This window comes from Oncorhynchus kisutch, linkage group LG3 (genome assembly GCF_002021735.2).
Source record: "Oncorhynchus kisutch isolate 150728-3 linkage group LG3, Okis_V2, whole genome shotgun sequence".
Lineage (NCBI taxonomy): Eukaryota > Metazoa > Chordata > Actinopteri > Salmoniformes > Salmonidae > Oncorhynchus > Oncorhynchus kisutch.
Window position 1 is genome coordinate 21,265,375 of NC_034176.2, and position 516,622 is coordinate 21,781,996.

The 516,622-nt window shown below is 43.6% G+C and overlaps 15 protein-coding genes and 1 long non-coding RNA gene across 30 annotated transcripts; 5 read left to right on the plus strand and 11 right to left on the minus strand.

The window, feature by feature from the left end:
- Positions 1 to 5,568: 5,568 nt before the first annotated feature.
- ptgs1 (prostaglandin-endoperoxide synthase 1) lies at positions 5,569 to 62,907 on the plus strand. 2 transcript variants are annotated; one of them, XM_020469828.2, is made up of 11 exons: positions 5,569 to 5,867; positions 5,977 to 6,066; positions 20,886 to 21,002; positions 24,248 to 24,388; positions 26,917 to 27,060; positions 27,163 to 27,344; positions 32,356 to 32,439; positions 41,406 to 41,652; positions 41,826 to 42,112; positions 48,701 to 48,848; positions 61,956 to 62,907. In XM_020469828.2, the coding sequence occupies exons 1-11, from the start codon at positions 5,861 to 5,863 to the stop codon at positions 62,303 to 62,305; spliced, it is 1,797 nt and encodes a 598-aa protein (XP_020325417.1). In that variant the 5' UTR covers positions 5,569 to 5,860; the 3' UTR covers positions 62,306 to 62,907. The 2 variants fall into 2 exon arrangements, with proteins under 2 accessions (XP_020325417.1, XP_020325424.1); XM_020469835.2 differs by lacking the exons at positions 5,569 to 5,867; positions 5,977 to 6,066 and adding an exon at positions 19,954 to 20,774.
- LOC109871645 (uncharacterized) lies at positions 62,515 to 81,397 on the minus strand. Of its 2 annotated transcripts, none has more exons than XM_020462582.2 (20): positions 81,344 to 81,397; positions 77,470 to 77,645; positions 76,291 to 76,575; positions 75,975 to 76,126; positions 75,694 to 75,847; positions 72,240 to 72,429; positions 72,022 to 72,116; positions 71,748 to 71,934; positions 71,522 to 71,619; positions 71,142 to 71,295; positions 70,845 to 70,963; positions 70,425 to 70,577; positions 70,131 to 70,244; positions 68,237 to 68,304; positions 67,925 to 68,036; positions 66,603 to 67,668; positions 65,425 to 65,573; positions 65,092 to 65,161; positions 64,789 to 64,981; positions 62,515 to 64,659 (listed from the first exon to the last, which is right to left on the minus strand). In XM_020462582.2, exons 2-20 carry the CDS (start codon positions 77,573 to 77,575, stop codon positions 64,180 to 64,182), a joined length of 3,945 nt encoding a protein of 1,314 aa, XP_020318171.1. In that variant the 5' UTR covers positions 77,576 to 77,645; positions 81,344 to 81,397; the 3' UTR covers positions 62,515 to 64,179. The 2 variants fall into 2 exon arrangements, with proteins under 2 accessions (XP_020318171.1, XP_020318165.1); XM_020462576.2 differs by having other exon boundaries at positions 65,092 to 65,176.
- A 28,553-nt stretch (positions 81,398 to 109,950) lies between these two features.
- pmpca (peptidase, mitochondrial processing subunit alpha) lies at positions 109,951 to 121,480 on the plus strand. Its single transcript, XM_020469842.2, has 13 exons — positions 109,951 to 110,195; positions 112,761 to 112,963; positions 113,101 to 113,180; positions 113,323 to 113,405; positions 118,062 to 118,156; positions 118,318 to 118,418; positions 118,625 to 118,888; positions 118,980 to 119,072; positions 119,192 to 119,310; positions 119,402 to 119,492; positions 119,705 to 119,767; positions 119,880 to 120,024; positions 120,177 to 121,480. The coding sequence occupies exons 1-13, from the start codon at positions 110,149 to 110,151 to the stop codon at positions 120,344 to 120,346; spliced, it is 1,554 nt and encodes a 517-aa protein (XP_020325431.1). The 5' UTR covers positions 109,951 to 110,148; the 3' UTR covers positions 120,347 to 121,480.
- An 863-nt stretch (positions 121,481 to 122,343) lies between these two features.
- On the minus strand, positions 122,344 to 128,679 carry inpp5e (inositol polyphosphate-5-phosphatase E). 2 transcript variants are annotated; one of them, XM_020469862.2, is made up of 11 exons: positions 128,526 to 128,679; positions 127,004 to 127,869; positions 125,943 to 126,066; positions 125,708 to 125,805; positions 125,497 to 125,621; positions 125,168 to 125,287; positions 124,720 to 124,827; positions 124,393 to 124,554; positions 124,119 to 124,234; positions 123,860 to 123,996; positions 122,344 to 123,675 (listed from the first exon to the last, which is right to left on the minus strand). In XM_020469862.2, the coding sequence occupies exons 2-11, from the start codon at positions 127,852 to 127,854 to the stop codon at positions 123,543 to 123,545; spliced, it is 1,974 nt and encodes a 657-aa protein (XP_020325451.1). In that variant the 5' UTR covers positions 127,855 to 127,869; positions 128,526 to 128,679; the 3' UTR covers positions 122,344 to 123,542. The 2 variants fall into 2 exon arrangements, with proteins under 2 accessions (XP_020325451.1, XP_020325445.1); XM_020469856.2 differs by having other exon boundaries at positions 127,004 to 127,909.
- A 53,850-nt stretch (positions 128,680 to 182,529) lies between these two features.
- Positions 182,530 to 235,955, plus strand: LOC109877660 (neurogenic locus notch homolog protein 1). Of its 2 annotated transcripts, none has more exons than XM_031818894.1 (34): positions 182,530 to 182,799; positions 184,004 to 184,085; positions 200,620 to 200,882; positions 202,933 to 203,271; positions 204,708 to 204,830; positions 205,138 to 205,371; positions 205,666 to 205,821; positions 206,681 to 206,866; positions 207,014 to 207,127; positions 208,920 to 209,033; positions 209,333 to 209,566; positions 209,729 to 209,839; positions 215,380 to 215,572; positions 215,777 to 215,922; positions 216,064 to 216,177; positions 217,253 to 217,372; positions 220,198 to 220,350; positions 220,611 to 220,839; positions 221,118 to 221,319; positions 221,670 to 221,823; positions 222,020 to 222,204; positions 222,704 to 222,836; positions 223,439 to 223,696; positions 225,986 to 226,098; positions 226,271 to 226,842; positions 227,079 to 227,510; positions 227,829 to 227,977; positions 229,052 to 229,265; positions 229,651 to 229,741; positions 230,162 to 230,327; positions 231,639 to 231,937; positions 232,252 to 232,399; positions 232,788 to 232,885; positions 233,067 to 235,955. In XM_031818894.1, exons 1-34 carry the CDS (start codon positions 182,742 to 182,744, stop codon positions 234,453 to 234,455), a joined length of 7,572 nt encoding a protein of 2,523 aa, XP_031674754.1. In that variant the 5' UTR covers positions 182,530 to 182,741; the 3' UTR covers positions 234,456 to 235,955. The 2 variants fall into 2 exon arrangements, with proteins under 2 accessions (XP_031674754.1, XP_031674755.1); XM_031818895.1 differs by having other exon boundaries at positions 230,165 to 230,327.
- Positions 235,956 to 236,600: 645 nt separating this feature from the next.
- On the plus strand, positions 236,601 to 244,875 carry dpp7 (dipeptidyl-peptidase 7). Its single transcript, XM_020469891.2, has 13 exons — positions 236,601 to 236,802; positions 237,125 to 237,254; positions 237,363 to 237,502; positions 237,867 to 238,030; positions 238,407 to 238,542; positions 238,735 to 238,816; positions 239,602 to 239,768; positions 239,874 to 239,934; positions 240,234 to 240,352; positions 240,480 to 240,636; positions 242,580 to 242,644; positions 244,472 to 244,542; positions 244,699 to 244,875. The coding sequence occupies exons 1-13, from the start codon at positions 236,719 to 236,721 to the stop codon at positions 244,808 to 244,810; spliced, it is 1,488 nt and encodes a 495-aa protein (XP_020325480.1). The 5' UTR covers positions 236,601 to 236,718; the 3' UTR covers positions 244,811 to 244,875.
- On the minus strand, positions 244,827 to 259,841 carry man1b1b (mannosidase, alpha, class 1B, member 1b). Of its 3 annotated transcripts, XM_020469908.2 has the most exons (15): positions 259,529 to 259,841; positions 259,306 to 259,430; positions 257,413 to 257,547; positions 256,761 to 256,869; positions 256,551 to 256,666; positions 256,268 to 256,419; positions 255,953 to 256,065; positions 255,541 to 255,720; positions 254,911 to 255,059; positions 254,495 to 254,683; positions 253,824 to 254,014; positions 250,325 to 250,445; positions 249,839 to 250,033; positions 249,536 to 249,667; positions 244,827 to 249,295 (listed from the first exon to the last, which is right to left on the minus strand). In XM_020469908.2, exons 3-15 carry the CDS (start codon positions 257,506 to 257,508, stop codon positions 249,089 to 249,091), a joined length of 1,950 nt encoding a protein of 649 aa, XP_020325497.1. In that variant the 5' UTR covers positions 257,509 to 257,547; positions 259,306 to 259,430; positions 259,529 to 259,841; the 3' UTR covers positions 244,827 to 249,088. The 3 variants fall into 3 exon arrangements, with proteins under 3 accessions (XP_020325497.1, XP_031674774.1, XP_031674773.1); XM_031818914.1 differs by having other exon boundaries at positions 257,413 to 259,430; positions 259,529 to 259,644; XM_031818913.1 differs by having other exon boundaries at positions 259,306 to 259,635.
- Positions 258,761 to 261,459, plus strand: LOC109877707 (uncharacterized). Of its 5 annotated transcripts, none has more exons than XR_002253270.2 (3): positions 258,761 to 258,917; positions 260,847 to 261,111; positions 261,194 to 261,459. It is a non-coding gene; the product is annotated as an uncharacterized LOC109877707 (long non-coding RNA). The 5 variants fall into 5 exon arrangements; XR_002253276.2 differs by having other exon boundaries at positions 261,235 to 261,459; XR_002253269.2 differs by having other exon boundaries at positions 258,782 to 258,917; positions 260,847 to 261,020.
- On the minus strand, positions 259,950 to 262,232 carry LOC116367813 (collagen alpha-1(II) chain). The gene is made up of 5 exons (XM_031819001.1): positions 261,961 to 262,232; positions 261,668 to 261,774; positions 261,472 to 261,552; positions 261,143 to 261,325; positions 259,950 to 261,001 (listed from the first exon to the last, which is right to left on the minus strand). Exons 1-5 carry the CDS (start codon positions 262,118 to 262,120, stop codon positions 260,843 to 260,845), a joined length of 690 nt encoding a protein of 229 aa, XP_031674861.1. The 5' UTR covers positions 262,121 to 262,232; the 3' UTR covers positions 259,950 to 260,842.
- Positions 262,137 to 268,739, minus strand: LOC109873372 (collagen alpha-1(I) chain-like). The gene is made up of 32 exons (XM_031818915.1): positions 268,424 to 268,739; positions 268,253 to 268,306; positions 268,117 to 268,170; positions 267,768 to 267,821; positions 267,621 to 267,674; positions 267,458 to 267,502; positions 267,294 to 267,338; positions 266,842 to 266,949; positions 266,562 to 266,615; positions 266,380 to 266,433; positions 266,151 to 266,204; positions 265,920 to 266,027; positions 265,762 to 265,815; positions 265,479 to 265,586; positions 265,313 to 265,366; positions 265,141 to 265,194; positions 265,004 to 265,057; positions 264,843 to 264,896; positions 264,618 to 264,725; positions 264,480 to 264,533; positions 264,321 to 264,374; positions 264,163 to 264,216; positions 263,959 to 264,012; positions 263,785 to 263,838; positions 263,563 to 263,616; positions 263,386 to 263,439; positions 263,227 to 263,280; positions 262,984 to 263,037; positions 262,801 to 262,854; positions 262,661 to 262,678; positions 262,469 to 262,522; positions 262,137 to 262,316 (listed from the first exon to the last, which is right to left on the minus strand). The coding sequence occupies exons 3-32, from the start codon at positions 268,120 to 268,122 to the stop codon at positions 262,239 to 262,241; spliced, it is 1,758 nt and encodes a 585-aa protein (XP_031674775.1). The 5' UTR covers positions 268,123 to 268,170; positions 268,253 to 268,306; positions 268,424 to 268,739; the 3' UTR covers positions 262,137 to 262,238.
- LOC116362015 (collagen alpha-1(IX) chain-like) lies at positions 268,249 to 275,135 on the minus strand. Its single transcript, XM_031816329.1, has 14 exons — positions 275,096 to 275,135; positions 274,942 to 274,995; positions 272,346 to 272,390; positions 272,118 to 272,171; positions 271,389 to 271,433; positions 271,224 to 271,277; positions 270,965 to 271,072; positions 270,693 to 270,746; positions 270,299 to 270,352; positions 269,962 to 270,006; positions 269,759 to 269,812; positions 268,985 to 269,029; positions 268,424 to 268,467; positions 268,249 to 268,306 (listed from the first exon to the last, which is right to left on the minus strand). The coding sequence occupies exons 3-14, from the start codon at positions 272,376 to 272,378 to the stop codon at positions 268,249 to 268,251; spliced, it is 648 nt and encodes a 215-aa protein (XP_031672189.1). The 5' UTR covers positions 272,379 to 272,390; positions 274,942 to 274,995; positions 275,096 to 275,135.
- Positions 275,136 to 276,768: 1,633 nt separating this feature from the next.
- LOC116362021 (collagen alpha-1(XI) chain) lies at positions 276,769 to 326,387 on the minus strand. The gene is made up of 13 exons (XM_031816340.1): positions 326,363 to 326,387; positions 293,198 to 293,345; positions 292,933 to 293,091; positions 292,573 to 292,765; positions 291,525 to 291,659; positions 291,222 to 291,317; positions 284,204 to 284,758; positions 283,440 to 283,484; positions 282,238 to 282,357; positions 278,799 to 278,806; positions 278,355 to 278,408; positions 278,079 to 278,186; positions 276,769 to 276,817 (listed from the first exon to the last, which is right to left on the minus strand). The coding sequence occupies exons 1-13, from the start codon at positions 326,385 to 326,387 to the stop codon at positions 276,769 to 276,771; spliced, it is 1,695 nt and encodes a 564-aa protein (XP_031672200.1).
- A 504-nt stretch (positions 326,388 to 326,891) lies between these two features.
- Positions 326,892 to 331,237, minus strand: LOC116352835 (voltage-dependent N-type calcium channel subunit alpha-1B-like). Its single transcript, XM_031818995.1, has 2 exons — positions 331,022 to 331,237; positions 326,892 to 330,498 (listed from the first exon to the last, which is right to left on the minus strand). Exons 1-2 carry the CDS (start codon positions 331,174 to 331,176, stop codon positions 329,931 to 329,933), a joined length of 723 nt encoding a protein of 240 aa, XP_031674855.1. The 5' UTR covers positions 331,177 to 331,237; the 3' UTR covers positions 326,892 to 329,930.
- Positions 331,238 to 332,212: 975 nt separating this feature from the next.
- Positions 332,213 to 424,437, minus strand: LOC109873381 (voltage-dependent N-type calcium channel subunit alpha-1B-like). Its single transcript, XM_031816346.1, has 44 exons — positions 424,347 to 424,437; positions 423,948 to 424,100; positions 423,562 to 423,749; positions 396,798 to 396,901; positions 385,733 to 385,848; positions 385,309 to 385,398; positions 384,502 to 384,585; positions 383,022 to 383,240; positions 382,685 to 382,797; positions 382,449 to 382,561; positions 382,194 to 382,325; positions 375,070 to 375,142; positions 374,844 to 374,961; positions 370,631 to 370,698; positions 370,080 to 370,186; positions 368,856 to 368,918; positions 364,550 to 365,302; positions 364,154 to 364,347; positions 363,865 to 363,991; positions 362,511 to 362,640; positions 361,965 to 362,024; positions 359,374 to 359,480; positions 354,293 to 354,389; positions 353,992 to 354,152; positions 353,410 to 353,547; positions 351,926 to 352,127; positions 350,969 to 351,133; positions 350,625 to 350,735; positions 350,399 to 350,482; positions 349,323 to 349,328; positions 347,869 to 347,985; positions 346,111 to 346,176; positions 345,847 to 345,938; positions 345,076 to 345,226; positions 342,550 to 342,677; positions 341,216 to 341,312; positions 339,647 to 339,752; positions 336,629 to 336,736; positions 336,023 to 336,144; positions 335,632 to 335,801; positions 335,260 to 335,395; positions 334,939 to 335,055; positions 333,327 to 333,365; positions 332,213 to 332,416 (listed from the first exon to the last, which is right to left on the minus strand). The coding sequence occupies exons 1-44, from the start codon at positions 424,435 to 424,437 to the stop codon at positions 332,213 to 332,215; spliced, it is 5,820 nt and encodes a 1,939-aa protein (XP_031672206.1).
- A 62,064-nt stretch (positions 424,438 to 486,501) lies between these two features.
- ehmt1a (euchromatic histone-lysine N-methyltransferase 1a) lies at positions 486,502 to 497,945 on the minus strand. 3 transcript variants are annotated; one of them, XM_020469932.2, is made up of 23 exons: positions 497,739 to 497,849; positions 496,803 to 497,260; positions 496,591 to 496,720; positions 496,341 to 496,411; positions 495,986 to 496,241; positions 495,720 to 495,865; positions 495,404 to 495,547; positions 494,942 to 495,255; positions 494,715 to 494,798; positions 494,448 to 494,536; positions 494,141 to 494,247; positions 493,709 to 493,831; positions 493,050 to 493,151; positions 492,487 to 492,591; positions 491,871 to 492,025; positions 491,411 to 491,578; positions 491,157 to 491,301; positions 490,937 to 491,014; positions 488,215 to 488,330; positions 487,924 to 488,010; positions 487,592 to 487,670; positions 487,047 to 487,222; positions 486,502 to 486,906 (listed from the first exon to the last, which is right to left on the minus strand). In XM_020469932.2, exons 2-23 carry the CDS (start codon positions 497,211 to 497,213, stop codon positions 486,741 to 486,743), a joined length of 3,252 nt encoding a protein of 1,083 aa, XP_020325521.1. In that variant the 5' UTR covers positions 497,214 to 497,260; positions 497,739 to 497,849; the 3' UTR covers positions 486,502 to 486,740. The 3 variants fall into 3 exon arrangements, with proteins under 3 accessions (XP_020325521.1, XP_031674770.1, XP_031674772.1); XM_031818910.1 differs by having other exon boundaries at positions 486,504 to 486,906; positions 494,939 to 495,255; positions 497,739 to 497,945; XM_031818912.1 differs by lacking the exon at positions 497,739 to 497,849 and adding an exon at positions 497,529 to 497,550 and having other exon boundaries at positions 486,504 to 486,906; positions 494,939 to 495,255.
- A 5,591-nt stretch (positions 497,946 to 503,536) lies between these two features.
- LOC116367759 (uncharacterized) lies at positions 503,537 to 509,771 on the minus strand. Of its 3 annotated transcripts, none has more exons than XM_031818931.1 (3): positions 507,629 to 509,771; positions 507,132 to 507,255; positions 503,537 to 504,560 (listed from the first exon to the last, which is right to left on the minus strand). In XM_031818931.1, exons 1-2 carry the CDS (start codon positions 508,827 to 508,829, stop codon positions 507,173 to 507,175), a joined length of 1,284 nt encoding a protein of 427 aa, XP_031674791.1. In that variant the 5' UTR covers positions 508,830 to 509,771; the 3' UTR covers positions 503,537 to 504,560; positions 507,132 to 507,172. The 3 variants fall into 3 exon arrangements, 2 of the variants coding, with proteins under 2 accessions (XP_031674791.1, XP_031674795.1); XM_031818935.1 differs by having other exon boundaries at positions 507,128 to 507,255; XR_004208435.1 differs by having other exon boundaries at positions 507,132 to 509,771.
- Positions 509,772 to 516,622: the final 6,851 nt, after the last annotated feature.

Genomic DNA, 516,622 nt, shown 5'->3' on the forward strand with positions numbered 1-516,622 from the left:
TTCTTGTTTGCTTATGGCCTTTTACAGCTCGTTGAGTACGGTCTTAGTGCCAGCATCAGTTGTGGGGGTAAATAGACAGCTATGAAAATATAGATGAAAACTCTCTTGGTAAATAGTGTGGTCTACAGCTTATCATGAATTACTCTACCTCAGGCAAACAAAACCTTGAGACTTCCTTAATATTTGATTTTGCGCACCAGCTGTTATTGACAAATAGCCACAGACCACCACCCCTTGTCTTACCGGTTGCAGCTGTTCTGCTTTGTCCAGTTTGAGTTGAGTAATTGCTGTTCTGATATCCAGAAGCTCTTTTCGGTCATAAGAGACGGTGGGAGAAACATTATGTACAAAATAAAATAAAACAATGCAAAAAAAACCACAATAGTACAATTGGTTAGGAGCCCATAAAACTGTATTTGGGGAGTTTCTCATCATTGTCGGTGATCAGGCCTACCACCGTTGTGTCGTCGGCAAACTTAATGATGATCTTAATGATGATCTTCAGTTTCTTGGCAATCTCTCGCATGGAATAGCCTTCATTTCTTAGAACAAGAATAGACTGACGAGTTTCAGAAGAAAGTTATTTGTTACTTGCCAGTTTGAGCCTGTAATCGAACCCACAAATGCTGATGCTCCAGATACTCAACTAGTCTAAAGGTCCGTTGTATTGCTTTTAATCAGCACAACAGTTTTCAGCTGTGCTAACATAATTGCAAAAGGGTTTTACTAACGATCAATTAGCCTTTTAAAATGATAAACTTAGATTAGCTAACACAACGTTGTCACGCCCTGACCATAGAGAGCCATTGTTTCTCTATGGTGTAGTAGGTCAAAGCGTGACTAGGGGGTGATCTAGTATATCTATGTCTATGTTGTGTTCTAGTTTCTTTTTCTATGTTGGTGTTTTGTGTGATTCCCAATTAGAGGCAGCTGGTTGTCGTTGTCTCTAATTGGGGATCATATTTAAGTAGTTCTTTTTCCCACCTGAGTTTGTGAGATCTTGTTTATGTTTAGTTGCCTGTGAGCACTTAATTGACTTCACGTTTCGTTCATTCTTTACTGTTTTTGTGTGTTTCAGTAAAATAAACATGTGGAAACCATATCACGCTGTGCTTTGGTCCCAATAGCAGGTGTATCTCACTGATCATCCCTAAAGCCAACACCTCATTTGGCCGCCTTTCGTTCCAGTACTCTGCTGCCTGTGACTGGAACGAATTGCAAAAATCGCTGAAGTTGGAGACTTTTATCTCCCTCACCAACTTCAAACATCAGCTATCTGAGCAGCTAACCGATCGCTGCAGCTGTACATAGTCTATTGGTAAATAGCCCACCCTTTTCACCTACCTCATCCCCTTACTGTTTTTATTTATTTACTTTTCTGCTCTTCTGCACACCAATATCTCTACCTGTACATGACCATCTGATCATTTATCACTCCAGTGTTAATCTGCAAAATTGTAATTATTTGCCTACCTCCTCATGCCTTTTGCACACATTGTATATAGACCCCCCCTTCGTTTTCTACTGTGTTATTGACTTGTTAATTGTTTACTCCATGTGTAACTCTTTGTTGTATGCTCACACTGCTATGCTTTATCTTGGCCAGGTCGCATTTGCAAATGAGAACTTGTTCTCAACTAGCCTACCTGGTTAAATAAAGGTGAAATGAAAATGAAAAATGAAAAATAATTCTTACGACGAACGTGACAAACGTGCTATTGGAACACAGGAGTGATTGTTGCTGATAATAGGCCTTTGTAGATATTCCATTACAAAATCGGCCTTAACAGCTACAATAGTCATTTACAACATTAACAATGTCTACACCATATTTCTGGTCAATATGATGTTATTTTAATGGACAAAAAAATTGCTTTTCTTTCAAAAACAAGTGGTCTAAGTGACCCCAAACTTTTGAACGGTAATGTATTTGCCCATCGCCAAAACATTCATGAGATAAAGATGCTCAAAGTTGACCTATTTTGCATGCCCCACCATACCATCAGACATCCAAGTCTGTCGTCATCACTCTAGGAAAGATAAATGGTTGAGATAGATATAATTTCAAAGCTTACAAATAGTCTTGTCAGACTGTTTCATAATTTCTTTAAAAAAATGTTTTTTAATAGATAATAAACAAAAGTGTGCAGTAAAACTTACACTCACAAAAGTTTCAAAAGACTATAGACGTTTTAAATGTTATATTACTGTCTATACAGTATAGTCGTGTAACATTGTGCAAATATTTGAAGTACAAAAGGGAAAATAAATAGACAGATAAATATAGTTTGTATTTACAGTGGTGTTTGTGCTTCACTGGTTTCCCTTTTCTTGAGGTAACAGGTCACAAATATTGCTGTTGGGATGGCATATTGTGATATTTCATTGTGATAAATCCACATCTGGATTTACTCAGGAGGGTTTAGTTTTTCTTAATATTAGTTTCTTTATACATTTAGTCTGTAAGCTGTGATAGACTACACACTCCAGTACAGTAGGTAGCGACATGCACCTCTAACGTTTGTTTACGGACCACCGTAATGCATGGAAGAAGAAAAATGAGGTTTTGACATAATTGCAAAAGGTATGGCCATGTGTCAAGTGTGTGCCGAAAGAATGTTGCTGAAGAATCTGAGGATGTACGGTGTTGCAATTGTGCTGGAAATCACGTTCCCAATTCCCCAGAGTTTGTAGTGGCAAGGGTCAGGGCTGTACAGCAGGTCTCCTACACAGAGGCACGTGAAATAGATGAAGGAGCGAGTGGAGCTGAAGATATGGAGGTGGATGGCCCGCAGCTTGTGGAAATTCAGAGTGTCGTTTAACAGTTGAGGGAAAGTGATATGCTGATCTTGAATAAGGTAGATTTTGTGGAGTTTATTGCGCATGTGATTAATAATACTTCACAAACAAACAAGAAGTCCAAGGAACTGGCCATACCTGTATCTGCGGCTGAAAGGTTTTTGGGTCTCCAGGACTTCACACCCAAAACACTTCAAGGAATTCCGTCTGAAGACGCTCTTCCTTCTCAGGCCCCAGAGCATGTAGTGATCGGAGTTGACATTTGAATCTGACTAAAGAAGAACTATTTGGTTTTTGTTTCTTTGTCTTTGGGAACAATTAGTGTGTTGCCCGTGGGTGGCGGCATGCACCTCTAACATATGGTTGCGGACCGCAATAATAACATAGAAGAAGAAAGATATTTATTTCTGGTAGGGGAAAAAAAGATGACGAACACTGATGCGGATCTTGAATGTAATGGCGGTGGAATCAAGGAAAATGTGACTATTGTCCAAAAGAATGGAAAATAAAGCAAAGTAGCGTACAGTGCTGAGAGTGTCCATTCTTATCTTGTTGGAGTACAGTTTGTTGATGAGGAGCAGCTAATCGGATTACCAATCTTGAAGAATCCATTTGAGAGATCCAAACTGGTGGAGAGAGTGCTGGGTAAAGTAAGGCTGTGAGAATGACGAGAAGTGGGCTTGTTTTGATTTCTTGTACTTCTGAGGATCAGAAGGAATGTGTGTTGCTTCTCACCTGATTTTGAGAAGTTTGACGTGTTGTGTGTGCCTCTTCGGAATAGGGCGCCCCTAGAGGGTAATATCTGGCATCTAACGGTAAGTCGATGTTGTCAAGATTAAGAATATTCCAGTACTGATTGTTGCATGTCGGATGAATTGTGTGGTAAATCAAGAGAAAATGAAGAGTCTATCTGTTCTTTAGTTTTTTTTACATGGAGTCTCAGGTGCAGTTGGGGTATATAAACTACCGAGTCAGAGCATTTATCCCAAGACCAATGCAGTGTGATCACTGTAAAGCTTTTTTGTGTGTGTTTCAACTGTCTGCAGAAGGGAGAAGCCGAGATGTCTAAGTTGTGAAAAAGGTCATATCATATGTTTTAAAAGTGATGGCAATGTGACATGTTGCAATTGTGGTGGGAACCATGAAGCCACCTCTTTGGAATGCCCGACAAGGGTGAAAGAGAATGAGGTGGCCAAGGTCAGGGCTGTACAGAGCATTTCCTATGCAGCAACTATTATAAAGGTTAAGGGTTCGAATGGTCTTCCTGAAGAGTCCATGGTGGTGGATAGGGCTGTGGCAGTCATGAAATTTCGTCAGCTGGTGATTGTCCGCACAGAGCCTACAAGCCACTGATGCAGACCTTTGAAACATCTACATTTTAAAAAGTCTAATAAATCCATGTAATATAGCTTACACCTTCACAATAAATCCATTATTTATTTTAGACAGGTTTAAAGAAACATGATATGAAGAAAATGTAGTCTATTTCAGAAGAACAGAATAGCATACTCTGAGTTGTCCTTATGTTAGGTCCTCATCTGGCTATGGCTATGGGCTACATTAGTTCATTTAAAGGACAAGATTTGTTTAGAAGTCCGATAGCGTTATTATTATTTCTTAGTATGAATAATATAATAGAACAAAGCTGAATAAAATAGAAAGGATATTTTCTCCAAACAATTTGAGGGAGTGAGCACATGCTGCTATTCTGTGTTGAGCAGTTAACAAATAAACAGGTACTCCTATATGCTTCATTTAGAGTTATTAATGTAACTTTAGTTGTTCTACAAATGTTAAGCTGTATGTTTTGATTTTTAATCCATTGTAAGGTGCATGATGCGACTCTAATGATGATTTGAAAAAGGTTGCATGAAAGGCATGAACTCTGCTTTGTTTTTTGCATAGGCTATACAAACTTCATCAGTCTCTCATTCACAATTTGACAAGCACTTGATAATGCCTTGAATTTCCCGGCAGCGTCCCCTTTGTGTGGCCGTAATGCCCCCTTAAGAAAATCCATGCCTTTTACGGCCAGTGGCCGAATATACTAATTATAATTCCCTTCTCACTGAGTGCTGCGTGCTCTGAAGCACATCTCACTCACATGGCTCTCCATCACGTGATCAGGTGTTTCTCACAGGCTACAAGTGAAGACAGACACATCAGGAACGCAACTGTGCGTGTCCTTATCCAATTCCGAGGTGCATATTCAAGAATTTGGAAGAACTGTCCACATTTACTTTTCATCAGGCAACAAGACGAGTAGGCCTAACGGACAGCAAAAGTACTAGCCTATGTCAATCTACTATCCCCCATATTACAAAAGTTGACCTATTCTGTGCAAGAAATAAATATTCCAAACATAGTCAGGAACAGTTGTGGAATGCTATAGATCCCAAATTAATACAACCACTAGCATCAAAACAATGTTTTTACGCAATGAAGCTGACAACAGATCAGAACGTTTAGCTTTAAAAACTCATGTGGATTTTTCTCCATCCACCCCTGATTCAGAATATACTATGTTCATAGTAATGGCATGTTTGGTTCAATAGCTATTGACGTGAGAACTGAATATCCAATATAAAACCATTTTTACCTCTATACTGGTTACACTTACGATGATGATGATTTTCAGGGTGTGTAATTTGCAAAATTCAAGGATATTGCAATTGCAAGAAAAGCAAGTATTCATACTAGTTTAAAGTATCTTCACTAGGATTGTAATGCTCTCATAACAACCAATAGATGGAGCCATTAAACTACATTACACACTAGCCAATCTGGGTGTTGAGAAGGCTGCATACTGAAGTGAACCAGGAGATGGGGAGCTACACTACTCGTTTCGCGCCTACATTCTTGCAGTCATAATGTCCTGTATGTAATTCTGTGTGGACTTGTACGTTTTTAGATGGTATCTAAACAGTTTCCTGTCAGAAAATACTTCGTTTCGGGTATGGGTGTTTATTTATGAGAGTACTCTAATAACTACTTTTTGTTGCACTGCCTTACTGAGAAGAGCGCGTGCTTTGAAGGTGCGTTTTATGCATTACATCTTACAATGAGAGGTGAGTTCCTTACAATTACTTCCCCCCCGAACATATTTAATCAAAGTCGCCAACCCTGGTTAGTATAGGTTGTTTCTCAATTAATTAACTCTGATAATTGTGTTTCTAGAGTGCATCGTGTGCGTATGGGCGTTTATCCTGCTGCTAAGGTTACCAACATGTGCAGGGGAAGAAATCAGAGACGCCTCTGCGAATGTTGGTAAGCGTATAATATCTTGTATTATTATAACCTATAGTATTATTCAGCGGTGCCAAGTTTTCTAGGGGTGTCAATTTTTCCGTGGGTCGGGCCCAGGAAACAAAATCTGTTTTAAAGCGAATTTCCTGCAAATCTACATGTTTTCTCCATTTTTAAAACACTGGTCAGATGTATTAAGGTTTATTTTAAATATACACACTCAAAACTCGACGACTTGGTTGAAGTTACTTTCAGATGATTTGGCCATTGAATTTAGAGTATGCTAACTGTATATGATATTAATGGTTGGTGGCAGTGGCTAACCATAGTACGAATTGCAGTCTCTCCTTGACTTTAAGAAACCAACATGTAAATTAAAACTTTAGCTAATCCTGCCTTGAGTTACAGGTAACTGCCAAAATAAAGGAAACCCCAATATAGTGTCTTAATTAGGCGTTGGGCCAACATGAGCCGCCAGAACAGCTTCAATGCGCCTTGGCATAGATTCTACAAGTGTCTGGAACTCTATTGGAGGAATTCAACACCATTCTTCCATGAGAAATTCCATCATTTGCTGTTCTGTTGATAGTGGTGGAAACCGCTGTTTTAGGTGGCTCCAGAATCTCCAGTTTTCAATTGGGTTGAGATGCGCGCACACACACCCAAAATGTTTTATTTATCACATTTGCCGAATACAACAGGTGTAAACTTGACAGTGAAATGTTTGCTTAATACGAGCCCTTCCCAACGATGCAGAGTTAAAAAGTAAGAATAAAATGTTTACACTTGGAATAAAATACAAGAATGAAGCTATATACAGGAAGTACCAGTACCAGATCAATGTGCAGGAATACAAAGCATTTGTGCATTCCAAAAGTATTCATACCCCTTGACTTAATCCACATTTTGTTGTAACAGCCTGAATTCAAAATGGATTAAGTATATTTTTCTCACCCATCTACACAAAATACCCTATAATGACAGTGTCAAATTAATTGAAAATGAAATACAGCAGCGGTCCAAAACACTGCATTTCAGTGCAAGAGGCATCACTACAATCCCTGGTTCGAATCTAGGCTGTATGGGAGTCCCATAGGGCGGCGCACAATTGGCCTGGTGTCGTCCGAGTTTGGCCGAAATAGGCCGTCATTGTAAATAAGAATTGGTTCTTAATCGACTTGCCTAGTTAAATAAAATAAAAATGTAAAAGTCTAATTTATGTAGGTATTCACACGCCTGAGTAAATACTTTGAAGAAGCACTTTTGGCGGCGATTACAGCTTTGAGTCGTCTTGGTATGTCTATCAGCTTTGCACATCTGGATTTGGTGAAGTTAGAGCGAACAGCAATCTTCAAGTCTTTCCACAGATTTTCAATGGGATGCAAGTATCCTCATCAAGGATTTGGCTCCGTTCATTGTTCCCTTTATCCCTACCAGTCTCCCAGTTGCTGAAAAGCATGAAATCACATTTTAATTTTTTTATTGGTTGTATACACATATTTAGCAGATTTTATTGCAGGTGTAGTGAAATACTTGTATTCCTAGCTCCATCAGTGCAGTAATATCTAACAATAGACACATCTAAAGGTAAAATGGGATTAAGACCTATATAGACATGTAGTGTTTGTGTGTTTAGATATATATAAATAACAACACACACACACACAGAGAGTACCAGTCAAAAGTTTGGACACACTTACTCATTCCAGGGTTTCTTTATTTGTAAAGACATCAAAACTATGAAATAACACATGGAATCATATAGTAACCAAAAAAGTTTTATATGAATTAAAATATATTTCAGATTCTTCAAAGTAGCCACCCTTTGCCTTGATGACTGCTTTGCACACTCTTGGCATCCTCTCAACCAGCTTCACATGAAATGCTTTTCCAACACTCTTGAAGGAGTTCCCACATATGCTGAGCATTTGTTGGCTGCTTTTCCTTCACTCTGCTGTCCAACTCATCCAAAATCATCTCAATTGGGTTGATTGTGGAGGCCAGGTCATCTGATGAAAAACTCCATCACTCTCCTTGTTCAAATAGCCCTTACACAGCCTCAAGGTGTGTTTTGGGTGATTGTCCTGTTGAAAAAGAAATGATACTCCCACAAAGCGCAAACCAGATGGGAGGGTGTATCGCTGCAGAATTCTGTGGTAGCCATGGTGGTTAAGTATGCCTTAAATTCTAAATAAGTCACTGACAGTGTCACCAGCAAAGCACATCTACACCATCACACCTCCTCCTCTATGCTTCATGGTGGGAACCACAAATGTGGAGATCATCCGTTCACCTACTCTGGGTCTCAAAGACAGCGGTTGGAACCAAAAATCTCAAATTTGGCCTCATCAGACTAAAGGACAGATTTCCACTGGTCTAATGTCCATTGCTTGCGTTTCTTGGCCCAAGCAAGTCTCTTCTTCTTATTGGTGTCCTTTAGTAGTGGTTTCTTTGCAGCAATTCAACCATGAAGGCCTGATTCATGCAGCCTCCTCTGAACAGTTGGTGTTGATGTGTCTGTTACTTGAACTCTGTGAAGCATTTATTCGGGCTGCAATTTCTGAGACTGGTAACTCTAACTTATCCTCTGCAGCAGAGGTACCTTGGGGTCTTCCTTTCCTGTGGCGGTCTTCATGAGAGCCAGTTTCATCATTGAGGTTGATTGTATATGCGACTGCACTAGAAATAAACGTTTCATATATACACTACCACTCAAGTTTGGGGTCACAGCTTTTCTTTCAAAAACAAGGAAATTCCTATTTTTTTGTCCATTTTAAAATAACATCAAATTGATTAGAATTACAGTGTAGACATTGTTAATGTTGTAAATGACTTGTAGCTGGAAACAGCTGATTTTTAATGGAATATCTACATAGGCATACAAAGGCCCGTTTTATCTGCAACCATCACTCCTATGTTCCAATGGCACGTTGTGTTAGCCTTTTAAAATGATAAACTTGGATTAGCTAATTGATCATTAGAATCCCCTTTTGCAATTATGTTAGCACAGCTGAAAACTGGCTTTCTTTAGACTAGTTGAGTATCTGGAGCATCAGCATTTGTGGGTTCAATTACAGGCTCAAAATGTCCAGAAACAAAGACCTTTCTTCGGAAACTCATCAGTCTAATCTTATTCTGAGAAATGAAGGCTATTCCATGTGAGAAAATTCCAAGAAGCTGAAGATCTCGTACAACGCTGTGTACTACTCCCTTCACAAAACAGCGCAAACTGGCCCTAACCAGAATAGAAAGATGAGTTGGAGGCCCCAGTACACAACTGAGCAAGAGGACAAGTGTATCGGTGTCTAGTTTGAGAAACACACGCGTCACAAGTCCTCAACTGGCAGCTTCATTAAATAGTACCCGCAAAACAAGTCTCAACGTCAACAGTGAAGAGGCGACTCTGGGATGCTGGCCTTCTAGGCAGAGTTGCAAAGAGAAAGCCATATCTCAGACTGGCCAGTAAGATTAAGATGGGCAAAAGAACACACACTGGACAGAGGAACTCTGCCTAGAAGGCCAGCATCCCGGAGTCGGCTCTTCATTGTTTTAACACTTTTTTTGGTTCTACATGATTCCATATATGTTATTTCATAGTTTTGATGTCTTCACTATTTATCTACAAAGTAGCAAATGGTAAAAGTAAAACTATTGAATGAGTAGGTGTGTCCAAACGTTTGACTGTTACGGTATGTACTTCAGATATTTCTGCAATTCATTTCAATACATTAGCCAACATTTCTAAGCATGTTTTCACTTTGTCATTATGGGGTATTGTGTGTAGGTGGGTGAGTGTTTTTATTTAATCCATTTTGAATTCAGGCTTTAACACAACAAATGTGGATTAAGTCTAGGCTGTATGTATACTCGTTGAAGGTACTGTATCTACATGAATGCAGGTTAAAGTGACTAGGTATCAGGATTGATGATGATGATGATAGTAAAGAACAGAGTAGCAGAAGCATATGATGAGTGCAAAAGTGTGTTTGTGTGGTGTGTGTGTGTGTGTATATATATATTAAATAATTAGGGTCAGTGCAGATCTGTGTAACCATTTAATTAACAATTTTAGCAGTCTTATTACTATTTAGTGGTCTTTTTGCTTGGGTGTAGAAGCTGTCTCGGAGCCTGTTGGTCCGAGAGCCGATGCTCCGGTACTGTTTGTCGGGGGGTAGCAGAGTGAACAGTCTATGGCTTGGACACTTGGAAAAACACAGATACACTTTAAACCCCCTATGCTTCTTTGAGACCTCTCATTCAAAGTCACAGATATTTTCTTCTAGCCATGGTAGCCAAAATACTGGCCATTTTTATAAATGACCCTAAGCATGATGGGCTGTTAATTGCTTAATTTACTCAGGAACTACACCTGTGTGAAGCACCTGCTTTCAATATGCTTTATCCCTTATTTACTCAAGCGTTTCCTTTATTTTGTCAGGTACCTGTAACTCTCCAAGAGGGTTGGCTTCCCACCCCTGATCTTCTCCCCAAATACTGGGAGTTTGAATATGTTCGTGTGACATTTTGATTTCTACACAATTACCCCACATTCAAGAAAAATCGAATGAATATCAATTTTAAGGTGTTTGAGGCTAATTTGCAAAACCTTGCCATCTTACATAGGCAAGATCTTTTGCTGTTATGATTACCATTTTTGCCTAGCAGCTTGTGCGCTATACTAAAATGTCAAAACAGGATATTTAAGGCAAGGGACATTTCTCATTTTATGACTCAGCCTATATTCATCACTGTCCATAAATGCTTATTACATTTATTTTCAAAGACACAAGTTGGCATATCAGATTTTAAATACAGAATTGAAATGCTTATTACATTTATTTTCAAAGACACAAGTTGGCATATCAGATTTTAAATACAGAATTTGCTGACGTAATTAGGCTAAGTGAAATAAAAGTATGAGGAATAACAGTGTTTTAGGTTAATTTGTGTGCATATCTCACCAATGTTTTAGCCCCTTGTAAGGGATGGGAATTGTTCTACAGAGATTTTTCTGCCACAGAAAGCCTTTGCCGTCTAAGCGTTTATTTTCAGGATGCGTAAATCCAAACTGCAACTCCTAGTCATTAAAGGGTTTTCTTAATTAAAAAAAACTATTTTCTACATTGTAGAATAGTAGTGAAGACTTAAACTATGAAAGAACACATATGGAATCATGTAGTAACCAAAACAGTGCTAAACAAATCAAAATATATTTTATATTTGAGATTCTTCAAATAGCCACCCTGTACTCTGCACACTTGGCATTTTCTCTCAACCAGCTTCACCTGGAATGCTTTTCCAACAGTCTTATAGGAGTTCCCACATATGCTGAGCACTTGTTGGCTGCTTTTCCTTCACTCTGTGGTCCGACTTATCCCTCAATGAGCTTGACACCTTGATAAGATAATTTCCCGACGATGGCTCACCTCTTCGTACTTGGCGACTTCAACCTGCCAATATCTGCCTTCAAATGAATTTCCTTCCAACTTCCTTCCCCTCCTTGCCTCTTTTGGCCTCACCCTTTACCAATCCCCTCCATCTCACACGGCAGGCAATACGCTTGACCTTATCTTTACTAGATTACTTTATTTTTCTGTCTCCCTTTCCTCCAACCCTAACCACTCAGCCCTTACCCAGATGGTAATGCGCCGTCGCAATTTTCACTCTCTCGCTCCCACTACTCTTTCCTCTTCTATCCAATCATCTCTCCCTTCTGCTAAATCCTTCTCCCTTCCGCCTCTTCGACCCCACCCTCCTCCCTTTCCGCATCCTATGACTCACTGTCCCGTTTCCTCCTGGTTGGCTCGGCCCTCCCCTCCTGCTCCGTGGCTGAGCTTACAGAACAGGGCTGTGGGCAACTGAGCGAAAATGTAGAAAAACCTATGTTCTGGAGGACCTATCATCCTTTCCCTCCCTCCTCTCTAACCTCTGTTCCTCTGTATCTGCTGCTAAAGCCACTTTCTAAATATCAATCTTCTGCCTCTAACCCTAGCAAACTATTTTCCATGTTCTCCTCCCTACTTAATCCTCCACCCCTCCTCCTCCCTCTCTGTGGATGACTTTGTCAACCACTTTGGAAAAAAAGGTTGACGACATGCACTACTCATACACTCAGCATATTGTGTCCACTCACACAGAATTACACTACGCCTTGACCTCTTTCTCCCCCCTCTCTCCAGATGACATCCTGTCACTAGTGAGGTCTGGCCGCTCGACCCCCATCACCTCCTTCCTTCTCCAGACCATCTCTGCAGACCTTCTCCCATTTCTCACTTCCCTCATCAACTCATCCCTGACCACTGGCTGCATCCCCTCTGACTTGAAAATGGCCCGAGTTGCTGCCCTCAAGAAACCAACACTTGACTTAACTGTCAAAAACTATAGACCTGTCTCCCTTTCGTTTCTTTCCAAAACACTTGAGCGTGCTGTCTCTGATCAACTTTCTCGTTATCTCTCTCAGAACTCTCATCTTGACCCTAACCAGTCAGGCTTCAAGACGGGTCACTCAACCAAGACTGCTCTTTTCTGTGTCACGGAGGCTCTCCGCCCTGCCAAAGCTGACTCTCTCTCCTCTGTTCTCATCCTCCTAGATCTATCTGCTGTTTTGGACAACGTGAACCATCAGATACTCCTCTCCACCTTCTTTAGGCTGGGCGTCTCAGGCTCTGCACACTCTTGGATTGCATCCTACCAGGCAGGCCGCTCCTACCATGTGACGTGGAGATGATCTGTGTCTGCACCCCAGGCCCTCTTCTCTCTATACACCAAGTCACACTGCTCTGTCATATCCTCACATGGTCTCTCCTATCATTGCTATGTGGATGACACTCAACTACTCCCCCCCCACCCCCACCCCTTCTGACACCCAGGTGTGGCGACAAGCATCTCTGTGTGCCTGACATACATCTCAACTTGGATGTTGGCCCACCACCTGAAGCTCAACCTTGACAAGATGAAACTACTCTTCCTCCCTGGAAAGTCCTGCCTGCTCAAAGACCTCTCCATCATGGTTGACAACTCCAGTGTCACCCTCCCAGAGTGCAAAGAAGCTTGGCGTGACCCTGGACAACACCCTGTCGTTCTCTGCAAACATCAAGGCAGTGACCCGCTCCTGCAGGTTCGTGCTCTACCACATCCGTAGAGTCCGACCCTACCTTGGGTCTTGGGGCGGCAGCGTGGGGCGGCAGCGTAGCGTACTGGTTAGAGCGTTGGACTAGTAACCGAAAGGTTGCAAGATCGAATCCCCGAGCTGACAAGGTACAAGTCTGTCATTCTGCCCCTGAACAAAGCAGTTAACCAACTCTTCCTAGGCCGTCATTGAAAATAAGAATTTGTTCTTAACTGACTTGCCTAGTTAAATAAAGGTAAATAAATATATTAAAAAACCTTACACAGGAAGTGGCGCATGTCCTAATCTAGGCACTTGTCCTCTCCTGTCTGGACTATAGCAACACGCTGTTGGCTGGGATCCCCACTTGTGCCATCAAACCCCTGCAACGAATGCAGCAGCCCACCTGGTTTTCAACCGTGCCAATTTCTCTCATGTCACCCTGCTCATCCGCACACTCCACTGGCTTCCAATTGAATCTCGCTTCCACTATAAGACCTTGGTGCTTAACTACGGAACAGCAAGACGGACTACCCCTTCCTACTTTCAGGCTATACTCAAACCCTACACTCCAACCTGAGCACTGCGTTCTGCCACCTCAGGTCTCTTGGCCCTCCCACCCCTATGGAAGGGCAGCTCACGCTCAGCCCAGCCCAAGCTCTCCTTTGTCCTGGCACCCCTATGGTGGAACCAGCTTCCCCCTGACGCTCGGACAACAGAGTCTCTGCCCATCTTCTGAAAACATCTGAAACCCTACCTCTTCAAACAGTATCTTTAAATAATCCTCCTCCCACCCCACCTTCTAGCTCTGACACTACTGACAGCTACATTATTGAGGTAAAATGTACTTTCTATGCCTGTGATATGTGTAGCTATCTTAAGATGAATGCACTTGCTCTTATCCAGAGCGACTTATAGTGTCTGCAAAATGACTCAAATGTAAACAGAAGTCCACTCTAAAATATGCAGTTTTGTCACACACCACAATGCCACAGATGTCTCAAGTTTTGAGTAAGCATGCGATTGGCATCACAACTACAGACCACGTGTAACCGTGCTAGCCCAGGATCTCCACATCCTGCTTCTTCACCTGCAGGATAATCTGAGACAAGCCTCCCAGACGGTTGATAAAACTGTGGGTTTGGACAGCTAGGGCTGTTTTACGGTGAGCATATTACCGCCACAAGTCATGGCCACAGTCAAATTCCACCTGACCGTTTAGTCAAGGTAACTCGGATTCTCCAAAACTGAGCTCTGATGCCGCTGATGGTCATTAGTAGCCTACCAAACTTGCTAACGGCCAGTTGCTAATGGCCTTGTACTCAGCGCTCTATTGTCTCTCTAATCACTCTGACGTCAATGCAAATGCTATTGCAAATACAACACTTCATTAGAGTCCATGAGCTCATGTTGCAAAACATTTCTATAGACTATGACAACTGTTTTGATGGCCTCTTAAAAAGAGGATCCCATCAGCTTTCTATAGGCTAGACCTACTATATTTATTTATTTATTTATTTAGTTTATTTCTCAACGTTCCTAATATTAAACGCTTTGCGTTTATAGCTTAACAGGCTGGCATAAAAATTTACTGTGGGGAAAAGCTTCCTCCATTCGCTATTTAGGTGCATATGACACATTTTTTTTCCCCCTGACCCTGTTCCGACAGGTGCATGATCATGTTACATTCTAAATCAAAACTAATTTCACACGCATATATTATTTAGTATATGTAAAGACAAGATTCAATTGAAAATAGTCTGATGGGTGACAATATTATCACTTGTGAATTATGCCCAGCATGTGCAGTCTAAGGCAAGTATGGAGTAGGCTATAGGCTATTTCAGATGACTTATGTTTCTTCTTTCTTCGACTGGGAAAATTTTTCCCTTTTTATAAACATATTTTCATGCAATTCTACTACACTTTATATGACTGGAGACGGAAGAATCTTTTCTAATATGACACATTTCAGAGTAGCCTACACTGCTGACACTGACAAAGATTAATACAAATGACTACGTCCATATAACAAGCCTAAGAGAAGGTGAGGCACACACATGACATCCATCTAAACTGGAGGAGGAAATTGTTGTCCAAAACAAACTTCAGTAGCACTGAACCAACATTGATAAATAGTGAATATGCTCTCCGCTGGTGCTAGTAAAATAGGCTATATGGTTGTTCACTCAATTGATTTGAGAATTTTGATAACTAAAAAAACAGTATTTTATGTATTCTCTTTTAAAGCAAAACCATTTGCTTTGCAAACTGTTTTCCCACAATTATATTTTGAAATATTGCTATATCCCTTGCTTTGCCTCCTACTTTTCACATTTACTATTTTTGAATGATTTCTGTATAGACAGGCGTATGGATTACATGTTGTTTTTTTTGTAGGGCATTCTAAATCAAAAAAAATCCACACATATATTAGTAGGCTATATGTAAAGACCAGATTAAATTAAGAAATGTCTGATGGGTGAGAATATTATCAAGTGCTTGTCAAATTGTGCATGAGAGACTGAAGTGTGAGCAGCCTGCACAAAAAAAACCAGAGCAGAGCTCATGCCTTTCCATGCAACTTTTTCAAATCATCATTAGTGGCATCATGCAGCCTTAGGCTATATGTTTGGATTTTTTTTTATACATTCTAATGTTTTTCCACAACTGAAGTAGCATAAATAACTCTAAATTAAGCATATAACTTGCATTCGGAAAGTTTTCAGACCCCTTCCCTTTTTTCCACATGCTACGTTAGACTTATTCTAAAATATATCTATTTTTAAAATTCCCTCATCAATCTACACATAATACCCCATAATGACAAAGTGAAAAGAGGTTTCAGAATTAAAAATACATCTGAAATATATATTATTTTACATAAGTATTCAGACCCTTTGCTATGACACTCTAAATTTAGATCAGGTGCATCCTGCTTCTTCAATTGATCATCCTCGATGTTTCTACAACTTGATTGGAGTCCACCTGTGGTAAATTAAATTGATTGGACATGATTTGGAAAGGCACACACCTGTCTATATAAGGTCCCACAGTTGACCGTGCATGTCAGAGCAAAAACTAAGCCATGAGGTTGAAGGAATTGTCCGTAGAGCTTTGAGACAGGATTGTGTCGAAGCACAGATCTGGGGAAGGGTACCAAAACATGTCTGCAGCATTGAAGGTCGCCAAGAACACAGTGGCCTCCATCATTCTTAAATGGAAGATGTTTGGAACCACCAAGACTCTTCCTAGAGCTGACCACCTGGCCAAACTGAGCAGTCAGGGGAGAAGAACCTTGATCAGGGAGGTGACCAAGCACCTGATGGTCATTCTGTAAGAGTTCCTAGGTGGAGATGGGAGAACCTTCCAGAAGAACAAACATCTCTTCAGCACTCCACAAATCAGGCCTTTATGGTAGAGTTGCCAGATGGAAGCCACTTCTCAGTAAAAGGCACATGGCAGCCGGCTTGGAGTTTGCCAAAAGGCACCTAAATGACTGACCATGAAAAACAAGATTCTCTGATCTGGTGAAACCAATATTGAGTGCTTTGCCCTGAATGCCAAGCGTCACATCTGGAGGAAACCTGGCACCATCCCTACGGTGAAGCATCGTGATGGCAGCATCATGCTGTGGGGATGTTTTTCAACGGCAGGTACTGGTAGACTAGTCAGGATTGATGGATCAATGGAGAAGAATACAGAGAGATCCTTGATGAAAACCTGCCCCAGAGCACCCAAGACCTCAGACTGGGCTGAATGTTCACCTTCCAACAGAACAATGACCCTAAGCACAAAGCTAAGACAACGCAGGAGTGGCTTCGGGACAAACCTCTGAATGTCCTTGAGTGGCCCAGCCAGAGCCTGGACTTGAACCTGATCGAACATCTCTGGAGAGACCTGAAAATATCTGTGCAGCTTTGCTTCCTATCCAACCTGACAGAGCTTGAGAGGATCTGCAGAGAAGGTGAGAAACTTCCCAAATACAGGTGTTCCAAGCTTGTATCCAAGAAGGTGGCAGGTGGTTAGAGCGTTGGGCCAGTAACCGAAAGGTTGCTGGATCAAATCTGTCGTTCTGCCTCTGAACATGGCAGTTAATCCACTGTTCCCCGGTAGGCCATCATTGTAAATAAGAATTTGTTCTTAAGTGACTTGCCTAGTTAAGTAAAGGTTATACGGTTGAAGTCAGAAGTTTACATGCACTTAGGCGGGAGTCATTAAAACACATTTTTCAACCACGCCAAAACCAGCATTTGTTAATTAACAAGAAATTTGTGGAAAGTCGGTTAGGACATCTACTTTGTGCATGACACAAGTAATTTTTCCAACAATTGTTTACAGACAGATTATTTCACTTATAATTCACTGTACTGAGTAAAGGGTCTGAATACTTAGATTTTAGAATAAGGCTGTAACCTAACATTTTGGGGAAGAAGTCAAGGGGTCCTAATACTTTCCGAATGCGCTGTAGGTGGACCAGTTTCTTTGTCAACCGCTCAACACAGAATAGCCGCATGTGCTAGCCACTCCCTGTTTTCTTCATACTGTAAAATAATATAAAATAACACAATGGAATTCAAAGCAAATCTTGCCTTCTAAATGAACTAGTGTAGCCCAAAGCCAGATGACAACTTTAAAATAAGGAAAACTCAGAATATGCTATCAATAATACATTTATTGTGATGGGTAGGCTAGACTTTTTTTTAAATGTAGATGTACCAAAGGTCCACATCAGTGACTTGTAGGTTATGCGTGGAATCCAGGAGATGCTAAAAGTGTTTTAAGTACCGTGAGACTAGCAGTTATTTGCTTGGCAATTACCGTCTGACAAAATTTCACGACCTCCACAGCACCACCAACGAATTTCTGCACAAACTGTCAGAGACCGTCTCAGGGAAGTTCTTCTGCATGCTCGTCCTCATCAGTGCCTTCTGCAATTCGGCACTGTAACCGACTTCAGTGGGGAAATGCTCACCGTTGATGGACACTGGAGAAGTGTGCTCTTCATGGATGAATCCCGTTTTCAACTGTGCCAGGCAGATGGCAAACCGTGTGTATGACGTCTTGTGGGCGTGCGGAACAGAGTTCCCCATGATGGACAGGCATAAGCTACGGACAACGAACACAGTTGCAATTTGAATGCACAGATACCGTGACGAGATCCTGAGGCCCATTGTCGTGCCATTCATCTGCTGCCATTACCTCATGTTTCAGCATAATGCACAGTCCCATGTCGCAAGGATCTGTACACCTCCTGGAAGCTGAAAAATGGCCCAGTTCTTCCATGGCTTGCATACTCACCAGACATATCACCCACTGTTTGGGATGCTCTGGATCGACATGTACGACAGCGTGCTCCAGTTCCCGCCAATATCCAGCAACTTTGCACAGTCATTAAAGAGAAGTGGGACAACATTCCACAGGCCACAATCAACAGCCTGATCAACTTTACGTGAGATGTCGTGCTGCAAGAGGCAAATGGTGGTCACACCAGATACTGACTGATTTTCTGATCCACACCCTTACATTTAAAAAAAAAAAGTAATCTGTGATCAACAGATGCATATCTGTATTCCCAGTCATGTGAAATCCATAGATTAGGGACTAATGAATATATTTCAATTTGACTGATTTCCTTAAAATCTTTGAAATTGTTGTTTTTATATTTCTGTTCTGTGTGTATCATACTTTGACTAAAACAATGACTTATTGACTTGCATCGATGTGCAACATCATGGGTAAGCTCTTGTCTTTAAGCTCGAAAAAGTGGATTTCTGCTGGTGTGGAAAACAGCAAAAATAATGTCCAAAACGTATAAAGAGCACAGTTTTATGTACATTTTCCAAAGTATAAAGCATGAATATGAAGCTAATGAACAGGGGCCCAGATGGCAAAAGAATTCCTCTCGCTTGCTATTTTCCGCTTACTATTTAGACCATAAATTCCTACCGCCAGCAGGCAAGTGTAGTTTGCCATTCAAGACGTGATTTACATCCCTGACTGATATCCTCCACTCATAGGACTGCTGTGTGCCCTAGGCAAGCCGTCTACCCATGAGTTAATTTGAAAGACAATAGTTAGTCTGTTGCAAAATGTTTTGCAAAAAAATTGTTTATTCCGAAAGTAAAACATTTAGCAATGAAAAAAAAAAAAAGTTTCTTAAACTGAAGCAAATGGAACGAAATAGGGAGGGACCTAACTAATATTGCCCAATAGAAGCTCTCATTTAGCTTCCGTTTGGTTCATAAATGGTAACTATTTCCGTAATGAATATACCCCAGGTAGGTCCCTCCCCGGTTTTATTCCATTTGGTCCTTAAACGGTTTCTGGTGCAGGACTTAATGAATACACCCCAGTTCAATATTTTATAATTTACTGTTAAGAGTTAGAATAGTAAAATACACAATTTAGAATTTTATTTTCTCTTATTTGTCACTGAAAGTCACTCAATTACAATGTAATCTAACAATTTTTAGATAGCTGACTAACTTAGCAATCTAAACTTGTAGTAATAATGGCCTAATACCGACTGGCACACTTACTTGTTTGTGTTAACACAGATGGCACAAAGCATATTTGCAGGCGGAGGAAGACTGTTTTCAATTCTGTGCTAGAAGATGATCTGCCGGGAACAAATCCTGCTGTATCATACATTATTTTTCCAGTTAACGGTATAAATCTAAACTTCCATTGTACATTTGAAAGGGTTAGGAACACTGGCATTTAATACATATTTCATACTATAAATATTCAACCAAATATCTGTTTTGTTGGTTGAATGAGTTGACTACTAGTACAGTATAGGACTGTCGCCTATCGAGAAGCCATTTCCTCTTAGCAGAAGACTCCAGTTATCTAAATGACTGAAGAATACTGCTTAATGAGGAAGGATCTGCTGAACTACTGCCACTCATACATACTCGTCATTGTGAAAATTATATTTATGATCATCTCAATGGATGCGTGTCTTGCAGGGAAGGACAGTAAGCCATAACATGATAGTGACTGCATGGCCAAGGATGTGAGAGTTGGCATCGTGCTTGCCTCATGGCAGTAGACATTTCTGTTAGCACAGCTCTCCAACCACAGTCTGACTCCTTAAGTAGTCCAAACACTCTTCTTTCCTGGCTTGTAAATTAATTATAGGCTGAATCTCAACTGGAAATCATTCAACTTACTGTTAATGCACTAATGGAAGATTTGTGTGAAAATAGTAGGTTAGGTTGTTCACACCTCGTTAGGATTTGGCCCTGACTAAGATGACATGCTCATTTAGCTGTCGTTTTGGTGAGTGTCCTCGCCAGATGACAATCATAAATGTGCTTATAGCATGAGCAAAACAATGAACTCAGGCTGGAACTTGATTTTGCCCTCCTCCCTTTTACTGGACTTTTACTGCAGTTATGTGCACATAACTGTATTATTAAATAGATCTTCCCTACCTCACCAGGGAGTCAGGCAACACATCAAATTCCAGCCTGAGATGAATGTTCTGCTCATGCTTTAAGCACATTCTTCAGTGTGGCATCCAAGCTGGAGAGACATTGGACACCATCTGAATATTGTCCTGGCTGACAGCACGGATGTGTGTTGTTATGACAATGATGGTGATCAGGAAAAAGTATGTGCTCTACTAGGAAAAACTTTGGCATTCTTGGTCATTTCAAATGGTCAGGAAAAGCTCAGTGCCCAAACTATACTTTAATCGAAGTGTGTGTTTTCTCATTTGCAGTGAATCCCTGTTGCTATTACCCCTGTCAAAACTGGGGTGTGTGTTTAAGGTTTGGCACTGACCGCTATGAATGTGACTGCACTCGCACCGGCTTCTATGGACAGAATTGCACTATCCGTAAGTGAAATGTTTTGCTTATACATTCTTTTATTATTCTTTTGATTAAGTTACATTTTCCATTTTCCTCCCTGGCTTATCAAAATATTGCTATCCTTTCCTGATGTGCGGAAGGACTTGTAAAATGAAAAGAAAAGATGAGCGCATTACATAACCAGGAAATAACATTTCTAGGCCATAAAAGTGAATGATTTTGGTGGTGGGGTTCTGCACAGCTGTGGTATGGCTTTGCAAAGCCAGGGAGACATTTTTGTGTCCAGTCTAACACTGATAGTTTACTTGAGAAATGTCTAAGCATTTTAAAGTTCCACTGGTCCCTCATCCATCTAGTAGCTTGTAAACACTTCATTTGTTTCATTCCCCCTCTTCCATCCTAACGGGAACTGACATGATCCTCATGATGAGTAATAGTTAAGTGTTTTGAATTCAGTCATGTTTTGTGGCGTACCATTCACACTTGTAGGAAAGGTTTTTGGGAATCATAGTGTATGATTTAATAATGAATAAATACCAAAACTAAATAAAATGACTTTCAATGTTGTCTCTTAATACTGCCAGTTGTGAAATAAGGTAACAGCATTAATTTTTTATATCTATGTTCAAACTGGCATACCAGTATAAAACCTTGCTTATCAAAAAATGTAACATTTACAGTGCCTTCAGAAAGTATTCATACCCCTTGACCACATTTTGTTTTTACAGCCTCAATTTAAAATGGATAAAATATTTTTTTCTTCTCCTGAAAACATGTTTTTAGACATCTATTTCACATAAGTATTCACACCCGAGTCAATACATGTTAGACACCTTTGGCAGAGATTACAGCTGTGAGACTCGCTGGGTACGTCACTAAGAGCTTTGCACACCTGGATTGTACAATATTTACCCATTTATTCTTTTCAAAATTCTTCAAGCTCTGTCAAATTGGTTGTTGATCATTGCTAGACAAACATTTTCATGTCTTGCCATAGATTTTTCAAGCAGATTTAAGTCAAAACTAACTCGGCCACCCAGAAACATTCACTGTCTTCTTGACAGGCAAATACTTTTTAGGTTGTTGTCCTGCTGAAAGGTGAATTCCTCTCCCAGTGTCTAGGATTTTGCCTGTGCTTAGCTCCATTCCATAATTGTATTTTATCCCCACACTTACATGCATACCAATAACATGATGCAGCCACCACTCTGCTTAAAATATGGAGAGTGGTATTGGATTTGCCCAAAACATATTAGAGTACAACACTTTATATTCAGGACATAAAGTTCATTTTGTCACGTGTCGTATTACTGTAGTGCCTTGTTGCAAACAGGATGCATGTTTTTGAATATTTGTATTCTCTACAGGCTTCCTTTTCACTCAATTAGGTTAGTATTGTGGAGTAACTACAATGTTATTGATCCATCCTCAGTTTTCTCCTATCACTGCCATTAAACTCTAACTTTTTTAAAGTCACCATTTGGCTTCATAGTGAAATCCCTGAGTGGTTTCCTTCCTCTCCAGCAACTGAGTTAGGAAGGACGCCTATATCTTTGTAGTGACTGGGTGTATTGATACATCATCCAAAGTGTAATTAATAACTTCAACATGCTCAAAGGGATATTCAATGTCAGTGGTTCTTTTTTTTTACCCATCTACCAATAGGTGTCCTCCTTTACGAGGCATTGAAAAATCTCTCTGGTCTTTTGAGGTTGAATATGTGTTTGAAATTCATTGCTCGAGTGATGGACCTTACAGATAATTGAATGTGTGGGGTAGAAAGATGAGGTAGTCAATCAAAAATCATGTTTAACACTATTATTGCACAGAGTCCATGCAATGTATAATGTGACTTGTTAAGAACATGTTTTACTCCTGAACTTATTTAGCCTTGTCATAATAAGGGGGTTGAATTTTATTGACTCGAGACGACATTTCAGCTTTTAATTTGTAAATATATATTTTAAAAAACAAAACATAATTCCACTTTGACATTATGGGTAGTTGTGTGTAGGTTAGTGACTCATCTCAATGTAATCTATTATAAATTCAGGCTGTAACGCAACAAAATGTGGAAAAAGTCAAGACGTGTGAATACTTTCTGAAGGCATTGGAAATCCAGCCATATGTAAATATTTTCATACCAGAGGAGCCATGGATCAGTAGTGATTGATGCAGATGGCACTACATGGTTGCATTTCTCACCTCCTCTCTAACCTCCTACTAGGACACACTGGCCTGGGCTGGCCCAGCATATCTAACAGGCATGTTTGTTCTGGGCGCTATACATCTCTACTTTCAGGACATTTAAGCTGTGGAAGTTTTTTCATAGTCCATCTATAGATACTCAATAAAGGACAGACTTTCAGTAACCTGTCAACTGCATGTCTGTGGAGAGGGGACTTTCAAAATGAGATTAAAAGGAAAGTAAGCCATTTCCAGTGTTGTCCTGCTCAGGGGTTTTCTGATAATATAGCTTTTCAATGTCAAATACAGTGGACTTTAAATTGGATAAACTCAGTAGTGAGTCTCTTCTATCCCATCAACGGTCTGTATATCCTCTTCCTTGTCATCATTCTGTCTCTGCTAAATGTCTCCTTATGTGGAGTGCTCATCAGTAGTCTAGAATGCTACCATGGTTTATCGCCTCAAGCCTGGCTATTATAGTTGGCAGCAGCAGTGTTTCCCTTACTATTATTCAGGCAGGGTGGGCCATCTGCCTTGCTCTGTTTCCCCTTTAGCTTGACCTGATTTAGTCTCAATTGAAAATGTTGGCTTTGGAAGCCCTGGATGATTATTTAGGGACCCTCATCACCCTACCTGTGAAGTAATCTGAGGGAAACACTGACTGGCAGTCTAGGTGGGCCCCAGAGTGACACTGGACTGCAGGGATCATAAACTATTTATTTTTTTCTTAAGTAAATGGTCGTGGGGCCGAAACAACATAATTACAAATCATTTGTAGACTGCAAATTGACCACAAGAAGCCCAAACACACATTTGACTAAACATAATTATTTCAAATCTTGCTTTTATTTGTATACAATCACATGTCTCAAGTGTGGGAACACTTGGGAACATATTTCCAAAATTGAAATCACTTGGAGTTGATTTCCTGTTGTTTTTAGTCTTATGTCCCCTCATTTATTTGACTGAAAACTTAGTTGGGGGGGGGGGGGTATTAAACCTGTGAGCCACCAGTTTGGGAACTCTGCTGTAATGTATGCAACACCTGCTTTATCAAAGCTTTGTGCCTTATCTCTGTGTGTAGCTGAGTTCTGGACAAGGGTCTACCTGAAGCTGAAGCCGAGCCCTGATGTGGTCCACTACATCCTTACACACTTCCACTGGCTGTGGAGCCTCATCAACAGGACCTTCCTACGGGACTGGCTCATGAGGGTGGTCCTCACAGGTGAGTCACCATTCAGTGCAGCCGTGGTGAGCATTCTGGCGCCATGTGGGTGCTATGTATAAGGGGTGGAATGGCTAACTTAATGCCATACAATGTACAGTGCTTTGTAACCATGGGGAACAAGTTATGATGATGGAAATGCATGCATGGATCAATTATGTCGTTGAAAATGCTTTAACGCTCTCCAGAGCCATATATTCATATATCTTCTCTTATGTTACTGCACTAAGAGGAGTTTCTCTTCCCTACCAATGTACACTGACTACGGCAGATTAATTGGACAGTTTGCTTACAACTTGTGTTCATTTGCCTCTTGGTTCCTTTTGTTATGTTCCCAGCATGTAAATATTTGCATAACACATATTGGCCCATGGTTTCATCACCACACTCTGAGCTCTCCCCTCTAACTCGCTACAGCTGCATACAGTTTTAGGTGTATTTACAAGGTTTAACATTTAAGAGAGGGGCATAGTGAGGTATTGTAAGTCATCTCAGAAGCCCGGGCTGTTGCCTTAAGAAAAGAGGAAGAAGGGGGTCACTGAGTTCACTACTCATCTGCAGATTAACACTGCCTTAAAGTCGAAATAGCAGCAGCAGCAGCTGTGATCATTATGGACTTTTTTTATTTGAGTTGTCCAATATATATATATATATTTTTTGATGTATATTTGCATCCTTCAACGCTTTCTACTAACCATACTATCATTCATTTGTACAGCTAGGTTGTTTTTAAGCTGGCATGGTCCAGTGTTTTTATGCTGGCCCACACTCTCTCCACCAATTTCCTCCTGTCTGTGTTTGTGTGCGTGTTAACTGGTAGTTGGGTGGAGCAGCGTACCCTGGCCTGACATCCTGACCTTATTTATTCAGTCTCTCTCCCAGGCCTGTGCTCCATGGTCCTCCAGCTGATTTACCACCTCACTCTACACATCACTTCCTTCCATGGAGATTGGAATGGAGACTTCCTCACCTCTGTCTCCCCTCTTTCTAACCCCATGACTGGGAAGAGACACTAGTGTGCTACCAATCTCTGGTGTGTTAGGGTGGTAAGGTGAGAGAGGGTAGTGATTAGGCCTGGGACGATACCAGTTTCGCAATCTATTTTCCATGCCAAAAATTAAAGCCTAAAGCAGACCAAAGTTTTTGGTCCTTTTAAAAAATGCTATATGTAAAATAATTGTTCTTTAGCTTGGGAAATAAATGTGCCTCTGGATGACAACATGTTTGTTTCCAACATTAGGGCTGTTTTGTTTCCTTGCTGCCATACTAACGAGTATTGCAATACTGGTATCGTCTAGGTTTGATGAGATTGTTTTACCTACTTTATTTTAAAGCACTGATTGATTGCAAGTCTCTCTGCATAAGAGCGTTTGCTAAATGACGGGAATGGCAGGACGGCGCATGGGTCACTTCTGTACTTCCACTAAAAGGCTACTTTGTTAAGCCTTAACAATAAAACCCATGGTGTTCATCTCATCAGTATGTACTGTATCAACCTTGTGCCTCCACTAAACCCCAACACATCTGTGTCAACCCTGTTAACAACCATGTCATGTTCGTCTGCTATAGCAAGCCCCATGTGTCATAAGCATTGCTACGGTCTAATCTTTCATGGCATGGCGTCTGAGCTAAGTGTGTTTGTCGACGTGAGCTTGTTTACTGGACGCCCTGGCTTCCCCTCACCCCCCCTCTGTCTGGCAGCTGCATTCCTCACAGGATTATATTCCCCCTCTGGCTGGTAGCTGGATTTCCTCACGGTTTTTCAGTTTTATTACAGGATCTGGTCCGTGTATTTTTCCACAGCCATAGTTGTTTCAAGATGTATAGCTGATTGTCATGTGCTATAAACACAAGCAGAACCTGACTGACTTGTGTGTCTAAGAAATATTGGTTTATTTTGCTTTGCAGATGAACAACACGGTTTGTTTCTTGATATTATGTACTATAATGTTAATTGTTTTCAGTTGCATCATATTGATACTTTCTTCCCTCAAATGTTTGCGTGTGGCTTTTGCAAAGTCAAGCAACACGTCTGATGTAACTAATATACAGTGGGGCAAAAAATTATTGTCAGCCACCAATTGTGCAAGTTCTCCCACTTAAAAAGATGAGAGAGGGATGAAATCCAAGGCATGTTATAGTGCAGGGCACTACACAGCTAACAATGCCCCTTTTTTAAAGGTGTTTTACGCTTGAGCCGACCTCAAAAGTTGAATGTTTCTCAACTTCAATTGGAAGTTTCTTCAATGTTGAGAATGTGTCTTGACTGAGTTGAAAGTTGCAGTTTTAAAGATGATTATCTTCAGGGTTGTTTGGAAGTCAGGTATTTTCTGACATTACACAATGTTTCCTGTAACGTATGAGAGAAGTGACATCTCTTCATCTAAAATGTGTGATGCACGCACGTACGTACGCATGCATTTCCATCCTGTGGGTTGCATTTCCTCCAACCATTATTGCTTTTTCAGTGAAACTTCAGGCCTTTAATGATCAATGTGTCAAACTATTCTGTGTTCTCTCTGCCAAAGTCAGAGCAAACCTTATTCCCAGTCCTCCTACCTTCAACTCAAAGTATGGATACCTCAGCTGGGAATCCTACTCCAATGTCTCCTATTACACCCGTATCCTACCCCCTGTGCCTGAAGGCTGCCCCACCCCTATGGGTGCCAAAGGTGAGAGGGCATCCAAAGTTCCTATCCAAAAATAATGACTACTTACGAAAATAAATCTTCCCAATGGCAACATGCATAGCTAACATGCATACTTTTCTCCAGGAAAGTCTGTCCTCCCAGACCCAAAGCTGGTGGTGGAGAAGTTTCTGCTGAGGAGGAAGTTCAGGCCGGATCCACAGGGAACCAACCTGATGTTTGCTTTCTTCGCTCAGCACTTCACCCATCAGTTCTTCAAGACTCAAAACAGCATGGGCCTGGGCTTCACCAGGGCGTTGGGGCATGGGGTGAGAATGTTACTACCGCTACTGTATATGTACTCCCTGTACTGTACAGTATATTATTCAATTATTATATCATTATTGCATTATATTCTATTATATTTAGAGGGGGTAATGTATTTAGGTGTTAGCGGGGGCAGACAACTCAAATCCTTGGGGCAAAACAAATCTATTCCAACTAGTGTTTAGCGACGTTAAACTTTTCGTCCCATCTTGATTATAAGTACCCATAAAACATTGTGATACAGTATATAAAAAATATCCCCAAAAATGACATAAATATCAGCTAAAACGACAGTTGGGCTATAGCACAAAATCAAATGCAACTGAATGAATCATGGCAAAAGATAATGTTGTTGAAAGCCTGGCATGTGCACGCAATGGCACATCTTTTATTCCTTTCTGGTGGAGAAGCAAAACAGGTTTGTCTGTCTGTTGCGAGCACATGATGGAGCAGTGACTGTCTGAGGAACGGGCCATCTTACCATAATGAGCTGGGTTATAAACCTACAGTACACCATGGGCTGGATAGAAGCAGTTTGGTTTTCAACCTCGCATGCAAGGCTTTTCTCTGCCTTTATGGTTCATTTCTTTCTTAAGTTTAATACAGTTTAAGCTTATCATTCAATTTTTCTATTGATATTGATTGTTCTCTGTAATTATTAGTCCTCTGGCTAACATACTTTTTGAGATGGATTGTTTGATTAGGAAAAAGCCATGCATAAAACAATGAAACGTTTAAAAACTGCTAGACACGAGAGCTTTATTTTTATAACAGAAACTACCTAACACTTGACACCCAGTGTCCTAACACATTATGACATGGTCATAATGTGATAACACTGTTATGACCCATATTTAAACCTGTGACATACACTGCATTTGGAAAGTATTTAGACCCTTTGACTTTTTCCACATTTTGTTACATTACAGCCTTATTCTAAAATGTTTTTCATATATATGTCACTATACACAATACCTGATAATGACGAAGCACAAACAAGTATTTAGAAATTTTTGCAAATTTATATTGCAATAAAACCTGAAATATTACATTTACATAAGTATTCAGACCCATTACTCAGTACTTTGTTGAAGCACCTTTGGAAGCGATTCAGCCTCGTCATCTTGCGTATGACGCTACAAGCTTGGCATAAATGTATTTGGGGAGTTTCTGCCGTTCTTTTCAGCAGTTCCACTCAAGCTCTGTCATGTTGAATGGGGATTACCAGGATGTGTATTCAAAGCATGCGTGGACCAACTGGCAAGTGTCTTCACTGACATTTTCAACCCCTCCCTGACCGAGTCTGTAATACGTATATGTTTCAAGCAGACCGCCATAGTCCCTGTGCCCAAGGAAGCGAAGGTAACCTGCCTAAATGATTACCGAAAGGCTGGTCATGGCTCACATCAACAGCATCCTCCCGGATACCCTAGACCCACACCAATTTGATTACCGCCCCAACAAATCCACAGATAATGCAATCTCAATCGCACTCCACAATGCCCTTTCCCACCTGGACAAAAGGAACAACTATGTGAGAATGCTGTTCATTGACTACAGCTCAGTGTTCAACACCATAGTTCCCATGAAGCTCATCACTAAGCTAAGGACCCTGGGACTAAACACCTCCCTCTGCAACTGGATCCTGGACTTCCTGACAGGCCGCCCCCAGGTGGTAAGGGTAAGCAACAAAATGTCTGCCACGCTGATCCACAACACTGGGGCCTCTCAGGGGTGTGTCCTTAGTCCCTTCCCGTACTCCCTGTTCACCCATGACTGCGTGGCCAAACACGACTCCGACACCAACACGACACAACAGTGGTAGGCTTGATCACCGACAACGATGAGACAGGCTATGGGGAGGAAGTAAGAGAACTGGCAGTGTGGTGCCAGGACAACAACCTCTCCTTCACTGTGAGCAAGACAAAGGAGCTGATCGTGGACTACAGGAAAAGGCGGGCCGAACAGGCCTCCATTAACATCGACGGGGCTGTAGTGGAGCGGGTCGAGAGCTTCAAGTTCCTTGGTGTCCACATCACCAACGAACTATCATGGTCCAAACACACCAAGACAGTCATGAAGAGGGCACAACAAAACCTTTTTCCCCTCAGGAGACTGAAAATATTTTACATGGGTCCCAAGATCCTCAAACAGCTGCACCATTGAGAGCATCCTGACAGTTGCATCACCTCCTGGTATGGCAACTGCTCGGCATCTGACCATAAGGCGCTACAGAGCGTAGTGCGTACGGCCCAGTACATCACTGGGACCAAGCTTCCTGCCATCCAGGACCTATATAATAGGCGGTGTCAGATGAAAACCCAACAGAATTGTCAGAGCCTCCAGTCACCCAAGTCATAGACTTTCTATGCTATCGCATGGCAAGCAGTACCGGAGAGCCAAGTCTAAGACCAAAGTCTCCTTAGCAGCTTCTACTCCCAAGTCATAAAACTGCTGAATGATTAATCAAATGGCCACCGGACTATTTACATTGACAACGGGTCGCTGTCCATTTGGAAAGTGAATCGTCGCCCCAGTCTGAGGTCCTGAGCGCTCTGGAGCAGGTTTTCATCAAGGATCTCTCTGTACTTTGCTCCGTTCATCTTTCCCTCGATCCTGACTTGTCTCCCAGTCCCTGCTGCTTAAAAACATCCACACAGCATGATGCTGCCATCCATGCTTCACCATAGGCACATGGCAAACTCCAAACGGGCTGCCATGTGCCTTTTACTGAGGAGTGGCTTCTCTATGGCCAATCTACCATAAAGGCCTGATTGGTAGAGTGCTGCAGAGATTGTTGTCCTTCTGGAAGGTTCTCCCATCTCCACAGAGGAACTCGAGAGGACTGTCAGCTTGACAGCAAAGGTTCTGAATACTTATGTATGTAAGATATTTCATTATTTTTTATTTTTTTTTAAATGTGCAAGAATTTCTAAACCTGTTTTCGCTTTGCAATTATGGGATATTGAGTGGAAAAACATTTGAATCCCTTTTAGAATAAAGCTGTAACCTAACAGTGGAAAAAGAGAAGGGGTGTGAATACTTTGAATGCACCGTATGTTGTTATTTCATGGCTGATTTATGACGTCTACCTAAGTGTCAACCCACATTTTATTAAAATTTGTGTTTTCCTGGCAAGAAGTTTCCTGTTTGAATGTTTTGTCTTTTTAAATCCTTAATTAGTTCTTTACAGTCATGTTTTTTTTCATCATTTTAAATAATTTGTAGAAAATGTACTTTATGACACTGTCATTAAGGATTATGACCATCCTGTGTCCCTTTACGTGGACATGAAATATACACTGTCAAGCAATATGACCACCATAATTCAGATAGGCCTATCACTTACATGCCCTTTTTAATCAGTCATCAGTTGAAAAGAGGGTGTCTTGTCCTGCTCCTGAAATCTGTTTCTGCATTCATTTCAGTCATCAGCAACAGAGCATTGGGGTAGATGCATGTCTGAAAATAAATAACCATAAAATGTCTACATATATGTCATGACAGTGTTATGACCATATTATAACAGTTTATGATATGTCATAGCTGTTATGACATGGTTATGACAGTGGTATGACACTGGGTGTCAAGTAAAGTGTTACCAAAATAATATAGGTTTAGGCTATAGCCTAATGCCCGTGCATCTGACACAGAGGGAGAGAAACAATATTTCCTGACAGGACATTTTGCAATGCTTTGGTGGAATTCTCCTCTCTGTCTGGCCTGAATTCCTGTCTTGCATTCTGTAAGCTACATAACAGACAGTGAGCGCCCTAAAGTGTTGGGATGGTGACAAATTTGTTTTGTTTTGGCTCTGTACTCCAGCACTTTGGATTTGAAATGATACAATGGCTATGGGGTTAAATTGCAGACTGTCAGCTTTAATTTGAGGGTATTTCCATCCATAATGGATTAACTGTTTTGAAATTACAGCACTTTATGTACATAGAGGAATTTAATTCCTACAACAACTATGTTTTAACACCCAATTAAAATTAAACACTGTCAATTCATAAGGATATGTATGACCCTTATTAGTATAAAAATGGACAGAGCCCAGTCTTAAAGTCAAACAGCAGCCTTTATTCTCGAGAGTACTGCTCCTTACACATTTTACCATAGGTTATAAACTTAAAATGACATCAGTTTTAGTACCAGCCCGTGTCATCTCCGCTCCAGTACAATGGCTGTATGGTTCTCACATGTCTCTCCCTATTAAGATAATATATGACCGAGCCAAGTTCATGCTTGTCTAGATAAGCCTTCTAGCCAGACTGGCTATGAGTTCATTCATTTCAACCATGTTAGTCATTGTTCTAATTCTTGATTATATTTACACACATTATATTCAGTACTAGGATTAAAAAGAAAATTCATACATATATACAGTAATATAATAGTATTCTGATTAGTCAGTCCTGATTGAAATGTATACATAATTAGTCATCATTGATAAAAATTCCCTTACCAATAGTACATTTTGGAGGAATGAAAGTATTGGGATAAATTCATTTATATGTTTAGAAACGTATTATATTCTTATTTTAAAAAATGACAAAAAAAATGACAATACATTATTTGTCATTCATTTCTTTTGGGCACAAAATAATATGAAACAACCAAAACGAATAGCAAATGCATCCAAAAAGTTTAGTGACAAGCTTGATGTAATCATTGCGTGCTAGGATTTTGGGACCAAATACTAAACAGAGCCAAAACAACAAAATATGTCACTTCCCAATACTTTTGGAGCTCACTGTATTGATTGAAATAGGCTATAGGAATAGGCATGTTACTCAATGTCACTTGTGCGCTGTGAGACTTTTACTGCACAGCACCAGTCAAGTTCAAATAAGCTAAACCATCTGCCTCATCACGATGTCATCACAATCAACAAACAAACCCTGCACACTCTACGAGAGATATGAGAACCATATTAATCTCTATCTCTTGCCATGCGTCATGTCTCACAATCTCTTTTTAATCTCATATTTTATAATCATCTCTAAACAGGTGGATGCCGGCCATGTCTACGGCGATAATCTGGTGCGTCAACTGAACCTCCGGCTTCTTAAAGACGGAAAGATGAAATACCAGGTATGTAGAATATTGCATAACTCCACTCCAGCTGTGGACAAGTCTCCACTGGAATGTTACTGTAAACATGGTACCACTCTGTGGTAACTCTGAGGAACTTGTGATTAAAGTAAATACTATTGGTTCCGAGCCCCATAATTTATATTATTGCATCACTAGCATGAAAGAATACACATCTTCTAAGAGGAAATACATCTTGACTCATGTCGGGATAAAGAAGTACACCCATTGGCTTTATCTGTTGAAATTAACTTCTACAGAAAGGAGTTTTGGGATTGGTATCCGTTTTTGGGAAATGGGTGTTGGTTCAGAGTCGGAGAGCTGATGTTGTAACAACCCCATTGATCAATGTCCCTTTCAGCAGTGGCTTGTGTTAACTATAAATGACACCACAACAAGGTTCCAGTTTAACAATGTTTACCGTATTTCCACAGTACTTAGTTGCGATCACACTCAGGCCAGGTCCAACTGCAAGAGAGATTTCTGCGCAGGCGCATTAATAATAGAGTGATAGCACTGTAATAACAGAAGTATAGGGATACTTATAACATGACTAACAATTTCCCACTTTTCTTTAAAGATAAATAGAGAACATCAACAAAATAATTAAATGTCCAAGTATTATTCAAGTCCCCCATTACAAATGGGTTGTCTGACAATGTGTGTTTTACTAATCAAGCTGCTGCTTTCCATTACTGAGTGCCTTTAGGAACACAAGACATGATGCTCCCTTTTTAGTTAGACAGTCAGCAAGCTGTTCCTCCGCTGGATTCTCTGTGCTTGAATAAATTCCTTGATGCTGCTAATCTCAAGATGAAGTATTTTCTCTGTGACAGACTTGGTTTATTTGACAGCATCAACTAGGAAGTAGTTGTCAGTGACAAAAACTACAGGTACAATGGGTTGTTTTGACTCACCAGTGGTGAGCTCTGAGAACAGACTTGCCAGAAAGAGCAAGGGTTTCTCCAGCAAGTGTTCTCCGTACAACCCTCCTTGTCCTTTTTGACTGCCATCAGATAGATGAGAATCTTCCTTCCTCACCCATTAACACGATTATATGTCCACATTGTGTGCCTCCGTCTGTAAGGTTTCCTAGGGAAGCATCACTGACAACAACTGGTTTCTGAGAGTCATCTTTTCCCACATGCTGAAACTTTAGTCACTGATTTCAGTTTACAAACGACTTTGTTTGCCTCATGAATGGTTTGTACAGTGGCATGTTTTGTGTTGGATGCCAAGTTGCAGCCATCAAACATTACATCAGGTCTACTGTCTAGTAACCCATAGGTCAAATGCTATCTTTGACCTCAATCAGCTTAAATTCCACAGAGGGGAATTCCTTTTGTAAGGCTCTTTTTTTAAATTCATGTGGATGGGCGCTCTCTGTCGGCGCCGACAGAGATGGCCGCCTCGCTTCGCGTGTTATTTCTTACACTAGTACCCCAGGTCATCTTAGGTTTCATCACATACAGCCGAGAAGAACTACTGAATATAAGATCAGCGTCAACTCACCACCAGTACGACCAAGAATATGTTTTTCGCGATGCGGATCCTGTGTTCTGCCTTACAACCAGCGCCACGGGATGGTTCCCATGCAGCGACCCAAAAAAACGACTCAGAAAAAGAGGGAAACGAAGCGGTCTTCTGGTCAGACTCCGGAGACGGGCACATCGTGCACCACTCCCTAGCATTCTTCTTGCCAATGTCCAGTCTCTTGACAACAAGGTTGATGAAATCCGAGCAAGGGTAGCATTCCAGAGGGACATCAGAGACTGTAACGTTCTCTGTTTCACGGAAACGTGGCTCACTGGAGAGACGCAATCCGAAGCGGTGCAGCCAGCGGGTTTCTCCACGCATCGCGCGGACAGAAACGAACATCTTTCTGGTAAGAAGAGGGGCGGGGGCGTATGCCTTATGGCCAACGTGACATGGTGTGATGAAAGAAACATACAGGAACTCAAATCCTTCTGTTCACCTGATTTAGAATTCCTCACAATCAAATGTAGACCGCATTATCTACCAAGAGAATTCTCTTCGATTATAATCACAGCCGTATATATCCCCCCCCAAGCAGACACATCGATGGCTCTGAACGAACTTTATTTAACTCTCTGCAAACTGGAAACGATTTATCCGGAGGCTGCATTCATTGTAGCTGGGGATTTTAACAAGGCTAATCTGAAAACAAGACTCCCTAAATTTTATCAGCATATCGATTGCGCAACCAGGGGTGGAAAGACCCTGGATCATTGTTACTCTAACTTCCGCGACGCATATAAGGCCCTGCCCCGCCCCCCTTTCGGAAAAGCTGACCACGACTCCATTTTGTTGATCCCTGCCTACAGACAGAAACTAAAACAAGAAGCTCCCACGCTGAGGTCTGTCCAACGCTGGTCCGACCAAGCTGACTCCACACTCCAAGACTGCTTCCATCACGTGGACTGGGAGATGTTTCGTATTGCGTCAGCCAACAACATTGACGAATACGCTGATTCGGTGTGCGAGTTCATTAGAACGTGCGTTGAAGATGTCGTTCCCATAGCAACGATTAAAACATTCCCCAACCAGAAACCGTGGATTGATGGCAGCATTCGTGTGGAACTGAAGGCGCGAACCACTGCTTTTAATCAGGGCAAGGTGTCTGGTAACATGACTGAATACAAACAGCGCAGCTATTCCCTCCGCAAGGCTATCAAACAAGCTAAGCGCCAGTACAGAGACAAAGTAGAATCTCAATTCAACGGCTCAGACACAAGAGGCATGTGGCAGGGTCTACAGTCAATCACGGACTACAGGAAGAAACCCAGCCCAGTCACGGACCAGGATGTCTTGCTCCCAGGCAGACTAAACAACTTTTTTGCCCGCTTTGAGGACAATACAGTGCCACTGACACGGCCTGCAACGAAAACATGCGGTCTCTCCTTCACTGCAGCCGAAGTGAGTAAGACATTTAAACGTGTTAACCCTCGCAAGGCTGCAGGCCCAGACGGCATCCCCAGCCGCGCCCTCAGAGCATGCGCAGACCAGCTGGCCGGTGTGTTTACGGACATATTCAACCAATCCCTATACCAGTCTGCTGTTCCCACATGCTTCAAGAGGGCCACCATTGTTCCTGTTCCCAAGAAAGCTAAGGTAACTGAGCTAAACGACTACCGCCCCGTAGCACTCACATCCGTCATCATGAAGTGCTTTGAGAGACTAGTCAAGGACCATATCACCTCCACCCTACCTGACACCCTTGACCCACTCCAATTTGCTTACCGCCCAAATAGGTCCACAGATGATGCAATCTCAACCACACTGCACACTGCCCTAACCCATCTGGACAAGAGGAATACCTATGTGAGAATGCTGTTCATCGACTACAGCTCGGCATTCAACACCATAGTACCCTCCAAGCTCGTCATCAAGCTCGAGACCCTGGGTCTCGACCCCGCCCTGTGCAACTGGGTACTGGACTTCCTGACGGGCCGCCCCCAGGTGGTGAGGGTAGGCAACAACATCTCCTCCCCGCTGATCCTCAACACTGGGGCCCCACAAGGGTGCGTTCTGAGCCCTCTGCTGTACTCCCTGTTCACCCACGACTGCGTGGCCACGCACGCCTCCAACTCAATCATCAAGTTTGCGGACGACACAACAGTGGTAGGCTTGATTACCAACAACGACGAGACGGCCTACAGGGAGGAGGTGAGGGCCCTCGGAGTGTGGTGTCAGGAAAATAACCTCACACTCAACGTCAACAAAACTAAGGAGATGATTGTGGACTTCAGGAAACAGCAGAGGGAACACCCCCCCCATCCACATCGATGGAACAGTAGTGGAGAGGGTAGCAAGTTTTAAGTTCCTCGGCATACACATCACAGACAAACTGAATTGGTCCACTCACACAGACAGCATCGTGAGGAAGGCGCAGCAGCGCCTCTTCAACCTCAGGAGGCTGAAGAAATTCGGCTTGTCACCAAAAGCACTCACAAACTTCTACAGATGCACAATCGAGAGCATCCTGGCGGGCTGTATCACCGCCTGGTATGGCAACTGCACCGCCCTCAACCGTAAGGCTCTCCAGAGGGTAGTGAGGTCTGCACAACGCATCACCGGGGGCAAACTACCTGCCCTCCAGGACACCTACACCACCCGATGCTACAGGAAGGCCATAAAGATCATCAAGGACATCAACCACCCGAGCCACTGCCTGTTCACCCCGCTGTCATCCAGAAGGCGAGGTCAGTACAGGTGCATCAAAGCTGGGACCGAGAGACTGAAAAACAGCTTCTATCTCAAGGCCATCAGACTGTTAAACTGCCACCACTAACATTGAGTGGCTACTGCCAACACACTGTCAATGCCACTGACTCTACTCCAGCCACTTTAATCATGGGAATTGATGGGAAATGATGTAAATATATCACTAGCCACTTTAAACAATGCTACCTTATATAATGTTACTTACCCTACATTATTCATCTCATATGCATACGTAGATACTGTACTCTATATCATCGACTGCATCCTTATGTAATACATGTATCACTAGCCACTTTAACTATGCCACTTGGTTTACATACTCATCTCATATGTATATACTGTACTCGATATCATCTACTGTATCTTGCCTATGCTGCTCTGTACCATCACTCATTCATATATCTTTATGTACATATTCTTTATCCCCTTACACTGTGTATAAGACAGTAGTTTTTTTTGGAATTGTTAGTTAGATCACTTGTTCGTTATTACTGCATTGTCGGAACTAGAAGCACAAGCATTTCGCTACACTCGCATTAACATCTGCTAACCATGTGTATGTGACAAATACATTTTATTTTATTTGATTTTGATTTGAAGATTGATATAGCTTTCTTGTTGCATCAGTATTGTTGCGTCAACTGTAATAAATTCCATGCCAGCATAACAAAAACTATCATGCTCCACACGGCCGACATGGAAAACTGCTTTGAGGTGTGGAATCACAGTTGTAGCAAAGGTCTGTGAGCCACACTAGATGAAGTCATCAGCATGACAGGCAGGTACTCCAGTCACATTGCAGTCTCGATCAAGCCAATAGAAGACTGCAGGACCCACTTGTGACATTTTGCAAACTGTACTCAGCATTGCCTTGACTTTAAAAAAATGTTTTTACCCCTTTTTCTCCCCAATTTCGTGGTTTCCAATTGGTAGTTACACTCTTGTCTCATCGCTGCAACTCCCGTACGGACTCGGGAGAGGCGATGGTCGAGAGCCATTTGTTCCCCCGAAACTCAACCAAGCCGCACTGCTTCTTGATACAATGCCCATTTAACCCGGAAGCCAGCCGCATCAATGTGTTGGAGGAAACACCATACACCTGGCGACCGTGTCAGTGTGCACTGTGCCCGGTCCACCACTGGAGTTGCTGGTGCATGATGGGACAAGGACATCCCTGCCGGCCAAAACCTCCCCTAACCCGGACGACACTGGGCCAATTGTGCACCACCCCATGGGTCTCCCGGTCGCGGCCGGCTGTGACTCTCTAGTGGCACAGCTAACACTGCAATGCAATGCCTTAGACCGCTGCGCCACTCGGGAGGCCTGTTGCCTTGACTTTGTTGTACCAGTAGAGCGATGCATCTGCCAGGCCATACATACACCTTTTTAGTTACCAGTGTTCCGTCGCCCTTAGCTTCAGGTCAGACGTGAATGTCCCTTGACAGTTCTGTTCCCTGTAGAAATGCACGTTTGATTGTCTCTCCAGAAGTCCGTTGCTCCATGGACTCTATGCAGCAGTTGTCTTTACTTCCATGTTGGATTTCTCAGCCATTTCTCCTTTAATTATTATTGAATTCTCCTCAATTGTCATTGTACAATTTCTGGGGCGGGCCATGCATACTTATCCAGGAATTAATGAAGTGCTTGACGATTTCACTGGGTTTCTATGTAATCACAATGCTTCCAGCACTGAAGCGTGTGAAGTGGTCCATTTATGTGAAGGCACCACAGACTTGGTCCTAGCTCGTGTAGATCTACAGCCAGTGTTTAATTTGACTTGGAAGCCAGTGGCAAACCAACAGTTGGTCTGGGTTTGCTTTGTCTGGCATGTATAGGCTGTCATTGGAAGTAAGACTTTGTTCTTAACTGACTTGCCTAGTTAAAGGTTCAATTTTTTTTTTAATTCAAATGTCTCAACTGCTCACTATCTGCCGTAGAATGGAAATGCACTCATCATTATTCCCAGAACTGCTGAGTAATTTCTGATGTCTGTCAACTGTAGCATGTTAATTGGGGAGAACGTGCTCGTAGTAATGGCTGGAACGGAATTATTGGAATGGTATCAAATACCATTCCATTTTCTCTGTTCCAGCCATTATGAGCCTCCATTGGTCCAAACTGTTTGAAGTTTTAATAATACTTAGTTTTTTCTCTGTGGTCATGTTTTCTGTGTCTGTCAGAATCTCCATGTGCTCTGTGACTGTCAGAATCTCCATGTGCTCTGTGTCTGTCAGAATCTCCATGTGCTCTGTGTCTGTCAGAATCTCCATGTGCTCTGTGTCTGTCAGAATCTCCATGTGCTCTGTGTCTGTCAGAATCTCCATGTGCTCTGTGACTGTCAGAATCTCCATGTGCTCTGTGACTGTCAGAATCTCCATGTGCTCTGTGTCTGTCAGAATCTCCATGTGCTCTGTGTCTGTCAGAATCTCCATGTGCTCTGTGACTGTCAGAATCTCCATGTGCTCTGTGACTGTCAGAATCTCCATGTGCTCTGTGTCTGTCAGAATCTCCATGTGCTCTGTGACTGTCAGAATCTCCATGTGCTCTGTGACTGTCAGAATCTCCATGTGCTCTGTGACTGTCAGAATCTCCATGTGCTCTGTGACTGTCAGAATCTCCATGTGCTCTGTGACTGTCAGAATCTCCATGTGCTCTGTGACTGTCAGAATCTCCATGTGCTCTGTGTCTGTCAGAATCTCCATGTGCTCTGTGTCTGTCAGAATCTCCATGTGCTCTGTGTCTGTCAGAATCTCGTTTTCACATGGACTTTGATGTCTTTGTCTAGAATTTGAGCACAGTAGTGGCCTGAGGTAGTAAGTGCAAGGGTCAATGGTTGTTTAAACATCACAGACTTGTCATTTGTAATGTCTAGTACAGCCCCTGTCTTCTTGAGGGATGCTTTGCTTAATAATAAAAGGATATCTGCAGGGACCACCTCTGTTTTAATGTGACAATTTTTGCTGGTAGCTTGACTCTCTTGGTAGAGTGGACGATTCTCCGTTCTCCAAATTTGATGTGTGGTGTTTGGTGTGTCAATCATATTTTGTACTTCTTTCATATTTAGTTCACTGACATGGATATCAAGCCATTTTGTACCACACTTCATGTACACATAGGATCTGCAGGGATTGATGCTAAGGATTCAACTATAAAGATCTCAGTATTAGAAGCAGATTCGTTTGAAAACAGTGTAATTGTAACATTCGTCATTGGGAGAAAGAGAGGAAGACCAATGCACAGCGTGGTAAGTGTTCATAGCTTTTAATGGCGTACTAGAACACTGAACAAAACAATAAATAACAAACAAACAGTCCCGTAAGGTGAAAGACAAAAACACTAAACAGGAAATATACCCCCCACTACTCAAAAGTGAAACCAGGCTACCTAAGTATGGTTCTCAATCAGGGACAACGATTGACAGCTGCCTCTAATTGAGAACCATACCAGGCCAAACACAGAAATCCCAAATCATAGAAAAAAGAACAGACAACCCACCCAACTCACGCCCTGATCATACTAAAACAAAGACATAACAAAATAACTAAGGTCAGAACGTGACAGAGCAGTGTAACATTACTATCTCTCTGTATACATTTTCCTCTTATTTTAACTTGTTAGTTTTTGAGGACAGTCTTTAACCCAATGTTAAGTGCTTTGACAAATAACACATTTTGATCTCCTTCCATACCTGCTCAGTGGATTGTGCGAGGCAATGGCGCCCTCGTCTAGTTGTCTTGATAACATGACTTATTGGCGCTTTTTCTCTGCTGTTCAGTGTAATATGCTGCGTCACTCACTTGCATTCCATCTATTATTGGTGTGACAGCCGTCTTTTCACCCAAAATCCTTTTTAGTGCCAACTTTATAGACTCAAAAGTCAGCACCGTACAAGCAGTCAAAGCCAACTGTTTCTATCTACTATCCAGACGGGCAGTATCTACTATCCAGACGGGCAGTATCTACTATCCAAGACTGACTTTGGGGAATCCCTGCTCTATTTCCACAGTATATAGTTGTCATCTCACTCAGGCCAGGTCTAACTGCAAGAGACTTCTGCACAGGCGCACTAAATACAGAGTGATAGCACCGCAATAACAGAAGGGATACTTAAAAAATGTACTTCACACTATGCATATGATACTCAGGATGAGATGGCTGTACAACTGTTGGTTATTTAGGGGGGTTGTTGAGGTAAACAGTATTTACTGTAACTAACAGTAGTGTTTCAAAATGTTGTGGTCATGGGCACGGCCCATTCCTCCACTGGTAATGATTGGGCTCTGGCAAGACATATTCATTGATTAGTTTGGCAGGTTGCTGGTGAAATTGAGTCCCAGGATGAAGATGTTGGTGAACAACTGACATGTTTTAAGTTACAGTATGTATAAAGGAAGGATACATTAATAAAGTTTACAATCGCAGAGGTCCATTCCTGTCAGTGACATATATTTCAAATGTCTTTTCCACAAAACCCCAAAGGGGACACTAATGAAAGTGTTTTTTATCATCCAAAGAAATTAGTAAAGCATGCTCATTGAATCATTAAAGCTCAGTATTGTGCTATTGAGTCAGTAAAGCTCAGTATTGTGCTATTGAATCATTAAAGCTCAGTATTGTGCTATTGAATCATTAAAGCTCAGTATTGTGCTATTGAGTCAGTAAAGCTCTTAAGGGGTCCATAGTATTACTTTCCCTTTTTCACTGTTTATCTTCTCTTCCAGGTAATTAAAGGTGAGGTGTACCCTCCAACGATAGCCGAGGCGCCAGTGAATATGAGCTACCCTCGAGGGGTTCCCGAGGGGCAGCGCATGGCCATTGGGCAGGAGGTGTTTGGGCTGCTGCCAGGCCTCACCATGTACGCCACCCTGTGGCTGAGAGAACACAACCGCGTCTGTGACATTCTGAAGGCCGAGCACCCCACCTGGGGGGATGAGCAGCTCTTCCAGACCACCAGGCTCATCGTCATAGGTAAGTACACACTGGACTAAACAGAGATCTCTCTTCTTTCATGTTGCCAGACAATATTAGGCAGGAATATTAATATTAAGGAAACCTTTCCATGTTCTGGGTTGAGTGAATAGTTACAGGGAAAATAATCCACACACTGCTATAGTAGATACATTTTTTTGTTCATATTCCAGGTGAGACTATCCGGATAGTGATCGAGGACTACGTGCAGCACCTGAGCGGCTACCTGTTGGATCTGAAGTTCGATCCGGTCCTGCTCTTCAAGTCCACGTTCCAGTACAGGAACCGCATCGCTGTGGAGTTCAACCAACTGTACCACTGGCACCCCCTTATGCCAGACAGCTTCCACATAGACGGAGACGTGGTGCCCTACTCCCAGTTCATCTTCAACACCTCCATCGTCACACACTACGGGGTGGAGAAACTGGTGGACGCTTTCTCACGCCAGTGTGCTGGACAGGTATGGGCTGTGTGGTGACCATGGGATGTCATATGCAGTGTTATATTGATGAACCCTAGTCTCAATATCATTGTCATGCCATAGGAGAGAGTGGGGTATATGTTATTCAGCATCACTAAATCAAGGGACATATAGCATTTCTAACAGAGATATCTACATATAAACATAACAGTTTGAGAAAATAGCATGTCCAAAAGAAGTGGTGTCTTGGCACAACTTACCCAGGGTATGGATTACATTGAGCATACACTGGTTAGTTGAGGTAATATGTAGATAGTTATTAAAGTGACTATGCATAGATAATAAGAGAGTAGCAGCTGTGTAAAAGAGGGGGGGGGGGCAATGCAAATAGTCTGGGTAGCCATTTGATTAGGTGTTCAGGAATCTTATGGCTTGGGGATAAAAGCTGTTTAGAAGCCTCTTGGACCTAGACTTGGCATTCTGGTAACGCTTGCCGTGCGGCAGCAGGGAGAATGGTCTATGACTAGGGTGGCTGGAGTCTTTGACAATGTTTAGGGCCTTCCTCTGACACCGCCTGCTATAGAGGTCCCGGATGGCAGGAAGCTTGGCCCCAGTGATGTACTGGGCAGGACGCACTACCTTCTGTAGTGCCTTGCAATCTGAGGCCGAACAGTTGCCATACCAGGCAGTGATGCAACCAGTGAGGATGCTCTCGATGGTGCAGCTGTAGAACCTTTTGAGAATCTGAGGATCCATGTCAAATCTTTTCAGTCTCTTGAGGGGGAATAGGTTTTGTTGTGCCCTCTTCATGACTGTCTTTGTGTGCTTGGACCATGATAGTTTGTTGGTGATGTATACACCAAGGAACTTGAAGTTCTCAACCTGCTCCACTGCAGCCCCATCAATGAGAATGGGGGCGTGCTCAGTCCTCCTTTTCCTGTAGTCCACAATAATCTCCTTTGTCTTAATCATGTTGAGGGAGAGGTTGTTGTCCTGGCACCACACAGTCAGGTCTCTGACCTCCCTATAGGCTGTCTTTTCGTTGTCGGTGATCAGGCCTACCACTTGTGTCATTGGCAAACTAAAATTATGGTGTTGGAGTCGTGCCTGGCCATGCAGTCATGAGTGAACAGGAAGTACAGGGGAGACTGAGCACGCACCTCTGAGGGGCCCCTGTGTTGAGGATCAGAATGCTGGATATGTTGTTACCTACCCTTACCACCTGGGGGTGGCCCGTCAGGAAGTCCAGGATCCAGTTGCAGAGGGAGGTGTGTAGTCCGAGGGTCCTTAGCTTATTGATGAGTGAGGGTGTCAGGGTGAGTCCCTGATCCACCTCTACGCAGACGACACCATTCTGTATACTTCCGGCCCTTCTTTGGACACTGTGTTAACAACCCTCCAGGCAAGCTTCAATGCCATACAACTCTCCTTCCGTGGCCTCCAATTGCTCTTAAATACAAGTAAAACTAAATGCATGCTCTTCAACCGATCGCTACCTGCACCTACCCGCCTGTCCAACATCACTACTCTGGACGGCTCTGACTTAGAATACGTGGACAACTACAAATACTTAGGTGTCTGGTTAGACTGTAAACTCTCCTTCCAGACCCATATCAAACATCTCCAATCCAAAGTTAAATCTAGAATTGGCTTCCTATTTCGCAACAAAGCATCCTTCACTCATGCTGCCAAACATACCCTTGTAAAACTGACCATCCTACCAATCCTCGACTTTGGCGATGTCATTTACAAAATAGCCTCCAATACCCTACTCAACAAATTGGATGCAGTCTATCACAGTGCAATCCGTTTTATCACCAAAGCCCCATATACTACCCACCATTGCGACCTGTACGCTCTCGTTGGCTGGCCCTCGCTTCATACTCGTCGCCAAACCCACTGGCTCCATGTCATCTACAAGACCCTGCTAGGTAAAGTCCCCCCTTATCTCAGCTCGCTGGTCACCATAGCATCTCCCACCTGTAGCACACGCTCCAGCAGGTATATCTCTCTAGTCACCCCCAAAACCAATTCTTTCTTTGGCCGCCTCTCCTTCCAGTTCTCTGCTGCCAATGACTGGAACGAACTACAAAAATCTCTGAAACTGGAAACACTTATCTCCCTCACTAGCTTTAAGCACCAACTGTCAGAGCAGCTCACAGATTACTGCACCTGTACATAGCCCACCTATAATTTAGCCCAAACAACTACCTCTTTCCCAACTGTATTTAATTTTTATTTATTTATTTATTTTGCTGCTTTGCACCCCATTATTTTTTATTTCTACTTTGCACATTCTTCCATTGCAAAACTACCATTCCAGTATTTTACTTGCTATATTGTACTTACTTTGCCATCATGGCCTTTTTTGCCTTTGCCTCCCTTCTCACCTCATTTGCTCACATTGTATATAGACTTGTTTATACTGCATTATTGACTGTATGTTTGTTTTTACTCCATGTGTAACTCTGTGTCGTTTTATCTGTCGAACTGCTTTGCTTTATCTTGGCCAGGTCGCAATTGTAAATGAGAACTTGTTCTCAACTTGCCTACCTGGTTAAATAAAGGTAAAATAAATAAAAATAAATAAAATTGATGAGCTTTGCACGCACTATGGTGTTGAACGCTGAGCTGTAGTCAATGAATGGCATTCACAAATTGTTTGTGAGAATGCTATTCATTAATAGGTGCCAGGCACACCGGTTTGAGCGTGTCAACGTCTGCAACGCTGCTGGGTTTTTCACACTCCACAGTTTCCTGTGTGTATCAAAAATGGTATACCACCCAAAGGACATCCAGCCAACTTCACACAACAGTGGGAAGCATTAGCGCTAACATGGGCCAGCATCCCCATGGAACGTTTTTGACACTTTGTATAATCCATGCCCTGACAAATTGAGGTGGTTTTGAGTGCAAAAGAGAGTGCACCTTAATATTAAGGCAGCAGGTAGCCTAGCGGTTAGAGCGTTGGGCCAGTAACCGAAAGGTTGTTGGTCCAAATGCCCCAGCCGACAAGGTGAAGAATCTGTATGCCCTTGAGCAAGGCACGTAACCTTAATTTGCTCCAGGGGCACTGTACTACTAGGGCTGACTGTAAAACAATTAGGGTTGACCCCAATTAGTCGTTTTTGTAGAGAAGTAGCAAATAAACATATATTTTTATGGCACACGAGACACCTGTCTGATTCGCGCCCATCTCGGTGAACTAATCCATCGCGGAGGCCAAGACTGTGGCTAAGATGCACAATGCGTGTCTCTCTCCAGAATGTGCTCTCTCCCTCCAATTTGTGCACATTCATTGTTTCATAACTCCATTGTGTGAGTTGTCTGTTATACTGTATGTAATGGGTAATTGATACACACTATCACCAATTGTACATTTACTGTTAATTCCTATCATTTCTATTCTAAAATGTTTGTTTTGTTATAGTAATTTCTGTTAAATCATTAATTTACTGTTCTCATTGTCAGAGGGGACACGTTGTTTGCAGACCACACAACCTGTTTACACTTGTGAGAAACAAGTTTTGGTTAATTTCATTTCATTCATTCCAGAGTTTTGTCAATTTAGTTATCTTTTGTGTGGAGCGCTCCTGTCAATGTTGAGTAAGGACATGCACCTTATTATGTATAGGAGTAGTCCTTTAGGCTACCTGGCCTGCGCCCAAATGTAGCCATACAGTAGTTAATTTTCTGAAATCACATAGGGTGTCTATTTGGAAAAAATGCATTTAAAAATGTCTACCAATCAATTGGTGGAAAGAACAGATGACTTTCGGTCAATCCAATATATTTTTTGTCGGGGACAGCCCTAAAAACAACACATTTTCACTACACCTAACCGGTGTATGTGACAAAACTATTTCATTTTTTTTTTATGTATACCTACATTCAGATATAGATCTCTCTGTTCAATATCACTTAGCCTTCCATTTCCTGACCAGTTTTCTGGGACAGGGATGTCGTTTCTATGTACCAATTTCTAGGCAAGTTCACTGCAATTGAGGCTACTAAGCTCATGAAACTGGTCTGCAAGATTCTTGATATGTTTAGCAAGTTCAGACTCCATGTCATCAGATAAGACCTTTTGTGCCTCTACTACTCTACTACTCTATCATAGCTTCTCTTACGCACAGGTACATGTTTGTTTTCCTTTTTGTCAATCTACTTCAGTGTCATTCTCTTATTTTTATCATCCATTGCTGCTGCTTGTACTTCTTCCCTTCTGTCACTTCCTTGGCTGCTCTTTCAATAACCTTAATGCTTGTTGCATGATATCTGCTCTGTAACAAAAATGCGTTCATATGCATGACACAATGCAAAAATACTATTCGTATTATGCATCAACCTGACACAAATGTCATCATAATTTGTATGGCGTATGGTGGCCATTGGCTCAACTTACCCCTAGGCAAACATTTTGACTATATTAGCCCATACAGCTACAAGGATGCACTTTCATGCTATGTTTAGGACCTCATCTTGTAGCTTATATATTGACTGGCTTTCATCAAGCTTCCCACTCAAGAAAAAGCTTCAAACTGTAACCAGTGCCTGAAATCTGGTTTGGGTTATCAGTCAACCTAACAGGGTAGTTACAAACATGTTGATGATGTAAAGAATATTTGCTGGTCTACGATGTGTAATGAGGAGCAACCGGATGCTACACTTGACACATTTATGAAATTGTCTGTCCATAATACAGACTTCTCAGACTGCTCTGCCTTAACAGCACTATCGACAAGGCAGGTCCTACAGGCCCTTGTTTTGTCGCACCTGAACTACTATTCAGTCATGTGGTCAGGTGCCACAAATAGGGACTTAGGAAAATTACAATTGGCTTAGAACAGGGCAGCACGGCTGGCCCTCGGATGTACACCAATAGCTAAGATTAATAATATGTATGTCAATTTCTCCTGGCTCAAAATGGAGTAGAGATTGACTTCATCACTACTTGTATTTGTGAAAGGTATTGACATGTTAATGCACCCAGCTGTCTGTTTGAACTACTGGCACACAGCTCAGACACCCATGCATACCCCAGAAGACATGCCAACAGGGGTCTCTTCAGTCTTCAAATCCAGAACAGACTATGGGAGGCGCATAGTACTACATAGAGCCGTGACTGCATGGAGCTCTATTCCGCATCAAGTAACTCATGCAAGCAGTAAAATTTGATTTAAAAAAACAAAAATAAACCTTATGGAACAGCGGGGACTGTGAAGAGAGACAAACACACGTGTATACACACACACACACACACACACACACGATAGCATACGCACTATACACACACGTACACATGGATTTTGTGTTGTAGATATGTGGTAGTAGACTAGTGGCCTGAGGGCACACTTAATGTGTTGTGAATGTATTGTAATGTTTTTTAAGCAAGTTGAGGTTACAACTGCCTTAATTTAGCAGGATCCAGCAGCAGCTAATGGGGATTCATAATAAATACAATTAACTAAGGGTTGAATACTTATTGACTCGAGACATTTTAGCTTTTCAATTTTTTTTAAATAAATAAAATATACATAATTCCACTTTGACATGGGGTGTTGTGTGTAGGTCAGTGACACACAATCGGAATGTAATCCATGTACTGTGAAGTCCTGTGTATACTGTATATGAAGTAACACATTTAGGGCCATTCTCACCCAGACCACATTAGAGTAGCTGACCCTCAACTGCAGTTTTTATAACTTCCTCTTCGTATGCAGTCACTACCATGTCTAAAGGTTTTTTTCCCCCACTGTATACAAAATATACAATTGCTGAGATGGCACCTTTCTCACCTTCTGTCATGTAGCCTGAGAAGCAATCCTCTGCTTGTTATAGTCATTGGTTACGCAGGAAGAGTTAAGTGAAAGAACAGACGTAGCCACCTGTTTTTAGATTTCTATTGTTGTGAAAATTCTACACAGGGACACTCGAAGTCGATCTTAAATTAATAATTTTTTATTAACAGTTAACTGGAGATGTTCCAATAAACTTGATGCACCATAGAGCTCCTGACAGATGTGTACTATCGGGGCAGTCCCATTTAGATCTCTTATATCCTGCTTATATACACGTTACATAGGCATGATTTAACTTATTCATCATTCATAATTCATCATTAACATTTGGTTCATGCATGTGACAGACCAATATCTCACAAGGCTTCTTGTCTCCAAGCTGAGACCTTGAAACTGAGATCCTTTCGTTCTCAAAACAAGGTTCTGGGTGTACTGACAAATTGCAGATACTGATAGTGAGGATTCGTTCAATCAGTTACTTGCATGAACACAGAAATTGGTTATTAGAAAAGCACAAACGTAACATTTTCCATCACACTATGCTTGCCTTGAATAGTGCAGTTTTAAGCTCTCTCGCTTTCTTATTTGTCTGAACATGTTTATCTTTCCTAGATCATTCTCTTCCCCATTTCCAAATCAATCCCTATCCATCTGAGAGCTATTATGCTACCTGTTTCTTTTGAATACTTTTTTTCATGTAGTCATTCATGCATCCTATATTTATACAGGTGATGCCCGTCTGATCCTTTTCGATGTAGTCTACACCAGTACCTATGGGTATGGGGTCAGAGGTTAAGTTGGTTTTAATCCTTTCTCTGTTTCTCAGATAGGAGGTGGGAAGAACATCCACCCAGTGGTGACCAAGGTGGCCGAGGGTGTTATTGAAGAGTCCAGGGCTCTGCGTCTCCAACCCTTCAACGAGTACAGGAAGAGGTTCAACCTGAGGCCCTACACATCTTTCTCTGACTTCACTGGTAAGACTACATATTTAGAGTTTTGGAAATTACGATGATACTAAAAGCTTCTATAGAACCTTTTCCCGGCTGCATCATAAAAGGTTGCATGCGCAGTTGGTATTGGTATTAGTCTTTTATTAGGATACCCATTAGCTGTTGCAAAAGCAGCAGGTACTCTTCCTGGGGTCTACACAAAACATGAAACATGACATAATACAGAACATTAATAGATGACAATAGCTCAAGGACAGAACTGCATCAGTATTTTATTTTTGACAAAAGGCACATGTAGCCTACATATCAATACATACACACAAACCGTTCATATTCAGAAACCTCTTTGTTTACGAAGCAGTGGATACAATCACAATGTCATGAGAGGATTGATTACCTAGCAAGCCAAGGAGGGGAGGAAAAATATCCCAAATAGAGCTAGATAAATCCAGAAATATAATATACTTGTTGATCATAGCTATAGCTATTAGTCTTGCTTGTTTTCATGGTCATCACTCACTCATTGTTAATTTTATCAAGGTCTCGACTAGAGGTCGACCGATTATGATTTTTCAACGCCGATACTGCTTATTAGAGGACCAACAAAGCCGATATCGGCCGATTCTTTAAAAAATAAATATATATGTGTGTATATATATATACACATGTATGTATGTATGTGTATATATATATATATATATATATATATATATTTTATTTTTTTATTTTATTTATTTCACCTTTATTTAACCAGGTAGGCTAGTTGAGAACAAGTTCTCATTTGCAACTGCGACCTGGCCAAGATAAAGCATAGCAGTGTGAGCATACAACAAAGAGTTACACATGGAGTAAACAATTAACAAGTCAATAACACAGTAGAAAACAAAGGGGGGGGTCTATATACAATGTGTGCAAAAGGCATGAGGAGGTAGGCAAATAATTACAATTTTGCAGATTAACACTGGAGTGATAAAAGATCAGATGGTCATGTACAGGTAGAGATATTGGTGTGCAGAAGAGCAGAAAAGTAAATAAATAAAAACAGTATGGGGATGAGGTAGGTGAAAAGGGTGGGCTATTTACCAATAGACTATGTACAGCTGCAGCGATCGGTTAGCTGCTCAGATAGCTGATGTTTGAAGTTGGTGAGGGAGATGAAAGTCTCCAACTTCAGCGATTTTTGCAATTCGTTCCAGTCACAGGCAGCAGAGTACTGGAACGAAAGGCGGCCAAATGAGGTGTTGGCTTTAGGGATGATCAGTGAGATACACCTGCTGGAGCGCGTGCTACGGATGGGTGTTGCCATCGTGACCAGTGAGCTGAGATAAGGCGGAGCTTTACCTAGCATAGACTTGTAGATGACCTGGAGCCAGTGGGTCTGGCGACGAATATGTAGCGAGGGCCAGCCGACTAGAGCATACAAGTCGCAGTGGTGGGTGGTATAAGGTGCTTTAGTGACAAAACGGATGGCACTGTGATAGACTGCATCCAGTTTGCTGAGTAGAGTGTTGGAAGCCATTTTGTAGATGACATCGCCGAAGTCGAGGATCGGTAGGATAGTCAGTTTTACTAGGGTAAGCTTGGCGGCTTGAGTGAAGGAGGCTTTGTTGCGGAATAGAAAGCCGACTCTTGATTTGATTTTCGATTGGAGATGTTTGATATGAGTCTGGAAGGAGAGTTTGCAGTCTAGCCAGACACCTAGGTACTTATAGACGTCCACATATTCTAGGTCGGAACCATCCATGGTGGTGATGCTAGTCGGGCATGCATATATATATATATTACAACTTTAAAAAAAATTGTAATAATGACAATTACAACAATACTGAATGAACACTTATTTTAACTTAATATAATACATAAAATCAATTTAGCCTCAAGTAAATAATGAAACATTCAATTTGGTTTAAATAATGCAAAAACAGTGTTGGAGAAGAAAGTAAAAGTGCAATATGTGCTATGTAAGAAAGCTAACGTTTCAGTTCCTTGCTCAGAACATGAGAACATATGAAAGCTGGTGGTTCCTTTTAACATGAGTCTTCAATATTCCCAGGTAAGAAGTTTTAGGTTGTAGTTATTACAGGAATTATAGGACTATTTCCCTCTATACCATTTGTATTTCATTAACCTTTGACTATTGATGTTCTTATAGGCACTATAGTATTGCCAGTGTAACAGTATAGCTTGCGTCCCTCTCCTCGCTCCTCCCTGGGCTCGAACCAGCAACACAACGACAACAGCCACCATCGAAGCAGCGTTACCCATGCAGAGCAAGGGGAACAACTACTAGAAGGCTCAGAGCGAGTGACGTTTAAAACGCTATTAGCGCGCGCTAACTAGCTAGCCATTTCACTTCGGTTACACCAGCTTCATCTCGGGAGTTGATAGGCTTGAAGTCATAAACAGCGCAATGCTTGACGCACAATGAAGAGCTGCTGGCAAAACACACTAAAGTGCTGTTTGAATGAATGTTTACGCGCCTGCTTCTGCCTACCACCACTCAGTCAGATACTTAGATGCTTGTATGCTCAGTCAGATTATATGCATATATCATTAACCATGTGTAGTTAACTAGTGATTATGATTGATTGTTTTTTATAAGATATGTTTAATGCTAGCTAGCAACTTACCTTGGCTTACTGCATTCGCGTAACAGGCAGTCTCCTTGTGGAGTGCAACGAGAGAGGCAGGTCGTTATTGCGTTGGACAAGTTAACTGTAAGGTTGCAAGATTGCATCCCCCGAGCTGACAAGGGGAAAATCTGTCGTTCTGCCCCTGAACGAGGCAGTTAACCCACCGTTCCTAGGCCGTCATTGAAAATAAGAATGTGTTCTTAACTGACTTGCCTAGTTAAATAAAGGTATAAAAAATCTAATAAAAATCGGCGCCCAAAAATACCGATTTCCGATTGTTATGAAAACTTAAAATCGGCCCTAATTAATCGGTCGACCTCTAGTCTCGACATCAGAATTAGCTATCCTGTGACAGAGCTTTTTGATGTCGGGATGCGTGCGCATCAATCAAACGTGACATTTGATGATAATCAGAGAATGGCTCTATGGAATCGGGTGCTCATCTGGGTAAAGTCATGAATCCAAAAAGACGGCAACAACCATATGTATTTTCTAATGCATAGTTGCTCTTTTACTAATGAAAAAGCTGACTCGTTTCAACCTCAATTGATGAAGCTTCGACAGACTGATTTGCGGTCGAAAGAGCACCTACAGTGCCACATGTTATTGTGTTACAGCCTGAATTTAAAATGTATTAAATTGCGATTTTGTGTCACTGGCTTACAATTCTTTATAAATTAATAAAAAAGGAAAGGCTGAAATGTCTTTACAGTTGAAGTTGGAAGTTTACATACACCTTAACCAAATACATTTAAAATCCCAGTAAAAAAATCCCTGTCTTAGGTCAGTTAGGAACACTACTTTTAAGTGTGTGAAATGTCAGAATAATCAAATCAAATTTCATTTGTCACATACACATGGTTAGCAGATGTTAATGTGAGGGTAGCGAAATGCTTGTGCTTCTAGTTCCGACCATGCAGTAATATCTTAACAAGTAATCTAACCTAACAGTTTCACAACAACAACCTTATACACACAAGTGTAAAGGAATGAATAAGAATATGTACATAAAAATATATGAATGAGTGATGGCCAAATGGCATAGGCAAGATACAGTAGATGGTATAGAGTACAGTATATACATATGAGATGAGTAATGTAGGGTGTGTAAACATTATATATAGTGGCATTGTTAAAAGTGGCTAGTGATATGTTTATTACATACATTTTTCCATTATTAACGTGGCTAGAATTGAGTCAGTATGTTGGAGACAGACCCTCAATGTTCGTGATGGCTGTTTAACAGTCTGATGGCCTTGAGATAGAAGCTGTCTCCAACATACGGATCTCTCTTTCTGGATGATAACGGTGTGAATAGGCAGTGGCTCAGGTGGTTGTTGTCCTAGATTATCTTTTGGTGTGGTTGGTGGTCGGATGGTGTAGGTGTCCTGGAGGGCAGCTGGTTTGCCCCCGGTGATGCGTTGTGCAGACCTCACTACCCTCTGGAGAGCCTTACAGTTGTGGGCGGAGCAGTTGCCGTACCAGGTGGTGATACAGCCCGACAGGATGCTCTCGATTGTGCATCTGTAAAAGTTTGTGTGCTTTTGGTGACAAGCCAAATTCCTTCAGCCTCCTGAGGTTGAAGAGGCGCTGCTGCGCCTTCTTCACAACGTTGTCTGTGTGGGTGGACCAATTCAGTTTGTCCGTGATGTGTACGCCGAGGAGCTTAAAACTTACTACCCTCTCCACTACTGTCCCATCGATGTGGATAGGGGGCTGCTCCCTCTGCTGTTTCCTGAAGTCCACGATCATCTCCTTTGTTTTGTTGACATTGAGTGTGAGGTTATTTTCCTGACACCACACTCTGATGGCCCTCACCTTCTCCCTGTAGGCCGTCTCATCGTTGTTGGTATTCAAGCCTACCACTTTAGTGTCGTCCACTACAGTTATGGATGAACAGGGAGTACAGGAGAGGGCTGAGAACACACCCTTGTGGGGCCCCAGTGTTGAGGATCAGCGGGGTGAAGATGTTGTTTACCTACCCTCACCACCTGGGGGCTGCCCGTCAGGAAGTCCAGGACCCATTTCATATTTTATTTCTTTCATCACATTCCCAGTTTGTCAGAAGTTTACATACCCTCAATTAGTATTTGGTAGCATTGCCTTTAAATAGTTTAACTTGGGTCAAACGTTTTTGGTAGCCTTCCACAAGCTTCCCACAATAATTTGGGTGAATTTTGGCCCATTCCTTCTGACAGAGCTGGTGTAACTGAGTCAGGTTTGTAGGCCTCCTTACTCACACATGCTTTTTCAGTTCTGCCCACAAATGTTCTATGGGATTGAGGTCAGGGCTTTGTGATGGCCACTCCAATACCTTGACTTTGTTGTTCTTAAGCCATTTTGCCACAACTTTGGCAATATGCTTGGGGTCATTTGGAAGACCCATTTGCGACCAAGCTTTAACTTCCTGACTGATGTCTTGAGATGTTGCTTCAATATATATACACATAATTTTCCTCCTCATGATGCCATCCATTTTGTGAAGTGCACTCGTCCCTCCTGCAGCAAAGCACCCCCACAACATGATGCTGCCACCGACGTGCGTCACGGTTGGGATGGTGTTCTTCGGCTTGCAAACATCCCCCTTTTTCCTCCAAACATAACGATGGTCATTATGACCAATCGTTTTGTCCCCATGTGCAGTTGTAAACCGTAGTCTGGCTTTTTTATTGCGATTTTGGAGCAGTGGCTTCTTCCTTGCTGAGCGGTTTTTCTGTAGATATAGATACTTTTGTAATTTGTTTCCTCCAGCATCTTCACAGGGTCCTTTTTTGCTGTTCTGGGATTGATTTGTACTTTTCATACCAAAGTACGTTCATCTCTAGGAGACAGAACGCATCTCCTTCCTGAGCAGTATGACGGCTGTGTGGTCCCATGGTGTTTATACTTGCGTACTATTGTTTGTACAGATGAACGTGGTACCTTCATGTGTTTGGAAATTGCTCCCAAGGACAAACCAGACTTGCGGAGGTCTACAAAAAATTATTTATTTTGATTTTCCCATGTCAAGCAAAGAGGCACTGAGTTTGAAGGTAGGCCTTGAAATACATCCACAGGTACACCTCCAATTGACTCAAATGATGGCATGGCTTTAGAAACTTCTGATAGGCTAATTGACATAATTTTCTGGCATTTTTCAAGCTGTTTAAAGGCACAGTCCAATTAGTGTATGTAAACTTCTAACCCACTGGAATTGTGATACAGTGAATTAAGTGAAATAATCTGTCTGTAAACAATGAGCAATAATACACTACATGACCAAAAGCGCTCCTAATCATCCCAAAGGTGTTCGATGGGGTTGAGGTCAGGGCTCTGTGCAGGCTAGTCAAGTTCTTCCACACCGATCTCGACAAACCATTTCTGTATGGACCTCGCTTTGTGCAAGGGGGCATTGTCATGCTGAAACAGGAAAGGTCCTTCCCCAAACTGTTGCCACAAAGTTGGAAGCACAGAATCATCTATAATGTCCTGGCATCCTCCACATCCAGATTTGTCCGTTGGACTGCCAGATGGTGACGTGTGATTCATCACTCCAGAGAATGCATTTCCACTGCTCCAGAGTCCAATGGTGGCAAACTACCACTCCTGATGACGCTTGGCATTGTGCATGGTGATCTTATGCTTGTGTGCGACTGCTCGGCCATGTAAACACATTTCATGAAGCTCACAACGAACAGTTCTTGTGCTGACGTTACTTCCAGAGGCAGTTTGGAACTCGGTATTAAGTTTTGCAACCGATGAGACTATTTTTGCGTGCTACACGCTTCAGCACTCTGCGGTCCCGCTCTGTGAGCTTGTGTGGCCTACCTCTTGGCGGCTGAGCCATTGTTGTTCCTAATGTTTCCACTTCACAATAACAGCACTTACAGTTGGCCGGGCAGCTCTAGCAGGGCAAACATTTTATGAACTGAAAGGTGGCATCCTATGACGGTGCCACGTTGAACGTCTCTGAGCTTTTCAGTAAGGCCATTCAACTGCGAATGCTTGTCTATGGAGATTGCTTGGCTGTGTGCTCGATTTTATACACCTGTCAGCAATGGGGTATGTCTGAAATGACCGAATCCACTTATTTGAAGGGGTGTCCACATACTTTTGTATATTGTATTGTATATATCCCACATATGCTGAGCACTTGTTTGCTGCTTTTCCTTCACTCTGCGGCACGACTCCCAAACCATCTCAATTTGGTTGGGGGATTTTGGAGGCCAGGTCATCTGATACAGCACTCACTTCTTCACAAATGCTTTTGGCTGTTTACTGGGCCTCAGGGAATCCAGTTTCCCTGTAAGTAGTGAGCGAGGCCTTTTGCATTTGAGACTAAATTCACTGTGATATCCAACTACATTGAGGCGGATTGGAGGTGCTTGTTCACCTTGTTTGTCATTGTCAGTATCTCACACCATACAACACAGCAAATCAAGAAGCGGAAGGACCCTACTTCCTCTGCAAGTGCTTGTGCCTCCATTTTGGACACAGGATTGTTGATCGTCTCTCTGGCTTCCAGTAATGCCTCTCGAACCTCAGAAGCCTGATACCTGATTGCAGAACACTTTGGAGCCTACTTTCCCATCTTGTGTCACTCCATGACTTCACGGTTATGTTCACGTGTTTCTTCAAAACACTCCATCTTTATGTGCCAGCTGAAAAGGTGAAGAGCTTTTGCACAAAAACCCAACTGGATCTTTTGAAGATTTGGCAGCATCTGCAATGACAAGGTTTAGAGTATGTGCTCCACATGGGACGAACGCGGCTCTGGGAATATTTTTTGAGCAGCCTGTCGTCTACTCCTTGGTGCTTGCCCTTCATGTTGGTCCCATTATCATAAGCTTGTCCTCTGCAATCTTCAAATGGAATCTTAAGCTCGTTCAGCTTATCTGAGATGACAGTGGACAGATTCAAGCCTGTTGAAACATTAACAAAGCCGAGGAAGTGCTCCTTGTTCTCTGGCTTTCCCTTTAAAGCCACGCTTCTCAGAATAATGGACATTTGCTCCTGGTGACTGTCACGTGTACAGTCCAAGATAATGGAGAAGTACTTTGAGTCTCTTACTTGAGTTACTATTTCTTCCAGAAACTTGTCACTCATCTGTATCAGCTCATTCTGTGTGCGCTTCCCAAGGTAATGAGTATGTGTCCCTCCATATTTAATTTTGCTGAGATTTTCCATAACGGGGTCAAATTTTGCAAGTAATTCAACCTCTTTTAGGAAGTTTCCATTATCTGGTTGGAAGACCTTGTCTGATGGACCTCTGAATGTTTCTTTCAGCCAGAGACTGGGTGATACTTATTAAATGTGTAAGGAGATCCTGCCATCTCTTTCAGCCTCAAATTGTAATTTGAATTTGGTGAAGAGTCTGTCCCCAACTTAGGCGCAGATCAAGTTCTCTCCACTTATTCATATTATCTGTGTGTTCAGGACTACCCTCATGGTGTTTCAGAATGGTGTTGATATTTGACCAGTCATTCACACCTTCCTTTATTATTTTGTAGTCTTTTGTAGAAAAGAGCTTACAGCAAAACCAATAGTTGTTTTTGGTTATGAAAGCCAGCTCCTGGTAATCTTTCCCCCATTTGACAGCTGTATCTGTAATATGCCTGAATGGAAACCTCTTCTCGACTTGTCTTTAGGGTCATAACAATCCATTCCTGGTTTGAATGGACCTCCGTACACCAACTCAGTCCTCATAAAGTCTGTTAAGACTGGTGGCCAATCTGCTGGGTCATTTAGTGGAGCAGCAACTGTTCTATTAGGGTCTGAGCTGCTGGTATCTGATGCTGGCTGTACACCTCTGGTTGTGCTAGTACTGGCTGAGGCTGCCTGTACTTCACCTGGGTCTGTGTTAGTACTGGCTGAGGCTGCCTGTATTTCACCTGGGTCTGTGTTAGTACTTGCTGAAGCCAGCTGTACTGGGTCTGTGTTAGTACTTGCTAAAGCTGCCAGCTGTACTGGGTCTGTGTTAGTACTTGCTGAAGCCAGCTGTACTGGGTCTGTGCTAGTACTGGCTGAGGATGCCTGTACTTCACCTGGGTCTATGTTAGTACTTGCTGAAGACGTCTGTGTTAGCATTTGCTAAAGCCAGGTGTACTGGGTCTGTATTAGTACTTGCTGAAGCTGCCAGTACTGGGTCTGTGTTAGTATTTGCTGAAACCGGCTGTACTGGGTCTGCGTTAGTACTGGCTGAGGTTGGATGTGGATCAACTGAGTCTGTGCTAGTACTGGCTGAGGATGCCTGTACTTCACCTGGGTCTATGTTAGTACTTGTTGAAGACGTCTGTGTTAGCATTTGCTAAAGCCAGGTGTACTGGGTCTGTATTAGTACTTGCTGAAGCTGCCAGTACTGGGTCTGTGTTAGTATTTGCTGAAACCGGCTGTACTGGGTCTGTGTTAGTATTTGCTGAAGCCGGCTGTACTGGGTCTGTGTTAGTACTGGCTGAGGTTGGATGTGGATCAACTGAGTCTGTGCTTGTACTGGCTGATGATCCAGCATCTCCTCTACTGACAGACTTAAGCAATTATAGATAACAATACTATTATTAATTTTATCAGCTGCATCAGGCCCATTCAAACTGGCTCCCCCAGATTTCCTTTTATACATTTTCAAATATAAAATACTATTTATACTCTGACTTTGCTGAATACTTGATGATTATTATTTACTGAGAGATGTGCATCCATATTTCCCAGTATGCCCAGCTAATCAACTTTTTAAATTCAATATATAAATCAATAGTCAATGTCAATCCATTGCTTTCCAGCTTGCATTAGTCCAGAGCTGTAACTGAACCTTGACTGAGAGACTAGATAATCATTGTCTTGTTTTAAAATTATTTGCACCTATGAGTGCCATCACACCCATATATTGTCTGAACTGGTTCCCACAGAGGTTGCTGCTGGAAAGCGCGGGTTTCATTTTGTGCACATGCATATAAACGCATGTTCACGCGCGTCACGGTTATCTTTTCTGAACTGCAGTTTATAAACACCTTTGCCCCAAATAGATGTATTTCACTCTCACTTTCAGGCACAAAGTCACAATACAGCCATGGAAGTAGCTGGCAAGCAAGACACAGATAGACCAAGATATGCTCTGCCCAACTAGGTTAGCAAGACACAGACTAGAGAGATGTACTGAAAGCTAGCATGAAGATATTTTTGAGAGGAGTTATGATAAAGATGTGCTTAATGCATCATTTTTTAAAATTTTTATTATTATTATTTCTTAATAAATACTCAAAGCTTGGCTTTTGGATATGAACTTCCACACCGGTGATGGGCAAATAATACATTCTATGAGTAAAGGAACAATGCGGCACATATTGTGCTCATATGCATATTGTGCTCAGGAAATAACGGTACTGTTATTTGCTGACATCAAACTTGGAGAGGAGAGAACACAAGTTTACCTGATTCCCGCAATTCTCATGGTGTTATATTTTTGTGACCAGAAGGCTAGTTCAGCTTTATCCTCTCATGGAAGTTGTAAACATTGACACCCGCTTTGACATGAGGGGGAGGTAGGGCCCTTGTGTAATTTGTGGGGCCCTACACAACTTCTGCAGTGAATGTATAGGGCTGACCGGCTCTGATATGGGGAGTTTCTCCCGTTATTCTCTGCAGATCATCTCACGCTCTGTCAGATTAGATGGGGAGAGTCGCTGCACAGCTATTTTCAGGTCTCTCCGGAGATGTTCGGATGGGTTCAGGTCCGGGCTCTGGCTGGGCCACTCAAGAACATTCAGAGACTTGTCCCGAAGCCACTCCTGTGTTGTCTTGGCTGTATGCTTAGGGTCGTTGTCCTGTTGGAACGTGAACCTTCGCCCCAGTCTGAGGTCCTGAGCGCTCTGAAGCAGGTTTTCATCAAGGATCTCTCTGTACTTTGCACCATTCATCTTTCCCTCGATCCTGACTAGTCTCCCAGTCCCTGCCACTGAAAAACATCCCCACAGCATGATGCTGCCACCACCATGCTTCACCGTTCTCCAAACGTGACGCTTGGCATTCAGGCCAAAGAGTTCCATTTTGGTTCCATCAGACCAGAAAATCTTGTTTCTCATGGTCTGAGAGTCCTTTAGTTACCTATTGACAAACTCCAAGCGGGTTGTCATGTGGCTTCCGTCTGGCCACTATACCATAAAGGCCTGATTAGTGGAGTGCTGCAGAAATGGTTGTCCTTCGTAAAGTTTCTCCCTTCAGCCAGCTCTAGGAAGAGTCTTGGTGGTTCCAAACTTCTTCCATTTAAGAGTGATGGAGGCCACTGTGTTCTTGGGGACCTTCAATACGGCATAACATTTCTGGTACCCTTCCTCAGATCTGTGCCTCGACACAATCCTGTCTCTAAGCTCTACGGACTATTCCTTCAACCTCATGGCTTGGTGTTTGCTCTGAAATGCAATGTCAACTGTGGGACCTTATAGACAGTGGTGTGCCTTTCCAAATCTTGTCCAATCAATTGTATTTACCACAGGTGGACTCCAAGTTGTAGAAACATCTCAAAGATGATCAATTGAAACAGGATGCACCTGAGCTCAATTTCGAGTCTCATAGCAAAATGCTTATCTAAGGTATTTCTGTTTTTTATTTTTAATACATTTAACTTTTCTAAGAAACCTGTTTCTTTTTGTCATTATGGGGTATTGTGTGTAGATTGAGGATATTTTTTCAATACATTTTAGAATAACGCTGTAACGTAACTAAATGTGGACAAAGTCAAGGGGTCTAAATACTTTCTGAATGCACTGTATAGTGTAGTTTAACATGATTATTTTATGACTACCTCATCTCTGTACCCGACACATACAATTATAGGTTAAGGTCCCTAAATCGAGCAGTGATTTTCAAACACAAAGACCAGGGATGTTTTCCCATGCCTCGCAAAGAAAGGCACCTATTGATAGATGGGTAAAAATGTTAAAAAGCAGACATTGAATATCCCATTGATTATGGTGAAAAGTTATTAATTACACTTTGGATGGTGTATCAATACACCCAGACACAACAAAAATGCAGGTGTCGTTCCTACTTCAGTTCCCGGAGAGGAAAGAAACCACTCAGCGATTCCAATATGAGGCCAACGGGGACTTTAAAACATTTACAGAGTTTAATGACTTTGATAGGATGGATCAACAACATAGGTTAGTATTGTGGAGTAACTACTAACTGACAGAGTGAAAAGAAGGAAGCCTGTACAGAATAAAAATATTAGAAAACATGCATCCTGTTTGCAGTAAGGCACTAAAGTAAAACGACAAAGTGTTATGTTTGGGGCAAATACAACACATCACTGAGTACCACTCTTCATCATTTCAAGGTGGTGGCATCATGTTATGGGTATGCTTATCATTGGCAATAACTTAGTTTTTTTTTTATATAAAGAAACTGAATACAGCTATAAGCACAGAGAAAAACCTGGTTTGGTCTGTTTTCTGACACTGGGAGACCCAATGACCTAAAACACAAGGCCAAATATACACTGCCGTTGCTTACCAAGACGAAAGTGAATATGTCCCTGAATGGCCGAGTTAGTTTAGCCTTAAAACGTGCTTGAAAATCGTGTGCAAAGCTCTTAGACTATTGACTTAGGGGTGTGCATACTTATGGGGTGTGCATACATACTTTCAAATTTGGGCTACACACTCACTGACACGTACATGTTGTTGTTTTACTCTAGGACGCCCACAGGCCTCATAAAACTAATCCGAAGGCCCCCCAGTACCAGTCAAAAAATGTATGGAAGTACAGTATATATGGAGACTGTTTAGTGACAAAAATGAGGGTAAAAATACATGTAAAAAAAAATAAAAATAAACTTCCTTTAGGTAGTCCCCAAAAATGTTATTTAATGCGTTTGTATGGGCTAATAGCAGTAAATCCAAATTATTTTTTATATATATATATATATATTTCAAAGGGTATTTAAAAATCTAAATCAAATAGCAAAATAATCCTTGCTATGACCTGCTTAAAACAATTCCATATAGTTTAGTAGTACCCCCCACCCCCCCAGATTAGACAGGGATTAGACTCTTATAGGTTAAGAAACCAACTACAGTCTGTCGTCCTGTCATCTCAAACCAGTCTTCTCTTTCACTTCATGTGTTTCTGATTAACTCCTTTATACTTCTCTACTGTATTGTATACACCCAAATGGTGGAACCAGCTTCGCCCTACCGTCGGGATACTGAGTCCCTGCACAACTTTCAAAAAATTCTGAAAAACCTACCTCTTTACGAAGTAAAGTGTCCACAATTGTTCATAAATTTTAAAATAAGGCTGTAACATAACAAAATGTTGAAAAAGTCAATGGGTCTGAATACTTTCCGAATGCACTGTAGCTATCTTAAGATAAAGGCACTAACTGTAAGTCACTCTGGATAAGAGCATCTGCTAAATAACCAAAATGTAAATGTATTAATTTGCTTTAAATGTGCCCTATTGATGTAATTGTGCTGCAACTGAATTGCTCTTCTGGGACAATATAGATCTATTCTATTGTTCTTAGGTGAGGAGGAGATAGCCAGGGAGCTGGAGGAGCTCTATGGTGACATCGATGCGCTGGAGTTCTACCCCGCCCTCATGCTGGAGAAGACACGCCCCAACGCCATATTTGGCGAGAGCATGGTGGAGATGGGGGCTCCCTTCTCCCTGAAAGGCCTTCTGGGTAACCCGATCTGTTCCCCAGAGTACTGGAAGCCCAGCACGTTTGGAGGCCAGACAGGCTTTGATATAGTCAACTCAGCCTCGCTGGAGAGACTGGTGTGTCTGAACACTAAGTGGTGTCCGTACGTAGCCTTCAGTGTGCCTCCAGCTGGGCAGGAGCCGCCGCCAAGGAAAACGTCCACTGAACTGTAAGCTATAGTGAGTTTACTGTAATCCATGGTTACGTTAGTGTTGTTGTATGGTATTATTGTAATGCCCTTGCCCACCTTTGATGCCTGTACTGTATATTATGTTTATGTTTGCAAGGACTGCATTTATGAATCATCACCAAGTTCCCTATGTACGTTGTACTTTGTGAACATGAAAAGTAGCCTGGATTAAAAACTCATAAAATAGTGAAATAGTTTGTAATAAGGTTTATTTGATATTAATTTAGGTCTACATTACAGTACATCCATAATGATCTAGCTATGGTCATTGATTTAACAGTATTTTTGCGAAAAGGTAGAAATGAAAATCACATTGGAAACTGTATAACAGAATATTGTCAAATGAAGTACAGCAGTATTATAGTTGGCCATTCTTGAGTAAATAAAACATCTATTTGATACAGTACTGTTTTTGTTTGTTTTACTTTACAGTATGTGAATGTTATATCTGTTTCAAATAACTTTCATATTTTTAGTTGCTATTTTATCACCCATACAAAGGTAACAAGATCACTAAAGATTGATATATTTATACACCAAAATAAATATGTAATATTACAAAATAAAAAACTTTGTTTACGATCACTTCTGTTGACATTGTCATTGTTAGGAACAATTGATACGGTACATGTTGTTGAAACAAATACAATGATAAAAAAACAATTCTAAATTGTTACACAGTAATGTCTGAGGGATGAATTCATGGTGGTAGAAAAGGAAATTCATGAAATTGAGACATTTCACTGAACATAAAGTTAACTGATCCAGATAATGAACACACAAAATCACTGATCATCTCAATTTTGGGTCCGCTGGGTCTCAGTTGGGACTTCAGCCCTGTCATCATAACATCTTCCTTTGGTTTCAGCACAGAAGTAACAGTCTGTTTATGGCCCAACAGAGGGGGGGGGGGGGGGTTACCTGAATAGGAAGTGTACAGCAACAAAGATTGCAATATTTTGTACACCGCTGTTTTCTCCTTGGCTTTTTTCATTGTAGAATATACAACTGATAAAAATGTATTTGCACATTCAAACTAGTTTATGAAGTATATAAATATAATGGACATGTACACAACACGATATACTCAGTAAAGTCAGAAACCATGGCATGTAGAGGATTATGGAAGCAGTTAATACTTTTTTTGCCTATATTACATTGTTTTTGCTTCCTATGAATGCATTATTTTAGGTCTAAAGAACCATTATGTAAAGGACATTTGTAATACACATTGAAGCCATAATACATTGTTTCCCTATTCAAAGGCTTCAGTAGTAAGAAAATAAACTGAGCAGAAATAATGTATATGAATAAATTATTCTCGTGATTTTTCTTTGCGAAGGACAGAAACAGAATACATTGACATTACTTTGTTATTGGGGCGGCAGCGTAGCCTAGTGGTTAGAGCGTTGGACTAGTAACCGGAAGGTTGCGAGTTCAAACCCCCGAGCTGACAAGGTACAAATCTGTCGTTCTGCCCCTGAACAGGCAGTTAACCCACTGTTCCTAGGCCGTCATTGAAAATAAGAATGTGTTCTTAACTGACTTGCCTGGTTAAATAAAGATAAAATAAATAAAAATTTACACATTTGTAGCTGACTGGTACAGTATGTGTAGAGCATTTTAGGTTGATTAAAGGCATCAGAGTAAAGGCAGTTGTCCTATAGTCTTCAGTGGATGGTTCCAGAATCCAGATGGATCCCTCTTTTTGATACACACACATTCTCCTCACCATCGTCAGAACAAGACAGTTGAAATGTGAAGACAACCAACAATCCAGCCAAACTCTCCAGTGGAGACTAATGGCAACATCTGTGTTGGAATAATCTCTCCATCTGCCTTTCCCTCTTTATCTAGTTACTTACTCTGGCGCACGGTAGGAGCCGATTGGTCATGCTCCTGACTGTGGGCCAATCGGGAGCTGAGCTGGGGCCCTGGTGCAGTAGCGGTGGTAGCATTGATCTGGGTGACGGCTGCCACAGTCGTGGTGGTGGAAGCAGGGGCTGCTGGGTAGAAGTGGACATCAACGGCGACGGTGGTAAGGCCCAGGGAGATGCAGTGGGAGAGGAGGAGGGGGGCATTACTGTGGCAGATGCTGACACTGTGGCGGACCGGTGTGGCATAGGGCTCAGCTGTCTGGAGGGTCAGGGAGGAGCGCAGGCTTTCCTCACGCACAGGAGGTGGGGAAGGAGAGAGAGAGGGGGGATGGGGTAGGATTTCTTGGCCCTGGCATTGTCCGTATTCTACTCCTCCGCCCCCCCAGTCCTCCACACACTGCAGCTGGATACTGGGGTGAGACAGGCTGCATTCCTTCTCTTCATCCAGGAAGTGGTCAACCTGAAGTGGAAAGGATCCAGACAGCTGCTGCAACTGAATTTGTAATATATTGGTATGGTAATGTGTGGGAAATTTTATATTTGACCCAATTTTACATATTGGGTCATGCACGCGCACACACACACTGACCTGTGTGTCTTCGCTGGGCTCAAGATAGGTCTCTGCTATGAACGAGTGTTCTGGAGTGTGCGGGGGCTGTGTGTCATCAGAGGCAGGGTCTATCATCACAGTGACTGGGCTGGGGGCAGGAGGCCTGGCGCGTGTATCTGATGTGTTGGGGCTTTGTTCAATCACAGCCACCAAATCATCATCCTCAAATGCCCTTTCAGAACAGAGGATACATATACTTAATATTAGCCATTAGGGAAAGTACGGTCCTATTTTCATAGAGATATCCTCCACAACAACAACAATAGCGCTGAAACCAGTCACCTGTTCTCATAGGTCCTCCCAGTGTCCAGACGTTCAGCATGTCTGCATGGGATGCCCAGGTTCCTGGGAACTGTGGAAGACAAGGCTAATGGGATTCAATAAGAGAAATTAATATTTCCACTTCTGACTCAATGCAGGGTTTAAATCACATACAGAATCTTGGGAATGAGCAAAACAATTTTTATATTTTTTATAGGGGTTCCCACATTCCTAGGGGGTGACCTGGTTTGTTATGAGAGTGTCTTGTCTTAAGAGTATTTTAAACAATGAGTACAGTATGCCAAAGGGTGGACAATAGGAGGAAGTTACAGTGAGCTAAACAGGCCCACTGACTTCTAATAGTGGGGACAGGCTCGTTCTTCTGGACCAGGGAGTAGAAGGCCATGGTGATGAAGATGAAGGCCATAGACACACCCACTCCCACCACGATGGGGATGTCATGTTTCTCCAGGACTGGAAGCCACGGAGGAGGAGGCTTTACTCTGGGGGAGGAGAGAGATTGAATGAGACAGAGCGAGAGAGAGTGTTCAATTATTCTCATTGTTAATGGTGATTATAATTGTCTGAAGATCCAAATACAGTATGTAAAAGACAGACTTTGGATATTAAGAGGTTCATTTGTGATGTACATTTCTCTTGCAACATTATCCAATGAAAAATCATTAGGAACATAACCAAGTCATGGTCTCATCATGCAGAACGTTAGGTCGTTACAGTCAACAGAATAATACGCCCAAGTGCGTGTCGTAACTCGTGCAACTATGTAAGCAAGATAAAGTGATAGCAGCTGTGGTGGAGTTTCATCTGGAGTTTAAGCCTGTCAGCCCCAGATAGATAAAAGCTGCTTACCCCGGTATCTACAATCTTCACCAAACCAAATCCGGACATCTTTTGCAGATCATTATCTATTTTAAGAAATTCAGGTCTTGAAAGTTCTTGCATTGATTAAGCCTTGTTGTTGCATTCCATTACTTAAAAGATTGAGTATTATATTTTGCTTTTCTCAAATAAATGTATGTACACTGTAAGCAGAGACAGTGGAAACTATCTACTGTGTGATGTAAGGCAGGGATCATCAACTAGATTCAGTTGTGGCCCGATTTTTACTTGAGCGAATGGTCATGGGGCTGGAACATAATCACAAATATTATGTAGACTGCAAATTGACCGCAAGAAGCCCAAACAGATATAATACTTGCCTAAAACATTTCAAACCTCGCTTAAATTTGTAAACGGTCACATATATCTCTCTATTATGCGTGGGAATACTTTGGAAAAATTTTCCTAATTAAAATAACTTGGAACTGATTTGCTGATGTTTTTACAGTCTTTTATGCGCAACAATAAAAATAAAATGTGTTGTTTTTGCTCAGAAAACATGGGGGGGGGCAAATAAAATCACTTGTGGCGAGCTGCTAGTTGGGGAACCGTGATGTAAGCAGGCAAGCCTGGGAGGAATAAAAGTCCCCTCCGTCTCCCTCCTCCTGTCTCTGTACCGCATGGTGCCCTACCTGGGGTCCTCATTGGTCCTCATGGGGGACTGAGAGGTGTTCCTCTTCAGCCACTCTGTGGGCTCTGTGTCATTGGGCCTGGTTGGTTTGGCTGGATGAGCTGGGTTAGCAGGCTGGCTCGTGTTCTGCTGCAGGGGGTCTGGGGTGGAGGCATAGGGGGCACTAGGGCCCTGGGGGTCAGGGGTGGGGGGTGTGGTGATCAGGTCAGGAAGATGGGTGTTTGAGCCTGAAGGCTGGGTGAGGAGATCTGTACGCTGGGTTTGTGTAGGTTCATGCTGGGTTGGTGATGTTTGAGGCTGAGTTTTGGATGGTTGAGTTTGTGAGCGTGAAAACAGGGTGATGGTGCTAGGATCCTGGATATGTGGGTCTGAAGGATTACTTTGAGGTACAGGATGGTGGGTTTGAGCGATTGAGTCGGGAGCATGCAGGCTGTGAATGAGTAGAGACTGAGTCAAAGGTTCTTTGGGCTGGGTAGGAGAATCAGGACGCTGGGTAAAGGGATCAGACGGGTGGCTGGAAGAGTCTGGAAGCTGCGGGAGTGAGACCAGAGACTGGGTAAATCTGCCGATGTGGTTTAGGGGTTTAATTGGTTGCTCAGTGACTTGACGCTGGATATGCATGACTGATGGCTGGTTGTGGAGGCTTTGGGATATGGACTGTGTTAATGGAGATTGGCTATCTGGGACTAAAACCTGCCGTTGTGTCACTGGGGGTGGGTTGTGTGTTAATGTTGGCTGGTTAGGTATTATTTGAATCTGAGTGAGTGAGATGACTCTATGAGTTACTGAAGGCTGGGTGAGTAGGTCTAAGGGTTCAAATAGAGGTGGAGGTAGGGGTTGTAGCACTGGATGCTGGATCTGTGTGACTGGGGACTGGGTTGGATTGGCCGAGGCCAGGTCAAATGGGTGCAGAGAGTGAATTTCAGGTGGAACCAGCAGTCCTGTTTGTCCTCTGTAGAGACCTGCTAGTCCTAAAGCTGTCTGCCTGAGAGACGAGAGCAGTCGTAGAGTGTCAGGAGTAGACACTTGGGGGATGTCATTGCTTGAGTCTCTTTGAGTTGCTCGGACTGCAAATACAAAATAATGGTATCAAACAAAACAATCCATGCTAGTAGAACACCAAGAAAACCACTGCTTTCTTTGGGTTTCTAGGCTCAATAGCTGACTGTATAAAGTTGATGTCAAAGAGTGTGATTTAAAATCTAAAGAATGCACGTTACATTAAAAAAAGTCAAATATTGGCAAGTAAATACAGCAAAGGGTAGTTAGTACAAGGATGTGGCTGCACTGCAATGTACAGTTTATGTTTTTGTCTGTACACACCTGTGCTTCCTCCCTGTAGGGAGACACGTGAGTGGGTCATCTCAGAATGCTGAACTAGACTCAGGTCATTACTGGACAGGGGAGTTCTCTGCTCTGCTTCAGTCTTTGGAACCTGCAATTTGTGAAAAGATGTTTGTCAGATTCATGAAATTTGGCATTGATAAAATGCATAATACACTGAGCCACTGAAAGCCGTTTTAAATAATTACACAACTGAAGAGTGACACAAAGATGTGACTCGGGATGTTAGACTTGTCTACTACTGATTATGGTAAACAATTCAGCAGACAAGCGATAGACTTCCACACCAACCTCATTATTACTCACTGCAGATACAATCTGTCTATGCTGCCTTTCTCTATCAGCTGGGTCATCTTCAGCTTAAGATAGAGAAGAAAATGATGAGCATATTTGAATACAGACCCCATAAAGTAAAGACTTTTCAAAACTATTTGAATTCAGATCTCAGAAAGTGACTACTTTTTCAAAACTATCTGAATACAGATCCCAGAAAGTAACTATTTTTTAAAACTATTTCAATACAGATCTCAGAAACTATTTGAATAGAGATCCCAGAAGTAACTACTTTTTAAACTATTTGAATACAGATCTGAGAAAGCAACTACTTAAAATATATATTTTAATACAGATCTCAGGAAGTAACTACTTTTCAGAAACTATTGGATTGGCTGCCTTCAACTACTGGTAGGGCTGCATCTGGAACTGCACGTTGAAGATCGAAATAAAATAAATAGAGCACAAACAATCTCCTGTATTATTCCAATCCATTTTACAGTCTCTCCCCCCTACTTGATCGACTTTGGCTGGTCACTGGTGTAGCCTACACACTTCATGTCGTACACAAAACTATTCGAACTATTGCATTCCATGCCTCGGAAATCATACGCGCGATGTCATGTTATTTTTTCAGGTGGGGAGTAGGCTACATGCAGCTATTTACATGTTTTACACAAAAAATATTATTGACATGTATTTGTACTTTTCCGGATAAGTTAAATGCTTGGCTGCCTAGAAAGTTCGGCTGTCCAGAGGTAGAAGGGGGTGAGTAAAGACCGAAATGTGAAGGGAGGGGAGGGTGAGCAGCAGCTACGTTACGCCTATATCACATCAACATTCAAATCGCATTTTGGTAAACCAGAAGTACATTCATTTCCAATGGAACGCTGCGTTTGCCTTGCAGCATTGCCCAGCAGAGGCAGTTGCAGTGCGTTCTGTGTGGTGCATACATTGTATTTATCGTCGTATGCGTCAAACTGTATGCATAGCCGGATCGGTGTGATCAAGACTAGAGAAACAAATGTGTGCGTAAAATAACGCATGCGCAGAATGTGACCCAGATCTTTCCTCTTGATATTTTTTTCCCCCGTAAAAAAAAAAAAAATCTTACCTCTTGATCACACCGACTGCTTTATTGCGCAAAATGTTGTGTGTGCCTGTATTCTGCTACCATTTCTGTCAAATCCAATGTATGCACTTGCCAATGCAATGTAATGCTGACAAGGCAAACGCAACATTCCATTGGAAATGAATGTACTTTTGGTGTACCAAAATGCAAAGATGATGTAGGTGTGGTAGAAGCATTAGTTTTGAGAAATCGGTTTCAGGAGGGGCCTCTTTGAACCTCTTTGTCCATCTGAAGGAAAGTGTTCTTGTTTCATACACACACTATAACATTTATAAAGGGTATGTATTACGCTGAATACAAACTAACATGATTTTCCACCTACCTTGGCCATAGTTTATTCAAGAAGGTCGTTTTTTATATATTTAGTTTCCTTTCAACACTTAATAGACATATTTTGTTACTGTTATCATTCTCAATAACACTTAACATTAAATTGGTATTGTGCCTGTGTAATAAAACTGTCATTATTTTTGGAGCAACATTTTATTAGTATGTTGTTCCATAATACTTTGGTAATTGCATAGCAATGCGCTGACAGTTTTTGTAACTACTGTACACAAGAGGAAAAGTGATGCACTATATTGCAATTTCCAAAGTCCTATGTAACAACAATGTTTCTATTGTAATAATCAAAGTTACTACACATGTATAAGAAGTTGATGTCAAGTGTATTACCTTATGTCTCACTCATTTATGAATATATATATTTGTTAGTCATTTTGAAGCTGCAAAAGTGGTCTACTTTAATGTTGAGGTAATATCATAAAGTCATGGTTAAACCAGAGATGGTGAGGGTGGCTCTTCTCTGCTGTCGTCCCACTATGTTCTCAGCGGTACAGTGATAGTCCCCTGCATCAGACACCTGAACACTGGAGATATGCAGAGCCCCCTCATCTGCACACACATGAAGGCACAGTCACACATTCACCAAAGCTCTCATTATTCTCCTTAACACCGATCTCATCTCTTCAGATCTGTAAACACTAGTAGAATGGATTTATGCCATCATAAGGGAATGTGGTAGGGTATCTTTCTTGGCAGGTGTAAGTTTTATTTAAAATGTGACTGGCTCACCATCTACATGCCTCTCCAGGGTTGGGGTGATGGAGTGTCCCCTGGTCCAGGTGTACCTGATGGGGAGGTCCCCCACTGCCCTGCATGGCAGGACCACATAGGACCCCTCTGAGCTGCTCACTGCCCCCAGGAAGGACACTATGATGGGGCTTACTAAGCCAGAGAGAGGGGGAGAGAGAGAGAGAGCACCACATTGTCTCAATACATTCAGATACTAAGCACCTTAATCACACCTGAGCTTCACTTCCGGCTAATGTGATGAAGTTAACTTTGTTGTCCATACATGGGATATAGGCCAAGATTTGTAGCATGATCAACAGTACTCGGCTCTATTAAGGCATCCAGACATCCATTATACGCACACTTCTATAGTATAACATCAAACAGAATGTGTGTACTGTACTGGGGAAGGTAAGTTACCAGCGACACGTAAAGTAGCTGTTCTCCGGTCATGCCCCACAGTGTTGGAGGCTTCACAAGTGTACGTGCCCTCATCATAGCTCCTGACAGACAGGATGTAGAGGGTAGTGTTTCTCACGCTGAGAACAGAGAAGCTTGTCATTCATTACCACAAGAAGGTTGGTGGTCTGCAAGCTAACGGTTCCTGACAGATTGGTTGATTACGCCAAATACTTCCTCTAGTGATCAGTAACACAAGACTGTGTTCGCCCACTGAGCTAAAGCCTCACAGAACCCCCTCTGTTACACTGAACGTACCCCACAGCGATCTTGCCACCAGTCTGAATGGAGCGTCCCTGTTTGGACCAGACAATGGAGGGGAGGGGCTGTCCCCAGACCTGGCACTGGAACACCACCTGGGCCCCTACAGGGACTGTCACCACTTGTGGCCACAGCCTCACCGAGGGAGATGCTGGTGGTCAGGGGGTGGAGGAAGAATAGGCTGGTTAGCTTGTTACTTCTGTACCTAAGGAAGTATATCTCAGATAATTAACTGTGTCTTAGATTATGATTGCAAGTGTATTTGTATGAATATTAATGTGCTGTATCAGGTATCATCCTGAATATCTCTTATACAGACAGACACATGGCTAGACAATAATAAGCCTACATCCTGTGTGATGCCATACAGTATCTACCCAGAACGGTCAGTCTGGCAGCTCTGGAGGTCACAGATCTGTACAGGTGGACATTGGATGCTCTGCAGAAGTAGACTCCACTGTCTGTGTCATAGACACTGGAGAAACGAGCAGTTAATTACAGCTTGAAACTGTCTGGTTTCACTGGAGGATTACCATCATACAGAAAAATAATCTAGTCATAAGCTAGACACACTCTATACACACACACACTGTACACACACACCTGTGGAAGATGAGGTCTCCACTAGGCCTGACAGTGAAGTGTGTCTTGGGAGCGAGGAGGCGGTTGTTTTTGAACCAGGACACTGTTGTTGGAGGCCTGCTGTAGGGGGGTCTACAAACCAGTGTAACAGACTCCCCCATCCTCACAGACTTGTTGGTAGGCTGCTGGACAAAGGTCCACCCCATCACTGTGGAGAGGGAGGGAGGTACTGTATGTCAGTAAAGGGGCTAGTATAGATATGATATTTGGGTTTGTTTGACAACAACCAGAGCACCTGTTGGAAGGAGAAAGGCAGTCTTAGACCTGACTGTCTCCCTCTTATTCCTGGCCTCACAGTGGTAGGAACCCTCATCATCCTCAGACACGTTCCTGGGGATAAATGGCACAGCACACCACACACATTAATATCACTTTTGTTATCGCTGCTTGCTTTTTACATTTGATTTAAAGGTAAACAACTTTTATAATGTCTTAATGTCCTCAAGATCTCACTTGAAAACAAGCAGCTGTCCCTTGTTCTGCAGACTCAAGCCAGAGTTGTTCACAAGGAGATGGCTGTCTTTGAACCATTGCACTGTGAGAGGCGGTAAGCCTCGGACAACACAGCCCATGGAGGCCTCCGTCTCTATGGCAACTGTGATGTTGTCAGGGCCCTGAGTGATCTGCAGCCTTGTAGGGACTCCTGCAGAGCAACAGAAAAACATGGGGGTGTGCCTCAATACTATATAGTGGCTTTCTTTCCTAAGTTCAGTTTCCTCATGTTTAGTTGCCCTACTTTAGTCAACCTTGATTTAGCATACAGCATATGATTTGGATCAGTTACAGGAACGATGTATACATTGATACAGTAGTGTTAAGTAAATGCAGCAAAAAAATAAATGTCCCTTTTTCAGGACCCTTTCTTTCAAAGATAATTCGTAAAAATCCAAATAACTTCACAGATCTTCATTGTAAAGGGTTTAAACACTGTTTCCCATGCTTGTTCAATAAAACATAGACCATTAATGAACATTAATGCACCTGTGGAACGGTCGTTAAGACACTAACAGCTTACAGATGGTAGGCAATTAATCTCACAGTTATGAAAACTTAGGACACTAAAGAGGCCTTTCTACTGACTGAAAAACACAAAAAGAAAGATTCCCAGGGTACCTGCGTGAACGTGCCTTAGTCATGCTGCAAGGAGGCGTGAGGATTGCAGATGTGGCCAGGGCAATAAATTGCAATGTCCGTACTGTGAGATGCCTAAGGCAGCGCTACAGGGAGACAGGACGGACAGCTGATCATCCTCACAGTGGCAGATCACGTGTAACAACGCCTGCATAGGATCGGTACATCCGAAAATCACACCTGCGGGACAGGTACAGGATGGCAACAACAACTGCCCGAGTTACACCAGGAATGCACAATCCCACCATCAGTGTCCGCAATAGGCTGAGCAAGGATGGACTGAGGGATCGTAGGCCTGGTGTAAAGAAGGTCCTCACCAGACATCACCGACATCACCGGCCACAAACCCACCGTCGCTGGACCAGATAGGACTGGCAAAAAGTGCTCTTCACTGGCGAGCCGCGGTTTTGTCTCACCAGGGGTGATGGTCGGATTTGCGTTTATCGTCGAAGGAATAAACGTTACACCGAGGCCTGTACTCTGGAGCGGGATCGATTTGGAGGTGGAGGGTCCGTCATGGTCTGGGGCGGTGTGTCACAGCATCATCGGACTGAGATTGTTGTCATTGCAAGCAATCTCCTCCAGCATGAGAATGCCACCAGCCATACTGCTCATTCTGTGTGTGATTTCCTGCAAGACAGGAATGTCAGTGTTTTGCCATGGCCAGTGAAGAGCCCGGATCGCAATCCCATTGAGCACGTCTGGGACATGTTGGATCGGAGGGTGAGGGCTAGGGCCATTCCCTCCACAAATGTCTGGGAACTTGCAGGTGTCTTGGTGGAAGAGTGGGGTAACATCTCACACCAAGAACTGGCAAATCTGGTGCAGTCCATGAGGAGAGATGCACTGCAGTACTTAATGCAGCTGGTAGCCACACCAGATACTGACTGTTACTTTTGATTTTGACCCCCCCTTTGTTCAGGGACACATTATTCCATTTCTCATAGATACATGTCTGTGGAACTTGTTCAGTTTATGTCTCAGGTGTTGAATCTTGTTATGTTCATACAAATATTTACACGTTAAGTTCGCTGAAAATAAACGCAGTTGACAGTGAGAGGACGTTTCTTTTTTTGCTGAGTTTACTTAAGTAAAAATACTTAAAAGTTCTACTTAAGTCATTTTTAGGGGTATCTGTACTTTACTAAGCCAAGGCTTTCGACTCTGTCAATCACCACATTCTTATCGGCAGACTCAATAGCCTTGGTTTCTCAAATGACTGCCTCACCTGGTTCACCAACTACTTCTGTGACAGAGTTCAGTGTGTCAAATCGGAGGGCCTGTTGTCCGGACCTCTTGCAGTCTCTATGGGGGAGCCACAGGGTTCAATCCTCAGGCTGACTCTTTTCTATGTATACATCAATGATGTCGCTCTTGCTGCTGGTGATTCTCTGATCCACCTCTACGCATACGACACCATTCTGTATACTTCTGGCCCATCTTTGGACACTGTGTTAACCAACCTCCAGACAATCTTCAATGCAATATAACTCTCCTTCCGTGGCCTCCAACTGCTCGCTGCCAACACCTGCCCGCCCGTTCAGCATCACTACTCTGGCCGGTTCTGACTTACAATATGTGGACAACTACAAATACCTAGGTGTCTGGTTAGACTGTAAACTCTCCTTCCAGACTCACATCAAGTATCTCCAATCCAAAGTTAAATCTAGAATCGGCTTCATATTTCGCAACAAAGCATCCTTCACTCATGCTGCCAAACATACCCTCGTAAAACTGACTATCCTACCGATCCTTGACTTCGGCGATGTCATTTACAAAATAGCCTCCAACACTCTACTCAACAAATTGGATGCAGTCTATCACAGTGCCATTAGTTTTGTCACCAAAGCCCCATGTACTACCCATCACTGCGACCTGTATGCTCTCTTTGGTTGGCCCTCGCCTCATAATCGTCGCCAAACCCACTGGCTCCAGGTCATCTACAAGTCTATGTTAGGTAAAGCCCCGCCTTATCTCAGCTCACTGGTCACCATAGCAGCACCCACCTGTAGCACGCGCTCCAGCAGGTATATCTCACTGGTCACCCCCAAAGCCAATTCCTCCTTTGGCCGCCTCTCCTTCCAGTTCTCTGCTGCCAATGACTGGAACAAACTGCAAAAATCTCTGAAGCTGGAGACTCTTACCTCCCTCACTAGCTTTAAGCACCAGCTGTCAGAGCAGCTCACAGATCACTGCACCTGTACATAGCTCATCTGTAAATAGCCCATCCAATCTACCTCATCCCCATACTGTATTTATGTATTTATTTATTTATCTTGCTCCTTTGCACCCCAGTATCTCAACTTGCTCATTCATCCTCTGTACATCCTACCATTCCAGTGTTTAATTGCTATATTGTAATTACTTTGCCACCATGGCCTATTTATTGCCTTACCTCTCTTATCCTACCTCATTTGCACATGCTGTATATATATTTTCCTACTGTATTATTGATTGTATGTTTGTTTATTCCATGTGTAACTCTGTGTTGTTGTATGTGTCGAACTGCTTTGCTTTATCTTGGCCAGGTCGCAGTTGCAAATGAGAACTTGTTCTCAACTAGCCTACCTGGTTAAATAAAGGTGAAATAATGGTGAAATCTTTACCTTCATAGTTAGACAATTGTGTACTGTTTCCACCACTGCTTTCATACAGTATACAGAAACAGAAACAGACCGACCTCAACACTAGTTCCGTCATCCATGCTGTTCTACGAGGACAGGACAGGGCAGACATAAGGGATACGGAGTAGGGGAGAGGCTGTGCATTGTCTCACCTTGTACTGTGAGTGTAGCTGCCTTGCTTTCCCGGCTGGTGTTCAGTAAGGTGTTGTGTGTGACACAGACGTATTCCCCCTCGTCCTCTATTGAGACATTAGAGAGGTGAAGAGTGCCTGAGGTCTTCCTCTGGTTACCCCCTCCATATTGACCCTGGAGAAACACACTTTGTATTTAAACATACACAGCCACACACAATCAAATGTACATACACAAAGACATAAAAATGGATATGCGATCAAATCCATACAATACATGCAAAGCCTAATGCATTTGATACCTGAATCTGAGCGCCTTTGGTGAAGAGTGTGTTGTCTTTGAGCCAGGTGATGTGTGCTGGGGGGGAGCTGTCCCCTGAGACACACTGGAGGAACACTGGCCGACCCTCACTGACTGTCTGAGACTGAGGACTGAAGAACACCACCTCCAGGTCTACACACAAAGACACACAGTATCAAACAAAGAATCCAATGTATCTATGTTTTTCTCATTTCCGAGACAGATTTCACAAAAAAGCCAGATAATATGTGTATTAAAGCTAATGCATTGTATTATTTCAGCAGAAGCATATAGAAGAGCTGAGAAGGCCAACTAACCAGCTTCCATCACTTGGACAACAGTCATGATGTGTTTGGCTCCAATGCCTGCACTACAGACATATCTCCCTAGGTCCCCCTCTCTCAGCTTGGGGAAGAACAGAGATCCGTTGGCCAATTGGTGGATCCCTCTGCCAGGACCAGGAGTCAATGCTGCTGGCTCTCCACTGGCCCTCTCCCATCTAACAGACAGTTCCCCCTGGCTGCTGGAGTCATACACTGCACAGTACAGTGTGAGGGGAGCACCCAGTACACCAACACCATCCTCTGGATGGGTGGAGAACACTGAATACAGACACAAGTGTGAGATACAAAGTGGAGAGAGAGAACAGGCGGCAAATTGACAAACTGTATTCTGAGACTTCCCTATTAAGGGTTGATCCTATAAGTTATGTTAAGTAAGACATGAGACCCAGTCAGTCTAATTGTCAGTATCTTGTCATAGGAAAGGATACAGAAATGATCAGTGCACCAGTTAGGCACCTACATTGCTAGTTATGTATAGTAAAAATTATACTTTACTTCAAAACATTAATGTTAGATGCAATCATTGACAGTGAAGTACCCAGCAAAAGTGAGTATTGTGTTTGAGTTATTACTCTACAGAATAAAATTTAAAAAACATAACAGGATTCAATAACATTAATATATGAATTTACTAAAAATCTAATGATTGAATATGTTCCCAAACATCCAGTCTACCTGAGGACTGAGAGAAATCACAGATTACAGTGTGGTGTGAAGCTGCATGTTGCTAGGAGACAGAGGAAGCTGAAGCAGGTTTTTTTTAAAGCCTTTTGTCACATTATACATGGGGTATGGAAATTAGCATTGGGACTATTTAGAAAAACTGGTCTCGATCATTGCAGAAATCATGATAGAATTTAATTGATACATAATTATCTCGTAGTATTAGTGTTGCAATTCATAAAGGTGGACCTATCTCTAATGAAAACATTGTTCTGTAAGTGTCATTAATGATATGACGAGAAACAAATCACCAGTATTATGCAATAATTGTGCAGCAACCAGTCTATGCATTAATTATGGATACAATCATTAGGGAACACCAAGTTCATGACAACATTTGGCCCCACATTAATATTAAACGGCATTAACAGCAACAAAAGGGAGAACATACATACTGTAAACCCTGTGTTTAGTTTGCCTCTCACTCACCCAGGTCAGACAGGGCTGGTTGACCATGAAGAGAGCAGGAGAGAATGAGCAGCCAAAGGTGAGAGGTCACAGGAGGGGAACTGCAGACAAACATAGACTCGAGCATCTTACTGCAGGGCTCCACCTGACACTGAGGTCCAGAGAGGCTCGTCCATGGCACCAGCAGTGTACGTGTCCTGAGAAACATTGTGCCCATCATCTTATATAAGTAGGTTTAAAAAAGGTAGCTTGGATGTTTGACCAGTTCAATCAGGGGCCTAGTTCATTTCAAATTTTCCCTGTGTTGTTTGCAATTATTCATCTCATTCATCTCATTGCGTAACTAATAATATTTTGCATCCAAAGGGGTTGCCAATTGTGTTGCACTACTGCAGATATTTTGTGCATGTACATGTGTGTATGCATTTTCTCAGTGCTCCATGTAATATATGAAAGAGCTCAGTTAGCACCACTCTCTGTCTCTCTCTGTATGATACCTATTTTGGTTGTGTGTTTCAGTGGCACCGCGATGGCAGTGGAGCATTGTCTGTTACTAGCCTCTTTACTCTCTTCAATGGGCCAGCCACTTCATCCTCCAGTTCAGCAGCAGCAGCCCCTCCACTCAATGAAGGTGACATGAAAAGGACTGCGGAGCTTTGTACTGTGAAGATCAGTTATCATCAGCCCCCCTGGAAGAAAGCTGCCTGTCTGATCACATGGGCTTTCATGCTCAGCCCAACATGTCCATGTAAGGATAGAATGACTATGTGATGTGACAGTTGGTGCTCATAGAGGCATGTGTTTCACACACATGAACATTGATTTTAAAAGTATGGAAACATACAACACCAAAGGCAACAAAGCTTACACTTCAATTTCCATTCAATGTAAATATTTGAAGTAGACGCCTAAAAATTCGACACTAATTTAAGTGTAACAGTGCAGACAGTGTGGACACAGAAAACTTAAACCCCTTAGAGGCGATGTCTGTGCCCCCAAATAAAATTAATTAGCATAATAACTAAAAATCTAAAGAGAATCAGTCAGTTTAAGCTAGAGATATATTTTTGCATTGTATGCATCTCAATCTGCGGTGAAAGGTGACAGTTAGGAGCAGTGTCTATCAGACCATGAATTGTCCTGAAAATCAGTCTCCTCACAAAATCGTCTGTAGCGTCCAAGTTTGTAGGTCTGGCCTACAATCTACACTGAACAAACCTATAAACGCAACAAAAAAATGATTTCAAAGATTTGACTGAGTTACAGTTAATATAACGAAATCAATCAAATGAAATACATTAATTTGGCCCTAATCTATGAATTTCACATGACTGGGAATACAGATACCTTTTCAAAAAAGTAGGGACGTGGATCAGAAAACTAGTCAGTATCTGGTGAGACCACTATTTGCCTCATGCAGCGCGGCAGATCTCCTTTGCATAGAGTTGATCAGGCTGTTGATTGTGGCCTGAGGAATGTTGTCCCACTCCTCTTCAATGGCTGTGTGAAGTTGCTGGATATTAGCTGGAACACGCTGTCATACACATCGATCCAGAGCATCCCAAACATGCTCCCGGGGTGACATGTCTGGTGAGTATGCAGGCCATGGAAGAACTGGGACATTTTCAGATTCCAGGAATTGTGTACAGATCCTTGGGACATGAGGCAGTGCATTATTATGCTGAAACATGATGTGATGGTGGTGAATGAATGGCACGACAATGGGCCTCAGGATCTCGTCACGGTATCTCTGTGCATTCAAATTGCAATCGATAAAATGCAATTGTGTTAGTTGTCCGTAGTTTATGCCTGCCCATACCATGACCCCTCAAATAAATGTTTCACAGAGTTCAAGTAACAGACACATCTCAAAATCAACTGTTCAGAGAACTGTGTCTTTGTGAGACGCAGAGTAGGTGAACTGATGATCTCCGCATGTGGTTCCCACCGTTAAGCATGGTGGGAACCATGTGGCTACTTTGAAGAATCTCAAATATAAAATATATTTACATTTTTGAAAATTAAATCAAATAAATCTTCTTCAGGCTAGGGTCCTTTTTTTCTCAATTTACACCTGACTGGCGTGCCCAAAGTAAACTGCCTGCTGCTCAGGCCCTGAAGCCAGGATATGCATATACTTGGGACCATTGGAAAGATGACACTTTGAGTTTGTAGAAATGTTAAAATAATGTAGGAGACTATAACACAATAGATATGGTAGGAGAAAATCGAAAGAAAAACCAACCAGAATTTTTTTGAGAGAGAGCCCATGCTATTACAATGGAACGTAAAGAGGCATTCTGAAATCTAGCTCTCAGGATGCAATTCCTATGGCTTCCACTGGATGTCAGCACTCAATGCTCAAGGTTTCAGGCTTGTTTCTTCCCAAACGAGTAAGAATAATGAGATTTACTACAGGGACACAGACTTGGAAATTCGTGAATGCTCGCGCGATGAAGAGGACACATACTTGTTCATATTGTTTTCCTATTGAACATACTTCTTTCCGTATGAAATATTATAATTTAATGACATTTTTGGGTGTCTGAGGATTGGTTAGAAACATATTTTGACTTCTTGAAACAAAGTTTAGGGGTAGATTTTTGGATTCCTATCTTGGCATGTTGAACGAGTGGATTACTCAAATCGATGGCGCCAACTAAACTGACTTTTTGGGTTATAAAGAAGGATTTTATCTAACAAAACGACACTACATGTTATAGCTCGGACCCTTCGGATGACAAATCAGAGGAAGATTTTCAAAAAGTCAGTGAATTTGTAATCGCTATTTGTGAATTTATGAAACCTATGCCGGTGGAAAAATATTTTGATGTGGGGCGCCATCCTCAAACAATCACATGGCATCCTTTCGCTGTAAAGCCCACTGTAAATCGGACAGTGTAGTTAGATTAACACAAATTTAAGCTTTAAACCGATATAAGACACTTGTATGTACCTAAATGTTTAATATCCATAATTTGTATGATTATTTATTTGAATTGCACTCCCTCCAGTTTCACCGCTAGCGGGACACCTACCTTCAGTTAAGTTTTTTGGTTACTACATGATTCCAAATATGTTATTTGATGTTATTTGATGTCTTAGAATAATTTGTTAAACACTATGATAGTGAAAGTGGTCCCATGGCCATGGACCCTGGCTGGTAGTGGAAGTGCTTGATAGTGGGCATGTGAATGGGCACTTATGTGTCTGACTCATCTGGCATGGGAGGCAGAGCCAGCAGTGGGTATGCTAACACACAGCTATCTGATGAGAGCCTGGGGGTGTGTGTTTGCTTTGCCTCACAGCAGACCATTTACCTCACAAGCAGTTTAGCAAGTCATTAAGATTGGATTTAATCTCTTACTCAAGCACTTAAATGCTCTGTCTCTCTTTTCCCTAAGATTTTCTTTGTTTTGGTTTCAGATGTCTTGCATTATTTGTCAGCAGTATTTTTATGTAAAAGAACACTCATACTCCAATGAGACAGGCTCCCAAACCATCAAAATGCAATCAATTTGTTTTTGAATAATACATTATTTATGTGTAATATTGAAAACATACATAGATGCATGAAAATAATTCCAGTGCTTGTAAAAGGCCACTGCAACATTACCAAATTAATATGAAATGTAATTACCAGAAAAGCACAAACAGCCACTGTAATATTACAGTATATTTGAATGTAACTGCAACTAGCACTATTGTTACTGGAACTAACACTATAGCTTTAAACTATTCAAATGAATGACCAAATAAATGCAGAAAGCATGTAAGTGTTACCTATTTTAGCAAAATAACTCAAATTACAAGACAACCTTTGCTTATGCTACTTATTTGCAAGTTATAGAAATATGAAATACAGTATTAGGATGTATAAAGTAATATACTCTACCTTCATCCAGTAGATCTCTCCAGCTCTCTCCAGTCTGTGCAAACCCTCCGTTCGTCAGCTGCATATGCTTAGGTTCCAGGTGGAAAGGACAAGCCACGCTCACTTGTACGCACACACACACACACACACACACACACACACACACACACACACACACACACACACACACACACACACACACACACACACACACACACACACACACACACACACACACACACACACACACACACACACACAAACAGAAGAGCAGCGCATAATCCAATTATAGCCATAGTAAAGAACAAAACCACCTTCACACACATGAGAACAAGGAGATCCCAAATGTTCCACTTCCAACAGTATTATAACAAGCTTATTATCACGATACAATACTAAGTATTGTGTTTCTATTATTGTTCCCAGTGAAGGAGCACTGATGAGTTGAGAAAGAAGACATGCACAGATAATGAAAATTCATATTAATTATAACTCATGAATATGTTTAACCATTCAGTTCATGCCAAAATACATTATTTGAATGTACTATCAAGAAGAATATGGGGCATACAGTATGAATCAAATAAAATGTTATTTGGCACATGCGCTGAAAATACAATAGGTGTAGACTTTACCCTGAAATGCTTACTTACGCCTCGACCACTTCGACAGCATCATTGCATTTTGGTGCACCAGAAGTACATTCATTTCCAATGGAACGCTGCGTTTGCCTTGTAGCATTGCCCAGCAGAGGCAGTTGCAGTGCATTCTGTGTGGTGCATACATTGTATTTATCGAACTTATGCGTCAAACTGTATGCGTAGATGGCTTGATAGAAATGGTAGCAGATAGGGAATGTTGAACTTTTGTTTTTCACATATCCAGATGATGCTGCGTACCATTTTGCGCAACAGCCTGTAGGTGTGATCAAGGCGTTACAAGCCCTTTCTCAACATTGCAGTGTTAAAAAGAAAGAACAAAAAATTGCTAAATGAAAAAGGAAAGTAGTAACACAATAAAATAACAATAACAAGGCTATGTATTGGTACTGAGTCAATGTGCATGGTGAAGAGGTAGTTGAGATAATTGAGGTAATATGTACATGTAGGTAGGGGTAAAAGTGACTCTGCACTCAGGACAGATCATAAACAGTAGCAGCAGCACATGTGAAGAGTGTGAAAGTGTGTCTATGTGTGAGTGTGTGTGACGTCAATATGCGTGTGTGTGTTATGTGTGTGTAAGTGTATGTAGTGTCTGTGTGTGTGTGTTTGTATGTTGGATTGTCAGTGTAGTATCCGTGAGTGTGTGGGTAGAGTCTAGTGAGTGAACGGTCTATAATTTGTGTGGCTGGAGTCTGACCATTTTTAGGGCCTTCCTCTGACACCACCTGGATGGAGGTCCTGGATGGTAGGGAGCTCAGCCCAAGTGATGTACTGGGCCGTACACACTACGCTCTGTAGTGCCTTGCGGTCGGATGCCGAGTAGTACCAAGTGGTGAAGCAGCCAGTCAACATGCTCTCAATGGTGCAGCTGTAGAAATGTTTAAGGATTTGATGGCCCATTCCAAATAATGTCAGCCTCCTGAGGGGGAAGAGGTGTTTTCGTGTCCTCTTTCTTCACAACTGTGTTGGTGTGTTTGGACCATGATAGGTCCTTAGTGATGTGGAAATCTCTGGCAACAAGTCAAAAGAGTTGCCTGTATCCTGAGTGACTAAATCAGGCAGTTCTATAGAATGTCTGTCTGGGCATGAGACAATCTATAGAAGTGGATCTGTTAATGGGCTGTGCATCATGGAATGTGCTCATCATGGAATGTGCTGTCTGTACTGTTTCAGCATTAAATGGGGCTAATGAGAATGACTGCAAGGCAACACCACTCACCAATTTTGCATCAGCTTTGGGTATTATGTGTGGTCTTAGATGAGGAAAAACAGAAATTAACACAGAAATTAACACATTAACACAATTGATAACAACACCATTATGTCATGTAAGATGTTGGTGAGACACTTATCCAATGCAGATTGTTCATAGAAAATAAGGATTTTATGATTGCCTGCACGGAACCCATTAAATTAATCAGAACTGGTGGTTAATGGTAAAGTCTATAGACAAGACTGTCAATTAAGGACACATCAATGCAAGCATTAAAGGATAAGCAGTTTTATTCTACCCATCAGTGGAGGCTGGTGGGAGGAGTTATAGGAGAACAGGCTCATTGTAATGGCTGGAATGGAATTAATGGAACGGAGTCAAACATATGGTTTCCATATGTTTGATCTGTTAAATACCGTTCCATTTATTCCATTCCAGCCATTACAATGAGTGTATCCTCCTATAGCTCCTCCCACCAGCCTCCACTGATACCCATGCTAGGGAGAAGAGCAGATAGACTAAACCTGATTGAACAGCATAACACAATGGTCTCATCTCCATGGAATTGAGGCTGTAGTAGCACTGTTTAGCACATTCAAAGGCATGGGTATTATCCAAGCATAGCCTCGCCTTGGTCTACCTGTAGTAAGTCTTTGCAAATGTAAATGGACTTATTTCCCCCAATCAATTCAGCACAATCAAATGGAAATTAAAGTACAAATAGACCGATGTATAATCTATGCAAGGAGAGTGATTTTAATTAACTGGACAAAGACTGATTTAGTTGGCACATGTGATATTGTCAATTCTGGACATCAAACACACAAATCCACCAAAGGAGGTGTGCAGCTCAATACCTGCCTAGACGCTAAGCATTGCTATCTGACTGCTGATGTAATAAAGTTGAACAAAAAGCACTATATATAATGAAAGTCCTGGGGAGGAAATGTGGTCATTGGTTAGCTGTAAATATATCTATGCAGGAGCATCAATAATGTAATAATAATGTAATTGAAATGCAATGTACTAAGTTGAGTCATTCATTTATTGAAGCCAAATTGTCACTAGAGCTATGAATATCTATTCTATAAATTATGCATCTCTTGCACAGTAATGTAAATGCATTTGCCTACAACCCCGAAGTATAACACAAATAGTATCCGAATATTGTTTGTAATGCAGTGATAGCTTCCCCTTGAGAGAGCTCATTGTGGGATAGTGAGATATGAGAGGACTTCCCTCAGCGTTGAGGGAGTGTGGGTGTGTAGAGTGGTTTCGTTCAAACCCTCAGCTCTGGTTCTCTAATCAGTCACATGGGGGCCAGCAGGCAGACATTTCTGAGCAATGATTCATGATGAAAATCGCATTCACACTGAATACAGATTACAAATCAAATTGTACTGGTCACATACACGTATTTAGCAGACGAGTCCAGCCCCTGCTCCAGTCCCAGCCCTACTCCTGTCCCTGCTCCAGTCCCAGCCCCTGCTCCAGTCCCAGGCCTGCTCTAGTCTGTGCCCCTGCTCCAGTCCAAGCCCCTGCTCTAGTCTGTGCCCCTGCTCCAGTCCCAGGCCTGCTCCAGTCCCAGCCCCTGCTCTAGTCTGTGCCCCTGCTCCAGTCCCAGGCCTGCTCCAGTCTAAGCCCCTGCTCCAATCCCAGGCCTGCTACAGTCCCAGCCCCTGCTCCAGTCCCAGCCCCTGCTCCAGTCCCAGGCCTGCTCTAGTCTGTGCCCCTGCTCCAGTCCAAGCCCCTGCTCTAGTCTGTGCCCCTGCTCCAGTCCCAGGCCTGCTCCAGTCCCAGCCCCTGCTCTAGTCTGTGCCCCTGCTCCAGTCCCAGGCCTGCTCCAGTCTAAGCCCCTGCTCCAATCCCAGGCCTGCTACAGTCCCAGCCCCTGCTCCAATCCCAGCCCCTGCTCCAGTCCCAGGCCTGCTCCAGGCCCAGCCCCTGCTCTAGTCTGTGCCCCTGCTCCAGTCCCAGGCCTGCTCCAGTCCAAGCCCCTGCTCCAGTCCCAGGCCTGCTACAGTCCCAGCGATGCTCCAGTCCCTGCTCCAGTCCCAGCCCCTGCTCCAGTCCCAGCCCCGCTCCAGTCCCAGCCCCTGCTCCAGTCCCAGGCCTGCTCCAGTCCAAGCCCCTGCTCCAGTCCCAGGCCTGCTACAGTCCCAGCGATGCTCCAGTCCCTGCTCCAGTCCCAGCCCCTGCTCCAGTCCCAGCCCCGCTCCAGTCCCAGCCCCTGCTCCAGTCCCAGCCCCTGTTCCAGTCCCAGCCCCTGGTCCCAGCCCCTGCTCCAGTCCCAGCGATGCTCCAGTCCCAGCCCCTGCTCCAGTCCCAGCCCCACTCAAGTCCCAAGCCCCTGCTCCAGTCCCAGACCCTGTTCCAGTCCCAGCCCCGCTCCAGTCCCAGCCCCTGCTCCAGTCCCAGCCCCTGCTCCAGTCCCAGCCCCTGCTCCAGTCCCAGCCCCTGCTCCAGTCCCAGCCCCTGCTCCAGCCCAAGCCCTGCTCCAGTCCCAGCCCCTGCTCCAGTCCCAGCCCCTGTTCCAGTCCCAGCCCCTGCTCCAGTGCCAGCCCCTGCTCCAGTCCCCAGCCCTGCTCCAGTCCCAGCCCTGCTCCAGTCCCAGCCCTGCTCCAGTCCCAGCCCCTGCTCCAGTCCCCAGCCCTGCTCCAGTCCCAGCCCCTGCTCCAGTCCCAGACCCTGTTCCAGTCCCAGACCCTGCTCCAGTCCCAGCCCCTGCTCCAGTCCCAGCCCCTGCTCCAGCCCAAGCCCTGCTCCAGTCCCAGCCCCTGCTCCAGTCCCAGCACCTGTTCCAGTTCCAGCCCCTGCTCCAGTGCCAGCCCCTGCTCCAGTCCCCAGCCCTGCTCCAGTCCCAGCCCTGCTCCAGTCCCAGCCCTGCTCCAGTCCCAGCCCCTGCTCCAGTCCCCAGCCCTGCTCCAGTCCCAGCCCCTGCTCCAGTCCCAGACCCTGTTCCAGTCCCAGCCCCTGCTCCAGTCCCAGCCCCTGCTCCAGTCCCAGCCCCTGCTCCAGCCCAAGCCCTGCTCCAGTCCCAGCCCCTGCTCCAGTCCCAGCCCCTGTTCCAGTCCCAGCCCCTGCTCCAGTGCCAGCCCCTGCTCCAGTCCCCAGCCCTGCTCCAGTCCCAGCCCTGCTCCAGTCCCAGCCCTGCTCCAGTCCCAGCCCCTGCTCCAGTCCCCAGCCCTGCCCCAGTCCAACTGCCTCCTCCATCTTCCATGGTCACACCACCACAACAGCCTTGTCTGGTGTCCCTGCCCTCTGCAATTCGAATACAGCCACCACTTAAACACATGTTAAAGTATGAAAAGAAAACGGTTTAATAAAACTGCAAATGTTAAAACATTTGTCTCTCTTTACATATCTACAGTCCATAGCACCAGCATGTCCACCTCTTCCAAAACGTCTGAAGCTTCCTCTAGTGGTATTGATGTAAAAAAGTAGAAAATGGTTTTCCTGAAACATGCTCTGTCTAACACTACTTACTTTCTCAACTGCAGCACAGAAAAGGAAGAGAAAAGCTCCACCAGCCACCTCTGTCACCGCGCCCATGGCACCACCCTCAGGTACTTCAGAATCTGCTTGTCTTTCTCTCAGTTGTATCAATTACTATTGTTGCTGTAGTCCTGCAACATTTGCAAACCATGTTAATCAATTAGATTTTTTATTTATTATTTTTTAAATAAAAGAAGACACCACCTGCTGTGTTCGCTGCAGGGAACGTGATCCGCCTGCAATCTCCCCGCAGGAGTGTGAGTCAGAGGTGCCATTGGGTGTGCTGTGACTTCTGCCAGCACTGGTTCCACTTCAGGTGTGTGCAATGGGATCTAGAGGTGGTGGTGGAGCTGGATTTTTGTGACAATATAGGGATGGAGGTCGAGGTTAAATAGTTTGTTTTCATATGCAATTATTTATTTGTAAAAAAAAAGACATGTCTAAAATATAATATACATATATTTATTCAACCCATCTTGTGTATTTCTTCCTCTTCAACACAAACTCCAACTGTGTTTTCATTGTTTATGTCAATGCACATCACTGAAATTAAAGTTTTATTTGATGTAAATTATTCATACTCATTTATATTTTAGTATTAAACTGTTATCTACTTTCTCAAAACATAAGATTCATCTGTAAATCAAATTATGAGACATTATTTGGTTACAACACTGAAAAAGATGTTGGTGAAGAACCATTTTTAGGAGTCCACAGGAAGGAACACCGGCCAACACAATGAAAAGTTGACGGGCAAGTACATTTTTTAACCGGAAGGCTAACCAACTAGTCAACTATCTAGTAAACACTTCAGAGACGAGGTTGGTGTCTCTTTTTTGAACAAAGGTTGGTGTCTCTTTTTAGCTAAATTGCTTATCAAAAAGCTGATAATAGTAGTATTTCCACTGAAATGTCAAACATGCTAATTGCTACCCGATAGATAACATTTTTGCAACACCAATAATCCCAAAACATTGATGGCTTGATCACAGGATAACACTGTTGAGGGTAATATATTTCTTAAACACTGTTTAATATGCCGATAATACGGGATCCTACACTAACTCATGCGTGAGACACTGACCATAGGAGTTGGCGGAGTTGGCAAGAAAGCACAAACAGATCTGGGACCAGGCTAACAATAGTGATTTCTGTATTCTCAAGTTCTCAGAAGTCAGAAAAGCAGATGGCTCAACCAGACAATGATTGGAGTAAGGAGGAAGAGGGCAGGTACAGTGAAGATAGGATTGGCAGCTCCTTGGAGATCAGGCCAGCAGAAAGCCTGTTCCAGCAGGTGATGTTTCTCAGGCCCGATACCTGGAAAACCAGGGCGATTGAGGAGATTGGTACAGATGTAGTATTGCCAGTGGTTAATTGCATCATAGAAACGTGATACTTTTTGTATCCTGTAAATATAATACTACCATGTTGTGTTCATTCATTCAAGGCATGCAGTGAGTTGTCATGCTGTCCTCCCGTGTCTGTGTGGAATTTAATTGGAATTTAGGCTCATATTATGACAGATAAGTTAACAATAAATGTGGGAACACACCTACTGTACAATTATATGAATGTAAACTTAACAAACTTAATCCATAAGTGCTCACCTCTTGAGTGATCCAAGAGCAGATGCTTCAGTTTGCGGAGAGTGCGGGTGAGATTCTCCAGACGGTGGTGAAGATGGACATTCTCGTTTTTCAAAGCATGGATGGTATCCTGGAGCTCATAGCTAGAGCCAATGCGTGGCAACATAGAGATAGTCCAGAACATCACAGCCACCTGCACAGTGAGCAGCATTGTTACCCTCAAGACCATAAGAGCAAAAGATAATTGCAATTATGTCTGGCAAAATCAGCTTAATGTTTCATTGCTTTGTCAACAATGTCTGAATACCCCTACTGCAGCAACTGTTCTGAAAAACTGCTCAGCTGTGGAAATAGCAGCATTCAGGTCCTTGCCTATTTCTAGGGCAAACCATTATTTGGGGTCCAATAGAGGTGGGCAGCCATGGGCAACTCTCAGAGATCAATTGTACTATTCTGTATCCCTAATCTAGGCTAGGGAGACTGCCTGACAAAAAGGTGCTTCTGTGTTCCCTAATGACACTGGCTTTTGATGTAACATACAAAGGTTTGGATACACCTACTCATTCAAGGGTTTTTCTTCACTTTTACTATTTTCTACATTGTAGAATAATAGTGAAGACAATGAAGTAACACATGTAATCATGTAGAAACCAAAAAAGTGTTAAACAAATAAAAATATATTTTATATTTGAGATTATTCAAAGTAGCCAACCAGGCACCCTCCTCATTAGGACAAAGGAGTAGTCAGGCAGACATCCGTTCAGAGAGGAGTGTTACCAGTGTCACGCCTTGGTCATAGTATTTTGTGTTTTCGTTATATATTTGGTCAGGCCAGGGTGTGACATGGGTTTATTTTGTTGTGTTTCGTATTGGGGTTTTGTAGGCATTGGGATTGCGGCTGAGTAGTGGTGTAGCATAGGTTTGGATGCCTGAGGTGGTTCTCAATCAGAGTCAGGTGATTCTCGTTGTCTCTGATTGGGAACCATATTTAGGTAGCCGGGGTTTCACTGTGTATTTTGTGGGTGATTGTTCCTGTCTTTGTGTTTGCACCAGATAGGGCTGTTTCGGTTTTCACATTACGTTTATTGTTTTTTGTAAAGTTCGTGTTTTTTTATTTATTTAATAAACATGGATTGCAATAGCCACGCTGCATTTTGGTCCGATCCTTGCTACACCTCCTCGTCCGAGGAGGAGATAGAAGAAAGCCGTTACAACCAGCTCCAGATATAGTGCCCACTCATCGGTGAGTCGCATCACAGACCTATCCGACATCCAAACAGTTATGTTAGAGGAAAGGATGAAGCTCATGGAACTTAAGAACCTACAAAGTCAGCTAGAGCAAGATCACAATGTCAACAGAGTGTCAACACATAGCAGCGAAGCCAGAGAAGCTCAGCGACAACAGGAAGAAGCGCAGCGTCAACAGGAGAAAGCTCTCCAGGACCGAGAAGCAATAGCTACACAACTGAACAGGCAGCAGCATTTACAGAAGATAGCTAATGAGCTAGAGCTAGCCAAGCTTGTGACATCCTTTCTGCAGTCAGAACCCAGATAATTCAGTAAGAGCAGAGGAGCCCCTCACCAGCACCATCTGATGAATCACATGGCAGCTTTGTCCCAATGACAAAACCACAACACACCAACCTAGGAGAAAGAGGCAGAGACCATGAAGACTTACATCGTCTTCTCCCTGCCTACCTATGGCACTTATCAGCTCCCGTTGTTCCGCACCCTGCTCCAGCCCTTATGGTTCCGCACCCTGCTCCAGGTCTCATGGTTCCACACCCTGTTCCAGCTCTCGTGGTTCCGCACCCTGCTCCAGCTCTCGTAGTTCCGCACCCTGCTGCAGCTCTCGTGGTTCCGCACCCTGCTCCAGCTCCAGTGGTTCCTCACCCTGCTCCAGCTCCCGTGGTTCTTCGCCTTTCTCTAGCTCTTGTGGTTCTGCAACCAGTTCCAGCTCCTGTGATTCTGCACCCAGCTCCCGTGGTTCTGTAGCCAGCTCCCGTGGTTCCATACCCAGCTCCCGTGGTTCCGTACCCAGCTTCAGCTCCCGTGGTTCCATACCCAGCTCCAGCTCCCGTGGGTCCGCACCCTGGTCCAGCTCCCGTGGTTCTGCACCCTGCTCCAGCGCCTGTGGTTCTGCACCTATCTCAAGCTCCCGTGGTTCCTCAGCCAGCTCCAGCACCTGCGGCTCCATACCCGGAACCAGCACAAGTGGCTCCATACCCCATACCAGCACATGCGGCTCCATACCCCACACCAGCACACGAGGCGCCATACCTGGACCAGCACCTGCAGTGCCACAACCTGCACCAGGATCTACACCATACCCTGTTCCAGGTAAACTCTACTTACCTGCGGGACAAAGAATCCCTTATTGAGCTCCAGCAGCACTAGGTTTCCATCCAGGCTTAGGCATGCCCTATCCCAATCCAGCAGCAGCATATCCTTCCCCGGGACAGATGGCACCATACCCGGAGCCTGCTCCACCACCTGGCACGGATTAGCTGATTGCCTAATTACACTGCATTCCGAAGCCGTTGTTGCCTTACTTTGAGAGCGGTAGAAAATGTGACTTTGCCCTCAAGATGGCCCTAAATGACCTGATGGGCAGTCATAGACACCTACATGAGCAGTATGTATCAAGTGCTCGTGGCCTATCTGAAACTACAGAGTGCAGTCAAGCTCGCTAAGGCCTACGTGCACGACTAAAGACCTTACACTGCTGCCTTACAAGCCATGCAGAACAAGTAAGGTCAGCTCTTCCAACTCATCCAGTGTGAGCTAGCCACCATCCTAAACTCCCCAGCCGTCAGGTTCTGAGAAGCCTTCTACACCTTGCCCTGTCTATCCACTCACTGGTAGACATGCTTAGGACACTTGAGGGGCAGAACGGCTATGAGCTCAGATGTGGTTCCCACGTTGACCAGCTCTTGACCAAGATGCCACAAAGCTACCAGGATGAATTCATTGAGTACTGCTTCGATCGCACCATCAACTGGACTGGCACAGACCAGACGTACACCCTACATGACTTGGCAGCCTGGTAGCAGAAGAAGTCCTGGGCTAAGCGCATATCAGGCAGCCCTCAATGTGATATGCCTGAGCCATTCAAGAAAGACCACCGTGCCTTCACGAGACAGAAGGAGAAATCTCCTTCAATCCTCTTCAACGCAAGTGAAGATCCAAACCCCAAGGAGCCTGCTCAATACAAGGAAAAATCCAAACCCAAGCCATACTGTGCCCGCTGTGACAATAAAGAACACTTTCTCAACTCATATATGAAAAGTTCAAGAAGCTGAACACAGGACAGATTGTCAAGTGGATAAATTATGGAAAAAGGTGTTGGAAGTGCAGACGATTGCACAAAACTGATGCTTGCAGCCTCAGATGACCTTGCAAGACATGTAAAGAGCAGCTCCTAATGATCCTTCATGACGCAATACAGGAAAACCAGAAAAGCTTGTGTCCCTATGACCAAGGTGTACCTGGACAGACCCAACCGATTGGCAAAAGCAATGCTTACGGTCGTGAAAGTCTTACTTACAAGAGACCGAGCCCTGGAGACATACACTGTGCTTGACGATGGCTCGGAGCGTAGCATCATCCTTCCACAGGCTTTTCAACAACTAAACCTCACTTCTGAGCCTGAGACCCTCACCCTCAGGACAGTTCGACAAGACATTGTTGGTGCCTCAGTTATAGTTGATGCTTCAGTTATCATTGATGTGTCCCCCCTGCTCAAACCTTTCAAGAAGTATGGGATACGTCAGGCATTCACCACAGGCAACCTAGGCCTTTCCAAACACTCCTGCCCAGTAGCAGCTCACCAAAGATGATACAACCACCTCATTAAGCTGCCTTTGCCACGAGTGGCCAAAGCTCAACCTCTGCTGCTGATTGGTTCAGATATGCCTCACCCCCTGATACCCATACAGCCAGTGTGTACAGTGTGTCTTACCAGCTGACAAATCGATGCTACGCTTCATCTGGCAGAACATGTATAGAACCGAGCATCTATGAGTGGCAGGTCTTGCCATTTGGCACGACTTGTAGTCCCTGTTGCGCCATCTATGCACTGCAGCGACATGTTCAGGACAATGTAGGCGGCAACCAAGACCTTGTGAAGTCAGTTGAGGTGTCATTCTACGTAGACAACTGCCTTCAAAGCATCCCCTCTGCCTATGAAGCAAGAGACCTCGTTAACGGACTGTGCCAGTTGCTCCAGACTGGAGGCTTAGTGATTCGCTAGTGGGTAAGCAATATACCAGCTGCCATCGAGCCCCAGGCCAGATTGAAAAGAAGCGAACTATGGCTTTCCCAAAGTAGCACGGATTTCCAGGAACCCTGGGGCTATGTTGGAACTGCCTCAGAGACTCCTTGGGATACAAGCACCACACGGTACTCGTCCAGGACCTGTGGAAAGAAGGGATAGGTTGGGATGACCCCATTCAGCTTCAAAGCCTGCTAGACAGATGGCTTGTCTGGTAACAAGATATTCCTGACCTTGTCCAAATGGAACTCCCCAGAACTTACGCAAAACCATATGCTGACAACCCAAAGTCGACCAGAGACGTCCACATATTCTGTGCTGCGTCAGAGAGAGCATATGGCTCTGTTCCCTACATGCGGACTGTAGATGGCCAGAAGCAGGTACACATTTCCTTCATTCTGGCCAGGTCTTGCGTCGTGCCAAAGAAGCAGTTGTCGATGCCACGCTTGGAGCTGAGTGCAGCAGTCACTGGGGTTCAGCTGGCCAGTGTCCTCCAAGCAGAACTCACTCTGCCCATTGGACAAGTCCTCCTCTGGTCCGATTACACTACAGTCATTTATTGGCTCAAGTCAGAATCTTGTAGATACAAGGTATTCGTAGGAACTTGTGTTGCAGAAATGTAGAACCTAATGGATGTAGCCAAATGGAGGTATGTGGATACCCAGAACAACCCGGTGGATGGCATCACTCGGGGCAAGACCTTGGAAGAGTTGGCCCAAGCGCATTAATGGCACCAAGGCCCTGAGTTCCTCCAGCAATCAGAAAATCAGTGGCCTTCAATGCCTTCTGCTGACCCGGAGCCTGATCAAATCAAAATCAAATCACATGTATTTATATAGCCCTTCGTGCATCAGCTGATATCTCAAAGTGCTGTACAGAAACCCAGCCTAAAACCCCAAACAGCAAGCAATGCAGGTGTAGAAACACGGTGGCTAGGAAAAACTCCCTAGAAAGGCCAAAAACCTAGGAAGAAACCTAGAGAGGAACCAGGCTATGAGGGGTGGCCAGTCCTCTTCTGGCTGTGCCGGGTGGAGATTATAACAGAACATGGCCAAGATGTTCAAATGTTCATAAATGACCAGCATGGTCAAATAATAATAAGGCAGAACAGTTGAAACTGGAGCAGCAGCACGGTCAGGTGGACTGGGGACAGCAAGGAGTCATCATGTCAGGTAGTCCTGGGACATGGTCCTAGGGCTCAGGTCAGTTGAAACTGGAGCAGCAGCACGGCCAGGTGGACTGGGGACAGCAAGGAGTCATCATGCCAGGTAGTCCTGGGGCATGGTCCTAGGGCTCAGGTCCTCCGAGAGAGAGAAAGAAAGAGAGAAGGAGAGAATTAGAGAACGCACACTTAGATTCACACAGGACACCGAATAGGACAGGAGAAGTACTCCAGATATAACAAACTGACCCCAGCCCCCCGACACATAAACTACTGCAGCATAAATACTGGAGGCTGAGACAGGAGGGGTCAGGAGACACTGTGGCCCCATCCGAGGACACCCCCAGACAGGGCCAAACAGGAAGGATATAACCCCACCCACTTTGCCAAAGCACAGCCCCCACACCACTAGAGGGATATCTTCAACCACCAACTTACCATCCTGAGTCAAGGCCGAGTATAGCCCACAAAGATCTCCGCTATGGCACAACCCAAGGGGGGGGGCACCAACCCAGACAGGATGACCACATCAGTGAATCAACCCACTCAGGTGACGCACCCCTTCCAGGGACGGCATGAGAGAGCCCCAGTAAGCCAGTGACTCCGCCCCTGTAATAGGGTTAGAGGCAGAGAATCCCAGTGGAAAGAGGGGAACCGGCCAGGCAGAGACAGCAAGGGCGGTTCGTTGCTCCAGAGCCTTTCCGTTCACCTTCCCACTCCTGGGCCAGACTACACTCAATCATATGACCCACTGAAGAGATGAGTCTTCAGTAAAGACTTAAAGGTTGAGACTGAGTTTGCGTCTCTGACATGGGTAGGCAGACCGTTCCATAAAAATGGAGCTCTATAGGAGAAAGCCCTGCCTCCAGCTGTTTGCTTAGAAATTCTAGGGACAATTAGGAGGCCTGCTTCTTGTGACCGTAGCGTTCGTGTAGAAATGTACGGCAGGACCAAATCAGAGAGATATGTAGGAGCAAGCCCATGTAATGCTTTGTAGGTTTGCAGTAAAACCTTGAAATCAGCCTTTGCTTTGACAGGAAGCCAGTGTAGAGAGGCTAGCACTGGAGTAATATGATACATTTTTTGGTAGCTATCTACTTCCTTATGTCTGAAACACAGGCTTCTAGCGAGGGCAATTTTGGGGCTTCACCATGTTTCATTGAAATGTACAGCTGTGTGTCATCAGCATAGCAGTGAAAGTTAACATTATGTTTTCGAATAACATCCCCAAGAGGTAAAATATATAGTGAAAACAATAGTGGTCCTAAAACGGAACCTTGAGGAACACCGAAATGTACAGTTGATTTGTCAGAGGACAAACCATTCACAGAGACAAACTGATATCTTTCCGACAGATAAGATCTAAACCAGGCCAGAACTTGTCCGTGTAGACCAATTTGGGTTTCCAATCTCTCCAAAAGAATGTGGTGATCGATGGTATCAAAAGCAGCACTAAGGTCTAGGAGCACGAGGACAGATGCAGAGCCTCGGTCCGATGCCATTAAAATGTAATTTACCACCTTCACAAGTGCCGTCTCAGTGCTATGATGGGGTCTAAAACCAGACTGAAGCATTTCGTATACATTGTTTGTCTTCAGGAAGGCAGTGAGTTGCTGAGCAACAGCCTTTTCTAAAAATTTTGAGAGGAATGGAAGATTCGATATAGGCCGATAGTTTTTTATATTTTCTGGGTCAAGGTTTGGCTTTTTCAAGAGAGGCTTTATTACTGCCACTTTTAGTAAGTTTGGTACACATCCGGTGGATAGAGAGCCGTTTATTATGTTCAACATAGGAGGGCCAAGCACAGGAAGCAGCTCTTTCAGTAGTTTAGTTGGAATAGGGTCCAGTATGCAGCTTGAAGGTTTAGAGGCCATGATTATTTTCATCATTGTGTCAAGAGATATAGTACTAAAACACTTGAGCGTCTCTCTTGATCCTAGGTCCTGGCAGAGTTGTGCAGACTCAGGACAACTGAGCTTTGAAGGAATACGTAGATTTAAAGAGGAGTCCGTAATTTGCTTTCTAATAATCATAATCTTTTCCTCAAAGAAGTTCATGAATTTATCACTGCTAAAGTGAAAGTCATCCTCTCTTGGGGAATGCTGCTTTTTAGTTAGCTTTGCGACAGTATCAAAGAGGAATTTCAGATTGTTCTTATTTTCCTCAATTAAGTTAGAAAAATAGGATGATCGAGCAGCAGTAAGGGCTCTTCGGTACTGCACGGTACTGTCTTTCCAAGCTAGTCGGAAGACTTCCGTTCCAATTTTCTGGAAGCTTGCTTCAGAGCTCGGGTATTTTCTGTGTACCTGGGAGCTAGTTTCTTATGAGAAATGTTTTTAGTTTTTAGGGGTGCAACTGCATCTAGGGTATTGCGCAAGGTTACATTGAGTTCCTCAGTTAGGTGGTTAACTGATTTTTGTCCTCTGGCGTCCTTGGGTAGACAGAGGGAATCTGGAAGGACATCAAGGAATCTTTGTGTTGTCTGTGAATTTATAGCACGACTTTTGATGTTCCTTGGTTGGGGTCTGAGCAGACTATTTGTTGCAATTGCAAACGTAATAAAATGGTGGTCCGATAGTCCAGGATATACATTAAGATCCACAACATTTATTCCATGGGACAAAACTAGGTCCAGCGTATGACTGTGACAGTGAGTGGGTCCAGAGACATGTTGGACAAAACCCACTGAGTCGATGATGGCTCCGAAAGCCTTTTGGAGTGGGTCTGTGGACTTTTCCATGTGAATATTAAAGTCACCAAAGATTAGAATATTATCTGCTATGACTACAAGGTCCGATAGGAATTCAGGGAACTCAGTGAGGAACGCTGTATATGGCCCAGGAGGCCTGTAAACAGTAGCTATAAAAAGTGATTGAGTAGGCTGCATAGATTTCATGACTAGAAGCTCAAAAGACGAAAACATATATTTTTTTTGTAAATTGAAATTTGCTATCGTAAATGTTAGCAACACCTCCGCCTTTGCGGGATGCACGGGGGATATGGTCACTAGTGTAGCCAGGAGGTGAGGCCTCATTTAACACAGTAAATTCATCAGGCTTAAGCCATGTTTCAGTCAGGCCAATCACATCAAGATTATGATCAGTGATTAGTTCATTGACTATAATTGCCTTTGAAGTAAGGGATCTAACATTAAGTTGCCCTATTTTGAGATGTGAGGTATCATGATCTCTTTCAATAATGACAGGAATGGAGGTGGTCTTTATCCTAGTGAGATTGCTAAGGCGAACACCGCCATGTTTAGTTTTGCCCAACCTAGGTCGAGGCACAGACACGGTCTCAATGGTGATAGCTGAGCTGACTACACTGACCGTGCTAGTGGCAGACTCCACTATGCTGGCAGGCTGGCTAACAGCCTGCTGCCTGGCCTGCACCCTATTTCATTGTGGAGCTAGAAGAGTTAGAGCCCTGTCTATGTTGGTAGATAAGATGAGAGCACCCCTGATGATAGCGAACTGAATAAATCAGCCTTCTTCTGACCCAGAGCCTGATGATAGCGAACTGAATAAATCAGCCTTCTGCTGACCCGGAGCCTGATGATAGCGAACTGAATAAATCAGCCTTCTGTGGACATGTCTGTCAGTTTCAGCTCTCAGATATCAGCACGTTTGATACATGGAAAGACCTTATGAAGGCAACAGCTAAATCCCTACATGGGTGGCCGATACACTCTCCAGTTCACCCAGCAAAGCAGCAGACTACATAGCCGCAGAGAACTGTCGTGGAAATTCACCACTAAGGACTCAAAGTCAAAGTAAATGAAGCAATCTTTATTAACATGGCCACTTCTCTAGTCCTAAAATAATATTCTGGGCATACTGCCAAATTGCTTATGAGTGATAGTGTGATTTACTCATTTAGTCAACCCATCACTCGCATGAATCAAGCATGACAGGTTATTACAAAATCAGCATTGTGCTAAACATACAATCTCATACACACAAGAACATTTCCATCACAGAACCTCCTCCTGAAGCCGTCATGTCAAAAGGATAAGGATTCAGGAGTCCTTACAGTTGGCGGTAGACTGCGCAGAGCATCTGGAGATGGATGCTATGCACCTCATCGTCTTGGATCCGCATCATCCACTGACCAAGCTACTCATTCAAGATTTCGATGAGACTCTCCTCTATCCCGACCCATAGAGGGTTCTGGCAGAACTGTGTCATAGATACTGGATTCTGCCATGGAATGGAGGCATCTGGAAGTTTCAGCACACCTGTTTGCAATGCCAAAGATGGCGAGCCAAACCTGAAGTTCCTAAGATGTCAGACCTACCTCCTGCTCATCTGCGACTGTACAAGCCATCCTTCTACTCTACTGGAGTGGATTATTTCAAACTATTCAACATAAAAATCAGGCGTTTCAAACAAAAAGAGATGGGGCATGGTCTACAAATGCATGACCAGCCACTGCATCCAACTGGACCTCATATAGAGCCTGGATGCCGATGCCTTCCTGATGTCTCTAAGACGCTTCATTGCACGTGAGGCAAGACTTTCAAGCTTCTTTCGGACAATGGTACGAACTTCATTGGTTTGAACCTCCAAAGCGATGGCCCCCACCTGAAGAAACACGTATCACTTGCAGCCATGGGTGGTCCTGTGAGGGCATAGGCCCACCCTCTTGGGAGCCAGGTCCACCCACTGGGGAGCCAGGTTCAGCCAATCAGAATGAGTTTCCCCACAAAAGGGCTTTATTACTGGCAGAAATACTCCTCAGTAATACCCCCCCCCCTCTCTGACGATCCCGCAGGTGAAGAAGCCGGATGTGGAGGTCCTGGGCTGGCATGGCTACAAGAGGTCTGCGGTTGTGAGGCCGGTTGGATGTACTGCCAACTTCTCTAAACCATTCATTTCAAATAGACTGGTTTCGATTCCTCCCTGACCAATTTAGCAGCTGTTTTCATCCCATTCTGGGACTTAGAGTAATTTAATAGATTCTCTTAATCGTCAGTCTACAACAGATCAATATATTGGAGGTGCCGAATAGGTATTTTTTCATTTGCATGTATATTTTTTATTAGACCTTTATTGGAAGTACATACCAGCCATAAAGGGATTAAATGAAGATAGTTGCTCAACGAAAAACCCATATTTGGGTATTTTGACATTATAATGCTTGCAGAGCTCTAATGGAAGTTTTAATTAGAGCTTTCTGGTTTTTAGAGAGGAGACGCTCACACTCGTCATCCTCGACATCTCAAGGATGGAGCCCTGGAGGTAACAATAATGTAGCAGACATGCAAGTTCTGCTTTCCAAGGTAAGAATGTGTAGGCTATTACATTGAACTTTCCAACTAATGTTATCGATTGAAAGACTAAATTTCCGAAAGCAGTTAAGGTTTTCATTTCAGATTGACATAATCACCAACATTAGCTAATGTTAGCTAGATTAGCTAAGGGCCGGCAACCTAGTTAGCTAGCCTAGATAAATTGGTAGCAAATGTGATGCTAGCCATGTGCTATTTTTGGAGGGGTAACTCAAGATGTTATGAAAAGAAATGCCCCCGCCCTCCCCAATGTTAAACGTATTTTCACATGACCCTCCTCTTCTACTGTTAAATAAATTGAACACCCTCCCTAAGGTATAGGCCTGGGCATACTAGTTAGCTACCTCACTTTGTTTTGTGGTTGTGTCCATTGTGTGGCTCTCACTAACTCATTTGCGTTGTGTCCACTTAATCGAGCGGCTTTGTGCATGTACTGTTCCCGCAAACTTTACATTATGTCCAGCCAGGCATCCAGCCTAGGATTCTCATCCATTGTCGATTCATTCATTCACCCAAAAACACACAAACACTCAACGTGTACATTGTTGCACACCTGAATACAACCCTGTTGATGCTGTCCACTATTGATTTGAACATGTTCTTTATTGGAGCTAGGTTGTGCTCATTAGAGCACACACCATAAACAATGTGTTGCTACGATATAAACAACAAGAATTTGATATTGCACAAGTTCAGATAGTATTCTACCTCCCCGTTTCATTGCAGTTTCTTCCGTGTTGTGCCTTATGAACATTACTTTATTGACATCTTCTCTGTCCATCTCTGTAGTGGTCTATTGTATTGACAATGTTGTCTACATGTTTATTTCCCCAGTGGCCTGGCTGTGTTGGGCTGGGCTGTGAGGTGGTGGTTGTGGGCTCTAGCTGCTGTACTATGCAGAGAGGCAGAGGCAGGAGGAGTCTGCAGTGGAGGAATGGCTGTGGGTGTTGAGATGATGCAAGTGGCAGGCCATGCCCGGGGGCCACAGATGGCCGAGTTAGATAGCAGCTGAGCCGCTCTGCTCTGCCCTCCCTACAGACACTGGTAGGAGGCAGGCTCAGCAACGGACCAAGGAACAGGTGAGGAATGGATGACTGGGGACGACACACAGATATAGACACACACACACACACACACACACATGGACAGGGTACAGTACTGTACTACAACAAGCATGCTTAACATCCCCTCCCCAAACACACACACATGCACACACACTTTGCTTATTTACACAAGGCTCATTCCATTTGATCCAACCCCCTTTTGAGAAAAAATGTGAAGTTAACTGTCAGTCTGCAACTACCATTAGATGGTCATATCTTCTTTCTTCCTGTCATTTTAATCTTCTCTCCCATCTTCTCTTTATCATAATAGCAGTTAGGTTAGTCAAATAAATCAGTGATGTAACTGACGGGGAGTGAAGGTGATTTACCTTGTCTGAAATATTTCCAGAGGCACAAGAAGGGGTGGCACAGAGGAGGAAAGATTTCTTCCACTGTTCTGTTCTTGCCACAACATGCTCTTTTGCACACGCTCTCTATCACACACACACTTTAACACACATTCCTCGTGGCCCAGCCCCTCTCGCCCCTCATTTCATCACACCACACACACATACACACCCTCACACACCTTAACCCCATTACCTCTGTTTCCATCTAGGAGCAGTAACTGTGTGGGTCTCTAGGCCCTCAGCACACTGCAACCCATTGGATGGCAGCCTGCTGTTTGCCTTTCTGCTCTTCCTCTACCTGCTGGTGGCACAGTACGTCAACATGTAAAGGACTGTGTGGTGGTACCCTTACAGTCATCCTGCCACCTCCATGTCTCTGGGTGGGTTGTAGTACAGACAGACACCCACAGTACAATAATATCTACAGGACCCTGTGGTGGTAACCCTATAGTCATCCAGCGGCCTCAACATCTTGATGACTCCGATGGACTAGCAGTTCACTGCCTTGCTGTATGGTTTCTGAGCCAGTACTTCAGGGGCTGCCAGAGACATCATACTCATGTTTTCATCACTTCATTCAGTGTCATCATTACACTTCTGCTCTGACATCATAACAAACTAGATCACTAGTGGAGTGTGTTTTCTCTCAAAATAAACGGAATCATAGAGAATGGACACACACACGCACGCACGTGTGCACTAACACAAACATTTGCACGCCATTAGCCACCCTTCAGTTTATAAATCCATAGCAACAATACATTTTAATGCTGAATTATTATTTTTTTTACTAAAGGGAATTAAATGTTGCGAACAAATAGGTGGTGTCATTGTATCCTGGTTGTACCATGCCCCTTGCTGCTGTCTCCCACATACACCACCATGTTCATGGGGCGGCAGGTAGCCTGGTGGGTAGGAGCGTCGGGCCAGTAACCCGAAAGGTTGCTGGATCAAATCCCTGAGCTAACAAGGTAAAAAACTGTCGTTCTGCCACTGAGTTAACCTGTTTCCCGGGCGCTGATGACGTGGATGTGGATTAAGGCAGCCCCCCCACACCTCTCTGATTCAGAGGGGTTGGGTTAAATGCGGAAGACACATTTCAGTTGAATGCATGCAGTTGTACAACTGACTAGGGCCCAGACATGAATCTCCCTCTGCCAGGAGGGGAGGGTGGACAGGAGTACTACCAGTGGGAACAACAGGTTGAGGAATGAGATGGGTCTGGATGGTCTTTACAAGGCCTTTCTCATTAGCAACAACACAACTACTCCCCCTGGGAACAAGAGATGGAGTTGAGAGAGAGAAAGGGAGTGGAGAGAGAGGAATGTGATAGAAGAATACTGCCAGTTAAAAAGACGACAGGACACACTTAAACCAGGAGTGGACAATCTTAGCCCCATTAATGACTAGTCCATAATGTAATTATCTGGCAATAATTTAATAGCTTTTTTGAAGTGATAGAGAGAGATAGAGTGTAGTACCCCAGTTTCCTGGCCAGCATCACAGTGATGAAGATAGCTATGTTGTAATCCATCAGAGCTGTTGCCAGAGAATGTCATGTTAATTTCTCAACTGCCTCGAGTCATTTTAGAGAATTTGGCAGTATGTCCAATTGAAACCGCACAACACGTGTAAACACGCAAGCCCAGGACCTCCACATACGGCTTCTTCACATGTGGGATCAGCCACCCGGACAGCTGATGAAACTGTGATTTTGCACAAACAATTCATTTCTGCACAAACGGTCAGAAACCGTCTCAGGGAAACTCATCTGCACGCTCGTCTTCCTCACCAGGGTGAAAAAGAGTGCCCCATAGTGTCGGTGTGGTTATTGTATGAGCTGGCATAAGCTACGGAAAACAAACACACTTGCATTTTATCAATGGCAATTTGAATGCACATAGATACTGTGACGACATCCTGAGGCCCATTGTCGTGCCATTTATTCGCCTCCATCCCCTAATATTTCAGCATGATAATGCACAGCCCCATGTTGCAAGGATCTGTACACAATTCCTGGAAGTTGAAAATGTACCAATTCTTTCATGGCTTGCATACTCACCAGACATGTCAACCATTGAGCATGTTTAGGATGCTCTGGATTGACATGTACGACAGAGTGTTCCAGTATCCGCCAATGTCCATCAACTTCGCACAGCCATTGAAGAGTAGTGGGACAACATTCCACAGGCCACAATCAACAGCCTGATCAACTGTATGCAAGGGTTGCTTTCCAGAGAGACATCAGGGATTGTAACATACTCTGTTTCTCGGGTGTATGTTTGGTGTAATTCTTGTGTAACAATATACAGGAATTCAAGTCCTTTTCTTCACCAGAACTAGAATTCCACACAGTCAAATGCCGACTGTATTATCTCCCAAGAGAATTCTCTTCAGTTATTGTCACAGCCGTGTATTCCCCCCCCCCCCCCCCCCTCCCCCCTCAAGCCGATACCACGACGGCCCACAAGGAACTTCACAGGACTTTATGCAGACTGGAAACCATATATCTTCATTTATTGTAGCTGGGGATTTTAATAAAGCAAATTTGAGAAAAAGACTACCTAAATTCTATCAGCATATCGACTGTAGCACTCGCGCTGGAAAAACACGGGACCATTGTGACTCTAAATTCTGCGATGCTTACAAGGCTCTCCCCCGCCCTCCTTTCGGCAAATCTGACCAGGACTCCATTTTGCTCCTCCCTTCTTATAGGCAGAAACTCAAACAGGAAGTACCTGTGTTAAGGACTATTCAATGCTGGTCTGACCAATCGGAATCCACGCTTCAAGATTGTTTTGATCACGTAGACTGGGATAGGTTCTGGGTAGCCTCAGAGAATAATATCGACATATACGCTGATTCAGTAAGTGAGTTTATAAAGAAGTGTATAGGAGATGTTGTAGCCACTGTGACACTGATTAAAACCTACCCTGACCAGAAACCATGGATAGATGGCAGCATTCGCACAAAACTGAATGTGCGTACCACTGCATTTAACCATGGCAAGGCGACTGGGAATATGGCAGAATAGAAACAGAGTACTCATTCCCTCCGCAAGGCAATCAAACAAGCAAAATGTCAGTATAGATTAAATGGCTCAGTCACGAGACATATGTGGCAGGGTCTACAGACAATCACGGACAGCCCAGCATTCAACACCATAGTACCCTCCAAACTCATCATCAAGCTAGAGACCCTGGGTCTCGACCCCAACCTGTGCAACTGGGTACTGGACTTCCTGACGGGCCGCCCCCAGGTGGTGAGGGTAGTTAACAACATCTCCACCCCGCTCATCCTCAACACTGGGGCCCCACAAGGGTGTGTTCTGAGCCCTCTCCTGTACTCCCTGTTCACCCACGACTGCGTGGCCATGCATGCCTCCAACTCAATCATCAAGTTTGCAGACAACACTACAGTGGTAGGCTTCATTACCAACAACGACGAGACAGCCTACAGGGAGGAGGTGAGGGCCCTCGGGGTGTGGTGTCAGGAAAATAACCTCACACTCAACGTCAACAAAAAGGAGATGATTGTGGACTTCAGGAAACAGCAGAGGGAGCACCCCCCTATCCACATCGACGGGACAGTAGTGGAGAGGGTAGTAAGTTTTAAGTTCCTCGGCGTACACATCACGGACAAACTGAATTGGTCCATCCACACAGACAACGTTGTGAAGAAGGCGCAGCAGCGCCTCTTCAACCTCAGCAGGCTGAAGGAATTTGGCTTGTCACCAAAAGCACTCACATACTTCTACAGATGCACAATCGAGCGCACCCTGTAGGGCTGTATCACCGCCTGGTACTGCAACTGCTCCGCCCACAACTGTAAGGCTCTCCAGAGAGTAGTGAGGTCTGCACAACGCATCACCGGGGGCAAACTACCTGCCCTCCAGGACACCTACACCACCCGATGTCACAGGAAGGACACAAAGATCATCAAGGACAACAACCACCTGAGCCACTGCCTGTTCACCCCGCTATCATCCAGAAGGTGAGGTCAGTACAGGTGCATCAAAGCAGGGACCGAAAGACTGAAAAACAGCTTCTATCTCAAGGCCATCAAACTGTTAAACAGCCACCACTAACATTGAGTGGCTGCTGCCAACATACTGACTCAACTCCCGCTCACTTTAATAATGGAAATTGATGGAAATTGGTGTAAAAAACGTATCACTAGCCACTTTAAACAATGCCACTTAATATAATGTTTGCATACCCTACATTACTCGTCGCATATGTATATACTGTACTCTATATCATCTACTGCATCTTTATGTAATACATGTACCACTAGCCACTTTAAACTATGCCACTTTGTTTACATAACCTACATTACTCATCTCATATGTATATACTGTCCTCGATACCATCTACTGCATCTTGCCTATGCCGTTCTGTACCATCACTCATTGAAATATCTTTATGTACATATTCTTTATCCCTTTACACTTGTGTGTACAAGGTAGTAGTTGTGGAATTGTTAGGTTAGATTACTCGTTGGTTATTACTGCATTGTCGGAACTAGAAGCACAAGCATTTCGCTACACTCGCATTAACATCTGCTAACCATGTGTAAGTGACAAATAAGATTTGATTTGATTTTGAAGTAATTTGCGAGCACGGCTCTCAAATTACATTTGTTAAAGTCCCCCGCGATAATGAACGCTGCCTCCAGGTATGCAGTCTTCAGTTTGTTCAGGGTACAATGATCTTTATGAGCATTTTTGGTGGCGGCTTGGGGAGGGATGTACACAGCCATGGTGATAATCCCTGAGAACTCTCTCAGAAAGTAAAAAGGGTGACATTTGATGAGTAAGTATTCCAAGTTGGGAGAGGAGAGGCTCGTAAATTCCTGTACGTTTCCCCTGTCACATCACTTGTTATTGGTCATAAAGCAGGTCCCTCTGCCTTTGTTCTTGCCACAGAGAGCACCTTCCTATCTGCTCGATGAACTGTAAAACCCGCTGGTTGTATTCACCTCATTTTCAAGGGAAATATGGAGGGGGTCTGTTTAGGTTGTTTTGTGGGGGACTTCCAGTAAAGCACTTCCGGCCAATAGCTCGCAGCTAGCTAGGTAACTAGCTCACTATCACTTCTCACAACTTCCCAAACATGGATTCACACAAAACAGCCATTTTATGTTTGGTAAGGGGATGCCACAATAACTGTCAGAAAGAGAAGCTGTTCATGGAGAACTTGAAGAAACAACCAAACCAACCCTATGTGTGTTGCTATCACTTTGTGGACAAGAGGCCAACTGAAGAGCATCCTTTCCCTGAGAAGTGGCTGGGCTATGATGCTCCAGTACAGACCAGAAAGCAACTTCTCATCAGGACATCAACACATACAGGTAGCTGTTAGCTAGCTGCTACTCGCTAGCTATCGTAACTTCTGCCTGATTCAGGACACCCCATCTGTTATCTAGTTTAGCTATGTTAGTAGTAGGTAGCCACTCCTAAGTCCTAACATACTGTAGCTAGCTAACTGTTGTCTAGCTTACTCACTTAGCTAGCTAGCTTGAGGACAGCCGATCTGATACAGTGTTGCTAGATAACTACCCGAGCTAGTTAGTCCCTACATTGTTAGCTATTCAACAAATTCAGTCTGACAATGTCTCCCACACGCCATGATTATCCCCACAATTGCTGGTATGCCACTGGTGATGCTCATGAAATGTCTAACTAGCTAAATCTTTCAACTTTTAAGTGTTTTTTTGTGTGTGTTTTTTTGTGTGTTTTTTTTTATACCTATCCATGACCATTAGGCTGTCTGTGTATTTTATTTTGTTAAACTTGTGGTCTCTCTTATGTTTGTTTGACAGATGAAGACAACTGTGGTGATGCAGAGTCTGATCTGAGTGTGCCAACGCCACCGCAGCATAAAGATGCTGATACTCAAATGCAGGTTCCAGCAGTGGCTGATCACAGCTACGTGTCAAGAGAACCAGTCAACAAGCCCACCACAAACAAACCAATGTGGTGGTGCAGAGCCATTGACCCAAACCATCCTGAAGAATGACACCAGCTCAGTGTTGTATACTGGCCTTCCTCTTTGTGTTTTCTTTGATCATGTAGTATTTCTGCATAAATTCTACACGGATAACTTCAAAATGCATATCACTGATCAAATCCTAATAACCTTGATGAAGCTGAAGCTGAATCCACTCCAGAGTGATCTTGCTGAATGCAGAATCCTATCCTACTGGATTGACACAATGGAGAAGCACATGAGGATCTATATTCCATGTCTGCCAAGGGAGACAATCCAGAATACATTGACTCAGTGCTTCAAAGAGAAGTTGCCCAACACCACTTGCGTCATCGGCTGCTCTGAAACCACTCTTCAGAAAGCACCCAATCTCGATTCCATACCAGCCTTCACTCAGAAAGAAGGCCAGCTGTCTGACGAGGATGTCACAAGCACCAGAAGGATAGCTAATGTGCATATAAATGTCGTGAGAGTTATCAGAATACTCAAGGTGTTCAAAATCCTCTCCCAGACTGTTTCCATCATCCTGACGCACAAAAATGGACAAAGTCCTTAGAATCTGAGCAGCACTTATTAACATGCAGGGTGAAATCGTCCATGAGGATAACGAGTGAGCAGTGAGAATGTTCATACATCTGAAATGTAACTTTATACACTATAATGTCATCCGCATGAGACACTGTGTGTATATAGTGCATTTGTAAAGTATTCAGACCCCTTGTCTTTTTACATACATTGTTACGTTACAGTCTTATTCTAAAATTGATTAAATAAATGTTTTCCCTCATCATTCTACACTCAATACCTCACAATGGCAAAGTGAAAACAGGTTTTTAGAAATGTATGCAAATGTGTTTAAAGTAAGAAACAGAAATACCTTATTTACATACAGTTGAAGTCTGAAGTTTACATACACAGAGTCATTAAAAGTCATTTTTCAACCACTCCACAAATTTCTTGTTAACACACTATAGTTTTGGTACGTTGGATAGGACATCTACTTTGTGCATGATACAAGTAATTTTTCCAACAATTGTTTACAGACAGATTATTTCACTTATCATTCACAGTATCACAATTCCAGTGAGTCAGAAGTTTACATACACTAATTTGACTGTGTCTTTAAACAGCTTGGAAAATTCCAGAAAATGATGGCTTGGCTTTAGAAGCTTCTGATAGGCAAAATTTCATCATCTGAGTCAACTGGAGGTGTACCTGTGGATGTATTTCAAGGCCTACCTTCAAACTCAGTGCCTCTTTGCTTGACATCATGGGAAAATCTAAATAAATCAGCCAAGAAAAAATTGTAGACCTCCACAAGTCTGATTCATCCTTGGGAGCAATTTCCAAATGCCTGAAGGTACCACGCTCATCTGTACAAACAATAGTACGCAGGTATAAACACCATGGGACCACGCAGCCTTGTGAAAAGTGCAAATCAATCCCAGAACAACAGCAAAGGACCTTGTGAAGATGCTGAAGGAAACAGGTAAAAAAGTATCTATGTCCACAGTAAAACGAGTCCTATGTCGACATAACCTGAAAGGCCACTCAGAAAGGAAGAAGCCACTGCTCCAAAACTGCCATAAAAAAAAGCCAGACTATGGTTTGCAACTGTACACGAGGACAAAGATTGTACTTTTGGAGAAATGTCCTCTGGTCTGATGAAACAAAAATATAAATGTTTGCCAATAATGACCATCGTTATGTTTGGAGGAAAAAGGGGGAGGCTTGAAAGCCAAAGAACACCATCCCAACCGTGAAGCACGGGATGGCAGCATCATGTTGTGGGGGTGCTTTTCTGCAGGAGGGACTGGTGCACTTCACAAAATAGATGGCATCATGAGGAGGAAAATGATGTGGATATATAGACGCAACATCTCAAGACATCAGTCAGGAAGCTTGGTCATAAATGGGTCTTCCAAATGGACAATGACCCCAAGCATACTTTCAAAATTGTGGTAAAATGGCTTAAGGTCAACAAAGTCAAGGTATTGGAGTGGCCATCAGAAAGCCATGACCGCAATCCTCTAGAAAATTTGTGGGCAGAACTGAAAAATTGTGTGTGAGCAAGGAGGCCTACAAACCTGACTCAGTTACACCAGCTCTGTCAGGAGGAATGGGCCACAATTCACCCAACTTATTGTGGGAAGCTTGTGGAAGGCTACCAGAAACGTTTGACAGAAGTTAAACAATTTAAAGGCAATGCCACCAAATACTAGTTGAGTGTATGTAAACTTCTGACCCACTGGGAATGTGATGAAAGAAATAAAAGCTTAAATAAATTATTCTCTCCAGTATTATGACATTTCACATTCTTCAAATAAAGTGGTGATCCTAACTGACCTTATACATAGAATTAATTTTACTAGGATTAAATGTGTTTAAATTAAATTGTGAACAACTGAGTTTAAATGTATTTGGGTACGGTGTATGTAAACTTCCGACTTCAACTGTAAGTATTCAGACCGTTTGCAATGAGAATAGAAATTGAGCTCAGGTGCATTCTGTTTCCATTGATCATCATTGAGATGCTTCTAAAACTTGATTGGAGTCCACCTGTGGTAAATTCAATTGATTAGACATGAAAGGCACACACCTGTCTATATAAGGTTCCACAGTTGACAGTGCATGTCAGAGCAAAAACCAAGCCATCAGGTCAAAGGAATTGTCTGTCGAGCTCCGAGACAGGATTGTGTCGAGGCACAGATCTGGGGAAGGGTACCAAACATTTTTTTAAGCATTGAAGGTCCCCAAGAACACAGTGGCTGCATCCAAAGTAGTTATTTTGCAAAGATCACAAATATAGTGACTGTTCAAGCAATGATTCAAAACATTGTAAGCATATGAGAAACCCCCAAAAAAGTGATTTTGTTTAGAAGTAATTTAAAAAAGTAAATGTAAGACAATGTTGAATGGAGAATTTTTTTTTTTTACCTTTATTTTACTAGGCAAGTCAATTAAGAACAAATTCTTATTTTCAATGACGGCCTAAGAACAGTGGGAATTGCCTGTTCAGGGGGCAGAATGACAGATGTGTACCTTGTCAGCTCGGGGAATTGAACTTGCAACTTTTCGGTTACTAGTCCAACGCCCTAACCACTAGGCTACCCTGCCGATGATTTATTACCCGCCGCCAAGAGTCTTGCACATCTTTGCATTACGTCAGTGTGTCTATAGCGCCACACCCAGCAGACTGTTGACCAATCGCGGTCATGCTGCCAGTTATTTGAACGCTCGGAAGTCGGAGATTTCCGAGTTCCCAGTTGTTTTGAACGTAGCACATTAGTCGACAAAAGTGCGTATTTCCTCTAAAGTACTTAATGCCACAATTCCAAAGCTATACAATATTACAGAGAGCAAGTTAATAATCTCACATTTTGGAAAATATTTGTCATGTTGTACTTGTTGTTGACGAAATTGATGCTAATGTTGGGGTTTAGAACTAGCGCCAAATTGACTCCCATTCACTCCTTGAAGGAGAGCTCTCCTTGTACCAAAATTGCCCAGAATGAACCGCGCGACCCATTGACGTAGCATGGGCAACACACACTATGGTAATTAATACGATTCCAATGGAGTTTCCCATCTCCTCAAAAGTTTCTCTGGTTGGAAATTGGTTTGACGTTGCTAGGCAATAGTCGAAAGAGGAAGTGTTTTGCAGTATCATCCGGGTGAATTGGTGGTCTCAGATAATTCAATATGGCAACGCACATGTCTAGGTGCAGAACTTGGGGCCGTGTTCAGAGGTAATGTTCACGTCCATCTTAAAACAGTTGCATTTGTGATTGCACTGACTTTACTGAAATATATATGTACCTTTTCGTGGTCAGCTAGCTGGCCAAGTATAGCCTAGCTAGCATGCAAACAAGCTAACGTTAGTAACGTTGCTCGTCGTGGAGCTAAGGACAATCAAAGTCAAACAAAACAATGTTGTGGAAAGCTAGATATTTTTGTATCTATAGTCGTCTCAAACCGAATAGCATTATTGACAGTAACGTAGTCTGGGTAGCCATTTAATTAGATGTTCAGTAGTCTTAAGGCTTGGGCGGGGTAGAAGCTGTTTAGAAGCCAATCAAAGCACGTTTTGGGCTCATTCAGTAGTTTTTACGCGATTTAAGTAGAATCCTGTAGAAAAATAATGTTAATTATAATTGATATTCCTAAAATACAAGTTAAATGATTTAGATTTTTTGTATTTGTTGACTTTTTACTGCATTGTTAGACGCTAGCTAGTAATATAAACATTTCGCTGCAGCCGCTATAACGTCCGCAAAACTGTGTACAAGACCAATTAACTTGCTGGTTCAAGTCTCGAGCCGACTATGTGAGAAATCTGTCTATGCCCTTGACCAAGGCACTTAACCTTAATTGCTCCTGTAAGTCGTTCTGAGTAAAAGCGTATGCAAAATTAAAAAGTTCAGTAGACATTTATAATTTCATCTCCTTGTGCCAATGCTTACAGTAGATGGCCTATACGAAAAAGTTAAAGCAACACTTTTTTGACAGGATAATCTAAACAAATCATCACCTCACTGGTGGTTCTACATAGTGACGGGTTGTCTTTCATTTGATCAAATCAAATGTTATTCGTCAAATGCTTCGTAAACAACAACTAACAGTGAAATGCTTACTTACGGGCAATTCCCAACAATGCAGAGAAAGAAATTGGAGAAACATTAGAAAAGGAATAACACATAATTGCACAATGAGTAATGATAACCTGGCTGTACCAGTACCGAGTCGATGTGCAGGGGTACGAGGTATTTAAGGTAGATACAGTGCCTTCAGAAAGTATTCACATTTTACAAAGTACTCTTAATGTCAAAGTGGAATAAAAAATTCAAACATTTGCAATTTTTGCAAAGAATTTATGAAAAATAAAACATTATATTGATTAGATAAGTATTCAACCTCCTGAGTAAATACATGTTAGAATTACCTTTGTCAGTAATTACAGCTGTGAGTCTTTCTGTGTAAGTCTCTAAGAGCTTTCCACACCTGGATTGTGCAACATTTATTCTTAAAACAATTCTTCAAGTTCTGTCAAATTGGTTGTTGTCCTGGCACAACACTGCCAGGTCTCTCACCTCCTCCCTATAGGCTGTCTCATCGTGTTCGGTGATCAGGCCTACCACTGTTGTGTGGTCAGCAAACTTAATGATGGTGTTGGAGTCGTACGCAGTCGTGGGTGAACAGGGAGTACAGGAGGGGACTAAGCACGCACCCTTGAGTGGCCCCTGTGTTGAGGGTCAGCATGGTAGATGTGTTGAAGTCCAGGATCCAGTTACGGCGGGAGTGATGGGATGACTGTCAAATCCGTGAATGTGTTTGTGGCCAGTGACATTTTTTTATTTTATTTCACCTTTATTTAACCAGGTAGGCCAGTTGAGAACAAGTTCTCATTTACAACTGCGACCTGGCCAAGATAAAGCAACGCAGTGTGACACAAACAACAACACAGTTACACATGGAATAAACAAACAGACAGCCAATAACACAATAGAAAAAATCAATATACAGTGTGTGCAAATGAGGTAAGATTAGGGAGGTAAGGCATGGCGAAGTAATGGCGAAGTAATTACAATTTAGCAAGTAACACTGGAGTGATAGATGTGCAGAAGATGAATGTGCAAGTCCAGATACTGGGTTGCAAGGGAGCAAAAAATAAATATATATATATAACAATATGGGGATGAGGTAGTTGGATGGGCTTTGTACAGGTGCAATTATCTGTAAGCTGCTCTGACAGCTGATGCTTAAAGTTAGTGAGGGAGATATGAGTCTCCATCTTCAGTGATTCTTGCAATTCGTTCCAGTCATTGGCACCAGATAACTGGAAGGAAAGGCGGCCAAAGGAGGAATTGGCTTTGGGGGTGACCAGTGAAATCTCGCTGGAGCGAGAGCTATGGGTGGGTGCTGCTATTATAAATAGAGCACCTCGATTTTCTTCCTTGCCATTGAGTTTGAAAATGATCAACTGCGTTCTAAGTCCTGCGATTTACAGGCGCATATGATTAAATCAACAGTACCAAACCAAAGATCTTGGGAAACCCTGCTCTAGACTAAAGCCTCCATAGTCTGACCAGTAGCCTGAATGTTCAACGTCCCAAATGTTAGCGTACACCGACACTGGCAACTTGGATTTCTAGACAAGCACACTTTGGCATCATCAGTGGTTAGCATCTGGTGCTAGCTTTATCATGTGGGTAGGTGAATCTGGTACTCATTTGTGAGTGTTCAGTTCACCTGTCAAGGCATGCTGCTGTTATTTGCAGCAATCCATAAACTAACCTACATTTTTACATTTACAGGTTTGGAATTGCAGCGTATAGAAAGTGCAGCAGTGGCAGTGGATATCCCAATATCTCACTCTCTGCACCGTTACCAGGGATCCCAAAACCAGTGTTTGCAGCAGTGGACAGCCATGAACAATGCGAGACCAAAATCACTACTTTGGAAAATGGCCTTAAAGTAGCATCTCAAAACAAGTTTGGTCAGTTCTGCACAGTTGGAAGTAAGTTGCTACAGATTTTGAATAGAACTGATCTTTCTTTATCATTCTATTTCAGACCGTCTCTTGTCGCATAATCAATAGTATGCGCCATATTAATAGTATGATTGAGTATTGATTTGATTTCTCTCTCCTTCCAGTTTTAGTAAATTCAGGCTCTAGACATGAGACAAAATACCCCAGTGGAATTGCACACTTTTTGGAGAAACTTGCCTTTTCTGTAAGTGTTACCTGTTTTGAGACTTTGTACAAAATATGTTCCACTGTTTTTTTCCTCTCACTATGTTGTCATTTTGTAGCACAAGAAAATTGATTGCTATGTTTTTGTTCATGGCAAATGATAACACCTTCTGCATCTTCAGTCCACAGCCCAGTATGGCAGTAAAGATGAAATTCTTCTCACACTTGAAAAACATGGAGGGATCTGTGACTGCCAAACATCCAGGTATGAATATTTTATTTGGCTTTAATATCCAGGCACAGTATGTTTTCACTCTGAATGATGGAAAGGTCTAGTGTAGGGTTGCTAAGGGTCGGAAACTTTCTGGTGAATTTTCCATGGGAAGTTAAGCCTGGGAATTTGGGTAATTTTGCTTAAAATCATCAAAAATTAGCTTATAACAGTGCATTTTTTTGTGGGATACACATAAGGCAATTCTAGGTCGTGTGGCATATTTTGGTTAAACTCTCCAATTCAATGGATTTGCAACCCTCTGCATGCACAGTGCATTCTTCCATCACATGTACAGCTGATTGTCAAGATCTTGCACACTAATGAGATCCTATTGAGCCCACACTACTACACTGTTTGAGCCAAGGACTACATGCTTTCTGGTAAGTTTTGACTACAATACTGGGTGAATATATTTAATATGACATACCTGTTTTTTTTTTTTTTTTTTTGTTAACTGGTAAATAGTAGCCTACAACAAAGTGTTTAAATCATTTCTAACTTGTTAATCATTTCTGCTAGTTTGTTTTTGCTACCATGTGGGTTTTTAGCTTGCTTGAGCCTGCTAACTGAGTGTTAATTCACCTGTTTCCAAACATGTTTCATTTTAAAACATTTATCTTACAAAGCAGTTGTTTAATCTAACTGCTTAACTATTTATCTGTACATGGAATTTTATTATTTTTTGTCTTTACTCTTTTTTTCCTAATCTTTACAGGAAAATGCCATGGGCACTCTCTGATGTGTGGAGACATTTCACTGCAGCTAATGTAGACGGAAAAGCTGTGTACATTTGCAAATAATGTGCCAAATCATATGTGAAGAATTAAACAGATGCAGAATCATCTGGCCAAGTGCATAAAGTTCCCTCAGCGCTCTCACAACAAGCAACCTCTGACAAAAGTCCCTCTATTTCTATTCAATGTGAAAATGATTAATCAGACACCTTATCGATAGCAACAGCTCATGGTCCTGCTGGAATCAGATGTTTTTTTTACTCAATGGAGGAACATAGTCAGACAAATGCTGATGAATGTCTTGCTCGAGCTGTGTATGCAACTGGTTCACCTCTGATGCTCACAGGCAATGTGTATTGGAAGAGATTTCTGAATGTTCTTCGCCCAGCATACACCCCTCCAACCAGACATGCTTTATCTACTAATTTGCTGGATGCAGAGTTCAACCGAGTACAAGTTAAGGTCAAGCAAATCATAGAGAAAGCAGACTGTATTGCAATCATCTCTGATGGGTGGTGGAATGTTTGTGGCCAAGGAATAATTAACTACATCATCTCCACCCCTCAACCAGTATTCTACAAGAGCACAGACACAAGGGACAACAGACACACTGGTCTCTACATTGCAGATGAGCTGAAGGCAGTCATCAATGACCTTGGACCACAGAAGATATTTGCACTGGTGTCAGACAATGCTGCGTACACGAAGGCTGCTTGGTCTAAAGTGGAGTCCTACCATCACATCACAACCATTGGCTATGCTACTCATGCATTGAATCTACTCCTCAAGGACATCATGGCACTGAAAAAGATGCATACACTCTACAAGAGAACCAAGGAAATGGTTAGGTATGTGAAGGGTCATCAAGTTACAGCAGCAATCTACCTCACCAAGCAAAGTGAGAAGAATAAGAGCACCACATTGAAGCTGCCCAGCAACACTCGTTGGGGTGGTGTTGTCATCATGTTTGACAGTCTCCTGGAGGGGAAGGAGTCTCCAAGAAATGGCCATATCACAGTCTGCCGATTATGGACAGCCCCATCAAGAGGATCCTCCTGGATGAAATATTTTGGGAGAGAGTGGTAAGCAGCCTGAAACTCCTGAAACCTATAGCACTAGCCATTGCACGAATCGAGGGAGACAATGCCATCCTGTCTGTGTTCAGGCTCTGCTTGCAGAAATCCATACTGCCCTGCCCACTTCACTGTTGCTCCAATCAGAGGACTGCAGTTCTGAAATACATCAAAAGCGTGAAGACTTCTGCCTGAAGCCAATATACGCCGAAGCGTACATGTTGGACACCAAGTATGCTGGCAAGAGCATCCTGTCTGGTGCAAAGATCAACAAGGCCTATGGTGTCATCACTACCCTGTCTCGCCACTTTGGCCTGGATGAGGGCAAGGTTCTTGGCAGTCTGGCGAAGTACACTTCCAAGCAAGGGCTTTAGGATGGAGCTGCAATATGGCAGTCGTGCCGACATATCTCATCAGCCACCTGATGGAAGGGACATTGGACCTGTGGCTCTTTCCCCTGTTGCCTCCATCATCCTCCAAATCCCACCAACATCAGCTGCCTCAGAGCGCAACTGGTCCTTGTTTGGGAACACACACACCAAAGCACACAACAGGCTGACCAATACAAGGGTTGAAAAATTGGTGGCATCCGGTTAAATTTGAGGCTTTTTTAGTCTAACAAAGAGCCATCCTCAAGAAGGTTTGAAAGTGACAGTGAAGATGAGGCCTCAGAGTCTGATGTTCAAGGAGTTGGACATTGAGGAGATCCAGGGAGAATACATGGAAACCTGAGAGGAAGACAATCAAAGCTTTAGCTTCTAGACTATCATTTTACAGATTTTTGGGAGATGCGATAGATCATTGGGGATCATTCGATATTCCCTTTTGTTGTTCATTGAAGTCATCCCATGTGAAGAGTCAACTCATTTAATTAAAGTTAAATTCATAGCTAAATAGTTTTTATTTTATTTCTATTGGAACGATTTAATAATTTGCAATTGTCTACTTATGATAAGGTAAAAGGTTTATGTTTCTGTCTCCATATGATATGGTAAATATATCCAATGCAAAAAACATCTACAATTAAATGGTATTAATATTAATTTACTTATTTCCATGAATTTACATATTCCCATGGAAAGTTTCCTCCTCTGAATATTCCCAAAATATTCCCAAAATGTGCAACCCTAGTGTAGTCATGGTACTCTTTATCCCTTTTGATGTTGTAGATACAGTATGTAGTTGGCATGTACAGTGCATTCGGAAAGTATTCAGACCCCTTTACTTTCTCCACATTTTGTTACGTTATAGGCTTATTCTAAAATGTCTAAACGAAAAAATCCCTCAATCTACACACAATACCCATCATGACAAAGCAAAATGTTTTTTTTTATAGCAAAAGTATTAAAAATAAAAAAACTATCACATTGACAAATATTCAGACCTTTTACTCAGTACTTTGTTGAGGCACCTTTGGCAGCAACTACAGCCTTGAGTCTTCTTGGGTATGACACTACGAGCTTGGCACACCTGTATTTGGGGAGTTTCTCCCATTCTTCTCATCAGATTCTCTCAAGCTCTGTCAGGTTGGATGAGGAGCATTGCTGCACAGCTATTTTCAGGTCTCTCCAGAGATGTTCGATCGGGTTCAAGTCCGGTCTCTGGCTGGGCCACTCGAGGACATTCAGAGACTTGTCCTGAAGCCACTCCTGCGTTGTCTGTGTGCTTCGGGTCGTTGTCCTGTTGGAAGGTGAACCTTCGTGCCAGTCTGAGGTCCTGAGCGCTCTAAAGCAGGTTTTCATCAAGGATCTCTGTACTTTGCTCCGTTCATCTTTGCCTCCATCCTGACTAGTCTCCCAGTACCTGCCACTGAAAAACATCCCCAAAGCATGATACTGTCACCAACGTGCTTCACCGTAGGGATGGTGCCAGGTTTCCTCCAGATGTGACGCTTGACATTCAGACCAAAGAGTTCAATCTTGGTTTCATCAGACCAGAGAATCTTGTTTCTCATGGTCTAAGAGTCCTTTAAGTGCCTTTTGGCAAACTCCAAGTGGGCTGTCGTGTGCCTTTTACTAAGGAGTGGCTGGCCACTCTACCATAAAGGCCTGATTTGTGGTGTGCTGCAGAGATTGTTGTCCTTCTGGGAGGTTTTCCCATCTCCACAGAGGAACTCTAGAGCACTGTCAGAGTGACCATCGGGTTCTTGGTCACCTCCCTGACCAAGGCCCTTCTCCCCCGATTGCTCAGTTTGGCTGGGCGGCCAGCTCTTGGTGGTTCCAAACTTCTTCCATTTAAGAATGAGGCCACTGTGTTCTTGGGGACCTTCAATGCTGCAGAATTGTTTTGGTACCTTTCCCCATATCTGTGCCTTGGCAATCCTTTCTCGGAGCTCTACGGACAATTCTTTCGACCTCATAGCTTGGTTTTTGCTCTGACATGCACTGTCAACTGTGAGACAGTATATAGACAGGTGGGTGCCTTTCCAAATCATGTCCAATCAATTGAATATACCACAGGTGGACTCCAAGTTTTAGTTGCATCTCAAGGATGATCAATGGTAACCGGATGCACCTGAGCTCAATTTTGAGTCTCATAGCAAAGGGTCTGAATACTTATTTAAATAAGGTATTTCTGTTTTTTTATTTGTAATAAATTTGCAAAGATGTCTAGACCTGTTTTCACTTTGTCATTATTGGGTATTGTGTGTGTACAATGCTGATAATGAAATTAATATTTAATACATTTTAAAATAATGGCGTAGCATATCAAAATGTGGAAAAAGTCAAGGGGTCTGAATACTTTCTGAAGGTACTGTATAAATGATCTCAGTACTGCTTTGTGGAATGGGATGAAGATATTCAGTCAGTTTGTAGGATGCCTAAGGTTTCTATTCACAGAGACACAACCATGTATGCAGTCTCTGCCGAGGTGAAGGGACTGGACACGGTAGTCAGCCTGCTCTCTGACGCTGTATTGCAGCCACGCCTACTAGGTGAGTCAACACTGAGTGACCGATCTGTCATGTTTAATAATGCTTCCCTTAATGATGAGAGAAAATGTTGACTTAATTGAGTTGTCTACAAAGTTACAGACTGGTAAATGTTTTTGTGGGAGTATATTTTCATCAAGAATGGCTCTGCTTTGGGTTACTAGATGAGGAGATTGAGATGACTAGGATGGCTGTGCGCTTTGAGCTGGAGGATCTGAGCATGAGGCCTGACCCTGAACCTTTACTGACAGAGATGATCCATGCAGTGAGTCATGTGACTGGTTGATCCACTCTTTAAGTGACAGAAAATTACAACACTCTTGAGCTGCATGAAATCTATTGTTGCACTGTTTGTAATTGACTTTGGCCCACCTCTCTGCAGTGTGCATAGATAATCAATTGCGCCATTTGTTGACACACATATTTCTATGGCGATACATAATATTTCACAACACTTACTCTGTGAACAAGGCAGCATATCGGGGGAACACCGTTGGGTTGCCTCGCTTCTGCCCAGTAGAGAGCGTGGAGAAGATCGACAAGAAGCTGCTACACATGTACCTGCAGAGCTACTACTGCCCAGAGCGTATGGTGCTAGCTGGAGTGGGCATCGAACATGAACAACTGGTGGCCTGTGCCAGGAAATATCTGCTAAATGTAAAGCCAGTATGGGGTGCCAGTACGCCTACCAATGTCGACCTGTCTGTGGCACAGTATACTGGTGGAATCGTAAGGGTAAGTATTTTTCCCTTTGCTTGCTTTTTCCTTTTTAAAATATTTTCTTTACTAATTCAGAATGTAAACCTTTTGTTTTTGATCTTCTCAGATGGATAAGGACATGTCAGATGTGAGCCTTGGCCCCACCCCCATCCCTGAGCTCACACACATCATGATTGGCCTGGAGAGCTGCTCCTTCCTGGTGGGTACCCACTTTGATTGGTTGGTGTGGAGGATCTCCTGCCAACTTGGTTGAACTGTTTCTATGCTACCCTGTAGCTGGATGTTCTATGTATAATATATGCATGTTTTGTGTTACAGGAGGATGACTTTATCCCCTTTGCCGTCCTCAATATGATGATGGGTGGAGGTGGGTCCTTCTCAGCGGGGGGTCCTGGGAAAGGCATGTTCACTAGACTTTACCTGAATGTGCTCAACAGGTAAGCATGATGCAACATTCACAATTCTAATTAAAGTACTTAAGATTGTATTATTTTGTGGATTCTGTTTATTTTTTTAATTTTTTTACAGGCATCATTGGATGTACAATGCCACCTCATACCATCACAGTTATGAGGACACTGGCCTGCTGTGTATCCATGCCAGCGCAGACCCTAGACAGGTAGGGAGAGGGGATTTGGGAGAGCCATGCAAAGGCAGGACTTTACACGGTAGATGAAGAGCTAAAACAAAGCTGCCATATGCTTAGAGAATAACATCAGGAGAACTATTCAAAATAAAAACAATATTTTACTTTGTATGCGTGTTCTCTGAAGTTGTGAAAGTGCTGCTGTCATTCCAAAGTTGTTGATTGCAACATCTTGCTTTATTAAGGTTCGGGAAATGGTGGAGATTTTAACCAGAGAGTTCATTCAGATGGCTGGGACAGCAGGAGAGGTAAGGCTGGCGATTAGCCTGCGAGGGGAGATTGTCACAAAAGCGACAAAGCTTTCTGAACTTAACTCTTTCTTGAGACTTCAAAACTTTGCATCTCTCTTTCCGTACTCAGATGGAGTTGGAGAGAGCGAAAACGCAGCTTAAGTCCATGCTGATGATGAACCTGGAGTCGCGGCCGGTTATCTTTGAGGATGTCGGCCGACAGGTTCTAGCCACAGGGAAGAGGAAGCTGCCACACGAGCTGTGTTACCTCATCAGTGAGTACTAGTACCCTCGATCATAATAGCGGATATTGATATCAGCAAGCCCAGAATGAAACATTTGTCCAAAAAATCTTCAGGGTAGTAGGCTAATCATAACTGTCGTGACAAATCAGTACTTCTGTATGCTGACTTTTCACTCTGTCCAGGTAACGTTACAGCGAGTGACATCAAGCGGGTCACAACAAAGATGCTGTGTAGCAAGCCAGCAGTAGCAGCCCTAGGAGACCTGACAGAGATGCCCTCCTATGAGCACATCCAAGCTGCCCTGTCCAGCAAGGACGGACACCTGCCTCGCATGTACCGCCTCTTCCGATAGACCCCCTCATGTTTGTTTACCCAGGCATCACTGTATAAACTGGACACTGGCCTACACTAGTGGTCTGGAAATGGAGCTGTGCTAAGCTCTGGGAGAGGATTAATGTTTGGACCTCAACCGCAAAAGAAAAGTGCTGAGAGAGTGGTGATTTTAACTACATTTTATTCAGTCAGGAACAGTTACATTTTATTGCCAGAGGAAGTTTCATTTCCTGTTCAGTATCTTACCAGACCCACGTTGGCTGGGACGGTTGGCATGCTTTTGGGTTTAATTCCAAGTATGTTTGAATGAGTGTGGGTGAATATGGCTTGAGTGCTGCATTGCTTGATCTGCAGGGTGACCTACAGATGACCTTAATCTAATAAGGGGTTGTGATTCTGTTCTCTAGCCTTTAGGACAGCAAACAGGCCTTGCAATGTCCTACACCGTTTTCACAGTTGATACAGGTACTTCCTTCAATGTTCATACACTTTTATTAGATTTCACAGGCTGAAGTCTCACCTAAGGCCTTGTCATCTTCAGCAGAGGGTGACTGAAATCTGTGAGAGACTCCAACTAACTGCTAGCACTTCTGTCAATGTCCCTTCTCAAACACATAGTTGTTGGTCACCTCTACCGCACAGGAGATAATGCGGTAATAAAATAACATTGGGCAATGCTTGGATTGGTGTCACCAATCATGAGACTGTTGTTTCTTGTAGATAGATACACATTGATCTCCACTTAACCAGACTGAAATAAGATACTGTGTTGTGTAGTTAGTTTTAGTATTCTCAGTGTTCTGCCTGCGCTCCATTCTGTCATTCAACCCATTCCAACAGTTTTGACCTCTGTATGTAAGTAGTACTTGTATGTGTGTGTGCTGATATCCTCTCAGGTGCCAGAAAATCTTAACATTTGTTTCTCTGTTGCAAAACTATATTGCTAAATTGTAATAATGTATCCACAGCCTTTTCACTATTTGTGTTTCATCAAGACACTTCATATCAGAATAGTGCCACTATTTTATTTCAAACCAAGATATCTCTGGGTCCTGGAGAGAAAGTGAACCTATTGAATGTGAAGACCCATATGTGTATCTATATTCAGGCCAATTTGTTTCCGGTAAATAAATGTTAATATTGCCATAAAATATTTAAGTCTTATGTCTGGACTGCCAAAGATTTAAGTTCTGAAGTTGATACACTGTCTTTGAAGGATATTCAATGTCCACTTCAAATCAAATGTTATTGGTCACATACAAGTGTTTAGCAGATGTTATTGCGGGTGGTGCGAAATGCTTGTGCTTCTAGCTCTGACAGTGAAGTAATATCTACCAGTTTCACAACATATACCCCAAATACACTTAAATCTAAGTAAGGAATGGATTAAGAACATAAATGCGTATGTCTGAGCGGTATTGGACTAACATATAGTGGCATAGTATAGAGGTCGACCGATTAATCGATATGGCCCGTTTTCAAATCAATCGGGTGCTGTAGGTGTCCAGAAGAGCAGGAAGTTTGCCCCCGGTAATGTGTTGGGCAGACCGCACCACCCTCTGGAGAGCTTTGTCATTGTTGGCAGTGCTTCACCACACTGTCTGTGTGGGTGGACCATTTCAGTTTGTCAGTGATGTGTACGCCGAGAAACTTGAAGCTTTCCACCTTCTCCACTGCGGTCCCGTCTATGTGGATAGTGGGGTGTTCCCTCTGCTGTTTCCTGAAGTCCACAATCATCTCCTCAGTTTTGTTGACGTTGAGTGAAAGGTTATTTTCCTGGCACCACACTCCCAGAGCCCTCACCTCATTGTTGGTAATCAAGCCTACTACTGTTGTCATCTGCAAACTTGATGATTGAGTTGGAGGCATGCTTGGCCACGCAGTCATGAGTCAACAGGGAGTACAGGAGGAGGCCGAGCCTTGTGGGGCCCCAGTGTTGAGGATCAGCGAAGAGGTGTTGTTTCAGATGACAAAGGCTACTTTTTTTATTTTTATAAAACAAACCAATAACAAATATACCAAACATTTTTTTATGTGATGTTACATCACAAAGCATGTGTTATAAAAGATGCACAGATATGGAGTCCTGAGGAAATCACAAACAAGATCACAGGCACTTGCCATGAGCACGTAATGACAACTCATGATTCACCATTACACCAGAACCATTGATCTTCATGCAAGAACAAAATGAATTATCTTCCCTTCGTTAGCACAATACAGTACGGAAAGTCATTTTTGAATAAGTTACATGACAGTGTATTTCATTTAGTCAAGACAGGTGACATTAAGGCAATGAACCAGAGTACGGTCTAACAAACCCCTCCAACACGATCAACATCACCATTGCAAAAGATGATTCTGTATCTATTATGTGAGATATTATACAATATGTAAATAAGTTAAATATTTGAAAGATATTATTCATACATCTGGTATTATACAATGCCAGAAAATACCATGTATTAAGTTATTTCAATAAGTACCGTACTTGTAGGGAATGCATTTGCATCAAGCAACACCAAAATAACTGACATTTCCTATAAAGTTGATATGAATAACAAGCCAATTTCTGTGAAATCACATGGGTTCATTTTTCCATGAAAAACACAAAAGCTTTGGAGTGAATTGAGCTTTGGTATATCAACCGAAAGTGATGTATACTATTAAACATCTATAAGAGCTGTTTGTTGAAAATGCATTTACAAGGCCTTTGAATACTGTTACACCAAGTAAAAAAAGGTGACATTACATAGTCCATATCAACCTGGCTTGTTAAATAAAACAATTACACATTTTTTTTTAAAGTACAGTTTACATAAAGCATTCGCTTCAGCCAGCCAGCGCACAGATGGAGATGTGACTGACTGTCTAAAAGGTCATCTTCAATGGCACGTTCCTCAGCTCAGTCTTGTTTGTGGAAGGGCTGTATTAATAGACCAGTTAACTGCTGAGTCTGCAGGCTGGTATCTGTCATTAATTCAAGGTCCCTACCCTCAAGAACAGCCCCACAGCTACAACCTCAGCCCCCCATAAACCATGAGTGACAGTTCCAACAGCTCTCAGTAGGGGGTGCTCACAGATCAGTTTCTGTGACTTCCATGACCCACACACAGACTGGGCTGGAAGTGGCAATCAAAGACTGGTTCCCTTTTGTCCCTCACGACTGGGTCAGAGTGATTCTGGAGGGAGGACCAGTCAAGTCCGGTCCAGGTTCAGGAGATTGAGCAGATGGTGCTGCTGCCCTGGTTCTTTATGGCTTCGCTCTTCTTCAGCTCTCTGGTGATCCTCCTCCTGATGCCCTCCAGGTACAGACTCCTGTCAAACTGGCCTGCTCGCAGAGGAATACTGGGAAACACACCAGACAGAGAACAACAAATAAAAGTCAGGATTAAACTGTTCTAGTTAAACTCAGATTTTCATTGACTGCACTTTTGGACACCTATTACTACTACTAATTGTACTACAGTGTACATGAGAGGAGTAAAAAAGCTTGCTGCTGCAACAGCTGAGAGGAAGGGGTGGGACTTACTTGTCTCTCCCGGGACGCAGTTTGACCTGGAACATGGCGATGACAGGCCGGTGGTCTGACGTCTTTATCGTTGAACAGCTGGTGTACTTTATCACTTTGATGTCATCCACCTGCCTGTTCCTGAACAGTATTCTGTCCTATAGCACACAGAGGAACAGTGAAATATAAATGTTATTTTGTGTGTTTAAAACAAACCATCATAAAAAAAAGAGGCTTGCTTGAACGAATGGCACAGGGTATGACTGATGCTGACACTTACTGTGTACGAGGGAGTTCTCTGCTTGGAGGTGGTGTCGTACATGTCACAGCCGACATCATATTTGTAGGTGGGGAAGAACTGAATTGGTGCTTCTTGGAAGCCTTTAAAGATGGAACCTAGAACAGAGCATAATACATTTGTATTATATTTTGAAATATCTTTCACAGTGAGCGTAGTAACAATACATTTTGAGATATCATTCACAATCTAATACATGTAATATTTGCCTGTCCAGTTCTCCGTGTTCATATGGTTTTGTTCCATGTAGACGTACCATCCTTCATTTCCTTGGAGAGTTGGTCATGGTGGAGCAGAGGGCCCATGTCCACACCCGGGTTCTGGTTTAGAATGGCCTCTACCCCCATACGATCTTTACTCAGACGGAAGTTAAAGTCCCCAAACCAGAAAACCTCATCAAACCGTGTTGTCACATCCGCTGAAAGATATGAAACAGAAATGATAAGTACATTTACACTGGTGTTTTTATTCAGTACTTGTTGCATAAAGGAAATACCATCATTTCTCATCACACAATAAGCATGCTCTTCTAGATGTAACAGCAGTACTGCAATGAACAACTATTGTCTTTAGGAGTACTTACAGGATGTGGAGCGGTAAGGGTTGGTGTCTGGAAGACCATTAGGAAGAGCAAGTGCTTCAATGATTTTGTTGTAGTCCAGAATCCTCTCGTACACTTTGGAATCTCCAGCTAGAAAACAAGGACATGTATTAAATGACCTAGGGTGTATTCATTATGTCTTGCAATGGAAACCGTTTATATTTTAAAAACCAAACAGAAGTAAACAAAGCAAACAGAATGAAACTGGGAGGGACCTACCAGAATTTGTACAATAAAAACTTGTTTTAGTTGCAAAACATTTTCCATTTGGAGTAAACGGGTTCTGTTGCAAAACGTTTTGCAACAGACTAAACATTGGCATAATGAATACACCCCTAGTTAGTAGTGAGACTGTATCCAAAGGCTTTCCACTTCCTGTTTACATTCACGTCATGTATTGACATCACTTCATGAACAACATGTCACTCACAGGTAAAATGGGAGGTGATGAAGAGGAAGGAAGTGCCAAAGAAAGTGAAGCCGATCCCCACAGCTCCTTTGGTTTTGATCTGAGACATGATGCGTGTTGTGACCGTGGCATGCTCCACTTCTGTTAGGAGATTCGATAATTACAGCATATAGAGTGGGACCAAATCACATAATGTACTGTACACAAAATATGCAGTGGGTAGCCAGAGATCACCTTATAACGTTGCCTCTCTTACAACATTTCAATAAGAGACAACATTCTGAGATTTGTTGATGGTAAAGGACTGATTCATTTTCTTCTGAAAATGTCAGGAGCCATTTGGGACAGACCTGAGCAGAACCAAATGAGGTCCCTCCTGACAAACACAGTGAGGTAGAGAACCCCGTGGGAGGCTGCGTAGAGCATGACGTAGTACGGCCCCAGAGTCTCCTGAAGACGGATCTCCCATTCCCTCCTGTGACAGAGACACACATCAGCATAGAGTACTGAAGACTTCATTGATATCATTTTTTTATGCACTCATACACAGTCATCTCATACCGGTCTGGACATCCCTCCTGGACTCCGATGATGTAAAAGTCTTGAGCAAATTCAGAGTCCGTCGGGAGCAACAGATCGTCTAGGTTGTTTGGAAGTCCCTGAAAAGGATAGGGAAGCGGTCATTTTCCTTCATAACAGAATACCAGGACACACGTTATCAAAGAGTGAGTGTAGAATGTGTAGAAACATATGTTCAGGCTCTAGGCCTAATGTTAAACAATAGGAGCGGCCCCACCTTTTCTCCCTGCATGTTCCATGTGGCTATGTAGATGCCAACTCTCCTCTCTGGGAAGTAGCGGTCCAGCTCCTCAGCCCCCAGCAGGGCACCACTACCCAGCACACTGCCCTCCAAAAAACTCCTGCAACACAATGAGGAAATGAACACTTAGGCTAATAACGGAAGGTATAGATCGTTTTTTCCTGTTTGGAAATATTATTGGCTACTTTGAACCAAACCCATTTAAAATGTCTGGTAGACTACATTATAAAATGTCAGTACCATGCACACACACACACAATTTAAAGAAGGCTGCGTATTATTGGCGCTGAATCACATTTCAAAACATAGGCATCTTCCATAGCTGATAGCGCACTGAAACATTTCAGATAAATCCCCCGATTCCTTTAACAGCTCCTTGCTGAGGCATGACGCGTGTAGTGTACTGAGACCCATCTTTGCTCCCTGAATGGTGGCAAAAGCTATGCTGATTCACTTTACACTTTCCTCTGTCTGAATGAGCACTTACATAGCATAAGCCTCTGAGGCCTTCATTAAAGTATAGCTGACACCAGTGTTGCTAGAGCACACATCAATGCTAATGCTCTAGCTGCAGATGTGCCATGGTAATAATTAGCCTTAGCCTACAGCATAGTCTTCTTGGTTACAATTCAAAGCTGATGGTGACTGTGAGACTGTTCACAGTAGGTTACAATAGCTCAAATGCTGGTCTGTATTTCATGCAGAATACAGGCATATTTATCTCAAGGCCCACATCAATTCTTATCATGGGATGTCATGTGCCACATCACAGGAAGTGCATTCAATGCAATGGAATATCACCGAAGCCTGGCTATCTTCATTTTAGAGGTGCATCAAACATTCAAAGGATACTATATACACTGTATTTAGATCCAGAATGTGTTGATCTAATACAGCATCAAAGCCATCAAGACTTCTAATAGCACTCTGATACCAGTATGAGTCAATGATCCAATACTGGTAGAGAAGGCTCCTGCAGTAGGTATCTGGTCAGTAATCTGGAGAGGATATCCTGAATGAAAGTATTGTGGAAATACCTGTTCCGGACGTCCCTGGGTCTGATGGGGTTCAACACGCTGAAGGTGGACTTCATGGAGTTGACAGAGATGTTGTCCGACACCATGTTATCCAGAAGCCGGCTGTCGCTCAGGTTCCTGTGCAGTTGCAGCCTCTCCGGCCCAGCCCTTCCAGGCACAATGCCATAATCCACGCAATCCCTGTCAATCCGATTAGCCGTCCTTAAGGATGCGGAAGCCAAGCTCTGCTCCAGAGCAGGAAATGGACCCGAGGGCTGTAAGGGAGAGAGGCGTACCTTGGAGGACCTCACCCGCTGCTCTGCAGGGTCACTGTGGTGGTCGTGGGGCCCCCGCTCGTACTCTGAAAAGCTCTGGCCCCTGGCTCTGAAGACGGGGGACCCTGATGGAGCCGATTGGGGTCCCACGACAGAGCCCTGTCCGTTCCTCAAGGTGGCAGCACCGCTCAAGGTGAACACACCTGTAACTGTTGAATCCTCTTTAAGAGATTCTGTGGAGGAACCGGTCTCAGCTGGGTCGGTCAGACTCTCCTGGCTGTTCTTCAGTCTCCTGCTTCTCACCTTCTCCTCCACCGAACCACTGTTCCCTCCCTTTGACAGTGCAGGGGGCTTTGGCAGCAGGGGTGGTCGGGGCTGGTAGGGACTGGTCTTGCTGCTTTGGTCTCGTACATCCTGAGTGATTTTCATGGTGTTGTTGAGGAGCTTTGTGGTTTTGTTGTCTTCTGTAGTGGGGTTCACCGGCCTATTGTCACCACTTACTTCTCCTGGATCCTTCCCACCAGGAGCTCCACCAGGTAACACTCCAACAACGGGCTGAGAGGGGCTGCTGTCCTCCCCATTCTCAGTCATCCTCATAGCAGGCTGCACCTTCTAGGTGCATGGGGACTCCATTTGATTAGAAGGAGATAATCTAGAAAACGATTACTTTAGCTACTATTATTGAGAAGTGATTGATAATATGTATAATTATGTTTGATGGCTCAATTCTATTCCTTAACTCATACTTCACATTAGCTCCATATGTTGCCCTGTTACTGATCTCACACAAGGTATAACGTTAAGATAGGTATTACATCATTAGGCACGATTAATTTGATTAACTAACTAGTTAGCTAACGTTATCTAGTAAACTGCACATGTGGTTGACTCATTATCGGTAGCTAGCTAGCTAGCTAAATTACTGCCTGAAAGTGGCAGCTCTGTTGGCAGCTAGTTAACGTTAACTGGGTGCTAAATTTACTAGCTAGCTAAGCTAACGTTAGCTGATCACTTTTAAGGCTAGCTAACTAGATAGCTACATCATCGTTAACATGTTATGCTTCTAGTTATGGGTTCTGATAGCAGAGATAGCTAGCTAATGCTTACTATGCGTCCAATCTAGCTTGAGAAACGTAACTAATGTTAGCTGTGTGCTAGCTAATCTATGGCAGCAGAACGCTAGTTAGCTAGGAACCTGGCAGTCTGGGAAAGACAAATACATTAGACATGGCGCTTCATTTAATCAAATGATTATCGTCGTTAGATACCTGGGGGAAAGCAAAATCAAGTTTCGTCCATTGCAGGGTTGTGAGAATACATCGTTATTGAGGTAGCTGGCTAGCTATCTTTAGCTTAGCTGGTTAGCTCCGAACGCTAAGCAAACTTTCCACTTCCTTAGTAACGCTTGACAACAGTTTTTGTTACCTATAAAACACATGCTGCTTGCATTGTACTTGTAGCGCCCCCTACTACAAATGCAGTAGTGGTGGTTATGGTAATAATAAGGCTATTAACATAGGCATACCCGTTAGTTTAGTGAGCTATTTTGGGGTGGTTTCAAGGTGTGGAGTTACAATAGTGGGTTAGAGTGAGTATAAGCCTTGGATTTTGAGAGCTTGTGATAAACTCAACATGTTTTAGTTTGAACATTCTGAATACAAAACAGTGTGTGTAATGTATCCTCTATGTACCTCCCTACAGTATTAGTAAGTAAGGTATATCAACTGTGATGATTTACAAAATATACTTGTCTGTCTGTTTGACAAGAAACACACACACACACACACACACACACACACACACACACACACACACACACACACACACACACACACACACACACACACACACACACACACACACACACTTTTAAGGTGTCGTTATAGGGCTATGTAAGTGCATCAAGTGTGACTGCTTGAATCACAATAAAATATGAAATACATCTGATTCAACTCAATTATTGGCTTTTACATCTACAATATACACGTGATGCCTCACCATATGTCAACGAGGCTGTTTACCCAGAGTAAATACACATAACATTATCTGAGGTGTTTGATAACTTATGTTCCTGTGTTCAGTCATGTTTAAGATGTTTATTAGCTCTCATTCAATGATGCTGCAGCACAGAAGTGTTCTCCAGTGAATTACAGTGCTTTATCTGTGGGTGGGCAATCTCTCTGACAGTGAGTCGGACCCTGGCAAAGAGCAGATGGAAGTTTCATGCAACTCTGCTCCTATTTGGTATCGTTACATTTCATGGTTCCCTCTCACAGCTGAAAGCGAGATGGCTAAGGTAGAGAGATTCTGAGAATCTTGACAATAATGGGTTCCATAATCTAGGACATCTGTGCACAGTAAACACTGTTCTTTCCATATAAATCTTATTCAATTATTCTATGGTTCTTTCATCGCTGTAAGATCAAAAATGCTATTCTTTGACTACAGCTCAGCATTCAACACCATAGTACCCTCCAATCTCATCATTAAGCTTGAGACCCTGGGTCTCGACCCCGCCCTGTGCAACTGGGTACTGGACTTCCTGATAGGCCGCCCCCAGGTGGTGAAGGTAGGAAACAATCATTCCTCTTCGCTGATCCTCAACACTTGGGCCCCACAAGGGTGCGTTCTCAGCCCTCTCCTGTACTCCCTGTTCACCCATGTCTGCGTGGCCATGCATGCCTCCAACTCAATCATCAGGTTTGCAGACAACACTACAGTGTTAGGCTTGATTACCAACAACAACGAGACAGCCTACAGGGAGGAGGTGAAGGCCCTCGGAGAGTGGTGTCAGGAAAATAACCTCTCACTCAATGTCAGCAAAACAAAAGAGATGATAATGGACTTCAGGAAACAGCAAAGGGAGCACCCCCCTATCCACATCGACGGGACAGCAGTGAAGGTGGAAAGTTAAGTTTTTCTGTGTACTGACAAAGTGAAATGGTCCACGCACACAGACAGCATGGTGAAGAAGGTGCAACAGCACCTCTTCAACTTCAGGAGGCTGAAAAAATGTGGCTGTTCACCGAAAACCCTCACTATTTTTTACAGGCAACTGCACTGCCCACAACCGCAGGGCTCTCCAGAGGGTGGTGCGGTCTGCACAACACATCACCGGGGGCAAACTACCTGCCCTGTAGGACACCTACAACACCCTATGTTCAAAAAGATCACCCTATGACCAAAAAGATCATCAAGGACAATAACCACCCGAGCCACTACCTGTTCACCCCACTTCCATCCAGAAGGCAAGGTAAGTACAGGTGCATCAGAGCTGGGACAGAGAGACTGAAAAACAGATTCTATCTCATCAAGGCCATCAGACTGTTTAACAGCCACCACTAGAACAGAGAGGCGGCTGCCTACCTACAGACTTGATATCATTGGCCACTTTAATAAATGGAACACTAGTCACTTAATAATGTTTACATATCTCACATTACTCATCTCATATGTATATGCTGTATCCTTCACTATCCTTCACTATCTACTGCATCTTAGTCGCTCTGTTGCTGCTCATCCATATATTTTATACTTATATATTCTCATCCCATTCCTTTACTAGATTGTGTGTATTAGGTTTTGTTGTGGAATTGTTAGATATTACCTGTTAGATACTGCTGCACTGTCAAATCTAGAAGCATATGCATTTCACTACACTCACAATAACATCTGCTAACCCATGTGTATGTGACCAATACAATTTGATTTGATTTGAAAAAGCCTCCCAAGGATGTCACTAAATTATTATAACCTCTGAAGCGTCTATACCAAAGCTAATTATGTACAGTAGACACTAATGATCTGGGGGACCAGGCTTCCTCATCTCTGCTATTGAGAATGATCCTTTGGTAAATCCATTTGAATTCAATAACTTTTTGAAAGCATCCCATTTGTTTAAAGCAAAACTTTCCATACATGTTTGCCCATGGAAGAAGTGGTCATAAAGTCACTTTTTGGACCTGAATGGCAAAACATTCAGAAGATAAAGGTCCTCAAAGTTGATCCATTTTGTATACCCTTAACCATACCATGAGATGTCCATGTCTTCATCACTGGAAAAGATAAACGTTTGAGTTTGATATCATTTAATAGCCTACAAACAGTGTTTTCAAACTAAATATTTCACGTCAATGACCTAAAAATGGGTAAACTCAGATTTTTTCATATTCGCAAATGTTGTAGCTTCGACCCTATTTCATATCATCTCAGGTTTTGTGTCACGGCTCTCGTCGTAATGAGGATCGGACCAAAGCGCAGCGTGATAAGTGTTCATGATTTTATTTTATCACAAAACACTCAAACAAAATAAACAAGAGGGAAAACCGAAACAGTTCTGTAAGGTGCATAAACTATACAGAAAACAACTACCCACAAAACACAGGTGGGAAAAGGCTGCCTAAGTATGATTCCCAATCAGAGACAACGATAGACAACTGTCCCTGATTGAGAACCATACCCGGCCAAAACATAGAAAGAAATAAACTAAAATGCCCACCCTAGTGACATTTTGTGTTGTGCCGCCATCATTTGAAAGACAACATGGTCTTGAATACAGGGTGGGTGTCATTTCAATCATAAGTCCATTCTATGAATTATATTTCTATCACTTCAGACCACTACAATTTAGCTGGTGCACCATTGAAATGTACATTTAATTGAAATGTTCAATTGTAATAACTAACACAAAGTTGACTGTCAGTCCACCCATCATTGAATTTCAACTTAAATGGTCATGTATATTATATTATCTGTATTTCTATGATTTCAATATGTTTCCTATGGAGGATTGACAGTGTAACTTGAAACAACAGATATTCCCATTCAAGTCCCATTCTCTGATCTGATCAAGCCATCTTTGTGGTACCATTTGAAAGTTGACATCTCTATTTTATTCCACCCTGTATTCAGGAGAATGTTGTCTCAACTGAGGGTGGGCATAACACAAAAACGTTTGATGATGTAAGTAAGCTGCAACATAAAGCTGCAACATATGTGAAAATGAAAAAATCAGAGTTTATAATTTTTTAGATTATTGACGTTAAAGGTTAAAAAAAAAAAATAATTATATATAAAAATATATATGCGGTACCCGTCAAAAGTTTACGGTACCTGTCAGAGTTTTTATTTTTACTATTTCCTACATTGTAGAATAGTAGTGAAGACATCAGAACTATGAAATAACACATATGGAATCATGTAGTAAACATTTTTTTTTTAAACAAATCCAAATAAATTTTATATTTGAGATTCTTAAAAGTAGCCACCCTTTTCCTTGATGACAGTAATGCACACGCTTGCCATTCTCTCAACCAGCTTCACCTGGAATATTTTTCCAACAGTCTTGAAGGAGTTCCCACATGCTGAGCACTTGTTGGCTGCTTTTCCTTCATTCTGCGGTCCAACTCATCCCAAACCACCTCAATTGGGTTGAGGTCAGGTGATTGTGGAGGCCAAGTCATCTGATGCAACACTCCATCACTCTCCCTCTTGGTCAAATAGCCCTTACACAGCCAGGAGGTGTGTTGGGTCATTGTCCTGTTGAAAACAAATTATAGTCCAACTAAGCACAAACTAGATGGGATGAAGTATCGCTGCAGAATGCTGTGGCAGCCATGCTGGTTAAGTGTGCCTTGAATTCTAAATAATCACCAACAGTGTCACTAGCAAAGCACCCCCACACCATCACACCTCCTCCTCCATGGTTCACGGTGGGAAACATATGTGGGAGATCCTCCTTTCTCCTACTCTGCATCTCACAAAGACACAGCGGTTCGAACCAAAAATCTCAAATTTGGACTCTGACAGATTTCCACCGGTCTGATGTCCAGTGCTTGTGTGTCTTGGCCCAAGAAACCACCTTCGGTGGTGGTTTCTTTGCAGCAATTTGACCCGTGAAGGCCTAATTCAAGCAGTCTCTGAACAGTTGGTGTTGAGATGTGTCTGTTACTTGAACTCTGTGAAGCATTTATTTGGGCTGCAATCTGAGGTGCAGTTAACTCTAATGAACTTATCCTCTGCAGCAGAGTTAATTCTGGGTCTTCCTTTCCTGTGGCGGTCATCATGAGAGCCAGTTTCATCATAGTGCTTGATGTTTTTTTACAACTGCAATTGAAGAAACTTTAAAAGTTCTTGAAATGTTCTGTATTGACTGACCTTCATGTCTTATAGTATTGATGGACTGTCATTTCTCTTTGCTTATTTGAGCTGTTCTTGCCATTATATAGACTTGGTATTTTACCAAATAGGGCTATCTTCTTTACCTTGTCACAACACAACTGACTGGCTTAAATGCATTAAGAAGGAAAGAAATTCCACAAATTAACTTTTAACAAGACACACCTGTTAATTGAAATGTATTCCAGGTGACTACTTCATGAAGCTGGTTGAGAGAATGCCAAGAGTGTGCAAAGCTGTCATCAAGGCAAAGGGTGGCTACTTATATCAATATCAAATATATTTTGATATATAAATATATTTTGATTTGTTTCACACTTTTTTTAGTTACTACATGATTCCATATGTGTTATTTCATTGTTTTGATGTCTTCACTATTATTCTACAATGAAGAAAATAGTAAATATAAAAAAACACCATTGAATGAGTAGGTGTGTCACAACTTTTGACTATACTGTCATAACTCATGTTTCATGAGCTGAAATTAAATATCCCAGAAATTTTCCATATGCACAAAACACTTATTTTTGTCAAGTTTGTGCACAAATAGGTTTTACATCCCTGTTAGTGAGAATTTCTAATTTGTCAAGATAATCCATCCCCCTGACAAGCTGCCTCCAACGTTGTTTTGGCAGTTCATCCAACCGGCCTCACAGCTGCAGACCATGTGTAACCATGTCAGCCCAGGACCTCCACATCATCCTGACAGCTGATGAAACTGTGGGTTTGCACAACAGAAGAACTTCTGCACAAACTGTCAGACAACATCTCAGGGAATGAGATGAACAGAGTGCCCCATGGTGGCGGTGGGGTTATGGTATGGGCAGGCATAAGCTAAGGACAATGAACACAATTGCATTTTATCAATAGCAATTTGAATGCACAGAGATACCGCTGTGTCGTGCCATTCATCCGCTGCCATCAGCTAATGTTTCAGCATGATAATGCACAGCCTCGTGTCGCAAGGATCTGTACACAATTCCTGGATGCTGAAAATGTCCCTGTTCTTCCATGGCCTGCATACTCACCAGACATGTCGCCCATTGAGCAAGTTTGGGATGCTCTGGATCGACGTGTACGACAGCGTTTTCCAGGTCCCGCCAATATCCAGCAACTTCTCACAGCCATTGAAGAGTAGTGGGACAACATTCCACATGCCACAATCAACAGCCTGATCAACTCTATGTGAAGTAGATGTGTCCCGCTACATGAGGAAAGTAGTGGTCACACCAGATACTGACTGGTTTTCTGATCCACGCCCCTACTTTTTAAAAATGCTATCTGTGACCAACAGACACATATCTGTATTCCCAGTCATGTGAAATCCATAGATTAGGGCCTAATGATTGTATTTCAATTGACTGATTTCCTTATATGAACTGTAACTCAGTAAAATCTTTGAAATGGTTGCGTTTTATATTTTTGTTCAGTGTATATATGTTTTCTTCCAGAAATTATAGAATAGTTTGACAACCCTGTTTGAAAACTGTTCAATTATATCAATCTCAACCGTTGATCTTTTCCAGTGATGAAGACATGGATATCTCATGGTATGGTGGGGCATGCAACATGGGACAACTTTCAGCACCTTTTATCTCTTGAATGTTTGGCATACATGTCCAAATATCACATTCTGACCACTTCTACACTGGGCAAATATGTATGGAAGGTTTTTGTTCAAATCAAAAGAGGTGCTGTCAAAAAGTGATTGAATTCAAATGGATTTACCCTTTTGCAAAGTTCAGCCATGTCTGAGAATACCACCTACACAGCCTGTTGCTGTGGACCCAAACGTCTCCACTCTGAATCCCAAACAGGACTGTGTTCAGACCTGCCTTTCTCTCCCATTGCTCCAGACGTCATTTTATAGAGCTGCCACATAGAGAGAGAGCCTTGGTAAAACTGGCAGCTGCATGTTGCAACAGGAGTACAGGGTGGTCAGGCGTGGGAATGAAAAGGATCTGAAAGCTCAAGGGATACCTATCAAGTTTAACAATGAAAAAGTTATCAGGTCCTGCTCACGGAATGGCTTTTCCATTGTCTTAATCTTCTGTTCTAGTATACCTGCAGATACAGATCTCTTCTCACCAAGAGACAGCTGACCCACCTTCCCTCATATAACATTGGAACTGTGGATTCATTTTGAATCATAGTGTAGATTTTTCATAGATTTTGGAATCATATTTTTGTCAGGAACCATGGGTCAGAGAAAGTTGTAAAATTACTCATTGTAATTTTAAACATCGTGTCTGTAGTGTCATGTATTAAACTTGTGCTGACTTCTATAACTAATGGAATATATTCTTTGGCAACTTTGAATAGGAGTCAACCAAATGCTGTTGATGCTAATGTCAGCAATATTCAAAGTTGCCATGCAGTCTAAATATTGACTTCGGTCACTTGATGTCTTCTTCTATCTTTTCCAGACTGTACATTTCCTTTTTGTCCATTTCTCATTATGAAAACAATAACAGAGCAGCGCAGTAATGCATCAGTGGTCTCACACTAGCTGCCACCCACTACATTCCACAAGAAAAGGACAAAGTTGCTCATTAAACTTCTCTATTGTACATGCTGTACAGCAGTGCAGTAGAGAGAGAGAGAGAGAGAGAGTAAAGCGAGCGAGCGGGAATCAATGTGCTGATATGAGATTGTCTAATGAGGATCAGAAACATCTTAATAAAGCCCCGTAATACCACCTTAATCCCTCATTACAGGCCAATCTGCATTCAGTGTTCCTACCTCTGCAGCCACGGCACATTCCCCTTGCATTGTTCTCCCCATCATGCACAGAGGGCCACGCTCTCTTTGTCTTCTCTGAGTGTCAGTTATATTTCATCCCCTCATTAGACTTTTAGAATAAAAGTGAAAATAGTGCTTTTGTGTGCACTTCTTATAGTATGCTTAATAACTCCGGACCAGTGTGGGACTGGGACCCAGACGTATTGTTTTATCAGAGATAAGAAATGAAATGTTATAATGGAGTTGGAGTGTTGAGGTCAGAAGTAAAGAGACACTCTTTTGAGTCATGTAATAGTTACTGTATGACCTTGGACAGTGTGATATTAGTAGTCAGACATATAGGCTTTTCCAAAAGAAACCCAATGTTGAGAGTAACCTACATGAATGGTGTTCAAAACAAATATGACACCTGTAATGTGACATTATGTAGACTACGTATATTGACAGAACCACTGAAATCAATCAAACCTATGAAATCAAACCTGTCTAACCACATAGCTTTGGAATTACCTTTGCAAGGTATACCCTTGTGAATGGAGCATCTTACGATGTCCAGAGGGGATGTTGTTGATTGATATTTACCTTGTGACCAGTTCAAATGTCAGGGAAAAGAGGTGTCGGTTGTCCTAACAGAAGTGTGTGCATTGATGATCTTTGCTTCCTACATTATTCCGTCCCTGACTGGAAAAAAGTCAGCTCAGGTCACATGGTCACAAAAAAAACTATTGTACTACAACATTCAAACAATATTGTTAAGCCCAGTGGATGAAAACAGCAGCCAAACCCTGTGTGAAAACCGGATTATCGACATCAAGGGCATTCATTCCTGCCGTCCAACACACACACTCCAACGTACACTAATGAAGGAGGTTAATGTTGAATTATGCGCTCAAAGAGAGAGAAATTAATCTCTTTCTTTCTTTAGGTGGTGCAGTGCAATGATTCATGTGTGGGGAGAGGATAATTAGCTTGGTGTAGGAGTGCAGAAGGGTTGATGTAGCTAAAGCCCAGCCATCATAAATAACTCTCCCTCTTACTCAGTGTGTTGTACAGCTGAGTAGGAGGGGGGACAAAACATAACACATAAACCTCATTAAGGGCCAGAGTTGTTAAAACCCCAGTGCACAGCAGTAATGCAGCACAGACGTGATTAGGTAGGGTCAGAGGGAGACATTGATATTGTGTATGAATGGTGATCAAAGGCATGTGTCGTTCATTGTCCTTTGACCCGAGGGGGAATATCAGCATCAAGAGACCTTCTTTCCTTATTTTTTGGCAGAGTCTACATTTCCTCTCCTTCTAACGATCTATTCCCTGAGACCTGAAAATCACTGCACATAAGTTGAAAAAACTGTCAAACTGTCAAACTCTCAAACTGTCTTTAAAGGACTGAAAAGGTGTAATTCATAATTATCTTGACAATGGACCAGCCCCGGCAATATTTTTGTGGTCAACTATGAATTGTAAAATATTTCTGTAAAATATATGAGCACTGTATGAGCACTGTTTGAGTGGAAATGTATTTACGTTTTGTTAAACCCAAAGGGACGGTTGCTATACAGGTAGCGATGTCGCAACAAATATGTGCCAGTAGTGTTGAAATACCCAGGGTCCCCTTCACATAGATATGAGTGTCAGTTACTGGAGATGTCTCTTCATCACTCCTAAGGTATTCATGTTCAAAACAGTGAGAACTCTGCATGCCTCATTTATATCTCTGCGTCAGCAAACACTGCCTTACCAAGCAGAACAAACAAAAATACAACAGTTATTCAAAGTACAGCCCAGCATGTTCATTTTGTTTGTATTCATATCCAGTCACCATCATATTTTCATTAAGCAATAGTTTTGCTGATTGTGTTTTTTATGAGTGTTGAGCCATGTCTGTGCATACATATCGAGTGAGCAAGGAAGTTTGTCATTTATATCACCAAACAGAGGGTCAAAACATTAGGAAAAACAACATCATTGCTTATTGGAAGTTTATTGGAGAAAGAAATGTCATGCAATGTGTACTATGTGATGTTGTCTTTAGGGAAGTGAATGGTCTGTAAAGCTGTGGAAAAATGGGTTAGAGATCCCTATAATCAATCACTGTGACATATCTCCCCAGAGAGGATGTTTTTGCTCAAACATGCTTTGTGTAATCCACTTGGATCCCCTGTTTGCTTCATATCTATGCTCCCATTCTCAATTTGCATTAGGAATGTTCCAGGTCTACAAGTCCCCAGGGCATAAACATTACTCAACACCTAAACTCACCAACACCCAAACTTACCAACACCCAAACTCACCAACACCCAAACTTACCAACACCCAAACTTACCAACACCCAAACTCATCAACACCTAAACCCACCAACACCCAAACCTACCAATGTCCCAACTCACCAACACACCAACATCCAAACTCACCAACACCCAAACTCACCAACTCTCAAACTCACCAACACCTAAACTTACCAACACCCAAACTTACCAACACCCAAACTCACCAACTCTCAAACTCACCAACACCTAAACTCACCAACACCCAAACTTACCAACACCCAAACTTACCAACACCCAAACTCACCAACACCCAAACTTACCAACACCCAAACTTACCAACACCCAAACTCATCAACACCTAAACCCACCAACACCCAAACTTACCAACACCCAAACTCATCAACACCTAAACCCACCAACACCCAAACCTACCAATGTCCCAACTCACCAACACACCAACATCCAAACTCACCAACACCCAAACTCACCAACTCTCAAACTCACCAACACCTAAACTTACCAACACCCAAACGTGCCAACACCCAAACCTACCAACACCCAAACCTACCAACACCCAAACACACCAAATCCCAAAGATACTAACACCCAAACCTATCAACACCCCAACTCACCAACACCCAATCACACCAACACCCAAGCACACTAACACCCAAAGATACTAACACTCCAACTCACTAGCACCCAAAGATACTAACACCCCAACTCACCAACACCCAAACATCTAAACACCCAAACTCACAAACACCTAAACTCACCAACACTCAAACTCACCAACACCCAAACAACCAAGCATACCAACAACCATGCACACCAACACCCAAAGATACTAATACCCAAACTCACCAACATCAAAACTCACCAACACCTAAACCCACCAACATCCACCCTCACCAACACCTAAACTTTGCTTGGTAAATACTTCTACCTCAAATCCTACCTATTTAGCATTTAGTGCTAGGATAATGGAACCTCAACTTGAACATGCCTTTAATGCTTCATCCCATTCTCCATCCTCCCATTCCCCTCCTCCCTCTAGCTTTACCCCTGCTCTGTTTACACAAGGCAAAAAGAGGAGCAGGTGCAGGCCTCTCTCCTTAGGGGTATATTGTGTGTGTGTGTGTGTGTTTGTGTGTATATCTTTGTAACTGCGGTAGCAGCTTAACTGCAATCAGAGAGAGCATGTGCCAGTAAACACCCTGTACACTAATCACACATGATAGCATCTCCAGCAGATTAGAGTCTAGGACACTAGCCACAAGCAGCCGTGATGACAGCACGCATGCACACACACAAACACTGCTGCTGCCTTTCAGGTGCCTGTGCCTGCACTGTCTGTTATTAGAAAGAGAGGGGAAAGAGAAAGAGAGAGATGTCACAGTTCAGATCTACAGATCACACAGTGCATGTGCGAGGCTTTCTATTGACATAAGCAAAACAAACAGATGTGTGTTCATATGAGAATATTGTTATTATTTTTATTATATACATTTGGATTGTTCCTTTATAGCACTGTTATATTGAGTAGCTATAATGGCATGACTTTGAGAGTATTCTAGAAACACCAACACCAATAACCATACCTTCCTCTACTCCTCTCGCCCTTCTGTCCATTGCATCTCCCTACTGTCCTCAGCCCCAGTAGTGGTGATGCTATTGGAATGTGTGCTCTGGTCTGTTGCAGAATATTTCCCTTTGTGTTTGTCCTCTCTCTCCTACCTCCCTTTGTTTGTTGCAGTTGGAAGTCTTGGGAAAGAAACAAACAGTGGAATTCCGTGAGGGATGTAAAGCCCTGATTCCCAGGCAGGAAGTGGTAAATAGAGAGGGGATGTGGTAGTAGTGTGATACCGCTGGGTCTATTGTGTCCTCCCACTGGTCTAATCAGAGGGCTCAGGTTTTTTTTTACCCCCTTTTTCATGGTATCCAATTATTAGTAGTTACTGTCTTGTCTCATCACTACAACCACCCATACAGGCTCAGGAGAGACGAAGGTCGAGATCCATGCTTCCTCCGAAACACAACGCAACCAAGCCGCACTGCTTCTTAACACAGCGCGCATCCAACCCGGAAGCCAGCCACACCAATGTGTCGGAGGAAACACCGTACACCTGGTGACCTTGTCAGCGTGCACTGTGCCCAGCCTGCCACAGGAGTCGCTAGTGCGCGATGAGACAAGTATATCCCTACCGGCCAAACCCTCCCTAACCCGGACGATGCTAGGCCAATTGTGCGTCGCCCCATGGACCTTCCAGTCGCGGCCGGCAGCGACAGAGCCTGGACTCAAACCAGGAGTCTCTGGTGGCACAGCTAGCACTGCGATGCAGTGCCTTAGACCACTGGGCCACCCGGGAGGCCAGAGGGCTCTGACCTGTGGCCTGACCAAGCGGTCCTTATGCAATCATCAACAGCTAAGATATATTGGATTTGCAAAGTGTGAATAAATTATAGCAATCAAATGAACATGCTTTAATTCAAACTGAAGGTGAGTTCATGATCAGCTGTAATGGTTATTAATTTCATGCACACACGGAAACACACACGCACGCACGCACACACAAATCATTTGACTCGCTAAGGTGAAGTATGTTTAGAGTGGAGGTAAGAGGAGTAGGGAAGTATAGGGAGTTAAAGTGGACCCTTTTGGCACCTTAGATTAAGAAGCTCAACTATTATTGAGCTAACCTTTGACTCATGACTCATTAGCAACTTGAAAAAAAGTTAATATTACGCACCAGTAGCCCAAAGCATTCATACAACAGGGAAGCCTGTTAAAATCATATGGTTTAGAACACATTTAAAGTATGTTAGTGGAAAAAAGAGAATGGGTAATTTTATATATGAACATGAACTTATGGATATTAGAATGGCCATCTTGTCATTTCATTTGACCATTTACAACAAAAAAGTCAATGTTGAGATTAGAATGTGGTCAACTTTAACGTAGCTAGCTTGGCCAAAATAGTCCCACACAAACCTACATTTTAAAGTACGGCCTCGAAGCCTATTGATGTGATGACCTCATACGTTTGTTTGTTCAACAGCCTATAGGCTCCGACTGCGGTCACAGTGATGGGACCCTGCCGACCTCCAGCCAACTTTGACCCCTGCTCTGCTGTGGCCAGACGCTTTAATAAGGGCTGAAGAGATGAGTTCCATATGGTGACTTACAGGCAATGTTTTAGTGGAGCGCACCGTTTCATAATTAAACGCCTCTTCTCTTTGATCACTAGAGCAAAGAGAAGATGACCAGCTGGAATGACCAGGAATGAAGGGATAATTCAATCAAATCAGGTAATTCATGTTAGGATTTATGAAAAGTTATAGGTTATACAAATGTGGTACAACTATGTTTGTTATCATAATGTTTCTCTGAGACTGTATTTGCAGATAGATATGAGTTATCTGTCTGCAGTCAGGGAGTCACCCAGCTCACTGTGTTGTTGACACAGCTGCAGGCAGGCAGGCAGGCAGGCAGGCAGGCAGGCAGGCAGGCAGGCAGGCAGGCAGGCAGGCAGGCAGGCAGAGTGAGTGTGTAGCCTACTCAGAGAAAAGGATTCACCATGTGCTTGCCAGCCCGCTTCACAGGGCACAAAACTCACTGTGGAAATAATCTCAGCCAACTAATGTGTGAAAACAATTGAAAGGTAATGATGTTTTTATAGTAAATGTGAGAGAGATGTTTATACTTTATAGGCCAGAGCACTAAAAGCAAACAACCCTATTGGACAAGCCACTGTTTTATTTCTGAGTTACATAGATAATGTTTTTTAGTGTATCAGGTATTGATTCCTAATTGTAGCCAGCAACCTTAAAAACGAAACCCCCAGTGCCTCCATTCTGCAATAACTGAGAACCCAGATTAAGAAAATCATGTTAAACGTGTTAGTTGAGGATGGAAACTGACTTTGTCACATGAATAATGAACCAATAAGAATGTTGTGCTGTGATCTTCCCCTGTTACATTCAGCATATGCACTGCTACCAGAGCTAATATGCTCCTTGGTCCACTTTTACAGTTATTCAGTCTATCTGCTTCAGTCTACACATGTACTGTTGTTTACCTGCTTCAGGCAGTCCTAATATGCGCTATTCTCCCCAGTAGGGGGCAATGGTGCTATTACTGAGGATGCCTTTCCTTACACTATTGACCAGCAGGCAGGCAGCATGATGTGTGTGAAGCCAATTGACATACTCCAGTAGCCCGATATCACCCTTACAAAGCAAACATACAGTATGAAACAAAAAACACGAAGCGAACAAAAAATTGATGCTTCACGACAATAGTCCAGATCAAGATTTTCAAACACTGCCTGTATAGCTCCTCTGTTCAAACTAGCCTACCAGCAGAGTTATGTGTCAGTGTGTGAGGGGAAAACCCTATCCTCTAGACTGGGTGGATTTAGAGGAAGACAAACAGTGGTGGAAAGATGCACTTTGTCTCAGTCAGTGCCCTGTACTCCAGCTGTGCCTGGAGATCACACTTGCACAGCTTTGTGTGCAAGTGGGTGTGGAGAGTACGTTACCACACACAACCTAATGAGTTTCAAGTTTATTAGTTGTATATACATGATACCCATGGTATCCGCCGTCAAGCGAAATGCTTACTTTCAGGCTCCTTCTCGACAATGCAGAAACAATAAGAAAAAATAAAAGGTATCAATAATGTTATCAGGTTGGTTGGTCCACTGGGAGATAGATGGGTTGTTCTTTTTTTCATTTGACCTTTATTTAACCAGGCAAGTCAGTTAAGAACAAATTCTTATTTTCAATGACGGCCTGGGAACAGTGGGTTAACTGCCTGTTCAGGGGCAGAACGACAGATTTGTACCTTGTCAGCTCAGGGATATGAACTTGCAACCTTTCGCGTGATGTTTTGACTTGTGTCCTGTGTTGTGTTTCAGAGTTATTGTTATCTGTATTGTGTTATGCTATGTGGACGGTTGGTTAGTAGGAGGGAGGTCTCTCTTGCTTTCGTCACAGGTGCTTTAGGCATTTGTCCTCCCCAAGGATCCATAGAGATGGAGGTTCTACTGAACAGTACAGGGTTTAATGTCTTGCCTTTAAATAGAAAGGATAGAGCGCTTTCTGGAAACACAATAGACACATTAACAACACACACCCAGAATCATCTAACTTCTAAAATGTCTCCTGTGGGATTGGTTTTGTTTTTAAAAAACAGTAGTGTAGATTGACTTCATAGGTTAATGCCAGCTCTGGTTCTTTACAGCCAAGTAAATATGTGCTGCTATACGTGTCAAATTGTTAATAATGCAATCATCTTCCTCATTTACCGTATCTGACTATTTCACAGCTCATTGAGAAGACCAGTGGAGTGGAAAAATAAATACTTATTCAGTCTGATTAATCAATCTCAGATTCCCAACAGGTTTGTTGTCCTCCCTCAGAGATACATATTCACCTGGATCCCAGTAGTGTGAATGAAGCACAGTCCCCTCTAGGAAGAGGGCCAATAGGTAAGACCTCACTCTTTCATTTTCACATTCATCCTTACAGGTGGGTCAAAACATGATTCAGTTAATAGAGTTCAGAGTCAATGAGGCAGATGGTGAAGTTAATAATACACATTACAGCAATAGGCTGTGACCTGACCCTAAGATCCAGTCATCCTGGTCAGATCACACAATCTGGGTAAACTCTGAACCTTGTAGACATACTGTATCTAGATTTCTACAGATAACATAAACCACGTAAAATCGATTTTCTGATGGGAATTCAACTGAATTCTGAGGTCATTTCCTGTGTTGCTATTCCTGATCCTATCGTCTTTGAATAACCCACGGTTGTTTACTCGGATTCATTCAGGAAGTCCTTGCTTAATTTGTTATGTTTTCCTCACCTCCTTTTTTGTCATTCCCAAGAAATATACCAAGCGTTGTACTTATCAGGGCTTACAGATGTTCATTTAAAATCACCAGGAGCTTGAGAAGAGACCTTAAAGACAAACCCCCATGATTCCCCCGGCACAGCGGCAGCCGACACGGCTGCACCCCTCGCCATGCTTGATGGGTGTCGACAGCCACTCATGGGGCTTCAAAGGGGGATAATGGCGGCTACAGATGTGTGACTGCTTGCAGTCCTAATCTATTTAAAGTCGGGATCCAATCCAAATCTTTTTCATCCACCCTCACAGAGACAAGGCTTTTTCCAAGGACTCTGTAATACAGTGCATTAGGAGATAAAGGCCTCTCCTCACAGCTGTCTCACGCTGACAGCCTCCTGGAAAACTGGCACTGGGAGGCTCCTTCCTCCTCTCTCTGTCGCTCCTTCCATCCCTCAGCTCTGACTCCTGGCTTCTTACTGACCATTGAGCTGGTTTTAAGGCGTCAGCATGCTTCAGTTCGGCTGGCGCCTAGTCGAACTCGGCTAGCCGAAACAAACGTGTGCTCGCATACTCCCTTAAAAGACCTTTGGTTAAAATAGTCAGTATTAATCTAAGATAACTCAAGAAATCTGTGATTCATTTTGACGTTTTTTTTTTTACATCTAACTAAGATGTTTGGTGCAGTATTTCTCAATTAAAAAAATTGCATGAAAACGAGTTGTCTCTTGTTGAATGAGAGCAAAGTCTTTATTGAAGAATCTCTGCTGTTGACCAATCACTGACGGATTGGCTTCGAACTTTGGCTTGCTTCCAGAAAAAAACGTGTGTGCCTGAACAGCCGAACAAAAAGACAAACAAAAACGTCACAAAATGTCATCATAATACACTACATGACCAAAAGTATGTGGACACCTGCTCATTGAACTCATTTCGAAATCATGGGCATTAATATGGAGTCGGTCCCCCTTTGCTGCTATGACAGCATCCCCTCTCCTGGGATGACTTTCTACTAGATGTTGGAACATTGCTGAGGGGACTTGCTTCCATTCAGCCACAAGAGCATTAGTGAGGACGGGTTCTGATGTTGGGCGATTAGGTCTGGCTAGCAGTTTGTGTTCCAATTCATCCTAAAGGTGTTCGATGGAGTTGAGGTCAGGGCTCTGTGCAGGCCAGTCAAGTTCTTCCATACCGATCTCGATAAACCATTTCTGTATGCACCTCGCTTTGTCCACAGGGGCATTGTCATGCTGAAACAGACAAGGTCCTTCCCCAAATTGTTGCCACAAAGATGGAAGCACAGAATCATCTAGAATGTTATTGTATGCTGTAGCATTAAGATTTCCCTTCATTTGAACTAAAGGGCCTAGCCTGAACCATGAAAAACAACCCCAGACCATTATTTCTCCTCCATCAAACTTTACAGTTGGCACTATCCATTCGGACAGGTAGCATTCTCCTGGCATCCACCAAACCCAGATTTGTCCATTGGACTGCCAGATGGCGAAGCGCGATTCCTCACTCCAGACAACGTGTTTCCACTGCTCCAGAGTTCCACTCCAGCCGACGCTTGGCATTGCGCATGGTGATCTTAGGCTTGTGTGCGGCTGCTCGGACATGGAAACCCATTTCATTATGCTCCCAACGAACAGTTCTTGTGCTGACATTGCTTCCAGAGGCAGTTTGCTACTCAGTGTTGAGTGTTGTAACTGAAGACAGACGATTTTTATAAGCTTCAGCACTCGCCAGTCCCGTTCTGTGAGCTTGTGTGGACTACCACTTCAGGGCTGAGCCGTTGTTGCTTCTAGACGTTTCCACTTCACAATAACAGCACTTACAGTTGACTGGGCCAGCTCTAGCAGGGGAGAAATTTGAAGACCTATGACAGTGCCACGTTGAACGGTGCCACGTTGAATGTCGCTGAGCTCTTCAGTAAGACCATTCTACTTCCAATGTTTGTCTATGAGAGATTGCATGGCTGTGTGCTCGATTTATACACCTGTCAGCAATGGGCGTGGCTGAAATAGCTGAATCCATGAATTTGAAGTGGTGTCCTCATACTTTGTATATATAATGTATATGCACAAACTCTTCCAAACTGTTATAGCTGGGAAGCATGCAGACACTTTAGGCAAGATTGAGATATTTCGTTATTTTTCTTAAGCTACCCAAAATAAGATGAAACATCAACAAACTAGATGACTTATTGACCTGGGATTTGTGATGGGCTCTTGGTAATAACATATATTTTTTTAAACGTAGCAGAGACAAGATGCCCAACTGTGATTGGAGGAGGCCCAAGGCTAGCCCTAAGTAGAGTCCAATAAGAGTCTGTTCTGGGTCTTTTTTGTATCTATTTATACAGAAAGGCCCTTGGTCATCTGAGGGTGATGGATGAGAGCCTCTGGTCTCAGCCCAGACTGCAGACTGTCATCCCCAGTGCAAGAGACCTGAGCTGGGCCCCAGACGTCACATCTGCCACCGCTACTCCCCTGGGGCCCCCGGGGCATGGGAACCTTGCTGCCTCCCCCACCCCATTCCCCATTCCTGTCCCTGGTCTATGGGCTGGGACCCTGGTTTCTCTCCCTCCGTCCCTCCCTCATTGACTTATTCATTTGTTCTCACAGCACTCATTTCCGCTGTCTCTCCCATTCTCTATTTTCACCCTCTCTCTCTCTCTGTCATCCATCTCTCTCTCTTTCTCTCTGTGGTCCATCTCACCCTCCTCCTCTTTTCTCACCTCACTATGTGAGGATGTCATTGGAAAATTATGTCATGGGGGAGTACCAGAGGCCTGATAGCAGCTCTGTGAGAGGCTGAGATATGGGTAATTTCTCCTGATAGTCCCCAGTGGTCGTAGGTGATAATTGTCAAGTCGGAGAGCCCTTTCATCTCTATTGATCTCAGCAGAACACCAGGTGGGACAGACTGCTTCTTCCCACTGACTCATTCATTCCCCTAGTGAGTACTGGGGAAGCTTATAACACAGCCATCCCACTGGGTAAAAATGGATTGAATCAACGTTGTTTCCATGTCATTTCAACCCTAAAAATATATGTGAAGATGTTGAATCAACATGGAAAACTGATTGGATTTGCAAAAAGCCATCAACGTAAGGGCATTTTGCCTTTATTTCAACCAACTTTTAACCTAAAATCCAATGACATGGTGACATTTGTTGTTGAATTCACTGTTAGTTGACAACTCAATGAAATGTAAATCAAAACTAGATGATAGAACTGACGTCTGTGCCCATTGGGATGCTACTTATAGTAGACCTCATGCTTACAGTATATAACACAGCTATGCTACTTACAGTAACATACACAGACAACATGAGAAACCTTGATTCTAACACTAGACTCTTTATTTTCTCTATCTCTCTCTAGCTGTATAAAAGCCTTTCTGTCTCAATATGTTGTGAGGAAAATGTATTCAGTGTGACATTGTTACGTCCACACTCTGATTTGTTTCATTCAAGGTTACGCACACATACACGCACCACACACACACGGACTACACAAACACATACACACACACGCGCGCGCGTGCCGCACACACACACACACACATCATTACTGTATCATTGGCTGTCACACATAACTTCAATAAAGCAGATCAGCTTCTGGCGCAGCTGTTGGCTATTCTATCTACCACACAAATGCAGTAGAGGTGTGACTGGTACAGATCTCTATGTGTGAGCTGCAGCTGTCTGCAGCCAGAGACGAGCCACACCGGCCGGCCCACTGCTCCCAAAGCCCACAGCAGCACAGCAGGCCTTCCTTCACACTTTCACAGCCATCATCCAGATACTCCATATTCCACTACTCCCCTTTCATAGTCCTGTTTCTGTCTTCTTCACTGTGTTGCATTACATGTTGTTGGTTCCATCACCTATAGACCCACAGCCAACGAAGTTGAAATACTACAGGTCTGATTTTCTAAGAGTTAGATCTCATTTCAAAATGTGCACCTGTTTTTTCCACAGAAGAATTACATAGAAATGAAAACCAAAAGGTAAAATAAAGGTTATTAGAAGAAATATGACAGGAAGAAAAATGGCATGTTTATGGGTCAAGATTATTAAACAAAAATGTGCAAGGTCAGGATCATTTCATTTAAATAAATGTGTAGGCTAAATCAGTTTGATTTTGGTCTGACTGAGCTGCTGAAGACCCATTTGGGTCCATTTCAAAAAGGCAGGCTTTGTTTTTGAGGGATGCATGAACAAGCGAAAGCCACCTCTGAAGTATGTCCATGTAGCTTGTGTCAAAATGTACCAAAATCTATCCCTTAAGGAAAAGCCAAGTGATTTCACATCTTGAAAATCACATGATCTTTTTCATGTGCATGTTTTGCAAATCATGTGAAACCATATGGTTTTGTAAAACTTCACATGATGATATTTCACATGAAGTTTCACGTGATCACGTAACCTTGCATATGTGAAATCATATGTGAAACCATGTGATTTTAGAACACTTTACCTGTGATTTATATTTCACATGAAGTTTCAAATGTGGATATTTTTCAAATGAAATTTCACAGGTGATGCCCTGCAAGCAAAAATGTGTCGTTAGGATGTTCACACTTTGACATACAGTGCATCCGGAACGTATTCAGACCCTTTCCTTGTTTCCACATTTTGCTACGTTACAGCCTTATTCTAAAATGGATTCAATTAATGTTTTCCTCATCAATTTACACACAATGCCCCATAATGACACAGTGAAAACAGTTTTTTAGAAATGTTTGCAAAATAAAAAAACAACTTGATTGGAGTCCCCATTTTGGTAAATTAAATTGATTGGACATGATTTGTAAAGGCACACGCCTGTCTATATAAGGTCCCACAGTTGACAGTGCATGTCAGAGCAAAAACCAAGCCATGAGGTTGAAGGAATTGATCGTAGAGCTCAGAGACAGGATTGTGTTGAGGCACAGATCTGGGGAAGGGTACCAAAGTATTTCAGCAGCATTGAAGGTCGCCAAGAGCACAGTGGCCTCCATCACTCTTAGATGGAAGAAGTTTGGAACCACCCAGACTTTTCCTCTTCCTTCCTTGCCGCCCGGACAATCTGAGCAATCAGGAGATAAGGGCCTTGGTCAGAGAGGTGACCAAGAACCCGATGGTCTCTCTGACAGAGCTCCAGAGTTCCTCTGTGGAGATGAGAGAACCTTCCAGAAGGACAACCATCTCTGCAGCACTCCATCAATCAGGCCTCTATGGTAGAGTGGCCAGACGGAAGACTCAGTAAAAGGCACACGACAGCCCACTTGGAGTTTGCCAAAAGGTACCCAAAGGACTCAGAGACCATGAGAAACAAGATTCTGGTCTGATGAAACCAAGATTGAACTCTTTGGCCTGAATTCCAAGCGTCATGTCTGGAGGAAACCTGGCACCATCCCTACGGTGAAGCATAGTGGTGGCAGCATCATGCTGTGGGGATTTCTTTTAGTGGCAGGGACTGGGAGACTAGTCAGGATTGAGGGGAAGATGAACGGAGCAAAGTACAGAGAGATCCTTGATGAAAATCTGCTCCAGAGCGCTCAGGACCTCAGAATGGAGCAAAGGTTCACCTTCCAACAGGACAACAACCCTAAGCACACAGACAAGACAATGCAGGAGTGGCTTTGGGACAAGCCTCTGAATGTCCTTGAGTGGCTCAGCCTGAGCCCAGACTTGAACCCGATCAAACATCTCTGGAGAGACCTGAAAATAGCTGTGCGGCGACGCTCCCCATCCAACCTGACAGAGCTTGAGAGGATCTGCAAAGAATAATGGGAGAAACTCCCCAAATACAGCTGTGCCAAGCTTGTACCGTCATACCCAAGAAGACTCGAGGCTGTAATCGCTGCCAAAGGTGCTTCAACAAAGTCCTGAGTAAAGGGTCTGAATACTTATGTAAATGTGATATTATAGTTTTTTGTTTGTTGATAAATGTCTAAAAAACGGTTTTTGCTTTGTCATTACGGGGTATTGTGTGTAGATTGAAGAGGGGAAAAAAACAATTGAATTAATTTTAGAATAAGGCTGTAACGTAACAAAATGTGGAAAAGGTCAAGGGGTCTGAATACTTTCTGAGTGCACTGTACGTGATTACATTGTGTATGTTTATTTATACAGTAATTTTTATTCAACATGTCCTCACCTGGGATTTGACCTTTCAAACATTTGGTTCTCGGCATTCCGACCTTCCTGCTAAGCCACCATGCCTCTGTCTATAACTGATTTCACTTGTAATTCCTACAGTTTGGAGATCTAAGTAAATATCAGCTTTGTTAAAAATACACTCAAGAAAACCTATTATATTTATCATAGTGATGTGTAAGTAATGAATTTGTAATGACATCAGTTTCGACTTCCCCTTGGAAGGCAAACTCTATCAGTGGACAACTTTAATCTTGCTGTAGCACTTTCGTGGCCCAGAGACACCCTTATGGAAAAACCGCATGAATTTCACGTGATCACTTGTGAAGTGTTCCAAAAACACGTTTTCATGGGATCACGTGAATTATGTGAATTTAATGTGACAACAATCATGTGATCACGTGAAGTGTTCCAAAAACACATGTTTTCACATGATTTCTCATATCAATTAAATTTTGGGGGGCAATTACACCTTATCACACAGAGAACAATGTGTTCATTGAGGATGAACTCACAGCACACAGGGAATGTGTCCAGAAGCTCCACTATTCAAGGACAAAAATGCCTCACGAGATCCACAACTCAACTGATAGGGACTGAGAGAGCACTTTCCATGTGTGAAAATAAAGAAATGAGTGAGATTCACTTGAAGAGAATGTTACATATTGGATTGACAGATTCAGTAAGAATGGTTTTACTGTTTTCCCATGGGGTCATTTTTCTAATTTCTTTATTGTTTAATTAATCATCATGCATTATGGTACAGCTCATTTCTGCACACTAGACTTTAATTGCAGGCTCTTTGATAAGCTCTGTGACTAATGAAGGTGAGTTACACAGACTGTGGTGATATAAACTACACCACATATCCCCACGGTAGAGGCTTTGACAGACATGGGGGGGGGGCAGTTGGGAGGCTGGAAGGCCGGGGAGTCAGTAACCAGTTGTTACCCTCTCACGCATGAGGAACAGGTGAGCAAGGCTGAGTGACCTGCTATTGTCACGCATATCCTCACACACGCACACACACGTTTGCTTTGCTATCGTTATGGGGACCAAACAATTGATTCCTATTCAAAATAATTTTTTCCCTAACTTCTAAACCTAACCCTTAACTAACCCTAGCTCTAACCAAATGTAGCAGGTGTAAAAGAAGCTCCTGGAACTAGATCCTGTTCAACCAATCCAGTAAATGTGGAGGAGGAGTTAATATGGAGTCAAAGAAAGCACAGTATGAAGATAGGCAGAAACTGCTACTCCAATAGAAATCCTCGATCACACTTGTAGGCAATGTCATGGCGACGTCGGCTGGCTATGCTCATGTGCAGAAACACATCATCGGGTCTAATGGTCGTCTCGTACCAAACTGCACATGTGCAGGCCGTCAAATCAAAAGGCACTCCTTCGATATAAAGTTGTTTTGCCTAAATTCAAACGTATCAGTTTGTCGCTTTCACGAGGTTGGAGTAATAAAATGTTCAACTACAGTACTTAAGACATTGGCTCAAATCTAGGTTGTGCCTTTAGATTTCGAGAAAATTAACAACAAAGGAAGAATTTTTCACTTCTCTCAGTGACTTCCCAAACCCCAGCCGGGTCTACTTGGTCTGTTTCGCGAGCGTTCCCGGAAGTCTTGCGAAGTTGTGCCTCTGGGTTTAGAAACTCTGTGACGATGTGTCGTATTGTTAACGTCTAAAAGCGGAAGTAGTGTTACAGGCTTTCTTTCCATTTCTGCTGAAAGCACAAACATCCGGTTGTTGGGGACTCTGCAGAGGCTACCATAACCCTAACCCTAACCTTAACCCCAAACCCCTAACTCCTAACCCTAATTGTAACCTGAAGCCCATAGTAGCCTTTTTCCTTCTGGGGACCGGCGAAATGTCCCCACTTGTCTGATTTTTCCTTGTTTTCTAGCAACCACACACACACACACATAACCATGGAGGCTAATTGATAAAGTATATCTAAAAACAGGGGGACCAGAAGGAGGACTGCTTGAGTCTCTCTTTTGCAATCCTCCAGTTGAGCAGAGGCAGCTGGGAGTTTGGCAGCCATTCAGTCCCTAATGAGGGACCATCTCCCTGGCCTGTCTCTGCCTCTTTCTGCCACCCTGACCCCTCCATCCATTCAAAACACAAATCACAAATTAGGAGTGGAGCTGAATGTGATGGCAATGAATGAATGGATACACACACACACACACACACACACACACACACACACACACATACACACACACACACACACACACACACACAGGCCTTGGTGGCCGGCAAGGCTGGAGGTTGGCTTTGGAGGAGCCGACTGTGTTGTTGCATTGCGGTGTGGCACATAGTCCATGGGTCCACAAGTACAAAGGGGTCTTTGTTTCCCAGGGACCACATATGGAGACACACGGGTGAGCTCTTTCCAGCGTTGGGAGCTCACTGTCGGGAGCACCTGCCCAGCACATGTCAAAACGGATGGCAGGCCCAGTACAGGAGCACTGGTGGCTGTCTGGGGACACTGGGAGAGTGCCTAGGGTACAGACACATGGGGCCCTAGCAGTATGGCTCCCTGACACCAGTATTATTTTTTGGGTTTGTCATTTTGACAAAAATATCATTAAGTCTTAGCCACATATATGTCATTTGAATAATGATTTTGTCTAGTTATTGTCAAAATCACGAAAACATTGGGACATTTTAGTGACCTAAACGCCCTTTCATTTTAGTCACATCACACTTGTATTGCCTCATTAATCTATAGTAAACATAAATCACTGACTTCCATGTGTACAAACATACATAGCCTTGTCCTACCAACATTCCTACCAACATATTACAACATCCTATCGCATTATTCTCTTCCCAACAGCAAAGCTGGCAGAAGAACACATTACTCTGCAGCAGATGGAAGAATCTCACCCCTTGACAAGGCTCCGGACTTATACTTTCTCCTGGTGGCACTGGTGCTGCTAACTTTTTCAGTTGGTTGCCCCAGCCGATGATTTGGTTGCACCAATTTGTTCTGCGGGGTCACGCAATATTAATTTTTATCACCGTATAAAGTCATTCACAGTGCATTAGACTGTGTAATATGCATTTATATGCAAATGATACAGCCTTATACTCAGCTGGCCCCTCCCCGGATTGTGTGTTAAATGCTCTACAATAAAGCTTTCTTAGTGTCCAACAAGCTTTCTCTGCCCTTAACCTTGTTCTGAACACCTCCAAAACAAAGAATGCCCCTCTCCCCAACGGTGTGATTACTACCTCTGTGAGGGTTTAGAGCTTGAGGTAGTCACCTCATACAAGTACCTGGGAGTATGGCGAGACGGTGTGCTGTCCTTCTCTCAGCACATATCAAAGCTGCAGGCTAAAGTTACATCGTAATCGCTCCTCTTACACCCCAGCTGCCAAACTAACCCTGATTCAGATGACCATCCTACCCATGCTAGAATACGGAGATGTAATTTATAGATTGGCAGGTAAGGGTGCTCTAGAGCGGCTAGATGTTCTTTACCATTTTCGGCCATCAGATTTGCCACCAATGCTCCTTATAAGATACATGACTGTACTCTATACTCTTCTGTAAACTGGTCATCTCTATACCCGTCGCAAGACCCACTGGTTGATGCTTATTTATAAAACTCTTTAGGCCTCACTCTCCCCTATCTGAGATATCTACTGCAGCCCTCATCCACCACATACAACACCCGTTCTGCCAGACACATTCTGTTAAAGGTCCCCAAGGCACACACATCCCTGGGTTGCTCGTATTTTCAGTTAATTGCAGCTAGCGATTGGAACGAGCTGCAACAAACACAAACTGGACAGTTTTATGTCTATCTCTTCATTCAAAGACCAAATCATGGACACTCTTCCTGACAGTTGCGGTTTCTTTGCGTGATTTGTTGTTGTCTTTACCTTTTTTCTCTTTGTGCTGTTGTCTGTGCCCAATAGTGCTTGTACCCTGTTTTGTGCTGCTACCATGTTGTGCTGCTGCCATGTTGTATTACTACCATGTTGTTGTCATGTTGTGTTGCTACCATGTTGTTGTCATGTTGTGTTGCTACCATGCTGTCTTGTCATATGTTGCTGCCATGCTATGTTGTTGTCTTAGGTCTCTCTTTATGTAGTTTTGCCTTGTCTCCCTTGTCGTAATGTGTGTTTTGTCCTATATTTTTAAACCCCCGTCCCCGCAGGAGGCCTTTTGTCTTTTGGTTCCATCATTGTAAATAAGAATTTGTTAACTGACTTGCCTAGTTAAATAAAGGTTAAATAAATACAAATAAAATAATAGACTACTGAGATGGTAGGCTATTCAAGAAATACAGTACATGTCCTCTGCCTCTTCCTGCAGCAGTATTTTTAGGAGCGCCTGTGTTTTTACTAAAGAAATGCATAGTTTTTATGGCCTGGGGCTTGCTTTCTACTAAGCTAGCTTTGTCGACAACCAGGCTTCCCTAATATGGGTGCCTGGGGAAGTTTGTGGCAGAAAAATATCAAAATAAGGATGGAGACCCTATATAAAAATCAGTGACGACTATGTTTTATTTCACCTTTATTTAACCAGGTAGGCTAGTTGGGAACAAGTTCTCATTTGCAACTGCGACCTGGCCAAGATAAAGCATAGCAGTGTGAACAGACAACACAGAGTTACACATGGAGTAAACAATTAACAAGTCAATAATACAGTAGAAAAAAAGGGAGTCTATATACATTGTGTGCAAAAGGCATGAGGAGGTAGGTGAATAATTAGAATTTTGCAGATTAACACTGGAGTGATAAATGATCAGATGGTCATGTACAGGTAGAGATATTGGTGTGCAAAAGAGCAGAAAAGTAAATAAATAAAAACAGTATGGGGATGAGGTAGGTAAAAATGGGTGGGCTATTTACCGATAGACTATGTACAGCTGCAGCGATCGGTTAGCTGCTCAGATAGCAGATGTTTGAAGTTGGTGAGGGAGATAAAAGTCTCCAACTTCAGCGATTTTTGCAATTCGTTCCAGTCACAGGCAGCAGAGAACTGGAACGAAAGGCGGCCAAATGAGATGTTGGCTTTAGGGATGTTCAGTGAGATACACCTGCTGGAGCGCGTGCTACGGGTGGGTGTTGCCATCGTGACCAGTGAACTGAGATAAGGCGGAGCTTTACCTAGCATGGACTTGTAGATGACCTGGAGCCAGTGGGTCTGGCAACGAATATGTAGCGAGGGCCAGCCGACTAGAGCATACAGGTCGCAGTGGTGGGTGCTATAAGGTGCTTTAGTGACAAAACAGATGGCACTGTGAGGGGGGCTGTTGGCCGAGGTTGGAGTAGCCAGGCGTTGACAAATGCTTGTTGAAGTTTTCGATAATCGTGGATTTATCGGTGGTGACCATGTTACCTAGCCTCAGTGCAGTGAGCAGCTGGGAGGAGGTGCTCTTGTTCTCCATGGACTTCACAGTGTCCCAGAACTTTTTGGAGTTGGAGCTACAGGATGTTAAACCAATGAAATACCTTGCTTAGGTGGAGCTCCAATAGTGCTCACTAGATTAGTGTTGTAGGTGCAACGGTGCGGGATGATTCTTTTTACAGTCTAAACTGAGGATAGTCTGGAAATCGCAGATTAAACACCCCATCAAAATTTAAGATGTGCATTTGGAAAGTATTCAGATTCCTTGACATTTCCACATTCTGTTACGTTACAGCCTTATTCTAAATTAATTCAATCGCTTTTTCCCCCTCATCAATTTACATGCAATACCCAATAATGACAAAGTAAAAACAGGTTTTAACACATTTTTGCAAATGTATTTACAAAATAAAAAAATAGATATCACATATACATAAGGATTCAGACCCTTTGCTATGGGACTCGAAATTGAGCTCAGGTGAATTCTGTTTCCATTGATCATCCTTAAGATGTTTCTACAACTTGATTGGAGTCCACCTGTGGCAAATTCAATTGATTGGACGTGATTTTGGAAAGGCACACACCTGTCTATATAAGGTCTCACAGTTGACAGTGCATGTCAGAGCAAAAACCAAAGCTCAGGATTACGTCGAGGCACAGATCTGAGGAAGGGTACCAAACATTTTTTGAAGCATTGAAGGTCCCCAAGAACACAGTGGCCTCATCATTCTTAAATGGAACAAGTTTGGAACCACCAAGACTCTTCCTAAAGCTGGCCGTCCGGCCAAACTGAGCAATCGGGAGAGAAGGGCCTTGGTCAGAGAGGTGACCAAGAACCCGATCGTCACTCTGACAGAGCTCCAGAGTTCCTCTGCGGAGATGGGAGAACCTTCCAGAAGGACAACCATCTCTGCAGCACTCTACTCATCAGGCCTTTATGGTAGAGTGGCCAGATGGAAGCCACTCCTCAGTAAAAGGCACATGATAGCTCGATTGGAATTTGCCAAAAGGCACCTAAAGGACTCTCAGACCATGAGAAACAAGATTCTGGTCTGATGGAACCAAGATTGAACTCTTTGGCCTGAATGCCAAGCGTCACATCTGGAGGAAACCTGGCACCATCCCTACGGTGAAGCATGGTGGTGGCAGCGTCATACCTTGGGGATGTTTTTCAGCGGCAGGGACTGGGAGACTAGTCAGGATTGAGGGAAAGATGAACGGAGGAAAGTACAGAGAGATCCTAGATGACAACCTGCTCCAGAGCGCTCAGTATTTCAGACTGGGGCGAAGGTTCCCCTTCCAACAGGACAACGACCCTAAGCACACAGCCAAGGCAAAACAGGAGTGGCTTGGAGGCAAGTCTCTGAATGTCCTTAAGTGGCCCAGCTAGAGCTCAGACTTGAACCCGATCGAGAGACCTGAAAATAGCTGTGCAGCGACGCTCCCCATCCAACCTGACAGAGCTTGTAACCTTTATTTAACATAGGAAAGTCAGTTAATTAAGAACAAATTCTTATTTACAATTACGACCTACACCGGAGTCCTATGCAGACTATGCTGGGCCAATTTCAAAGAACAATGTATTCATAGAAGTTTAAGGGCAGGAATGTAACAGTTCAATGAAAACTGTTTGCCCACGGTAAAGCCGCTGTCAACATTCAGAGATTCGACTCGAACCTGAAGAAACAGAATGATGATTGGTAACTATAGGTGTGGAGCATTAGCTTGCTTTGCTAGCTAGTCTTTAGAGACAGACAGGTTGTCTTCACAATGTTCCAGCATATGTCGGAGATTTAAGAGAGTACTATACTAGCTAGCTAGTTAGTCACATTTCTAGCTAGCTAGACTGTTTAGTTTGCTAATTTGCTTGCCAACTCTCCTACACTATGTGGTATGCTGCTCACTTAAGGTTGCTCTGTTGGTAACTAGCTACTGAAGATAACAAGATAGCATAGCAAGTATGCTATTGTGCTAATTTGTTAACAATTTCGTTAATTAAATATTTGTTATCTAAGATAAATCAGTTGTAGATAGTTGAATGAGATTCACTGGGCTACATAGCTTAGCTAGCTAGCTAAATCAAAAGTTGAAAAAACCTTTTGAAAGCTAGTTGCACTCCGTAACATAACAAGATGCTCACTGTCAGGGTTGTTGTGTTCTTAGATAGCTAACGTAAACTCACTCACTTTTGTACATCGCCTTGGTCCGTACAATTTACCTTATTTTAGCGCCCCAAAAATGTAATACTTCCAGATGAACTGTAATGTTAATACCATTGTAAAGCACAATGTCTCCCCTTTCCAACAAAATAAATTACATGACCTCCACGCTGCCCGTTTCTGCATGATTCAAGAAGGCAATGAGCTACGTCGGGTCTTTTTAAAAATGGTGGGTGGGGAAGCGAAACTAATGCATGATAGTGAGAAGGAGAGATCACGTGTGGGAAAACTGCTTTTTTTCACTCTATCTGTCCAATTTCTCACCTTATCGCCTCTAAAATGTAAATTAAACACTATAAAGAGTTTATATAATGTGTCATTACATACCTATTTGAAGGTTTGTGTCGAATTTAAATCGGGATTTTAGGGAGGTGCTAAAGTGATCTTCAGAGGTAAACATAGTCTTTTGAGAGTCATGATCGCTTACAGTGATAACAAAAAAAATGACTAGGTATCCCCCCCTTACCCCCGTCACTGTCCATTTCTTGTTTTTAAACGATGAGAGAAGTGCTACACCTGGTGGAGAGAGCTTGTAAGACAGAAATAGTTGCTTTATGCATGCTGTACGTTACGACATGACACGTCACAATGTAACGGAGGGTCAGTTCTCTCAACTTTTCTCCAATACTATAGAGCCATTACCATGTCAATCAACGCTTGAATAGAAACCTAGTTCACACCCCCGATTTTGATGTCAACACAGTCGCTACAGTCCCATTAGTTTTCTTTGCAGCCTCGTTTGAATGTCGCGGTTGTGCACATTTGTACGGAATGGGGTGAGTTATGGTTTCAGAGTAACATGCTACACAGCAGTTTTCCTGCTGTACAATTGTTTTTTCAACCCAAATAAATGCCTGTATTATCCAATCATAACTCAAAGTATAATACCTTTTTTTTTAAATAAATTTGAGTATTTCTAGACAAACAATATAAACCACCATAGACATCCTTGCATCCACATCTTTGTTCATGTGAGAGATGTTACATGTTCCAACTCCAGCCCTGTGTTTATCAGACAGGGGCAAGCTATAGAAAGTGAAACGTAAGTTTCAAAAGGGTGGACAAAAGTTGGGTAAAGCTACACTCCTTAATTGAAACAATAACAAGGTGCACACTCCGCTGTTGTTTTACATATACTTTAGTGTCATAGTTAAGTAATTACTCTTTTTTTTCAGAGGATGTATAACAATACCTGGAAGACCCTGAGCAGGAAAAGGCAGTCAAATGACATGGAGGAGTGCAGTGATGAACAGCCATCTAAAGATGGCCAAAAAAGGACATCTTGTACACCATTGAAACAAGCAAAACTACAACCAGGAGGACCACACACCTCACAAAGCCGGGTTAATCACCTGGTATTTGACTTAATCATAGACGATATGCAACCCTTTTCACTAGTAGAGGTGCCTTCATTCTGCAAGCTGGTAGAAGGAATCAGTGGTGGGAGAAAGGTCATGTGTAGAAAGACTTTGATTCAACGAATTGAATAGGAATTTAAGTTCATGAAAGAAGCTCTCTCTACCAAACTCCAGAGCGCAAAGTCAGTCTGCACCACAGCAGATATCTGGTCTGCCCATAACAGAAGCTTCATCGTTATGACATGACACTGGATCGAGGAGGAGACCTTGGAGAGGAAGTCAGATTATTTGGCTTGTGTGAGACTGAGAGGATGTCATACCTACAATGGGATTGTTGCCACGTTAAGTGAAATACATGCAGACTTTAAAATTCAGCACAAAATGAGGGCCACAGTGACAGACAATGGAAGCAACTTTGTAAAGGCATTCTAGAGTTTGGTCGCGATGAAGAGGAGCAAGGTGAGATGAATGATGGAGTGAGGTTTGATGATGTGGGTGCGACTCTTGAGGTTGAACAATAACCTCTTTCTCCCTCTTGGGCGGCAGGAGTCTCTTACAATTTTTAGGGCTTTCCTTTGACATTGTCTGGTGTAGAGGTCCTGGATGGAAGGTAGCTCAGCACCAGTGATGTACTGGGCTGCACGCACTACCCTCTGCAGAGCCTTACGGTCGGAGGCCGAGCAGTTGCCATACCAGGCGGTGATGCAGCCAGTCAAGTTGCTCTCGATGGTGCAGCTGTAGAACATTTTGATGATTTGAGGGCCCATACCAAATCTTTTCAGCCTCCCGAGGGGAAAGAGGCGTTGTCGTTTCCTCTTCATGACTATGTTGGTGTGTTTGGACCATGATAGGTCATTAGTGATGTGGACACTGAGGAACTTGAAGGTCTCGACCTTCTCCTCTACAGCCCCGTCAATGTGAATGCCCTTTGTTTCCTGTAGTCCACGATCAGCTCCTTTGTCTTGCTGACACTGAGAGAGAGAGAGAGGTTGTTGTCCTGGCACCACACTTGTTGTCCTGACCACCATCGTGTCATCTGCAAACTTCATGATGGTGTTGGAGTCGTGCCTGGCCACGCAGTCGTGGGTGATCAGGGGGTACAGGCACATACCCCTGAGGGGCCTCTGTGTTAAGTGTCAGCGTGGCAGATGTGGAAAGGAGTGGGTGTGCCGAGAGATCTCCGCTATAGGTTAGAAAATTTTGATTGGGCAGTGTTTTTTTGTCCCTTCCGTTTCTTACAACGCAACTGCTGAACATTGAGCTACTGTACCGCAAGAGTTTGGACTTCTGTTTTAGCAAAACAGTTTTAGCAAAACAGCTAGCAAAACAGTCCTGTTGCTTAGCGTCCACTTCATCGTACCACCTCCGTATTGATTGAGTCACTGGTACTTTGTTTGAGTTTTTGCTTGTCAGCAGGAATCAGGAGGATAGAGTTATGGTCAGATTTGACAAATGGAGGGTTGAGGGAAAGCTTTGTATGCGTCTCTGTGTGTGGAGTAAAGGTGATCTGGAGTTCTTTCACCTTTATTTGCACAGGTAACATGCTGGTAGAAATTAAAAATCACCGGCCACTAAGAGAGTCGCCTCTGGGTGAGCATTTTTTTGTTTGCTTATGGCCCTATGCAGCTTGTTGAGTGTGGTCTTAGTGCCAGCATAGGTTTATGGTGGATAGACAGCAATGAAAAATATAGATGAAAACTCTCGTGGTTAATAGTATGGTCTACAGCAGGGTTTCCCCAACTGAATTTGCCCGGCGGGTGGTTTTATTTGGCCCCTGAAGTTTTCTGAGCAAGAAATAAAATATTATTGGACATAAAACACTGTAAAAACACTAGGAAATCAGCTCCAATAGATTTTAATTTAAGAAATCTGTTCCTAAGTATTCCCATACATAATAGAGAGACACATGATCGTATATAAATGTAAGAAGGTATCCGCTTATCCCGCGGATCTGCCAGCATCGGGAGCGGCTCTCGGATCCCCCATCTTTGGTGGTGACTCTGGTGCGGGCCGAAGATCCAGCCATGGACCCAGGCTGAACACTGTACCTGGATTGGACCTCGGTGCAGAAGAAGACTCGACGCCGTGCCTGGACTGGGCACCTGCGCAGAGGAAGACTCTGGTCTTGGAGCGCGACTGCTCAGACTGGGCATTGGCGCAGGGGAAGGCTCCAGCCATGGAGCTGGAGATTCCGTACCGTTGACCGTCTCAGGAGGTTCCGGACTATGGACCGCCTCAGGAGGTTCCGGACTGTGGACCATCTCAGGAGGTTCCTGACCGTGGACCGTCTCAGGAGGTTCCTGACCGTGGACCGTCTCAGGAGGTTCCGGACCGGGAACTGTCGCCGGAAGCTCTGGACTGGGAACTGTCGCCGGAAGCTCTGGACTGGGAACTGTCGCCGGGAAGCTCTGGACTGGGGATCGTTGCAAGAATCCTGGTGCGTGGGGCCGGCACTGGTGGTACCGGGCTGGTGACACGCACCTCAGGGCGAGCGCGAGGAGAAGGCACAGGACGTACTGGACTGGGAAGGCGCACTGGAGGCCTGATGCGTGGGGCTGGTACAGGTGGCACCAGACTAGTGACATGCACTTCAGGGCGAGTGCATGGAGCAGGCACAGGATGTACCGGACTGGGAACACGCACTTGAGGAAGAGTGCGAGGAGCAGGCACAGGACGTACCTGACTGGGAACACACACTTCAAGGAGAGTGCGTGGAGCAGGCACAGGATGTACCTGACTGGGGACACGCACTTGAGGGAGAGTGCGAGGAGCAGGCACAGGACGTACCTTGACTGGGAACACACACTTCAAGGAGAGTGCATGGAGCAGGCACAGGATGTACCTGACTGGGGACACGCACTTGAGGGAGAGTGCGAGGAGCAGGCACAGGACGTAACTGACTGGGAACACACACTTCAAGGAGAGTGCATGGAGCAGGCACAGGATATACCTGACTGGGGACACGAACTTGAGGGAGAGTGCATGGAGCAGGCACAGGATATACCTGACTGGGGACACAAACTTGAGGGAGAGTGTGAGGAGCAGGCACAGGATATACCTGACTGGGGACACGAACTTGAGGGAGAGTGTGAGGAGCAGGCACAGGACGTACTGGGCTGGGAAGGCATACTGGAGATCTGGTGTATATAGCCGGCATCACTTGTACCGGAACTTTAACACACTTCTCGGGATGAGTACGGAGAGCTGACTCAGGTGTCTTGAAATCGATAACACGCTCCTTAGGGCAAATGTCGTGCATCCTCCACCAATTCAATAACTCTCTAATTTCTCTCTCCTCCACATTCTCCCTCAACTCACTGACAGTCTCTGGTTCACGCCTTTGCTCCGCCGACCACTCCATGCGCCCCTCCCCAAAACCTTTTTTTGGGGGGCTGTCTTTTGGGCTTTCTCTGTGGCCGCGAACCCCGATGTTGTCGCTGTCCTCCCTTCTCTCCCTGAGTCTCCCGCCAAGGAAGGCGATCCTGTCGAAGTGTATATGCCTATCTTTCCCGCTGAACAGTCAAGTAACTGTAGGAAACTTTCAAATCGCAGACTTACTCAACTCCCAACATGGATTTGTTGAGTAAATATTCAAAGAATAACTGCCACTTCTTTTCTTAAATGTATTTTATGCAAAGTTTATCCTGTTCAGTGTTTATAGTTTAAAGGATAAACATGTTCATACAAAATTATCCCAGCTGCATGGGATCGGCGAGATCTTGACAAAAGCATGATTTATTTTCCTTCACTAAAATATTACTTTTGTGTTCACTATCTACTTCTATTATACCTGACAAATGAAAGTATACCAAAACAGTGTGAAGGCTTCAATCTGGTCTACTGCAACATGGCACACGCAGCAATAAAAACCAAAACACACATTTTCCCAAAGCGTCATAAAATAGTAGAAAACTATTTGTGCGAGGTGACAGCAAACAGTTGTGTTTGTGGGAAGACAAAATTGTAAATAGAAATGTAAATATTATTTCACCACTAGAACTTATTCCCAGGCTTCTGACTGCATGTGGAATGTGGTCGTTTTGCTGAACCAGTGGAACTGTGCCGATAGAGAGAGAAGAAAAGATATCAGGTTGTTAGATAGTAAACAAAGTCCTAGTGCCCTCCAGCCCTTTCCCTTTGTGATGGGGCATTAATTAAGGAGAAAACCGTTTGCTGAGATGACACAGGATGGCAGGTGTCAGGTGAGAGAAATGGGAGTCCGTCTGATCCTCTCAGAGATAGAAAGAAAGGTAAAGTCAGCAGTTACCTGTCCTGGGTGAGAGGAGAAAACCCAGATCTCAGAGAAACATCAAGGTGTATCAACACACTATCATCAACACTGATCAGTGAGGTTCAACAACAGTGTTTCAACTGACATTGTGTCAATGTGCAAGAAAAATAACTAATGAAAGCAAAAAGTGAAGCATTCCGTGTAAAACAAACATGGCCAAAACATCAAGGTTTTAGATTCAAATAGTCAATGGACTTTTAATTCATAAGTGACCCACTGGTCAAAAAACAAAAAAACTGATATCAATGTGATGGATGTTGAATCAATGTGGAAAACCGATTGGATTTGCAAAAAGTCATCGACGTAAGGGAATTTACGATTTTCTTCACCCAATTTTTTACCTAAATCCAATGACAGGGTGTAAATCTTGTTTATTTCATGTTGAATTCACATTCTTGATAACTCAACCAAATGTAAATCAAAAATGGATGTTAAACTGACATCTGAGCCCAGTGGGGAGAGACTTGAATCTCTTTTCTGCTCAGCTTGCACTACATAAAGTACAGTCAGAGAGCATGAGGTACAGTATTAATTGTTTATTATCATTTAATCAAGAACCAAATTAGCACATAGTGCTTTAGGAAAGACTTGTCATCACTCTACCCATTATAGCCCATTTCCGCCCTAGGAACCAAAGCTGACAGGTCTTACTAATATCCCTTTGCTGCATCAAAGTTTACTACAGTGAGTGTAACATCATTCTGTGGCGACACTGATTCTCCGCCCCACGCCTGGCCTGGGAATCTGAGGCCATTTCCTTTTGCACAGGGACAAGTGATTTCCACCTCTGGCCTGATGGGAAACTGCTGTGAATGGAACACAACAGGGAGGAGGCACCGTGTGTGTGTGTGAACATGCCATGTTCTGACCAGAGGTATGTCAAGCTAGAATAAGTCAGTTCAGGTGGGACTAACAAAACAAAACAGTATGAAACAATGATCATTGTTTAAGGACCATAAACAAAATGGCTTTAAAATCGTTCATAATGACTGAATAAAACAGCAGTACCAAATTAAATATTCTGTTGGCCATAAATAACACATACAGAAAAGACTATAGTGGACAATGGATGGAGATGGCATTGTATCAAGCAGCATCTTGGGCATATGCAAAGGTAGTCCTTCCTCCCCGGTAATACTGTGATGATTGTGGACTACAGGAAAAGGAGCACGGAGCACGTCCCCATTCTCATCGACGGGGCTGTAGTGGAGCAGGTTCAGAGCTTCAAATTCCTTGGTGTCCACATCAACAACAAACTAGATTGGTCCAAACACACCAAGACAGTCGTGAAGAGGGCACGACAAAGCCTATTCCCCCTCAGGAAAGTAAAAAGATTTGGCATGGATCCTGAGATCCTCAAAAGGTTCTACAGCTGCAACATTGAGAGCATCCTGACCGGTTGCATCACTGCCTGGTACGGCAATTGCTTGGCCTCCGACCGCAAGGCACTTCAGAGGGTAGTGTGTACGGCCCAGTACATCACTGGGGCAAAGCTGCCTGCCATCCAGGACCTCTACACCAGACGGTGTCAGAGGAAGGCCCTAAAAATTGTCAAAGACCCCAGCCACCCCAGTCATAGACTGTTCTCTCTACTACCGCATGGCAAGCGGTACCAGAGTAAAGTCTAGGACAAAAAGGCTTCTCAACAGTTTTTACCTCCAAGCCATAAGACTCCTGAACAGGTAACCAAATGGTTACCCGGACTATTTGCATTATGTGCCCCCCCCCCCCTCTTTTACGCTGCTGCTACTCTCTGTTTATCATATATGCATAGTCACTTTAACCATACCTACGTGAACATACTACCTCAATAAGCCTGACTAATAGGTGTCTGTATATAGCCTTGCTACTCTTTTTTCAAATGTCTTTTTACTGTTGTTTTATTTCTTTACTTACCTACCTACCTACCTACACACACACACACACACACACACACACACACACACACACACACACACACATGCCTTTTTTTCTTCTTCACACCATTGGTTAGAGCCTGACAAATAAACTTTGATTTGATGATGATCCTCACCCCAGAGGAGCCTACTATATATTGCATGAATTAAATACCCACAGTACAGTACAGGTGAACACAACCACATATCAGAAGGGGGAGCATCCTCAGAGCACTGCTGATGTTAGCTAAACAAAGGCATATGTCCTTAGATGCGCACTGTCTTTTGGTTCACCACAATCACCGCTCTACAGGGAGACAGTCAGCCGCTACAAAGACTAAACAAGACAGCAGAGAGAGAGAGAGAGTGCGAGAGAGAGCAGAGATGGGATTAGTTTAAAATGGCAACGTGCCATGATTGAGTTTTAAGGAAGACATGAGAAAACCCCCATACAGCAGGGAGCCACATCTGAGATCTTAGTCATATATCAGACAAACATTTTCATCACACATCAATCAACATTATTTTATTTAAAGAATACTTGTTTTTGGATTCATATGGAACATAGTGAACTGCTTAGTCAACTCCTTATGCAAAGCTTATCTGCATTGCTTGCTGTTTGGGGTTTGAGGCTGGGTTTCTCTATAGCACTTTGTGACATTGGCTGATGTAAAAAGGGCTTTATAAATACATTTTTTTGATTGATTGATTGACATGGGATTGTCGCGAATGCATGCAATAAATCGGAGCATGCACATATCCAAAGCAAGTCAAAATAAAGTTTCGGAATTAAGACTGAAGAACTGCACTGCACTTAAACTTAACTTAACCTATGTGCACTATTAGGCTGTTGATTATGTTTTACAATAGTCCCATTTGAGTGTAATCATGGTATAATGCCCAAGGTGCAATCAACCTTCTGTTTCTCTACTTCTTTCTCACAGGTGTCGTTGCAGTATTAGTTCCGCCCAGTTGCTCTGTGTGTTTCCCACTGTGTAAAAGTATTTATATCATGAATAGGACTTTGATAACAACACTCTCTGCCAGACACAAACAAAGCAGGTCTGAAATGTGTTGACTCTTAAATTTGGCATTGTTTGGAGAGAGTAGGGGGTGGACATCTGAGCACCCTGTGAACAGCATGGGCTAAAGCTGCAGCTTGCCTTAAATAACTGTTTTGGTTTTCACATTTTAATCACTCAGGACATATATGAGGGAAGACACAAGGAATGGAGCTGAAGTCAGTGAGAGGAGAATGTTTAAGGTGACTTTAAGGTAATGGAAAATCTTGTTGAGAGAGAGAGAGAGAGAGAGAGAGAGAGAGAGAGAGAGAGAGAGAGAGAGAGAGAGAGAGAGAAAGAGAAAGAGAAAGAGATTGGACAGTAAGACAAACATTCATGAAGTCACCCATGAATATTGTTGATCCGGTCGGTCCCTCTATGTGAGCTACAGAATAGGACCGCATGATAACAGGCACTTTTAGCTCAAGAAGTGAAAGAACCGGGCTATGGAAATCAAAACACTAACTTCCTGTATACTGTACTGGGGCGTGACATTCTGCTGGGAAATGTGGTCCAGGAGGGGATGAGGCGGATTTCCCACCATGCACCTCTTCTGGGCCTTTGTCTTTCAGGAGGACTATTGTTATGAAACAGGCATATCATGTTGTGTCCAGGTTTTTAGAGAGGTTATCAATCATCTCATCTGCCCTGACTAAGGTGAGATTATTAGTATCTTGTGGTGTTGCAGGAAGACATTAAGTTATGTACATCTCGCAGTCTCTTTCTAAACCTGGGTGTCATATGCTACCATAGTTCTCACATACCGACATTACACACCACTCATAGGGGAGTTGGTTAAGGGCTTGTAAGTAAGCATTTCACTGTAAGGTCAACACCTGTTGTATGTGGCGCATGTGATAAATAACATTCGATTTGATTTGAGTACTAAGCCTCCTCGCCCTACCTTCCCTCTCCCCAAACAATCATTAGATTGCTACACACACACTGTCTCTCACTTGCTCTATTGAGGCATACACAACTATTCTTGTAAAAACACACTTAGAGTAACACTATATGTTGCAACAACAACCAGAGTGCATCAGTGTTAAGTAGATTATTTTGCTGTAGATATTTACATTCACAAGAAAGACATTGAGAGAAAAAGAAAAGGAAGAATGAAAGAATGAAAGAAAAAGAAAGAAAGTGGGAAAGAAGGAAAGTCCCTCACTCACACTGAGGCACATTGGTGACCTTGCTGTGTTGGAGCCAGTGTCACTGTCAGCGCTCTGAGACTTGACATGTATTTCATTCCCATGACTGGGCCTCAGATATTTACCCATAATTCCAGAGGGCATGGAGTCAGCCTGTCGTGCTGCTCACTGATCCTTAGCCTCTCAAGTCTCTCTTTTCGTGATTACATCAGCCTACCCTATTTGGGAGCAATGCAGGTCCCTCTCTCTCAGTCTGGTGGTGCTGTGAAGGAATATCAAATTCAGGATCTCTCATCATCTACTGTAGTATGTAAATGCAGAAGTTGATGTTGAAAATATATGCAAGATTTTACCCTGAGGTAATGATAGGATAAATGTTTGATTAGTAAGCCATTAACAGGAAATCAGATTGGCCCACTCTGGAGGAGGTGATGCAATAGGTCAGAATGTTGATAGTTTGGTAAATGACCTCATCATGACACAGAATACTGAGCTGCATGGGGCAGACACATACCATGCCTTTTGTTGTGTCCATCCTGGATCACCAGTTTTCTTTGCTCATTGGCTGGTGAACAATTCCACAGGGGCCATAATGTAAAAATGATGCACTCATTTTCCAATTTGGGTAATCTTGTGGGAGATCCTTGGGTAATCTTCAGGGAGATGAGTTATGTTTCAGAGAAAGTTCCTCCGGTGTCAACAGTGCAGAGTATAGTGTTGAGAACTAGACATAATCTGAGATGGATGTGTACTCAATCTATTAATACATTTAATGGGAAGTTAAGTAGTCAAAAAAATAACATTCTGGCAGAACCACCCTGGGAATTGAAAAATCACAGGACCTCTTCACTCATGGCCCAAGCAATGGGTGTGAGACATAGAATGCCTGCATGATACTGTAGACCTACCGCAGAGGAAGACAGAGGAGAGAGAGATAGACTTTTTTAGAACTAGAGAGAGAAAGAGATAGAACTAGAGAGAATAAAAGGGAGAGAGTGTGAAAGGAAAAGAGAGAGGGAAAGATGGACTGGGGAGAAGCAGCCCTCGTGATGAAAGGCCACATTGTTCCCAAACTCACTGAACTCACTACTTCTTTCTGGCTGCACCTCACACGGTGGCTTTAATGGGATGTTGGGAAGCTAACATTTACTCCACGAAATACAGTATATCTGTCAGCTCGGGCTCAAGGGAGGGGTTTCAGAGACTCGGAAAGAGTGGATCCCACCAACACAGGGAAAGTCAAAACCTTGAGAACACTCCTTCAGCAGGCACAGAATCCTTTATGTACAATGAATGTTAAATAAACCTGAATCTGAAATATGTGTATTGAAATACATATTATATCATCTCTGATTTTCTAATGAGACAGTAGGCAATACGGTTTAACTTTATTATTTAAAAAATTACTTGGCATATTGCTATGGTTTGATGCTGTAACTTACAGTAGAAAGAACACTGTGAGGTAAAATGCTGCTATCCTGAGGTGAGAACGTGAGAATAAAGTGCCAGTGTTTATTGACTGTTGAGGTAACAAAGGGAATGGTGTTCTCACTGCCTGGGAACCATGGTCAGGGGGAGTGGCACTCTTCTACTTATTAGTGCTATAGAGGCATACTCTACAGAACATTCCTATGATGAAAGACAAATCATCTTTCTCACTGAGTAGTGACTATCTTGGACAAGACATTCTAATGTTCATATTGTTCATGATGAAACAGCCATATACCAACTTAAACCTCAACCTCAACCAAGCTTATATTTCATAACCTGTCAAACATATGAGCAACTGAAAATATTAATCAATTAGCTTTGAAGTGGAGAAGTGCTAGGGCCACGAGTTCAATGAGAAGGGCGAGGAGTCTTCAAAGAGCTTAGAGAGAGAGACAGAGTGTGGTGATGGACAAAGAAAAGCAGGGGTATAATACTGTATGGGTCAGCAGGCATGGTGCGACATGACAGCATCCAGGAGCCACAGAGGTTGATACAATCCCCCAGTAAACAAAAGAAGGAAGTGGTCCTATGCAGCTGGCTCCCACTGGCTTCCTGTTTGTGATTACGCAGCCAAAAACAGAATCAGAGCAGCTAGAGAGGGGTCTGGACCTCCCATGGTTCTACAGCACTGGGGTAAGCTACTACTGTTGACCCACGGTGGGCCTGTCCGTACATTGTGTCTCCCTACAGTAGCTAGAGTACACAGGGCACAATACTGGGAAGCAGCTGCATTGGCCAACATAAAAGTGACAAATGTGTGTTTATGCATCCAATTACATGTTAACCAGCTATTAACCTAATTAGTTGTGATTAGGTGTAGGAAATTTTAGTCCACACTTTAAGTGTCTTGTTCAGTCCCTTTCAGTATTGTGAGTGTTGGTGGGTGGCAGTCGATCCGGACTGTGTTGGTTATACATAAGTTGTTTAGAAATACTGTCATTGTTGAACTGGCTAATCAACAGACAATTCAAAATGCTTGACTAATATCAATGGTTGGTAGCAACATACCCCATATCACACTTCTTCTTTTCTAGACATGTCACCCCCTTCCCACACAACCTAACCAAGGATCCAGGCAAGTCTTTCCCGCCATTTGACAGTATAACTTGAAAACCATCAATACAGTTTGTAAACCATCTCCTGCAGTCATTTATAAGAACAATACTAGAGGAGTAGAATACATTCATCTGTGGTTGATACACTCAGGAAATAATGAGACTGCACTACATTGGTGCATTTGTCCTATGATCAAGTAGGCTTCATATCCCCAGTTATAGACTGCTTCATGTATTGGCTCGGTGTGGGGGGTATTAGATGTGATGGACACTTGTGGGAAAATGATATTCTCTGAGACATAAGAACGTATTGCACACGCATCAGTTCCAGAGGCATAAAGAAACTAATGTCTTCAAAAAGTGATTAAGCCAGAGAGAGGCATGACACTTTTAAAGAGTAAACTGATGATCCATTGCTTTGGCTTTTTTGCATGGAATCAGTATTTCTCAATAATGCAAAATTATAAATTCATCAGGACTTCAGAAACAACACTTTTGTGGTTTCTGGAAAAAAACATATTTGATTAAAACATCCTGTCACGTTCTGACCTTAGTTCTGTTATTTTATCTTTGTTTTAGTATGGTCAGGACGTGGGTTGGGTGGGCAGTCTATGTTTGTTTTTCTATGTTGGTTTTTGAGTTCGGCCTAGTATGGTTCTCAATCAGAGGCAGGTGTCGTTAGCTGTCTCTGATTGAGAATCATAGTTAGGTAGCCTGGGTTTCACTGTTGGTTTGTGGGTTATTCTGTCACGATCGTCGTAAGAAGCGGACCAAAGCGCAGCGTCGTGTGAATGCATACTTTAAACAAACAAACAAACTAACCAGACGAACGTGACCGCTATAGAAACAGAGTGCTAACATGCAGCATCACATAGACAGTACAAAAACACATACATCACCCATGTCACACCCTGACCTAACCAAAATATATAAAGAAACAAAGAATACTCAGGTCAGGGCGTGACAGAGACAGCCTATAGGGAGGAGGTCAGAGACCTGGCCGTGTGGTGCTTCACTCAACTTTCTAGAGTTTTCACCGTTAGTTAACACTATCAATGTTTCCCTTTAATGTGGGAATTGTGATCGAATCAGTGCAATATTGGCCACTTTTAATGCAACATACTGAAACAAAACGAACTATGCAAGAGATTTTGTTGTAGGCAGAGTAGGATTCTATTGCATTGACAGGCACAAAAGCCACGAAGGCACATACACCACACAGACCAGTGCGTCATAACCAATCAGAGCTGCAGTAGGCCTATATGCAAATAGACCATTGCCATATATGGACCTGTGTATTCACTTTGAACTGGACTGTTTTAACAGCATCAACAATCATGAGTAGATGGGCTTGTTTTGAGATCAAAGCAATAGCTACATGTAACGACGTGTGCACATTGTACATTTCTTCATATCGTTTGCTAGTTTGCGAGTTATTATCCCAGTTATTGATCATTTGTAGTCAGCGATGGGGGCGTGATTGCTTCCTACAATAGCACCAAAACGTGTACATCTAGAAATCTTTGAAAAAGGAGTCAGGTTAAGAGCTTTTTTTGTCTTAAAGTGGCAGTGTTGTATTTGGAGACATTGCTTGAATAAACTAAGTACATCGAACAACACAACAATATTTTCAGTCACCTCTTTATCTGAAGGACAAACAGCATTAAACAGGTTAATGTAAATCTCTGCATGTTTTTTCAAAATCTCATGGAAGGCCTACATTGAACACCACACATTGGCTGCTACTGTAGCCTGGATGATAGAACAGCTATTTCCATGTAACAATGCTATTGGATGCATATTCTACATTGTTTTTGATGGTAGACCACTCTGTTAGGCCTACATGATGATCAAATAGCCACAGTAGCCTACTTGACCACTGTTCAATCTAACTTAAAGCGGGTACAGCCTGTGTTCACAGTAAACGCGCACCGAAAGTGGCACACAATTTTCACAAAATTGCGCTCACAGACCTTAAATTAGATTTTTTTAAATTGAGGGAACATTGGCGGTGACCATCGACTAGACAAAATTGATCCACTCGAACGCACCCATTGGCCACATTGGAGCAGAACACTTTTGTCAAGACTGATTGCCTTGACAAGACTGCCTAGGGTCGTACTATTGTACATGAGGTGATATAGCTCCCAAATAAATGAATGTGATATAAATCATAATGATTATCTCCCTTACACTGATTCAGCTGTCCCTGGCCTGTAACTCCCTGTTTTATTATAAACAAGATGATCAACTAGACGTTCTGCTTTTCTCCGATTGGATGTTTAAAAAAAGCTCAGTGGCCTGGAGGTGACATAACAGTCATATGTTAAAGTGATTAGAAGATCCCAGAGCCTCTTACAGAAGGTTTATGTGCACTCAATGTGGTAATTACCAGGCTAACCTAACCGTCAGTGTCCCCCAGACAAGAAGCAGGACGAAAGGTTGGTAGGGCTGAGATTTGGATGTTTGGGGTGGGGGGGTGTTTCACTCTGTGTGGTAATTACCAGGCTAACCTAACCGTCAGTGTCCCCCAGACAAGAAGCAGGACAAAAGGTTGGTAGGGCTGAGATTTGGATGTTTGGGGTGGGTGGTGTTTCACTCTGTGTGGTAATTACCAGGCTAACCTAACCGTCAGTGTCCCCCAGACAAGAAGCAGGACAAAAGGTTGGTAGGGCTGAGATTTGGATGTTTGGGGTGGGGGGTGTTTCACTCTGTGTGGTATTACAGAGGCAACAGGATCTCCTGGCTTTCCTGCCCCCACAGACTTAAGTGTTTCCTCTTGGTGTGACAGGGCAGCTCAGGGACGTAGAGGTGAGAGTAATTGACACAACAGGGCTAGTGTGGATATCTGCGCCTATGGTCACAAGAGGAAACTGATCAGGTGATTGTTCAAAGGATTAGATAGTGCAGTTGCTTTTCAGGGTTGTTTTACTTTCTAAGGGAAACATGTTTCAACAAAGAGTGTTAATTGAATACTCACACCTGTATGTGTACGTGATGGGTGAAGGTGGATGAAGGTGAGGGAAGGTGAGGAGAGAAGCAGAAGAGAAAGCAAATTCTTTGTTCACACTTCAGCAAATTTAGTTAATTATTCTGTTGTTCACACTTCAGCAAACTGCCATATAATCCAGTGGAGTGCCATGCGTCAACAGTTAAACCCGTACTGGAAGTGTGTTGGAGAGGAGTTTATACCCAGTCAGTGTGTTCCTGTTAATTTACAAACCTAAGCAACATGTTGTTGAAGGAATTTACGCATTTTAACATTTGTTTGGACTGCCTTGAACTGAGACATTGAGCTAAGATGTTATCAACTTAAAATGAATTCAAACATGATGTGGCGGTGATGTGCCACTTCAGTGCTGAAATGATATATTCTGATGACAAAACAATACAACTTCCATGGTACAGCATGGTAATACAGTACATAGACGTATGCATAAAAGAGGCAACCATTGAGTTCTTTACGAAGCTGTAGTGAATAGACATGTCCCAACATGTCCTCTGAAGCCATCTCCCTCCCCCTCAGTCCTATTAACATGTGGATGGAGGATGAGGGATGGTTCTGGTTTTCACATGGCATGGTACAAACAATTACTCTGTTTCTCTGCAGCTCAGAGTGCTATATGCTCTGGTGTGGATTGGATTAGCTGTACACTTCATCTCAACACACAGTAAATGTAGAGTTATGGATCATATTGAACTAGTTTAGGAGTGTTGAATTGGGATGAATGGAGCCTTGGTTTAAGGAAAAGACACACTTGTCTAAGTAACAACTAATAAGAGAGAGAGACTTGAATGACAGCTTTTGGGAGGAATTAAAATAATTATATGGTTTATCTGATATACCTACTATACCACTTTATATTGTAGCAGTCTAATATTTCCATTGCAATAAGTGAGTAGCATTGTAATAAGTGTGTTTAGACAAGTGGCCGGTAAGAAGCTCTGATCTGTGACTCTGCCATATCAATGTTTGGGCATGCAGTGATAGCTCAGACAGCACTACTAAATCACAACCTAAAACAAACTGAAGCTAGAGCCCCTCCCAACTGTGATAAACTCACCTTGGAGTGCTAACAGAGACCATTTTACCAGGACAGGTACTAACAGGTAGATAACACAATTATTTTCCAGGGAGTAATCAAAATAGTGAAATTCTACCCTGTCTGTTTTCAGTGGCTTGAGCTGATACAGTGAGGCTGGTCCTGTGTGATTTGGTAAGAGAGGGGCTTTAGCAATGCCAAGGTTGTGGTTTCAATCCCTGTAGGGGTAACATATACTTAAATGCGTGCACTCAATGAACTGTAAATTGCTTTGGATAAAACTATTTGCTAAGTGTCATTACAGCTGTAGCATTTTAATTTAATTGCTCTTCTGTTACTGAGAATGTTCCTGTACAGCAAGAAATGCAAACTTGTAGTGTATTTGACATTTAAAAAGGCTTCTAAAGTTTGTCATTTCCACTTTAGAATGTCAGACTTGACTTGCCCTAATATTTATTTTTATCAACCCCATAGTAATTCAAATGTCCTTTTGCTGCAGGATTATTTACCTGCTGTTGCAAACTGGCTCAAATTAATATCCTACATATGGTCTTCAATAATGGCTACCGGGATGGGGGGCATTGAAATGGCCCAGATAAACACAATGAGAAGGAAGGCAACACAAATCCTGTTTACACTCAACCTTGGGATGTGACACAATACAAATGTTCCTCCTATTACATTGGGCATAAAACAATAGCTGATTATATAATTTACATTACTTTTGTCTATGTTTTTCTGAAAAAGTTAGAAAAACTTCTTTTTTTTGTCAAACTCCAGCAATTAAAAAAAAAATGAAAATTGAAAAACAATATCCCACATATAAATTCAGAAATGTAAACACACTTAAAGTTTTTTAGGCATGTGCAAACTTCATGGAGTATGCATTCAAGAAGTTGGGAACAATAAGGGAGCAATGAAGAATAACAGAGGAAAGGCCCACCCCCTCCCACTTGTGTCATGTCACGAGGATACCTGGACCACCTATTGCGATGTGCCTTTTGTTACGTAAATCAGGTGATAAATTAGGTAAGAGGGAGACTGGAGTGGGACATCACTACTTCCTCAACCACTTTAACCTTCTCTTCGTCATTTTCTCCCCCATCCTTTCACTCCTTTGCCATTCTCTCCATGATATACTCCTCTAACCCTTCTCTCCATTCTCAGGACCCAGGGCCACAAAGTTTGCTTCAGTCTTCCTCTTCCCACACTCCAGGCTTTTGTTCTACCTGGAGGTCCTTTTGGCATGTACGCAGCTCCTTTAAATGTCACACAGAAATGGATTCACCACTAAAAAAATGTGTCACTGTCCTACAGGCATAGAAACCACCAGTTGCAAAACTGTTCCCTTCTGGGGTTTTTTACGATTAGGGAAAGGGGTATACCTAGTCAGTTGTACAACTGAATGCATTCAACTGAAATGTGTCTTCTGCATTTAACCCAACCCCTCTGATTAGTGATACTTGGAAAATGTTTGTACCAGTCCCAAATAAATTATTGCACAATTTTTAAATGAATTCATGGTATTTGTGAGTGGGAGTTGACATTTGCACTGACGATCTAATTGTGTGCTCTGAAACCTTAGGATACACGTACCTGCAGGGGGTGCGTACAGGCGGCAGAGAAGTCAGGCGCAGGAGAGCAAAAAAATGATTTACAACGGCACAGTTTAATTAACAAAACCACCGTAAACAGAACAATAAATCAATGGGTAAACAAAACACGTTACACACCAGCATAACGTGCACAAGCACTACAAATAAACAATTCCTGACAAGGACATGGGGGGAACAGGGGGTTAAATGCACAACATGTAATGATGGAATTGAAACCAGGTGTGTTGGAAGACAAGACAAAACAAATGGAAAATGAAAGGTGGATCGGCGATGGCTAGAAGACCAATGACGTCGACCGCCGAACGCCACCCGAACAAGGAGAGGGACTGACTTCGGGCGGAAGTCATGATAGTACACCCCCTTGACGAGCGGCTCCAGCAGCGCGCCAACACCGGCCTCAGGGACGATCCAGAGGGCGAGGCGCTGGGTGATCAGGACAAAGACGGTGGAACTCCTGCAGCATTGAAGGGTCCAACACGTCCTCGACCGGAACCCAGCACCTTTCCTCTGGACCGTACCCCTCCCACTCCACGAGATACTGAAGGCCCCTCGCCTGACGCCTCGAATCCAGTATGGCGCTAAAGGAGTACGCTGGGGCCCCCTCGATGTCCAGAGGGGGCGGAGGAACCTCCCGCACTTCAGACTCCTGGAGCGGACCAGCCACCACCGGCCTGAGGAGAGACACATGGAACGAGGCATTAATACGGTAATCTGGGGGAAGCTGTAACCTATAACAAACCTCGTTCACTCTCCTCAGGACTTTAAATGGCCCCACAAAGCGCGGACCTAGCTTCCGGCAGGGCAGACGGTGGGGCAGGTTTCGGGTCTAGAGCCAGACCCGGTCCGCCTCACTGCGGAAACGGTCTGCATTCTCTTTTTGGCGCAGCACGGCCCGCTGAAGGTGAACACAGGCAGCTTCTCATGTCTCCTCAGCGCGCCTAAACCAGTTATCCACTGCAGGAGCCTCGGCCTGACTCTGATGCCAAGGTGCCAGAACCAGTTGGTACCCCAGTACACACTGGAAGGGAGAGAGGTTAGTGGAGGAGTGGCGAAGCGTGTTCTGTGCCATCTCGGCCCAGGGCACGAACACTGCCCACTCCCCCGGCCGGTCCTGGCAATAGGACCGCAGAAACCTGCCCACATCTTGGTTTACTCTCTCCACCTGCCCATTACTCTTGGGGTGAAACCGGGCAGAGGGAGGAGACGACAGGACTTAGAGAACCGATCCACAACGACCAGGATCGCGGTGTTACCCTGTGAAGATCGGTAAGAAAATCCACCGACAGGTGCGACCAAGGCTGTTGTGGAACGGGTAAGAGGTGTAGCTTCCCTCTGGGCAGGTGCCTAGGAGCCTTACACTGGGCACACACCGAGCAGGAGGAAACATAAACCCTCACGTCCATAGCAAAGGTAGGCAAACCAGTACCTCCCGCTCAAACAGCGCACTGTCCGACCAATCCCAGGATGAGCAGAGGAGGGTGACGTGTGGGCCCAATCGATCAACCTGTCACGAATATCAGACGTAACGCCTGCTCAATGTCCGCATCCAGCTCCCATACTACCGGCGCCACCAGGCAGGAGGCGGGGAGTATGGGAGTGGGATCCATGGGCCGCTCCTCTGTGTCATACAGCCGGGACAATGCATCTGCCTTCATGTTCTGGGAGCCTGGTCTATAGGAAAGGGTGAACACAAAACGGGTGGAAAACATGGCCCATCTTGCCTGGCGAGGGTTCAGTCTCGTCGCTGCCCGGATGTACTCCAGATTGTGGTGGTCAGTCCAGATGAGAAAAGGGTGTTTAGCCCCCTCAAGCCAATGTCTCCACGCCTTCAAGGCCTTGAGGACAGCCAACAGCTCCCGGACCCCCACGTCATAGTTTCGCTCCACCGGGCTGAGCTTCTTCGAGAAGAAGGCACAGGGGCAGAGCATCGGTGGCGTACCCGAGTGCTGAGAGAGCACAGCTCCTATTCCAGCCTCGGACGCGTCCACCTCCACTATGAACGCCAAAGAGGGACCCGGATTGGCCAGCTTGGGAGCCGAGGTAAATAGAGCCCTCAGGTGACTAAAAGCCCTGTCCGCCTCAGCTGACCACTGCCAACGTACCAGGCCCCCCTTCAGCAGTGAGGTAATGGGAGCCGCTACCTGACCAAAACCCCGGATAAACCTCTGGTAGTAGTTGGAAAACCCTAAGAACCGCTGCACCTCCTTTACCATGGTGGGAGTTGGCCAATTACGCATGGCTGAAATGCGGTCACTCTCCATCTCCACCCCTGAGGTGGAAATGCGATACCCTAGGAAGGAGACGGACTGCTGGAGGAACAGGCATTTCTCAGCCTTGATGTACAGGTCACGCTCAGGCGACCAAGCACACTGCGCACCAGGGACACATGCTTGGTGCGTGTTGCGGAGTATATCAGAATGTCATCAATATACACCACTACACCCTGCCCGTGCAGGTCCCTGAAAATCTTGTCTACAAAGGCTTGGAAGACTGATGTCGCATTCATCAACCCGGTCGGCATGACGAAGTACTCATAGTGCCCTGAGGTCGTACTGAAAGCTGTCTTCCACTCGTCTCCCTCCCTGATACGCACCAGGTTGTAAGCGCTCCTGAGATCTAGTTTGGTGAAGAAGCGCGCCCCGTGCATCGACTCAATCGCTGTGGTAGCGGTAGCGGGTAACTATACCTCAACGTGATCTGGTTCAGACCCCGATAGTCAATACACGGGCGCAGACCTCCCTCCTTCTTCTTCACAAAAAAGAAACTCGAGGAGGCGGTTGAAGTGGAGAACCGAATGTACCCCTGGCACAGGGATTTGGAGACATATAGCCTCTGTCTCTGCCTGTGAGAGGGGATACACGTGACTCCTGGGAAGTGCAGCATCTACCAGGATATTTATCGCACAATCGCCCCGTCGATGGGGTGGTAATTGAGTCTCCAAAAAGAAGGCGAGAGCCAAATTGGCATATTCAGGGGGAATGTGCACGGTGGAGACCTGGTCAGGACTTTCCACCGTAGTAGCACCAACGGAAACCCCTAAACACCTCCCCGAGCACTCCTGCGACCACCCTGTGAGAGCCCTTTGTGGCCAAGAAACAGTGGGGTCATGACACGCTGACAACCAGGGTAGGCCTAGCACCAAGGGAAACACAGGAGAGTCAATAAGGAAGCGACTAATTCTCTCCTTGAGACCCCCCTGCATCACCATGCCCAGAGGAGTGGCGGCCCCCCTAATCAACCCTGACCCTAATGGTCGACTATCTAAGGCGTGAACGGGGAAGGGCACAGCCACGGGAACAATGGGGATACCTAAACGATGGGCGAACGATCTATCTATAAAATTCCCAGCCGCGCCTGAATCGACGAGCGCCTTATGCTGGGAATGTAGGGAAACCTCAGGAAAACGAACATACACAAACATATGTGCAACAGAGGGCTCTGGGTGAGAATGGTGCCGGCTCACCTGGGGTGAGGCATGAGCGCCCTGCCTGCTGCCTCGTTACCCAGAGGAACCAACCCTGCACCGACCGGCAGTGTGACCTCTGCGGCCACAGATGGTGCACGAGCTGGAACCCCCTCCGGTCTCCCTGCACACCACCCCTCCCAGCTCCATGGGTATCGGAGAGGGGGTGCGGGGAGATGGAACCAACAGACCCCGATCTGAACGTCAGTGGGTAGCCAGCAGGTTATCCAGCCGGATGGACAGGTCCACCAGCTGGTCGAACGTGAAGGTGGTGTCTCTGCAGGCCAACTCACGACGGACGTCCTCGCGCAGACTGCAGCGATACTGGTCGATCAGGGCCCTGTCGTTCGAGCCCGCGCTGGCAGCCAGGGTCCAAAAATCCAGGGCGAACTCCTGGGCGCTCCTCGTCCCCTGCCTCAGATGGAAGAGGCATTCACCCGCCACTCTACCCTCAGGCGGGTGGTCGAAGCCTGGGTGAACTCCTCAAACTGGTCCAACGCCGCATCTCCCTCTCTCCACACGCAGTTGGCCCACTCCAGGGATTTCCCGGTGAGGCACGAGACGAGGGCGGACACCCTCTCACGGCCCGAAGGAGCCAGGTGGACGGTTGCCATGTATAAGTCCAGCTGCAACAGGAACCTCTGGCAGTTTACAGCCGTCCCATTGTATTACTGGGGAAGGGAGAGATGAATCCCACTATGTCCAGGAGAAGGAGGGGCGCGTAGTGGAGACCCCGATTGTGCTGGTGGAGGCGCAGGGAGAACTCCCTGTCTCTCCCAGCGGTCCATTGTCTGGACAACGAGGTCCATGGCGGTGCCAAGATGGTGGAGCATTGCTTCGTGCTCCCGGACGCGCTCCTCCACCCCTATACCCGGGGTACCTGCTCCTGCTGACTCCATAAGTTTCGGTCCTGAATTTTGTAGGGGGTGGGTACTGGCGGCAGAGAAGTCAGGCACAGGAGAGCAGAAAACATATTTACAACAGCACAGTTTAATAAACAAAACCACCGTAAACAGAACAATAAATCAATGGGTAAACAAAACCCATTACACATCAACATAACGTGCACAAGCACTACAAATAAACCATTCCGGACAAGGACATGGGGGGAACAGAGGGTTAAATACACAACATATAATGATGGAATTGAAACCAGGTGTTTGGGATGACAAGACAAAACAAATGGAAAATGAAAGGTGGATCGGCGATGGCTAGAAGACCGGTGATGTCGACCGCCGCCCGAACAAGGAGAGGGACCAACTTCGGCGGAAGTCGTGACAGTACCAGCCTAAGACACAATGTTAAAAGTCATCCTAAACTACTAAAACATTCTCACAAAGGGTATACTTGATCATTAAGGTCAACAACCACCTGAGCCACTGCCTGTTCACCCCGCTACCATCCAGGAGGCATGGGACTGAGAGACTGAAAAATCTCAAGGCCATCAGACTTTTAAACAGCCATCACTAACACAGAGAAGAGAGGCTGCTGCCTACATACAGACTTGAAATCATTGGCCATTCTAACAAATGAATCACTAGTAACTTTATTAATGCCACTTTAATAGTGATGTTTACATATATTACATTACTCATCCCTTATGTATATACCGTATTTTATACCATCTATTGCATCTTGCCTATGCTGCTCGGTCATTGCTCATCCATATATTTATATGTACATATTCTTATTCCATCCCTTTACTTAGATTTGTGTGTATTAGGTAGTTGTTGTGGAATTGTTAGATTACTTGTTAGATATTGCTGCACTGTCGGAACTAGAAGCACAAGCACACTTGTAACAATAACATCTGCTAACCATGTGCATGTGACCAATAAAATGTTATTTTTTGATTAGCGGTTGTAAAATTATCAGGAGACCTGCTCTGTTTTTGCTGGTTCAGCACAACCAGAAAGTACTTACCTAAGTTCCAGGCCTACTGTCAGCATTTACTTATCAGCTATGGAGGATTAGATCTGTTATCATGGTTCATGCTAGATGACAAATTTGAATCATGCATGGGCCTACATCCTGAGAGAAGGTTGTGATGCTCTCCATTAAAAGCTGTTCAAAGGAACTGGAATGCATATAACATATGGGGATGAGTAGATTTAGAACATTTTCCCACAAGTGTTTGCAAGACAGAATGTTGTGTGTTGTGTGAATTTACAGTACATCTTCACTTGGGCTGCTTAAAGAGCTCTTTAAGGCCTACATTTGTATTTGTAAGATGTGCATACAATCAAAGAGTGGGCCACCAACAAAAACATAAACAGGAAACGCCCTTCAACTGACGACCGAGGTCAGCCTGCAGGCACCCATCCCGCCACAAGAGCATGATGAGCCAAGTAAAGCCCCCCTGGCCAAACCCTCCTCTAACCCGGACGACACTGTGCCAATTGTGCGCCTCCAGATCACAGCCGGTTGTGATTACAGCCCAGGTCTGTAGTGATGACTGGCTATTTAGTACATTCACTAATTAGTTTGCAAACAATCAACAGTAGTGAGTGCATACATTTTAGTATTTGTTCAAACTGGTCCCCCATTGGAATCAAACCCACAACCCTGGCATTGTGCCACACTCTACCAACTAAGGAACACAGGCCTTCACCACTACAGCTCAACAAACTGTCAACCGAGTAGCTAGCTAGCAAGAAAATATGCCAAATAACAGTCTAAAAACCACTTGAGAGCAAATCAATTAGATTTGACCATTCAGACAAAAGTCCAATGGCCAGGAATCAAATGTGTATCTGATTTCAAACCACCTACGAGGGTGCGCACTTTTTGAACTTTTCTATTGGTTCCATTGCAATAGGCACGCTTAATCAAGCACAGATACAGTATTTTATATGCTTTCAAATAATATATGTCTGTTACATATCTGATTCCATGTGCTTTTTGGTTGTTCAGATTGTAGGAAAAACAGCAGATTCTAAAAAACAAAACAAATATTGAGTCACTTCAAACTGCCAATGTGAACAAGGCTTTTGTGGCGCGGAAGGATAACGCCCCTAGATGTGGAATTGGGAATGGAGGAATTGAGAATTGAGTCCCTCAAATCATTTACAACTTGGAAACTGGAGTGACAGCATTGCATGTAAACTACGGAGTTCACAGAGACGCGCCGCAAACGGTTACTTTTTTGGATCTATGAAATTATGAATTCGACGTTTTTTTAATTGTCGAAGGGGAAAATAAAATAGGATCTATGATAACTCCAGGTGGAATTATTTATCAATTTTAAATCAGAAAAAAAGGAATGCATCCTTTCTTTGTGAAACTAACTTTCCTGTTGTCGCTGATTGTTCTAACACGAGGTAAGCGCAATAATAATATTAAACCATGTTTGGTTCGATACACAGTGGGTAAATATTCATAAACATATATATATATATACATATATATATATATATATATATATATATACATTTAGCCTATTACGGAGATGTTGTCCACGAATTCACTTACATACGCTCGTATTATTGCAAAGTAAATGCTGACAGGAACAAATAGGAAGAAGTCGCAAACCTGATTTTTTAAAACTATCGCAGAACGTTGCACTTGTTGCATTCGATCTCCAAGCGTTTTTTCAAAGGCAGCTTCTCTCTTTGAGGATGGCTTGACATAAGGGAAATACTTGGCAAAACTGCTTCTTTTTTCTTCAGCTTCCTGTTAGTTTCTAGCTTAAGTTTACTTTGTATTCACAGATAGTCAGGCATCACATTGTCAACCTCAGACATATTGATATTGGTTGTAGTCTCATGCATGACTCCCACAAGTGTGAGAAAGTTTCTTAATTTGCAGTGATTTGAGCCCCCACAACGCACTGATAACCAATTACGATTTATGTATAACTGCTCTGTTATAACTTATTCTCATTCCAACGTATACTTTCTATGTAGGTTTTATTTGCGCATGGATATTGTTTCCATTTCCTCCATACGTTTCATGTGGATGTATTCATTGTGCGTGCGCCTCTCGCTAGACAGCTGTTGCACTCTCCGCTCGCAGACGCAGCTCGCGCCAAACCAACCTGGTGCCAGACAGACGCTGCAACAGACGGTTCGCTGTGCGTGACGCGTTTGCCAGAAAGTTCACTGTTCAGTCTATAACTTTTCACAGGAATATGAAAACTCAAGCCTCGGCCATTGGGGCAGTTTTGAGTCGAGTTACACAGAACCGTTTTCGCAGCGCTATGTTACTCCCCAAATATAGTACATTCGATGGGACAGCTGAAAAGGGAAGAAGAATGCACCTACCAGTGTTGTGTCAATTCCCATTCACCACAAACTGCACTTCAAGATGGCTGTAGTCACACCTGGGCCAAAACAATCACCGTCATGAGGGATAGTTCTGTCATTTATTACTCATGGCTTAGTTAACAAAGCACTTTGGTGTTATTTTGTTAATGTGATGACTGTATGTGAAAATCTTCTCCTCAAATGTGAAAATAGAAAGAAGACATGAGTATTTATACTTGGATTGTGCTGTTGTTGTTGTGTTGACACATTCTGTTTGCAGGTTTAAGATGCTCTATGTCCACCGAGTTGTGTTTGAAACTGGGGAGGTGTGAGGCCACAGCTGATGGAAATGGAGAGTGCAAGTAAGTTTCAAATCCCATTATTTGACTAGAGGGAAACACCTGCAGCCTGTATAAACACATATTATACATTCCAGAGATCATTTAGTGAATGACATAACTTTTTGTGATAAGTTGTTAAATCGTGTTGAGCTGAGGCCCGCCATAGGCCGCTCACTGCATTTTCAGTTCTCTCAGAGCAGCACATGCCTATTGTTGGAAGGCAAACACAACCCAGGCTTATTGATGAGGACTGCACTGGGTGTTGCTGTGTCTTGTGTGTCTCGTGGCCTGCCCAGTTTTGCCCACTGCTACTGCATGCAGGCTCCCTCTCCAGCAGAAGTCTATGTTCGAGACACCCACTCTGGGCCCAAAATCTTGTTTCTCTTTTCTTTCACGGAGCGACAGCTGGGCTTTGCCAGAAGCTCGGTGGCCATTGTTCTGCAGTCAGATTAATTCTCTGTGACTAATCTGGGTGAGGCTTCCCAGAGTGCTGGCTGCGGCCTCTGTCCTACTCCCTACTCCCCCCTGACCTACTGCCTCTCCCCCCGTCCTACCCCCTACTCCCTCTGTCCTCCCCCTGCTCAAGGGTTTTGTCCCCCTGTTGATGTTGAATGGGCTTTCTCTCTCTCTCTCTGAGAGATTTCAAAGGACAGATGGCAGTAGAGTATAATTAGACTGGATGGTTTCATAATTGGGAGTAAGGAAACTGGAAGTTAGTAAACAAGTTGTAATACATATCTCAGGTTGTTCTAATGTTGTTGTTGTTATTCACTGTTTTTGAAAGTGAAATGAGCAGTTCTATACAAAGTGTTGAGTAGCTCTTCTACATCACCGACACATAGAACTTCTATTGTCCGCTGAACCCTCTTACCCCCTGTTCCATTAAGGCTACCTGAACATTGGCTCTGTTTCTAGCGTGGCATTGGAGTGCCAGTGTCGTCTTACTGAGCTGCAGTGGAGTGTGGTGAAGCTGGGCTGGTGCGGCAGCTCAATCAGGCCGGCCGGATCGGCGCTTGGCTCCTGCATGCCCAGGCAGCCATTTTGGCTCTTGGCCACATCTTAATTCTGTCTGGCAGAACCCTCTTGTTGGGCCACATAGTCATCATTGTGCCTCTCACTGTCCTCATACTCTTTTAGTTAAACATGGAGATTGTGATGGAGCACCATGTTTTTTTGAGAGGGATGGAGTTTTTTACTATGCCTAATTTTGTGTACAATGCTTATTTTTTTAAATTATTATTACGTAGTAACAAGAGTTGACAATCCCACAATGTGTCTGAAATGTGCAGGCAGAGGTCAGAGGTTGTGTCTTCTCTAGTGTTCACTGCTGGAAATGCTGTTTGTTTATGGATATACAGTATGTTTGGACAAATTTTAAAGGCCCAATGCAGCCATTTCTATATCAATATCAAATAATTTCTGGGAAACAATTAAGTGGCTTGCTGTAAAAGATTTCCATTAAAATGGGCACAAATAGCTTTTAGCCCAACATTTTTTTCTCAACCAATTTTGCTAGGACTGTCTGGGAGTGGTCTGAGTGGCGAGGGAGAAAACTGAAAACTAGCTGTTATTGGCAGAAAGGCTTGAAACTCTCTTTCTTATTGGTCTATTAACCAATTTACTGCATGGTGATGTCACCATGGAAAGCCAAAACTCCCGCCCATGCAAACCTGCTGATTAGAAGGTCCTGTGTAGATTGTATTTTTAACCAGCAACTATCAGGAAATAACACTGATCCAATGTTTTCACACTTTTACAATGTTCATTTCAGCTGTTTTACAATATGATATAAAACACAGGAAACTTATTTTTGACTGCACTGGGCCTTTAAACAGGGTTTTGACAAATTTTAAACAGTGCAGTGATGTGAAAAAGTGCCTGAAACGGGAACATTTGGCGGAGTAAGCTAAGTGCACCCTATCAGATTGATCTAATACTAATACTGTGTCCTAATGTTAACAGAGCTCGTTTCTTTCCATAACAATTTAATCTTCAACATGCATTTCTCACCAGTGTCTTTTCAAAATGGAAGAATTATGTGGCAGGTCCTACTGAATTGTTGACAAATGTTGTGAGCGTTGTGGGAAAATAATACAGTATAAGTGAATGCCTGGATGGACTAACCACATCCAGATGGGTTCTGCAGATAATTGACATGATGCCTTTTCATGTTATGAGTTAGGTGTAATGAATGACCCATCAACCCACAAGGTACTCTAGGCTAGAGCTGGGACGATACCGACCATACACTTATCACAGGCATTTGGCTTATATCGTTCATTACAATAAGTATCCTATGCTAGAGAAACGTGAAGTTTGAAATGAAATACATTTCTAATATGGGTGATTGTTAATGGGACAGTTGGTAGCTACAACCATCAAACTAATTGTAGTAGTTTAAATGATAATTGTAAAAGACTGTGGGGCACATTCATGTTATAAACGTATTGTTCTATTTATCGTTATCGCATCAATTCAAGCAATTTATCGTAATATGGATTTTTCCCCCATATCGCCCTGCTTTACTGTATACCAAAGGCCTTATGTTGGATGTTTAATGAGATGCTCACAGAGAGAGAGTTGGGTGTGGTGAGGTGTGGTGGTGTCTGTCTGTGTTACAGCCTGTCTAACCCACTCAATTATATGAGCTACATTCTATGATGGCCTCCATGAAACTCCCTCCTGAGCAGACAGAAAGTGTCTTTCCACTGCCATGTTTCCATTCCTAACAGGATTACAACGTTCCTTCACCTCAAATAAAACCATGTCACTCTGAAGTCAAGACAAGTGGGATTCCCAGGTCAAGTCCCATCCAATCCTTCAGTTTTATATAGTACTGCAGGGATGCCTACTAGTACCGCGGCCCAACCCAATATCTGGACTGGCGAATGAGAGCCACCGGGATCAGGGCAGGCCAGGGTAGTTTATCTCTGAGGCCTTGAAGGAGGCCTTTCATCTAGCAGGATGACATGACAGTAACAGAAAGCAGTGCAGTGTAGAGCGAAGCAGAGCTAGGAGAGAGAGAGATATGATCCACGATCCTGTCGAGGCTGTGGGATTTAACTGCGAGAAACCAGTCAATTCGAAGAAGTTATTTCTATGAACAGTATGACCTGAAATTAAACTGCTAAATTATATGCGATGTCTAAATCTGATTCTCTACGGCCTTCTTTCTCCTCTCTGTATGATCAATCATCAACGCTCAGGGTGGGGACAGACGATGCATCTCAATACGGAGCGCAGTTTACAATACATGTATCATCTCATCATGGTAGCTTTTTTTCTCGTGACAGGTAGGCCTACATTGCTGCAGCATAGCCTATGCTACAGTAATATATGAACTGAATGCTCATCTAATTTACACATCTCCATCTGGCTTTTGGGGGGGTCACCTCAATTTTTAATTGTAAAGATGTTTTTATTTTTATTTATTGCAGCTGCAGAGTTTTAAAACAGCCAAACACTCGAATCGTTGCTTTAAATCAGTGTGCATGTGAGCAATCTTTCACGGTCTTTCTCTCTCTCCATCAATTCCATTCAAATTGCATCCAAAATAGATAATCATGTTCAAGATATATATTGTATACAGTAAAGGTCAAAAGTTTGGACACACCTACTGATTCAAGGGTTTTTCTTTATATTTACTATTCTCTACATTGTAGAATAACAGTGAAGACATCAAAACTATGAAATAACACATATGAAAACATGTGGCAACTGAAAAAGTGATAAACAAATGTGAGATTCTTCAAAGTAGCCACCCATTGCCTTGATGACAGCTTTGCACACTCTTGGCATTCTCTGAACCAGCTTCATGAGGTAGTCACCTGGAATGCATTTCAATTGACAGATGTGCCTTGTTAAAAGTTAATTTGTGGAATTTCTTTCCTTCTTAATGCATTTGAGCATATCAGTTGTGTTGTGACAAGGTAGGGGTGGTATACAGAAGATAGCCTATTTGATAAAAGACCAAGTCCATATTATGGCAAGAACAGCACAAAAAAGCAAAGAGAAATGACCGTCCATCATTACTTTAAGACATGAAGGTCAGTCAATGAGGAACATTTCAAGAACTTAGAAAATTTCTTCAAGTGCAGTTGCAAAAATCATCAAGCGCTATGATGAAACTGGCTCTCATGATGACCGCCACAGGAAAGGAATACCCAGAGTTACCTCTGCTGCAGAGGATAAGTTCATTAGATTTGCCAGCCTCAGAAATTACAGCCCAAATTGTCACAATCGTTTAGAGATGGATTGGACCAAGGTGCAGCGTGGTAGGCGTACATTTGACATTTATTTAAATGACACCGAAAAAACAAAATAGAAAAACGAACGTAAAGCTACATGCAGTGCACACAAACAAGATCGCACAAACTAAAGGTGGAAAAAGGCTGCCTAAGTATGATCCCCAATCAGAGACAACGATAGACAGTTGCTTCTGATTGGGAACCATACCAGGCCAACAAAGAAATAGAAAAACTAGAATGCCCACCCAAATGACACCCCGACCTAACCAAATAGAGAAATAAAAAGGCTCTCAAAGGTCAGGGCGTGACACAAATAAATGTTTCACTGAGTTCAAGTAACAGACACATTTCAACATCAACTGTTCAGAGGAGACTTTGTGAATCAGGCCAAGTTATCATTTACAACTGCGACCTGGCCAAGATAAAGCAAAGCAGTGCGACACAAACAACAACACAGAGTTACACATGGAATAAACAAACATACAGTCAATAACACAATAGAAAAAAAGTTCATATACAGTGTGTGCAAATGAGGTAAGATAAGGGAGGTAAAGGCAATAAATAGGCCCATGGTGGCAAAATAATTACAATTTAGCAGTTAAACACTGGAGTGATAGATGTGCAGAAGATGAATGTGCTAGTAGAGATACTGGGGTGCAAAGGAGTAAAACTAAATAAATACAGTATGGGGATGAGGTAGTTGGATGGGCTATGTACAGATGCAGTGATCTGTGAGCTGCTCTGACAGCTGGTGCTTAAAGTTAGTGAGGGAGATATAAGTCTCCAGCTTCAGTGATTTTTGCCATTTGTTCCAGTCATTGTCAGCAGAGAACTGGAAGGAGAGGCGGGCCAAAGGAGGAATTTGCTTTGGGGATGACCAGTGAAATATACCTGCTGGAGCGCGTGCTGCGGGTGGGTGCTGTTATGGTGACCAGTGAGCTGAGATAAGGTGGGGCTTTACCTAGCAGAGACTTATAGATGACCTGGAGCTAGTGGGTTTGGTGCCGAATATGTAGCGAGGGCCAGCCAACAGGACGATTCAGGTCGCAGTGGTGGGTAGTATATGGGGCTTTGGAGACAAAACGGATGGCACTGTGATAGACTGCATCCAATTTGCTGAGTAGAGTGTTGGAGGCTATTTTGTATGACATCGTCGAAGTCAAGGATCGATAGGATAGTCAGTTTTACGAGGGTATGTTTGGCAGCATGAGTGAAGGATGCATTGTTGCGAAATATGAAGCCGATTCTAGATTTAATTTTGGATCGGAGATGCTTAATATGAGACTGGAAGGAGAGTTTACAGTCTAACCAGACACATAGGTATTTGTAGATGTCCACATATTCTAAGTCAGAACCGTCCAGAGTAGTGATGCTGGATGGGCGGGCAGGTGCTGATAACAATTGGTTGAAGAGCATGCATTTAGTTTTACTTGCATTTAAGAGCAGTTGGAGGCCATGGAAGTAGAGTTGTATGACATTGAAGCTCATCTGGAGGTTAGTTAACACAGTGTCCAAAGAAAGGCCAGAAGTATACAGAATTGTGTCGTCTGCGTAGAGGTGGATCAGAGAATCACCAGCAGCAAGAGCGACATCATTGATGTATACAGAGAAAAGAGTTGGCCCCAGAATTGAACCCTGTGGCACCCCCATAGAGATTGCCAGAGGTCCGGACAACAGGCCCCCCGATTTGACACACTGAACTCTGTCTGAGAAGTAGTTGGGGAACCAGGCGAGACAGTCATTTGAGAAACCAAGTCTGTTGAGTCTGCTGATAAGAATGTGGTGATTGACAGAGTCGAAAGCCTTGGCTAGGTTTATGAATACAGCTGCACGGTATTTTCTCTTATCGATGGAGGTTATGATATTGTTTAGGACCTTGAGCGTGGCTGAGGTGCACCCATGACCAGCTCTGAAACCAGATTGCATAGTGGAGAAGGTACGGTGGGATACAAAATGGTCGGTGATCTGTTTGTTAACTTGACTTTCGAAGACCTTAGAAAGGCAGGGTAGGATAGATATAGGTTTGTAGCAGTTTGGGTCTAGAGTGTCTCCCCCTTTGAAAAGGGGGATGACGGTGGCAGCTTTCCAATCTTTGGGGATCTCAGACGATACGGAAGAGAGGTTGAACAGGCTAGTAATAGGGGCTGCAACAATTTTGGCTGATAATTTTAGGAAGATAGGGTCCAGATTGTCTAGCTCTGCTGATTTCTAGGGGTCCAGATTTTGCAGCTCTTTCTGAACATCAGCTATCTGGATTTGAAGGAGAAAGGGGAGGCTTAGGCAAGTTGCTTTGGGGGGTGCAGGGCTGCTGACTAGGGTAGGGGTGGCCAGGTGGAAAGCATGGCCAGCCGTATAAAAATGCTTATTGAAATTCTCAATTATCGTGGATTTATCGGTGGTGACAGTGTTTCCTATCCTCAGTGCAGTGGGTAGCTGGGAGGAGGTGCTCTTATTATTTTATTCGTAGTTGAATTGCTGCAAAGAAACCACTACTAAAGGACACCAATGAGAAGAAGAGACTTGCTTGGGCCAAGAAACACGAGCAATGGACATTTCTGATAAAAAAATGCTAGTCAATAATTGTAACTTTGTAGGCTGCGTGTCGTGCATTAGGATCAGGATTAGGATGTTCTCTCCCAGCTGCATGGTTTGAACGAGGTGTGTAATTCCATCCCATATGCTACAGTATAATACAGTACGGTAATACAGTCCACACTCAAAAATATTAGCTTACTGGAGCATGTTTCATTTATTTACCCATGAGAGCATAGCTGCATCTTTGGGCTTTTAAGTTTTTCTGTTATGCATAATGTGCACTAGTCTATATATCAGAGGCTATGTATTGGATAACAACACAATCATTTGGGCTTTTTTAGGTTTGTCTCATAAAATGTCTTTAATGTATGGCTCATCAGGTCTGAATTTTCATGTCGATCAAAGCTCTAATCAAATCCAGAAATATTTATGAGTTAGAATGACACTTCTGGTTTGGGCGAGAAATTCTGTGTTACCTGGGAGAAAAGTGATTTATTCTCGGGATGGAACATTTGTAAAATACCTGGAAAATATGAAACCCTATCTGGGATGGCTAGAATCAAGGGGCTTAGCCTCCGAGCCTCAGACAGAGAGATGAGCGATCAATGGTCCGGAGAGGGCTGCCATGCCCAGAGTTCACATACCTCAGTCAGTCGGCAGGCAAACAGAAGAGACTGCTCAAAACAACTTAGTTTTTTTTGACAGGCCATTGATGCAGTGATTCACGTGACCTCTTGTACTTCAAACGAGGGCTTAGTCCCTCACTGGAGAGGTAAGATTTGGAGGTGATGTGGTATGGATGAAACTGGGCTGGGGCATATTGGGCAATATGGCTGGCTGCCTGTCACTCACCAACCTGTCCTGTACTGTAGATAGACCTAATCACTCTAGTTGTGTCCAAAATGGGACCCTAATCCCTATGTAGTGCACTCCTTTTGACCAGGACCCATGGACCCTATTTCCTATGTAGTGCACTACTTTTGACCAGGACCCATGAACCGTATTTTCTATGTAGTGCACTACTTTGCCTGATGAGATAAGTTATCTGCAGTAACAGCCTGTCTCCCTCCGGCCACTCCAATATGTCACAGCAGCGTCTCCAGCTTGTGAGCATGTCAGCTAAATTGAGGCTTCAGTAATTGGAGCGCTTCCTATGAGCCTGGCTGGTGAAATAAGTATTCTTCAGTAACAGCCAGTAACCCTTCCTTCAGACAGACAGAAATAGCCCAGTTAGCGCCTGAGGCAGAGGCTTCTATGACAGATTATATTCTGCAGGCACTGTATTCAAAGACCTGGAACTGATATAACCTCAGATAATCAATCTCTCAAGTTTCTGTCCAGGCTTTATTGAATTCCCTTCAGAATAGCTAGCTAGATTGCCTAGCTACATGTGTGTTAAAACTCCCTCTGACTGAAGTTAAATAAGAAGCAGGTCAATTAATTCCCTGCCATGTGTGGTGTGGTGGTGACTGACCACAGTACATCATGAATGAAAGCGTCCCTTGTCTCCGGCCAGGAATGCTTCAATACATCCTCTGTTTGCTACGGGGCAGATGAGTCCCTGACTCTTAGTCCCCCCCCCACCACCACCCATCCTTTCATTCAGAAAATAGGAAAGGACTGGGGAAAGAAAAGGTGCTGTATTGCATGTGATCATATCATCACACAGAGTCCCGTGGGGTAAATCCATTTTGAATCACTTTTTGACAGCATCCCTTTTGATTTAAACAACACATTCCATAGAAGTGGTCTTTAAGGGACTTTTTGGACCTGAATGCCAAACATTCAGGAGATAAAGCTGCTGAAGGTTGCCCCTTTGTGCATAACCCCACCGTACCATCACCCAGAAAAGATTTGTTTATTTCTTGAAAAAAAAGTCATTTTTTCCCACCTGAAATTATAAAAATAGTTTGAAAACCCTGTTTGTACGCTTTTAAGTATCAATCTCAACCGTTGATCTTTTCCAGTGATGAAGACATGGACATCTCATGGTATGGTGGGGTATGCAACATGGGACAACTTTCAGCACCTTTTATCTCTTGAATGTTTGGCATTCAGGTCCAAAAAGTGACTTTCTGACCACTTCTACACTGGGCAAATACTGTATGTATGGAAGGTTTCGTTCAAATCAAAAAGGGTGCTGTCAAAAAGTGATTTAATTCTAATGGTTTTACCCTGTGCTTTCATGGGCCGCCGGGGGCGGAGTCAGCTTTCCTTTAGCACATACCTCAGTGGAGAGAAAGAGAGGCTGAGCTGAGCCTCTAACTGTTCTATTCTATTCTGTTCTGACTGATTGTGGTGACTTGATGTTGGGGATTAGAGATATTTGTACCGGAGGGGTGACACATGCCAAGAAAAATCACATAAACTTTGATCACCGGCTAATATGAGTGACAGCCACTCAGTTGTACATGTGTAGCGGGGCAGGATAGAACATTTTAGAAGAACATTTCCTCAATTGGTGTATTTGAACCCGACCACCTGTCTGGATCATAACAGAACAACTGAAAGGGACTTACATTACCCACAAGGCAGCACGCTCCATAATACCCATGATTACTTGTGGTTTTGCCATTCAACTCTAAACAGAAGACTTGTGCCTTACAGTGGCAGGTGTTCTATGATCTTTCACACACATACTCACACAGGATACTTTCCACAAAGAGAACATAAAACATAAACTAATGGCTTTCTTCTGGATAGAGTGATGAGGACCTTTAAAACAGCAACAAACATTCTGAAATCATGTTTAAACTAACGAGGGCATCTGTTTTTTTTTAATCACCTAAACTTCACAAAATACATTAGAATTACTTCATTTTCTCATAGGTAGTACACAACCAAACACAGCACTTAGCTCAGTGTGCTCTGTACAGTAACTACCTCATGGTCTGCTTCCATGTCACACGCCTTCAGCTACCTTTAAGCACTTAAAGACATGCTGTGGAACTTTGTCGACTCCTTAGTATTTTTTAAACCTCCCACTTTGGACTGGATGTATCAATGTGTATTTCATACATGCATAATCTATGAGCAGAAGTACTGTCTTACCCCTAATTAGCCATGAAATCCCTAGTTTGAAAGCAATTGTTTTTCTGGAAGCTGTGCTGCGCCATTCCCAAATGTTTCCCCCGACCTGGGCCAGCCCCCTAGCGATTCGAGTTCAACCAATGAGCTTCAGCCCCTTGCCATATGGGTGACAGCTGGCAAGATACACATGATGCACCCACAGCAATGCGAGAGAGAGAGGGCAATGACATGGTGCACATATCAGTACACTTATAACGTAGTATGCAATTTTCAGGGACCACTTTTGGCTCGTGAGCACTACCAGTCACTAGGAGAAGGTAGCTATGAGTCAGAAGTCCCAGAGGCCTGCCTCCCCTGACCTCCTCCTGCCTCCCCTGACCTCCTCCTGCTTCCCCTGTTCTTCTCCTGCCTCCACTGTCCACCTCCTGCCTCCCTTGTTCTCCTATTGCCTCCACAGTCCTCATCCTGCCTCCACTCTTCCTCCTGCCTCCCCAATATCCTCCTGCTCTACTGTCCTCCTGCCTCTACTGTCCTTCTCTTGCCTCCTATGTCCTCCCCTTTGCCTCCCCTGTCCTCCTCCTGCCTCCCATGTCTTCTTCCTGCCACCTCTGTTCACCTCCGGTCTCCCTTGTCTTCCTCCTTCCTCCACTGTCCTCATCCTGCCTCCCCAACTCCTATCTCCCCTGTTTTCCTCCTGCCTTTTCCTCCTGCCTCCCCTGTAATCCTCCTGCCTACCTTTCCTCATCCTCCTCGTCTCACCTGCCTCCCCTGTCCTCCTATTGCCTCCCTTGGTGTCCTCCTGCCTCCTCTGTCCCCCTTCTGCCTCTGCTCTATGTTGTATCCCTGTCCCTGTGGGAGCGGCCAAATAAACAGGCCTCTAATAAACACTAACAGATTTGGGCTGGGAAGGTCAGCTCTCATGTGCACGATTAGAGAGAGAGAGGCTGAGGCACAGTACAAAAGCAGGCCCCAGGGAGTGCTTTTAAACAGATCAGTGAAGACGAAAGGATACTTTAGCAGAGGCACAGACACCAAACAGCCTGGAAAAGAGAGTGGAGAGAAGTGGTGCAGGGGAATAGAGTGTTCCTGGCACAGTTTGACTCCAGGCTGAAGGCAGTTTAGTGCCATAAAGAGAAAGAAGTGGAGGCATATAAAGGAGAGACATTTTGTAAAAAGTCACTTGATTAGTTCGAGGCCCAAAATACACTGTGTTGAAATCTGAAAAAGAAGAGGTTCAAGTAATATGTGGTGTTGTTATGAAATTAAATTAGAACAGTTTAAGTGTTCCTTTTCTCTTACACCACCGACAGACCAACCAAAACATCCTCCTTGCACAGTACATCACCTGTTGGGGGTCGACCAGGTTGGCGATTCAAGCATTCAACATGTAGAATTGTCAGGAAATGAATAGAAAGTGACGACTGATGTTCGGGGTTCAGATGCGATAGGACAGCCACTCTCTGCTCATTACCATTCGTTTGCTTGGTCTGTTTTCCCCTCTAGAGAAACTACAGTACGATACTGTAGAATGGGTAACATAGAGGGGCTTCATGGCTGTCATAGGATCTATTGAAACAAAGCACAGCCCTGATAGGTCCAGAGGTAGGCCACAACAGCAGGCAAGTGGGAGACTGAAGCCTGTACGCCTCTGTGTGTGTGTGTTTGTACGCCTGTGTGTGCATGTGTAAGCTTGTGTGCCCGTCTGTCTTCAAAGCCGCAGTGCCTTTCTGTGCATAGCGACTTCAGAGTGTGACAGATGGCAGATTGGCCCAACAGTGGGGAAACCCCCAGAGTGGTGTCTGCTCCCGAGGTCAGGTGTCATGACAACATCTGCTGCCGGCCTGAGCTGATCCTGAGCCGCCTGATGCACACTGCATCAATGACACACACACACACACGCACAGAGAGAGAGATCTGTTGCCACGGGCTACTGGTGGCCAGGAAGATAATAAATCCCAGCAGGACAATGGAGGCTACTGGGGCACAGAGGGAGGGAGGCACAACAGTGAAAGGACAACAACAACAGCATCAGCCTGACTAGAGAGCCTCCTGTTCTCCTGTTATGCAACATCACTCAGGCACGCCGCACACCTGATATTTGAACAGCTTCTGATTCCTCTCCTCTTTTCTGCTCTTCTTTATTTAACTTTCGAGCAGAAGGTTTACCTGCTGTGGAAATTAGTGAGCTCTAGATGACGCAGCCAGGAGTCTGTTGTAGCAGCAGCAGCTGCCTTTCACTGTTTGTTCTGAGTGGTGCAAACTAAAGACTCCATAAAAGAGTTAGTTGAGTGTCTTTTGTTTTGCCCTTTTATAGTCTGTGTGAGGCATTAAGACGGTTAGCCGTGTGTGTCCTGTAAAACGTATTTTGTGCTGACAGCGTATTTGTCGACTTCTCGCTATGTTAAAGAGAGAACTTTTAGCATTCTTGGATAGCGCGCGTTGAGGTTGACTCTGTGCAAATGCCAATGCTACAGTTTCTTTGAGCAGCGGGGCCACGTGGACCGAGGCAGGCGAGAGGGTTCTTTATGTATTTGTCTTTGAAGCCCCAGTGTGAGACGGGGCTGTGTTGTAAGAAACGGCAGCTCTCTAGGCCTCTGTGTGTGTGTGTGTGTGTGTGTGTGTGTGTGTGTGTGTGTGTGTGTGTGTGTGTGTGTGTGTGTGTGTGTGTGTGTGTGTGTGTGAGAGTGTATGCGTGCATGTGTGAGAGACGTTGCTATGTTTGTGTGAACGCGCAGGTCTGGGCCCCGTTTCAAACCTGGTGTGAGGTTTTGTGGAGCCCTGTAAAGTGAGGTTGCCAGAAGCCTCCATTGAGGACTGCAGTCAAGAGATTCAGGAGACAGGGGAAAGCTTTTTTATAGTAAACACCAACATTCCTTCCAACCAGCAACCTCCTCAGTCCCCCCTCCAAAACCAGTTCCAATTTCCTTTTTTTCAGACAGCTTTTGTTTGTCTCTCTGCGTCTTTCAAGTGTGTTTCGGGTTTGTTTTTAAAATTCCACTTCTAGGATCCTCTTTCACTTGTCGCCCCCCCCCCCCCCCAACATGGTTGACCATTGAAAAGTAACAAACAGACTAAGACTTTGAGGAGTTTAGAGCAAAGACCCAGTTGAGAGAGACTCATAAATCCTAATATGGTGGCTTACAAAACCAGACAACCCTATGGATGCCATGAAAAGAGAGAGAGAGAGAGAGAGAGAGAGAGAGAGAGAGAGAGAAGATCATGAAGGAGGTGTGAGTGAGAGGAAATGAAAAGAAGGCCGAATGGAGGACCAGAAAAAGTGAGTGTGAGAGAGAGCAGGGATGAGCCAGATAGAAAGGAGAGCAGGACGGAGGGAAGAAGGAACAGAAAGGAGAAGGTTTAACAGCTCAATGCACACTCTTGGAGGCTCCTGGCCTGCCTGTGGTCAGGTCTGAATGGGGAGGAGAAACAATGGGGCCTCTCATCCTATCCCCCTCCAGGGCTGGGGAGTAGGGGGCATTCAGACACCCGCAGCCAAGGCTCTAGCTATTCTCCTGGGGACGGGGGATGGGGGTACGGAGGGAAGAAGATGGGCACTGAGGGCGCAGAAACAGGGGGGTGGAGGGAGGGAGGGGGGAGTGAGCGGTGGTTAGGCAGCAGCTGCCGTCTCCTCATTAACATGCGCACCTGCTCCTTGACTGCAGCCTTTTGGGAACGATGGCCCAGAGAGCAACGCATGCCCAGCCTCACAACCCCAGAACCAGGCACCCACTGTGTCTGCTCTGTCCTCCTTTATGGGAGACCCGGGTTGTCACGCCCTGACCGTAGAATCCTTTTATTCTCTATGTTTGTTTGGTCAGGGTATGACTCGGGTGGGAAAGTCTATGCTTTCTTGTTCTTTGTTTTTGGCCAGGTATGATTCTCAATCAGGGACAGCTGTCTATCGTTGTCTCTGATTGGGAATCATACTTAGGCAGCCTTTTTTCATTTTCTCATTTGTGGGTTGTTGTCTTTGTTAGTGGCATGTATAGCCTTACAGAGCTTCACGTTCGTTTTGTTGTTTATTGATTTTGTTGGCGACATTTAAAATAAAAGAATGTACATGTACGATCGTGACAAGGGTTGCCTTATAGACTCCCACTATTTCAGAATTGCATTGCATTGCTGCCTGGCGGAATGCTTCTGCATTCTTATACATCTCTGTCATAATTAAAAAAAGATAGCAAATTATGTGAATTATCTGAAAAATGAAAGCAGAATAAAAACTATAGAGAATAGGGATGAACTGAGGATTAATTCTTCTCTCCACAGCATAATAAACGGGACCATGTTTAGATGAGTGATTTAGAATAGTCCTAATATAGCATATGGCAATGATGGGACTTTGGTAGATGGCCTTTTCTATCTCTGGAGAAAAAAACATCCTAACAAACATGCTCATTGTAACCAAAGAGGGGTGATTCCATGGTTTATCCCAGTGTCTGGAAAGGTTGCTCAGCCTAGCATTATTAAAGCAGAGTGACATGCCATCGGATCCTTAATGTTTGTGTAGCTAGCGCCCAGCCTAGCATGTGATGTTTTCTTTCCCTGGTCACCCTAATCCTGTGAGAGAGAAACCCTGTCTAAACACATGTCTGTCCCCACAGGGGCCTCTGCTTGGCCCCAGGCCCTCAGTCTTCTCGCTCACACATCCAACGGCCCCCTGGGAATGTTTGGGGATGTGATTTAGCCAGCCCCCCAGGGCTAATAGTAATAGACAACTCTATCATGGTATTTTGGAGTGAGAACTTTTAACTATATTAAAATGTTGCTGAGGCGTAACACTATGTAATCAGTGACACACAGTAGCTGTAATCAACAGGTATTATATATTTAAATAAATGCAATCCTAGTTGCAACTATAAAACAAAAACGCAACAACCTCCAATAGGAAGGACTCCCAAACATTGTTTGGGAATGTTTGGTATTGTTTTCATGTTTTCATGTTTTGCCTTGGGGGAATTGACAAGGAATTAGCGAAAGCTTCGTTAGGAGAATGACTGATATCAAAAGTGTCTGTGTGGTTCATGATAGAGTTTACAGTGCTCGCTCTGTGTCCCTTGTCTCAGAGAGAGAGAGAGAGTTGAGGTTGGGGCACACTGCTTTTAAGTATCCATGATGTTAACTCTGAGTTTAAAGAATGGTATAGACACTGCCTTGTCCTTAGAGCACTGAAACAAAGGAGTGGAGTGGAGCATATTTCTTGCTAAGAGCTGTTGATTGGTGCCATGGTGGACAACTTTTTATGTCAAAAAATGAGACTGGATTACCATTATTGTCAGTGTCCAGCTCAATGTTATTGTGTACTATTGATGAATTTGCTCACATTGTATATAGACTTGTTTATACTGTATTATTGACTGTATGTCTGTTTTACTCCATGTGTAACTCTGTGTCGTTGTATCTGTCGAACTGCTTTGCTTTATCTTGGCCAGGTCGCAATTGTAAATGAGAGCTTGTTCTCAACTTGCCTACCTGGTTAAATAAAGGTAAAATAAATAAATAAAATAAAAAATGAATGGAGTTAGTCTATCCATAATGACCAACCCCCACCCTTCAGCCCTTTGGGAAGCAGTACTGAAACCCTCTGGATGACAAATAGGAGCATGTTGAAGCAGTGAGGTTCCAAACTGAAGGTGGTGGGTTATCTCTTTCAGCTGACTATGACATGACTGATTTGTTGAACAGTTGGTAACCTCCCTGATCACCTCACTGACCCCACTAACCTCTCTGGCCACCTGTGTGTGTGTGTGTGTGTGTGTGTGTGTGTGTGTGTGTGTGTGTGTGTGTGTGTGTGTGTGTGTGTGTGTGTGTGTGTGTGTGTGTGTGTGTGGGTGTGTGTATGTGCATTGCGCATGTGCGTGTGTGTGTGTGTGTGTGTGCACGCTGTTTGGCCCTTGGATGGGAGTGTACTCTGCTTAGCCTCTGGGGACTCTCCAAGCCATCTCATTGTAATAGTAAATGTGTGAATCCATCCCCACTGACCTGACAGCCCCCACTCACTCTCCCTTTCTTCCTCTTTCTTTCTCTCTCTCTCTCTCTCTCTCTCTCTCTCTCTCTCTCTCTCTCTCTCTTTCTCCCTCCCTCCCGCGCCTCCTCCTCTCTGCCTCGCTCTCTCTCTCTCCCTCTCCACTCTGGGAACCATTTGCAGTCCCACCCCCTGCCCCCCATGTCCTGGAGTTGCTGTGGTTTATGGCCTAACTCATTGTCTGAGAGGACGATAGTGAAAAGGCAAATGTGCGGTTTTTCTGCATAGTTCTCATGGCTATGTTGCCGTGTTGTTAAAACAGTGGTCAGGACAGAAAGAGAGACAGCATCCTCCTGTCTGAGCCCTCTGGGTGTCTTTCACAGTGAGCAGGGATTAGTTAGTTCTTTACTTACTTACTTAGTTAGTTTCAGGCTGAGGCTGTTTCCCAGGCTGCTGGAGATGTATATTGATGAGCACACAGTAGGGAAATCTCAATTGCCTAAAGTGTCTTCCTGTCCTTGTTTGCACTGACCTCTGAAAACAGGTGAAAGCAGTAAAGTGGAAGCCAACTAGGTATTTTGCTTTCACCATTCCTGCTTTCCCACATCTTATATCTACTAAAACAGATAAAGACAGGTGGCATTGCAATAGCCACACATGCTTGTTTTGTTGTTGTCAGTTCTCACCTGTTGAATACAACTTTCCCTAAACCATTAATGCTGACACATCCTGCCCCCTCTCTCTCTCTCTCTCTCTCTCTCACTCTCTCTCTCTCCAGGTGTCGGGATGGATTCGTAGGGAGCAAGTGTCAGCACCGGGACCCTTGCATCTCCTCTCCGTGTAAAAATGGTGGCTCGTGTCACACGGTACCCCGTGGAAACTCAGTGGACTCCACGTGTTCCTGCCAACCGGGCTTCACGGACCGCCTGTGTCTGACGCCAATCGACAACGCTTGTCTCAGCTCTCCCTGCCGGAACGGTGGCACATGCGATCTGGTCAACCTCAGAGAGTACAAGTGTAGATGTCCCCCTGGCTGGTCAGGTGAACACTGTCATATTTACTACTCACACTGTAGTCAGAATACCGGAGGGAAAAACTGCATACTCTAGTAGTGACAAATAGCATTACTAACTGGTCTTCTGTTCATTGAAAAATGTAAACTGACCATGGTTACAACTAACCGTAGGGCATTATTTTCCTTAAAATACAAGTACTATGTATGTACAGTCGTGGCCAAAAGTTTTGAGAATGACACAAATATACATTTTCACAAAGTTAATTGCAATGTCCCTATTTGCCATGCAAATGAACTGAATCCCCAAAAAACATTTCCACTGCATTTCAGCCCTGCCACAAAAGGACCAGCTGACATCATGTCAGTGATTCTCTCGTTAACACAGGTGTGAGTGTTGACGAGGACAATAACAGATGAGGACAATAACAGACTGGAAGCTTCAAAAGGAGGGTGGTGCTTGGAATCATTGTTCTCCTCTGTCAATCATGGTTACCTGCAAGGAAACATGTGCCGTGCTTTGCACAAAAAAAGCTTCACATGCAAGGATATTGCTGCCAATAAGTTTGCACCTAAATCAACCATTTATCGGATCATCAAGAACTTCAAGGAGAGCGGTTCAATTGTTGTGAAGAAGGCTTCAGGGCACCCAAGAAAGTCCAGCAAGCGCCAGGATCGTCTCCTAAAGTTGATTCAGCTGCGGGATCGAGGCACCACCAGTACAGAGCTTGCTCAGGAATGGCAGCAGGCAGGTGTGAGTGCATCTGCATGCACAGTGAGGTGAAGACTTTTGTAGAATGGCCTGGTGTCAAGGAGGGCAGCAAAGAAGCCAATTCTCTCCAGGAAAAACATCAGGGACAGACTGATATTCTGCAAAAGGTACAGAGGGATTGGACTGCTGAGGACTGGGGTAAAGTCATTTTCTCTGATGAATCCCCTTTCCGATTGTTTGGGGCATCTGGAAAAAAGCTTGTCCGGAGAAGACAAGGTGAGCGCTACCATCAGTCCTGTGTTATGCCAACAGTAAAGCATCTCAGCCAAGGGAGTGGGCTCACTCACAATTTTGCCTAAGAATACAGCCATGAATAAAGAATGGTACCAACACATCCTCCGAGAGCAACTTCTCCCAACCATCCAGGACCAGTTTGGTGATGAACAATGCCTTTTCCAGCATGATGGATCACCTTGCCATAAGGCAAAAAGTGATAACTAAGTGGCTCGGGGAACAAAACATTGATATTTTGGGTCCATGGCCAGGAATCTCCCCAGACCTTAATTCCATTGAGAACTTGTGGTCAAATCCTCAAGAGGCGGGTGGACAAACAAAAACCCACAAAATCTGACAAACTCCAAGCATTGATTATACAAGAATTGGCTGCCATCAGTCAGGATGTGGATCAGAAGTTAATTGGCAGCATGTCAGGGCTGATTGCAGAGGTCTTGATTTTTTGTTGTTGTTGATTCTTTGCATCAACTTCATGTAATTGTCAATAAAAAGCCTTTGACACTTATGAAATGCTTGTAATGATGCTTCAGTATTCCATAGTAACATATGACAAAATTATCTAATGACACTGAAGCAGCAAACTTTGTGGAAATTAATATTTGTGTCATTCTCAAAACTTTTGGCCATGCCTGTACATTAAATGAGTGATGAGCGAAAAAATCGATACAGTTACATCTCGGGATATTATTTTTGACGATAAATTGCATCAAATCGTTTTGACAATATTGCAATATAATTTTTGTGCTAGTTGGCTGTACCTGCACCAAAACTCCAGTAGTTGTCCTTTGTAGCTTGTTCTCCATCTTCTTTTGAAATAGGGAGCAAATTTGTTTTCAGCATTTTTATTTCCATAACTGATCAAAACTTGTTTTCTCATGGCTCTTGTCTGTCTGTAGCAGACATATGGTGAGCAATGTGTTTGGAACTTGTGAGAATCGCAATACATATTGTATCGGCACCTACGTATCGTCATAATATTGTATTGTGAGAGCCCTAATGTAAATAAAGTTACAATCGTGAATTTATGAAATGTTTCATCCTTTATTTACAAGATGAGTGTCTGTCTCCTCCAGGTAAGCAGTGCCAGCAGGCAGACCCCTGTGCCTCTAACCCCTGTGCCAATGGCGGGCATTGCACCCCCTTCGAGTCCCATTACATCTGTTCCTGCACCCCCTTCTTCTACGGTCAGACCTGCAAGCAGGATGTCAATGAATGTGCCCAGAGCCCCTTGCCCTGCCAGAATGGAGGGGTGTGTGTGAACGAGGTGGGCACCTACCGCTGCCAGTGTCCCCAGGAGTACACAGGCAAGCACTGTGATACCCGCTACCTACCGTGCAACCCCTCCCCATGCCACAACGGGGCCACCTGCATCCAGAAGGGAGACACCACCTACGAATGCTCCTGTGTGCCAGGTACTGCTCTGTTTAATGTGGTCCCGTCTGATCCACTATGAGCAGAAGCCTACATTTACATGACGTTTTAGTAATTTAGCAGGCGCTTGTATCCCAAACCATTTACAATCAGTCTATTCAACTATGAAAAAGTTTCAGTTATGTGAGATTATATAAAGTTAGGATGTGATCCTGTACGAACTTTCAACTTGTGCAATCCGTTTCCACTTAGGGGCAGCTAAGTGTTTTCTCCGCAAGTCTACCCACTTCAAGCCATCTTGACTCAATCAAACATCCAAAACCACTGTGAATTAAACTATCAGTACTGTTCTCTGTTGTCTAGTGGCTGGTCATGATGTGAGTGCAGGAGGAAGAAACTGTGTGTGCAGTGGCTCCATAGTGCTGTGTGTGTGAGAGCTGTTTGTAGTGGCTCCACAGTGCTGTGTGTGTGAGAGCTGTTTGTAGTGGCTCCACAGTGCTGTGTGTGTGAGAGCTGTTTGTAGTGGCTCCACAGTGCTGTGTGTGTGAGAGCTGTTTGTAGTGGCTCCACAGTGCTGTGTGTGTGAGAGCTGTTTATAGTGGCTCCACAGTGCTGTGTGTGTGAGAGCTGTTTGTAGTGGCTCCACAGTGCTGTGTGTGTGTGTGTGTGTGTGTGCGTGTGTGTGTGTGAACAGGAAAGCATTGGGCCTTATTGTGAGGAAATGGCGGAGAGACAACATTCTCACAGCAAAGTAGAGCCTGCTAGTCCTATAGGTTACCAGGACTTGTCATCTTCTCTCCCCTCTCCCTGCTCCCCACCCATCACGTCACCAATTCCACCCTGCTCTAAAGCCAGGCTGGGATAGACAGACCTCCACTGAGCTCCTAGCAAGCGCCATACCACTGTCTTTGTGCCTTACACACTATTTTGGACGGTTCTCACAGTAATTTCAGTACCAAAGAAAAATCATTTATATTATGAATCAAGACAAGTACTCTCATTGTCAACAATCCAATGGTGCTCAGATTCTACTTCCACAAAATTGGCAGTATTGCCTATTAAATGTCCCTGTCTTTTTCTTCTGCAGTCAGGGAGCCAAACAATAGTGTGGTGTTGTGTTGTGTAATGCCAGGGCAGGAAGGGTAGCTGTGGTGTGGCTGGCTGTTTTTCTGACTGCCACATACTCAAGGAGGGTTGCCACCGCTGCCATTCATTACCCTCTGAAGAAGGAGGCCGTTGACCACATTAACTGTAGAAGAGTTTCACTTCCCTTGTTTTGAAAGAAACCAACCAGGCATTTTTTAAACTAGGAAAAGCAAAGAGAATGATCCAAAGAGACAAAACTATTTAGATATCCAATAGGCTTCCTTGATATTCCCTCTTTATTCATGCAAATATAACATGATCACTTCTGTTGAGATGACAAACAACAGTGTGTAATATGTGTGTATTTAACATGATGTCCTGTCCTCTCCAGGTTTCTCGGGTCAGAACTGTGACACTAACATTGACGACTGTCCAGGACACGAGTGTCACAATGGAGGAACCTGCGTGGACGGGGTTAACACCTATAACTGCCAATGCAAACCAGAATTCACAGGTAACCATACAGTACCCCTCACCCACCCACTCTTCTCTACACTCCTGGTAGAAGTTGCTCATGAATACAGATCTAGGATCAGATTACTAACCCCCAATCCTAACCTAGATCATGAGGTGAATACAAACATATACTGTATCACCCTGCATCAGTCTTTATGGGATAACTTTGACCCTACTCTGAACTCCACAGTGGAAGTCCCCTTGCTTTTCATTATTATTCATTGGCTCTCATTGGCTCTCGTTGATTCATTTGGGTGCACGGTGCGCTGTTGACAAGTGCATTTCCTCCATGTTCTCCCCTATAGGCCAGTTCTGTACAGAGGACGTTGACGAGTGCCAACTGATGCCCAACGCGTGCCAGAACGGTGGAACGTGCCACAACATCTACAGTGCCTACCAGTGTGTCTGTGTCAACGGGTGGACGGGCGATGACTGTGGAGAGAATATTGACGACTGTGCCAATGCCGCCTGCTATCAGGGTGCCATCTGCCATGACCGTGTGGCGTCCTTCTTCTGCGAGTGTCCCCATGGTCGCACAGGTCAGCCAAAGCACTTTGGTCTTCTGCATTTCTCCTTGTTTTTTAATTGTTCTGACCCTGAGCTTTTTATACTTGTATATCTTCCACCATTTTATGCTGAATCTCGTGTGTTTACAACAGTGATACTAAATTGGTAGTCTTTCCTTTTACAGTGCCAGCAGCACATATATTTTCCCTGTATTTACTATAGCTAGTTATTACAAGGTTGAAAAACATTAACTAAATAAATAACTTTAACGAAGTAAATAACTGTTACGCCTATCAACATCTCCTGTTTTATTTGTGCTGTGCCAGGTCTGTTGTGTCATCTGGATGACGCCTGTATTAGTAACCCCTGTCAGAAAGGCTCTAACTGTGACACCAACCCCGTCAATGGCAAGGCCATCTGCACCTGTCCCCTTGGTTACATTGGCGCCGCTTGTGACCAGGATGTTGACGAATGCTCACTAGGTAACTAAGCTCAGACCACTGAGGGATGCTTTCAGAAACACACATTAGATCAATATAGGAATTGGCTTTATTCTTCATGGGCTTCGTTATGCTTGGTTAGTCAAGAACTAGAAATGGGATTTCCTCGACCTCAGAGATCAGAAACCCACTCATGGGCCAGGGCTGACAGGGGTTGAGGGGAGGCCGGTAGAAATCAGTCCGATAGGGTCCAAGTAGCAGGAGGGCCATGAGCAGAGGCAGACAGGTTGAAACCACTACACAGCAGAGAGGTAGACAGGTCTAAACCCCTACACAGCAGAGAGGCAGACAGGTCTAAACCCCTACACAGCAGAGAGGTAGACATGTAGCAACCCCTACACAGCAGAGAGGCAGACAGGTTGAAACCACTACACAGCAGAGAGGCAGACAGGTAGCAACCCCTACACAGCAGAGAGGCAGACAGGTAGCAACCCCTAAACAGCAGAGAGGCAGACTGGTTGAAACCCCTACACAGCAGAGAGGCAAACAGGTAGCAACCCCTACACAGCAGAGGCAGACAGGTACCAACCCCTAAACAGCAGAGAGGCAGACAGACAGGTAGCAACCCCTACACAGCAGAGAGGCAGACAGGTTGAAACCCCTACACAGCAGAGATGTAGACAGGTAGCAACCCCTACACAGCAGAGAGGTAGACAGGTAGCAACCCCTACACAGCAGAGAGGCAGACAGGTAGCAACCACTACACAGCAGAGAGGCAGACAGGTAGCAACCACTACACAGCAGAGAGGCAGACAGGTAGCAACCACTACACAGCATTGTGAAGGAGCACACCCTGTAACATGTTTGTTAAGATTCACTCCATGTCTCTTTGTGTGTCTAGGTGGCAACCCCTGTGAGCACGGAGGGAAGTGCCTGAACACCAAGGGTTCGTTCCAGTGTAAGTGTCAGCTCGGCTTCTCTGGAGCTCGATGTGAACACGACGTCAACGAGTGCCTCTCCAACCCCTGCCAGAACGAAGCCACGTGCCTCGACCAGATAGGAGGTTTCCACTGCATTTGTATGCCAGGTAAAGACACCGTTTTAATCAAAGGATGGCTGCAATCTAAACCTATATCTTTGAAGTCAGGCACGGTCAATGTTACTATACAAATCTCATGGTTAACTAACTAACTTACTGGCCCTGTGTCTTGTTTCCCTTGCTAATTGGCTACAGGCTATGAGGGACTGTTCTGCCAGATCAATACTGACGAGTGCGCAAACAACCCCTGCCTGAACAATGGGAAATGTATCGACAAGATCAACACCTTCCACTGCCAGTGCCCCACAGGTGAGCCCTGGGACGCTGCGGCGGTCTGAGGGGGTTCGATCACCCCCCTGGACTGGATGGGCGCGGGAGGCAGACTCTAATCCCTGCCCTCAGGCAGGCTTTAGCAGGCCAGCGCCCGACGAGGAAAATCCATAAGGAAGGGCTTGACAAAGTTTTCACTTAGAACAAGGTTTTACTCTGATGAGTGTGCACTTAAACTTGGTTTGGATGTAGCTAGCCACAATAACGTTATTTGAGAGAGAATTAAGGAGATAGTCTAACTAAGAATATCAGCTGAAATAGTGTTGTGTTTTCGTGTATTACATTTCTGTGTAGTTGTAGAAGCTGTTGTGGTGAGGTTTGAGTTTTGTGTGTAGTGATTTGGTGCATGTAGAATCTAGATGATTTCATGAGGTATTTCTACAGGGATTCCATTAGGGTTGGACTACAGCATGTGATGAGAGGCATTGAGGGTTTTGTTAGCACAGGAATGCTCTGATAGAAGAACGTGAGGCTGACTGACACTGAACAAGGTTTCTCAGCCTCTAAAATGTGTTTTTGTTTTCATTCTTTCAGCAGGGCTATTGAGGTGGAAGTAATTCTGATGGAAAATAGTGCAGTACTCAGTTGGTTCTGATCAAAAAAAGCTCAGAGAGAAAGGCAGGAGGCTCCTTGTGTTGAGAAAGTGCAGTTAACAGTAGAGCAGTACAGCAGAGAACACTAGAGCTTAGCTGTTGAAAAGCCCCCATATCTATGGGATGGGGATGGGGTAAGGGGGCCAGGAGAGAGGCCTGAATGAGAGAGTAGTGAAAGTGGGAGGGGGTGTTGGGGTACGGGAGGGGACTGAGACGCACAGACGGTTATGCTCTAGAGGGGTTATGGGGTAAAGGCGGGGGATTTTGGGGTCCCCATTGCCTGCTTGTGATGTAAATTTGTTCCTGTGTAAGCCCAGGCCGGAGTAGGGTATGGTCCTCTCAACTTTAATTTCTGTACACATAATCTCCATGGAAACCCCATTCGTCCCTTTTGAAATGTGTGATTCCAGAAGCCCGGGCTAAATCCCCTCTTTGGCTCTGGGAGGTGTGTGTGAGGTAATATTAGCGTTAGCATGGATGGACAGTGAAAATTGAAAGGACCCTGTGTTGTGAATGGAGCAGAGCTAACAGATATCCATGTAGCCACTTCCTATTTGGATTAGTGACAACTGGTGTCTGGCTGTTCTTTATCAGATAGAATCCTTCTTTTTACCACTTAGAATTCAAATGTGTGACTACTGAACACTGTACGTTCCTGCGACAGAAGTTGGAAGAAAAAATAAAAACAGAGATTAGAATGACTAGAGAAAATAAGGGAGCCTGCTGGTTGATTTTGAATGATGAGGGATTTGAATAGCTGAGTTCAGAGGTCAAGCTAGCCCTGTTGGGAGAAGCGGGCGGGGAAAGTGGGCAGAGCAGGACGGGATAATGCACATTGTGATGGAAAAGTTTTGGGGGACAAAAGAGGCAACTGGCTCGGCTTTGCATTACATTGAGCAGACAGTCCCCCCTTTGTCTTTCACCCCTGGTCATGAGGCCTTGGAAGCCCCCCCCCCCTTTTGGGAGCAGTGGTGAAAAGGAATAGAAGGAAAGAACACAGTAAGCTTGTAGTACGGCAGGCATTTTGATACATATGCAGCCATCTCTGTCATTGAGGGCTCTCATCATAATGTATGTAGGCTTCCAGGGATAGAGTGGGCATAGTTTGGGCTTGGTAAGATCACTCTAATGAACCACACACACACTCACTCACTCCCTACATCTTCTTGTTTTTCCAGGATTTTCTGGGAACCTTTGCCAGATAGATATTGATGAGTGCTCCAGCACGCCTTGCAAGAATAGCGCCAAGTGCACAGATGGCCCCAATAAGTACACCTGTGAATGCACTGAAGGTATAAAAACAGAACCTTGTTATATTTGGTAACACGTTTATTTTCCCTCGACTCCAATCGCGTTCATTGAACAGATGTGGGTGGAGCAATATGCAATGTGCAAATTAAAAACACTCACAAAAGCTCTGATGAAGGCCTTGGGGCTGATAAAGAGCAGTGATACTAGCAGGAGCATAAAAACAACAACAAAACAACAAACAGATTTCAAAATAAACTAAAACGTATTGAATGTTTTCTGGCTCCTGAATAGAATGGAGAGAAATTAGACTAAAGTGACAAACTACATGTCTTTCTACCAGGTTACACGGGGCAACACTGTGAGACCGACATCAATGAGTGTTTCTCGGACCCCTGTCACTATGGTACTTGTAAGGATGGCCTGGCCTCCTTCACCTGCTACTGTCGCCTTGGTTACACGGGCCGGCTGTGTGAGACCAACATTAACGAGTGTCTGAGTCAGCCCTGTCGGAACGGAGGCATCTGCCAGGACCGCGAGAACTCCTACATCTGCACCTGCCCCATGGGCACCGCAGGTCAGACGCACGCGCGCATGCACACACGCGAGCACACACACACGCGAGCACACACACACTAAAAGACTTCTCTAAGCTCGAAACTGTCCTCGACACACAGACTTACTTTAATCTGTGAAAATGTTACTATAGAAACTTTGATGCTAATTTCTTTGCTTCTAGGTATAAACTGTGAAGTCAACCTGGACGACTGCAAGAGCAAGCCATGTGACTACGGGACATGCCTCGACAAGATCAATGGCTACGAGTGTGCCTGCGAGCCTGGCTACAGCGGTAAGTAGCCCTGTAGGGGACCAGTTTGTCTGACTGTGGCTACCGAGGTTGAGATTTGAAGGGGGTTCTCCTACCTCTCCTATTCAGACCTCTCAGGTGAAGGCAGGACAAACAAGAGCATAGAGGGTAGGGTGGAGGGGTGGAAGAGGGAGAGAGATGACAGATGGTAAACGAATGCACTCCTTTTAAGGCCTTCTGTGGCCTTGTCACTTTCCAGACCCCCCCCCCCCCCTCCAACCTGTTGCCTAGACACACAAGCTGGCCTCTCTCACCAGGCTCTGAAAGGACCAACACTCACCCGGGATTTCACTGGAGGAAAGATCCCCTGAAAGATTCCTGAAAGTTGATATTTTAAAAGGGGGGAGTTGGTCCATGCTTTAGGGCTAAATGGCCTCTCTTTATGTTATGCGTGGCACCCGCTGAATGGCGGCGTCATTTCAAGTGGACAACAAAACCGGACTTAAAAATCCCATGTTTCTCTAGGTGGATACATTTACTGTGGGGATATAGAGCCCATTGTATGGTCCATTGTCTGGTGTAGCACGGGTTGGGCTTTGTGTTTTACTTCAAAATGATATCTTCATGGATTGTGACCAACTCCAAAGATTACTACATGATATTATGTTCAAAGTTTCATAAGTTCTAACCATAGTGTTATTAATTTGTACAGGTAACTGACAAAATAACGGAAACCCTTGAGTAAATGAGGGATACAAAGTATATTCAAAGCTGGTGCTTCCATACAGGTGTGGTTCCTGACAAGGGTTGCAAAGGATCAGAAACTTTCAGGGAAATGTCCATGGGAAGTTAAGCCCGGGAATTTGGGTTATTTAGCTTATTAAATTAATCAAAAAAGTTAGCTTATAACAGTGAACCTTTTTTGTGGGATACACATAAGGCAATTCTAGGTCTTGTGGCATATTTTGGTTAAACTAGCCTCAATTCAATGGAATTGCAACCCTCTGCAAATAATGTGCCAAATCATATGTGAAGAATGCAACAAAGATGCAGAATTATCTGGCCAAGTGCATGAAGTTCCCTCACTGCTCACAACAAGCAACCTCTGACAAAAGTCCCTCTACTTCTATTCGATGTGAAAATGATTAATCAGACACCTTATCGATAGCAGCAGTTCATGGTCCTCCTGGAATCAGAAGTTTTTTGACTTAATGGAGGAACATAGTCAGAGAAATGCTGATGAATATCTTGCTCGAGCTGTGTATGCAACTGGTTCACCTCTGATTCTCACATGCAATGTGTATTGGAAGAGATTTCTGAAAGTTCTTCACCCAGCATAGACCCTCCAACCAGACATGCTTTATCTACTAATTTGCTGGATGCAGAGTTCAACCGAGTTCAAGTGAAGGTCAAGCAAATCATAGAGAAAGCAGACTATTGCAATCATCTCTGATGGGTGGTCGAATGTTTGTGGCCAAGGAATAATTAACTACATCATCTCCACCCCTCAACCAGTATTCTACAAGAGCACAGACACAAGGGACAACAGACACACCGGTCTCTACATTGCAGATGAGCTGAAGGCAGTCATCAATGACCTTGGACCACCGAAGGTATTTGCACTGGTGACAGACAATGCTGCCAAAATGAAGGCTGCTGGGTTAAAGTGGAGGAGTCCTACCCTCACATCACACCCATTGGCTATGCTTCTCATGCATTGAATCTGCTCCTCAAGGACATCATGGCACTGAAAACAATGGATACACTCTACAAGAGAACCAAGGAAATGGTTAGGTATGTGAAGGGTCATCAAGTTACAGCAGCAATCTACCTCACCAAGCAAAGTGAGAAGAATAAGAGCACCACATTGAAGCTTTCCCAGCAACACCCATTGGGGTGGTGTTGTCATCATGTTTGACAGTCTCCTGGAGGGGAAGGAGTCTCTCCAAGAAATGGCCATATCACAGTCTGCCGATATGGACAGCCCCATCAAAGAGGATCCTCCTGGATGATGTATTTTGGGAGAGAGTGGTAAGCAGCCTGAAACCTATAGCAGTAGCCATTGCATGTATTGAGGGAGACAATGCCATCCTGTCTGTGTTCAGACTCTGCTTGCAGATGTAAGAGAAGAAATCCATACTGCTCTGCCCACTTCACTGTTGCTCCAAGAAGAGGAAACTGCAGTCCTGAAATACATCAAAAAGCTTGAAGACTTCAGCCTGAAGCCCATACACACCGCAGCGTACATGTTGGACACCAAGTATGCTGGCAAGAGCATCCTGTCTGGTGCAGAGATCAACAAGGCCTATGGTGTCATCACTACCCTGTCTCGCCACCTTGGCCTGGATGAGGGAAATGTTCTTGGCTGTCTGGCGAAGTACACTTCCAAGCAAGGGCTTGACAATCTGGACCCTCTATTTCTGAAACTATCTGCCACCATTGTCGCAACCCCTATTACCAGCCTGTTCAACCTCTCTTTCATCTCGTCTGAGATCCCCAAGGATTGGAAAGCTGCCGCAGTCATCCCCCTCTTCAAAGGGGGAGACACCCTGGACCCAAACTGTTACAGACCTATATCCATCCTGCCCTGCCTATCTAAGGTCTTCGAAAGCCAAGTCAACAAACAGGTCACTGACCATCTCGAATCCCACCGTACCTTCTCCGCTGTGCAATCTGGTTTCCGAGCCGGTCATGGGTGCACCTCAGCCACACTCAAGGTACTCAACGATATCATAACCGCCATCGATAAAAGACAGTACTGTGCAGCCGTCTTCATCGACCTTGCCAAGGCTTTCGACTCTGTCAATCACCATATTCTTATCGGCAGACTCAGTAGCCTCGGTTTTTCGGATGACTGCCTTGCCTGGTTCACCAATTACTTTGCAGACAGAGTTCAGTGTGTCAAATCGGAGGGCATGCTGTCCGGTCCTCTGGCAGTCTCTATGGGGGTGCCACAGGGTTCAATTCTCGGGCCGACTCTTTTCTCTGTGTATATCAATGATGTTGCTCTTGCTGCGGGCGATTCCCTGATCCACCTCTACGCAGACGACACCATTCTATATACTTTCGGCCCGTCTTTGGACACTGTGCTATCTAACCTCCAAACAAGCTTCAATGCCATACAACACTCCTTCCGTGGCCTCCAACTGCTCTTAAACGCTAGTAAAACCAAATGCATGCTTTTCAACCGGTCGCTGCCTGCACCTGCATGCCCGACTAGCATCACCACCCTGGATGGTTCCGACCTAGAATATGTGGACGTCTATAAGTACCTAGGTGTCTGGCTAGACTGCAAACTCTCCTTCCAGACTCATATCAAACATCTCCAATCGAAAATCAAATCAAGAGTCGGCTTTCTATTCCGCAACAAAGCCTCCTTCACTCACGCCGCCAAGCTTACCCTAGTAAAACTGACTATCCTACCGATCCTCGACTTCGGCAATGTCATCTACAAAATGGCTTCCAACACTCTACTCAGCAAACTGGATGCAGTCTATCACAGTGCCATCCGTTTTGTCACTAAAGCACCTTATACCACCCACCACTGCGACTTGTATGCTCTAGTCGGCTGGCCCTCGCTACATATTCGTCGCCAGACCCACTGGCTCCAGGTCATCTACAAGTCTATGCTAGGTAAAGCTCCGCCTTATCTCAGCTCACTGGTCACGATGGCAACACCCATCCGTAGCACGCGCTCCAGAAGGTGTATCTCACTGATCATCCCTAAAGCCAACACCTCATTTGGCCGCCTTTCGTTCCAGTACTCTGCTGCCTGTGACTGGAACGAATTGCAAAAATCGCTGAAGTTGGAGACTTTTATCTCCCTCACCAACTTCAAACATCAGCTATCTGAGCAGCTAACCGATCGCTGCAGCTGTACATAGTCTATTGGTAAATAGCCCACCCTTTTCACCTACCTCATCCCCATACTGTTTTTATTTATTTACTTTTCTGCTCTTCTGCACACCAATATCTCTACCTGTACATGACCATCTGATCATTTATCACTCCAGTGTTAATCTGCAAAATTGTAATTATTTGCCTACCTCCTCATGCCTTTTGCACACATTGTATATAGACCCCCCCTTTGTTTTCTACTGTGTTATTGACTTGTTAATTGTTTACTCCATGTGTAACTCTTTGTTGTATGCTCACACTGCTATGCTTTATCTTGGCCAGGTCGCAGTTGCAAATGAGAACTTGTTCTCAACTAGCCTACCTGGTTAAATAAAGGTTAAATAAAAAAATAAATAAAAAATGGAGCTGCAATATGGCAGTCGTGCCGACATATCTCATCAGCCACCTGATGGAATGGACTTTGGATCTGTGGCTCTTTCCCCTGTTGCCTCCATCATCCTCCAAATCCCACCAACATCAGCTGCCTCAGAGCGCAACTGGTCCTTGTTTGGGAACACACACACCAAAGCACACAACAGGCTGACCAATACAAGGGTTGAAAAGTTGGTGGCATCCGGTTAAATTTGAGGCTTTTTGAGACTGACAAAGAGCCATACTCAACAAGGTTTGAAAGTGACAGTGAAGATGAGGCCTCAGAGTCTGATGTTCAAGGAGTTGGACATTGAGGAGATCCAGGGAGAAGACATGGAAGCCTGAGAGGAAGACAACCAAAGCTTTAGTTTCTAGACTATCATTTTACAGATGTATGTTGAAAACATTTTTAGGAGATGTGATGGATCATTGGGGATCATTCAATATTCCCTTTCTTTTGATGTACAGTGAAATCATCCCATGTGAAGAGTCAACTCATTTAATTAAAGTTCAATTCATAACTAAATAGTAAAAAAAAAATTCTATTGGAAGGATTTAATCATTTGCAATGACTTATTATAAGGTTAAATGTTTATATTTCTGTCTCCATATGATATGGTAAATATATCCAATCAAAAAACATCTACATTTAAATGGTATTAATATTAATTTGAATGTATTTCCGTTAATTCCCATATATTCCCATTAATTCCCACGGAAAGTTTCCACCTCTGAATATTCCCCAAAATGTGCAACCCTATTCCTGAGTTAATTAAGCAGTTAACATCCCATCATGCTTAGGGTCATGTATGAAAATCCTGGGCAGGCTACCATGGCTATTACCCCATACGATGACAATTCCCCTGTCCACAGGGCACGAGGGGTCACTGAATGATTTTATGAGTATGAAAACGATGTAAACCATATGCCATGGCTGTCTCAGTCACCAGATCTTAACCCAATTGAACACTTATGGGAGATTCTGGAGCCACCTAAGACAGCGTTTCCATCACCATCAACAAAACACCAAATGTTGGAATTTATGGTGGAAGAATGGTGTCGCATCCCCCCTATAGAGTTTTAGACTTGTAGAATCTATCCACGGTGCATTGAAGCTGTTCTGGCTCGTGGTGGCCCGATGACCCATTAAGACACTTTGTTGGTTTTTTCTTTACCTTGGCAGTTACCTGTATCATTTTCTAACACCAATTGAATCAGTTTGTAAACTGTAAATGTTCCTTGTGCTATAAAGTTGAGACACTACTGTACGAGAGGTCAGAGAAGTAAACATCTTAATGGGTTCTGGTTCACAGGGACCATGTGCAACATCAACCTTGACGAATGTGCCCTACACCCGTGTCACAACGGTGGCACCTGCATCGATGGCATCAACAGCTTCACCTGTCTGTGTCCAGAGGGTTACCATGACACCACCTGCTTCTCCCAGATCAATGAGTGCCTTAGCAACCCGTGTATCCATGGCCACTGTCAGGACAAAGTCAATGGGTGAGTCTGTCTTTCTCATCTGTTTCAATGCCAAGCAAATCACTAAGTTGTGTCTCGTTTAAATCTAGAAATCTTCCTTACATGTATGGTATGAATATATCTACAGTAAATCCCTAAGTATTCATAAAAGCTGTGGATTTGAGGACTCAAAGTGGAATTGAGTGTCTGTTACTCTGATATTGAGCTTTCCCATCTTTTCCTTAGTTACAACTGTCTGTGTGACAATGGCTGGAGTGGCAAGAACTGTGACATCAACAACAACGAGTGTGAGTCCAACCCCTGCATGAACGGAGGCACCTGCAAGGATATGACGAGCGGTTATGTCTGCTCCTGCAGAATCGGCTTCACTGGTGAGTAAGTGTGTGTACGTGTGTATGGTCCTCGAGATTGCAATCCCACCATCAATACATTTTGTATTGTTTTGATCTATTTGACCCTAACTCTTAACTCAAACTCATGTGCTTGATAACTTCTTGACCTTTTGATCCCAGGTCCAAGCTGTCAGACCAACATTAACGAATGTGCCTCCAATCCCTGCCTGAACCAAGGGACCTGCATCGATGATGTCTCTGCGTACAAGTGCAACTGCCTACTGCCATATACCGGTATGAACATATTTGGCTATTGTGAAATATATGTCTGATTGTCTATCTAAGCGTAATGTTTTGGTATTCCCTTGCTGTGGTGCTCAAAGTTCTAGCTTCTCTAAGGCATTAGACATACAGGAAAAACATGCCCCGGAAGACCAAGCTGTCAATTAATGTCCAGCAGCAAGACTTCCTCTTGGCTAAAACTCCTTCATCTGTTGTGTTGACGTTGTGTCCCTGATAACAGTACAGGGAAATATTGTTAAGAAGTCCTCACATCCATTCCTCCCTCGTATTATTTGATAAAACAGATAATGATGGACTGACTGCCTTTGGGCAACCTTTTTATTTATTCCCTGAGTTTTCTTTTTGGAAAATTCCACCCTGCGTCGAGAGCTGGAATAATAGTGACTCTGGTTGTGTGACGGAGGGGTGGGAACTGAACGGCCCAGCTGCTTGTCACATTTCCTGTTTGCAGACTTCCTGTCTCACAGAACAGCAAATGCCTTGACAATAGCAGGAAACTCCAGCCTGCTTCCTGTCCGTGCTGGGTGTCGTGGAAACAGACAGATAGGGAAATGTCTCCGTGGGCCCAAACAGCTCTGCTCTCTAACACTCACAGACCTTTTCACTGTGGGCAAGAAGCCTCCTGAATGAAGTGTGTATTTAAATGTCCAATAAAAGCATTATCTATGTAGGGCGATCTATCCAGTATCCAGACACCCACTACTTCCAGTTACGATACTCTGGTTCTGAAAACAATAATATTATCTATGTAGGGCGATCTATCCAGTATCCAGACACCCACTACTTCCAGTTACGATACTCTGGTTCTGAAAACAATAATATTATCTATGTAGGGCGATCTATCCAGTATCCAGACACCCACTACTTCCAGTTACGATACTCTGGTTCTGAAAACAATAATATTATCTATGTAGGGCGATCTATCCAGTATCCAGACACCCACTACTTCCAGTTACGATACTCTGGTTCTGAAAACAATAATATTAGACACGATAATAATATGAGAACAATAATATTGAACAGTTCATGGCCATTATCTAAAAATGTGTGTGTGTGTGTGTAATAGGTGAGAACTGTGAGACCCTGCTGGCACCCTGCAGCCCCAAGCCCTGCAAGAACGGAGGTGAGTGTCAGGAGTCTGAAGACTACGAGAGCTTCTCCTGTGTGTGTCCAGAGGGCTGGCAAGGTGAGCGAGCAATATATTTACAGTAGATTATATGTCATTCCTATGCAGGTACAGTGCCTTCAGAAAGTTTCCCCAGCCCTTTACCCTTTTCACATTTTGTTGTGTTACATCCTGAATAAAACATTTATTCAATTGGGATTTTGTGTCACTGATCTACACACAATACCCCATAATGTTAAAGTGGAATTTTGTTTGTAGAAAATCTTGGTAATTACAACAACAACAAAAACATTTGCTGAAATGTCTTGAGTCAATAAGTTCAATACTAGTGGTTAACAGGATTTAAATGACTACCCCATCTCTGTACCTCACACAACATACAATCTGTAAGGGTCTTCAGTTCAATACTAGTGGTTAACAGGATTTGAATGACTACCCCATCTCTGTACCTCACACAACATACAATCTGTAAGGGTCTTCAGTTCAATACTAGTGGTTAACAGGATTTTTGAATGACTACCCCATCTCTGTACCTCACACAACATACAATCTGTAAGGGTCTTCAGTTCAATACTAGTGGTTAACAGGTTTTAAAATGACTACCCCATCTCTGTACCTCACACAACATACAATCTGTAAGGGTCTTCAGTTCAATACTAGTGGTTAACAGGATTTAAATGACTACCCCATCTCTGTACCTCACACAACATACAATCTGTAAGGGTCTTCAGTTCAATACTAGTGGTTAACAGGATTTAAATGACTACCCCATCTCTGTACCTCACACAACATACAATCTGTAAGGGTCTTCAGTTCAATACTAGTGGTTAACAGGATTTTTGAATGACTACCCCATCTCTGTACCTCACACAACATACAATCTGTAAGGGTCTTCAGTTCAATACTAGTGGTTAACAGGTTTTAAAATGACTACCCCATCTCTGTACCTCACACAACATACAATCTGTAAGGGTCTTCAGTTCAATACTAGTGGTTAACAGGATTTTTGAATGACTACCCCATCTCTGTACCTCACACAACATACAATCTGTAAGGGTCTTCAGTTCAATACTAGTGGTTAACAGGTTTTAAAATGACTACCCCATCTCTGTACCTCACACAACATACAATCTGTAAGGGTCTTCAGTTCAATACTAGTGGTTAACAGGATTTTTGAATGACTACCCCATCTCTGTACCTCACACAACATACAATCTGTAAGGGTCTTCAGTTCAATACTAGTGGTTAACAGGATTTTTGAATGACTACCCCATCTCTGTACCTCACACAACATACAATCTGTAAGGGTCTTCAGTTCAATACTAGTGGTTAACAGGATTTTAAAATGACTACCCCATCTCTGTACCTCACACAACATACAATCTGTAAGGGTCTTCAGTTCAATACTAGTGGTTAACAGGATTTTAAAATGACTACCCCATCTCTGTACCTCACACAACATACAATCTGTAAGGGTCTTCAGTTCAATACTAGTGGTTAACAGGATTTTTGAATGACTACCCCATCTCTGTACCTCACACAACATACAATCTGTAAGGGTCTTCAGTTCAATACTAGTGGTTAACAGGATTTTTGAATGACTACCCCATCTCTGTACCTCACACAACATACAATCTATAAGGGTCTTCAGTTCAATACTAGTGGTTAACAGGATTTTTGAATGACTACCCCATCTCTGTACCTCACACAACATACAATCTGTAAGGGTCTTCAATCGAGTAGTGAATTTTCAGCACAGATTCCAGCACAAAGACCAGAGAGGTTTTTCAGAAGGAAACTGCTCAGGCATGGTGACTTTAAAGCACTTACAGAGTTTAATGGCTGTGATGAGAGAAACCTGTGGATGGATCAACAACATTGTAGTTACTCCACAATACTAACCTAAATGACAGAGTGAAAAGAAGGAAGCCTGTACAGAATAAAAATATTCCAAAACATGCACCTGTTTGCAGTAAGGCACTGAAGTAAAACTGCAAAAAATGTGGCAAAAAAATTCATGTTATGTCCTGAACACAATGCTTTATGTTTGGGTGCAAATCCAACACAACACATCACTGAGTACCATTCTTCATATGTTCAAACATGGTGGTGGCTGCATCATGTTATGGGAATACTTTTCATCGACAAGGACTAGGGAGTTTTTTAGGATAAAAAAACCCCACAATACAGCTATAAGCACAGGCAAAATCCTAGAGGAAAACCTGGTTCAGTCTGCTTTCCAACAGACACTGGGAGACAATTTCGCATTTCAGCAATAACCTCAAACACAAGGCCAATTATACACTGGACTTGCTTACCAAGACGACATTGAATGTTCCTGAGTGGCCTAGTCACAGTTTTGACTTAAATCTGCTTGAAGATCTATGTCAAGACATGAAATGGGTGTCTAGCAATGATCAACAATTAACTTGACAGAGCTTGACGAATTAAAAAATAAATAATGGGCAGATACTGTACAATCCCAAAAAGATTCAGAGCTGTAATCGCCGCCAAAGGTGCTTCTATAAAGTGTTGACTAAGGGGTGTGAATACTTATGTAGATTAGATATTTCAGTATTTCATTTTTTATACATTTGCAACAATTTTAAAAAACATGTTTTCACTTTGTCATTACGGGGTATTGTGTGTAGATGGGTGAAAGAAAATCGATTGAATCCATTTTGAATTCCGTCTGTAACACAACAAAATGCAATAAGTCAAGGGGTTTGGATACATTCTGAAGGCAGTATATGTACGTTATCTGTATTAGGTTATATGTATGTTATCATACCAAATATGTCTATATAAAATTATGAAAATGGGCAAATGATCTCAGTGCTGTGTAGTAAACCTCTCCACTCTCTCCTTTCCTCTACCCTCTCTAGGACAGACCTGTGAAGTGGACATTAACGAGTGTGTAAAGAACCCCTGTCTCAATGGGGCCACCTGTGAGAACACCAAAGGCAACTACCTCTGTGGCTGCAAGGCCGGTTATGCTGGCCGCAACTGTGAGACCAACATTGACGACTGTAAGCCCAGTAAGTCTCCTATCATCTTCATGACTTCATCATAAAAACAGGTTACAATGAGACAGTGGTCGTGTCTCAATACTCTAAAGTGGCCCCCTGTCTCTTTTATTTCATGACTGATAGGTGAAAGGCCACCACATCTCTATAAATCCTGTCATGTTCTTTCATGTCAGTAAAACATAAGGAAAGGAAGCTAGTCAAGACTATTGAGTTGCAGCCAGTCTGCTAAGTTATAAGCTAACCTATCTCCCCGCTCTCTTCCTCCATAGACCCCTGCAGCAATGGAGGTTTCTGTCGGGACGAGGTGGACAACTTTGCGTGCACCTGCCTGCCTGGTTTCCGTGGCACTAAGTGTGAGGAGGACATCAACGAGTGTGACAGTAACCCATGTAAGAATGGAGCCAACTGTACAGACTGTGTCAACAGCTACACCTGCACCTGTCCACCTGGCTTCAGTGGGATACACTGTGAGAACAACACACCTGACTGCACTGAGAGGTAAAGGGAGCTTGAATTCCTATTTAGTTTGGATTTCTCTTTCCTCACATGGCCTGTTGCGTCTCTGTCACAAACGATGAATGCATCTCCAAACTATTTTCTCTTGTCCACTTCTGCCCCCTGTGGCAGAAAGTTGAATGACTCAAATATCCCATTATAGCCCAGGATATTCACTCTCAATTCATTTCACTAATTGGACTTACCATGTTTTAAAGTGAATTGAATTTGTTTTTTGAATGACACGTCTGGTATTGCTTTGTGGATGTTTTGTTTAACAGCTCTTGTTTCAACGGTGGGACGTGTGTGGACGGCATCAACACCTACACCTGCCTGTGCCCACCTGGCTTCACTGGCAGCTACTGCCAACACGACATCAACGAGTGTGACTCCAGACCCTGCCTGAACGGAGGCACCTGCCAGGACAGCTATGGCACCTACAAGTGCATCTGTCCCCAGGGCTACACTGGCCTCAACTGCCAGGTACAGTATAGGCCCAGTCACGCTGACTTTACAGTAGACTAACTGTAGGCTATATACCAGGTTGTTATTGTCAAGTAAAATGTGCTTTTATGGATCATGTACTTGGCTAAATAAAGGTGGTATAAATAACTGTAGTTATAAGCTACAGCCCACTGGGCACACACTGGTTGAATCAAAGTTGATTCCATGTCATTTCAATGAAATTACGATGAACCAACGTGAAATAGACGTTGAATTTATGTCTGTGCCCAGTGGGTAATGTTTTATCTGTGAAACAACAGTGTACATGCTTACTTACAGAAACATGTCCCCCTGTCAGCTAACTGTCTATGGTGTGTGTGTCTCCTCAGAATCTGGTACGCTGGTGTGACTCGTCCCCATGTCAGAACGGGGGCACCTGTTGGCAGACTGGCACTACTTACAGCTGTGAGTGCCAGACTGGCTGGACAGGGCTCTACTGTGATGTGCCAAGCGTCTCCTGCGAGGTGGCAGCCAAACAGAGAGGTAACACTGGGGGTGTGAAGGAAGATGTTTGTGTGTCTGTCCTTCTGCATGTATGAGGTGTGTGTGTGTTTGAGGCGTGTGTGTGTGTTTGTGTTAGCCTCAATCATCACTATGCAATTAATTTCACACCACTAACAAAACACAGACTACATACTGATCTCCCGTCTCTTCCCCTCCCCATCTCTCTGCCCTCCAGGTGTGGAGGTAATTGCTCTGTGTCGTAACTCAGGCCAGTGTCTGGATGCAGGGAACACCCACTACTGCCACTGCCAGGCAGGTTACACAGGCAGCTACTGTGAGGAACAGGTGGATGAGTGCATCCCCAACCCCTGTCAGAGTGGAGCCACATGCACTGACTTTCTAGGAGGGTACTCCTGCAAGGTAGGCTGCTCACTAGGAACACAGCACTGTCACTAATGCACATTACATCCAATTGGTATGAATTGTCCTAATTAAGTTACATCAAATTTAATTTAATCCAATTTTTCACAGGTGCTGGGTGAAATGCATAACAAATATAGCCTAATGTAGAAATTATACCTAGACCGAACAGCGATTCATGTGGCCAAAAAAGTGTGTTTCCTGGTCTTGGTCTTGTAGAAACATTGTCAGTCATGCTCACTTTCCATTGAATGATTTAAATCAGAAAATAAATGAGTGTGTGGGTGTTCTTTCTAAAAAAAAAGTCCTATCAAACTCTGTATCCAAACTGATGACAAAAGGTTGTTTATTAACAGACTCACAAACTGTTAATTTATGTAGATCTCTGATGAAAGAGGATTTGATGTCCTGTGCAGAGAACTGGCAAAACAACCAGGTAAACAGAAACAGCCTTGTTTCATGTCACTCATTGATTTATCTTTTCCCTCTCCTCTCCTAGTGTGTGCCGGGATACGTCGGCACCAACTGCTCCAATGAGATCAATGAGTGTTTCTCCCAGCCGTGCCAGAACGGAGGCACCTGCATTGACCTGATCAATACCTACAAATGCTCCTGTCCCAGGGGAACCCAAGGTCAGGGCCCCGCCACCCACCTCCACACACTCTTCCACACCACCCCCCTCTTTCTCTCTATCCCTCTTTCTGTGCTCCTCTCCAGCCTCCCACTCTCTCTCCATCTATTCCTCTCTCCACCCTCTCTCTCTCTCTCCATCTATTCCTCTCTCCAGCCTCCCACTCTCTCTCCATCTATTCCTCTCTCCACCCTCTCTCTCTCTCTCTCACTCACTCTCAATCCACCACACTTCATTAATTAGGGCTTAACAGCGTCCAGCACAAGTCCGAAACTCTCGTCCCCGTCAAATATGGGATTGATTTCTCTCCCGGACATGAAGGGAGTGTGTCTTGTTGGTCAGCTAAAGTACTGGTGAAATGAATGTAGCCAAAAAAGGTTTTATAGAAGCAAACGAGAGAAACATTTTGAAACGGTAAATGAAAAGATGTATTGAATAAGTGCGTGGTGGTGTCCCAGCTGAGTGCTTTAGAAGAGGCTGACTGTTCCTCTGCTCTCTCCCGCCCGTTCCTTCTTGATCCCATGTGGTGGTGTCCCAGCTGAGTGCTTTAGACGAGGCTGACTGTTCCTCTGCTCTCTCCTGACCTGTTCCTCTACCTCACAGGCGTTCACTGTGAGATCAACATAGACGACTGCAACCCCTTCACAGACCCCGTCACCAACGAGCCCAAGTGCTTCAACAAGGGGAAGTGTGTGGACAGGGTGGGAGGTTACCACTGTATCTGTCCCGCCGGCTACGTAGGGGAGCGCTGTGAGGGGGACGTCAACGAGTGCCTGTCCAACCCATGTGACACCCGCGGGACACACAACTGCGTCCAGCTCACCAACAACTACCGCTGTGATTGCCGTACCGGATACACAGGTAACATATATAACCATCAGACATGTTGGCTGGATAGTGACTTGGGAGTGGGGTTGGGTTTAGTTTCATGTCAATTCCAATTATTTCATGGGGTTTATTTGGGAAAGCAAGAACAAACTAAGTTAATTTAGTCTGACATTTTTCTGTCTTTTTCGAGACAAATCATTGGACTTGCAGGAGAAATCCCAACAGTAAAGAAATATATATAACACCTCGTCACTGTTTTTCTATAGTATATAGCACCAGAAGATAGAGGTCGGAAGTTTACATACACCTTAGCCAAATACATTTAAACTCCGTTTTTCACAATTCCTGACGTTTCATCCTAGTAAAAATTCCCTGTCTTAGGTCAGTTAGGATCACCACTTTATTTTAAGAATGTGAAATATCAGAATAATAGTATATTTATTTATTATATATTTATTTTATTTAACCAGTTCTCATTTACAACTGCGACCTGGCCAAGATAAAGCAAAGGAGTGTGACAAAAACAGTCAATAACACAATAGAAAAAGAAAAATCTATATACAGTGTGTACAAATGTAGATTAGGGAGGTAAGGCAATCAATAGGCCATAGTGGCGAAATAATTATAATTTAGCATTAACACTGGAGTGATAGATGCGCCGATGATGATGTGCAAGTAGAGATACTGGGGTGCAAAAGAGCAAAAATAAAAACAATATGGGGATGAGATAGTTGGGTGGGCTATTTACCAATGGGCTGTGTACAGGTGCAGTGATCGGTAAACTGCTCTGACAGCTGATTTATTTCAGCTTTTATTTCTTTCATCACATTCCCTGTGGGTCAGACATTTACATACACTCAACTAGTATTGCCTTTAAATTGTTTAACTTGGGTCAAACGTTTCGGGCAGCCTTCCACAATCTTCCCACAATAAGTTTGGTGAATTTTGTGTCATTCCTCCTGACAGAGCTGGTGAAACTGAGTCAGGTTTGTAGGCCTCCTTGGTCGCACGCGCTTTTTCAGTTCTGACCACACATTTTCTATAGGATTGAGGTCAGGGCTTTGTGATGGCCACTCCAATACCTTGACTTTGTTGTCCTAAAGCCATTTTGCCACAACTTTGGAAGTATGCTTGGGGCCATTGTCCATTTGGAAGACCCATTTGCGACCAAGCTTTAACTTCCTGACAGATGTCTTGAGATGTTGCTTCAATATATCCATATAATTTTCCTCCTCGTGATGCCGTCTATTTTGTGAAGTGCACCAGTCCCTCCTGCAACAAAGCACCCCCACAACATGATGCTGCCACCCCCGTGCTTTACAGTTGGGATGGTGTTCTTTGGCTTGCAAGCCTCCCCCTTTTTCCTCCAAACATAATGATGGTCATTATGGCCAAACAGTTCTATTTTTGTTTCATCAGACCAGAGGACATTTCTCCAAAAAGTATGATCTTTGTCCCCATGTGTAGTTGCAAACCGTAGTCTGGCTTTTTATGGCGGTTTTGGAGCAGTGGCTTCTTCCTTGCTGAGCTGCCTTTTAAGTTATGTTGACAAAGGACTCGTTTTACTGTGGATATAGATACTTTTGTACCTGTTTCCTCCAGCATCTTCACAAGGTCCTTTGCTGTTGTTTTGGGATTGATTTGCACTTTTCACACCAAAGTAGGTTAATTTCTAGGAGACAGAACTCGTCTCCTTCCTGAGCGGTATGATGGCTGAGTGGTCCCATGGTGTTTATACTTGTGTACTATTGTTTGTACAGATGAATGTGGTACCTTCAGGTGTTTGGAAATTGCTCCCAAGTATGAACCAGACTTGTGGTCTACAATGTTTTTTCTGAGGTCTTGGATGATTTCTTTTGATTTTTCCATGATGTCAAGCAAAGAAGCACTGAGTTTGAAGTTAGGCCTTGAAATTGATCCACAGCTACACCCCAATTGACTCAAATGATTGACTCAAATCAGAAGCTTCTAAAGCCATTACATAATTTTCTGGAATTTTCCAAACTGTTTGAAGGCACAGTCAACTTAGTGTATGTAGAACCCACTGGAATTGTGATATTATAAGTTAAATAATCTGTCTGTAAACAATTGTTGGAAAAATGACTTGTGTCATGCACAAAGTAGATGTCCTAACCGACTTGACAAAACTATAGTTTGAGTGGTTTAAAAATGAGTTTTAATGACTCCAACCTAATTGTATGTAATCTTCCGACTTCAACTGGAATTATTTACTCTATATGGCATTAAATGTTAACCTGTGATTGGCTTATTGATAAGGGGATTCAGTCCTTGATGTAACTATATCTCTCTGTGACCCTACAGGCCAGCGTTGTGACACAGTGTTTGACGGCTGTAAGAGCAAACCCTGTCGTAACGGAGGGACATGTGCCGTAGCCAGCAACACTCCTCACGGCTTCATCTGCAAGTGTCCACCTGTAAGTTCACACATAACTAAGGCTGCTGGCATATTATACTGCATACAAGACGCATACTGTATATAAAGACATTGAGCAGATGTATTACACTGTGCTGTCATTCATTAAATATACTGTAATAGTAGTACTAGTAGTATTAGATTGACACATTTGCTCTCCTTCACCTCTACAGGGCTACACTGGCTCTACCTGTGAGTACGATGCCCACTCCTGTGGGAGTCTCCACTGTCGTAATGGTGGCACCTGCATCTCCGGACACAAGAGCCCCAAGTGTCTCTGTCCCTCCTCGTTCACAGGGCCAGAGTGTGAATACCCTACAGACAGCCCCTGTAACACCAACCCCTGCTACAACGGGGGAACCTGTGAGTACAGCTCAGAAGCTCCATACTACCACTGCGTATGCCCCACCAACTTCAACGGCCTGCTATGTCACATCCTGGACTACAGCTTCCTGGGCGGGTTCGGCCGTGACATCACCCCACCGCCGGAGGTGGAGGTGAGCTGTGAGATCCCCCAGTGTGAGGAAAGAAAGGGGAACAAGTACTGTGATACCTTGTGTAACAACCACGCATGTGGCTGGGACGGGGGCGACTGCTCGCTCAACTTCAACGACCCGTGGAAGAACTGCACGTCGTCCCTGCAGTGCTGGCGCTACTTCAATGACGGGAAGTGTGACGAACAGTGCAACAACGCCGGCTGTCTCTACGATGGCTTTGACTGTCAGAACCTGGAGGGCCAGTGCAAGTGAGTGTCATTAGGGTCTAAACACTGAATACTAGCTAAGGGGAGGCCAGTCCACATGGAGAGCTACTGGCTATGCAGGGTTCAGCTCCAGACCTTCTATAACTCACCTGATTCATCTAATGCTGTAGAGAATAGAGGATGAATAAAGGCTGAGCAGAGATACAAGCTTTTCTTTCATCATTATACATTCCATTAAAAGTCATACTGAATGATACTCTAATCTCTCGTCTCTCCAGCCCTCTGTACGACCAGTACTGTAAAGACCACTATGCGGACGGCCACTGTGACCAGGGCTGCAACAACGCTGAGTGTGAGTGGGATGGTCTGGACTGTGCCAACAACATGCCAGAGAAGCTGGCGGTGGGCCGCCTGGTCATCGTGGTCCACATCATGCCCGACCAGCTCCGGAACAACTCGCTTGGCTTCCTGCGCGAGCTGAGCCGCGTACTCCACACTAACGTGGTGTTCCGGCAGGACTCCAAGGGAGAGATGATGATCTACCCGTACTACGGCAGTGAGCAGGAGCTGAACAAACACAACATAAAGCGCTCAGTGGGTTGGACAGAGATCCCTGGCACCATGCTCAGCTCCATGAGGAATAGCCTGTATACTATAGCCAGTGAAAACAGCCGCAGACGCAGGGAGCTGGACCCCATGCTGATCAAAGGGTAAGGATTAGAGAAATGTTCTGGAAACAATCCTCATTTGGAATCTGGATTTCAGCTGAATTTTCATGCAAACCTCACATTGTCATGAATCTAAAATGTGAAAGTCAAGCAAGGACTAAGCTATTTGTTGTGGAAAGAAAACTGGCCTTCTATATCGTTAGTTTCCATCACAATAGATGATTATATAACAAATATATCAGTGTCTGGCTTTCTGAGAACTTCTGCTTGTTCTGTGAACTGAAACTATTGTGCTCTACAACCTTCTCTCTGGGCTTTAGATCAGGTCTAATGTGTATAATATGACTCTGTCCTCCACAGCTCCATAGTGTACCTGGAGATTGACAACCGCCAGTGCTTTCAACAGTCCACAGAGTGCTTCCAGAGTGCCACTGATGTAGCAGCCTTCCTGGGGGCCCTGGCCTCCAGTGGAAACCTCAATATTCCCTACATCATAGAGGCTGTTCACAGTGAGTTTCTATCTTCTTCCATGCTAACAGTCACTAACAGGGTACTGCTGCAACACCCAAGGTTTGCACCCCTAATGCCCCTTTAATCATACCTCAGCCCTACACACACACACACACACACACACACACGCACGCACGCACGCACGCACGCGCACACACACACACACACACACACACACACACACACACACACACACACACACACACACACACACACACACACACACACAGAAGGTATTCATCCCCTAGGTCTTAACCCTCCAACACCACAAAAGGGTGATATGGTGTTCTTTGAGTGTGTATTTCATTCAACAATGTACTAGTGAATCACATGGACTAAACAATCAATGCAGCAGTCTGTGTGTAAATCCAATGGCTTCAGGCTCCAAAATGGTTAATTGCCGTAAATCAACTCATCCAGCCCCCTACCCAATCCACATACTATTCTAACACACACACACACACACACACACACTTCATCCCACAGTGTAAGGCTGCTGCAACCTTCAGCTTGCTGAATGTAATACCAGGACTTTATGCATCTCTAAGGGTTTGGGTTGGGAGAGTTTATCATTTCAAAATCGTTAGTAAAAAAAAAGAGAAGAAAAATTGATCGGGAGTGTGCTAGAAGTTGGGAGTCTTTGTTATCTTGAAAATCCTAATAAATCCTTAGTCTTTACAGCTTAAAGCGCGTGCAGTAATTTGAAGTTCATTAATCCCTCCCTTTTTTCCCCTTAAAGAAGAAATGGTAGAGTTGTCTCCTGGTACCCTGGGCTGAGAGGGGAGAGGAGGTGGTGGTGGTTTTAGATTATTTTTTTTTTTTATCTCTAGCTCTATTTGATGAAAAGTGGTTAGCAATTCTGATTATTACAGAATAGGAACAACCTTGTTTTACAAACGGCGCTCATCATTCCTGTTGTAGCTCTGGCCGTGGAATACTGGGCTCCAGGAGGGGTTTTTCTAGACTAGAGGAGCTGGACTATCAGTCCTCCTCAGACCAACCCAGCGCCTGCCTGGCTGGGTTCTCAGGCTGCGCCGCTGTCCCCCTTACTATGTTGTCCTTTCCCCCTCCAGGTGAGGTTGACCCCCAGCCTCCGTCTGAGCTTTACCCCATCTACGCAGTCCTGGCTGGGCTGGCCCTCCTGGCTTTCGTGGGTGTGGGGATGGTCGCCTCACGGAAGCGCCGTCGCGAGCACGGCCAGTTGTGGTTCCCGGAGGGCTTCAAGATCAGTGAGCCCAACAAGAAGAAGAGGAGGGAGCCGGTGGGGGAGGATTCAGTGGGATTGAAGTAAGTGTCCCAGGTTTCCATGCGCCACCACATTGTTTTGCCAGTTTGTTTGTCGTGGGTTTGGTCATAGCAGGGTGTGGAACGGTGAAGAGAGATTATGGGACTGAGTGATGTAGCTGGCGATGAGAAAGAGGGGGGACAGGGTTTGTTTGGATCATTAATGATAATAATACATCAGGTATAGGTAACGGGCGCATTAATTGACTTATCGGAGCGATAGGGGTTGGGGGGGGGGGGGGGGGGGGGGGGGGTCAATCAATGCTTTTATTTCGGTGTTGGTGCTCTACCACTGAGGAAGAGTGCTCAGCTGGGATAGTTAGCTAGCTCACTTTTGCTGTATCAGGATTTTCAATGGGATTTTCAATGGGATACTCTCTGATCACAGGCCACTGAAAAACCTCTCGGACATATCACTGATGGACGACAACCAGAATGAATGGGGAGAAGAGGAGCCTTCGGACGCAAAGCGCTTTAGGGTAAGGAGTCTAACTACATCACATACTGGCATTTGGAGAGAAAGGCGGGAATAAGAGTAGAACATGGATTTATAAAGAAATACATATAGAGAAATAATAAGAAAAGATCTTCAGTCAGGGATTTTCTCTTTATCATCATTGATAATAGTCTTCAAATATCACTAGATTCAAGTTTTTGTTTAAATATTTGTGCATTTACATAGGCTATTTAATGAGCTTTAATTTAATAATCACCAATGTTTAGATATAGAAAACATAGTCTCCTTTGTGTTGGTTTTTGGTTTTATTGTCCTGAATGTCAGCATTTTAGTAAGTAAAAGTTGGTTAGTTAAACGTTAGGTTGCAAATAGCTTTGAGCTGAAATGCTTTGGTTGCGGTTTGAGCTAATTGACTGTCTATCTGCCCCTGATCTGGTTCCAGCAGTTTGAGGAGCAGGCGATACTGGACCTGGACGGCCAGACAGACCACCGCCAGTGGACCCAGCAGCACCTGGACGCGGCTGATCTCCGTATCCCCTCCATCGCCCCCACACCCCCTCAGGGCGAGATCGAGAACGACTGCATGGACGTCAACGTACGTGGACCAGGTGTGTACACAACCGCTCGGTTCATTGTTAGGGAAATTAGGACTGATTTTAACGGTGAACGTCATACCCCTTCTATTTCCCTTCTGACATTTATTATTAAATGTCATGAAATTACATGACAATATTTGTGGTGAATACAGAATGTTTGACCATTTAACTTGTAGAATATTGTACCATTTAATCAGTTGCCTGGTGTGTAGGACTTGTAAAATGTTTATGTGGAATTGGTGAATTCTGCCCCAGCTGCAGTGCACAGGTCAAGTCTAAATATTTTTTGAACGGCATATTTCAGTTATCAATACGGGTGTAGATTTAGAAAGATGAGAGGCGTACATAATTATGAGTCATTGGAAGTGGCAGGGTACATTTAGATAAAAAGATAAACAATTATTTTATAATGATTCACATATTAGCATAACTCATACTTTTAATTACTCATTAAATTAAGTAATTAACATAGTTATTCCTATTTAATTTTATTACCTAACATCTTGCTTTGTAAAGAAGTTAAACAAAACTGTCTTAACATCATGTTTTAAGGTATTTTTCTGCCTCCTCAAATATTAGCTGTTTGGTTTACACCTTATCTGAGTGAGCAATAGTAAGGGGGAGAGACAGAGAGAGCATGTGTGTGGGAGTAGCTAAAGCCTTGTGTCCTCAGGGTAAGAGGATCCAGATCAAAGCTTGCAGCTAGAAGCCCTGAACCCAGGGGAAAACTCCCTTCCAGATTAATGCTTACATTCATCAATGGACCATTAATGGGTCTTTCTTGTCATATGCTTTATTAATAAAACCAATAACAGAACAAAAATAAAGAACACACTTTTATTGAAAGCCAAACCCCCTGAAGAGTGTTTAAGAAATCTAAAGTAAGGCACTCTTCAACAGTAGAGCACAACACACAGACTGTTTCTCTCCTTCACCAATCAATGAGCCTGAATCAACCAAATCTGTGAGATCTGGGGGCTTGCTATTCTTTTGAAGAGGAGAAACCCATCCAAGTCGACTGTCTGAGCCTCCTCTCAGAGATGATAATGCTCAGTTTTCCATCTGCCTAGGTTTACCAAAGCTCTGTGTCTTCCTGCAGCTCCCCAATGCCTGGCTTGATCAGAATCCGTTATCGAAAAGAGAGCTGTGATGATTCACCAAGGCAAAAGCATCAAATCCTCATTTGATTTGTTTGTTGCTTTGTTTTGTCTTATGCTGACCCTGCGCTAGTGCACTGGACTGTCAATGCTGAGGTGTGGTCAACTCCCCTGGTACTAAAGTATGGTCTCTCCCTCCCTCACTCCCTCCCTCCTCTCCCTCCAGATGGCTTCACCCCCCTGATGATCGCCTCCTGTAGCGGTGGAGGTCTGGAAACAGGAAACAGCGAGGAGGAGGAAGACGCCTCTGCCAACGTGATCAGTGATTTCATTTACCAAGGTGCTAACCTCCACAGTCAGACAGACCGCACAGGGGAGACCGCCCTTCATCTCGCTGCCCGCTACGCCCGCTCTGATGCTGCCAAGCGTCTTCTGGAGGCCAGTGCAGATGCCAACATCCAGGACAACATGGGCAAGACCCCGTTACATGCTGCCGTGGCTGCTGATGCGCAGGGTGTCTTCCAGGTATGGGGTCAAGTGCAGATACATTTTTGTTCTTGTGTAGCAAAGAGACCGACTGTATTGGATTGGTAATGTGCCCTTGCTTCCTTAGTGTCTCTAAAGATAATCTCATACGACAGGGATCATCAACTAGATTTCTGGAGCAGATGGTAGGGGGGTCGGAACATAATTACTAATAATTTGTGGATTTCCTGGTGTTTTTACAGAATTCATTTTTTTTGCTCAGAAAAGTTGTTGGTCCAAATAAAACCACAGTGGGCCTCAAGTTGGGTAATCCTGTCATACAAGGTTAACCAACTCATTGTATCTTTTTGTAGATTTTGATCCGGAATCGTGCCACAGACCTGGATGCCCGCATGCACGATGGCACCACCCCTCTGATCCTGGCAGCTCGCCTGGCAGTGGAGGGCATGGTGGAGGAGCTCATCAACTGCCATGCTGACGTCAACGCTATCGATGACTTTGGTAGGGCTCATATCTCAATGCTGAATCTCTATGGGCTTCATGGCCTCATCGTATTCTTTCAATCAGAGCTAGAGGTGAAGCACATTCAATCCATGAATTAAATCAAACAAGGAATTTGTCATTGGAAATGGGCAAATCAAAATCAAATCAAATCAAATCAAATAGATATCAGAAGATAAGATTAAGTCCATGTCAAATCAAATCAAATCAAATCAAATCAAATAGATATCAGAAGATAAGATTAAGTCCATGTCCTTTTACAAAATGTTTTCTTACTTAGAAATAACGTGGAGGTTGAAAATTGTTATAGTCAAGTTTCTTTAGGTCATTTTAGACAGGCATGGGTTGTGTACTGAACGTGTTTTTCTGCCTGCCTCGCTCTCACCAGGTAAATCTGCTCTGCACTGGGCAGCAGCAGTGAACAACGTTGAAGCAGCTACCGTACTACTGAAGAATGGAGCCAACAAGGACATGCAGAACAACAAGGTAAGGAATCTTTGCTGCCTGATGGAACATAATATCATACAATATTTTTGTAAGCTACATTCCTTTAACATTTAAGCTTTATTTATACAGGTTATTGTCACTGAGATAAAATCTCTTTAGCGAGAGAGCTGTCTATCTGTGGTCCACTGTAAACACATTTCTCTCTGTGTGTCTGCCTCAGGAGGAGACCCCTCTGTTCCTTGCTGCCAGGGAAGGAAGCTACGAGACGGCCAAGGTTCTGCTGGAGCACTTTGCTAACCGCGAGATAACTGATCACATGGACCGGCTGCCCCGAGACATAGCGCAAGAGAGGATGCACCATGACATTGTCCGTCTCATGGACGAGTACAACCTGGTCCGCAGCCCGCCCATGCACAGCCACGGCCATGGAGGCTCCATGGGCACCACTCTGTCGCCCTCTCTCTGCTCCCCCAACAGCTACTTGGGCAGCATGAAGCCCTTAGTCCAGAGCAAGAAAGCCCGCAAGCACAGCGCCAAGGGCATCGGCTACAAGGACGGCAAGGACATGAAGAACAAGAAGAAAACCTCCCAGGATGGGAAGGGAGGAGGTCTGTTGGACAGCTCAGCTGTTCTGTCCCCCGTGGACTCCCTGGAGTCTCCACACGGGTATATCTCTGACGTGGCGTCCCCTTCCATGATGACGTCCCCCTTCCAGCAGTCCCCGTCCATGTCACTCAACCACCTCCAGGGGATGTCCGACCCCCATATGGGGGTCAACCACATGGGTATGCCCAACAAGCAGGAGCTAGCGCGCATGCAGTTTGACCCGCTTCCGCCCCGTCTCACTCACCTTCCGTTGTCAGGCTCCAACGGCTCTGGGGGCATGAATGGCCAGTGTGATTGGCTCTCCAGGATGCACGCCAGCATGGGCCAGCCCGGACAGTTCAACCCCATGAGGGTTGGTCCTGTCGGGGGGCAGGGCGGTCTGCACCAGGGAGGCGGGCAGCACGGCATGATGACCTCTCTCCACACCGGGCTTCCCAGCACCAGCCTGTCCCAGATGTTGAGCTACCAGGGCCTGCAGAACACCCGGCTGGCCTCGCAGCCGCACCCCATGCAGCAGGTCCAACAGCAGATGCAGATGCAGCACCAACAGAACCTACAACAACAGCTCCAACAGCAGCAACAGAGCATCCAGCTTCAGCACCAGAACTCTAGCACTGGCAGCAGTGGCCATGCCAGCAACCAGAACTTCATCAGCACCGAGCTGAGTGGCTCAGAGATCCAGCAGGGCACAGGGAACCAGGGCTCCATACCCATCCACACCATCCTGCCCCAGGAGACCCAGATCATGAGCCAGAACCTGCCCAGCACCCAGTACCTCACCCCTCCCTCCCAGCACAGCTACTCCGGCCCCATGGACAACACCCCCAACCACCAGCTACAAGTCCCCGACCACCCCTTTCTGACCCCCTCCCCCGGGTCTCCCGACCAATGGTCCAGCTCATCCCCGCATTCTAACATGTCTGACTGGTCGGAGGGCATCTCAAGTCCACCAACCAGCACCATGCAGTCTCAAATGGGACATATCCCCGACCAGTACAAGTAGAGAGTTTGCATTGCTTTGCCAAATGGACTGATGGATATTTTTGTATGAAAAGGCACTCTTGAGAAAACAAAAGAAAAAGACAGAGCTATGGACTGATTTGACCCAAAGCTCTTTTTATATGCTTTTGTACTAACAGTAAGAATTTCCTATGTTTTATTCCTTCACTTATTATTTATTCATGTCTTATTTATTCCCTTTCTTCCGCCTGCTTACATAAATGTGGGATCCAAGGTGTCAGGCCATAGTCAGGGCAGAGGTGAAACTTGTAGGGATACTGTAGCTTTGTTTATTTTTATATGTAGTGCTTTTGTCTGCAGTATACTGAGTTATTCAGATGTACACTGGGTATTTATTTGTTTAGAAATTTTGCCTTTTCATTTTCGCCAGATTTTTCATCAAACTCTTGTTTATATTTTTTAAATCTTAAATCCAGTGTTATTTCAATTTGTGTTTTGAGTGTTGTTAAATATTCAAGAACATTGCATTTATTTGCTGACAGAGCAAACGGTCATAAAAAATAGTTTTATTTTTCTCAGCTGTGGTCAGGGATGCTGTATGAATAAATGATCTTATTACAGTACGCAGTTTCCATGTTCACATTTCAAACAGGTCCTCTGACCAAAAGCAAGAATCTGCTAAATAAAGTACTAGAGTTATAAGTAGTTCTTGGATCAATGCAGCATAAGCCTCTTGATTGGATTGTCTGTATGTGTCTGTGTGGCGCTTTGTTTACATGTGTTGGGGGAATGGTAAGGTAATGTACAGTATAACGCCAGCTTGGAGATTGACAGTTAATAGAACAGGCTTGAGTCTATGTGTCCCTTGTTAATTTTAGTCGTTCAAGAAATGGTCAAGATGTTATTCTAAATGATTATTTCCCTCCAATTGTTTGAGCCTTTGGCTGGTTTTGTTTCAATGTAAATATGAATATGCATTTCCTTTGTAAGCAGGATTTTGTTTCAGAAATCTTAAGTCTTAATAATTCCATTTGGTTAAGAGGTTTCACAATGATCCACAGTAAAACATACAGAACATATATTTTACACTGTATCACTGAGGAAGAGATCTGAAAGGTTTATACAAACAACATAAATATAAGAAATGTTTTAAGCCCTTACAGATAAATAATAACAGAAATATTGAGGAGTTATACAATTATTATTTATTGACTGTTTCTGTGATACAGAATAATCCACAGATGATTATTTGGATGAATGTTGGATGATTTTTTTTACTCGATGTAAAAAGGAAGACTGTGGGGTGTCCTGTTTCTATAGTGTGTCCTCGCCTGATGCTTTGTGAGATGCTGTGAATGGTATAAGTTCTCAATTGGTTTCATTCAAACCCAAGGCTGTAGTATCTGCAATAAAATGTTACCTTCCTGCAAAGTTTCAATTTGCATAAAATGTATTTTTCTTCCACTATCTGACTGTCAATCTGTTAAAAAAAACAAAGAAAAACTCATATAATAAAAGATACCAATGCGTGTCTTGATTTCAACTTGTCTTCCGTGGTCTTTGCTGTCTGAATATCAATTGACTGGAGTTAGTAGCCCCATCTTGTAAAGTATACAACGTCTTACAGTTCTTAATTTCAAGATATCAGTTTGGTCTACAAAATCCAGTCTGTTGTAGTTGAACAGTATGGACTCAGCAACCATGCAAGTACAATCAAACTCAGGTGATGATATCTGATACAGAGAAACAAAAAGTGAGCGAGAGTAAGAGTACGTGTGTGTGCGTTTGTGTGTGTGTGTGTGAGAGAGCAAGCGAGAGAGAGAGAGAGAGAAACAATCAAGACATGCCTCCAACTTGATATTGAATGTTATTAGTAGAGTTTTCATACTCAATATTAATATCTAATGAATTACAGTTGTATTCATTATGAAGACATTTACACTGTCTTAAAGATTAGACTTTTTACAACCAACATTAACATCTAATCTATCTATCTATCTATCTGGACAAATTAGTCAACAGTTATATTGTATTTTACTCCCCATGAGAAGCTGATGCTCTAGATTCCATAATGCGATACTTTTACCAACAATATTTAGTAGTTTTTCCCCTCTAGTGTCTTTTAGGACTTCACAGTTGAGTCGATTGAAAGAACTACAACTTCCATTATGCACATGGCCAAAACGTTGCCTGGGTTCAGAGGTCAATAAACAAAATCAGCTGTTAGGAAGCTATGTCATGTGATTTACACAATTAACATTTCGAAACAGTTATTTACAGAGGCTTTCACCAACAGCCTTTTGAATATGACAAATTGGGGTTTTATTTGCGTTGTTGTCTTGCTCTCCCGCTACTCTGAGACGCAGGGACTTACACACAGCCGTTTTCAGGTAATCTTTTTACCCAGACGTTCAAAGTGTTCACTGTTACTGGGGTTTACTAATGTCTGTTTCATGGCTGGTAGTATGTCTAGCTAACTATAGTTATTTTATGCAAGAGCAACCATTGCATTTCTTAAACGATGTTCATAGTTACCAAATTATATTCGTAGTACACGTGTTCATAGTTATGGCTAAGACTGTTCATAATGGCTAAGACTAGAGAGACTGCTGATATTTCATTCACTCTAGCATGTTTATGATCTCAGATGTTACAATATAGTCATATCAGGTTTGTTTCTCTGAACATTTCATGCTTTTACATTATTTTTAGGTCAAGAATCATGGGTACAGCACTGACCCAAAACCCCAGTTTAAAGAGAAATACTTTCCCCAAATAATGGACCACTTCAACTTCAACAGTATGGGCAATGGAACCTATGAGCAACGGTACCTAATCACAGGTGAACATCCATTGCTATTGCTATTTTGCACACTTTGTGCTGGTCTCTCTTATTCAGTCCAACTTGCATGCTCACTTTTGACTGTTGCCATACTCTGTGTCCTTTTAGATGAGTACTGGAAGAGCGGTTCTGGACCCATCTTCTTCTACACAGGAAATGAGGGAGACATCTGGGAGTTTGCCCTGAACTCTGGATTCATCACAGAGCTGGCAGCACAGCAAAGAGCTCTGGTCATATTTGCTGAGCATGTAAGAAGAGGCCATAATGTGTCACATGTTCATGTTGAAGCTTGTGATCGTGACAGAACTGGGGAAGTTACTCAACCGTATCACAGAAATAGGCTGGCCTCGTATTCACAAAGCGTCTCAGAGTAGGATTGCTGATCTAGGATAATATTGTATGGACAGATCCTAGATCAGCACTCCTACTTTGAGACGCTTTATGGATTCAGACACTAGGCTCAGATCAGTTCTCTGTTATGGTTGTTTTCATACCAGACTACAGAATGTCCTTGAACAGAGCAGTCAAACACTCAAGTAGAGCTGTTAGCTATAACATGATGCATACAGTTACCTTGAATGTTTGATTCATGTTACACTTTTCTCTCCACAGAGATACTATGGCAAATCACTCCCATTTGGCCAGGACTCGTTCAACATCCCAGAGGTTGGGTTACTGACGGTAGAACAGGCCCTAGCAGACTATGCTATCATGATCACAGAACTGAAACAGCAGCTAGGAGCCTCCGCATGTCCAGTCATTGTCTTTGGTGGAAGGTAAGAGCTTTATTACAGGCAATTGGAAACCAAATGTCTATTGAATGATTTCAGTATTGGTTTCAGTGATCTGAAATCTGTCATTTGTATTATTTGTAGCTAAATGCAAGTTCCAATAAGGTCCAATATTCCAATATGTTTCATTAAAAATGTTACAAAGCAAACTCTATGCTTTTAGATAAAAAATTTATTGTGGTTCCAAATGTCTTTTCCCACAATGAAGGCATAATATTTTCTTTACATATCCAATTAATTCCCAATTCTGTTCTTCCAAAGTATCAGACAGAATCTCAATGAGACAATGACATCATCAACTTCAGTAGAGATAAGAGGCCAGTCTCTCATACAAAGGTTGTCTTCTCTCTCTCGCCTTCAGTTATGGAGGAATGTTGTCAGTCTACATGAGACTGAGGTACCCAAACATTGTAGCAGGGGCTCTGGCTGCCAGCGCTCCCATCCTGTCTACTGCAGGGATGGGGGAATCAAAACAGTTTTTCCAGGATGTCACATCTGTAAGTTCAGATGTACAGTAGATAGTCTCACATTAGCTGGTCTATTTTGTCTCTTGATTGTAGTGACCAACATTCTAGATTTTCTACATTCTTGATTTTTACATTTCTCTGTTAACATTACCACATTTTTGTGTGTGTGTGTGTGTGTGTGTGTGTGTGTGTGTGTGTGTGTGTGTGTGTGTGTGTGTGTAGGATTTTGAGAACTATGCCCCAGAGTGTAGGGATGCTGTAAGAGGGGCGTTCCAGAGGCTGCAAGACTTGGCTCAAATAGAAGGTAAAGTCTGCATGTGTAGCAAATAGGGATCTGTGAAACTCACTCCTCAACCTGAAGTGTCTCTACTTGCGCTGCTGAATAGCTAGCTTTTCTGTGGCACGACTTAATATGCTTTAGATTGGCGGTCACGTGTGTTTGCGAGGCAGAGGTCCTCGGTTCGAGCCTTGGTATGTGCCGAATCAGGAGGAAGCGATATTAGCTAAGAAAGCAGCGTGGCATCCTTTACACATGCACCGGAGTGCCGAGTCTAGGTCCAAAAGGCTTCTCAACAGATTCTACCCCCAAGCCATAAGAGTCCTGAACAGCTAATCAAATGGCTACCCAGACTATTTGCATCCCCACCCCCATGTTTTTTACGTGCTGATATTCTGTTTATCTATGCATAGTCACTTTAACTCTACCTAAATGTACATATTACCTCAGCTAACCAGTGTATATGGACTTGCTATTGTTATTTTACTGTTGTTGTTGAAATTATTTGTTACTTTTTATTTTTATTTCTTATGTTTTACTTAACACATATTTTTCTTAACTGCATTGTTGGTTAAGCGCTTGTAAGTGGGCATTTCACTGTAAGGGCTACTACACCTGTTGTATTTGGCACATGTAACAAATAGAATTTGATAAGCCTCCGTAGAAATGGGTTCATCATTTGAATGTGCCTTTACAAAGTATTACTGTCATCACTGATACGTATAAGGTTGTATGTCACTGTAAAAGCACTGTGATTTTCCATCATTACAGTAATGCTCGTCGTCTCCTTTTGCATGTTTGTCCGACATCAGACTATGGCCGTATCCAGTCAGCGTTCTCCCTGTGCAAGACTCCATCCTCGTATAAGGACATCCACCAGCTGAATGGGCTCTTACGTAATGCCTTCACACTCATGGCCATGCTGGACTACCCCTACAGCACCCACTTCATGGGTAGCATGCCTGCCAACCCAGTCAAGGTACTGTTACTCACAGATAACAACTCTTTGGGATTTCACCTCTTCTATGTTGTTCAACCCATACTATGTTTGTGATGAACTAAGAAGATAACTCTGTGCTTGTAGGTGGCCTGTGACACCATGTTGGGTGGAGCTGATTTGCTGCATGCCCTAAAAGACACTGCAGGTAAGTAGGTGAGAGCGCTGCCCAGTAAGTTCTCCATGAGTCCTGGGGTTCTGCCAGTTGACTTTTGTGTCATTGAGGCATTTCATATCAGTTTCCACTAGATGGTGCTCCTCCTACACATCCTCCAGCTGCTCCTCAGGCAGAATCATTATAAACCATATACCCAATCAACCCAGAAATCCCTTTATTATTGATGCTCTGTATCGCAGGTGCTCACAATTCCATATGAAGATGCAATGTTAGGTCTACCAGCAACTGGCATGTTGTAATATGTAGTTGATGTAATGCCAAATCTACAGGAATAGTGTACAACTCTACAGGAGATCTGACCTGCTTTGACCTCTACACCCTGTATGTGGAATGTGCTGACCCAACTGGCTGTGGACTGGGCTTCAATAGCCTGGCCTGGGACTACCAGGTACAGTATACATCACCAAGCTATTACCATTTGTTCTTTGCTCATCAAGTTGGAAAACTAAGCAGAGCTACTGAAAATGGAATAATTATGGAAATGTTTTCACAAAGACTGATGTCTTCTCTTTCAGGCCTGCACAGAGATTGAGATGTGCTATGAGAGCAACAATGTGAGTGACATGTTCCCTCTTATGCCCTTCACTGAGAAACAGAGGGAACAATACTGCTCCAAGCGCTGGGGGGTGATCCCCCGACCTGGCTGGCTCAAAACCCAATTTTGGGGTGATGGTAAGAGCTGCCCCCCTAATCACCACAGCTACAGATGCTAACTGCAGTGGGGCAAAAAAGTATTTAGTCAGCCACCAATTGTGCAAGTTCTCCCACTTAAAAAGATGAGCGAGGCCTGTAATTTGTATCATATGTACACTTCTACTATGACAGACAAAATGAGAAAAAAAATTTAAGGAAATCACATTGTACGATTTTTAATGAATTTATTTGCAAATTATGGTGGAAAATAAGTATTTGGTCAATAACAAAGTTTATCTCAATACTTTGTTATATACCCTTTGTTGGCAATGACAGAAGTCAAACGTTTTCTGTAAGTCTTCACAAGGTTTTCACACACTGTTGCTGGTATTTTGGCCCATTCCTCCATGCAGATCTCCTCTAGAGCAGTGATGTTTTGGGGCTGTTGCTGGGAAACACGGACTTTCAACTCCCTCCAAAGATGTTATATGGGGTTGAGATCTGGAGACTGGCTAGGCCAATCCAGGACCTTGAAATGCTTCTTACGAAGCCACTCCTTTGTTGCCTGGGCGGTGTGTTTGGGATCATTGTCATGCTGAAAGACCCAGCCACGTTTCATCTTCAATGCCCTTGCTGATGGAAGGAGGTTTTCACTCAAAATACATGGCCCCATTCATCCTTTCCTTTACACGGATCAGTCGTCCTGGTCCCTTTGCAGAAAAACAGCCCCAAAGCATGATGTTTCCACCTCCATGCTTCGCAGTCGGTATGGTGTTCTTTGGATGCAACTCAGCATACTTTGTCCTCCAAACATGTTGAGTTGAGTTTTTACCAAATTTTGGTTTCATCTGACCATATGACATTCTCCCAATCTTCTTCTGGATCATCCAAATGCTCTCTAGCAAACTTCAGACGGGCCTGGACATGTACTGGCTTAAGCAGGGGGACACGTCTGGCACTGCAGGATGAGTCCCTGGCGGCGTAGTGTGTTACTGATGGTAGGCTTTGTTACTTTGGTCCCAGCTCTCTGCAGGTCATTCACTAGGTCCCCCTGTGTGGTTCTGGGATTTTTGCTCACCTTTCTTGTGATCATTTTGACCCCACGGGGTGAGATCTTGCGTGGAGCCCCAGATCGAGGGAGATTATCAGTAGTCTTGTATGTCTTCCATTTCCTAATAATTGCTCCCACAGTTGACTTCTTCAAACCAAGCTGCTTACCTATTGCAGATTCAGTCTTCCCAGCCTGGTGCAGGTCTACAATTTTGTTTCTGGTGTCCTTTGACAACACTTTGGTCTTGGCCATAGTGGAGTTTGGAGTGTGACTGTTTGAGGTTGTGGACAGGTGTCTTTTATACTGATAAGTTCAAACAGGTGCCATTAATACAGGTAACAAGTGGAGGACAGAGGAGCCTCTTAAAGAAGTTGTTACAGGTCTGTGAGAGCCAGAAATCTTGCTTGTTTGTAGGTGACCAAATACTTATTTTCCACCATAATTTGCAAAGAAATTCATTAAAAATCCTACAATGTGATTTTTCTGGATTCTTTTTCTCATTTTGTCTGTCATAGTTGAAGTGTACCTATGATGAAAATTACAGGCCTCTCTCATCTTTTTAAGTGGGAAAACTTGCACAATTGGTGGCTGACTAAATACTTCTTTGCCCCACTGTATGTACACCTTAAATAATTGACTTTGTTAGTGTGCTACTTTGCTCATCTGAAATTCCCATACAGTACACAGGGCTTGTTTCTTGAACCCTTATTACCATTTAGCAGATGCTTTTATCCAAAGCGACTTAATTATGCATGCATACATTTCTTGTATGAGTGGCCCCAGCGGGCATCAAACCATACAATCCTGGCATTACAAGCTCTATCAATGTAGCCATACAGGGCCACTTCTCTCTAGGGCCACCCTTGTCTGCTTGATATTTCCATAGTTTCCTCAGTGATGTTTGTTCTTTGTTTCTGGTTGTCTCGATCAGCCCTCTCCACGGCCAGCAACATAATTTTCTCCAATGGAGATCTGGACCCATGGGCAAATGGAGGGGTAAGATCTGAATTAGAGGTCGACCGATTAATGGGAATGGCCGATTAATTAGGGCCGATTTCAAGTTTTCATAACAATCGGAAATCGGTATTTTTGGGAGCCGATTTCCAATAAAAAAAAAAGAATAATTATACCTTTATTTAACTAGGAAAGTCAGTTAACACATTCTTATTTTCAATGACGGTCTAGGAACGGTGGGTTAACTGCCTTGTTCAGGGGCAGAACGACAGATTTTCACCATGTCAGCTCAGGGGATTCAATCTTGCAACCGCACAGTTAACTAGTCCAACGCTCTAACCATTGCACTCCACGAGTAGCCTGCCTGTTACACGAATGCAGTAGACGCCAAGGTAAATTGCTAGCTAGCATTAAACTTATCTTATAAAAAACTATCAATCATAATCACTAGTTATAACTACTAATCCAGTTTAGCAGGCAATATTAACCAGGTGAACTTGTGTCATTTCTCTTGCGTTCATTGCACGCAGAGTCAGGGTATATGCAACAGTTTGGGCTGCCTGCGAACTAATTTGCCAGAATTTTATGTAATTATGACATAACATTGAAGGTTGTGCAATGTAACAAGAATATTTAGACTTAGGGATGCCACCCGTTAGATAAAATACCGAACGGTTCCGTATTTCACTGAAATAATAAACGTTTTGTTTTCGAAATGATAGTTCCGGATTCGACCATATGAATGACCAAAGGCTTGTATATCTGTGTGTTATGTTATAATTAAGTCTGATTTGATAGAGCAGTCTGACTGAGCAGCAGCAGGCCCGTAATCATTCATTCAAACAGGCACTTTCGTGCATTTTGCCAGCAGCTCTTCGCAAAAACAGCGCTGTTTATGACTTCAAGCCTATCAGCCTAGTTAGCTGGGTGTGCGCTAATATCGTTTCAAACGTCACTCGCTTTTAGATTTGGCGGCTTTTGTGGAGCGATGAGTAACGATGCTTCAAGTGTTCCTGCTTCGAGCCCAGGGGGACGGAAGCTATACTGTTGCTGGCAATACTATTTTAACCTTTATTTAACCAGGCAAGTCAGTTAAGAACAAATTCTTATTTTCAATGACGGCCTAGAAACAGTGGGTTAACTGCCTGTTCAGGGGCAGAACGACAGATTTGTACCTTGTCAGCTCGGGGGTTTGAACTTGCAACCTTCCGGTTACTAGTCCAACGCTCTAGTGAACATATAAGAACATCCAATAGTCAAAGGTATATGAAATACAAATGGTATAGAGAGAAATAGTCCTATAAATACTATATTAACTTCAACCTAAAACCTCTTACCTTGGAATATTGAAGTCTCATGTTAAAAGGAGCCACCAACTTTCTCATGTTCTGAGCAAGGAACTTAAACGTTAGCTTTTTTACATGGCACACATTTTTACATGGCACATATTACTTTCTTCTCCAACACTTTGGTTTTGCATGATTTATTTGAGGCTAAATTGATTTTGATGTATTATGTTAATTGTCATTATTATAAATAAAAATCGGTATCAACTTTTTTGGGCCTCCAATAATCGGTATTGAAAAATCATAATCGGTCGACCTCTAATCTGACTCAAATGTATTTGAGTGCTACTTTTCTAAACCCTCACATTGTAAATGCTATTCATCAGTGGCTGTGTTTACACAGGCAGCCTAATTCTGATATTTTTGCCACTAGTTGGTCTTTTGACCAATCACATCAGATCTTTTTCTTATCTGATTGGTCAAAAGACCAATAAGTGGAAACAATTATCATAATTGGCTGCCTGTCTAAACATAGCCAGTGATACATTCAGTCTGTCTAACTTGTAAGATTCATGTTCTGTAGGTGAGAAAGTCCTTGAGCTCATCACTGATTGCAATCAACATCTCAGAGGGGGCTCACCATTTGGACCTGAGGTGAGAGAACTTATGATTAGAAATTTCACTTGACTTTCTTCCACTCAACTACTGTAAATTCACACAGTATACAATTATTTGTGCTATAATATTAGTCTCTTATACAGTATCACCACATGGGAATGGCTGCATTTCAACGCTAATGTTATTTCACAGAGAGGCCAATGATGCTGATCCGGCATCCGTTATAAAGGCCCGTAAGATGGAGTCCGACACCATCGCTCAGTGGGTGAAAATGGAGAGGAAATGCCTTCAACGTGGATTTTAATGATTGACAGTTGTAAAAGGTTGTTCAATAAAGTATTTTAATCTTGACATTTATACAAATTTAAAGCAGGTCCATAGTTTTATTGTAAACCAAGTGACATTGTGGCACATTTTGTAATTTCATGATTTAGACAGTTTTGTAGACCCAGAACCAAACACTGGTCCCATTAGCCCCCAGCTCTTGGTTTAGCATGTTCATTCCCAAGTTGAAAAACAGTTCAGTCGACATGGGTGTACTACTTTCCAGCTGAGTCACTGATGTTGCAGGGTCATAACACACAAGGTGTCCCAAAATACACAGTATTGCAAATGACACAGGCGCATAGTTTCATTGAAATGCAGATTCTCACCAATTTGATATTGATTGCAAATGTCTACAAAATTGCAATAAAAATGATTAAATCAGATCTGCTTTGGCCGACATCAGCATAGGTGTTGTTTTGGTGGTGTCAGGTGGAACTGCACTAGAGCTGTCAAATCCACAAGCGGCTTCTGGCATTGCCTAAATCGGACGTCGCATTAAGTGAAAGCCCATACAGCCTTGTTTACAAGTTGAAACACGGGCATGTGAGATGTAATCTACACCTCCATTAGGCTGCTAAAAATCCTAATTTTGTTGAATGATTTTCAATTGCAGTGTTTCTTTATAGCCTACACTTTCTTGGTCTGAATTTCTAACAGGAGTAGGGCGGGTGTGGCTTTGTGAATGATCAAGGCAGCTGCTCACCAATTTGACACCTCGGACATGCCAAAACATCAGCTATCGCCGGTTAACACAATCTGATTGAATCTAGGCCTTATTTTCCCTTGAGGTTCCAGTTGGGTAGGCTTATTTCATATGGTATTAGTGGTTTGAAATAAAAGTTCTCCACAGCTTGTGGGCTGAGTGAGTCAGAACAGCTGGATTTAATCCATATCGTGGCAGATTCGTGCTAAAATGTAAAGGTCATTTGTGATTGAGCCGACATGCAGCGATTACGTGAATGCGGTCTCCACGAATGTGGTAACATTGCCTTTAAATTTCTACCGTGCTATAAGACGGATCTTCCACGATACGGATTGAATCCAGCCCTTAACCATGACAATATCTCTGACCTTGGTTAACAGAGAGTAGGCAGCAGCTGACTTCAGATGCTGTATCAAAATCTCCCAATAGCATCATTTACATTGTTATAAAATAGGGAAATGGCTTATTGTCATTCTTAACAGAATGATGAATGTAGAATAATTCCAGATTCCAGTTATTTTAATAACTAGGATATCTTTGGTGTAGAAAAGTTTAGGATCCAGCTGAAGGATTTTTAAAAAAGGAATCAGAAATGAGCAGCAGTATATATTAACTGAGCAGAGATGTGAAAAAGGGATCGGAAGCAGAGCCCTTAGTTTCATGATATATACTGTAAGTCTATACACAGTGAGAGTTATGGAAGTATACCCAGCAAATGGTTGGACAGTTGGAAAATGACATTCCTTATTTCAAAATCACACCATGATTATGTAACAAATACACATCTTTGCACAACTATTCACATCAACTATGTACATTTCAATAACAAAACATGAATATGTCCAAAGAGTTTCATAATGTTGTCCAGAGCAACGTTGAAGGCACAAGTGAAACACTAAAGGAGGGGACAGCTGAACATTGAAACGGGGAAGAAAACTACATTTCACACTTAAGATGTTGAGTTTGGTCTCAATAGAATCTGAGTGAAAGTGTACATCATAACATTCAATATAGCTATTTACAGGAATGATGGTGAAGTATAGGATCTACAGCCCAGGGCCCTGTTTCCCAAAAGCATGTTAAGGCTAAGTTCATCGTTAGGATCCTATGGTTTTAACGAACTTAACATGCTTTTAGGAAACCAGGACCAGTTCTACTGCTACTCCAGTTTCTGTGGCATAATCCACATTTACAATTCAGTCTATCCAGATATAGTATAACACACTACAAATCAATTCAAATTATATGGACTAAATTCAGCTTAATCTCACAAATATATTTGTATAACTAAACTACCCAAGTGTTCACACTAGCTTGCCCTAATTTGATGCCACACAACAGGAATGATGACAAATAAAAAAATAGGAAAACTGACATTCTTTAAAGATAATAGCAGCGGAGTCAGTCAAACTCAAGGAAATTCAACAATAAGTGCTTGTTGTCCCCATACACAAAAAGGTGCACAGTATGCAAGTAAACTAGATTGTTCTATGCCTGACATGATTTTAACATTAAATATTGTTTTATATAAATAATTTCTTAAGAATGTGATTGAGAAACTGGAGAGTGACATGATCCAGGGACACAGGAAGTTTCATCCCAATGCTATGTCATTTCCTGTAAAGCCCATTAATGTGTCACCTCCACTTCCTCTTGGACTTCTGCCTAAGACAGCTTGGAGTTCAGTCACACTCATCCCATTCTCTAGTGTTGGTGGACAAAATAACCACAATTAGCCAACTACACAGGTTGGCTGGCTCATGTTTTCCACTCTTCCTTCAGAGTAAACAACTCATTATCAGAGGACAGACAGACTCCGCACCAGCAATGTGGTGAGAACAGAGAACATTTTAAATAAATATCAAGGCTACTGTGCCTCTCTCTCACCCTAGCACTGCTGTCATTCCACCATGGCTATTACAATCATTTAACAAACAATTACGGCCTTTTTATTTTAAATTTGCCATTTTTCCAGAGTTTTGCAGTTGTGAGAGGGTAAACCAACCCAAACTTGAGTCACAGATATATCAAAATGAGCAATGAGATATCTTGGTGTTAGCCAAGCCCTGAGCTGTGATGTATTTCTGTATCTACACTACTGTTCAAAAAGGTTGGGGTCACTTAGAAATGTCCTTGTTTTTGTTTAAATAACAGCACATTTTTTGTCCATTAAAATAACAAATTGATCAGAAGTACAGTCTAGACATTGTTAATGTTGTAAATTACTATTGTAGCTGGAAATGGCAAATTCTTTATGAAATATCTACATAAACGTACAGAGGCCCATTATCAGCAACCATCACTCCTGTGTTCCAATGGATTAGCTAACACAACGTGCCAAGTTTTTAAAACACTCTTATGCAATTATGTTAACACAGCTATAAAAATGTTGTGCTTATTAAAAGAAGCAATAAACCTGGCCTTCTTTAGACTAGTTGAGCATTCCTGGTTCGATTACAGGCGCAAAATGGCCAGAAACAAAACACTTTCTGAAACTCATCAGTCCAATCTTGTTCTGAGAAATGAAGGCTATTCCATGCGAGAAACTGCCAAGAAACTGAAGATCTAACACAACGCTGTGTACAACTACCACCTTCACAGAACAGCGCAAACTGGCTCTAACCAGAATAGAAAAAGGAGTGGGATGCCCCGTTGCACAACTGAGCAAGAGGACAAGTACATTAGAGTGTCTAGTTTGAGAAAGACGCCTCAAGTCCTCAACTGGCAGCTTCATTAAATAGTACCCGCAAAACACCAGTCTCAACGCCAACAGTGAATAGGCAACTCCGGGATGCTGGCCTACTAGGAGGAGGTCCTCTGTCCAGTGTCTGTGTTCTTTTGCCCATCTTAATCTTTTCTTTTTATTGGCCAGTCTGAGATACGGCTTTTTCTTTGCAACTCTGCCTATAAAGGCCTTCATCCCGGAGTCACCTCTTCACTGTTGTACACCTATGCAGCTGTACATAGTCCATCGGTAAATAGCCCACCCAATTTACCTACCTCATCCCCATACTGTTTTTATTTATTTAATTTTCTGCTCTTTTGCACACCAGTATCTCTACCTGCACATGACCATCTGATAATTTATCACACCAGTGTTAATCTGCTAAATTGTAATTATTTGCCTACCTCACATGCCTTTTGCACACAAATGTTTATAGACTCTTTTTTTTCTTTCTTTCTACTGTGTTATTGACTTGTTTGTTTACTCCATGTGTAACTCGGTTGTTGTCTGTTCACACTGCTATGCTTTATCTTGGCCAGGTCGCAGTTGTAAATGAGAACTTGTTCTCAACTAGCCTACCTGGTTAAATAAAAGGTGAAATAAAAAAATAAAAATAAAAATGTAGATATTCCATAAAAATAAATTGTCCGTTTCCAGCTACAATAGTCATTTACAACATTAACAATGTCTACACTGTATTTCTGATCAATTTGATGTTAATTTAAATGGACAAAAAAAATCTTTTCCTTAAAACAAGGACATTTCTAAGTGACCCCAGACTTCTGAACGGTAGTGCATGGATCCCGTTGACTTGGCTGGTGTATCGCTCACTCAGCAGAAGGCCAGATGGGCAGGGGGTGGGCCTCTGTGTTGAACACATACTTGTCCAGACTGACCAGCTCCGGGTCATCTGAGAACAGCAGGTAGAAGTACTTGAGAGTCTCCCCCAGGAAGAAACTCTCCATCTTGTCCCGGGGGCTGGGGTACTCTGGGTCCCGGACGTTGTTGATAGATGTGTAGCCACCAGTAGAAACCTGAAGGGAGACAGACCAATATAACACACGCTATAAGAGAAGGATCTGTAATCTCTGGGGAAATACTCACTTAATAACCACATACTGAATATCTCATTGCATTTCTCTGTAGCCTGATTTCAGATCAGTTTGTGCCCTCTTGCCAACTCCTATGGTCCTTGTCACGTCAAACAGATCTGAGACCAGGCTAGTTAATTTACTAACAGTAGTCTAGGCTGGGTAGTGACTGTGTTCTCTCACCTTGGTGTACTTGTTGAAGTTCTGGAGGATCTCCCAGCCCCAGTCTCTGTACTTCCTGTCCTTGGTGAACCTGTACAGATAAAACAAGCTCTCCACCGTCTCAGGGCGAAGGAGGTTGTGTCTGTCTGCAAGCTGAGAAGAGGACAGATAGACACACACGAGAAACAATCACATAGGAAATTGACCATATCCATGAAAAACTTCACAGCAGTAAAATAAAAGGGTCAGAAACCCAACTATACTTCAGTAGTGTATCGTTTAATAATATCTCTGCAGGGGAAGTGCACACCCCTGTATACCCACCTTGACGTCTACATCTCTGATACTTCCCTCGTGCATGTTGAAGTGGACGATCTCAGGGCTCAAGCCAGTCTCCATCTGGGCATACATCTGGTAGCAGGTCTCCATCAGCTGCTTGGCCAGCTCCATGTGGTCGGCTGGCAGGCCATGGTGGGCCCCTAGAGCCAGGGTCCCAGGGAGGAAACACACCAGGTGGTCCTGACAGACAGGGTTGGGGAGTCAGTGGAGCAATAGAATGTCCATGTTGCAGAATAGAGCCCACAATCTTTTAATGGAAAAGACTGGAACTACAGCTGGTTAGGAGTTGACAGCCTTGCTTGACTCATCAAAGCGATAACATTTAAGTATTGGGTGAAACTGGGCTTCAAATGCCCAACCTTAAACAGGGTGCAAACCTCCCTCAAAGAAAATCTTGAGGTTCCGTTGATTTAGAGAAAACATCAGCTCTTTCACCCACACTCATCTGGTGTGCATAGTTCGTATACTAACCATTTTGGGGCTGAACTGACCATGGGACAGCTCCCCTACGAAGGTCAGGCTGTTAGGAGATGACTTCTTAAGCAGGTTCTTCTTCACTCCCTCTAGGGCCTGCAGGTAATCCTCCAGCAATCTGAAGAACACAGTCACAGCTTTACAGCCAAGCAATGGAGAACACACGCACAGTCACAGCATTAATGGAGAACACACGCACAGACACAGCATTACAGCCAAACACACGCACAGACACAGCATTACAGCCAAACACACGCACAGACACAGCATTACAGCCAAACACACGCACAGACACAGCATTACAGCCAAACACACGCACAGACACAGCATTACAGCCAAACACACGCACAGACACAGCATTACAGCCAAACACACAGCATTACAGCCAAACACACGCACAGACACAGCATTACAGCCAAACACACGCACAGACACAGCATTACAGCCAAACACACGCACAGACACAGCATTACAGCCAAACACACAGCATTACAGCCAAACACACGCACAGACACAGCATTACAGCCAAACACACACACAGACACAGCATTACAGCCAAACACACGCACAGACACAGCATTACAGCCAAACACACGCAGTCACAGCATTACAGCCAAACACACGCAGTCACAGCATTACAGCCAAACACACGCAGTCACAGCATTACAGCCAAACACACGCACAGACACAGCATTACAGCCAAACACACGCACAGACACAGCATTACAGCCAAACACACGCACAGACACAGCATTACAGCCAAACACACGCACAGACACAGCATTACAGCCAAACACACAGCATTACAGCCAAACACACGCACAGACACAGCATTACAGCCAAACACACGCACAGACACAGCATTACAGCCAAACACACGCACAGACACAGCATTACAGCCAAACACACAGCATTACAGCCAAACACACGCACAGACACAGCATTACAGCCAAACACACGCACAGACACAGCATTACAGCCAAACACACGCACAGACACAGCATTACAGCCAAACACACGCACAGACACAGCATTACAGCCAAACACACGCACAGACACAGCATTACAGCCAAACACACGCACAGACACAGCATTACAGCCAAACACACGCACAGACACAGCATTACAGCCAAACACACAGCATTACAGCCAAACACACGCACAGACACAGCATTACAGCCAAACACACGCACAGACACAGCATTACAGCCAAACACACGCACAGACACAGCATTACAGCCAAACACACGCACAGACACAGCATTACAGCCAAACACACAGCATTACAGCCAAACACACGCACAGACACAGCATTACAGCCAAACACACGCACAGACACAGCATTACAGCCAAACACACGCACAGACACAGCATTACAGCCAAACACACGCACAGACACAGCATTACAGCCAAACACACGCACAGACACAGCATTACAGCCAAACACACGCACAGACACAGCATTACAGCCAAACACACGCACAGACACAGCATTACAGCCAAACACACAGCATTACAGCCAAACACACGCACAGACACAGCATTACAGCCAAACACACGCACAGACACAGCATTACAGCCAAACACACGCACAGACACAGCATTACAGCCAAACACACGCACAGACACAGCATTACAGCCAAACACACGCACAGACACAGCATTACAGCCAAACACACGCAGTCACAGCATTACAGCCAAACACACGCAGTCACAGCATTACAGCCAAACACACGCAGTCACAGCATTACAGCCAAACACACGCACAGACACAGCATTACAGCCAAACACACGCAGTCACAGCATTACAGCCAAACACACGCACAGACACAGCATTACAGCCAAACACACGCACAGACACAGCATTACAGCCAAACACACGCACAGACACAGCATTACAGCCAAACACACGCAGTCACAGCATTACAGCCAAACACACGCACAGACACAGCATTACAGCCAAACACACGCAGTCACAGCATTACAGCCAAACACACGCACAGACACAGCATTACAGCCAAACACACGCACAGACACAGCATTACAGCCAAACACACGCACAGACACAGCATTACAGCCAAACACACGCACAGACACAGCATTACAGCCAAACACACGCACAGACACAGCATTACAGCCAAACACACGCACAGACACAGCATTACAGCCAAACACACGCACAGACACAGCATTACAGCCAAACACACGCACAGACACAGCATTACAGCCAAACACACGCACAGACACAGCATTACAGCCAAACACACGCACAGACACAGCATTACAGCCAAACACACGCACAGACACAGCATTACAGCCAAACACACGCACAGACACAGCATTACAGCCAAACACACGCACAGACACAGCATTACAGCCAAACACACGCACAGACACAGCATTACAGCCAAACACACGCACAGACACAGCATTACAGCCAAACACACGCACAGACACAGCATTACAGCCAAACACACGCACAGACACAGCATTACAGCCAAACACACGCACAGACACAGCATTACAGCCAAACACACGCACAGACACAGCATTACAGCCAAACACACGCACAGACACAGCATTACAGCCAAACACACGCACAGACACAGCATTACAGCCAAACACACGCACAGACACAGCATTACAGCCAAACACACGCACAGACACAGCATTACAGCCAAACACACGCACAGACACAGCATTACAGCCAAACACACGCACAGACACAGCATTACAGCCAAACACACGCACAGACACAGCATTACAGCCAAACACACGCACAGACACAGCATTACAGCCAAACACTTTGGACCAGTACCTCCACCAGTCCATGTGTACTGCTCTGTATAAAAACACGACTGGCTTGACAAAGGAATATGGCTAATAACTGTACAAATACTGAGAAACATCAGCTGAATGGTACTTTTACTATTATTGTTTGATAAGTGTCCCATAGAATCTAGTGTCAACGCCAACTGATAGAGCACTGAGCCAATGAAATAAAAATACAATTTCAAACAAGTACTTTAAACATAGCACAAGAACCAAATCTGTCCTCAAGCTGCGCTGGGTCTGGGAGAGCTGTTCCAACGGAGGATACATGTTTTATAAAGTAGCTCTGAAGACCTAGTTGTGCATGAAGTTAAGCAAATATTACCAGACAGTCATGAATAGTCTTGTGCACAGCCTGACACGGCATACAGCCATTCAGCCACATCCACACAGAATTGCAGGTAACAGAGAGACGGGCTGTTTAAGTCGTGTCAGTTACATCAAGGGAGCTGAGGAGATCAAGCTTAGGACTGTCAAACACGACAGCAAGCTAAAACAGCGACAACTCTGCTGCCTGCCTCCAGTACTTAGCAGGGAGCCTAGACAAGATGAGTAGGAATCTAGTGGCTAGACCTGACTCTGTGAATTAGTGTCAGCCTCAACCTCATGACAGCCTCGAGAAAAGTAGACAGGAAAAGTGTTGAGAAAACCCACTCCAACTCACTCTGTCTCCTTCTGGCCTCCCTGTATCCACTGTTTAAGGAGGTATTCGTAGTAGCTATCTGCTCGTGCGCCCAGGGTGAAGACCCCCAGATGGGTGAACTGGCCGCTATTGGTGTTGATGAACATGGGGACGAGGCCGTCCTGCTTCCCTTCCAGCTTGTGGACTTTTTGCATGACCTTATCCACTGCAGCCTGGATGAGAAAGGAGGTGGGGGGGGATATGTAAGTTAAAGCTAGAATCCGTAAATGAATCACTAACAAAGCAGTCACCCTGCTTCTGTTTTGGTACAAAGCTGAGGAATGCACCTGGGGAAATGTAACCACTCAAATTCATAGACAGAGCTATGGATGCAAGGAAAATTATTGTTTTAATCATGTTGAGGATATACAGTGTTTGTTTACTTCTTCTTTATGTACAAACATTGGAGTAAAGCAAGCTTATATTTGGGGGTTCTGATGGAATAATAAGTAAGACATTTATAAGTTATCTTTTTCAATAATCAAATTACGTATACATCATTAATCTATAAGTCCAGAAATTGATGTAGCAACTAAGGATTCTATCTTAAAGTGTTGTCAGAGATTATTGATAAAGTGCGGTGGAATCAAACGTTGTCCAGAAGGCTGACATTAATCGAGTCCTTTCACGAGAACATTGCTTGTGAATATTACCCGGTAGCGTGTGTCCTGAGTGAGGCGACTCAGCTCCCTAAACTCTAGCTGGATGCTGGTGACCTCAGCAACAGTGCTGTCCGACGTCCATCGAGGGGGGTGGGCCGTACCCTTCCCAATGTTCACATCTGAGTAGGGGATCTTGGACGGGGTGTTGAAAGCAGGCATTAACCTCGTTCCTATATCTTTCTGCAAGGTCATCAAAAGAACAACAGAAGGCCGATCAATATGTTTCCCTAGCCAGACCCCCTCCCACAGAAAAACAAGTTATTTCACGAAAGAACTCATAAGACCTAGCAGTATCCCATGAAAGGGTCTTTGAGAGGCAGAAGGAGTGGAAGAGGAAATGTCAGAGGCCCAGCAGCAGTAATAGCCAGCTCTCTGTCTGCATGTCTCTCTGTCTGCATGTGACTCACAGCCTTGTCCAGGAACAGAGCATCTCCAGTCAGATGGTAAGTGCTCAGCAAGCCGCCCAGGATACGGATGGTGCTCTCAAAAAGGTTCACATCAACGTTCTTATTGAAGGAGAGCTCCGTTGACACCCAGGTCTTAGCCTCCTCAAACTCTGTCCAAAAGAGACCAACCACAACTTTAGTGGTCTAACTCCATGTAAACTCTATGATATAGCAGATACAAAGAAAAGTTGGATCATGAATATAAGTAGCGTTTTCCCTATATGCATTCAGCAGTGGCGCTGCTAAATTGTGGCCGCCAAATTAAATAAACAATTTATATAATAATATACGGTATATAATTATAATGTAATATAATAATATATGATTTATATAATAATAATATACTGTATATATATTTTCTTTGGGGGGGAAGGGGTAATTTTAGGGGCGGGCAAAAAAAAAATCGGTGTCAACTTAAAACGACTAAAACCAGATATAAAGTATGTTGAAAAGATAATGGAGATACATATCTTTGATCACATTTCTCTCTGCTCCATGGCAAAATGTGTAGAATTGCAGGAAATTAGCTTTAAAAACATCCAACTTTGCCATCGCTGCTGTAAAAAAATCCTAGGGGAAACACTGAAGTACCTTCTCTGAGGTTGAGGATCCACATGGTGTCCAGGGCATCAATCAGGGTCAAGCCCAGGCCAAACCACTCTCCATAAGACTTAGAGATGGGCCTCAGCTCATCTTGGCCCCAGGCAAACTCTTTGTATCCCTTCCACGCATGTCTGAAAGCATCTCGTACTGCCTCAAGCCTATCGAATTCTGAAACACACACGCCAAGATAATTAACTACCATCTAAAGAATTATAAATGAATTACTTCTATTTCAAATAACTAAATCTCTTTCAGACCATGCACATTTCCTCTCAAAGCGCTAGTTGCCCTCTATCAAACTCAACTCGTTCTTAATAAACAACTGTTGTTAATGGTCATGAAGGGTGGGCTATGGAGGGTTTGCACACACACACACAAGTGGCAGAGACATGGTACAGACCTGGCTCGTGTGAATGGTCCTCTTGCTCAACCGCTGGGACAGCCACCTTGTTCTCTGCTTCCTTGGCAGTTCCTCCTTCAGTGGCTTGGTCAGCCTCAATCAAGGCCCCACGCCTATTAAACACACATAGGTGTCGGTCAAGATGAGAAGACCAGAAAACATGTTTATATGTTTGGAACAGAGTTTTAGTTTCTAGTCAGAGTACTCCTCACCATCGCTTCCCTAACCCATGCATGCAATAAAGGCTTATGTATCAGAGATAAATGGACTTCCATTATCCATTAGTCATCTCCTCTGATTAGAGACTAGTCTTACTTAACAAGTGGCTTCTCTCCCTTTCCTTTGTCAGCTTTCTTTGCTTCTTGAATCGGATTCTCCTCCACCTGGATATCTGACCCGGTGCCTTTCTTTTGCAGACGGTTCTGCAGGCCGGGTGGCCCCCGCTTGTGGGGTGCCCTCTTCTGCTTCTGAAGGACAAGACATGTTAAGGGAAGTGATTCACTTCAAAAACACTGAATGTACTGAATGTATCACTAACCCTAACCCTTTCTCACAGCCAAAGGCTAGCTTTAGTATTAGAGGAGTGGAATGTACCAACCTCTGAAGGTGGCTCTGGTACTAGTGGTTGGTTCTGTTTATCCGACTCAGGTAGGACCTCAGGGATGGCCAGTTTCAGAACATGGCCCTCATCCTCCTTCACAACAACAGTAAGGCCTGGGGAGGTACATAGGGGAGGATGTTCAGTCTCTGGTGCCTCAAAAACAGAGTCCCCACCACCATAAAAATTAGATTTTTTTGCTGGCCTTACCTCTGAAGTGTTCTGTGACAGTGGGGTAAGTGGCAATCCCACAAACTAACATGAGAGCCACGCTGAAGAGGATGAGGTTGCGCTGCAATCTGGATAACTGTTTCCATTTCTGTGGAGAAATGGGTACAAATTGGAGGAGATAGAAAATTACAAAGCAGTAAGCAGAGTAAATAACACCAAAACTCAGCTACAATTGATTGCACCAGCTTGTCTGTCAGGAGAGAGTCACACGAAGAAAGAAATCCAGAAGAACCACTGAATGTCACACACAGTGCAACATGTCTGATCAACTGTCAGTACCATGCTGCTACGTACTATACAGAGGCACTGCATTGTCATATTCTTCGGATAAACATCACCATCCTGGTGTCATATCTCCACAGATTGACAGTGACAGGTCTGAACTAGTCATTTTCTGTTGGAGTGACAATCACATGATATTATGGATATGATGATAATTGTGTCTCGGGGCATTTTTTCATTCAAGTTAGTAAACCATTAAAAATGTCATGCTATATTTGCAGTATAAAACATTCAGTGGGATATATAGTATAGCCTATCAATCAACTGCAAAGCATACATAGTAAGTCATCAGACCAGAGTTTGTGATTAAGATATGTAGGTTGGTTGACTTCCTTCAGCACTCACTCACCCTCCAGCAGGACTGTCTTCTCCACTGTTTGCTGTTATAGTTGCCACTTCCAGTGAAGGTTAAAGACACAAATTCCTTCCTTGATGGTGAGTGCATGTCTCCAGCCTACCCCACAGTGAAGTCATAGACTCTATGCTAGAGGAGGAAAGTAGGCTGCAAATGAGAAATGACAGCAGAGGCAACACAACCTCCCTTCTCTAATTATACAAACTCAACTGTAGAGAGATGTACTTTATTAGACCAAATGACTTTCAATATTGAGGACACATAAATAGGACTAAATGTTTGTAGGATATAGCATACAATTATGATTTTGCTTCAATTGACAAATAAAGCATAATATCTGAAAACAAAGCAATGCAGTTTCATTTACAAACCTTTTATTGATAATAATGACATGTTTGAAAATATTCCTGTCAATCACAGCCAATTATTGTTAGTGAGTACTTGACTAGTCCTGTGTAGCTCAGTTGGTAGAGCATGGCACTTGTAATGTCAGGGTAGTGGGTTCGATTTCCGGGACCACCCATACATAAAATGTAGACACACATCGCTTTGGTAAGTCGCTTTGGATAAAAGTGTCGGCTAAATGGCATATATTATTGTTATATTTACATTATTGTCACCGTCTTTCCTTATTTACAGCCTGCCAATTGACCTAACTATTGAAAATATTGCTTACATTTGTTCCCAAACAGGTCAAATTAGCTTCGAAAGGAAAGAAATGACTTTTAAGATACTGTATGCCAGCTGACGAGTGGTAGCTAGCAGATTGTCACGGGCTAATGTGATGCTCAGGGTAGGTACTGTTTGGCGTAGGGACACATTCTTCATGCATCTATTACTGTAGTTAGGCTTAGTCTACCTGTATTCTATAGCTTTAGTGGTGTGTTGTATAGATTCCATAATCCGGACATGAGCGAGTGCTCAGCTGGTTCTCAACACTGTGTGCACCCATATGTGCGCTGAAATCAACAGCCACCTCGTTCCCCTCAGCAGCCTCCACTGGTTCCCAAAGTTTTTTTCACTCGGGCCCCCTTCCAGCATTGGGGAACATCCATTCATTGGGAAGGCAGATCAAGTGTTTATTTTCAAAAGCAAATCACTTTTGCATGAGAAAACACAAAATACTACTCATTACGTCACGTTTGTGTTGAGCAGACTGTGGGCTTTGAACAGTGCACCTTGTTCATGCCAGGGAGCAGCCCGGTTCCAAAATGAACGCAATCAACTTTCAACCGGTGCAAAACGCCTACACGGTTCAGATGAATCAAATCCCCTCATTGAGACAGGTGGATGACCACCCCAAAGTGCTGCATGCCATGATGACACGGTTGTTTTGATCAATGAGAGAGAGAACATTTGAATTAGACAAGATGGCTGCGTATACATTGTTGGATCACTTGGCACAAAACATGTATTTTAATATCGGAGCATTTTATAAATTCAAACCACTTGCAGCTGGACATGGGAATTTTAGAAGATACATGTTTGGCCCAAAAAAGGTTGGTCGAAAATGCTCTGTGCTTCTCCAAACAGTACCTATCCTGTAACCGCTACTGGAGCGTCACATTAGCCCGTTACAATCTGCTAGCTAGAGGGAGACTATGCCCGAAGTCTACTCGCAACAGCTGGGATGTATTCATTACGGAAACAGTTTACCGTGTAAGAACCAAACGGGAGAAAAACAAGAGTTTCTATTGGAAAAATTCAGGCAGGTCCCTCCCCGTTTCGTTCCGTTTAAGAAACGTTATCCAACAGAATCTGCGTAATGAATACGCCCCTGATAATTACGACTGAAAACATCCTCGCAAACAAAAACAATGTGCAAGCTAACACAATCAAAACGTATACTAAAATAAGACGTTGAATTTAGAAATAAATGTACTTGACCTTTTATTCAACAGTGTATGGTATCTCGTGCTCTTCAGAGCTCCAATTCCAATGTCCTGGATCTTGAGCGAAGCCTGACCGATTCACAAAGCGACTATAGACCGAGGCATTACGAGGCCTACAGCCTAAAAACAAGCAGTTACACGAGTAAAGTTAATTTACTACAAACGATGAGCATGTCTAACAGGAAACCGGCAAGTGTTCGTTTAAAATGATTGCATACCTTGAAGAGAACGATTCTCTACCCAAGAGCAGCAATGCAATATCTATACATGCCACGCGCTCAGTGCTAGAAAAAGTAACCTGACCGAACAGAGCGGAAGCAACAAAATAAATTCGTTGATACAAGTCTGAGGATGATACATTGTAAATACACGCCTTTCTCTCAAATCAACACTTTGTCCGATTACTTTTAATGAAACATCAGTAGTTAATTTTCATTCGAATCTAGTCAAATCACATCGTTCTCAATTGTTTCAAGTTTTACTGAAAATAAAATAGCTTATTTTCAAATGGTTTGGGTGCTCAATAAATTGTGTGTAATATTCCATATGACAATACCAATTCATTAGGAATTAATTAGTACAGTCCCTTCATTTATTCATACATTTCCGTCTAACAACAAAAGTACTATTATCTCGGGGGCACAATACAAAACATGAGAATATGAATGATTGCTATTTATTCAAACTTAAAAAGAAAAACAACAAAGAAAATGGCCAGCATATAAATTAAGTAAATCACACAATTAAATACATATATTGAAACAAAGATGAAACTGAAGAAAAACGTAAAAACACATTTTTTTTTTTTACAGTACTGCATTGTTCCTCTGTATCAACAGAAATCAAAACATCACAATTTCACAAATGGTGATTAGGTTACTGCATCTATCAGGTGATGCAATAATGCATACAATATTATCACCAGACATAATTCATTGTCATAGTTCCTAATAATAGATGTAAGGGTATAGTGTGTATATAATGACGTAGAGTGAGCAAGGAGCTCATAAAATAGAGATTTAGCTATGTCTCCAATTTGGGACACATTGTTAAATTGCAGCAGTGAAGGTTAATGTGTAAACCACAGTGCTCTTCATCAAGAACATACCTGAATTAAGTATGGGTAACGTGAAAAAATAATTATAGCAACCTTTAGCATTTAAAGAAACCTCGGTCATTTAAACCAATTACATAAATAAGCATGTTTCAATATCACCAGTGAAATCAGTGTAAACAAAAATACAAAGATAATTTCTCTCAAGAATATCACTGGCCTGAAAATGGATAGGCTAACCAGTTCATATTTGTAACTGGTCAACCTTTGGATAGAGAAAAGAGACACTTTTTCCTGTTGGTTGGTACGTCTACTTTGTCTTAGCAATAAACAAGAATGTCATGAGAAGAGGAGAGATGCTGATGTCTTTCTCTGTATCTGTTTCTCTCCCATTTCTCTGGGTCATTTCCCCACTGGCTGGTGGTTGTCTCATTGTTGTCTCTGCTGTTATCAGTCCTTAGAGAGTGTCTCTCTTCCTTTAGCTGAAGCACACAGGCCCAACAGTGAATCCAAACTCCTGTGTGAGGTCACTGCTGCCAAACACTGCCAGATCTCTCAGGGGAAGCAGATCCAAGTCCTCACTCTCAAACTGGAACACCGCCTCACGACGGCCTCCGGAATGCAGCTCCTCAGAGGGCTGCCAAGAGAAACACAAAGTACATTAAGTATTGAAGTGACTCTCTTCACCATCTCTCAACAGCCTTCCCTCCTCACCACCACCACCACCACAATCTAATACAGTACATGGTAATCATTATAGGGTAGTCTAAAAACATACCACGCAATCTTGTAATGTCCCCAGGTAACTCTGTCTTTGTGTGTCTGCCAGGAACTTCACCTCTCTTTCGCCTGGTCCCTGTATGTTCCCAGGCTGGCAGGAGTATGTGATGTTCTGACTGGTGAGCCTGCTGTTCAACCTCAGGAATCTCATCTGCACCACGTCGGGTCCTAGATACTCAAACTGGGAGAGGGCATGGAAGGAAGGAAATCAAACCAGAAACACAAAAGCATTTCATTGTACTGTGTACACCACATGTATCCTTTGCATATGACAAATAAACTTTGATTTGATTCGATTTGAGAATCATGATTGGATTTGAGACTTACCTGAAAGCCTTTTTCCTTTGAACTCAACCAATGAAATGAGTTATTTGTCCCAGAATCCTTCAGCCATGCTTTTACTGGCACCTGAGGTTTGAATGTATTTCATATGTTATTACATACATTTAGCATATGTTATTACCATATTATATAAGATCTATGGTTCAGTGGGTCCCAGAGCCAGAAGTGTGTGTGCAAGTACCTGAGGCTGGAGCGGAGACAGACAGGTCTTTGGTGCTGCAGTGAAGTCACAGTACACCAGAAGGGCATCAGCTGGGCTGCCCTGGTTAGGATCAATGTAATACATCCCTGGAACATGTAACAACCTTTACATCAGAAACTGAGCAGGGTTCCATCTCTCTGCTGCTGTACAACCGCTCCCACACAAATCCAATAAGCATATTGTGCATTTAAGATGCTTTAAAATATCTGATACCAATATTGTGGTATTAGAATATAACAGAGAAGTCTTCACATTGTGGAAAAAGCCCATACCATTAGTGAAGTTGGGCTGGGAGAGCCAGAGCTCCAAGCAGGTGGTAGCTGGGTGTTCTTTAGTGCCGTCTGGTGGATCTATGAGCAAGTGCAGTTCTTGGTGCAATAAATCCAGCAGAGTCTGGATCAGGAGGTAGTTGGGCTTGTCTGACAGGTACATGATGTCCTGATCAGGCAGGGGGTGAAACAAGGAGATGTTGTAATATAAATAGTTATGGCTAAATTTGCTGAAATGGCTTTAGTTTCAAAATGGAAGTATTTGGATGTGCTTGGATAGATTACCAACGACTTGCCTTGAGTTGTGCCAGAGAAAGATTCAGAGAGGTTCCAGGGGGGCCAGGAGGTCCAGGGAGGCCCTGACATAAATAAGGAAAAACAAACACAATATCTACGTTAATCTCATTGCCCTGGGTTGCCAGATTGGGTCAGGAATTATTTTGATTTCATTAAACAGATGTAAAGTGTCTGCTACTGTAATGTTTTGTGATGTGAGTAGGGTCATACTCACAGGCAGGCCTCTCACTCCAACAGGACCTGCTGTTCCAGCAAATCCTTTTAGACCCTGACAATTAGGCAAATTTAGTTAGTGCCCTCAGTAAATCCCCCAATCTCCAAATAATTCATTGACAAGACACAAAGGTATGCATAAAAAACAGAACAAATGTGTGTATTTATATTTAGAGAACTGTTATACACATACCTTTTCTCCAAACAAACCCTATAGAAAGAGAAAATTCATCACATTAGCATTTACTTTTTTTCCTGTATAAGTATGTTTACTATATTTTCATAAATACAAGGGTAATAACAGTACCATATTTCTGAAAAAGGACAACTTACAGGCAGTCCAGGTAGACCTGGGGTCCCCCATTCCCCATGAGGACCAATGTCTCCCTACAAAGACAGAACACATAAATCACTGTCAGTACAACTCAATAGCAATGCCACGATTAATGATGAATACTTAACAGAACACTGAGTCGGAACACACTAGACGGACAGATACTAGAAGGTGCATCTTACTTGTTCTCCTTTTAGGCCAGCCCTCCCTGTCTGACCCAAAGGGCCTTGTGTCCCCTGAAACAGACACTCAACTGACTCAATAGATCATGGAACTGGGTCCATTATTACATACAGGAAATGTATAGGGATATGAACATGGGAATGATGGAGGCAAAATGCATCCATAGTAAATCTACATTAAGATTTTTAGTACATCTGACTCGAGTGTAATATGCTTCTTGGGATAAATGAGCTCAAAAGTACCTTCAACCCCTGACCTCCAGGAGGACCTGTTAATCCCATCTTCCCCTTCTCTCCCTGTAAGTTTAGGGGAAATATATTAGTGTCACATAAAATGAGCTCAAAGTGCTGTACTTCTTCAATCATATCATAATCCTGTTGAGGCTTCAGTCAAGGTCTTACCTCTATACCTGGTCCACCCATTAGACCCTTCTCCCCTTGTAAGCCAGGTGTCCCCTTTGAGAGAAACAAGGGACGTTATTTGCTGAGTTTTGGTGACCCAGTGATTGAGTTATACAGCTAATCCTCCTGGCATTGAAAAGTGCACACAGCCTTTCCAAAACAGATCAAATAACTTACGTAAGGCCCTTGTCTTCCTGGAGGCCCGGTTGAACCAAAATCTCCCCTCTTTCCCTGTAGGCCAAAGAAAGGTCAAATCCTGATTAAAATCTGATGCCCCATTGACCTTACACAAACTTTCACCACTGCAAAATATTATCAAGGTGAAGAAACATTATACTGTATGTTATGGCGAATGCAAAATCGGGCCAGAGTTTCTCACGGTCAATAGTGATTACTGACCTTTTCTCCTCTCTCTCCACCTAAGCCTTTGCTTCCAGTTTTTCCTCTATTCCCCTTACATGGAAACAAAAACAGCTTTTAGAATCAAATGAAGAATCAAGATCCATATTAGTTGGAACGATACATTTTTAACATATGAAAAAGAGACTGAATAAGCAATGGTGTAATTCTCACCCTCCTTCCAATGTGTCCAGTCTTTCCTGGATATCCATTTCGACCATCATACCCCTGACAAAAAGAAAGACCTACAATCACATACTACACTAAGTGGACATTATGATATGGCCTTTGATACAGGTAGGATGTCAGAATGGGACAGAGTGCTAAATACTATATATGTAGATGTAAAGACAGGTGAAAGGTGAAGCTTAACCTGACCTTTTGACCTTTCTGGCCTAGTCTCCCCTCAGGGCCTGTTTGACCTTTTGGTCCCTGAAGAGCAAAAAGGTAATGTTGACTTATCCTAAAACATGGAATATGGAATATGTGTGTTTCATTTGTATATATTAGGTCTAAAACGTTTTTGTAGCACTTACCAAAGGTCCTGGTGGGCCAACAGTTCCCTGAGGCCCCACCTCACCAGGCAAACCCTAAGAGTAGGGATGAGTAAAAAAAAACATCAACCAAAATGTTAACTTATGTCATGTTGCCAAAGACATATCAACACCACAGTTCACATGTGTCTGTGTTCCTACCTTCAATCCAGGAGATGCTTGGGGCCCCCTGTCGCCTGGAAGACCCTCTGGACCCTGGACCCGACAGAGACATTCAGACCGTCATCTTAATGAACAATTTAGATGTTCTCTAGAAAGAAAGATATCAATCAGCCTCACCTGATCTCCTGGTTCTCCTTTATCTCCAGGCTCATCTTTGGGCCCCTTAAGTCCGGGGAAACCCTTTGGACCAATCTCTCCCTGTCTCCCCATGCCTCCCCGCACTCCCTACAATAAACCAACAAAATTGAATTATGACAGAAATTGACCATGCAATTGCTGTGCATATGGTTTGAATTACAATCTTATCAAAATAAATTGGCAGATGATTTGGATACTAGGTACCTTTGGTCCATGTTTCCCCATGTCACCATTCACTCCACTGATGCCTGACATCCCCTGTCATTAGAAGACAACAGCTCAATAAAACCAATCAAGCCTACAGTTACATTACTCTCTATAATTCATTCATGAAAATGAACAACAATTTTGCTGGCAATACATACCTTAAGGCCTGAGTTTCCAGGGTTCCCAGCCATACCATAAGGGCCTTTGTCCCCCTAGAGAAATTACAACTCCATGTTACGGTACAGCTATATCATTGTCCCAATCGTGATTAGAGAATTTCAACATCATACTGTACCTTCTGCCCTTGTGGTCCATCAGCCCCAGCTAATCCAAAAGGTCCTGGAACACCCTGGAACAATAACAGGTTGTGAGGCAGAGTATTCGACAATGCCATTAGAGACATTGCCATTACTGAGTAATAACAGATGTTCGAACTATCAATACACTCCAGTCTACTTCAAACCTACTTCCAGTCCAGACAAGCCTGATGGTCCAGCTTCCCCCATCAACCCCACCTGGCCCTGATGAACAGAAACAGAACACTGTTGAAGCGCCAAATCTACATGTCACACACACATCACCTCTATTAAACCATCAAACATTAGTATAGAATACACCTTATCAGTCACTCACTCGTAGTCCTACGTAGCCCTTCTCTCCCTTCACTCCTCTTTTCCCTTTGTCCCCAAGAGCTCCTGAGGGCCCCTCCAACCAAGAAAATCCACGAGGTCCTATGTCCCCCTGGAGAGGAAAAACAACAATATGGAAAGTATCAGATTGGGATTTGTATGGCAGAGGAGCAAGAAAACATTTTTCAAAGACTTCTGAAAATCTTAACAGGCATTGTATCATACATATAGAGCCACACATAAAGCATATATTAAGTAGGCCTTCTTTATCCTGTTAATTCCATTACCTTTTGTCCTTTAGGACCAGGATATCCTCTGTTGCCGAAACCTCCCATCTCTCCCTGCAACAGACAATCACAGAAAACCATGAAACCACATCCCAAGCTGACAATGATGGCAGCATGTGTCTGTAGATGAGCTTGGTAGAAATTGTAATACACCTGACCTCTTTGCCCCTTGGCCCAGGCTCACCCTGCATCCCCTGGGAGCCCTGTGGCCCTGGCTCTCCCTGTAGTCCATTCGGCCCTGCCTTTCCAAAGGGACCTGGAGCTCCCTGTCTCACAGCAACATAGATGGGGTCAGAAAGGTGGGGATAGAGTAGTGAGCGATCTAATTAACACATTTGAACTGAACTACTGAAAAAGGGAGGAAATCCTATTGTGATGATGTCACTGACCGGTTCACCCTTCCTGCCAGATGGCCCCTCCTCACCAACTGTTCCTGGGGGACCCTGGGAGGCAGGAGAATACAGTACAGGGTCATCAATGTCAGCCATGATAGCACTATTGCAAAGGTATTGTATGATATACCACACTTTACACCATGAAAAAAGAAATAGCAAAAAACACAACATCAGTCCTAATGGAGGTGGATGGGTATACGACTGTCTAAGAACAGACACACACCTGCTGTCCATCCAGTCCAGATGGCCCACTGTCCCCAACAGGCCCTGCTGCTCCCTAAACAGACACAACAGTACAGTACATCACTCAATGCATTACTGACTGTCATGATTCATGCTTTATTCCTTTCAATCTATCATTGGAAAATAGAAAAAGACAAGAGCTAGGGCTGACATTGAACTCACCTGCACTCCATTTTCTCCAACCTGCCCCATTACTCCATCTATCCCAGGAGTGCCCTGGATACAGTAGATAAAATACATTATCAGACTCAAGAGTGACTATACATGTATTGATAATACATGTTAATATCTGTAATATTCATTAAAATATTTAATCAACAGAATATATAATAATACAAAAATAATATAATATACTAATATAATACCAATATACAGATAGGCCTCTGATGACATTTTTTTTATTGGAATTAAACAATGAGAAAGATGAAAAGTACCCACTCACTGGAAACCCGGTGGGTCCGGCTAGCAACTGAGGCCCCAGAGGCCCCTGGCTTCCTGGGGGGCCTGGCTTTCCTGTCTTGCCCTCTGGCCCTGGTAGGCCTGGAGGACCCTAAAACCAGGTACATAGCGGTTAAAGCTTTGGGCCAGTAAACAAAATGTCACTGATTCAAATACCAGTGCCCTTGAGCAAGGCACTTAACCTTCATTTGCTCCAGGGCTGCCCCTGTAAAAAACACATTGCATTGCACCTATCCGATGTATGTAACAATAAAAACATATTTTTTTATTATCTTCTGATTCAACCAGAAGACAAATATGGACCATAGTACATTCACATCAGCCAACCATGGACCTCATAACTTAATCTGTCTCTAGAAAACAAAATGACCAAATCATCAAAGTGCCATCTAACCAAACAAGAGGACAAGGACATTATTTAAAAGTGCTACTCACTGGGGACCCCTGTATGCCATTGAGTCCATTGTCTCCTTGACGACCCTGAGGTGGATAAACCAGAAAAACATAATGGCAGAGTCAGGCTGTAACCCCAGGGGGAAACCTGGTGTCTAAATCTAGTCTGTATTAGTCAAATGGTCTTAAAGAGTGAGCTTCCTTACCTGAGGTCCAGCCAGCCCTCTCTCTCCATGAGATCCCTTTAACCCCTATAGGACAGATCAAAAACATCAACGTGGTAATTAAAGGTATCAATGTGTAATATTTCCACCAATATTAGTTTACACTATTCTTTCCATAATGTGAGTGTCAGTACAGTGTACTCACTGGTGGTCCACTCTTCCCAGGGATACCAGCGGGACCTCTAACACCAGGTTCCCCCTGAGGTTAGACAGACAGACAGGTGGCATTCAATGAAATCAACAACTATACTAACACTAACATGTGGTAGAACTGTATGGGGTATTTTCTTACCCTCTCTCCAAAATGACCAGGTCTCCCAGTTAAACCCACTGCTCCTGGGTAGCCCTGTACAAGGAATGGGTTTCCACAGTTATGGTTACAGTTGGTTGTTCCACACAAAGTTGGTTGTTGGCAGTAGTAGGTACCACTGCACTAGGATGATAATAATTGGTTTAAACATCTATCTTTTACACTTTTCTTAGAAAAAAGAACAGATTACAGTAACACCTACAGAGCATGAACTCTCACAGCGGGATTATAAAAATACTTTTCTAAACACATTAAGATAAATTAAATGTAGACTGGTTATGGCCACTAGCCCACTCTAACACCTTGTTGGGGTTGGACAGGCAACACTTACATACATGCCCACTGGCCCCTGGCGACCCTCCACGCCATCTTTCCCTGTGAAGCCCTAGAGAACAGAGAGACTCATTAACGAGAAATGTCGGTAATATTTCGGTTTGAGACAGAGGCTCTTGGCCTACAGTACTCACCCTATCACCAGGTGGCCCAGGACTGACGTCTTGTCCAGACTTTCCTGGAGGACCCTGTTGAAATCATGAAATAGATATAAACATAAAGGGTAAGAATGGGTAGGTTGAGGAGGGTGACAGAATGTGCAGGTCCAGCAATGATAGGTGAGCGACATTTATTGTTGGACATACCTGAGCACCTGGGGGACCTGCTCGTCCTGGTGCTCCCCCCAGACCTGAAAATCCCTGGATTTATGACAGAGAGGTTAAACACACATTGACTCGTGAATATACGACCATGTACTGTAGCAACAAATGTATACCCTAATTCAATGTGCCCTAACAGCATCACGTATCAAGACTTTACAAAGCAGTGTTGAGGACCTCAGATCATCCCTGGCTGTGCCATGCTGAATGTGTCTTACAAAGACACTGACTGACTGAGCCTACAAACCCCTGGGGATGATCAGGGCCTTGTAAACCTCTTTACTGGTACACTATCTAGTCTTATCTGTCTGACATGTAGGTGCTCATATAAACAGGAGAGCTGGGACAGCAATAGCCACCACAGGCCCACAGGCAAGCTGTTGTATCTGTGTCTAAGGAGGATCATCTGAAAAACAACCAATCATACCTCTCTTTATTGCTATGGTTTATGAGAGTTCAGCAATGATTGAGCCATTTGTGTTTCTTTTCTTTTCACTGTTGACTTTTACTTGTTTAGAGCTGATTGGTTAAAGGGGTTTGACTCACTCTGTGTCCTTTAGTTCCAGGAATACCAGCAGAACCAAGCTCACCCTACAATCACACACAACAACAAAAACATTACACATATTGTTTTTATCATGCCATACATTTATTTTCTGTACAGATGTAGGATCTTAATTTTAGTCAGTTTTCTACAGCAGGAAAATAATCCTGCAGCAAAGGGAAATTTGAATTATTATGTGGATTATAATTAATGGACATTTTTGTAGGGGCAAATCAGGTCTGACATTCCAAAGTGGACATTTTAAAACTCAAATACACTACAATTTTGCATTTTCTGTTGTGCAGGAAAATTCTCTGCAACAAAAGAATGAACAAATTAAGATCCTACTATCTATCTATCTATCTATCTATCTATCTATCTATCTATCTATCTATCTATCTATCTATCTATCTATCTATCTATCTATCTATCTATCTATCTATCTATCTATCTATCTATCTATCTATCTATCTATCTATCTATCTATCTATCTATCTATCTATCTATCTATCTATCTATCTATCTATCTATCTATCTATCTATCTATCTATCTATCTATCTATCTATCTATCTATCTATCTATCTATCTATCTATCTATCTATCTATCTATCTGTACACAGAACTTATCCTGAAACCTACTTATCAATAATGATTGAAACTGCTGGGTTAGTACCTGTTCAAGGAACTGCGTTGACAATGCACAGTAGACAATAAGGAGTCAGTAGACAATTCTAATAAGTGATATTAAAAAAAGTTAAAGTTATAAAATGGGAACCTGTGTACCAGGCTTTCCTTCTGCACCCTCAGTCCCAATGAGGCCTCTAAAACCCTGCAACATAACACACAGACATAGACACAAACACGTCTGGCATACATACCACACACAACAAGGACAGCTGATTGTTACTATAGCTACATTATCCATCAAGGATTGTCTGTCAAGTAATACTCATATGAGAATGAATACTGTTCTCTTACCAGGATTCCAGGTATACCAAAAAGACCAGGCTGTCCAGTACGACCCTGGAAATAGAAGATATCAGAGGGAGAATGTGATTATTCCCCCAGTCCCAACAACATCTTCCAGCAGAGGGTATAGTAATGTATCTACAAAGATGATCTATTACAGCAGTGTTTCCAAACTCCAGTCCTCCAGTACCCCACATTTCTGTTGTAGCCCCGAACAAGCATACCTCATTCAACTTGTCAACTAATCATTGAGCCCTCAATGATCAGGGGCTACAACTAAAATGATTACTATTAGGGGTACTCGAGGACTGGAGTTGGGAAACACTGTATTTGAGGAGACAGTTACCCTGGGTCCTTTAGGTCCCGATTTCCCATTATGGCCTGGAGTTCCCCTGTGGCCCTTAGGTGGAAACAAAGAGAGACATTCAAAATTAAGATTTTGAGTCTGTATTATGGCATGTGATACAAGAATATGGCATGACATAACTCATAACTGTCAGTATTATATTGTATTGTATTGAAACTCAGGTTATAAGACTTTGACATCTTTGGGAAGCTGGCCATTCAATATTGGCTCATTGAATGCAGCTGCATGTAGACTAGAACAAAGGAGAGGTCTAACAGAAGAGTTCTAGTTGTTCCCTCAGGACATGAAGTTCCCTCAGGAAAAATAAAGTAATTCTAAGTCTAAGTCTAGTTTGTTGTAATCACTCCACCAGACAGTGATAAACTCTGCTGACCTTTGACCCCTCCTTTCCAACCACTCCCTGGAGGCCGACCTCTCCGTCTTCACCCTGCATGGGAGAGAAAGGGATCAGAGCCCTCTCATCAAAGGTTCAAATGGGCCGTGCCATTTCATAAACACAAACTACAGGTATCCAACATAACATTTTACATGAATCATGTATCAGTATGTAACAGCAGAAGAGGTACAGTAGGAAGATGAGGAGTGTTATTAATGTATGTTACAGTAATAAAGGCTGTGAATAGCAGGTGTCATCCTGATGTTTACCGGAATGCCTTGGGGGCCAGCTTGACCTCTGACACCAGGAAGGCCTGAGAGGCCACTCTGACCCCTCTCACCCTGACGGCCTAGGATCCCTGATGCACCAACAGAACCCTGAGGAAAAAAATACTAATGGTATCAAAACACCATATAATATGAAGGTTTTCACAACCATTTTTATTTTAATGAGATCTTCATGAACATGGCCTTTGTGATAGTCATGATTCTTGTACCCCTGCATCCAAACCCATAATCAAGTCTCTACCCTGTCTCCTTTGGGTCCAGCATCTCCTTTGTCTCCATCTAGTCCTCTGAAGCCCTATAGGAAAAGTCAGATCTGCTCAGATAGGATTCATAGAATAGAGCCTCACTCCTCTCTAAAGATGTCACTCCTGTTTAATAAACAAGATAATAATTATATACATCTTACTGTGCCACCTGGAGCCCCCTTCAGACCTGGAATTCCAGCAGTCCCCTAAAAGACAGACAGATACTTCGTCAGAGAGAGGAGAGGAGGTAGAGAGACAGTGACATGGATTTGTTTAACTCATAAAGTCACACAGATGCTTTAGATTCTCTACACTACAGTGTATCCCAGGGTATCTAGCGAAATCGGATGTCAGGCCCATTGTTTGGTGAGATTAAATGGGGACCCTTTTACTATATACTATGTTAAGAGTAAATATAGGTATGCCCTCATCTCAATAAGGAAACCCCTGTAAAACAGATTGCCATATCCAAAATATGTTTTCCATTTCTGTTGTTTTAGAGCTTGAACTAAAACCAGGAGCTAAAACATGTGAGTGAAATACCAGCTGGCAGAGTTGTAAAATGAGTGAGAAGTCAACTCATACTTTTCTGTATAAAAGCCAGAGTCAGCTCTGAGATGCAAGACACATGGAGATTTGTGATTTTAAAGAACTTTATTGCTGCAGTGAGGCCATAAGTCAAACAACAAAGCTGGCGAATAAACCTTTTTTATTCTGATGACCCAGTTTTAAAACAGCTTTTAGAATCAGTTTTCACAATAGTCTATGTTGGCATGTTGATTATGCCATGCAGAATGCTGTTTATGTTTTATCCCAAAACGTGTTTGCAGCCACATGTCTATCCAAATAAAAATGTAGAGTAATGTGCAGCTCATCCACAAAGAACTCACCACGGGCCCTTCAAGGCCTGGTAAACCCTTCATGCCCATTGGCCCGACTTCACCCTTTAGAGAATCAGAAATAGACAAACATAATCAAATAGACTAAACCAACTCCTACCAGGTGCCATCAGCAAGTGTCTAGGGGATAGAGGCAGGGGTTGATTTATGACTGGGCCTATGTGGGTTTTGACAAGAAATACATTTTATTAAACAGAAGATGAACGTGACTAAACTTACTATGTCACCTTTTTGACCTGGAAGACCATACATCCCTGGATGTCCCTGACAACAAAATAAATGAGAACATTCAATACTGTTTCAGCAAAATAAAATGTTGACGTATGATGAGGCTATATGCAAGTAGACCAGTTGTATGCATACACATTGTGTATGTCAGAGCCTGTTTATTAATAGGTCATAAAGTACATCTAAGTCATCATACAGTATGATTGCAATAATGAACAATATGATTATACGGCCTGTGCCAGGATCTGAATCACATGGTTATGAGGCCATCTGGATATGGCTAATATTTCACTAGACTGAGACTAGCCAGGAGATGGATATTTAAAAAGTAGGTTTTCACATCTACACCACTGTCTTACTAGGCTTCAGGGAGAGCCCCATTGTCTGCTCTGCTTGCCAGGAGCCAGCGTTTGGTGTGCAGGAGCAGTCATTAGGACTAGACCATGCCAAAAACTAAACAGGTAGCCCCAAACTCAACTGGACATTTACTGAGAGAATACCAGGAAAACAAGTCATCTCCTAGATCTACTGTAGCTGGCAAGAACATTGAGATTTCCACCAGTGCTATTATTGTATGAACTGAAAATGAGTATCTATAATCATATAATTTGACCAATTTTGCTGCCACAGTATATCAAAACGCATAAGGATCAAGTGAATATTATAACCACAGAGCCTGTGTATTTGCTGTGCAAATTAGTTGGCATGTCTTACTTGCAGTGGCGGACTGGCCATCTGGAATTTCGGGCAAATGACAGATGGGCTGGTCCATTTTTAGTAGACCTGGGATTTGCCAGGGACCTCATAATATGATAATATCACAATACTTAGGTGGCGATACAATATGTATTGCAAAAAATATGTTGGCTCACTATTTATACTGAACAAAAATATAAACGCAACATGCAACCAATATTTTTTTTTACTGAGTCATAGTTCATATAAGGAAATCAAATCAAATAAATGTGTCCCTAATCTATGGATTTTACATGACTGGGAATACAAATGTGCATCTGTTGGTCCCAGATACCTTTAAAAAAAGGTAGGGGCATGGATCAGAAAACCAGTCAGTATCTGGTGTGACCACCATTTGCCACATGCAGCATGACAGTTCTCCCTCACATAGAGTTGATTAGGCTGTTGATTGTGGCCTGTGGAATGTTGTCCCACACCTCTTCAATGGCTGTACAAAGTTTCTGGATATTGGTGGGAACTGGAACACGCTGTCATAGACGTCGATCCAGAGCATCTCAAATATGCTCAAGGTGTGACATTGGAAGAACTGGTACATTTTCAGCTTCTAGGAATTGTGTACAGACCCTTGTGACATGGGGCCGTGCATTATCATGCTGAAACATGAGATGACGGCGGATAAATGGCACAACAATGGGCCTCAGAATCTTGTCACGGTATCTCTGTGCACTCAAACTACAATTGATAAAGTGCAATTGTGAGGCCTCCCGGGTGACGCAGTGCTAGCTGTGCTGAGACTCTGGGTTCGAGCCCAGGCTCTGTCATAGCCGGCCGCGACCAGGAGGTCCATGGGGCGACGCACAATTGGCCTAACGTCGTCCGGGTTAGGGAGGTGCGGCTGGCTTCCGGTTTGGATGCGCGCTGTGTTAAGAAGCAGTGCGGCTTGGTTGGGTTGTATTTTGGAGGACGCATGGCTTTCGACCTTCGTCTCTCCCGAGCCTGTTGTAGCGATGAGACAAGATAGTAACTACTAACAATTGGTAACCACGAAATTGGGGAGAAAAAGAGGGTAAAATTCAGAAAAAAAGAGGAGAAAAAAAAGTGCAATCGTGTTCATTGTCCATAGCTTATGCCCATACCATAACCCCACCGCCACCATGGGGCACTCTTTTCACAATGTTGACATCAGCAAACCGCTCTCCCACACGATGCCATACATGTGGTCTGCAGTTGTGTGGCTGGTTGGACATACTGCCAAATTCTCTAAAACTACATTGGAGGCGGATTATGGTAGAGAAATTAACATTAAATTCTCTGGCAGCAACAGCTCTGGTGGACATTCCTGCAGTAAGCATGCCATTGCATGCTCCCTCAAAACTTGAGACATCTGTAGCATTGTGTTGTGATATAATATTCCACACCTGTCAGGTGGATGGAATATCTTGGCAAAGGAGAAATGCTCACTAACAGGGATGTAAACACATGTGTGCACAAACTTTGAGAGAAATAATATTTTTGTGTGTGTGGAAAATGTCTGGGATCTTTTATTTCAGCTCATGAAACATGGGACCAACACTTTACATGTTGAGTTTATATTTGTGTTCAGTGCGAAAAGACAATGGAGAACAAGCTTTTGAAATACTGGAATTTTGGCGTAGGTACAGCCGACTGGCAATAGCTAATGCTACCAACAGAAGCAAATATAGTCAAATATCAATATAATATCGTCAACAAATCATTTTATGATATTTTTATTTTTCCATCACAAATGTTTAGCCTAGTGGGCCTTTATAACTAGTTTTATTTTTGCGCAAAATTATCTTTATATGTCTAAAAATGTGGGCCTCAAGGACTAAAATTGTCTGGTGTGGGGGCCAAGTCCTCCCCCGCTTACCTGGATTCCTCCAAGTGCAGGAGAGCCTCTCTGTCCTGACAATCCTATGGGACCCTATGAGAAAAACAATACACAGAAGAAGTTGTTCAGTTTGAACAAATATCTGAAAGAAAAAAGGAAGTCTCGATGACAGGAATATAACAAAGACACATACTGGAGACCCTTTACGGCCAACTGGTCCATCTGGCCCTGCTTCTCCCTGTGAGGAACACAGCAGAAGGACAAACCCTTACACAGGATGACTGTTACTGTACATGGCTGTTTTTCATTAATTGTCAAATAACATGAAATACCATGCAGTCTATGTCAATCAAAGTTGTTGTGAGCACTGCGCTCAGGTGCGTCGACCAAAATGCAATAGAATTCCAAAATTGTGTAGCTGGTCCGCACTCTCCTGTTGCCAGACATTTTATGGAAGTGGCCAATAGAACTGACAGTGTATTGGTATAGAAAAGGTTTGGGCTACACGTAGAGGTGGCAATATTGAAAGAACTTTCCTGCAGAGAGAGTCCTTTTAGATTTTCACATTACGCACACTATACCCAGGTGGACTTAATGTGGAGTTGGATTTGGTACCTTTTTTGAGACTAGGCTGCTTGTTGCAGGGGTGTTCTGAACCTAGCTTCTAATGTTAATTCCTATTTCCCTGTAACTATTTATAGACATTGTTTATCCAATGCATTAAAGAAAGTTACTTGTTTCAATATTAGATTATGTATTGTATATTGAGATGCCTTATTGAGGGGCGGCAGGTAGCCTAGTGGTTAGACTAGTAATTGAGAGGTTGCAAGTTCGAATCCCTGAGCTGACAAGGTAAAAATCCCTGAGCTGACAAGGTAAAAATCTGTTGTTCTGCCCCTGAATAAGGCTGTCATTGAAAATAAGAATTTGAGCTTAACAGACTTGACTGGTAAAATAAAAAATGTGTGTCTGTTCCAGGAGAGGACACATGAACGCACCTGTTGGTCATTACCTTTAATGAGCTCACACTAAAGAATCTCACCTTAGGAGGATGACACTGTTGAAGTTTGTCGATCTACCCACTCCTGAATGAAATAGAAACCTTGAATCTCCATTTTGAGTGCAGACCAGCTACACAATTCTGGTCTGTGCCAATCAATCATCAATCCAATGCCCACTGTGCATTGGTAAATACAGTATACTGACCCTTGAGCCGTTCACCCCCTGTGCTCCAATCATACCAGTAACACCTGGAGCCCCCTGTTTGGGCACATACAGTACATATGTGAATAGGTAAACACAAAAAAACAACGTGCATTGTTTTCCTGTGCAAGTGGTACGTCTGCACTGATTTGTCAAGTGTGTTCTGACTGCGGCAGTAAAGTAGGTAGATGTGATAGTAACCGTAAGAGCTTGCATGATACTCCTACACTCACCATTGGCCCAAATGGACCTTGGGTGCCATCATACCCAGAATCACCCTGAAAAACAGAAGAGATAGGGACACCTGCACCAGTTGTTTTTTGTTCAGAGCAACAACAAACATGTGTGCTGTTGAGGGTACTGGAGGACTGGAGTTGGAAACCACTGATCTAGAACACCATCAAATAGTGTGGCTGCATGGATTGTAACACAGTTGTGTTCCATTAGGATTATTGATTTTTATTCAAAGTCTTACCTGAGGCCCAAGTGACCCTGAAAACCCTTGGACTCCTCTTTTACCAACCGGCCCCTGAAATTAAAACAGTTATTATATGATGCACAAGCTTAATAAACCACATCTGTATTACCCACAGTACAGTCAAAACATCAGCATTTATCAGCATTTGAGAGCTGAATTAGGGCCAGAGGATAAAAGTGTTCTACTCACAAGTGGGCCAACAGAACCTGGTTCCCCTGGCTCTCCTTTAGAACCCTGGAGAACATAGCAAGAAATATGTCTACACTTGGGGGAAACTACATTAATAAGCATAGGCTACAGATGATCATGATCGTGAAAAGTGAATTCATATATTTAATATAATATATACAAATATTCTAAGTGTGCCTTTGATAGTGAAAGTGCAAAGAAATACAAGCATGTTCCAAACAGGCTTGGATGAGTTGAAAAGAAACCAGGTCTGGTGTTGAGCAAAGCAGCCATTGATGTTTCCATCCACTAGAGAGCAGTGCAATACCACTTTGTGGACATGTGCAGAACAACATCAGCCTACTTCCACTTTGAGAATAAAAAAGGTTTAAAGAGTACCAATTTTGATATTTAAAAAGTTACCTTCTCTCCAGTCTTCCCTCTGTCTCCACATGGACCTGTCTTGCCAGTGAAACCCTGTAGTTCAGTGAGGAGAGAGACACAGGAGACGTGCCAGTGATGTTACTATAAACCAGGGCTCTCCAGCCCTTTTCCTGGAGAGCTACCGTCCTGTAGGTTTTCTCTGCAACCCTGATCTAGAACACCTAGTCCTAATAATTATCTGGTTGATAAACTGAACCAGTTTAGTTACAACTCGGTTTGGAGTGAAAACCTACAAGAGGCCAGCTCTCCAGGAACAGGGTTGGAGACCCCTGCTATAAACCAACATGTATAACCATGGGGTTTGTGGTGTCCCCTAGTGCCATCAGCTGGTGACTGGTGGCATGTTTGGGATCCAGGCAGCTTCACACACAAATGTGGAATCGGTCATCATCATAAAAGGGGAATAGATCACAGTAACTAACAGACTCTAGATGATAACTGCTTATTACTAGAGCCTGTCTGATGGTTTTCCAGGTTCTGTGGTCAGGAAAAGCTCCTGGACCTTCAGTCATGCTGGTTGTTTCCACTGACTGGGTATAGTGTATGAACTGTGAGATCTGACCATAGGCACAGTTTGGAGAAGGGTGCTTGTTTGACAGCCACTTCCCTGCACTAATCTGGCATTTTGCCATACAGACATGTAGTGTACCATACACTGGTATTCTCACCTCATCTCCTCTCTCCCCTGGAGGAGCATTCTCTCCCTTATAGCCTGTAGGACCCTGAAATAGAAACCACCGCCATGCCATTACAGTCATAGAGGTCCATACTTTCTTTCTTGTTTCATTCTAATCAAATCTTGTATTGTATGAGTTGATTTTACTCAGTTAAAATGTATAGATTGACTGTAAATAATGTATCATGTGAATGTCTTTGGTGTTACCTGAAGCCCAGGCAATCCCGGTGGCCCTGGCTGTCCATCCAGGCCATGCTGACCATCTCTGCCCCAGGTCCCTCCTCGACCTGACACACCCTTCGGCCCAGGGTAACCCTGGCACAGACATAACACCAGGCATGATTCATATATTTAGCTGTTTAGAACAAAACCTCAGAGAAGACTAGGAGATCTCAGATGGTAGACAATACTGAGCCTTGAATGTGCATTAACCACTAGGAGAACATTTGTAAAACAAGTTGCTAGTTGTATTGTTAAGATTACCATGTTTCCCCTGTGTCCTGGCATTTGTCTGTGTCCAGGATCTCCAGGAATGCCCTGCAGAAAAAAATAAATACATGTTTTATTGTCACATACACCGGATAGGTACAATGAAACATCGACAGATTTTTCTCCCTTGCTCAGGTATTCGAACCAGCAACCTTTCAGTTATTAGCCCAACGTCACCTACACTTACATGAATGTCTTTGCATTGATAAACTCATGCAAGGGCATATGACCATAGTTTATTTGTGATTAGTGTACAGTAAATGGGTATATCACTCACTGGTAGGCCAGGTTTGCCCATTTCCCCTATTGGTCCAGTAGGTCCCTGTTCTGTCTGAGGATTTAATAGGAAGAGGTCCATCAGTAACACACTCAGGCACACACAGCATCTTTGACCCACTGTAGTGCAGTTGGCACACATCACTGAGTTGTGATACTTACAGGCCAGCCTGCACGCAGCAAATGGAAGAAGGATGATCGCTGGAAAAAACAAGCAGAGGTCATTGGCATAATATAGGACGGAGAGTAGTTACATCATGGGAACGAAACCTGTCTTACAACAATAGCACAACTTCCCCATGTCTAGCTAACAACAGCGTGTTAAAACTACATTGTAATGCAGACTCTGCTGTCCTGTATATAATGGCAGGAACGGTAATGTAGTTATTTTTTTTACGGAGAACAGATGTGTTAAGCTCCAAGGTAGATTTGGGCTCATACAGGCTCTACTGCAACCCGATTACATTATATGGAATAAGTGCCAGCTACTTCACCCAGATACTGCTGAGAGGGAAACACGCAACTGTTTGCTCAAGGTCAAATCTCAACCATAATTTCTTGTAACACTTAAGGTCGTTACATTGAGATGCAGCCAAATGAAATAAGGGCAAAGTGTTGAGAGCCCCATGCAGTCTCTCTGCCTGCTCAGATGGTAGATAAGGGATGTGGCATTGGCACAGAGCATGCTGTCACTGTACGCTGTGGGCTGGGGAAGTTGGAGGCAACTGACTCCCACAGAATTACACATAGGGCCGCTGGTTATATGAAACCGCCTTAGCTGCCACCGCTTGGGTAGTGTTTGTCTTGGCCCAGAGCTCCGGTTCAGGTTCTGCTCCCCAGGGCAGAAGGCTTGCCTTGCATGCCCAGTTAAGGTGAAGCTCAGAAAGGATGAGAGGCCTGGACCTCCCCTAAACCTGGGTCTCCACAGACTGGCCTAGCTAAACTGAGGGTGAGTGGGGGGTTAATAGGCTGTCAGAGCCCCCAGTGTGCTCCCAGCTGCCAGCAACACTGTAGACCATTCACACAGCTCAGGGCCTTTAATCACTGGAGAGAGAGGGGGAATCCAGAGCAGATGGGCTGACCGTTGCATCCTACTGGCCGTTTCAGTTACAATACTCCCTCCGCTGACACATCAAGCCTCATTACTGTAGTTAGCTACATCAGAGTGTTCCTGATGGAGCTGGAGACCTGCTTCAGTCTCTCAGCTGTGGCCATCCAAACAGGCTTTAAGGCTGTAGCTAGAAAACACTGGGGGAAAGGACTAAACAAGCCAGCCCTGAAATGGAAGCAGGTTTTACCCCCAAAGGATCACAGAGGGCCTTGAGTCTATAAAAACCTGCCTAGGTTTACATTTTCATTACATATGGAAAAATATGCCCTTGCCTAATCTAATCACACATCAAGATGTTTATGTGGGAGATAAACACGACTCGAGAAAGTAAAGTTTGAATACAACGTATACATTTGAATATGAGATACAGGTGGCTCTTGTGTAAAAAATCCATACTAGTCTTGTCTATGTGTGTATGATTATAAGATACAACTTTTATGCTGTGTCACAAATTCATTGATCCTTAAAATATACTTCCAGTAACTATCTTCCACGTTGATGCACTTACAAAATTGCAGCAATCAACTTAATTCCAGAAACAAAGCATTGAATTATTTGATGTAAATAATGTAATCAAACTGAACCTTTGCGACTAAATATTGTATAGAAGATGTCAAATCTGGAGTGATAAATGTTGTAGGGAAAAGACACAGAGCAAACATACCATCACCCACAAAAACATTTCACTGTCAAATCCGCACTATTCAAACACTGAAAACCAAATGTTTATCAAAATAAAAATGATTTGGTTTATTTGTGTGATCACGCTCTCTGTAGCCGATGTGAGCAAGACCTTTAAACAGGTCAACATTCACAAAGCCACAGGGTCAGATGGATTACCAGGACGTGTACTCAAAGCATGCGCTGACCAACTGGCAAGTGTATTCACTGACATTTTCAACCTCTCCCTGGCCGAGTCTGTATTTTCAAACAGACCACCATAGTCCCTAAGCCCAAGAAAGCGAAGGTAACCTGCCTAAATGATTAACGCCCCGTGGTACTCACGTCTGTAGCCATGAAGTGCTTTGAAAGGCTGGTCATGACTCACATCAACACCATCATCCCAGAAACCCTAGATCCACTCCAATTCGTATACTACCCCAACAGATCCACAGATCACGCAATCTCAATTGCACTCCACGCTGCCCTTTCCCACCTGGACAAAAGGAACACCTATGTGAGAATGCTGTTCATTGACAACAGCTCTGTGTTCAACAGCATAGTGCCCTCAAAGCTCATCACTAAACTAAGGACCCTGGGAATAAACACCTCCCTCTGCAACTGGATCCTGGTCTTCCTGATGGGCCGCCCCCAGGTGGTAAGTGTAGGTAACAACACATCTTCCACGCTGATCCTCATCACGGGGCCCCTCAGGGGTGAATGCTTAGTCCCCTCCTGTACTCCCTGTTCACCCACAACTCACCCACGACTCCAACACCATCATTAAATCTGCTGACGACACAACAATGGTAGGCCTGATCACCGATAATGATGAGACCTACAAGGAGGAGGTCAGAGACCTGGCAGTGTGGTGCCAGGACAACAACCTCTCTCAGGCCCCCGTTAACATCGATGGGACTGAAGTGGAGCGGGTCGAGAGTTTCAAGTTCCTTGGTGTCCACATCACCCACATCACCCCCCCCCCCAAGGAGACTGAAAATATTTGGCATGGGTCCTCAGATCCTCAAAAAGTTCTACAGCTGCACCATCGAGAGCGTCTTGGCCAGTTGCATCACTGCCTGGTATGGCAACTGCTCGGCATCTGACCGTAAGGCGCTACAGAGGGTAGTGCAAACGGCCGAGTACATCACTGGGGCCAAGCTTCCTGACATCCAGGACCTACAGTATATTGTCAGAGGAAGGCCCGAAAAAATGTCAAAGACTCCATTCACCCCAGTTATAGACCGTTCTCTCTGCTACCGCACGGCAAGCGGTACCGGAGCGCCAAGTCTATGTCCAAAAAGGCTCCTTAACAGCTTCCCCTCCTTTGTTTTTGCACTGCTGCTACTCGCTGATTATTATCTATGCATAGTCACTTTACAAATGACCTCGACCGACCTGTACCCCTGCACATTGACTCAGTACTGGTACCCCCTGTTATTGTTATGTACATTTCTTATGTTACTTTTTGATTGATTTTATTTTTATTTTCGTTTATTTAGTAAATATTTTATTAACTTTATTTCTTGAACTGCATTGTTGGTTAAGGGCTTGTAAGTAAGCATTTCACGGTAAGGTCTACTACACCTGTTGTATCCGGCGCATGTGACAAATACAATTTGATTTGATTTGAACCAAGGCAGTGGGCGGTGGTGGCTGCTGCTCTACTGTATAGCCTCCAAAAGCATAGCCAGGTGAACTGGGAGATCAAGGTATTCTTTGACAACACAGCACATACACAAAAACTGCGTTGTTACAATAAGTTTTATAATACTCCCAGGCAGGCTGCTGTGATATGGGTGGACACTGGACAGACAGAACGAATCTCACCCTGAAGTCAGTCCAATCCTCCTGGGAGTTCCTCCACAGGTAGAGGGTGGGTAGGCCTGGAGGACCTGGGAGGCCTGTCTCACCTCTCCTGCCCTCCTGCCCTCTGACACCCTGAGATCCCTAGGAAAGCAGAGATAAGAGAGCAGTCTATGACAGTGAGTGATGGTCAACCAGTGGTGGAAAAAGTACCCAATTGTAATACTTGAGCAAAAGTAAAGATACCTTTAATAGATTATTACTCAAGTAAAAGTGAAAGTCACACAGTGAAATACTACTGCAGAAAAAGTCTAATAGTGTTTGGTTTTAAATGTTCTTAAGTATCAAAAGTCAATGTAATTGCTAAAATATACTTAAGTATTGAAAGTAAACGTATAAATCATTTCAAATTCCTTATGTTAAACTAACCCGACGGCATAATTTTCTTTTATATATTTTTTTATGGATAGCCAGGGGCACACGCCAACACTCAGACATAATTTACAAACAAAGCATTTGTGTTTAGTGAGTCCGCCAGATCAGAGGCAGTAGAGATGACATGGGGTGTTCTCTTGATAAGTGCGTGAATTGGACCATTTTCCTGTCCTGCTAGCCATGCAAAATGTAATGAGTACTTTTGGTTGTCAGGTAAGATGTACGGAGTAAAAAGTACATTATTTTCCTTAGGTAACTAGTGAAGTAAAAGTTTTCAAATATATAAATAATAAAGTAATGTACAGACACCCAAAAAAACGACTTAAAGTAGAACTTTAAAGTATTTTTTACTTTAGTACTTTACACCACTGTGTTCAACAAAGTACAACAAGTCTCAACAGGTACAGATGTAGCATCTTAATTTGATCACCCTGTTGCAGAACTGTTCTGCAATGCAGGAAATATAAAACTGTGTATTTGAGGTTCAAAAAGGCTTCTGAAGTTTGTAATTTCCACTTTGAAACTTCAGAAGATTTTCCCTTATGAAAAACGTATCAACCCCTACAAAGATCTTAATTAATTATAATCCACATAATAATTCAAATTTCCTGTTGCTGCAGGATTATTTTACTGATGTAGAAAAAGGGCTGAAATCAAGATCCTTAATCTGTATAGAACCAACACACACACTGAAAAAACTAATTCACATACTGTACTTACCATAAAAATGACATCCATAAGTCATTTGGGGTTTTCAAAACAATTATTTCACCAGTGATCTATTCCCTTACCATGTCTCCCTTGAACCCAATATAGCCTTCTTTGCCAGCACATCCCTGTAAACATGACAATGTGGTGAACATAGGGACAGATATTTACAGGAAGTTATAATAATACTGGAACAACAGGCAAAGATCACAGTTTGGCAATAGAACTTAAAGATGATGCAACAGAGTGGCAAAGTGTACATTTTGGTCTGCAGTAGCATATTACTGCCACATCTTTTTGAGATGTTTATTTTCTCTCCTGTAATTTTGTAGAATGCATATGAATCAGTCTGTGTCCATGTCATATGGGTAAATTTAACCACAGCGTTTGTACAGTATTTCCGTAATCTGTACTTATAAGCAATAAAAAATCAAAAGATTAAAGGGTGTTTTTTTTGCATTACGTGAGCTGCAGTGGGGAATATTTGAATTCAAATTAAAGACAGTTATTAAACCACTGATGTTTTCATTTTCCAATAGAGACAAAGATATCATTGTTTTACAAGAAAACCATAGCTGAATAAACCCGTGAAGACATACAGTACTTCTCATGAGGAACAAATGGATGACTATTCTCTATTCTAAGACACGCACTGATATGTCAGTTTATTCTGCTTCCTATCTCCGTAAAATCATGTGTTCAGAAAATCACTTTGGTTTTATGAAATCACTGACTTTGATTCTATGTGGCGTGTAAGTCCTGGTGATATTTAAAGGATCTGAGTTTTGAAAACAAATATCTCTATGAGCATTTCTAACTCTAAAAACAGTCCCTAAGAGATTCTTACTTGTTCTCCTGGAGGGCCAACTGGCCCTGGAGGGCCACTCAGGAGCCTGTAAATCTTGTTGTCAGATCCGACTATGACATCACCCTCACTGGGTGCCACTGTCAGCAAGCCTGTGTGATCAGAACCAGCCTGTCCGACTCCCTCACTGTTCCCCTGGCCCTTCTGTGTGAGAGAGCCACTACTAATCCTTCCCTGCTCCACTGCTGACCCCGCAGGAGGCAACAGGTTCTCCTCCAAGAGCACACTGGGGTCAGGGTGACCAGACTGGGATGGGCTCTTCTGGTCAGAGCCTTTCCTTCGGAAACTGGGGGAGGGGCCGGTGGAGTCCAGGTCGATGATGTCATGTTGTGGTCTGTCTTCTGCATCTGTGGTGATGTTCTCATCCAAGGCAGTGACTGTATAGGGGGAATTGCTGCCACGGGTACCTGTATCCGTGTGATGTAGGGTGAAGATAGAGGGGTCTGCCTCATCAACTCCCACAAACCCATTCCCTAGTTGTTGTAGGGTGGCTGCGTGCTGGGAGATAGGAGACTTGCCTTCTGGGAGGGAGGGATCCTACAAAGAGAGAAAGAGAAAACTATGGTTAATGGTTGCAGCCACATCACCAGATCCCTCTGATACAGAGTGTCTAGAATGATCACTCACCCACAACAGACACATCTCTATCAAACAGTTCCATCAAATGAACTACAACATTTCCACAATTACATGTTCCTTTTTTCACCTCAACATAAAAGGTGCATACGGATGTAGGATCTTAATTTGATCACTCTTTTGTTGCTGAGATTTTTCCAGCAGAAAATGCAAACTTATACTGTATTTGAGTTTTAAAAAGGCTTTAAAGTTTGTAATTACCATTATTTATAATCCACATAATAATTCATATTTCCTGTTGCTGCAGGATTCTTTTTCTGCTGTAGTAAAGTGACTCAAATTATCCTACATCTGTAATATAAAAACAGTACTCGTCGTTTTTTATTATAAAAAAATGCTGTGCATCACTTACATAAGTATAAAAATTGGTTATCAAGTCTGGGCCTAATGACCATGAACTTCAAAGAGAAGCTGGGATTACATTAGAGAGATAACTGCACCCAGGTGAGTGGCAGAGCTTCAGTCCATCTCACACTGACCTCCCCTACAGCAGACAATGGGCCTTTATATGTAATACGCTAGCATTGCCTCTCTCTCTCTCTCTCTCTCTCTCTCTCTCTCTCTCTCTCTCTCTCTCTCTCTCTTCTCTTAGATGAGCGGATACTTGATCTCCCTGGGCCTGAAACTATTTGTCCAACTAATCTCCTCAACCTCCCTATAGCTCTGCCTTTCATCCCCAGGCTGAGCCCTAGAATGGAGGCACTGTATTGGAGGAGGAGGCAGAGCACTAACAGAACGAGACTGCTAGTGAGAGCCTTGCACACATCAGGCACAATCTTACTTTAGGAGGTTTGATGTCGTATGGAAACACTAAGGGAAAATACGCTGTTAACATCTGACAGAGAGACACCATACTTGTCCCACTGCCAGTGGCTGCAGCAGTGAGTGAGTAGGGTCTGGGTCTGGGGGTCTACGTCTGGGGGTCTTGTGTCTGGGGTTCTGTGTCTGGGCTGGAGCTCTGCTCTACAGTGTGAACTGGAGGTGAGCATGTGGCCAGGGAATACAGTATTCTGTAGTCCAGACTCTTTGATCTCTGAAGTGGGCAATAATGGATCCCTGGTATTCATCTCAGCATAATACAGTTCATACTTTACACACATTGATTGTAAAGTCAGAAATCAGGCATGTATCTCTAAACACATCCTGCCAGATAGACACACAAAGAATTAAAAATCCATCAAATACAATTAACTTTTCCAATAGTGCAAACAAACACAAAACGTTGCTGACAGATAATTTGTGTAATAGCTAAACATATTTAACATATAAATGAAACATAAACTATCTAGCTATTTGTATGCTTCCTGAACAATGGTTGACTGATGAGATGAGTGCATCATTCCTGTATCATGTAGCAGTGAGGTTTGAATGGGGACCGGTGCATTCTGCAGTCAAGAAATGGTTTCATTAGGGGGATGACGTGTAGCTGACAAGGTCATCGCTACGGGTCAGACTGGAAGATGCAAACAAAGACCATGTCACCCAGAGACCTTAGTATGAAATAGCACCATGTGAAATACTCCTGAAGGAAGGTCCAGCTCACCGGTCCCCAGGCAGGGGGGAATCTGTATCCAACGGGTTAACCTAACAGTATATTATGATGGAGGACCATAAATCAAAGGCTTAGACACAGGTATGAGGATGATCTTCACCGGCCATGTGTCTAAAAATGCAGCTGGGCAAATACACTCCATCATCCCCAGCTTTATATAGTCATCAGAGATGTTACGAGGACGTGTCCTGTAGTAGAATTATTAGAGCGGGAATATTTACAGATGAGTAAAAAGGGGGTGAACACATGATGTAATCCTGTTGTTGTCACATTCTATTTTTAGGATAGATAACTACAGATTACAGAATTTCTGATGTTCTACAAGGCCATAAGAAAACCTTTGTTTATTAAGGATGTACCCACATGTGCTGGCAATGAAGAACCTTGCTTCATATGGATCTGTTTAGAGGAGTCTCTGTCTTCTGGCTAAAGTATAATACCCCATGATGAACTAAATAAACAGCAATGAAAATCTTTATATGGCAAAAACAAGCATGTCAATGTCTATCATAGACGTAGAGGGGCGGCAGGGTAGCCTAGTGGTTAGAGCGTTGGACTAGTAACCGAAAGGTTGCAAGTTCGAATCCCCGAGCTGACAAGGTACAAATCTGTCGTTCTGCCCCTGAACAGGCAGTTAACCCACTGTTCCTAGGCCGTCATTGAAAATAAGAATTTGTTCTTAACTGACTTGCCTAGTAAAATAAAGGTAAAATAAATAAAATAAATAAAAGAGTAAACAAACCATGGGCTAATAACCAGGATGAACATACATACACTCTGCTACAGTACATCAACACAATCACAACAGTGGGATTCCTAAGCAGTTCTGTATTTATCACCTGGGGACAATAGTGTTACTGTAGTGAGCACAGCAGCAAATGTACAACCTGATCATCACAACTATGAACTAGTTAAAATGGTCTGGTGGTTCCCTACCGTGTAAGATGCTCTCCATTGACCCTCCAAACACAATCCAAAGAGGAAAGAATCCAGCATTAAGCAGCCCAGTATCCAGGTAAAACACTGCATGGCTACAGTACATTACAATAGGAGAGCACCACTCCTACTACACCCCTCCTAGTCCACAGGAGTCCTCCCTGGCAAAGTATGCAGTGCTCTTTCCCAGTGCCTTCCCCGTGAGCAGGAACACATAGACACACCCTGGGCTGCGCTCCCACTCTCAGTCTCCCACCCACAGCTCGGCTTGGCTGCCTGGGATGGGGTGTGGTGTGGTGGGGTGTGGTGGGGTGTGGCGGCTGGGTAGGCTGGCTCGGTGTGGTGGGGTGCTGTGGTGTGGGATGGAGTGTGGTGGCTGGGATGAGATGGGATGGGGGCTGGTGGGGTGGGGTGGGGTGGTGTGGGATGAGGTGTGGTGGTGTGGGTTGGCTGGGTGGGGTAGGATGGGATGGGGTGTGGTGTGGTGGAATGGGGTAGCTAGGTGGGTGGGATGGGATATTGTGGTGTGGGGTGGCTGGGCGGGCGGGCAGGGTCGGATGGGGTGGTGTGGGGTGGATGGGTGGGTGGGTGGGTGGATGGATGGATGGTTGGTTGGGGTAGAATGGGATGGGGTTTGGTGGGATGGGGTGGTGTGGGGTGGCTGGTTGGGTGGGGTGGCTGGTTGGGTGGGGTGGGGTGGGGTGTGGTGGGTGGGTGGGTGACTGGGTGGGATGAGGTGTTGTGGTGTGGGGTGGTGTGGTGTTGTGGGTGGCTGGGTAGGGTAGGATGGGGTGGCGTGGCTGGGTTGGTGGGATGAGGAGTGGTGTTGTGGGGTGTTGTGGTGTTGTGGGGTGGCAGAGTGGGGTTGGGTGGGATGTGGTGTGCTGGGATGGTGTGAGGTGGTTGGGTGGCTGGGTGGGGTAGGATGGGGTGGCGTGGCTGGGTTGGTGGGATGAGGAGTGGTGGTGTGGGGTGTTGTGGTGTTGTGGGGTGGCAGAGTGGGGTTGGGTGGGATGTGGTGTGCTGGGATGGTGTGAGGTGGTTGGGTGGCTGGGTGGGGTAGGATGGGGTGGTGTGGGTGTGGTGGGATGGGGTGGGGTGGGGTGGTGTGGGTTAGGGTAGGGTGGGTGGGTGGTGTGGGGTGGGGTGTGGTGGGATAGGGTGTGCCAGGCTAAGCCAGGGGACAAGAGGATGGATACCCATCACCTTATCACTCTATCTCGGCTGCTGAGGTCCAGGTGGATCTTAGGACTTCCACCACTAGACTTCCTGTACTTAGTGATATGAATGTATGCACTAATGTTGTATGATTAAACATACCATGCTGTGAATGAGATAACTTGGTGGTAAAATAGGAAGGAGCACACACATACTGTAGCTGGTAAAGATACTTCAGAGCTGTTGAAATGGCACAGAGGCCACAGAGGCAGATGTAATATATAAAAAACCACAGCTATGATCAGCTAATGATCTGAGAGAGGCTAATTGAAGAAAACGATTAAGCTGGAGACCTACAGCATTCAGAATCAAAGCAGCAGTGACCACAAGGAGGGATTATGGGTATTAATGAGAAACCATGGCAATAGCATAAACCAAGGGAAACCACTACAGAATACGCTTTACTTAAGAGTGGGAAAAATCTCTTGAGGTTTCCCCCATTTTCACTAGACTGGAGACATAAGAGGAAAATCCCTTAGCAAATGAACTTGCATCAGTACCATCACCAATCTACACAGGCTTGCTAACTGCTCCCAGAGCCTCTATCTATGGAATAAGCTGCTGTCTACACTTACCACATCGAGGCCAGGCCGCAGTATATGGCATGTGGTTTCCATTAAAACATAAGGTGAGAGAACACATTTTTCTCATGTACATTTTAGCAAGGGTGTGAATAGATATGGGAGACAATAGGCTAGTAATAAAGCAACCCTTTTTTCAGCGCCTCCCTCTCTTCTCATATATTTTTTTATTTGGCTAACTAAATTATAGCCCAGTGAATATGATTACAAGTTTCAGTGGTCTGAGGTCAAAGTCGCAGATGATAGACTAGAACTGCCAATGTGGACGAGAAATGAGAACACAGAGCTGTGTGATACAGTACCAGTTCAGAACAGAACTCCCACAAGCCTGGGCCATAATTACTCTGCTCACTAGTGAGGTACAGTAGCTTGGCAACCATGAGTCATGACTGCTTCTTTCTTGTTCCTCCCTTTTGCAATTTCAATGGTGTGACTTACAGTATAAGCTACCATAGGTGGATGCATGCAGTACAGCGACAAACCTGTGGATGAATGTCCCAATCTCATATGCTGATAGATGGCAGAACAGTCAAGAAATGTAACTTCGAACCTGCTACTTGGGATACAATGTAATAAAACACCACATAAGGTTGTGAGTCATGAGGTTGTGGTTTGCGTGAAATAGTTGGCAAGTTGTAAATGGTATTGCTCTTGGGCTGATGTCTGATTTAGATTTTGCCTTGACTTGTGCTAAATGGCCCTTGCAAACTCACCTTTTATTCTATTGCCCTTTGTAAAGTAATCCTCTAATGGTGGTTCATTAGCAGGTTAACCTATGCATTAGTGACAGTATGGACATCAGGTCAACAGTCCCCTCACTTTCACTTTCAGCACAGAGGTTGTAAGGTAATGGATAATGGAAATAGACCTTATCTGATCCTGAGTTTCAGTACTTGTGAATTATGATCCAGAGGCTCTTCGGCACCTTCTGTGGCCCATATCGCTCATCTTAAAAGGAGAAAGTGAGTACACATCCTGTGGGTGTATTATGGGGGTCAGACAAGAAAAATGTTGAATCATTTGACCTCTCAACAAGTGAAGTGGCGCCCACAAGGCCGACTGCAAGTCTTAACACTTTGAGATGAAGATACAACTCAGTACTTCCCCCCATTTAGTGGTTGACTGATGATCTAAGACAGGTATGGACTGGTGAAACTATCATTGTTATACTAAAGGTATGTTACTTTGGGCATTTGAGGACTTTCAGTTCAGTTCAATAAAAAAGTGAAAACCCTTAATGCACTTCTCAAACATCCTGTGTACGTAAAACAGATTAACAAAGACCATTTAAACAGAGCATCATCAAGTCTAGAACTGCCACGGACAACCAGATTTCAATAAAGCAAAGAAATGTCAACTTGAACATAACAATAATGAGGAAAACGTCTTGTCCAATGTTTAAATAACACGTATACACTGAAGTGTATACTAATGCTGAAGTATGCACTTGGTCTTTTTAAGCCTATAGTAAAGAGCCTGCGCGGTGGGTAATGACGTTTGAGGACAGCTGGTAAAAGTACTCTGGATGTATTTGTGAGCTGCAGTCTAGTGTGTGAGACCCAGGGCCAGGGCAGCCCCTTATCCCTCCCTGATGGGGCATTTGTCAAAGCCAGCGCCGCTTTCAGCACACACACACTGCTCTGAAGTGGCCGGCGCTGAACCAGGCTTGTTCCCAGTACTCTAGTGAATCACAGCCTTCCCCATTAGGAAAATAAAACTAGGGGTTTATGGGGACAAATGAGAAATCAGTGGAATTTCCTCACCTCACCTCCATCAATGATACACTTCCCAGATTGTTCAGGCAATATCTCTAACCAACCACTACATCTGTCACTTATTTGCCTTTAATTGTGTCGTAAGCATAGATTACTACAACTGTTACTACTGGTACACTGGAACACTGTACAAAGCACATGTAAGGGACCCATTATCCGCTAATGCACTATAATTCAAAAGAGATTAAAGACTTTAAAACCAGGCAAATCAGTGGCTTTTGTCTAAATTGGGCTGACTCACATGGCTTTACATCAACTACTGTACATGACAATGGAATTATCTTCCTATCAAAGGTACTCACCATGACAGCATCCCCTTTATCTGTGGAATTCTCTCTGGAACTCCCTTTACTGTTTGTCAAGTCATCTAGCAGGTCACCAGAGGACAACTCGGCATCCTAAAATATTAAGAAATTTAAAATTAAAAGGCAGTAGATGTAAAAGAATAGATCTAAATGGCATACTGTATAATAAATAGTCTCGTTTTTAATCCCAGTATAAATTACACACATATTGTCTTATTTTATTATTATTATTATTATATTTCATAAAAAATTATCTTGATATTTCAGAGAGGACTGCAAAGTTCTGTAGTTAGTTAGTACCTGGTGTGTGTGGGGTGTTCTTGGGGACCGTGGAGCTTTGGGTGCCGTTCCATCACACATAGGGAGGTGGAGGTTACATTGGTGTCTGGCTGCGTCGGGGTCACCCATCACAAAGGTCATCTGTCTCAGAGCACCCTGAGACAGACAGACAGGTAGAAACCTGAAACACTGTTGCTGAAAAGTGAGGAGATCCCTCAGACACACAGTAAGGAAGGCTTCACCTTCCACTTTCCACTTTTCACCCAGCCTAATTACTTACAACAGTCACAGTATAAAGTACTGGATTATCTCAATGATCTATGTGAGATTTCTTTAGGACAGGTCAATTGGACAGGCAGCTAAGTGTAAATACCCATGGATATCCAACCCTGACCGTGAAGTTCCCATGCCATCCCTTCCAACGAGCCCATCCAGCTCTTCGGTCCCCAACCTTTTAGTCTTTGCAGTACAGTAGGCTGACATCATCCAGATAATTTAACAGTACAGTGATAGTAATATAGGAACTGACTCGAGCCAATAAGATATGGCAACCAGACCCTGCCTGTGTCCGTCCGTGATGAATTGGCACTGAGAGTAACGGCTCTGGATTCAATTAAAGTGAAGAGAAGCTGGTTTCAGGAGAATCAGTAAACTCTCTCTGGGAGGATTAATGAGCAGGCAGAGAATGACCAGATTCCCTAAAGCAATTTCTGTTTACATTTTGTCACATAACTTAAGGTGACAAACTTTATTGTATGATTGAATTCGAAAAATACATTTTGGATTTATGATATATAGTATTACAACTGCAGAAAACCAACAACAAATTAAGTGAAATCATTCTCAGCGAGTAAGTCAAGCTGACAACTGCCTAGTAATTGGTGACGGGACATTAACTTCTCTCTACTGCCATCGAGTGGCAGGCACCTTCTCTCTGAACATATCTAGTGCTTGAAATCATGAGGAATAGAAAAATATTCAGATTACTATTTATTATATACCGTTACATTACTAGTGAAAACTGTAGACGAAAGTGGGAGTGAAATTTGAGTATCCGAGAAACCCTTACCTCAAATGGAGTCTCAAAGCCCTCTATGATGCCCCCCAGCATCAGCAGACCATCAGTGGTAATGTCCTGTCCAGGGTAGGTCCAGTTCACCCTCTCCACCAGCTCACAGTCCACATAGAGGGCCAGCCAGCTGGAGGACACACCTACAGAGACCTGGTGCCACTGGCCGTCAGGCAGCATACCTACTGGGAACCTAGAGGGACAGGACGGAATGGGAGGTAAATTTACTTCACTTGTATTGCTTGACTTATTGTTTTTAGCTGCAAGTGGAGCAAAGCACCTCAGCTTAATTTACTATACTGTACAAAAAGTCAGAAAGACAGAATTCATCTAAACTAGGAGGTGAAACTAACAACGTACTCGTAATGTCTGTGGTGAGTGGAGACGAAGGTGACCGTGTGTGGGCTGAGACGGAGCTGCAGCTGGATGTGGCTGTAGGGACTGAGCACGGTGACCAGGCTACTCTCCTCCTGCTGAACACTACGCAGCTCCATCAGCACACTGAACTCATCTACAAACCTGGGACGGAGCACAATATATGTGAGGTAGCACAATATAAATAACTTTAAAAAAATGTTAATTTACGTCAGTATAATATAATATAGTATGTTAATAGGAATAATACCTTGGTCCAAATGCCTGGTGTGTGGGCATTGCCAGTGTGGCGTACAGGCCAATGTGAAGAGTCGGACAATTCTGGGTCCCCACAGATAAGGATACATTAGTGGTGTTGACGGCCAGCTGGGACAGGTGCTCCAACACGTTCACCTTCTCTGTAGGAAGAACAGGACAAGACAGCAGCCATTCACTACATCTCTTTCACTACTGAGTACCCTGGCCGACATGACAGATTGAACAGTGTTTCCATCCGGGTCTCATTCTCCCCTAAAGACTGCACTTCTCCACATGTAGTCACAGTAGAGCCAGTCTAATCATTTACCAGAGCAGGAGCACAGAGAGCAGTATTTTCTCTGAGTGCACACAGTGGGTGAGAAATGACGCCCTAATATTGATCATTTATTTTTGAGTGAGGACTGGGGTAGCAGCCCAGGTCAGCAACAGCCTTGAATGAAGGATGATGAACAAACAGACACTTCATCACCGCTGCAGAGAGAGGACCTCCGGCCGTCAAGACGTTAACAGTAATGGATCCACAAAATGGTGCTGGAGTCATGCACTGTGTCACTTTAATTTTAAATAAGAATAGACTGCGTGTGAGTGTGTGGTGAAAACACTCATGTTAACTGCAGATCACATGAATCTTTCAGTCCCCTGTCTCTGCAAACAATACCCCATAACGACAAAGCACTTTTTTTTTGAAAGTTTGCAAATTAATACAAAATAATTATTCTGAAAAAAAATACATAAGTATTCAGACCCTTTGCTATGCAACTCGAAATAGAGCTCTGGTGCATCCTACTTCCATTGATCATCCTTGAGATGTTTCTACAATTTGATTGGAGTCCACCTGTGGTAAACTCAATTGATTGGACATGATTTGGAAAGGCACACACCTATCTATATAAGGTCATGTCAGGGCAAAAACCAAGCCATGAGTTCGAAAGGAATTGTCCGTAGAGCCCCCCAAGACAGGATTGTGTTGAGGCACATATCTGGGGAAGGGTACCAAAAAGGGGAAGTGTACCATCATTCTTAAATGGAAGAAGTTTGGAACCACCAAGACTCTTCCTAGAGCTGGCTGCCTGGCCAAACTGAGTAATCAGGGGAGAAGGGTCTTGGTCAGGGAGGTGACCAAGAACCCGATGGTCACTCTGACATTGCTCTAGAGTTCCTCTGTGGAGATGGGAGATACTTCCAGAAGAGCAACCATCTCTGCAGCACTCCACCAATCAGGCCTTTATGGTAGAGTGGCCAGACGGAAGCCATTCCTCAGTAAAAGGCACATGGTAGCCCAATTTGGAGTTTGCCAAAAGGCACCGAAAGACTATCAAAACATGAGAAACAAGATTCTCTGGTCTGATGAAACCAAGATTCAACTCGTTGGCCTGAATGCCAAGCATTACATCTGGAGGGAACCTGGCACCATCCCTACGGTGAAGCATGGTGGTGGCAACATCATGCTGTGGGGGTGTTTTTCAGCAGCAGGGAGACTAGTAAGGATTGAGGCAAAGATGAATGGAGCAAAGTACAGAGAGATTCTTAATGAAAACCTGCTCCAGAGTGCTCAGGACCTCAGACTGTGGTGAAGGTTCACCTTTCCCCAAATACATGGGAGCTGGGTGTCATACCCAAGAAGACTCAAGGCTGTAATTGCTGCCAAAAGTGCTTCAACAAAGTACTGCGTTAATTATCTGAATACTTATAGAAATGTAATATTTCTGTTTTTTTATAAATTAGAAAACAAAGTTTTTGTTTGTCATTATGGGGTATTGTGTGTAGATTGATGAGGGGGATTTTTAAATATTTTTTATCAATTTTAGAACAAGGCTGTAACCTAACAAAATGTCGAGAAGGTCAAGGGGTCTGAATACTTTCCGAAGGCACCGTATATGTGTACTGAGAAGATCAAGACATCACAGGCCTCAGGGTTCTCCTTCTTCAATGCCAAGAGTTCCAGAAATATCTGATTTTACCCTTTCATCTTGGGAGATGGGTCCTTCTTGAATTACGGTAGCATTTGGACATGGCATTTTTAGATACTACTGCACTGTTACATACTGCTGCTCTGTTGGAGCTAGGAACACAAGCATTTCACTACACCTGCAATAACATCTGCTAAATATGTGTATGTGATCAATACAATTAGATTAGATTTTTTGGGGGAAAAATGCTTATTTTTGTTTTATGTTTTATTTATTAAATGTTTTTGGTTACATCTTCCCATTCTAAATCAACTAATATGGCAGCTTAATGACTTTAAATAATTTTTACCATAATATTGTGCTACCAGTAGGAGTAGCACCACCAATTATAGTAACACCAATGATACATTTTAGGTTATTGAGGATTTTCTTAAATGGACACCACAGATGATCAAATCTAAGGTCATAAACCCTTCCAAAATAATTTATAAAAAGTATATGATTAATCATTTTGCTCACAATGTTATTTCCATTCATTTAAATTGAGTAACACCAAGTGACACCTTGGATTTAGACACAGCAAATTATCAATGGAATCCTCAAATTTATGACATACTAAAAGGGTGTGATTAGCTAATCCTTTTCATTAATAATAGACCCCTTCCCCGATAACTGTTTGCACACTGGAGGGAATGCTCAATATAACACCAATGACATAAAACTGAGGGACAGACATTATATTAGTAATAAAAAAGTATTTTAATAGCCTTCTTTATTTTTTATTGATCTATACAATATATTAAATAGTTTTGTTCAAAATAATAGATATCTCTAAATCCACAAAACATGTCACTACAACTCTACACATCACTACTGTGACAAGTCAATTTGCTTACTCTAAGTACATTAATCAATGCATAAACATAAAGTTTTGCAGTATAAAGGACTTGCATTGTTTTATCATTGAAAAACAGTTAAACATAAACAAAAACATGTAGGATGTGTAACTATTTGTATTTTAAAGTGTTTTTCATGGTTGCAAAGGCAAGGGATGCAAATACCTCCTGTGTGTCACAGGAGGCTGCTGAGGGGAGGACGGCTCATAATAACGACCGGAATGGAGCAAATGGTATGGCATCAAACACCTGGAAACCATGTGTTTGATGTATTTGATACCATTCACTTATTCCGCTCCAGTCATTTCAATGAGCTTGTTCTCCCCAATTAGAGTGCCACCAACCTTCAGTGGCGTGTGTGTGACTATGTGTGTGTGCGTGCATATGAGTGTTCCTGCGTGCATGTGTGTGTGTGGTGAAAACACTCCCATGTTAACTGCAGATCACATTAATCTTTCAGTCCCCTGTCTCTCACACTACCAGCCCGCAGCGCAGCAGTCTCCCTCCAGACCTGGAGGACTCCAGTCACACATGACTACTCTCTGATAACGTGATGAAAAGCCTGCTGTGAGCCACATTCAGCATTCCACAACTCACCAGGGCATATAGTCTACTGTACAGCTACAGCACGGTACTGAACAGAGCAAGGTGTTGAAAACAAGGTGCTTATGGTTGGACATTCCAGCATGCCTGTATTAAGCCTAATCCATTGATTACTGTATTGTTATGTTCCATTATGTGGAGTATGTATTTTTGTAATACAACATTATCAAACGGTACACATCTTCTTATGCACGTATCAAGGTAATTCCTGAATCAGAGATTACAAGAAAAGGCCATTTACCTGAGAAACCCCCACTTACCACATACTGGCACAGCTGAAAACATGTCTCTCCCGCTAGAAAAGGTTCAAATGAAAACTACCTGATAGAGATCATTCTCTAATTGGTTGGCTAGTTGGGCTTTGTAACAACATGTCTAGAAGTCAATATTCTCTGTTGAACCCAATTCTCAGAGAAAACGGGTAACATGGTGGGTCCATGCTGTTACCTAGACAGTGCAGTAGAGCCATCAGCGGCTCTTTTTAAACAGCTCAGTATGACATGTAGAGGCTAACAAAAGGGAACACAGCCATATCTGTGGAGTAGCAAAAGGGAATTTCAAAGCCGACTGAATGACCTGCATACAGGTGGGAACGGAAAACTCAGACAAGCATCTTGAGTCCATGTGCTGAGAGATGAACCGGGAAAGGAGGAGATGGCGAAGAGGTGGAGAGACATGAGGAGAGGAGGAGAGACAGGAGGAGAGGAACAAAGTGGAGAGGAGATTATAGGTCCCTGCCAGTGCCAACACTACAGTGCATCTGTACACCACAGGGAACTGCGAAAAATACCTGACAAACTAACAACTAAGACCACAGTAGAGTGGAGTGTGCTTTTGTACAAAGTGAAACATCTAGACTGGGAAACTGGGAGATAATCTCAGCTGAATAATGTGTTTTAAACCTGTCCCCCTAAAACTGTCTTTCAGATTTTGCAGGACAAACAAATCCTATCTTGCCTCCACACTTCAAGTATCGGCAGAGTTGTGTTTTCCTAGAGAGAGAGAGATAAGGCTGCATTATCAGTGGAGGAAGGGGATAACATCTATTACCTAAGGAGTTTACTTGACCACAATCCTCTTGTGTAGACAGACTGACAGATTGGAGCTATTGGAAAATGCCTTGTAGCCTATGCTGTTCCAACACAGGGACAGAACATGCTTCAGTTGTCATGTCTGTCTGGCAAACCGAACAGGGAATTGTTGCCAGGGTTGTATACTCTGGCTGGTTCATCTTGAATTACATTGTAAATGGTTAGGAACACATAGACAGGAACTCAGTGTTGACTGCCAAATAGTAATCTCAGTTCATTGAGCTGGGAGAGTTCAGTAAAGCCTTGGGGTCTAATGTCTGGCTGCAGTTGCCATTTAATGGTCAATTAGCTTCCCCTGCACTGGTGTGTGTTTCATTTACATGGATGGTTAACTGAAGTTCAGTCTTGTGGGACCCATTATGTTTGTCTGGGGAATAAAGGGGAATAAAAGCTGTGTTTCTTTCCCTTAATTGTGCTCTTAAAGGTAATCAAGGATGGATCGAGTGCACTGGCTGACTAGGGCACTTTCTGATGGGATTGCTGGGTTACATGGCATTATTTAACTCAAACATAGGATAGCCTATAAGACAGTATGGTCATCCAACACTGTAACTTTAAATCTATTTTATATCTCTTCACAGTTCATACGATTAGTAGTGGGGTCCCTACAGGGTAGTCTAACAGTTAAAAGCTTTGAGCCAGTAGACAAAAGGCCACTAGTTCAAATCCCAAAGCTGACTAGGTGAAAAATCTGCCGATGTGCCCTTGACCAAGGAATTTAACCCTAATTGCTCCTGTAAGTCACTCTGGATAAGAGCGTCTGCTAAATTACTAAAATGTTAATAATGAGTCCCAATTGGGATTCCATCACTCTTGACCTCCTTGCAGATGATCAGATCTTCAAATTCCTCAAGGCCTTGTTGATTGTGCATTCATGGCTATGAATGGTATGAGTGACAACTTGCAGAGGAGTGTTGTTATGCACCTTTACCCAGAGTGAGATGATACACATAGGGAATGGCATCTGCTATACTGTTATGAGCCTGGACCATCTCTGCAGCACTCCACCAATCAGGTCTTTATTGTACAATGGCCAGACCGAAGTCACTAATCAGAAAAAGGCACATGACAGCCCACTTGAAGTTTGCCAAAAGGCACCTAAAGACTCTCAGACCATTAGAAAGAAGATTTTCTGTTCGGATGAAACCAGGGTTGAACTCTTTAACCCAACGGTGAAGCATGGTGGTGGCAGCATATGTTGTGGGGATGTTTTTCCGTGGCAGGGACTGGGAGATTAGTCAGGATCGAGGCAAAGATGAATGGAGCAAAGTACAGAGAGATCCTTGATGAAAACCTCCTCTAGAGCACTCAGGACCTCAGACTGAGGCGAAGATTCACCTTCCAACAGGACAACGACCCTAAGCACACAGCCAAGACAACGCAGGAGTGGCTTCGGGACAGGTATCTGAATGTCCTTGAGTGACCCAGCCAGTGCCTGGACTTGAACCCGATTGAACATCTCTGGAGAGACCTGAAAGTAGCTGTGCAGCAATGCTACCGATCCAACCTGACAGGGAGAAACTCCCCAAATACAAGTATGCCAAGCTTGTAGCGTCATACTCAAGAAGACTTGAGGCTGTAATCGCTGCCAAAAGTCTTTTAACAAAGTACTGAGTAAAGGGTCTGAATACTTGCATAAATGTGATATTTACGTTGTATTTTTAAAAATAAATGTGCAAACATTTCTAATTACCTGTTTTTGCTTTGTCATTGTGTGGTATTGTGTGTAGATTGGCGAGGGGAAAATATTATTTAATACATTTTAGAATAAGGCTGTAAAGTAACAAAATGTTGAAAAAGTCAAGGGGTAATGAATTCTTTCCGAATGCACTGTGTGATGACTTATTCATAACAAAAAACAGATCCCTAAATATAATAACAAGATACTGTTAGTGAGAAGAGCGAAAATCTATTCATTTTATCTTTACATTCAAAAATAATTAGGTATCTATTTCCGATGATTTATTTAATTATCATTGCAGAATAAATTCCTTATCTTTTCTGACTGTGATGGTTTCATATAGGGCTAAGAAAATAGGGATAAGAATTGAGATATATAAGAGAGCCATGTGAGTGAGAGATGCTTCAGAGCACGGCAGCCAGGAAAAGGTATGGATTTTTTAGGGGGCATTACAGCAACACAAGTGGGATACCGCCGGGAAATACGAGGCCTGAATGAGAGACTGATGAAGTGTGTGCAGCCTGCACAAGAAACAAATCAGAGCTCATTCTTTTCATACAATTTTTTTCATTAGAGTCGCATCATGCAGCATTAGAATCTATAAAAAATCATACAAAACATATAAGCCAACGCATATAGGAAGATCTGTTTCTTTGCTTACTGCTCAAGACAGAATAGCCGCATGTGCGCACTTCCTTGCAAATCATTTGGAGAAAAGATCCTTTCTATTTCATTCAGCTATGTTCAATTGTATTCTTTGTACTATAAAATATTTTTTTTAAATGCCACAGAATTGTAAGCAAATCGTGTCTGCTAAATGAACTAGTGTAGCCCACAGCCATATGGCATAGCCAATTCAGGGCCTAAGACATTCTGTTTTACCTGATAATTAATTCCACCCACCTGGTGTCCCAGGTCTAAATCAGTCCCTAATTAGAGAGCGAGCAACAATGAAAAGATGCAGTGAAACTGCAGAGTTGAGTTTGAGGGGTGTATGCTATTTTAAATTGATTTTTTAGACTTTTTAAAAATGTAGACGTTCCAAAGGTCTGCATCAGTGGCTTGTAGGCTATGCATGGAAGCCTGGAGATGCTAAATGTGTTTATGTTAATTGTTGTGGAAATTACTGGGGAGCCAGGCCCAGCCAGTCAGAATGAGTTTTACCCCACAAAAGGGCTATATTACAGAACAAAATACTCCGCAGTGTCATCAGCTGTCTGGGTGGCTGGTCTCAGACGATTCCGCAGGTGAAGAAGCCAGATGTAGAGGTTCTGGGCTGGCATGGTTACACATGGTCTGCGATTGTGAGGCCGGTTGGACATTCTGCCAAATTCTTAAAAACGACGTGTGAGGTGGGTTATAGTAGAGAAATGAACATTCAATTCTCTGGCAATAGCTCTGGTGGACATTCCTGCAGTCAGCATGCCAATTGCACACTTCCGCCAAACTTGAGACATCTACAGCATTGTGATGTGAGACAACACTGCACATATTAGACTGGCCTTTTATTGTCGTCAGCACAAGGTGCACCTGTGTAATGATCATGCTGTTTAATCAGATGGATTATCTTGCTCACTAACAGGGATGTAAACAAATTTGTGCATAACATTTTTGTGCGTATGAAACATTTCTGGGATCTTTTATTTCAGCTTATGAAACATGGAACCAACACTTTACATGTTGCGTTTATAATTTTGTCAGCATAGATGGATCATCTGGAACATTGACTTTTTGGGGTATTTGGTGGATAAAAGCACCCTTCCGTGCCATGAGTCAAGTACCTTTCCATTAATCAAACAGGCATCGAAGATATGCATGAGGACATGGGAGGACTGGGGCCTTGTGGCCTTTAAAATCTCATAAGTGACATCTGATCCATTAGCCTTTTTGTTTGGTAGGGAAGTCAAAAAATTATCTACCTCTTCAAGAGTAAAATTGCATGTATCTGATAAATAGTCTGGTTGTACCGTTTCAGTAGTTTCACACCAAGGGAGCGTGGTCAGCGGTACACTATCAGACCGGGCTTGACATCTGTCATGATAGTAGTTCTGTACATAGCAACATTACTCGTACTGGGTGGGGGTATGGGGTATGCACTGTTGTTCAGAATAATGTAAATCCCTTTAGATTTGTGATGTTGCCATAAGTATTCCAATTTCTCACTGCATACCTTTCTCACACATACACGGACATACACACAAAACACACCTACATGTATATTGACCCTAGAACATACACACACATACATACGTTCACATTCCTTCCCACTCTTCACATACACTGCTGCTACTCTCTGTTTATTATCTATACATAGTCACTTTACCCCTACCTACAGTTGAAGTGGGAAGTTTATATACACTTAGGTTGGAGTCATTAAAACTTGTTTTTCAACCACTTCCCAAATTTCCTGTTAACAAACTTAGTTTTGGCAAGCTGGTTAGGACATCTACTTTGTGCATGACTCAAGTAATTTTTCCAAAAATTGTTGACAGACAGATTATTTCACTTATAATTCACTGTATCACAATTCCAGTGTGTCATGGCTTTAGAAGCTTCTGATAGGCTAATTGACATCATTTGAGTCAACTGGAGGTGTACCTGTGGATGTATTTCAAGTCCTGCCTTCAAACTCAGTGCCTCTTTTCTTGACATCATGGGAAAATCTAAATAAATCAGCCAAGACCTCAGAAAAAATGGTAGACCTCCACAAGTCTGGTTCATCATTGGGAGCAATTTCCAAACGCCTGAAGGTACCACGTTCATCTGTGCAAACAATAGTACGCAAGTATAAACACCATGGTACCACTCAGCCGTCATACCGCTCAGGAAGGAGACGAGTTCTGTCTGCTTGAGATGAACGTACTTTGGTGCGAAAAGTGCAAATCAATCCCAGAACAACAGCAAAGGACCTTGTGAAGATGCTGGAGGAAACAGGTACAAAAGTATCTATATCTTCAGTAAAACGAGTCCAATATCGACATAACCTGAAAGGCCGCTCAGCAAGGAAGAAGCCACTGCTCCAAAACCGCCATAAAAAAGCCAGACTACGGTTTGCAACCGCACATTGGGACAAAGATCATACTTGTTGGAGAAATGTCCTCTGGTCTGATGAAACAATAATAGAACTGTTTGGCCACAATGACCATTGGTGTTTTGGAGGAAAAAGGGGGAGGCTTGCATGCCGAAGATAACCATCCCAACTGAGAAGCACGGGGGTGCCAGCATCATGTTGTGGGGGTGCTTTGCTGCAGGAGGGACTGGTGCACTTCATAAAATAGATGGCAACATGAGGAGGAAAATTATGTGCATATATTGATGCAACATCTCAAGACATCAGTCAGGAAGTTAAAGCTTGGTCGCAAATGGGTCTTCCAAATGGACAATGACCCCAAGCATACTTCCAAAGTTGTGGCAAAATGGCTTAAGGACAACAAAGTGAAGGTATTGGAGTGGCCATCACAAAGCCCTGACTTCAATCCTGTGGAAATTTGTGGGCAGAACTAATAAAGCATGTGCGAGCAAGAAGGCCTACAAACCTGACTCAGTTACACCAGCTCTGTCAGGAGAAATGGGACAACATTCACCCAACTTATTGTAGGAAGCTTGTGGAAGTCTACCCAAAACATTTGACCCAAGTTAAACAATTTAAAGGCAATGCTACCAAATACTAATTGAGTGTATGTAAACTTCTGACCCACTGGGAATGTGATGAAAGAAATAAAAGCTGAAATAAATAATTATCTCTACTATTATTCTGACATTTCACATTCTTAAAATAAAGTGGTGATCCTATCTGACCTAAGACAGGGAATTTTTACTAGGATTAAATGTCAGCATTTGTGAAAAACTGAGTTTAAATGTATTTGGCTAAGGTGTATGTAAACTTCTGGCTTCAACTGTACATGTCAATCTTACCTCAATTACCTCGACTAACCTGTACCCCTGAACATTGACTCGGTACCGGTACCTCTTGTATATAGCCTCGTTATTGTCTTTTATTGTGGTATTATTTTCCTTTAGTTTTTTTAGCACATTTGTCTTAGTTACTTTTCAAAACTGCATCGTTGGTTAAGGGCTCTTAAAACCTCTATGGGATCGGTGTCCCCCCGCGGGACAGTTGAGCTAACGTAGGGTAATGTGATTAGCATGAGGTTATAAGTAACAAGAACATTTCCCAGGACATAGATATACATAGATAATATCTGATATGGGCAGAAAGCTTAAATTCTTGTTAATCTAACTGCACTGTCCAATTAACAGTAGCTATTACAGTGAAAGAATACCATGCTATTGTTTGAGGAGAATGCACAGTTCTGAACTTGAAAACGTATTAATAAACCAATTTGGCACATTTGGGCAGTCTTAATAAAATCATTTTGAACATAAATGCAATGGTTCAATGAATCAGTCTAAAACCTGAACTGCACCTAACCTGGAATAGTACATTATGGCCTTTCTCTTGCATTTCAAAGATGATGGAACAAAAATGTGTTTTATTCTCCTACATTCATTTCAAATTTCCACAAACTACAAAGTGTTTCCTTTCAAATGGTATCAAGCACCTGTTTCTGGTCCTGAGCTACAGGCAGTTAGATTTGGGTATGTTATTTTAGGGGAAAATTGAAAAAAAGTGTCCGATCCTTAATTAAGCATTTCATGGTAAGCATGTTGTATTTAGTGGGCCTTAGTTATAATGCTCTTTCACGCACGCACAGTTCTTCGACAGGTCTGCTTTATAACGGGAAATGTGTGTATGTATGGCATGTGCCACGTTTATAAATGTAATCTGTGCGTGTGCAGAAATAGCGTGCGCAGATATTTAGTGTAAAATGTATGCAATGGTTATAAATGAGGCCCCTGGCTTTTAGAACAATTATTACAACAATAAACAATTAATTTACCAAAACGAACCCATTACTAAACCATTGGTAAGTCCACATAACCACTCTAAATGCAATAGACTACATCACTCATCAGTAGCATGCAACAACAACTGGGGCCTCATTTACAGTATCAACCATGCATATATTTCTAACAAAATTTTGGTGTATGTGGTGGAGTTCTAGAATTTACATGCGCAACAAATAATTGTTGTTGCACGCAACATATACACGTTTTCTTTGATAAATCAGAGCCATACTTTATTTCTGCGCTCATAAATGAGTGTGGAAAACAATCTCCATTCACCTTTGACAAAAATGACCTAATTTGCTGCATGATTTGGAGGTGTTGAAAGTGGGCCATGACAGTTCATAAAAGAAAGTGCAAATGGCAAATTTGATCCCATTTCTGTAGAGGTATGGGCAGAATGTTGTAATCTTAAGCAGTGACTTTAAAAAAAAATGAATAATGCATGCTGCCTATAGCGAATGTCAAACACTGGCCACGCATTCAGCAAGATTGATTGTCTATTGAACAATTTAAAAGTAAATGCTGCCGACAGCCTACATTTCTATGCAAAAGATGAATTGTTGTTCAATATTTTGTTTATCAATACATGATTGTGTTTCTATCTCCTGCCTTGGTATAGGCTCTGAGATTAAATAGGCTATTATGTCGCGCTCCTATCGCACAGCAATACTGTAGCCTACCCATACTGTCTTAGGCTACTGGTCTACACTACATGACCAAAAGTATATGGACCTGCTCGTCAAACATCTCATTCCAAAATCATGGGCATTAATATGTTGTTTGTCCCCCCTTTGTCCCCCCAGCCTCCACTCTTCTGGGAAGAGACGTTGTCTTCCAGAGGCAATATGGAACTCGGTAGTGAGTGTTGCAACCGAGGAGAGACGATTTCTACGCGCTATGCAATTCAACACTCGGTGGTCCCGTTCTGAGAGCTTGTGTGGCCTACCACTTCACGGCTGAGGCTTTGTTGCCGCTATACATTTCCACTTCACAATAACAGCACTTACAATTGACCGGGGCAGCTCTAGCAGGGAATATATTTGACAGACTGACTTGTTGGAAAGGTGGCATCCTATGACGGTGCCACATTGAAAAGTCACTGAGCTCTTCAGTAAGGCCATTTTACTGCAATGTTTGTCTATGGAGATTGCATGACCGTGTGCTCGATTTTATACACCTGTCAGCAACGGGTGTAGCTGAAATTGCCGAATCCACTAATTTGAAGGGATGTCCAAATACTAATGTAAATATAGTATATTTACTTTCTAGCATGGTTTGCGATTGAATGAGCAGGTTTAAACCAGTAATGTCAGAAAAGGAGAGACATGCCCTGCATTATGATTTTGATTTAGGCCTATATAATAAAAGTACAATTTATATTCTAGCGAATTTGAGTGGTAACCCCGAATAGGACTCAAACCCGGGTCCAGCGACTGTCAAGTGAACAACTTAATCATTATGAGGTCGCTAGGTGTTGGTTTAAGGTCGTTACAATATATTAGGCTACATGATGCTATGCGATCTTCTTACCAACGGAAAATGCATCTGGTTAGGCCAACATTTTGGAATTACTGAAAAGATGGTGCTGAAGAACATGGCTGACGCTGATCCTTGTACTTAGTCCCCTCCAGTATTCTGTTTTCACCCACGACTGCGTGGCCAAACACGACTTCAACACCATCATTAAGTTTGCTGACGACTACAGTGGCACTACTTTTAAACTCAGACAAAACAGAGATGCTTGTTCTAGGTCCCAAGAAACAAAGAGATCTTCTGTTGAATCTGACAATGAATTTTGATGGTTATACAGTCGTCTCCAAAAAAACGGTGAAGGACCTCGGTGTTACCCTGGACCCTGATCTATCTTTTGACGAACATATCAAGACTGTTTCAAGGACAGCTTTTTCCATCTACGTAACATTGTACAAATCAGAAACCTTCTGTCCAAAAATGATGCAGAAAATGTAATCAATTATTTTGTCACTTCTAGGTTAGACTACTGCAATGCTCTACTTTCCGGCTACCCAGATAAAGCACTGAATAAACTTTAGTTAGTGCTAAACACGGCTGCTAGAATCTTGACTAGAACCATTTAAAAAAAATCATATTACTCCAGTGCTAGCCTCTTTAAAACTGGCTTCCTGTTAAGGCAAGGGCTGATGTCAAGGTTTTACTGCTAACCTACAAAGCAGTACAAGGGCTTGCTCCTACCTATCTTTCCGATTTGGTCCTGCAGTACATACCGACATGGTCACGCTACGGTCACAAGACACAAGCCTCCTAACTGTCCCTAGAATTCTCCTACAGAGCTCAATTTTTATGGAATGGTCTGCCTACCCATGTGAGGGACGCAGACTCGGTCTCAACTTTTAAGTATTTATTGAAGACTCATCTCTTCAGTAGGTCCCATGATTGAGTGTAGTCTGGCCCAGGAGTGTGAAGGTGAACGGAAAGGCACTGGAGCAACGAACCGCCCTTGCTGTCTCTGCCTGGCTGGTTCCACTCTCTACACTGGGATTCTCTGCCTCTAACCCTATTACAGGGGCTGAGTCACTGGCTTACTGGTGCTCTTCCATGCCGTCCCTAGGAGGGGTGCGTCACTTGAGTGGGTTGAGTCACTGACATGATCTTCCTGTTTAGGTTGGTGCCCCCCCTTGGGTTGTGCCATGGCGGAGATCTTTGTGGGCTATACTTGGATCTTGTCTCAGGATGGTAAGTTCGTGGTTTGAAGATATCCCTCTAGTGGTGTGGGGGCTGTGCTTTGGCAAAGTGGGTGGGGTTATATCCTGCCTGTTTGGCCCTGTCCGGGGGTATCGTCGGACGGGACCACAGTGTCTCCCGACCCCTCCTGTCTCATCCTCCAGTATTTATGCTGCAGTAGTTTGTGTCGGGGGGTAGTGTCAGTCTGTTATATCTGGAGTAGTTCTCCTGTCTTATCCGGTGTCCTGTGTGAATTTAAGTATGCTGTCTCTAATTCTCTCTTTCTTTCTTTCTCTCTCTCTCTCGGAGGACCTGAGCCTTAGGACCATGCCTCAGGACTACCTGGCCTGATGACTCCTTGCTGTCCCCAGTCCACCTGGCCATGCTGCTGCTCCAGTTTCAACTGTTCTGCCTGCGACTATGGAACCCTGACCTATTCACCGGACGTGCTACCTGTCCCAGACCTACTGTTTTCAACTCTCTAGAGACAGCAGGAGCAGTAGAGATACTCTGAATGATCAGCTATGAAAAGGCAACTGACATTCACTCCTGAGGTGCTGACCTGTTGCACCCTCGACAACCACTGTGATTATTATTATTTGACCCTGCTGGTCATCTATGAACATTTGAACATCTTGGCCATGTTCTGTTATAATCTCCACCCGACACAGCAAGAAGAGGACTGGCCACCCCTCATAGCTTAGTTCCTCTCTAGGTTTCTTCCTAGGTTCTGGTCTTTCTAGGGAGTTTTTCCGTGCCACCGTGCTTCTACACCTGCATTGCTTGCTGTTTGGGGTTTTAGGCTGGGTTTCTGTACAGCACTTTTTTTTATTTTTTTTATTTTTATTTCACCTTTATTTAACCAGGTAGGCTAGTTGAGAACAAGTTCTCATTTGCAACTGCGACCTGGCCAAGATAAAGCATAGCAGTGTGAGCATACAACAAAGAGTTACACATGGAGTAAACAATTAACAAGTCAATAACACAGTAGAAAACGAAGGGGGGGTCTATATACAATGTGTGCAAAAGGCATGAGGAGGTAGGCAAATAATTACAATTTTGCAGATTAACACTGGAGTGATAAAAGATCAGATGGTCATGTACAGGTAGAGATATTGGTGTGCAGAAGAGCAGAAAAGTAAATAAATAAAAACAGTACGGGGATGAGGTAGGTGAAAAGGGTGGGCTATTTACCAATAGACTATGTACAGCTGCAGCGATCGGTTAGCTGCTCAGATAGCTGATGTTTGAAGTTGGTGAGGGAGATAAAAGTCTCCAACTTCAGCGATTTTTGCAATTCGTTCCAGTCACAGGCAGCAGAGTACTGGAACGAAAGGCGGCCAAATGAGGTGTTGGCTTTAGGGATGATCAGTGAGATACACCTGCTGGAGCGCGTGCTCAGCTGATGTACGAAGGGCTATGTACGAAGGGCTAAATCAAATACATTGATTTGATGTAAGAAGGGCTTTATAAATACATTTGATCACCGACAATGATGAGACGGCCTATAGGGAGGAGGCCTGATCACCGACAATGATGAGACGGCCTATAGGGAGGAGGCCTGATCACCGACAATGATGAGACGGCCTATAGGGAGGAGGTCAGAGAACTGGCAGTGTGGTGCCAGGACAACAACCTCACCCTCAATGTGAGCAAGACAAAGGAGCTGATCGTGGACTACAGGAAAAGGCGGGCCGAACAGGCCCCCATTAACATCGACCGGGCTGTAGTGGAGCAGGTCGAGAGTTTCAAGTTCTTTGGTGTCCATATCACCAACGAACTATCATGGCCCAAACATACCAAGACAGTTGTGAAGAGGGCATGACAAAACCTTTTCCCCCTCAGGAGACTGAAAAGATTTGTCATGGGTCCCCAGATCCTCAAAGGTTTCTACAGCTGCACCATTGATAGCATCCTGACCGGTTGCATCACCGCCTGGTATGGCAACTGCTCGGCAGCTGACAGTAAGGAGCTACAGAGCCCATCACTGGGGCCAAGCTTCCTGCCATCCAGGACCTATATATTAGGCGGTGTCAGAGGAAAGCCCATAACATTGTCAGAGACTCCAGTCACCCAAGTTATAGACTGTTTTCTCTGCTACCGCATGGCAAGCGGTACCGGAGAGCCAAGTCTAGGACCAAAAGGCTCTTCAACAGCTTCTACCCCCAAGCCATTAGACTGCTGAACAATTCTTAAAAATCGCCCACGGACAATTTACATTACCCCCGTGTACAATGCTGCTACTTGCTGTATGTTTGTTACCTATGCATAGTCACTTCGCTCCCACCTACATGTACAGATTACCTGAACTAGCCTGTACCCCTGCACACTGACTCGGTACGGGTGCCCCCTGTATATAGCTTCGTTATTGTTATTCTTATTGTGTTACTTTTTGTTTTAACTTTTTATTTGAGCCTACTTTTTCTTCTTCTTGAACTGCACTGTTGGTTAAGGGCTTGTAAGTAAGCATTTCACGGTAAAGTCTATACTTGTTATATTCGGCGCATGTGGCAAATAAAGTTTGATTTGATTTGATTTGAGTGTTTTTATTAGCCTAGCATTATTATAATTCCTGTACATCAAACAACTCCATTTCCCCCAAAATAACAGTATTTACTTCCAATGCAGTTGATCAACCACTGGAAGTTGTGCGTAAGCATGGTCTGAGATTTGTGTAGAAATACACTTTCCCATCAAGTTCAATAATTAAAATTGTTGAACTTGACAATTGTTTTCCCTCTGCGGGAAGTGTTTTTTGTGTGCATGCTCTGTGACACATGGCGAATGAATGAAGGATAGCACTATGGTTTGCCCTGATAGGACCTGAGCAGAGTCATGAGCCGTGAGCCCTGGGGCCTGTCCTGTTTAGTCCATCAGTGAGACCAGGACCAGGTCGTGCAGTGCAGTGCAGTGAGGGGTTTAGGGCTCCGAGGCTGCCTGGATCTGGGTTCACGCTGGGTTACAGGAGGGTTCTGAAATGTTCTGCAGCCCATCCATCACCTGTCTTTCTGCTTTCTGGTTTTGGCTCCCACAGCCTCTCACACTACTCTGACTGTCCAGTCTGTCACAGGGCACATCCACACACAGCCCAGTAGCCAAGACTGAAAAGTAGAGGTTAGCGAGAGGCCTCCTTTCAAGAGCTCTGTACACTACTACTAATTAATACCATATGGTTCATGTATTAAGTACAACGAATGAAAACATTACAAGGATGTTTTGAAATCCAGTGATGCACTACTTTAGTCACTTTGAACATGTTCTCATCTATGTTAGCCAGAAGGAATCCCCTGCTTAATGCTATGTCAGATAACAGACAGAGCAAAGCCATGCTGTGCATAAGTGCTCTGGCATATTATTTTTACAGGTGTCGCCACACTTGGAGGACAGACAGAGACAGTCTGAAAGTCATATATCATGTCTATCTCAGTGCTGTCTGACTGGTGAGACCTAGCAGGAGCACTGGCTGCAACTCTGTAGGCCTGCTGGGAAGCAGATGCGAGGAACAAAGGCAAGAGGTTCCTCTATATGGACAGATACTGTAGGAATGACTCCACTGAACATCACATCCAACATACAGTATTTTTAAACTGTAACCCAAATGCTGATCTCAGCTGATTGCAGACTGCAGAGGCCTCTCTCAGACCCAAAATCCACATATGCTACGGTCAAAATGTAAATTCACTGCTCACCAGCCATTCTAGCAACATTCCTTAAATCAACCATTTTAGAGATGTTTCGATGACATCGCACGTCTTAAAAGTGATACACAGTACAGTGCCAAATAGGGAAAAAGTCTGCACAAACTTTGTTCTGCAGGAGACAGAAAGTCCAACAGGAGACCCTAAGATGGCAATGATATTTCAGTGTCAATCAAGTGAAACAGAGCTCTCTCGGTGGAGGCGCTCAAAGGAAAACAAGCCAGATGACACTTACTAGACACATTTCGGAAAAATCTCGAACAGAAGAATGGGATATAAAAACACAAGTTTTGTTCCCAGACTCCCTGGAGAAAAGGTGATTCATATCGAACACACACAGCTAGGGCAAGGGAAGGAGAATTCAAGATGTAAAGAATAAAAAAGACCAAGGTTATTCTGCCAAGAAATGTACATTCACAACTCATTATCACCATCCGGTAGTTGTTTCTCAGTCAGAATAATTTGTGATGTATTTCCCAGATGTTACCATGACAACTTGATTCCCTAGAAAACACCTGTTGGTTCCCTAGAAAACCTGGCCTTTTCAACAACACAATTAATTTCAACTGAAGTCTTTTTACATGAAGCCTACTGGCACATTTCTTTATGCATGGCTTATGCTTTGACTGCAACTAAAGTATTCAACTCTACATAGAGTATTAAAGTTCCTGTGAGGAGTCACGTAGACAAGTAGCTCTCAAAGCTCTTCAGTGGCGATGGCCAAGGGTCAGGGTCAGGGTCAGTCTGGACGAGCTCTTTGTTGAGAGATGGAATCAGAGGCAGTGTACAGTAAGAAGGTGCACATTCCTCCTATTTAATGAATCCAGGGTGCTGAACACACATGGAGAGATTTGAGACTGCGGAGATTGATTTGACATCGACCTGTCAAAAGCTTTCTTTTCTGGCCTCTGGCCAAATATCAACTTTATCTTTTTGGAAGGGATTCAACTATCCACCACATCTTGCATTAACATTCACCATGAGATCATGTCAAGATGCCTGAACCACTGTACTGTACATTTCCACAATGAATTCATCTGCTTAATGGAACTCTTAGGAAAAATCAAGACTATAAAGGTGCTGATATACTGAACAGACAAATACGAAAATATTGGCACCCTTGATAAAGATGAGCATTTAAAATAAATAATACAAATACTGAGCTATATATTTATGCCAAATATTTTTGGGGAAATTATATTATTTTATACTAATACAATTGCTCAGAGAAAAAGATAGGTGTTCAAATTATTGGCACCTGTTTTCAATATCCTCCTCTTGCGAGGATAACGGCACTTAGCCCTTTTCTATAATGTTTTATGAGATTGAAGAACACATCGGGAGGGATGTTAGACCATTCCTTAGTTCATAGAGAATCTTTCCCGATCCTTGATATGCTTCGGTCTGTGCTTATGGACTGCCCTCTTTAATTCAAACCACAGGTTTTCAATGGGGTTCTAGTGCAGAGATGGCCATTGCAAAATGTTGATTTTGTGGTCAATTAACTATTTAATTGTGGTACTTGGTAGAGTTCATGATGCCGTTGCGCTTACTTAATAAGGGCCCCAGGACCAGTGGAAGCAAAACAGCTTACAGCGTCAAAGATTCACCACCATATTTTACAGTAGGTATGAGGTTATTTTATGCATCCTTATTTCGATGCCAAACCCACCACTGGTGTGCGTGGCCAAAGAGCTTTATTTTTGTCTCATCTGACCATAGCACTCAGTTCCAATCCAAGTGCCAATGCAGTTTAGCAAACTCCAGGTGATTACATTTGTTGATTGCTCTCAATAAAGGATTTTTTTCTGGCAACCCTTCCAAAGAGCCTATTGGCATGGAGGTGTCGTCTAATTGTAGATTTGGAGACTTGGTGACCCCAAGATGTGGCCAAGTTCTGTAATTCTCCAACAGTGGCCCCTTGTTCTTTTCTTTGCCTCCCAAACCATCTTTCTCATGGTGTGTGGGGACAAGATAAACTTGGGTCTTCTTCCAGGCAAGTTTACCACTGTTGCAGTGGTTTAAACGTATTAATTGTTGCTCTAATAGTGTTGAGGTATATTTGTTTCCATTGCCTAATTTATGAAAGTCAAAAACCATTTATCATTTGTGAGTTCTTTGCCTTTCCCCATGGTGATGGATGACAAATGGATTTTACCTGAGCGTTACCTCATTTCTATAGGAAGCCATGATAGGCCACAATACAGTTCCTTAAACTGATATGAATGCAAATGAAATGTTGTTAGATTTTATCTTTAGGAGTGCCAATAAGTTAGACACTTATCTTTTTGAGATTTTTTAAAAACTCGTTAAACAAAATCTCTTTCTCTGAACAATTGTATTAGTATAAAATAATATAATTGTCCCATTTTTTGGAAAATACAATATAGATTTTTTGCCCTTTAATCAAGGGTGACAATCATTTTGGATTTGACTATATTCATATCGGCACCCAGAACAAAATCAGCTACTTTTAATGTTAAAGCTATAATATGTAACTTTTTGGGCGACCGGTCTAAATTCACATAGAAATGTGTGTTATAGATCTATAATTTTCATTGAAAGCAAGTCTAAGAAGTGGTAGATCTGTTCTATGTGTACCATTTCTATGCTTCCCGTTCTTAAGTTTTGTTTTTGCGTCTTTTATTTTCAGATTTGTACACCAGTTTTAATCAGCTGAAAATATAATATTTGGTTACGGAAAATATATTTCACAGCTGTTTAAATGGTACAATGATTCTCTACACTCTACTTGATTGTTTTGTCACAAACTGAAATTAGGCAAACTGTTGTAATTTTAGCAACCAGGAAATGGCAGAAAGATTTCTGCATAGTGTATCTTTAAGGCTGTCACAAGAGACTAGCCTACTACACAAGTCAGTAGATAATATTATACAGCTTTACAAATCATAGCCACTGATCACGTTTTACTCTTAAACCTTTTCACAAATCATAGCCACGGATCACATTTTACTGGTTTCTTAACATTTCTGTTGAGATGGATTTCACAAAAAATGCATTTTATAGGCCTAGTATTTTATGACATGTACCCAAATAGTCTTTCATAGTTCACTGTTACAAGCACAAAGCACAAGCATCCCACCAATGGAGCTGGAATGAGGTCTGTCAAGTATGTACTTTGTAGATTTTTATAGGACTTGACCTCTGATGTTGACACATGATTTCCGTGCTGACCCCCCAGGGCCAGCCTTGTGTTGCCCCGTCCTCCTCAGGGGCTGACAGCGTCTAGGGGGGCAGACTGCCACAACATGACATTACAGCATGACTTCAGTATGCCAGGGCTCCAGCTGGGTAGAACCTGCCCTGGCAGACCCAAACAGCCATGGCACTGTGCACTTGAAAACCATCAGGAGGAAATCCATCATTCTTACAGTACATTGCACTGCGCATCACAGGCAATAACTACATCTGAGTGAGCCTGAGAGCTACTGAGCTGCTCCTTTCTAGTTGCTGCAGTTGGACAAAAATATTTTAACAAGAGTTTTACAATGCGGTCATGAGTTGCAGGTTTAACTTGAAACATTTCAATGGTCTCCTCACTGTAGGTGGAGTATACATCATAAATGGTGTGTGTGGGGGGGGGGACTCGTCTGTGAGTTACAACAATAATTGAGGGAACACTAGCCGTGAGTGTTCTCAAAGCAAGGAGGTAGGCCTAGGTCTGAATGTCAGTGCTGTTGCAGCCAAATCCACCAAGTGTGTTTGCAAAGTAAAGCAATACTCTGCATTTGGCATCTATAAAGGAAATCCAGACTGACATATGCCCCCTTTATACATTTGAGAATAATGTTGTGTTAATTTTAATCTGGATAGACATCATAGAGATCAATAAATGTTTTGGGTAGGGGTTGGTGTTTTGTGAATATGAAATAATGCCATATGGAATATTCAGAGCAACAAGGCAGGCAGATCATAATAGTATAATGTATGTCATTTCTGTCTGCCTAAACCAATTTGTGATCAATTATAAATTGCTGCATCTGAAATCAAGGTTGGAAATGAAATAGCCTACTTGGAATTTCGGGTTTCCCATGAGCTAGCTAATGGTGCCAAGGAAAGTCAGTGATTGTTATTAACCACAACATATCTCCCTTAGTCTCCAACAGGCCAGCCCCTGTCTGACTCCTGCCAGGCTAAATCCATTCAGCACCTCAGCTCAGCCAACTGTTGTTCTTGGATATCCCTGGCCCGAACCGTCGGTCCATAATTGAAAAGACACTGCAGCTCTTAGTGGAGCTTTTCACAGTTCTGACTGGTGTTTGGAGAGCCAGGTCGCTGATGTCAGGACCCAGACCCCCAGACCAGGAGACAGCGATAGAATTCAGGTCAGGGAGGATTTAAGTAACAAACCCACACAAACCAAATGTGGCCCTGTGGAGAGGGCTGGCTATGGAGGTCAGTTGAAAGTTTTATTTATTTTTATTTAACCTTTATTTAACCAGGTAGGCTAGTTGAGAACAAGTTCTCATTTGCAACTGCGACCTGGCCAAGATAAAGCATAGCAGTGTGAGCATACAACAAAGAGTTACACATGGAGTAAACAATTAACAAGTCAATAACACAGTAGAAAACGAAGGGGGGGTCTATATACAATGTGTGCAAAAGGCATGAGGAGGTAGGCAAATAATTACAATTTTGCAGATTAACACTGGAGTGATAAAACATCAGATGGTCATGTACAGGTAGAGATATTGGTGTGCAGAAGAGCAGAAAAGTAAATAAATAAAAACAGTACGGGGATGAGGTAGGTGAAAAGGGTGGGCTATTTACCAATAGACTATGTACAGCTGCAGCGATCGGTTAGCTGCTCAGATAGCTGAGGGAGATAAAAGTCTCCAACTTCAGCGATTTTTGCAATTCGTTCCAGTCACAGGCAGCAGAGTACTGGAACGAAAGGCGGCCAAATGAGGTGTTGGCTTTAGGGATGATCAGTGAGATACACCTGCTGGAGCGCGTGCTACGGATGGGTGTTGCCATCGTGACCAGTGAGCTGAGATAAGGCGGAGCTTTACCTAGCATAGACTTGTAGATGACCTGGAGCCAGTGGGTCTGGCGACGAATATGTAGCGAGGGCCAGCCGACTAGAGCATACAAGTCGCAGTGGTGGGTAGTATAAGGTGCTTTAGTGACAAAACGGATGGCACTGTGATAGACTGCATCCAGTTTGCTGAGTAGAGTGTTGGAAGCCATTTTGTAGATGACATCGCCGAAGTCGAGGATCGGTAGGATAGTCAGTTTTACTAGGGTAAGCTTGGCGGCTTGAGTGAAGGAGGCTTTGTTGCGGAATAGAAAGCCGACTCTTGATTTGATTTTCGATTGGAGATGTTTGATATGAGTCTGGAAGGAGAGTTTGCAGTCTAGCCAGACACCTAGGTACTTATAGACGTCCACATATTCTAGGTCGGAACCATCCAGGGTGGTGATGCTAGTCGGGCATGCAGGTAAAGATATAGTCAAGTCAATCAAATCAAATCAAATTGCAATTGTTACATGCTTCGAAAACAACAGGTGTAGAGGAAGAGTGAAATGCTTACTTACGGGTCCATTTCCAACAACGCAGAGTAGAAATAGTGGCACAAGGAATAAATACACAGTGAATAACGAATAACAATAACAAGTAAAAAATAACATGGCTATATACAGGGAGTACCAGTACTGAGTTTATGTGCAGGGGTACTATGTACATATAGGTAGGGGTAAAGTGACTCGGCAACAGGATAGATAATTGACAGTAGCAGCAGTGTATTTGGTGAGTGTGTGTGTGTGTTATGTGTGTGTGGGAGTATGTAGTGTGTGTGTGTGTGTGTATCTTCATGCATTGGGGTGTCATTGTAAGTATATGAGAGTGTGTGGGTAGTGTCCAATGTGTGTGCATAGAGTCAAGTCAGTGCAGGAGAGAAAAATAATAATAAAGCGAATTGGATGGAATATGGGGAAAAATGCAGTCAATTATTGTTTTTATCTTCAACATAGAAAATGCTACCAAGTCATGATGAGTCACCAAAATATATTTTGAAAGAGGAATCAAAGTACTTTTAGCATATGTTTTCATTTCTCCAATTAATAATAAAATGAACAGCTGTACAGAAAGACTAATGTGAAGCCCAAATTACAGAGGAGGAACTTCTTGATGCAAATAAAGCCTTTAAGTCTGGCAAAACCAGGGCTGGATGGGATACCAATTGAGGTATGCCAAACCTTTTAGATGTACTCAGACGACTGTTATTAGCATGTTTTAACCACTCCTATAAAAATGGTAGATTAGCAGATACTCAAAAAAAGGTCTGATTTCATTACTACTGAAAGAGGACCCAAGTGGTAAATATAAACATCCATTCCATTTAAAAAATTTGAGGTCCCTTACACTTCAGTGTTGTGATTCCAAAATTCTAGCAAAATGCATAGGGCAAGGAATTAAAAAGGTATTGTCGGATATTACTCATCCTAATCAGACAGGTTTTCGACATGGACAATAATTTGGAGATAATATAAGACAAGTACTGGAAACAATAGAACACTATGAAAAATCTGGGAACCCAGGACTGATATTCATACCTGACGTTGACAAGGCTTTTGATAAAGTACGACTGGAATTTATATATAAATACCTGGAATATTTCCATTTTGGAGAATCTCTTATACACTGGGTTAAAGTTATGTATAGTAATCCTAGGTGTAAAATCGTAAATAATGGCTACTTCTCAGAAAGTATTAAACTGTCAAGAGGTGTAAAACAAGGTTGTCCACTATCGGCATATCAATTTATTATGGCCATCAAAATGTTAGCTATTAATTTCAGATCCAACAATAATATCAACGGGTTAGAAATCCAGGGGTTAAAAATAAAGGTGTCATTGTACGCTGATGATTACTGTTTTTTTTAAATACACAATTTGGATCCTTCCACAGCCTCATAGAGGATCTAGATAATTATTCTAACCTCTTGATTACAACCAAATTATGATAAGTGTACTATATTACTGTGTAGTTTATCTATAAAATGGTCTGACGGTGAAGTGGACATATCCTGAAAAAAAGTATCTCCCTACAATACATTTTTAATAGAAAGTTAGCTCTGACGAATGCCGTGAGGCCGATACGTAAGCTTATTAAATATCAGTGATACTATCAAGAGCAGTGTGCGGTTACCTTTTTCCTTCAATAGAAAGTTAGCAAAAATAGATAAGATCTGCTACCATGGAAAGGAAAATACCTGTCTATTTGTGGAAAAATCACCCTGATTAACTGTTTAGTCATTTCCCAGTTTACCTATTTGCTTTTGGCCTTGTCTTCATTTAGCAGCTTGTTTTTAGACCTCTCACTAAAGTTTTCAGTCTTACAAAAGTTATACTTAAATCCAAAACAGTTCTCTAGCAGATTAGTAAGAATGTCTCACCCCATGTTAAAACCTTTCTGGCGCAGGCGTCCCGCTAGCGCCCCACCTCAACAACATCCGGTGAAATTGCAGAGCGCGAAATTCAAATGACATAAATGGAAATATTTAACATTCATGAATATACAAGTGTGATACATTAAAAAAAAGCTTAACTTCGTGTTAATCCAGCCGCTGTGTCAGATTTCAAAAAGGCTTTACGGCGAAAGCACACCATGCGATTATCTGAGGACAGCGCCCTGCATATAAAAGCATGAAAAACATTTTTCAACCAGGCAGGTGCGCCACGAAAGTCAGAAATAGCGATATAATAAATGCCTTATCTTTGAAGATCTTCTTCTGTTGGCACTCCAAAAGGTCCCAGCTACATCACAAATGGCCCTTTTGTTCGATAAATTCCATCTTTATATCCCCAGAAACTCAAGTTTAGCTGGTGCGCTTCATTCAATAATCCACTGGTTTCCCTCCTTCAAAATGTATCCCAAACGTTACCAATAAACTTCTCCAAACAAGTCAAACAACGTTTATAATCAAACATCAGGTATCCTAATACGTAAATAAACGATCAATTTTAAGACGGAGAATCGTTATTGTCTTTACCGAAGATAGACAACAAAGAACGCACTCTCATCCACGCGCATGAAAACACTACAGCCAAAATGGGAGCCACTTAGAAAAACTACAAATTCTAGCTCATTTTTCCAAATATAAGCGTGAAACTCTTTCTAAAGACTGTTGAAGCCCTAGGAACTGCATTATAGGAGGATTTCGCCTCATAATAAACATGACAGCCATTGGAAACAGTGGTAGGCTGAAACTTTTTTGGGTGGTTTGTCCTCTGGGTTTTACCTGCCATATCAGTTCTGTTATACTCACAGATATTATTTTAACAGTTTTAGAAACTTTAGATTGTTTTCTATCCAAAGTATATGCATATCCTAGCTTCTGGGCCTGAGTAACAGGCAGTTTACTTTGGGCATGCTTTTCATCCGGGAGTCAAAATACTGCCCCCTAGCTCAAAGAGGTTAAACAAAGTCCTTTTTCCCTTTATTCAGATTAAAACCTCTTTCAGTTATTTGAAAATTAAATAATCTCCAAAATATTGCTATTTTTAAAACAAGCCATAGAATTTGGTTGCAATTTCAGTTTAATCCACCAGAAAAGACAGAACACATATTAAACAAATATTATGGTTAAACTCAAATTTACTAATTGATCAAAAAAACTATATAATCTTTGTAAATTATGTCATAAATAGGGCTGGTGGCGTTATGTCACACATGCAGCTAACAAACATACAGTATATGGAAATGTCTGCTCTACTTAAAATTACAACCAACTAATTGAAGCATTACTGCACAAATGGAAGAGGGAAGTGAAAGGGGGAGAAAGTAAGGGAGGAGACAGCAGGCGGGGTACAAGTCAATATTAGCAAGGTGTTATTAATGTTTTGTACACTCAGTGTATATTATCCATGTCCTCGTTCAGCCACGACTGTAAGAAACATATATAGGGCCTCCCGGGTGGCGCAGTGGTTAAGGGTGCTGTACTGTGACATCAAGGGCGCCAGCTGTGCCATCAGAGACTCTGGGTTCGCGCCCAGGCTCTGTCGTAACCGGCCGCGACCAGGAGGTCCGTGGGGCGACGCACAATTGGCCTAGCGTCGTCCGGGTTAGGGAGGGCTTGGCCGGTAGGGATGTCCTTGTCTCATCGCGCACCAGCGACTCCTGAGGCGGGCCGGGCGCAGTGCGCGCTAACCAAGGTTGCCAGGTGCACAGTGTTTCCTCTGACACAGTGGTGCGGCTGGCTTCCGGGTTGGATGCGCGCTGTGTTAAGAAGCAGTGCGGCTTGGTTGGGTTGTGTATCGGAGAACGCCTTCGTTCAACCTTCGTCTCTCCCGAGCCCGTACGGGAGTTGTAGCGATGAGACAAGATAGTAGCTACTAAAACAATTTGATACCGCGAAATTGGGGAGAAAATGGGGTAAAAAAATCTTTTAAAAAGAAACATAGAATATTACAGTTTTTCGGGTCTTGTTGATTTTTCGGGTCTTTCGGGTCTTGTTGATAGTCTCGAACAAGTTTGTTCTCCAGTGACTGCACATTTGCCAATGTGGGCAATAGTTTCATCAGGATGCTGTCTTGCTGCCACTTTTTCTTTCAAGTCCCGAGATTAAGGCCTAGTCCGGAGTAAGCAGAACGTCCAGATATGCCGACTCGTTGAAGTAGAAATGTTCATCCAAATCAAGGTTTGTAAATGCTGTTCTGATGTCCAGAAGCTGGTTACGGTTATAGGAAATGATAGCAGAGACATTATGTACCAAACAAAGTTGAGATCAGTGTTAAAAACCCCCACAGAATTGGTCAAGAGGAGCCCGTAACATGGCTACTACCCACCGCAGAGCCATTGTGTGTAAGCGTAAATAAGAACTTGGAATACTTTTCCAGTGTTCATTTTCTAAATTGTAATTACTTCGCTACTATGGCCTATTTATTGCCTTACGTCCTTACTCCATTTGCACACACTGTATATAGATTATTCTATTGTTATTGACTGTACTTTTGTTTATCCCATGTGTAACTCTGTGTTGTTGTTTTTGTCGCACTGCTTTGCTTTATCTTGGCCAGGTCGCAGTTGTAAATGAGAACTTGTTATCAACTGGTTAAATAAAGGTGAAATAAAACACTTAAAAAAACATAAGCAAGGTTAATTAATCTAAACACTGCCTTGAGTTCCTGAGCCATGATTAAAATTCACACAGATGACAGTGAGCATTTATTCATTCTAAGCCACAGCATAACAAAGTTTGTAGATTTCTGCCAACAGCAGAACTGCAATTATCCTGCCTACTTAAAATTCTTTAGCAATCACCTCACCAAATAGGCCACCTAAGCAGACAGGCATGATGATAACTCACAAGAGATGACATTGGGACAGCTGGATGGCTAAAGCCAAATACTGTAAAGTTTTAGCTGTAACTCCCAATACAGTACTTAACCACGCATAACAATGTCATAATTCAACATGGCCTTCTAAAATTGTGAGGACATGTCTGACATTTCAGAGGGTTTTTAGCCACCACTGTTGGTTTCCAAACTGAGCAACCTGAAAAATTTATTATTTTGTCCAGCATGTCTAACGTAGGTTGGCATTTATTGTCATGAATCTTGCTTGCCCTGGAGGCAGAACTGAGTGATTTCTTCGAAATGCGCCAGCTGCAAAGTCAAGATTGTCATGAAAACAAAAGCACTTAAAAAAAAAGGTTTTAAGGTTAGTGTTAGGCATTAGGGTTAGCAGTGTGATTAAGGTTAGGGTTAAGGCTAGGGTTAGGTTTCAAATCTGATTGAATTTGTGGCTGTGCCAGTTAGTGATCACTCCGTAGAGCTGCCTACAAGGCAAGATTCATAACAATAAATACCAACCTGCATGTCTAGCATGGATAGCCCTCCCAAATGTATTATATAATTATTTTGACTCAATCTGACAATCGCTCAGAAAATCATGTTTCATGTTTCCCCTGAATGTCAAGTTTCTAAAATATTCTCAGCCATAGTTCCACCAGGTGCCCCTGGCCTGGCCTATGTAATGCTGCCCAGACACACAATCAGCAGGGAGATGTTATTCTCCCCTGGACACATAGTTATGGTTATCAAACCAGGATAACATTAATTACTGTCTGTATGTCTAAAATTCAGGCCTCAGTAGTCTGGCTTTGGAGTGGTGCCCCTCAGACCCAGACAGCACAAACGCTTTGATCTGCACTCAATGACACGATATAGGAACAGAGAGCAAACAGATCCCGTTCCTGTCCAAGCCAGTTAATTATACAATTAAAACATGACATTACATACCATAATTTACATGGTTAATCATTGGAATTACTTTGTTCCGATGTCACATAGCAAAGCTTTAATAACAGATAGATTAGAAAAACATAGCTGTTACCTCATGGATATTGATTTTTTTTAGCACAATAATTATCACTAAAATGTGAATAAATAAATCTCAGTAAGGTTATGGTCGATATTCTGCAATATAGCTTTCTTTAGAGATACTGGAACCAGTATCTTTGCATAGGCTAATTGAAAGTCTATTCACAGAAAAAACTGCTCAAGCAACAGTGTGCTAAGTGGGCTTGGGTTCTGCAATCCAACCTAACCCAAGGGACCCTCTTGTAACAATGTGGGCAGCCGTCCCTTGCTCTATTCAATGAACCAACATGGTCGCCAAGAGGCAGAACCAGACTTCATGAAGGAGCTTTAAACAAACCAACTCAACTGGAAACACCCCACATAAATGACTGAGCAGAACGAGACACTTCAGGTCTTTCCCTTTGGTGACCAACATCACTATGGGATTATGTACAGGTCATAGTAGATGGGAAGGGGTTCTTTGAATGGCACATAATTATTCCCTTCCTCCCTCATTCTCATACAGTCCAGTCTATAACTGGCTCTCCCAGGCCAGACCAATTAATTCTGACCCTGAGCCTGTGGGCCTGTTCGCTCGCAGAGCTGCACTGGGAGCAGCTGGATGAAATGTGGCTCATGAGATCTTATGGTAACACAAGCACTATTAGAAAACATTATAAGCATATTTCCCCTTCACATATGGACAGCGTTGTATAAGAGCAGATATTATGGAATGTTGGAATGAGGTGGTGACATTCTATGGGAAATGATGGTAATTACTTAACTCTGTGTTTACTGTCTGAGGCTACTATGCATATTCTGTAGCCTATATGAACCAAATTCTATACTTATTGATTTTCACAGGTACAGCAGATAATTAAGTGATAGCCGGTGTTTGGAGGATATATTTGCATGGGTGTGGCAAACCGTGCCAATATATCTTCCAAACACCGGCTTTGAGGGCATTATCACTTTTAAACAGTGTTACCAACCTATTCAAATTATAATTGACATATTTTCATTAAGAAATTTATTATTTTGATGAATTTATTCATACTATTTCATCCTTTCACGAGATATAATCCCGACACAAATCTAAGGTTGCTACCCAAGCTGGCTGGTTGTTTGTTCTGTCGGTTTCGTTGCCAGAGACGTGACCCAGTTGTTAAGTCTTTTTGTCCTGTATCTATGGACATTCGTTCACTCTAAATGTCTCATTGCCATATTGGCTGGCAACGTTCTTAAACCTTGCTTGCTAGCTAGCCAACTACAGCTAACCTTTCAGGCATGTTAAACAGTGCAGCCAGAATAACAGAAAAGTAGCCCCATTTGTGTTTGTTTAAGCTGTTTTCTAGTGACATTTATTTGGATACATCCATAACAATGAGTTAATGATGAGTGATTTCGCCTAGCATAGAAATGTGCTCTCTCATCAGAGGAGGTAGCCAACAACACAGCTAACACAATCACTACAAACTGAAGCTGGAAAGACTGCAAACTATCTGCATTTCATTTAACCTGTTTTCTATTGACATTTCTTTGTATACAGTGCCTTGCGAAAGTATTCGGCCCCCTTGAACTTTGCGACCTTTTGCCACATTTCAGGCTTCAAACATAAAGATATAAAACTGTATTTTTTTGTGAAGAATCAACAACAAGTGGGACACAATCATGAAGTGGAACGACATTTATTGGATATTTCAAACTTTTTTAACAATTCAAAAACTGAAAAATTGGGCGTGCAAAATTATCAGCCCCTTTACTTTCAGTGCAGCAAACTCTCTCCAGAAGTTCAGTGAGGATCTCTGAATGATCCAATGTTGACCTAAATGACTAATGATGATAAATAAAATCCACCTGTGTGTAATCAAGTCTCCGTATAAATGTACCTGCACTGTGATAGTCTCAGAGGTCCGTTAAAAGCGCAGAGAGCATCATGAAGAACAAGGAACACACCAGGCAGGTCCGAGATACTGTTGTGAAGAAGTTTAAAGCCGGATTTGGATAAAAATATTTCCCAAGCTTTAAACATCCCAAGGAGCACTGTGCAAGTGATAATATTGAAATGGAAGGAGTATCAGACCACTGCAAATCTACCAAGACCTGGCCGTCCCTCTAAACTTTCAGCTCATACAAGGAGAAGACTGATCAGAGATGCAGCCAAGAGGCCCATGATCACTCTGGATGAACTGCAGAGATCTACAGCTGAGGTGGGAGACTCTGTCCATAGGACAACAATCAGTCGTATATTGCACAAATCTGGCCTTTATGGAAGAGTGGCAAGAAGAAAGCCATTTCTTAAAGATATCCATAAAAAGTGTTGTTTAAAGTTTGCCACAAGCCACCTGGGAGACACACCAGACATGTGGAAGAAGGTGCTCTGGTCAGATGAAACCAAAATTGAACTTTTTGGCAACAATGCAAAACATTATGTTTGGCGTAAAAGCAACACAGCTCATCACCCTGAACACACCATCCCCACTGTCAAACATGGTGGTGGCAGCATCATGGTTTGGGTCTGCTTTTCTTCAGCAGGGACAGGGAAGATGGTTAAAATTGATGGGAAGATGGATGGAGCCAAATACAGGACCATTCTGGAAGAAAACCTGATGGAGTCTGCAAAAGACCTGAGACTGGGACGGAGATTTGTCTTCCAACAAGACAATGATCCAAAACATAAAGCAAAATCTACAATGGAATGGTTCAAAAATAAACATATCCAGGTGTTAGAATGGCCAAGTCAAAGTCCAGACCTGAATCCAATCGAGAATCTGTGGAAAGAACTGAAAACTGCTGTTCACAAATGCTCTCCATCCAACCTCACTGAGCTCGAGCTGTTTTGCAAGGAGGAATGGGAAAAAATGTCAGTCTCTCGATGTGCAAAACTGATAGAGACATACCCCAAGCGACTTACAGCTGTAATCGCAGCAAAAGGTGGCACTACAAAGTATTAACTTAAGGGGGCTGAATCATTTTGCACGCCCAAAATGTTTCAGTTTTTGATTTGTTAAAAAAGTTTGAAATATCCAATAAATGTCGTTCCACTTCATGATTGTGTCCCACTTGTTGTTGATTCTTCACAAAAAAATACAGTTTTATATCTTTATGTTTGAAGCCTGAAATGTGGCAAAAGTTCGCAAAGTTCAAGGGGGCCGAATACTTTCGCAAGGCACTGTATACAAAGAAATGTCAATAGAAAACAGGTTAAATGAAATGCAGATAGTTTGCAGTCTTTCCAGCTTCAGTTTGTAGTGATTGTGTTAGCTGTGTTGTTGGCTACCTCCTCTGATGAGAGAGCACATTTCTATGCTAGGCGAAATTGACCGAAACTGACAAAAGTTGTCTGCCTGTGTGTCTCATCCCAACATATTCGTTACTAAGGGACAGCTCTAGAACGAATTTCAATATGGTAACAATGTTGCAAATGTTGAAGAAACATACAGCAAGGTTTATACAAATCTCCATTGTTGAAAACCAAATGCTAATCTAAAAGACATGGGAGACAATGTCTAGATGCTTTTATAGTGGAGATCAAGTTTATAAATTGCTTGGCTGGGCTGATGAGTCAGTGGATTGGGCAGTCAGATGGAATAGAGTAAATAGGCATTTCAACGTCATAGTTTTAGCCGGTGGTAACTTGTGGAACAGACATCGGCTGGAATGCGGTTTTAACCAATCATCATCCAGGATTAGACCCACCCATTGTATAATTAAAAAATAAGGCCCGAGGGGTGTGGTATATGGCCAATATACCACAGCTAAGGGCTGTTCATAGGCACAATGCAATCCAGTTTATAATGGAGGTTAAACAACTCAACCTGCCTGCCTAGTGGTGCCTACCTGAGCCTCTTTCCCTCAATGATAGAACAGGGAATGTTTGGAAAAGCATTGATTTTCTATTAGAACTAAGCAGAATTTCCAGAGTAAAACACATTATTCCCATCTTGCCTCAACATGATATAAACTATTATTACGCTATAACTGTAATACATGCTTGTTTGTGGTGACAATGTAGTTTACTAAAAATGATCAACAGCTGCTCCAAGTGGTTGAGCATGGTATTACTGCATCGTGAATATCAACGTCTAAACAGACTGGGGTACAGAAATATGGGCTACTTAAGTTCGTAATATTAGCAGTTGAGTTAGAACAGTGCACGAACTGTCTAAAAAGTTTCATTCTATCATAGAAAATATTGCGAGAGATGATTTTTTTCAGACACCTGTTGAGACAACACATTTGCCAATACCAAATTCATATGAACGTTTTAGAAGATGGAGAAATAACATCAAAGTAGAACGATACAAAGTACGTGTGTGATACATTGATGTGCTCTGTCTTACCTTTCCCAAGATTCTCCGAGCCCATATCCTGTTCAAAATCACCAATAGCGGCTTCAAGAGAGTAAATAGCCACTAATAATATCATCAATTCTATCGGATATAACATAGCTCTTGTTCTGTTTAGATACACAACAGCAATGACAACAAAAGTAACAAAACATTATCATTAATTCCAATATCTTTGTGAAAAGACTCCTCTATATGTTAGGTTGTCAATATTACTTTACAACGAGAAAAAAACGGAGGTATGTTTGTTGGTAAAGTGCTGTCTTGTTTTAGGCAGGCTCGAGATAGTTGATGCTTCAACCGTTTCCCGCGACTCGAGCATCACCGGGATGTTGAACCTTGTGTATTTTGGGAAATGTCTCCGCCCACTGTGGGCTGTTGACCAATGACATTGCGCCGTTGACACCTACAGAAGATACACCTTCACCCATCCATCCTAAATCGATAAACATCAACTGGTCATTCATTGTCTGCTTATCCCATAAATAAAACATATTCCAGCTATTATACATATTGAAGCATGTTTGTTTCATATTATTTTTTTAATTCAAGGAACTTGGTTGCATACAAAATGTAAATGTAGAAACAACTTCAGAATTCTAAGTCTGGCCAATAAACATAATCAGGCAACAAACATCTCACTTTCAAGACCCAAATAACGTTCCAGCTCTGTTGCATGGCTGGAACTATCAACATTGTTCAATACTGTTTATATATAAAGTTTTTTTTCCAACAACCCCCACAGGTTATATCAAAGATCAATAAAAATGAACAAGAAATGAACAGATGGCATCAAAAAGTACCAAGATTTACATGCACATACATTGTCAGAACATGCAAACATTATTTTCTCCAGAAGCCACATGTACACTGCAGTTGGTATGCAGAACGAGAAATAGGAACAGTTCAATGTTTGGCAACCAACTGTTAGAGACTAGGGTGTGGATATGTTTCTTATGAAATAAATAATACAAGAGGCCAAAGAGATGAAGGAAGAGACTGATTGTATATGTATGTTTTTGACCCACTATGGCAACATGTCAAGGGGTAATCAATTAATGTATCTGTACAATAATGTGGAGAATTTGTTCCTGTCTTATACAAAATAAAACAATTACAGTTTATTCAATATTTCTGAACACCCTCCTCTGAAGCGATCACCCCTCTCAGGTGACCTGACACGGAACAGATAGAAATAACCATAACATTCTTCACTTACTGTTTAAGACACAGGTTTACCTCTTGACATCATCAAAATGGGCAAATTGTATGCATGCAAATATATAGAAGTTGCTGTATTTCTAAATACTTTATGAATTTCCACTTTACTCATTGTGCCTAATGCATTTTTAAATACATTTTTATCATTAAAAAAAAAACGTTTTATATAAAACATTTGGTCACAATCATGCTGAAGAATGAATCTGGAGATCTCAGCACGTAAAGCTACAGAATGGATGAAGTATATGACCTTAGTGTCTTGTTGCATAGCCCTACTTTCCCTGTCATCAAAACCCTGCTTCTGGGAAATATGCAGTACAGAACCCAGACGAGTGTGTGGTCATGGCAACACCTGGTCCAACCTACAGTATCTCCGCTACTATCAATAATTGAGCAACACCTTCACTGGAGTAGAGCATACTTTATACAGCATACCTGGTTACATTCCACCCCCTAGCTATCCAAGAATTAGATCATCCATCCCAGGGCAACATTTCCAATGATATTATATTACTATCCATGTATAATATCTGAAGCTTTTTAGAGGCAGATGTGAATCATCAACATCAGTGGTTATCATGGGATGGGTAGATAGAAAGATAGAAGGTGTGAACCAGATTTATATTATCATCTGACAGCTGGGAAATCCTCTTCTTAAAAATGGAAGCTTAGATCGGGGGGCAGATCTTAGTCACGTGGGTCCGAACCAATGGGGAGTCTTAAACCTTACCACAGAGGGGTCTGAGCCAATTGAGAGACACAGAGGGTGCTAGGGCCCCAACTCAGCACACTCTCTCATCTGGGATCTGTATTCATCGTTGCTTCTCAAGAACATCCATCCAAAAAGTGCACACTGTTTGTTTATCATCAGATTCCTTATGTTCTTTACTGAGTCTGCAGTTCTAACATTGAAACAGAAGGCAATACAGAGGTTGCAATGCTATCGCAGTTGAGCATCCTCACAAGGAAAATAAATATACACTACTACATCTTCATAACTGTGGTCAACCAGGTTTATGATTTAAACATGCAGTTGTGTTACTCTGATAATGTCTTCCTAACTGGACTGATATGCTACTAATGCAATTAATGCATGTTTGTTACGTGTTCATGATATATGCTTTTGCACTAGCTTTCATTGTACCCCTCACATTGATTAAATATATTTACCAAAAAGACAATTAAACAAGAAAAATATCAGCAATCATAAGGTAATTAGTCATTTCCATTCAAATGTTTTTTTTTTCTCAAATAAAAGTCAGCGTTTCTCAGATAAGGCTGGCTGTACATCTTGTTCTCCTGTAGAACTAGCCAATTGAACAAACTGCTTAAGTGTTGATGCTTTCCAAAAACGGTTGACTTTGCATCTTTACTACAGTATATCTAAAAAGGATAGGCACTTTGTATTAAACATTGGAAGCAGAGAGTATGTAAGAAACATTAGACCTGAAATTATGACAAACTGTAAGCAATTTACATAAACTAAGTGTTTTTTTTACATCATACAGAAAATGCAGACAGTGAAAAGATAACATCTACAATAGTTTTATATAAAACAAATAACATTTCATTTCCATTCCTAATTTCTCTCTAGTAGTGGTAGTGAAGTTTGATGGTTCAACAGCAGCAAATCAACAATCATTGTCTGGAATGACAGCATCGATCCCTCTGCTCTATCAGGCTGTATCTTCTGACAGGAAGGGAATGGGCTACTATATAATGGATTGGGCTACTGTAAATCCCTTTATATTACCAAATGGTAAGAGTCCCAAAGCAAAGCAATAGCTGTTTAGGATATTTTCCAGTGTGTTTCTTAGGGAAGTTTCAATAAGTATTTCCTAATCATGTGTTATTACACTTGCTTAACAGTGTCTAGGTATTGTCATGGGACTTTCCATTGAGCCGATCACTCTGCTCATCGCAGAGACAGCAAAGAGGGCTGCTGCTCACCCATCTCTACTCTGTGTACCTGTAGGAGGGTTTCTTATGCCACTATCTGGGTCAATATCAAGACTGAAAAATAATTACATTTGATAAAGAAGCAAAGCAAAAGTGCCCTCAATGAAAAATGCCATTGTCTTCAGTGCATAAGACACCTTACAGTTGGTCAGATCCAACTGAATTACCAACAATTCACCAAATACACATCCACTTTCATATTCATCCAGGTCCTAAAAATGCTGCTGTTTTGTTCACATTCAAATGAATTCCACCCCTCCATGATTTATTTCCCATAATTAGCTTATCATACAGCAACCGTGTAAACTAAAGCCTTCAAAAAAGATGATAAAACTCATCACGATTCCTCAAAATGCATTAAAACCATCTGTTCAAAGCCATGCTAGCACCATTCATCCTCCTCTGCCTCGTGATAGTACCTGTGTGGCCTGGCACCAGAGTCAGACCCCAGGCTGGCGTTGCCATTACCACCAAAGGTAAAGTGGCATTCGTTGGGCACCACACGTCTCTTCTGGGGTGGTGGAGGCAGGTGGAGGGCCCCCGGCCTCATTTGAGGACGTGCAGTCCGAGGGGAGCGTGCTCTGGCAGCATAAGGGCTCATCAGCTCGTCCCGGAGGTTGCAGTACGGGCTACCCTGGCCCTGGGGGTCACTGTGACTATAGCCCAGGAAGGGCTCAGAGCTGATGCGGGTGATGGGGGAGGGGATGTGAGAGGTGCCACTATGCAGCAGGGCATTGTGCTCAGACAGCCCACGGCTCAGCCGGCCAGGACTCAGGGTGGGCAGGCCGCTGCCACACTGGGCAGACACAAAGTGCACAGGGGAGGAGTTTGCAGTCTTGAACGTCACCCCAGGGCGGGGGGTCAGGGGGGTCTGTGGGAGTTGCCTGCGTCCACGGCTAGGTGTGATAGCCCCTGAGGTCAACATCACTGGGCTGCCTTTAACCGAACCACTACCCTAGATGAAAATTGGACAAATCAATTTGAAACAATAAATAAATAAAAAAGATGAGACCGCACAGGAGAGGAGGTGACAGGGGGACAGGGTCACCAGAACGAAGGAAAGAGGAGAGATGGTAAAGAAAGAGAGCATAGTGGGAAAGGACAGACAAAACAACCAGGAAGGACAGAGAGATGAAAGGACAGGACAGTCATTGATGGGAGGGAAAAGATAGGAGAAGACAGACAAAATGGACAGAAAATGGTGAAGAAGAAGAAGAGTGGAAAGAGAATTGAAAGGCCATGAGTGGTTGCACTAAAGGGCAGAAAGAAGAGAAAGTTGAGTTTCAGTGGAGACAGAAACAGAGAGCAGACAGATCATCACTAAGAGAGTTGCACACAATATACACTGTGCTGTACCAAATCAGACAGACATAAACTTATGGATAATGTCTAGAGTGTGTATTATTCATTGCATACCCTGATTCCTTTCCTGCCCTGCCCATATCCTATCCTACCCTGTTCATGCCCTCCCACCTGCTTGTTGATGTTGGGTTCCTGCACCTCGCTTGGGGAGGTGGCACAGCTGGTGGTGGCAGACTTGGTGGTGTGGCAGTGTTCCCTGCTGCTGTAGCGATCACAAGAGTAGTAGCGCTGCTTCTCCCCTGCCGTCGAGTGGTTCTTCCTCTCATGGGAGCGGCCGCGGTCCTGCACCCTGTCTCTAGATGAGGGCTCTGCAGCCGGGTCTCCTGGTGCACCTTAGTGGAAATACAAATCAGGGTTAGTGTTAGGCCAGGGTTAAGATTTAACCAGGATGTTGACATGAAGCTAGAGTTAGGGTTGAAGTTGTGGTTGAGACTAGGGTTAGGCTTGGATGTGGTCAAACCTAGCCTAATCCTAATCCTAGCATTACCCCAATCTTGGCATAATCCTAACTCCAACCCTAGCATATGTTCAATCCTGGCCACAACCTAACCCAACCCTAAACCCCCTCCACCTCTGAATTCCCAATTCAACAGCTGATTGCACCCATTCTTTACCCTACTCTGAAACATAAGATTCTTAAATACGTACAAAGGACAGACTACTAGCAGGCTTCTTCTTCCCTAAAAATGATCCTCTCCTCAGCATTGCCCTGCTGAGACAAGAGGTGCCCATAAATTAGCAGGTCATTGGGTAGCCTTTGGTCTGTCAGTCCCTTTTATCTGTGTAATAAAGATCAGCTGCAGAGCTCCACTGTAACACCCATTCCTGAACGATGCCTCCATTGAGCATAGTGCTGATCTCTATAACAGATGAATCCCAGCCAGCTGGGCTGTGGTCTGCTTCTCACACTCTGACTGGATGGAAGGCAGTGAGGCAGTGAGGCAACAAGGAAGAGAGGCAGTAAAGCAGCGAGGCAGAGAGGCAGTGAGGATGTGAGAAAGAGTGGCAGTGAGGAAGAGAGGCAGCAAGGCAGTGAGCAAGAGAGGCAGCAAGGCAGTGAGGAAGAGAGGCAGTAAGTAAGAGAGACAGTGAGGAAGAGAGGAAAAGAGACAGTAGAGGCAGAGAGGGCTATACATTCTAGTAACACTGGGGGAACAGTGGGCTTTATGGTTAAATACTCACATTTTGTAATCAGGGTATTGGCATCACTCGTATAACATATAACACCCTGTAACTTCAATGACAAAGAGATCCCTAATTGCACATTAAAAACATGATGTGTTTATAGCATGTGTCTGTGCACTAACCAATGGTGCTTGGCGTCCTGTCCAGTGACCGCTGCTTCTTGTCCCTCTCTCGGTGGTGGTGGCAGCGGTGGTGGTGATGGTGAGGCCTTTCTTGGGTGCTGGGCCTCTCCAGGGTGTATTCATGCAGGTTCACCTCCTGGGGGCGCTGGGGGGCGTGGGTGGACGCAGAGCGTTTCACTGGGCTGCAGTCAGGAACAGGCTGTGTGGGACCAATAGGAATAGGTGGAGATCACTGACTTGTCCATGAGGATAGGGATCACTGACTAGTCCATGAGGAATAGGGATCACTGACTAGTCCATGAGGAATAAGAATCACTGACTAGTCCATGAGGAATAGGGATTAAAATGAGTCCGTCCTCCTATAGCTCGTCCCACCAGCCTCCGCTGGTGTATTCTACAGCTCTCTGACTCCATTGTGAAACACCATTTCCACCTAGTGGAGTTACATCTGTCCTGCAGAGCCTTGCTGCAAAAGATAATACTCACATTTTCACTGTCCTCAAAAACATAGCAGCCTACCTAGATTGTTGTTGGTAAAATCATAGACACGACTACCAATTTCCCTAAGTCTTAGATGTCTGCTTGAGGAAAAGAGCATTAAAGAGGAAACTAAGGCAGTTTCCACCTGTAGCAGCATACCATTCTCTCTCCAAAACAGCTCCCTCAGATCACTAGTTTACTACTGACAAACTCCATGGGCTTGGTATCTAAGAGCAGGTTGGCATCAGCAGCTGTGTTTTAATGAGTGGTGTACAGTCCCCACAGAATGATCAAAGGAACAGTCTCCTCGACGAGGCACTGTACCTGGCTAGACCTTTGATTTACAGTTTTACTGTGAGCTTAACTCTCATCCTAAAATCACACAGTATAGCCCCCACATTGTATATGATAGAACACACATGTATACTGGGTTGTTAATGTCCTACCTAGTGTCAAACACTGACATACTGTACAATCATATGCTTGCAGAACCTACCATTTTACACACCTGTGCGGCCAGTTAATACTAAATAGAATCTAGTTTAACACATACTAGTACTTTGGGATCAACAAACAAAGTAGAGGAGGTGTAGAGGAGATGATGAGGGAGAGGAGACAGGGCTACGTACTGCCAGCAGGGTCCCCGGGGAGTGGCGCGACTTGCTCCTCTGTCACACAGCACAGGTGGAGGAGGAAGAGGAGAGGTCCATGGGAATGCACCAGGCCAGAGAGACCGGAGACAATAGGAGGGTAGACGGAGAGAGGTGACATTGAACAGTTATGAGAAGAATAAAGGAGAAGCAGCAGGAAAATGACAGGTGTCTTAACATGCTTATTAAAAATAAATGATCCGCTTGTAAATATGACATCGTTACGTTTAAATGGCCACTGATGGAATTTGGCTTTCAGTATGCTCTTTTTAAAGGAAGGTGAAATCTCATTGTGTTTCAGCACCTGACAATACGACAGAATTACCCATTCCAAGCAGACAGAACTCCCCCATGTCTTTAGATACTCAATAACCCCTTGACCATTAATAGTAAGATATCCTAGAAAACACATCTGGTTCTTTAGCTTTTGTTGTTGTGAGCCAAGCTACTGACCTGGCAGAGAGCCAGGTGGGGCACGTCTATCGGCCAGAGATACCTCTAGGGAATCAAAAGGGTTTCATACATATTAAAAGGTGCTGAAACCACTAAATCAACAAGTACAGCCTCTTATCATCCAGCACTCCAGTTTAAAAGGATTTGGGCTTAGCTTCTCACTGGGCTTCTTTGAAAATGAAACAAGGGGCATTTTCCCTCTTCGAGAGGCTTCATGTGAGGGTTCATGTCTGCCCTGGGTGTCACATGTCACTAGTGCACAAAGAGGATGTTGAGGAGGTGGAGGCATGCTGGGAGATTTACGGCCCTGATCGTGCTGGCATCGCCAGGGAGAGGGAAATGAGGCATTACCCCAAAAAGGAAGGGAAAAAATGTAATTAAGCGATGGAAAACCAACCCGGAGACAGAGGTAAATCCATCATCTGTTTCAGGGTAGAGTTCAGGGTACATGCCTCCACATTTCACTCTAACAATAGCAAGCCATCTCAGAAAGGCCATCTCTAACTGTATTGTTGAAGGATTTCCTGCCCTTAGAAGAGGTGAGAAAAATTACACAACAGGTCACGAGGCAATCCTCTTCTCCTCTCATCCCATTTATCGCTCTTTACATTCTCTATCCTTTAGTAACTTGATTACTCTCTTCCTCCCTGAACGCATGAGGGATCACCCCTCTCATTTTCTACACCCATCCATTTTGAGCCACTATAATCAGTTGGCAGCAGAGGAAAAACGATACTGGACAAATAGTTGGCGGTCTGCCAGACTCTAATCAAATTCTCAAAGACTTCTTCTGTGCACTAAAAGTAGGATCAACACACATCCATTCTAACCTGAAAGGAATGCACTTAAACACAACAATCGATTAACATCAATATCACTCAGGAAATGAGGAGCTATTTATATTTCTTGGGATGAATTGAAGGAGAGAAAAAAATTCTGCAGTTATACTGCAGTAATATCGAATGAAATTCAACCCCCCCATAGAGATGGCCCCCTGACCATAGTAATCTACCCACAGTATAGCCAATGAGAAACACCATGCAACCATGCTTTCCCTAAGAGAGTATAGTTATGGCATGGAGCATCTGCTGTGCTTCACAAATGATATGTGTGTGTGTGTGTTAGGGTGTATCTGTACCTGCAGCTCTGCGTTGAGGCGAGGCATGGACACAGCTCTTCCCTGGCTCTCCAGTCCAGACCCAGGACCAGGCACTGTGCTGCAACTGGTGTCCATCTTCCTCATCTCCACTGACTCCTGAGGGACATATCACACACATACGTACACATACACGAATTCATGCATGCACACACACAGATAAGTGCTTGCACAGAGATAAGTACATCCAGTCAAGTAAAGTACTGTGAACAGATACATCAGGAGAGAAAATGCAGGTAGCTGGCCATGATGTTCATGTGTGTGTGTAATAAAGCAGAGGGCAGTCTGGTCTGGCTACAGTACCTGGGGGATGGTTAGGTTTGGGACATCCTTAGACTGGCCACTTTGGACAGGTGTCTTATTCCTGGGTCTGTGGACTTCTCTAGACTTCTCTGACACCCAGGAGGATGATCCTTTCATGGTGCCGTCATGGCCTGGCCTGAATGATTAGACATAAACAGATGAAGATGTTACTGTCATTCTATTATTATTTCATCTTTTTGCCAGGATAGTCCGCTCCACTCAGTTACAATTGCCACTGTTTTCCAGGTTGTCCGGTCATAGAACTATCATCTGATTGTTTTAAAGTTAAACGCTTTAAAATGATAAAGTATTATAGTATTTTATCCCAAGACAAGAGAGACATGGCCACTGGCTGTATGTTAGTGAACTCACAGTGTGCCTCCGTTGTTGAGCAGGGTGGAGCTGGGTCTAGGTAGGGCCTGAGACTGGGGCTGAGGCAGTAGCTCACAGGGAGGCTCCACGTTGGTCATGGCCTTCTCCTTCACTTTCTCCTGCTTGTGAGTCAGGGGCAGTATTGGTTTAAACAGGGCCCCCACCTTCCCCTGTGGATGAAAGATGGCAAGATGCTGATATACTGAACATACTGCACAATATTGATCCAGGTCTCTACCTTCAGAATATAATCAATCAAAACTTGAAATTTGAATCAGCATATTGGTTTTGGCAGGACATGGTAAAAATCTTTTCATGGGGGGGAATTTGTGACTCCTGGGTATCAGTAATAATGTGTGTGTGTGCGTGCGTGTGTGCGTGCGTGTGCTACCTGGGAGCCAGTAGCATTCTGCTGCTGCTGTTGCTGTTCCTTGAGCCTCTTGGCTCGGTTCTGCTTGTAGTAGTCAAAGATCATCATGGCTGCATACACCTTCCCAACAGTAAGCTCATTGGCTGAAAGAGAGACAGAGACGAGTGGGTGAGGAAAACTGCTTTCTCATCCATCTCTATTGGTCTCATCCAAACCCTTTGATATCACTTAATCTCCAATACAATTCAGTCAAGCCAAAGGTATCACATGTAACAAAGAGTGATTTTGCTGTTTGAAGAAATTTGGTGCATGCCAGGCTTGAGAGAAGGAGCATCTGTCTAGAATATCATTGTTCTCAGGTGAGATACTTCGATCCTGCCACAAGATGTCAGTGGAGACAAAGCCAACGACTAGAATCTTAACTCATGGCAAAGTAAGAGCAAGGGTTCTCGTTGTTATGGCAATATATGTGTCATATTGTTTCAGAGTGAGGAGTCTGGGGCTTGCCACTAAGATGTAGCATGAAATACACTCCAAGTATCCTTTTTGTAAATATTAAATATATCAGTGACAAGGACAAGGATCAGTGACAAGGTTCCGAGGGGACTGCCATGCAGATGTGCTTACGTTTGTGTGGTGTCACCAACAGATCCATAGTTTTCTGTGAGAGGCTTGGCCAAACCTGGGAGAGCTCTTTCTTCAGATCAGCATCAGAGAGACGCTGGGCAACCATCCCTGAGGAGAGGATCACAAGAGAAAATAGAATCTTCTAGCATCAAATACACACAATGATCTAATTCAAGAAGTACAAGCAACAAAGACAGGAAAGTAAACATGAGTTTTTAGAGTCTTTGTGGAGATGAAGCAGACAGAGAATAAAGAATAGCTCATTAAAAGCGGCAGTGAACAGTGAAACTAGAGAAAAGCATAATGTACAGTGCCATCCTTCACTCTACAGGCCCTAAACACAAAGCCCACCACAAAGTAGGCTAATGACACCCAATGGGACCCAAATATACTAATGCAAACCCCTCTGTAAGCAACAAACAAGCAGCATTTGCACCTGCTACACATCCAGGGGACATAACGTCTGTCTGCCTGCCTGCCTGCCTGCCTGCCTGCCTGTCTGTGAAGACAACAAGCTACATTTACAACTCATGTTTTTGCTTGAGTTAAAATGCATTGCCTCTTTTATTTTTATTTCACCTTTATTTAACCAGGTAGGCCAGTTGAGAACACCTTTATTTAACCAGGTAGGCCAGTTGAGAACACCTTTATTTAACCAGGTAGGCCAGTTGAGAACACCTTTATTTAACCAGGTAGGCCAGTTGAGAACACCTTTATTTAACCAGGTAGGCCAGTTGAGAACACCTTTATTTAACCAGGTAGGCCAGTTGAGAACACCTTTATTTAACCAGGTAGGCCAGTTGAGAACACCTTTATTTAACCAGGTAGGCCAGTTGAGAACACCTTTATTTAACCAGGTAGGCCAGTTGAGAACACCTTTATAGAGGAGAAATAATTACAATTTAGCATTAACACTTGAGTGATAGATGTGCAGATGATGATGTGCAAGTAGAGATACTGGGGTGCACAAGAGCAAAAAGATAAATAACAATATGGGGATGAGGTAGTTGGGTGTGCTATTTACAGACTGGCTGTGTAAAGGTACAGTGATCGGTAAGCTGTTCTAACAGCCGATCCTTAAAGTTAGAGAGGGAGATATAAGTCCCTAGCTTTAGTGATTTTTGCAATTCGTTCCAGTCATTGGCAGCAGAGAACTGGAAGGAAAGGCGGCCAAAGGGGGTGTTGGCTTTGGGGATGACCAGTGAACTATACCTGCTGGAGCGCGTGCTACGGGTGGATGTTGTTATTCTGACCAGTGAGCTGACATAAGGCGGGGCTTTACCTAGCAAAGACTTATAGATGACCTGAATCCAGTGGGTTTGGCGACGATTATGTAGCGAGGGCCAGCCGACGAGAGCATACAGGTCGCAGTGGTGGGTAGTATATGGGGTTTGAAGACAAAACGTATGGCACTGTGTTAGACTACATCCAGTTTGCTGAGTAGAGTGTTGGAGGCTATTATGTAAATAACATCGCCGAAAGGATTGTCAAGGATTGTCAGTTTTACGAGGGTATGTTTGGCAGCATGAGTGAAGGAGGCTTTGTTTGCGAAATAGGAAGCAGATTCTAGATTTAATTTTGGATTGAAGATGCTTAATGTGAGTCTGGAAGGAGAGTTTACAGTCTAACCAGACACCAAGGTATTTGTAGTTGTCCACATATTCTAAGTCAGAACCGTCCAGAGTAGTGATGCTAGTCAGGCGTGCGAGTGCGGGCAGCAATAGGTTGAAAAGGATGCATTTAGTTTTACTAGCATTTTAAAGCAGTTGGAGGCAACGGAAAGAGTGTTCTATGGCATTGAAGCTCGTTTGGAGGTTTGTTAACACAGTGTCCAAAGAAAGGCCAGATGTATACAGAATGGTGTCGTCTGCGTAGAGGTGGATCAGATAATCACCAGCAGTCGAGCGACATCATTGATATATACAGAGAAAAGAGTCGGCCCTAGAATTGAACCCTGTGGCACCCCCATAGAGACTGCCAGAGGTCCGGACAACAGGCCCTCCGATTTGACACACTGAACTCTATCTGAGAAGTAGTTGGTGAACCAGGTGAGGCAGTCATTTGAAAAACCAAGGCTATTGAGTCTGTCGATAAGAATGCAGTGATTGACAGAGTCAAAATCCTTGGCCAGGTCGATGAAGATGGCAGCACAGTACTGTCTTTTATCGATGCCGGTTATGATATCGTTTAGGACCTTGAGCGTGGCTGAGGTGCACCCATGACCAGCTCGGAAACCAGATTGCATAGTAGAGAAGGTACGATGGGATTCGAAATGGTCGGTGATTTGTTTGTTAACTTGGCTTTCAAAGATTTTAGAAAGGCAGGGCAGGATGGATATAGGTCTATAACAGTTTGGGTCTAGAGTGTCTCCCCCTTTGAAGAGGGGGGATGACCGTGGCAGCTTTCCAATCTTTGGGGATCTCAGATGATACAAAAGAGAGGTTGAACAGGCTAGTAATAGGGGTTGCAACAATTTCGGCTGATAATTTTAGAAAGAGAGGATCCAGATTGTCTAGCCCAGCTGATTTGTAGGGATCTAATCAAGTTGGCCTCATTAAAAGTGAAGGATAGATTCCAGAGGCACAGTATGCACCGCTCCTATCATGAATCACCAATTCCAAGAGTGTGTTGGGCAGTGGAATTTTAGCAGACACCCAGCAGCTGACAGGGCAGGCATAGGGAGAGAGAAAAGAGAGGGGTGAGTGGACAGGCAAGAGGGGGCACAGGATAGGGAGGGAGAGGGAACAGAGGAGGGGGACAGGGAGGAGGGAGAGAGAGGGGCCGGGGGGGACAGGGGAAGGGGGAGGGGGGCAGAGGATAGGGAGAGAGAGGGGACAGGGGAGAGGCAGAGAGAAGGGGCAGGGGAGAGAGAGAGAAGGGACAGAGGTGGGGACAGATGATAGGAAGAGAGAGGGGACAGGGGAGAAGGGAAGATAATAGGAAAAGAGAGGGGACAGGGGAGAGGGGAGAGGGGAGAGGGGAGAGTACAGGGAAAGAGAGGGAACAGAGCTGTCTGACCTGAGGCCAGTTTGATCTCCAGAGCCGTCCGGATCAGGGCCATGAGTGTAGAGGTGAAGTGGACTGTGTTGTCATCAGCGATGGGCATGTTCATCTTGACTAGCCGCTGGAGAGAGTGTGTGGAGGGAGGGAAGGTTAGAACACAGTTTTACTGTTAACACTTCAGCCAGACCATTGGCTAATCAGGAGAAACCAGACTGTGTGCTGCTGGTGATATTCACAGAGGACTCATGTAGAGTATATTAAGTGCTTTACCATGCTTTTATTTCAACAATACAATAAGATGTGATTGTTTGTTCTTCAGATTTGGTCTTGTAAATGAATCATATGGAAGGTTTTAGGATTTGGTCAGGATAATTTAACTACAGCACACAAAACGCTTTCTCAACTAGTACAACAAGGAGACAAACTAAACATTGCCATTCACTTCTATTGGCTACAGTATGCACTATGCTGCAAGTCAAAGTGCACCGGTGCAAGACTGACATTGATCAAAATAATGGTGAGAAAAGGCATGTACGCATAACCATGGAAGTGCCTCAAAGATCTCAGGAGCTCGACTCTGTGGTTGCCTCCTAACAATCATAAAATTAGTTTAAAAAAGAATCAGTCCTGCTCAAGTCAGTAACACCTTGAGAACTAAGACCTAGCATCTACAGAAAAACTACGTGTCACACACAGTCCATTCAAAATAACCTGCTGCTTATCAAAGGGATGATATCTACACCCCTACATGCATACATAGCACTACGTTTGATATTTAAGCTATTGTGTTAGAGTTGAGCTCCCCTGAACACAAAAAGCATTCACCTACTATCAGAGGCAGTGCAAAAGTAAGGCTGACCCAAGTCAGAATGAGAGAGGAGGGGAGGGGTGAGACAAACACACCTACCCACACATGGGAACACCCATCGATAGAGAGAAAGTAGAGATGAAAGAAAGGATGAGAGAGAATGAGAGATAGCAACAGAGGGAGTAAAACACACAGAAGCCACACACACTGGCAAGACAAAAACCCTCAGTAGGCACACAACTCGGGGGATAGATTCAAATAAGGTAAGGGAGAGGGAGAGAGATACTAAACCCCTTTCAAATAAGACTGTATATTGATTGATACATGATTGAAATTGTCTGGGGACAGTGCTCGATAGGTCTACTTTTTGTATGCATTGTAAAATAACATATACAGATTATTCCAATTATTCATCTGTGCATGTCTGCTGTGTTGGATGTATTAAATGACAGAGAATGGATTATATGAAATCTTATGATGTAATTATTATCCATATTTTAGGAGTTTAACACCTACTACTGTAAATGTAACAAAATGCTTAGTAACAAGTGTTCACAAAGTGTTGATACTGTATGTATCTCATGGTCTACTGTTTCTCTCTGCCTTTAGTGGACATCACCACACCAGCTGCTCCAAAGAAAGAGGGGGAGGGAGGTGGGGGGCTACACCAAAAAGATCAGAGCGCTAGCAAAACAAACAAGAGAACATTGCAGAGCACAGAGATTGGCAGGAGGTTAAGCCAATGGGAAGGCAGGTCAAGCAGAGGGAGTGGCTACCTTGTAGGCGACTCTTGGCGGACATTTCTTTCCCAAACCTAAGGGTGGGGACATGTGGAGGAGTATCTGATACATATCGAGGTACTTGATACGGCCACTTCACAGAGTAGGAAACAAAAAAAACAAATATAGAAGAATAGGGAAGTTAAAGAAGGAGGAGAGGAATACAAAGGAAAAAATAAATACAAAATTAACCAAAAGGAAAAAACAAAAAACAGAAATCTGTGTTATTTAGATTTCCAGTAGTGACATGGAGATGGATGCCATCTTTGGCCACGGTGGACCAGGGATGCATCAGTGCGGTGGTAAACTCAGCTCAGGAACAAGTGAGCTGCTCAGATCCCTGAGGGGAGACATGGAATGGAAGAGTGAGTCTGTAGTGAGACGCAGAACACACAGGATGCTTATGGGGAGAGAATGACAGCATCGTACGTAGTGAGGATGTCTGCTTCCGCATGCTGAGAGACATCCAGGGGGGAGGGGGTTCACCAAGAGCACGGAAACAAAGGTATCAATGCCAGAATTAATTAAAGCCTTCTCTTCTCTTTACAACGTTTACATCTAGGATCCCAAAAACACATTACAGTATGTAAATATGTGGATCAGATGTTTTCAAGATCTGAATCAAATGATCAATTTGGGACTAAACATCAGTTATTAATGTTTAATCTAACTGTACATAGATAGGAGACGGACCAGGTACAGACCAGAATGTGTTCACTTTATACCTCGACCTACCATATAGAAAGCAGGCATTGTGTAGGGATTCCAATGTCAGGCAAAGTTGGGGCTTTGAAAGCTTTGTTTCCTGTCCAGCGTCATTAACCAAAGCCAGTCAGTCTAGAAGGGCAGGAGCTAGTGTGTAGGCGAGTCATTGGTGCACAGCCATTCACTTTTTTCTCTTGGCATAGGAACACAAAGCACCCTTGTGGAGGAAATGTTCTGGGGTTGCTAACCTTGTACGCTACCCTATTAGGGCAGTTCTTCCCTAAGCCAAGGGGGGGCGAGATAATTCGTAACAAGTTGTACATATCGTTATAGCGAATCCGTCCGCTGCAAAAAGAACAAGCAGATATATAGAAACAACAACTTCAGGACAGCTTCAAGAGAACAATGATAATCAGAGGGCTGACTGCGTACTAGGAGGTGTGCTATCATACCATCTACATAGAGGATTGTCAGAAAGTCACAAAGTGTCAGGCAGTGTCAGTCAGTCCCCTCCATACTAGTAGCAGTAATACTAGATTCCACTCTGACTGGGTGAGATACAGTAGGAGCCCCAGCCAGCCAGATGGAAGGGAGGGAGGGAAAGAGAAAGGGCAGGGGACACATACCAGGCAGCAGGGTCGTACTCAGCCCAAACACGGATGAACTCATCCAGATGATGAGGCCCCAGTATAGAAGAGTCTCGAGTCAGGTATTCAAAGTTATCCATGATCACAGCCACAAACAGATTAAGCATCTGGAAGAGAGGTTTAACAAGGATTTATAGGAATAGACACAGTATGACAACAAAATCGACAGCTAAATAGTTTTGCATAACATTAGGTCAAATCAAATCATTTTTTTCTATTTAAATAGTTTTGCATAACATTAGGTAACTACTAATCCTACGTTTCAGACTTATTACCAGACTGCACATCAGTGGAGGCTGCTTAGGGAAGGACGGCTCATAATAATGGCTGGAACTGAGTAAATGGAAACCATGTGTTTGATGTAGATCATCGGATGGGGCCACAGTGTCTCCTGACCCCTCCTGTCTCAGCCTCCAGTATTTATGCTTCAGTAGTTTGTGTCGGAGGGCTAGGGTCAGTCTGTTATATCTGGAGTACTTCTCCTGTCTTATCCGGTGTCCTGTGTGAATTTAAGTTTGCTCTCTCTAATTCTCTCTTTCTCTCTTTCTATCTTTCTCTCTCTGTGAGGACCTGAGCCCTAGGACCATGCCTCAGGACTACCTGGCATGATGACTCCTTGCTGTCCCCAGTCCACCTGGCCGTGCTGCTGCTCCAGTTTCAACTGTTCTGCCTGCGGATATGGAACCCTGACCTGTTCATCAGACGTGCTACCTGTCCCAGACCTCCTTTTTTCAACTCTCTAGAGACAGCAGGATCAGTAGAGATACTCTTAATGATCAGCTATGAAAAGTCAACTGACATTTACTTCAGTTGGTGCTAAATACGGCTGCTAGAATCCTGACATTTTTATCCTATTACTCCAGTGCTAGCCTCTCTACACTGGCTTCCTGTCAAAGCAAGGGCTGATTTCAAGGTTTTACTGCTAACCTACAAAGCATTACATGGGCTTGCTCCTACCTATCTCTCTGATTTGGTCCTGCCGTACATACCTACACGTACGCTACGGTCACAAGATGCAGGCCTCCAAATTGTCCCTAGAATTTCTAAGCAAACAGCTGGAGGCAGGGCTTTCTCCTATAGAGCTCCATTTTTATGGAACGGTCTGCCTACCCATGTCAGAGACGCAAACTCGGTCTCAACCTTTAAGTCTTTACTGAAGACTCATCTCTTCAGTGGGTCATATGATTGAGTGTAGTCTGGCCCAGGAGTGGGAAGGTGAACGGAAAGGCTCTGGAGCAACGAACCGCCCTTGCTGTCTCTGCCTGGCCTGTTCCCCTCTTTCCACTGGGATTCTCTGCCTCTAACCCTATTACAGGGGCTGAGTCACTGGCTTACTGGGGCTCTCTCATGCCGTCCCTGGAAGGGGTGCGTCACCTGAGTGGGTTGATTCACTGATGTGGTCATCCTGTCTGGGTTGGTGCCCTCCCTTGGGTTGTGCCATGGCAGAGATCTTTGTGGGCTATACTCAGCCTTGTCTCAGGATGGTAAGTTGGTGGTTGAAGATATCCCTCTAGTGGTGTGGGGGCTGTGCTTTGGCAAAGTGGGTGGGGTTATATCCTTCCTGTTTGGCCCTGTCCGGGGGTGTCCTCGGATGGGGCCACAGTGTCTCCTGAACCCTCCTGTCTCAGCCTCCAGTATTTATGTTGCAGAGCCCTAGGACCATGCCCCAGGACTACCTGACATGATGACTCCTTGCTGTCCCCAGTCCACCTGGCCGTGCTGCTGCTCCAGTTTCAACTGTTCTGCCTTATTATTATTCGACCATGCTGGTCATTTATGAACATTTGAACATCTTGGCCATGTTCTGTTCAAATATCCACCTGGCACAGCCAGAAGAGGACTGGCCACCCCACATAGCCTGGTTCCTCTCTAGGTTTCTTCCTAGGTTTTGGCCTTTCTAGGGAGTTTTTCCTAGCCACCGTGCTTCTACACCTGCATTGCTTGCTGTTTGGGGTTTCAGGCTGGGTTTCTGTACAGCACTTTGAGATATCAGCTGATGTATGAAGGGCTATATAAATACATTTGATTTGATTTGATTTGATTTACTCCTGAGGTGCTGACTTGTTGCACCCTCGACAACTACTGTGATTATTATTATATGACCATGCTGGTCATTTATGAACATTTGAACATCTTGGCCATGTTCTGTTATAATCTCCACCCGACACAGCAAGAAGAGGACTGGCCACCCCTCATAGCCTGGTTCCTCTCTAGGTTTCTTCTTAGGTTTGGGCCTTTCTAGGGAATTTTTCCTAGCCACCGTGCTTCTACACCTACATCGCTTACTGTTTGGGGTTTTAGGCTGGGTTTCTGTACAGCACTTTGAGATATCAGCTGATGTAAGAAGGGCTATATAAATACATTTTATTTGAAATTTGATACCATTTCACGTCAGTCATTACCATGAGCAAGTCCTCCCCAATGAAGGTGCCACCAACCTCCTGTGCTGCACATCAACACAAATCTAACGGTTATGTGTGTATGTTGGATGACATCAGTACTAACCAGGAAAGAGCAGAGGAAGATGAAGGACACAAAGTAGAAGTAGGCAAAGTCACTGCCACACTCCTTCCCCAGGTTGCCTGACCTCTCATCACAGGCTCTGTGACTCAAACACGACAGCATGATCTCATGCCACGCCTCCCCTGTGGCACTCCTGGAGAACACAGGGGTGGACAGACAGACGGACAGACGGACAGAAATAGTGACATACAGCAACAACAAAAAAGTGATTTTATTTTGAGTCATTTGGAGATGTTCACAGTGTACTAAAACATGTTCCCAGTTCCTGTTCCAACTCTGGTGGAGGATCCTTCAGAGTAGCAACTCAAACTGCATGCTCACTCTGCTGCTTGCCAGAACAGGGAAGAGGCCAGAGCAGGGTGGCTGTTCAAATAATCTCTGTTTCCTGGAGTTAGTCGACTAATATAAACCTATCATCATAAACCTGATGATCTGGACTGTAGGGCCCTGAGGAAACGAAGGGATGGTGTGGCAGAGTGGGAGAGGAGGACACAAGACCACTTTCATTCCCAGGCAACGTTACCCAGAAGACCTGGGGGTGGAGCCTGGCACAGTACAGAGCACACAGCCCACTCTGCTGCATGCACCAATTACAAGAGAATATATAGAAACCCTGGCTTACAGTCACAAGAGGGAGAGGGAGAGGGAGAGGGAGAGGGAGAGGGAGAGGGAGAGGGAGAGGGAGAGGGAGAGGGGAGGAGATGAGAGAGGGAGAGAAACAGGGACAGGGTTATTTATTAATAATGTATATACCTGAACAGTAGCATGAGAGCCTGAAGAAAAGTGCGGAAGTTGTTGTGGTGAGTGATGGATGTGTCCTCGTTGAGCTCAATGTTTCCGAACACCTGGAAAAGTAAGGGATCGATTATACCCACAGATCATGACAGTAAATGCCTTACATTGCATAACAATTGTCTTATTCAATAAAAAACACAATTTCACACCATTAGTCTGTAGGCATGTATAATCAAATTATCTTGAGAGAACATTTAAGGAGATAATGGAAGCAGCACCCACCTGCATACCGATGATGGCATAGATGAAGAACAGCATTGCTATCAGAAGGCAAACATAGGGCAGGGCCTGGAAGTAGAGGATTTTTTAGGCTTGAGTGGGTGGGATCATTAGGCCCATGGCAGTGGGTGAGTGTCACACCCTGACCTTAGATAACTGTTTATTCTCTGTTGGTTGGGGCGTGATAGTGACTACGGTTGGTCATCTAGGTGATTAATGGTTTATGTTGGCCTGGTATGGTTCCCAATCAGAGACAGCTGTTTATCGTTGTCTCTGATTGGGGATCATATTTAGGCAGCCATTTCCTCATTGTGCTTTGTGGGATCTTGTCTACGGATAGTTGCCTGTAGCGTCACGTTTTGTTTGGCAGTTTGTTGTTTTTGTTCGGGGTTCATTTATTAAAGGATAATGTACGCCTACGACGCTGCACCTTGGTCTCCTTCTAACGACGGACGTGACAGAAGATCCCACCAACAACAGACCAAGCAGCGTGCCCGGGAGATAATGGCATCCTGGTCTTTGGAGGAGATTAGGGAGAGAACATCCTGGACTTGGGACAACATAACAGCAGGAGAGAAGAGCCTGCCATGGAGGCAGGCGGAAGCAGCGAAGGAGGGACAGCGACGAAGTTGGGGAGGTAGGCCACAGAAACCCCAATATTTTTTTGGGGGGGGCACATGGTGCAGTCGGCGGAGCCGAGGAGTGAACCAGAGCCAGTCTGGGAGAAGGAGAATTTGGAGGAGAGAGAAATGGGAAAATTGTTGAGTTGGTGGAGGATGAGTTGGTGGAGGATTTTAGAATAAAGGAACGTGTAGTCAGTTTGGTGCCACCTGAGTCAGCTCCCCGTACTCGTCCTGAGAAGTGGATTAAAGTTCGGTACCTTTGATGCCGGCATTACGCACCAGGTCTCCAGTACATCTCCACAGCCCGGTACGTCCTGTGCCTGCTCCTCGCACTCTCCCTCAAGTGCGTGTCCCCAGTCAGGTCCGCCCTGTTCCTGCTCCTCGCACTCGCCCTGAGGTGCGTATCATCAGCCCGGTGCCACCTGTACCGGTCCCACGCATCAGGTCTCCAGTGTGCCTCCACAGTCCAGTACGTCCTGTGCCTCCTCCCCGCACTCGCCCTGAGGTGCGTGTCATCAGCCCGGTGCCACCTGTACCGGTCCCACGCATCAGGCCTCCAGTACGCCTCCACAGTCCAGAGCTTCTGGCAACAGTTCCCAGTCCAGAGCTTCCGGCAACAGTTCCCAGTCCAGAGCTTCCGGCAACAGTTCCCAGTCCATAGCTTCCGGCAACAGTTCCCAGTCCAGAGCTTCCGGCGACAGTTCCCAGTCCAGAGCTTCTGGCGACAGTTCCCACCCTAGAGCTGCCATGGAGGAAGACGTCGTATCAGCGAGCGGAGTGGGTACTTCGCCCCGCACCGGAGCCGCCCCCCCGACGGTAGATGCCCATCCTGACCCTCCCCTATTGAGTCAGGTTTTGCGGTCGGTGTCCGCATCTTTGGAGGGGGGGGGTTCTGTCACGCCCTGACCATAGAGAGCTGTGTATTCTCTGTTAGTTGGGGCGTGATAGTGACTAGAGTGGGTCATCTAGGTGATTAATGGTTTATGTTTTGTTCGTTGAGTTTCGATTTATTAAACTATCTGGAACTCTACGCACGCTGCGCCTTGGTCCAATCATTATAACGATCGTGACAGTGAGGTGTGTATGTGTGTGTGTATGTGTGTCTGTGTGTGCAGGTGTTTGTGTGTGTGTGTATCACCTTAAAGGACTGGACGAAGGTCCACAGCAGGATACGGATGGTGTAGCCTTGCCTCAGTAGTTTGATGAGACGAGCTGCTCTGAACAGCCTCAGAAAACTCAGGTTCAAAAGCCGGTCCTGTGGGGCCGGGTGACAAAAACCTTACAGCCCATTCACTGGAGGCATTCAAAACATGACCCCAGATCACTACATAACGACAATAATGCAGATTAAATAACATGATTGTATTGGGTTGGTCTAGTTTCAATTTGCTGAAGGAGGCCAAACAATTCAGCCACACAGATCTGTACACACAGTGCTGTAGATATAGTAAAGACTGGAAGGAGAAAAAGTAATGGGACAGGAGGGGTAGTCATTCACCCCGTGGTGGAAAAAGTAATGGGACAGCAGGAGTAGTCATTCACCCCGTGGTGGAAAAAGTAATGGGACAGGAGGGGTAGTCATTCACCCCATGGTGGAAAAAGTAATGGGACAGGAGGGGTAGTCATTCACTCCGTGGTGGAAAAAGTAATGGGACAGGAGGGGTAGTCATTCACCCCGTGGTGGAAAAAGTAATGGGACAGGAGGGGTAGTCATTCACTCTGTGGTGGAAAAAGTAATGGGACAGGAAGGGTAGTCATTCACCCTGTGGTGGAAAAAGTAATGGGACAGGAGGGGTAGTCATTCACCCCGTGGTGAAAAAAGTAATGGGACAGGAGGGGTTGTCATTCACCCCGTGGTGGAAAAAGTAATGGGACAGGAGGGGTAGTCATTCACCCCGTGGTGGAAAAAGTAATGGACAGGAAGGGTAGTCATTCACCCCGTGGTGGAAAAAGTAATGGGACAGGAGGGGTTGTCATTCACCACGTGGTGGAAAAAGTAATGGGACAGGAGGGGTTGTCATTCACCCCGTGGTGGATACTTGAGTAAAAGTAAAGATACCTTCATAGAAAATGACTCAATTAAAAGAGAAAGTCACCCAGTAAAATACTACTTGAGTAAAAGTCTAAAAGTATTTGGTTTAAATATACTTAAGTATAAAAAGTAAATGTAATTGCTCAAATATACTTAAGTATTGAAAGTAAAAGTATAATATTGTCCCTATATTAAGCAAACCAGACGGCCACATTGTCTAGTTTTCTAAATTTACGGATAGCCAGGGGAACACTCCAACACTCAGACATAATTTATAAACGATGCATAAGTGTTTCGTGAGTCCACCAGATCAGAGGCAATAGCGATGACCAGGGATGTTCTCTTGATAAGTGCATGAATTTGTCGAATCTTCCTGTCCTGCTAAGCATTCAAAATGTAACGAGTACTTTTGGGTGTCAGGATAAATGTATAGAGTAAAAAGTACATAATTTTCTTTAGGAATGTAGTAAAAGTGGTCAAAAATATAAATAGTAAAGTACAGATACCCCCAAAAACTACTTCTGTAGTACTTGAAAGTATTTTTACACCACTGCACTCACCGTTGTCTATAAGAGCAGTTGTTTAGCCATAGCAGATGGTGGGCACATCAGTGAAGACATTCAACAAGAGGACAATGCAGAAAGGGCGACAGGGAGAGGGAGAGAAAGAAAGACAGAGAGAGAGAGAAACAAAGAAAAGAGAGAAACATAGAAACAGTAATGACAAAGCCTGTAAGCTCAAAACACACACTTAAATCAGTCAGAGCATTGGACAATGATACAGATACTGTAGGATACTGGACAGATAAAGATATTGTATCACTACAGTAGGAGAACATTCAAAAGTACTACAGGGACTGACAGAAACATGTTGAAGGATTCACATAGATTTGCTCATAATATGACTAGGAGATGATAATGATACACACAAATCCCATTCCCTGTTGCACTCAGCTGAACTGCTTCACATTCTCACTCAGAGCCCATATCAGGCATCAGTGAAGAATCAATAACGTGAACATGTAGCTCTGTTCACAAACTCTTTATCTCCTTCTCTCCCCCTCTGGGCCTGAGCTAAGCCATCTTTGCTGAGACGGCTATTCAGCACATCAGGGTTGAGCCTGTGTACAGGTCAAGCCGACTCTGTTTACACAAACTGTCTATACAGCCTTATGTCTCTGCATGTCACTAAACTATCAATACTTTGCCTTATTAACCTTTTACTGCAGTGGGATAAATCAGGGCCACACAGAGTGTTTCTTGCTCGTCTTAAACAAATCTACTTTGAAACAAAAGTATACAACCTCACACAAATGGTTACGAGCTTAAAAATAAGACACTATGGCAGATATAGAGTTGAAATGTATCTAATTTTGGTTTGCATCCAAATATAATACTTTATATACACCACAGACGACAAAAATGTAAAAAAACCGTTTGACACCAGATTTTCGGTGTTTGAAAAATACATGTTTATTATTTATGAAATTCAGAAAAATATTAATAACATTCCACCCATGAGGCCACAAGAGGGCGATTTGGTCATTTGACAGCAGGAAAGGGCTACCATGTATTGTAATGTATATAGAGGAAGGTGGAAGAAGCACATTGTGTGCTCTGCTGATTTCTTAGCTTACATTGATTTCTGTGACCACGATGTCAGTTATACTTCCCAGCACGGTCACAAAGTCAAACACGTTCCAGGCATCCTTCAGGTAGTTCTGGAACGAGAAGGGATTGAATATCACTCACAAACTCAAGGCATGCAGTGCACCTTCAAATCATCATCACCTTCAAATCATTGATAACCTTCGCCATATTGATAGCATGCAGATAAAGAGGAAGGAGGACAGTAAAACCCACCAGTGGTCCGAAGGCGATGATCTTCAGAATACACTCCAGAGAGAAGAGGGCAGTGAAGACGATGTTGAAGTGCTTCAACATGGCCTCGTAGAAGTCTGGAGCTCCATGGAACTGGTGCAGGGTGAGAGAGAGTGTGAGAGAGAGAGCGAGAGAGAGAGAGTGTGTGTGAAAGAGAGAGAGGGAGAGAACGAGGAACTTAATAAGCAGATAGCTAATATACCTCCTAAAACATCAACACTGTGTGAATAGGAGTTTTTCCTGACCACTCGATCAGACAAGGAAAATCTCCAGGCCATAGTTATATCCTACTGTATTTTTTTGTGACTGCGATGGACTGTACCAACCTTCATCATGAGCACCACGGTGTTCAGGGCAATCATGATCATAATGGCGTACTCAAACGGGGGTGACACCACAAACTTCCACATCCGGTACTGGAAGGACTGCACGTTCTCTGGCATGTAACGCGTCAGTGGCTTGGCGTTGATGGCGAAGTCAATGCAGGCCCTCTGAAAAGAACGAGACGGAAATGACATGCGTCCGATGTTCCCTTTCAAATTCACCATCCATTTCCTCATCATCATGACCATCAGCACCAATCACCAGTTATCAATCCATCAGTCTTTCAACCATTACCTTCATCAGGACCACTGAATCTGTGTCATCAACTCAGACGGAAATACTGTGAAGAAAACAACTCATATCTTACGAGACAGCAAGCAGAGAGTCCTGATTCTATCAGAGCCATGTGCAGAGGAGATGTCTGAATCCAGAGGATGGATACATGGCTAGTTCCTCCTGGCTGTACTCTGGCTCCAGTTAGCCGAGTCAGGTTAGGTTAACACAGGGAGACGTATCTGTTGTGTTAGTTCAGAATAGGGACAGAGGGAGATACTGTATATCTATCTGTGGTTGCCTAATGGGGTCCTGGTAGACATGAGGAAGGGGGATAGGGGATGACTCGCTGGGTGGGGCTCCAGAATGAATCGTGGACTTGTCACACTGGCGCTCACCAAGTAGGCTGTACTGCATCTGTTGCTACTGCAGGATCCACTGCAGCCTCACCGACTCAACACGCACAACTGAACCCAGCATAAAAAACAGCAGCAGCAGTGAGAGAAAGACTGTACCTGCACTGAGTACTCAGCATTATATAAGGGTGGTAACATCTACAGAGCATCGTGAGCTTTGCACTGCACAGGGCACTGATGACCAACACGTCACAAATGAAGAAAGTATACTTGGAAGAAATACGAATTGTTATTGCTTTGCTTCAAAGTGAGTTATCGCCTGTGCTGTACCTCGTTTTTCTCCAGGCTGCACTCTGACATGGCCTTGTCCCCTTGCTCCTGGAAGGTAATGATGATCAAGGCCACAAAGATGTTGACGAAGAAGAAGGGAAAGACCACGAAGTAGACCACGTAGAAGATGGAGATCTCTATACGGTAGCCTGGACTGGGACCCTGGTCCTCAAAGGTAGCGTCCACAGAGTGCTTCAGAACACTGGAGAGGAACACAGGAACCATGCTGTCAATATATGGAACCACCCACAACAACAGTCAGCATTGGTTAAACTGCTACCAAGTTTCCTACAGTAACTACAATATGACTAAAACCTAACTGGAAACGATTCAACTATTTAAAGTTCAATATCTAAAATTAGGGACATAGGCAATTGAAATCCTTTGTTAAAATGTAATAGGCATGTGATTAATGTTCACCGTTGCTGATACAAAGGTTCATTTTCATCTGCCGTGTTAAGATGGTCCTTACAGTAAAAGTCCAGCTGAGTGAGAGAGAGAGACTGGCCACTAACCCTAGTCCTCCAGGTCATGAGGACTGAGTCTTATTTAATGGACTTCATTTTGACGTTTCATAAATCACTGGATTGTTTAATAACATAGCTAATTCAATGATTTCATTGAGGAGGACAGAGGAGCTGGAATAAGAAGGAGAATTATGGACAGGCTGGAAATTGCACAGAAGGCACTCTGGTGTGCTGACCCGACAAGCTGGCACACTTTGAATTTAGATATTGATAGGTTTCTGGTTTGCTCAGATAAATTATTCATTTTCTTTGATGCTCTGAATCTAAATGTTATTTAGCCTATTTCTCTTCTTTGCCAGGATCAGACATACTGTAAGTGGTGGACAATCTATTCCTAGTATTGCCTGAATGTGTCTCTTACCAAATGAATCCTGTTGTGAATGGAGTTTGGCCATTTCAATTATGTAAATTATGAAATCAAATAAGCATGTTTTTTTTCCAATAATCTTGTTGATTGATGACCACCCAAGAGCATTGTGCATGACTACAACAGAATAATCATATTTCTACCTTAGAACAATCCTTGCTGCTTTATTCTGGGCAGTCTGCAGCCTCCTAATCTCACTTGCGGATGCATTTCCTCAACCACAGAACAGTAGTTAATCTGACTCCCAATTAATCATTGGGTTGTTTGCTTAAGAATCTTTCATGGTAAATATTTTGCATGCAGTTTTAATTATGTTCTTATATAGATGAGTTATTTGAGACAATTACAGAGACTACCACAGCACATTCTCAGAACATATCCCCAGGGCAGGCTTATTCACAGTCTACTGTTCTAATGTCAGTCTGTCGGTCAGTCTGTCTGTGTATCTGCCTGAGAGCTACAGCCTATTCTCAGAACATATCCCCAGGCTCGTTCACCCATTCTACTACCGGTCTGTCTGAGAGCAACCAGTCCACCAGAGACCTTAACTTTACAGAGCAACTCAAAAGGAACCTGGAAAGTGGACTTACTCGGGCCAGCCCTCTCCGGTGGACACAGTGAAGAGAGTGAGGAAGGCCCACAGCACGTTGTCATAGTGGAACTCATACTTCTTCCACACCCGAGGCTGGGCGGCCACCTCATCCTTATCGTAGTCCAGGAAATTACCTCTGTTTAGGGGAGAGAGAGAGAGAAACAGGGGGAGGGGAGAGGGAGAACAACTTACTGCACACATGAACACATACACAAATATAAATACTCAGATACTATTTTGATTATAGACTGACAAAACACCATGTCCCTGTGAAAAATCAATAGGATCCTCAAACAAAAACACATAATTACTGCAATCATTTTCAAAGCAGCACTGGGCTGTGCTTCTCTCTATTGGGGAAGATACAGTAATTGTACACTGGCATAGTGGCATTCAAAGCTGCAAGCCAGAGCCAGGCAGGGCTGTACCACCACAGCTGCCTTGGAGGGGGAGCCCTCCCCTGAGCTGATACCGTTATACATGGTTTGCTCTATCGGACTGTTGGGCCCAGTGCCTTGGTGCCAACGATGTTCATACTGTATGCCTTCTCCTGTTTCATTTCATAATGCTGTAGAACTACCTGCAGTCCTTCTCCAGTGCCTTGGACTCATCGGAGCAGTAGAAGAACTTCCCCTTGAACAGTTGCACAGCGATGACAGCGAAGATGAACATGAAGAGCATGTAGACAATGAGGATGTTGAAGACGTTCTTCAGGGAGTTGACCACACAGTCAAACACAGCCTGAGAGAGGACACACACACACACAAACACACACACACAGAAACATGGGTTTGGATTAGATACTGTACACACTGATGATTATGTTCTGACAACAGCAATGAATACGTGTGACTGTAGAGCAGTGTAAGTCCATACTGTACCTTCAGCTTTGGCAGGCGCTTGATGGTCTTGAGGGGCCGTAAGACTCGCAGAACTCTGAGGGACTTGATGGTGCTGATGTCCTTTCCTTTGGACCCTCTACACAAGAAAAACACTAAGTTAGACAACACACTCAACTGCTAAACCCTGTGAGAAGATAGTTGGGTACAGAAACTGCTCAAACAACAATTGCATTACAAAAGAGGCAAACCACATGTGACATAAATCAGTAGCTTGTTGATAAATCACTGTTGGTTTTAAATGTTTCATGAATTGTAAGGTTTCGACTAATAAACAAAGTGTTTGAAGAGGTCTTGACCAAACGTGACAGGAAATATTTAGTAGGAGAACGGCTGGTACTATCCTCCCATCTCCCACTACTTTAAATACATTGTATTCTATACAAGACATTCAGAATGATTTGTGGTCGAAAGATACAAGGCATAATATATGGGTATAAACATGTTTGTCAAAGCTATAGATGCCCTTAGGATGGTAAATTGTCTGTGACAACCAAGCACCCAGCCCCAACTGAGAATGGATTAGTAATCTCACATAGGATCATGCCTCTCCAAATCATTCAGATAGGCATCGCATGTAATCCTGGATTACATGAGAAAATTAGACACTTTCTGGATTTATAGCATGCCGATAAATACACCTTCTCCAAAGATTATATCTCAACACATATTTCTCCATGCAAATAATACCAGACAACAAATCAAGTAAATACCAGCTATAGACTGTGCATCAGATTTCTGCAGAATAACCGCTAACCAGTGATACAAAAGAAACAGTGATGTTTATTTTTAAAGGAACCAATGCTGTTTCATACACACATCCTCGCTAAGTCGTTAAGCTGGGATGGTGAGACAGACAGGCGACTGAGGGAAAAGAGGAAAGGATGTAAATGAGTATGTAGAGTATTAAGACTGATGGGGAAATACAGGAGCAAGTGATTTAATAGACTTTCTCAGACACAGTGGGTGGAAGAACAGAAAATCTTCTGAACCGACGTCAAGAATTCTGAGCAGAATCCCATTAACACTCCGCGTACATTAAAGTTCCCTACAGACTCAGAAAAGCTCTTGCTGAATCAGCACCTTGGGGAGCTGTGGGAATAGCAATATAAATGCCTCACAATGCAGGCATCTCCAAACGAAATACAATGAAGTGATAGAACATATTGCATGTTATCTAAAATTATGGTGCAAAATCATGTCCCAATGTATTGTACAGTACACAAAATGGCAATGATTTAAGGTAAAGCATCGCATTTGTGAAACAATGAGGGATTTCAATGACCCCAATAAACAGTCAACAACACATAAATAACCAGACATGATCAGTATGTGATACTTCACATCAATAAATGTCAACTTCTACATCATAACACAGGGTAAAATGTTCCACACCCATGTCACTTCATCTCATCACTGTCTTTCTAAATTTGGAGAGATTACTCTTAAATACCACGTGAATTCATCTGTTGTTAAAGTCAGTCCTACACAGCAGTCACTGTCCGTAACCTGTGTTTCTCACCAACAGCAGTCACTGTCCGTAACCTGTGTTTCTCACCAACAGCAGTCACTGTCCGTAACCTGTGTTTCTCACCAACAGCAGTCACTGTCCGTAACCTGTGTTTCTCACCAACAGCAGTCACTTTCCGTAACCTGTGTTTCTCACCAACAGCAGTCACTGTCCGTAACCTGTGTTTCTCACCAACAGCAGTCACTGGCCGTAACCTGTGTTTCTCACCAACAGCAGTCACTGTCCGTAACCTGTGTTTCTCACCAACTGATAACGAGAGACTTGCAAAAACACTTCGTCCTCTAATGACTAACATGCACCAACAATACAGTCCAGGAGGAGGAAAGCAACAAATCTGCCAACACACCACATCTTCCCCTTCCCTACCCTGCCTCCTCTCTGTCTGCCGGCAGCTGGAATCGCACACACACACACACACACACACACACACACACACACACACACACACACACACACACACACACACACACACACACACACACACACACACACACACACACACACACACCACACACACACCACACACAAACAGACAGATCACTTCCCATTCAACTGTGAATAAAAGCCATCCTGTAACTCTCGTATTCCCAACATAGCATGGTCATGTAATATGATGGTGTGGTTCCTCCCTCCCAGAGGCTCTGTTATAGCTCTACTCTACCACAGCAGCATGCAACGTTCATGCTCTGATGCACATTAGTCCAGCATGCTTTCACAGTAAATAGAGCCCGTGGTTTGAGATCACACAACACCCACACATGACAAACCACCCATGACATTCTGATAGCTTTCAAAGAACGTCTGATCAGTTTGTAGAAAAACACGTGCGACTTGGGAGGTTCATTGGAAGCGTTTGGAGTTTTCTGCAGGGTCTGGATGGTGGCAGCTATGAGAGAAGCTGGCTAAATATTTAATGAATGAAGACATCATTATCAGGTACAGGTGGCTGGTCTGTAGCATACTTCATCTCCCTGGAAGGAGAACCAAAACTGTCAGCCAAAATAACCATCATGTTCTGTCTCAGCACCAGCTATTTTTACCACTACTCTAATGGTAGTCTTAGATTCTCCCTCTGTCCCTGTGAAACCAGACTGTACTATGTTTTAATGTGTGCACTGATAGGGCCCTGCTTGGTGGGTCACCTAGAGAAAATAGTTAACAGAATAAGCATGAATGTGTGTTTACATTAGCTGAGAATTTTTGACTTGGGCATAAAAGAGTGAAAATAAATACTAAGAGTCTACATAATGATTATAATTGCAAGTATAGCCAGTGTTGATGCTGGAATTTAGGCCAAGCATCAATTATGAACACGTTTTACTTGAGTCTCCAGTTACAGTCAGATTGGAGAGAGGTTTATATTGAAAGCTATCAGAGTGAGATGGCAAAGGCTCCTTGTCTGTAAAGGAAACCCTTTACTCATACAGGTTTAGAGATGTGATCCTGGTCTAAGCAGAAGAAAGAGGGGTAGAGGGGAGAGGGGGGTCCCCACCTGGGCACACCTTGTGGCGGTCTGATGGGGAAAACAGCGAAAAACACAAAGTACAGAGCACAATTATGGCGACTTCCAACATAAAGAAAATATGAATATGTTTGCATAAACAGGTACAATCTAAAAAATACAATATTATGAAGGGAGATGGGCCTATGATATATCAAACAGATGTTTCTTGTTTGCTGTAGTACTCATTTGTCAGTAACAGACAGTTGAATGCTGTTGTGGAAGTGAAAGGATCTGATCCAACTAGAAAAGGCCCTATGCCACATAGCATTTTAGGCCATAATGACACTTCATCAAGGATAATTGGGTTGAATAATGGCTTTCATTGTTCAAGGCAATGTTCATAAAACAGACACAAATCAAGTTGTATTTGCCAAGAAGACACTCCTGCCACTTGTTTGGGTTGCACAAATAACAGTTTGTTTCTTCTGTACGATCAGGCATACAGTATCTAATGGACAAAGGGCACCTGACAGATGAGGAATGTCTGAAGGAAGACAGAACAATGCCATGTTGTTGAGAGATTTAAGGAAGCAACTTCCCCTAAAACACATCCTGCAACATCTCCTGAGCGGCGTTCGAGGCAGCTAGCTCCACAGCTTGTAGCAGCAGGATGGATGTCAAGAGGTGCATCCAACACAACGACAGCTGCAGATCACTGAGCCAGGCAGTTAGCACCGTGAGTCCCCTGACAGTGTACAGTAGTGGGTGACACATGGCCGTGGCGGTACGGTTCACTCACAATGAGGCAGTGGATCACATGGAGAATGAGGTCCGAGACATGCAGGGAGAATAATGTCCATCCATCAACACGGCCGGCTGTCTGTCAGAGTGGCTAGGGGAGGGTGTTGTAAACAAACACACGAGTGGGAATGGAGGCTGGAACTGTCTGGTCACAGTAAGCAGTCACCAATTTAGATACCTTGATGACACCAGTTTTGAAGACACTGTAAAGTTCCATGCAGAGAAAATGGCTTTCTTTCTTACTACCTTGTATTAGTAGTCACTGCTTAACTATGTGTGTTTTGTAATGAAAGCATGAGCTGCTATAGAGTAGAAGGATCATTCTCATCACAGCAACAGATGTATTTGTCTAGTGCAGTCCAAGTGAAAATGTAGTCATGATAGGAGACAAGGAGAATGAACACTGAGGTGACATGCCCCCTGTAGCAGAGAGGAACATGGACACCACAGATGATCTATGGTCAAGCAGATGAATGTGAGAGAAGACAAGTGGATTATGAAAAGATGAACAGCAGAGAAAGAGAGATGATTGTGTCCCAATGATTGAGCATAGACCCTGCTACCGCTCATACACAGAGACAGGCAAGATGAGAGAGAGCGAGTGTGAGAGGGAGAGAGAGAAAGAGAGTGAAAACATTACCCCATGAAGCTCCTTCAAGAGATCCAAGCCACAAGGAAACAGAAGAGTAACTTTGAGTCAATAGCACACAAAACATATGTACACACACACACACACACCATGAAATATGGCATTTTGTGGAGGTGAATTTAACACAATTACAACCCCTACTACTGCAAAACACACCAACCGGTTGCTCTATCAGCATATAAACGACTAGGACATTAGGTATTCCTATTCTCCAATTGTGTTTTTATGGAACTAATGGTAAGTTCAGTCAATACCTCAGGCAGCAGCAACATTAGCAAGCATACAGGAGTAAACAAAGTGTTTCAACTGAATGGCCCTATTCTCATAACAAAAACAGTTGGACTGAGCCAATAATGAATACAATATTGCAGCAGTAAGAGGTAACAGACATCATTATTCAAGAGTACATATTCTACAGTATTGCAAGGAATTGCATGATAAGGAATTTCTCTGATGGGAAATTACAGACTAATTATAGTGTATGTAAAAATGCATGCACAGCATGTCTACATATTTTACAACCAGTGTCTGGGAAAGTGCAATGAATCAGTTCTTTGGTCAAATTTGACATGTGCAATTCTTCTTCTTTTTTTAAATGGGGGTGATTATGAATGTTAGTAAGAAAATATTAAACTTACGAAAATGCAAATGCCACCAGTGCTCCACTGACCACAATGAAGTCCAGAATGTTCCAGAGATCTCTGAAGTAAGAACCAGGATGGAGAAGAAGGCCCAGGTCAACCATCTGGACCAATCAGAGAGCAGGGTTAGATGCTACAGTACACTGAGTGTGGCAGAACCTCCCATAGTCCTACACCAAATGTATTAAATTAAAGCTCCCATGCAGTCTTTGTCATTTTCTTTTTAAATCATAACTGTATGTCTAATACATCACTGTGTGTGTTAGTTTGAATGAAAATAACTCCAAAATAGATATTTTATCATATATTTCCCTGAACCTCTTTGTCCGTTGAAATGCTCAGTCTGATCATGTGGGCTTCAGGAAAGAAATTTGAAGATATTTACATACACAGCTCTGACTGGCTCATAGGATAGTCTAGAATCCACTCCCTTGCCCAGATGAACAGTCATTGGTCTATTATAATCAGATCACATTTTGACATCATGATGTGGGCTAAAAGTTCCGTCCCACCTGAACAGGCTGAAATTCCAGGCATAACAAAAAGAAAGGGCATTCCCATCATTTTCACAATTCCAGAGTGTTATTTTGACCTCCTTGAGTGGAAATATAATTGAACAAATGAGAAAATCATGTTTTTAACTGCACTGCCCTTTTCATCAACCAGTTGACATGGTGCCCTAGTAGCAGCCTAAGCACAGATTTCCTTTAAATTTGCACATATTTCATTTCTTTTTTGTGTGTTTCAAATATATATATATTTTTTTAATTATAATTTGTTGATAACATCACATTTTTATTGCTTATATCTGGAGTTTTTGAGCCATGGATTTGCAAGTAGACTGACTGGTTAACACTTTTTGGCTTGGCTAGCTAGTGTCATGACTCTCCTGTGAGGGTCCAAAGATCAGGTTTTCAATTAATCAACTTCTATCAGACCCCTCTCACCCGCAGAGGAGAGGAGAGATTGATGTGGGGGTTTTGTGACACCTCACGCCCGGTCATAAATTGTATGCAGCAGAGGACTCTCTTGGCTAATTAGTATCAACCAAAGGAATGTCTTTGTCCGCCAGCCCAAAACTCTAATGTCCAAAAGATTCACTTTGGAACAATATTTCTAACATCCGAATGTGGGAAATGGTTAGATGTAAAAAAACTAATGTCATATTGTGTGAACCAAATACTGTATCTAAGGAAGGAAACCCCCTTTAGCTGTCACGTTTTCATCCAACCTGATGTGAATAGAATATGAAGAATGATTAAACTATTTTTGTTAAGATAAGAATGTGATTTTGGTTTTCTAATGAGATAATGGTTTTTGATGTCCTTTGCACATTAAGTAGCCATGCCCCAAGTGAAGTCAGATAAGCCCTTTTCGACCAGAGTGCTGAGGACTGGCGGTTTGTGTGCAAGGTATATGATTAATGTGAAGACAGTCCTAGAATGTATCCACAATAAATTTCCCTTTTTCTCTCGCTCTCTACTTTCCCCACCCCCTTCTCCATCTCTGTGTAATAAGCCGGTGTATCTTGTCAGTCGCCTAGGGACCTTTGTCTCATGTAAGTGTGTATGTGTATTCTGTGTTATTATTTAGTTAGCTAGAAAATAAATAATTCAAATCAATTTGTGCAGATCCAATAAGGTTACAACTGTTCAGAATGAGACTGATATGAGGTAATGATTAATAAGTTACTTATCAATATATAACTTATCTATCTTCTCGAGTTTAATTCGGGAGATGGTAACTCGTTAAACAACTTCTTCTGTTGTTGCTTACATCATTCATTTAATTGAGTTACAATTCAACATAGTTAGTGGATTAAATAAAAAACAGCCATTAGATTAATGAAAGTAAAGTCACAACACTAGCTAAAAAAAAATCATCTGGACATCTGTTTCACCTGGCTGCGAATTCCAGATCTTTTGAGAACATCATTTGAGGAGTCGCCTGAAGCATGAGAGGAGTGGGAGACAGAGGAATACAGCCGTGCTAAGGCCACAGGCTCATAGTGAGGACAACTGGCTACTATTCTGAACTTTGTGTGGTGAGCTTTCTGGCGCCCAAAGCTGCTGAGACATCACCTAAGTAGATGCTACACAGAGTGGAAGAGGAGAAGTCCAGAGGCTATAGGACTCCGGCTGGTTCCCAGACTTGCCCTCTACAAGATCATCAGCAGACTCCATCACCATCGTCTACCTTCCCCTGTCCAGCTCCCTTCACTCAAGCAATGAACTGACCCTCTCCATCTTTGGATGTTAAAGACTTGGCCTCTATTGGTTGACCTGTCATGATATATTGCTTCTTTGTTTTTTTGCTCTTGAAGCACTTTGAGATTCTATGAAAAGTGCTATAGAAAAGTAATACATTATTATTATTAAAGGGCTCTCACTTAGTAATGCATTTAATTAAACATGGGATGTGGCATGAGGCCAATACAACTATAGAAGTAACTGAGTGAAAAACAAAGAAATCAATCCTAGTCTAACATAGTGGAAGACTAAGACAGCTGCCAAAAGTATCTGATAACATGTCATTTTTGTTCAGTCATTTAGCATGTAGTAAACATCACATGCTACCCAAGCTCTTACCTTAATCACCATCTCAAATGTGAAAACTCCCGTAAAGACGTAGTCCAGATACTTGAGCACCTGAACAGGAGAGTGAGTGCATTAGTAATTAAAAAAACACAGATAAGAGGCCATGCAAAATGAATTATTCCTCCAGCTCATTTGAACAGCTGTCTGGTCCTCTCCTTGCTTACAGATCGATTTGGAAGAACTTTGTTGTCACACCTGTCATTATTTTTCTGACTGAGTCATCAGAGATGTCATGACAGTGTAAATATAAATCAGGGATGGGCAACTGGCAGCCCGCAGATCAATTTCCCCAAAATGTTGTGTATCAGCAGTTTTTATCTCGGTATGTCAGTCACTGACAGTCACTCAATTAGCACTTGTCAGCAAAAGGGCCCGCTCTGACTGCACCTCAGATTTTTTGTGGCCCCCACCCCCATCAAAGTTGTCCATCCCTCTGGTGTACATGTAGATGTACGGACTATGGCTGCCAGATTGAGGGGACGTGTGTGTGTCTGGCATGACTGCCTGTGTGTGGTGTGTGTGTGTGTGCAGACTCACATTGTTGCGTGGAGCGTTGGCCTGGACAGGGTCCTCAGCAGCCAATGCAATGCTACTCATAGATATCACTACCAGGATACACATCTCAAAGTACCGCAGGCTCACAATGTAATGACACAGACGCCGCACCCTGGAAAAGACGGAGAGAAAGAGAGAGAGAAATATATACACAGCTAACCTGCGAGACATCATCTAATGTAAACACTGTTCCTAGTAATGGCTGGCTGCATATAGACAGGCTATCACAGTGGCTGGGCGCATATAGACAGTGTCATAACTCTCCTGTGAAGATCTGAAGGATCAGGTTGTAGTGGGTCCGCTCTACAGCGCCCTCTCTTTCTCACAGAGGGAGGGTGGAGGGGGCCACTTTATGGCAGTCGTAAAATACGATGATCTCTGGTGGACAAACCAGAGGCTTCCTGTAGACTGACTATCCAGCAGACGGACCGGCGATCGCAGAGAGGGACAGCCAAAAATTGTACAATTTATTTTCGAATGAGCGGTTGTTCATGTTCAAAGTATTAGCAATTGCTATGAGTGTAGTTATCCTCTCTGAGTTTCCCGCTCTTGAGTGTCCCCACCCCCTTTCATTGTCTACCAAGCCGTCATATCGGCTTAGCCCACTAGGGACTTTTCTATCAAGTCAGTAACCAATGTATGACCTATTTGTGTGTGTGTTTATGTAATTCTGTGATTGATTAAGTTAGTTAGTAAATAACTAATTAAGCCAATTTGTATATTGCTGACTCATTATCTAGGCTAGGTTTCGAGCAGATAGCCAAGGGTTTGAGACATTCAGAATATGACTGATGAGGTAATAATCCATTAATGCGTGAATGTAATCGATAAGACATGAAAATATCAGAATAGTTATATTCGGGAAATTGAAACTCTATAAACAACATATTCCCGTGGTGCCCTGACTTCCTAGTTAATTAAAGTTACATGATTAGTTTAAATTGCGTAATTAAATTACACATAGAGAATTGATTTGATAATATACAGTGATGATATGATGACATATGAATGATAGTGAATGATAGTCAACACTATAACAAAAGGCTAACACAATGGCTGGCTGCATATAGACAGGCTATCACAGTTTGCTGTTAATTGATCGTAGGTTTATGCAAAGGTTTACAGGAAATCTACAAAGATGGACATTTGAGTGAGTGTGTGGATTTAAAGGAAAGTGCTAGTCAATTGCCTTTAAGATATGCACTATAATGTTAACAGGAGTTAAAAGTGGGACCATGTGACAATGTTCTCATGGATGGCAGAGTGCGTGTGGTTTGAATGGTATGAGTTGTGTAGCATATAGTATAGAGCTGCCCATGCCACGTGACCCACTCACATGTTGGTCTGGCCAAACACAAACATGGAGCTGTAGGGGAGGATGGGTCTGGGTCCGGTCCGAGTCAACGCCTCCAGGGTCTTCTTCTCCTTGTTCATAGGTATGGTCTCACAGTCTATACTGTTCACTGGGACACATATACAAAGCTTTAGATACACCTCAGCAACACAGGACACTGAACTAACAGTACTAGAGTGAAAATAGATTTACGAAACTGACTGGGGATGAGTGTTGGGGTTAAGGTTGGTCCTGACTGGGGATGAGTGTTAGGGTTATTGTTGGTACTGACTGGGGATAAGGGTGGTCTCCCCAGGCGGGGCGGTGATGGTGACAGGGGGGATGTGGATGGCCGTCCGTCCTGTCCGTCTGACATTCCTATGGTTGTCTGAGTCCTCAGGTATCTCTGTGCCCCACCTCTGATCTCCAGGGTCCTGCTGGGTGCTAGTGGCCATGGAGTCGCCCTCAGATTCCACATATCTGTCCCTGGGAAACAGAGGAAATGACCATAGAGCAAAACTCATTGATCTCTGGTACTAAGTAGACATCTGTTCCTCTAAAATAACATTATGGGATATCATCATTGCAAAATGATATGCCATGTAGATTTGCAGTAGTTAACCAATATAGTCATGCAGAAGTCATCTGGAGACGTAAGAGAGAGAGCCAGGGACTGAGACAATCTTACCTGTGGCCCTTCCCCCTCTCCCTCTCACTGTGCTCCTCTCCCTCCAGTGTGGACTTGCCCCTGTAACTGTGGGTCTTCTGTCTCCTCCTCTCCCCATTGGCCCCGTTCTCTCCCCTGGAGCATATCTCTCCCGAGCGGCCATCTTTGTGGCGTGACCTGCGCTCATCCTTGCGTCCGCTGTTGACAGTGCCATTACCCTCTCTGGCCTGTCTGTGGGAGTGGTGGTGGCGGTGCTCTCTCTCTCCCGTCCCAGTTCCCCCTCCACCTCCCTCGTCCACTGAGGTCTGGTGGTGGTGCCTCCTGCCACCCTCACGGCTGTGCGACCGCTCACTCTTCCCCTCCTTGCACCGAGTCCCGTTGGGGTCCTTGCTGCGACTGTGATGGACATGGTGCCTACCCTCTTTGCCTGAATCTCCAATGTCATTGGCCTTGTCGATGGGTCTCTCCCTGTCCCGGTGGCGCCTACGTGGCTGGGGGCCGGCTGGGTCCCCAGGGTTATCTGTCTCCTCAGGGGTCCAGGGCTTGAGGTAGCCCATGGGGCCGGGGCCATCGTGGGGCTCCACGACCAGGGGCCGGTCCAGGTGGGTCTTCATGTCAGGGCGGATGTGCAGGGCGGAGGACATGCGTAGCCTCTCCTCAGGGTCCAGCTCGCTGTACAGGGCCTCACTGCTGGCCCGCAGGTTGTGTCTCCTCAGCTGAGTGGTGCGCTGCTCCCACACTGACATCATCTTCAGAGACTTCTGCTGCTCCATACTGCAGGTGGACAGACAGAGCAGAGGGACAGGGTAGTTCCCCTTTAATAGGGTACACTGAAAAACTCTCCTTTACTGCGTGAGTTACATGTATTTTATGTATTTGAAGAGAAGGATAAAAACAGAATTATGGAATACATCACATATCAGAAGACATAAAACTCCTGCATGCTGAATTATATACAGCATGCAAGTACAATGGAGGTTTCCTCACAGCAAAACAGTCTGTTCCCACTCCATTACCACAGGTAAAAAGAAAGCCTTTATGGACAGGCCAAGCATGGTAGACCAAGGCCATGCTCTGACATGCTCCATTTGCGTGTCTTTAGAGTATTTTGAAATGGTTGAACACATGTATTCTAAATCAGTAGTCTTCCTACCACACGTATTCCAATACATCATACATTACTTCCTTTGCTGTGAATAAAACAGAATTAACTTTCCTACAACAGCATGACAACTATATACAGTTGAAGTCGGAAGTTTACATACACCTTAGCCAAATACATTGAAACTCAGTTTTTCCAAATTTCTGACATTTAATCCTTGTAAAAATTCCCTGTCTTAGGTCAGTTAGGATCACCACTTTATTTTAAGAATGTGAAATGTCAGAATAATAGTAGAGAGAATGATTTATTTCAGCTTTTATTTATTTCATCACATTCCCAGTGGGTCAGAAGATTACATATTAGTATTTGGTAGCATTGCCTTTAAATTGTTTAACTTGGGTCAAACGTTTCAGGTAGCCTTCCACAAGCTTCCCACAATAAGTTGGGGGAAGTTTGACCCATTTCTCCTGACAGAGCTGGTGTAACTGAGTCAGGTTTGTAGGCCTTCTTGCTCGCACATGCTTTATTAGTTCTGCCCACAAATTTCCACAGGATTGAAGTCAGGGCTTTGTGATGGCCACTCCAATACCTTGACTTTGTTGTCCTTAAGCCATTTTGCCGCAACTTTGGATGTATGCTTAGGGTCATTGTCCATTTGGAAGAACGATTTGCGACCAAGCTTTAACTTCCTGACTGATGTCTTGAGATGTTGCTTCAATATATGCACATAATTTTCCTGCCTCATGAAGCCATCTATTTTGTGAAGTGGACCAGTCACTCCTGCAGCAAAGCACCCCCACAACATGATGCTGCCACCCCCGTGCTTCACGGTTATGGCCAAACATTTATATTTTTGTTTCATCAGACCAGAGGACATTTCTCCAAAAAGTACGATCTTTGTCCCCATGTGCAGTTGCAAACCGTAGTCTGACTTTTTTATGGCGGTTTTGGAGCAGTGGCTTCTTCCTTGCTGAGCGACTTTTCTGGTTATGTCGATATAGGACTCGTTTTACTGTGGATATAGATATTTTGTACCTGTTTCCTCCAGCATCTTCACAAGGTCCTTTGCTGTTGTTCTGGGATTGATTTGCACTTTTCGCAAGCAAAGTACGTTCATCTCTAGGAGACAGAACGCGTCTCCTTCCTGAGCGGTATGACGGCTGTGTGGTCCCCATGGTGTTTATACTTGCGTACCATTGTTTGTACAGATGAGCGTAGTACCTTCAGGCGTTTGGAAATTGCTCTCAAGGATGAACCAAACTTGTGGATGTCCACAATTTTTTTCTGAGGTCTTGGCTGATTTATTTTGATTTTCCCAAGAGGTACTGAGTTTGGAGGTAGGCCTTGAAATTCATCCACGGGTATACCTCCAATTGACTCAAATGACGTCAATTAGCCTATCAGAAGCTTCTAAAGCCATGAAATCATTTTCTGGAATTTTCCAAGTTGTTTAAAGGCACAGTCAACTTGGTGTATGTAAACTTCTGACCCACTGGAATTGTGATACAGTGAATTATAAGTGAAATACTGTAAACAATTGTCTGTAAACAATTGTTGGAAAAATTACTTGTGTCATGTACAAAGTAGATGTCCTAACCGACTTGTCAAAACTATAGTTTGTTAACAAGAAATGTGTGGAGTGGTCGAAAAAAAGAAGAATTGTAATGACTCAAACCTAAGTGTATGTACACTTCCAACTTCGACTGTATACTATCATGTCTACTTGTTCTCGCCTAGTGGTCATTTTCAACCCCAGGGCTGCAATCTTTCCTCCATTACTTACCTGACAACAGAGTATTGCTCTAAACTATGAGGTCTCTGACATGGGGTGAATGGAGGGGAGGCAGGGGAATATTTGAGTGAATTTACAGTATAGTGTACGGTATACTACTGTATAAGGAGGAAATGATACATGCTTATGTAGGGCAAAATAAAGAAAAGGGACAAGAGTTTGGTTCCATCCTGCTTCAATAATGTAAACACGATGATGATGATGATGATGGTCATCACCAGGAAGGTATGTATGCTATTCAAGTAGATTGACATGGCCACCATAAGATAGTTGACCTCAAGTAGTGATGGACTGGGGAGCAGACATAACTCCTAAAACACATAAAGGAGCACATTGAAACAAACAAGGGGCAGACTAAGAGTACGCTCCCTGCCATTAACAGGTTAGGAGACATTGAAAACAAACACAGGTAGAAACAAGAGTTTATAAAGACTGACAGAGGAGAAACATGGGGCGACACAAATAACACAGAAACCAAATAACTTACTTCACCGAGAGGAGAACTAAAACTAAAGAAGACAAGGGAAAGACCCAGATGTTGGTATTGAACTACAATAAGGAGATTTAGTACTTGACTTTATCTTAAACACGTGTGTGTGTGTGTGTGTGTGTGTGTGTGTGTGTGTGTGTGTGTGTGTGTGTGTGTGTGTGTGTGTGTGTGTGTGTGTGTGTGTGTGTGTGTGTGTGTACCTGCATGCAAGTTTGTGTGTGTGTGTTTTGCCTCTCCAGCTGCTTGACAGTGGCATCTGGTCCTGTGGCACATGGTGGCCATTACAGAGCTGCTCAGATGGAACTGCTGACTCACTGAGCGTCAGCGACAGTTTCTAGTGGCTTTGCGGTGGGTCATTAAGACAGGGAGTGAGAACGGCTTTCAGTATCTCCCCTACAGAACGTCTGCTCTACACAGCAGGGGCTTGCTATTAACCCAGCCCAGCCCAGTCCAGCAGCACAACAGACTACCTCTGAGTGGTAAACCCAGTATAGGCAGGAAGTCATTCTTTAGAGAGGGAGAGTCACGAGGAGAGCTCAGTCACTGCAACTGCAAGTGCAGATGTACAGTATTCAATACATTCACTGGTCCATCATGACAAACATATGTAGATACAGCATGAGCATACCATCTCATGACACCCATTACTGAGGCAGGCTTCCACATTCATCTGCAACAGTTCAACACAGTGGAAAACTCATAATGGTATGACACCATGCTCAGTTGGGAGTCAAGGGGGAGATGGAGGAGGAGGGGGGGGGGGTAGCCTGGTGGTCCAGTGTGGGCTTTAGTCAACTCCTCTCTGTGTTCGTTTCCAGCCAAGCCCAACATTAAAGGCATGATAAAGATAGAAGAATTGGCTACTGCACACAGTGAAGGGGACCCAGGCTAGGGAGGAGAAGGAGGGTGATGAGGTAAAGTGTAACGGAGAGTAAACACTCACAGTGAATTAACGCTGCAGACGGACGAGCTGCAAGAGAGTGCACCTCGACTTTGCTTTACAAAACTGCACATGCAAAAAAACAAAAGTTGGGGGAGGGAGAACAAAAGAGGGGGAGAGTTCAGGGTCAGAAGGAGGACAGGACACCCTCTTTCCATCTATCCACCTGTCTGTCCCTGTACTTTCCTATTAGATGTCAACTCAATGGGAGTCTCAGTTTGAGACCAGCAGACTGAGGAAATAAAGGAATGATAGTAGCAGTTTTGAGATGTTCAACCTCCAAGACAATAGTGAATATAGTCATATCTCGCAATGCAGAGACAGAAATCTCTGTGCAAGAGATGTATAGGTGCCATGTTTCAAGTCCAGTTACATTACATTTATAATTAGTTTGAGGAAATATGGAGGAAAAAATACTCAAAACAAATATTAATAAGGTTCTCAAATTGATGGCTACATCACATGTTTAAAATAAGATAAAACAGTGCCTTGAAACATTTAAGACAAAACATTTAAAACAATGGCAGAATCACATATAATGCTACGATCTACTATGAAGACACTAATTGCAGATGTTATACATAGTTGAACGGCAGTACAAGGATATAGTGCCACATATAATGACTGATATGCTCAATATCTCATGTGGACTATCTATTTAGCTAGCTCAATTGACATTTTATGTTAAGTGCCTGTCACTCAAAATAGATTAGTGGTGGGGTCCAACAATGGTATACACCACAGAACCATATGTCTGAATGTACAGCATTGCATGCTCAATCTATGCTCATTGTTTATGAAATTACCTTGCTGGCATTGCCCCCTCCGCTCCATGTTGGCCTGTGTACAGCATACTGTGTAGCCTATGTGGGGGTGGGAGCCAGAGTATTAAGGTATCTCTGACCCTTCTTAATCCTTCTACTAACTGCTTTACAACATTGAGCCCTACAGTGACTCAAAGAGAGAACACATGTTCTATCAAAACATCAGACATTGGGAATAGAAGGGTTAAATCATTCGAAACTCAGAACACAATCAACAAAAAACTGGGCCTACAGACAGTATATTGAGCCACAAACAACACAACATCTCATGTAGACAAACTAAAAAGAATATAAAAGAGCATCTCTCAGGAGGGGGGGACAGTGTGGTGTGCTTGGGGGGGGGGGGGGGGGGGGGGGGGGGTAAGCAGGGGGAAACTGGATCAAACGCCATATCATGACTTACGCTGTGATGGAGATGTTAGCTGCCGAAATGGGGCTGACCTCCTTCACCTCCTTGACCTTCTGGAGGGCCATCTTCTTAGTGATGGCCACCTCCTGCTCCTCCTCGTCCTGGGGAGTACACACACACAGAGGAAAGAAGATCACACAGGGGTGGGTAGGAGGGCCATCAATGGAGACATGATGATAAGCCCTGTCACAAGCCAACAAATCAATGTCATCAACTCTTTCTGGAGTGACCACGAAGATTTAATGGATTTAATGGTTGAAAATCCTACAACCAGTTAGGAGATTCATTGCTTTGAGTTATTGACCAGGACAAACAGCAGTCATCCCAGAACAGCACCAGACGACAGGGTAAAGGAACTAGTAAAGCAAGGCACTCTATATCCTAATAGGAATATTACCTGTCTAATCCAACAAGCATCAATGAAATTAATTTCCATGAGTCGTTTGATTAGACAGCTGACTTTTATGATGGAACATCAGCTGAACTCTTGCTCTCTCTCTCTCTCGTTCTGAGGCTGGACGCCTTACTGTAATATGTACCATTACCTTAGTGAGCTCCTGTGCGTTTGCAAGGTTGTCAACAGCGATGGCCAAGAAGACATTGAGCAGAGTGTCTGATCAGTGAGTGGTCAGGTAAGTTCAAACAGTCAATCAATCAAAATTTACATCGGATCCTAATCATCCTATACAGCAGAGCTTGACATTAACTATTTTTTGCCACTTTCCCTTCAGACAAGTAGGACTGATTTTTCACTACATAATTGTATGATGCAAGGAAGCATTTTTACCATAGAGAATCAGACCAAAATGTAGGCTACACGCTGTCTATTGGCAACAGGTAGACCTTACCATGAAATGCTTAGTTACAAGCCCTTAATCAACAGTCCAGTTAAGAAAAAATAAGAGTTAAGAAAATATTACAATAACGAGGCTATATACAGGTGGTACTGATACCGAGTCAATGTGCGGGGGTACAGGTTAGTCAAGGTAATTGAGGTAATATGTATGTAGGGTTAAAGTGACCGTGCATAGATAATAAACAGCAAGTAGCAGCAGCATAAAAAAAGGGGGGAGGGGGTCAATGCAAATGGTCCGGGTAGCCAGTTCATTAACTGTTCAGCAGTCTTATGGCTTGGTGGTAGAAGCTGTTAGGGAGCCTTTAACCCAATTAGTTCCACTATACCGCCGGCACATTTTGGACGAAGCCCTTTTAAATATTTTGTGTTTGAGCTACAGACCATTAGTTTGTGTGATAAACAGGGACAGAGCTAGAGCAGTGTTGGTGAGACAAGGGTGGATCCCGAAGGACTTTATACAAACATTTCCATAGAGTCCAAATGGTTTGAGTTACAAACTGTTAAAAGCTATCTATGAAAAGATGAGACTCTCATGAACCTGCACATGTAACATGTTTTGTTTACAAGCTACACAAGAGTGGTTAGAAGGTAAGGGGGTTCTTGTACCTAGAAGATCATAAGAAAGTAAATGGTGCTGGAGGGGATGGCTGCTGTTTTACGGGCTCCTAACCAATTGTGCTTTTTTTCCCCACATTGTTTGTAACTTTTATGGTACGTAATGTTTCTGCTTCCATCTCCTATGACCGAAAAGAGCTTCTGGATACCATAACAGCAATTACTCACCTCGAGCTGAACAGAGATTATTTCTTTAATGAGTCTGACGCGAAGGATTTACTGCTGCTTCCGGACCAGGCCCCAATCCCCCTCATTCACATGAAGAGGAGACTGAGATACAGAGGCGTGGATCCGGGTGCCTTGTGAGAATTTGTTGGCGAGTGGGTAACCCATTTCTACCCTCCTTCCTATTGGCCAACATGCAACCACTTGAGAATAAACTGGATGAGCTCTGTTCGAGACTATCCTACTAACGGGACATTAAAAACTGTAATTTTTATGTTTCACTGAGTCGTGGCTGAACTACAACATAGATAAACAGTTGGCTGGATTTTCTGTGCATCGGCAAGACAGAACAGCTACCTCAAGTAAGACGAGAGGTGGTAGCCTGTGTTTATTTGTCAATAACAGCTGGCGCACAAGCACTAAGACCACACTAAAATAACTGTATAATGCCATAAGCAAACAAGAAAATGTTTATTCAGAAGCGTCGCTCCTAGCGGCCAGGGACGGCGCTCCTAATGACAGGTACAAAGCTCTCCCTCGCAATTCATTAGGCAAATTTGACTATAATTATATCCTCCCAATTCCTGCTTACAAGCAAAAACTAAAGCAGGAAGTACCAGTGACTCACTCAATACGGAAGTGGTCAGATGACATGGATGCTAAGCTACAAGACTGTCTTGCGAGCACAGACTGGAATATGTTCTGGGATTCATCCAATGGCATTGAGGAGTACACCACATCAGTCCCCAGTTTCATCAATAAGTGCATCGATGACGTCATCCCCACAGTGACCGTACGTATATACCCTAACCAGAAGCCATGGATTACAGGCAACATCCACACTGACCTAAAGGCTAGAGCTGCCGCTTTCAAGGAGCGGACAATAATGCATAAACTTATGAGAAATCCCGCTATGCCCTCAGACGAACTATCAAACAGTGAAAGTGTCCATACAGGACTTAGATTGATTCCTACTACACCGGCTCAGATGCTCGTTGGATGTGGCAGGGCTTGCAAACTACTATGGATCACAAAGGGAAATCCAGTCATAAGCTGCTCAGTGACGCGAGCCTACCAGACGAGCTAAATGCCATCTATGCTCGCTTCGAGGCAAGCAACACTGAAGCATGCACGAGAACACCAGTCCTTTGAAAGGCAGGTCATGGCTCACAACAGAATCATCCCAGAAAACGTAGACCCATTCCAATTCGCATACCGCACCAACAGATCCACAGATGATGCAATCTCAATTGTACTCCACACTGCCCTTTCCCACCTGGGCATGTACTCCACACTGCCCTTTCCCACCTGGACATGTACTCCACACTGCCCTTTCCCACCTGGACAAAAGGAACACCTATGTGAGAATGCTGTTCATTGACTACAGCTAAGTGTTCAACGCCACAGTGCCCTCGAAGTTCATCCCTAAGCTAAGGACCCGGGGACTAAACACCTCCCTCTGCAACTGGATTCTGGACTTCCTGATGGGCTGCCCCCAGGTGGTAAGGGTAGGCAACAACACATCTGCCACACTGATCCTCAACACAGGGGCCCCTCAGGGGTGCATGCCTAGTCCCCTCCTGTAATACCTGTTCACCAATGACTACGAGGCCAAGCACGACTCCAACACCATCATTAAGTTTGCCAATTACACAACAGTGGTAGGCCTGATCACCCACAATGATGAGACAGCCTATAGAGAGGAGGTCAGAGTCCTGGCAGTGTGGTGCCAAAAAGTGCTACAGCTGCACCATTGAGAGCATTCTGACTGGTTGCATCACCGCTTGGTATGGCAACAGCTCTGTATCCCAATGTGGGGCCAAGCTTTCTGCCATCTAGGACCTCTATACCAGGCGGTGTCAGTGGAAGGCCCTACAAGTTGTCATAGACTGTTTTCTCTGCTATGGCACGGCAAGCGGTACTGGAGCGCCGAGTCGAGGTCCAAATGCTCCTTAAAGCTTCTACCCCCAAGCCATAAGTCTGCTGAACAATTAATAAAATGGCTACCCCTACCTGGACTATTTGATTTGACTCCTTTTTTTTACGCTGCTGCTACTCTGTTTATTATCTATGCACAGTCACTTTACCCCTACCTACATGTACATATTACCTCAATTACCTTGACTAACCTGTACCCTCGCACATTGACTTGGTACCCCCTGTATTTAGCCTCGTTATTATTATTTTATTGTGTTATTTCTTTGTTTGTTAGTATTTAGTAAATTTAGTAATTTGCATTTCACGGTAAGGTATCGGTTTGGACATGAGGCTGCAGCCAATATGCATATCACCTACACTTTGACATGTAGGCTTTTTATTTATGTACATGAAAAATAGATTTGAATATTATTCCAATGTTAGCCTCTCTGATCGGAGGAATTGTTTGACATTGTGATTTTAGTTCGATTTTTTTATACTTTTCTTTTCGGACAATCGAAATCTATATTGTTGTCCAAGACAAGAGGACAAGTGTTAATGTCAAGCCCTGCTATACAGTATACACTGAGTAGACAAAATATTAAGAACACCTGATCTTCCCATGAGATAGACTGACCAGGTGAATCCAGCTGAAAGATTTGGTTCCCTTATTGATGTCACTTGTTAAATCCACTTCAATCAGTGTAGATGAAGGGAAGGAAACAGGTTAAAGAATCATTTGATTGCGTATGTGTGCCATTCAGAGGGTGAATGGGTAAGACAAAAGATTCAAGTGTCTTTGGACAAGGTATGGTAGTAGGTGCCAGGCGCACAGGTTTGTGTGAAAAACTACAACAGTGATGGGTTTTTCACGCTCAAGTTTCCCATGTGTATCAAGAATGGTCCACCAAAGGACATTCAGCCAACTTGACACAACTGTGGGAAGCACAGGAGTCAACATGGGTCAGCATCCCTGTGCAATGCTTTCGACTGCTTGTAGAACCCATGCCCTGACGAATTGAGGCTGTTTTGAGGGCAAAATGGGTGGTGTTCCTAATGTTTGGTATACTCGGTGTATATTTAAATTCTTATAGTGTACAAATCTGTGCCAAATCATGTTACTATCACAGGCTATCACATTTTATTTTATTTAATCACATTTTATTTTATTTAATCAATGCAGGTCGATCATCTAGAGAGGATACAGTTTCCAAACAGGGTGAGAACGATGAAGTAGATAGAGGAGAACATTCCCCACCGAACGCCCCCCTGGGACTCTATCCCATGATACATCACCGCATTCCAGTCCTCTCCTGTCAGAATCTAGGAGACACAAACATATTGTCACGGATTTAGCTAATGGTATTACGGTAATTACAATATAAAGTGATTTTCAAAAGGCAAACAAAGCACAACTTCATTGAGCATCACCTGGAAAACTGTGAGAATGGCTGCTGGAAAGGTGTCAAAGTTTGTTGTTGGTGTCTCCTCTTCAAAATTAAACCTGCAGTCAGAAACACAGATTAGAGAGGTTGCTAACTTTGAGCTATTCCTGGCTATCATACAGGTTCACACTATATTTTATAATCCCTCATCACTTTTGTGACCATTGATCAATGTAGAAGAATCACACTTAGTAATAATATATTATTGCGTTGCTCCAGCAACAATATTTATAGTACATCTTGCTACTGTCAGAGCCCTAACAGCTTGGTTGGCTAACGTAAACCTCTCCGTCAAGGCTGATCTCACAGCAGAACACATTCCTAGCTAATGGGGAGTTGAAGATACATTTATGCTAATCTTGATGTTCTGTATTGCTATGTGAGAATCTACAGGGACCTCATTACACTTTCCAACAATGAGAGTGATGTAGAAAGCAAACTAAATGTGTCTTCTCTCTGCCTGCTAAAATCCTTGGTGCATATACAGACATTCATTAGTACATATCTCATTAGTTTCCCAACTAGAGAAAAGACAATGCAGGTCAGCATAAAACAATGCAGGTCAGCATAAAACCACCCTACTGTAAGGTAAAAATATGTGCAACTGTACAAGTGAATCATGTTAAAATACCAAATATAATAGATAAATACAATAGAACAAAATAGATAAAACAAGTGACTTCGGGTATAAGTGTGCATCTAATACTGTATGCATCTCACTATGCATCTCACTATGCATCTCACTTTGCATCTCACTAAATGTGTTTCTTTTCTTTTCACGGGAACAGGCATGATGTTAAATATACACTGAATGTACAAAACATGATTTATCCTTCATTATATTTCTCAAACACGACTGGCATTTAGCCTGTATTTACAGTACATTCGGAAAGTATTCTGACCCCTTGACTTTTTCCACATATTATTATGTTACAGCCTTATTCTAAAATGGATTAGCTGTTTTTTCCCCTCATCAATCTACAGCCATAATGACAAAGCAAAAACTTTAATTTTTTTGAAATGTTAGCTAATTTATTAAATAAAAAAATAAAAACCTTTACTCAGTACTTTATTGAAGCATCTTTGGCAGCGATTACAGCCTTAAGTCTTCTTGTGTATGACGCTACAAGCTTGGCACACCTGTATTTGGGGAGTTTCTCCCATTCTTCCCTGCAGATCCTCTCAAGCTCTGTCAGGTTGTATGGGGAGCGTCACTGCACAGCTATTTTCAGGTCTCTACAGAGATGTTCGATCGGGTTCAAGTCCAGGCACTGGCTTTGCCACTCAAGGACATTCAGAGACTGGTCCTGAAGCCACTCCTGTGTTGTCTTGGCTGTGTGCTTAGGGTCGTTGTCCTGTTTCGAAGGTGAACCTTCACCCCAAGTCTGAGGTCGAGAGCACTCTGGAGCAGGCTTTCATCAAGGATCTCTCTGTACTTTGCTCCGTTCATCTTTCCCTCAATCCTGACTAGTCTCCCAGTCCCTGACGCTGAAAAACATCCCCACAGCATGATGCTGCCACCATTATGCTTCACCGTAGGGATGGTGCCAGGTTTCCTCCAGACGTGACACTTGGCATTCAGGCCAAAGTTCAATCTTGGTTTCATCAGACCAGAAAACTTTTTTTTCATGGTCTGAGAGTCCTTTAGGTGCCTTTAGGCAAACTCCAAGAGGGCTGTCATGTACCCTTTTACTGAGGAGTGGCTTCCATCTGGCCACTCTACCATAAAGTCCTGATTGGTGGAGTTCTGCAGAGATGGTTGTCCTTCTGGAAGGTTATCCCATCTCCACAGAGGAACTCTGGAGCTCTGTCAGAGTGACCATCGGGTTCTTGGTCACCTTCCTGACCAAGGCCCTTCTCCCCCGATTGCTCAGTTTCGCCTGGCGGCCAGCTCTTGGAAGGGTCTTGGTGGTTCAAAACTTCTTCCATTTAAGAATTATGGAGGCCACTGTGTTCTTGGGGACATTCAATGCTGCAGATTCTTTTGGTACCCTTCCCCAGATCTGTACCTCGACACAATCCTGTCTCTGAGCTCTACAGACAATTCCTTCAACCACATTAATTGGTTTTTGCTCTGACATGCATTGTCAACGGTGGGACCATATATAGACAGGTGTGTGCCTTTCCAAATCATGTCCAATCAATAAAATTTACCACAGGTGGACTCCAATCAAGTTGTAGAAACATCTCAAGGATGATTAATGGAAACATGGTGCACCTGAGCTCAATTTCGAGTCTCATAGCAAAGGGTCTGAATCAAATCAAATGTTATTTGGTGTAGACCTTACAGTGAAATGCTTACTTACAAGCCCTTAACCAACAATGCTGTTAAGAAAAAAAGTGTTAAAGTATTTACTCAAATAAACAGAAGGAATGTTTTTTAATTTAAATAAATATATAATAATAAATACTTACGTAAATAAGGTATTTCTGTTTTATATTTATAATACATTTGCAAAAATGTCTAAAAAACACTTTTGCTTTATTATGAGAGATTGTGTGTAGATTGTGTGTAGATTGATGAGGAACATTTTTAATTTCATCAATTTTAGAATAAGGCTGTAGCTTAACAAAATGTGGAAAAAGTAAGTGGTCTGAATACTTTCCGAATGCACTGCATATAATTAAAAGTCTCATTAAAGTGTTCAGGCGCCTCCCTCATATCAGCATCAGTTTGGACACAAGGCAGTAGTCAATATGCATATCATCTACACTGACATGTAGGCTTTTTTATTCATGTACATGAAAAATAGATTTGAATATTATTCCAATGTTGGCATCTCTGATTCAATTCTAATCGAAGTAATTGTTTGATATTGTGATTTTTCTGTCATTTTTATTACTTGTCCATTTGGACAACTTAAATGTAAAAATGTTTTACTTTCCAGGACAAGAGAACAAGCGTTAATGTCAAGCCCTGCTATAGATCACATCGCGTCAGTGGATGGCTGGGTGCCAGCAGAGTTTTGCATGCGCAACAGCTTGGAGCAGACATTTTCTCTCTCCTATTGAAAAAGCTACGGTCTGGTTGAAATAGTATTGATTATTTATTGTAAAACCTGAGGATTGATTATAAAAAAACGTTTGACATGTTCCTACGAACTTTACGGATACTATTTAGAATTTTTGTCTGCCCCGTCGTGACCGCTCGAGCCTGTGGATTACTGAACATAACGCGCCAACCAAATGGAGGTATTTTGGATATAAAAATAATCTTTATGGAACACAAGGAACATTTATTGTGTAACTGGGAGTCTCATGAGTGCAAATATCCGAAGATCATCAAAGGTAAACAATTCATTTTATTGCTTTTCTGACTTTCGTGACCAATCTACTTTGCTGTTAGCTGTTTGTAATGCTTTGTCTGCTGAGAGAGATGTCCTTACCTAAACGCTTGGTTTGCTTTAGCTGTAAAGCTTTTTTGAAATCTGACACACCAGGTGGATTAACAACAAGCTAAGCTGTGTTTTGCTATATTGCACTGGGGATTTCATGAAAATTAAATATTTTTAGTAATTTAATTCGAATTTGGCGCTCTGCAATTCAGCGGATGTGGACGAAAATGATCCCGCTAACGGGATGGGTGCAACACATATGCTTTAACAAAGTTAACCATTTTCACCGTAGTGTCCAAAACATCTTTCAAGCCATCAGGCATTCCTTTGGCAGCAAGAGCCTCTCGATGGATGTTGCAGTGTACCCAAGTGGCGTCGGGAGCAACTACTTGCATGCGCGTTACCACTCCACTATGTCTCCCTGTCACTACTTTTGCGCAATCAGTACAGACACCAACACATCTTGACTACCAAAGTCCATTTGATGTCACAAAGCTGTCCAGTGCTTTCAAAATATCCTCTCCTGTTGTCCTGGTTTCCAGAAGAGGATGTCTTCCTTAATTGACCCCCCATAAACGTAACGGACATATACCAGGAGCTGTGCCAGGCCCGCCAGGTCTGTTGACTCATCCAGCTGTAACGCATAGCATTAACTGGCTTGTATGCGAAGCAGTAATTGTTTCAAAACATCTCCTGCCGTGTCACTGAAACAGTGTTGTTTGATGGAGCCATTGTCTGTATAGTTTTTTGGGCCTTTTCCCCCAGCATTGTCCCAGCCATATCCGCGACAGCAGGAAGAATTAAGTCGTCCACAATAGTATGGGGCTTGCCTGTCCTAGCCACCATATAAGACTCTTCCAGCCCCTTCTTATTAATGGCATCTGTTGCTTTTATACATGTCTTACCACTTAAAAGTTGTCTTAATTCTCGCTCAAAAAACTCCTGTTGTATTTTTCAAATTGGCATGTTTTGTTTCTAAATGTCTGCACAAGAGTGAAGGTTTCATCGAGTTGTGAGATAGTACTTTTGCACATATAACACACTGTGGCTGAGGAAAGGCACTACTCCCAATATAAGTGAACTTCAAATCAATGTATTTCAAATCAAATCAAAATGTATTAGTCATTTGCGTCGAATACAACAGGTGTAGACCTTACAGTGAAATGCTTACTTACAAGCCCCTAACCAACAATGCTGTTTTAAAAAATACAGATAAGAATAAGAGATAAAAGAAACAAGTAATTAAAGAGCTGTAGTGAAATAACAATAGCAAGACTATATACAGGAGGGTACCGATACAGAGTTAATGTGAGGGGGCACTGGTTATTTGAGGTAGTATGTACATGTAGGTAGAGTGAAAGTGACTATGCATAGATGACAACAGAGACTAGCAGTGGTGTAAAGAGGGGGTGGGGGGAGCACTGCAAATAGTCTGGGTAGCCATTCGACTAGATGTTCAGGAGTCTTTTGGCTTGAGGGTAGAAGCTGTTTAGAAACCTCTTGGACCTAGACTTGGATCTCTGTTGCAGCTTGCCATGCCGGTAGCAAAGGGAACAGCCAATGACTAGGGTGGCTGGAGTCTTTGGCCATTTTTAAGGCCTTCCTCTAACACCGCCTGGTATAGAGGTCCTGTATGGAAGGAAGGTAGACCCCAGTGATGTACTGGTCTGTTCGCACTACTATCTGTAGTGCCTTGCGGTCGGAGGCCAAGCAGTTGCCACACCAGGCAGTGATGCAACCATGCTCTCAATGGTGCAGCTGTAGAACATTTTGAGGATCTGAGGACCCATGCTAAATCTTTTCCATCTCCTGAGGGGGAATAGGTTTTGTCATGCCCTCTTCATGACTGTCTTGATGTGCTTGGACCATGTTAGTTTGTTGGTGATATGGACACCAAGGAACTTGAAGCTCTCAACTTTGCTCCACTGCAGCCCCATCGATGAGCACGGGGGCGTGCTCTGTCATCTTTTTCCTGTAGTCTACAATCATCTCCTTTGTCTTGATCATGTTGAGGGAGAGGTTGTTGTCCTGGCACGACACGGCCAGGTCTCTGACCTCCTCTGACCTCTAGGCTGTCTCGTCGTTGTCTGTGATCAGGCCTACCACTATTGTGTCATCTGCCAATTTAATGATGGTGTTGGAGTCATGTAGTAATGAGTGAACAGGGAGTACAGGAGGGGACTGAGTACGCACCCGAGGGGCTCCAGTGTTGAGGATCAGCGTGGCGGATGTGTTGTTACCTACCCTTACTATCAGGAAGTCCAGGATCCAGTTGCAGAGGGAGGTGTTTAGTCCCAGGGTCCTTAGCTTATTGATGAGCTTTGAGGGCACTATGGTGTTGAACGCTTAGCTGTAGTCAATGAACAGCATTCTCACATAGGTGTTCCTTTTGTCCGGTGGGAAAGGGCACTGTGGAGTGCAAAAGAGACTGCATCATCTGTGGATCTGTTGGGGCGGTATGCAAATTGGGGTGGGTCTAGGGTTTCTGTGATGATGGTGTTGATGTGAGCCATGACCAGTCAGAAACATGTTGGTATTACAGACTCGGACATTGATAATGTCAGTGAAGACACTTGCCAGTTGGTCAGCGCATGCTTACATTACACCTCCTGGTAATCCGTCTGGCCCTGCGGCCTTGTGAAAGTTGATCTGTTTAAAGGTCTTACTCACATCGGCTGCGGAGAGCGTGATCACACACTCTTCCGGAACAGCTGGTACTCTCATGCATGTTTCAGTTGTGTTTGCCTCGAAGCGAGCAGAGAAGTCGTTTAGCTCGTCTGGTAGGCTCGTGTTACTGGGCAGCTCTCGGCTGTGCTTCCCCTTGTTGTCCGTAATGGTTTGCAAGCCCTGCCACATCCGACGAGCATCAGAGCCGGTGTTGTATGATTCGATCTTAGTCCTGTATTGACACTGCCTGTTTGATGGTTCGTCGGAGGACATAGCGGGATTTCTTATAAGCTTCTTATAAGCTTCCGAGTCCCGCTTGAAAGCAGCAGCTCTAGCCTTTAGCACAGTGCGTATGCTGCCTGTATTCCATGGCTTCTGGTTGGAGTATGTACGTACGGTCACTGTGGGGACGACGTCATCGATGCACTTATTGATGAAGCCAATGACTGATGTGGTGTACACCTCAATGCCATCGGAGTATGGATGCGGGCCTTACTTTTTAGAATAATTGATCAATTTTGAGCAAACAGAATGAGCAGCAGCTACGTTTGGCTACATACGTTAGTGAAATTCCCGCGAGAGAGTAACAATTAATGTGATTGGATGTTAATTATTTGACTAGCCTACCTGTATTTGACATTGTGATGTTATTTCGCTGAACACTAGATGGTTTAATGTTTTTTTTGGCAATGAAACGAGGCTACTCATTTTATGTGAATCACATTTTTATTTGGCGTACCCTCGACAGCACTGCACGTACCTCTGGGGGTACCCCAGTTTGAGAATACTAGTTTGGGAATACCTGTACTAGAGCAACAATGTAATGTAGTGAAAACAACTTGCATCTATATTACATTACAAGCTAAATGGTAATGCTAACAATAATACAACTTGCTAATAATACAACTGGCTAATGGGTATTACAGTATAGTGCGTGTTCTGGACAGGACCTTTTTACCATCGATGACCACTTTGGAAACAAGCTTTTTAAGTAACACTTTTAAGTGATATCCTCTGGGTCCGTATTGTACATTTTGTTGTATATGTCTGTTACCCAAATCAATTAAGTTAAATTCAATACTATGAGAGGCACTGGAGGTTGACTCACATTCCCCCAAAGAGCTGCATGCCCAGTAGGGCGAACACCACGATGAAGAGGAAGAGAAGGAAGAGCAGGCTGATAATGGACTTCATGGAGTTGAGTAAAGAGACCACCAGGTTCCTCAGAGAGTTCCAGTACCTTCAGGGACACAGGAGAAGGACGAAGAGGGGGAATAAAGAGAGGATAGCACTACATGTATAAGATTGTGTCATGTAAAGTTATCATGTCATGTTTTGGATGACAGCGTAACAGATCACTCACTTAGTGACTTTGAAAATCCTGAGCAGACGGAGAGCTCGCAGGACACTGATGCCGTAGGAAGCCCCAGGTTTCACAACTGCCCAGATCACCTCAAAAATACTGCCTATAATCACCTGGAAGGAGAGTACATTGAATTACTTAAAATGTGCTTCTCCTTAATGCAATGCAGTGTAATGTAATTCTTTACAATACAGTTTTCAGCAGTGCCGGTTTTATTGAATTTTAGTCTCACTCACTCCAAAATCAAAACAATTGAAAGAGGAATGGAAGTAGTTCCTAGGTCCTAGTCCATACATTTTCATGGACATCTCAGTCAGAAACAAGCCCAGGAATACAAACTCTGCCAAATCTGCCGGGGAGAGGTAAAACACACAGATAAATTCACTGAGTCAAATATGTCTTCACCCTGATGTCTGAAGTGAAGGCACTGATTAAATATGACTAATACACTATAGATTGCATTGTACAAACAGCAAATACATAGAATGACAGGTTTGGTTGGTGTTGGTGGGGAAATCAATGGTAATGTACAGTATTCCCTCCCATGCAGGGGGGGCATTGGGCAGGACTTACACAGCGCATAGGTGAGCCACTCAGGCTGGTCATAATGAACAATGGCCACACACAGTGTGTTGAGGCCCACCAGACACAGGACTGTCCAGTAGAAGCTCTGGGCCTTGACCAGGCGTCTGATGGTGAAGCGGAGCCGCTTCTCTTTCCTCCGGAAGTAGGAAGCACTGTCGTTCTTGCTGCTCTTCAGGCTGGCCCGGGTGAATGGAGAACCTGGGGGAGTAGCCCGGGTGAACGCAGACCCTGGGGGAGCAGCCCGTATGAACGGAGACCCTGGGGGAGCAGTGGGGGGAACAGCACACACACACTGGACATAAAGCAACACAATCATCAATACTGTATTTCTCATTAAAATCATTTTAATTTAACTTGATGACCTGAAGGTTTTCACTTGGTGGGGACAGCCTACAAACATTGTTAGACACAATGAGAGGAAAAATAACAACATTACAGCTAATAAACCCCAGCTCTGTACTGTGGCTAAAACAAACCACAGCATAGAATGCCAAATACAGCAACTTCTATGTAAATTAGAGGTCATTTATAATATGACCAATTGCAGATTGTTCTTTACATTTCTCTTTAATAATGATGCATCATATTGTTCAGATGGACAGTATCCTTCTCAGTGTCCTCCTGGCTAGTTCATGGCATCCATAAAGAACTCTGTGCACTGCCCTCCTCCTTTCTCCTACATCTCCCAGCTCCTGAGCCATAATAAATCCTCTGTAACTTAAATTAGTGGTGCTGGACCAAAAAAATAAAGGTGAAAAATGGTTTCATTAGCATCTTGTTAGTGGTCCAGCAGAAGAGGGAGAATGATAATTTCCTGGGCTATTTTCTTCTCCAAATCTTACTCTGTGTGAAGCATCATAAACTAAGTACCAAGTCAGGTTGCCCTTTTCCTTTCTCTCTTTTTCACTCTCTCCCTCCATCTCCCTCTCCTTCTCTGTGTCATTTCTCTTTTTATGGGATTCTAATACTGAGCCAAAACACACAATTTCCCTTTAATTACTGTGCAGTGGTGCAGATCAAATTAAGGATTATTAATAATCACTTATGCAGCAGGACTGAGGAGTTCAAACACATAGTAGTTAGCAACCAACCGCCAAGAAGGAGAGAACAGTTGGAGATGACTTAATTATTTTTTAATAAGAGTCTATTGCAATGCTTCTGTCATTAGTCTTTCTTAAAGGTCACTTGTCTAACAGAATAGACAAAACCAGGAGTCATTATGTCACATATTGTAGGCAATTGGCCCAATACCGCTGAAAAGACAAACTACTAAAAATACAAAATGATTTAATATGCAACATTATTCAATCGAAGGACCGTTTGAAAAAATATTGTTCCAGACTTGCAGTTGAGACTGACATTAGAGACACGAGACAGCCAGTACATAGGTAGATCAGTATACAGCAGTGAGCAGTGTGAAAGCTAACAGGTTGGTTGAGAGGTCAGAGGTCACGGGCATTGGCCTTACCAACAGATGAGATGTCAGTGAAGTGGTCTTCGCCCTCCTCAGCGTTGATCAGGTCATTCTTGCTCTTCTTGGCTCTTTTTAACACTGAACACACATTAGAACAATACTGTAGGGTTAGCAGTACTGATGGGTATGACATCGTCTCTCAGGGAATTAAAACCCTTAGCCTACAATTTCCACACCCCAGCAGAATTCTAATTAACATAATACAAAGATTCCCATCAAAATCCATCTGTTTAAGCTAGAGATATCTGTTTTTTGCATGGGCTGCTTAGAAAGGGCTTAGACTCTAGAGGGTTATTAATACAGTACTTCCATCAGGTAACTCACTTACATTCAAAAAAGCAGCCCACAACTTGAACCCTTCACATTTATGACAGCTTGTGAAACAGCATCTCATGAGAGGCCTCTTAGGTCTTGTTGGCGTAATAGACCATTCAAACTTGACTGGCAACACAGCCCCCTCACACACACTCTCCCAGGCAGGCTCTCTCTGAACTGTAGCACTGTGCACCTCTCTCCTGTTTTAATCGAATTTACATGTTGCCCCAACACCCATAATTACTGTGGGTTCACACTCGGGCTGTGATTCATTCTGTGCTGGGCTAACAAGCAGCAGCACAATATCTAAATCAGACATTAGCCCAAAGCCTGACATAGCCACAGCCAGAGAGGAGCCTGGGAAGACAGTCCTGGGCAGACACAGGGAGACAACACAGACAAATCTCATCCCCAAGGTCCTGAGTTTTCCCTGATCAGATCAGGCGGTCTGAGCAGCCTAACTCAGGGCCCGAGTATACCCTTCACCTGGGTTGTTGTGTTTCCTCTTGTACCACGCTCCATCCAGAGGAGACATCTCTTCAGCATGCTTGTCCTCCTCTGCCAGCATCACCTCCTCTGAAACAAATACATAGCCACACACCATAACATGAACACACACACACGCGGGCACGCACACACAGATTTCCAAACCATCAGCAGAGTTAATATTACATATCATAAAACCCTAGGACTAATGCTATGTCAGCATAATGTAATATACTGTATATTTCTAGGTCATATAGCTAGATATAAGAAAATGTGCGGTAGATTACTGCATATAGTATCAACTCCCATTTGCCTGTAACTAACCCTTGAGCAAAATCTGAAGCAGTATTTAAGTAAACTTAAGTATTAGAGTAAAGTTAAAGTTTTAAAAGTAAAAGCAAGAAGGAGTAGAGGGCAGTCTGACCTGCCTTGCATATCCATTCCAGGTATCCAGTCAGCTCCCTCTCGATCTGCTGCTGCCTGCGAAGCTTCAGAAACTCCTGCCTCTTCTCCACACGCTCACGCTCCTTGGCAAACTCCCTGCGGGGACAAACACACACACTTATCGGACAAGCCTGGGAGCAACACACACAGTTGTAGCTACAGGTCAGAGCCTGGAGCACTCATCTGCTGACAGCAGTCTGCCTCCCAACTGTGGAACTGGCTGTGAGTGAAACTTTTTGCTTCCTCTACATTAAAAACTTCAAAAAGCATGATTTTGCGAGTCCATATTGCCAATACAGTCAGGAGTGTATGAAAACATCAGATCTCTGTGGTTACACCATGAAGCAATCATATTTCTGACACAATCTGATAATATCTTGGAACAACAAGCAACCCAGTTTCCCTTGCAGAAAGACAAATAGTCAAACCTATTTAATAAACAAACATTTACCCGACACAGGCCCAGAGATCATTAGCTGAAAGATAAAGTTTCCTACACTGTACAGTGAAGGACGATATACTGTAACTGCACTCTACACCAGTGTTTTCCAACCCCTGGCCCACCGTTTCGTTGTAGCCCTTGACAAACACACCCACATTGAGGGCTTAATGATTAGTTGAGAAGTTGAATCAGGTGTGCTTGTCCAGGATTACAATAAAAATGTATACTGTTAGGGGTACTGTAGGACCAGGGTTGGGAAACACTGCTCTACACAATGCATGCAATTACACTTTGGAAATCAAATGAGCGTCATTCATTTGCATCAGTGCTTGTTCCGAATGCACTCACACCATAGAACAGTCAATTTAAAAAACGCTGAAAGGTGCATGTGGTGGTTTGTGTAACCACAGACCCATAACTCATTATCTAGCCAATTAAATAAGCCCATTTAAATTATTATTATACAGGTGTATCCTGGGAATAAATAGGCCTACTGCTGATTGGGTAAAGGTTGGATTACCAAGACAAAGAGGGGGAGGTCTCACTCATTAACCTGCACTGTGAAGCCACAAACAGAACATCACTGTTGCCATCTCCCTGGATTGAGTAGCTGAGGTTGAGGACATGCTTTTATTTATCTTCCTCCTTCCACTCAAACTTCTCTGTGTGTAGTACTAGCTCCTTAAGACCTGTTAACGGAGGGATGGGAGGGGAGGGAGGAGGAAAGAGACACACAAAGAGAGAGGGACAGTAGTGAGACAGAGAGAGAGAGACGGGGAGAAAGAGAGAGACAGGGACAGGGAGAGAGACAGAGAGGGAGAGAGAGAGAGATAGGGAGAAAGAGAGACAGAGAGAGATAGGGAGTAAGAGACAAAGATGGGGAGAAAGAGAGATATAGGGAGAAAGGTCCACAAATACCATCTAGACACCAATGCCCTAGAGCACACAAAAAACTATAACACTGTATAACACTGTACATAGCCATAATATGACACTTGATATGTCTCTATTCTTCTGAAACTTTTGTGAGTGTAATGTTCACTCTTCATTTTTGATTGTTTATTTCACTTTTGTTTATCTATTTCACATGTTTTGGCAATGTAAACATATGTTTCCCATGCCAATAAAGCCCTTTGAATTGATTGAATTGAGAAAGAGAGATTTTAGGCTGGGTTTCTGTACAGCACTTTGTGACATCAGCTGATGTAAGAAGGGCTTTATAAATACATTTGATTGATTGATTGATTGAGGTATACAGAGACAGACAGAGCAAAAAAAGAGAGAGAGGGGCAGATGGAGAGAAATGAGGGATCCCCTCCCTGAAAGCCAAGCAGTGATTGGTGTCTCGCCCTCGCAGGTCTGAGGGAAGCTCCTTCCTCCATTGCAGTGTGTCTGTGTGTGTGTGTGTGTGTGTGTGTGTGTGTGTGTGTGTGTGTGTGTGTGTGTGTGTGTGTGTGTGTGTGTGTGTGTGTGTGTGTGTGTGTGTGTGTGTGTGTGTGTGTGTGTGTGTGTGTGTGTGTGTGTGTGTGTGGGAGGGCTGTGAGGAGGTGGTGCAAGCTCCACAGCAGTCCCTCAGGTGGGGGAGTGAGTCAAAACACTCCTCAGCAAGCCTCACACCAGCACTGAGCGCAGACTCTCTCTCATCTTTCTTTCTCTCTCTCTCTCGCATCTTTCCCTTTATTTATTTTATACACAAACAGATTAGCTAGACATACAGGCGATCCCAGCTACACACTCTCTCACTCAGCCTGTACAGTACACACAGGCTCACCGAATGCAGAGAGATTGCAGAGTAAAACACACACAACAAGCAATCACTCATAGACACATTTTGCAAGCAGTTTGGAGCGTGCACAATATCAAACTGCTCAGACCTGGGATACTATGCCTGAAAATGGGAAACTGTTTTAAGCTAAAACTACAGTATAATAATAAAGGACCTGGGAAATCTAAAGAAACTGTAGCTTATATATCACACACAATATAAGCAACAAGAACATGAGTCAGAAGTCAAGGTTCAGACCAAGTGGTACAGTATGTGAATATTGATTTACAGCTGTACAGCTGTGAGTTGTGGAGCAACAGGACACAGCATGAGCCTCCACATGACTGACAGATGGACATTACCCTGCTGGGAAGGATCTGAAAAACCTGACCTTCTACTCCACACAGAGGAAAAGAGGGAGGAGGAAAACATAAGGGAGAGAGAGAAGGTGTACATTTCTATTGTGTATTTCACTTTAGTTTATTATCTACTTCACTTGCTTAGGCAATATTAACATATGTTTCACTTTTTTTTTTCTAGAAAAAAATCGTATTTTCAATGACGGCCTGGGAACAGTGGGTTAACTGCCTGTTCAGGGGCAGAACGACAGATTTGTACCTTGTCAGTTCGGAGATTTGAACTCGCAACCTTTCAGTTACTAGTCCAATACTCTAACCACTAGGCTACCCTGCCACCCCATGCCAATACAGCCCTTGAATTGAATTGAGAAGGGGGGGTAGAGAAAAATATTAAAAGCCAGTGTTGTGCCTCAAGCTGGGCTGTCTGTGGCACTCCCTTTGTTCTAATCAAAGCCCTCACAAAGTAAGCTGATGGGGTGATTTGGGCAGGAGGGCGGGGGACATTAAGAGGGGTGATGCGATAAAAGATGAGCCTTGCTGTCTCTGCCCGCTGCTCCTGGGGCTGTGGCCTCTAACCCCTGTGTGTGGCTGCAGCCCTGGCCCCGGCCCCCTGCAGGACAGACAGTGGCCTTTGGAATGTGACACAGCCCTGTCACAGTGCATCAGTGACCTTTATCCCTTCTGACCACAGTAAACACGGCTGACATGTTTTGGTATCCTTCCCCAGATCTGTGTCTCGACACAATCCTGTCTCTGAGGTCAAATTCCTTTGACCTCATGGCTTGGTTTTTGCTATGACATGCACTGTCAACGGGGGGACCTTATATAGACAGGTGTGTGCCTTTCCAAATCATGTCCAATCAATTTAATTTACCACAGGCGGACTTCAATCAAGTTGTAGAAACATCTCAAGGTTGATAATTTGAAACAGGATGCACCTGAGCTTAATTTCGAGTCTCATAGCAAAAGGTCTGAATACTTATGTAAATAAGGTATTTCTGTTTTAATTTTTTATGAATTTGCAATCATTTCTAAAAACCTGTTTTCACTTTGTCATTATTGGGTATTGTGTGTAGATTGATTAGGAATCAAGTTTATTTAAAACCTCTTAAATATTAAGGCCCCATATTTGGGGACCCTATTGGATTTGTTTTATTCAATTCATTATGGTATGAGAACAGTAGCCCCTATTTGCAAAAGAAAGGTGTCTGCGGAGAGTTGAGTATCTTGGCTATTGATCGGTATCTTAAAATATTTGGTGTGAATTACTACCATACATGGGCATACAAACTTATAAGGGCAGGCTGAGCTGATGACCTTATTTCAAGATGGCTGCTTTGTGAAGCATTGTGAAGCATAAACAAAATAAACACGGAATACGTTGATACACACCAAAAGCCGGGACTCCATAGATCATGAGGATGTCTTATTTGTCTGCCTGGGACCTATCGTTATTGATCACCAGACCCGAGAGTCAAAATGTTTATTTTACACAGCGTTTTCACCAGATATCTAACAAGATAAGCTACCATTTGGTCTGTGTTTGAGCTATGGCTACATGAGGGGTATCAAATTAATCCCTATGTTGGTAGGAACAAATATTGCCTATTGCCGATGTTATGTGATGATGTATGACTTAATGGACACATTGAATGTCCACATTCGCGTCACATCTTTGAGCATAAAAAATATGACGATACCTGCTTACTTACTGTAGGCATCCATTACACAGAGGATTGGCTACTGGGGCACCTTGACAGTCTTGTAGCCAACGAGATAAGCTTTCTGGGGATATGCAGTTGACCTGGGTGGGACAAAGCAAGGCCTAGAACCTTTTATGCATACCGCAAACTATTACTACCGGGCTCAGAGACAAGACGCACCGAGCACGATTTAATTTAATTTCTTTAGCATAAAAGATAGTTTCTCAAGGGTGAAAAAAAGGTAAAAATGAAGAATATCGAACAGGAACCTAAAAAGAAGGCAGCTATGAATAAGTATAGCGACATAGAAACTTTGAATAAAATACTGGAGTCGGACACGGATTAGGGGAGCGATCTGGACAACGAGAATTTCGACTCGGACGACGAAGATTGCTTTCTAGAAGGATTGGATCCACTTTTAGATCTGTAAGTAAATTATCTTCATGACTTTATATAGCTAATTTACTATATGTATTTCGTTTTTTATAAGTTGTCTGCTTTTTGTGCTTGGGATTTAGTTTACATAGGCCATTGTAACAAGTCATTTCAATGTTATATAATTAGAAAGTAGGTATTGCCTATGTTTCATATTAGTTTACTGTTTGCTGTTCTAAGTTTCATCCTTGTAACTTTGAAGAGGCCACTAAACTCTTGTGGCCATTGTTGATTTGTGGTTCTCACCTCTTCCTTTGTCTCCAAAGTGTTACTGTTTGCATTGTGTGTGTGTGGTTCACACCTTCTATGTGAGTCACTGCACAGGTAAAGTTGACCCTAATGTTGTTTTGTACATTTAGTCAACTGTGATTCTGTGTGTCTTATAACGATACATCCCTTTATTTTATTCACAACAAAGTGGAGGATGCAGAGGATTTGGATGATGACGTTTGGGAGCCACCTCTCCCCAGCAACCGCACCTGCTGGTCAAGGTCTTCATCCACTACTGCTATGTCAATCACCCTGTCTAATGGTTCTACATCCACTTTTCATAGACTTCTTGAAAAATAAAATACATTTGAAGTCAGAAGTTTACATACACTTAGGTTGGAGTCATAAAAACTCATATTTCAACCACTCCACAAATTTCCTGTTAACAAACTATAGTTTTGGCAAGTCAGTTAGGACATCTACTTTGTGCATGATACAAGTAATTTCTCCAATAACTGTATCACAATTCCAGTGGGTCAGAAGTTTACATACACTAAGTTGACTGCGCCTTGGAAACTTGGAAAATTCACAAAAATGATATCATGACTTTAGAAGCTTCTGACTTCATAATTTTTGTCAATTGGAGGTGTACCTGTGGATGTATTTCAAGGCCAACCTTCAAACTCAGTGCCTCTTCACTTGACATCATGGGAAAATCTAAAGAAATCAGCCAAGACATCAGATTTTTTTTTTGTAGAACTCCACAAGTCTGGTTCATCCTTGGGAGCAATTTTCAAGCACCTGAAGGTACCACGTTCATCTGTACAAACAATAGTACGCAAGTATAAACACCATGGGACCACGCAGCCGTCATACCGCTCAGGATGGAGACGCGTACTGTCTCTTAGAGATAAACGTACTTTGGTGTGAAAAGTGCAAATCAATCCCAGAACAACAGCAAAGGACCTTGTGAAGATGCTGGAGGAAACAACAAAAGTATCTATAACCACAGTAAAACGACGGGCCGGGCGCAGTGTGTACTAACCAAGGTTACCAGGTTCACGGTGTTTCCTCAGACACATTGGTGTGGCTGGCTTCCGGGTTGGATGCGCGCTGTGTTAAGAAGCAGTGCGGCTTGGTTGGGTCGTGTTTCGGAGGACGCATGACTTTCGACCTTCGTCTATCCTGAGCACGTACGGGAGTTGTAGCGATGAGACAAGATAGTAACTACTAATAATTGGATACTATGAAATTGGGGAGAAAAAGGGTTTTAAAATATTTAAAAAATAATTATAATAAACATTTTAAAAAATTCAAAAATGGAAAGAATATGGCACCACAACAAACCTGGCAGAGAGAGGGCCGCCCACCAAAACTCACAGACCAGGCAAGGAGGGCATTAATCAGAGAAGCAACAAAGAGACCAAAGACAACCCTGAAGGAGCTGCAAAGAGGAGATTGGAGTATCTGTCCATAGGACCACTTTAAGCTGTACACTCCAAAAAGCTGGGCTTAACGGAAGAGCGTCCAGAAAAAAGCCATTGCTTAAAGAAAAAAAAAGCAGACACGTTTGGTGTTTGCCAAAAGGCATGTGGAAGAATCCCCAAACATATGGAAGAAGGTACTCTGGTCAGATGAGACTAAAATGGAGCTTTTTGGCCATCAAGGAAAATGCTATGTCTGGCCCAAACCCAACACCTCACCACCCTGAGCACAACATCCCCACAATGAAGCATGGTGGTGGCAGCATCATGCAGTGGGGATGTTTTCCATTGGCAGGGACTAGGAAACTGGTCAGAATTGAAGGAGTGATGGATGGTGCTAAATACAGGGAAATTCTTGAGGGAAACCTGTTTCAGTCCTCCAGAGATTTGAAACTGGGACGGAGGTTCACCTGCCAGCAGGACAATGACCGTAAGCATACTGCTAAAGCATCACTCGAGTGGATAAGGGGAAACATGTAAATGTATTGGAATGGCCTAGTCAAAGCCCAGAACTCAATCCAATTGAGAATCTGTTTTATGACTTAAAGATTGCTGTACACCAGCGGAACCCATCCAACTTGAAGGAGCTGGAGCAGTTTTGCCTTGAAGAATGGTTCAAATTCCCAGTGGCTAGATGTGCCAAGCTTATAGAGACATGCCCCAAGAGCCTTGCAGCAGTAATTGCTACAAAAGGTGGCTCTACAAAGTATTGACTTGGGGGGGGGGGTGAATAGTAATACACACTCAAGTTTTCCGTTTCTTGTGTTGTTTGTTTCACAATAATAATAAAAAATCCATCGTCAAAGTGGTAGGCATGTTGTATAAATCAAAAGATACAAACCCACCAAAAATGCTTTATTTAGGGATAGACAGGAGCACACTCCAACACAACAAACGAAGCATTTTTGTGTAGTGAGTCCGCCAAATCTGAGGCAGTAGGGATGACCAGGCATGTTATCTTGACAAATGCATGAATGTGACCATGTTCCTGTCCTGCTAAGCATTCAAAATGTAATGAGTACTTGTGTGTCAGGGAAAATGTATGGACTAAAAGGTACATTATTTTCTTTAGGAATGTAGTGAAGTAAAAGTAGCGCTAAATATCAATAGTGCAGTACAGATATCCCAAAAAACGACTTAAAAGTAGTACTTTAAAGTATTTTTACTTAAGTACTTTACACCACCGGATTGTATGAAGTACACAGAGTCTTACAGAGTCAGAGTTTACGCCATCTTCGCAGATTGGATACTGAGTGCAGCCAGTGACGAGACAACAGGTAGGAGGACTGACTTTCTGACAAAGTAACACACAAGTCTTTAAAGACCATGATACACCGGCGTTTTTGGGGGAAATATTGCAGAGCAATTTTGCTGGCAATGGAGGTGGGTATGAGACACTGGAGCAATGAGCAACATGAACATTAATATTAGATCATTAGATCAATTTAAGCTTATTTCCCCCATTTATTTACTCCTCTCCTATAGCTTGTTATTGACTGCCACATCTGTACTGAAATTCACAGCTGTGCTCTGTCCATCAACTCAACCTGCTGCCAGTCAAGTCAATGGCAATATAGACAAAGATAACTAGCTACATTAAGCAAACTTCCAACTTCATAATCGTAAACTAGAAAGATGTAAATGGTTTTAAGATAGCTAGCCAGCTAGTTAAACATACAAAAAAACTATCTAAAATGAAATGTATACAGCTATAGCTAGCTAACACTCTACCTGGCTAGCTAGATAGCTAATTTAGCCAGTTTGTCCCATTGACTTTGCATGAGCTCTGGTTAGCATCCAACCATGGATATTTTTGTCAGTTAAACATGACAAACTGTGCACAGTATATATTTATTAACATATGACCATATACTGAGTGTACAAAACACCTTCCTAATATTGAGTTGCACCCCCCCTTTTGCCCTCAGAACAGCCTCAATTTGTCGAGGCATGGACTCGACAAGGTGTCAAGCGTTCCACAGGGATGTTGGCCCATGTTGACTGAAATGCTTCCTACAGTTGTGTCAAATTGGCTGGATGTCCTTTGGGTGGAGGGCCATTCTTGAAACACACGGGAAAATGTTGAGCATGAAAAACCCAGCAGCGTTGCAGTTCTTGACAAAAACCGGTGCGTCTGGTACCTACTATCATACACAAAGGCACTTAAATCATTTGTCTTGCACATTCACCCTATGAATGGCACACAAACCATGTCTCAAATGTCTCAAGGCTTAAAAATCCTTATTTAACCTGTCTCCTCCCTTTCATCTACACTGATTGACGTGGATTTAACAAGTGACATCAATAAGGGATCATGGCATTCACCTGGTCAGTCTGTCATGAAAAGAGCAGGTGTACTTAATGTTTAGTATACTCAGTGTATATTGTAGTAAGAAATAATTTGAGACGTGGAAGTCCAACTTTTCACTCCAAAACGGGAGTAGATTTTCTCTCACTTCAGATCAAAAATGGTTGTTTTCCAAAACATTTTAGGATGGTAGACTGATCACATGACCAATATCTGTGCTCTGATTGGAGGATTTCTAGAAATTGCCCATTAGGTGGCGCTGCCGATCAAAACCCCGCAGATAAAAAAAAATTCAATTTTCAAAGATTTTTTTGTTAGTTTATCATGGTCTTATGAAGAGCATAATGCCACATTGATAGTACAGAAAGAGCTGAAGCCATTTAGTGGAACAGCAAGTGAGAATTAGATTTGGTTTCCGAGAAGTAATAAATTCAAGTCCTAATAGCAGCAAGTACAGCACTCATCAGGAGGCCTTCCATTAAGCTCTGCCAGTTTGTGTGTTTGTGTGTAAGTGTGAGAGAGAGAGAGAGAGAGAGAGAGAGAGAGACAACATGCCCCCTGGGCTTCAAAACAATGAACAGAAAAAAACATATACATTCCAAATTACACAGCATTGGCATTACACTCGAGTCTACGGCATGATTCACCAGACATTGATGGCATAGGGATACATGTGGGAGTAGCTGCCTTCAATCCAGGGACTACTGTACTGTAGTGTAAGGACAGGAAATGCTGTAAATGATTTTCCCTTGACAGTAATTTGAACAGGGCACAGAGTGGATGACACATTCAGAAAACACCTCTGATATTGTCTATGTAGGACTATTCTACCTCCAGTGTTGTCCTGGATTACTCTGCTGTTTAGTGAATCTAAAGGAGGGAGTCTAATACAGCTCAGCACTTAAGAGCTCTGTACTGTTCTGTTCTGTACTGCTCTGTACTGCGCTGTACTGCTCTGTTCTGTAGTGTTCCGTTCCGTCCCGTTCTGTTCTGTTCCTTACTGTTATGTTCCTTACTGTACTGTTCTGTACTGTTCTGTTCCTTACTGTTATATTCTGTTCTGTACTGTTCTGTTCCTTACTCGTTATATTCTGTACTGTACTGTTGTGTTCCTTACTGTTATGTACTGTACTGTACTGATCTGTTCCTTACTGTTATGTCCTGTACTGTCCTGTCCTGTACTGTTCTGTTCCTTACTGTTATGTACTGTTCCTTACTGTTATGTACTGTTCTGTTCCTTACTGTTATGTTCTGTTCCTTACTGTTATGTACTGTTCCTTACTGTACTGTACAGTAAGTACAGTCCCCAGTCCACCTGGCCATGCTGCTGCTCCAGTTTCAACTTCCACCTGACTGTGCTGCTGCTCCAGTTTCAACTGTTCTGCCTTATTATTATTCGACCATGCTGGTCATTTATGAACATTTGAACATCTTGGCCATGTTCTGTTATAATCTCCACCCGGCACAGCCAGAAGAGGACTGGCCACCCCACATAGCCTGGTTCCTCTCTAGGTTTCTTCCTAGGTATTGGCCTTTCTAGGGAGTTTTTCCTAGCCACCGTGCTTCTACACCTGCATTGCTTGCTGTTTGGGGTTTTAGGCTGGGTTTCTGTACAGCACTTTGAGATATCAGCTGATGTACGAAGGGCTACATAAATAAATGTGATTTGATTTGATTTGATACTGTTCTGTACTGTTATGTTCTGTTCCTTACTGTACTGTTATGTACTGTTCCTTACTGTTATGTACTGTTCCTTACTGTTATGTACTGTACTGTACTGATCTGTTCCTTACTGTTATGTCCTGTACTGTCCTGTCCTGTACTGTTCTGTTCCTTACTGTTATGTACTGTTCCTTACTGTTCTGTTATGTTCTGTTCCTTACTGTTCTGTTATGTACTGTTCCTTACTGTTATGTTCTGTTCCTTACTGTACTGTTATGTACTGTTTCTTACTGTTATGTACTGTTCTGTTCCTTACTGTTATGTACTGTACTATTCCTTACTGTTATGTTCTGTACTGTGTGTGTGAAAACATTCCAGCCAGGTCACTCCCAATGCAAACTCTTGGTGGGCAAGCATATATTTCACAAAACACTGCTTCAAATGTGAGAAAACAGGGAAAATACAAACACTGTAAACTATGTAAATTAATACTCCCATTCGATTAGGCTAACGCCATGCCAATATAATCAGACAGAAGCTTCATGTTAAACAGAGCCAGCAGGTAAGTGAAATGACTTGTAAAGAGCACTATACTGTATGTGCTTCATAATAGTGGGTTGATAACAACACCTTTCCCACAGACAGGGATGGTGTCAGGAAATGATGTTGACACTCACCCAGACAGGACTCCCAGGACCAGGTTGAGCATGAAGAAGGATCCGATGATGATGAGGGGGATGAAGTAGATCCAGTTCCAGGTGTTCCCTGAGGCATCGTTGGCCTGCAGAAACACACACAGAGAGAAGGATGGGTGATACTTTTTTACATTAGCAACGGTGCTTATTGAACATTGTGCCTGGGGAAGAAAAAGAGTAGCAATAAACAATACCGTTTTCTTTTGGTGTACTACAAAAATGACAAGATTCTGTTTTATTATTATTGCTATCAATAGGATGACATGATGGGGGGAAAAACTCAAAGTAGGTTTTAACTGGAGGGCTGAGTGATGACTGACATAGATTAATGACTTTCCTAAGAATGACTTTCCACCTGCCGCCTTCTCTCTCTCCAGCCGATCCCATCGACCACAACTCCCGATCCCCCTCTCTTTCTCCTGTTCTCCATGATCCCACTCTATAAGGATGGAAATTCATGGCAGTGATGGTAAGAGTAACAAACACTTTACAAGGTCAGATCTTCTCTTAGGCCATTTCAGTGCAACCCAATGTACTGTATACTGTATACACAATGCACGTTGGAGAGTTGCAATCTGTAAACGTCCTTGGGTCCGAAGCAAGATATGTCACGACACCTACCGAAGATGGCTCCTCTTCCTGTTCGGGTGGTGCTCTGCGGTCGTCGTCACCAGTCTACTAGCTGCCACCGATCCCTTTTCCCTCTTCTGTTGGTTTTGTCTTATTAGTTACACCTGTTTCTTATTTACGTTTAGTTGGGCTAATTAAGCTGGCCGGCCCGCCTGCTCTATGTGCGGGCTTATTTTTCCCACTGTGTTTGTGTGTGGTAGTGTATTGGTAGCGTGTTTTGTTTTGGGGTTTTCCCTCTGGACTTGTTAGGTCCTGGTTTCGTGTATCGTGTTTGTTGCACCCGTGAGTTTTGACGCGCACGAAATTTCCCCGTGCCAAATAAAGCACTACTCAGTACTTTCTGCCTCCTGCATCTGACTCCGCACCCACTACGCTTAAGTGCGTCACAAGATATTACATTTCTGGTGTATAGAGATCTTTTTCTGCTTGAATTACAACTGTCCCACTGGAAAACTAAAAAAAGTCAGAAGAGGGAAAAATCTAAATCCTTATCTGGAGTTGATCCAGTTTTTTACATGGCAAGAGGCGAATGTGGCTGTTTCTAAAGTCTGAGAGCCACTACATTACAGTAGAGTAGGTCCACTCCACTCTAAAACCTATCTACTATAAAAGCCAGGTGTTCAGTAAACGCTTTCTCAGTTGAGAGACCCCTAGACCATGACATTCAGAATGCAAGCCCAATAGAGATACTGGTTTAATGTTAAGAGGGCAAATATACAGCAGGGGACTGAGACAGTAGGAGCCAAAGTCATTGTCTGGGGTGAATTGGATTTGTATGTCATAGTGACATCTAAATCCCCACTGCAACAATGTTTATTCCGGCATTTCACTGCTCATCTAGGGCCCATATGGTTTTCATGACCCCTGTGAGAAAAGCAGAGAACCTCAATGGAGGCTCCTAAACAATTCCTAAACCTTATCTCAGTATTAAAATATATTTGTTTCTCCATGTCTACGCCACAGTAAAAACTAGATTATTATTTTCTATGTGAGGAAGTCTACTGCTGAGGGCAATTGGATCGCTGAAAATTGGCTGAGACATTAGCGGAAGAAATCTTTCTTGGTGGGTTTTCTTTCTGGATAACGCCATTAACGGATTGTCAGTGAAATGATTACACATGCAGAACTCTCTCACAGGCATGTGCAGTGCCTACAGAATCAATGCCTAGGTTTACCTCCAATGTACTCACATCCTTCCTTACCTTTGTCTGTACACTATGCCTTGAATCTATGCTATCGTGCCCAGAAACCTGCTCCTTTTACTCTCTGTTCCGAACGTGCTACACGGCCAGTTCGTCTAGCACTTAGCCGTATCCTTATCCTACTTCTCCTCTGTTCCTCTGGTGATGTAGAGGTTAATCCAGGTCCTGCAGTGCCTAGCTCCACTCCCACTCCCCAGGTGCTCTCAATTGTTGACTTCTGTAACAGTAAAAGCCTTGGTTTCATGCATGTTAACATTAGAAGCCTACTCCCAAAGTTTGTTGAACTCACTGCTTTAGCACACTCTGCCAACCCGGATGTCTTAGCCGTGTCTAAATCCTGGCATAGGAAAACCACCAAAAACCCTGAAATCTCCATCGCTAACTATAACATTTTCCAAGATAGAACTGCCAAAGGGGGCGGTGTTGCAATCTACTGCAAAGATAGCCTGCAGAGTTCTGTATTACTATCCAAGTCTGTACCCAAACAATTCGAGCTTCTACTTCTAAAAATTCACCTTTCCAGAAACAAGTCTCTCACTGTTGCCGCTTGCTATAGACCTCCCTCTGCCCCCAGCTGTGGCCTCGATACCATATGTGAATTGATTGCCCCCCATCTATCTTCTGAGCTCGTGCTACTAGGTGGCCTAAACTGGGACATGCTTAACACCTCGGCCATCCTACAATCCATGATTGATGCCCTCAATCTCACACAAACTATCAATGAACCTACCAGGTACAACTCCAAATCCGTAAACACGGGCACCCTCATAGATGTCATCCTAACTAACTCGCCCTCCAAATACACCTCTGCTATTTTCAATCAAGATCTCAGCGATCACTGCCTCATTGCCTATATCCGTAATGGGTCTGCGACCAAACGACCACCCCTCATCACTGTCAAACGCTCCCTAAAACACTTCTGTGAGCAGGCCTTTCTAATAGACCTGGCCGGGATATCCTGGAATGACATTGACCTCATCCCGTCAGTAGATGATGCCTGGCTATTCTTTAAAAGTGCCTTCCTCACCATCTTAAATAAGCATGCCCCATTCAAAAAATGTAGAACTAGGAATAGATATAGTCCTTGGTTCACTCCAGACCTGTCTGCCCTTGACCAGCACAAAAACATCCTGTGGCATTCTGCATTAGCATCGAATAGCCCCCGTGATATGCAACTTTCAGGGAAGGTAGGAACAAATATACACAGGCAGTTAGGAAAGCTAAGGCTAGCTTTTTCAAACAGAAATTTGCATCCTGTAGTACTAACTCAAAAAGGTTCTGGGAGACTGTAAAGTCCATGGAGAATAAGAGCACCTCCTCCCAGCTGCCCACTGCTCTGAGGCTAGGAAACACTGTCAACACCGACAAATCCACTATAATTGAACATTTCAATAAGCATTTCTCTATGGCTGGCCATGCTTTCCACCAACTGCCCGGCACCCTCCACAGCAATCCGCCAAAGCCCCCACCATTTCTCCTTCACCCAAATCCAGATAGCTGATGTTCTGAAAGAGCTGCAAAATCTGGACCCCTACAAATCAGCCGGGCTAGACAATCTGGACCCTTTCTTTCTAAAAATGATCTGCCAAAATTGTTGCAACCCCTATTAGTAGCCTGTTCAACCTCTCTTTCCTATCGTCTGAGATTCCCAAAGACTGGAAAGCCGCCGCAGTCATCCCCCTCTTCAAAGGGGGTGACACTCTAGACCAAAACCGCTACATACCTATATCTATCCTACCCTGTCTTTCTAAGGTCTTCGAAAGCAAAGTTAACAAACAGATTACTGACCAATTCAAATCTCACCGTACCTTCTCCGCTATACAATCAGGTTTCAGAGCTGGTCATGGGTGCACCTCAGCCACGCTCAAGGTTCTAAACGACATCATAACTGCCATTGATAAGAGACATTACTGTGCAGCCGTATTCATCGACCTGGCCAAGGCTTTCGACTCTGTCAATCACCACAATCTTATTGGCAGACTCGACAGCCTTGGTTTCTCAAATGATTGCCTCGGCTTGTTCACCAACTACTTCTCAGACAGAGTTCAGTGTGACAAATCGGCAGGGCCTGTTGTCCAGACCTCTGGCAGTCTCTATGGGGGTGCCACAGGGTTCAATCCTCTGGCCGACTCTCTTCTCTGTATACATCAATGATGTTGCTCAAGCTGCTGGTGATTCTCTGATACACCTCTATGCAGACAACACCATTCTGTATACTTCTGGCCCCTCTTTGGACACTGTGTTAACTAACCTCCAGACGAGCTTAAATGCCATACAACTCTCCTTCCGTGGCCTCCAACTGCTCTTAAATGCAAGTAAAACTAAATGCATGCTATTCAACCGATCACTGCCAGCACCTACTCGCCCGTCCAGCATTACTACTCTGGACGGCTCTGACTTAGAATACGTGGACAACTACAAATACCTAGGTGTCTGGTTAGACTGTAAACTCTCCTTCCAGACTCACATTAAGCATCTCCAATCCAAAATTAAATCTAGAATCGGCTTCCTATATCGCAACAAAGCATCCTTCACTCATGCTGCCAAACATACCCTCGTAAAACTGACCATCCTACCGATCCTCGACTTCAGTGATGTCATCTATAAAATAGCCACCAACACTCTACTCAACAAATTGGATGCAGTCTATCAAAGTGCCATCCGTTTTGTCACCAAAGCCCCATACACTACCCACCATTGGTTGGTACTGATCTACTCGTTGGTTGGCCCTCGCTTCATACTCGTCGCAAACCCACTGGCTACAGGTCATTTAAAAGTTTCTGCTAGGTAAAGCCCCGCCTTATCTCAGCTCACTGGTCACCATAGCAGCACCCACTCGTAGCATGCTCTCCAGCAAGTATATCTCACTGGTTACCCCCAAAGCCAATTCCTCCTTTGGTCGTCTTTCCTTCCAGGTCTCTGCTGCCAATGACTGGAACGAACTGCAAAAATCTCTGAAGCTGGATACTCATATCTCCCTCACTAGCTTTAAGCGCCAGCTGTCAGAGCAGCTCACAGATCACTGCACCTGTACATAGCCCATCTGTAAACAGCCCATCTATCTACCTACCTCATCCCCATACTGTATTTATTTATTTATCTTGCTCCTTTGCACCCCAGTATCTCTACTTGCACATTCATCTTCTGCACATCTACCATTCCAGTGTTTAATTGCTATTTTGTAATTACTTCGCCACCATGGCCTATTTATTGCCTTAACTCCCTTATCTTACCTCATTTGCACTCACTGTATATATACTTTTTGTTTTTTGTTCTACTGTATTATTGACTGTTTTGTTTATTCCATGTGTAACTCTGTTGTTGTATGTGTCGAATTGCTATGCTTTATCTTGGCCAGGTCGCAGTGGCAAATGAGAACTTGTTGTCAACTAGCCTACCTGGTTAAATAAAGGTGAAATAAAAAAATGTAACTTCATGATTCCATATTTTATTTTATAGTTTTGATGTCTTCACTATTATTCTACAATGTATAAAATTGTACAAATTAAGAAAAACCCTTGAAGGAGTAGGTGTCCCAACTTTTGACTGGTACTGTACATTGGTTTGAAAATCTATGGCAAAGCTTAAAAATGGATGTCTAGAAATGATGAACTACCAACTTGACAGAGCTTGAATAATTTTTTAAAGAGTGGGCCAATATTGTACAATCCAGGTGAGACTTACTCAAAAAGACTCACAGTTGTAATCGCTGTCAAAGATGATACTAACATTGCTTCAGGGGGTTGAATACTTATCAAATCAATATATATATTACTGTTTTATTTTCCATTAATTAAATAATTTTTTTGAATTGTTCTTTTTTTTGGACAAAATAGTCATTTGTGTTGATCGTTGACAAAAATGACGGTTCAATCCCTTTTCCATTTGAATCCCATTTTGTAACACAGCAAAATGTGAAAAAAGTCAAGAGGTGTGAATACTTTCTGAAGGCACTGTAGGACAAGCATGCTCCACTGTGAATTACATTGACAGTAGCAACACATGCAGGAAAGACACTATTCTACAGAGAGAAAATATATTCTATATGTACAGTACCTTCAGAAAGTATTCTCACTCCTTGACTTATTCCACATTTTGTAGTTACAACTTGAATTCAAAATCTTTTTTTTTCTCACCCATGAACACACAATACCCCATAATGACAAAGTGAAAACATGTTTTAAGAAATGTTTGCAAATGTATTGAAAATGAATAGAAATATCTGATTTTCACAACTATTCATGCCCCTGAGGCAATAGCAATTACAGCTGTGACTGCTATGGGGTATGTCTATCAGCTTTGCACATTTGGATTTGGGGAGTTCCTCCCATTCTTCCTTGCAGATTTTCTCAAGCTCTGTTAAATTAGATGAGGCGCGTCGGTGAACAGCAATCGTGGTCTTTCCATAGAATTTCAATGGAATTCAAGTGTGAGCTTTGGCTTGGCCACTCAAGGACTTTCACATTCTTGTTCTGAAGCCAGGGTTGCTTTGGCTGTATGCTTGGGGTTATTGCCCTGTTGGAACAGATCTCCCCCCCCCAGTTTAGGTAAGACATACAAAACCTTGCAGAGGACCTAATCAACTGACAAGTTCTTATACATAATTTTTAAAATATATATATTGTCATGACGCTGGCCTGGGGGGTAGGTTTATGACAGTCATAAATACCTCTTCCCCACTTTTTCCTCTCTCTACCCTACTGATGTTACATTGGCAAAACCCATGGTTAACCCATTGGCAAAACCCATGGTTAACATAGAGATTCTGGGAACATCAGAAGGTCCCCACCTGAACTATATTCTGGTAATCCGAACAATTGAACATATGCGGTGGTACTTAATGAATATGATGTCAGTTCGGTTGTCATCTGAGACATTCTCATCAATGATAAGATGATCAACTCTACAGTGGAACGTCTACACATCAGAGTTATGGTATTCACATGTAATTGTTGTTCAATTTAAATGTTTGAATATGAAATTATTCGTGATGGGTTGAAATGTGATTTTAGCTTCTAAAATGTGAGATTTGGGTTTTCATAAGATAGGGCTCTGCTCAATCAGTGGCCCGCCCCTGTGAAGGGACATAGGCTATAAAACCTTTCAATCACACCCTCCTCTCCCTTCCTATATAAGCCTTTGAAGACAATGTAACTTCCTGTTCCGAGGATGCAGGACGACGGTCCGATGTCAGAATGGTTCAGATAATAACTACAAAATGAAGCCAACATCAGCGTGAGCTTTGGTTGCGAATGGTATGAACTTTGAACTCTTATTCACTACAGAATTGATAGCCGTTGAGTTAGCAACAGCAGCTGCAAACGCAGGTTAGGAAGGAACAGACAGAGTATCCCGTCTATCACACAACGACGTTACTACAACTTATCCAATTGACCACCAGAGACATTCTTCAAAGGACAGAGGACTCGGTTTGGCAACACAGTCTTCCATCTACCACCAACCTACTGAAGCGCAGCTCAGAGTAAATATTTATTGCATTTTCCTTTTCCAATTGGGCGGTAATTTAGAATGCATAAGATACTGTATTTACGATAGCACAGCTTCGCCCTTCGTTCCTCAGTCTTCCCGCTCTTTCACTCAAACCCAGACCCTTTTCTTTTGTGTAACAAGCTGTCATATCTGTTCCGCCCGCCAGGGAAGTTTTCCTTTATGACGTAATTTGTAATCAAGTTATTATTTAATTATGTGTATGTGTAATTCTGTGTGATTAGTTAGGTATTTAGTAAATAAATGATTAAACCCAATTTTGTATTGCTGATTCAAATTGTTAGCCAGGGTTCGTGCAGATAACCAAGAATTTACAACTTTCAGATGAGACTGAATTAAGATGACGATTAATATCGACTGCTATTGATGTAAAATATTACTAGGTCTTTAAGAGTTTCTTCGGAAGATAACAGCTCTATAAATATTTTTTCATAGTGCCCGACTCTCTAGTTAATTACATTTACATGATTAGCTCAATCAGGTTGTCACGATGCCGACTGAGGGTGTTTCCCCTTCCCGGGCGGGTGGCGCTCGGCGGTCGTCGTCACCGGCCTATTAGCTGCCACTGATTGTTTTTCCTCCCCCTCCTTGTATGTTTAGTGGTAGCACCTGTGTATGGTTAATTAGTTTGTCTTTATTAGACAGCCGGCCTGCCTGGTTGTTGTGCGGGATTATTTCAATGTAACCTTCGGCTCTGTTGTAGAGGTACGTGTTTGTGCCTGGTCGTGATTTGTTCCATTGTACATTTTGATTCCCTGTGTTTGGGAACGTAACTTTTGTGAGGACCCTGTGGTGCGTTGGTGCTATTAAAAGACGCACAGCATTGAACTCTCTGTCTCCTGCATTTGACTCCACACTCACGACACCCGGAGCATTACAGAATCCCGCACCTATCAAATTGAATGGAGTCAGCAGGAGCAGCAGCCAACCCCCTCCCATCGATGGAGGAACGGGTTCTCCACCACACCACCGTCCTCCATCGGATCGGATCCGCGATGGATCAAGTGATGGAGAGAATGGACAGATGGGAGAGGAGTGGTCTCCTCTCTCCACCTTCGGCACCCACGGTTCCGGACTCCCCATCTCCCGACTCCAGCACCCTCCGTCTGACGCTACCGAAGGCTTATGATGGAGCGGCGGCGGGTTGCCAGGGGTTTCTGCTTCAGCTGGAGCTATACCTGGCCACCATCAGACCCACTCCCTCAGGAGCAGAGAGGGTGAGTGTCCTCATCTCCTGCCTCACGGGTTGTGCTCTGGAGTGGGCGAACGCAGTCTGGAATGGCCCAGACTCAGCGCGGGAGCACTACCCAGAGTTTTCCCGCCGCTTCCGTGCCGTGTTTGATCACCCTCTAGATGGCCGAGCGGTGGGAGAACGACTATTTCATCTCAGGCAGGAGAGGTGGAGCGCCCAGGATTACGCGCTGGAGTTCCGGACCTTGGCAGCCGGATCTGGGTGGAACGACAGGGCCCTTATGGACCACTACAGGTGTAGTCTCCGAGAGGACGTCCGCCGGGAGTTAGCGTGTCGGGACACCACTCTGTCACTGGATCAGCTGATTGACATGTCCATTCGACTGGATAATCTGCTGGCTGCCCGCGGGCGTTCAGAGAGGGTCCTGTGCGTTCCACCACCCAGCCCCTCCGCTCCCATTCCGATGGAGTTGGGAGGGGCTGCGCCGAGGGGTACCGGAGGAGGAGGCCTTCCCTGCACCAACTGTGGTTGGAGAGGACACACTGGGGGGGTCCGTCTGGGAGTAGAGATGGCAGGCGGAACGCTTCTCGGTCACCCCAGGTGAGTCAGCATCAAACTCACCCAGAACCCCCTGTTGGCCACATGTTTGTCTTAACCTTTTTCCTTCACTTTTTTCCCTCTTCCCAGCATAGGGCGCTAGTCGATTCAGGCGCAGCTGGGAACTTTATGGATCGCGGACTCGCCCTTAAGTTAGGGGTTCCGTTGGTGCCAATAAATTCTCCTTTTCCCGTGCACTCCCTAGATAGCCGGCCATTAGGGTCAGGGATGGTCAGGGAGACCACGGTCCCACTGGACATGGTGACGCAGGGGAATCATAGGGAGCGTATCAGTTTCTTTATTATTGATTCACCTGCGTTTCCAGTGGTGCTGGGGACTCCCTGGCTGGCCCGGCACAATCCAAAAATTTCGTGGAGACTGGGGGTAATCCAGGGATGGTCAGAGGAGTGTTCTGGAAGGTGTTTGGGAGTTTCCATCGGTGCCACGTCGGTGGAGAGTCCAGACCAGTGTTCCACGGTGTGCATTCCCCCCTAGTATGCCGATTTGGAAATCGCTTTCAGTAAAGTGAAAGCGACTAAATTACCACCTTATCGACTGGGAAGGGATTGTACGATAGATCTCCAGGTAGACGCTGCGCTTCCCAAGAGTCACGTGTACCCGCTGTCCCAGGAGGAAACGTTGGCAATGGAGACATATGTCACGGAGTCGCTGGGACAGGGGTACATTCGGCCCTCCATTTCACCCGTCTCCTCAAGTTTCTTTTTTGTGAGGAAAAAGTTTGGAGGTTTGCGTCCGTGTATCGATTATAGAGGTCTAAACGCCATCACAGTGGGGTATAGTTACCCTCTATCTCTCATCGCTACGGCGGTGGAATCGTTCCACGGAGCGCAGTTCTTCACAAAACTGGATCTCAGGAGCGCGTATAGTCTGGTGCGTATTCAGAAGGGAGACGAGTGGAAAACCGCATTTAGTACTACATCAGGCCACTATGAGTACCTCGTCATGCTGTATGGGTTAAAAAAAATGCTCCAGCCGTTTTTCAATCCTTTGTAGACGAGATTCTCAGGGACCTGTGCGGGCAGGGAGTGGTTGTTTATATCGATGACATTCTGATCTACTCGGCCACTCACACCGCGCATGTGTCTCTGGTGCGCAAGGTGCTTGGTAGAATGCTGGAGCATGACCTATACGTCAAGGCTGAGAAATGCGTGTTCTCTAAACGAGCCGTCTCTTTTCTGGGATATCGCATTTCTACCTCGGGGGTAGTGATTGAGGGAGACCGCATTAGGGCCGTGCGTAATTGGCCGACTCCGACCACAGTAAAGGAGGTGCAGCGGTTTTGGGGTTTTGCCAACTACTACCGGAGGTTTATCCGTGGTTTTGGCCAGATAGCGGCTCCCATCACCTCACTGCTGAAGGTTGGGCCCGGTGCGGTTGCAGTGGTCAGCAGAGACGGACGGAGCATTCAACAAGTTGAAGGCGCTGTTCACTGATGCGCCCGTGTTGGCGCATCCGGATCCCTCTCTAGCATTCATAGTGGAGGTGGACGCGTCCGAGGCTGGGGTGGGTGCCGTGCTATCACAGCGCTCGGGTACGCCACCAAAACTCCGCCCCTGCGCTTTCTTCTCAAGGAAGCTCAGCCCAGCGGAGCGTAACTATGATGTGGGGGACCGGGAGTTGCTAGCGGTGGTTAGAGCTCTGAAGGTGTGGAGGGGGCTAAGCACCCCTTTCTCATCTGGACCGACCACCAGAATCTGGAGTATATTCGGGCAGCTAGGAGACTTAACCCACGTCAGGCAAGGTGGGCCATCTTCTTCACCCGGTTCTGGTTTACTTTGTCTTATAGACCGGGCTCCCAGAACGTAAAGGCTGACGCACTGTCCCGCCTTTACGACACGGAGGATGGGTCCACCGAACCTACTCCCATCCTTCGAGCCTCAAAGCTGGTAGCCCCAGTGGTATGGGAGGTGGACTCGGACATCGAGCGGGCGGGCGTTACGGGCTGAACCCGCGCCTCCTCAGTGTCCAGCGGGGCGAAGGTACGTGCCGCTTGGTGTTCGGGACAAACTGATTGGGTGGGCTCACGTCCTACCCTCCTCGGGTCACCCTGGGGTGACGAGGACAGTGGGGAGCCTTCAGGGGAGGTATTGGTGGCCTACGTTGGCTAAGGACGTTAAGGGTTATGTCTCCTCCTGTTCAGTGTGCGCTCAGAGTAAGGCTCCTAGGCACCTTCCTAGAGGGAAGCTACAACCCCTCCCCGTTCCACAGCGGCCATGGTCACATCTGTCCATAGATTTCCTGACCGATCTTCCGGCGTCTCAGGGGAACACCACGGTTCTAGTGATTGTGGATCGGTTCTCTAAGTCCTGCCGTCTCCTCCCGTTGCCCGGTATCCCTACAGCCCTACAGACTGCGGAGGCATTATTCACCCATGTCTTTCGGCACTACGGGGTGCCGGAGGACATCGTTTCTGATCGGGGCCCCCAATTCACGTCTCGGGTATGGAGAGCGTTCATGGAATGCTTGGGGGTCTCTGTCAGCCTGACCTCCGGTTATCACCCCGAGAGTAATGGGCAGGTGGAGAGAGTGAACCAGGAGGTGGGTAGGTTTCTGCGGTCGTATTGCCAGGATCGGCCAGGGGAGTGGGCACGATACATTCCCTGGGTTGAAATGGCTCAGAACGCCAGCAGAAGAGGAGTGCTGACCGCCACCGCAGTGAGGCCCCCGTGTTTGTACCGGGGGACAGGGTCTGGCTCTCGACCCGAAACCTACCTCTCCGCTTGCCCTGCCGGAAGCTGGGTCCGCAGTGTGTAGGGCCCTTTAAAGTCCTGAGGAGAATAAACGAGGTGTGTTATCGATTACAACTCCCTTCCTATTATCATATTAAACCCCTCGTTTCATGTGTCTCTCCTCAGGCCGGTGGTAGCTGGTCCCCTGCAGGACAGTGAGGTGCCGGAGGTCCCCCCCCCCCCTCTGGACATCGAGGGGACCCCGGCGTACACGATCCGGGCCATTCTGGACTCAAGACGCCGGGTGAGGGGCCTGCAGTACCTCGTGGACTGGGAGGGGTACGGTCCGGAGGAGAGGTGCTGGGTACCGGTGGGGGACATCTTGGCTCCCTCCATGTTGAGGGATTTCCATCGCCTCCATCCGGATCGCCCTGCACCTCGTCCTCCGGGGCGACCTCGAGGCCTGTTTCGGGGGGTTGCGGGAGCCGCGCGTCAGGGGGGGGTACTGTCACGAGTCCGACCGAGGGTGTTTCCCCTTCCCAGGCGGGTGGCGCTCGGCGGTCGTCGTCACCGGCCTATTAGCTGCCACTGATTGTTTTTCCTCCCCCTCCTTGTATGTTTAGTGGTAGCACCTGTGTATGGTTAATTAGTTTGTCTTTATTAGACAGCCGGCCCGCCTGGTTGTTGTGCGGGATTATTTCAATGTAACCTTCGGCTCTGTTGTAGAGGTACGTGTTTGTGCCTGGTTGTGATTTGTTCCATTGTACATTTTGATTCCCTGTGTTTGGGAACGTAACTTTTGTGAGCACCCTGTGTGCTATTAAAAGACGCACAGCATTGAACTCTCTGTCTCCTGCATTTGACTCTACACCCACGACACCCGGAGCATTACACAGGTAATATTAATTACGGAGAAATTATTTTATAGAATAGCATGTCATATCACTTAATCCAGCATAGCCAAAGACACGACAATAAATATATAACTATTGGAACCAAGACTTAAAAATAACTAATATTGGTACAATACGGAGGGAGTGATGGAACATAACTAATGAAATTACAGTAAATGAAAAATTACACTTAATCCAGTATAAACTAATTTACAGAATGTATTATATAAGCGACAACATTCATAAATTCTACAACACAACGATAGAGTTATGTCTTAAGTGTCAAATGAACAATGACTCAATAATTCAGGCCTTCTAGAAATACTATGAAGTACAAAAGTTATGAGTGGAGTTAAAGTTGGTTGTCAGAAGTTCTACAATGTAAATGTACTTTTAATCTGTCTATCTGCATACTATAAAACATGGTAAAAGAGGGTGCGATGAAATACCCAATGGGTTGGACCATACTTTTCTCATCAATCATTTTGTAAAGAAAATGACTTAAACTGGAAATCAAATGATCCTCCATCGTTAAGAGAGTAGAACAATGAAATGCATTATTATTTCAATATTGAAAAGGTGTGGGGGACAGAGAGAAACAGAATAGCACAATTTGAGGCCATATGGCTTATAGTCTTATAAGCAGTGGGGATAGATGTGGTGGGAACATGTGGGTCTGGGCAGGTGTGATGTCGTTGATGTTTGCGTGCGTCTGTGTGTCGTCTTTTGTCTGTATATGTTTATATTGTTTGAAAAATATAAATAACGTTTTTTGTTGTTGATGGGATTCAAGTCTGGGCTTTGGCTGGGCCACTCAAGGACTTTCACATTCTTGTTCTGATGCCATTCCAGCGTTGCTTTGGCTGTATGCTTGGGGTCATTGTCCTGGTGGAACATAAATCTTTTTTTGAATTCATGCTGTAACACAACAAAATGTGGAATATCTCAAGGGGTATGAATACTTTCTGAAGGTACTGTATATAAAGGCTTTTTTCAGTTGTTCAAAACTGAATCAAACATCCCCAGATCAGGCTGTACAGTACTGTATGTACTGAACTCCTACGAATGTATTGCCACTGACTGAATGAGGACAGAGGAAATCTGTGCTGGGTTAATGTGGACATGCCTGATGAGAGTATAACATGCTAAGCACACCAAATGAGAAGTCAGGACGGGGGCAGTAAGGCAGCCATGTACACAGCCTGCTACTGTACTGGAGCACACCAGACAGAGACCGACATTTTACACACTTCCACACTAATCTCATAGGACATAGAAATCCAACCACAAGAAAGACTGCATCGAACCACACTTGTGATAATATCTAATCTCTATATACAATTATCGATGTGGTAGCAGCAGTCCATTTGGGCTGTTGAATTGGAGTGCGGAGAAAGGAAGGGCTCTAGCCCATGGAGAAGAGCGGAGGCATATTGACCCAAAGTTCTTGTTCAGGATAACATGATTAAGTGGGAGAGAGCAAAGCTAGAGTCTGGCAGGCAGGCTGGAAGAGAGGAGCATTTGTTTCCCATTATCCTCTGGTCTCCTGCAGCAAATGCTCGCATCGCTTCCCCCCCTCCCCATTCTTCTTCATCAGGCCCCCCAGGGAGAGAGCAGAAGAGTAGCACAGCATGGCCTGGCCTGGACAGGATGGGAATGTTATCTCATACAGCCTGAGTACTCTGTCTCTCTCTAATACAGGCTACAGGCAAGGAACGGCCCGTACCAGCATTCAGGAGGGACTCCAAGAGCAGATACAGAGGATGAATCATTTTCATTTCACTGTAATTCATTTCAATGTATACGTGCATTGATGTGGAAGTTGTGACTTACATTTCAGCAGTGTTGTGAAAGCTACTCTGAAAATACAGTTTACCAAGCTACAAATTACTTCACACTGGTAGAAGTTAAGCGACACTAAAGCTAGCCTTAAGAAACATATTGTTTAATTAACTAGATACTTTGGAAAAGTAGTTCACTACATCCAAACTACCTCGTGAAAATGTATCTAAATCTAAAATGTTATAGACTACAAATTGCAACAACAAATCACTCTTGAGTCAGAATGTGTAATATAGCCTATTAAACACAAAAACTGTGTATCAAGTGAGAATGAGACAGGTCTGATGTCAAAAAAGAAAGGAAAGCCTACTTTACCCATATTTTATACTGAACAAAACCATAAATGAAACATGCAACAAGATTTTACAGAGTTACAGTTCATGTAAGGAATACATTTTTATCAATTCATTAGGCCCTAACCTAATCATAAGGCCTTGAATCAGAAAACCAGTCAGTATCTGGTGTGACCACCATTTGCCTCATGCAGAGCGACACATCTCTTTCACATAGAGTTGATCAAGCTGTTGATTGTGGCCTGTGGAATGTTGTCCCACTCCTCTTCAATGGCTGTGCAAAGTTGGAACACACTTTTAGAGAATTGGAACATGCTGTCGTACACGCCGCTCCTGAGCATCCCAAACAAGCTCAATGGGTGACATGTCTAGTGAGTATGCAGGCCATGGAAGAACTGGGACATTTTCAGCTTCCATGAATTGTGTACAGATCCTTGTGACATGACGTTGTGCAAATCATGATGAAACATGAGGGGATGGCGGCTGATGAATGACACGACAATGGACCTCAGGATCTCTTCACGGTATCTCTGTGCATTAAAATTGTCATCAATAAAATGCAATTGTGTTCTTTGTCTGTAGCTTATGCCTGTCCATACCATAACCCCACCCCCACCATGGAGAAATCTGTTCACAACATTGAGAAAACCGCTCACCACACAACACCATTCAAATGGTCTGCTTTTTGTGCGTATGGAACATTTCAGGTATCTTTTATTTCAGCTCATGAAACAGGGGACCAACACCTTACATGTTACGTTTATTTTTGTGTTCAGTGTATTTTACTTGTGCAAAAAAAGTAGCGTGTAGTTCCAGTAGTTAGCTACACCACTAAATGGCAAAAAGTTATTAACTTCTGAAAACACTACCAAGATTTTAATTTAGTTCAACTGCCACCAAGCTACAGCAAAATGTAATGAAATTACTAGTTGAACTACATGTAGGTCACTACTCCCAATCACTTCATTTCAGCACCATGATCTTGTCGTCTTTCTCCCTCTTTCTTTTGTTACAGGCTGCTGCTGCACCACTGAATTAACTAACACACCAGTCTCTCTCTGTTGCATTGGGTAATTTAGAATTTCAGAACCATGGACATCAATATAGCCAAGTTGCATTCATTTTCCTTTCCAAGCATTGCATGCAGTCTCAGAGTGTGCTGTTTTATGTCTGTTGAAGAGAGCATATGCCTTTCCTTTACTCTTTATTGTATTGGGGTGGCAGGAAACCTAGTGGTTAAAACGTTGGACTAGTAACCGAAAGGTTGCAAGATAGAATCCCCGAGCTGACAAGGTAAACATCTGTCGTTCTGCCCCTGAACAAGCCACTGTTCCTAGGCCGTCATTGAAAATAAGAATTTGTTCTTAACTGACTTGACTGATTAAAGGTAAAAAATTAAATTAAATGCTGTTGCACCAGTGATGTAGCTAGCTAACCCACCCAGACAGACTGGGTTCTCTCTTTGTTTTGCTGCTGCACCAGTGATGTAGCTAGCTAACCCACCCAGACAGACTGGGTTCTCTCTTTGTTTTGCTGCTGCACCAGTGAAGTAGCTAGCTAACCCACCCAGACAGACTGGGTTCTCTCTTTGTTTTGCTGCTGCACCAGTGAAGTAGCTAGCTAACCCACCCAGACAGACTGGGCTCTCTCTTTGATTTGCTGCTGCACCAGTGAAGTAGCTAGCTAACCCACCCAGACAGACTGGGTTCTCTCTTTGTTTTGCTGCTGCACCAGTGAAGTAGCTAGCTAACCCACCCAGACAGACTGGGTTCTCTCTTTGTTTTGCTGCTGCACCAGTGAAGTAGCTAGCTAACCCACCCAGACAGACTGGGCTCTCTCTTTGATTTGCTGCTGCACCAGTGATGTAGCTAGCTAACCCACCCAGACTGGGCTCTGTCCTTGTATTGCTGTTGCACCAGTGATGTAGCTAGCTAACCCACCCAGACAGACTGGGTTCTCTCTTTGTATTGCTGCTGCACCAGTGAAGTAGCTATCTAACCAACACAGACAGGTGTGGCTCTCTCTTTGATTTGCTGCTGCACCAGTGATGTAGCTAGCTAACCCACCCAGACAGACTGGGCTCTCTCTTTGATTTGCTGCTGCACCAGTGATGTAGCTAGCTAACCCACCCAGACAGACTGGGCTCTCTCCTTGTATTGCTGCTGCACCAGTGATGTAGCTAGCTAACCAACACAGACAGGTGTGGCTCTCTCCTTGTATTGCTGTTGCACCAGTGATGTAGCTAGCTAACCAACACAGACAGGTGTGGCTCTCTCCTTGTATTGTTTTTGCACCAGTGATGTAGCTAGCTAACCAACACAGACAGGTGTGGCTCTCTCCTTGTATTGCTGCTGCACCAGTGATGTAGCTAGCTAACCAACACAGACAGGTGTGGCTCTCTCCTTGTATTGCTGTTGTACCAGTGATGTAGCTAGCTAACCCACCCAGACACACTGGGCTCTCTCCTTGTATTGCTGTTGCACCAGTGATGTAGCTAGCTAACCAACACAGACAGGTGTGGCTCTCTCCTTGTATTGCTGTTGCACCAGTGATGTAGCTAGCTAACCAACACAGACAGGTGTGGCTCTCTCCTTGTATTGCTGTTGCACCAGTGATGTAGCTAGCTAACCAACACAGACAGGTGTGGCTCTCTCCTTGTATTGCTGCTGCACCAGTGATGTAGCTAGCTAACCCACCCAGACACACTGGGCTCTCTCCTTGTATTGCTGTTGCACCAGTGATGTAGCTAGCTAACCCACCCAGACACACTGGGCTCTCTCCTTGTATTGCTGTTGCACCAGTGATGTAGCTAGCTAACCCACCCAGACAGACTGGGCTCTCTCCTTGTATTGCTGTTGCACCAGTGATGTAGCTATCTAACCAACACAGACAGGTGTGGCTCTCTCCATTGCATGGAGTCATCATCCATCTCTGCTCCCTGAAACATTTCACGAGTGATTAATCAATACAGCAATCAGACAAACAAAGCAAGGAGCAGCAGGCTGGGTGGGTGACACAACTGCACAGCATACTGACTGACCTTCTATTTCCACAGACTCAACAGTTTACAACCAACATCCTCCCAACAGGTCCATATATGCAGCTAACTAAAGGTACACACATAAAGTTACTATATAATGACATAATACTAGAGACTAAGCTACTTGGTAGACCATCACTTATAATATGCTCTTAGCTGGTGACAGATAAACAGAGATTTGAACCTTGGCTTAAAGAAGAGAGGGAATACACAAGCAACCCCATAAGCCTCAATGAGCTTCACCTAAAAGGGCAGCCATCAATCCAGGGGAGTTGACATTTTCAAGCCTAACCCATCACAACATTGAGGACAGTGGTCATTCAGAGTGTGGCATAAAATACATTGAGTGTCGTAAAAACTGGGCAAACATTTGGATTCCGTGACGCAGTTAGCCTCAGTTAGTGGAACCACTTTATCTGTCCAGGTAGCAGCTAACCTAGCTGATAACTAGCTAGCAAGGTTTCCTTGACAGCTTTAACACAGCCCGCGACGCGGTTAGCCCTTGTGGCTGGGGCCGTGAATTATCCCAGGCTTGTGGCTGTCTGAATCCCTGATGTTAGTTGCTGTTTAAGTCTGTCCTATGTCTTGCCATATCTGGAACTGTGTGGAGTACCAGCGTTGCTACCATAGCATGTAAAGTCAAAGGTGGGAGTAATGGAGAGGACAGTGTTTCGCAATTGTTACAACAACAGGAAAAAAGCTTCAAAAGCTTTATCCAAATAGTGCTGGACTCAACTAACAAAAGAATAGACAATCTGACCAGAGAGATCCAGGACCTTAAGAACCATTTTCAGTTCTCCCAGGGAGAGGTGGATGTCCTGAAAGAGACTTGCAGCAAGATGACATCAAACTGTAAGTCCTCTTGAGATGACATCAGCACTTACTGTGATTGGTTATTAACAATGACTGGGAAAACAGACTATCTAGAACACAGTTGTCAAACTCCTTCCACGGAGGGAGAAATATCTGTGGGTTTTCGCTCCTCCCTTGACTGATGAATTAAGGTCACTAATCAGTAAGGAACTCCCCTCACCTTGTTGTCTAGGTCTTTATTAAAAGGAAAAAACATAATCCTGCAGACACTAAGCCCTCCATGGAATGAGTTTGACAGCATGATCTAGAAGGACAATCCAGTAGAAATAACATTGTTGTGGATGGCATAGCAGAGTCTTCACATGAGAACTGGGCCGAGTGTAGAGAAAGTAAGACAAATTATTACTGAAAAGCAGCAGATGGATCATACGAAGATTGAGGTGGAGTACACCCACAGGTATGGAGAACATGTAACCAGTGTTAACCTGTTTAAGTGTTAACCTGTTTAAAGGTCTTACTCACATTGGCTATGGAGCATGAGATCACACAGTCATCCGGAACAGCTGGTGCTCTCATGCATGGTTCAGGGTTGCTTGCCTCGAAGCGAGCATAGAAGACATTTAGCTCATCTGGTAGGCTCGCGTCGCTGAGACACTCAGACTCCACCAGAGTTGGCATAATAGGATTAGCAGGATTTCTTATAAGCGTCTGGATTACTGTCCTTAAAAGCGGCATATCTCGTCTTCAAGTGCGGATGTTGCCTGTATTTCAAGGCTTCTGGTTGGGCTATGTACGTACGGTCACTGTGGGGCAGAGCACGTGAGCAGAGCAGAGCGAAGAGCGTAGCTTGCCCAATTTGCTTGGAGCGGGAGCGAGATTCCCAAAAGCTGGAGCATCGTCCTTCTCGCCTGCTCCAATTTCACTTCAGTAGCGCTCCAGTAGCACTCACTTCACGAGCTCAGGGAATGCCTGCCCCAGTATGCATTTGTAGTCTAATTGCGTGCTGCTATAGCCCCTTGCTTTAGCTACTGTTATGGAGTTTGCAAAATATTTTCATAAAAAAATTGATAACGCAGGTGTTAAACCAAGGTGAGGGAGTGCTGGGATTTAGTGTCCGCAATTAAAGAATCATTGTGGAATCTGAATAGACACATATCCGAAAAGCATGCTATGCGCACATGCTAAAAGAAAGGAGGTGGGTAGATAACTAAGTGTGTCATTGTAGTATTTATAAACTAAACATCAAATCTCTTAAACGTTTTGTTCATTTCCTTTCTATTATCTATACTATAGGCCATAATTGATTTTGGCCCAATAGGCCTGGCATTTTACCATGTTCAAGGAGCTTTCCGTTTTGATTGGGTTATTTTGTCTAAGAACCTTATGGCTTACCTACAGAAAAATACAAAAAACAACTCTGCATCTCTGCCCAGCCTGGCAAGAGTGGTCAAAAGGGTGTTAAGCATCCTCAGTGGCTCTGCAAGTGTGGAGAGGATATTCTCTGCTGCTGGCCGGCTCTCCATGCACCATCGCATGAGCCTGAAGCCACAGACTGGCGTTTCTAAAAATGATAATAAAAATGATGTCATTTTTCATTTAATTTGTATTTAAATGCTGAGGGCTTTATGTCTTCACAATATATTCACAATGTATTTCTTTGTAGCTATAGCCTTGAAATAATTTAAATAATATGGTCTAAATACACATTTTTAACATTCCGTGTGTCACGTTCTGACCTTTATTTCCTTTGTTTTGTTGTTATTTAGTATGGTCAGGGCGTGAGTTGGGGTGGGCAGTCTGTTTTTCTATGATTATTTGGATTTCTATGTTTCGGCCTAGTATGGTTCTCAATCAGAGGCAGGTGTCGTTAGTTGTCTCTGATTGAGAATCATACTTAGGTAGCCTGGGTTTCACTGTTTGTTTGTGGGTGTTTGTTTCCGTGTCTGTGTTTGTCGCCACACGGTACTGTTTCGGTTTGTTCACGTTTATTGATTTTGTATTCATAGTGTTCAGTTTATGTTTTTAAATAAACAACCATGGACAATTACCATCTTGGTCCGATCCTTGCTACACGTCTTCAGAGGAAGAGGAAGAAATCAGCCGTTACACCGTGTCTGGTTCCTGACCTATTTAGTGTGTTTATATGCTGTTTAATATGACATGTAGCCTCTTTGAAATTATGGTCGCTTCTTACATTCACCTTTTCATGTTTATTCAAATACTTTTCATTCAAATCCATATGGTTTGGTTTCAATACTTAAAAACCAATTGGTAGGTCCAGGTATCACAAAAATAGATGGTGTTGGTTAAATTGTGATTTTAATGAATGGAGCGCAGAGTGGTTTTTAGTGGAACAGTAGGAAGGCATATGGTGCACAAGCACCGCTACCATGAGTGATGAGCGGGATTTTCAACAGCTCAACTCCGCTTACATGCTCTGCTGAGGGGACAACATCATTGATGCACTTATTAATGAATCCGGTGACTGATGTGGTAAACTCCTCAATGTTAGTGGATGAATCCCAAAGCATATTCCAGTCTGTGCTAGCGAAACAGTTTGTAGCTTAGCATCTGCTTCATTGTACCACTTCCGTATTGATCGTGTCACTGGTACTTCCTGTTTGAGTTTTTGCTTGTTAGCAGGAAACAGGAGGATAGAGTTATGGGCTGATTTGTCAAAGGGAGGGCGAGGGAGGGCCTTGTCTGCATTTCTGTGTGTAATGACTTACTATCTCATAATTATCACTTAGTATCTCATTATTGTGACATAGAATCTCATAACTATGACTTACTATCTCATAATTATAGCTTACTCTCTCATAATAATGACTTACTCTCATAATAATGACTTACTATCTCATAATTATAGCTTACTATCTCATAATAATGACTTACTATCTCATAATTATAGCTTACTATCTCATTATAATGACTTACTATCTCATAATTATAGCTTACTATCTCAAACTCGGTCAGATGTTTATTTTTTTGGTGGCAGGAACGAGCTTCCATAATTTAGAGAGGACAAATCTTGTGACAGACAGATATAAACAGAGTGCATCTATCCTCTCTGCTCATGCAGCCTCCTCCCCTCCTCCCCTCCTCCCCTCCTCCCCTCCTCCCCTCGCTACGTCTGCATTGCAAACATGGTGTTATCTGTTGCCAGGATTCCATCAGAAGAACTGGAAGAGTGCCCACTTTTTACAGGTGGTTTGGAATCCATGTCTGAGTCACATGGATGCCAGGGCCCTCTCTTCCGGGTCAAGTTGTCTTCTGACCTTTCCCTGACCTTGCACTGGACCTCACAGAAGCAAAACCAGGAAAATATACAATGGATGGAATTCATTTTTTACCCGTTTTTCACATGTTGAGCATGTATTGTGTCCTACAAGCCTCACCATGCCTCTATGATGCTTTGCTGAGAAAAGCTATACTAAAACATTCTCCTGTCCCCCTGGACATTTCTGGGATTGCACACACATCGCCCCAGTCTCCCCCATTAGGGAGAAGAGAGCAGGCAATAGCATGGTATCACATTACATCAGACTGGAGTGTGTTAATCTGAAAGGGAGCCAGGCCAGTGAACACAGCATAGGCTCTCTCTCTCTCTCTCACTCTCTCTGCACTGCCCTTTGTTAGGGCCAAAACAGCACTGTGCTACTGCTATTGCGTCAGGGACCTTTCACAACTATTTACTACATAGAAAACACACCATTTCGTTTCTGCTCATACCGCTAGTGCATTAAGAGAAGGATATTTCTCACCAGAGGAAGGATATTTCAAACCAGAGGAGCAAAGGATTGTGGGGAAGGGGGAGATTTAATAGAAAGAGAAGGGAACATGAAGACAACAGTGTCAGTAGCTTCTAATTTATGTTAGCTGTAAACATCCATATGATTAGCACTCATTGGGATTGGATGATTGAAACAACAATACTGATGGACACAACTTTAAAGGAATATAACTATCCCAAGAGAGAGATCGAACCATAGAGATACAATATAATACTATTTATTTCTGTGGATCGAACATCCAATATGAGCGTTCTCTCCCATGCCATCTGAGTGTTCTATCTGAGACTGAGACATACAGTACATTAGGTACAGTTATCAGGGCTGATAGATGACAGGGCTGATGAAGAGAACACAGGTCCCTAACGACAGACAGGAAATTAGATGTGCCAACGAGGGCTGTCTCTCTGCCCCAACACCTCAATCAGAAACACCAGCCGTCGTATTTGAGCAGACCTCCCGAACCTGAGGCCACATTACCAGGCTATCAGTTAGACCAGGCAGAGACCGAGCAGAACAAACAGCCTTATGATGAATACGATCATCTCAGCATGCCCTCCCTCCCGTGCTCAAAGGCTAATTCTGGATTAAAAGACAGTCATTCAATGTGATTAATCATGCTAATTGTGACACTCTCCGTGTCCGAATACCCATACTTGAATCCTAAATTGTAGACCGTTTGAGTATGCAAAAAACTACATTTGCAACATTTTGAAAATCGAGTATACTTTAAATGACAGGATGCCAATCTCATTTTGGCTTTGACAACGGCTGATCAATTAGATATGGGAATGTGCTACCAAAATCAACGAATAGCGGGAAACAATGCAATCAAGCATGAATGTTTGAGAGTATGTGAATTTTATACTAATTTTGCCACTTCATCAAGTAGAATTCGATGCACACTTTTCCACAATGCATTGGAAGAGATGAGCTGCAAGTGATCGGCCCTAGTTCTTTTCAAGTAGCAAAACAACAAAACTAGGCTACTTAATTGGGAAGATGTCGAATAGCGAAGCTTCTGAAAACAGAAGACAGAAGTCTTTTAAACTAAATACTTTACCATCTTTTTTTTTCTGAATGTATCAGCACTGAGGACTCAGGATGTGGCTGCTTTAATGATGTCATTTTATTTAGGCCTTCTGATTTGAACATACCGATTGGTTTAGTTTTGTAGGCCAGACTACCTATGTCATTTATGGATCAAGCCTTAGCAGTCATTCTGATCTCTTTCCCAATGATCAATGCTTTAGTTTATTATGTTTGCTGTCCAATGGGTCTGACTTGACCATCCACACGACTGTCCAGTAGCCTTTTGGTTTGAACATTTGTAACGTTTTGGTGTCTGTACTAGGCTATTTGATTGAATTAATATGTGTTACAGCACTTTGGTTTCACTGATAAATATTTGTTATCTGTTTCTGTCTTCAGTCCCATATAGCCCATCTAGGATACAGTAGATGGCTAAGGTATAGGTTGAATGTGATAGTCTGCCTATAACCAGCCCGAATAAGCTTACAACTCCCTTCCTATTCTATTCAGAGTTAAATGAATAATTAAATAATAATTAAATGAATAGCTAAATTAATAGAATTGGAAATGAGCTATTATCAGTCTGGTTAATGCCATGCATGTCTGGTGAATATGGAAAAATCCACCCACACTCTGCCCTCCCCACCTTCTCAGCCAGCTATTGCGTTCCGGCCGTGTATGCGACGATGAGTACATAGTATGCAGTTTAAGTATGGCTATTCAGACACGGCCAGTGTCTAATGCTGAAGGAGAAAAGGGGGAAAATATGCCCCACAATATTGAACGCAGAGATGGTAATGTGTACTATTATGGAGTGAACCAAGGATCAGATCTATTCAGCAAACTTGATAAGCAGTCAATAAAGAGTGGATCAACTTCAGTAGGACACTTCAAGTGAATTGGAGTAACAGCTGACAGAGGAATGTGATTTCAGATAAACCATCATGAAGTCACATAGTTGGTCCTTCTCAGCATTCTGAGCATGTCTCCCCTCCCTCTATTTCAGGGGAGAGAGAGCTGGAAAGATATAGATCCCTCCTCAGCTGGAAGACTCCTCCCTCTGCCAGCGTTGGGGCAGCAGAATGGCACTGTGTTGCTAAGCACCAGGGAAGAGAGAGGCGTAGCAGAGTGAAGTGGCGGGCGCCAGAAGACTGGCATATGCTGCTCCCCATCAGGCGTGGCAGTAGAGCAGGCATGAAGCTGGGAATGAGACACCACATGTGTCCATCCCTGGCTGTTTCTGAAGGAGCCTCCTTAATATAGACCAGTGGTTCCAAAATTGTAGGGTCGGAAGGGGGGGGGGGGGTGGAGAACCCCCTCCACTCAGTCAGGCTTTCAACTTACTCTTGGAAGTTTTAATAGTAGTATGCACAAGGAGCCATTTTGAAAGTTGGTATTGCATCAGCAGTTTCCTCTTGTCATGTCAGTCATTGTAGACCTTTGAGAGATATTCATAACCTGTCAGAAATGTCCAGATCAACTAGCCCATGTCAGCTAATGATTTTTAGCTAGTTTTTTTAACCCATTGATTTTGTTGTAATGTTTGACTCAGATATCACATGAACACACATAAAACTTGACTAAATGTGTATATTAAAACTGCAACAGTTTCTCTCCACCCCATGGCAAATAGAAACAAACGTGACACGCAGGCTGAGTGAAAAGGTTTGGGAACCACTGATATAGACCACAGGGTGCATGGATGTGCATGGTTTAACATAGAGACTACTGTATTCACACAACATGCTCCTATCAGCTAATGATCATTTACTGTCAAGTATTGGAGCTCAGCAAGTATTGTTTAAAAATGCTGTAGAAAATCCTACCAAGAGACAAATGCTGAGAGTGGTGTATAAATGAATCAATTCTGAATGCAACAGTATCCTAAAAACACCCACAGAAAGTCTCATTGCAAAATAGTAGATTGACACCATCTCCCTGTCCCAACTTTACAGCTTTCAGCAGCAAAACAGCTATTGAGTAATCCAATCCCATTCCTAGGAAAGGCTCCACAGGTTGCAGAGAATAAGCACACTGTCTTCTCACTCAAGCTATTAAACATTTCACACTGTTACACAATCATATCCTTTTTCATTACCTAAATGTGACTCTTGTGCAAATGTCACAGGCTGGGATTTGTTGAAGACCAGGAGTAAACCTTGAGTCTGTCTCTAACATGAATCGGCCCTGTGACTCAGCCTTCCACATCCAGCAGACTCCATCTCTGTCTAATAATGCCTCCAGGGTGCACTGGGACTGTACTACCAACCTGGGACAACCCTCCATGCACACAACAACCAGTTTACATGTCACTATTCAAGATCAAATCTTCTCACAAGTTTTTTCCCCGCTCCAAACGTTTCCACAAAAAAGGTCCATTGCATTCTATAGTGAATAACATGGAAAAGAGATCAAATCAAAAACTTCATGAGAGCACATGAGCTCATGGTGCGCAACATTTCTATAAGCTATGCAATTGCATTGGAAAACAGTTTATTAAAAAGAGGAGGAAGAGCAGCTTTCTATAGGCCAGGCCTACTATATTTATTTCTCAACTTTCCTAATATTAAGCACATTGCTTCGCTTACAACAGGAGTACAGGCTACCTGGCTGGCATGAACGTTTGCTATTAAAGTGCATAGATGACATGTTTTTCCCTCCCCTGCTCTGAGACAGGTGCATGATAATTGTCCATTCTAAATCAAAACTCATTTCACACATATTATTTAGTATATGTAAAGACAAAATTATTAGATCCAGCAACCTTCCGGTTACTGGCCCAACGCTCTAACCACTAGGCTACCTGCCGCCCCGGTGTAGAGCCTAACTGGCATACATAGGCAGCACGTGAGTTTCAAAATTGGGGAAGATAATTTTCACCATAAAAATATACCTTTATAATAAACCATTACATGCATAATTGCATTTGAGGTCATTTTTGCGAATTGCATTTTCCCTCTGATTGCATTTTTGAACATTTGCGCTTATAGTTTACTGCCGTGTGAGCATTGCTGCACTTGTAATGTGAAGAAATAGCCTAATAGTTTATCAACAATATGAGGCTGTTGCACCAGCAGTTGTATTAATTTGATATTTATCGAATCCCACAACTGTCCCAGACTATGTTTGGGATATTTATTTCTCGTACAGAAGGACAAGTTAACCAATAGAATAGGTCAACTTTTGTTATATCACAGTAAAATGTACAGTAGGGTGAACTCACGTTATAGAGGATGTCCACCCATCCCTCCATGGTGATGCACTGGAAGACGGTCAGAATAGCAAAGAGGATGTTGTCAAAGTTGGTAATGCCGTAGTTGGGGCCGATCCAGTATTCCTGACACACAGTTCCATTTTCACAGGTCCTCGCTGGAGCCTCCAAACCACAGGGGAACTCTGCTGCCTGCTCACCTGAGACACACACAAACACAACAAGGTAAGTTCTGTGCGCAAACATGCAAACACAGACGAACATGCTGCCCTCAGTAGCTCCCAGAACTATAGGCTGTAGCTCAGTACATCATTTATATCAACTCTACATATGCAAGTTATAGCAGTTACACAAAACACAGGTGACTAAGATTTCATAGCGATGTGCATTGTGCATACCTGTATCAGTCCTGAAGCAGGTCCGGTGGAACTTGCCCATGTAAAAGTCCAGGCCGATGATGGCGAACATGAGTATAGCGAAGAAGAGCAGCATGCCAATCTGCAGCAGAGGCACCATGGCTTTCATGATGGACTTTAGAACTACCTGAAGACCTGAGAGAGAGTGCACAACACTCTCATGTTGTAGTTTTAACACGCATCACAGGAGAGACCCCAAATGGCCCTTTAAGTTCCTTCATTTAACATTTCTGGTTATCAGAATTACATAAGATGACATGAACAAAAATTAAATGATTAAATACATGTTTTAACGCTTAAATGGCAAACTTCAAAAATGTACATATCCAAACATAATATTGTTTCTCCTTTTTCCAGTGATTCCAAAGTCATTGTACTTACTAGGGATTCCAGACACCAGTTTCAGTGGCCTCAGGACCCGTACTGCCCTCAGAGTTCTCAAGTCAAAGTCTGCTCCCACTGTAGCCAGCATCCTGGTCACAATCAAACAGACAATCAGACTGACAATACTACAATCTGTACCACTATCCATCATAAACATACAATATATCATTTGCATTATGAACGATTGAGGAAATTCAAGAGCTTCAATATAACATTCATTCCCATCTCCAAATATTACATTCCTGAAAACAATGAGGAATGATTCCTTGTGTATTTTTAAATCCATTATCTAGCATTTCACGCCAATGTCAAATTTCTCCAGCATTCATGAAGGACTTGTATGTGAGATAAATCAAATTATAAACTGGGTGGTTTCAGCCCTGAATGCAGATCGGCTGACACCCATGATACATCAGACATAATAACATAAGTATGACAAAACATTTATTTTTACTGCTCTAATTACGTTGGTAACCAGTTTATAATAGCAATAAAGCACCTTGGGGGTTTGTGGTATATGGCCAATATACCACGGCTAATGGCTATATCCAGGGACTCCGTAATGCGTTGTGCATAAGAACAGCCTTTAGCCGTGGTACATTGGCCATATACCACACCCTTCCCGTGCCTTATTGCTTAAATGTCTCTGAAAAAGACTACCTATGTATTGTATTACCTAATAATACAGGGGCTATCATGCGCTTTGTGTCAGACACTTATGTGTAATAGAGTATCAGCGGGGTGGTTTAGAATACATTACTACATCATCTGAAGCATCTACCAGGAGAGAGAGACAGTGTGGAGAATATGAATGCTTTCACATGGATGTTGATATGCAGAGGGATCTTGACACAGAGAGTGAATACACAGCAAATTTGCTTATTGAATTTTTACAACCACAGTGTTACATTTTATACTTTCTTGTAAATATGTGACTATCTCAAAATAGTGTTAAACTAACACTTTTCAAAGTGTTTATAAACTAACACCCTGAGAGTGTTGGGAACCCTAACACCAAGGACGTTGCAAATTCCAACTTAAATTGTTTTATTTTTAAAGGTGATATTGTTAACACTTTCTCAGTGTTAAGGAACCAACATCTGTGGTGTTACAGTAACTAGGTTTGAGATGTTGTTTTAACACTGTAGGGTGTAAAGCCTTATTTGCATATTTATTTCCCAGTGTGCCTTTCGAGTGAATTTTAGAGGTACCAGTACCGCCCATGACAGAGACATGATTGTTGCATTGGATGGCTTTCAGAGTACCTAAGTTAATATTTTATTATAAATATTGTATTTTATATGACAATATATCACTTTTTTTCACAATACCATACTTCAACATCCCAGTTTTACCCTAACACAGTGGTCTGAAACTCCTGGTTTGCAGGCCACATTGGCAAGTCACATTATGCTGGCTCGCAAAGTGTTATATGATTTCTATTTGCATCCAACCAGAGTTAGGATAGCCAACAATTGGAGCTTTTAATCCCCTGCAACGGAGGTTAGAATTACTGCCAAGGTAAGGAAGATTGATAGATGACACTACCTAAACTGGAACAACCATCTCAATAAATACGTCCTACCACTTACAGATGGGATTACTTTACAGAAATGTATGTTATTTATCTTTGTGTAGTGTAAGATCAATTAATCCATGTGCAGGCAGAAATATGGATATATGGCCAAAAACAAACTATTCTAAAAAGCTACCTTCCACAAAGCATGCTTGGAAATATAGTGGACCCTCCCATGTCTTTTTCACTTTGAAAGAGTTCATGGAAATTAACTCAACACAGTCAAGTAACACCACCACACGGTGTTGATTCCACTGTGATTCAAGTAACACTTAATTTATTCACTGCAGGGGGTGTCAATTTCCAGCCTACTGGGGTTAACCCCACTATAATCAACACTGAGATTTTAACACCCGCAAATTGTCTGTGTAGCAGCTCATTAGAAATAACTAATTCAGATCCTCACTTTCCTTTTAGATTTCAGATGAAGAACCATTTCCTCATTCTCCTGGGGGTCTGACTGCATAATCAAGACACTTCTGCCTAAAACCTCACCCCCATCGTAAGAGGATCTGACTGCACTCTCACAGTCGCACGGAGGAGAGGATGGGAGAGAGGAGAGCTGAAAGAGAGAGAAGGGGAGGGAGGAGAGGGGAATAGCTCCGGGGGAATAGTGTCATTGCTCAGCCTCTCCAATCTGAGGGAGGGGACAGCAGAAAGCATGGGAGGGGGGGGGGGGGGGGGGGGGGGGGACAGCAGAAAGCATGAGGGAGGGGACAGCAGAAAGCATGGGAGGGGGGGGCAGCAGAAAGCATGAGGGAGGGGACAGCAGAAAGCATGGGAGGGGGGGGGGGACAGCAGAAAGCATGAGGGAGGGGACAGCAGAAAGCATGAGGGAGGGGACAGCAGAAAGCATGGGAGGGGGGGGGCAGCATAAAGCATGAGGGAGGGGACAGCAGAAAGCATGAGGGAGGGGACAGCAGAAAGCATGAGGGAGGGGACAGCAGAAAGCATGACAGAGTGGACAGCAGAAAGCATGACGGAGTGGACAGCAGAAAGCATGACGGAGTGGACAGCAGAAAGCATGACGGAGGGGACAGCAGAAAGCATGAGGGAGGAGACAGCAGAAAGCATGAGGGAGGGGGCAGCAGAAAGCATGACGGAGGGGACAACAGAAAGCATGATGGAGGGGACAGCAGAAAGCATGAGGGAGTGGACAGCAGAAAGCATGATGGAGGGGACAGCAGAAAGCATGATGGATGGGACAGCAGAAAGCATGACGGAGGGGACAGCAGAAAGCATGATGGAGGGGACAGCAGAAAGCATGATGGAGGGGACAGCAGAAAGCATGATGCAGGGGACAGCAGAAAGCATGAGGGAGTGGACAGTAGAAAGCATGAGGGAGGGGACAGCAGAAAGCATGACGGAGGGGACAGCAGAAAGCATGAGGGAGGGGACAGCAGAAAGCATGACAGAGTGGACAGCAGAAAGCATGACGGAGTGGACAGCAGAAAGCATGGGGGAGGGGACAGCAGAAAGCATGAGGGAGGGGACAGCAGAAAGCATGAGGGAGGGGACAGCAGAAAGCATGACGGAGGGGACAGCAGAAAGCATGAGGGAAGGGACAGCAGAAAGCATGATGGAGGGGACAGCAGAAAGCATGACGGAGGACACAGAGATGTTGGTGTAGCTGCTAGTGAATCCAATTACTAATGGCAAAAGAAAGGTTTCAACATTACCTAAAACACAAACTGTTTTTAGAATAATACGATCATGAAGTATACTTCATATTAACCAGAATAATATACCTTGCTTTGTGAAAATGTGTGCCACTTTAGGACTCTACTGTATGCAACAAAGATGTGATACCCCCAGAAAATAGATGAACATATGGAAAGTAGGAGTGGGGTCTCTGCCAGTATAGCTTCACTGCAGGGCGGTGAAACCTAGAATTGTTTTGGTTCCTTCCATTAAAACTGACATTTCCTTCCCTTTCCCCTGGATGTGAATTAATCACAGCCTCCTAAAACACTCCCAGATGGGATTACCTTCATTACAAAGGAAAGAATTAGGAAATGAAGTGAATCTCATTTTCCCCACATCAACTAGTACGTATCAGACTCTAGAAAATATATGGTACGACTGGAGAGGAGATGGCCATCATCTCTTGCTTATGGCTTCTCCCAGTGAGAACACCCCGTCTCCTAGCATGATCTGCCTTGCTATTCTAATGTTCCAGACTGCAGCTGGCATCCTGAAATATAGATATCTTATCTTCAGTGAAATCAGCCTCCCAAGACTCCCTCTCCTCTCTGCTCTGATCAGAGCACTTTGCTTTTCTGCCTGCCTCCCTCCCTGCCTGCCTGTTTGCCTGCCTGCCACTATAGAAAAGACAGAAAGCCTCAGGACCTGGTACATGCTCCCAACTGAACCAATCCCAACATGAGGCAACACACTGGTATGGCCAACACAGTGGTCCCTGGTATGGCCTCATTTTCAGAGCTTATATTGTAGCTTTACAATATATTGCTTTAATATTCTAAAAACAGGTTTGAGATGACAATGAATGAAAAAAGTTCAACACCAACCCAACCGGGACCTATCTGACTCAGAGAGAACAAAGCAGGTGTGTGTGTGTTTCCCCATATTCAAAGTGGCCAGCATGGGTCAGAGGACAGTGCCGTGAGAGGCCTACACTGGGCTGCTCCCAGGGGTCTTTCTTCAAGCGGATCAGAGACTCTTTCTGCCATCTCTCTATCTATACTTACGCCTGCCAGCAGACAGAGCAGACAGAGGGAGCACAGTGAGGGCAGTGAAAACAGAGCGCCAGCCAAAGACAGCATTACGATGTTGCCCGAGCATTGCAGAGTAAGGGAGACTATGAAATGCTAGTCCCTTAAGTATAGGCCTCCACTAAGCTGCTGTAAGAGGTACAATGTGGCAGATGCCTTTCTTCACTATGAATATAGAAGCTCCACTAAGCTGCTGTAAGAGGTACAACATGGCAGATGTCTTTCTTCACTATGAATATAGAAGCTCCACTAAGCTGTAAGAGGTACAACGTGGCAGATGCCTTTCTTCACTATGAATATAGAAGCTCCACTAAGCTGTAAGAGGTACAACGTGGCAGATGCCTTTCTTCACTATGAATATAGAAGCTCCACTAAGCTGTAAGAGGTACAACGTGGCAGATGTCTTTCTTCACTATGAATATAGAAGCTCCACTAAGCTGTAAGAGGTACAACGTGGCAGATGCCTTTCTTCACTATGAATATAGAAGCTCCACTAAGCTGTAAGAGGTACAACATGGCAGATGTCGTTCTTCACTATGAATATAGAAGCTCCACTAAGCTGCTGTAAGAGGTACAACGTGGCAGATGCCTTTCTTCACTATGAATTAAGAAGCTCCACTAAGCAGCTGTAAGAGGTACAACGTGGCAGATGTCTTTCTTCACTATGAATATAGAAGCTCCACTAAGCTGTAAGAGGTACAACGTGGCAGATGTCTTTCTTCACTATGAATATAGAAGCTCCACTAAGCTGTAAGAGGTACAACATGGCAGATGTCGTTCTTCACTATGAATATAGAAGCTCCACTAAGCAGCTGTAAGAGGTACAACGTGGCAGATGTCTTTCTTCACTATGAAAATAGAAGCTACATTAGTCAACTTACTTTCCATTCAATTAACTAAATTGACCGTAGCTAAGCAGGTTTCTAAATGAATGGCCGTACACCAAAATGCATTAAAAAAGTAAAGTATATAATTTACTTACAGTGCCTTGCGAAAGTATTCGGCCCCCTTGAACTTTGCGACCTTTTGCCACATTTCAGGCTTCAAACATAAAGATATAAAACTGTATTTTTTTGTGAAGAATCAACAACAAGTGGGACACAATCATGAAGTGAAACAACATTTATTGGATATTTCAAACTTTTTTAACAAATCAAAAACTGAAAAATTGGGCGTGCAAAATTATTCAGCCCCCTTAAGTTAATACTTTGTAGCGCCACCTTTTGCTGCGATTACAGCTGTAAGTCGCTTGGGGTATGTCTTTTTTCCCATTCCTCCTTGCAAAACAGCTCGAGCTCAGTGAGGTTGGATGGAGAGCATTTGTGAACAGCAGTTTTCAGTTCTTTCCACAGATTCTTGATTGGATTCAGGTCTGGACTTTGACTTGGCCATTCTAACACCTGGATATGTTTATTTTTGAACCATTCCATTGTAGATTTTGCTTTATGTTTTGGATCATTGTCTTGTTGGAAGACAAATCTCCGTCCCAGTCTCAGGTCTTTTGCAGACTCCATCAGGTTTTCTTCCAGAATGGTCCTGTATTTGGCTCCATCCATCTTCCCATCAATTTTAACCATCTTCACTGTCCCTGCTGAAGAAAAGCAGGCCCAAACCATGATGCTGCCACCACCATGTTTGACAGTGGGGATGGTGTGTTCAGGGTGATGGCCTGTGTTGCTTTTACGCCAAACATTACGTTTTGCATTGTTGCCAAAAAGTTCAATTTTGGTTTCATCTGACCAGAGCACCTTCTTCCACATGTTTGGTGTCTCTCCCAGGTGGCTTGTGGCAAACTTTAAACAACACTTTTTATGGATATCTTTAAGAAATGGCTTTCTTCTTGCCACTCTTCCATAAAGGCCAGATTTGTGCAATATACGACGGATTGTTGTCCTATGGACAGAGTCTCCCACCTCAGCTGTAGATCTCTGCAGTTCATCCAGAGTGATCATGGGCCTCTTGGCTGCATCTCTGATCAGTCTTCTCCTTGTATGAGCTGAAAGTTTAGAGGGACGGCCAGGTCTTGGTAGATTTGCAGTGGTCTGATACTCCTTCCATTTCAATATTATCGCTTGCACAGTGCTCCTTGGGATGTTTAAAGCTTGGGAAATCTTTTTGTATCCAAATCCAGCTTTAAACTTCTTCACAACAGTATCTCGGACCTGCCTGGTGTGTTCCTTGTTCTTCATGATGCTCTCTGTGCTTTTAACGGACCTCTGAGACTATCACAGTGCAGGTGCATTTATACGGAGACTTGATTACACATAGGTGGATTGTATTTATCATCATTAGTCATTTAGGTCAACATTGGATCATTCAGAGATCCTCACTGAACTTCTGGAGAGAGTTTGCTGCACTGAAAGTAAAGGGGCTGTATAATTTTGCACGCCCAATTTTTCAGTTTTTGATTTGTTAAAAAAGTTTGAAATATCCAATAAATGTTGTTCCACTTCATGATTGTGTCCCACTTGCTGTTGATTCTTCACAAAAAAATACAGTTTTATATCTTTATGTTTGAAGCCTGAAATGTGGCAAAAGGTCGCAAAGTTCAAGGGGGCCGAATACTTTCGCAAGGCACTGTAATTATGTTACATTTATGATAGTTGTTTTCCTCTCAGCTGCAATAACGAAATAAACATGTGATTCAACTGTTTCCTGTTGGTGATGGCATGTACTGTATGTGACTAACTGTGCCCTTTAAATCCTGTTTCTATAATGGCTCTGCTCTTTGAGAGTGATTTCCCTTTTCTTTTTATATACTTAAAAAAAATATATATATATTTGATCCCACCTTGTGGCACTCTGTGAAGCATGCTACAGAACGTAGTCCCTCTTCACGAAACAACATCTGGCCAACGCAGGGTAAAAGCCCTGTCAGTATCGCTGCAGAGGCATGTACCATTAGATGAGTTACTGAATGGACCTTTAGGTAGTGGAGAAACACCATCCTCTCTGTTTTTAACAGCAGAACTGGCATCTGTTAGACTGTTGCTACGGCTACTGAATGACCATCTTAACTAAAGAAACAACCAATACTTTTATCTGGGACTATTATTGTATGGTTGTTTTTGTTTTGCCTACTTTCCTAATAATAATTTGGCAATGAATGTAAACAAACAACATAATATCACAAAGTGACTAGCTAATTTCCCTGAATAATGGAATGAATCATTTTTTACACTGCTAGATAATTCTTTAAGGGACCTGGAAGCAAACTGCAATGTAGCGAAGGAATTGATCATAACCTATGCCTGGGGGAGCCGTATAATTAATTATGTTCCTCACATACATAAACTCTGCTGACATGAGAGTATAAAAGTCAAACCCATTAACTTGATTATCAATTAGTCAACCATGTATGTTTACAGCACCTCCCTGGAGAAGACTGGGAAGAGAATCTCATTCTGCTGCTCCAATGGCAGGGAAATATAGGTGAAAACTTAACACAGTCACAAGCTCTGTCTGGAGTAACACAGCCATGTTAGATGTGAGTGATACAGGATACCAGGGGGTGCAATATTTCAGAACATGTAGGATACTGAGCCAGGCTCTATTGGGGATACTTCTCTGTCCACATGTTCTATGGTTCTACCTCACTGACAGGAAAGTAGCAGACTATCAGAGGTACCCTGTCTGTCTGTCTGGCTTGCTGGTTGACTAGCTGTTTGGCTGGCTGAATGTCTGTCTATCAATCTGTCTGGTTGTCTGGCTGAATGACTGGCTGACTGGCTGACTGGCTGACCCATTTTCTGTCTGGTTGTCTATCTTTCTGTCTGTCTGTTTAGCTGTCTGTTTGACTGTCTGGCTGACGTGTTGGCTGGCTCTACTGTATGGGATGTGATCTTATAAGAGGCTTGGCAGTATAATGACCTGCCTCCTCTCCTGTTCTGTAAATGACAGGCGGAACCATGTGAGTGGTCTGAGACGGACGGGTGAGAGAGTATAAACACAGCAGACCCTGTCTGGTACTGTCTGGGCTCGGAGGAGAACACATTCATTTCAGCCCTGAGGGTTAGTTGAAAACAATACGCTCTTCAATGTGCCTTTCATGATTAGGATCAAGAAAAAAAATCAGAGCTAGCTACGTACGTTGGTTTGTATGAGACTGAATAGATAGAATTGATGTAAGATGTCTGTAAATACTCAATATGTAAAACTGCTTAACCCCCCTCAGTCAAACAAACACTAAGGGAATGACACATTTCACATTGACATTTTAGTCAATTCAGTGCAAAAGATAGTTTAGAAACTGTTCAAGCAACATTTCAAAGTCCAGAGTACTCTATTACATAAGCCCATGAACGCCCAGTGAAGTGCTTGAGCAGCAGTTAATGGCTATGCCCACAGAACACATTTATGCTCCTCAACTCCATCAGGCTCAAGCATGCACAATCATATGTGTCATGGCTAGGAATGGGGAGGATTCAAAGAAATCATCAAAACATCCACTGACAGGTGAATCTGATGGGGGTTTCATAGGGACTAAGCTCTCCGATCATAAACAAATTATGTCAGAAGAGGGTGAAGGGTGAAATTGTGCAACGTCAGCATATTTCACAATTAATCTAATGCAGTTGAGTGTGAGAGGGAGGTTTTACAGAATTGACACAGTCACTGCTTTGTAATTTAGGAACTTTCTCCAGCTGATTAATTGTACATTTTGCCAATGGCTGTCTCGGTGTGTAGAGGGCTCTTACTGAGCATACTGCCTCGTGTGTAGAGAGCTCTTACTGAGCATACTGCCTTGTGTGTAGAGAGCTCTTACTGAGCATACTGCCTCGTGTGTAGAGGGCTTTTACTGAGCATACTGCCTCGTGTGTAGAGGGCTTTTACTGAGCATACTGCCTCGTGTGTAGAGGGCTCTTACTAAGCATACTGCCTTGTGTGTAGAGAGCTCTTACTGAGCATACTGCCTCGTGTGTAGAGGGCTCTTACTGGGCATACTGCCTCATGTGTAGAGGGCTCTTACTGAGCATACTGCCTCGTGTGTAGAGGGCTCTTACTGAGCATACTGCCTGGGTGTGTAGCGGGCTTTTACTGAGCATACTGCCTCGTGTCTAGAGGGCTCTTACTGAGCATACTGCCTCGTGTGTAGAGGGCTCTTACTGAGCATACTGCTTGGGTGTGTAGGTGGCTCTTACTGAGCATACTGCCTGGGTGTGTAGGTGGTTCTTACTCAGCATACTGCCTGGGTGTGTAGGTGGCTCTTCCTGAGCATACTGCATCGGTGAGTAGAGGGATCATTTTTATTTATTTTTATTTCACCTTTATTTAACCAGGTAGGCTAGTTGAGAACAAGTTCTCATTTGCAACTGCGACCTGGCCAAGATAAAGCAAAGCAGTGTGACACAGACAACAACACAGAGTTACACATGGAGTAAACAATAAACAAGCCAATAACACAAACAAGTCAATGACACATTAGAAAAAAGAAAGTCTATATACAGTGTGTGCAAAAGGCATGAGGAGGTAGGCAATAAATAGGCCATAGGAGCGAATAATTACAATTTAGCAGATTAACACTGGAGTGATAAATGAGCAGATGATGATGTGCAAGTAGAGATACTGGTGTGCAAAAGAGCAGAAAAGTAATTCAAATAAAAACAGTATGGGGATGAGGTAGGTAGATTGGGTGGGCTATTTACAGATGGACTATGTACAGCTGCAGTGATCGGTTAGCTGCTCAGATAGTTGATGTTTAAAGTTGGTGAGGGAAATCAAAGTCTCCAACTTCAGCGATTTTTGCAATTCGTTCCAGTCACTGGCAGCAGAGAACTGGAAGGAAAGGCAGCCAAATGAGGTGTTGGCTTTGGGGATGATCAGTGAGATATACATGCTGGGACATGTGCTACGGTTGGGTGTTGTTATCGTGACCAGTGAACGAAGATAAGGCGGAGCTTTACCTAGCATAGTCTTATAGATGACCTGGAGCCAGTGGGTCTGGTGCCGAATATGTAGCGAGTGCCAGCCGACTAGAGCGTACAGGTCGCAGTGGTGGGTGGTACAGTATAAGGTGATTTGGTAACTAAATAGATGGCACTGTGATAGACTGCATCCAGTTTGCTGAGTAGAGTGTTGGAAGCTATTTTGTAGATGACATCGCCGTAGTTGGGGATCGGTAGGATAGTCAGTTTTACTAGAGTAAGTTTTGCGGCGTGAGTGAAGGAGGCTTTGTTGCGAAATAGAAAGCCAATTCTAGATTTGATTTTGGATTGGAGATGTTTAATATGAGTCTGGAAGGAGAGTTTACAGTCTAGCCAGACACCTAGGTATTTATAGTTGCCCACATATTCTAGGTCGGAACCGTCCAAGGTGGTGATGCTAGTCAGGCGGGCAGGGGCGGGCAGCGAATGGTTGAAAAGCATGCATTTGGTTTTACTAGCGTTTAAGAGCAGTTGGAGTCCACGGAAGGAGTGTTGTATGGCATTGAAGCTCGTTTGGAGGTTAGTTAGCACAGTGTCCAAGGAAGGGCCAGAAGAATACAGAATGGTGTCGTCTGCGTAGAGGTGGATCAGGGAATCGCCCGCAGAAAGAGCGACATCATTGATATATACAGAGAAAAGAGTCGGCCCGAGAATTGAACCCTGTGGTACCCCCATAGAGTCTGCCAGAGGTCCGGACAACATGCCCTCCGATTTGACACACTGAACTCTGTCTGCAAAGTAGTTGGTGAACCAGGCGAGTCAGTCGTCAGAAAAACCAAGGCTATTGAGTCTGCCGATAAGAATACGGTGATTGACAGAGTCGAAAGCCTTGGCCAGGTCAATGAAGACGGCTGCACAGTACTGTCTTTTATCGATGGCGGTTATGATATCGTTTAGTACCTTGAGCGTGGCTGAGGTGCACCCGTGACCGGCTCGGAAGCCGGATTGCACATCGGAGAAGGTGTGGTGGGATTCGAAATGGTCAGTGATCTGTTTTTTAACTTTGCTTTCGAAGACTTCAGATAGGCAGGGCAGGATGGATATAGGTCTGTAACAGTTTGGGTGTGTAGAGGGCTCTTACTGAGCCTACTGCCTGGGTGTGTAGAGGGCTCTTACTGAGCATACTGCCTGGGTGTGTAGATGGCTCTTACTGAGCCTACTGCCTGGGTGTGTGGAGGACTCTTACTGAGCATACTGTCTCGGTGTGTAGAGGGCTCTTCCTGAGCATTCTACCTGGGTGTGTAGAGGGCTCTTACTGAGCATTCTGCCTGGGTGTGTAGTGCTCAGTAAGAGCCCTCAAAGGCCTATGTTATACTCCTCTCTGTGTGAGATGCATTTGTCTGATTTCAGGTGGAAACAACAGCAACCTGTTCATCAACATGTGAGATGCATACTGCATATGCAGGTCAGCAAGGGGCATAGAAATTATCTGACTGGAAAAGGACGATATCAGCACATCGATATCAGCACATCTCACATCAGTGGGCCAGCATGGATCAGTTTACTCTCCACAATAATGTAAGATAAAGTGCAACTCGAACAGAGTTAGAAAAATTAAGAAAGCACTGCATTTCTGAGGAAAGCTGTGAAAGGCCATGCATAGCACTGAGAGAGAATCCATAAAGCTTTGCTCTACACAGAATGTGTCGCTTTGTCATTGGTGTTACAACACGTTTAGAGAATGCATGCATTATTCAGACCATTAAAACTGTTTTTAGTGGCCATTACCTCACATAATATTTAGATACATACAGTAGGACTCACTACACAACCCCCAGAATTCAAATGCTTAATGCAATGCAAATGTCCTCCCAGTTTGCACAACAACTCATTCAACATGCATTACAACTCCATTATTTGCAGTCAAGGAGACGCTCAGTGACTCAGTAATTACACCGCGTGCAATACGGCTGAGCACTAGAGATATGCCCCATGCACAGCACACGCACGCACAGCCCACCTCAGCCAGTTCCCTCTTCCAGCACCACGCAGCATGGAGTAGTAGAGGCTGAAATAGATGACTATCTCACCCTGTCACTGGAATAGAACATCACACAGTCAGCCAGCAGCATCATCTTGCATAAACCAGGGAGGCCCATTAGCCCAGTCTAGTGCAGGTGAAGTGGAAAAGAGCCCATTGTGTAAGGAGGACCAGCCGGCCAGCGGCACTACTCTACTGTATACTCACACTCAGCTGGCAGGGCATTAGTTGGTCTAAAGCCAAGATTCCCCTGAGAATGATGCCTCCTCTGTCTTTCTCCATTTCCTGTCTGTCTGTCTGTCTGTCTGTCTGTCTGTCTGTCTGTCTGTCTGTCTGTCTGTCTGTCTGTCTGTCTGTCTGTCTGTCTGTCTGTCTGTCTGTCTGTCTGTCTGTCTGTCTGTCTGTCTGTCTGTCTGTCTGTCTGTCTGTCTGTCTGTCTGTCTGTCTGTCTGTCTGTCTGTCTGTCTGTCTGTCTGTCTGTCTGTCTGTCTGTCTGTCTGTCTGTCTGTCTGTCTGTCTGTCTGTCTGTCTGTCTGTCTGTCTGTCTGTCTGTCTGTCTGTCTGTCTGTCTGTCTGTCTGTCTGTCTGTCTGTCTGTCTGTCTGTCTGTCTGTCTGTCTGTCTGTCTGTCTGTCTGTCTGTCTGTCTGTCTGTCTGTCTGTCTGTCTGTCTGTCTGTCTGTCTGTCTGTCTGTCTGTCTGTCTGTCTGTCTGTCTGTCTGTCTGTCTGTCTGTCTGTCTGTCTGTCTGTCTGTCTGTCTGTCTGTCTGTCTGTCTGTCTGTCTGTCTGTCTGTCTGTCTGTCTGTCTGTCTGTCTGTCTGTCTGTCTGTCTGTCTGTCTGTCTGTCTGTCTGTCTGTCTGTCTGTCTGTCTGTCTGTCTGTCTGTCTGTCTGTCTGTCTGTCTGTCTGTCTGTCTGTCTGTCTGTCTGTCTGTCTGTCTGTCTGTCTGTCTGTCTGTCTGTCTGTCTGTCTGTCTGTCTGTCTGTCTGTCTGTCTGTCTGTCTGTCTGTCTGTCTGTCTGTCTGTCTGTCTGTCTGTCTGTCTGTCTGTCTGTCTGTCTGTCTGTCTGTCTGTCTGTCTGTCTGTCTGTCTGTCTGTCTGTCTGTCTGTCTGTCTGTCTGTCTGTCTGTCTGTCTGTCTGTCTGTCGTCTGTCTGTCTGTCTGTCTGTCTGTCTGTCTGTCTGTCTGTCTGTCTGTCTGGTCTGTCTGTCGGTCGGTCGGTCGGTCGGTCGGTCGGGTCGGTCGGTCGGTCGTCGGTCGGTCGGTCGGTCGGTCGGTCGGTCGGTCGGGTCGGTCGGTCGGTCGGTCGGTCGGTCGGTCGGTCGGTCGGTCGGTCGGTCGGGTCGGTCGGTCGGTCGGTCGGTCGGTCGTCGGTCGGTCGGTCGGTCGGTCGGTCGGTCGGTCGGTCGGTCGGTCGGTCGGTCGGTCGGTCGGTCGGTCGTCGGTCGGTCGGTCGGTCGTCGGTCGGTCGGTCTGTCTGTCTGTCTGTCTGTCTGTCTGTCTGTCTGTCTGTCAATATCTTAAATACTGGATGACATAATCTTTGTGAGAGCTTTACATTTCACAAATAACACATTCCCTTCATATTCTTATTGACTTTCGATATCTTAACAATGTCATGTTTACAATAGGCATCTAATACACATCTAGTCATATAATGTGTTTTCCATTTCAATAGCAGGACTGGGATTGGGACTAAATTATGGTTGAGAGATGTGAAGAATAAGCTCAGAGGAAGCAGTAGGAAGGGAGCATCCTGTAGTGTGGAATCAGCCCCAGTGAGATGAAGGATGAGAGCTGGCAAAAAGCACCTGCTCCTGTTTTATTAGAGGATCCTGAGGTCGACAAGGCTGGAATGGCTGCTGGCAGGCAGGGTAAAGGAGAGGAGCACACTCTTTGATGGATCGCTGGGGTTGGGAGTATTCAAAAAGAAAGTGTGATTCTGCCTGAAATATGCTGTGATTGTCTCAGTACTTGCGACTGAACATGCAATACAGATGATGCCAAAAAGGCAATATTTTTCCAACATGGCCTGGCACTAAGTTAAAGTCTATGACGGAGGTTCAAATTCCATTACAAATCATATTATGTGGTCCTTGTTTCCTTACAGTGAAGCACACTTTTTTTCTATAGAAGTTGGTGATCCTATCATCCATCCCACTGAACTGTTGTATCTTACTCACTTTACGGCTGAAAGGTCAGGGGGGGAGAGAAAGAGAAAACAAAGAGAAACAGAGAGAGAGAGAGAGAGAGAGAGAGAGCGAGAGAGAGAGGGCTCTCCCAGCTATAGCAATGGATGCGTTGTCTAAGTTGGCTGCACTGGGAGGGAAAGCCACACTGTAGACGACTGGAGGCGTCACCATGGAAACAAAGGAGGCTCCTCTGATCTCATTAGACTACAGCAGCCAGGAGACCGGGATTCTGGGAGCAAGGGAGCAGGAGGAAACAATAAGAGGAGGAAGAAGCCAGAGATATTTGTTTTTTTGCCTTCTGGTTATAGAAAGCAAAGCAAACCACTAACATGAAGACATCGCTCTTGACTCTGATAGGCCTTTGTTGTTGTGGAAATACTTAATGTGGAAAAGTAAACAGACCCACTGTAATACAGAAGCTGCTGAGATCAAATGTTCTTTATTTTATTGAATCCAAGCTAACAACAGAGGGATTTTCCCTGATAAAGCTGGACACGCAGCAGATCAAATCAAAGTTTATTTGTCATGTGCGCTGAACACAACAGGTGTAGTAGACCTTACAGTGAAATGCTTACTTACAGGCTCTAACCAACAGTGCGATTTTTAAGTAAAAAACAGGTATTAGGTGAACAATAGATAAGCAAAGAAATAAAAACAACAGTAAAAAAATAACAGTAGTGAGGCTACATACAGCACTGGTTAGTCAGGTTAATTGAGGTAGTATGTACATGTAGATATGGTTAAAGCGACTATGCATATATGATAAACAGAGAGTTGCAGTAGCGTAAAAGAAGGGTTGGCGGGTGGTGAGTGGCAGGACACAATGCAGATAGTCCGGGTAGCCAATGTGCGGGGGGCACTGGTTAGTCGGTCTAATTGAGGTAGTATGTACATAAATGTATATTTAAAGCGACTATGCATATATGATAGACAGATAGTAGCAGCAGAGTAAAAGAGTTTGGAGGGGGGCGAGACAATGCAAATATTCCAGGTAGCCATTTTATTACTTGTTCCGGAGGCTTATGGCTTGGGGGTAAAACTGTTGAGAAGACTTTTGGTCCTAGACTTGATGCTCCGGTACCGCTTGCCATGCCGAAGTAGAGAGAACATTCTATGACTGGGGTGGTTGACAATTTTTATGGCCTTCCTCTGACACCGACTGGTGTAGAGGACCTGGATGGCAGGCAGCTTAGCCCCAGTGATGTACTGGGCCAAGAATCCCGGAACATGTTCCAGTCTGTGCTAGCAAATCAGTCCTGTAGTTTAGCATCTGCTTCATCTGACCACTTTTTTAAAAGACCGAGCCACTGGTGCTTCCTGCTTTAATTTTAGCTTGTAAGCAGAAATCAGGAGAATAGAATTGTGGTCAGATTTACAAATGGAGGCCGAGGGAGAGCTTTGTATGCGTCTATGTGTGTGGAGTACAGGTGATCTAGATTTTTTCCCCTCTGGTTGCGCATTTAACATGCTGATAGAAATTAGGTAAAACTGATTTAAGTTTCCCTGCATCAAAATCTCCAGGCACCTGTAGCACCACCTCTGGGTGAGCAGTTACCTGTTTGCTTATTTCCTTATACAGCTGACTGAGTGCGGTCTTAGAGCCAGCATCTGTCTGTGGTGGTAAATAAACAGCCACAAAAAGTATGGATGAAAACTCTCTTGGCAAATTATGTGGTCTACAGTTTATCATAAGATACTCTACTTCAGGCGAGCAAATCGTGCACCAGCTGTTGTTTACAAATATGCACAGACCCCCCCCCCCCATCTTACCAGAGTGTGCTGTTCTATCTTGCCGGTGCAACGTATATCCCGCCAGCTGAATATCCATGTCATCATTCAGCCATGATTCCGTGAAACATAATATGTTACAGTTTCTGATGTCCCGTTGGTAGGATACTTATGATCGTGATCGTCTAATTTATTGTCCAGTGATTGCACTTTGGCAAATAATATTGACGATAACGGCAGCTTTCCCACTCGCCGTCTGCGGATCCTTACAAGGCACCCCGCTCTGTGTCCTCTGTACCTGCGTCTCTTTCTCTTGCCAGTGACAGGGATGTTGGCCTTGTCGGGTGTTCGAAGTACATCCTGTGCGTCCTGCTTGTCGAAGGTGAGTGAGCGCTGTCCTGATATCCAGAGGATATTTTTTGAGCGTAAGATACGGGGGCAGAAACATTACGTACAAAATAAGTTACAAGTCACACGAAAAAAAAACACATAATAGCACAATTGGTTAGGTGCCTGTAATACTGCTGATATTTCTTCTGGTGCCATTTTACAATAGATGACTCCATGGATGACAGTAGAACATAATGTTCACACACAATGCTGTCCAAGGAAGTCAGTCAATTATTTGTTTTTATAATATAATATTATAGGAAATACCTATTTGATATTTCTATCCTCCATCTCACCAATCCAAACTCTGAATCTGATCAAGAGATGAAAGACACCACCATGGTAAGCTTGTCTCTATAGCAACCAATAATTATCATAAACGAGTGTCGGGACAATGAGCTCAGATGTATGTACATTCTGATGTCGTCTTGGACTTTCTTTGCATCAAAATAAATTGTTAAAATTACTGTTACAGTAATAGGGCCTAAATAGAATCACATAATTGTCTGCCCCATTTAGCTATTTATGTCTGCCTCAATTGTCTGCCTCATTTATGGAACATGGTTGTGATTAGGCTTGGCTCAGTAGGCATGAGATGTGTTTGACAACACGGTGCACTGCTCCAGAGGCCTAGTGATGTGACTGAGCAGGTCAAAAACAGAGGCAATAAGAAAGACAAGAAATATAAGAAATAGGACACTATCAACCTGTCTAACCACAGGTCAACCAACATAGTCCTACCCCAGGTCCCCCTACCCAGATGAGCCAGTCACCTGCTACCCACACTGTAGGCAGCCTGGACCCTACCATACTCTTATCACAGTATTCATGAAAAATAAATGACAATACATTTCTCATTATGTTTTAGGAACTGTAAACATATCTACCATATCATGAAAATTAGCTTCATGATATCATATCAGCCATCTTTCAAATCACCACACAGTTCTAGTGCATAATGGTTGTGCCTTCAGTATACTATAGTAAGTACATAAGTAGCCTTGCACAAGCCATCTCCTGCTTCTGAAGTGTGAAGTACAACCCTTAAACAGGACGCTAGTCTATTACCCCAATCTCAAATCAAAATTTAATTTGTCACAAGCGCCGAATACAACAAGTGTAGACTTTACTGCATACTTACATGCTCTTAACCAACAGTGCAGTTCAAGAAGAGTTAAAAAAAAATATTTACCAAGTAGACAAAAATAAAAAAGTATTAATAATAATAAGAATAACAAGGCTATTAACAGGGGGCACCGGTACCGAGTCAGTGTGCGGGGGTACAGGTTAGTTGAGGTAATTTGTCTATGTACAGCGGCTTGCGAAAGTATTCAGCCCCCTTGGCATTTTTCCGATTTTGTTACCCTACAACCTGGAATTAAAATAGATTTTTGGGTGGTTTGTATCATTTGATTCACACAACGTGCCTACCACTTTGAAGATGCAAAATATTTTTTTCTTCTTGTGGATCAAACAAGAAATAAGTTATTTAAAAAAAAATCACTTCACCAATTTGGACTATTTTGTGTATGTCCAGGTTGTAATGCAACAAAATAGGAAAAAGTGACTATGCATAGATAATAAACAGCGGGGGTGGGGGGGGGCGATTATATTAATTATTCAGCAGTCTTATAGGTAGAAGCTGTTGAAGAGCCTTTTGGTCCTAGACTTGGCGCTCCGGTTCCGCTTGCCGTGCGGTAGCAGAGAAAACAGTCTATAATTTGGGTGACTGGAGTCTGACAATTTTATGGGCTTTCCTCTGAAACCACCTATTATATAGGTTCTGGATGGCAGGAAGCTTGGCCCCAGTGATGTACTGGGCTGTTCGCACTACCCTCTGTAGCGCTTTACTGTCAGATGCCGAGCAGTTTCCATACCAGGTGGTGATGCAACCGGTCAGGATGCTCTCGATGGTGCAGCTGTAGAACCTTTTGAGGATCTGGAGACCCATGACAAATCTTTTCAGTCTCCTGAGGGGGAAAAGGTTTTGTCATGTCCTCTTCACGACTGTCTTGGTGTGTTTGGACCATGATAGTTCGTTGGTGATGTGGACACCAAGGAACTTGAAACTCTTGACCTGCTTCAGAACATATATAATGTTTTGCTGGTATATCGATAAACTTACACAAACGCTTGTATTGTTTTCGCTGTAAAGCATCATTTCAAAATCTGAGACGACAGGGTGATTAACAGAAGGCTAAACTGTGTTTTGCTATATTTCACTTGTGATTTCATGAATATGAATATTTTATAGGAAGATTATTTGACCGTTGCACAATGCTATTTAGCATAGTTGATGACAATTATCCCGGATCCAGGATGGGTGGTTCCAAGATTAACATATGAACAGATACACTCAATAAACCTACTATCTGGCAGGTAGACAGTTTGACCTATTTAGTTAGGTTATCCCTCTAAAACATTCTAACAGTTCATCATCATGTCCGTAAGGGGGAGTGGCATCTGCTGAAAATGCTTCTGCAGTGTGACTGGATCTGCTCTATCTAGGCTCTTTTAAAGCTGAGACATAAGCTGCTTTTCCCTGCAGCTTTTGTGGTAGTCTTGCTCTGAGCCATGATGATAACAGGAAGGCCTGTGGAGACACTCCAGTCAGTCTCTGAGAGAGACAGTGGCACACTGCAGACTCAAACCACTTCCTGACGATACACACACTGCACGGACTCACACACACACACACACACACACACACACACACACACACACACACACACACACACACACACACACACACACACACACACACACACACACACACACACACCACTCCCCGACAACAACAAGCCTCTAGATCAGGGATGGGCAACTGATTTCACCCTTTTGAAGGCCCTTGGATAGATTTCCCAAATATATACATACAGTGCCTTCGGAAAGTATTCAGACCCATGGACTTTTCCACATTTTATTACGTTACAGCCTTATTATAAAATGGATTAAATAAAAACTCCCCAATCTACACAGAATACCCCATAAAGACAAAGTGAAAACAGTTTTTTAGAAATATTTGCAAATTCATTAAATAAAAAACAGAAATACCTTAAGTATTCAGACCATTTGCTATGAGACTCAAAATTGAGCTCAGGTGCATCCTGTTTCCATTGATCATCCTTGATATGTTTTTACAACTTGATTGGAGTCCACCTGTGGTAAATTATTTGGAAAGGCACACACCTGTCTATATAAGGTCCCACAGTTGACAGTGCATGTCAGAGCTAAAGCCAAGCCATGAGGTCGAAATAATTGTCTGTAGAGCTTAGAGACAGGATTGTGTCGAAGCACAGATCTGGGGAAGGGTACCAAAACATTTCAGCAGCATTGAAGGTCCCCAAGAACACAGTGGCCTCTGTCATTCTTAAATGTAAGAAGTTTGGAACCACCAAGACTCTTCCTAGAGCTGGCCGCCAAACTGAGCAATCGGGGGAGAAGGGCCTTGGTCAGGGAGGTGACCAAGAACCCGATGGTCACTCTGACAGAGCTCCAGAGTTCCTCTGTGGATATGGGAGAACCTTCCAGAAGGTCATCCATCTCTCAGCACTCTACCAATAAGGCCTTTGTGTTAGACTCACCTGATGGCCGGCTTGGAGTTTGCCAAAAGATACCTAAAGACTAGCAGACCATGAGAAACAAGATTCTCTGGTCTGATGAAACCAAGACTGAACTCTTTAGTCTGAATGCCAAGCCTGGAGGAAACCTGGCACCATCCCTACAGTGTAGCATGGTAGTGACAAACCCCACAGTAACAAACCCCATCCAACCTGACAGAACTTGAGAGGATCTGTAGAGAAGAATGGGAGAAACTCCCCAAATACAGATCTGCCAAGCTTGTAGTGTCCTACCCAAGAAGACTCAAGGCTGTAATCATTGCCAGAAGTTCTTCAACAAAGCACTGAGTAAAGGGTCTGAGTACCTACAGTTGAAGTCGGAAGTTTACATATACCTTAGCCAAATACATTGAAACTCTGTTTTTCACAATTCCTGACATTTAATCCAGTTCTGACATTTAATCCAGTTGGGAACACCACTTTATTTTAAGAATGTGAAATGTCAGAATAGTAGTAGAGAGAATGATTTATTTCAGATGTTATTTATTTCATCACATTCCCAGTGGGTCAGAAGTTTACATACATTCAATTAGTGTTTGGTAGCATTGCCTTTAAGTTGTTTAATTTGGGTCAAATGCTTTGGGTAGCCTTTCACAAGCTTCCCACAATAAGTTGGGTGAATTTTGGCCCATTACTCCTGACAGAGCTGGTGTAACTGAGTCAGGTTTGTAGGCCTCCATGCTCGCACACACTTTTTCAGTTCTGCCCACAAATTTTCTATAGGATTGAGGTCAGGGCTTGTGATGGCCACTCCAATACATTGACTTTGTTGTCCTTAAACTATTTTGCCACAACTCTGAAAGTATGCTTGGTGTCATTGTCCATTTGGAAGACCCATTTGCGACCAAGCTTTAACTTCTTGACTGATGTCCTGAGATGTTGATGTCCACATAATTTTCCTCCTCATGATGCCATCTATTTTCCGAAGTGCACCAGTCCCTCATGCAGCAAAGCACCCCCACAACATGATGCTGCCACCTCCATGCTTCACGGTTGGGATGGTGTTCTTTGGCTTGCAAGCCTCCCCCTTTTTCCTCCAAACATAAAGATGGTCAAACAGTTCTATTTTTGTTTCATCAGACCAGAGGACATTTCTCCAAAAAGTACGATCTTTGTCCCCACGTGCAGATACAAACCGTAGTCTGGCTTTTTTTATGGCAGTTTTGGAGCAGTGGCTTCTTCCTTGCTGAGCAGCCTTTCAGGTTATGTCGATATAGGACTCATTTTACTGTGGATATAGACACTTTTGTACCTGTTTCCTCCAGCATCTTCACAAGGTCCTTTGCTGTTGTTCTGGGATTGATTTGCACTTTTCGCATCAAAGTACGTTCATCTGTAGGAGACAGAATGTGTCTCCATCCTGAGCGGTGTGATGGCTGCGTGGTCACCTGGTGTTAATACTTGCGTACTATTGTTTGTACAGATGAACGTGGAACCTTCAGGTGTTTGGAAATTGCTCCCAAGGATGAACCAGACTTGTGGAGGTCTAGAATTTTTTTTTTGAGGCTAATTTCTTTAGATTTTCCCATGATGTCAAGCAAATAGGCACTGAGTGTGAAGGTAGGCCTTGAAATACATCCACAGGTACACCTCCAATTGACCCACATGATGTCAATTAGCCTATCAGAAGCTTCTAAAGCCATTGACATCATTTTCTGGAATTTTCCAAGCGGTTTGAAGGCACAGCCAACTTAGTATACGTAAACTTCTGACCCCCTGGAATTGCGATTCAGTGAGTTATAAGAATTAGTGAAAGTGAAATAATAAGTGAAATAATCTGTCTGTTAACACTTGTTGGACAAATTACTTGTGTCATGCAAAGTAGATGTCCTATCCGACTTGCCAAAACTATAGTTTGTTAACAAGAAATTTGTGGAGTGGTTGAAAAATTTGTTTCAATGACCCCAACCTAAGTGTGTGTAAACTTCTGATTTCAACGGTATGTAAATGTGATATTTCATTTATTTAGTTTTTACTTCTAAAAAACAGTGTTTGCTTTGTCATTATGGGGTAGTGTATAGATTGTTTAGTGGATAATAAAAAATACAAAATAAATTAGAATAAAGCTGTAACGTAGCAAAATGTGGAAAAAAGTCAAGGGGTCTGAATTCTTCTGAAGGCACTGTATATCTATATACACACACACACTGAGTGAAACCTTCCTAATATTGTGTTGTACCCCCCTTTGCCCTCAGAACAGCCTCAATTCGTCAGGGCAAGGACTCTACAAGGTGTCGAAAGTGTTCCACAGGGATGCTGGCCCGTGTTGACTCCAATGCTTCCCACAGTTGTAGCAATTTATTATATAATTTGTTGTAAATATACACTACCAGTCAAAAGTTTGTACACACCTACTCATTCAAGACTTTTCCAAATGTTGTACTATTTTCTACATTGTAGAGTAATAGTGAAGATATTAAAACTATGAAATAACACACATTAAGACAAAAAAGTGTTAAACAAAAACAAAAATATACAGCTCTGGAAAAAATTAAGAGACCGCTGCAAAATGATCCGTTTCTCTGGTTTTACTATTTATAGGTATGTGTTTGGGTAAAATTAACATTTTAGTTTTATTCTATAAACTACTGACAACAATTCTATCAAATTCCAAATAAAAATATTGTAATTTAGAGCATTTATTTGCAGAAAATGGCAACTTGTCAAAATAACTAAAAATATGCAGTGTTGTCAGACATCAAATAATGCAAAGAAAATAAGTTCATATTCATTTTTAAACAACACATATACTAATGTTTTAACAAATGATAGTCCCACTAAGCGCAAACCAGATGGGATGGCATATCGTTGTGCTGTGGTAGCCATGCTGGTTAAGTGTGCCTTGAATTCAAAATAAATCACTGACAGTGTCACCAGCAAAGCACCATCACACCTCCTCTTCAATGATTCACGGTGGGAACCACACATGTGGAGATCATCCGTTCACTTACTCTGCATCTCACAAAGACACAGTAGTTGGAAACACAAATCTCAAATTTGGACTCACTCAGACTAAAGGACAGATTTCCACAGTTCTCATGTCCATTGCTCGTGTTTCTTGGCCCAAGCAAGTCTCTTTTTCTTATTGCTGTCCTTTAGTAGTGGTTTCTTTGCAGCAATTAAACAATGAAAGCCTGATTCATGCAGTCTCCTCTGAACAGTTGATGTTGAGATGTGTCTGTAGCTAACCAACCAGGTTCAATGTTAGCTACCTAACATTAGGCTATAGCTAGCCAAGCAAATAGCTGTGAGATACGAATAAAAAGGTCATACACGTAACGTTAGCTAGCCAGCTAGCTAGGTAAACAATGAACCATAATCACAACTCATGACATTACACCCTGCATGAATCTGCATGTAGCTAACCAACCAGGTTCAATGTTAGCTAGCTAACACTAGGCTATAGCTAGCCAAACAAATGGCTATTTCTGCCAAGATTAGAAACATGTCATATCTAAAAATGTAGCTTGCTAGACTATCTTACCCTTATACATCATTCATGGTTGGACGCGTCTCCTGTTGAATGCCATGGCTGCCCTTAGTTTGAAGATGTAATCCAGAGATGTAATCCATTTTCTCAATCTCCTTGGCTATCATACTCAAATTCTCAGTCCTCCAGAAAATGGAGAGCAAAACTTATGCAGTTTTAATATACAACAAATGTTTTTAAAGCAGCGTTAGACAGGATTACCTAGGCATACTGACAAGCTCAAATAGACAGAAGCGTGCTATATGGCAGATCAATCCAAACTCATCTCTCGGCATGTCCAGCCCACTCATTATCTCAGCCAATCATGGCTAACGGAAAGGTTGCCGGCTTTTTCTTTGGCTAAACCAACTAGGGTCGTAATTTAACAATTGTATTCGTATTTAGAGATGGCATACAAGTTTGTTGTTAAGGCACATGAAAGTTCACATGTTCGAGAAGACATTATCTTCAAACAGCTCTTCTGTGAAGTAGTGACCCGTGACATAAGCCTAGATTCCTGAAACGGGTCCCATGTGGACTTGGTCTTTTACCAAATAGGGCTATCTTCTGTATACCAACCCTACCTTGCCACAACACAACTGATTGGCTCAAACACATTAAGAAGGAATTAAATTCCACAAATTAACTTTTAACAAGACACTGTTAATTGAAATGAATTCCAGGTGACTACCTCATGAAGCTGGTTGAGAGAATGCCAATGGTGTGCAATGCTGTCTTCAAGGTAAAACATGACTACTTTGAAGAATATACAAGTATTTTGATTTGTTTAACAATTTTTGGGTTACTACATGATTCCATGTGTTATTTCATAGTTTTGATGTCTTCACTATTATTCTACAATGTAACCCTAACCCTAGAATGAGTAGGTGTGTCCAAACTTTTGACTGGTAATGTATACATTTGACTTCTTAATATTTTTTCCCTAAAAGGTCCTAAAATGAAAAGTGTATACTTTTTGTCAGCAAAAAAATAAATAATTGCTAAGTTAGTTAAAACTAAAACTAGCTAAAACTAGCTTACCAGCCAGGGGGCCCTCGTTGATTTTGTTAGTCAGTCTCACTCAGATATCATAATAAAAACTGCAAACATTTCTCTCCACCCTATGGCAAAATGTGTAGAATTGCAGGAAATTTGCTTTAAAACTGCAACATTTTCTCTACACCCCATGACAAAATGTGTGGAATTGTGTATAATCGATGTGGGTACGCAGACCTGCAAGCATCTGTGGACCCTCATGATGAGTTTATCAAAGTTCCCCATCCCTGCTCTAGATCAATCACCTTCCCCAGGGAGGGAGAACCAGCCAGCCAGAGAGAGACACCCCGTCCCCCTGACATCGATCCTCCGTCCCTGTCTGAGTGCGAGTCCAGGAGCTCCCTCCATACCAGCAGCCCCCTCGCTTTCTCCTCTCTAATTCAACTTCTTCCATTTCCTGTGACATTTGAAGAAGTCAAAATGAAGAAGAACAGCTATTCTTATCCAGTGGCCAGTGATTTGTGTTGGGTAATGAAAAGAGCGTCTGGAAATGCTCCAGACCTGAGAGTGTCCCAACTCCTAATCAGAATTGATTAAATTCTTCACTAGTCAGGTGGTTACTGATGTGTTTCTGTGAAACATTAGAAGAGCAAACAAAAACAGAAATCATGGTGGTCAGATCCCAGACAATGTCACTAATAAATTGGTATCTTTTCCAACCCCAACTTGTTAATAGCTTAATAATGCATCATGACTTCCTGGTTAGGACCATCTCACTTCCTGGTATAAGGCTGTTTTCTCACAGTCTGCCCTTAGATGTGGTTAGCACCGGGGGGCTATAGTCTGATAGAAATGATGGGTGTGAGGAGGGAGAGGGCTGTGATGGAAGGAGAGGGCTGTGACTGGAGAGGCTGTGACGGAAGGAGAGGGCTGTGACTGGAGAGGCTGTGACGGAAGGAGAGGGCTGTGACTGGAGAGGCTGTGACGGAAGGAGAGGGCTGTGACTGGAGAGGCTGTGATGGAAGGAGAGGGCTGTGACTGGAGAGGCTGTGACGGAAGGAGAGGGCTGTGACTGGAGAGGCTGTAACGGAAGGAGAGGGCTGTGACTGGAGAGGCTGTGATGGAAGGAGAGGGCTGTGACTGGAGAGGCTGTGATGGAAGGAGAGGGCTGTGATGGAAGGAGAGGGCTGTGACTGGAGAGGCTGTGATGGAAGGAGAGGGCTGTGACTGGAGAGGCAGTGATGGAAGGAGAGGGCTGTGATGGAAGGAGAGGGCTGTGACGGAAGGAGAGGGCTGTGACTGGAGAGGCTGTGATGGAAGGAGAGGGCTGTGACTGGAGAGGCTGTGACGGAAGGAGAGGGCTGTGACTGGAGAGGCTGTGATGGAAGGAGAGGGCTGTGACTAGAGAGGCTGTGACGGAAGGAGAGGGCTGTGACTGGAGAGGCTGTGATGGAAGGAGAGGGCTGTGACTGGAGAGGCTGTGACGGAAGGAGAGGGCTGTGACTGGAGAGGCTGTGACGGAAGGAGAGGGCTGTGACTGGAGAGGCTGTGATGGAAGGAGAGGGCTGTGACGGAAGGAGAGGGCTGTGACTGGAGAGGCTGTGATGGAAGGAGAGGGCTGTGACTGGAGAGGCTGTGACGGAAGGAGAGGGCTGTGACTGGAGAGGCTGTGACGGAAGGAGAGGGCTGTGACTGGAGAGGCTGTGATGGAAGGAGTGGGCTGTGATGGAGGGAGAGGGCTGTGACGGAAGGAGAGGGCTGTGACGGAAGGAGAGGGCTGTGACTGGAGAGGCTGTGATGGAAGGAGAGGGCTGTGATGGAAGGAGAGGGCTGTGACTGGAGAGGCTGTGACAGAAGGAGAGGGCTGTGACTGGAGAGGCTGTGATGGAAGGAGAGGGCTGTGACTGGAGAGGCTGTGACGGAAGGAGAGGGCTGTGACTGGAGAGGCTGTGACGGAAGGAGAGGGCTGTGACTGGAGAGGCTGTGATGGAAGGAGAGGGCTGTGACTGGAGAGGCTGTGATGGAAGGAGAGGGCTGTGACTGGAGAGGCTGTGATGGAAGGAGAGGGCTGTGACTGAAGGAGAGGGCTGTGATGGAAGGAGAGGGCTGTGACTGGAGAGGCTGTGATGGAAGGAGAGGGCTGTGACTGGAGAGGCTGTGACGGAAGGAGAGGGCTGTGACTGGAGAGGCTGTGATGGAAGGAGAGGGCTGTGACTGGAGAGGCTGTGATGGAAGGAGAGGGCTGTGATGGAAGGAGAGGGCTGTGATGGAAGGAGAGGGCTGTGACTGGAGAGGCTGTGACGGAAGGAGAGGGCTGTGACTGGAGAGGCTGTGATGGAAGGAGAGGGCTGTGACTGGAGAGGCTGTGATGGAAGGAGAGGGCTGTGACTGGAGAGGCTGTGATGGAAGGAGAGGGCTGTGACTGGAGAGGCTGTGACGGAAGGAGAGGGCTGTGACTGGAGAGGCTGTGATGGAAGGAGAGGGCTGTGACTGGAGAGGCTGTGATGGAAGGAGAGGGCTGTGACTGGAGAGGCTGTGACGGAAGGAGAGGGCTGTGACTGGAGAGGCTGTGACTGAAGGAGAGGGCTGTGACTGGAGAGGCTGTGAATAAGGAGAGGGCTGTGACTGGAGAGGCTGTGACGGAAGGAGAGGGCTGTGACTGGAGAGGCTGTGATGGAAGGAGTGGGCTGTGACTGGAGAGGCTGTGATGGAAGGAGAGGGCTGTGACTGGAGAGGCTGTGACGGAAGGAGAGGGCTGTGACTGGAGAGGCTGTGACGGAAGGAGAGGGCTGTGACTGGAGAGGCTGTGACGGAAGGAGAGGGCTGTGACTGGAGAGGCTGTGATGGAAGGAGAGGGCTGTGACTGGAGAGGCTGTGACGGAAGGAGAGGGCTGTGACTGGAGAGGCTGTGATGGAAGGAGAGGGCTGTGACTGGAGAGGCTGTGATGGAAGGAGAGGGCTGTGACTGGAGAGGCAGTGATGGAAGGAGAGGGCTGTGACTGGAGAGGCTGTGATGGAAGGAGAGGGCTGTGACTGGAGAGGCTGTGATGGAAGGAGAGGGCTGTGATGGAAGGAGAGGGCTGTGACGGAAGGAGAGGGCTGTGACGGAAGGAGAGGGCTGTGACTGGAGAGGCTGTGATGGAAGGAGAGGGCTGTGATGGAAGGAGAGGGCTGTGACTGGAGAGGCTGTGACAGAAGGAGAGGGCTGTGACTGGAGAGGCTGTGATGGAAGGAGAGGGCTGTGACTGGAGAGGCTGTGACGGAAGGAGAGGGCTGTGACTGGAGAGGCTGTGACGGAAGGAGAGGGCTGTGACTGGAGAGGCTGTGATGGAAGGAGAGGGCTGTGACTGGAGAGGCTGTGATGGAAGGAGAGGGCTGTGACTGGAGAGGCTGTGATGGAAGGAGAGGGCTGTGACTGAAGGAGAGGGCTGTGATGGAAGGAGAGGGCTGTGACTGGAGAGGCTGTGATGGAAGGAGAGGGCTGTGACTGGAGAGGCTGTGACGGAAGGAGAGGGCTGTGACTGGAGAGGCTGTGATGGAAGGAGAGGGCTGTGACTGGAGAGGCTGTGATGGAAGGAGAGGGCTGTGATGGAAGGAGAGGGCTGTGACTGGAGAGGCTGTGACGGAAGGAGAGGGCTGTGACTGGAGAGGCTGTGATGGAAGGAGAGGGCTGTGACTGGAGAGGCTGTGATGGAAGGAGAGGGCTGTGACTGGAGAGGCTGTGATGGAAGGAGAGGGCTGTGACTGGAGAGGCTGTGACGGAAGGAGAGGGCTGTGACTGGAGAGGCTGTGATGGAAGGAGAGGGCTGTGACTGGAGAGGCTGTGATGGAAGGAGAGGGCTGTGACTGGAGAGGCTGTGACGGAAGGAGAGGGCTGTGACTGGAGAGGCTGTGATGGAAGGAGAGGGCTGTGACTGGAGAGGCTGTGACGGAAGGAGACATCAACTCCAGTCATCCAGCCCATAAAACACTACACACGCACACGCAGGCCCATTACACAATGTCGCTAAGAGCATGTATGCAGTCATAAAATCGAAAGAACATGATTGTAAATTAATGTTCAAACCCTCATAATCAAGAGAGCACAGATCATGTAATAGTTTAGCTTTCCCTATTCAGTACTTAATGTCATCCACATGAATGTAAAGCACTATTCATGCTGCTTCAGGAGGACCTAAACCCAGACTAAAATATCTACAGGTAAGTCTACCTATGAAGACACCCTTCCCATCAGAGCCTGCGCGCGCACACGCACGCACACACACGGCTCTGTTCCATCAGACACAGAGCACAGCTGAGAGGTGGCAGTGGCACTGGTCCCAATGGGAGCTCCACTCAGCAGGACAGCCTCAGCCAGCTGGCCCACATTCCACTAGCTTTCTCTGAAATATGTCATGCCACTCCAATAAATACTGGATTAAACCAACACACAGTACTCTGTAGGTGGCAGCGCATGGCTCTGTTACATTAGGTTGAATGAATGCCGTAAGATCGCTGGTTCTCTTTCCACCCCAGTTACTATGCTGATCATGTGTGGTGGATTTTTTGGGAAGACCGCATCAAGGCTCAATAGCCATGAAAACTGTAACTCCAATATATAAATGTCGCTGACTAACAATTGTTCAAAAGACCCTGAAATAACTCCAGGCCCAATTGATCTGGGGGATTCAACCATACCGTAACATAATAACAAACATTTCAGAATTTGTCAGTCCAGTAGAACGCATTTGTTATATGAAGCCATGGTTAAGACAGAACATTCCTCAGCTATCCGTACAGAAGGAACTGCTGCTATGCCATGACTTCATTCCTGCTCATAGGTCTTCATCTCAAAGTGCTTACTTCAGGTAGTCTCTTGCCTTTCGTTGGAATGATTCTTATAGCTCAAGACTCAGTTCATTGCAATTCCAAAGCCGTTGCAGTGAAACATTATTATTATTCAAGTGGTAGAAGATACATTTTAAAAAGGCATAAAATGTAGAAATAAAGCAATAAAATAGACCCTGACAACACACTGACAACTTCAACACCACTAGAAGAGGTAAAAGACAAGTAAAGTGATGATAATCTTTATTTGAGGCATCCATAAATTCTCACACAGTTAAAGGAGCAGTTAAATCCTGTATTGTGCTGAGAAGGAAATACGGCAGCAGTAATGGGATACTACAATGTCCTGCCTATGGAACAGTTTCATTTCTTAACCTTTCTTATTCCTCTAAAGTGAGGGCCTACAACAGGGGGTCACCAACTAGATTCAGCCCTGGGACGTTTCTTTCTTGATGGTCGGATCGCCAGAACATAATTATAAATCATTAGTACTCAGCAAATTGACGCAAGATAAACAAACAGATATTGTATTTGACAAAATCAACTATTTTAAACCTTGATTACACTGGTATACAATCTCATTGTCTCTATATATGAGTGGAAATACTTGGGAATAGATTTCCCAAATTAAAATAGTTTTGAGTTGAATTCCTACCGATTTGACAGTCTTGTATGTCCACAAAAACAAATTATTATTGCTCAGAAAACTTTAGGGGACCACCGGTTGATGATCTGGCCTGGAAGGTCAGAGGATCATGTTAATGAAGTGTATAAATAATTTGAAAAAGAGATGCCAATCTCAATGCAACTTCAATAAATAAATAAGGAATTAACACAATTATTTTAAACAATCAGAGTTGTTTTTCATTCTCCCCATGAGGAATGATGGCCACCTACAGTACAGTTAAAACACTGACATAGCACACACTCCGCAGCCCCCCCCCAAAAAATATCTTATATTGATTTATTTTTTAGGTTGGGTCCCCCTAGGAGGTCGGGCCGCCCAGATAGCATATAAACACATCATAAGCAACGTCAGACATTTTTTGAATTACCAGAAGTTAGCTTTATAACTACAAAATTTCTCTCAACCTCATGGCAAAATGTGTAGAATAACAGGACATTTGCTAACAGATTCTTTAGTTGTGACAATCCTTATCCTGCAGGGAAAGTTTTATTTTTATAGTTGAAAAAAAATGTAAGATTTTGTTGCATTATCTTAGCTTACAATTTACATTTAGGGGAATTTTATAAAGGAAAATATTTATTTTTAGGGAATTTTAGAAATACCTCAAATATTATTCATGTCCATGCCAGCTCTATGCAAAGGACCCAATATAAAACTTGAAAAAAAGGGGTTCAAATTCAAAACACTGACAATAATGGATATTAACTGAACAATTATCTTATGTATAGTTGAAGTCAGAAGTTTACATACACCTTAGCCAAATACATTTAAACTCAGTTTTTCACAATTCCTGACATTTAATCCTAGTAAAAAAAAACTTGTCTTTGGTCAGTTAGGATCACCACTTTATTTTAAGAATGTGAAATGTCAGAATAATAGTAGAGAGAATGATTTATTTCAGCTTTTATTTTTTTCATCACGTTCCCAGTGGGTCAGAAGTTTACATACACTCAATTAGTATTTGGTAGCATTGCCTTTAAATTGTTTTACTTGGGTCAAACGCTTCAGATAGCCTTCCACAAGCTTCCCACAATAAGTTGGGTGAATTTTGGCCCATTCCTCCTGACAGTGCTGGTGTAACTGAGTCAGGTTTGCAGGCCTCCTTGCTCACACACACTTTTTCAGTTTTGCCCACAGATTTTCTATTTTCTTGAGGTCAAGGCTTTGTGATGGCCACTCGAATACCTTGACTTTGTTGTCTTTAAGTGATTTTGCCACAACTTTGGAAGTATGCTTGGTGACATTGTCCATTTGGAAGACCCATTTGCGACCAAGCTTTAACTTACTGAATGATGTCCTGAGATGTTGCTTCAATATATCCACATAATTTTCCCGCCTCATGATGCCATCTATTTTGTGAAGTGGACCAGTCCCTCCTGCAGCAAAGCACACCGACAACATGATGCTGCCACCTCAGTGCTTCACGGATGGAATGGTGTTCTTCGGCTTGCAAGCATCCCCATTGTTCCTCCAAACATAATGATGGTCATTATAGCTAAACAGTTATATTATTGTTTCATCAGAATAGAGGAAATTTCTCCAGAAAGTACTGTCATGACGTTGCCCTCTTTGGGTACAGCAAGCCACATCCCCCACATAACCTGGATAACACTCGCCAGTCCAGCTTCCCTGCCCCATCCACCGCTGCCCCCTGGACACTGATCACTTGGCTACATAGCTGATGCACGCTGGACTGTCCATTAATCACGGTACTCCATTCTGCTTGTTTATGTTTTATCTGTCGGCCCCGCTGCCTAGTCAATGCCATTTTACCTGCTGTTGTTGTGCTAGCTGATTAGCTGTTGTTGTCTCACCTTCTGTTTTAGCTAGCTCTCCCAATTCAACACCTGTGATTACTGTATGCCTCGCTGTATGTCTCTCTCAAATGTCAATATGCCTTGTATACTGTTGTTCAGGTTAGTTATCATTGTTTTAGTTCACAATGGAGCCCCCAGTTCCACTCTTCATACCCCTGATACCTCCTTTGTCCCACCTCCCACACATGCGGTGACCTCACCCATTACAACCAGCATGTCCAGAGATACAACCTCTCTCATCATCACCCAGTGCCTGGGCTTACCTCCGCTGTACCCGCACCCCACCATACCCCTGTCTGCGCATTATGCCCTGAATATATTCTACCATGCCCAGAAACCTGCTCCTCTTATTCTCTGTCCCCAACGCTCTAGGCGACCAGTTTTGATAGCCTTTAGCCGCACCCTCATACTACTCCTTCTCTGTTCCGCGGGTGATGTGGAGGTAAACCCAGACCCTGCATGTCCCTAGGCACCCTCATTTGTTGACTTCTGTGATCGAAAAAGCCTTGGTTTCATGCATGTCAACATCAGAAGCCTCCTCCCTAAGTTTGTTTTACTCACTGCTTTAGCACACTCTGCTAACCCTGATGTCCTTGCCGTGTCTGAATCCTGGCTCAGGAAGGCCACCAAAAATTCTGAGATTCTGAAATTCTGAGATTTTCCGACCTAGAATATGTGGACGTCTATAAGTACCTAGGTGTCTGGCTAGACTGCAAACTCTCCTTCCAGACTCATATCAAACATCTCCAATCGAAAATCAAATCAAGAGTCGGCTTTCTATTCCGCAACAAAGCCTCCTTCACTCAAGCCGCCAAGCTTACCCTAGTAAAACTGACTATCCTACCGATCCTCGACTTCGGCGATGTCATCTACAAAATGGCTTCCAACACTCTACTCAGCAAACTGGATGCAGTCTATCACAGTGCCATCCGTTTTGTCACTAAAGCACCTTATACCACCCACCACTGCGACTTGTATGCTCTAGTCGGCTGGCCCTCGCTACATATTCGTCGCCAGACCCACTGGCTCCAGGTCATCTACAAGTCTATGCTAGGTAAAGCTCCGCCTTATCTCAGCTCACTGGTCACGATGGCAACACCCATCCGTAGCACGCGCTCCAGCAGGTGTATCTCACTGATCATCCCTAAAGCCAACACCTCATTTGGCCGCCTTTCGTTCCAGTACTCTGCTGCCTGTGACTGGAACGAATTGCAAAAATCGCTGAAGTTGGAGACTTTTATCTCCCTCACCAACTTCAAACATCAGCTATCTGAGCAGCTAACCGATCGCTGCAGCTGTACATAGTCTATTGGTAAATAGCCCACCCTTTTCACCTACCTCATCCCCATACTGTTTTTATTTATTTACTTTTCTGCTCTTCTGCACACCAATATCTCTACCTGTACATGACCATCTGATCTTTTATCACTCCAGTGTTAATCTGCAAAATTGTAATTATTTGCCTACCTCCTCATGCCTTTTGCACACATTGTATATAGACCCCCCCTTTGTTTTCTACTGTGTTATTGACTTGTTAATTGTTTACTCCATGTGTAACTCTTTGTTGTATGCTCACACTGCTATGCTTTATCTTGGCCAGGTCGCAGTTGCAAATGAGAACTTGTTCTCAACTAGCCTACCTGGTTAAATAAAGGTGAAATAAAAATAAATAAATAAAAATACCCAGCTATAACATCTTCAGTCAAGATAGAACTGCCAAAGGGGGAGGAGTTGCAGTCTACTGCAGAGATAGCCTGCAAAGTAATGTCATACTTTCCAGGTCCATACCCAAACAGTTCGAACTACTAATTTTGAAAATTACTCTCTCCAGAAATAAGTCTCTCACTGTTGCCGCCTGCTACCGACCCCCCTCAGCTCCCAGCTGTGCCCTGGACACCATTTGTGAATTGATCGCCCCCCATCTAGCTTCAGAGTTTGTTCTGTTAGGTGACCTAAACTGGGATATGCTTAATACCCCGGCAGTCCTACAATCTAAGCTAGATGCCCTCAATCTCACACAAATCATCAAGGAACCCACCAGGTACAACCCTAACTCTGTAAACAAGGGCACCCTCATAGACGTCATCCTGACCAACTGGCCCTCCAAATACACCTCCGCTGTCTTCAACCAGGATCTCAGCGATCACTGCCTCATTGCCTGTATCCGCTACAGAGCCGCAGTCAAACGACCACCCCTCATCACTGTCAAACGCTCCCTAAAACACTTCTGTGAGCAGGCCTTTCTAATCGACCTGGCCCGGGTATCCTGGAAGGACATTGACCTCATCCCGTCAGTTGAGGATGCCTGGTCATTCTTTAAAAGTAACTTCCTCACCATTTTAGATAAGCATGCTCCGTTCAAAAAATGCAGAACTAAGAACAGATACAGCCCTTGGTTCACTCCAGACCTGACTGCCCTCGACCAGCACAAAAACATCCTGTGGCGGACTGCAATAGCATCGAATAGTCCCCGCGATATGCAACTGTTCAGGGAAGTCAGGAACCAATACACACAGTCAGTCAAGAAAGCTAAGGCCAGCTTCTTCAGGCAGAAGTTTGCATCCTGTAGCTCCAACTCCAAAAAGTTCTGGGACACTGTGAAGTCCATGGAGAACAAGAGCACCTCCTCCCAGCTGCCCACTGCACTGAGGCTAGGTAACACGGTCACCACCGATAAATCCATGATTATCGAAAACTTCAACAAGCATTTCTCAACGGCTGACCATGCCTTCCGCCTGGCTACTCCAACCTCGGCCAACAGCTCCGCCCCCCCGCAGCTACTCGCCCAAGCCTCTCCAGGTTCTCCTTTACCCAAATCCAGATAGCAGATGTTCTGAAAGAGCTGCAAAACCTGGACCCGTACAAATCAGCTGGGCTTGACAATCTGGACCCTCTATTCCTGAAACTATCCGCCGCCATTGTCGCAACCCCTATTACCAGCCTGTTCAACCTCTCTTTCATATCGTCTGAGATCCCCAAGGATTGGAAAGCTGCCGCAGTCATCCCCCTCTTCAAAGGGGGAGACACCCTGGACCCAAACTGTTACAGACCTATATCCATCCTGCCCTGCCTATCTAAGGTCTTCGAAAGCCAAGTCAACAAACAGGTCACTGACCATCTCGAATCCCACCGTACCTTCTCCGCTGTGCAATCTGGTTTCCGAGCCGGTCACGGGTGCACCTCAGCCACACTCAAGGTACTAAACGATATCATAATCGCCATCGATAAAAGACAGTACTGTGCAGCTGTCTTCATTGACCTTGCCAAGGCTTTCGACTCTGTCAATCACCATATTCTTATCGGCAGACTTAGTAGCCTCGGTTTTTCGGATGACTGCCTTGCCTGGTTCACCAATTACTTTGCAGACAGAGTTCAGTGTGTCAAATCGGAGGGCATGCTGTCCGGTCCTCTGGCAGTCTCTATGGGGGTGCCACAGGGTTCAATTCTCGGGCCGACTCTTTTCTCTGTATATATCAATGATGTTACTCTTGCTGCGGGCGATTCCCTGATCCACCTCTACGCAGACGACACCATTCTATATACTTCCGGCCCGTCCTTGGACACTGTGCTATCTAACTTCCAAACGAGCTTCAATGCCATACAACACTCCTTCCGTGGCCTCCAACTGCTCTTAAACGCTAGTAAAACCAAATGCATGCTTTTCAACCAATCGCTGCCTGCACCCGCATGCCCGACTAGCATCACCACCCTGGATGGTTCCGACCTTGAATATGTGGACATCTATAAGTACCTAGGTGTCTGGCTAGACTGTAAACTCTCCTTCCAGACTCATATCAAACATCTCCAATCGAAAATCAAATCAAGAGTCGGCTTTCTATTCCGCAACAAAGCCTCCTTCACTCACGCCGCCAAACTTACCCTAGTAAAACTGACTATCCTACCGATCCTCGACTTTGGCGACGTCATCTACAAAATTGCTTCCAACATTCTACTCAGCAAACTGGATGCAGTTTATCACAGTGCCATCCGTTTTGTCACTAAAGCACCTTATACCACCCACCACTGCGACTTGTATGCTCTAGTCGGCTGGCCCTCGCTACATATTCGTCGCCAGACCCACTGGCTCCAGGTCATCTACAAGTCCATGCTAGGTAAAGCTCCGCCTTATCTCAGTTCACTGGTCACGATGGCAACACCCATCCGTAGCACGCGCTCCAGCAGGTGTCTCTCACTGATCATCCCTAAACCAACACCTAATTTGGCCGCCTTTCGTTCCAGTACTCTGCTGCCTGTGACTGGAACGAATTGCAAAAATCGCTGAAGTTGGAGACTTTTATCTCCCTCACCAACTTCAAACATGTGCTATCTGAACAGCTAACCGATCGCTGCAGCTGTACATAGTCTATTGGTAAATAGCCCACCCATTTTCACCTACCTCATCCCCATACTGTTTTTATTTATTTACTTTTCTGCTCTTTTGCACACCAATATCTCTACCTGTACATGACCATCTGATCATTTATCACTCCAGTGTTAATCTGCAAAATTGTAATTATTCGCCTACCTCCTCATGCCTTTTTGCACACAATGTATATAGACTCCCCTTTTTTTTCTACTGTGTTATTGACTTGTTAATTGTTTACTCCATGTGTAACTCTGTGTTGTCTGTTCACACTGCTATGCTTTATCTTGGCCAGGTCGCAGTTGCAAATGAGAACTTGTTCTCAACTAGCCTACCTGGTTAAATAAAGGTGAAATAAATACTAAATTTAAAAAATGAAGGTCGGTCAATCCAGTTGCCAAAACCATCAAGCACTATAATGGAACTGGCTCTCATGAGGACCTCCACAGGAAAGGAAGACCCAGAGATACCTCTGCTGAGGGTAAGTTCATTAGAGTTAACTGCACCTCAGATTGCAGCCCAAATAAATGCTTCACAGAGTTCAAGTAACAGACACATCTCAAAGTCAACTGTTCAGAGGAGACTGTGAGTCAGGCCTTCACAGTCAAATTGCTGCAAAGAAACCACTACTAAAGGTCACCAATAAGAAGAAGAGACTTGCTTGGGTAAGAAACACGAGCAATGGACATTAGACCGGTGGAAATCTGTTCTTTGGTCTGATGAGTCCACATTTGAGATTTTTGGTTCCAACTGCCATGTCTTTGTGAGACACAGAGTAGGTGTATGCATTATCTCTGCATGTGTGGTTCCCACCGTGAAGCATGGAGGAGGTGGTGTGGTGGTGCTTTGCTAGTGACACTGTCAGTGGTTTATTTTGAATTCAAGGCACACAGCGATACGCCATCCCATCTGGTTTGCGCTTAGTGGGACTATCATTTGTTTTTCAACAGGAAAATAAACCAACACACCTCCATGCTGTGTAAGGGCTATTAGACCAAGAAGGAGAGGGATGGAGTGCCGCATCAGATGACCTGGCCTCCACAATCACCCAACCTCAACCCTATTGAGATGGTTTGGGTTGAGTTGGACTGCAGATTGAAGGAAAAGCAGCCAACAAGTGCTCAGCATTTGTGGGAACTCTTTCAAGACTGTTGGAAAAGCATTCCTAATGAAGCTGGTTGAGAGAATGCCAAGACTGTGCAAAGTTATCATCAAGGCAAAGGGTGGCTACTTTGAAGACTCTAAACTTTGTTTAAAGCTTTTTGGGTTACTACATGATTCAATATGTGTTATTTCATAGTTTTGATGTCATCACTACTATTCTACAATGTAGAAAATAGGACAAATTAAGAAAAACCCTTGAATGAGTTGGTGTCTCCAAACTTTTGACTGGTACTGTGTGTTACATTTAATTAGGTTTTAGAGCCATAAAGTAACTGAGGAAAACCAAAATTCCTACTGTGTATACCACTTGAATGAACTTTTTTTGTGTGTCTAATGTCAACTCCGTCAGAATGCTGAAAGATCTGATAGAATGGTTATGTTTTTACTGGGGATTTTCAAATGTATAATTTTCCATATTTTACAAATGTTTGTATTGAACTTTTATTTTTAGAGGCATAAATATATCTGTTGTCAACTGTCAGTGGCTTGTCAACTCAATATTTTTTTGTCAATATCCCCAAAAATATTTTAATCAATGTTCTGCAACATTAAACAATAAGTGTTTTCTGTGCTAGACCTAACAGGCTGACTACACCGCTCGTGTCACGTGCGCGAGAGTTGCAAAATAAATTTAGAAATCTATATTATTCAATTATTGCACCCACACTGGTCGCATGAGCGTCTGCGTTGCCATGGGCTAAAATAGAAGTCAGTTCTAATTCTGACGCAGATCGCGCTGCAAGTCCTGCATCTCCCATCTCCTCATTGGTTTACAGAAGCAGGTACCCACGTGCCATCTCCTCATTGGTTATACCCACGTGGGTGACTTAAAGATCAAATAGGTCAGTGGCGGTAATGCACCTAATTTATGAAAGTTGCCAATAGCAATATAAAGTCAAGAGAAGAAAAAGCCTGGAAGGAGGAGAGATGACCAGAAACGATTCGGGTGACCGTTTTATCTGTGGATCAATTGGTGGAGTAGAGGACCTTAAGCATTCCAGGTAAAATAACAACTCAATGTTTGTATCCCAGAACAAATTAGCTAGCAACAGCAGCTAGCTAAATAGGACAAATTTGTTTACATCCCTGACGTCATTTCCGGTCACAACTTGCAGGCTTGTTTTCGAGTTGCTGTGCGTTTTGTTGCCAACCTGTTTTGCTACCTGACAACTTTACGGTTTTCACTTTTTAAATACCGTTCATATATTTATTTATTTTTTCCTCAACTTTTTCACTCCGGACGCTTTATCTGGACACGATTCGTCAGGACCTTCAACAGCCGAAGCTAAGTAGTAACATTAACATGATGCCTTCTAATTGCAGCCGCTGTACTCGCCTTACGGCGAGGATAGCTGTGCTGCAAGCCCAGCTTCAGACGCAATCGTTAGGCAAGGGTAATTTCAGTGTAGGAAAGGATGAAACAGCGTCTGTGGCACCAGTAAGTACAGATAGTAGTGTAAATCCCCTGGCACAGTCCCCGCAGCCGGACAACTTTCTCACGGTTTCTGGAAGGAAATGCTGTAGGAACACTCAACCGGTGTCGCTCATTCAGCCGACAGAAACTTTCAACCGGTTTTCCCCATTAAGCAGCGGGTCGGAGTCAGAGGCCGATTCTTCTCTGGTCTCTACTCCTCCCGTTACGGGGTCTGAGACGCCGAAGCTTCCCACCATTAGCTCTGACAAATTGAAAACTCTAGTCATTGGCGACTCCATTACCCGCAGTATTAGACTTAAAGCGAATCATCCAGCGATCATACACTGTTTACCCGGGGGCAGGGCTACCGACGTTAAGGCTAATCTGAAGATGGTGCTGGCTAAAGCTAAAACTGGCGAGTGTAGAGAGTATAGAGATATTGTTATCCACGTCGGCACCAACGATGTTAGGATGAAACAGTCAGAAATCACCAAGCGCAACATAGCTTCTGCGTGCATATCAGCTAGAAAGATGTGTCGGCATCGAGTAATTGTCTCTGGCCCCCTCCCAGTTAGGGGGAGTGATGAGCTCTACAGCAGAGTCTCACAACTCAATCGCTGGTTGAAAACTGTTTTCTGCCCCTCCCAAAAGTTAGAATTTGTAGATAATTGGCCCTCTTTCTGGGACTCACCCACAAACAGGACCAAGCCTGACCTGCTGAGGAGTGACGGACTCCATCCTAGCTGGAGGGGTGCTCTCATCTTATCTACCAACATAGACAGGGCTCTAACTCCTCTAGCTCCACAATGAAATAGGGTGCAGGCCAGGCAGCAGGCTGTTAGCCAGCCTGCCAGCATAGTGGAGTCTGCCATTAGCACAGTCAGTGTAGTCAGCTCAGCTATCACCATTGAGACCGTGTCTGTGCCTCGACCTAGGTTGGGCAAAACTAAACATGGCGGTGTTCGCCTTAGCAATCTCACTAGGATAAAGACCACCTCCATTCCTGTCATTACTGAAAGAGATCATGATACCTCACATCTCAAAATAGGGCTACTTAATGTTAGATCCCTTACTTCAAAGGCAATTATAGTCAATGAACTAATCACTGATCATAATCTTGATGTGATTGGCCTGACTGAAACATGGCTTAAGCCTGATGAATTTACTGTTTTAAATGAGGCCTCACCTCCTGGCTACACTAGTGACCATATCCCCCGTGCATCCCGCAAAGGTGGAGGTGTTGCTAACATTTACGATAGCAAATTTCAATTTACAAAAAAAAAATGACATTTTCGTCTTTTGAGCTTCTAGTCATGAAATCTATGCAGCCTACTCAATCACTTTTTATAGCTACTGTTTACAGGCCTCCTGGGCCATATACAGCGTTTCTCACGGAGTTCCCTGAATTCCTATCGGACCTTGTAGTCATAGCAGATAATATTCTAATCTTTGGTGACTTTAATATTCACATGGAAAAGTCCACAGACCCACTCCAAAAGGCTTTCGGAGCCATCATCGACTCAGTGGGTTTTGTCCAACATGTCTCTGGACCCACTCACTGTCACAGTCATACGCTGGACCTAGTTTTGTCCCATGGAATAAATGTGGTGGATCTTAATGTTTTTCCTCATAATCCTGGACTATCGGACCACCATTTTATTACGTTTGCAATTGCAACAAATAATCTGCTTAGACCCCAACCAAGAAACATCAAAAGTCGTGCTATAAATTCACAGACAACACAAAGATTCGTTGATGCCCTTCCAGACTCCCTCTGCCTACCCAAGGACGCCAGAGGACAAAAATCAGTTAACCACCTAACTGAGGATCTCAATTTAACCTTGCGCAATACCCTAGATGCAGTTGCACCCCTAAAAACTAAAAAAATGTCTCATAAGAAACTAGCTCCCTGGTACACAGAAAATACCCGAGCTCTGAAGCAAGCTTCCAGAAAATTGGAACGGAAATGGCGCCACACCAAACTGGAAGTCTTCCGACTAGCTTGGAAGGACGGTACCGTGCAGTACCGTAGAGCCCTTACTGCTGCTTGATCATCCTATTTTTCTAACTTAATTGAGGAAAATAAGAACAATCCGAAATTCCTTTTTAATACTGTCGCAAAGCTAACTAAAAAGCAGCATTCCCCAAGAGAGGATGACTTTCACTTTAGCAGTGATAAATTCATGAACTTCTTTGAGGAAAAGATTATGATTATTAGAAAGCAAATTACGGACTCCTCTTTAAACCTGCGTATTCCTCCAAACCTCAGTTGTCCTGAGTCTGCACAACTCTGCCAGGACCTAGGATCAAGAGAGACGCTCAAGTGTTTTAGTACTATATCTCTTGACACAATGATGAAAATAATCATGGCCTCTAAACCTTCAAGCTGCATACTGGACCCTATTCCAACTAAACTACTGAAAGAGCTGCTTCCTGTGCTTGGCCCTCCTATGTTGAACATAATAAACGGCTCTCTATCCACTGGATGTGTACCAAACTCACTAAAAGTGGCAGTAATAAAGCCTCTCTTGAAAAAGCCAAACCTTGACCCAGAAAATATAAAAAACTATCGGCCTATATCGAATCTTCCATTCCTCTCAAAAATTTTAGAGAAGGCTGTTGCGCAGCAACTCACTGCCTTCCTGAAGACAAACAATGTATACAAAATGCTTCAGTCTGGTTTTAGACCCAATCATAGCACTGAGACGGCACTTGTGAAGGTGGTAAATGACATTTTAATGGCATCGGACCGAGGCTCTGCATCTGTCCTCGTGCTCCTAGACCTTAGTGCTGCTTTTGATACCATCGATCACCACATTCTTTTGGAGAGATTGGAAACCCAAATTGGTCTACACGGACATGTTCTGGCCTGGTTTAGATCTTATCTGTCGGAAAGATATCAGTTTGTCTCTGTGAATGGTTTGTCCTCTGACAAATCAACTGTAAATTTCGGTGTTCCTCAAGGTTCCGTTTTAGGACCACTATTGTTTTCACTATATATTTTACCTCTTGGGGATGTTATTCGAAAACATAATGTAAACTTTCACTGCTATGCGGATGACACACAGCTGTACATTTCAATGAAACATGGTGAAGCCCCAAAATTGCCCTCGCTAGAAGCATGTGTTTCAGACATAAGGAAGTGGATGGCTGCAAACTTTCTACTATTAAACTTGGACAAAACAGAGATGCTTGTTCTAGGTCCCAAGAAACAAAGAGATCTTCTGTTGAATCTGACAATTAATCTTAATGGTTGTACAGTCGTCTCAAATAAAACTGTGAAGGACCTCGGCGTTACTCTGGACCCTGATCTCTCTTTTGAAGAACATATCAAGACCATTTCAAGGACAGCTTTTTTCCATCTACGTAACATTGCAAAAATCAGAAACTTTCTGTCCAAAAATGATGCAGAAAAATTAATCCATGCTTTTGTCACTTCTAGGTTAGTCTACTGCAATGCTCTATTTTCCGGCTACCCGGATAAAGCACTAAATAAACTTCAGTTAGTGCTAAATACGGCTGCTAGAATCCTGACTAGAACCAAAAAATGTGATCATATTACTCCAGTGCTAGCCTCTCTACACTGGCTTCCTGTCAAAGCAAGGGCTGATTTCAAGGTTTTACTGCTAACCTACAAAGCATTACATGGGCTTGCTCCTACCTATCTCTCTGATTTGGTCCTGCCGTACATACCTACACGTACGCTACGGTCACAAGACGCAGGCCTCCTAATTGTCCCTAGAATTTCTAAGCAAACAGCTGGAGGCAGGGCTTTCTCCTATAGAGCTCCATTTTTATGGAACGGTCTGCCTACCCATGTCAGAGAAACTCGGTCTCAACCTTTAAGTCTTTACTGAAGACTCATCTCTTCAGTGGGTCATATGATTGAGTGTAGTCTGGCCCAGGAGTGGGAAGGTGAACGGAAAGGCTCTGGAGCAACGAACCGCCCTTGCTGTCTCTGCCTGGCCGGTTCCCCTCTTTCCACTGGGATTCTCTGCCTCTAACCCTATTACAGGGGCTGAGTCACTGGCTTGCTGGGGCTCTCTCATGCCGTCCCTGGAGGGGGTGCGTCACCTGAGTGGGTTGATTCACTGTTGTGGTCATCCTGTCTGGGTTGGCGCCCCCCCCCTTGGGTTGTGCCGTGGCGGAGATCTTTGTGGGCTATACTCAGCCTTGTCTCAGGATGGTAAGTTGGTGGTTGAAGATATCCCTCTAGTGGTGTGGGGGCTGTGCTTTGGCAAAGTGGGTGGGGTTATATCCTTCCTGTTTGGCCCTGTCCGGGGGTGTCCTCGGATGGGGCCACAGTGTCTCCTGACCCCTCCTGTCTCAGCCTCCAGTATTTATGCTGCAGTAGTTTATGTGTCGGGGGGCTGGGGTCAGTTTGTTATATCTGGAGTACTTCTCCTGTCCTATTCGGTGTCCTGTGTGAATCTAAGTGTGCGTTCTCTATTTCTCTCCTTCTCTCTTTCTTTCTCTCTCTCGGAGGACCTGAGCCCTAGGACCATGCCCCAGGACTACCTGACATGATGACTCCTTGCTGTCCCCAGTCCACCTGGCCATGCTGCTGTTCCAGTTTCAACTGACCTGAGCCCTAGGACCATGCCCCAGGACTACCTGACATGATGACTCCTTGCTGTCCCCAGTCCACCTGGCCATGCTGCTGCTCCAGTTTCAACTTCCACCTGACTGTGCTGCTGCTCCAGTTTCAACTGCTCTGCCTTATTATTATTCGACCATGCTGGTCATTTATGAACATTTGAACATCTTGGCCATGTTCTGTTATAATCTCCACCCGGCACAGCCAGAAGAGGACTGGCCACCCCACATAGCCTGGTTCCTCTCTAGGTTTCTTCCTAGGTATTGGCCTTTCTAGGGAGTTTTTCCTAGCCACCGTGCTTCTACACCTGCATTGCTTGCTGTTTGGGGTTTTAGGCTGGGTTTCTGTACAGCACTTTGAGATATCAGCTGATGTACGAAGGGCTATATAAATAAATTTGATTTGATTTGATTTGACAAATTAGCTAGCAGGCTAGCTAGCTAGATTGCCATAAATGTTTAATGCTTTTAATGCGACCTGTCCCCAAATTAATATAATTGGTTCAGAGTTTGTTTTGATATTTTAACCTGCGTGTCGTGATTGTGTTTGGTGTGGAGGGACAAAATACATATATGGAGCACGATGGCGCATGCGTGCAGCCGGTTTGGGTTACGTCTAAGGGATAATATTAGCTTTATAAATGTTGTTTTCTAGAAAATCTAGAAAAACATGTCAAAATGCTAAATAAACTAGCCCTGGAACATTTAATAGTGCTATAAAACAAAACAAAAAGAAGGTTGGAGATTTGTATTACATATTTAAACAATCTCATCTTAGAATAAAAAATCAAGGCCTTCAAACACTTGTTCAACAATAATTATAAAAATAAAATCCCTTTTATGGTGTCTGCATTTTTTAAAGAATTTTCTGAAGGAAGATGCATTTTCTGAAGAAGAAAATGTATTAGGAGGTTGTTTCTTTACATGGTTTGATAGTTTGGTCTATAAAAACATTAATTTTAAATGTTGGTAATATTAAGACAAATACAGTATTTGTGGAAAAAAAGTTGATTGTCCTTTCTTTCAAGAATCCCTGAGCTCTAAAACTGCAACATTTTCTCTCAGACTCGTGGCAAAATGTGTAAAATATCATGAGATTTCCTATAATACTGCACAATTGTCTCTGCCCCATGGGGGGGGGGGGGGGGCTTGCTCCGTCCTTGCAGGTGGCCCCACAAAACTGCGCTACGCCATTGCAGTACAGGAGTAACAGATAGCACCTCTGGGCTATACTTGGATGAAGAATGTTCCCGTTTTAAACAAGATATTTTGTCACGAAAAGATGCTCAACTATGCATATAATTGACAGCTTTGGAAAGAAACAACTCTGACGTTTCCAAAACTGCAAAGATATTGTCTGTGATTGCCACAGAACTGATGTTACAGAAAAAAAACAGATAAAAATCCAATCAGGAAGTGCTGCATTTTTTAAAACCGCCTCATGGCAATGACTCCTTATATGGCTGTGGAGGAGCTAGGAGTCAGCTTACATTTTCCAAGTTTTCCCCAAAGTGTCTGCAGCATTGTGACGTATTTGTAGGCATATCATTGGAAGATTGACCATAAGAGACTACATCTACCAGGTGGTCGCTTGGTGTCCTCCGTCGCAATTATTGCATAATCTCCAGCTGCAGTATTTTTCCGTTTGCCTCTGATGAGAAACCATCTGCCACGAATGATTTTTCATCGAATAGAATTGTGAAAAACACCTTGAGGATTGATTCTAAACAACGTTTGCCATGTTTCTGTCGATATTATGGAGCTATTTTGGAAAAAAGTTTGGTGTTGTAGTGACTGCATTTTCGTTTTTTTTTCTTAGCCAAACGTGATGAACAAAACGGAGCTATTTCTCTTACACAAATAATATTTTTTGAAAAAATGAACATTTGCTATCTAACTGAGAGTCTCGTCATTGAAAACATCCAAAGTTCTTCAAAGGTCAATTATTTTATTTGAATGCTTTTCTTGTTTTTGTGAAAATGTTGCCTGCTGAATGCTAGGCTTAATGCTATGCTAGGCTATAAATACTCTTACACAAATGCTTGTGTAGCTTTGGTTGAAAAGCATATTTTGAAAATCTGAGATGACAGTGTTGTTAACAAAAGGCTAAGCTTGTGTTTCAATATATTTATTTCATTTCATTTGCGATTTTCATGAATAGGAAATGTTGCGTTATGGTAATGAGCTTGAGGCTATGATTACGCTCCCGGATACGGGTTTGGAGTCGCAAGAAGTTAATAAATGGCACTTAATGCAATGCTTGGAACAAAGCTAGTCCGTCTCAGCCAGGTCCTTTACCACTACACTCCACACAGCAAGCCACCAGTGCAGTCAGCAGAACAAAATCAAGTTAAGAGCTTCATCATCACCTTCACATTGAGCTGAGGACAAGAGCAAAGTGCCTCTGAGAAAGGTGGGTCAGGATTGGTGGGGTTAAGACCTTTTGACGCTTCACTGAGCCGGGCAGTCATCTATTGCAGAAGTATTGAAGAAGGTAGCTATGATGGTACAGATGTAGGATCTTAGTTTGATCACCCTGTTGCAGGACATTTTAGACTTGTAGTGTATTTGAGGCTGAAAAAAGGCTTCTGAAGTTTGTAATTTCTACTTTGAAATGTCAGACTTGATTTTCAACCAATACAAAAATGTCCATTAATTATAATCTACATAATAATTCACACTTCCTGTTGCTGCAGGATTTTTTACCTGCTGTAGCAAACTGTCTCAAATTATTTACTCCCAAATCTAGAAAAGAAGTCCCACTGCCTTTCATTTATTTACAGCCATTTAATATACCGTTACAATATTTTTTGTAATAGTCAATGGTTTATAAAGCATATGCTAAACCTTTTCACAGCGGATCAAACACACACCCCAACTAACTGGGCGTTTTCATCCACACAGTGAAACACCATTAATAATTCAGCTTTTTGTTCCATTGCTGTTACTTTTGAGAGTGGCTGGCTGATTAGAACACACTACAACCACACAGCTCATTTGATGAATATCTGCCCCGTATTCTGCATTAGCCCTAACAACAGCACTTGGCCCAATCTCCTATCCCCATCTCCTCTCACTTCTAACAAGCTATGCCAGTAAAAGCCTTACCTCAGAGCTGCAGCTCCTGCTAGGCTTGTGATATTGCTCAATTCTCAGCACAACGTCATAATGTTTCAAAACCCTTACATGTATCACACATCTGGAAGTGAATCTGTTGTTGCTACTGCTTGCACTGTGGGGAAGTGTAGAACAACTGCAACCACACCTGTTTCTATTGTTATAATTTTAGAGGAGGGGAGACTCTGGAGAGAGAGTTAATGTCCAGTCTCTTGACAACAAGGTAGACAAAATCTGAGCAAGGGTTGCCTTCCAGAGAAACATCAGAGATTGTAACATTCTCTGTTTCACGGAAACATGGCTCACTCGGGATATGTTAGAGACGGTACCGCCACCTGGTTTCTTCACGCATCACGCCAACAGAAACAAACATCTCTCTGGTAAGAAGAAGGGCGGGGGTGTATGCCTTATGATTAACGAGTCGTGGTGTGATCTTAAGAACATACAGGAACTCAAGTCCTTTTGTTCACCTGACCTAGAATTCCTTACAATCAAATGCCGACCGCATTATCTACCAAGAGAATTCTGTTTGTTTATAATAGGCGGCCCTGAAAAAACTTCATTGGACTCTATGTAAACTGGAAACCACATATCCTGAGGCTGCATTTATTGTGGCTGGGGAATTTAACAAGGCTAATCTGAAAACAAGGCTCCCTAAATTTTATCAGCATATCAGCATATCGAATGCACGACCCGGGCTGGCCAAATTCTGGATCACTGTTACTCTAACGTCCGCGATGCATACAAAGCCCTCCCTCGCCCCCCTTTCGGCAAATCTGACCACGACTCCATTTTGTTGCTCACAGCCTATGGACAGAAACAAAACAGGAAACGCCCGTGCTCAGGTCTGTTCAACGCTTGTCCGACCAATCTGATTCCACACTTCAAGATTGCTTCGATCACGTGGACTGGGATATGTTCCGGATAGCGTCGAACAACAACATTGATATATACGCTGATGCGGTGACCGAGTTTATTAGCAAGTGCATCGGTGACTGCTGTTCACAAATGCTCTCCATCCAACCTCATTGAGCTCGAGCTGTTTTGCAAGGAGGAATGGGAAAAATTTCAGTCTCTCGATGTGCAAAACTGATAGAGACATACCCCTAGCGACTTACAGCTGTAATCGCAGGAAAAGGTGGCGCTACAAAGTATTAACTTAAAGGGGCTGAATAATTTTGCGCGCCCAATTTTTCAGTTTTTGATTTGTTAAAAAAGTTTGAAATATCCAATAAATGTCGTTCCACTTCATGATTGTGTCCCACTTGTTGTTGATTCTTCACAAAAAAATACAGTTTTATATCTTTATGTTTGAAGCCTGAAATGTGGCAAAAGGTCGCAAAGTTCAAGGGGGCCGAATACTTTCACAAGGCACTGTATGTCAGAATGCTGTTAATCGACTCACAGCTCAGCATTTAACACCATAGTACCCTCCAAACTCATCATTAAGCTCAAAGCCCTGGGTCTCGACCCTACCCTGTGCAACTGGGTCCTGGACTTTCTGACGGGACGCCCCCAGGTGGTGAGGGTAGGTATCAACATCTCCACCTCGTTGATCATCAACACTGGGGCCCCACTAGGGTGCGTTCTCAGCCCTCTCCTGTACTCCCTGTTCACCCATGACTGCGTGGCCATGGACGTCTCCAACTCAATCATCAAGTTTGCAGACGACACTACAGTGGTAGGCTTGATTACCAACAACGACAAGACGGCCTACAGGGAGGAGGTGAGGGCCTCGGAGTGTGGTGTCAGGAAAATAACCTCACACTTAACGTCAACAAAACAAAGGAGATGCTCTTGGACTTCAGGAAACAGCAGAGGGAGCACCCCCCTATCCACATTGACAGGACAGTAGTGGAGAAAGTGGAAAGTTTTAAGTTCCTCGGCGTACACATCACAGACAAACAGAAATGGTCCACCCACACAGACAGCGTGGTGAAGAAGGCATAACAGCGCCTCTTCAACCTCAGGAGGCTGAAGAAATTTGGCTTGTCACCAAAAACACTCACAAACTTTTAGATGCACAATCGAGAGCATCCTGTCGGGCTGTATCACCGCCTGGTACGGAAACTGCTCCGCCCACAACCGTAAGGCTCTCCAGAGGGTAGTGAGGTCTGCACAACACATCACCGGGGGAAAACTACCTGCCCTCCAGGACACCTACACCACCCGATGTCACAGGAAGGCCAAAAATATAATCAAGGACAACAACCACCCAAGCCACTGCCTGTTCACCCCGCTATCATCCAGAAGGCGAGGTCAGTACAGGTGCATCAAAGCTGGGACCGAGAGACTGAAAAACAGCTTCTATCTCAAAGCCATCAGACTGTTAAAACAGCCATCACTAACATTGAGTGGCTGCTGCCAACATACAGACTCAAATCTCTAGCCACTTCAATAATAACACATTTGATGTAATAAATGTATCACTAGCACTTGAAACAATGCCACTTTATATAATGTTTACATATCCTACATTACACATCTCATATGCATATACTCTATACCATCTACTGCATCTTGCCTACGCCGTTCGGCCATCCATCTATTTTTATGTACATATTCTTATTCATTCCTTTACACTTGTGTGTGTGAAAGGTAGTTGTGAAATTGTTAGATTACTTGTTAGATATTACTGCATGGTCGGAACTAGAAGCACAAGCATTTTTGCTACACTCGCATTAACATCTGCTAACCATGTGTATATGACCAATAACATTTTATTTTATTTGACATAGCAATATTTCTGGAAGGGTCTGACTGTCCAGAACAGGGTTACTTGGGTACACATGTAAAACGAAGCACATCATTCACTGTCAAAACATGATTAAAAATGAATGAATCCATATCAACCAACCAATAACAAGCTACATAGGAGCATCTGGACACACTTCAAAATCAGGTACATTGTGAAACAAAGAAAGGTCCTCTTCTAGAAAAGCAGCCTGGCCTTGCATTCAAGACAACCCTGAGAAGCAGACTCAGCAACGTCCAGGGGTGAATCCATCAAACAATAGCGCCAAGCTTCCCCTGGCACAACAATAGAAGAGGAAGCAGCATTATGAAAATGGACGTATTTCACTTGAGGCATTTCCAGTTGAGAGCATCTTGAGAGAAACATGGCAGAAGGGATGATGGTGGTGGAACAGAGCTGAGGTTGATTAAGACCTTCACAGCCCACTGGAGAACCCACATCCTTCAGCTCTACTGCTGACTGCCCCTGTCGCTCTCTCTCCACAGACCCATCCCTCAGCTCAGTGGTTCCCAAAATGTTTCTAGTCCTGTACCCCTTCAAACATTCAACCTCCAGCTGCATACCACCTCTAGCACCAGGGACAGCGCACTCTCAAATGTTGTTTTTTGCCATCATTGTTAGCCTGCCACACACACACTATACAATACATTTGTCAAACAGAAGAATGAGTGTGAGTTTTTGTCACTACCTGGCTCGTTGGAAGTGACAAAGAGCTCTTATAGGACCAAGGCACAAATAAAAAATACTCACTAATTTTGCTCTTTATTTAACCATCTTACATATAACACCTTATTTGCTCATCGAGAATTGTGAATAACTCACCACAAGTTAATGAGAAGGGTGTGCTTGAAAGGATGCACATAACTCCGTAATGTTGGTTGTATTGGAGTCTCAGGCGAATCATTTTCCACACACAGTCTGTGCCTGTATTTAGTTTTCTTCATGCAAATGAGGGGCCGAAAATCCACTCTCGCATAGGTATGTGGTCGCAAAGGGCATCAGTGTCATAACAGCGTGATTAACCAAGGCAGGATACTCTGAGTGCAGCCCAATCCAGAAATCTGGCAGTTGCGTCTGATTAAATAAAATTTTCACTGAACCGCTTATTGCAATTTCGATGAGGCTCTCTTGTTAAAATATTGGTAAGTGGACTGGAGGCAGGGCATGAAAGGGATAATGAATCCAGTTGTATGTGTCATCCATTTCTGTCACGGTTGTCGTAAGAACGGGACCAGGGCGCAGCAGATATTCAGTTCCATATATTTATTCCAAAGTGAAACTTAAGCCAAAAACAATAAATCAAATAAACGAACAATGGAACGTGACTACATGGTGCACATGCACAAACACAAAATAATATCCCACAATGTGGGGAAAAAATCTACTTTAATATGTTCCCCAATTAGAGACAACGATTACCAGCTGCAATTATGGAAAGACCTGTGTGTTGTCCTTGTAAATGCAGACAGAGAAGAGCTCCAACTTGTTAATCATAGCCTCAATTTTGTTCCGCTCATTGAATATAGTTGCGGAGAGTCCCTGTAATCCTAGATTCAGATCATTCAGGTGAGAAAAAACATCACCCAGATAGGCCAGTCATGTGAGAAACTCATAATCATGCAGCGGTCAGACAAGTGAAAAGGATGGTCAGTAAAGAAAACCTTAAGATCATCTCTCAATTCAAAAAAACGTGTCAATACTTTGCCTCTTGATAACCAGCGCACTTCTGTATGTTGTAAAAGCGTTACAAACAATAGCGCTGCCCATATCATTGCATAATGCAGAAAATACACGAGAGTTCAGGGGCCTTGCTTCAACAAAGTTAACCATTTTCACTGTAGTATCCAAAACATCTTTCAAGCTGTCAGGTATTCCCTTAGCAGCAAGACCCTCCCGGTGGATGCTGCAGTGTACCCAAGTGGCGTCAGGAGCAACTGCTTGCATGCGCATTACCACTCCACTATGTCTCCCTGTCATGGCTTTTGCTCCATCAGTACAGATATCAACACATCTTGACCACCAAAGTTCATTTGATGTCACGAAGCTGTCCAGTACTTTTTTCTCCTGTTGTCCTGGTTTCCAGAAGAGGATGTCTTCCTTAATTGACCCCCCATAAACGTAACGGACAAATACCAGGAGATGTGCCAGGCCCGCCATGTCTGTTGACTCATCCAGCTGTAACGCATATAATTCACTGGCAGGTATGCAAAGCAGTAATTGTTTCAAAATATCTCCTGCCGTATCACTAATGCGTCGTGAAACAGTGTTTGACGAAAGCATTGTCTGGATAGTTTTTTGGGGCCTTATTCCCCAGCATTGTCCCAGCCATATCCGTGGCAGTAGGAAGAATCATGTCCTCCAAAATAGTATGGCGCTTGCCTGTCATAGCCACTCGGTAGCTCATCATATAAGATGCTTCTAGCCCCTTCCTATTAATGTTATCTGTTGCTTTTATACATGTCTTACTACTCGAAAGTCATCTTAATTCTCGCTCAGAAAAACCCTGTGGCTTATTTTTCAAATTGGCATGTTTGTTTCTAAATGTCTGCACAAGAGTGAAGGTTTCATCAAGTTGTGAGATAGTATTTTTGCACATAACACACTGTGGCTGAGTAAAGGCACTACTCCCAATATAAGTGAAGCACAAATCAATGTAGTTAATCATATTTGCGCCTCTTCGATGGTCCAAAGTCCCTATCTGTTGTTCGGTGCTTTCCCGGGCAAGGGGGCAGTAGCTCTTCGGCTATATCAGATTCACAACTGCCAGTGTCCACGCTAGTTGGGCTAACAACAAATGTAAAATTACTGGTGCTAGCATTGGATGTGCTCGTGGAAGCAGAACAACTTGTGTCGTCAACAGGTGCTGGTGTAGTACTGCTGGCAGTAGCAGTACTACCAGTAGAGCTGGTATGTGTCTCTATGGATGCGGGCCTTACCTTTTTTAACCATTTATCAATTTTTGAGCAAATGGAATGAGCAGCACCTACGTTTGGTTACATACGGACCGCTAGTGGAATTCCTGCGAGAGAATAACGGTTAACGTGATTGGATGTTAATTATTTGACTAGGCTACTTGTATTTATTTCGCTGAACACTAGATGGTTTAATTTTATTTTGGCAGTGAAACGAGGCTACTTAGGTGAGAGAAAAATATATAAATATATATATTTATATACATACTGTATATTGTTAACAGACAGATTATTTCACTTATAATTCACTGTATCACAATTCCAGTGGGTCAGAAGCTTACATACACTAAGTTGACTGTGCCTTTAAACAGCCTGGAAAATTATGTCATGGCTTTAGACGCTTCTGATAGGCTAATTGACATCATTTGAGTCAATTGGAGGTGTACCTGTGGATGTATTTCAAGGCCTACCTTCAAACTCAGTGGCTCTTTGCTTGACATCATGGGAAAATCAAAATAAATCAGCCAAGACAGCAGAAAAAAAATCATCCTTGGGAGCAATTTCCAAACGCCTGAAAGTACCACGTTCATCTGTACAAACAATAGTATGCAAGCATAAACTGTATGGGACCACACAGCCGTCATACCGCTCAGGGAGGAGACGTGTTCTGTCTCCTAGAGATTAACATACTTTGGTGCAAAAAGTGCAAATTAATCCCAGAACAACAGCAAAGGACCTTGTGAAGATGCTGAAGGAAACAGGTACAAAAGTATCTATATCCACAGTAAAACGAGTCCTATATCGACATAACCTGAAAGGCCGCTCAGCAAGGAAGAAGCCACTGCTCAAAAAACACATTAAAAAAGCCAGACTTCGGTTTGCAACTGCACGTGGGGACAAAGATTATACTTTTTGGAGAAATGTCTTCTGGTCTGATGAAACAAAAATTGAACTGTTTAGCTATAATGACCAACCTTATGTTTGGAGGAAAAAGGGGGATGCTTGCAAGCCGAAGAACACCATCCCAACCGTGAAGCACGGGGGTGGCAGCATCATGTTGTGGGTGTGCTTTGCTGCAGGAGGGACTGGTCCACTTCACAAAATAGATGGCATCATGAGGCAGGAAAATTATGTGGATATATTGAAGCAACATCTCAGGACATCATTCAGTAAGTTAAAGCTTGGTCGCAAATGGGTCTTCCAAATGGACAATGACATAGATGCTTTTGTATCTGTTTCCTCCAGCATCTTCACAAGGTCCTTTGCTGTTGTTCTGGGATTGATTTGCACTTTTCGCACCAAAATACCTTCATCTCTAGGAGATAGAACGCATCTCCTTCTTGAGCGGTGTGACGGCTGTGTGGTCCCATGGTGTTTATACTTGAGTACTATTGTTTGTACAGATGGACGTGGTACATGATTTTCCCATGATGTCAAGCAAAGAGGCACTGCATTTGAAGATAGGCTTTGAAATACATCCACAGGTGCACCTCGATTGACTCAAATGATGTCAATTAGCCTATTGGAAGCTTCTAAAGCCATGACATCATTTTCTGTAATTTTCCAAGCTGTTTACAGGCACAGTCAACTTAGTGTATGTAAACTTCTGACCCACTGGAATTGTGATACAGTAAATTATAAGTGAAATAATCTGTCTGTAAACAATTGTTGGAAAAATTACTTGCACATGCACAAAGTAGATGTCCTAACCGACTTGACAAAAATATAGTTCGTTAACAAGAAATTTGTGGAGTGGTTGAAAAATAAGTTTTAATGACTGTATGTAAACTTCCGACTTCAACTGTATATATATTTAAAAAATATATATATATGGGGAGGACTGTAAATGATGCAGACAATTACATTGATGGAAGGTACAATCTATTCGCAATATTAAAGCTGATCCACCCCCCCCCACCCCCAAAAAAGAATGGGTTTCCTTTATAATCAGTGAGTTAGTCATTACTATGGGGATTGATTTCCTGCTAGCAGCAACCTGTAGTTGACTGAAGGGATAGCGGGCAGTGCTTTGGTGTGCATGCAGCACATAGTGATCCAATCGCTATCAGAGACTGACAACATGGGTCAATCACTCACTGTAGCATGGCACTGATAACAGAGCCAGACTGCTCCTGTAATGGCTCTCATCCACCACCCAGCCCTTCAATTACGGTTATCATGCCAGGTTGCTCTGTCCCAATTTAATCAGCTCTCCCTCTCCCTCCCTCCATCCCCCCCAGTCAGCCCTATCCCCACGTAGTGGCAGTGAATATGTGAGGTAGCCAGCCAGAATGATGCCCTGTGTGTTCAGTGATGGTGACAGGTCCAAGTAGAGTACGTGACACTGTCAATAACCCTAACGACAGGCTGTCAATAACCCTAATGACACGCTGTCAATAACCCTAACGACAGGCTGTGAATAACCCTAACGGCACGCTGTCAATAACCCTAATGACACACTGTCAATAACCCTAACGACAGGCTGTCAATAACCCTAACGACAGGCTGTCAATAACCCTAACGACACACTGTCAATAACCCTAACGACAGGCTGTCAATAACCCTAACGACACGCTGTCAATAACCCTAACGACAGGCTGTCAATAACCCTAACGACACGCTGTCAATAACCCTAACGACACGCTGTCAATAACCCTAACGACAGGCTGTCAATAACCCAAACGACACACTGTCAATAACCCTAACGACAGGCTGTCAATAACCCTAATGACCCGCTGTCAATAACCCTAATGACAGGTTGTCAATAACCCTAACGACACGCTGTCAATAACCCTAACGACACGCTGTCAATAACCCTAACGACACGCTGTCAATAACCCTAACGACAGGCTGTCAATAACCCTAACGACAGGCTGTCAATAACCCTAACGACACGCTGTCAATAACCCTAACGACACGCTGTCAATAACCCTAACGACATGCTGTCAATAACCCTAATGGCATGCTGTCAATAACCCTAACGGCACGCTGTCAATAACCCTAACGGCACGCTGTCAATAATCCTAACGACAGGCTGTCAATAACCCTAACGGCACGCTGTCAATAACCCTAACGACATGCTGTCAATAACCCTAACGACAGGCTGTCAATAACCCTAACGACACACTGTATCGATAGATAAGCTGCACGCTACCTTTTTCTCTACAGCCCTCTCTCACACACGGCTTTGTGTGAATGTTACTCTGAAATGATACCAATTTCAGGAATTGGGCTTCTTACATTGCAATTGGCTGTTTCCCCCTATGTGCACTGAGTTGGAACAAAAGGTTTGAACACTAAGCATTACCTCCAGTGGGTGGAGCAGGCCTTCCAGAGAATCTGTTTATTGCAACATGTCAAAACTTACGTAAGCCCCAATAGATGGGCCAAAGAAATCTCAGAGCCTTTATTAAGGAACAGAAAGCCAGGACTCCCCTTAGTGATGCTAGCAACTCCCCTGGGAATCTCTCCAGCGTAACAGTATCCTCGTCATTACCCCTCCATCCCATGGTTACTCAGTAAAGGCCTACAGTAGATACCTCATACTCCTCCGCCACCCATAGTTCCACTCCTATTGCCGCATTGACATACTAGCTCTTAAACTCAATCTCTTCTCTCAGTGCTACCACTTCTACTTCTGTTCTTGTGGCCCTATTGTTTTTTTTGCAAAGATACCATTTATGGTAGAGTTCATTATAACATCCTGTATTGTTTTCCTGAATATCTATTCTAGACAAGAGTTCCCTTATGGAAAAACCACATGAATTTCACGTGAACACGTGTGAAGTGTTCCAAAAACTAATTTTCATGTGATCATGTGTTAAGTTAATGTGATAACAGGTGACCACATGTAAAACAATATATGATAACATGAAACTACACATGTGAAATCACATAGGTTATTTTACTGCTTCATATCCAATCATACAGTTATGGCTAAAATAATAGGATTATGTAGCCAAACAGGGTTAGACATTCAGTCATTCCCTGTCTCCAGTTCTGCGTGATGTCATTAGAAATGTAAAATTACCTTACACACATTAAAATTGTGCTTCCTCATTAATCCACTGAGCATCAGGTTTGTCAGTTTGAAGCCATTGTGAACATTTAGCATAAGCCATTATCTCAGTACTCACCCTGTTAGTACCACCACAAAGTCCATTACATTCCAGCCATTCCGAAGATAGGAGCCTTTGTGAAACGCAAAACCAAGGGCGATGATCTTAATGCCAGCTTCAAAACAAAATATTGCAATAAAATAGGGCTCTGTGTCGTCCTGTTAAGACAAGAGAGGGTGAGACTGTAACCATTGATATCCATCATCATTAGTTTGTGAATATGATTTTGTGAACATGATTTTACAATTATGGACTGAATGTGAGTTAAAAAGCAATTTGATGGCTTCATATCATGACAGAGTGAGTCACATCTGACAGAGCCTTGGCCCATCTGGTGGAGTGGATCAATAAGAGGGTGAGGCACTTTCCCTGAAGGGAGTGACATTTCATTCTTAAAACAACCAGCCTGCCCCAAGCCGCTAAGTCTATTTGATTGGACAGAGGAGCTCACAGCATTTACCCTTTCAATGGCACGACTTAACAACAGAGTTCAATAGGGAGCCTAAAGTGGCTGTGAACAGGGAATCAAAGGCAGCTCTGTGTGATACTGGTGACCTGACTGAGCACAACTGGTGAGAAACCCCAGCTGCCTTCATGGGTAACATGCACAACGTGTCATTCAACTCTGTAATACTAATGCTGTATGTAGATAGTATTCATGCATGTGAGAATATAATGACTGACACCTATCATTCCCTTGGCGAGAGGAGTACAGTTAACCAATAATCAACCAAATATGATATAATATTGGTATGGTACATGTAACCCATGTGATGGTTGCTTACCAGGCGCTCTGACATGGGGGTTTTGTCGCTGGCTGGTAGGTGCTGCTCCAAGGCAAGGACGATGCAGTTGGCTATAATGGTGGCCAGGATCAGGTATTCAAATGGAGTGAGACGGTTAAGAAAAACACACTGTATAAATGTTAGGCATAACTACCATCTGCAATACATTAGAAGAAGTAGAAGAAGCGTCCCTGACAGAAATATTCTGCAATTACCACATGCAAAAGCTGCTTAACAGAAGAGTACCATAAATTATACAAGAACTGAAGCATAATGACAATGGATGCAGTAATAAGCTACCAAAACTTAATTGAGTTGGACTGGATCTCAGAATGCAACACTATACATCTGTAACTGAGAGAAACAGAGTGATTTGTCAGTTGCTGCTGTTCCTGTAATTGCATGGTTGTTTATGGAGGCTATATCTCTCCTCTGGAAACATTGGTGCACAGAGGACTAGCACCTCACCTCAGCCAATGGGCTACAGTACATCAACAGCCAATGTGACATCATTCACTGGTCTAGGGCTGCTACAATGGCCCCATGACCCTAGAATCTAACTCAAGGGAGAAAATAGAAATACTGCAGAGTGGTTTGGAAATACACAGGTAAGCTAAAGGCTGAGAAGTGTTTACTCAGCACCAGAGTTAACCAAGCAGTTATGCAAGTAATGGATACCATAAAACAAATGTATGCACATTAATCAAAAGGCTAATTAATCAAATCTCATGAAATAGTGACTGTTTCTCTATGCACAGTTTTGACAAGCTCATTTGGAAAATTATATATCATATCTCATATCAACAGGTGGTCAACACTGCCAGAGCATTTTATGGGACATAAAGGACAATATTAATAAATGTTTCCATGAAATCAAATTGGTTGTGTAAACTAAACTACATACACAACTAATTTCCAAGCTTTTGTTTATCCCTATTTTTGTTCCAATGCCTACCAATAATGGCCTACACCGGAGTTAGTGTCTAAACATGATCATTTTATGTTTGACTTTGAGAGAAATCGACCAGCACATAATTCTTATGGATCACTGCTTTGATAGGACACGCACGCAAAATAGCCTGTCTGTGTTCAATAAACAGCCTTCCCGCTATTTTCCCATTTACTGTTGAGCAGCATTTTGCGCGTGGGTAAGTTTAGCACCTTGGAGAGCGCTGGTGCTGAAACGTGTACACAGTGGCTACTGTAGGTTACGTGATATAAAACACCACAATTGCTTTGGTTGCTAGGAGAGACTTGGTCCCAGAAACAAATGGGGCGATGCCGCAGCTATTTGATATGTAACAATGGCATAGTCCCCTGGGCAGACTATCACATAGGCTTGTTTACTTAGCCCATATACCGGAATCGATTGCATTAGGAAAGTAGAACGTAAAATGCGTAGGCCTAATCACTTATAAATGTATGGTGCTTCACAAAATCCTGTCAAAATATCCGGCTGAGTAGTATCACCAATTACCCCATTGTAGTGGGTCCTCTCATCCGAGACTGGTTATAGGCTATATAGGCCTACTGAGATGGGTTATACTGTATTACAAAGTCAACAGCTGTTGTTCCTCCATGCCATATTACAGCCTACAACAAATTCACTTAAAACCATGCCCTATAGTCTAGAACTTTTCCCCCTGTGCACAATCACGTTGACATTAAATCCCATTGATAAGCTTATAAACAAATAATGTACTGGTACCAGAAATAGGTTGTTTTAAGCAAAAAAAGGATATGGCCATTCGGTAATCTTTTTGGCATATTTCCGTATGATACAGTCCTCACTAAAGATGAATAGAGAACGGTTGACAGTAAGACAGCTCTGCTTGACAGGGATGGGGTTGTAAATGGCCATTGTCCTGGCTCGTTGGGCCATTGATTGTTTGTACACCCTAGGACCGCTTGGGGGGCCTGCTGGCCTACCTGCCCCTCTTGGTGGGCCCGATTGACAGACCCCTCCACGCCGGTTAGACAGTTCCTCTTCGAAGCGAGCCATTCTAGAATCGCACTAATCTTCCTCAAAAAATCTAAACTGACACTAGATAAAAGATAGAGAAAAAGCATCACAACACACAGTTGTTCCAGCCACGCGATCCTTTCGGTGTGTGGAATGTTCAAGAGAATATTCAACAAATAAATAAAAAATTCTTCAGAGATTCGTTTTGGTTGTCTCCGCCTTGTTACTTCCCATAATGTCAATTGTCCAGATGTCCAAATGATATGAAAAATGAAGGATAAAGTTTATATTTCCATGTCACATATTTGTCCATCAGTGTTCTTCTGGCTGAATGGCTATATATATATTATATATATATTATATGTCCTCTTTCACTGGGCTATAAGCTTTAAAAAAAAACATCCAGTTTAACACATGTCGAGCGATAACAATTCGCCTCATTCGCATAACATAAGTCTATGACTGCATAGCTGACTTACAATACGGTCCACATAAAATAGATGCATTTATCTGGTGTTTCCGAATCGATTGGTTTGCCATTGCGCGTTCAAGTTAATATTTTTTATTACCTCCTTACGTTTCTTATCAAAACGAGATACCTCACATGATCCGTTCCATTAATCTCCCTATTAATTCGGGCACGGTGTAACGAGAAAACACCGGGTTGGCACCTCTGCTTCCGCTAAATCACTCCCTGGCAATGTATAATGTAACCACTTTCTCCAGCCAGTACTCCTTATGAATCGACACACGTGACTAAAAAGACGCCAGGCAGTGGCTCCACCTGTACGGTCTCTGTATCCATAGCACCAGGGAGAAAGAAGGAATCAGCTCCTCTCTCTCTCTCCCTGATCAGAATAATCACGGAGGTTTCTTGAGAAATCGCGTCAAACAATGCAAAATGTTGAAATAATGAAGCCACTCCCCCCAAAAATGTATTTATTTTTTAATCCGCTATCTCCTGGAATGTTGCTGTCCTGGGCATTAGTGATGTGCGAGTTGACTAATAGTGTCATGACATATTGTGTGGATGAAGGGCTGGTGGGTGGCGGTCATGATTTGTTTGGGCCATCTGACATTAGTGCGTTAAACTAAACTTTCGGGCATTACTTTACGCGCCAAATATCCAACACACCAATCGCTTTTGAGAACCTGCAGGGAACACCCCCCTATCCACATCGATGGAACAGTAGTCGAGAGGGTAGCAAGTTTTAAGTTCCTCGGCATACACATCACAGACAGACTGAATTGGTCCACCCACACAGACAGCATCGTGAAGAAGGCGCAGCAGCGCCTCTTCAACCTCAGGAGGATGAAGAAATTCGGCTTGTCACCAAAAGCACTCACAAACTTCTACAGATGCACAATCGAGAGCATCCTGTTGGGCTGTATCACCGCCTGGTACGGCAACTGCTCCGCCCACAACCGTAAGGCTCTCCAGAGGGTAGTGAAGTCTGCACAACGCATCACCGGGGGCAAACTACCTGCCCTCCAGGACACCTACACCACCCGATGTTACAGGAAGTCCATAAAGATCATCAAGGACAACAACCACCCGAGCCACTGCCTGTTCACCCCGCTATCATCCAGAAGGCGAGGTCAGTACAGGTGCATCAAAGCTGGGACCGAGAGACTGAAAAACAGCTTCTATCTCAAGGCCATCAGACTGTTAAACAGCCACCACTAACATCGAGTGGCTGCTGCCAACACACTGACTCAACTCCAGCCACTTTAATAATGGGAATTGATGGGAAATGATGTAAAATATATCACTAGCCACTTTAAACAATGCTACCTAATATAATGTTTACATACCCTACATTATTCATCTCATATGTATACGTATATACTGTACTCTATCATCTACTGCATCTTTATGTAATACATGTATCACTAGCCACTTTAACTATGCCACTTTGTTTACATACTCATCTCATATGTATATACTGTACTCGATACCATCTACTATATCTTGCCTATGCTGCTCTGTACCATCACTCATTCATATATCTTTATGTACATATTCTTTATCCCTTTACACTTGTGTGTATAAGACAGTAGTTTTGGAATTGTTAGTTAGATTACTTGTTGGTTATTACTGCATTGTCGGAACTAGAAGCACAAGCATTTCGCTACACTCGCATTAACATCTGCTAACTATGTGTATGTGACAAATAAAAATTGATTTGTTCCCCATCAGAGGGCATCCGCCCTCCCATTCAAGTAACATTGCGCTTTGGCTAATCATGGTTGTTGGACCTGTTGGGATATATGGCGCAATTTCAGTGGCAACAGAAATTGAATATTATAATTTTGAATTTGCATTAGGACATTGAATTAGAATTTCATATTTTTCAATGTTTCATGCACAAATTTTTATTCATAAATTGAACTTGTCCGAGAAGTTGAATAAATTCAACTTTGATCAACTTGAAATAGCTTGTAGACTTGATAGACAATGAACGCAATATCTACCATATTGAAACTGAATATATAAATATTGCATTTGAATATTCAATTAAAGTTTAAAACTGAATGCAATATTCATTCATTTCAGTTAAAATTATGAATTCCATGATTCAATTTCTGCATTACAAATTCTAAAATATTTCTGTAGGCACTGAAATCGCTCCATAGGGGTAGCCTAGGCTACAGCAGATTATTCTTTGGTAAACCCTAAACACTCAGCTGTAATCTGCTTTGTATCATGTTATTTTTCAATATGCAAAAATTAACACACAATTTACTACGTGCCTGCTTATTGTCGTGTGGTGCTTCAAGTGCCTTTAAATATATAGCTTAATGGGTGGAAGTAACATCAAATTCAATACCAGCCTATAGCCTACCTGTATCTGTCATCACTGCTGTCAAAAGTGTTCAATCCCTAGGATACTATATAATTGACATATTACATTATTTATGGATAAAATAACTTACATTATCCTACTATAGGCCATTATTCATTGGCATGGGCTCCTCCCATATTTCTTGTAAACTGGAATACCCATCAACAAATCCAACAATTAAATGTTTTATAATGCACTTTATTACTATATTGCACACTTAATTAAAAAAAAGATACATGGAAAAGGTGAGCATTTGTCACAGTCTAGGGCTAGGCTACCCTTAGCATTTGATTTCTGTCTGCAAAGCCATTAAAATGACATTTCATATCAGTCTACATTTAAAAAAGGAGTCATAGTGGTGATAAGGGAGAGAAAGATCCCCACCATGGCTGGGGGAGGACCGAGGTGACATGGGGGTGTTATGATTGTGTTACGGCAGTATGGGCACATGACTGTTGGGCTGGGGCTGTCACCCTCTCTAAGCTCTGGGCTCTAGCGGCTGACGAGTGTCTACACCTTGGAGAGAAGCACTGGCAGCTGTAATACTTGCTCTTGACCTTCCAGAAGTGATCACCATAGTCAAACCTGAATGGGGAAAACAGGGTAGCCATCAATGCACATGTACTGGAGCCTATTGCTAGAGTATTTTGATTGATTCTATAGCCTGACATTAATACAACATAGAACATTCACCATCTATGTAATTATTGTTTTATGCGTCTCACCCAATCTGATCGCCTGACTGAATGGGCTTTCTGGAGAAGAAGGCAATGCGTGGGAACCGAAGGTCCTGATGCATGGTGAACACTCGGACTGCTAGCAGGTTAGGTTCACACAGGTGGTTAATAAACCGGCCAATGTTGCCAAAGAGTCGCGCATCAATACAGTGCACATCACCCACCTGCAAGACAGTAGATGAAGCAATCACTCACTCACTCAATGAATTTAATAGAATCACACATTAGTAAAGGCTGTCATGTTGATCCCTCCTGTAAGGCAGTAGCATACAGTCATTAAATTGTACATGTTTCAGTGTAACAAATAGCCAACAAGCAAACTATGAGGAAACACACTAGAAGTGCTGTAAGAGGAGCATGTATCAAAATAATGTTGTCTCGGACTCTGTGGCATTGTGTGCTCTGCAGCACCTCCCATTGGTATACAAACATGTACAAACATGCTACAGTAACAATACTACACTCAACTTCAGAATACCCCATTGGCCAATAAAAATGTGAGTTTCTCATAGACTTCAAATAAAAAAAATCACCTTATTGTCCAGGGTGAAGAGGAATGAGTCATTTTCCCTGCCATCTGCCTCGGCATCAGTAATAATTTCACCCACATACCTGCACAATAAAGATCCCGCTGTATATAATCTGTGTAACCACAACATTAAAATGAAAAACATACTTCCCGCTTTAACATGATCTGTTCATGACATCAATATTGGCTCATGTAATTTGTATGCTAAAAACATACATTGTAAGTGTTCTTCCTGATTCTGAAACTACAATTAAAACAATACATTTTTAGTTATGGTTAGGCTCTTTTCCAAGCGCTTTAATTCAAGCATGTCTTCCATAACATTCAGGGCCTCACTCGCAAATGAAAGTTCCTTGAGGAATATCCTGCAGTGCCCTCACACCCCAGCCCATCCTCTGGGTTTTATAGAGCTGCAGCCGAGCCCTGAAAACAGACAAGACAAGATCCAGTCAAACTAACTGATAACAAGTACCGTACAGGAAATAGACAAAAATATATTTGTCAGATATGACTACAGTGTCACACTGAAGCCATATTTGAAACTAATGTTATCGTGCTTGGCTGAAATACTGTATTCAACAGAAAAAAGGTAGACAGTATGCTGGTGGGTAAGGGAGGCTCTGTTACCTAAGCCCATTCTGAACCACACGGTTCCTGCAGCTCCTCCAACAGGAGCAGGCGTGGTTACACTCAAACAGGACCGGAGGCTCCTTCTGACAGAACTCCAGAGGCAGACGCCCCTCCTGAGCAACCACAAGCAACACACTTTACACATTAATATAACACAGCTAACACATCATATATGGGAGCTGCAAGAGTCCATAATGTCCATTTGAAATACATGAAAGCAATAACTTTGCCCTGCAATGGGAACTTTGCCCTGCAATGGGAACTTTGCCCTGCAATGGGAACTTTGCCCTGCAATGGGAACTTTGCCCTGCAATGGGAACTTTGCCCTGCAATGGGAACTTTGCCCTGCAATGGGAACTTTGCCCTGCAATGGGAACTTTGCCCTGCAATGGGAACTTTGCCCTGCAATGGGAACTTTGCCCTGCAATGGGAACTTTGCCCTGCAATGGGAACTTTGCCCTGCAATGGGAACTTTGCCCTGCAATGGGAACTTTGCCCTGCAATGGGAACTTTGCCCTGCAATGGGAACTTTGCCCTGCAATGGGAACTTTGCCCTGCAATGGGAACTTTGCCCTGCAATGGGAACTTTGCCCTGCAATGGGAACTTTGCCCTGCAATGGGAACTTTGCCCTGCAATGGGAACTTTGCCCTGCAATGGGAACTTTGCCCTGCAATGGGAACTTTGCCCTGCAATGGGAACTTTGCCCTGCAATGGGAACTTTGCCCTGCAATGGGAACTTTGCCCTGCAATGGGAACTTTGCCCTGCAATGGGAACTTTGCCCTGCAATGGGAACTTTGCCCTGCAATGGGAACTTTGCCCTGCAATGGGAACTTTGCCCTGCAATGGGAACTTTGCCCTGCAATGGGAACTTTGCCCTGCAATGGGAACTTTGCCCTGCAATGGGAACTTTGCCCTGCAATGGGAACTTTGCCCTGCAATGGGAACTTTGCCCTGCAATGGGAACTTTGCCCTGCAATGGGAACTTTGCCCTGCAATGGGAACTTTGCCCTGCAATGGGAACTTTGCCCTGCAATGGGAACTTTGCCCTGCAATGGGAACTTTGCCCTGCAATGGGAACTTTGCCCTGCAATGGGAACTTTGCCCTGCAATGGGAACTTTGCCCTGCAATGGGAACTTTGCCCTGCAATGGGAACTTTGCCCTGCAATGGGAACTTTGCCCTGCAATGGGAACTTTGCCCTGCAATGGGAACTTTGCCTGCAATGGGAACTTTGCCCTGCAATGGGAACTTTGCCCTGCAATGGGAACTTGCCCTGCAATGGGAACTTTGCCCTGCAATGGGAACTGAACTTTGCCCTGCAATGGGAACTTTGCCCTGCAATGGGAACTTTGCCCTGCAATGGGAACTTTGCCCTGCAATGGGAACTTTGCCCTGCAATGGGAACTTTGCCCTGCAATGGGAACTTTGCCCTGCAATGGGAACTTTGCCCTGCAATGGGAACTTTGCCCTGCAATGGGAACTTTGCCCTGCAATGGGAACTTTGCCCTGCAATGGGAACTTTGCCCTGCAATGGGAACTTTGCCCTGCAATGGGAACTTTGCCCTGCAATGGGAACTTTGCCCTGCAATGGGAACTTTGCCCTGCAATGGGAACTTTGCCCTGCAATGGGAACTTTGCCCTGCAATGGGAACTTTGCCCTGCAATGGGAACTTTGCCCTGCAATGGGAACTTTGCCCTGCAATGGGAACTTTGCCCTGCAATGGGAACTTTGCCCTGCAATGGGAACTTTGCCCTGCAATGGGAACTTTGCCCTGCAATGGGAACTTTGCCCTGCAATGGGAACTTTGCAATGGGAACTTTGCCCTGCAATGGGAACTTTGCCCTGCAATGGGAACTTTGCCCTGCAATGGAACTTTGCCCTGCAATGGGAACTTTGCCCTGCAATGGGAACTTTGCCCTGCAATGGGAACTTTGCCCTGCAATGGGAACTTTGCCCTGCAATGGGAACTTTGCCCTGCAATGGGAACTTTGCCCTGCAATGGGAACTTTGCCCTGCAATGGGAACTTTGCCCTGCAATGGGAACTTTGCCCTGCAATGGGAACTTTGCCCTGCAATGGGAACTTTGCCCTGCAATGGGAACTTTGCCCTGCAATGGGAACTTTGCCCTGCAATGGGAACTTTGCCCTGCAATGGGAACTTTGCCCTGCAATGGGAACTTTGCCCTGCAATGGGAACTTTGCCCTGCAATGGGAACTTTGCCCTGCAATGGGAACTTTGCCCTGCAATGGGAACTTTGCCCTGCAATGGGAACTTTGCCCTGCAATGGGAACTTTGCCCTGCAATGGGAACTTTGCCCTGCAATGGGAACTTTGCCCTGCAATGGGAACTTTGCCCTGCAATGGGAACTTTGCCCTGCAATGGGAACTTTGCCCTGCAATGGGAACTTTGCCCTGCAATGGGAACTTTGCCCTGCAATGGGAACTTTGCCCTGCAATGGGAACTTTGCCCTGCAATGGGAACTTTGCCCTGCAATGGGAACTTTGCCCTGCAATGGGAACTTTGCCCTGCAATGGGAACTTTGCCCTGCAATGGGAACTTTGCCCTGCAATGGGAACTTTGCCCTGCAATGGGAACTTTGCCTTGCAATGGGAACTTTGCCTTGCAATGGGAACTTTGCCTTGTAATGGGAACTTTGCCTTGTAATGGGAACTTTGCCTTGTAATGGGAACTTTGCCTTGATGTGGTTATGTACTTACTTTGTCATACCAACAGCGCAGGCTGAGCTGGGCACACATGCAGGTATTTGAAGAGCAGTCATCTGTACATACACAATGCTGAAATAGGAGGAGTGAGATGTTCATTAAACAACACTTGTCAAGAGTAAGTATGTCACTTGTTCTGGCCCACAGTAACTTATGAAGCAGAACAAGATGGGATTGGACATTGACTGTGTTTCACAGAGCACTGGAGGTTCACCTGTAAATGAGTGATGTCCTTGTCTATATTAATTGGGGAGGTAACACAGCTGTCAGGGACATATTTGTAGTTATCAGGACAGGAGTCACTGTCCACCCCGTTCACACAGGCGATGGGGACTGCCTCATATCCCCGAGAGATGTCCCTGAAGAAGACAGAGGACGACAAATAATCAACACATATACAGTAATTACATTGTATTTGACCTCTTCATGTTCCCTCTTCCCTCCATAAGCTAGACCATGTTGTTCTACCTGCTAAGGACCTTCTCTCTATGACTGTCCCTGCTTCTCCTGGCATCTGTCAGCTTCTTATTAGTTTTCAGGGACACCCACACCTTAGAGTTGTAGATACAGCAGTCCAGAGGGGTCTCCCCCTCTCTGTTCTTCAGGTTCACATCTGCTCCTTGGGACAGAAGCAGTCTGGAGGAGCAGACATCATACTGGATATGGTTAGAATCTCTCACACCCCCAGCAAGGCTATGGTTCAGCAGCATGCCTGCCCCCCACTGGCCAGGCTAGAGCAGTCACAGTCTCTGGATGTGAGTGTGTGTGAATATATATATATATATAAATAAATAAAAAACTGGCCTCATTGCAGGCTAGTGCGCTTATGATAACCTATCTACATATCCAGGTGGGATAGGATATCGTTCAAGAACAATCTGGTGTCATGCTGCAGCTCTGGGAGAACAGAGACTGGTGTACTACTCACGTCACACATTCCAGTTGATTCTCCCTGGCAGCGATGTGTAGAGTTGAGTCCCCATGGACGTTGACTGCATGGAGGTCACATCTGGCATCAAGCAGAATCTGAGCGATGTCATTGGAGCCAGACAGGGCTGCCCAGTGGAGGCAAATGTTCTCTTCCTAGAGAGGGGTCATAGGTCAACATGGAAAACATAGCCAGAAGAATACCTTCCCCAAACACCAGAGGTTAAATAAAAAAAAGGTAAAAAAAAAAAAAGGTTACAAATATTTACAAATGTCTGAGGAATAAATTATCCTTATACAGACCAGTTGATATGTTCTCTTTTTTCAATAGTTATTGCTATGACTTAAGTCGTTCCTTCAAGAAAGTAAGTGGACTAGTAAGTGTGCTCCCAAGGTGACATTCCGAAGTATCCCTTTAACTTAGATTACACCATATACTGTAGGTGAAACACATGCACCCCATGGGATCCATCCCACATGTCAGTGAGTACTGGAACCGTGCCTGTGTCTAGCCTCCCTCCCCAGGCTGTAACAGGTGTGAGAACAGAAGGTAGGTGTAAGGTGTTGAGATGAGATGTACAGTAGGATGAACAGTATGCATCCTATACAGTACTGACCTTGTCTCGGATGTTAACATCAGCCCCTCTGGAGAGCAGCAATAGGACCAGCTCTCTGTGCTTGTACTCTATAGCCCAGGTGATGGGGGTCCACCCACCGTCATCCTGAAACCAAGCACAACCAATCGTTGCTTTGAATTATGTTGCCTATTTGAATATTGGAGGTATGCTTCTACCAATGTATATAAAAGGTGGCTTTAGATTCCTTTATTGTACATGTATGTAAAAAGGCTTAACTTTACTAACAGTTTGTAGGCATTCAAATGAAAGGCAAAACATGGTAAATCCCCTGGAATCATGATCATCTCAGTCTAACTTTCCTGTTAAGGTCAGGAGTATTACAATCCATTTAATACTACCCACAACATATTTAACATCCTAATAGGCACTGTTGAACTGGGCTGACTTCCAACAGCACTGACCTCCAACTCATCCTGCCAAACACTTGCAGAGAGTACACATGAATTATGGATGGATGAAAGAGTGGAGGTTTGAATGAAGCAGTTAAAATGTCAACAGGACCCGTCAGTAGAAGAGGGAGCAGGGCATGGATCTGTACATACCTGACAGTTGACCTGCTTGGATGCCTTGGACAGGAGATGTTGAACTACATCGTAATGTCCAAGTTTAGCAGCCAGATGCAGACAGGTTGAGCCCTTGATATCCTGACAGGAGAAGATGAAAATGTTAGTCAGTCTTTTTCTTAATGACTATTTAAAGAAGCACCAATCTTGAGCTGCTACAGTATCTGGTTAATAGTTTTAGACATGTGCGTGTCATGGACTTAAAACAGTTTGATCACTTTCCACCAGAAACCAGCCCATTTAGCAAAGGTCTCGTCCATTTAGCATGATTTGGACAGCTGCTGCATGATTCATTTCTGTGCTCATATGTGTGAGAAATTGAGAGTTAACGGCAAAAAACAAAGTCTCCACCCTCGCAAAAAGAACCCCCCACACAATCCGTGTGGGCACACGCGCGAAGCAGTTTAAGCACTGTCTTCCCTAATCCTAATACGTCCAAATAAGCAGTGAAAAAAAAAAAAAAAACACAGAACTAATGTTGTTCGGATCTCACGCATCCCATTTATTTCTGCCAGATTCTCTTGGTCGTCACACAGAATCTGCCCAGAGATTATATGAACGGTAACAATGCTGGTTGGGTTAACAGAAGATCATGGCTATCCATGGGGTGATCAATGAGCTATGCTCCACACACTGACCTTATGGCTGAGCGCTGCCCCGGCCCTCAGCAGGTACTTGACTGTGTCCAGATGGTTATTCTCGCAGGCGTCCATCAGGGGGGTTCTCTGCTCCTCATCAAACATGTCCAGGTTAGCTCCAGCCTAGGGGGGATAGAGAATCCAAAACCTTTCACCCATGTATACTTACACAGTATAATAGAGCAGAAATTCTGTCCGTTTGGGACGCAAAACATGAACCCTCTGCACAGTAAACACAACATTCTCAAGGAGCACCATCAATACTGACCCAGAAAAGCAAAGACATGTTCTTGTTGTGGGGGACAGTACTTCAAATCTCTGAAGGAACGCAGTAGCAAAGCTAACTTAGCCATCTGCCACACTTATACACCAAGTGATTATATTGTGAAAAGATAGCCAATACCTGCTACATGTCAGAGTACATCTCCTCACCTGGACGAGCATGTGACAGACCTCCTGGTGTCCTTCAGATGCTGCAGCATGTAGAGGGGTCCTCTTGTTCTGGCTGTACATCAGGTAGTTGGGGTCTTTTCCATCCACTGGAACAAAGATGTTAATTACCCTTTGAGTCATGTTGACAACTTTCTCCTCGGGGACACCAAAGTAGATCATATAATATCACTCATGAAAATAAATCAGTAAGTTATTGTGATCTTTTTCATTGTTCAAAATATTAGAAGAGCTGCCTCCATGTAGGAAGTAACTAGGCTTATAAAGTGGAGATGTGGTGTGTACATACCCAGTAGATGGATGACTTTCTGGAGCTCTCCGTGATGGGCAGAGATGTACAGCTGCTTTGTGTGATACTTTACTTTCTTCGGCCTCATACTATACACAAAAGAGAGAGGGTGGGGGGTTGTATCAGCATCTGTAAGAGTGCTATTATATTCATCATTGACATGAAACAATAATGACCTGCTTTGTGTATAATTATAGTATTATCTCATCCAAATTGTTAAACGTTTAATAAGGAATGACTTTAAAAATAGCCCCCTTGTAACTTTACTTTTCATCATCCAGGGCCATTAGGATGCTCTCCAGTGACGTTTTAGCTGGTTCCTCTCCATCACCTAACATCTCCCTCTTCAGGCTAGTGCAAAACAGCATACAGCAATCATTAGCATTACATATGAACCTAAATAGCCTAGCAAATGTTCCATGCTCGCACTAATGCAAAGAGAAAAAGATACAAGAGAGATAATATTGAGAATGGAAGAGTCAAGCCTAAACTGCCTGTTGGGGGAGGTGTCCAGACTCCTCTCAAGCTCAGTGGTCTTCTTTGCCCTGTGAATGAGGGGCCTGGTGGACACAACGGGAAGAAGGGCCACAGGGTAAACAGCAGGAACAGCTGGCACAGAAGGAAGTACAGGTTCAGCTTTGGGGACAGTGACAGGATTGGAGATGGTTTTGGGAACAGTGACTTCCTGGGCCCCGGTGGCATCCTCTCCACAGTGGGGACAGAAGCTCTGGGCCTTGATGACTGATGCACAGCCACGGTGGAAACGGTGAGAGATGCTGCCATACGGTCTGCACTCCATGAAGCTCCCCTGCATAACATACATTAAATAGTCAGATATTAAAAAGGCAAAGGAGTGTTAAGAATGAACAACCAACATGCATCATAAAGCAATGCGACTGGTGTGACCAGCCAGTCAGGTCTATTTTGGTTGATCCCTGCTGCATCCCTCCACTTACCGCCCTGCAGAAGAGGCCACAGCCAGGGCAGCACTGGTGCTTGACCATGCCGGCTCTGTGGTCCTCACACAAAACCAGCAGATGCACTGTGTTGGAGGGACGCATCATCTCATGCTTCAGCACACTCCTCTGACACCGACTCACCTGTAGTGAAGAGATGAATGGAGGGATTGATAGAAGAAGAAAAAAGAGAAATAAGGGTTGTTTAGACATTAGCGCAACACACAAAGGCTGGGAACGGTTAACTTCATCCTCTGGGGAGGAAATCTGGAGCGCAAGACTAGGGAAAGTTCGCTTCAGAGCAGGTCAGCTTTACCAGGCCATCCACACTCTCTGTGGCCATGCAGGTGTGCTCAGTCTGGGACAGGCTCTCCCCACTGCATGGGGTCTCCATGCGACAGCAGCACAGAGGGAGCTCTTCAGACAGGTCTGTCTCTGTCACCTCACCATCAGCTGGAAAGCCTGCAAAATAACACATCCAGATCAACAAAACAGATTGAATGTACAGCATAGTAATGTATTGTACAAGAATAATTTAATAACTTATGACGAAATGTGTAAACCGTCTCTGGGTAAACTTACCTGAGAGAGAAGGAGAGAACAGCTCCTCTTGGGCTTTCAGATCCAGAGATTCTAAAGTCAATTCAGTGTATTCCTGCTTACTGCAGCTGTCCTCTTCCTCCATTTTGTTTCCTTTGCTTAAGTCAGTTGCCTTTTCTTCACACTGCTCGGCTAACAGTGCTTGGCTTTCTTTTATTTCACAAATCTCTCTGTGCGTCAGGTCTACTCTCTTCTCTCTGCCGCTTTCTTGCTCTGCCTTTACAAATGAGCTCTCTTTCTGCAGGGAGAAGAGGATAATCATTCAGACACTATTAGAGCGAAACAAAGTTCATCATTTCTACACAAATCTTTACAATAGAGTAGATGGGTCTCTGACCTTCAACACCTTGGATTTTTTCTTAGGGACAAAGTTATACATTCCCATCTTCCTTTTCCTCTTCCTAGACCCTGCAGATACATTGGGACGGTGAGGTGGCAGAAGGTGGTCCAAGCAGGCAAGTACAGTATGTCATAACTAGTCCCAACTTAGTACAGGTGCCAACTAACTACAAGTGCCATCACTACATAGAGTGGAGATATGAGACAGTTTAGATAGAAGAACAGTCTTACCAGCAAGGCAGACTAACCTGGCTGTGACTTGGTAGAGACAACCCTGTTTCCTTTACAGCTCGGAGGTAGCTTGATGTGGGAAGGTGCCATTGTCTTTTCCATCCCCAAGACTTCCAGGCTCGACTCTGCTCCGTCCCTGCTTAAACGCTTCACAACAGACTCTTATGAGTTCAGACACCAGTCATTTAAAAGCATGAAACATCATGGACTGGGGTTGGATGAACATTACCTTCAGTGCTGCTGGATTGCAGGCAGGTTTGCCCATAGTCTTCCATGCACACTGTGTACTGGATGTTGGGGCAGGGTCCAGACATGGATAACTCGGAGTTTGTACATCTGAGATCCCTGCTATAACAGCTTCTCTACCACTGTCTGCAGGAGTTAGAGGGGTTTTGCTTAGTCCATGGGGTGAACCACCTTTCCTTTGAGGGGTTGCCCTCGCTTGTTTTTTATGCAGAATAAAACCATTGGACCCAGCGACTGAGCCGTGAACAGATGTCATCTTAGCTTTGGATTTTTTGTTCACGTGCGATTTAGCACTAAGAGCCTTCTTCCCCTTGGCCCCTGTGGGTGTCACAGAGCGGGGTTTAGGATGTCTTTTCCCTGCCTCGGATTCCTGACTGACTCCCCTGCGCTCCATGGCTGTCCTGGAGGAATTCTCTGGCCTCTCCACACCAAAATTGTCACCTAAAAGATTACAGCTGTTAGTACCATTAAGTGGAAGAGGGTGAAGGCAAATAGCCTAATGGTTAAGAGCGTGGGGCCAGTAGCTGGAAGGTTGCTGGTTTGAATCCCCAAGCCAACTAGGTGAAACAGCTGTTGATGTGCTATGGAGCAAGGCACTTAATCCCAAATTAACCTCCTGTAAATTGATCTGGATAAGCACATCATGTAAAAGAATGGTAGGGGTAAATGAGGCCAGTGTGAGAGTGATTAATGAATAGACAGAACTCACTAGTCCCCCTTAGTATTTCTACAAATGATGCTGTACTGTAAGAATCCAACCTTCAAATCCGTAAATCACTCACAAAAAAAGCTAAAAGGTTGAGAAAAACAAAACAAACAAATCTCAAACTACTAGGAAAACACACAAAGTACAGCAAATGCAAGTAAGATCCAGAACAAGGCCCTTGAAAAAGTTTAGAAAAATAGAGTAGCTTCATACCTGCTTTCTCGATGGCCTTAGTTGTTGAGCGAGAGTAAGACGGGGGGCAGGGAAAAAGAACCGAGCCAAAGTACACTGCTTCCCCTTCCTTTCCCCACCCGGCGCACACGTTCAGCCACGGTCATGTGACAATAGCTGCTGTTCTATTGGTTCCTTCTGCACAGCCCAGATGGAGCATGCTCAGTCGACATGTGTGTCTACTTTTCAGAAGGAGCAGCGCATCAGCCAGCCAGAGTGTGGCACAGCAGTATCATAGATATCTTACGCAGTATAGCCAAATATTTGTATAACTAAACGTGTGGTATATAGCTCCAGCAAAGACCTCTCACTTTACAATCACATTGAACAATATCTTCTTCGGTGGGGTTTTAGGGCAGACTACATTCTGAAAAGGTGTATTGCAGCCCACTACTGAATACGAAAACTAAAAGGAGGGAAATCCATATTGTAATATGATACTATTGCAATGATGGCAAGACCATTGAAATATATATATATTTTGTCAAATACTTTATACAAAAACAAAAATTCCAGAAATCTATACCAAAATTACCAATTTCCGATCAAATTCAATCATCTAGTTAAAACATCATCCCTAGTTAATAACAAAAATAATGACATCTTGAATCATAATTAGATTATCTTGAATCATAATTAGAGTAAATCCAATTGCCCTGCTTATTTTTATGTTTTTATGTGTATGTATTTAAAGTCTTCTTGTTTTACCTGAATGTTTTGTTTTGCAATATAATTTTCAAAATAATTTTCAAAAAGAGGGAATGGGGAAAATACATTTTCACTCTTAAAGGCCCTAAAAACCTGCTTTTCTGATAAAGGGCATTACATCTGCAGGAGCACTTCTTTTTACTTCTATTGATCCATTATTAAGGTATGATTCCAGTACACATGAGGGCTGCGGGTACAGTAGGTGGCGGTAATGCAACTTTATAGTTTACTGGCGGTTGACGTCCACAGAAGAAGAAGAAGCAGGCGGCGTGAGTTGTCACTAGTTACCACAGCCACAAAGTCCAAATTGGCCATCATAAACATTTAAGAAAACAAAAATTTAATTTAAGGTTAGGAATAAGATTACCAGTGTGGTTAGGGTTAAGGTTTGTGGCAACAAATTACAACCAATTATGTATTCTCTCCTGCGTTGGTGCAGGAAGAGATAGGAGACCATAAAACAGTAGCTAACCAATTGTGCTATTGTGTGTGTTTTTTCATGTTATTTGTAACTTATTTTGTACATAATGTTTCTGCCACCATCTCTTATGACCGAAAAGAGCTTCTGGATATCAGGACAGCAATTATTCACCTCGTACTGGACAAGTAATTTTTCTTTAACGAGTCGGGACTCGATTTACTTCAGACACCCGGCAAGGCCCAAATCCCCGTTATTCGCATGAAGAGACATAGATATCGGGGACGTAAGTTGGGGTGCCTTGTAAGTATCCGAAAGCGAGTGAGTAATTCCCCCTCTACCATCAGTCCTAATAGCCAACGTTAAATCATTGGACAACAAAATGGATGAGCTCCGATCAAGATTATCCTACCAACAGGACATTAAAAACTATAAAATCTTATGTTTCACTGAGTCGTTGCTGAACGATGACATGGATAACATACAGCTGACGGGGGTTTCGGTCCATCAGCAAAATAGAACAGCTACATCCGGTATGACAACGGGTAGCGGTCTGTGTGTATTTGTAAATAAAAGCACAAAATCTAATATTAAGGAAGTCTCAAGGTTTTGCTCGCCTAAGGAAGAGTATCTCATGATTAGCATTAACAACCTCTCCCTCAACTTGATCAGGACAAAGCAGATGATTGTGGACTACAGAAAAAGGAGGACCGAGCACAGCCCCCTTATCATCGACGGGGCTGTAGTGGAGCAGGTTGAGCGCTTCAAGTTCCTTGGCATCCACATCACCAACAAACTAACATGGTCCAAACACACCAAGACAGTCGTGAAGAGGCCCAACACGACCACACTATTTACCAAGAGAGTTTTCATCTATATTTTTCGTAGCTGTCTATTTACCACCACAAACCGATGCTGGCACTAAGACTGCACTCAATGAGCTGTATAAGGCCATAAGCGAACAAGAAAATGCTCATCCAGATGTGGCTGTTTTGTTGTCTGAAAGCTGTACTCAGATTATTGCATCGTTTGCTTTGTCCGTAAAGCTTTTTGAAATCTGACACAGTGGTTGCATTAAGGAGAAGTGTATCTATATTTTCAAGTCTAACAATTATATTTTCATCGACATTTATAATGAGTATTTCTGTAAAATGATGTGGCTCTCTGCAGTATCACCGGATGTTTTTGGAACTAGTGAACATAACATGCCAATGTATACTGAGATTTTCTTTATATAAATATGCACTTTATCGAACAAAACATACATGTATTGTGTAACATGAAGTCCTGTGAGTGTCATCTGATGAAGATCATCAAAGGTTAGTGATTAATTTGATCTCTATTTGTACTTTTTGTGACTCCACTCTTTGGCTGGAAAAATGGCTGTGTTTTTCTGTGGCTTGGCTATGACCTAACATAATCGTCTGTGGTGCTTTCGCTGTAAAGCCAATTTGAAATTGGACACTTTGGTGGGATTAATAACAAGATTACCTTTAAAATGGTATAAGATACATGTATGTTCGAGGAATTTTTATTATGAGATTTCTGTTGTTTGAATTTGGCGCTCTGCACTTTCACTGGCTGTTGTCATATAAGAAGTTTTAAGCAGACGATAGTCCTTGTGCCCAAGAACACCAAAGTAACCTGCCTAAATGACTACCGACCCGTAGCACTCAGATCTGTAGCCATGAAGTGCTTTGAAAGGCTGGTCATGGCTCACAACACCATCATTATCCCAGAAACCCTAGACCCACTCCAATTAGCATACCGCCCCAACCGATCCACAGATGATGCAATCTCAATTGTACTCCACACCGCCCATTCCCACCTGGACAAAAGGAACATTGACGTGAGAATGCTATTTATTGACTACAGCTCAGCATTCAACACCATAGTGCCCTCAAAGCTCATCACTAAGCTAAAGACCATGGGACTAAACACCTTTCTCTGCTACTGGATCCTGGACTTCCTGATGGACCGCCCCCAGGTGGTACGGGTAGCAAAACATCTGCCACGCTGATCCATAACACAGGGGCCCCTCAGGGGGCATGCTCAGTCACCCTCCTGTACTCCCTGTTCACCCATGACTGCATGGCCAAGCACGACTCCAACACCATCATTAAGTTTGCCAACGACACAACAGTGGTAGGCCTGATCACTGACAACGATGATAGCCTATAGGGAGACCTGGCAGTGGTAAGAGACCTGGCAGTGTGGTGCCAGGATAACAACCTCTCCCTCAACTTGATCAAGACAAATGAGATGATTGTGGACTACAGAAAAAGGGGCTGTAGTGGAGCAGGTTGAGCGCTTCAAGTTCCTTGGCATCCACATCACCCACAAACTAACATGGTCCAAACACACCAAGACAGTCGTGAAGAGGCCCAACAATGCCTATTCCCCCCCCAGGAGACTGAAAAGATTTGGCATTGGTCCTCAGATCCTCAAAAAATTCCACAGCTGCACCGTTGAGAGCATCCTGACTAATTGCATCACCGCCTGGTATGGCAACTGCTCAGCCTCTGACCGCAAGGCACTACAGAGGGTAATGCTTATAGCCCAGTACATCACTAAGACCAAGGTTCCTGCCATCCAGGACCTCTATACTAAGAAGTGTCAGAGGAAGGCCAAAAAATTGTCAAAGACTCCATCCACCCTAGTCATTGACTTGTCTCTCTGCTACCGCACAGCTACCACAACAGATTCTACCCCTAAGCCATAACACTCCTGAACAGCTAATCAAAACGCTACCCAGACTATTTGCATTGTCCCCACCCCTTCCCCCATTTTCACACTGTTGCTACTCTCTGTTGATTATCCATGCAGTCACTTTACCTCTACCTACATGTACATATTACCTTGACTAACTGGTGCCCCAATACATTGCCTATGTACCAGTACCCCCTGTATATAGCCTCTCTACTGTTATTTTATTGTTGCACATTAATTATTTGTTATTTTATTTATTCATTTTTTAACAAATACTTTAACACTTTTTTCCCCTTAAAACTGCATTGTTGTTTAAGGGCTTGTACATAAGCATTTCACTGTGAGGTTGTATTTGACGCATGTGACATACAATTTGATTTATTTCCTTATGGAATAATAGCCACGTGAAGGGTTCTGAATATACTGCAGCACGCCTGATAAATTGAAATCAATTTTATGGTTATGGAATTACAGCTGTCTGTTCAGAAAGAAATCTAATTCAGAATAGCCTACTACACCATGATAAATCCTATAATTTAGCCACAGAGATGGATAGCCTAGCTGTGGATTGTAGCCCAATAACAATTAATAGCCTGCAGTCGGGAACGACCGGCAAAGCTGTCAGTGAACAAACAGCATGCAGACAAAACAGGCCTTTCGCAATATTTCAAATACAGACTATCAAATCAAATACAGGCTACCAAAATATTTGGTCAACTTCCAAATATTGTTTTACAATAATATACCCCTCAACCACAAAACACAATAATGATAATATAGAGAAGAAAAAAATATATATATATATAGTCCAAGATATATATGCACATACACACATGTACAGTACATATTGTTGCTAGGGACTCTCCTGGAAGAAGCTAGCTAGCTAACAAAGAATAACAAAGATTATCTAGTTAACAGAAGAGAAGAAAGACAAAATAAGGACAGAAGAAAAAGGACATCAAAGTGAAACAGTCCTCTAAAGACACAAGAGACAATAGCACAAGAAACAACGCTTCTATTGCGTTTATATTCTATAGCTTCTTCAAGGGTTCCAAGATGGCATAGCAGTCAGACGTCTTTTGTCCTCGTCTTGTCCTGTGTATATATGTTTTGTATCTTTTGTCTTTTTCTTCGCATATCTTTTTATATATTTTTTCTAAAAACTCAACTTCAAAACACTCTACTGCAACCCGCCTCACCAAATGTGGTGAGGATCTGTTTTTTTTTTCAAAAGTATTATTCACCTCATATCCGAAATCCACAACAGAAGCTAGCCAGGAGTTAGGCAGCTCACTAGCTAACGTAAGTATTCAGCTAACCACGGCTAGGGGTCATCAGCTATCCTTTAGCTCAGAAAGCTATCGCCAGTTTTGTACAACGTGACTCAGACCAGAGCATACCAGACCTATTTTCTCTCCATATTCCCGGATTTCTACCGCAAGCTCTGGACATTTACACCTGGATCTTGCAGCTAACTAGCTGCTATCCGTGTGACTATTGGCTAACGTCGATTCCGGAGCAAACACCAATTATCCCGGAGCTAGCCAGCTGAAGAGTTCCATCAGCCACTCCTGGGCTACAATCACCTATCCGGACCCGTTTTACTGCCGATGCGGAGCCCCACCGGGCCTTCACGACTGGAATACCGACGTTATCTGCCCGAGGGAGTTATTCAACTGGCCCCTCCATCACGACTTAACCTGAACACCCATCTGCTAACTGCGGCCCACTAATCGTTAGCTGTCATGAGCATATCGGCTGCTATCTGAACAGGTCCATCGAACAATCTTCTTGGGCCACTATAACTATTTTGACAATTTGATTGGTCCCCTCTACCACACGGAACCCACTAATCTACCGACGAAAACGCATAGGGTGGCTAAAAACAGACCTCCATCTTCTGCTAGCTTGCTACCCATGGCTCGGCTAGCTGTCTGAATCGCTGTTTTTTTTTTTCTTTTGGAAAAGTTTTATTGGCACAATTCCTTTAAAAACAGCTCATACATTTTTTACATCATTTACACACATAAAAACGGCAACAAGGCATAAAACATAGCATTTGAGAGTTACATTTGAATTTGTTAAAAAGTACATGTTGTTAAAATCAATTAGTTAAAACAACCATGAGTAAAAGTACTTTCCTTGTAAAAATATCAAATCTGTAGAAGCCATTTAAAATGTGTACTAATGATCTAAAAAGGTAAAACATTTTTAAGACATGAAAAACATGTTAAAAAGCCACTTTGTTAAAAAGCTGTCTTCAGTCCTTTGTACAGGAGCGGGGTGAGTCTTTATCAAGCTCACCTCATCCTGCTCCTCTGAATAGACCATCGTCCCATCCTTTGGGGCCCAGAGGAGATCCCTCCCCTAGGCGCATCGCCCTAGGCGCCGCAGCGCTGTCAGGCCGTGGCCGCCGGGACCTAGGGTGTTGTGGGGGACCCTTCGCCTGGGGTCGAGGCCCCCTTCCTTTCGTACCACCCCAGGGCTTCCGTGGCTACCATGGCCACTGCCTGGGGGGTGGTCTCTACGTTTTTCGCTACCAGCAGGTTGCGGGAGGACCACAGTGCTTCCTTCAGGCACGTGAGGGTGGGCCAGAGCTTGGTGAAGGTCTTCGATGAAATGGGCCTTCGGCCCACCCCATATAGCACGAGCTGAGGTGTTAGGTCCTCCCCTGCTGGCAGACACGAGGTAATCAGGGGGCCTGCTTCCTTCCACAGGTCCCTGGCGGCTCTGCACTCCCAGAGCATGTGCCTCACCGATTCTTCTTGGCCGCAGCCTGTTCGGGGGCACGCGGATGTCCTCGCCATGCCCCGTGAGTGCATAACGGCCCTGACCGGGAGGATCTCGTGGGCGACCATCCAGGACAGGTCCCGATGCCGATTCAGTAGAGCAGGATGGGCCACGTTGCGCCAAACCGTTGTGGGCTCACCTGTAGCGAGCCCGCGCACTGGACATACTGGTTCCCGCTCCTGCACAAGAGAGAGAAGAGAGCTGTGTTTTGTTAAGACCGTGACTGTTTCTTTTTCCAGTTTAAAATGTCTTAAAAACTTCTGGAGCTGGACGTAGGGCGGGGGTAGCAGGAAAGAGACTGGGGCTCGCAGGTCGACTGGGATCAGCCTCAGAGTCCTGAGGTATGATCCCAGCCAGAACCGTGCGAGGGCCTGAGTCTTGTTGTTGACCGGGGAGGTGGCAAGAGTCAGATGTAACGCTGTGTAGCGGCTGCCCAGGAACAAGTAGAGGTCAGGCAAGCCTTTCCCCCCCTTGGACCTGGGCCTCTTGACCACCTCCCTCCTCAGCCTCTCCCACTTGCCTCCCCACAGGAAGTAGAAAAGCATTCGCTCCAGGTCTAAAATACTCCTTCGAGGGGGGATAAAAACAGAACTGATTAATAAAAGCACAGGTAAAATCACAGCTTTAATGATTAAAACCTTGCCCTCAAGAGTCAGCTGTCGTAGTCCCCAAAAACCCAGTCTCTGTCTTACGGTCCCCAGGATTCCACTCCAGTTACCACTCCCTCCTCCCCCCCGGTCAAACTTTACCCCCAGTACCCTTATGTCCGTTAGTTTAACTGTCAGAGGTAGTCTGGTCAAGTCTGGGTCTGCCCACGGTCCGAAGAATTGGGCCTCTGTCTTGTCTCTGTTCAGTCTCGCCCCAGAGGCTCGACCGTACCAGTCAGTCCTGTCCAGAGTCCTGTCGACAGATAAAAGGTCGGTACATAAAATGTTGACGTCGTCCATATAAAAGACGCACTTGGCGGTCATCCCCCCACTCCCCGGGATACCCACCCCACTGATCCCTTGGTCCCTTCTCAAGACCTGTGCCAGTGGTTCAATACAGGCTACGAACAGAAGAGGAGATAACGGACAGCCCTGACGGACGCCGCAGTGTACTCCCACTGCTTTTGACAGATGCCCATTTACAAGGATTTTGCTGGTGATGTCCCCATACAGCAGTCCCACCCAAGCTAAGAACCTGTCCGGGAAACCCATTTTTTGCAGTACCTTAAAGAGGTACTGGTGCGAGACCCGATCAAAGGCTTTTTCAAAATCTAAATTTAGGACTACAAGCCGCATGTTTCTGTCTCTCGCATAACAGATGGCATCTCGGATCAGTATCAGGCTGTCCGTGATCTTCCTTCCGGGCACGGCACAGGTTTGGTCCGGGTGGATCACCTCCCCTAAAACAGAAGACATTCTGAGTGTTAAAACCTTGGTAAAAAGTTTACAATCAAAGTTTAAAAGGGTTATCGGTCTCCAGTTCTTCAAGTCAGTCCTGTCGTTTTTCTTATATAAAAGAGTCACGATCCCCACTCTAAAACTGTCTGGTAATCTGTCAAGATGTTCAAAGTCGGTAAAAACAGTCAGAAGTTCGTCGGCTAAAACATCCCAAAAGGTCAAATAAAACTCCAAAGGGAGGCCGTCCTCCCCCGGTGATTTACCCCTCTTAAAATGTTTCAGTCCTTGTTCGATTTCGGTCCTCGTCAGGTCTTTTGTCAGGTCGTCTGTCTTGGGTAGGGTCTTGTCGATGTATGTTAAAAGGTCCCCCATTGTTTCTTCGCACACATCTTTTACCCCAAACAGTTCCCCATAAAAATCCTCAACTACTTCCTTTATTCCTTCTGTATCTGTTTTTAAAACCCCATCTTTATTTTTTAAACGAGTCATTAACCTACCCTTACTAACTATTTTCTTTAAAAAGTACCTAGTGCACTTCTCCCCCTCTTCTAATTCCCTTTCCTTACTTCTTAAAATAACCCCCTTGCTTCTCTGTTCAGCTAAAAATGCCATTTCCTTTTTTACTTCTTTAATTTCTTGGTTAAAATCAAGGCCCTGTTGGCATAGGTTAAAATACCTTTCCAGTCGCTTTTGCAGTCCCACCATGCATCTATCTTTTTCTTTACTTTTTTTCTTTCCTATCTCTCTAAAGAAGGTCCTCGTCCTTCCCTTCACCATTTCCCACCACTGTGCTCGCGTGTCAAAGAAGTCCTGTAGCGTCTGCCACTGGCTGAACTGCTCCCTGTACTGGCTAACTACTTTATCATCTTCTAAAAGGGAACAGTTCAATTTCCAGGGCCCTCTTCCCACAGTCACACCCGAAGATAGTGAAAGGGTGCACGTCAGCATTACGTGATCTGAGAAGAAAGCAGGGGTTATTCTAGCATCAGTTGGGGGACAGTCCCGGGTAAACAGATAATCGATGCGAGAGGCTCTGGTGCCGTCACCACTGGTCCAGGTGAAGCCCTCCTCTCTTGGATGCAGGGTTTTAAAACAGTCAGTCAGTTTAAAATCCCTGCACAGCCCTTGCAATAAAACACTTGACCTGTCTACCTTAAAATCCCCTCCTGCCCCTCTCCTGTCTGCTCTACTTAAAACACAGTTAAAATCCCCACCCACCACTAGAGGATCCCTCCCTAGCATGTGGGACTGCAGGTCTTCTAAAAGTGTGCACCGGTCATGTTTGTCATTAAAACCATACACATTTAGCACGTTAAAATCCCTCCCCATAAAAGTACAATTGGCTAAAAGAGCACGCCCACCTACCACCACCGTGCTCCCCTTCACCACCACCTGTGGGGTCTTGATTAAAATGGCAACACCGTCGTTCTTGTTAAAATTGGAACCACTCCAAATGGAGGGCCCGTGCTGCCACTTATCCTCCCATTTCCTGTAAGAGGATAAAAAGGGTAGACCACACTCCTGTAGTAAAAACACATCAGAGTTAAACCTTTCTAAAAAGGATAAAACCGACTGTGCTCTTGTTACCGTTCTTACGCTCCTCACATTTATAGTGGTGATTTTAAAAGCCATAAAAGGGGTGAGTAAAAACAGTGCTAAAAGAAGAAGCATTGAGCAGTTAAAAGGGGGTTAGTTCTCAGGGACTTTCTCTCTCTCCCTCCGGGGTAAGGGAGTTTGGAGGGGAGAGGAGGTTAAAATAGGGCTTAAAAAGGAGACTTGATTGGGGGAGTTGGAGGGGAAGGTTCTGGGTTCTTCCTCCCCCTGAGAGCTCTCCCACTCCACCTTTCCTTTTTTCTCCTCACCCTGTTCGGGGTCAGAGAGCTCCTCAGCGTTTCTTTTACGTAGGGGGAGGTGTTCCTTCAGAATCTCCCCCTCCTCTCCCGTACCTTCTGACACAGTCTCCATGGTGCTTTCCGACACCGACCCTATAATATCTGACCCACTTGGGGAGCTTTTACTGAACATCTCTCCGGAGCCGTCTTTCTCGGCCCTTTCTCCTTCAGGGGTCACATTAGTCTGGGGCAGGGGGATTGGGGTGGGGAGGGTTTTGTCCTCTCCTCCCACTTCTTCCACCACTACACCTTCCGCGCCCTCCACTACAGCCACCACCACCACCACCGGCTCCACAACTATCTCCTCCACCACCACTACTGCCTCCTCCTCCACCACCACCGGCTCCTCCACTACCACCTCGGCAACTGCCGTTCCAGCCCTCTGGCGCTCGGAAGCCCGGTCCGCGGCCGCCCACTCCCTCCTTCCCGCCTTGGCCCTGTTGGCCCAGGAGGAGGGGCAGTCGCGGATGAGGTGGGACCGTTCGCCACAGAGGTTGCACGACCTTCCGTTCGTGCACTCCTCGTAGCGGTGGCCCACCTCCCGGCACTTCATGCAGACGACCTTCTGACAGGCGTCTGCAAGGTGGCCATGTTCACCACACTTACGGCACAGCTTGGGCTGGTCCTGGTAGTGAACATGGCCCCTGTTCTCTCCGAGGACTATGGTGGATGGGATGGCTTTCAACCCACCATAGCCCCCAGGGTCCTCCCTTTGCTGGACAGTGACCCTCCAGGCCCCTGTCCAGATCCCATCGAGGTCTTTTACCTGGATCAGGGGGCCCTTCACGTTGCAGTACCTGTCCAGCCATACTGCAACGTCCTCCGGCTGTACGGTTTCATTGTACATGCGGATAATAACGGTTTTAATGCTATTATCCGTCAGCTTGGTCACCTCAAACATTGCTGTGAGGGACCCCTGGGTGTTCAGGGCGTTCTGGAGTTTCCCCCAGAACTCCCTCAGGAAGCTGGCGTTGGCAAAACTGACATCGAAGCCCTTCCTATAGGGGAGGGCTAAGATGCAGTTTACCTGCGCGGGATGAAAGCCGAGCTCTTTCTGGAGGAATTTTCTGGAGAAATCCAATCGGGATAACTCCATTATTTTTCCTCCCTTCTCCTTTAGAAGGAGGCGCACTGCATGGTGCCTCCTCATGCCAGCCTGTGCTGCTGACATGATGGAGGCCCACTCCCTTTACAGCCCAACACCAGTGAAAGGGGGAAGAGGGGGGGAGGGAGAAGAAGGAGGGGGGTGTAAAACAGCCGAGGAACTAGCAGGCTCAGCCAGGCTGTGCTGAACAGGTCCTACCAGTAGCACGGGACACACAACAAACTATCTAGCACAGCACCAAACTAATCTTATCAACAATGGGAAGGGACACAAGGATATTTTTTTGGGATATTTTTATATTTTTATAATTAAAGACACGAAGGGGAAGGACAAAAATAGACAAAAACCAAACAAGGTGCGGGGGAGGGGCAAACTAACAAACAAATTTAGGTGAGGGGAAAATAAGGAGAAAACAAAAGGGGCACTGACCAACACAAAACCCTGCCAAGCTTGAGGGCCGAGAGAGCTAGCCAGCCTCACCAGCAGACCAGGCCAAGCCAACCAGCTAGCGAGCCTCACCAGCAGACCAGGCCAAGCCAACCAGCTAGCAAGCCTCGCCAGCAGACCAGGCCAAACCAGCTAGCAAGCCTCACCAGCAGACCAGGCCCACCAGCCAGCGAGCCCCACCAGCAGACCAGGCCAAGCTAGCCAGCTAGCGAGCCCCGCCAGCAGACCAGGCCAAGCCAACCAGCCAGCAAGCCGGCCAGCAAAGGTCCCCCAGTTGGCGACACAAAACAAGAAACAGAAACAAAAGGCAGTTTTTAGGGGGTGAACTAACAAATACAAGGTGGATAGGGACAAGGAAAATACAGTCAGACAAACACGCGACAATGCAATGCCTGCCGCGCCTCAAGGGCTAGCCGGCAATACAACACTCAAAACAGTAGGAGTAATTGAAGGGGGGGGAGGGTAGGATACAAAGGGGAGGAGAGGTACAAAACAGGACAAACAAGGGGAAAACTGAAATGTAAATAAAATAAGAAAGAAAAAGGACCAGAGGGCCTTTAAACTCACCCTACAGGTGCTGGTGCACCTGTAGTCCACCACCAGAACCACCACCTAACCCAGGACAAAAACAACAGTGAAACAATACAACAATAATGATTTTGAACAAAAATAATTAGCACAACTCCGGCGCCCTCCGGCCTGCGATCACTTCTCTGATCAAGTGCAGCACTGTTGAGGTCACTACACGTGATCTTAGCCAAAAGGCCGAGAAGCGAACAATCTTCTTGGGCCACTATAACTATTTTGACAATTTGATTGGTCCCCTCTACCACACGGAACCCACTAATCTACCGACGAAAACGCATAGGGTGGCTAAAAACAGACCTCCATCTTCTGCTAGCTTGCTACCCATGGCTCGGCTAGCTGTCTGAATCGCTGTTACTCCAACCAACCTCACTACTCACTGGACCCTTATGATCACTCGGCTAAGCATGCCTCTCCTTAATGTCAATATGCCTTGTCCATTGCTGTTCTGGTTAGTGTTTATTGGCTTATTTCACTGTAGAGCCTCTAGCCCTGCTCATTATACCTTATCCAACCTTTCAGTTCCACCACCCACACATGCGATGACATCACCTGGTTTCAATTATGTTTCTAGAGACAATATCTCTTTCATCATCACTCAATGCCTAGGTTTACCTCCACTGTATTCACATCCTACCATACCTTTGTCTGTACACTATACCTTGAATCTATTTTATCACCCCCAGAAACCTGCTCCTTTTACTCTTTGTTCCGGACGTCCTAGATGTCCAACTGTCATGGCTTTTAGCCGTATCCTTATCCTCCTACTCCTCTGTTCCTCTGACGATGTAGAGGTGAATCCAGGCCCCGGAATAGGAGTGGATTACTTCTTTGGAGTGGATGACTTTTTTGATGAATTCTGTAACTGTAAAAGCCTTGATTTCATGTATGTTAACATTAGAAGCCTCCTCCCTAAGTTTATTTTATTCACTGCTTTGGCACACTCTGCCAACCTGGATGTCTTAGCCGCGTCTGAATCCTGGCTTAGGAAGACCACCAATAACTCTGAAATCTCCATCCCACAACATTTTCAGACAAGATAGAACGGCCAAAGGGGGGCGAGTTGCAATCTACTGCAGAGATAGCCTGCATAGTTCTGTCCTACTATCCAGGTCTGTACCCAAACAATATGAACTTCTACTTTTAAAAATCCACCTCTCTAAAAATAAGTCTCTCACCATTGCCGCCTGCTATAGACCGCCCTCTGCCCCAGCTGTGCACTGGATACCATATGTGAACTGATTGCCCCCCTATCTATCTTCAGAGCTCGTGCTGTTAGGTGACCTAAACTGTGACATGCTTAACAACCTGGCCATCCTACAATCTATGCTTGATGCCCTCAATCTCACACAAATTATCAATGGACCTAAGCAGGTACAACCCCAAAGCCGTAAACACGGGCACCCTCATAGATGTCATCCTAACCAACTTGCCCTCTAAATACACCTCTGCTGTTTTCAACCAAGATCTCAGCGATCACTGCCTCATTGCCTGCATCCGTAATGGGTCAGCGGTCAAACGACCTCCACTCATCACTATTAAACGCTCCCTGAAACACTTCAACGAACAGGCCTTTCTAATCGACCTGGACTGGGTATCCTGGAAGGATAAAGAGATCTTCTGTTGAATCTGACAATTAATCTTAATGGTTGTACAGTCGTCTCAAATAAAACTGTGAAGGACCTCGGCGTTACTCTGGACCCTGATCTCTCTTTTTACGAACATATCAAGACTGTTTCAACGACAGCTTTTTTTCCATCTACGTAACATTGCAAAAATCAGAAACTTTCTGTCCAAAAATGATGAAGAAAAATGTATCCATGCTTTTGTTACTTCTAGGTTAGACTACTGCAATGCTCTACTTTCCGGCTACCCGGATAAAGCACTAAATAAACCTCAGTTAATGCTAAATACGGCTGCTAGAATCCTGACTAGAACCAAAAAATGTGATCATATTACTCCAGTGCTAGCCTCCCTACACTGCTAACCTACAAAGCATTACATGGGCTTGCTCCTACCTATCTCTCTGATTTGGTCCTGCCGTACATACCTACACGTACGCTACGGTCACAAGACGCAGGCCTCCTAATTGTCCCTAGAATTTCTAAGCAGACAGCTGGAGGCAGGGCTTTCTCCTATAGAGCTCCATTTTTAGGGAATGGTCTGCCTACCCATGTGAGAGACGCAAACTCGGTCTTCTTTACTGAAGACTCATCTCTTCAGTGGGTCATATGATTGAGTGTAGTCTGGCCCAGGAGTGTGAAGGTGAACGGAAAGGCTCTGGAGCAACGAACCGCCCTTGCTGTCTCTGCCTGGCTGGTTCCCCTCTTTCCACTGGGATTCTCTGCCTCTAACCCTATTACAGGGACTGAGTCACTGGCTTACTGGTGCTCTTTCATGCCGTCCCTAGGAGGGGTGCGTCACTTGAGTGGGTTGAGTCACTGATGTGATCTTCTTGTCTGGGTTGGCACCCCCCCTTGGGTTGTGCCGTGGCAGAGATCTTTGTGGGCTATACTCGGCCTTGTCTCAGGATGGTAAATTGGTGGTTGAAGATATCCCTCTAGTGGTGTGGGGGCTGTGCTTTGGCAAAGTGGGTGGGGTTATATCCTTCCTGTTTGGCCCTGTCCGGGGGTATCATCGGATGGGGCCACAGTGTCTCCTGACCCCTCCTGTCTCAGCCTCCAGTATTTATGCTGCAGTAGTTTGTGTCGGGGGGGTAGGGGCAGTTTGTTATATCTGGAGTACTTCTCCTGTCTTATCCGGTGTCCTGTGTGAATTTAAGTATGCTCTCTCTAATTCTCTCTTTCTTTCTCTCTCTCGGAGGACCTGAGCCCTAGGACCATGCCTCAGGACTACCTGACATGATGACTCCTTGCTGTCCCCAGTCCACCTGGCCGTGCTGCTGCTCCAGTTTCAACTGTTCTGCCTGTGATTATTATTATTTGACCATGCCGGTCATTTATGAACATTTGAACATCTTGGCCATGTTCTGTTATAATCTCCACCCGGCACAGCCAGAAGAGGACTGGCCACCTCTCATAGCCTGGTTCCTCTCTAGGTTTCTTCTTGGGTTTTGGCCTTTCTAGTGAGTTTTTCCTAGCCACCGTGCTTCTACACCTGCATTGCTTGCTGTTTGGGGTTTTAGGCTGGGTTTCTGTACAGCACTTTGAGATATCAACTGATGTACGAAGGGCTATATAATTACATTTTATTTTGATTTGATATCAACCTCATCCCGTCAGTAGAGGATGCCTGGTTATTGTTTTTAAATGCCTTCCTCACCATCGTAAAAAAAAGCATGTCCCATTCAAGAAATTTAGAACCAAGAACAGATATAGCCCTTGGTTCTCTCCAGACCTGACTGCCCTAAACCAACACAAAAACATCCTATGGCGTTCTGCATTAGCATCGAACAACCCCCGTGAAATGCAACTTTTTAGGGAAGTTAAAAACCAATATACACAGGCAGTTAAAAAAGCCAAGGCTAGCTTTTTCAAGCAGAAATTTGTTTCCTGCAACACAAACTCAAAAAAGTTCTGGGACATTGTAAAGTCCATGGAGAACAAGAGCACCTCCTCCCAGCCGCCCACTGCACTGAGGATAGGAAACTCTGTCACCACCAATAAATCCACAATAATTGAAATGTTCAAAAAACATTTTTCTACGTCTGGCCATGCTTTCCACTTGGCCACCCCTACCCCAAACAACAGCACTGTACCCCCCACAGCAACTCGCTCAAGCCTTCCCCATTTCTCCTTCTCCCAAAACCAATCAGCTGATGCTCTGAAAGAGCTGCAAAATCTGGACCCCCACAAATCAGCCGGGCTAGACAATCTGGACCCTTTCTTTCTAAAATTATCTGCAGAAATTATTGCAACCCCTATTACTAGCCTGTTCAACCTCCCTTTCCCAAAGATTGTAAAGCAGCTGCAGTCATCCCCCTCTTCAAAGGTGGGGACACTCTTGATATCTATCCTACCCTGCCTTTCTAAGGTCTTCGAAAGCCAAGTTAACAAACAGATCACCGACCATTTCGAATCCCTTCTCCACTATGCAATCTGGTTTCAGAGCTGGTCATGGGTGCACCTCAGCCACACTCAAGGTTCTAAACGATATCTTAACCGCCATTGATAAGAAATAATACTGTGCAGCCGTATTCATTGACCTGGCCAAGGCTTTCGACTATATCAATCACCACATCCTCATCGGCAGACTCAACAGCCTTGGTTTCTCAAATGATTGCCTCGCCTGGTTCACCAACTACTTCTCCGACAGAGTTCAGTGTGTCAAATCTGAGGGCCTGTTGTCCGGGCCTCTGGTAGTCTCTATGGGGGTGCGTCAGGGTTCAATTCTTGGGCCGACTCTCTTCTCTGTATATATCAATGATGTCGCTCTTGCTGCTGGTGAGTCTCTAATTCACCTCTACGCAGACACCATTCTGTATACTTCATTGTGTTAACAACCCTCCAGACGTGCTTCAATACCATACAACTCTCCTTCCGTGGCCTCCAACTGCTCTTAAATGCTAGTAAAACTAAATGCATGCTCTTCAACCGATCGCTGCCTGCAGCTGCCTGCCCGTCCAGCATCACTACTCTGGATGGTTCTGACTTAGAATATGTGGACAACTACAAATACCTAGGTGTCTGGTTAGACTGTAAACTCTTCTTCCAGACTCACATAAAACATCTCCAATCCAAAGTTAAATCTAGAATTGGCCTATTTCGCAACAAAGCATCCTTCACTCATGCTGCCAAACATACCCTCGTAAAACAGACCATCCTACCGATCCTCGACTTCGGCGATGTCATTTACAAAATAGCCTCCAACACCCAACTCAACAAATTGGATGCAGTCTATCACAGTGCCATCCGTTTTGTCACCAAAGCCCCATATACTACCCACCACTGTGACCTGTACGCTCTCGTTGGCTGGCCCTCGCTTCATACTCGTTGCCAAACCCACTGGATCCAGGTCATCTACAAGACCCTGCTAGGTAAAGTCCCGCCTTATCTCTGCTCACCATAGCTGCATCCAACCGTAGCACGCGTTCCAGCAGGCATATCTCACTTGTCACCCCCAAAGCCAATTCCTCCTTTGGTCGCCTCTCCTTCCAGGTCTCTGCTGCCAATGACTGGAATGAACTACAAAAATCTCTGAAACTGGAAACACATCTCCCTCACTAGCTTTAAGCACCAGCTGTCAGAGCAGCTCACAGATCACTGTAAATAGCTATAAATAGCCCAAACAACTACCTCTTCCCTGACTGTATTTATTTATTTTGCTCCTTTGCACCCCAGTATTTCTACTTTGCACACTAATCTGTCAAATCTACCATTCCAGTGTTTTACTTGCTATATTGTATTTACTTCGCCACCATGGCCTATTTATTGCCGTTACCTCCCTTATTTCACCTCATTTGCTCACATTGTATATAGACTTATTTTTCAACTGTATTATTGACTGTATGTTTGTTTTACACCATGTGTAACTCTGTGTTGTTATATGTGTCGAACTGCTTTGCTTTGTATTGGCCAAGTCGCAGTTGTAAATGAGAACTTGTTCTCAACTTGCCTACCTGGTTAAATAAAGGTGAAATCATTTTTTCTTTTTTAAATATATGTAAATATATTCACAGGACACTCAAATTCCCTCATCTCTTTTCCTACATCAGATATGCAGGTGACATTTCCACCTGGATGACAGCACACGAGACGGAGATGCCCTTCATCCGAGGGAATGCCTGACCATTCTCAGATGTTAGATAACCGAGATGATCACGTCATTTACATTCCAGCCATTGTCAGCTCGATTTGACTACTTCAACTCACACCCTGCTGGAATCCCTGCATTCTCAGGTTCCTCTGTTATTAATCTCTATATTGTAATCAATAAAGTGTTTCAAAATGCTGTACTTTTATTAACATATGTTCAGATCATTCCTGAGAGAGAAGGGGTGTAATATCTCCAGATGGGCGTGTGCTACCCTTCCTCACCCATGCCAACAAGATGTTACTTCTTGTGGGGTCTTTGCCTTGAAAGTAAGTTTGAAACTATAATTCATGTACAATTAACCTAGTGAAAGTATACCGACTAAAAGGCAAAACAGAACTGTCAAATTATATTATAGCTGTGTCGTTGTATACTTGCAAATTAGAATCTTAGTGTAACAATTTTGTTGGGGAAAATGAAATGCCCATCACATTTTTTACCCAGTTAGCTGAATGTTTTCTGGAGGAGTAATTGTCTTTTCAAATATGGACGAAGATGTTAACATCATGAGAGAAGAAATAGCAGTCACTCTCCTCTTAAACACTGGTATGTTCCATTTCTAATTTCATATAATTGTAGAAAAAACTAAACATTTATATGGATCTTTTAAGGTTATCTTTGATCCAACTTCTGACTAGATGGCCACTAAAACACATGTATTTAAATAATTATGTTACAAGAAACCTATACTATTCCCTTGCTCCCTGTTTGCCCAGAAAAACACATGTAAAGATGAATAGACTACTTGACATTATGTTTTGCTAGATGACCTGAGCCACTTCTGTGGGGAGGTGGACAATAATGAGGAAGACACTAACTGGGTAATTGCTTGTTCACTTGTTGCAGCTTTCCAATACTTGTTTGTTATTTGTCTTTTTATATTTGATTTAGTCATTTTATATCTTATTATGCAAAGATGGAAATTTGTATTTCTAATTTAATGTTTGTTAAAATTTTACTTTGATGTTTTTCTGTTATTGTGTATTATCATTATTTTCTTAAACATTACAAAATGGGAGGGCAGAATTTCAGCAGGCAAGAAAATAGCCTTGCTG

Coding starts and splice junctions, on each gene's coding strand:
- ptgs1 (XM_020469828.2), top strand. Junction 27,345..32,355: donor CCAGGGCGTTGGGGCATGGG/GTGAGAATGTTA, acceptor ATCTCTAAACAG/GTGGATGCCGGCCATGTCTA. Junction 48,849..61,955: donor ATCTTTCTCTGACTTCACTG/GTAAGACTACAT, acceptor TATTGTTCTTAG/GTGAGGAGGAGATAGCCAGG.
- LOC109871645 (XM_020462576.2), bottom strand. CDS start 77,575: ATGCTCGAGTCTATGTTTGTCTGCAGTTCCCCTCCTGTGACCTCTCAC. Junction 75,848..75,974: donor CCAAAGGCGCTCAGATTCAG/GTATCAAATGCA, acceptor GTGTTTCTCCAG/GGTCAATATGGAGGGGGTAA. Junction 71,296..71,521: donor TGCCAGACTGACCGTTCTGG/GTAGATACTGTA, acceptor CCTGACCACCAG/CATCTCCCTCGGTGAGGCTG.
- pmpca (XM_020469842.2), top strand. CDS start 110,149: ATGGCAACGCACATGTCTAGGTGCAGAACTTGGGGCCGTGTTCAGAG. Junction 118,419..118,624: donor TGACAGAGATGATCCATGCA/GTGAGTCATGTG, acceptor TCTGTGAACAAG/GCAGCATATCGGGGGAACAC. Junction 119,768..119,879: donor TGGCTGGGACAGCAGGAGAG/GTAAGGCTGGCG, acceptor TTCCGTACTCAG/ATGGAGTTGGAGAGAGCGAA.
- inpp5e (XM_020469862.2), bottom strand. CDS start 127,854: ATGAGGATGACTGAGAATGGGGAGGACAGCAGCCCCTCTCAGCCCGTT. Junction 125,806..125,942: donor GGAACATGCAGGGAGAAAAG/GTGGGGCCGCTC, acceptor TATCCTTTTCAG/GGACTTCCAAACAACCTAGA. Junction 124,828..125,167: donor CATCACCTCCCATTTTACCT/GTGAGTGACATG, acceptor CTTGTTTTCTAG/CTGGAGATTCCAAAGTGTAC.
- LOC109877660 (XM_031818894.1), top strand. CDS start 182,742: ATGCATCCTTTCTTTGTGAAACTAACTTTCCTGTTGTCGCTGATTGTT. Junction 200,883..202,932: donor ATGTCCCCCTGGCTGGTCAG/GTGAACACTGTC, acceptor TGTCTCCTCCAG/GTAAGCAGTGCCAGCAGGCA. Junction 222,837..223,438: donor CTGTCCCAGGGGAACCCAAG/GTCAGGGCCCCG, acceptor TCTACCTCACAG/GCGTTCACTGTGAGATCAAC.
- dpp7 (XM_020469891.2), top strand. CDS start 236,719: ATGACAAATTGGGGTTTTATTTGCGTTGTTGTCTTGCTCTCCCGCTAC. Junction 238,031..238,406: donor GTCATTGTCTTTGGTGGAAG/GTAAGAGCTTTA, acceptor TCTCGCCTTCAG/TTATGGAGGAATGTTGTCAG. Junction 238,817..239,601: donor AGACTTGGCTCAAATAGAAG/GTAAAGTCTGCA, acceptor GTCCGACATCAG/ACTATGGCCGTATCCAGTCA.
- man1b1b (XM_020469908.2), bottom strand. CDS start 257,508: ATGCACTCACCATCAAGGAAGGAATTTGTGTCTTTAACCTTCACTGGA. Junction 256,066..256,267: donor GGAGAGAAGCCACTTGTTAA/GTAAGACTAGTC, acceptor TGTGTTTAATAG/GCGTGGGGCCTTGATTGAGG. Junction 255,721..255,952: donor GGACCATTCACACGAGCCAG/GTCTGTACCATG, acceptor TGTGTGTTTCAG/AATTCGATAGGCTTGAGGCA.
- LOC116367813 (XM_031819001.1), bottom strand. CDS start 262,120: ATGTACCTGTCAGACAAGCCCAACTACCTCCTGATCCAGACTCTGCTG. Junction 261,775..261,960: donor CCAGCCCAACTTCACTAATG/GTATGGGCTTTT, acceptor TACATGTTCCAG/GGATGTATTACATTGATCCT. Junction 261,326..261,471: donor CAAAGGAAAAAGGCTTTCAG/GTAAGTCTCAAA, acceptor GCCCTCTCCCAG/TTTGAGTATCTAGGACCCGA.
- LOC109873372 (XM_031818915.1), bottom strand. Junction 264,013..264,162: donor TAGGCCAGAAAGGTCAAAAG/GTCAGGTTAAGC, acceptor TCTTTTTGTCAG/GGGTATGATGGTCGAAATGG. Junction 263,038..263,226: donor CTGGAGGTCAGGGGTTGAAG/GTACTTTTGAGC, acceptor TGTCTGTTTCAG/GGGACACAAGGCCCTTTGGG.
- LOC116362015 (XM_031816329.1), bottom strand. CDS start 272,378: ATGTATGGTCTTCCAGGTCAAAAAGGTGACATA. Junction 270,353..270,692: donor TTGGAAAGGAGGGGTCAAAG/GTCAGCAGAGTT, acceptor TTTCCACCTAAG/GGCCACAGGGGAACTCCAGG. Junction 268,307..268,423: donor CAGGTCCCCCAGGTGCTCAG/GTATGTCCAACA, acceptor TGATTTCAACAG/GGTCCTCCAGGAAAGTCTGG.
- LOC116362021 (XM_031816340.1), bottom strand. CDS start 326,387: ATGGGCTCGGAGAATCTTGGGAAAG. Junction 292,766..292,932: donor ACTCACCACAGACATTACGA/GTACGTTGTTAG, acceptor CTGTCCCTCTAG/GTTCCCAGTAGGTATGCTGC. Junction 276,818..278,078: donor CGGGATTGCCTGGGCTTCAG/GTAACACCAAAG, acceptor TATGTTCTCCAG/GGTTCTAAAGGAGAGCCAGG.
- LOC116352835 (XM_031818995.1), bottom strand. CDS start 331,176: ATGAGAGGAAGAACCACTCGACGGCAGGGGAGAAGCAGCGCTACTACT. Junction 330,499..331,021: donor AACCCAACATCAACAAGCAG/GTGGGAGGGCAT, acceptor CATCTAGGGTAG/TGGTTCGGTTAAAGGCAGCC.
- LOC109873381 (XM_031816346.1), bottom strand. CDS start 424,437: ATGCTGGCTACAGTGGGAGCAGACTTTGACTTGAGAACTCTGAGGGCA. Junction 382,562..382,684: donor TCAATTGTTTTGATTTTGGA/GTGAGTGAGACT, acceptor CTCTCCTTCCAG/GTGATTATAGGCAGTATTTT. Junction 332,417..333,326: donor CCCCGGGGACCCTGCTGGCA/GTACGTAGCCCT, acceptor GGTCCCACACAG/CCTGTTCCTGACTGCAGCCC.
- ehmt1a (XM_031818910.1), bottom strand. CDS start 497,213: ATGGAGCGCAGGGGAGTCAGTCAGGAATCCGAGGCAGGGAAAAGACAT. Junction 496,242..496,340: donor AAAAATCCAAGGTGTTGAAG/GTCAGAGACCCA, acceptor TTCTCCCTGCAG/AAAGAGAGCTCATTTGTAAA. Junction 494,799..494,938: donor GACACCTCCCCCAACAGGCA/GTTTAGGCTTGA, acceptor GTTTTGCACTAG/CCTGAAGAGGGAGATGTTAG.
- LOC116367759 (XM_031818931.1), bottom strand. CDS start 508,829: ATGTCAGCAGCACAGGCTGGCATGAGGAGGCACCATGCAGTGCGCCTC. Junction 507,256..507,628: donor GCTCTCTGACCCCGAACAGG/GTGAGGAGAAAA, acceptor ATCCTCTTACAG/GAAATGGGAGGATAAGTGGC.